Here is a 576,716-nt window from a genome sequence, read left to right as displayed (position 1 = left end):
TGATCCAGAGTTGCAAGGTGTCCTCTGCAGTGTGATAAAAGGGCCCAGTCCTTATTTTGGCAATTAGAAAAATTGAAAATTAGCAAGACCCAGAAGAGGCCCCCAAACCATTCCCCTCTTGGATACAGAGCAGGCCCCTCATCAGACACTAGCAGGTGGCAGTTACCCCTGTGCTCAGTGGTCTTCAGATACCCGGCACCCTGCAGCCTTCTTGTAATATCTGTGCATTTCATGTTTTTCAAAGATCTAAATGCCAAAAGCTTTGGACTTAAACTCTAAGCCTCACTGAAACATGAGGGGTAAAAAGAGTGCCTCCCCCGAGGGGTGCTGTATTAAGTGGGTAATGAATATGATATATTCACCACTATGCTAGGCACAGAGAAAAGGCCCTGTTTGTGAAAATATTGATGCATCCTCAGAAAGGAGGTATGAAAGGACTCTCTTTATCTTCATGCTCCCCACTCAAGGCTTTTGGAACTCAAGTCTGCTGGTTCTGAGGCAGGAGATAGATGGGCCCCAGGCTGAACAGCTGAAGTTTCTTCCCTGTGGACAGAAACTCCATAACAGCAGGAGAGAGAGAGAAGGCTGGGCCCCGCCCAGGTAAGAGATAAAAGACCACAGATTCCTCCTTCTCATTCTCAGTCAAGGAGACCTTCCTGACTACACATGTGCAGAAAGGCTCCTTGGGTCAAAAAGGGAGGGGGTGCTGCCCCATAGTAAGTGATGTCAACCTTCCCACAGGCCTCTTCGCTAGAATCCACCTTGGCTAAGAGATGTGCCCACAACTCATGGGAGGACCCTGAGATGTACCAAATACAGACTCAGAATGAGGCAAAGCAAGATGATTGGCCAAAGGAAACCCGGCAGAAATGCCCCATAAAAATGATTCAAACTACCACGAGGGCGTGACTCTCCTCTGAGCCCGCCCGTGTGTCTATCCACATGTACCCTTTTTCCTCCTAATAAACACTTCACTTGCTTCCCTACTTTCCATCTCTACGTGGAAATGCATTTCTACACAGCTGACGGGCCAGGGCCTTGTCACTGGCCACTGGTGGTGGTGGTCTAGTGGCTAGGATTCAGCATGCTCACTGCCGAGGCCTGACTTCAACCTCTGGCCGAACCGAAACCCTGCTTTAAGCTGCTGCAGGCAGAGGCCACCAGAGATCAATTCTGTCCCACACAACTGGTCCCTTCTCTAGTTGGGCTCCTCACCATCCCCCAGTACAAGGAGTGTGCAATATAAAATCTCTATTTTCCTATGAAAGCTTTTTGTTCACGTTGAGGTTTTAAGTTTTTGTTTTTTTCAGGGAGGGAAAGGCTTGTTGCTTTGGTCACCGATGTTTTACATTAGGGGTTGACCGCTCCTGCTGCTATCAGTACAGTAAACACTGTTGGGGAGAGAATCCGGCTGTGTCTCCACCCCACCCTGCCCCCACCCCCAGCCGGGTCTCATTGAGGGGATGATCCCTGAGGCTCACTTTTGGGCCCTGCCTGTCACAGCCTGCCTTTGCCTAAGCGAGTCGCACAGCAGAACTCAGAGACCTCATTGCTGTTTCTCACTGCTGTTTCTCGTGGCCTGGGTAGAGAGTAGGAAATACCTGTGTCTTCTGTACTTATCCATCTTGGCTCCTGAGGCAGTTCTACCAGGACCTGCAGTAAAGACACCTTCAAATACGAAAACTGTCAGACTCAGCTTCCTTGGAGATCCTCAATGTATCCATGAGAGAAGGAGACTTTTATACCAGACGTGTCAGTAGGAAAATGACCCGGAGCCACTCTGTTAGGTAAGAACGGAGATCATCTAGATCTCAGAGCCAAGAGGGGTGTTGAAGAGCCTGAATAAATTGCAATGCATGCACGATGTTCCTTCTCTTAAAGGGACACATACACTCTTGGTCTCAACATCTTTCTAAGGGATGACAACATTAATCAAAATCTACAAGTTACAAAATGACTGCATAATATTTATTGTACATTAAAAATATACCTACACATTATATACTCATATATTTGTATATGAATGCATTACATCTTATATAAATTTCTGCTCATACTTTTTTATATTTTAAACTTTGATAACTTTCTTTAAATATTCTAGGCTTCTGTTTATGATCAGTTTGGCATTACAGATCATCCACGTGGGAAACAGTAAGAACCATTTTGTTTATAGTCTCAGTTTTTGTTGCATATTTGCTTCTCAATCATGATCAGTCTCATATTTTCAATTAACTTTTTAAGGCTATCAAAGAGAGAAATATAAAGGTAGTAGAGAAGGAATCAACAGTGCTACAGCTCAGAAGCTCCAGCAGAAAACACTCGATTGGACCTCGAATAATTTTAGGGAGGAGAACGACAGCGCGGAGGGCTGGAGGCCGCAGGGTTCATTGCCCTACTCGCGGACTTTCCGAGAGCGTAAGTCGCGATGCTGCCCACAAAGGTCATCTCGGTCAGTGAACTCTGAGTTTATAAAACATTTTAACATCTTCAAATAATGATACCTTATAAAGTAAAAAATATTTTCTAGTGAGGTGCTCTTTTACTCTGAAAAATGTTTTACTATTTTATTGGTAAAACGTTGCGTTCGCTCTTAAACAGGTATTTTTCTGCGGGTCCAGAGCACTGTGATTTTAATGTATTTAAAGCAACTATCCCAACCCAGGATAATAGCGGACCTTTGCTAGTCTTATTGCAGACTCTCAGGCTCCAGACCCCTGGTCCCCAGGGGGTCCGCAGTGGAGGTGGGGGCATGGATGGGCAGTGGTGGAATTAAAAAAAAAATTTTTTTTTTTTGCCTTCTTCACACCCGTGGGTGGTCCCCGCCCGCCCGAGAGGCCAGTCTTTAATCACCATCTTGGGAAGTCATAGCCTAACTTTAACATGTGAAAGGAGGAAAGAAAGAACACCCTACTTGTAGGGGGCAGGGTTTCCCGTCTGTCTTAGGGCTCCGGCTCCTTCCTGACCCGCAGGCACCCCAGGTAGTTCGTGTTTTAATCCTTAAGTTAACAAGCAGGGTTTACCTGAGCAAACACTCTTAGCAGGGAGCCAATTTTATTGCCTCCCGGCGGCGATCCTACTCGGCCCTCCTCAGGCTTCTCAGATGCAGAGGGCTGCGCGCGGAGCTGACGCCCAGGCCTCCCCCACAGGTGCGCCCCCGCGGCCGCGCTGCTGCCGGAACGGCGGCACCTGCGTACTGGGCAGCTTCTGCGTGTGCCCCGCTCACTTCACCGGCCGCTACTGCGAGCACGACCAGAGGCACAGGTAGGCGGATGGTTGAGCAGGTTACGGGCTGGGCGGGGCGGAGGGGGCGCAGCGGGCGGCGGGGGCGCGCGAGGCGGGGCCGTGGGCGCGCGAGGCGGGGCCGTGGTCGCGCGCGCCCGCGCACTGACGCCGGGCCTGCGCCTCCGCAGCGAATGCGGCGCGCTGGGGCACGGAGCCTGGACCTTCCGCGGCTGCCGCCTCTGCAGGTGTGTCTTTGCGGCCCTGCACTGCCTCCCGCTACAGACACCCGGCCGCTGTGGTAAGAAGACCCGCGTACTGTGCCTACAACCCACACACAGGGGCAGCTGCTCCTTCCTACCCAGAGATCCATAGCGATCTCCCTGTGCCAGACAATCCAGGCATGGGCAACCTGGGTCGATTCATGACTCGGGAAAGTCGTGAATCACTCAGTGTATTACTATTACTGTCATTTAAAAATTTATTCCTAAGCGTCCCATATCCCGATTGCCGAGTGTATACGTGATGTCCAAACAGTGTCCTTAAGCGTCCTTTACAGAGAGCAGAATTCGGGGAGCGCGCAAGCTGGTAAGCAGAGCCCCGCCTGGCAGACAGGTATTTCTCTACACTAAGCCAACACCACCTTCTCACCTGTGAAATGCGAGGGAATGCTGGAGCAGGACGGGAGCAGTCCTGTATGGCCAGGTGCTGCCCTTCAAGGCCAACCCGTCAGTGCTCCCAGGGAAGGAAGGCGCCTGGTAACCACAGCTCAGACCTGCCACATAAAAGCCAGTGGGGTGTGGAGAGCACGCAGGGTGAACATGCATTTATGAAGATTCTGAGCAGTTCCCAACTCAATGCAAATGTTTTGCTTGTAAAACTAAGTAAGGAACGTGAACTTCCGAGGTCAGAAAACAAAAAAATGCCCTGCTGCTGAGCCATCGTCTTGGGCAGGGACCAGGGACACAAGTAAAGAAGGCACTCCAGTTCCATCGCCCTCTCGCCTTTTCAGTAAGCTCTGGCTGGGACAGCAGTGAGGGGCTCAGTTAATGCAGGCACAGCCCTTCAGCCCTCTTTACAGCCCTGGGTGTGCTCCATGTGAAGCCCTTAGGACCACTCTCCTGTTCCTCCCTGCACTACAGTCAACCCTGGGCAAATTCCACTATCTAAGGGCACGCATAGTGGTAGCACAAACCTTCATCCCCGCTTCACACCCCCTTGTCCACTGTCAGGACTGCAGGAGAGGGGCAGCACTCTTGGCGGCAGAGCCCTCTTGGTGGGGTTCCCTGGGTGGGGCCCCTAGTGGAGGAACACACTTAATGAATGCTCAGCCTCCCTCCTCTGCAACCTGGATTAGTGAAGGTGCAGCCCTTCAACCCCACGGCTGCTGCCCCTTCTCAGCCAGCTCCGCCTGGTACACGCAGTGTCTGTGGGGGGGAGTGTGATTATAGTACAATATCCTTTCCCTCCCTCCCTCTCCTACTGGGCTCTCTGTTTGCTGGGCCTGTGCCCCTGATTCACTAGCTGCTCTTTCAGCGCCCCAGAGAATGGAGGACAAAATTATGTAATAAGCATCAGAACTGCAGATGGTGCCTATGTAGTCCTACAGGTGAAGTCATTTCCCACTTGTCATTGGTGCCCCCAGCAGTGATGTGGGGAAAGGGCTAGCTGTGATCATTTCCAATCTTCTAAGCAAGGCCAGCTTGGGTTCAGAAGCAACAGAGCAGGAACTGGGTTCTAGGATGTCTGCTCACATCCTGGGAAACATCCAAGACTGGGACTGCTGTCCGCTAAGGACAGTGACAGCGACTCTGAAAATGTGGCTTCTGCTCATCAAAGTTGAACAAAATAGTGCAGTCATCTTTCAGAGTAATTTGTCAGGTGCAGAAAGGGCAGTTACCTTTTGTACTCTTTGACCCATTGATTCTGCTTCAGGGCAGGTGACAGCGGTGGTGACTGTGTTGACAGTGGTTATGATGACATGAGGATGACGATGATAATTATAGCAGCTGCACTGATAGATGGTTATGATGATGTGAGAATGGCAATCATCATGATGATAACTGTCTTTATTAGCTCTCAGTATATTTCAGGGACTTTATACACTTAATCCTATTCAATTCTCATAACAAGCCTAGGAAATAGGTATTATCCCTTTTATATTTGAGGTAACTGAAGCTTAGAGCGATTAACTCCTACAGTTTGTCTTTGTTTTTTTTTTTTTCCTTAAGAGATAATCACAGAGTTTAGTTGTTAATTTAGAAACAATATGGTATTTTGCAATAACATTTAAATTATTTTAAAATATAAATTAACATACCATGGCATATTGATATAAACATTGACATAATGATAATTAATATGTAATTAATATTAATCTGTGAATAAAATTGCTACTGTTCACAGAGTACATAAGCACATCCCTAAACTATGTCAAACACTTTTTTAAAAAATTGAGATATAATTGCCATATAACGTTATATTAGTTTCAGGTATACAACACAGTGATTTGATATTTGTATACATTGAGAACTGATAATCACAGCAAATCTAGTTAACCTCCATCACCACACATAGTAATAATCTTTTTTCTTGTGATGAGAACTTTTAAGGTCTACTCTCTTAGTAACTTTCAAATATGCACTACAGTGTTATTAACTATAGTCACCATGTCATACATTACATCCCCATGACTTATTTATTTTATAACTGAAGGTTTGTACCTTTTGACCCCCTTCACCCATTCGCTCCCCACCTTTGGCAATCACCAATCTGATTTTGGTTTCTTTCTTTTCTTTTCTTTCTTTCTTTCTTTTTTTTTTTTTAGATTTTACAAAAAGTGAAATCAGAGGTATTTGTCTTTTTTGTCTGACTTGTTTTGCTTAGCATAATGCCTTCAAGGTCCATCTATGTTGTTGCAAATGGCAAGATTTCCTTTTTTTAATGGCTGAATAATATTCTGTTTTATATACATATATGTATATAGCTCACATTTTCTTTATCTATTCATTCATAAATGGACACTACGGTGCTTCCATGTCTTTTGTTCCATAGCTATTGTAAATAATGTGTAATGAACACAGAGATGCAGATATCTTCTAAAGTTAGTGTTTTCATTTCCTTTGCACAGATACCCAGAAACAGAATTGCTGGATCATATGGTAGTTCTATTTTTAATTTTTTGAGGAAGTTCCGTACTGTTTTCCACAGTGGCTGCACAAATTTACATTCCCACCAAAAGTGCACAAGCGTTCAGGGTCTGATTCTTAACCACTTTACCATTCCAGACTCTTCCTATAATTATCAGTATAAATTAAAGATGATATTGTTTTGGAGTGTTTTTTTTTTACACTAAAATTTTATTATGGATACAACCAGAACTTTTATTGGCAAAATCACATTTTTTATTGAATTTTTCTCTGAGCCACTGAGTAGATTTGCCCTAAATATATCTTTTTTTAATTGAATGAAAGACTCTTTAAATTCTATAGTGCTTTACAATTTTCAGAAGTTTCACACACATGATTTCATATAATCCTATAATAACCCTTTTATTTTCCCTACGCCTATATTGCCCTTCCACACTTTCTTCTCCCCTCTGGTAACCACTAGTTTGTTCTCTATATCTGTGAGTCTGCTTCTTTTTTGTTTTATTCAATAGTTTGTTGTGTTTTTTAGATTCTGCATATAAATAATACCATACAGTATTTGTCTTTCTCTATCTGACATTTCACTATGCATAATACCCTCCAAGTCCATTCATGTTGCTGAAATGGCAAAATTTCATTCTTTTTATAGCTGAGTAGTATTCCTGTGTGTGTGTGTGTGTGTGTGTGTGTGTGTGTGTATATCACATCTTCTTTATCCATTCATCTGTTGGTGGACACTTAGGTTGCTTCCATGCTTTGGCAATTGTAAATAATGTTGCTAATGAACATTGGAGTGCATGTATCTTTTTGAATTAGTGTTTTTGTTTTTTTTTGGATGTACACCCAGGAGTGGAATTGCTGGGTCTTATGGTAATTCTAGTTTTAGTTTTTTGAAAAACCTCCATACTATTTTCGACATTGGCTACACCAATTTATATTCCCACCAACAGTGTACAAAGGTTCCCTTTTCTCCACATTCTCAACATTTGTTCTTTGTGTTCTTTTTGATGATAACCATTCTGATAGTTGTGAGATGATATATCATTGTGGTTTTGATTTGCATTTCCCTGATGATTAGCAATGTTGACCAATTTTTCATGTGCCTGTTGGCCATCTGCATTTCCTCTTTGGAAAAATGTCTACTCAGTTCTTCGGCCCATTTTTTTAAATCTGGTTTTTTGTTTTGTTTTTATGTTGAGTTGTATGAGCTGTTTATATATGTTGGATATTAACCCCTTATAGCTCATATCATTTGCAAATACTTTCTCCCATTCAGTAGTTGCCTTTTTGTCAGTGGTTTTCTTTTCTGTAAAAAAGCTTTTAAGTTTAATTAGGTCCCATTTGTTTATTTTTGCTTTTACTTCCTTTGCTTTTGGAGACAAATCCAAAAGAATACTGCTGTGATTTATGTCAAAGAATGTTCTGCCTGTGTTTTCCTCTAGGAGTTTAATTGTATCCATGCTTACGATGTAGGTCTTTAATCCATTTTGAGTTTATTTTTGTGTTTGGTGTTAGGGAGTGTTCTAATTTCATTCTTTTACATGTAGCTGTCCAATTTTCCTAGCACCACTTATTGAAGAGACTGTCTTTTCTCCAATGTATAATCTTGTCTCCTTTGTCATAGATTAATTGACCATAAATGTGTTGGTTTATTTCTGGGCTTTTTAAGAATATTTTTGATAGTGTTATTTAGAATATTGAAAATTTGACCATGTTGTAAATCCAACAGCAGAATAATAGGTAAGTAAATGTTTTAACTCCTTTAATGGAAGATTATGATGACTTTGAAGAGTATATGGAAGATAGAATGGAAAACTGTATTTACAATATATTTCTACTGTGAAAGGACACATATGGATGGGGGATCACAAATAGATAACAACGTGCTACAAAACTGTGGTCCTCTGGCTCCTCCAGGGACCCAAAGGCCAAAGGATCTCCAAGGGTTCTCCCTGCTCTGATACTTTATGGGTCCAAGTTTGACAGGCTTTCTTAGTCCCAATATAATATCTTTTCAAGGGCAGGATAACCTGCCCTGTGAGGGTGCAGGGCAGGATAAAATTTATGCAAAATAATCTTGTTTGTTGGTGTGAGCTATTTTATAATTTTTTTCTGTTCCATGACCTAAAACAATGCTTTGTGCATAATAATTCTAAATAAATATTGAATGGAAGACCTTTGACCTTTTAGTTCCAAATATAGTGCCAAAGAAGAAACACCATATAAGCTATTACCTACTATTATATTACATTAAAACAATCAGTTTTCAGTGCTCTAAATACAATATGCTTAAGACAGTTTAACTATCATTCTACCATTTTCTTCATTTACATTTGTTAATTTTGCATGTAAAGAGGCAATGTGGCATATAAAAAAAGCATGGGAAATCCCCAAAATACTTGTTCAAACCCCCCAAGATACTTGTTGTAATGTTCATGATCTTTATGAAAGGTTAAATAACTGTGCTTCAGTCTCCACAGCAGCAATATTTACCCCATTGGTTTGTTAAGATGAAAAGGCCCTATACCTGTTTCATATTATACATAAAGTAAAATATTGTTACTTTATTATCATCACCATCAACCATATTCACATCAATACAATGAGGTTAGAAAAAATGACTTCATAATCTAGCACTTATATGCAAATTTACTGAAATGTGGTTTTTAGGTTGTGAACAATACCCATTACACTATTAACTGATGAGCACTGTTATAATTAGAGTTTAAAAAAAAAAATCAAGAAGAATGACAACCTTGGAGCTAGCAGTCCTTGATTCAGCCCAAGATCTCATTTTACCAAGAGGGTGATTCTTCCTCCACACAGCCCAAAGAATTAAATATTTCTTTAGTATCAAGAACCATTATGTTCTAAAATTTAGAGTCTAAACAATGACACAGTGAAGTAGCAAATTCGAATGTCTTCAGAGATAAACAGGTCATGTAAATGTCAGATGGGGGTCAGGTCAAGCCTCACCTTCAAACCCAATTAAAAAAAATACAGTTCTGGCACAAAGCAGTCAGCCAACCAACCAACAAGCAAACGAACAGAGCCAGCCTGTGGGCCTATTGGAAGGATGGCCCTCCTAGGTCCTGGCCCCAGCTGGCTCTCAGCAGTGGGCGTGCTTTCCAGGAGAGAGCAGGCCCTTTGTCAGATCCCTCTGGGACATTCTCCCATGATAGGTGCCGTTTCAGTGGGGGAGCTTCTCTGGGTGTCATCACAGAGAGGAAACCATCTGGCTCTCCAGGGGCATTCAGGGGTATCTTCAAATTGGAAAGTTTGGGGAATGCTGGCTCTGGAACTCATACTGAAACAAGATATTATCCTCATCCAGGTAGCCTCCATTTAAATCCCCACTCAGTGGTGGTGACACAGTGACACAGGCTGGGCATTCACAAATTTGATTTCACTTATATCTTCCTTTACATATATGCCTAAGACTAAAATAATGATAAAAATCTCTTCTATGTCTGCGTAAGTCTAAAAAGAGACCTTTTGATAAGTGTATAATTAAAATCCCAGGTTATAGTAAATCATCCATCGGTAGCAGAGTTTCCTTTTTGGTATGACATAAAATAAGGACAAGCCATAGAACCATTGGTTTCATAGATTCTAATACACAGTAAATATTAATAAAGCTTATTTTAATTTTTTACTATCAGTATATAGTGGAAGTTCTAATATTTTCTCACTAAGCTCAATGGGTGACCTTGGGCCCCCTGGGAGGGACACTGCATGGTGCTCACAGCCCCAGTCTGGGGACCCCTGCTTGAGGGACGGACTCCATCTAACCAAATTCACAAAGCCGGCTATAACAATGGCCTTTAAGTTCAAATACAAGAAAAGACGGCCAACAGGGCCTGAATCCTTCTCTCTGTGGGCAGCCTGTTCCCTTCCACCAGGGGAACATCAGTGAAGCTCAGTACAGGCTGACCCCTTCTTTACCTGTAGCTGATTCTCACACTGGGACCACCTGTTGTATCATCAGCTTTTCTGGAACCTCCTCTGAGCCCACATGCTAAGGTTCCTGTTTTGTGGGGTTCTAGTACCCTGGAACAACCCTCTCCCATGTGGGGTGGTGTGGGGAATGGTGCCCAGGTCTGGAGTGGGCCTGACCTCGGTCTTGTGCTGAGCGTGGCCTCCTGGACATGCCCACCGTAGTCACCTACGGACAGATGCAGGGCAGGTCCCTGCTGCGGTGGCTCGTCTTCATCATTACTCATTAGTTTCTGACGGTTTATGCTCACCACAGCTTTTCACGTTCAGAAGGCAGTTTCTGGAGGAATCCTAGAGGACAGTGCTTGGAGGGTTTGTCGGGGGAAGAGAAGGCTGGCTTCTGCCTTTAAACCTTAAAGGTCCCTTTAAGTTGGCCCTTTCCTCATCGGCATGCTTCCCTGCCCAGCTGACCCCACATCCAGCCCAGGCTTGCTTGTGAGAATGTTTAGTGGAGTTTGTGCCCCTGCCTGCGGCCATGCCTGTGGGGCTTGTCAGCTTCACAGGGTAGCCACTCACCACCGGCGACTTTGGCCTCGACCCTTGCCCCGTCTCACTACCCCAGAGATTCCCACTCAACACTTTGGGCTGGGGTCCTAGCTATATAGAAAGCCAGATGCACGGAGCCTTGGGGCTCAGAGTGAGACCTGCAGTGGAGGAGCCACACTGCCTCAGCAGGGTGGTGAGCACGGCGGGTGGGGCATCGTCCCCAGTGCTCTGCAGCTGCGCCTTGTAACTTCCTCTGTGGGGATATCCGCCGTTGCTGTAGGGATGGGTGCTTTTCTCTTCAATAAGTGGTCCCTAGTCAGAGAAATAGAGTCAGAGCTCATGGGGGAAAAGTTGGACCTTCTTTGCAACAGATGGGTGCAAGCTATTTTATGTTATTTTATTTTAAATCAGATCCACTTACCTGCATTGCTAAATGACGGGTGTGGAACTCTGAACGATCACCTTGGCCAGCTCATGTGCCAGATGAGAAGGGCTCAAGGGCTGTTTCTCTGTGAGCCTTAAAAACAGCAAACTGATTCTCCTTCAGCTCTCCAGGTTACACAAAAATTCCTGTTTCCAGCCGCAGCGCGAGGAAGGTACAAGCTAAAGGGAAGCTGCGCCGTCTTCCTGGAGCTGCGCCGCGTTCCCCACATTGGGCTTCATTCCGCGCTCCGCGCTGCCCTCCTCGTGGCCGGGAAGCCGCGGCTCAGGCTCCGCGGCTGATGCAGAGCCCGCCGGGCAAGGCCTAGAGAGGAGGCCCAGCGAGAAAAGGGCTTTACCGGAGCAGGTGCAGACATCTCTGCTTCACTCTCTTAAAGCAAGCCTGCCACAGCATGTCTCATACACTCTCGGGATTTTTTTCCAGACCTGAAAGACTTTCTCGCCTCACACTCTAATGGACCAAGAACGCAGCTCACGGGGAATGTTCTCCTCCTCCTGCCCTGCTTCCTCCTGAAATCCGTCCTCAGCGAAGGGGGAGGCCGCTGACGGGACCGCAGTTCCACCCGGCGGAACCCGAACCGCGCCTGGCCTCCCAGCGTGGCCGAGCGAGGCGGCGCTGCGTGGGGAAGCCGGGCTCGCTTGTCCTCTTGTATTGTCTATATTGTAGGTAATAGATTGGTTTCATTTCTTATCAAGGGGAGCATTAGATGCATATTTGTATTGTTTAATAAACATTTGCATGAAAGAGCCTTTCTTGCTTTCCTGGGTATACTATTTAGAAGCGCAGGAGTAGACGCTGGAGGCTGGGGCCCCTTCAGCCCAATCTCTGATGATTTCAGAGTAGACCAAACATGTGGCCCCTCCCAGATAACAGCTCCCCATTGAGCACTGCTTGAGCCCCACACATAGCTGCGGCAACACTTCAGTTATTTGTTCATTCAGTCTCCCCACTAGTTTCTAAGTCCTGGGGGGCAGGGACGGTGCCACATGTGTGTCCCCAGCACTGCTATGCTGTGAGTCTGCCAAGAAGATGCCTAAAAGTGCTCCATAGACAGAGAAAGGAAGGCAAAAAGGGGGAGGGAGCCAGGGCTGGAGGCAAGCGGCTGGGCACCCCGTCTCCTTTTCTCCAGCTTCCTCTACTAATGGCTCAGCTGTGACACCCTTTTCGGGACAGTTAACACTTCTTGAGATTATCACCAACGTCTCTGTAAAAAGGAGCCCTTAAAGTGGACCAAGCAGCCTGTCTTCCCGCCAATCACACAGTACTTGGGAGCCTGGCGTTTCTCAGCTGGATCTGTCAAATATATTAGCTCTCTATTGATTAAACACAGCCCTGTTTGGACAGACACCATAACTAGAAATCAGAGGAGTGAAAACAAGAAGAATATTGTAAATTATTCAGGCAAACTAATCAATAAGAATAAAATATGAGAGAGACAAGGACTCTGGGATAGACAACACAGCCTGAATTAAAGTAATTGGTCAAAATATTGATATTTTATAAACCTTATAGAATTTCCTTTAAAATATTCAAAGCTGAATTCAATGGGAAGGCCATCACGGATTTACTGTGCATGTGATATAAAGCTACATATACTGGGGTGCTATTGTGGGCAGAAGAGTGTCTTTCAATCAACATTGAAACCTCCCTGCCCGGACAGGGTGGTCCCAATGCACGATACATACAGGTGAATAGAGAGTTCTCAGTGTAAGCACTGAAATGGGAAATCTGCTGAACTAAATGGGCTGCTACTTTACAGCTCTGCAGAGTGAGAGTGAGCTCACACACACACACACACACGCACACCAATGCTGCAAATACCTTCTGAAGCCCACCATAAGCTGGGGTTGGTGGCTCCGCCCTTCAAGCTTGAGTGGGAGAGAGAAGTGAAAAAATGCAAAGGTCGGTGACTACAGAAGCCCCCCAGGATGCTGGGGGGCACGGGAGCCAGGCAGGCTGAGAAAGGCCCCCTGCACATGAAGCTGCACACTTTAGAGTGTTCACTTTGAATGCACTCAAATAGGTGACATTTCCATGGAGTTTTTCAGCTTTTTAAACCCACTTTAGTCCATAAGCCTAGGTAATACAGTTATTTTTAAAATCTGTATTGTAAATTAGTTTATTGGCATTTTCAAACTTTTCCACCATTGGCTATGAAAATATGAATTTGATGTAATATTCAAATAAGAGTTAAAGAAAAAGAAGGTAGAATTCAGTAAAGGGTTGACTGGGACTCTGGTTCAGGAGAAAATAATTATTAAAGTTTTGAAACATAAGTATTTCTAGGTAAGAATGACTTCTGATAGCAAAGTGGTCTTTACATGGTTCCAAGTACATTCTGAGCAGTACCATCTGTTGCAGCTTAATTTTATGGAAATAAACAAGTGATGAACTTTGCAAATTTAACCTGAGAACCTGATGAATATGTTTATATTATGTGTACAATGTTTATAAAATGCGCATCTTCTACACTTTTATACCAATATGAAGCGTGCTAAAAAAGCATAGGCAGACAAAAGGATACATTGTCTCATTTTCAACAGCTCCACTTCAGGAAATTGAACTAAGAAGGCTGCTCCACACTTGAGAGTCTACAATTGTGGTAAAAAGGAAAACCAAGACATGTTCATTTTTAGTATGAATATCCAGGATATAAACACTCATTTACATTTTAAATAGAAAATTAGGAACCAGAATTATGGATTCTCCTAATAATAATCAGAATAATTCCTAATTTTAAGCAAAAAAACCCAGATTAACCATTTTCTCTATCCATTTATCCATCCACCTAACTAACTAACCAGTTAAGAAACCGTGACCTACTTAGCTCTGAAAAGATCAGAAATTGTGAAAAGTGAGCTGCCACCTTCTTCTGTAGTGCATGGAGACTTTGAGGGTAAAAGGTATTTTCCCTGTAAATGGCACCCCAGTTGTTCAGAGAGATCATTAAAAAGTAGAAACTTCCCTGGAGACAAAAGATGATCCTGGGCTCCTGGTTGGAAGCTTCACATAAATGTGTCATGTATCTTATCTGTCTCCTGCTGTTGAGGAGGGTAGATAGAGACAGCCTTCCTGGGCCATTATCTCAGAGCTGCCCCCCCAGAGAAGAGCTTTTTCACACCCTGGTTTGGCTCACTCTGACAGAGAGCTAGGGGTCCCTCCTTTGGAGGAAGCAATAACAAGCTCTCTCCAATTCTGGATTGTTTATAGAAGCCACTCTTTCTTTTCCAGCTTTTGTTCTCACTCGGTCTACCCTGGCATATCCTAGAAAACTAGGATCTGCCACCACGTGACCATGTGTGTTCTCACTAGGGACCCACACAGGGACACTGAGAGAAGGAACAGGGAAGGCCACAAGGATTTATACTAGTCACATGATTTCAATTCCCTGACTGTTCAGAACTTTCAACCCATCTCTGTGTCAGAGCCAAAGCAAGTGCCTTTTGCTGGGGAGGAGCCCACTTGCACCTGTCGGCCACAGCACAATTGCCCCCCATCTAGCCTGGAAGCAACTGACTTTTCTTGGCTGGGAGCATCGAAAAGCAGCCTCTGAATGCATTTCCAATTTCTACTGTCTGCAAAAGCCACTCTGGCACGTGTAGCTTTATGTCACACAGGCAGTAGGTGCTGTGACAGACCTTTCTATTAAATTCAGCTTTAAATAGCTAAAATTGAGCTCTGTAAGCTTTATAGGCACAGCCTTTTCTCATTTCACCTGGACTGTCTGCTACTGGGAGAGGAAAATGACGGGCTGTGTTTCTTCCAGTTAGAACTGTTAGGCACTCTGCTGATTTCCTGACCAGCAACTGGACCCCTGCGGGACCCCAACTAGACACAATGGAAGTCTGTAGCCACAGAGATGGCTGAGTCTCCAGCAGTTGGACACTGCCAAGCTGAGCGAGGGCGCTGTGCTTCAAATGTCTGCAGCGCTTCCAGTGGGGTTGATATAATGACGTGCAAGTAAACGTTTAATACCCAGCTCTCCAGAAAAAAATTATATATGCATCAGTTTACTATAAGTAATGTGGTTTACTATACATAAAGCATATACAGCACAGAATGTGCAAATAATAATAGTATGTATGATGCTCTATGTTGTAAATTCCATGTAGCAATAAGCTTTTGTTGATTTTTACCAAAATCTACATCTGTACGCAACCTATGGTTGTGATTCAACCATGATTTGACAAACGGTGCTGCATCCTGCCAACAGAAATAATCAGTAAACAGTCTATAATAGGAATAGAAGAGAGTTTTATTTGAGCCAAACTGAAGACTATAGCCCAGGAGACAGCCTCTCAGATAACTCTGAGGAACTGCTCCAGAGAAGCATGGTTTTCAGCACAGTTTTATATCTTTTCGGAACAAAGAACATCAAACAAGTCAGTGATAATATTCCTTCAAGGTTTCAAAAAAAAGAAAGAGAAACAACAGATCAGCATGTACACAGCGAGTCAGCATCGCCTTGGCCCCTGAGAAGGGAGCCTTATCATCAAAGGAGTACAAGCATTGGCATCAAGGGAAGCATTTAATCTTTATTTTATTTATCTTTTTAATACTTTATTTTTTCTTGCACTTTTATTGAGATATAATTGACCTACAGCACTGTATACGTTTAAGGAGTACAGCATAATGATCTGATTTATATACAGCATGAAGTGATTATCACAATAAGTTTAATGAATATCAGCTCACATAGATGCAAAATGAAATAAAAATTCTTTTCCTTGTGGAGAACTCTTAGGATTTACTCTCTTAACAACTTTCATATATAACATACAGCAGCATGAATTATATTTATCATGCTGTACATTACATCCCTAGTACTTATTTATCTTATACCTGGAAGTTTGTGCCTTTTGACTGCCTTCATCCAATTGCCCCTTCCTCCAACCTCTGCCTCTGGGAGCCACAAATCTGATCTCTTTTTATATGAGTGAGTTTGTTTGTTTGTTTTTCTTTCTTCTTTTTTTAAATTTATTTTCTTTTTGGCTGCGTTGGGTCTTTGTTGCTGTGCGCAGGCTTTCTCTAGTTGCGGCGAGCAGGGGCTACGCTTCGTTGCGGTTCATGGGCTCCTCATTGCGGTGGCTTCTCTTGTTGCGGAGCACGGGCTCCAGGCGTGTGGACTTCAGTAGTTGTGGCTCGCGGGCTCTAGAGCGCAGGCTCAGCAGTTGTGGCACACGGGCTTAGTTGCTCTGCGGCATGTGGGATCATCCCGGACCAGAGACTGAACCCGGGTCCCCTGCATTGGCAGGCCGATTCTTAACCACTGAGCACCAGGGAAGTCCCCGTTTTTTTTTCAAGTATAATTGATCTACAACATTATGTTAGTTCCTGCTACACAACATAGTGATCTGATATTTGTAACATTCCAAATTGATCACCAAGGTAAGTCTGGTTACAATATGTCACCATACAAAGATATTACATAGTGATTGATTGTATTCCCCGCAATGTACATTTCATACCCATGACTCATTTACTTTGCAACTGGAAGTTTGTACTTCTTTTCTTTTTTTTTTATAAATTTATTTATTTATTTTTATTTTTGGCTGTGTTAGGTCTTTTCTTTTTTTTTTTTACATTTTTATTGGAGTATAATTGCTTTATAATGGTGTGTTAGTTTCTGCTTTATAACAAAGTGAATCAGCTATACATATACATATATCCCCATATCTCCTCCCTCTTGCGTCTCCCTCCCTCCCACCCTACCTATCCCACCCCTCTAGGTGGTCACAAAGAACCGAGCTGATCTCCCTGACCTATGCAGCTGCTTCCCACTAGCTGTCTGTTTTACATATGGTAATATATATAAGTCCATGCCACTCTCTCCCTTAATCCCACCTTACCCTTCCCACTCCCTGTGTCCTCAAGTCCATTCTCTACGTCTGCATCTTTATTCCTGTCCTGCCCCTAGGTTCTTCATAAGCATTTTTTTTTCCTTTTTATAGATTCCATATATAGGTGTTAGCATGTGGTATTTGGTTTTCTCTTTCTGACTTACTTCACTCTGTATGACAGACTCTAGGTCCATCCTCCTCACTACAAATAACTCAATTTCGTTTCTTTTATGGCTGAGTAATATTCCATTGTATATATGAGCCACATCTTTATCCATTCATCTGTCGATGGACACTTAGGTTGCTTCCATGTCCTGGCTATTGTAAATAGAGCTGCAATGAATATTGTGGTACATGACTCTTTTTGGATTATGGTTTTCTCAGAGTATATGCCCAGTAGTGTGATTGCTGGGTCGTATGGTAGTTCTATTTTTAGTTTTTTAAGGAACCTACATACTGTTCTCCATAGTGGCTATACCAGTTTACATTCCTAGCAACGGTGCAAGAGTGTTCCCTTTTCTCCACACCCTCTCCAGCATTTATTGTTTGTAGATTTTTTGATGATGGCCATTCTGACTGGTGTGAGGTGATACCTCATTGTAGTTTTGATTTGCATTTCGCTAACGATTAGTGATGTTGAGCATTCTTTCGTGTGTTTGTTGGCAGTCTGTATATCTTCTTTGGAGAAATGGCTATTTAGGTCTTCTACCCATTTTTGGATTGGGTTGTTTATTTTTTTGATATTGAGCTGAATGAGCTGCTTGTAAATTTTGGAGATTAATCCTTTGTCAGTCACTTCATATGCAAATATTTTCTCCCATTCTGAGGGTTGTCTTTTGGTCTTGTTTATGGTTTCCTTTGCTGTGCAAAAGCTTTTAAGTTTCATTAGGTCTCATTTGTTTATTTTTATTTTTATTTCCATTTCTCTAGGAGGTGGGTCAAAAAGGATCTTGTGTGATTTATGTCATAGAGTGTTCTGCCTATGTTTTACTCTAAGAGTTTGATAGTTTCTGGCCTTACATTTAGGTCTTTAATCCATTTTGAGCTTATTTTTGTGTATGGTGTTAGGGAGTGATCTAATCTCATACTTTTACATGTAGCTGTCCAGTTTTCCCAGCACCACTATTGAAGAGGCTGTCTTTTTTCCATTGTATATTCTTACTTCCTTTATCAAAAATAAGGTGACCATATGTGTGTGGGTTTATCTCTGGGCTTTCTATCCTGTTCCATTGATCTATACTTCTGTTTTTGTGCCAGTACCATACTCTCTTGATTACTGTAGCTTTGTAATACAGTCTGAAGTCCAGGAGCGTGATTCATTCAGCTCCATTTTTCTTTCCCAAGATTGCTTTGGCTATTCAGGGTCTTTTGTGTTTCCATACAAATTGTGAAATTTTTTATTCTAGTTCTGTGAAAAATACCATTGGTAGTTTGATAGGGATTGCATTGAATCTGTAGATTGCTTTGGGTAGTAGAGTCATTTTCACAATATTGATTCTTCCAATCCAAGAACATGGTATATCTCTCCATCAGTTTGTATTGTCTTTAATTTCTTTCATTAATGTCTTATAGTTTTCTGCATATAGGTCTTTTATCACCGTAGGTAGGTTTATTCCTAGGTATTTATTCTTTTTGTTGCAGTGGTAAATGGGAGTGTTTCCTTAATTTCACTTTCAGATTTTTCATCATTAATGTATAGGAATGCAAGAGATTTCTGTGCATTAATTTTGTATCCTGCTCCTTTACAAAATTCATTGATTACCTCTAGTAGTTTTCTGTTAGTGTCTTTAAGATTCTCTGTTTATAATATGTCATCTGCAAACAGTGACAGCTTTACTTCTTCTTTTCCGATTTGGATTCCTTTTGTTTCTTTTTCTTCTCTGATTGCAGTGGGTAAAACTTCCAAAACTATGTTGAATGAGAGTGATGAGAGTGGGCAACCTTGTTTTGTTCCTGATCTTAGTGGAAATGGTTTCAGAGTTTCACCAATGAGAACGATGCTGGCTGTGGGTTTGTCGTATATGGCTTTTATTATGTTGAGGTAAGTTCCCTCTATGCCTACTCTCTGGAGGATTTTTATCATAAATGGGAGTTGAATTTTGTCAAAAGCTTTTTCTGCATCTTTTGAGATGATCATATGGTTTTTCTCCTTCATTTTGTTAATATGGTGTATCACATTGATTGATTTGCATATATTGAAGAATCCTTGCATTCCTGGAATAAACCTCACTTGATCATGGTGTATGATCCTTTTAATGTGCTGTTGGATTCTGTTTGCTAGTATTTTGTTGAGGATTTTTGCATCTATGTTCATCAGTGATATTGGCCTGTAGTTTTCTTTCTTTGTGACATCTTTGTCTGGTTTTGGTATCAGGGTGATGGTGGCCTCTTAGAATGAGTTTGGGAGTGTTCCTACCTCTGCTATATTTTGGAACAGTTTGAGAAGGATAGGTGTTAGCTCTTCTCTAAATATTTGATAGAATTCGCCTGTGAAGCAGTATGGTCCTGGGCTTTTCTTTGTTGGAAGATTTTTAATCACAGTCTCAATTTCAGTGCTTGTGGTTAGTCTGTTTATATTTTCTATTTCTTCTATTTCTTCCTGGTTCAGTCTCAGAAAGTTATGATTTTCAAATAATTTGTCCATTTCTTCCAGATTGTCCATTTTATTGCATAGAGCTGCCTGTAATAATTTCTCATGATCCTTTGTATTTCTGCAGTGTCAGTTGTTACTTTTCCTTTTTCATTTCTAATTCTATTGATTTGAGTCTTCTCCCTTTTTTTCTTGATGAGTCTGGCTAATGGTTTATCAATTTTGTTTATCTTCTCAAAGAACGAGCTTTTAGCTTTACTGATCTTTGCTATTGTTTCCTTCATTTCTTTTTCATTTACTTCTGATCTGATCTTTATGATTGCTTTCCTTCTGCTAACTTTGGGGTTTTTTGTTCTTCTATCTCTAATTGCTTTAGGTGTAAGGTTAGGTTGTTTATTTGAGATGTTTCTTTTTTCTTGAGGTAGGATTGTATTGCTATAAACTTCCCTCCTAGAACAGCTTTTGCTGCATCCCATAGGTTTTGGGTCATCGTGTTTTCATTGTCATTTGTTTCTAGGTATTTTTTGATTTCCTCTTTGATTTCTTCAGTGATCTCTTGCTTATTTAGTAGTGTATTGTTTAGCCTCCATGTGTTTGTATTTCTTGTAAGTTTTTCCTGTAATTGATATCTAGTCTCATAGCGTTGTGGTCAGAAAAGATACTTGATACGATTTCAATTTTCTTACATTTACCAAGGCTTGATTTGTGACCCAAGATATGATCTATCCTGGAAAATGTGCCATGAACACTTGAGAGGAAAGTGTGTTCTGTTGTTGTTGGATGGAATGTCCTATAAATATCAATTCATTCCATCTTGTTTAATGTATCATTTAAAGCTGTGTTTCCTTATTTATTTTCATTTTGGACGATCTGTCCATTGGTGAAAGTGGGGTGTTAAAGTCCCCTACTATGATTGTGTTACTGTCAGTTTCCCATTTTATGGCTGTTAGCATTTGCCTTATGTATTGAGGTGCTCCTGTGTTGGTTTCATAAATAATTGCAATTGTTATATCTTCTTCTTGGATTGATCATTTGATCATTATGTAGTGTCCTTCTTTGTCTCTTGTAATAGTCTTTTTTTTAAGTCTATTTTGTCTGATATGAGAATTGCTCCTCCAGCTTTCTTTTGATTTCCTTTTGCATGGAATATGTCTTTCCATCCCCTCACTTGCAGTCTGTATGTGTCCCTAGGTCTGAAGTCGGTCACTTATAGACAGCATATATATGGGTCTTGTTTTCGTATCCATTCAGTCAGTCTGTGTCTTTTCATGGGAGCATTTAATCCATTTACATTAAGGTAATTATCGATATGTATGTTCCTATTACCATTTTCTTAATTGTTTTGGGTTTGTTTTTGTATGTCTTTTCCTTCTCTTGTGTTTCCTTCCTAGAGAAGTTCCTTTAGCATTTGTTGTAAAGCTGGTTTGGTGGCACTGAATTCTGTTAGCTTTTGCTTCTCTGTAAAGTTTTTTAATTTCTCCTCAAATCTGAATTAGATCCTTGCTGGGTAGAGCAATCTTGGTTGTAGGTTTTCCCCTTTCATCACTTTATATATGTCCTGCCACTCCCTTCTGGCTTGCAGAGTTTCTCCTGATAGATCAGCTGTTAACCTTATGGGGATTCCATTATATGTTATTTGTTGTTTTTCCCTTGCTTTTAATATTTTTTCTTTGTATTTAATTTGTATAGTTTGATTAATATGTGTCTTGCCATGTTTCTCCTTGGATTTATCCTGTATGGGACTCTCTGTGCTTCCTGGACTTAACTATTTCCTTTCCCACATTAGGGAAGTTTTCAACTACAATCTCTTCAAATATTTTCTCAGTCCCTTTCTTTTTCTCTTCTTCTTCTGGGACGTGTATAATTCAAATGTTGATGCATTTAATATTGTCCCAGAGGTCTCTGAGACTGTCCTCAATTCTTTTCATTCTTTTTTCATTTTTCTGCTCTGCAGTAGGTATTTCCACTATTTTATCTTCCAGGTCACTTATCCGTTCTTCTGCCTCAGTTATTCTGCTATTGATTCCTTCTAGATAATTTTTAATTTTAGTTATTGTGTTGTTCATCATTGTTTGTTTGCTCTTTAGTTCTTCTAAGTCCTTGTTAAATGTTTTTTGTATTTTCTCCATTTTATTTCCAAGATTTTGGATCATCTTTACTATCATTACTCTGAATTCTTTTTCAGGTAGACTGCCTATTTCCTCTTCATTTGTTTGGTCTCGTGGGTTTTTACCTTGCTCCTTCATCTGCTGTGTGTTTCTCTGTCTTCTCATTTTGCTTAACTTACTGTGTTTGGGGTCTCCTTTTCACAGGCTGCAGGTTTGTAGTTCCCGTTGTTTCTGGTGCCTGTCCCCAGTGGCTAAGGTTGGTTCAGTGGGTTATTTAGGCTTCCTGGTGGGGAGGATTAGTGCCTGTGTGTTGGATGAGGCTGGATCTTGTCTTTCTGGTGGGCAGGACCACGTCCAGTGGTGTGTTTTGGGGTGTCTGTGACCTTATTATGATTTTAGGCAGCCTCTCTGCTAATGGGTGGGGTTGTGTTCCTGTCTTGCTAGTTGTTTGGTATAGGGTGTCCTGCACTGTAGCTTGCTGGTCGTTGAGTGGTGCTGGGTCTTAGCGTTGAGATGGACATATCTGGGAGAGCTTTCACCATTTGATATTACGTGGAGTTGGGAGGTCTCTGGTGGACCAGTATCCTGAACTCAGCTCTTCCACCTCAGAGGCACAGGCCTGACACCCGGATGGAGCACCAAGACCCTGTCCGCCCCATGGTTTATTACTGTTCTCTGAAATCAGTCCTCCACATTGTTTCCTTAAAGAGTAAAAGCCTGTGGAAAGTACAATCTGGGCTCTTCAAGGAACATGCAATGGGGATACCAAGGAGAAAGCAGAATACGGATGCTGCAGTTTTCCAAGTGCTGTCTGTTTCCCCCATGTGGTAGATTTTTCTAATCTTCATTTTTAACATGGACATTCTTACTTCTGGTCAATGTACCCTTTCTTTAATAACTAAAGCAGATGTACAATGTATGTTTGATAGGACTCAAACAGGTTGTTTTAGTTAGCAAAAAAATTCAAGTTAACTCATGTATAAGCCAGAATGACTTACCCGTACCTCAATATGTGAAAATTGCTTCCATCAATCCTAATTCACTGACTGACTGTTTCTCCAAGAAATGTCATTAAATCTGATATGTGATCTACTATGAAACTATTTCTACTCCTCATTATGTTAATTAAGTGAAATCTCTGAACTTTGGCACTTCAGTTCTTTGTCGACATGAATGATTTCTTTGCTGCTTTAAAATCAGACATGGTAAGACACACAGACACAGAAAATACTGTCATTAAGGAATTTCTCTTCCTCACTTATGCCAGCCATGGTTGTTGTGTGGTAAGCAAGAAACACTGTAAAATAAAAAGAGAAGCAAGGGATCTTCAGGGACTGAGCATCAGGTGGGCACTTGACTTCCCTTCTCAGAGGATGAAAGACTAGGTCTTGCATTGAAGGCTGGGGGAAGGAAAACTCAGCAGTGGGAAAAGAAAAGCACACAGGCTCCTGCTGAGCTGACTTGTTAAAACAGGTACTTGCTGTCTTCTCTGGCCAGGAGGCCAACAGCAGCCAGTGCCCCGAGGCTCCTGCCTGCATACAACTCTCCCAAGTTAGCTAATGTAGCACCAGGTATTTAGTTTCTGAGCTGCATGGGTTTAGAATTAGTTTTGGCAATATTCTTTACATTTAATGTTGGAATTTTTATGTTAAACAATATTTATTCCCAGTTGTTTCAAAAGAATTTTACATAAAAAATACCAAAAACGAAGATAGCTCTTAATAAATTATTTGAGGCAATTACCCTGGTGCCTGCCACTGAGGTCATGCTTTCTGTCATACACTCTTTGCTGGACAAAGCCGTTGCAGGTTTAGTGTTTACCATCTGTCCTATGTCCTTTCTAGGCGTTTAGCTGTGCTCAGTTTGCTCATCCCTCTAGGGGTCATGAGAACAATATTACCTGAGGTCTTGCATGGTGACTTGGACATTCATACGTTTATACTGTAGATCAGTTTTTCAGCTATAAAACTCATGGCTCACAGCTCCTTTCCATGAGTGTCTTTAAACATGTTACTCTATTTTCTTCTGACATAAAATATTGCCCTCAGAAATGGTGATGAAACCCTATTTTTTTTTCCTTTATACAGTATATTATTTGCTCTTTTTTTCCCTAGATGCCCAAGGATTTCTTTACTAGCTCAAATCCTGCCATTGGTTCTGAGTCACTGCTCAGTGTGCCCTGTCAACCTACAGTTTGAACATATTTCCTTATTTCCAGGGAATTTTTCTGAATTATAACTTTTAATATTTGCTTTGTTTCTTGGCTTTGGTTTCCTTTTTCAGGCACTCCAATCATTCATCTTCAGTGCTTATCTTCAAATTTTGACATTTTTTCTCAAATCTTTATAATTTCTTGTTTAATTTCTTTTTTTAGCATTTTCACCTTCCATCTCTCATAAGACATTGTCACTTTGCTTTTGCTGTATAATTCATTCATAAATGATTTTTCATTTTTTTCTCATTCTTTTCTGAGGTCTGTCCTTTCATCTCTGAGTTGTTCTAATTCTAACTTATGATGTCATTTAATGACTTGTATCATTTTCTTAAGGCCTTTTTCTTTATTTTTGGAAAAAGCACATTACAATTCGTGAAGTACATCAAGAAGAAATGCTTTCATTTTCTTTGTGCTGTTATTCTGAAAGTATGCCCCTTTGCCCCCTGTGGTACTGTTGCCTGGAATTCAACACCAATATTTTTCTGTAACTAAACTTTATATGAATCTTTTTACCTCAAATTTGTAGAAAGCAGTATGATTTAAATAGCTTTTCTCTCCTGTTGTTGTTATGAAATGCTAACAAATATGGCATCTTGCTTCTGGAGTTTTCTCAGCTCTGCTCTTCCACCCTTCTTTCCTGGGGGGTCTCTCTGCTCTCTCATTTCCACCACCGCAGCTGCCCTTCTCTATACCAGTTTTGCTCTTCGATATAGCGAGCAGCTTTAGAGCTTATGAGAGAACAACTGCCAACATCTTCCCCAAAGCTATAGCTATTCCCTTTAATTGGTTACATATTTTCAGATTCAGCTTTGAAGTTATTTTCAATTACATACATACTTTAAAATTATTTAATTTCTGAGTTATTTTAACTTAATTTTAATACATATTTTATTCTTATAACTATTAATTTTTAATTTCTTATTTATTTTAGTCATGGATTTTTTTAAAAAAATTTGTTATTTATATTTGAGTCATTTGATTTTAGAGTTGTTAATTTTAGTTGTGTTTAACAAAAAAATATAATAGATTAATTTATTTAGCAAACACAATCTTCTCCGTGCTAGGTTTTTGGAAAATATTCATAAGATTAGGATCCCAGTCCAAAGAAGCTTACAGTTTTAGACAACCTCAAACTCATTACAATGTTATAAGTGCTGTTAAAATGTATACAAATGAATTTCTGTGGAGATGACTAACTCTTCCTACAGTAGCTAGTGAAGATTTTGTGAAAGTGGTAACATTGTACTCTCCGAAAAAAGAAGAAAGGGAATGACATTTGATACATGTGCAGAGTCCGAAGGTTATCATTTTATTTATTTCAGGTTTATCTATTTGAGGGATTTCAGAGGGATTTGTTATGGCAATTTATTTTTAGTTTTTAAGTGGTTGCTTTTTATTTCTAGTTCTTTAGAGTCCTGGTCATGTAGGTTCAAAATCATGTCTAATTGGGCCTCAACTTTATCAGCAAATGGCTATTGCTATTATCAGGCACAGACACCAGACTCTCCCTGGGGCCTCGTGTATGTCATGGGGCTCCCAAGTATAGTCTTAAATATTCACCCATGCTACATATAAAAACATTATTTTGGAAATGACCTCTAACAAGAAATAACTCTTTTAATTTTTTTGACTGTTTTTTAAACAACTTAAGTGCATATAAGAAAATATGTCAGCCACATTATACCGTGAATTCGATTACTGAGCATCTTGAAAACATACACCTAAACTAAGAATTATGTGATTCAAAAGACAAAAGTGTTGGTCTCCTGCAAATGAATGGGCTCATGTGCCAGGGTTTCAGAAAGGCACCCGAAGCTCTCTGTGCCTAGGGGACTCTGCCACTCACTGCCTGTGGACTGTCAGCGCTCAAGGGAGCCAGAGTCATGGCTGCATCTGAAGCACCTTCCTGTGGCATCTCTCTCCACCAAAGACAAGAGCTACATCAGAAGAGGCCCCTTCAAGACCTGATCCCCATGGCCCTGTCCTAGAACCTTCCAAGGAAAGGCTAGCTTAGTTCATGGGTGACAGTGTGTCATGTGGTGGATGAGCACGGGGCCTGGGTGACTGTGTTCCATGGAAAACATGAGCATATTCTGCACAGAGCTCACTGGGAAAACCCTTGGTCTAAGTCACTCATAGACTGATGTCAATTGACTTCATTAAGCTATGGGCCTGTCCTACACTTGCTTTCCAAATGGTGGGCAGAAGGGCCTTGATTGCCCCAAGGGTAGGCAGACCCAGAGACAAGAATATCAAATTCTTGGCTTTTCTGTGGAGAAAGAGAATGTTAGGAGATACAAACAGGGGATTGGCAGCCAAGGCATCAGGTACTGTCTGTGACGGGTGAAGGTCCCACCCCGGCAGAGTCCTGGCACAGACTGCTTTCCTACATGTAGCCCAGTGACCATGGCATCAAGGTCTTTCCCTGGGTGTTAAGGAAGGCAGCGGGTAGGACAGATGGGCAGGCCCAGCTTTGCAGGCATGGGGTACAGTCATTTTTATCTTTGAACCTGTGACTTGTAAGAGAGCATGTGCATGAGGACGGAGAGGAAATGCCCCAGCTGGACATGTGCATCTGGGCAGGCACAGCAGGCCATGGGAAGTGTTCAGCCCAGACCTTGGCTTGATCTAATTAGGTTTTTGGGCTCCTGTGCAGGGATGGTTTTTGACGTCAGTGTTTGGGACTTGCCCTGATCCCAGAAGGACTCTTGCAGCTGTTCCTTTCCCTGATTCTCTCTGGTAAACCAACTAGCCTGCAGGTTAGCTTTTATCTCTAATGAATCTACCAGTCTCCTCTTTTTTTTTTTTTTTTTTGCATCTTTATTGGAGTATAATTGCTTTATAATGGTGTGTTGGTTTCTGCTTTATAACAAAGCGAATCAGTTGTACATATACAAATGTTCCCATATCTCTTCCCTCTTGCACCAGTCTCCACTTAATTGCTTTTTACCACAAGCTCCATTATGTTTTAAGGGAACTCTTCAGTTTGAACTCTCCCAAATTCTGTTGCAAATAAAGTCAGCTCCTTTGGGAAGACCTTCAGATCTCTTTGTTATATGACCTGCTTCTCCCTGGGCAAAATCTCTGAACTCTAGAGCAGAAGGTAGGGATAGGCACACTTCTCTGTCACCTGCTTTAGGAGCTGGAGGGGGTAGTAGCCTCAGGTCATCTTGGCTTACCAATCCTAGCATGGACACCTTACTTTTCAGACAGGGGCGAGGACAGTTGGGGTTCCAGTATTTTCCATGCACCACACCCAAGGTAGAGCCTTTGTCCATAGGGACAAAACCTTTGTCAATAAGAACTGGACAGAAGAAAGAGCCCCAATCTCTTAGCCACTCTTGCCTCCACAATGAATATCTGGGGAGAGAATGAGAACATGTCAGCACCCTGCCTCTCCCAAGAGAATGTTATAACCCTCAGACTGGGAGCTGCGGGGAGAGGGAGCCTGTTGTCTGTGGCCATCTGGAGTAGACTTTTGTCATGTTGAGATGGGACGGAGTAAGGAAGAAGTAGGTAGTGATTCAAGTTCCAAAGACTTTTGCTGTTCTCGCTAAGTTTTTGTAGGTTTTCTTGAATAAATTCTTCCTCATTTGTTATATGCCCATAGGACCATTTCTGGAGACTTTATTTTTTAATTAATTAATTAATTAATTTATATTTTGGCTGCGTTGGGTCTCTGTTTCTGTGCGCGGGCTTTCTCTAGTTGCAGCTAGCAGGGGCTACTCTTCGTTGCAGTGCACGGGCTTCTTATTGTGGTGGCTTCTCTTGTTGTGGAGCACTGGCTCTAGGCGTGCGGGCTTCAGTAGTTGTGGCACACGAGCTCTGTAGTTGTGGCGCATGGGCTTAGTTGCTCCGCAGCATGTGGTTTCTTCCCAGACTGGGGCTCAAACCTGTGTCCCCTGCATTGGCAGGTGGATTCTCAACTACTGCACCACCAGGGAAGTCCTGAGACTTATTTTGGAAAAATAATCTTTACCAGTTTCACCAGGGAGTCAGAAGTGGCACTTCCAGCCGGAAGTTTTGAGATCATTTGCTATTCAGTAAAGCTAACAGATACAGGTTAATAAGTGGAGACATTTTTAAATCTTTGGCATTTACAGTCTGAAGTCTTTGTTCAGTTCTGCTTTCTCTTATTTCTTTTGGTTCTTATTTGGGGAGGTTTGTTTCCTTTTGTGGTTGGTTATGTTTGACCACATGCTGGTCAACTAATTATAGGGATTTCCTTATATCAAGAATGAAGGTACCATCCTCTAGAGTAGTTTGGCATTTGTATGGGTCACAGACCACCTCAGACTACATTCACAGCTTGATGTGACCCCTGGCTTGTCAAACTATAAGCGCAAATCTGCCCCTACCCTTGTCTTTCCTTTTTGTCTGGTTGCCAGGCTTGAGGGTGAACAGTGTATCTTATCCTATTAGGCTCTTTGGGGTCCCAGTGTAATGTGGGAAGTATTTTCTCTAAGGTCCTTGAGATGGTTAATTTTACAGGTCAACTTGCCTAAGTCACAGTGACCAGATATTTGGCCAAACATTATTCTGGACATTTAAGTCAGTGGACTTTGAGGAAAGGAAATTGCCTTCCATGATGCCGGTGGACCTCATCCAATCAGCTGAAGGTCTGACTAGAACAAAAGACAAACTGTCCTGGAGCAAGAAGGTATTTTGCCAGCAGACTGCCTTCAAACTTCAACTGCAACATTTTCTCCTCCTAGGTCTCCAGCCTGACAGCCTTTGGACTTTGTATTAAAATGTACCTGTGGGATTTTAACTTATGGAGGTGACCAGATGATGACACAGAGGGCAGTGCCATTGAGAGAAGACTTTCATGACTTACACTTCCAAGAGGAGGGGTCCCTCTACCCCACACAGGGCCACATGTTGAAGCTTCAGTCTGGTCAGGAGACAAAAGCAGGAGTGAGAGGAAAGCATAGCCCAGAGCCTTTATTGTGGTTTCCGTGGAAAAAGCGAGACAGGCAGGAAAACAGTTTAGGATTAGAGAGTGTGAATAATGTTAGTGGGCTCTAGGCTATATGGGTGGTCTCCAGTTTTCTGCAGTGATTTAGGGCAGGGGAAATACTGGCTTGGAGTGTGAGAGTTAGATAAAGAAAGCTGTTGCGGGTATGGACTTGAGATTTGTTGTTTGCATATAAAAGATATGTTCACAGTTGATTATTATTTCTCCCAGGCCAGCAAGGCCTCCCAACATGTCAAACCATCATGAAATACAAAACATTTAAAATATGATTAACATCATTAATCATTAGAGAAATGCAAATCAAAACTACAATGAGATATCATCTCACACCAGTCAGAATGGCCATCATCAAAAAACCTAGAAACAATAAATGCTTGAGAGGGTGTGGAGAAAAGGGAACACTCTTGCACTGCTGGTGGGAATGTGAATTGGTACAGCCACTATGGAGAACAGTATGGAGGTTCCTTTAAAAACTACAAATAGAACTACCATATGACCCAGCAATCCCACTACTGGGCATATACCCTGAGAAAACCAAAATTCAAAAAGAGTCATGTACCAAAATGTTCATTGCAGCTCTATTTACAATAGCCCAGAGATGGAAACAACCTAAGTGCCCATCATCGGATGAATGGATAAAGAAGATGTGGCACATATATACAATGGAATATTACTCAGCCATAAAAAGAAACGAAATTGAGCTATTTGTAATGAGGTGGATAGACCTAGAGTCTGTCATGCAGAGTGAAGTAAGTCAGAAAGAAAAAGACAAATACCGTATGCTAACACATATATATGGAATTTAAGAAAAAAATGTCATGAAGAACCTAGGGGTAAAGCAGTAATAAAGACGCAGACCTCTTAGAGAACGGACTTGAGGTTATGGGGAGGGGGAAGGGTGAGCTGTGACAGGGCGAGAGAGAGTCATGGGCATATACACACTAACAAACTCAGTAAGGTAGATAGCTAGTGGGAAGCAGCCGCATGGCACAGGGAGATCAGCTCGGTGCTTTGTGACAGCCTGGAGGGGTGGGATGGGGAGGGTGGGAGGGAGGGAGACGCAAGAGGGAAGAGATATGGGAACATATGTTTATGTATGACTGATTCACTTTGTTATAAAGCAGAAACTAACACACCATTGTAAAGCAATTATACCCCAATAAAGATGTTAAAAAAAAAAAAAAAAACAGACTCAGAGAACAAACTTACGGTTACAGGGGGGAAGGGTGCGGGGGAGGGATAGTTAGGGAGTTTGGGATTGACCAAAAAAAAAGTATATCACTATATTGTACACCTGTAACTTATATAATATTGTACATCAACTATACATCAATAAAAAAATAGATTGAGTATAAAAAATTCTTAATAAAATTAATAAATAAAAAAAAAGAAGATGTGGCACATATATACAATGGAATATTACTCAGCCATAAAAAGAAACGAAACTGAGCTATTTGTAATGAGGTGGATGGACCTAGAGTCTGTCATACAGAGTGAAGTAAGTCAGAAAGAGAAAGACAAATACCATATGCTAACACATATATATGGAATTTAAGAAAAAAAAAATGTCATGAAGAACCTAGGGGTAAGACAGGAATAAAGACACAGACCTACTAGAGAACGAACTTAAGGATATGGGGAGAGGGAAGGGTAAGCTGTGACAAAGCGAGAGAGAGGCATGGACATATATACACTACCAAACGTAAGGTAGATAGCTAGTGGGAAGCAGCCGCATAACACAGGGAGATCAGCTCGGTGCTTTGTGACCACCTGGAGGGGTGGGATAGGGAGGGTGGGAGGGAGGGAGATGCAAGAGGGAAGAGATATGGGAACATATGTATATGTATAACTGATTCACTTTGTTATAAAGTAGAAACTAACACACCATTGCAAAGAAATTATACCCCAATAAAGATGTAAAAAAAATAAAATAAAAGCCCAGTAAAAAAAACATTATATATATATATATATATATATATATATATATATATATATATGATTAATATGTCCTCAGACTGCTGCCTCAGTTCTTCCTGAGTCAGCCCACCCTGCAAATTTTGGATTTTTAGTCTCTATAATGAGCCAATTCCTCAACACCGCTCTTTCTCTATAGATAGATAGATAGATAAACATGCAGCTGCTTCTCTGGAAAGCCCTGACTAATACAGCTTCCTTCCTGTTGCCTTGGCAGATGTCTGCTGAGGCCCAGTTTTGACCTATATATTAGAATACGCTTGTAGCAAAAACAACTTTGGGTCTCAGATATTCTGATCGTAGGTTTTCCTCCAGAATTTGGTCCGGCAGCTCTCCACTCTCTTTCTACCTCTTCATGAAGATTTTTTTTAATAAATTGATTCAAACTTTTAATTTCTTTCCTTCTTTTTTTTTTTTTTTAAGCGGAAGAGTCAATCCAAATAATCTAGACCACCTGTGGCAGTTGTCTCCCAATTGTCCCTCCAGGGGCCCTCTCACCCCTCCCGCTGATCTTGGGGTGATCTGTGTCCCTCCAGGCAAACTCTCATACCCTCCTTCTTGTCTGTGGGGTGGGGTGGGAAGTGGGAAGGTGTGGACAGGCTCCTATTCCCTCTGGAGGCAGTTGCGATCAGCCAGTGGGGAGCCTTAGCTGAAGATTTGAGGGAAGAAATAAAGTGGTCAGGGCATTTATTTCCATAAAACCTCCTCGTGTGAGGTTTCCTAGGCTCGCTATGTCCCTCAGCTGCAGGTCTCCCCTTCTCTCAAGGAAGCCTCTCCGTGGTTTTCCCACCCAAACTCTTAGAGCCTAGAACTGGCAAAATCTCTGCTGCTGCTGCTTGGACCAGGCACCTGAACTGGGCCTTCTCTTTTCCTTGTACCCCAACCATACTTTGGTAGTTAGTTCTTTTGTAAATAAACACTTTACAAATTATCCTCCCTTACTGTGCCAGCTCCGAGGTCCATACTTTGTAATGTCCATACAAGGTAATGGTTACATTTCTCTCTCATCTGTGTTTATCCTATTATTCACTCAATCTAGTGTGCTCTTTAATTCAACTACTATATTATTCCTATGTAATATTTTGACTTTGTTCTTTTCTGTGTTTTCTTTGTCTTGGGTCTTATTGCTAATAATATTTTCCTATATCTATAAGGATATTAATTAGCTTATTAAAATGTTTTGATCTGTCTTTTCCAACAACTTTATTTCAAACACAGTAAGTCCCCTATACGTATGAATGAGTTCCGTTCTGAAAGCACATTAGTAAGTCCAATTTGTTCTTTTTTTTTTTTTTTTTTTTTTTTTTGTGGTACGCTGGCCTCTCACTGCTGTGGCCTCTCCTGCCACAGAGCACAGGCTCTGGACGCGCAGGCTCAGCGGCCATGGCTCACGGGCCCAGCCGCTCTGCGGCATGTGGGATCTTCCCAGACCAGGGCGCGAACCCATGTCCCCTGCATCGACAGGCGGACTCTCAACCACTGTGCCACCAGGGAAACCCCCAATTTGTTCTTTTAGTCTGACGAAGTTAGCCTGGGTACCCAACTAACACAATCGGCTCTATAGTACTGTACTGTAATAGGTTTATAATACTTTTCACACAAATAATATGTAAGAAACAAACACAAAGTAATAATAAAGAGAACATTTTTAATCTTACAGTACAGTACCTTGGAAAGTGTGGTAGTACAGTACAACTGCTGGCATACAGGGGCTGGAATCAAGTGAACAGGCAGGAAGAGTTACTGACTGGAGGAGGGAGAGGAGGTGGGAGATGGTAGAGCTGAAGGACGGTCAGCAATAGGAGATGGAGGGCAGGCTGCAATGTCACTCACGCCTGACGCGGATGGCACAGGTTCTGGTTCCTTGCTGGATTCAATTGTATCTACCCTCTTAAAAAAACGATCCAGTGATGTCTGGGTAGTAGCTTTTTTTTTTTTTTTTCTCATCACAGATGACACGGTACCACTGGATTGCATTCTGAACGGCTGCTGCAACCTTTGTGTACCATTCTATGTTCCGGTCCTGTGCCACAAAAAGTAACAGTGCTTCCTCAAATAAAGAAAATCCCCTTGCCATTTCCTGCGTTGTGAATCTATTCGGTTCTTCAGTTGCTTCTTCTTCCTCTTGTCTCTCTTCGTTCTTTCTCTGGTAAAGTGCACAAAAGTACAACCACTTGTAGAAGATGCACGCAAGTGACAACATAACGCCAGATACGTGAACTAACTTACATGATTGGACATGTGAACGCATGTTTGCATCTTTGAAAGTTTGCAACTTGAAGTTTCATATGTAGGGGACTTACTGTCATCTATAACATGCAGTCTGTTGTATTTCTCCTGTGACAGTCACACTCAGTGTGTAGTTATGTGGGCATGTGTGCTCGTGTTCATCATGGTTAGCAGATACTCTGTCGCTCTGTTTGGTACAGTGCACCAGAGAAGGGTAAGGTCCTGATGAGTTCAAGGAGAAGGGAGAGTGTCCCCAGAGCAGAAGGCCCCAGGCACCAAAGGGCCACTGTTAATCTTTCCTCCATACTGACCCCACCAGGCAGCTCCTGTAGTCGGGGCTTCAACTTTAAAGCCTTAGAAGAAATCACAGTAGAAGGATCAAGTCTCCCTAGGAGCAATCCCCCTGCCCTCGGGGCTGCGTAGAAGTAGGGGGATGGAGGACAAGTGCTCGAAGGTGGCTGGTGGGACCTACACACCGGTTGACACGGCCACCCTGAAACACACTGGCACCAGAGAAGGAGAGGCGGCATTTATCGTGAGGATGTGGGGTGGGGTGGGGCAAGAGCAGAACATGTAACGGGGCTCTTCAAGCCCCTTCTCTCACTACCTTCCCTTCTCCCCCCAGCTACAGGCCACTCCGGTGTCTCCAGGTTTTCTCACTGATTTGGGTTTCTGAAATCTACATTTTTTCTTGTCACCTCCCAAGCTCATCCAGGGTTGATTCTGAGGTGGGAAGCTCCCGATGGCAGGTCTGGTGAAACCCCCTGCAGGGGCCACTCCCGGCCTGTCCCCCAGCCCCAGACCCATTGGCCCTGCAGATCTGCTCTGCACTCTGCCCTCCATCTTGTTATCTGGGATCTTTCATCGCCACTGACCAGAGGGAATTCTGGGCCACATTTGGGACAAGTCAGTCCTGAAGGAGGAATTCAGACAGGGCCTGAAGAGTCTGTGAGGGGCCTGCACTAGAGAGGAGAACAGAGGTTTCAGAGCACTCTCAAGACGTCCGAGCTGGAATTCCTGTTCCACTAGTGACTACTCACGGACCTCAAACAGGTTACTTACCCAGGCTAGGCCTGTGTCCAGATCTGTAAAAAGAAACCGAACCTGGATAATGAGACTGAGCACTGAAGCTGATTCCAGGTAATAGGGAAGCGGGCTGGGGTTGGAGCTGTGACTTGTCAGGTCTCCAGAGTGTCTGGGAAATGTATCTGTATCCACTGAGTTGGGGGCCCAGGGAGCTTCACGGAGAAGCAAGCAGTCACATCCCTCCATGCTCCACGTAGAAACATGCTGTTGATGGACGGAGCAGAAGTCACCATATGAGAGAAATCCAGCACAGCCAGCATGAGGCCACTGTGCGTTGAAGGAAAGTGACAGTTCCAGGGACCACGGGTGGCTGAGGCTGCAGATTTGTACTGACCAAGCGCTTGCTCGCGTCCCAGGCCCAGCAGCCCTGCTGGGGAGCCCATAACTGAGCCCACTGCCAAGGGAGGGCTTTCTCACTTCCAGGCACTGCTGAACTGGGAGGGAAATCTCTGCGTGAGTGGAAGCAAGGTTCTGGTGACCACGTGCATGTGACTTCACCTGTTCTCACTTGCTGGCGAGGTGACAGGGCTATCTGGGTGACAACAGGTTTGGAAGGAATTTTCACAGAACACCTGATGGCACTTTGGACACAGTGGACTGGACCTGCAATGACTCAGGGCTGCTCCCTGACCATCAGGGGTCCAGACTGGGGACTGTGGTTGCAGGACTCTTCTGAGAGATCTGCTAACTAGTTAAGATTCTGTGACCCAGACATGTTTGCCAGGGGCAGCTCAGGACACGGCTTATGGGCTCAGTGCTGGGCCAGCAAGTCCTAGGCCAGTCCAACCTCAACCACTGCAGGATGTGGCAAGCCCACAGGGGTGCAGGGGAGGGTGCCCTGGAGACTGGCAGAAGACAGGGCTGTGGGTACACGGGGAACAGGCTTGGAGCTGAGCCCTGGAACAGAGCTCTGAGGATGGCTGACATGAGCCTCCTGGCCAGGGCCCTTTGCTCTCTACTTCACATCAAGCCTTTCCAGCAGAGCCTCAGTGGCCTGTGGGCCTGGAAGAGCCTTCTCCATCCTCAGCTCAGGGCAAATCATCCATCGCTAGGATGACGATTATGTTGGCCACCACTGCCCTGCACGCCCTAGGGCATGCCACTTCCTCCATGAAGTGATGCTTTGGCCCTGAGCCATGCCAGCTCTTCTGGGAGACTCACTGAGGAGGGTTCAGCTCCAGATGGCCAGCCAGCTTCTCAGTGTCCCTGTCCTTCCCCACCCCCATCCAGGGAGGAGCTCAAAGCACAGTTGGGGTAGGGATGCGAGATGGCTCTGATGAGTCAGAAACAGGAGCAGGAAGTTTCTTCCATTATTTTTATTTTATCAGGCCTGGAGCAGACTTCAGATGGACAGGAGGGCTCAGAGCTGAACATATTCAAGTAGAACACGTTGGCACTAATGCAGACAGGCTTCCAGGGAGAGGGCCAGGAGGGCCCCATGCATCTGTCACAGCCACTGTGTCCAGAGGAAACTCAGCAGCAGGAGGAAGTTCTGTGAAGTCACCAGGGTTAGGAAGCTCCTGGGCTTGTGGACACGGCCCAGAGAAGAAAAGTTGGGCACAGAAGCTTTGCTCTCAGGAGGAATGGAGGAAGGATCAGGGTTGGGTGAGGCAGCCTGCTTCTCGGAGATCCATTGGGTGAAGTAGGAGACCTTGGTGAAGACGCTGGGTCTTATGGGCTCCTGGCAGGGCATACTCCAGCTGGACAGCCCAATCAGAAACCAGGTATTATTCAGCTGGCAGACGAGGGGACCCCCAGAATCTCCCTGAGGAAAGAGAGGGCATGAGTCATGGGGACCAAGATGGAGAAGAACATGCATTGCTCAGACAGTGTGAAGACACCAGAGTGGACTTGAGGAGCTCTTGTGGCAAGGTGGGGATATGAGTGAGTTATTCTCATCAGAATCACCCGGGCACTTTGAAAGGTCCAGACACAGGGTCCCACTGCAAACCTCCTGGATCAAAGTCTCAAGGGTGGGGACTTGGAGCCCATTTCACATCTACAAGAATACACAGGGGGACCCCAGGATCTGGATGCCAGGCCTCTGCCCTTCCAGCCCCATGTGGGAGAAGGCGCCCCCCGGTGTCCTCCAGAACGGCCATGGCAGGCTTGGAGACCTCTAGCTAAATCCTCTGCCTAGTACTGCATCCTACCTGGGACTTCGTTTTTGACTATTAAGAACTCTAGTTTTTCCTCGATTTCTTGATTAAGCGTCTTTAGAAAATACCAAGCTGTTGGATGTGCTCAGAGGAAAAGAAGTGACGCCCGTGTCCAGGCTGGTGGGGTGGCTGGAATTGCAGGGAATCCCAAGGGGCTCCCAGAAGAATGTGAGGAACTTTGAGTGTGGGATGCCAAGGCAGGAAGGCACCTCCCACCATGGGGTATAACGCTTCCATCCCACAGGGCAAAAGGTGGGGACCAAGGAAACACAGCACCCCTCCAGCCTCCTGTTGAATGAGCATGCCTGAGCACGCTCTGCGTGTGGGAGATGATGAGGTGACATGCAACACAACACAGACAATGCATCCCACACATCTGCAGACTCCAGATGTGGAACAGAGATGCCCAGAGGAGGGCCTTCAGAAGGTTTCTCTGACAAAAAGAAGGGAAGGGATGAGCAAGGCCTGACTCTGGAAGATGCAGGCAGAGGTGGTCAACATGCTTGGCATGGCTGAGGCCAGGGACTAGCAAGGCCAGCACCCAGCTCTCATCAGCCAGGGGCTGGGGTTGAAGGGAGCACTTAAGGACACTCAGCAGGGAAGTGATGTGACCTGAATCGAATTCTAAAAGGATGGCAGGGTGGTTCTGGGGCTGGGTGGAACACAGCCAGTGGGAGGACATGAAATGCTGCAGGGAGACCTGTCAGGACACGATTGTGGCAGCAAGGGTAACAAAGACAGGCAAGAAACGGTAAGGCACAGGGTTTGCCATGTATGGCCCTTCCTCTCCATCTAAGGAAAGAACGGAGCAAGACAAGAAAAGCAGGATGAGTGCCGAGGGGTGGTCCTTGGTGTGCTGGTGTCAGGAGAAGGAGGAAGAGAGCAGGAAACACAGGAGGGACCACCCTCCGAGTCTGATGAAAGATGCTGGAGGGTGCACTGCTGAATGGGGTTGGGAGGGTGCCCACCAGCAGCCCTGGTGAGACTGAGGCCTTTGGTTATTTTGATAAGAGCGGTCTGGAGGAATGGCAGGGGCAGAAGTCTGATGGAGTGAGCTTAGGCAAGAAAGAGAAGTGAGGAAGCAAGAGAGGGCAAGTGCAGACACCCTGGGGCCAGCCCTGTTGAGAAGGCAGGCAGAGAGTTAGGGCAGTGGGCAGAGGTGAGAAGGGTCATGTGGTATGTTTTCAGATGGCAGCATGTTTCTAGGAGACAGAAAGTGCTAGAAAGAAGGTGCAGGAGAGGGAGAGGAGGCTGTGTGAGGAAGCTTGTGGGGCCACAACTCCAGAGGAGGACATTGTTCCCCCAAGGTTGACCATGATCACGCTTTCTTTCCTTGGGCTGTCCACTTCCCTTTCTAGGCCTCGGTTTCCCCACCGTAAAATAGAAGCACTGCACAGAGTGGGAGAAGGCATTGACAGTGCACACACGCAGTATTGGACTCACAGCCCACAATTCAATTTGAAATAAGGGCAAAAACACCGTGGATAGACACAACAGAAAAGACAATGCCCATATGAAAATGTGCTTGCCTTCATTATTCAAATGCAAACGAAAAATGCATGCAATGGTTAAAATGAAAATGGTGGACAGTGTGAAGTCCTGGCAGCCACGCGGAGAAGCCATTGCTGGTGGGAGTGCAAATGGGTCCGAGCAGGTTGGAAGGCTGCTCTCCGGTATCTAGGAGAGATGAGCATGTGCACGTTTTATGGTACAGTAATTCTAGTCCCAGGGTTATACCCAAACAAGCTGTGAACCCACGTACACTAAAACACATGCACAAGGATGTTCACAGCAATGGCATCTGCAGTGGTCTCAAGCAGGAACTACCCAAATGCCACCAACACTAGAATGGAAAAGGAAAATTACAGTATATTCACACAACAATAACCAGGTAATGCTGTACAACAATATGACACACAACCAAAACTCCACACAAGATGGACAGACCTCACAGACCTGACTGAAGGGGACCAGCTGAGGGTGTGTCGTGTGAGATTCCATTTATGTAAGTCCTGACATGAACCCACAGGGCCTTAGCAGCCAGGTTAAGGTTACTCTGCGGTGACAGGAAGGAGGTATAAGACCGTTCGGATGCCTGTTACATGAATGTGTCAAGGTCTAAAAAAACACATCCAACAATACACTTGTAAAGTATGCCTTTTTCTATGTATGCTGTCCTTCAACAAAGCTCCTAAAAGTTATAAAGAAACTGGATGGGATAGACCAGCACCCTTTGGGGGCTTCTGTGCTTCAGCTCTGATGCTTCAGGATGGGGTGGGCCCAGGAAGAGGAAGTCAGGGGCTGGGGCAGGGTTCAGAGAAGACACAGAGGAGAGGTGACAGATGCCGCAGGAGAGGAGAGGCAGCCCACGTCACTTACTCGGCAGATGGACTTTCCTGTGTTGAGGTCCCCGGCACACAGCATGTCATCGTGTATAGAATAGGTATTGTTGTTGGGATCTGGCCCCTGGAAATACAATGCACAAACCTGATTGTCCATGACACCAACCTCTCCCTCCTGCAGCGTGTAGGGAGCAGACAGGAACCCTGTGTGTTGGGGGGAGAGAGGTTCAAATGTGGGGTGTACCCTGGGAGAGAAACCAGCTCCCTCCCTAACCTTCCTGCTAATAGAGATGCCATCAGTTCTAGCTGCCAGGACTGGGGAAGCCGTCAGAGATGTGCAAAGGTGAGGCGGAAAGACATCCAGGGCAGACGAGAGAGCAAAGGTGAGGGGCCCATGGTGGAGAGGACGAGGAAGGAGGTCATCGTGGCTGCAGTGGGGTGGGGGTGGCAGATGAAAAAGATGAGGCAACATCATAGCAGGGTCCAGAGCAAGCAGGGCATCCTCACCAGGATGTGGAGCTCGGATTTCATTCTGAGCACACTGGGAAACCACTGAAGGGTTATATTTAAAAAACAACGAATCTGGCTGCTATGTGGAGACAGAAGCGGAGGCACGGTGGGTGAACGCTGGAAGTCCTGGCTTGGCCAAAGTATGGCAGTGATGTCGCTAACAATGCCCAGTAGGGTTAGGTGGCGTGACAAACAAGGCATGGCCTTGCCTCTGAGCAGCACCTGGTCTGGGGCACTGCCCACGTGGGTTCTATTTCTAGATCTCGCTCACAGATCGGAGGCATCTTCCCACGGCAGCACCGTGTTACGGTGACAGCTCGCTCCTATGCAGTGCTTGCTGTGTGTGCCTCACATGTCGCTGGGCTGGCCCAGGCTCAGCAACTGTGGTCAGGGGAGGATACGGAGGGGGAAGGACAGCTGCCGGCTGAGACTCCCTTTGCTGTCATATGCTCCCTGTCCTGGTGGCTGCTTCAGCCTGTGACTTCCCTTCATGCCCCAACTCCTACCTTCCAACCTGTCTTGGAGAATCCTCCTTGCTCTGCCAGTTGTTCTTAACAAGTGACAGTCCATCCCAGGAGAGTGTCTTTGGAAATGTTGGAGAGTTGGCTGTTCTCATGACAAGGCGTTGTGACTGACATCTGTGGCCAGGAGCAGGGATGCTGGCTCGCATAGCAAAGAAAGTCCTGCCCCAAAGGCCTCCACTGAGATACTCTGCCAAATCAGGACCTACACATCATGCTAAATTGACATTCTCCTTTTTTTTTTTACTCAATGTTATTATTTTTCTAAATCAAAAGCATTCACCCTAGAGCAAAAATCTTTGCCCAACATTTCTCCTCTCTCGGTCTAAATGTATTCAAGCCCAGCAAGCTGGCAGAAAGGGCAAGTTTCACTTGAGTTAAGGGATGAGGGAAATGAGGTTCACAGATGTAAATGTTCTTAAGCCATAAATGCCCCATCTTCACCTCTCAGGCCAGAGAGCAGGCCTACCTTCATTTCCTTACTGCTGCCCCAAGTACCTTCTACAGCAGTGGAAGCTCAGGAGGTATCCTGAAGGGGCCTGGCCCAAACAGGGCCTGGGAGTCAGGGTGGAATCCTGAATGGCTGAGTCAAAGGGCTCAGGTGCCTGATTCCAAAAGTTAGAGATACTCAGACTGTTTTGAACCATGGACCGAAGGAAACTTGAACTGATAGCAGACATGCTCTCAGGTCTGGAAGGGCTCCACAATGGTCACTGCTCTCCCCCTTCTTCCTCAGCCCTTGCTCTCCTCACCTGCCCTGCCCCCACTTACGTTCCTCGGTGACCATCCCCCAGCCAGTTATCCAACAGGAGGTATGAGGGGGCAACTGTGTGTTAGGTCCCGGGAGGCAGACGGGGCGGATGTAGTCGGAAAAGACCACGGGCCGATACAGCTGCAACAGGGTGATGTCACTCCCCATGTAGTAGTGCTTGTTAAAGTCCGTGTTGACGATGACTCGGTACACCGATGCCTGCCCACTGTGTGAGGTAGGAGTTCTTAGCCGATGGTACCCTAGCAGGATTCTGTAGGCAGATGGATCATGGGACCTGTTGTGGGAAAGCTGCGTTATCACCCATGTCCTCTGGGTGCTGGGCCAGCATCCTCGCCCTGGCTGCCTCCCTCCCACCCCCTCCTCCTGGTGAGACCCCACCATTATTCAAAACCATTCTCTCTCCTCCCTTCCTAATACTGAGGGAGGCTTGATTGCTGTCCATAGCCTCAGCACATTTGTCCTTAGAAAGTTTCTGATGGCTTTCCCAGCACGCACCAGAATCAAAGGAGCAGAGCATCTTCATGCTGGAAAGAAACGTTGGGGGTACATCAAACTGTACCCTTTCAGTTTAGATGAGCAGAGACTTGGCTCATTTCCAGCTCTGACCAGAACCCTTGGAAGTTCTCAGGGCCTGGGGTGATTCTCAAAGACCCCACTTCCCAGCCCAGAATGATGCATCCCCCTCCTGTCCAGTCTTCACACGCTGATTTCTCTAAAAGCTGGTCCTCCCCTGTTGACAGGCACTCAACAAGCCTTTGTGGAGCAAATGGAGGAGTGCATGGAACTAAACTTCTCCTTGCTACTGGAACATGAGCAACTTTCCACCCACATGTCCTGCTTGGGCTGTCTCCCTACCCAGACTCCTCCCACAAGACCCCTCCAGCTCCAAGCCCCTCCTCCAGTGGGACCCATAGCGCTTCCTCTAATAATGGCTTAGGGTCTACCCTCTTGCACATTGTGGCCTCCCATCCTGCATCACAGTATTTGGGCTTGTGTCTCACTTTCCTGGTAGGATAAGAAACTTCAAGGTGGGTCCTGCATTTCCATGTCCCTCACAGTGGGCCTCACATGGGGCCTGGCACCTGTGGGTACTGAATGAATGAATAGAACCCAAGTGGGATCTCAAATCCAGCTGATGCCAGCAGCTCTATCCTCCTGACTTGGAGGGTGACACTCTCCCCACCCACTCTGGGCACAGAGCAAGCCCAGGATGCACCTGAGGGGCAGCCCACTCTCTTGACTGCCGTGTCCCATCTCCCCGGACAGAGGCCATCTGCTTTATGCCTCGCTCTGGCCTGTTGGGATGGTGGTGACCACAGCTCCTCTTTGGCACATGCTTCAACAGAAGTGACAAGAAGAGCTGGGTCCCAGGATGCCTCCAGAGAGAAACATGTCAGACTGTGCAAGTGGTCAGGACCCAGGGAAGCCTCCAGCAGTTGTGCTGGAGATGGCCTGTGGATAGCCTGGCTTGAAGGGGGCAAAATGCTTGTCCCCACCAGGGCCTGATGGATGCCCCCAGCCCTGGGAAGTGGGGGCCCTGGGACTATGGTTCCAACACAAAGCCTGAAGCATGTGGCCAGAGACACTACACACCCACCGCCATTTGCACAAGAGGAAGGTAAAGCTGAGATCTTGTGGACCCTCTAGAGCTGGGCAAGATGTAGAAACCAGAGCCCACCTTGAGTGGGAACAAGATTTAATTCCTTAAGTTTAGGGAAGATAAAGAGTAGACTGGAAGCACTTTCAATGGAACTAAAGTCTATTTTCCAGTATTTATTGATCATCACAGTTAGAGTTAATTTCCATTTAGCTATTTAAAAGTAAAGTACACACAGCTTACCAAAGTGTGAGGAGGCATCCCTGGAGGGAGAGATGAGGCAGATAGCCCCTGTCCTGGGATATGTGACCCGACAGTCAGGAGACTGGAGTCCAGTGGGGAGCAAGGATGGCCTTCCAGGGAGAGGGAACTGCTGAGTCAAAGGCAGGGGCAACAGTACACACAGAGACACCTGGTGGCAGCAAAGCCTGAACAAAGCCTGGGAAAAAAAAGGCTGGGACAACCTTCATCCCCTTCTGTTCTGCCCGTTTGTGCTCCCTCCGCATCCCACCCAGCAGCGGGCTGTGGGGAAGACGTACAGTTGGAAACAGTGGGCAGCTGAGGCCACCCAGTAGGCACTGATGAGGGCGGCTCCACAGATGTGTTGACCATTATAACGCAGGCTGACCTGCCATGGCCACCGCTTCTCAGGTGCGTCCCGGCCACCAAAGATCCTCCCAGTTACGGCAGGCCGCCCGCACACTGTGGAGACAGTCCAAGCCATCAGGCATCAGTGTTATGGATGTCAACCTCGGTGCCTCTAAATGTCAGCATCCGTAGGGCCCAGCGCCACCACAGCCCATCCTCCCACTTCACAGCTGGGAAATCCACGGCCCCGGGTGAAATGACATGGCCCACATGACAAAGGGCCACCTGGCTTCGCTGTTGATGGCAGCGCTAAGGAAGCAGCCTGCGGCTCTGGAGGGGCGGGAAGGGAGGCAGCTGCAGAGGGTCTCAGCACACCAGCCGGGAGCAGAGGTCCGGGCTGGGAGGTGGTGCTGCTCCAGACACTTTCCCAGACCTAGTTCACGTGACTAGCACACCGCTGTTTGAAGTCCCGGAAACTGAGGCCTTCCAGAGTGATGCCACTGAGATGAAGTGGCTACGTCCTTCTCCTCCAGCCCAATATTCTAGAGAGACTGAGGCCAAATGGAACATACTCTGACAATTCCCCTCTGAAAGCAGTACTTCCTCATTCCCCAAATGAAGAGGGTGCGGGGCCCGACAGGTACCGGCCTGGTCAGGACTCCAGTCCTTGGACTGAGGACGCTTGAGATCTAGCGGGAAGAGCCGGCGGGGAAGATGGCCCTCCCTTCCCCCACCTCCCATGACCCCCAGGGACCCAGGGACTCCTGAACCCGCTGGGCAGGTAGAGGTCCTACCTGTCTACCGTCGGGGTGGGGGGGCAGTATGGGGAGGGGAGGGACATATGAGGGGAAAGCGACCTTGACCCTCTTGCCCGCCTGCCCACTCACCCTCTTCAGCGCGCAGTGGTGGTCCAGCTGTGGCTGGCTGTGACGGTCCGGCTGTGGTGGTCCCAGCCACCTCAGTGTGCAGCAAGAGTGAGTGTAGGTACAGCAGGATGACAGCCAGGGTGCAGGCTCCCCACCAGCCTGGACCTGAGCCCCCCTTGATCTCCATGTAGCCAGTCCTGCATCTGCGACCTGACTGAGCGGACAGCGGCTCACGCGGGCCCTGGGGCATGCTGGGAAACCGCCTCCTTTTGTGGGCCACACCCCTGACCTGGACCTGACCACCTGCCGCTCGCGCACACACAAGCGCGTGCCATTGGAGAAGCAGCGTGCCACGTGTGTCCGGAGCTCTCGCAGCCATGGTCCGTAGAAGGCAGTAATCACTGGGAGCCCCCAGGCTGATGTGGGAAGCATAGGGCACATAGGATCCCTGCGTCCAGGGACCCCAGTTTGCGGGGAGACATCAGGGCAGCTATGGCACTATGCCAAGGAATAAATACCAATGCTCAGAGGTCAGGTGCTTGTATAAGTGTCACCAAATGTGTCCAACTTGCTTTCAAGATCCAGTGCACTTTGCACTCATCTGTTCCTCTGCCCCCACTCCCCATGTGATCAGGTCAGTGCCACTAAGGGTAACATCCCTTTCTCAGACTCACATGTTGTACTGTACAACATGACATAATCATGGGGTGGATACTCACAGGTCTTTCCCACACTCAACAGGAGGGAATTATACAAGAGTATGGGTCATTAGGGGGTCCAGCCATTGACCTCTAATGGCTCATGTCCTTCTCAAATGCTAAATCATTCACTATGCGTCAAGGTCCCCAGGAGTCTCATCCCGTTAAACTTAAAATTCGAAGTCTCATCTGTTGGAGGAGGTCATCAAGAGGAGGTAATTGCAGGTTGACCCTGGAGCCGGACCTGGGCAATTGGAGGCTCCTCACCCCTCCCCCGCCCTTGGAATGTAGGTTTTGCCCACCGTGGGTGCTGCTCCAAGGATGCAGCCCTGAGAGAGGAAGGTGTTGGTGAGACCATCTGGACAGTTTACATGACTGAACCCAGTTAAGACCTCTATGTAAACATTAAGAATCTAGGGAGTTGGGGCTTCCCTGGTGGTGCAGTGGTTGAGAGTCCGCGATGCAGGGGACACGGGTTCGTGCCCCGGTCCGGGAAGATCCTACATGCTGCGGAACGGCTGGTCCCGTGAGCCATGGCCGCTGAGCCTCCGCATCTGGAGGCTGTGCTCCGAAACGGGAGAGGCCACAACAGTGAGAGGCCCGCGTACTGCAAAAAAAAAAAAAAAAAAAGAATCTGGGGAGCAGGTGCAGAGATCTACTTGTCTTGGGGCCACCAAGTTCTTTAAAGCTTAAAAATTTTATTATAAATTCACTTGAAATAATAGAGACTTACTGTAAAAATTATGAAGAAAATAATAATTGTGGACACTTATCATGTCCCTTTTTACAGAAAGTAGCACATGTTTGCACTGGAAGAGTTCTATCAGGTTACTTCCTGCTAGTAGAAATCTGAGGGTCCAACTTTCATTTTGTACTTTCTCTGTCCCTTTCAGTACAAGACAGCAGTGTTTCTACTGACATAAACTTCTCAAGAACCTTGTTGTGGATTTCACTAGGTTTCACTCCATTAGGCAAAGCCATATCCACAGACTGTTGAGATAATTCCTTTTCTAACTTGGCCTCCTGTTGAGATGTTATGTATATATCACCACAATAAAAAGCTGGGAAAAAGGTAATATGACTGTCTCAAATACGTCTAGAGACATAGAGGAAAAGATTGGAAAATTTGAAGAGAAGTTGGAGGAAGTGAACAGAATAGGGAGGGAGGCGGGGATGCATGATGACTGAGCTCAAAGGTGGCACCAAGTGTGGGGAAGTAGAGACATTGCAGATGCTAAGGGTGACAAGGGGCAGGATGCAGGACACACCAGGCAGGTGGGTCTGAGGACAAAGTCAACCTCCCACTGGGGTTGCGAGAAAACTCTTTTCAGGGAACACTGGGAGATGAAAGGGATTTTGGCGAAGCTGGGGTCCAGGGGATTTGCTCACCATCTAGGCTGCATCTGATGGTGTGATCTTCACAACTATCAGCATACCCAGTTTGCAGGTGAGGAAACTGAATCCAAGGATAACCAAGCCTTATACATGGAATGCAGGGCCAGCACTCAAGCCCAGGTCTGCTGCTGGCTTGCCCTTCTGTGTTCTGCTCCTGGTCAATCAGAACTCCAATCATTACCCTTCCTGCCCCAACCCCAATCTGTTTCCAGGGAAGTGCAGAAGATAGATTGTGTTCAACCTGTGGCTGTAACCAGGCTGCTGCCACCTTGAGCTGGGTAGGTTTGGAGAGGAGGAGAGTGCTATGAGAAGTGGCGGGGTGCCGGGAAGGCTACGGGCACCTGGAAAGGAGCAAGCACCCTGAGGCTTCACAGCCACCTGGGGGGATAGACTGTGCATAACCCCTTCACAAACGAGGAACCAACATCACTGAGAGGCAAAGTGACCTGCAGGCAGGGTCAGTGCCAGGACTGGGCCCAGCTAGCAGGCATTAGAATCCATGACAGTAACCACTGCCCCACACAGTAACAGTAACCTGTCTCTACAGGCTTGCAAAGTGCTGTGACAGGACAGCACCCCTACCTTTTCTAAAACTTTCAGTATAGTTGATTTACAATGTTATATTAATTTCAGGTGTAAAGCATAGTGATTTGATATTTTTATAATTATACTCCATTTAAAGTTATAAAATATTGGTTATATTTCCTGTGTCCTACAATACATCTCTGCATTTTATTTATTTTATACCTAGTAGTTTGCACTCCTTAAGCCATTTCCCCTACCTTGCCCCACCCCCAAGCCCTCTCCTCAGTGGTAACCACTAGTTTGTTATCTGTATCGATGACAGTTTCTGTTTTGTTATATTCATTAGTTTCATTTTTTTAGATTCCACATATAACTGAAAACATGTAATATTTATCTTTGACTTACTTCAAAAGCATAATAACTTCAAAAGCATAATACCCTCCAGGTCAATCATATTGTTTTACATGTGGCTAAGTAATATTCCATTGTGCATATATTATATACCACATCTTCTTTATTCATTCATCTGTCAATGTACACTTAGATTGCTTCCATATTTTGGCTAGTGTAAGTACTGCTGTATTGGGGGTACTTACATTGGGGTGCATGTGTCTTTTCAAATTAGTATTTTCATTTTCTTCAGATATATACCTATGAGTGGAATTGCTAAGACCATATGGTAGTTCTATTTTTAATTATTTTAGGAACCTCCATACTGTTTTCCATTGTGGATGTACCAATTTACATCCCCACCAACAGTGAACTAAAGTTCCCTTTTCTCCACATCCCCCCAAGTATTTGCTACTTGTAGCCTTTTTCATGGTAGCCATTCTGACATGTGTGAGCTGATATGTCATTTTAGTTTTGATTTGCATTTCTCTAATAATTAGTGATGTTGAACCTCTTTTCATGTGCCTTTTGGCCATTGTTTGGTTTTTGCTATTGAGTTGTATGAGCTGTTTATATATTTTGGATATTAACCCCTTATCAGACATATCATTTGCAAATATCTTCTCCCATTCTGTAGGTTGTCTTTTTTTTTTTTTTTTGAGTGTTTCCATAGTTGTGCAGAAGCTTTTAAGTTTAAGTAGGTCCCACTTGTTTATTCTAACTTTTGTTTCCCTTGCCTGAGGAGAGAGATCCAAAAATATATTACTAAGACATGTCAAAGAGTGTATGTTTTCTTCTAGGAGTTTTATGGTGTCATTTTACACTTAGATCTTTAACCCATTTTGAGTTTATTTGTATATATGGTGTAAGAAAGTGTTCAAATTTCATTCTTTTACATGGAGCTGTCCAGTTTTCCCAGCACCACTTATTGAAGAGACTGTCTTTTCTCCATCATATATCCTTGTCTCCTTTGTTGTAGATTAATTGACATAGGTGCGTGGGTTTACTTCTGGCTCTTTATTCTATTCCATTTATCTATGTGTCTGTTTTTGTGCCAGTACCATACTGTTTTGATTACTGTAGCTTTGAATTATACTCCGAAGTCCAGGAGAGTGATACTTCCAGGTTTTTGCTTGTTCGTTTGTCTGTTTGTTTTTCTCAAGATTACTTTGGTTATTCAGAGTAAAATTCATACATATTTTAGGATAATTTGTTCTAGTTCTGTGAAAAATGTTTTGGGTAATTTGATAGGGATTGAATTAAGTCTGTAGATTGCTTTGGGTAGTATGGACATTTTAACAATATTAATTCTTCCAATCCTAAGCACGAGATATCTACCTATTTATTTGTATCACCTTCAGTTTTCTTCATCATTGTCTTACAGTTTTCAAAGTATAGGTCTTTCACCTCCATGGTTAAGTTTATTCCTAGGTATTTTATTCTTTATAATGTGATTGTAAATGGGATTTATTTCTTGCTTTCTCTTTCTGATACTTCATTAGTAGTTTATAGAAAAGCAATCGGTTTTTGTATATTTATCTAGTATCTTGTAGCTTTACTGAATTCATTCACTAGTTCTAATACTTTTTTGGTGGAGACTTTAAGGTTTTCTATACATAGTATCATGTCATCTGCAAATAGTGACAGTTTTATTTCTTCCCTTCCAATTTGGATGCCTTTTATATTTCTTTTTCTTGTCTGATTATTGTGGCTAGGACTTCCAATACTATGTAAAATAGAAATGGTGAAAGTGGGCTTTCTTGTCCTGTTCCTGATTTTAGAGCAAAAGTTTTCAGTTTTTAACTATTAAGTATAATGTTAGCTCTGGGTTTGTCATAAACGGCCTTTATTATATTGACATATGTTCCCTCTATACCAATTTTGTTGGAGTTTTTTCATGGATGAGTGTTGAATTTTGTCAAGTGCTTTTACTATGCCTATTGAGGTGATCATGTGATTTTTACCCTTCCTTTTGTTAATGTGGTATATCACATTGATAAACGGGGATATTGAACCATCCTTGCAACCCTGAATAAATCTCACTTGATCATGGTGTATGATTCTTTTATATATTGTTTAATTTGGTTTACTTATACTTTGTTAAGAATTTTTGCACCTATATTCATCAAGGATATTGACCTGTAATTTCCTCTCTTGTAGTCTTTTGTCTGGTTTTGGTATCAAGGTAATGGTGGCCTTACAGAATGAATTTGGGAGTGTTTTCTCCTCTTCAATTTTTAAAAATAGTTTGAGAAGGATAGGTGTTAATTGTTCTTTATATGTTTGGTAGAATTCCCCTGTGAAGCCATGCAGTCCTGGACTTTTGTTTCTTGGGAGAGTTTTGATTACAGATTCAATTTCACTACTAGTGATCAGTCCATTTGGATTATCTGTTGGCAGTTTGTTTTTCTAGTATTCCCATGATTTTTTGTATTTCTATGATATTGGTTGTAATTTCTCCTCTTTTATTTCTCATCTTGGTTATTTATTTATCTTTGTTTTTTTCTTAATGAGCCTGCTAAAAATTTATCAATTTTGTTTATCTTTTCAAAAAACAACTCTTGGTTTCATTATTGGATTTTTTTTTCTTTCTTTCTTTCTTTTTCTCCCTATTTTATTTAGTTCCTCTCTGATATTTGTTATTTCCTTCCTTCTGCTGACTTTGGGCTGTGTTTGCTCTTTTTCTAATTTCTTTAGATGGTAGATTAGATTGTTTATTTGATATTTTTCTTATTTTTTGAAGTATGCCTGTATTGCTATAATCTTCCTTCTTAGAACTCTTTTTGCTGAGTCTCATAAATTTTGGAAACTTGTGTTTTCATTTGGCTCAAGGTATTTTCTGATTTCCACTTTTATCTCTTTGTTGACCCATTGAGGTTTTTTTTTTTTTAACATTTTTATTGGAGTATAGTTGCTTTACAATGTTGTGTTAGTTTCTTCTGTATAGCAAAGTGGATCAGCAATATGTATACATATATCCCTATATCCCTTCCCTCTTGAATCTCCCTCTCACACTCCCTATCCCACCCTCTAGGTTGTCACAAAGCTCCAAGCTGATCTCCCTGTGTTATGTAGCTGCTTCCCACTAGCTATCCATTTTACATTTGGTAGTGTATATATGTCAATGCTACTCTCTCACTTTGCCCCACCTTACCCTTCCCCCTCACTGTGTTCTCAAGTCGATTCTCTATATCTGTGTCTTTATTCTTGTCCTGCCACTAGGTTCATCAGAACCATTTATTTTTAAGGTTCCATATATATGTGTTAGCATATGGTATTTGTTTTTCTCTTTCTGACTTACTTCACTCTGTATGACAGACTCTAGGTCCATCTGCCTCACTACAAATAACTCACTTTCGTTTCTTTTTATTTATTTATTGTAACATCTTTATTGGAGTATAATTGCTTTACAATGGTGTGTTAGGTTCTGTTTTATAACAAAGTGAATCAGTTATACATATACATATGTTCCCATATCTTTTCCTTCTTGCATCTCCCTCCCTCCCATCCTCCCTATCCCACCCTTCTACGTAGTCACAAACCACCTAGCTGATATCCCTGTGCTATGCAGCTGCTTCCCACTAGCTATCTATTTTACGTTTGTTATTGTATATATGTCCATGCCACTCTCTCACTTTGTCACAGCTTACCCTTCCCCCTCCCCATATCCTCAAGTCCATGCTCTAGTAGGTCTGTGTCTTTATTCCTGTCTTACCCCTAGGTTCTTCATGACCTTTTTTTTTTTTCTTAGATTCCATACATATGTGTTAGCATACGGTATTTGTTTTTTCTCTTTCTGACTTACTTCACTCTGTATGACAGACTCTAGGTCCATCCACCGCACTACAAATAACTCAATTTTGTTTCTTTTTATGGCTGGGTAATATTCCATTGTATATATGTACCACATCTTCTTTATCCATTTATCTGTCAGTGGGTGCTTAGGTTGCTTCCATGTGCTGGGTATTGTAAATAGTGCTGCAATGAACATTGTGGTACATCTCTCTCTTTTTTTTTGCGGTACATGGGCCTCTCACTGTTGTGGCCTCTCCCGTTGCAGAGCAGGTTCCGGACACACAGGCTCAGTGGCCATGGCTCATGGGCCCAGCCGCTCTGCATCATGTGGGATCTTCCCAGACCGGGGAACGAACCCGTGTCCCCTGCATCGGCAGACGGACTCTCAAACACTGCACCACCAGGGAAGCCCCAATGTCTCTTTTTTGAAGTATGGTTTTCTCAGGGTATATGCCATGGGATTGCTGGGTTATATGGTAGGCCTAAGTTTAGATTTTTAAGGAACCTCCGTACTGTTCTCCATAGTAGCTGTATCAATTTATATTCCCACCAACAGTGAAGGAGTGTTCCTTTTTCTCCACACTCTCTCCAGCATTTATTGTTTCTAAGTATTTTGATGATGGTTATTCTGACCGGAGTGAGGTGATACCTCATTGCAGTTTTGATTTGCATTTCTCTAATGATTAGTGATGTTCAGCATCTTTTCATGTGTTTGTTGCCAATCTCTGTATCTTCTTTAGAGAAATGCCTATTTAGGTCTTCTGCCCATTTTTGGATTGGGTTGTTTGTTTTTTTGATATTGACCTGCATGAGCTGCTTGTATATTTTGGAAATTAATCCTTTGTCAGTTGCTTTGTTTGCAAATATTTTCTACGATTCTGAGGGTTGTCTTTTGGTCTTGTTTATGGTTTCATTTGCTGGGCAAAAGCTTTGAAGTTTCATTAGGTCCCATTTGTTTATTTTTGTTTTTATTTCCATTCCTCTAGGAGGTGGGTCAAAAAGGATCTTACTGTAATTTATGTCATAGAGTGTTCTTCTTATGTTTTCCTCTAAGAGTTTTATAGTGTCTGGCCTTACATTTAGGTCTTTAATCCATTTTGAGTTTAGTTTTGTATACACTGTTAGGGAGTGTTCTAATTTCATTCTTTTACATGTAGCTTTCCAGTTTTCCCAGTACCACTTATTGGAGAGGCTGTCTTTTTTGCATTGTATATTCTTTCCTCCTTTATCAAAGATAAGGTGACCATAGATGTGTTGGTTTATCTCTGGGCTTTCTATCCTGTTCCATTGATCTATACTCCTGTTGCTTTGTGACAGTACCATACAGTTTTGATGACTGTAGCTTTGTAGTGTAGCCTGAAGTCAGGGAGCCTGATTCCTCCAGCTCCGTTTTTCTTTCTAAGATTGCTTTGACTATTTGGGATCTTTTGTATTTCCATATAATTTGTAAAATTTTTTGTTCTAGTTCTATGAAAAAGGCCATTGGTAGTTTGATAGGGATTGCATTGAATTTGTAGATTGCTTTGGGTAGTATAGTCATTGTCACAATGTTGATTCTTCCAATCCAAGAACATGGTATATCTCTCCATTTATTTATATCATCTTTAATTTCTTTCATTAATGTCTTATAGTTTTCTGCATACAGGCCTTTTGTCTCCAAGGAAGGTTTATTCCAAGATATTTTATTCTTTTTTTGCAGTGGTAAATGGGAGTGTTTCCTTAATTTCTCTTTCAGATTTTTCATCATTAGTGTATAGGCATGCAAGAGATCTCTGTGCATTAATTCTGTACCCTGCTACTCTACTAAATTCATTGATTAGCTCTAGTAGTTTTCTGGTAGCATCTTCAGGATTTTCTATGTATAGTATCATTTCATCTCCAAGCAGTGGCAGTTTTACTTCTTCTTTTCTGATCTGGATTCCTTTTATTTCTTTTTCTTCTCTGATTGCTGTGACTAAAACTTCCAAAACTATGTTGAATAATATTGGTGAGAGTGGGCAACCTTGTCTTGTTCATGATCTTAGAAGAAATGTTTCAGTTTTTCACCACTGAGAACAATATTGGCTTTGGGTTAGTCATGTATGGCCATTATTATTTGAGGTAGGTTCCCTCTATGCTTATTTTCTGGAGATTTTTTTATCATAAATAGGTGTTGGATTTTGTTAAAAGATTTTTCTGCATCTATTGAGGTGATCATACGGTTTTTATCCTTCAATTTGTTAATATGGTAGATCACATTGATTGATTTGTGTATATTGAACAATCCTGCGTTCCTGGGATAAACCCCACTTGATCATGGTATATGATCCTTTTAACGTGCTGTTGGTTTCTGTTTGCTAGTATTTTTTTGAGGATTTTTGCATCTATGTTCATCAGTGATATTGGTCTGTAGTTTTCTTTTTTTGTGATATGATATCTTTGTCTGGTTTTGGTATCAGGGTGATGCTGGCCTCATAGAATGTGTTTGGGAGTGTTCCTCTCTCTGCTATATTTTGGAAGAGTGTGAGAAGAATAGGTGTTAGCTCTTCTCTAAATGTTTGATAGAATTCACCTGTGAATCTATCAGGTCCTGGGCTTTTGTTTGTTGGAAGATTTTTAATTACAGTTTCAACTTCAGTGCTTGTGATTGGTCTATTTATATTTTCTATTTCTTCCTGGTTCAACCTTGCAAGGTTGTGCTTTTCTAAGAATTTGTCCATTTCTTCCAGGTTGTCCATTTTATTGGCATAGAGTTGCTTGTAGTAATCTCTCACGATCCTTTGTATTTCTACATGTCAGTTATTACCTCTCCTAATTCATTTCTAATTCCATTGATTTGAGTCTTCTCCCATTTTTCTTGATGAGTCTGGCTAATGGTTTATCAATTTTCTTTATCTTAAAGAACCAGCTTTTAGCTTTACTGATCTTTGCTATCATTTCCTTCATTTCTTTTTCATTTATTTCTGATCTGATCTTTATGAATTCTTTCCTTCTGCTAACGTTGGGGTTTTTTTGTTCTTCTTTCTCTAATTGCTTTAGGTGTAAGGTTAAGTTGTTTATTTGAGATGTTTCTTTTTTCTTGAGGTATGATTTTATTTCTATAAACTTCTCTCTTAGAACTACTTTTGCTGCATGCCATAGCTTTGGGGTCATCGTGTTTTCATTTTCATTTGTTTCTAGGTATTATTTGATTTCCTGTTTGATTTCTTCAGTGATCTCTTGGTTATTAAGTAGTGTATTTTTTAGCCTCCATGTGTTTGAATTTTTTGCAAGTTGTTTCCTGTAATTGATATCTAGTCTCATAGCGTTGTGGTCAGAAAAGATATGTGATACGAATTCAATTTTCTTCAATTACCAAGGCTTGATTTGTGACCCAAGATATGATCTATACTGGAGAATGTTCCTTGAGCACTTGAGAAGAAAATGTATTCTGTTGTTTTTGGATGGAATGTCCTATAAATATTAATTAAGTCCTTATTTTTTAATGTGTCATTTAAAGCTTGTGTTTCCTTATTTATTTTCATTTTGAGTGATTGGTCCATTTGTGTAAGTGGGGTGTTAAAGTCCCCTACTATTATTGTGTTACTGTCAATTTCCCCTTTTATGACTGTTAACATTTGCCTTATGTATTGAGGTGCTCCTATGTTGATTGTGTAAATATTTACCATTATTATATCTTTTTCTTGGATTGATCCTTTGATCATTATGTAGTGTCCTACTTTGTCTCTTGTAATAGTCTTTACTTTAAAATGTATTTTGTCTGATATGAGAATTGCTCCTCCAGCTTTCTTTTGATTTCCATTGGCATGGAATATATTTTTCCATCCCTTCACTTTCAGTCTGTATGTGTTCCTAGGTCTGAATTGAGTCTCTTGTAGACAGCGTATATATATATGGGTCTTGTTTTTTTATTCATTCAACCTGTTTATGTCTTTTGGATGGAACATTTCATCCATTTACATTTAATTACTTAAATTAATAAATTAAATTATTTAATTATTAATATGTATGTTCTTATTACCATTTTCTTAATTGTTTTGGGTTTGTTTTTGTATGTCTTTTCCTTCTCTTGTGTTTCCTGCCTAGAGCAATTCCTTTAGCATTTGTTTTAAAGCTGGTTTGGTGGTGCTGAATTCTCTTAACTTTAGCTTGTCTGTAAAGTTTTCAATTTCTCCATCAAATCTGAATGAGAATCTTGCTGGTTAGAGTAATCTTGGTTGTAGATTTTTGTCTTTCATCACTTTAAATATGTCCTGCCACTCCCTTCTGTCTTGCAGAATTTCTGCTGAAAGATCAGCTGTTAACCTTATGGGGATTCCCTTGTATGTTATTTGTTGTTTTTCCCTTGCTGCTTTTAATATTTTTTTATGTTTAATTTTTGATAGTTTGATTAATATGTGTCTTGACATGTTTCTCCTTGGATTTGTCCTGTATAGGACTCTCTGTGCTTCCTGGACTTGATTGACTATTTCCTTTTGCATGTTAGGGAAGTTTTCAACTATAATCTCTTCAAATGTTTTCTCAGTCTCTTTCTTTTTCTCTTCTTTTTCTGGGACCCGTATAATTAGAATGTTGGTGTGTTTAATGTTGTCCCCAAAGTCTCTGAGACTGTTCTCAATTATTTTCCTTCTTTTTTCTTTATACTGCTCTGTGGTAGTTATTTCCACTATTTTATATTCCAGGCCACTTATCCATTCTTCTGCCTCAGTTATTCTGTTATTGATTCCTTCTTGAGAAGCAATTGTGTTGTTCACCATTGTTTGTTTGGTCTTTAGTTCTTCTAGGTCCTTGTTAAACATTTCTTGTATTTTCTCCATTTTATTTCCAAGGTTTTGTATCATCTGTACTATCAGTACTCTGAATTCTTTTCAGAGACTCTCTATTTCCTCTTCATTTATTTGGTCTGGTGGGTTTTTCCCATGCTCCTTCATCTGCTGCATATTTCTTCTCATTTTGTTTAACTTACTGTTTTGGGGGTCTACTTTCTGCTGGCTGTAGGTTCGTAGTTCCTGTTGCTTTTGGTGTCTGCCCCCTGTGGGTGGTGTTGGTTCAGTGGGTCGTGTAGGCTTCCTGGTGAAGGGGACTGGTGCCTGTGTTCTGGTGGGTGGGTCTGGATCTTGTCTTTCTGGTGGGCAGGGCCGCATCCAGTGGTGTGTTTTGGGGTGTCTGTGAACTTCATATGATTTTAGGCAGCCTCTCTGCTAATGGGTCGGGTTCTGTTCCTGTTCGTTAGTTGTTTCGCATGGGGCACCCAGCACCATTGTTTGGTAGCCATTGGGTGGAGCTTGCTCTTAGTGTTGAGACAGAGATCTCTGGGAGAGCTCTCACCAATTGATATTATGTGGGGCCAAGAGGTCTCTGATGGTCCAGTGTCCTGAACTAGGCTCTCCCACATCAGAGGCTCTGGCCTGATACCAGGCTGGAGCACCAAGAACCTGTCAGCCATACCGCTCCAAACTCCGGAACTCCACACTCCAAAGACAGTCCTTTGGATGTGCCAAAACCTACAAGTTTTAAAAGTTGTGCTTTTAACTTTTTCCTTGCTAAGTGTCTATATGGGGAAATGGCTGGTGGTGGACTGGGGAGAAATATGAATGGTTAAATGCCCAAGTTTGAGCAAATTTTGTTCCATTTCATAGGCTGACCTCTTTGCTTATTGTCTTTTCCACTGGTGGCTTTCAAACTTTATTGACTCAGACCCAGTACCTCTCTTAAACTCTGTAAGTAGACTCTAAATAGGGCCTGATGAAGCAGGTTCTCTTTGTATTATAGGGTGCCAGTTAGCATGACAGCTTCTTCATCTTAGCTCATTAAATTCTGGATTCCCTTTTTTCTGATCTTTATCTTCAGGAGGGCCATCTCCATGTAGTCAAATACTGAGATGAGTATCTGGAGAACTGGGCTCTTGTGTAGGCTGTACACTGAGTGTGAATTTGGGTAATTTCTCTTTTCTGGGCTTTAGTTTCCACATCTCTGTAAAACTAGCACTCAGGTGTTTGGATCTACTGTCCAGGCCAAGGGTAAAATTTTCTACCAGTCTCCAAAACATTGCTAAAACTGTCAGAGGTATCTATATTATTCAAATCAACCCCAAAGAAATTCTCCTCGAGCCAGAGAGCATCTTAACTGAGAATATCCCTTTGCAGCCTCCTCCTCCAATTCAAGCCTCAAAGAGGCTGACAGTGCTGCTCCATTTGTAATTTTCTTGTTTCTAATTGTGGCCTTTTCTTTTCCACCCATAGAAATTCCTTTAGCATTTGTTGCAATGCTGGTTTTGTGATGCTGAATTCTCTTAGCTTTTGCTTGTCTGTAAAGCTTTTGATTTCCCCATGGAATCTGAATGGCAGCCTTGCTGGGGAGACTATTCTTGGTAGTAGGTTCTTCCCTTTCATCACTTTAAATATATCATGCCACTCCCTTCTGGCCTGCAGAGTTTCTGCTGAGAAGTCAGCGATAACCTATGGAGTTCCCTTGTATGTTATTTGTTGCTTTTAATATTTTCTCTTTGCCTTTAATTTTTGTCAATTTGATTACTATTTTTCACAATGTGTTCCTTCCTGGGTTCTTTGCCTGGGACTCTCTGTGCTTCCTGGACTTGGGTGACTGTTTCCTTTCCCATGTTCGGGAAGTTTTCAGCTATTATCTCTTCAAATATTTTCTCAGGTCCTTTCCCTTTCTCTTCTCTTTCTGGGATGAGAATGTTGGTGCATTTAATGTTGCCCCAGAGGTCTCTTATACTGTCTTTGTTTCTTTTCATTCTTTTTTCTTTATCCTGTACTGTGGCAGTGATTTCCACCATTCTGTCTTCCAGGTCACTTATCCATTCTTATACCTCATTTTTTCTGCTGTTGATTCCTTCTAGTTTATTTTTCAGTTCAGTTATTGTATTGTTCATCTCTGGTTGTTTGGTTTTTAGATTTTCTAATTCTTTGTTAAACATTTCTTGTATCATCTTTGTCTGTGTCTCCATTCTTTTTCTGAGATCTTGGATCAACTTTACTATCATTACTCTGAATGCTTTTTTGGGTAGATTGCCTATCTCCACTTCACTTAATTGTTCTTTGGAGTTTTATCTTGTTCTTTTTTCTGGGACATATTCCTCTGCCTTCTCATTTTGTGTAACTTTCTGTGATTGCAGTTTCCATTCTGCAGGCTGAAGAGTTGTAGTTCTTCTTGCTTTTGCTCTCTGGCCCATGGTGGATGAGGTTGGTCTAAGAGGCTTGTGAAGACTTCCTGGTGGGAGGGACTGGTTCCTGCCCACTGGTGGGTGGAGCTGGGTCTTGACCCTCTGGTGGGCAAAGCTGGGTCTTGTCCATCTGGTGGGCAAGGCCATGTCAGGTGGCAGCTTTGGGTTCAGGGAGACTTTAGTCATCCTGTCTGCTGATGGGTGGGAATGATTTCCTACCCCATTTGCTGTTTAGCCTGAGGTGTCCCAATCACTGGAGCCTATAGCCTGTTGTGTGGCACCAGGACTTGGTGAGAAAATGGCAGCCTCCAGAAGGGCTCACACCAATGAGTACTCCACAGAACTACCACCACCAGTATCTTTGTACCCTCAGTGAGCCACAACTATAACCCCTCTTCAGGAGACCCTCCAATACCAGCAGTTTGGTCTGGGCCAGGCTCTTATGAGGTCACTGCTTTTTCCCCTGTGTCCTGGTATGCATGAGACCTTGTGTGTGCCACCCAAGAGTGGAGTTACTGTTTTCCCCATTCCTGTGGGATTCCTGCAATCAAACCCCAGTGGCCTTCAAAGCCAGATGCTCTGGGGGATCATCCTCCCATTTCCAGACCCCTATGCTGGGAAGTCTGACATGGGGCTCAGAACTTTCACTCTTGTGGGGAAAACTCTGTGATATAATTATTTTCCAGTTTGTGTGTTGCCCACGTGGTGGGTATGGAATTTGATTTTATTGTGGTTGTGCCTTTCCTTCTGTCTTCTTGTGGATTTTTCTTTGTCTTGTAGGTAGGATATCTGTTCAGTAGGTCCAGTTTTTTTTGTCAGTGGATGTTCAACAGTTAGTTATGATTTTGCTGTTTTTGTGAGATGACATGAGCTCATGTACTTCTACTCTGCCATCTTGTCCATCTCTGCAACATTTAGAGGCATGACTGCTTCTTTTTAAAAAATACCACAATAACAAGAAGGTTCTATATAAAGCAACCTTTTCAGATTGTTTGATGTAGTGCAGCCAGAGTGATGTTTCTAGACATGTTCTCTGGGTCAAATTACAGTAGAGCACAATTGGCTGAACCAGGTCCTTTTGCCCAACAGGCAAGCCAAACCCTGAGACACTGGCTGAGATTTGCAGTGGAGAAAGAGTTTATTCACAAGGCAGCCAAGCAAGGAGACCAGAGAACAAGCCTCAGGCCCACCTAAAACAATAAATTTAAATGGACTAAAATTTGATGATTGAAAGACAAATATTGTCACTTTTTAAAATCAGATATATGTTGTTGATAAGATATAACCCTAAATAACCAACAGAGAATGATTAGAAGTAAAAAGAAAAAGATACAATAAGCAAATACTGATTAAGTGTAAGGTAATAGAAGACAGAAAGTAGACTTTAAAGCAAAAATACATTACTAGAGTGAAGAGGGTCACTATGTAATGATATGAGGGCCCAGTTTATCATAAAGGTAGACAATCAATATGCAAAATAAAAAAGGCTAAAAATTCATAAAGCAAAAATTGATAAAATTTTGAGACAATTAACAAAACAACCCTCATAGAGAAAAATTTTAAGATCACCTCTCTCTAATTGATAGATCCATCAGACAAAATAAATAAGGATATAGAATTTTGAACAGTGCACTTGAACTAATGAACAAATTTAGAATATAACACTCAAGAATTGGAGAATAAATAGCACATTTAAGCATGCCTGGAATTATTAAGAAAATTGACCACATGCTACCCCATATATCAAGTCTAAGTAAATTTCAAAGAATTAATTCCTATGCAGGTCATGGTATCTGAGTCCAGTGCAATTAAGTTAGAAATAAATGACAAAAAGATAATTAAATAAAATATGCTTGGAAATTAAAAAACTAGACCAAAGACCAATTAATTAATAATGGAAATTAGAAAATGTTTAGAATTGAATGATAATCAAAATATTACACACCAATATTTATGACATGCAAGCAGAATTTAGAGGAAAATGTGTATTCGTATATGACCTATACAAAAGGAGAAGGGCTCAAAATTCATGACCTAGGCTCCAAATTAAGAAATTGAAGAAAGAACAGCAAGTATGTATCAGATAGCTATGACTGTGTACCATAGGGATCTTGCAGATGTCATTAAATTAAGGATCCTGAACATGGAGGGTTGTCCTGGATTATCTGCAATCTGCCCTGGATTATTGCAACCATAAAGGAAATAAGGAGGCAGGAGAGTGAGAAAAGATGTGATGATGGAAGGCAGAGGTGAGAAAGAGAGAGGGAGGCAGAGAAAGAGAGTTGAAGATGCTATGTTGCTGGCTCTGAAAATGGAGAAAAGGCCACCAGCCAAGAAATGTGGGAGGCCTCTAGAAGATGGAAAAGGCAAGGACACAGATTCTTCCCTAGGGCATCCAGAAGAAACACAGCCCTAATGACACCTTGATTTTACCCCAGTAAGATCCATCTTTGACTTCTGATCTTCAGAACTTTAAGATAAGAAATTTGTATCATTTTTAACCACTAAGTTTTTGGTAATTTGTTACAGCAGTAATAGGAAACTAATACAGTGGTTTTGGTTTGGATGGTTCTTCTCTGCTCCCCATAGTGTCCCATGTACCACAGATTAACCTGGGTATTTTCTGTGGCAGTGGAAGTTTCTAAGAGAGCAGAAGTGCTCAGAGGCTTGGAACTGGCACTTCATTACTTCCATTGCATTATACTGCATAAAGAACAGCACAACACCACGTTCACTGGATGACACAATAGACTCTACTTCTTGATGGGAGGAGTGTCAGATCACATTGCAAGGAACCAGGATATTGGGAGGGAAAATATTTTGGTTGCTGTAGCAATCTTCACCCACCTTGGAAAAGAACAAGGTTGAAGATGCCCTTACTCTATGGCTCAGCAATTACATTTCAAGATATAGTCCCTAGAGAAACACTTGTTCAGCTACTCCATGATCATAACAGCACTGTTACTTTTAGCTAAGAATAGAAAACAACCCAATGACCTGCAGTAAGTGAATGAATAAATGCATTATGGAATATTCACACAATAGAATACTATACAGCTTTTAAAATGAATAAATAGCTGTACACATCAACATGGATGAATCATATATATATATTATTGTTGCAAAAAAGGCAAGTCACAGAATACTTTTCAGTTCCATTAATGTGAAGTGCAAGGAAATGGGAAAGATTAAACAACATGAAGTTTAATAATGTTTTACAGGGAAAGTATAAAAGATAGACAATATGATTAATACAAAACTGAATAAAATGGTTATTTGCATGTGGGAGGGAGGAAGATGTAATTGGGGACAGTAGGGAAATTCTAAACTATGGATAACATATGTCTTAAGCAGGACCCACAGTGTTTGTTCCATTTATTGTACTTAAAATGTCATAAAGAGTTTATGCACTGTTTAATGTATGATGTGTTCCAAACAAAATAATTAATAAAATATGTGATCTACAGCCTCTCTTTCTTGAGCCCTCCCACCTTCCCACCTCCTTTTGCATATGAGAAAGTAAAGTCCAAGAGAGGGAAGGAATGTGCCCAAGGTTACACGCCTGTTTACCAAAGAGCTAGATTTTGGCTCTTCAGCTCCTGACCATGCTGGTTTAGAGGGCCAACAGCTAGTTTCTGTCTGTATTGTAGCACTGAGTTTGACTCTCCGGCATGTTCATCTTTGGTGCTGGACAAGAGCGCAAGCATGTCTAGGGCAACAATTATTGGTCTAAATGTGAGCATATATCCTAAGTTGTCCATCAATGAGAGGAAAGTCCTAGACAATGGGATGCATCTCTCTCTTCAGTGGGCTCAATGGAAATCATCTGTGGATGCCAGGAGAGTCCTGAGTTCTCCTGATATGTTTTAGGAAGCTGGAACATCCAGATACTTTTCCTCTCCCTTACAGCTGGTTCTGTTAGGGATGGAACATGACTTGGGCTTGCTCAGAGAGATGTCCACAACCCAGACCTGGAATCAGGAGCCAGTGATGACAGAAGCAAAGGCAGGAAAAGCATTTGGCTGCAACATCAACTTCCTGGGCAAGAAAGACCATCCCATGCCCACATTATGTGACCAGTGGTGCAGGCCACAGCACCCCTCTGGCCAATGCTGCTATAGTTTAGACTGGGTTATGGCTACATTGCCTCTGTGCCTGGTTCTGCAGGCCTGTTGATGATTCTGAGACCTACCCAGGATCTTGCAGTGTATTTTTTCTCTGGATGAACCAGCCAGAGGAGGTTTCTCTTTCTTGTGACCAAGAGCATGGATTTATGCAGAATTTGTATCAAAAAAATGAGGGTATTATAAATTATGGGTTTAAGCAATAGCAAAAGAAAACTTGAACTCATAGAAAACCTTTCCCTGAAGACTCTATCAATACATTATAAACTGAATAATTTTCCCTACCAATTTATAAATTCAATCTAATTCCAATTAATGCTTATATCAATATTGTCCTTATGAAAACTTAATGGACAAAGATAACCAGGAATATTCTGAAAAAGCAGAGTGATGAGTGGGCATTGGCCCTGTATAATTATAAAACAGTGTGGTACTAGCATATGAGCAGTCAGCAGAACATAACAAAATAGAAAGTCCAGAAATACTTGTAAAATTGTGGCACACAGATTATTAAACTACTCTCTCAGCAAAAACTCAAGCTTTATACTTATGCTTGTGACACTGTGGCTGAGGGTCTCAAATCACATTATCCTTTGCCAGCTGTTAAGCTGTTAAGCTTTGCCAAAAATGTTCACTAGAGAGACTGGAGGGCACGAGCAGGGAGGAGATACTGATACTTCCAGTTCTGCTCCCCGTTCTTGTCTGTATCACCTCAACAATAGCCCTTCCCCTCAGCAGTAACAATTGGTGCCTGTTTCCATCCTTTCAAGCTCTCTCTTTTTGGCCTCTCAGAAATACCAGCACCAGCCAGACAGTACCTCTTGTGCAGATCTGAGTTTCAGTAACACAAAGCCCCTTCTCTGAGCCTCTAGGTTCAGGTAACCCCAACCCTTTCTTAGTCCACAGCTCTTGAAGGGAAGCTTCAAGTTATTGTCTCTGTTATTCTCCCAGTGCCCCTTCCAAATGACTAAATATGCATAAATAATTCCCTATATTCAGGTCTTTCTGTTAGAGTAATTAGTATGGTTTTTTTTCTGACTGGTCTCTGACAGGTATTAAAGAGAGAGAGAGAGAGAGAGGGGGAGAGAGAGAGAGAGAGAGAGAGAGAGAGAGAGAGAGAGAGTGAGAGAGAGTGTGTGTGTGTGTGTGTGTGTGTAAAGGCATCATTCCTTATCAGATAGTGGGAAATGATTTGATCATCTTTGGACAATTGGGGGACTACCTAGATTAAAAACAAATTTCACATGAAGCAAATATTTAAATAGAAAAATAAAGCCATAAAAGTAGTAGAATGTGTTATAATCTCAGAGGGGGGAAGTCCTTTCTAAATGGGATACAGAATACAGAAGTGTTACAAAGAAATGGTAATTGGTTTTCCTATCTAAAACTATAAAATTCTACAGAAGGGAAATATACGATAAGTGAAGTAAAAGGACAAGTCAAAAATTGTGACAAGATATTTGCTACTGATATCAAAAAGGGCTAGTTTCCTTAAAATATAAAGACACTAAGTTTAAGGCCAAGTAACCCCATTAAAAATTACCAGAGAACATATACGCAGTCTACATAAAAAGAAATAGTCATGGCTCATAAAAATACAAAAAGGTGATTGACCTCATAAAATTGAAAAGGAAAATAAAGTCATAATGACATGACATTTCTCACTTTTTGATTTGGTAAAAATCCATGAAGTTTAAGAATACCTTCTGTTGACAACAGTGTGATAAACATAACCTGTGAGAATGTAAATTGTTCTAACTTCTAGGGAGGGCAATTTGCAATAATTAACAATGTTTTAAATGCACACAATAATAACTCTATGTGATAGATACCACATTGTGTTGCCCATTTTACAGATTAGAAAAGTAAGGCACAGAGAAGTCTCCAATGTCAAAGATCTAATAAGTAGTAGAATTGGGATTCAAATTCAATTCATTTAGTGTCATCTGGCACTAAATGACATACTCACAAACACGACACAATATGAGGATTTTATCCACACACAGTAGCCAGGGATTCTATTCTTAGTTATTTATCCCACAGCTATAATTGCTTATATATTAGATATATATATATATTTATTTATTTATAACTGACATATAGCATTGTATATGTTTAAACTATACAATGTGTTGATAGATACATTTAAATATTGCACTATAATTACCAATATTATAGCTTTTGCTAATACCTCTGTCACAACACATAGTTATCATTTATTTTTTGTGATGAGAACATTTAAGATTTAGTCTTTTAGCAACTGTGAAGTATATAATACTGTTAAGTGTAATCTCTGTGCTGCACATTATATCTCCAGGACTTACCTTCTAGTTGCAAGTTTGCACCCTTTAACAATATCTCCCCAATTCCCCACCCCTCCGCCCCTTGTAGCCACAATTATACTCTTTGAAAAATTCTACATGTAAAGTAATATCATATAATTTTTGTCTTCTTCTGTCTAGCTTACTTCACTAAGCATCAAGGTCCATCTATGTTGTTGCACATGGCAGAATTTCCTTCTTTTTAATGGCTGAATAAGATACCACAGTGTGTATATATATCACATCATAGATGGATAGATAGGTACATAGATAGATAGATAGATAGATAGATAGATAGATAGATAGATAGATAGATAGATAGATGACAGGTAGATGATAGGTAATCAGATTTCTTCTCTATCCATTCATCTATTGATGGACACTTAGGTTGCTTCCATGTCTTGGCTATTGTAAATAATGCTGCGATGAACATAGGGGTGCATATATCTCTTTGAATTAGTGTTTTCATTTTCTTTGGGAAAATACCCAGAAGTGAAATTGCTGAATCATATGGTAGTTCTATCTTCAATTTTTTGAAAAACCTGCATACTGTTTTCCATAGTGGCTGCACCAATTTGCACTCCCACCCATAGTGTTCCTGGGTTTCATTTTTCCACAACCTCTGCAAAACTTATTTCTTGTCCTTTGATAGTAGACATTCTGACAGGTGGGAGGTGATATCTCATTGTGGTTTTGATTTTCAGTTCCCTGATGATTAGTGACCTTGAACATCTTTTCATGTGCCTGTTGGTCACCTGTATATCTTCTTTGGAAAAATACCAATTCAAGTCCTCTACTCATTTTTTAAATTGGATTTGGGGTATATTTTGCTATAAAGTTGTTTAAGTTCTTTATACATATTGAATATTAACCTCTTATCAGATACATTATTTGCAAGTATTTTCTACCATTCAGCAGTTTGCCTTTTCATTTTGTTGATGATTTCCTTTGCTGTTCAGGAGTTTTTTATTTTGAGGTAGTGTCACATGTGTATTTTTGCTTTTGTTGCCTTTGCTTTTGGAGTCAGATCCAAAAATTCAATTCCAAGGCTAATGTCAAGGAGATTACTGCCTATGTTTTCTCTAGGAGTTTTATGGCTTCATGTCTTAAATTCAAGTCTTTAATCCATTTTGGGTTAATTTTTGAGTATAGTGTAAGATAGTGGTCAAATTTCATTCTTTTGTATGTAGCTGTCCAGTTTTCTCAACACTATATATTGAAAAACCTGTCCTTTTCTCATTTTATAGTCTTTCCTCATAAATTACTTGTCCATATATGTGTGGATTTATTTCTGGGCTATTTTGTTCCATTGATCTATGTGTCTTTTTTTATGACAATACCATACTGTTTTGATTACTATAGCTGTGTAATATAGTTTGAAATCAGTGAATGTAACTTTGTTCTTCTTTCTTTCTTTTTTCTTTTTTTTTTTTTTTGTGGTACACGGGCCTCTCAACTGTTGTGGCCTCTCCTATTGTGGAGCACAGGCTCCGGACGCACAGGCTCAGTGGCCATGGGTCACGGGCCCAGCCACTCCACAGCATGTGGGATCTTCCTGGACTGGGACACGAACCCGTGTCCCCTGCATCGGCAGGTGGACTCTCAACCACTGCGCCACCAGGGAAGCCCTGTTCTTCTTTCTTAAGATTGCTTTAGCTATCTGGGTTTTTTGTGATTCCCTAAAAATTTTAGGATTCTTTGTTCTACTTCTATGAAAAATGCCACTGGAATTTTGATAGAGATTTCATTGAATCCATAGATTGCTTTGACTAGTATGGACATTTTAACAATATTCATTCTTCCAAGCCAAGAACACAGAATATCTTTCCAGTTTTTTGTGTCTTCAACTTCTTTCATCAATGTCTATAGTTATTCAGTGGACAGCTCTTTCACCTTCTTGGTTACATTTACTCCTGGGTATTTTATTGTTTTTGATATAATTGTAAGTGGAATAGTTTTCTTAATTTCTTGTTCTGATAGTTGGTTATTAATGTATGGAAATGCAGCAGATTTTGTATATTGATTTTGTATCCTGCAAATTAATGAATTCATTTATTATTTCTAGTAGTTTTTTGATAGAGTCTTTAGGATTTTCTATAATTAGTATCTGACGTCTTCAAATAGTGACAGTTTTATCAGTACTTCTTCCTTTCTTAATTTGATGTATTTTATTTCTTTTTTTGTGTATGTGTAATTGTTGTGGCTAGACTTCCAATATTATGTGGAAGAAAAGTGAAAATAGTGGGCATCCTTGTCTTTTACCTGATCTTAGGGGAAAAACTTTCAGCTTTTCACAGTTGTGTATAATGTCAGCTGAGGGTTTGTCATAAATGGACTTTATTATGTTAAGGTATGTTCCCTCTATACTCACTTTGCTGAGAGTTTTTATTGTAAATGGAAATTGAATTTTGTCAAAAGATTTTTCTGCATCTATTGAGATAATTATGTGTTTTTTTCCTTTCCTTTGGTTAATGTGATGTATCACATTGATTGATTTGCATATGTTGAATCATCCTTGTTGGATATGTTGAATCATCATTGTGACCCTGGAATAAATTCAACTTGATCATGTTGTATAATCCTTTTTATGTATTGTTAGATTTGTTTGCTAAATTTTATTGAAGAATTTTGCATCTATATTCATCAAAGATATTGGCCTGTAATTTTCTTTTTTTGTAATGTCTTTGTCTGGTTTAAGTATCAGGGTAATGGTGGCCTTGTAGAATAAATTTGAGAGTGTTCCCACCTCTTCAATTTTTTGGAAGAGTTTAAGAAGGATAGGAACGAATTCTTCAAATGTTTGCTAAATTCATCAGTGAAGCATCAGTCCCTGACTTTTGTTTGTTAGGACTTTTTAATTTTTTTTAATTGAAGTATAGGTTATTTACAGTGTGTTAGCTTCTGGTGTATAGCAAAGAGATTCAGTTATATATAGATTCTTTTTCATATTATTTTCCATTATGATTTATTACAGAATTTGAATATTGTTCCTGGGCTACACAGTAGGGCCTTGTTGTTTATCTATTTTATATATAATAGTGCATATCTACTAATCCCAAACTCCTAATTTGTCCATTTCCCACCTTCTTCCCCCTTTGGTAACTATAAATTTGTTTTCTCTATGTCTGTGAGTCTATTTTTGTTTTGTAAATAGTTTCATTTGTATCATATATTCCACATACAAGTGATATCATAGGGTATTTGTCTTTCTCTTTCTGACTTACTTCACTTAGTATAATAATCTCAAGGTCCATCCATGTTGCTGCAAATGGCATTATTTTATTCCTTTTTATGGCTGAGTTGTATTCTACTGTGTGTGTGTGTGTGTATGTGTGTGTGTGTGTGTTTGTGTGTGTGTGTGTGTGTGTGTGTGTACTACATCTTCTTTATTTATTCATCTGTCAGTGGACATTTAGGTTGCTTCCATGTCTTGGCTATTGTAAACGATGCTGATATGAACATTTTGGTGTAAATATCCTTTCAAATTAGAGTTTTCTCCAGATATATGCCCAAGAGTAGGATTGCTGGATCACATGGCAAGTCTGTTTTTAGATTTTTAAGGAACTTCCATACTGTTTTCTATAGTGGCTTCACCAATTTACATTCCCAGCAACAGTATAGGAGGGTTCCCTTTTCTCCACACTCTCTCCAGCATTTATTGTTTGTAGACATTTTGATCATGGCCATTCTGACTAGTGTGAGGTGATACCTCAGTGTAGTTTTGATTTGCATTTCTGTAATAATTAGAGATGTTGAACATCTTTTCATCTGTCTATTGGCAGTATGTATGTCTTCTCTGGAGAAATGTATATTTAGGTCTTCTGTCCATTTTTTGATTGGGTTGTATCCTTTTTTATTATTGAGTTGTATGACCTGTTTGTATATCTTGGAAATTAATCCCTTGTCTGTAACATTGTTTGCAAATATTTTCTACCAGTCCCTAAGCTGTCTTTTCATTTTGTTTATGGTTTCCTTTGCTGTGGATAAGCTTATTAGTTTTATTAGGTCCCATTTGTTTATTTTTACTTTTATTTACATTACCTTGGGAGATTGACCTAAGAAAACATTGCTACAGTTTATGTAAGAGAATGTTTTGCCTGTATTGTCTTCTAGGAGTTTTATGGTGTCATGTCTTATATTTAAGTCGTTAAGCCATTTTGAGTTTATTTTTGTGTATGGTGTGAGAGTATATTCTGATTTCATTGATTTACATGTGGCAGTCCAGCTTTCCCAACACTATTTGTTTAAGAGACTGTCTTTTCTCCATTGTATAATTCTTGCCTCCTTTGTTAAAGATTAACTGAGTGTAGGTGTATGAGTTTATTTCTGGGCTCTCTATTCTGTTCCATTGGTCCATATGTCCATTCTTATGCTAACACTGCACTGTTTTGACTACTGGAGCTTTATAATATTGTCTGAAATCTGAGAGAATTATGCTTCCAGCTTTGTTCTTTTTCATCAGGATTCCTTTGGCAATTTGGGGTCTTTTATGGTTCCATATAGATTTTAGGATTATTTGTTCTAGTTCTGTGAAAAATTTCATGGATAGCTTTGGGTAGTATGACCATTTTAACAATATTAATTCTTCCAATCCAAGAGCATGGGATATGTTTCCATTTCTGTAAGTCGTCTTTAATTTCCTTTATCAATGTTTTATAGTTCTCAGCATGTAAGTCTTTCCCATCCTTAGGTTTATTCTTAAGTAGTTTTTGAAGCAATTTTAAAAGAGACTGTCTTTTTACTTTCCCTTCCTGATATTTCATTGTTAGTGTAAAGAAATGCAACCAATTTCTGTATGTTAATCTTGTACCCTGCTACCTGGTTGAATTAGTTTATCAGTTCTAATAGTTTTTGTGTGGAGTCTTTAGGGTTTTCTATATAGAATATCAGGTCATCTGCATATATTGACAATTTTATCTCTTCTCTTCCAATTTTGATACATTTTATTTCTTTTTCTTGTCAGGTTGCTGCAGCTAGGACTTTCAATACTATGTTGAATAGAAGTGGTGACAGTGGGCATCCTTGCCTTGTTACAGATTTTAATGAGATGGTTTTCAGCTTTTCACCATTGAGTATTACATTGGCTCTGGGTTTGTCATAAATATTTCTTATTACATTGAGATATTCTCCCACTGTACCCACTTTGGTAAAAGTTTTTTTATCATGAATGGTTGTTGAATTTTTAATCAAATTCTTTTTGTGCATCTATTGAGATGATCATGTGGTTTTTGTCTTTTATTGGTATTGTGTATCACATTGATTGATTTGCATATGTTGAACCATCCTTGTGACCCTGATATGAATGAAACTTGATCATGGTGTATGATCTTTTTAATATTGTGTTGGATTCTGTTTGCTAATATTTTGTTGAGATTTATATTCATTTATATTTATATTCATCAAAGATATTGGCCTGTAATTTTCTTGTTTGGTAACATCATTGTCTGGTATTTGTATCAGGGTGATGGTGGCTTCATAGAATGATGTTGGGAGTGTTCCCTCCTCTTCAATATTTTGGAAGAGTTTGAGAGAGGTCAGTATTATATCTTCTTTGAATGTTTCGTAGAATTCCCCAGTGAAGCCATCTGGTCCTGGACTTTTGATTGCAGGCTGTTGTTTCTTGTTTGTTTTTTATTACAGATTCTTTTTCACGTCTAGTGATCAGTCTGTTCAAATCATCTATTTCTTCTTGATTCAATTTTGTGGGCTGTATGTTTCTAGACACTTGTTCACTTCTTCTAGGTTGTCCAATTTTGGGGCACATAATTTTTCATATTATTATGTTATGGGTTTTAATTTTTTTTTCTCAGAGACGGAGGGGAAGATTGCGGAAGAGTAAGACGCGGAGATCACCTTCCTCCCCACAGATACACCAGAAATACATCTACACGTGGAACAACTCCTACAGAACACCTACTGAATCCTGGCAGAAGACCTCAGAACTCCCAAAAGGCAAGAAACTCCCCATGTACCTGGGTAGGGCAAAAGAATAAACAGAGACAAAAGGATAGGGACAGGACCTGCACCAGTAAGAGGGAGCCGTGAAGGAGGAAATGTTTCCACACACTAGGAAGCCCCTTCGCCGGCGGAGACTGCGGGTGGCGGAGGGGGAAGCTTCGGAGCCGAGGGGGAAGCTTCGGAGCCGCGGAGGAGAGCGCAGCAACAGGGGTGCGGAGGGCAAAGCGGAGAGATTCCCGCACAGAGGATTGGTGCCGACCAGCACTTACCAGACCGAGAGGCTTGTCTGCTCCCCCGCCGGGGCGGGCGGAGCTGCGAGCTGAGGCTCGGGCTTCGGTCGGATGTAGGGAGAGGACTGGGGTTGGCGGCGTGAATACAGCCTGCAGCGGGTTAGTGCACCACGGCTAACCAGGAGGGAGTCCGGGGAAAAGTCTGGACCTGCCGAAGAGGCAAGAGACTTTTTCTTCCCTCTTTGTTTCCTGGTGCGCGAGGGGAGGGGATTAAGAGCGCTGCTTAAAGGAGCTCCAGAGATGAGCATAAGCCGCGGCTAAAAGTGCGGACACCAGAGACGGGCATAAGCCGCTAAGGCTGCTGATGCCGCCACCAAGAAGCCTGTGTGCGAGCACAAGTCACTATCCACACCCCCCTTTCGGGGAGCCTGTGCCGCCCGCCACTGCCAGGGTCACGGGATCCAGGGACAACTTCCCCGTGAGAACGCACGGCGCGCCTCAGGCTGGTGCAACGTCACGCCGGCCTCTGCCACCGCAGGCTCATCCCGCACTCCGTGCCCCTCCCTCCCCCTGGCCTGAGTGAGCCAGAGTCCCCGAAGCAGCTGTTCCCTTAACCCCGTCCTGTCTGAGCGAAGAACAGACGCCTTCCTGAGACTTACACGCAGAGGGGGAACTAAATCCAAAGCTGAGCCCTGGGAGCTGTGAGAACAAAGAAGAGAAAGGGAAATCTCTCCCAGCAACCTCAGAAGCAGTGGACTAAAGCTCCACAATCAACTTGATGTACCTGTATCTGTGGAATACATGAATAGACAACGAATTATCCCAAACTGAGGAGGTGGACTTGAGCAAGATTCATGATTTTTTCCCCTTTTCCTCTTTTGTGAGAGTGTATGTGTATGCTTCTGTGTGAGATTTTGTCTGTATAGCTTTGCTTCCACCATTTGTCCTAGGGTTCTATCCATTCGTTTTTTTTTTTTTCCCTAACTTAAAAAAATTTTTTTAAATTTTTTAATTAATTTTTAATTTTTTTTAATAATTATATTTTATTTTAATAACTTTATTTTAATTTATCTTACTTTATTTTATATTACTTTATCTTCTTTATTTCTTTTTTCCTTCCTTCCGCCCACCCTCCCTCCCTCATTTCTGTCTTTCTTTCTTTTTTTCTTTCTTTCTTTCTACTTCTACTAATTCTTTCTTTCTACTTTTTTCTCCCTTTTATTCTGAGCTGTGTGGATGAAAGGCTCTTGGTGCTGCAGCCATGAGTCAGTGCTGTGCCTCTGAGGTGGGAGAGCCAACTTCAGGACACTGGTCCACAAGAGACCTCCCAGCTCCACATAATATCAAATGGTGAAAATCTCCCAGAGATCTCCATCTCAACATGAGCACCCAGCTTCACTTAACGACCAGCAAGCTACAGTGCTGGACACCCTATTCCAAAAAACTAGCAAGACAGGAACACAACACTACCCATTAGAAGAGAGGCTGCCTAAAATCATAATAAGTCCACAGACACCACAAAACACACCACCAGACGTGGACCTGCCCACCACAAAGAAAAGATCCAGCCTCATACACCATAACACAGGCACTAGGCCCCTCCACCAGGAAGCCTACACAACCCACTGAACCAACCTTAGCCACTGGGGACAGAAACCAAAAACAAAGGGAACTATGAACCTGCAGCCTGCAAAAAGGAGACCCCAAACACAGTAAGATAAGCAAAATGAGAAGACAGAAAAACACAGAGCAAATGAAGGAGCAAGATAAAAACCCACCAGACCTAACAAATGAAGAGGAAATAGGCAGTCTATCTGAAAAAGAATTCAGAATAATGATAGTAAAGATGATCCAAAATCTTGGAAATAGAATAGACAAAATGCAAGAAACATTTAACAAGGACCTAGAAGAACTAAAGATGAAACAAGCAATGATGAACAACACAATAAAGGAAATTAAAAATACTCTAGATGGGATCAAAAGCAGAATAACTGAGGCAGAAGAATGGATAAGTGACCTGAAAGATAAAGTAGTGGAAATAACTACTGCAGAGCAGAATAAAGAAAAAAGAATGAAGAGAACTGATGACAGTCTCAGAGATCTCGGGGACAACATTAAGTGCACCAACATTCGAATTATAGGGGTTACAGAAGAAGAAGAGAATAAGAAAAGGACTGAGAAAATATTTGAAGTGATTATAGTTGAAAACTTCCCTAATATGGGAAAGGAAATAATTAATCAAGTCCAGGAAGCACAGACAGTCCCATACAGGATAAATCCAAGGAGAAATACGCCAAGACACATATTAATGAAACTGTCAAAAATTAAATACAAAGAAAACATATTAAAAGAAGCAAGGGTAAAACAACAAATAACACACAAGGGAATCTCCATAAGGTTAAGAGCTGATTTTCAGCAGAAATTCTGCAAGCCAGAAGGGACTGGCAGGACATATTTAAAGTGATGAAGGAGAAAAAGCTGCAACCAAGATTACTCTACCCAGCAAGGATCTCATTCAGCTTTGATGGAGAAATTAAAACCTTTACAGACAAGCAAAAGCTGAAAGAGTTCAGCACCACCAAAACAGCTTTACAACAAATGCTAAAGGAACTTCTCTAGGCAAGAAACACAAGAGAAGTAAAAGACCTACAATAACAAATCCCAAAAAATTAAGAAAATGGGAATAGGAACATACATATCGATAATTACCTTAAATATAAATGGACTAAATGCTCCCACCAAAAGACACAGATTGGCTGAATGAATACAAAAACAAGACCCATATATATGCTGTCTACAAGAGACCCATTTCAGACCTAGAGACACATACAGACTGAAAGTAAGGGGATGGAAAAAGATATTCCATGCAAATGGAAACCAAAAGAAAGTTGGAGTAGCAATTCTCATATCAGAAAAAATAGACTTTAAAATAAAGACTATTAGAAGAGACAAAGAAGGACACTACCTAATGATCAAGGGATCGATACAAGAAGATATAACAATTGTAAAATTTATGCACCCAACATAGGAGCGCCTCAATACATAAGGCAAATACTAACAGCCATAAAAGGGGAAATTGACAGTAACACATTCATAGTAGGGGACTTTAACACCCCACTTTCACCAAAGGACAGATCATCCAAAAAGAAAATAAATAAGGAAACACAAGCTTTAAATGATACATTAAAGAAGATGGACTTAATTGATATTTATAGGACATTCCATCCAAAAACAACAGAATACACATTTTTCTCAAGTGCTCATGGAACATTCTCCAGGATAGATCATATCTTGGGTCACAAATCAAGTCTTGGTAAATTTAAGAAAATTGAAATTGTATCAAGTATCTTTTCCGACCACAGCGCTATGAGACTAGATATCAATTACAGGAAAAGATCTGTAAAAAATACAAACACATGGAGGCTAAACAATACACTACTTAATAACGAGGTGATCACTGAAGAAATCAAAGAGGAAATAAAAATTACCTAGAAACAAATGACAATGGTGACACGACGACCCAAAATCTAAGGGATGCCACAAAAGCAGTTCTAAGAGGGAAGTTTATAGCAATACAGTCCTACCTTAAGAAACAGGAAACATCTCGAATAAAAAACCTAACCTTGCACCTCAAGCAATTAGAGAAAGATGAACAAGAAAACCCCAAAGTTAGCACAAGGGAAGAAATCATAAAAATCAGATCAGAAATAAATGAAAAAGAAATGAACGAAACGATAGCAAACATCAATAAAACTAAAAGCTTGTTCTTTGAGAAGATAAACAAAATTGATAAACCATTAGCCAGACTCATCAAGAAAAAAAGGGAGAAGACTCAAATCAATAGATTTAGGAATGAAAAAGGAGAAGTAACAACTGACACTGCGGAAATATGAAGGATCATGAAAGATTACTACAAGCAACTCTATGGCAATCAAATGGACAACCTGGAAGAAATTGAGAAATCCGTAGAAATGCACAACCTGCCAAGACTGAATCAGGAACATATAGAAAATATGAACAGACCAATCACAAGCACTGAAATTCAAACTGATTAAAAATCATCCAACAAAGAAAAGCCCAGGACCAGATGGTTTCATAGGCGAATTCTATCAAACAAGTAGGGAAGAGCTAACACCTATCCTTCTCAAACTCTTCCAAAATATAACAGAGGGAGGAACACTCCCAAACTCATTCTACGAGGCCACCATCACCTTGATACCAAAACCAGACAAGGATATCACAAAGAAAGAAAACTACAGGCCAATATCACTGATGAACATAGATGCAAAAATCCTCAACAAAATACTAGCAAACAGAATCCAACAGCACATTAAAAGGATCATACATCATGATCAAGTGGGTTTTATTCCAGGAAGGCAAGGATAATTCAATATGTGAAAATCAATCAATGTTATACACCATATTAACAAATTAAAGGAGAAAAAAAATATGATCATCTCAATAGATGCTGAGAAAGCTTTTGATAAAATTCAACACCTGTTAATGATAAAAACCCTGCAGAAAGTACGCATAGAGGAAACTTTCCTCAACATAATAAAGGCCATATATGACAAACCCATAGCCAACATCATCCTCAATGTTGAAAAGCTGAAAGCATTTCCACTAAGAACAGGAACAAGGCCAAGTTGCCCACTCTCACCACTCTTATTCTACATAATATTGGAAGTTTTAACCACAGCGATCAGAGAAGAAAATGAAATAAAAGGAACCCAAATTGGAAAAGAAGAATTAAAGCTGTCACTGTTTGCAGATGACATGATACTATACATAGAGAATCCTAAAGATGCTACCAGAAAACTACTGGAGCTAATCAATGAATCTGGTAAAGTAGTAGGATACAAAATTAATGCACAGAAATCTATGGCATTCCTATAGAGTAATGATGAAAAATATGAAATTGAAATCAAGAAAAGACTCCCATTTACCATTGCAACATAAAGAATAAAAAATCAAGGAATAAACCTACCTAAGGAGACAAAAGACCTGTATGCAGAAGATTTTAAGACTGATGAAAGAAATTAAAGATGATACAAATAGATGGAGAGATATACCATGTTCTTGGATTGGAAGAATCAACATTGTGAAAATGACTCTACTACCCAAAGCAATCTACAGATTCAATGCCATCCCTATCAAACTACCACTGGCATTTTTCACAGAACTAGAACAAAAAATTTCACAATTTGTTTGGAAACACAAAAGACCCCGAATAGCCAAAGCAATCTTGAGAACGAAAAATGGAGCTGGAGGAATCAGGCTCCCTGACTTCATACTATACTACAAAGCTACAGTAATCAAGACAGTATGGTACTGGCACAAAAACAGAAAGATAGATCAATGGAACAGGATAGAAAGCCCAGAGATAAACCCAAGCACATATGGTCACCTTATCTTTGATAAAGGAGGCAGGAATGTACAGTGGAGAAAGGACAGCCTCTTCAGTAAGTGGTGCTGGGAAAACTGGACAGGTACATGTAAAAGTATGAGATTAGAATACTCACTAACACCATACACAAAAATAAGCTCAAAATGGATTAAAGACCTAAATGTAAGGCCAGAAACTATCAAACTCTTAGAGGAAAACATAGGCAGAACACTCTATGACATAAATCACAGCAAGATCCTTTTTGACCCACCTCCTAGAGAAATGGAAATAAAAACAAAAATAAACAAATGGGACCTAATGAAACTTCAAAGCTTTTGCACAGCAAAGGAAACCATAAACAAGACCAAAAGACAACCCTCAGAATGGGAGAAAATATTTGCAAATGAAGCAACTGACAGAGAATTAAACTCCAAAATTTATAAGCAGCTCAGTAACAAATAAACAAACAACCCAATCCAAAAATGGGCAGAAGACCTAAATAGACATTTCTCCAAAGAAGATATACAGACTGCCAACAAATACATGAAAGAATGCTCAACTTCATTAATCATTAGAGAAATGCAAATCAAAACTTCAATGAGATATCATCTCACACCTGTCAGAATGGCCATCATCAAAAACTCTGGAAACAATAAATGCTGGAGAGGGTGTGGAGCAAAGGCAATACTCTTGCACTTCTGGTGGGAATGTGAATTGGTACAGCTACTATGGAGAACAGTATGGTGGTTCCTTAGAAAACTACAAATAGAACTACCATATGACCCAGCAATCCCACTACTGGGCATATACCCTGAGAAAACCAAAATTCAAAAAGAGTCATGTAGGGGCTTCCCTGGTGGCGCAGTGGTTGAGAGTCCGCCTGCCGATGCAGGGGACACGGGTTCTGTGCCCCAGTCCGGGAAGATCCCACATGCCGCGGAGCGGCTGGGCCCGTGAGCCATGGCCGCTGAGCTTGTGCGTCCGGAGCCTGTGTTCCACAACGGGAGAGGCCACAACAGTGAGAGGCCCGCACACAGCAAAAAAAAAAAAAAAAAAAAAAAAAAGAGTCATGTACCAAAATGTTCATCGCAGCTCTATTTACAGTAGCCCAGAGATGGAACCAACCTAAGTGTCCATCATCAGATGAATGGATAAAGAAGATGTGGCACATATATACAATGGCATATTAGCCATAAAAAGAAATGAAATTGAGCTATTTGTAATGAGGTGGATAGACTTAGCATCTGTCATACAGAGTGAAATAAGTCAGAAAGAGAAAGACAAATACTGTATGCTAACACATATGTATGGAATTGAAGAAAAAAAAAGTCATGAAGAACCTGTGGGTAAGACAGGAATAAAGACACAGACCTACTAGAGAATGGACTTGAGGATGTGAGGAGGGGGAAGGGTAATCTGTTACAAAGCGAGAGAGAGGCATGGACATATATACACTACCAAACGTAAGTTAGATAGCCTGTGGGAAGCAGCCGCATAGCACAGGGAGATCAGCTCGGTGCTTTGTGACTGCCTGGAGCGGTGGGATAGGGAGGGTGTGAGGGAGGGAGATGCAAGAGGGAAGAGATATGGGAACATAGGTATATGTATAACTGACTCACTTTGTTGTAAAGCAGAAGCTAACACACCACTGTAAAGCAATTTTACTCCTATAAAGATGTAAAAAAATAAAAAAGAAACAGAGACCCAACACAGCCATAAATAAATAAATAAATAAGTTAAAAAGAAAAAGAAAAACGTTAAGGAAGGTTAAAATGTTCCCTCTTAACATTGCCTCAAATTCTCCCTCTAAAATTCCTAAAATTGTTAACTTTCCCAATCCTGAGCCTCTACAGCTGGGATCCTGATCCGTAAAATTTTCTGACCTGTGGGCCCAGAAAAGTGTCTATTTATGTATTTATTTTACACAAATATAGACTCATGAAAAACTAAAACATGGACGTATATCTAGAAAACGTTAAAAGAGACATTGCCCTAATTCTCCCTACTTCTCCAGAAGTAACACAATGACCAGCTTGATATTTTATATCCAGAACTTTTTTAAAATGCACTTTTATATTCATACAAATAAATATCTAGAGTTCAAGTTTGTTAACATAAATAACGACATTTTTAATGTAAATATGTTTATGTTGGATGTGCTTACTTGAAAACATGTACAGTATTTTCTAAGACATTAAAGGCTATTACACGTTTTGGTAGGCTCTGTAAAATTACCATAAAATTTTTTTTTTCTCTGGTATGGGTTTTTATGCCTTCTTCATTTCATTTTTTTTTTTAAATTTCTTTTTGGCTGCATTGGGTCTACATTGCTTTGTGTGGGCTTTATCTAGTTTTGGCGAGCAGGGTCTACTCTTCATTACAGTGTGCAGCTTCTCATTGCAGTGACTTCTCTCATTGTGGAGAACGGGATTTAGGTGCACGGGCTTCTGTAGTTGCAGCACGCAGGCTCAGTAGTTGTGTCTCATGGGCTCTAGAGTGCAGGATCTGTAGTTGTGGCACATGGGCTTAGTTGCTCCATGGCATGTGAGATCTTCCCAGACCAGGGATCAAACCTGTGTCCCCTGCATTGGCAGGTGGATTCTCAACCACTGCACCACCAGGGAAGCCCTCCTTCATTTCTTATTTTGTTTAGTTGTGTCCTCTCTCTTTTCTTCTTATGAGCCTGGCCACGGGTCTGTTGACATTTTTTACCCTTTCAAAGGACCAGTGCTTGGTTTTACTGATTTTTTCTATTGTTTTTAATCTCTAGTTTATTTATTTCCTCTCGATCTTTATTATTTCCTCCCTTTGGCTGACTTTAGGTTTGTTTGTTCTTCTTTTTCTAATTCATGTAGGCGTACATTATGTTGTTTACTTGATATTTTTTGAATTTTGAGGAAGGCGTATATTTCTATGAACATCCCTCTAAGAACTGATTTTGCAACATCCCATAGATTTTATATCATTGTTTTCATTGTCATTTGTCTCAAGGTATTTTTTTAAGTAACATATTTTTTTAGTCTCCATGACATTCATTTCTTTTTCCGTGGTTGATTTCTAATTTCATGTCATTGTGGTCAGAAAAGATGCTTGAAATAATTTCTATCCTCTTAAATTTGGTGAGGCTTGTTTTGTGTCTTAGTGTGTGGTCTATCCTAGAGAATGTTCCATGTGCACTTGAAAAGAATGTGTATTCTGGGTTTTTTCTTTTTTTGTTTTTTTGATGTAATGTCCTGAAAATATGAATTAAGTTTAATTGTGCTATTGTGTCATTTAGGATCTCTGTTGCCTTATTCATTTTCTCTCTGGAATATCTGTCCATTGATGTCAGTGGGATAATAAAGTCTCCTATTATTGTATTATTGTCAATTTCTCCCTTTATGTCTGTTAGTATTTGTTTTATGTATTTAGGTGTTCCTATATTGGGTGAATATATTTATTTGTTATTGAAGTACATATAATGACACTCCTCTGGCCTGCAGATTTTCTTTCATTTTTTTAAACTTTTTATTTTATATTGGAGTATAGCTGATCAACAATGCTGTGATAATTTCAGGTGCACAGCAAAGGGACTCAGCCATACATATACATGTATCCATTCTCCACCAAACTCCTCTCCCATCCAGCCTGCCACATAATATTGAGCAGTGTTCCCTGTGCTATACAGTAGGTCCTTGTTTGTTATCCATTTTAAATATAGCAGTCTATACAGGTTGATCCCAAACTTCCTAACTGTCCCTTCCTCCCATCCTTCCCATCTTGGTAACCATAAGTTTGTTCTCTAAGTTTGTGAGTCTCTTTCTGTTTTGTAAATAAGTTCATTTGTATCATTTATTTTTAGATTCTGCATATAAGGGATATCAAACGATGTTTCTCTTTCTTGGTCTGACTTACTTCACTCAGTATGACATTCTCTAGGTCCATCCATGTTGCTGCAAGTGGCATTATTTCATTCTTTTTAATGGCTGAGTAATATTCCATTGTATATATGTACCACCTCTTCTTTATCCACTCCTCTGTCAATGGACATTTAGGGTGCTTCCATGTTTTGGCTATTGTATACAGTGTGGCCTGCAGACTTTCTGCTGAAATATCAGCTGATAACTTCATGGGAATTCCATTGTATGCTATTTGTTGCTTTTCCCTTGTTGCTTTTAAATTTTTTTCTTTGTCTTTAATTTTTGTCAATTTGATTACTATGTGTCTCAGCATGTTCCTTCCTGGGCTTATCCTGCCTGGGGCTCTCTGTGCTTCTTGGACTTGAGTGAGTGTTTCCTTTCCCATGTTAGGAAAGTTTTTGGCTATTATCTCTTTGAATATTTTCTCAAGTCTTTCTCTCTCTCTCTTCTCCTTCTGGGACCCCTATAATGCAAATGTTGGTGCATTTAATATTGTCCCTGAGGTCTCTGAGACTGTCCTCACTTCTTCTCATTCTTTTTTTTTTTTATTCTGTTCCATGACAGTGATTTCCACCAATCTGTCTTCCAGCTCACTTATTCGTTCTTCTGCCTCATTTATTCTGCTATTGATTTCTTCTAGTGTATATTTAATTTCAGCAATTGTATTGTTAATCTCTGTTTATTTGTTCTTTAAATTTTCTAGCTCTTTGTTAAACATTTCTTGTATATTCTTGGTCTGTGCCTCCATTCTTTTTCTGAGATCTTGGATCATCTTCACTATCATTTCTCTGAATTCTTTTTCAGGTAGATTACCTATCTCCACTTCACTTAGTTATCCTTCTGGAGTTTTATCTTGTTCCTTTATCTGGGGCATATTCCTCTGTATAACTTTCTGTTTGTGGTCTCTGTTTTTCAGGCTGCAGGATCATAGCTCCTCTTGCTTCTGGTGTCTGCCCCATGGTAGGTGAAGTTGGTCCAAGGGCTTGTTCAGGCTTCCTGGTGGGAGGGACTTGTGCCTGCCCACTGGTGGGTAGAGCTGGGTCTTGTCCTTCTTGTGGGCAGGGCCTTGTCAAATGTTGTGTTTAGGGGTGGCTGTGGGCTCAGGATGACTTTAGGTAACCTGTCTGCTGATGGGTGGGGCTGTGTTCCCACCCTGCTGGCTGTTTAACCTGAGGCATCCCAGTACTGGAGCCTTTAGGCTGTTCAGTGGGGCCAGGTCCTGGTGCCAAAATGGCAACCTCCAGGAGAGCTCATGCTGATGAATATTCCCTGGGGCCTCCACCACCAGTGAAATAGGATTCTGGCATTTTGACATTCAATGAGGCACCCCTGCCACTAGATAAAACCACTGAGCAACCTCTTCTGAAAACAGAATCTTCCAAGGGAAATGTTGAAGCCTGAGAAGTCCTCTTCTTCTTCTCTTCTCCCAATAACTCCTTAGTTTCTCCCTTTATATCTGCTAGTACTTGCTTTATATATTTAGGTGCTCCTATGTGGGGTGCATATATGTTAACAAGTGTAATACCTTATTTTTGTATTGATCCTTTTTTCATTATATAATGCCCTTCTTTGTGTTTCATTTCATCCTTTGTTTTAAAGTCTATTTTGTGTGATATAAGTATTGCTATCCCAGATTTCTTGTCCTTTCCTTTTACATGAAATATATTTTTTCCATCCCCTCACTTTCAGTCTCTGTGTGTCATTTTTCCTGAAGTTAATCTCTTCTAGGCAGCATATTGAAGGACCTTATTTTTTTATCCATTCAGCCAACTTATATCTTTTGATGAGAGCATTTATTCCATTGACATATAAGGTAATTATTGACAGGTATGTACTTATTGCCATTTTATTACTTCTTTTCCAGTTGTTTTTTTTTTTCTTTTCTGTTAATTTCTTCTTCTCTGTTTCTCCCACTGTGGTTTTATGATTTTCTTTGTAATATACTTGAGTTTTTGCTTTTTGCTTTTTGTGAATTTATTGTATGTTTTTGATTTGTCTTTGTCATGGGGTTCATATATTTTGACCCAGAATTATATCTACTTGCTTTGAACTGGTAATGATTTAATTCAGACACATTCTAAAAGGTCTACATTTTTAATCCTCTCCCTCACATTTTGCATTTTTCATGTTATATTTTATATCTTCATGCTTATCCCTTTACTGCTTATTGTATTTATAGTTGTTTTGTAATTTTTTTGTTTGTTTTTTAATCTATGTACTGCCTTAGTTAAGTGATCTTCAATCTTTACTATATATTTGCTTTTCCCATTGGGATTTTCCTTTTCCATCAGATTCTACTTCTTTTCTATTTAGAGAGGACCCTTCAACATTTCTTTTAGAGTATGTTTAGTACTTCTGAATTCTTTTAGTTTTTGTTCCTATGAGAAGTCAGCAGAAAAATTAGCTGATAACCTTATGGGACTTCCTTTGTAATGTGACGCTTTGTTTTTCTCTTGCTGAGATAACGTCTCTGTTTATCTTTAACTTATGCCATTTTCTTTATGTTATGTAATGGTATGGGTCTGTTTGGGTTCATTTTGTTTGGTACTCTCTGTTTCCCATTCCTTTCAATCGGTTCCTTTCTTCAGCTTTGGGAAATTTTCACTCATAATTTCATCAAATACATTTTATGCTCCTTTCTCTCCCTTCTCCTACTGAGGCCTCTATAATGTGAATGTTAGTATGCTTGATGTTGTCCCAGAGGTCCCTTAAGCTGTTCTCCTTTTTAAAAAGTTTTTTCATTTGCTGTTCTGAATGGGCAATTTCCATTATTCTAGCTTCCAGATCACTTATGCATTCTTGTTATCACCTAGTCTGCTGTTAATTCCTTCTAGTGTGAATTTTATTTCAGTTTTTGTATCCTTCAGCTCTGACTGATTTTTAAAATATATTCCTAGTTCCTTGTTTAAATTCTCACTGTGTTCATCTATTTTTTTCCCCAGTTCAGTTAGCATTTTTCTTACTAATGCTTTGAGCTCTTTACCTGGTAAATTATTTATCTCTGTTCATTAGGGTTTTTTTCAGAGCTTTTTTCCTTGTTCTTTCATTTGAAACAAATTACTCTTTCTTTTCATTTCACTTAACTTTCTCTGTATCTATGAAATTAGGTGAGACAGTTACCTATCCCAGGTGTGTCCTTGTGTGGAAGCACACTTATGCAGTCTGTATGTGCCCAGTGGCTTTTGTGGGAGAGCTGGATCTGAAGTGAGGACAGGTTGTGTCTTCCCCTAGGGTATGCTGGCAGCCACTACCTTGGTGGGAGGTGGGGTTGGAAATGGAGGGTCTAGAGCTACAGTTCAGGCTTTTCTTATGCTTGTGACCACATCCTCCTATGGGGATGGGCTCATTATCCCAAGGTGCTACAGCAGCAACCCTGAGGGTTGGTCCAAGCTGGTTCCATTCCTTTTAAGTGTCTTCTCTCCCACCTCTCAACAATGGCATCTCCATCCCAGTGGGGAGCAGCACTGGAGCAAGAGGGACCAGGGTCAGCACCCAGTGTGGGTCAGGTTCATGCTGGGATGGACCCAGCATGCCAGTCAGAACTCCAGACATCTTCCAATCTGCTGCCTTTGTGTGCCAACAATGGCCTCTCTCACCCCTTTTAGATGCAGTGCTGTGTCCAACCTGGCCCTGTCCCCCCAGGCGCACACTCTCCTTGGCAATGGCAGCATTCACCCTAATTGGGAGCTGCACCAGAGGTAGAGACGCTGGAGCAAGCACTTGGTGTGCACAGGGGCACATGCTGGGTTGGTAGTAGGAAACTGGCCAGAGCCCTAGGCTGTTTCAATCTGCTTTCTGCACCTTATCCCAGGAGTAATTACGCATGTGCATGCTCTTCATGAGTAGAGTCTAGGTTTCTTACAGCTCTCCTGTAAGTCCCCTGGTTTTCAAACCAGCCAAGGGGACCCATCTTTACAGTGTCACACCCCAAGTTTGGGATGCCCAGTGTGTGGTTCGAATACCTCACTCTCCAAGGAGGATTCCCAAGCTTGTGATACCCCCTCCTCTTCTGTGTCCCCTGCTAAGGGCATGGGTCCTGAACTGATCACTTCTCTTTCCTTCCTACCTGAATCCATGTGGATCTTTCTTTACAGCCTTGATTGTTGAAGAGCCTTTCTGCCACCTTCCAGGTCGTTTTCCAAGAGAGTTTCTCCACATGTTGATGTATTTTTTATGTGTTTGTGGAGTGAAGGTGAGCTCAGCATCCTCCTATTCCACCGTCACCATCTCCTCTCTCACTAATGCTCTCTTATTTTTGCTTTCTGGTTGTTTTCATTTCTATGCTTTCTTTCTTTCTGTTTCTGACTATATTTGCATATGGGTGATTTTCCCTGGTGGTATCCTGTTTCCCCTTTCTTTATTTTTTGTGAATCTACTCTAAGTTGTTGCTTATTATGAGGCTTACATATGACATATCATACATAAAACAGTTCATCTAAAGCTGATAGCAAATTAACTTCAAGCACCTATAAAAGTTTCACACATTTACTCCCCCTTTTTATATTTTTGATGTCATTATTTACCTTTTTAATATTGAGTTCTAGATATACAAATGTTTGAGCTCGTGAATAAAAACATATGGGGAGGGACTGAACTCAGACCTTGAAAATGTAATTGCATGCACTGATAAAAACTCCTGGCTCCAATGAGTTACATGCCAGAAGATGACACTCCAGGAGAGGCCACACTATACATTTCCAGCTAAAATATCAGGTCCCATCCTGTCCCAATGTACCGTTGCTCTTGCCACATCCCTGCCTACAGTATTCCACTTTGTACAGTGCTCCAACTCTGGGCTCCTGCGATCTTCTTAGACTTCTTCTAGGAAATTCCCTGACCCCTGCAGCCAGCCCCCAAAGGTGCCCACAAGGTAAGCAATGAATGACTTCTTACTCTGCCTCTTAGTAGTTAAACTTGTCTTCAAAATTAGACTGAGCTCCTTGGAAGGACCATGTGCCCCTATACTGGGAGAAACTTCAGTGCAGTGATCACACTGGCCCTTCTCTACAACCCAGGACCCAGTTTCTAGTATGCCACCTCCAAGGACATGTCTGGGAGCCTACAGGGAGCAAAGTCTCAAAGTCATGCTGGTAACAAGACCCCGACCGGGCAAGCAAGAGGCAAAGATTGTGGCAGTCAAGAGGCCTGGCTGCAGCAAGCAACCCCAAAGGTAGGACAATCTGCACATGTCACCACCTGCTGACTCTCAGCAGAGGACAGGGCTCCTATCCACCTCCACATGGTTGTCAGGGGCCCCAAACTTCTTCCCTGGAAAAGGTATGTTCTCAGAAGTCACCAGAGATGGGAGAAAGAATACCTTCCTTGGCTTGCTCCAGGCACTGTGTTCTCAGAGAGCTCCTTGCCTTGCTCTTTCCTGACAGCCAGTCCAGAACTTATTACCAGAGCCCTGTGGGGCAGCAGGTGGATCGTAACCTTGATGAAACCGAGGTAGAATGATAAGAGGGCCTCTGGGGTTGTCCCAGAGGTTCCAAAGTTGGATGGAGTCAGAGAACACTTGAAAAAATTTAGTAGCTCTAACAGAATCTGTTGACCAAAGTTAATTAAATAGGCTGTTTTTATTCTGAAGGCCAGCATTGAGATTGAGAGTTACAGAGCATTTACCTGACACGTCTAAAATAGTCTATATCTTCCCACTTCTGGTGTCTTATCTCAATTTTCAGAATATTAGAGCTGGCAGAGGCCCCAGAGCTTGGGCAGTTCAACCCCACATTTCAGAGATTGGAATGGAAGCCTAAAGACAGGTTGGGGTGGTGCAGAGCCAAGGCTTACTGGGCCTGAGTCCCCTGCCTGTCAACCTAGCATAGCTTCCTCACTTCCAGACAGGAGCAGAAGGTCTTAGGCCAGTGATGAGGATCTCTGCCACTGCCCACTCTACTGGGTGGGAGAGGGCTCATCCACTCAGGGAAAGTCACATAAGGACTCAGCAGATGATGCCAGGTGGGGACCACAGGACAAGTCCCAATCTCTTAGATTCTGTGGTCTCAGTCTGCATTCCTAACTCCCCAGAAGGCAGGATGTGCCCAGAGGTAGATTCTCCTCCTTTTCAGGGGATCCATCCTCAGGGTATTTCAGTGCTCATATGGGGAACACAGAGATGGGGAAAGATGGAAAGTTCTCCAAGGGGGGAAAAGAGACATACTTAATAAAAAATAGTATATTTAACATTCATGTTTACCTCTGCCCTCTTCAAAAACCTCACAAACATGCAGTAGTGAACAAATAAAGGTATGAACTCACCAGGAAAAAGAGGATGAGTGAGGACAACACAGACTAGAGGTGTCAGTGATATGTTGGAAGAGGGCAAGAAAGACAGACCGGGAGAAAGGGGGCAGGAACTAACTCAGCGGGGCTGCAAAGTCCAGGTCTAGCCTGCCTGAGAGGAGAAAGCTGTAGGAGAAAGTCAGGAAAGGCTCTAGACCTGCCCCACCAGAGGTGGGAGAGAGGTCTGAGCTGGAGCCCAGGTGGGCTTACTGACTGTATAAGTAGCAGTGAGACCCCAGACTCACCTCCTCCCCTGAGAAGTTCTGGATTCCAGGTCAGTAGACTCAGTCAAGATTGGGGTGAGGACCTAGGGTGAAGAGAGGGCTAATCAGAATGTTTGTGAATGCTGAGACTTAAGACCTCTCCCCTCAGCAGGCTGCTATGAGCTTGACAATAACTCAAAAGCAGGAAATTGTAGGATTCTTCTCCAGAGAGACTGAATGAGCCCAGACACTGTGGGACATGGAGTATGGTGGGAGGCATGAACAAGCCATCACACTGCACATCACCCTATAATGGAAGCCCCAACACAGTTTCTCACTCACTTTCAATGCCTCATCCATAAGTAAAACAAAAGCCCAAGAATTACCAAATATTTGGGGGAAGACTCCAAGTGAAATACAGAAAGCAAAACAAATACTTTAGAGAAAATAGGAATTCAGAAGAAAATAGACAATGGAGATGCATAATATAACTTGAATTTATATAATTTATACAATAGAACTAATAGAAGATACAGAATCCATGACACAGAAAAGGTGCTATAAGAAAAAGAACAGTGTCAGAAAGCACTTCTAACATCTGTTAGGAACTCTTAGAAATAAAAATTATGACAAGAGAAATTAAAATTCAGTAGAATGGGAAGATAAATTTAGGAAAATCTATTAAAAAGTAGGAAAAGTAATAAAATTTAAGGATCAATTTAGGAATTCTAAGTTATAAATCCTAGGACCTCCAGAAAGAGAGAGAAGGAAAGGAATTATTTATTTGTTTGTTTGTTTTTGGATGCATTGGATCTTCGTTGCTGTGTGCAGGCTTTCTCTACTTGTGGCAAGCGGGCGCTACTCTTTGTTGTGCTGTGCAGGATTCTCATTGAGGTGGCTTCTCTGTTGTGGAGCACAGGCTTTAGGCATGCGGGCTTCAGTAGTTGTGGCATGTGGGCTCAGTAGTTGTCGCTAGTGGGCTCTAGAGCACAAGCTCAGTAGTTGTGGTGCACAGTCTTAGTTGCTCCACAGCATGTGGGATCTTCCTAGACCAGGGCTTAAACCCGTTTCCCCTGCATTGGCAGGTGGATTTTTAACCACTGCACCATGGAGGAAGTCCATAAGTTTTTGATTCAAGAAAATTTCCCAAGATTTACCTTTTAGATTTAAAAAGTCCAGAGTGTTCAGCAGAAAAATTGAGAACAAAACATCAAGTTACATTATCAATGTGTTTCAGAATCACAGGAATAGTGCTAAAAGCTTCCAGAGAGAAACAAAATACATAGGGGACAAAGGATTTGAAAATGGAAGAAACAGGAGCAATGCCTTTGTAATTCTGCAGGAAAATCATTTCCATCCTAGAATTTAGTACTCAAACTATCAGTCAAATCTAAGAGTGAAATAGGATTGCCTTAGACATTCAAGGTCTCAAAAATTTATCTAAGGAAGCTATTAGAGTACAGATTCCAGCAAAATCTGTGAATTAACCAAGAAAGAGGAAAATGATACAACACAGGAGAGAAGTTAATGGCATTCTCTGGATGATGTTAAAAGAAATTCTAGGACAGACTTAACATGAAGCCACGACCCATAGGAGCAGGAGAAGAAGGAATACCAGAGAAAAAGCATCCAAAAAGAAAAAAGAAAAGCTATCAGCAGACTAAAAATGCATTTGACCATGTGGAAAATATATGGAGATATTATTTACATATTCACTGAAAAATTTGTGAGTAGCAACAGAAACATGGAAAATTAAACAGAAAAGGAAGCAATGATTAACTCCAGGAAAAATGAAAAGTTATACAAGGACAGAAACATAGTCATAGCACACTTTGGAGTTTATTAGTTAATAATGCTTACATAATTGTAATGTGAATGCTATATTGATTTAGCAAAATAAAAGTTATCAGAAAGAACTCATTTCTCATATTCAGAAATATTTGTAGGTGTCTTTGCTGGAACAGGGTTAGATTTACCCAGAGTCCACACTCTCTGCCTCTTCCTCCTGGTGAACAATGTGGTGTTGGAAAAAATCTCCCACCAGAGTAGCCAGCTCAGTCTGTGTGTATGGAAAAAAAGGATTTCCCCTGAAGTCTGCAAATCTGGTTACAAATCTGGCTGATGACCCAGCCTAAGCAGTCTAAGTCATGGCGGCCCAACCAAAGTTGTCTGCACATGCCTGCAAGCACCCTGCCTGATTGTGTGTGTGTGTGTGTGTGTGTGTGTGTGTGTGTGTGTGTGTGTGTGTTCGTTTATTTATTTATTTTTGGCTGTATTGCGTCTTCATTGCTGCATGTACTTTCTCTAGTTGTGGTGAGCGGGGGCTGCTCTTCGTTGCAGCATGTGGGCTTCTCATTGCAGTGGCCTCTCTTGTTGCGGAGCACAGGCTCTAGGGACACGGGCTTCAGTAGTTGTGGCACATGGGCTTAGTTGCTCCATGGCATGTGGGATCTTCCTGGACCAGGGCTGGAATCTCTCTGCCTTGCACTGGCAGGCAAATTCTTAACCACTGCACTACCAGGGAAGCCCCCTGCCTGATTCTTAATGTGATGGAAACACACAGGTTTGTGGTGCAGTGGTAGATTTGAGTTCTAGATTCTGCTCTGCTATAATTCATTACTCTAGGCTAGTCATTCAACTCTGGGCCTCAATTTCTTCATCTCTCAAATGAAGACAAGGACACACACTCACAAGGTTGCCATGAAGTTAAGTAACTGTAACACTAAGTGACACTTACTGAGCACTTACTAAAAGCAAAATTCTTTACATATATGAGTTTGTTTCATTCTCACAATGACTCTGTATGTTAGGTGTTATTGTTTCCCCCATCCCTAAAAAGATAAACTGGAAGCAACTGTAACAATTTTTCCCTGTGATTTATCCCCCAAACTTCAGCCAGTTGGCCCAACAGTCATTTTATGCACAAAACCATTGTAAAACCTCACATTCTAAAATGTTGAAGTGTTTCCCCACTTCTCCTCTAAGAAAGAGTGAATCAGAGCTGAAGAATATAGTAATCAAAATGAAAAATACACTAGAGGGAATGAAAAGCAGATTAGGTGATACAGAGGAACACATAAGTGACCTGGAAGACAGAACAGTAGAAATCACCCAATGAGGACTGCAAAAAGAAAACAAAAATTTTTTAATAAGAATAGTTTAAAAGACTTCTAGGACAGCATCAAGTATACTAACATTCACAATATAGGGGTCCCAGAACAAGAAGAGAGAGATAAAGGGGTAGAAAATTTATTTAATGAAATTATGGCTGAAAATTTCCTGAAGCTGAAGAAGGAAACAGGCATCCAAGTCCAGGAAGCACAGAGAGTCCCAAACAAGAAGAACCCAAAGAGACCCACCAAGATATATCATGATTAAAGTGGCAAAAGAGAGAATTTTTAAAGGCAGCAGGAGAAAAACAAAGAGTCACATACAAGGGAACCCCCATAAGGATATCAGCTGACTTTTCAGCATAAACTTTGCAGTCCAGGATGGAGTGGCATAATATATTTAAAGTGCTGCATGGAAAAAAAATGTACAACCAAGGATATTCTACCCAGCAAGGTCTCCATTCAGAATTGAAGGAGAGATAAAGAGCTCCCCAGACAAGCAAAAACTAAGAGTTCATCACCATTAAATCAGCCTTACAATAAATGTTAAAGAGTCTTCTTTGAGTGAAAAAGTAAAGGTTATAACAATAAATAAGAAAATATATGAAGGGAAAAAGTCTTACTCATAAAGATAAATATATATTAAAGGCAGTGGATCAACCACTGAAGCCAGTACAAGGGTTAAAAGACAAAAATTGTAAAATCAACTATAATCACAATAAACAGTTATGCCATACACATAAAGATGTAAAGTATGACACCAAAACATAAAATGTGTGTGGGGATGAGTAAAAAATGTAGAGCTTTTAGAATGTGTGTGAACTTAAATGACTATCAGTTTAAAACAAGTAAAATTTGTTATAGGTCAACCTCATGGTACACAGATCAAAAACCTACAATAGATACACAAAATCTAAAGAGAAAGAAACCCAAAAATAATACTAAAGAAAATCATCAAACCACAAGGGAAGAAGAAAGGAACAGAAAACAACTACAAACACAACCAGAAAGCAAGTAACAAAATGACAGTAAGTACCTACCTATCACCAGGGAGCTTATAAGCAACAGAGAGAAAATTGAGTACTTAAAAAGAATCAGCAAATAATTTATGACAGATTTGTATTGTTCAGAAGATGAGCAGGCTAACAAATTAATTCAAGTGTACTAGGCATCTCTGCTAAGGTCTTTCTCTGAGCATAGGGGCATCCTCAGTTCATGCCCTGGACAAATCAGAACTACCAACACCTATAGCATTTGGATGCTAAATATGTGGTTCAGCTCCTTCCCCAGGTGCAGGTAACTATGAGGAATGTTCTAGACTGAGGGTCAGACTACCTACAGAAGCAAAAGACTTGATAGAATGTCATACTCTTTATCAGCTACCTCTAGGCCCCACTCACTACCAGTGCCTCCTGGTATCACCTCTCAAATAAACTGTCAGCACTTATATCCTCAGGGCCTATTTCTGGAAGAAGCCAAATAGGACAGGTAATAGTACAGTGATATCTTTCACTCTTGACCCTCTGGCCAGGCCCTATGCAGGCCCTTCTTCCTATGGAAACCCTCCCTCCATCCCTTGCCATACGGTCATGGCTTGTCCATGACACAGGCTCCAAATGCATGGTACCTAGGTCCATATGGGTCCAGCACATGCCCTTGCACAACAACCCCAGGAAGAGGTGTCTTCTCAGTGATTTCTTCTGAGGAAAAGTCATGTAGGGTAAGCATATAACCAAGGACAGCAGGTGTCTGTTCAGCCACCAGGACTCTGGGTATTTGCAAAAGGGTCTACCACTTCCTTCAGTGGACTGTAGTGGGGTTTGAGGAGATAATGAACAGACTTCACAAGGGATATTTCATTTACTCCTGAACCACTGTTGAAAAGGAGGATGAAGAAGAGCAAAGTCACTTGACTTAAAACACAAACAGATGATAATGATCATGACAATGATCGCAGTAATTATCATGTAGGTAAAAGTAAGCTGTAAATAAACTCATAGGTAATAATAACATGGAAGATAGTGGAAAGTATTGGAAGAAGCTAATGCATGTGAAAGCTCTTGACCTTTCAGGAAGGAGAAGAAGGGTAATTAACTCTAGAATTTCTAAAAATATATAATGTTAAGTGTATAATTCAAAATTTTAACCAGTAAAATAAAATATAGATAGAAAGCATAGGTCTAGTTTTTGTGCAGCCTAAAAGTTATACAATTTTACAAAACAAAACCACCAAAACAAAATGAGGTACAAAAGTGAATATTTTTAAATGTAGAAAAAATATTTTTATTATTTTACTTTTTATTGAGGTAACATTGGTTTATAACATTAGATAAGTTTCATGTGTACAATATTATATTTCTACTTCTGTATACACTACAGCATGCTCACCACCAAAAATTTAGTTTCCATTCCTTACCATACGATTGACTCCCTTTACCAACTTCATCCTCCTCTCATTCCCTTCCCCTCTAGTACCACTACTCTGTTCTCTGTATACATGTGCTTGTTTGGTTTGGTTTGTTGATTTATTTGTTTGTTTGTTTTTTTATATTCCACATATGAGCAAAATCAAAGGAGCAAAAAACATACAATGGAGAAAGGATAGTCTCTTCAATAAATGGTGTTGGGTAAACTCGGCAGCCACCTGCAAAAAAAGTGAAACTAGACCACTATCTCACACCTTACACAAAAATCAACTCAAAATTGATTAAAGACTTGAATGTAAGACTTGAAACCATAAAACTCGTCAAAGAAAACACAATACACACAATTGTCAAAGGGAATACACCCTCTGATATTGACCTTAGCAAGATATTTCTGGATATGTATCCTTAGGTGAAGGAAACAAAAGCTAAAATAAATGGACTACATCAAACTAAAAAGTTTCTGCACAATGAAGGAAACTATTAATAAAATGAAAAGACAACTTATCGAATAGGAGAATATATTTGCAAATCATATATCTGATAAGGGGTTAATATCCAAAACATATAAAGAACTCATATAACTCAAAGACAACAACAAAAAACAACCTAATTCAAAAATGAATAGAGGAGTTGAATAGACATTTCCAGAGAAGACATACAGATGGCCAACAGGCACATGAAAAAGTGTTCAACAACACTGCTTATTAAGGAAAATACAAATCAAAACCACAATGAGATATGACCTCAAGCCCATTAGAATGGCTATTATCAAAAAGGCAAGAAATAACAAGTGTTGGCAAGGATATGGAGAAAAGCAAACCCTCATATACTGTTGAGTGGGAATGCAAATTGGTGCAGCCACTATGGAAAAAGGTATGTAGATTCCTCAAAAAAATTAATAATAGTACTATCATAGGATCCAGCTATTACACTTCTAAGTATTTACCCAAAGAATAGAAAACACTCATTCAAAAAGATACATGCACCTCAGTGCTCACAGCAGCATTATTTACAATAGCCAAGATATGGAAGCAACCGAAGTGTCCCTCAGCAAATGAATGAATAAAGAAGATGTGGTATATATGTATACAGTGAAATATTACTCAGCCATAAAAAAAGATGAAGCCTTGCCATTTGCTATAACATGAATAGACCTTGAGGGTATTATGTTAAGTGAATATTTATTTCAATGGGGCCCATTCAAATGAGGTATTCTAAAGCTTAAATTTTATTAGCTTCAAAATGAATCTATCTCTGTTAGGAAAATGGGTAATGGGAAAAACTCAATTCAATGGACAGCAGAAGAGGAATCAAATAAAAAACATGGGGAATAATAAACATAACATAATATGGCAGAAATATACTTAAAAATATCAGTAGTCACTGTTAAAATGATCTAGCATAAATGTTTGCCAGATTTACATATATATACACACACATACATATATTTGTGAGTGTGTATAACGATGTGTGCATATGTGTGTGTGTAATTTTTTTAATAACAGCCATGTTGATTATATACCTATATAAATAATATATGTCCATGAATATGTATAACCATGTGTGTGTGTGTGTGTGTGTGTGTGTGTGTGTGTGTGTGTGTGTGTGTAGGGTTTTTGACATATAAGAACTTAGAAAAAAATCACAAAATCATTCATAATTTCACCACCCAAACACAATCACTATAACATCTCAGTATACATTCTTCAGGTCCTTTTGATGAATATATTTACTTTACAGAATTAAAAGCAGATTGTAGTACTTTTTCTAGACTGCTTTTTGTTGAGAAATATTCCATGAATATTTTACCAGGTTAAAAATATGGTATCCGACATATTTTCAATGTCTGCATGTTTCTCCACTATGAATATAACAACATTTATTTGACCATGACCAGTTTGGGGGGCAAAAAAAAGCTGTTTTCCATTTTAGGCTGCATTATAAGCAATGACATGGTGAACATCCTCATGTTTTGCCATGTGTTTAATGGTTTCCTAGCCTCTTTGCCGACCTTATTTTTCTTCATAGCACTTATAACCAATCAACTTACTATAATTTGTTTATTTATTGTCCACCTCCTTCAATCAGAATATTAACTCCATGAAGGTAGAATTTTATTTGGTTTATTCCTAGCACCAAGAACAGAGCTGGGAATGTAATAGTCACCAAATAAATATTTGTTGAATAAGTGGATGGATGGATGGGAAGATGATGTGTGCCAGAAATACTGGTGTGAAGAAGAAAATAAAAAATCCCAGGAAAGGGGTCCAAAGGAGGCAAGTGTTTTAATGGAAGGAGGAGGGAGAGACAAGATAAGGTTTGACAAGTTCTCTTAGTGATCAGGAAACAGTTGTATGCGTGTGGATGCTGAGGCTGGGGGTCTATGCTCATTGGTTGGAGTTCCTATCAGAAGAAATTCCCCCTCTTTGGAATAGATGACCCCTAGGTCTCAACCAGTCTCAGACACTATCATTTTGCTACACAGGTATCTTTTATAAGCTAGATGAAATTGTGCCCTCCAAAACTAGATTTCAATCTTTGTTTTCCCATGTTTAAGGGAATGGTCATTAATAATGTGAGAAGAATAAGAAATATAAATAAGCTGGAGAGCACTGACATAATTTTTTTAAGTAAAAGGGTTTTTATGCTTACAAAAGTAAACTGTGACAAAGCTAGAGCAATAAAAATAAAAAAAGTGGTACTGGCATAAAGACAGACATCAACCAATAGAATAGGATAGAAAACTCAGAGATAAACCCTCACAGAGATGGTCAAATTATCTTCAACAAAGGTGTCAACATCATTCAATGGGGAAAGGACAGCTTTTTCAGCCAAAGGTACTGGGGAAACTGGATGTCTGTATGCAAAAGAATGAAGTTAGGTTCATACCTTACACCATATAAAAATTAACTCAAAATGGGTCAAAGACATAAACATAAGAGATAAAACTATATAACGTTTAGAAGGAAACAGGGGGAAAGATTCATAACCTCGTATCTGTCAATATTTCTTGACAAATGTCTTAGATGTGACACCAAAAGCACAGGAAACAAAAGAAAAAAATAGATAACTTGGACTTGGTCAAAATTAAAAACTTTTGTGTATCAAGAGATACTATTGAAGGAATGAAAAGGCAACTCAAAAAATGGGAGAAAATATTTGCAAGTCATATGCCTGATAAGAGACAAATATCCTCAATATATAAAGAATTCCTACAACTCAACAACATGGTGGTATTGGAATTTCTAGTATCCATCCCCTCCCAGAAATATCAATTTGAACAACTATTTGCACACAAAAATACCTATATAAGAGCTATAGATTCCAGGTAAAGAATTACAGCAGCTGGGTGAAACACAAAAATAAAAGACACATTGAGGAGGTAGTAAAGGTAGATTCACATTACCCCATCACTCCTCCCTCAAGCCTTGGCAGCCCAACATGGAGAAAGACACTCTCCCCATGGAGAAAGACACCTCACCCATAGCACCGGACTTCACATGGACCCCAATGCTGGTCTGCCCCTGCACCAGGCCAACTCCCATGGCCTTAGATGTCTCCTTAAGAGAAAAAAATTATTCATGTATAAGAGATGTACAAGGCTATCAGTGGATGTCTCAGCAGAAACCATGCAGATCAGGAGAAAGTAGAATGATCTAGTCAAAGTGCTGAAAGAAAAAATAATTGCCAACCAAGAATACTTTATCCAGCAAAGTTATCATTCCAAAATGAAAAGAGACAAAACTTTCCCAATCAAACTTTTCCAATCAAACAGAAGCTGAGGGAGTTCATCAACACAAGACTTACCTTAAAAATAATGAAAGGAGTTCTTCAAGTTGAAATAAAGGGACACTAAATAGTAACATGAGAACATATGAAAATATAAAACATACTGATAAATTCAGAAGAGTCAAATTCAGAATACACTAATATCTTAATATGGTGGTGTGTTAAACCTTAACTTTAGTAGAAAGGTTAAAGGACAAAAATATTTTAAAAAAATAACTGTGGGGCTTCCCTGGTGGTGCAGTGGTTGAGAATCTGCCTGCCAATGCAGGGGACACGGGTTCAAGCCCTGGTATGGGAAGACCCCACATGCTACAGAGCAACTGGGTCCGTGAGCCACAACTACTGAGCCTGCGCGTCTGCAGCCTGTGCTCCACAACAAGAGAGGCCGCGATAGTGAGAGGCCTGTGCACCACGATGAAGAGTGGCCCCTGTTCGCCACAACTAGAGAAAGCCCTCGCACAGAAATGAAGACCCAACACAGCCATAAATAAATAAATAAAATAAAAAATAACTGTAGCTACAATAATTTGTTAATGGTACACAGTAAAAAAAAAGATGTAAATTGTGATATCAAATACATAATGCGGGGGGATGTAAAGGGCAGAGATTTTGTATGTGATCAAAGGTAGGTTGTTACAAGCACAAAACAAACTGTTATATCTATAAGATGTTTTACAAACCCCTCATGGTAACCACAAAGCAAAAACCTTAAGTAAATACACAAAGATAAAGAGAAGGTAATCACAGCATACCACTATGAAAAATCATCAATTTGCAAAGAAGGCAGCAAGCAAGAAAGGAAGGAACAAAGGAAAACAGCCAGAAAATAATTAATAGTATGGCATTAGTAAGTATGTCAATAAAAAGGCACAGATGGCTAGATGGATTGAAAACCAATACCAAACTATATGTTGCCTACAAGAGACCTTCTTCAGGTTTAAAGCCATAGGTTCAAAGTGAAGGGATGGAAAAAGATACTCCATGCAAATGAGAACTAAGAGACCAGGGGTAGTTATATGTTCATCAGAGAAAATAGCCATTAAGTCAAAACTGTAACAAGACTGAAGAATAAAAACCATATTATCATCTCAATAGATGCAGAAAAAACTTTGGACAAAATTCAACACCAATTTATGATAAAAACTATCCAGAAAGTGGGCAAAGAGGGAACATACCTCAACATAATAAAGGCCATATATGACAAACCCACAGCAAACATCATTCTCAACTGTGAAAAACTGAAAGCATTTCCTCTAAGATCAGGAACGGGACAACAACGTTCACTCGCACCACTTTTATTCAAGATAGTTTTGGATGTCCTAACCATGGCAATCAGAGAAGAAAAAGAAATAAAAGGAATACAAATTGGAAAAAAAAAAGTAAAACTGTCACTGTTTGCAGACCACTGACACTATACATAGAAAATCCTAAAGATGTTACCAGAAAACTACTAGAGCTCATCAATGAATTTGGTAAAGTTGCAGGATACAAAATTAATACACAGAAATCTCTTGCATTCCTATACACTAACAATGAAAGATCAGAAAGAGAAGTCAAGGAACCAAACCCATTTACCATCACATCAAAAAGAATAAAATACCTAGGAATAAACCTACCTAATGAGGCAAAAGACCTATACTCAGAAAACTATAAGATACTGATGAAAAATATAAAAGATGCCACAAACAGATGGAGAGATATACAATGTTCTTGGATTGGAATAATCAATATTGTGAAAATGACTATACTACCCAAAGCAATCTACAGATTCAATGCAATCCCTATCAAATTACCAATAGCATGTTTCACAAAATTAGAACAAAAAAATTTACAATTTGTTTGGAAACACAAAGGACCCAAATAGCTGAAACAATTTTGAGAAAGAAAAATGGAGTTGGAGGAATCAAGCTCCTTGACTTCAAACTATACTACAAAGCTACAGTAATCAAACAAGTATGGTACTGGCACAAAAACAGAAATATAGACCAATGGAACAGGATAGAATGTCCATAGATAAACCTGCACACCTATGGTCATGTAATCTATGACAAAGGAGGCAAGAATATACAGTGGAGAAAAGACGCCTCTTCAATAAGTGGTGCTAGGAAAAATGGACATCTACATGTAAAAGAATGAAATTAGAACATTCTCTAACACCATATGCAAAAATGTACTCAAAATGGATTAAAGAGCTAAATGTAAGGCTAGATACTATAAAACTCTTAGAGGAAAACATAGGCAGAATACTCTCTGACATAAATTGCAGCAAGATCTTTTTTGATCCACCTCCTAGAGTAATGAAAATAAAAACAAAAGTAAACAAATGGTACTTAATTAAACTTGAAATCTTTTGCACACAAATGAAACCATAAACAAAATGAAAAGAAAAAACCTCACACAATGGGAAAAACTATTTGCAAATGAAGTGACCAACAAGGTATTAATCTCCAAAATATATAAACAGCTCATGCAGCTCAATATCAACAAAACAAAACAAACTACCCAATTAAAAAATGGGTGGAAGATCTAAGTAGACATTTTTCCAAAGAAGACATACAGATGGCCAACAGGCACATGAAAAGATTCTCAACATCACTAATTATTAGACAAATGCAAATCAAAACTACAATGAAGTATCACTTCACACTGGTTAGAATAGCCATCATCAAAAAATCTACAAATAATAAATGCTGGAGAGGGTGTGGAGAAAAGGGAACCCTCCTACACCATTGATGGGAAGGAAAATTGGTACAGTCACTATGGTGAACAGTATGGAGGCTCCTTAAAAAGCTAAAAATAGAGCTACCATATGATCCAGTAATCCCACTCCTGGGCATATACCAGAGAAAACCATAATTCAAAAGGATATATGCACCACAATGTTCACTGCAGAACTATTTATTGCTACAATAGTCAGGACATGGAAGCAACTTAAATGTTCATCGACAGATGAATGGATAAAGAAGATGTGGTACATATATACAATGGAATATTACTCAGCCATAAAAGAGAATGAAATAGTGCCATTTGCAGCAACATGGATGGACCTAGAGATTGTCATACTGAATGAAGTATGTCAGACAGGGAAAGACAAATATCATATGATATCACTTATATGTGGAATCTAAAAAAATGGTGCAAATGAACCTATTTACAAAACAGAAGCGTCACAGACATAGAAAATAAACTCATGGTTACCAAGGGGGAAGTGGGGGGAGGGATAAATTGGAAGACAGGGATTGACATATACACACTACTGTATATAAAATAGATAATTAATAAGAACCTACTGTATAGCACAGGGAAGTCCATTCAATACTCTGTAATGACCTACAGGGGAATACAACCTAAAAAAGAGTGGATATATGTATATGTATAATTGATTCACTTTGCTGTAAGCAGAACATTGAATACAACATTGTAAATCAAATATATGCCAATAAAAATTAATTTAAAAAACAAAACAAAAAAAAAACAAAAAAAAATTAAAATAAATAAATAAAAACTAATGAGACAAAGAAGGTCATTATATAATGATAAAGGGGCTAATTCATCAGGAAGATATAATAATCATAAATATATATACATCCAACATTGGAGCACCTAAATACATGAAGCAAATACTAACAGATTTAAAAGGAGAAACAAATGACAATACAATAAAGATGGAATGTTCTCCAGGATAGATCATATGGAAGTCTCAGCAAATTAAAACACTGAAATCATATCTGACCACAGTGGTATGAAACTCAAAATTAATAATAGGAGGTAAACTGAAAAATTCACAAATATGTGTAAATTAAACAGTATACCTCTGAACAACCAATGAGTCAAAGCTGAAATCAAAAGAGAAGTCAAAAAATATCTTGAAACAAACAAAAATGGGAATACAATATACCAAAATTTATAGGATGCAGGAAAGCCAGTTATAAGAGGCAAGTTTACAGTGATAAATACCTACACTAAAAAATAAAAAGAAAAATCTCTAATAAACAACCTAACTTTACACCTCAAGGAACTAGACAAAGAAGAACAAATTAATACCAAAATTAGCAAAGGAAGGTAATAACAAAGATCAGAGAAGAAATGAATGAATAGAAAATATTAATAAGACTAAGAATTGTTTTATTTTTAAAAGATTATCGAAATTGTCAAACATTTAGATAGACTACTAAGAAAAAAGAGAGAAGGGTCAAAGAAATAAAATCAGAAATGAAAGTGGAGACATTACAACTGACACCACAGAAATACAGAGGATCATGAGAAACTACTATGAGCAATTATATGACAAAAAGTTCGATAACCTAGAATAAATGGATATATTCCCAGAAACATACCATCTACCAAAACTGAATCATGAGGAAATTTAAAAATTGGGTAAACCAATAATGAGTAAGGAGATTGAATGAATCAGTAATAAAAAAAAAAATCCAACAAACAAAAGCTCAGGACCAGATGGTTTCACTGGTGAATTCTACTAAACATTTAAAGAAGAATAACATTCTTTCCCAAACTCTTCCAAAATATTAAAGAAGGAACACTCCCAAACTCACTTTACAAAGCCAGCATTACCCTTATACCAAAGCCAGATAAGGACACTATAGGAAAAGGAAACTATAGACCAATACCCTACTGAATATACATTTAAAAATTCTCAACAAAATACTTGGAAACTGAATTCAACAGCACATTGAAGGATGATGATACACCATGATCAAGTGCGATTTAGTCTCTGGGATGCAAGGATGGTTCAACATATGCAAATCAATAAATGTGATATACCATATTAAGAAAACGAAAGATAAAAATCATATGATCACCTCAATAGATGCAGAAAGAGTACTTCACAAAATTCAACATTCTTTCAGTATAAAAATTCTCAACAGATGGTCATAAAAGGAACATACTAAACATAATAAAAAGCTATATATGACAAACATTCAGTTAACATCAAACTCAACAGTGAAAGGTTGAAAGCTTTCCCACTAAGATCAGGAACAACACAAGGGTGACCATTCTCCCTATTCTTATTCAACATAGCACTGGAAATCCTAGACAGAGCAACTAGGTGAGAAAAAGAAATAAAAGGCATCCAAATTACAGAGGAAGAAGTAAAATTGTCTTTGTTTCCAGATGACATGATCTCATACTTAGAAAATCCTAAGACTCTACCAAAAAACTATTAGAACTAATAAACAAATTTTAGTAAAGTTGAAGGATACAACAATATATAAAAATCTATTGCATTTCTATACAGTAATAAAAACCAATCTGAAAAAGAATTAAAGAAAATAATTCTATTTGCAATATAATCAAGAATAATAAAATACTTAGAAATAAATTTAACCAAGGAAGTGAACAATCTGTACACTGAAAACTACAAGACATTGATGAAAGAAATTGAAGAAGACAGAAATAAATAGAAAAATATGTCATGGAGGGCTTCCCTGGTGGCACAGTGGTTGAGAATCTGCCTGCCAATGCAGGGGACACAGGTTCAAGCCCTGGTATGGGAAGATCCCACATGCTGCAGAGCAACTAAGCCTGTGAGTCACAACTACTGAGCCTGCGCGTCTGGAGCCTGTGCTCCACAACAAGAGAGCCCGCAATAGTGAGAGACCCACACACCGCAATGAAGAGTGGCCCCCGCTTGCCGCAACTAGAGAAAGCCCTCTCACAGAAACGAAGACCCAACACAGCCAAAAATAAAATAAATAAATAAATAAAAATTTAAAAAAAAAGCTTCCCTGAAACCAATTCAGGAGTTTGGGCTTAAAAAAAAAATATATATATATATATATATATATATATATATATATATATATATATATATATATACATACATACATACATACACATATATATATATATCATGGAGGAAGATTTAATATTATTCAGATGTTTGTACTATCAAACCCATTTATAGGTTCAATGCAATCCCTATCAAAATTCCAACAGCATTTTTCAAACAGAAATAGAAAAAAAATATCCTAAAATTCCAAAGGATCATGAAAGACTCCAAATAGCTGAAATATTGAGAAAGAAGAGCAAAGCTGGAGGCATCACACTTTCTGATCCCAAATTTTATTACAAAGTGATAGTAATCAAAACAGTACAGTATTGGCACAAAAACAGACATGTAGACTAATGGAACAGAATCAAGAGCCCAGAAATAAACCCATGCATATATGGTTAGCTAATATTTGACAAGGGAGCCAAGACTACTCAGTGGGGAATGAATATTGTTAGGAAAACTGGATAGTCACATGCAGAAAAAAGAAATTGGAACCCTTAGACCACTCACAAAAATTAACTGAAATGGATTAAATGCTTAAACGTAAGACCCAAATTGTAAAACTCCTGGAAGAAAACACAGGCGTAAAGTTTCTTGACTTTTGACCTGGCAATGATTTTTTAGATATGGCACTAAAAGTGAAACTAAGCAGGACCCTACGGATCGTCATGTCCGCAGCCATTGGTTTGTAGAAAAGCTTTAGCCTCCTAGGCATTCCCCAAGTTCAAAACAACAAATTTAATCAGAGAAGTGAGAAAACACAGAAACAAAGGAAAGCAGTCAAGCAAGACAAAATAATAATAGTTTAGGCCATAAGGCAAAGTCAAAGATCTTTAGTTCCTCTTCAGTCATACCCATGAGATGTTTTGTAGATATTAAAAGCCCCACCAGGTGAAAGAAATTAACTGCATGCTGAAAAGCATGTTATTACCTTCCTTTGCTAATTTTGGTATTAATTTGTTCACAACCTGACCTCAGACAGGTTGGAACCAGAAGGTTGATGATGTTAACTCCTGAAATACCACCCTATTACCTCACCACCAGCGAATCAGAAGAACATCTACCAGCTGCTCAGGCACCCTACAAACTTCACCTCTAATGTTGCCTTTAAAAACCCTCCGCTGGGCTTCCCTGGTGGTGCAGTGGTTGAGGGTCCGCCTGCCGATGCAGGGGACATGGGTTCGTGCCCTGGTCCAGGAGGATACCACATGCCGCAGATCGGCTGGGCCCGTGAGCCATGGCCGCTGGGCCTGCGTGTCCGGAGCCTGTGGTCTGCAGCGGGAGAGGCCAGAGCAGTGAGAGGCCTGCGTACCGCAAAGAAAAAAAAAAAAAGAAAAAAAACCCTTCCCTGAAAGCCATCAGGGAGTTCAGGTCTTTTGAACATGAGCTGCCCTTTCTCATTTGGCCCTGCAATAAACACTTTACTTTCCTTCACTACAACCCAGTGTCAGTAGATTGGCTTTGCTGCAAGTCAGGCAAGCAGACCCAAGTTCAGTTCAGTAACCAAAGCACAAGCAACAAAAGTAAAAATCAACAAGTGAAGCTAAATTAAAAAGCTTCTTTATGACAAAAGAAATAATCAACAAAATATAAAAGCAAGCTATGGAATGGGAGAAAATATTCACAAACCATCTGTCTGATAATGGGCTAATATCCAAAATACATGAGCAATTCATAAAACTCAATAGCAAAAAAAAAAAAAGAAAACCAATATGACTAAAAAATAAACAGAGGATCTGAATAGACATAGGCCATTATAAATGGCCAACAACATGAAAATGTGCTCAACATCACTAATCATCAGGGAAATGCAAATCAAAACCACAATGAGATATCACCTCACACCTGTTAGAATGGCTATTACTAAAAATACCAGAGAAAACAAAGTGTTGGCAAGGATGTGGAGAAAAGGGATCCCTTGTGCGATGTTGGTGGGAATGGAAATTGGTGTAGCCCCTATGGAAAACAGTATGGAGGGTCCTCAAAATGTTAAAAATAGAATTTCCATATGATCCAGCAATCCTACTTCTGAGTATATATCCAAATGAAATGAAATCACTATCTTAAAGAGATATCTGCACCCCCATGTTCATTTAAACATTATTCACAATAGCCGACATGGATGGATGAATGGATAAAGAAAATGTACACACACACACACACACACACACACACTGGAATATTATTCAGACATAAAAAGAAGGAAATCCTGCCTTTTGTGACAACATGGATTGACCTTGAGGGCTGTATGATAAGTGAAATAAGTCAGACAGAGGATGGCATACACCACATGAGTCACTTATATGTAGAATCTTAAAAAGCTGAACTCATAGAAACAGAGAGTGGAAGGGTGGTTGCCAGAGTATGGGGGAAATGGGGAGATATTGGTCAAAGGTATATTGGAAGTACAAACTTCCAATTATAAGATGAATAAGTTCTGGGGATGTAATGTACAGCATGTTGACAATAATTGACAATACTGTACTGTACACTTGAAAGTTGTTAAGAGAATGAATCTTAAATGTTATCTCCTCAGCTCCCCCAGATGGCAATACTGTGAGGGGATAAAAGTGTTAACTAACCTTATTGTGGAAAATATTTTGCCATATATTTGTGTATAAAATCATCAAGTTCTACACCTTAAACTTACATATGTATTGGCTTGCCCAAAATGTTCGTTCAGGTTTTTCATAACATCTTAAGGAAAAACCCAAATGAACTTTTTGGCCAACCCAATATATGTCAATAATATCGCAATACAGATGGGAAAAAAAAGACAATCCAATTTAAAATTCAATAAAGAACTTGAATAGATATTTCTCCAGAGAAGATATACAAATGGCCAATAATCACATGAAAAACATCCTTAACATTACTAATTAGGGAAATGCAAATCAAAACCACAAGGAGCTACCAACTCACACCCATTAGGATGGCTATTATTAAAAAAAAAAAAACACAGAAAATAACAAGTATCTGCAAAGATGTGGAGAAATTGCTGGTGGGAATGTAAACTGGTGCTGCCACTGTGAAAAAAAAAGTGATGGTTCCTCAAAAAACGAAACATAGAATTACCATATGATCAACAATTCCACTTCTAGGTCTATACCAGAAAGAAGTGATAGCTGAAACTTGAACAGATATTTGTACACTAATGTTTATAGCAGCATTATTCACAATAATAAAAGGTAGAAACAACCCAAAAGTCCATCAGTGGATGAATGGATAAAGAAATGTGGTACATACATACACTGCAATATTATTCAGTCCTAAAATGGAATGAAATTTTTATAAAGGCTATTATACAACATAGGTGAACCTTGAAACCCTTATCCTAAGTGAAATAAACCAGACACAGAAGGGCAAATATTGAACGATTCCATTTATATGAGTTACATAGAAGAGTCTAATTCACAGGGAAAGAAAGTAGAATCCAGGTAGAAACTAGAATACAGCAGCTAGGAGGAGGAATGAGCAGTTATCACTTTATGGGTACAGAGTTTCTATTTGAGGTGATGAAAATATTTTGGAAGTAGGTAGAGATGATGGTATACAACTATGTAATGTACGTAATGACACCGAACTGTACACTTAAAACCTGTTAAATTGAAAATTCTATGTTATGCGTATTTTGCCACAATTGAAAAAAAGAAAAAGAAACTCTGTTCAGTTGGTTTTTAGGATGGACGTTTTAAAATACAGATAAATGTAAAAGAACAAGAAACCGTCTAGCCATAGCCATAGCCACTTCATCTGATAGTACCCCTCACACTAGTTTGTTTGAGATTGGGGAGGACATCTCGCTGCAGGGGAACTGACCTGAGTCCCAGACTGCCTCTTGCCATGCTCATCCTTGGAGCCATTGGCCGTCCTCCCTGGTCAGCCATCTGCTCCAAATTGTGGCCCCTGAAGCATGTTCTTCTCCAAGTTGACAGTCCCAGTCCTGCCAGCCTTCCTCAGTGGTGTGGGGTTCCACCCCCTCACCTCCCAGTCCCTTCAGATGTGGGCCCCACATGGAACTGGGTTCTCGGGCTGCAAACCTGGAGCTTTGCACACCCACTCATGCAGCTGGCCAGATCAGCATCATAGGCTGTTGTTAAATTTGTGCTCACAGTTAAGTGAAATCCTCTGGGTCTGTCGGAAAGCAAGGGGTGTGGCCAGGGGGCCTGAGATCCTCCAGTCAATCAAGTCACCTGGGAGCCCAGGTCAAGAAAACCCTAAGAGCCCATGCCAGGAAAGAAGAGGGTTATAGCCACAGCCTGAAAATGCAGATGAGAAAACTAAGTCAGTGTATTACAAAAATAACATAAAGTAAGTTTATATTAAAACAGTTTAAAGAAAAAATCTTTCAGTAATATCTAAACTGGGAAATCTTGGTGTGAAAGGTCTTTCCAGGGGTCCTTGGAGAAGACCAGATTCCATGTCTTGGGGAAAAAAATTATATATATGTGTGTGTGTATTATATAGTTTATTTATATATATAAATATATTTTATTTATAATATATAATTATATATAGTTTGTTTATTACATATAAATATATGTTATATGTAATACACAAACTATGTATATGTTATATATATGATATATATGTTATATATGTTATGTGTATGTGTATATATATATATATATATATATATATATATAGTTTTTTTTTTTGCGGTACGCGGGGCTCTCACTGTTGCGGCATCTCCCGTTGTGGAGCACAGGCTCCGGACACGCAGGCCCAGCGGCCATGGCTCACGGGCCCAGCCGCTCTGCGGCATGTGGGATCTTCCTGGACCGAGGCATGAACCCGTGTCCCCTGCATTGGCAGGCGGACTCTCAACCACTGCGCCACCAGGGAAGCCCTATAGTTTGTTTTTGTTTGGGGTTTTTATACCCCAAAATAAGGATGTTTTTAAACTGTCTAACAGGAGGAAGTAGATGGCTTAGAATAGTTTTCACTGACAATAGGGTGACAAGCTGAGCATTGACTAGACCAATTATCACTCAATGGAACATGTTAAGGGAAAATTTGTCCTTGTAATGCTGTAATGCGGAAGAAGGGAGACCATAATAGGAGAGGCTAATCTTTGTTAACTTAAACTGGTGAGGACTGTGGAGTCTAGGGGATCCTACACTTGATTCAGGGTTATGTGGCATGAGGCACAGATCCAACTATGTTTCTATGTAATAGGGGGGAAATTGATTCTGGGAACTCTGAAGGCCAGAAACTGCCAGGAAAGGTCAGGACTATACCATCAACATGGGGGGAGGGAGGACATCTGGCCTAACAGTGAGTCAGTCACTGGCTAGAAAGACGATTCAACTCCAAGAAATGCAAGAAGGGGGCCTCACCCAAAGGTGGTGGGTGATCCTTGCTGAAGGAGGGGCCTGCGGTGGAGCTGCTCTTGACTGCGGTGACTGGGGTGGGATGATCTCAAGGTGACTGATGATAAAGAAGGCTGCTGATTTATGACAAAGCCAGCCCAGACCAAGGAAGAACGTCTGTATCCAGGGGATTTTTTTTTGGAAATGGGAACAGGGAGGGAGCCCATCAGGCTCAAAGAAAGGAGTGGCCTTCGTCATCCACGGAGCCCTGACCTCTTTTGGGCCTCAGCCCAAGCCTGGACTGCAAGACTCCTTCCTTCTTCCTCCCAGCGCTCTCTGCCTGTACTCTCCCCCCTCACCCCACTCCACCCCGCCCCACCAGCCCTGCCTGTGCTCCGCCCCTCACCCATGCTCCTGGCACTTCTCTCCGAGCCATCCCGGAGTTGCTTACTCCATACTTTATTCCTGCTCCCAGCGTGCAGACCCTCCTTCCTCAGCTCAGCGGGGAGAGAGTCCCACAACACTTCTGCCCCTCCCGCAAGACTGCGGCAGGCCACAGCACCGGCAGACGCCACACTGTGAGTACCTGTGAGGGGAGCACCTCGTTCCTTCCCATTAGTCATATAATCAGGCCCAAGAAAGGCACTCTGTAAGGAAGGCTCTTGAAGACTCTGTCCCGCATCTCGAGATTGGCCTGCTCCTTCTTCCAAACCCGCTCCGAATCCTGGGGAGGGCTCGTGACTCGGCCCTTCCGACAGGGTTGGCTAACTGTGCCCCGGCGCTGCGTGCTGTGGAGGCTAGGGGCACCCACACCTGCGCGCTCTCAGGAGTTCGGACCGCGGCGGGGAAATACGGTCGGGGGCAAGGGGAGACGACTGGGCGGCTGTCAGTCTGGGGAGCCCAAGAGGCTGGGCCTGAGGGATGCAGAACCACAGCCCTGCGGGGGAGGGCAGAGACGCACGGAGGCAGATACCGGAATAAACACGAACAAAGCGAGACCGAGCGAGGTCCGGGCGGCGGCCCTGCCAGAGCGGTCCCCACCCGGCCCCGCGCGCCGCCTCGCCCACTACAGCGCGGGTGCGCCTACGCGCCCGACAGGCTCTCTGCCGGGCCCCGCCCCGCCGCGGCGCGATTGCCCTCCGGCTGCTAAACCCTTGCGGGCCCGCCTCCTGCCGCGGCCTCCCAGCCACTCCTGCGGCGAAGGGAGGGAGCCGGCCCTCGGCCTCCCAGGGTCCGGCGGGCGCGCGCTGCGCCGGGAGCTGACCGTGGTGCTGAGCGCTCAGCTCGGGATCGGGCGCGGCTCCCGGACCTGCCAAGGCCGCGTCCTGCGACGCTCCAGGCCCCAGCGGTAAGTCGCCAAAGCCCCGAGGATGTAGGCGTGGAGCGGAGGAGGGCAGCGATTTGGAAATTTTTGTGCGTTTTTCGCGCAATGGGCGGGCTGAGAGGAGGAACCAGTGTCTGCACTCTGTCCACTCCGTGATGCGGGGTCTGGGAGCGATGACACAGACCTGAAAAGGTCTGGGCTACGGAAGGGGGGAACCTTGTCCCCTCGGATGCGGGTACTGGGAAGGGACGAGTAAGACTGGAGACCCATCTTTTCTCCACTGGGCAGGCCAGGAATGCCCAGAGACTCCCTTAGAAAAAGTAGACCAGGACCTTCGCTCCCCAAAGGTCCCTTTGTCTCCCCAACGTGGGGGCTGGGTGAATTGGTGATGTTCTAAACACTGCAGATTCTATTTCTGCTTCATTCCCCACCCCACAGCCATCCCAGAACATAGAGGCTGTCCCTCCCCGAAGTGGCCTTCACTCCATCACCCTGAAGGTTTTGGCTTAGACAAGGCAGCCTCTTACAGAGATAAACTACTGCCCTATACATAGCCTGTCCACCCCAATGTCCAGGATGTCCCTGGGCGGGGCTTCCCTCATAGGTTCCTACTCTGTTATCACCATTCACCCCTTTGTGTTTCATGTTTGTGATTTTCCTGGATATTGGGGGTGGGGCAGGAGAAGGCAGGGTAAATACCAAAGCTATTAGTCAAAATTTTTATATTTCCAAACTGTTTCTGTTGCACGTGTGTAGCTCCAAGGTTTTTATTTTACTCCATGAAATACCTGGTCATTTTCATGTTCAAAAAGGAAAGAAAAACATAAAATTACCTTACCAAAAGGAAAAGAAAATTCTAGGCAGTTGAGCTAAAGTTAGTCATAATGTAGAAAAGCAGCAAATGGAATTACTTCATTTGCTCAATTTGCAGTAAGTTCGTATGCATGCACACGCTCTGTGTAAGATGCTGAGATGTAAGCTTTCACACGTGGGAAGTCTTTGCCACCACTTTCTTTCCCCTGGACCTTCCTCTGGCTCCTAACCTGCCCTCTTGTGTCCACGCTTACTCCTATTTTACTTTCTCACCCACACCTGGAGTGACCTGTTAAAACTGAAAATTGGCCTTCCTGGCTGGCAAATGATGGGGGAGTCTCTCTCAGGCTCCACAAAGAAGGTGTCTAGCCACAGGGTTACAAGGCAGATTGTGCATTTTTGCAACTGAGAACCTGGACACATGGCCTTTGCCCTCAGGAAATGAGAATGCCAGCACCTGGCTGTCCAGATAAATCCCACTGTGCCCCTGAGAATTATCATGAAAGATGGCCGCTCAGCTTGACTCCAGTTGGGCAGTGGGTCTTCTGACCTCTCAGGGAGTTCTCACCCGTGTCACATATGGACCCCACATTTCCAAAGAGTCAGGATCTGGTAAAATGTTTTAACATGGAAACTGAATGGACTGAACACACACTGAATTTCACCTGATTGCTCCAGTATTTTGCAAGTTTCTGGTTCATTGTTCTGGGCCTTAGTGCTTATTGTCCTAACAACGTGCAAAGTGTTAAATAGACTCAGGAAATAGGGTTGGCAATGTTAGTGACATTTGGTCCCAACACCTATAGCAATGACAGCTATTTTGAAAGACCATTTTCCAACTCTAGAGTGTGGTGAAATTTCCAATTGCTCATGATTTTAAATCAGTAACTATTCCAAGAATTTGATTTTAAATCAGTAACTATTACAAGAATTAAGAAACTAGAAGTTTTATTTATAGAGATCAGTATCAAATAAACCATCTTATATTCTGTAGTTACAAAATTCTGCACACAGTGAAATAATCTTTATCATGCCTGGTTGAAGTTATTTCCCAAAGGACAGTAATAAAAATATTTTTCTAAAACATGGAAAAAAATAAATGCAACAGAAATCTCATAATGAATATCTCCAAAATTTCTTGCCATAGAAATTATACTACCTTCCGTTACAATTTTTCTAAGTTTGTGAGCTATACTTTTGCTTTTAATCTTCATTTTCATTATGCTTTCCAAAATTTCTCACAAAACCACATTTATTATTCAATGTTTAGATTTCCCACGAAGAGGAGATTGAGCTGTTAGTTCATAGAATGTCTATCAGTTAAGAGCACATGTTTAGTATCAGACAGGCTTGGGTTCAAATCCTAGGTCTGTTACTTACCACCTGTGTGACCTGGGCCAATCGATTGACTTTTCTGCACCTTAATTTCTCCTTTATCAAATGGGGGTTACAGTAGTATGTCCCTTATAAGGTTATGGGCCAAGCACTCTGCCTGGTTAGGTAGAGGGAACAAAGACTCAGATACAGGTCTTCCCACTCCAGAGCCCAGAAAATAACCGCTATGCTGTGTGTACCCAAACCCACCAGAGCTAGGCTACAAAAGGTTGTGGGGAGTGGAAATGGGGTCTGCAGGTACAGGGTGGGGAAGACTTGGGCACATGCCACCTGGCAGGAGGCAGAAAGGCAGCTTGAGGGACTGACCCACTGTCCAGGATGCTGCCACCAAGAGCTGGACTGCAGCCATATCCAAGCCTGGGCTCTGCAGCCTTCCCTGACACGGTGCCTGCTCCTTCTACTGTCTTCTGGCCAAAGGCCCCAGGTGTTCGTCTGCAGGGGAGGCAGCATTGCCCACAGGTGGGAGTGGGGTGGAGGCCATGACACTTGCCCTGGGAGCCTCTGCAGTGCCCACTTTGCCAGCCCTTTTCATCCTCTTTGGCTTTAACATTGCCACCTGGGCCTGGAGACAGCCCTTCCGCCCGCCTCCAGGACCCCATGTTGAAGCATTTCCGAGATTCTCCGGAGGGGACCGGGAGGCCTCTTTGGCAGTGGGCGTGAAAGGCATGCAGGCCAATAAAGCCACTTGCCCGCACACCTGCTCTATTCCTCCCTCACAGACTGTGGACTGAGGGAGAGTGAATCCAGATGCTCCCTATGGAGCACTCCTTATGGAGAGCCCAAGAAACCAGCCAGAGGACCAACTGGCAGGTCCCTCACTGCCAAGGAGAGGCGGAGACAATGAGGCAGATGGAGCCTGGGAGCGGGGTACCTGTGAGGAACAGCACACCAGGGCGGGGGGGCATCTCAGGGGGTGCTCTTCAGCACTGCCTTCTTTTTCTTCTTCTTTTTTTTTTTTTCAGTTATGTTTTATTTGGTGGGAATTTTTAGGACTTCAAGCCCAGGAGGCAGCATCTCAAGTAACCCTGAGACAACTGCTCAGAAGAGGCAAGGGGGGGAATCAGGTTATATAGAAGTTTTGCAACAAAGGGCAGGTAGTCTGAACGTCAAAATATTATTGTTAATTAAAGAAAACCTGCTATCCCAGGTTAAGGAATTTAGCACTTTTCTGTGTATGGGAAGATGCAAGATTCTGGGCTCACTAAAATCATTCCTTTGATATGCACCTCAGCTACCTGGGGCCAGCATCCTGTGTTTTCACATCCTGAGTTTCCTGAGGGCTGATCGTGGGAGTGGCTGCAGTCTGATGGCTGCTAGATGGCAGGTATTCTTTCCTTCCTGAGTTTCCTCAGGGCTCACTGGCTCACATTGGAGGGCTGCAATCGCTGATGACTGTGACATCCTTTGTTTACTGATATAGCATTGCCCTCTTTTTTTTTTTTTTTTTTTTTTCTTTTTGCGGTTCCCGGTCCTTTCGTTGCGGGGCTCCGGACACGCAGGCCCAGCGGCCATGGCTCATGGGCCCAGCCGCTCTGCGGCATGTGGGATCTTCCTGGACCGAGGCATGAACCCGTGTCCCCTGCATCGGCAGGCGGACTCTCAACCACTGCACCACCAGGGAAGCCCCTGCCTTCTTTTGATGTGGTCTTGTGAGTCTCCAAACTCACCCCAAAGGCAATGGTTTAAAACTAGACCCTTGCTCCTCTCCCCCAAACCAGCTCTTAACACAGGTACCTTCCTTGCCTTTGCTCACATCTCATCCTCTCCACTTTCTGGACTTTTCCCACTCCTATGGTCCCCCTCATGGCATGAATCCCAGCCTCAGTGTTTATGACTTCTGGCCTACTTGTCTTTCTTTATTTAGTTGCTAAATCCTCGTGTTTCTTCCTTTGAAAGACCCTATGACTTTACCCCTCTTTTTCATGCTTAGAACTGCAGTTTCCATCTAGACCTTATCTCCATATACCGATTCCATTTTAGCTTCCTCTTGTGAGTCCTCTCTGTTCAGAGCCTCTCTCCTGATTTAGTCCATCCTCCACTCAGACAGCAGATAAATGGTCTCAGACCATCAACTTCATTATGCCACTACTTCCACCCACTCCCTCAGAAGACTTCCATAGCTCTTCCCTGACTGGGGGTAAGGCCAAACTCCCCAGCTGTGCAAGGATGATCAAGTTGTTAACACCCTTACCACCTTCCCACTCCCGAACCCAGGACAGACATCAATAAGCGATTCCAGCACTCTTTCCCATTGAACTCAGACTGGGCATCAGAGCCTTTCTCTGGATGGCACTCCAGGTAGCAATGTTTATCAGTTAGGACGTCCACAAAAGACGACCCTGCCTGCTCTTCCAGCTCATGGTGTGCTGTGTGTGGCCCGTCTGCCTGTTCCTGGTCTCCTGCTTGTCTCCTCCCTTTCGCCTTCTGCCACATTGCTCTCTCCTCCGTGCGCAAGCTCTCGTGCACCATGAGATGCTTGGCTGTGCCTTGCCTGATGGCCTCTGTGTAGACTGAGTCTTCCCTCCTCAAACAGATGCAGCAGTCCTGGAGGGCATGCATGTGTCTTCCCTCCCCCCATACCCACATGGCCCACTGCGCCCAGCCCAGGAAGTAGGCTTGGGTTTCCCTGTCTCTTGCATGAAGGAAGCAACTTATTTATTGAGTCCTCTGCTTCATCCACTCAGAAGGGCCATGATACTCCTCCTAAGGATATGGTGCTGTGGGTAGAGTGCCGGGCCTGGACATGGAAGTCTAACTTGTCCAGATAAGCTCTGAAAGGATGCTCAAGGGAGTCGCAAGATCACGACTACAGGAGTACCAGACCCCAGTATGCTCTCATTTTGTCTCCTGTTGTCTGCCTTTAAGCACATGACTTAACTTCTCTGGGTATTGGGTATCAGTTATCTACAAAGGCTGGAGCAGCAAGCCTGTGGATGTGGCAGTTCCCATCTCCCTCTCCTCTTGCCTCCACGGAGGATCCAAGCTCAGATGTCAGAGCTCAGCTCCCATGCCCATGTGGGCAGTGGGTGGGTGGGGGGTGGGGGGGGGAGGCAAACACATGTCTTCTAGAACCACAGGCCTCCATCTTGGATACCGAGTGCCTCCTTCTTTCCTCCACAGCAGCAGGGACACTGCAGCATGGAGCTGAAGAGAGGAAAGACATTCATCAAATCTAGCCTGCAGATTGACCATGAGAAACCCCCAGATCCAGCAGCCACTGCCTTGGCCACGGAGGATGCAGTCTCACCAGGAGGGCAGCAGCGACCCCACAGTGAGAGGGGCCCCCAGGTCAGTCCCAGCACCCAAGGATATGACAGGTGCTCCGACAAGGGGGCCCAGCCAGACGCCAATGGGGGGCCTGCAGCTCTCTGTGGGACCACCTTCAAACTGGTGCAGAAGAGCAAGACTCAAGACGCTGTGCCCAGGGCTGACAGGGCAGCCGCAGCTACAGGGCAGCTGGTGGGCAGCGCAAGCTTCCCAGGGCCCCCCAGGAGCCAGCGCATGATTGACTACCGCCACTTTGTGCCCCAGATGCCCTTTGTACCAGCTGTGGCCAAGAGCATCCCAAGGAAGAGAATTTCCCTGAAACGACCCAAGAAATGTTTTCGGAATCTATTCCACATCCGCAGAAACAAAACTGAGAATTTGGCCTCGCTGGCAACGAAGGGGAAGAGCTTGTCCTCCCCTGAAGGCCCATCAGAGGCTGGAGGGCAGCAAGGCACAGCTTGCTTCCCCTTGGGCGAGGGGCTGGGACTGGACAGCCTGTGCCAGGACCTGTCTGACAGTGAGTTCCTACCCGACTCCTCCTTTGACCTTTGCAGGGCCCTGTGTGAGGATGTGGCCTCACTCAAGAGCTTTGACTCACTCACCGGCTGCGGGGAGATCTTTGCAGACGAGAGCTCAGTGCCCTCCCTGGAGCTGCATGAGGGCCTGGAGAGCCCTGCCCGGGCATCCCAGGCCCCTGACTGCATGGCTTCCAGGGGCCCCTTCCAGGGCAGCGTAGAGCAGCTGGCATCGCCTGCCCAGAACGAGATGTCTGACTTTGACAAGTTCTGGGACCGTGTGAATCACTCGGTGAGGCAGCAACAGCGCGCCCTGCTAGGTCCGTGGCTGGGGGGCCCCCAGGGGTCAGACACAGACAAGCCCAGGCCAGATGCAGCTGGGCTTGCTGAGCTCCCCCTGTGCCCATGCAGGGACCCCCACGGCGGCTCCAAAGCCAGCTCCATAGACACGGGCACGCCCAAGAGCGAGCGGCCAGAGTCTGTGTCCACGAGCGACGAGGGCTACTACGACTCCTTCTCACCAGGCCTCGAGGAGGACAAGAAGGAGGCCCCGAGCCCAGGCACACCCGCAGCCGCCTTCCCCAGGGACAGCTACAGCGGAGACGCCCTCTACGAGCTCTTCTACGACCCCACCGAGGGCCCTGGGAGCCCGAGCCTGGACGACGACCTGTGCGTGTCTGAGAGTCTGTCGGGGCCGGCCCTGGGAGCCCCGCTGTCCATGTGCAGCTTCCACGTGGGGGCAGAAGAGAACCTGGCCGCCGCTCCAGGCCCAGACCTGCTCAGCCAGAGCTTCCTGCAGAGCTCCTGGAGGGGCAAGGAGTGCCTGCTGAAGCTCTGCGACACCGAGCTTGCCATCACCATGGGCATTATCAACTGGCTCCGCCGGAGCCCAGAGCTCCGTGTCCCGCCTGCCTCGGCCCCCAGGGAGCCTGCAACGCCCCCGGGAGGACTGGTGGAGAAACCAGGAGCTGGCTCTGAGAAGGTGTGCCTAGGTCCAGTGAAGCTGGAGGGCGGGGGGACCCGGGCCTTAGATGCGGGGAGGACCTCCGTGAGCTCAGCACCCAGCAGGCGGGAGCTGTGGGCATGTTCGGGCCCCAAGGGCCCGCTTGCTGGAGTGAGTGAGGTCGTAGCGGGGACCAAGCAGGGGACCAGCTCTCCATCCAGGGACCCCCCTCTGGAGTGTGTGCAGGTCTCTGGGGAAGAAGGGACACAAGGCCACCCTGAAGGCTCGTTCTCCTCTGTGGGGTCTGCAGCCCCCATGGCAACCAACACATCCAGCAAAAACAAGGTCCCAAACCCCTCTGCCTGGCCTGGCTCCCAGGAGCCCAGTTTTCCTGGGAACCTGGGGTGTTTCCAAGGTCCCTGGAGGCCAGGTCTCGGGGGGAGCACCGTGGATTTAGAGCTCACTCTGACAGGCTGTGTGGCCCAGGTGGCAGCCCTACAGATCCACCCAGACTGTCAGCCCCCCAGGCAGAACACAGGTAGCGGGCTCTGCGGGCAGCCTCAGGCCAGGGGCCCTGACGTTCTGCAACAGAAACAGCCTAACAGCTTCCCTAGCATGGCTGCCCTATGTGGCCTGCCCTCCCTGGCCAGCCCACTCCACAGCCCACAGGACCAGAGGTGCCCAGGCCGCATTCTGGACCTGAGCCAGATCAGGGTGGAGCCCGCCAGGCTGGATGCCCAGGCCCATGCCTCTGTGGAGGACCAGCCTCTGCAGCTCAGCTCGAGGGCTATAGAGCAGGCTGCACACAGGAGCCAGCTGGACTCATAGCCCCCTCAGTCCTGCTGCCTGGGATCACCTGCCAGGAATTCTGGCCCCCACTTCCAACAGCCAGTGGGAGGGGGCCCACTCTGCAAGTGCCCCAGAAAGCCGCTGCAGCTTCTTGGACCATGAGGGCATCCTCTGCAACCAGCAGGAAGTGGGACCTCCCAGGCCAGCACGGCTGAGACCCACCTTTGGAACGGTCTTGTGTCTTTGTGGTCACACTCAGGAGAGCCTAAGACCCAAATCTCCACCCTTTGTCCCCGATGTGAGGACTGTATTGGGGGGGAGGGGGTGGCAGGACTCAGTGGGGTGGGGCATTTTAACATGGAGGCATCCACAGCTGAACCCACCAGCTCAGCCAGAATAGGTCCCGGGCAGCCCAAGGCCAAGGACAATCGCAAAGCTTCTAGCGCTCTCAAAATGTGCCTCACCGACTTTCCCACCAAAAAATGAAGCGTCTAAACCCAGATGTGAAGTAGCCACATTTGGCCACTCCTCATACAGCATGTCAGAGAGAGGAGCTCGGGTTTGAAACTGATGGGATGGAAATGGTACATATTATAAAGGGTACATATTGTGCTGATAACTCTGCACAAGGGTTGAGAGTAATAAATGTGAGTGGGGGGTCTGAGGCTCAGGGGTAGGCGCTTGAGACAGGGGTAGGGGGCTGCAGATGAGCTTGGGAGCGCCCACTTGCCCCACCCCAGCCTGCTCTCCACCCCCAGGATGAGCAGCCACAGCCTTCGGGACACTGAAGGGCTTCTCTGAGGGAATCAGAAGCAGAACCAGCCATCTCAGCAAGAGCCTTGAACCAGCAGATGCCATGCATTCCTGTGCAACCTTGCCAGGGCTGGCCAGACCCTGCAGACTCTGGCCTATGGGTGTTCTCTGTCACAAAGCATCCCATCCAAACAATGACTTCCCCCAGCTTGCATTCTCTAACCGAGCTACAGGTGGCAAGATACTCTTGGGGAAGAAGCTGACTGATTCTCCACACTGCCATTCTTGCCCTCCATGCTGCCAAGCATTCTAGCCTCCCGCTTCAGGAAGGCTCACCTTTGAATGAGGCTGTATCCCCCAACCCCTCGAAAGCCACAACATGTGCACAGCTCCAAACATTCAGAATCACAGAGGGAAAGGTGGCTCGCACCTCAGGAAGGGCAGGTGTCTGTTTGGCCAGCCTCAGGGCAGCAGGCCAGCAGCCAGCCCCTTGCCAGGGTTCCCTACGATTAGATCCTGCCTCAGCTGCCCTGTTGTGGTGAGGTGCCAGACGGGGGTGGGGGGTGCGTGGGGGGGGAGTATGCCACAGGCAGCTATGAAGCTTTTTCTAGAAGAGAGGCCAGCCTAGAAAGGGGGCAGGCCCAGTGATGAGGGAGGAATTCCAGATGGAGGGATGCAGTTTGGCAAGCTGACCACAGGCTGGGGCCTCTCCTGATTGTCTGAGGCTTTGTTTCAGGCTAGAACACGCTCCACGGCCCTCATTAACAACTGCTTCCTGGGGCCCACTGTGTGGAGGATGCATGCAGCACATGGGAGGTTCAAAAGGGCATGACAGGGCTCCTGACCAGGCCCATCGAGACAGGACACAAGGAAGGTCAGGGCCAGCCTTTCTGGGAAGCCACACTTGACCCTTCCTCCCAGGACTGCCACAAGTGGTCACGACAGCGTTATTGGGCCTAGATGGGAGCAGGTGACATGTGGAGTAGCTCGCTGCATCCCTGCAGCAATCGGAATGCAGCTGCTCTCCTGGTTTCTGACATGGAAACCGAGGCCAGGGTGCGGATGTGGCTTGCCCATGACACACTAGGGCAGTGTGTGGGACTGATGGTGTCGGAGCCGAACCCCGACTCCTAGGGCCCAGCTCTCGGTAGGCTCCTGCCATGAACACCCCTCTCGAAGCCTCCTCTCCTCCCTTCTTTTAGGGCACAGGTGTCTGGGTTCCAGGAGTGCACCTCCGTTACTTTGTACCGCACCTGAGCAGAGCAAGTGCTCAGTAAATACTGTTACAAGAATGAAATATCAAAAGGTTGTACATGGTTTTCTGATTTCTTGTTGCCTGTGGGCCTTGTGTCTAGAGAGCAGCAGAGTTGGGTTTAACCTGGCAGAAGTTCTGATGGAGACTTCCTTGATGTGACACAATGACTTCTGGAGATGTGGAAGAACCAGCCTGGTCCAAGAGCACTGGGAAGGGCAGGAACCAAAGTGGTCCAGGCCAGGAGAGGCCTGGAGTCAGGAGGGCAGTACCAAAGGGGACCCAGGACTCAGAGTCCATGGTGAAGCAGGTGCACAGTGACCCAACAGCAGGGCAGCAGAAACAAGGACTTAGAACCATGCCTACTGGGAGGAAATATTGCCCAGTGGCTCTCAATCTGGGGAGCATTTTAAGCAATCCCAACACTGCAGAGATTCTCACTCAGCAATCTGGGGAGTGGTCCCAGCAGTGGTGTGCTAGGCGCCCTGCTGGGAGAGTGAAAGAGGCTGTGTGATCTTCCTCTTGTGTGCACTGAGTCAAGGGTCCCTCAGCCCATCTCTCTTTCTGCACCCCACCCCTCAGGCTGCCCTCCCCAGCAAGATGGGTCCAGGCAATGCCATTCTGACTGGGCTTCACAGTCCTCAAGGATGTCCTCGAAGTGACGCACTGGGAGGAAGAGGGGAACTTCAGGGTCCAGCTCCTGGGACAGGTGCCTAACCCAGTGATGGGTGTGGAAGAGACCTGCTTGGGGCATTTTCATAACTCTGGTCAATTTCCAGCCCTCTCATTCACACGTGGCTGTAGAGGTTACAGAAGATTTTTCCCATGTAAAGTAAAATCCTGAGAAGTAGGTCCAGTTGTCCCCAGTTCACAGATGTCCCAGGGTCACACAGTGGTGGGGGAGCTGGGGTTCACCCTGGAGCCTGTGCACTGTGCTTCTGCCCTTCCAACCTTTTGAAGTTGAGTTAGAAAATAGGAAGGTACCCAGGCAGCCTCCCAGCTGGGGGAGGCCTGGGCCCTACAGCAGGGTGGCCAGGGTGGACCAGGAGGGCAGGGAAGAGAGCAGGAGAAGGTGCTGGAAAGAAGAAGGAGGTGAAGGCCAGCACAGGTTGGGGAAGTGCCTGCCAACTACATTGGGGGTGCTTCTTACCTTTCCTGGCTCTTCAGTTTATTTATTTGTTTGTTTGCTTATTTATTTATTTATTTTTATAAAATGGGGACAAATATACAGAATACAAAACTCAAATGACACAGAAGGGAGAACAATGAAAAGTGAGTCTCCTCCAATTCCTCCATTACCCCCTGTTGTTTTGAATCAAAATTAATACCCACTTACTACAACCAATTCAAACAATGCCAAGTGCAGAGCCTCCTCTTCCCTGTCCTTCTTGAACATTGGGTGTGTCCTCAGACCCTTTCTCTGCCCATGACATAAACACACATGGACTTGAACCTTTTTTCTTACTGCACACCATATCACAGATGTCTTCCTTGAGCTTAGCAGGCACCAGGAGCACGCAGGTTCTCCATTCTCTTGAAAGCTGCACAGCAGTCTCCTGAAGGTGGCAAGTAATTTAAACACTCTCCTGTTGATGGATAGTCAAGTTATTTCCCATTTTTGCTGTTACAAACAATGCTGCACGCACTCCTTTTTCTCCTAAATGTTCTCTCTGAAAGTCCTCTTCAAAACTATAAAAGTGAAATTTAACAAGGAACAGATGTAATTTTTAAAATGAACAGTGCATCCTGCTTCTATGTCTCCACCCCAATGCCCACCTACCTTAAGGGCCTGATGTTAATGGCCTGGGCTCCATGCTCATACAAACATACTACACACCCCCATCTTTGGAAGGGGAGAGATGAGTTCTTTTATTATTATGTATAAGGCCTTAAAAGTTGTCATTCCCATCCTTACAACAAGAAAAATGTGGACAACCTGAAAATCCATGACTTTCCTTGATTCATCAGAAAACAGAGGTCACAGAGCAAATAACTCCTCTGAAGTCTGGAAGCAAAGGTGCATCCAGAGAAACGAGGCAACCAAGACCTGGTGCAAGATGCCAAAGAACTGGTAGGAACTGTTCAGGAGTCGTTTTGACAAGTGGCTGTAGGCTGAATAAGAAGCTATAAGGGGCTGGGCAGTAAAGGGGGGCTCACACTTTCATGGCTTTCCTCCAGGAACCACACTGTGTTTTCAGGGTGAGGACAAAAGACCCCCTCATGGGCTTGGCAAAGGAAGAAGAGTAGCCATTGTGAAACCCTCCATAACCTTCTCCCTAACAGGCCTATGTAAAGGGGAGGGGCTTCCCCAGGGGACTCTTCTGAAGACTTTTCCAAGCTGAAGGAAGGCACTCCACCCGACCCCTGTCATCTCCAGCCTTCCTGTCTCACTTAAGAAAAAGAAATACAGATAGAAAGAAAGATAAAAAGAAAAGGACAGTTAACCAGAAAAGGACTCCAAAATACAAAACTGGAAATGGTGGGCCAGAAGGGACTAGGGTTTTGGAAGGCTTAACCCCACCCTGGGGGCACAGGCCCACAAAAGACTGAGACTGATTAGAAGCTTAGAAGATAAGGGCACATTCTCTCCCTCCTGACTAACCCCATTACCACACTAATAAGCCTCCAGTAATAAGAACTGTGGATTAAAACTAAAAGAGCTACAAGACAAAGACTCTCTAAAGATCAGAACAAAAGGAAGCCACAAAGAAAAGAAGGGAGGAAAAAGTAAGCCCACTAGAGTAATATGAAGCCTCTGGTGCCTATAGTTATAAGAAATATTAAAGCAGCCCAACTCTTAGCCAGATTAACATAAATCCTCACACTAAAAGCCTATTTACCTCAGTACCTATTACCCTATACAATGTCTGGCTTTCAACAAAAAATTATAAAGCCTGTTAAAGCCAAGAGTAAACAATGTCTGAGGGACAAAGCTATTGCCAGAACCAGTCACAGATGTTGGAATTATCACATAAAGATTATAAAATAAGATTGATTAATATGTTAAGAGTTCGAGTGAAAAAAGTAGGCAAAATGCAAGAACAAGTGGTAATATAGCTGACAGGAAGAATTCCAAGAAAGAAATCCAAAGAATATGCTAGAAGTCAAAAACACTGCAAATTAAATGCAGAATTAAACATGGCTGAGTAAAGAATCGGCAAGCTTTATTAGAAAATACTTGAGACAAATAAAAAGAGACACAATATACCAAAACTTACAGGATGCAGAGAAAGCAGTGCTAAGTAGGAAATTTATTGCTACAATGCATACATTAAAAAAGAAGAAAGATCTCAAATCGATAACCTAAATTTATATTTTAAGGAACTAGAAAAAGAAGAATAAACTAACCCATAGCCAGTAGAAGGAAAGAAGCAATAAAACTTAGTGGAGATAAATACAATAGAGAAGAGAAAAAAAAAATAAAACAGGAAAAAGTCATCAAAACCAAAGTTGATCTTTTGAAAAGATCAACTAAATTGACACACATTTAGCTTAAACTGAGTACAAAAGAGAGAAGACTCAAAGTACTGAAATCAGAAATATAAGTGGAGATATCACTACCAATTTTATAAAAATAAAAAAGATAATAAGAGAATGCTATGAACATTTATATATCAACCAATTGCATAACCTAGATGAAATGGACAAATTCCTAGAAATGTACATCTATAAAAATGAATCACGAAGAGGGGCTTCCCTGGTGGCGCAGTGGTTGAGAGTCTGCCTGCCGATGCAGGGGACACAGGTTCGTGCCCCGGTCCGGGAAGATCCCACATGCCGCGGAGCCGCTGGGCCTGTGAGCCATGGCCACTGAGCCTGCACGTCTGGAGCCTGTGCTCCACAACAGGAGAGGCCACAACAGTGAGAGGCCCGCGTACTCCAAAAAAAAAAAAAAAAAAAAAAATAGAATCACGAAGAAAAAGAAAATCTGAATAGACCTATAATTAATAAGGAGACTATGTCAGTAATAAAAAAAATCTCTCAGTAGAGAAAAGCCTAGGACAAGATGGCTTAACTGGTAAATTCCATCAAACATTCAAGGAGGATTTAAAACTAATTACGCTGAAACTCTTCCAAAATATTGAAGAGGTGGGAATAGTTCCTAACTGATTCCATGAGGTCAGCACTACCCTGATACCAAAGCCAGAAAAGAAACTACAAGAAAACTACATACCAATATTTCTTATGAATATATAGATACAAAAATTCTCAACAAAATACTAGCAAACTGAATTCAGCAGCATAGTAAAAGGATTATACACCAAGACCAAGTGAGTTTTATTCCTGAAGTGCAAGAATGGTTCAATATACAAAAAACAAACTATGTAATACATGCCATTAATAAGATGAAGGAAAAAAACCACATGATCATCTCAACTGATGCAGAAAAGGTATTTTACAATATCCAACACCCTTTCATGATCAAAAATACTCAATAAACTAGGAATAGAAAGAAATATCCTCAACACGACAAAGGGAATTAAAAACTCATAGCTAACATTACCCTCAATGGTAAAAAGACTGAAACTTTCTCCTAAGATCAGACATAAGACAAGGATGCACACTTTCAGACAACATGATTTTAAAAACAGAAAATTCTAAAGATCCACAAGAAGACTGCTAGAGTTAATAAATTAATTCAGCCAAGTTGAAAGATACAAAATCAACAAATATCAGTTGAATTTCCATACACTAACAATGAACAATCCAAAAAGGAAATGAATAAAACAATTTCATAGCATAAAAAATAAAACACTTGGGAATGAATTTAACCAAGGAGGCAAAATAATTGTACGTTGAAAACTATAAAGTATTGCTGAAAAAAATTTAAGACATAAATAAGTAGAAAGATAACTCGTGTTCATGGATTGGAAGATTTAATATTGCTAAAATGAAAATACTATCTAAAGCAATCTAAAGATTCAATGCAATCCCTACAAAAATCCCAATAGATTCTCTTTTGCAGGAATAGAACAACCTATCTTGAAATTCACATGGAATCTCAAGGGACTCAAAAGAGCCAAAACAATCCTGAAAAAGAACAAAGTTGGAGAACTCACACTTCATAATTTGAAAACTTATTACAAAGCTTCAGTAAACAAAACAGATACTACTGGCATAAGGACAGACATACAGAACAATGGAATATAATAGCCAGCCCAGAAATAAACCCTTACATATTTGGCACCCTTTGACAAGAATGTCAAAACTATTCAATGGAGAAAGGACCATTTTTTCCACAAACGATGCTGGGAAAATTGGATGCAACATGCAAAAGTATGAAGGTGGATCCTTACCTTATACCATATAGAAAAATTAATTCAAAATGGATCAAAGAGAATTGAGTCAAGATAGAGGAGTAGGAGGATGTAAAGTTCACCTTTCCCCACAAATGTATCAAGAATACACCTACAGGAAGGAGTTAAGATGGCAGAGGAATAGGAGGATGTAGGGTTCATCTCTCTCCACAGATGAATCATGAATATATCTATAGATGCAACAATTCTCGCAGAATATCAACTGAACACTGCCAGAAGACCTTGGACACTGGATCTTTATAGTCCTTTATGACTTTCTTTATAGTCAGAAAGGAATATAAAGATCCCTGCTTAACTGGGTGGGATGAAAAAAGAAGGGAGAAGGAGGAGGAGAGGAAGCAAGATGGAACCTGCACCCTGGAGCAGGGGAGCTGAGGCAGAGGAGAAATTCCCGAATTCAGGGAAACCCCCCCTCCAATGGGGAAACCCCCTCTCTGATGGGGAAATCAATTGGGACAGAAGGGAAGCATTTGAGGCTGTTGGAAGAGGGTGAAGTGGCTGATCTGTGACAGACTGGACAGAGTGAGAACTACACAGATGGTCTGTACTGTGGCCCTATGTGCCCTAGACTGGGACGTGTGTTCACAGGAGTGCAAAGGAGCTGGTAGCTGGAGCATGGGGACTGGAGAACAGATCCAGAGCGAGAACTGCTGTTGGCGGTGGGGACACAGACTGAGGAGATGGGAGGGAGGAAATCCACAACAGGGAATGCCTACAGAGGAAGACTGGACTGCCACAGAAGCAGGGCACTACTGCTGAGTCACATGCAGGGGGAGGAGCCAAATATGTAACCTCTCTCTCCCCACATGCTGGCGCCTGCTGACAACAATAAAAGAAGCCCAATCAAGGCTGGCTGTTGTGTGCCAGCTGCTGAGCAATAAAAAAAGCCCCCGTCAGAGCTGGCCCTCACATGTTGGCTGCAGGGAAATAGGAAAAGCCCTCTCAGGTCTGTCTTTCATGCACCAGCCACCAGCCACCAGAAAAGCCCCTCAGTAGGGCCATATCTCTTGTGCCCGTGGCTGCTGGCTTCCCTGCACAGTTGGCGCTGCCTGAGCTCCCACAATCCAAGAAGTCAGACCACCTCTGCACCCTGTCCTCACTGGGGCAGACCAAAGAGCTCCAAGGCAGCCTCAGGACCAGACTTCTATGGGTGGACCACACACAGAGGTGGGGATAAAACCAAAGCTGAACCCCAGGGATGGGGTGACTAAGGAAGAAGACTGAAAACCTTTCCATCAGCTGCACTAGCTACAGATTAAATCTACATAATCAGATAGGTAAACCCTGCATCTATGGAATACCTGAGTAGACAATGAGTGTTCTCACAAAAGAAAACAGTCTAGCTCTGACAGCTGTGGACTTAGGGGGCAGCACACACAGGAGTTGGGCCAGATCAGAGTCTCAGTTGTCCCCAAAGGGCCCACAGCAAGTTCAGAGACCAGGCCAGAGACAGAGGAGGGTCTCTTGCAGAGGCAGAGGTGGGCTGTGCCTCAGGGTGTGTGCAAGGACACTTAGAGCTGAGACCTCAGGGAAACATAATTATTATTATTAATTTTATTATGTTTTGATTCATTCTGTTGTTGGTTCTGCCTTGTTTTTTGTTTTCTAGTATATATTTTTTTCTTTAGTATTTTGGGATCTTCTTGTTTTATAACACCTTTTACATTTTTATATTTATGTATTTCTGTTTTTACTTTTCTTTTCTGTTGTTCTGTGTTTTTTGCCTACTTTGTCCGTCTTATTTTTCCTGTATATATGTTTTTTTATATTTCCATTTCTACTTTGCCTTTCACTTGTACTGTGTTTTTTCCCTTTTTCTTAAACTCATTTTTATTGGTTCCTTTGCTTTATGCTTCAGTAGGCACACTGATTTTGTTTTGATTTTAGGTTTTCTGTTTTTGTTAGTTTTGATTGAAATTGTTTGATTTTGTTTCAGTGTTCTTCTGTTTGTCTAGTTGTTCTTTGGTTTTTGTTTTATTTGGTTCTGTTTTTGTTTCTTTGCATGTCTGTGTGTTTCCTTGTTTCTGTTTTTGGTTGTGTTGATTTTGTTTTTACCAATTGTCTAGAGGTTTTTTTTCTTTAATATGTTTTTATTTTATTTTTTTATATTTCTATTTCTACATTGCTTTTCTGTTGTTCTGTCTTCTTTCCCCTTTTTCTTCTTTTTTTATCATTTTTGTTGGTTTGTTTTGTTTCTTTGCTTCATTCTTCAGTTCGCACTCTGCTTTGATTTTGTTTTTTGTTTTTGTGATTTTGTTAGTTTTGTTTTTAATTGTTTAATTTCATTCTTAGGTTCTTTTGTTTGTCTGGTTGTTCTCTTGATTTTGTTTTATTTGGTTCTGTTTTTGTTTCTTTTGTGTGTATGTGTGTTTCTGTTTTTGTTTGTTTGATTTTACTTTTTACCATTTGTCAAGCATTTTGTTTATCTGCTTTTGTTAATCCTCTTTATTGCTGGGATGAGTGACTTGTGGGGTCTTTGTTCCCTGACTGGAAGTAAGGCCTGAGGCTCTGGGGTGGGAGCACTGAGTCCAGGGTGCTGGACCACTAGAGAATTCCTGGACTCAGGGAAGATTAATCGCCAAGAGCTCTCATGGAGGCCTCTATCTGAATCAAAGACCCAGCTCCACCCAACTGCCTGCAGTTCCCAGCGATGGATGCCTCACACCAAACAACAAACAACATAGGAACACAAACCCACCCATCAGCACTCAGACTACCTAAAGTCATACTAAGTTCACAGACACCCCAAAACACACCACCTGACACCACCCTGCTCATCAGAGGAAAAAGACTCAGCTCCACGCAACAGAACACAGGCACCAGCCCCTCCCATCAGGAAGGCTATGCAAGACTCTGGACCAACCTCACCACCAGGGGCAGAGAACAGAAGCAAGAGGAGCTACGACCCTGCTGCCTAGGGAAAGGAAACCACAAACACAGTAAGATAGAAAAAATGAGAAGACAGAGAAATATCTTGCAGACAAAGGAGCAAGATAAAAACCCACAAGACCAAATAATGAAGAGGGAATAGGCAAACTACTATGAAAAAGAATTCGTAGTAATGATAGTAAAGATGATCCAAAATGTCTAAAACAGAATGGAGAAAATACAGGAAACACTTAACAAGGACCTAGAAGAACTAAAGAGCAAACAACAGTAATGAACAACACAATAACTGAACTCTAGAAGGAATCAATAGCAGAATAACTGAGGCAGAAGAACGGATAATTAAGCTGGAAGATAGAATGGTGGAAATAACTGCCACAGAGCAGAATAAAGAAAGAAGAATGAAAAGAATTGAGGACAGTAACAGAGACCTCTGGGACAGCATTAAGTGCACCAACATTTGAATTATAGGCATCCCAGAAGAAGAAGAAGAAAAGAAAGGGTCTGAGAAAATATTTGAAGAGATTAGAGTTGAAAACTTCCCCCAAATGGGAAAGGAAATAGTCAATCAAGTCCAGAAACTGCAGAGAAACACATACAGGGTAAACGCAAGGAGAAACACACAGAGACACATATTAATCAAAGTAACAAAAAGTAAACAGAAAGAAAAAAATAATAAAAGCAACAAGGGAAAAGCAACAACTAATATACAAATAACATAGAAGGGAAAAGCAAACACATTCCTATAAGATAAACAGCTGATCTTTCAGCAGAAACTCTGCAGGCCATAGGGGAGTGGCAGGATATATTTAAAGTGATGAAAGGGAAAAACCTACAAGCAAGACTACTCTACCCAGCAAGGATCTCATTCAGATTTGACAGAGAAATTGAAAGTTTTACAGACAAGCAAAAGTTAAAAGAATTCAGCACCACCAAACCAGCTTTACAACAAATGCTAAAGGAACTTCTCTAGGCAGGAAACACAAGAGAGGGAAAAGACCTATAAAAACAAACCCAAAAACAACTAGGAAAATGGTAATAGGAACATACATATTGAAAATTATCTAAAATGTAAATGGATTAATTGCTCCAACCAGAAGACACAGACTGGCTGAATGGATACAAAAACAAGACGCATATATATGCTGTCTACAAGAGACCAACTTCAGATCAAGGGACACATACAGACTGAAAATGAGGAGATGGAAAAATATATTCCATGCAAATGGAAATCAAAAGAAAGCTGGAGTAGGAATACTCATATCAGACAAAAGAGACTTTAAAATAAGACTATTACAAGAGACAAAGAAGGACACTAAATAATGATCAAGGGATCAATCCAAGAAGAAGATATAACAATTGTAAATATTTATGCACCTAACATGAGCACCTCAATACATAAGGCAAATGCTAACAGCCACAAAAGGGGAAATGGACACTAACAAAGTAATAGTAGGAACTTTAACACCTCACTTTCACAAATGGACAGATCATCCAAAATGAAAATCAGTAAGGAAACACAGGCTTTAAAGGACACATTAGAGCAGATGGACTTAATTGATATTTATAGAACATTCCATCATAAAAGAACAGAATACACTTTCTTCTCAAGTGCTCATGGAACATTCTCCAGGATAGATCACATCTTGGATCACAAATCAAGCCTCAAGAAGTTTAAGAAACTTAAAATTGTATGAAGCTTCTTTTCCAACCACAATGTTATGAGACTAAATATCAATTACAGGAAAAAAAACTGTAAAAAGTGGAAACACATGGAAGCTAAACAATATGCTACTAAACAACAAAGAGATCAGTGATGAAAACAAAGGGCAAATCAAAAAATGTCTAGAAACAAATGACATTGAAAACACAATGACCCAAAATCTATGGGATGCAGCAAAAGCCGTTCTAAGAGAGAAGTTTATAACAATATAATCCTACCTCAAGAAACAAGAAAAATCTCAAAATAAACAACCTAACCTTACACCTAAAGCAACTAGAGAAAGAAGAAAAACAAGAACCCCACAAAGTTAGCAGACAGAAAGAAATCATAAAGATCAGATCAGAAATAAATGAAAGAGAAATGAAGGAAACAATACCAAAGATCAATAAAACTTAAAGCTGGTTATTTGAGAAGATAAACAAAATTGATAAACCATTAGAGAGACTCATCAACAAAAGAAGAGAGAAGACTTAGATCAACAGAATTAGAAATGAAAACAGAGAAGTAACAAGTGACACTGCAGAAATACAAAGGATCATGAGAGATTACTACAAGCAACTCTATGCCAATCAAGTGGACAGCCTGGAAGAAATGGACAAATTTTTAGAAAAGTGCAACCTTCCAAGACTGAACCAGGAACAAATAGAAAATATGAACAGACCAATAATAAGCACTGAATTTGAAACTCTGATTTAAAGTCTTCCAACAAACAAAAGCCCAGAGCCAGATGGCTCCACAGTCAAATTCTATCAAACATTTAGAGAAGAGCTAACACCTACCCTGCTCAAACTCTTCCAAAATATAGCAGAGGGAGGAACACTCCCAAATTCATTCCATGAGGTCACCATCACCTGATACCAAAACCAGGCAAAGATATCAAAAAGAAAAAAAAGAAAGAAAATTATAGGCCAATATCACATAGATGCAAAACTCCTCAACAAAATACTAGCAAACAGAATCCAAAAGCACATTAAAAGGATTATACACCATGATCAAGTGGGGTTTATCCCAGGAATGAAAGGATTTTTCAATATATGCAAATCAATCAATATGATACACCATACTAACAAACTGAAGGATTAAAAACCATATTATAATCTCAATAGATGCAGAAAAAGATTTCCACAAAATTCAACACCAGTTTATGATAAAAACTATCCAGAAAGTGGGAATAGAGTGAACCTACCTCAACATAATAAAAGCCATATATGATAAATTCACAGCAAACATCATTCTCAATGGTAAAAATAGGAAAGCATTTCCTCCTAGATCAGGAAAAATACAAGGGTACCCACTCTCACCATTATTCAATATAGTTTTAGATGTTTTAGTCACAGTAGTCAGAGAAGGAAAAGAAAAGGAATCCAAACTGGAAAAGAAGTAAAACTGTCACTGTTTGCAGATGACATGATACTATACATAGAAAATCCTAAAGATGCCACCAGAAAACTACTAGAGCAAATCAATCAGTTTGGTAAAGTAGCAGGATACAAAATTAATGCACAGAAATCTCTTGCATTTCTATACACTAAGAACAAAATATCAGAAGGAGAAATTAAGGAAACGCTCCATTTACTATTGCAAAAAAAGAATAAAATACCTAGGAATAAACTTACCTAAGGAGGCAAAAGTCCTCTATGCAGAAAATTATAAGACACTGATGAAATGAATCAAAGATGACACAAAAAGATGGAGAGATATACCATGTTCTTGGATTGGCAGAATCAAGATTGTGAAAATGACTTCACTGCCCAAAGCATTCTACAGATTCAATGCAATTCCAATCAAATAAGCAAGGGCATTTTTCACAGAAATAGAACAAGAAATTTTACAATTTGTATGGAAACACAAAAGACCCCAAATAGCCAAAGCAATCTTGAGAAAGAAAAACGAAGCTGGAGGAATCAGGCTACCTGACTATAGACTACACTACAGAGCTACAGTAATCAAGACAGTATGGTACTGGCACAAAAACAGAAATATAGATTAATAGAACAGGATAGAAAGCCCAGAGATAAACCCACACACCTATGGCCACATAATCTATGACAAAGGAGACAAGAATATATGATGGAGAAAAGACAGTCTCTTCAATAAGATGTGCTAGGAAAACTGGACAGCTGCATGTAAAAGAATGAAATTAGAACACTCTCTAACACCATACACAAAAATGTACTCAAAATAGATTAAAGAGCTAAATGTAAGGCTGAACACTATAAAACTCTTAGATGAAAACAAAGGCAGGACACACTTTGATAAAAATTGCAGCAAATATCTTTTTAGATCCTTCTTCTAGCATAATGGAAATGAAAACAAAAATAAACAAATGAGACCTAATTAAACTTAAAAGCTTTTGTATAGCAAAGGAAACCAGAAATAAAACAAAAAGGCAGCCCACCAAATGGGAGAAAATATTTGGGTATGAAGTGACTGAAAAGGGATTAATCACTAAAATATACAAAGAGCTCATGCAGCTCAATATCAAAAAAACAAACAAATAAATGGGTGGAAAATCTAAATAGATGTTTCTCCAAAGAAGACATACAAATGGCCAAGAGGCACAGGAAAAGATGCTCAGCATGACTAATTACTAGAGAAATGCAAATCGAAACTACAATGATGTATTACCTCACACCGGTTAGAATGCCATCATCAAAAAATCTACAAACAATAAATGCTAAAGAGGTTGTGGAGAAAAGGAAACCCTCCTATACTCCTTGTGGGAATGTAAATTGGTACAACTACTATGGAGAACAGTATGGAGGTTCCCTAAAAATCTAAAAACAGAAGTACCATATGATCCAGCAATCCCACCCCTGGACATATATCCAGAGAAAATCATAATTTGAAAAATCAGGCACCCCAATGCTCTTTGCAGCACTGTTTACAATAGCCAAGACATGGAAGCAACCTAAATGTCCATTGACAGAGGAATGGATAAAGAAGATGTGCTACATACACACGATGGAATATTACTCAGCCATAAAAAAGAATGAAATAATATCATTTGTAGCAGCATGGATGGACCTAGAGATTGTCAAGTTGAGTGAAGTAAGTCAGATATCGCTTATATGTGGAATCTAAAGGAAGGAACAAATGAACTTCTTTACAAACAGAAACAGAGACACAGATGTAGAAAAAAAAACTTATGGTTGCAGGGCAGAAAGGGTGGATAAGTTGGAAAACTGGGATTGACATATACACACTACCAAATATAAAACTGATACCTAATGAGGACCTACTGTATACCACAGGAAACTCATATCAATACTCTGTAATGACCTATGTGGGAAAATAATCTAATAAAGAGTGGATATATATATATATATATATATATATATATATGTATGTATGTATGTATGTATAACTGATTCACTTTGCTGTACAACAGAAACTAATGAAACATTTTAAATCAACTATACTCCAACAAAATTTTTTAACATTTTTATTGGAGTATAATTGCTTTACAATGGTGTGTTAGTTTCTGCTTTATAACAAAGTGAATCAGTTATACATATACATATGTTCCCTTATCTCTTCCCTCTTGCATCTCCCTCCCTCCCACCCTCCCTATCCCACCACTCTAGGTGGTCACAAACCACCTAGCTGATTTCCCTGTGCTATGCTGCTACTTCCCACTAGCTATATATTTTAACGTTTGGTAGTGTCCATGCCACTCTCTCACTTAGTCAAAGCTTACCCTTTCCCCTCCCCATATCCTCAAGTCTATGCTCTAGTAGGTCTGTGTCTTTATTCCTGTCTTACCCCTAGGTTCTTCATGACCTTTCTTTTTTTTTTTTTCTTTGATTCCATATATATGTGTTAGCATAAGGTATTTGTTTTTCTCTTTCTGAATTACTTCACTCTGTATGACAGACTATAGGTCCATCCACCTCACTACAAATAACTCAATTTCATTTCTTTTTATGGCTGAGTAATATTCCATTGTATATATGTGCCACATCTTCTTTATCCATTCATCTGTTGATGGATGCTTAGGTTGCTTCCATGTCCTGGCTATTGTAAATAGAGCTGCAATGAAAATTTTGGGACATGACTCTTTTTTTTTTGCAGTACACGGGCCTCTCACTGTTTTGGCTTCTACCGTTGCAGAGCACAGGCTCCAGATGCGCAGGCTCAGTGGCCATGGATCACGGGCCTAGCCACTCCACGGCTTGTGGGATCTTCCCGGACTGGAGCATGAAACCATGTCCCATGCATCAGCAGGCAGACTCTCAACCACTGTGCCACCAGGGAAGCCCCATGACTCCTTGTGAATTAAGATTTTCTCAGGGTATATGCCCAGGAGTGGGATTGCTGGGTCGTATGGTAGTTCTATTTGTAGTTTTTTCAGGAACCTCCATACTGTTCCCCATAATGGCTGTATCAATTTACATTCCCACCAACAGTACAAGAGTGTTTCTATTTCTCCACACCCTCTCCAGCATTTATCGTTTCTAGATTTTTTGATGATGGCTATTCCGACTGGTGTGAGATGATATCTTATTGTAGTTTTGATTTGCATTTCTCTAATGATTAATGATGTTGAGCATTCTTTCATGGGTTTGTTGGCAATCTGTATATCTTCTTTGGAGAAATGTCTATTTAGGTCTTCTGCCCATTTTTGGATTGGGTTGTTTGTTTTTTTGTTATTGAGCTGCATGAGCTGCTTGTAAATTTTGGAGATTAATCCTTTGTCAATTGCTTCATTTGCAAATATTTTCTCCCATTCTGAGGATTGTCTTTTGGTCTTGTTTATGGTTTCATTTGCTGGGCAAAAGCTTTGAAGTTTCATTAGGTCCCATTTGTTTATTTTTGTTTTTATTTCCATTTCTCTAGAGGAGGGTCAAAAAGGTTCTTGCTGTGATTTATGCCATAGAGTGTTTTGCCTATGTTTCCCTCTAAGAGTTTGATGGTGTCTGGCCTTACATTTAGGTCTTTAATGCATTTTGAATTTATTTTTGTGTATGGTGTTAGGGAGTGTTCTAATTTCATACTTTTACATGTACCTGTCCAGTTTTCCCAGCACCACTATTGAAGAGGCTGTCTTTTCTCCACTGTATATTCTTGCATCCTTTATCAAATATAAGGTGGCCATATGTGTGTGGGCTTATCTCTGAGCGTTCTATCCTGTTCCATTGATCTATATTTCTGTTTTTGTGCCAGTACCATACTGTCTTGATTACTGTAGCTTTGTAGTATAGTCTGAAGTCAGGGAGCTGATTCCTCCAGCTCCATTTTTCGTTCTCAAGATTGCTTTGGCTACTCAGGGTCCTTTGTGTTTCCATAGAAAATTGTGAAGTTTTTTGTTCTAGTTCTGTGAAAAATACCAGTGGTAGTTTGATAGGGATTGCACTGAATCTGTAGATTGCTTTGGGTAGTATAGTCATTTTCACAATGTTGATTCTTCCAATGCAAGAACATGGCGTCTCTCTACAGATTTTTTTTTCCAGTATGCGGGCCTCTCACTGTCATGGCCTCTCCCATTGTGGAGCACAGGCTCCGGACACGCAGGCTCAGTGGCCATGGCTCACGGGCCCAGCTGCTCCGCAGCATATGGGATCTTCCCGGACTGGAGCACGAGCCTATTTCCCCCACATCGGCAGGCAGACTCTCAATCACTGTACCACCAGGGAAGCCCCCTCCACCTATTTGTATCATCTTTAATTTCTTTCATCAGTGTCTTATAATTTTCTGCATACAGGTCTTTTGTCTCCTTAGGTAGTTTTATTCCTAGATATTTTATTTTTTTCTTGCAATGGTAAATGGGAGTGTTCCTTAATTTCACTTTCAGATTATTCATCACTAGTGTATAAGAATGCCAGAGATTTCCATGCATTAATTTTGTATCCTGCTGCTTTACCAGATTCATTGATTAGCTCCAGTAGTTTTCTGGTAGCATCTTTAGGATTCTCTATGTATAGTATCATGTCATCTGCAAACCGTGACAGCTTTACTTCTTCTTTTCCGATTTGGATTCCTTTTATTTCTTTTTCTTCTCTAATTGCTGTGGCTAAAACTTGAAAAACTATGTTAAATAAGAGTGGTGAGAGTGGGCAACCTTGTCTTATTCCTGATCTTAGTGGAAATGGTTTCAGTTTTTCACCATTGATGATGATGTTGGCTGTGGTTTTGTCATATATGGCCTTTATTATGTTGAGGAAGGTTCCCTCTATGCCTACTTTCTGCAGAGTTTTGATCTTACTTGGGTGTTGAATTTTGTCAAAAGCTTTCTCTGCATCTATTGAGATGATCATATGGTTTTTCTCCTTCAATTTGTTAATATGGTGTATCACGTTGATTGATTTTCGTATACTGAAGAATCCTTGCATTCCTGGGATAAATCCCACTTGATTATGGTGTATGATCCTTTTAATGTGCTGTTGGATTCTGTTTGCTAGTATTTTGTTGAGGATTTTTGCATCTATGTTCATCAGTGGTATTGGCCTGCAGTTTTGTTTTTTTGTGACATCATTGTCTGGTTTTGGTATCAAGGTGATGGTGACCTCGTAGAAGGAGCTTGGGAGTGTTCCTCCCTCTGCTATATTTTGGAAGAGTTTGAGAAGGATAGGTGTTAGCTCTTCTCTAAATGTTTGATAGAATACGCCTGTGAAGTCATCTGGTCCTGGACTTTTGTTTGTTGGAAGATTTTTAATCACAGTCTCAATTTCAGTGCTTGTGATTGGTCTGTTCATATTTTCTATTTCTTCCTGATTCAGTCTTGGCAAGTTGTGCATTTCTAAGAATTTGTCCATTTCTTCCACGCTGTCCATTTGATTGGCATAGAGTTGCTTGTAGTAATCTCTTATGATCTTTTGTATTTCTGCAGTGTCAGTTGTTACTTCTCCTTTTTCATTTCTAATTCTATTGATTTGAGTCTTCTCCCTTTTTTTCTTGATGAGTCTAGCTAATGGTTTATCAATTTTGTTTATCTTCTCAAAGAACCAGCTTTTACTTTCATTGATCTTTGCTATTGTTTCCTTCATTTCTTTTTCATTTATTTCTGATCTGATCTTTATGATTTCTTTCCTTCTGCTAACTTTGGGCTTTTTTTTGTTCTTCTTTCTCTAATTGCTTTAGGTTCAAGGTTAGGTTGTTTATTCGAGGTGTTTCCTGTTTCTTAAGGTAGGACTGTATTGCTAAAAACTTCCCTCTTAGAACTGCTTTTGCTGCATTGTACAGATTTTGGGTCATCGTGTCTCCACTGTCATTTGTTTCTAGGTATTTTTTTTTATTTCCTCTTTGATTTCTTCAGTGATCACTTCGTTATAAATAATGTATTGTTTAGCTTCCATGTGTTTGTATATTTTTACAGATCTTTTCCTGTAATTGATATCTAGTCTCATAGCATTGTGGTTGGAAAAGATACTTGATACAATTTTAATTTTCTTAAATTTACCAAGGCTAGATTTGTGAACCAGGATATGGTCTATCCTGGAGAATGTTCCATAGGCACTTGAGAAAAATGTGTATTCTGCTGGTTTTGGATGCAATGTCCTATAAATATCAATTCATTCCATCTTGTTTAATGTATCATTTAAAGCTTGTGTTTCGTTATTTATTTTCATTTTGGATGATCTGTCCGTTGGTAAAAGTTGGGTGTTAAAGTCCCATACTATGATTGTGTTACTGTTGATTTCCCCTTTTGCGGCTGTTAGCATTTGCCTTATGTATTGAGGTGCTCCTATGTTGGGTGCATAAATATTTACAATTGTTTTATCTTCTTCTTGTATCGATCCCTTGATCATTAGGTAGTGTCCTTTTTGTGTCTTGTAATAGTCTTTATTTTAAAGTCTATTTTGTCTGATATGAGAATTGCTACTCCAGCTTTCTTTTGATTTCCGTTTGCATGGAATATCTTTTCCATCCCCTCATGTTCAGTCTGTATGTGTCCCTAGGTCTGAAGTGGGTCTCTGGTAGACAGTATATATATGGGTCTTGTTTTTGTGTCCATTCAGCCTGTCTGTGTCTTTTCGTGGGAGCATTTAATCCATTTATATTTAAGGTAATTATTGATATGTATGTTCCTATTCCCATTTTCTTAATTGTTTTGGGTTTTTATTGTAGGTCTTTTCCTTACTTGTGTTTCTTGCCTGGAGAAGTTCCTTTAGCATTTGTTGTTAAGCTGGTTTGGTGGTGCTAAACTCTCTCAGCTTTTGCTTGTCTGTAAAGGTTTTAATTTCTCCATCAAATCTGAATGAGATCCTTGCTGGGTAGAGTAATCTTGGTTGTAGGTTTTTCTCCTTCATCACTTTAACTATGTCCTTCCAGTCTCTTCTGTCTTGAAGAGTTTCTGCTGAAATGTCAGCTGTTAACCTTATGGGGAATCCCTTGTGTGTTATTTGTTGTTTTTCCCTTGCTGCTTTTAATATATTTTCTTTGTATTTAATTTTTGACAGTTTGATTAATATGTGTCTTTGCATGTTTCTCCTTGGATTTATCCTGTATGGACTCTCTGTGCTTCCTGGACTTGATTAACTATTTCCTTTCCCATACTAGGGAAATTTTCAACTATAATCTCTTCAAATATTTTCTCAGTCCCTTTCTTTTTCTCTTCTTCTTCTGCAACCCCTGTAATTCAAATGTTGGTGCGTTTAATGTTGTCCCAGAGATCTCTGAGACTGTCCTCAGTTCTTTTCATGCTTTTTTCTTTATTCTGCTCTGCAGTAGTTATTTCCACTATTTTACCTTCCAGGTCACTTATCCGTTCTTCTGCCTCAGTTATTCTGCTATTGATCCCTTCTAGAGTTTTTTTTTAAATTTCATTTATTATGTTGTTCATCACTGCCTGTTTCACCTTTAGTTCTTCTAGGTCCTTGTTATATGTTTCTTGCATTTTGTCTATTCTATTTCCAAGATCTTGGGTCATCTTTACTATCATTATTCTGAATCATTTTTCAGGTAGACTGCCTATTTCCTTTTCATGTTTTAGGTCTGGTGGGTTTTTACCTTGCTCCTTAATCTGCTGTGTGTTTTTCTGTCTTTTCATTTTGCTTATCTTACTGTGTTTGGGGTCTCCATTTTGCAGCCTCCTGTTTCCTAGTTCCCATTGTTTTTGGTGTCTGTCCCCAGTGGCTATGGTTGGTTCAGTGCATTGTGTAGGTTTCCTGGTGGAGGGAACTAGTGCCTGTGTTCTGGTGGATTAGGCTGGATCTTGTCTTTCTGGTGGGCAGGTCCACGTCTGTTGGTGTGTTTTGTGGTGTCTGTGGCCTTATTATGATTTTAGACAGCCTCTCTGCTATGGATTGGGCTGTGTTCCTGTCTTGCTAGTTTTTTGGCATAGGGTGTCCAGCACTGTAGCTTGCTGGTCATTGAGGAGGCTGGGTGTTGGTATTGAGATGGAGATCTCTGGGAGATTTTTGCCATTTGATATTATGTGGAGCTGGGAGGTTTCTTGATGCCCAGTGTCCTGAACTTGGCTCTCCCACCTCAATGGCACAGCCCTGATGCCTGGCTGGAGCACCAAAAGACTGTCCTTCACACGGCTGTCTCTTCAATCTTTGGGGCAGCAATTTGCCCTATGTCCACCACCTTCTCTTACAGATCCAATGAGTTGTTGGTTTTCTAGTGGTTATTAGGGTGGAGTGACAACTTCCAAGTTTCATACATGTGGAGCTGCTAGTGTTGGATGGTTTCCTGCAGAGGCAGAGGTGGCTGTTGCTCTCTGTTGGGACAAGGACACTGGCCGAAGTTCTGAGAAGTACTCCTTGGTGTGAGCCCTCCCAGAGTCCACCATTGTCCAAAAAAATTTTTTTAAAAAGGGTCAAAGACCTACATGTAAGAACTAAAACTGTAATTATCTTAGAATAAAACATAGCAGAAATTCTTTATAACTTTGGATTTGGTCATGATTTCTTAGATATGACACCAAAAGCACAGAAAAAGTAGAAAAAAATAGATAACTTGGACTTCATCAAAATTCAAATTTTTACTGCATCAAAGAACACTATCAAGAAAGTGAAAAGACAATCTACAGGATTGGAGAAAATATTTTCTACTCAAAAATTTAACAACCAATGACAGATAACTCAATTTTTAAAAGTGGCCAAAGACTTGAATAGACTTTTCTTAAAGAAAATGTACAAATGACTGATAAGTACATTAAAATATGCCCACCAACACTAATCATCAGGGCAATGTAAATCAAAACCACAATGAGATACCACTTCACCCTCACTGGGGTGACTAGGATATATATATTAAAAGGGAAATAACAAGTGTTGGCAAGGATATGGAGAAATTGGAACCCTTTTGCATTGCTGGAATGTAAAATGATTTAGCCACTGTGGAAAACAGTTTGGCAGTTTCTCAAAAAATAACACATAGAAATCCCATATGATCCAACAATTACACTCCTAGGTATATACCCAAAGGAAGTGAAAGCAAGGACTCAAACAGATATTTGTACACCACTGTTCATAGCAACATTATTCACAGTAGTCAAACAGTAGAAACAACGCAAATGCTCATCAAGATGTGAACTGATTAGCAAAATGTGATATAAACCTACAACAGAAAGTTATTCAACCTTAAAAAGTAATGAATTCTGATACATGCTACAACATGGATATATTTTGAAAACATTGCAGTGAAATAAGGCAAATACAAAAGGAAAAATATTGTGATTCCACTTATATGAGGTACATAGAGCAAGTAACTTCTGAGAGATAGAATGCAGAATAGAGGTTAACAGAGACTGGTTGGGGTGTGGGGAGGGCAGAATGGTGAGTTATTATTTAATGGGATAGTTTCTGTTTGAAATGATGAAAAAGTTCTGGATGCATAGTTTAATGCAATGTACTTGATGTCACTCAGTTGTACACTGAAAAATGACTGAAATGGTAAATTTTATGTTATATATATTTTATAGCAATAAAAAAGCAAAAAAAATTCAGTGAGTTTGAATATAAGTAACTAAACTTTCCCAATTTGAAACACAAAGAGAAAATTAACTGGAACAAAACACAGAATAGAACATCTAAGACTGTGAGACATAGCAAAAGGTGTAGCATACATGTAATGGAATACCAGAAGGAGCAGACAGAGAAGGGGGCATAAGCGTATTGAAGAAATAATGGCTGAGAACTTTCCAAATTAATGACAGACACTAACCCACAGATCTGAGAAGTTCAGAGAATACCAAACAGGACAAATACCAAACACACACACACACACTGGACATATCATATTCAAACTGGGGAAACCAAAGACAAAGAGAGAAATCTGAAGAAAACCAGAAGTGATAAAAAGTGGACACCTTAACTACAGAGGATCAAGAATAAGAATTACAGTGAACTTCTCATTAGAAACCTTGAAAGAAATGTTAAAATAATTTTCTTAGGCAGAAGGAATAGTTCAAACATCTGGATCTACATAAATAAGGAGCATCAGAAAAGGAATAAATGGTGGTAGGGAGTGTTCTAATTTCATTCTTTTACATGCAGTTGTCCAGTTCCCAGCACCACTTATTGAAGAGACTGTCTTTTCTTCATTGTATATTCTTGCCTCCTTTATTAAATATAAGGTGACTAAGATATGTGCATGAGTTTATCTCTGGGCTTTCTATCCTGTTCCATTGATCTATATTTCTGTTTTTATGCCAGTACCATACTGTCTTGATTACTGTAGCTTTGTAGTATAGTCTGAAGTCAAGGAGCCTGATTCCTTCAGCTCCCTTTTTCTTTCTCAAGATTGCTTTGGCTATTCAGGGTCTTTTGTGTTTCCATACAAAACACCATACACAAAAATAAACTCAAAATGGATTAATGACCTAAATGTAAGGCCAGATACTATAAAACTCTTAGAGGAAAACAGAGGCAGAACATTCTTTGACATCAATCACAGCAAGATCCTTTTTGACCCACCTCCTAGAGTAACAGAAATAAAAACAAAAATAAACAAATGGATCTAATTAAACTTAAAAGCTTTTGCACAGCAAAGGAAACCATAAACAAGACAAAAAGACAACCTTCAGAATGGGAGAAAATATTTGCAAATGAAACAACTGACAAGGGATTAATCTCCAAAACATACAAACAGCTCATGCAGCTCAATATCAAAATAAAAAAACAAAAACAACCCAATCATAAAATGGGTGGAAGACCTAAAAAGACATTTCTCCAAAGAAAACATACAGATTGCCAGCAAACACATGAATAGATGCTCAACATCAATAATCATTAGAGAAATGCAAATGAAAACCACAATGAGTTATCACCTCACACCAGTCAGAATGGCCATCATCAAAAAATCTACAAGCAATAAATGCTGGAGAGAGTGTGGAGAAAAGGGAACCCTCCTGCACTGTTGGTGGGAATGTAAATGGATACAGCTGCTATGGAGAACAGTATGGAGATTCCTTAAAAAACTAAAAATAGAACTACCATATGACCCAGCAATCCCACTACTGGGCATATACCCTGAGGAAACCATAATTCAAAAAGATACATGCACCCCAATGTTCATCACAGCACTATCAACAACAGCCAGGACCTGGAAGCAGCCTAAATGTCCATCAACAGAGGAATGGGTAAAGAAGATGTGGTACATATATACAATGGAATATTACTCAGCCATAAAAAGGAACGAAATTGTACCATTTGCAGAGACATGGATGGACCTAGAGACTGTTATACAGAGTGAAGTAAGTCAGAAAGAGAAAAACGAATATCATATAATTTTGCTTATGTGTGGAATCTAGAAAACTGATACAGTTGAACTTACTTGCAAAGCAGAAATAGAGACACAGATGTAGAGAACAAATATATGGATACCATGGTGGGGGAGGATGAATTGGGAGATTGGAAATGACATATTTACACTGCTATGTATAAAATAGATAACTAATGAGAACATACTGTATAGCACAGGGAACACTACTCATGCTCTGTGGTGACCTAAATGGGAAGGAAATCCAAAAAAGAGGGGCTACTATGTAAACGTATAGCTGATTCACTTTTCTGTACAGTGGAAACTAACACAACATTGTAAAACAACTATACTCCAATAAAAATTAATTTAAAAAAAGAAAAGGAATAAATGAAGGTAAAATAATGTTATCTTTCTTATTCTTAATTGATCTAAAAGTCTTACTTAAAGTAATAATAGTAACAATGTATTGGGTATTTATGGCATATGAATTAATAACATGAATAACAGCAATGTCACAAGGCATAGGGGGGAGAATTGAGGAAACTCTGTTAGGAGGTAGCTGCAATCCACATGAAGCAGTTAAGGTGATCTGAAGACGGACTTAGATTATTTTTAAATGCATGTTATAAACCCCAAGGCAACCACTAGAAAAGTTTTAAAAATAAGTATGAATGATATGTTAAGATGGAGATACAATGGAATCATATATACTTAAAACCAGAGAAGACAGAAAAAGTCAGGGGAATGCTACAAAGAATAAATGCAACGAATAAATACACTTACCAAAAATGGTAGATTTTCCTCCAACTATAACAGCAATTCCTCTAATTGTGAACACCAGGTGAGAATGAGATCATGAAACTAGATAACAAAACAAAAAGACCCTACAAGAAACTCACTTTAAGTATAATGACATCTATACCTTAGAAGTAAAAGTATAGAGAAAGATATATCATGCTAACAGTAATGAAAAGAAAGTGAGAGTAGCTTATTAATTTCATGCAAGCCGATTTTAGAACAAAGAAGACTATCAGAGATAAAAAAAAAAATGAACTGTTATATACAGTCATCCTTTGGAATCCATGGGGGATTGGTTCCAGGACCACCAACACCACCCACACACAGTGGATACCAAAATTCATTGATGTTCAAGTCCCTTACATACAGTAGCCTAGTACAGTAGGCCCTCCACATCCATGGGTTTTGCATCTGCAGATGCAATCAAATTTGATCCTTGGTTGGTTGAATCTGTGAATGCAAAACCTACAGATATGGAGGGCAGTTTGTAATTTATAAGAGTTAACTCTCCAAGAGGGCACAACAATTCTAATTGTATACACTTGACAGTAGAGCATCAAAATACATGAGGCACAAACTGATAGAACTAAAATACTAGAGCTGGACACATCAACACTTCTTTGTCAGTAATTGATAGATCAAACAGCTAGAAAATCAACAAGGCTATAGATGACCTAAAGTACACTATCGATCAACTTGATCTAAGTGACATTTATAGAACACCTCATACAACAGAACACACATTTTTATCAAACACACATGGAACATTCACAAAAATAGACCACACCTGGGCCATGAAACACATCTTAACAAATTGAAAAGAATAGGAATCATACAAAGTGTGTTCCCCTGGGGGCACAGGTTAATAGCTCAGAACCCACTGAACATGTTTACTAGGAGTGAACAGATAAGTAAGGTGATGGTAGCTGGCAGATGGTGGGCACCATGTCCTCACAGTTGGAACTAAGTTTACAGATAAGCAAGAAGAGAAGGCTAACATGAAACATGGAAAAGGATTAGAATCAGAGACATCAGTATGAACTCATGTTTAGCTTATTGTAGGTGCTGATGGATAAATGTAAAAGTAATTATATATGTGCGTAGATAGATGGGCCAGTATACATACGGGTATTTCCTCTCTGTCCACTGAGAGGGCCTAGAAGCAAGGACACCTCAGTAGCAAAAGCACACCCAGCCCCCAGATCTCGGTTACTAATACTATTCTCTAATAAAAGGAACATTTCCTCTCTGGAGAAATGGTTAATTCAAGGTCTGGTGAGAGAATACACAGAGCCTGGAGCATCAGAAAGTTAGAAAGTTCTTACACACACACGCGCGCGCACACACACACAGTGATGCAGTTTGCCAGGAGGACACAGAAAACCATTGAAATCGCCCCCAGTGGTCAAAACTGGAACAAGTTGAGCAACAAAACAAACGATGCAGTATTGTGTTATATCTCAAAGATGCGTGAGTTATGCTTAGGACTTGCTTCTAGAATCAAGTGTGGAAAGAGGGTGAAAAATAACTTTATAGTGGATAAACCTGGCAAGTATTATCTTAACCAGGACGTCCAGGAGAAGCTCTGTTGGGAACATTCTCCCTTGACAGGAGGCGGTGAGAACGCACTGATCCTCTGTGATCTTCCTCCCAAAACCCACAAACCCAGTCTAACTACAAGAAAAACGTCAGACCATCCCAAATTGAAGGACACTCTACAAATACCTGTCAAGATCATCAAAACAGGGCAAGTTTGAGAAACTGCCATAGCCCAGAAGAGATTAAGGAGACAGGATAACTAAACAGATGTGGTGTTTTGGATGATTCTGGAACAGAAAAGGGACATTAAGGAAAACCTCAGGAAATCTGGATAAAGTATGAAGTTTAGTTATTAATGATGATTAATAATAATGATTAATAATATTGGTTAATTAGTTGTGACAAATGTGCCATAGTAATATAAGATGTTAATATTAGGGAAACAGTGTGAAGCATATATGGAAACTCTGTACTGTTTCTGTAATTTTTTGCAACTTTTCTGTAAATCTGAAATTCTTAAATAAAAAGATTATTTAACTGTATATATTTTTTAAAAGCTAGTACCAGCACCACCACCTCCTGCCCATAAATAACAACAAAGAGTAAATCTGCTGATACTGCTTACAGCTCCTAATTATAAATACATAAATCCTATTGTGGGCAATGGAGATATTAAATGAGATAACTTTTTGATGGAGAAGGCAGACTGCTAGGAAATCATGGACAGTATCTCAGCTGCACTTGTTAGCATGCCCAGTATAGAGACAGGCCTCCTCCTACATTGCCCATCTGTGCCATTTAGGTCAGCCAAGAACAGTCTATTTTTTTCTACATGATGACAGCTCAAGATTTGACACTCACACTTATTGCTAAGGAAGCTTTCTTTCTTACTTTCTTTCTTTCTTTCTCTGTGTGTGTGTAATTACACCCGTCTTCTGAGAGAAATCGTTTACTTCCTGTGATATCACTAAGATATCCACCCATACCTTAGTTCGCTGACACTGCCATAACAAAATACCACAGACTGAGTGGCTTAAACGACAGAATTGTATTTTCTTACAGTTCTGGAGGCTAGAAGTCCAAAATCAGGGTGCCAGCAGGGTTGGTTTCTCCTGAGGCCTCTCCTCTTGGCTTGCACATGGCCACCTTCTCACTGTGTCCTCACATGGTCTTCCTTCTGTGTTTGTGCATCCCTGATGTCTCTCTGCATGTCCTAATTTCTCCTTCTTATAAGGACACCAGTCAGATTGTATTACAGCCCACCCAAACAGCCTCAGTTTTAACTCAAAAACCTCTTTAAGGCTCTATTTTTAAATACCATCACATTGAGAGGGGATTAGAATTTCAACATATGAATTTGGGGGGACACCATTTGGCCCATAATAGTGGCAGTGACAGATGGTGGGTAGGTCAATGGTTGTTTTTTGCACTTGCTGGTTGGCGGCACTTGTGCCCCACAGTCTGATAGGTCTGACCAGGCCTGGGCAGCCAACTGGGTCCTCACTTCTAACTGAACAGTGATCTTGGGAAGAAAGTATTAAAGCCTCGTCTCCTTTTACAATCTGTGGCCAACATACTGCCTACCTCAGAGAGTTATTGGAAGGACTTGGGGCTCAAGGACGGAAGGTTGTCCACAGAGGTGGCTTTCTTCTTAGTGTCGTGAGTCAGGGACTCAGGCGCGGCACCACCTGAGCTCTGCTGCTTCCACCACTTCACAGGTGTGGGGCAGTCATGAGCATTGAACCATATGCTAATGGCACAGCCCTTGACTCAGCATTGTTGTTCAGTTGGTGATCTACCTTCAAAATTTGGCCCAATTTTTTTGAAAATTTATCTACTCTCCCCAAACATTTTAAAGAAGTGACCCAAGATTTCATTTTATCTCTGAGAGCTTTAAATAGCTATAGGGATATAATTCACAGTGTATCCTAAAACTTGACACTTTAAAATAAAAAGTGTATATCATGCTTTCAAATTTAGTCCTTGGAATATAAGCACCTTAGCACTTTGGTGACTATCATACAATTATTTTTAATGAGCAAGATTTTCTTTAATTTACATTGTTTCTTTGCTCCTTGGACTTATTTTTCCACTCCACTTCCTTGACAGAACTTTCTTCTACATCTTGTTTTTTTATTGCTCTCCCTGTCACAGGCACTCTGGGGTAGATTAATTGTAGAGTAGAGATGTGTGGAAATTAAGAATCTGGGCCCACCAGGGTGAAGAATGGGAATCCGAGTGTGCCTCACTGTGGTTTGTTCTGGACAATGTCCTTCAGGTGGCTTCAAGTTAAGACAGCAGGGAAGGCAGGTGGGAACCCCCCAGGCAGGTATCAAAAAAGCAGGGAGGACCAGAAGAAAAGCCCGTCCAATTCCAGACCTACCTCCCATCAAGGTGGTAGCTACCAACACAACCCAGGGGAAGATGCAGCTTGCACTCACTTCAGATCTAACTCTCCCTCCAAAACCACTGGGCACACACAGACTGCATAGTGACACTCCCACACAAGGACACACCTCCAACTGGGATAAATAATTGTTTTACCTAATTTCATAGAGATAGAGAAAGTTAAACAAAATGAGAAGACAGAGGACTATGTTTCAAATGAAAGAAAAAGAAAAAACGCTGGGAAAAAACCCTAATGAAACAAACATAAATAATTTACCAGATAAGGAATTCAAAGAAATAGTACTGAGAATGCTGACAGAACTAGGGAAAAGAATAGGTGAACTAAAAAATGTAAAGAAGAACCAGTCAGAAATGAAGAAAATAATAACTGAAAGAAAAATACACTATAGGGAATTAGCAGCAGACTAGGTAATAAAGAAGAATGTATACACAATCTGGAAGATAGAATAGGGGAATTCACCCAATCAGAACAGCAAAAAGAAAAACAAATTTGAAGAAATGAGGATAGTTTAAGGGACCTCTGTGACAACATCAAGGGTATTAACATCTGCATTATAGGGGTCCCAGAGGGAAAAGAGAGAAAGAATGGGGTAGAAAATAGATTTGATAAAATTATAGCTGAAAAATTCCCAAAATTGAAGGAAACATACTTCCAGGTACAAGAAACACAGAGAGTCCCAAACAAGATGGACCCAAAGAGACTCACACCAAGGCATAATACAATTAAAATGGCAAAAGTTTAAGATAGAGAATTCTAAAGGCAGCAAAAGAAAAACAAAGAGTTGCATACAAGGGAAATGCATAAGGCTATTAGCTATTAGATTTTTCAGCAGAAAATTTGCAGGCCAGAAGGGTGTGGCATGATATAGTAAAAGTCCTGAAAATGAAAAGCGTACCTAAGACACTCTACCAGAAAGGATATCATTCAGAATTGAGGGAGAGATTAAGAACTTCTCAGACAAGCAAAAACTAAGAGTTTATCAATACTAAACTGACCTTAAGAGAAGTGTTAAAGGATCTCCTTTAAGTAAAAAAGAAAAGGCTACAATAAGAAATTATAGGAAAGGGGAAATTTCACTGCTAAGGCAAGTATATAGTAAAAGCTGTGGAGGAACCACTTAAATAAGATTGTAGGAAGGTTAAAAGACAAAAATTGTAAAATCAATATAACTACAATAAACAGTTAAGGGATAGACACGACAATGTAAAATATGACATGAAACACACAAAACGTGAAGTAGAGGTAAGTAAAAAATGTAAAGTTGTTAGAATGTGTTTGAACTTAAATGATTATCACTCTAAAACAACTAGTTATAGTTACAGGTCAACATATATGAACTACGTGGTAACCACAAATCAAAAACCTACAATAGATATACAAAAACTAGAAACAAAGGAACACAAACATAACACTAAAAAAATTATCAAACCACAAGGGAATACTAAAAGAAGACGAAAAGAACTGAGAAGAACTACAGAAATAAATAACAAAATGGCATTAAGTACATACCTATCAATAATCACTTTAAATGTCAATGGACTAAATGCTTCAATCAAATGACATGGCTGATTGGATTAAAAAAAAAAAAGAAAAAAAGACCCATCTATATGCTGCCTATATGAGACTCAGTTCAGAGATAATGACACCAACAGACTGAAAATGAGGGGATTGAAAAAGATATTCTATGGAAGTGGAATGAAAAAAAGCCAGGGCAGCAATACACATATCAGTCAAAGTAGATTTTCAAACAAAGTTTGTAATTAAGGACACAGAAGGGTATTATATAATGATACAAAGATCAGCACAAGTCTATAATGTTCATAAACATATATGAACCTAATGTAGGAGCACCTAAAAATATAAAGCAAATATTGAATATTAACAGACATAGAGGGAGAAATTGACAATAATACAAGGATAGTAGGAGGCTTGAACACCCCCTTATATCAATGGACAGATCATCTAGACAGAAAATCAATAAAGAAACAGTGGCCTTAAATGACACATTCACAAGTTGGACTTAATAGATATGTATAGGGCATTCAATCCAAAAGGAGCAGAATACACACTATTTTCAAGTGTATGGAACATTCTCCAGGATAGATCACATGTTAGGTCACAAAACAAATCTCAATTTAAGAACACTGAAGTCATATCAAGCAACTTTTCCAACCGTAAGGGTATGAAACTAGAAATCAATTAAAGGAAGCAAAATGGGACAAGTAATCAGAAAGAGAAAGCAAGAAGACAGTCCCATTTACAATCACATCAAAAAGAATAAAACTCCTAGGAATAAATTTAACCAAGGACGTGAAATTAGAATTTGTATGGAACCACAAAAGACCCTGAATAGCCACAGCACTTTTGAGAAAAAAGAATGAAGCTGAAGGTATCATGCATCCTGACTTCAGACTATACTACAAAGCTATGGTAATCAAAACAGTGTGACACTGGCACTTCCATAGATTAATGGAAGAGAATAGAGAGCCCAGAACTAAACCCATTCATATATGGTCAATTAATCTACAACAAAGTATGTGAAAATATATAATAGATAAGACAGTCTGTTCAACAGGTGGTGCTGGAGAAACTTGACAGCTACATGTAAAAGAATGAAATATGAACATTTTCTCACTCCATATACAAAAATAAACCCAAAATGGATTAAAGACCTAAATGTAAGACTGGAAACAATAGAACTCCCAGAAGAAAACATAGGCAGAGCATTCTTTGACATAAATCATACCAATAAGTTTTTTGGAGTTGTCTCCTCAGGCAAGGGAAACAAAAGCAAAAATAAACAAATGAGAGCTAATTAAACTTAAAAGCTTCTGCACAGCTAATGAAACCATCAAAAAAACAAAAAGACAACCTACTGAATGGAGAAGATATTTGCAAATGACATGTGGGATAAGGGATTAGTATCCAAAATATATAAATTGTTCATACAACTCAATATCAAAAAAACAAACAACATGATTTTAAAATGGGCAGAAGACCTGAATAGATATTTGTCCAAAGAAGACATACTGATGGCCAAGAGACACATGAAAAGATACTCAAAATCCATAATCATCAGAGAAATGCAAATCCAAACCACAATGAGATATCACCTCATATCTGTCAGAATGGCTATCATCAAAATGATCACAAATAATAAATGTAGAGAAAAGGGAACCTTAGTTCACTATTGATGGGAATGTAATGATAAAAGGGTCAATTCATTGAGAAGATATATCAGTCATAAATATCACAGAATCTAAATATATAAAGCAAATGTTAACAGATCTAAGGGAGAAATAGACAACAATACAATAATAATAGTAGGGAAATTGAATACCTTACTTTCAGCAAAAATCACCTTGACAAAAAAAAAATCAAAAAGGAAACATTGAACTCGAACCATACTCCAGACCAAATGGACCTCACAAAAATAAATGAAATAGAGACCAGAAAAACAATAGGAAAGATTAATAAGACTAAGAGCTCATTTTCTTAGAGTTTAGAAACTAACACCACTCACAAAATTAGAAATTAAATGGATTAGACTTAAATGTAAGACCTGAAACTGTTAAATTATTAGAAAAGGACATAGGAGAAAAAGAGCTTATTTTTGTTTAAAAAGATAAACAAAATTGACAAACCTTTAGCTAGACTAAGAAAAATAGTGAAGACTCAAATGAATAAAATCAGAAATGAAAGAGGAGACATTACAACTGACACCACAGAATTACAAAAGATAATAAGAGACTACTCTGAATAATTACATACCAACAAATTGAATAACCTAGAAGAAATGGATAAATTCTTAGAAAAATACAACCAACCAAAACTGAATCTTGCAGAAGTAGAAAATCTGACCAGACCACAACAATAAGGGAATTGAATCAGTAATCAAAACTTCCTGACCAAGAAAAGTCTAGGACAAGATGGTCTTACTGGTGAATTCTACCAAACACTTAAAGAAGAACAATACTCCTTCTCAAACTCTTCCAAAATACTGAAGAAGAGGGAACATTCCCAAACTCACATTATAAAGCCAGCATTACCATGACACCATAGCAAGATAAGGGGACTACAAGAAAAGAAAACTATAGACCAATACCCCTGATTAATATAGATGCAAAAATTCTCAATAAAATATTAGAAAACCATATTCAACAGCACATTTAAAGGATCATACAAATCTCATGATCAAGTGAGATTTATCCCTAGGATGCAAGCATGGTTCAATATATGCAAATCAATAAATGTGATACACCACATTAATAGAATGAAAGATAAAAATCATATGATTACCTCAACAGAAGCAGAAAAAGCAGTTGACAAAATTTGACATCCTTTCATGATAAAAAAAAGCTCAACAGATTGGGTATAAAAGCACACTGCTAACATCATATTTAAGATTGAAAGGTCAAAAGATTTTCCTCTAAGATTAGGAACAAGACAAGAGTGCCCACTCTCACCATTTTAATTTAAGATAACACTGGATCTCTTGCCAGAGCAATCAGACTAGAAAAATAAATAAAAGTCACCCATACCAGAAAAGAAGAAATAAAATTTGTCTTTGCAGATGATCTGATCTTTTATATGTAGTAAATCCTAAGACTCCACCAAAAAACTGATAGAACTAACCAAAGAATTCAGTAAAGTTGCAGGATATAAAATCAACATACAAAGATCAGTTGCATTCCTATACACTAACAATAAAACATCTGAAAAAGAAATAATTTCATTCACAATAGCATCAAAAACAATAAAATAATTAGAAATAAATTTTACCTAGGAGGTTAAAGATCTGTACACTGAAAACTATAAGAAATTGATGAAAGAAGTTGAAGAAGACACAAACAAATGGAAATATATTCTGTGTTCATGGATCAGAAGATTTAATGTTGTTAAATCTACTCAAAGGTTTAATGTTGTCCATACTACTCAAAGGCATTTATATATTCAATACAATCCCTATCAAAATTTCAATGGCACTTCTCTTAGAAAAAGAATCCTAAAATTTGCATGGAACCATAAAATACCCCGAATAATGAAAACAATCCTGAGCAAGAAGAACAAAGCTGAAGGCATCAAACTTCCTGATTTCAAACTATACTACAAAGCTATAGTAAGCAAAACAATATAGTACTGGCATAAAAATAGACACATAGATCAATGGACCAAAATTGGGAGTCCAGAGATAAACTTTTGCATATAATGTCAACTAATATTTGACAAGGGAGCCAAAAATACTCAATGGGGAAAGTTTAATCTCTTCAATGAACGGTGTTAGGAAAACTGGATAACCATGTGCAGGAGAATGGACTCCTATCTTACACCACTCACAAAATTAGAAATTAAATGGATTAAAGATTTAAATGTAAGACCTGAAACCATTAAATTATTAGAAAAGGACATAGGGGGAAAAGATTCTTGATATTGCTCTTGACAATGATTTTTTTTTTTTGGATATGACACCAAAAACACCAGCAACAAAAGCAAAAATTAATAAGTGGGACTTTATCAAACTAAAAAGCTTCTGCACTGCAAAAGAAACAATCAACAAAATTAAGGAAACCTATAGAATAGGAGAAAATATTTGCAAATCATATATTGGATGAGGGGTTAATATTCAAAATATGTGAAGTCTCATATAGCTCAATAGAAAAATAAATAATCCAATTTTAAAATGAGCAATAACTTAAATAGATATTTTTCCAAAGGAGATATCTAAATAGCCAGCAAGTACATGAAAAAGTGCTCAACATCACTAATCATCAGGGAAATGCAAATCAAAACCTCAGTAAGATACTCACCTCACATCTATTAGAACAACTATAATTTAAAAAGAAGAGATAACAAGTGTTGGTGAGAGTTTGGAGAAGAGGGAACCCTTGTGTATCATTGGTGGAAATGTAAATTGGTATAGCCTCTATGGAAAACAATATGGAGGTTCCTCAACATATTAAAAATAGAACTACCATATGATCCAGAAATCCCACTTCTGTGTATATATCCAAAGGAAATAAAAACAGGGTCTTGAAAGATATTTGCACTCCATATACATTGCAGCATTATTCACAATAGCCAAGATTCAGAAACAACCTAAGTGTCTGTCAATGATGAGTGCCTAATGATGTGGCATATATATGCAATGGAATATTATTCAGCTATGAGAAAGAAGGAAATCTTGCCATTTGTGATAACATGGATGAAACTTGAGGGCATTATGCTAAGTGAAATAAGTCTGATACAGAAAGACAAAGTATTTGCAGTGATAGCAGTATGCATGCTATCACTCAAATGTGGAATCTAAAAAAGTCAAACTAGAAACAAAGAGTAGAATGGTGGTTACCAGTGACTGGGCATTGGGGAAAATGGTGAGATGTTGGTCAAAGGGCACAAAGTTTTAGTTATAAAATAAATAAATTCTGAGGATATAATGTGCAGCATGGTGGTTATAGTTAATAATGCTGTACTATATACTTCAAAGTTGCTAAGAGACTAGATCTTAAATGTTCTCACCACAAAAAAAGGTAATTATGTGATGTGCTGGAGGTGTTAGATAACACTATGGTTGTAGTCACTTTGGAATATATGTGTATTACATCAGCATTTTGTACTCCTTAAAATTATAAAATGTTATATGTCAACTGTATCTCAATAAAGCTGGCAAAAATTATCAGCAAATAAAAAAGAAAAAATTCAAATAAAAAAAACACTCTTAGCTTGTGGGACACACAAAAAGTGGTCTAAGAAACAGTTTCTCCTGAGCAGTTTGTTAAATCAAAAGCTGTCTGGGTCCTCCTGCTTAAGGTTCTGACCAGGAGGTCCAGGTGAGACTGAGACATCTTGACTCCTAATCAGCTCCCCAACGATTCTAGTGCGAGCCTTCAAAAGCATCACTCTGGTGGTGGGAGAGAGTGGTCGAAAGTTTCTATTCAGAGAAGTGATACTGTTGAGAAAATTTCCCAAGCTGAAGTATGGAGGGTGGACTGAAGGAGGCTGAACCAGAGGCAGGAAGTCCCGTTGGAGGGCTGCCACCAGGGTCCAGGGACAACACAAGGATCTTGAAGCACAGCAGTGCTGGAAAGATCAGCAGAGGCAGAGGGTGGAGTAGAAGAGAAATGTCTGAGAGGGGGAATTGATGAACCGATAGAACTTGTCTGGATATAACAAGTTAGACAAACAGGGAAGGTCTAGAATGACTTGTGAGATTGGGGAGATGGGAAGAGTTGAAAGAGCAGGTTTGAAGTGAAGATGCTGAACTCAGGTTGGTGTTCATGTGTGGGACATGGAAGTGGCTGTGGGACAACCTGTGATCAGAGGCCTTGAGTGCTGTGATGAAAAGTTGAGGTTGACTCCAGGGGTAATAGGGATCCATTGAAAGTTCTTGGTCTAGGAGAACAACATGGAGAACCTAGAGTTTAAGGAAGGTTACATTGGTGTGGAGATTGCACTGTGGATCTGGTACATATGAAAGAAGTCAAACACTTAGTAGGTGATGGTGCTTGTTCAGGTGGGACATGATAGGGGCTCAAGCTGGAGGGGTGCAGCTAAGTGCTACCTCTAAGGAAGAGTATTAACAGAATTTGTGAGCTCCTTCTGATGAACAAAGAAGTATTTATTAATTGAACTGGATTACAAATCCACAAATTCATACTTGAGATATTCTTAAACTGGGACCACTGTGTGCCTGGTCAGGACAGGGCAGTCACATGGGAGAATGCCCACTGGTTCCATTATGTATCTCCTGGAAGCTCTCAGAGAGATTGTGTTTCTCTTCTAGCAGATTCAGTACTTCTTTGCTTTTTGCTCAACCGTCCTATTTTTTACATTGAAGTATAGTTGATTTACAATGTTATATTAGTTTCAGGTGTACAACTAGTATGATATTTTTATAGATTATACTCAATTTAAAATTATTACAAAATTATTGGTTATATTCCCTGTGCTGTACATTACATCCTTGTATCTTATTTATTTTACACCTAGTAGTTTGTATCTCTTAATCCTCTTCCCCTATCGTGCCCCTCCCCCACCCCTCTCCCCACTGGTAACCACTAGTTTGTTCTCTGCATCTATGAGTCTCTTTCTGTTTTGTCATAGTCATTCACTTGTTTATTTTCTAGATTTCACATATAAGTGAAAACATGCAGTATTTGTTTTTTCTCTGTCTGGCTAACTTCACTAAGCATAATACCCTCCAGATCCATTCATGTTGTTGCAAATGGAAACATGTCATTCTTTTTTATGGCTGAGTAATATTCCATTGTTTATATATACAACATCTTCCTTATCCATTTTTCTGTTGATGGACACTTATGTGGCTCCAATATCTCGACTACTGTAAATAATGCTGCTATGAACATTAGGTTGCATGTATCTTTTCAAATTAGTGTTTTTATTTTCTTTGGATATATACCCAGAAATGGAATTGCTGGATATGGTAGCTCAATTTTTTTAATTTTTTGAGGAATCTCCATCATGTTTTCCATAGTGGCTGCACCAATTATTGACAGGAAAGAACTTATAAATGCCATCTTATTTTTTTCTGGTTGCTTCGTAGCTGCCTTCTTTCTTTCTTGCTGCCTTCCTTTGTAAATTTTTGATTTTTTGTAGTGTTATGCTATGATTCACTTCTCTTTATCTTTTGTGAATCTGTAGGTTTTTGCTTTGTGGTTACCATGAGGCAAACATGAAACATCTTATAGATATAACTATATTTTATGCTAACTCCTTAGCTTCTATCTCATTCAAAAACTCTACTCTTTTATTCCTCCCTTTTATGTTTTTGATGTTAAAATTTACATCTTTTTAATATTATGTGTCCATAACAAAATATTGTAGATTTAGCTATTTTTATTGACTTTGTCTTTTAACCTTTATACTAGAGTTAAGTAGCTAACACACTACCACTTTACAGTATTAGAGTATTCTGAATCTGACTATATGCTTACTTTTACCAATGTGTTGTATATTTTCATATGTTTTCATGTTAATAGGTAGCATCCTTCTGTTTCAGCTTGAAGAAGTTGTTTTAGCATTTCTTGTAAGAGAGGTTTAATGGTCATGAACTCTCTCAGCTTTTGTTAGGTAAAGTCCTTATCCCACCTTCATTTCTGAAGACAACTTTTCTGGGCTATGTATTCTTGATTGGCAGTTTCTTTCTTTCTGTCTTTTGAATATATCATCCCATTATTTTCTGGCCTGCAAGGTCTCCACTGAGGAATCCAGTAATAGCCTTATGGGGTTCTCTTGTATAGGAGATTTTTTTTTCTCTTGCTGCTTTTTAAATTCTGTCATCCATTTTAAACAGTTTTATTATAATGTGTCTTGGAGAAGATTGTTTTAGATTGAAATTTTGGGTTAACTTATTAGCTTCATGAACTTGGATATCAAAATCTCTCTCGAGCTTTGGGAAGTTCTCAGGCTTTATTTCTTTAAATAAGCTTTCTATCCCTTTCTCCCTCTCTTCTCTTTCTGGGACTCCAATGATGCACACATTGTTTCTCTTAATGGTGTCCTGTAAGTCCCATAGGCTTTTTATTCCTTTTCATCCTTTTTTCTTTTTGCTCCTCTGATTGGATAATTTCAATTTATCTTCCTTCTAGCTCTCTGATTCTTTCTTCTGCTTGGTTTAGTTGCTGTTGAAGGTCTCTAGTGAATTCTTCAGTTCAGTCGTACTATTTAGCTCCAAAATTTCTGTTTAGCTCTTTTTAATGTTCTCTATTTCTTTGTTTAACTTCTTGCTTTGTTCAATATTGTTTTCCTGGTATCATTAAATTGTTTATCTGTGTTTTCTTGTAGCTCTCTGAGCGTCTTTAGAACAGTTATTTTGAATTATTTGTTGGGCAATTCCTGGATCTCCATTTCTTTGGTGTCAGTTACTGGAGGATTACTGTATTCCTTTGCTGGAGTCATGTTTCCCTGATTCTTTCTTATCTTTATAGATTTGTGTAGGTGTCTGTGCATTTGAAGAAACAGTCATCTCTTCCAGATTTTATGAACTGACTTCCATAAGGGAAGGCTTTTACTTGTGGGTGGAGGCATGCTGGAGCATATTGTGACCCCAGTCTAGTGGTTCAGGGTGCCAAGTGTGGGAGCATAAAATGGCACTTGGGTCCCTGTGTATGTGACCTCTCTTTGGCTCAGGTCATGGGGTCTGGAGGATCAACAGTATGTGGTCCTTGGCAAGCACTGCAGGATGTCCATAGTAGCTGCAAGGGCTTTTGGGGTCCTCAGCAGTACCTTCAATTCTAGGCAGCAACAGTGGTGGCTGGGGAGAATGGTGTACACCCAGTCAACTTCAGGGGCTAGTTGCAGGTGCCTGTGTAGTGTCAGGGACTAGATGCAGACACATGTATTGGTGGGAGCCAGGGCATGCAGAAAGGGCCAGGGCCAACTATAGGCTCACTGGCAGCTGCAGCATCCCTGGCTGTCAGTGTGCTCTCCTGTGGCTGCACAGTGTCCCCAGGGCATGTGCATGCTCATGGGGGACAGTGATAAGAATCAGGCTGGGAGCATGCAGGTGCACAGCTGGAGAATTTAGCCCTGAGCACACACACAGTGCTGGGGTCATCTGCATGGGTGTAGGCCAGGTCTTACATTCGTACAGCCACAGAGCCTTGGGCTGTCTGCCATTGCAGTTCTCAGGTTCTGGGGGCAGAAGGAGAAAGTGGAGACAGACTCAGGTGTCAACAAACACAAATACCTATGGACCAAACACTGGAAAAATCTGCAGGGGGCCCATAGCAGCTGTCCTGGCTGCTTATTTCTTCCGTGGCAGAATGTGTTGGGTTTATCTGAAGGGCAAGTCACTGTGAACCACAATTGCTCCCACAGCATGGCTGCTATTAGTAGTTTCTGCTTTTCTTCCTTGTTCCTAGCGGTCTCTATACATCTCAGCTTTGCCAGTCTGAGTTGGGTGAAACCGAAGTAGGACTTTTGTATGGTGCTCTGAAAGGCTGGGAAAGCTGGTGCTCACTTCCCTCTTCTTTCCCAGGCCAGGGGAACTCTTACTGCTGAAGAAATTCCCTCTTGGCTCTGAGCCAGCATCCCCACCCCTCTCCCACCCCCATGCTGACTTGGGGGATGGAATGATGCAGGAAAAGGAAGCTGTCTTCCTTCTCTTCTTCTGTGGTTATTCTCAGGTTTTCCTTTCACTTTGTTGCAGAATATCTCTAAGTGGACTCCAGAGCTCTCCCAGAGCTGTTTATGTTAGATAGCTGTCTAATTGTCAATCTTTGTGGGGGCACGGAAGCTAGTGTCTTCTACACCACCATTTTTGTGACACCACTTGGTTTTTATATTTTTTAATTGTTGGGGGAATATAGAAACCTTTCATGACATGTGAAATCATATAAAATTCAAATTTTAAAGTTTTATTGGACACAGCTATGCCCTTTCATTGACATACTATTTATGGCTGCTTTCAAGTTACCACAACAAAGATCATATCTGTGACAGAGATCATATGGCCTGAAAAGCCTGAAGTATTTACTCTCTGGATCTTTTCAGAAAAGTCTTGCTCACCTCTGACAAAGGATGAAGTCCAAACTTTGTGAATAAAAAGTATTCACCACAAGACTTGTCACACAGGGGTTCCCAGTCAGGGATGCTAATGAATCCCATCCCAGCAGCTCACCTGCCCCAGCCATGCTCTCCCTTGAGCATCTCCACTCTCCACATTAATCCCAGCTCCACCCCATTTCCCATTCATTGAAAATCTTCTCCACTAAGACCTCCTGGTTCCTCCCAAACCAAACCCACCCCCAGCTGTACTTCCAATAACATTTTGTTTATAGCTGTTTGTAGCTGCTTACATTCTGCTTCACATGATTATTATCTATTATTGTGTGTACATATCTGTGAACTCCCTGAGAAAGGGGTAAAGTGTCCTCCAAATCCTGGCAGTGATCCTGGCATATAGTATCAAGCTGCAGTGCCCAGGAAATGGATGTTGAATGTCTGGGTGGAAGGGTGGATGGTTAGGTGAATGGGTGGATGGGTGGATGGTTGGGTGAATTAATGGATGGATGGATGTATGGTTGGATGGATGGATGGATGGTGTTAGAGAAATCAAACCTGAGTTCCTTGAGTACAACTAGAAGACCCTTGCACAATCCTCAGGGAACATTCCTGGCATTTTACTCACACATTTTTATCTCCCATCAACGAGCTGGAGATGAGTCTCACTGGCCTTCTAGGAGTCCCAAGCTACTCTAAGAGGTCTCCCCCAATTCTTACCATCCTCAGGCTGCTGGATAATGATAGCAGTGGTGGGGACTCGGGACCAGGGTGATAAGGAAGAAGATGTAGGAAGTAACTCATCCCATTAGTTGCTATCTGTCCTTCCACATGGGTTCCTCGAGCTTTTGGGGTGCCACCCAAACTTAATTAATTAAAGGCTGATCATCATAATACCCACTTCTATAGAAAGCATCACAATCCAGGGGCAAATGATCAAGGATTAGGCAGAAACAGAATGGAAAGGTGCTGAGGGAGGGAAGAGGGCTCCTAGGGTTCTGAGTTAGGAGCTTCTCAGCCAGATGTGTAAAAGCAAAAGACTTCAAGTTCACTGGGCCAAGTGGTCCCCTAAAGCTGTGGAACAGTGTCAACCTTCTCCAATTTCCTCCCCACACTGTACTTGATCTGAAAGCAGAGAAGATGGAACTTAAGAGTAATAGTTGAGAAGACTAAGGAGCTGTGTTTTATTGAAACTCTTGTCTAAGAATAACTATCACCATGTCTTGTATTGAGCACCATCTGTCTGTCTGGCATGTATTTGCTCTCTCTCTCAACAACACCTATGCAAGGAAGCTATGCTTATCTCCACGTTGAGCCCAGGAAGGTTGAATGACCCAGGTCAGACACATGCTCCAATACCTGACCCTTCCTCCAGCAGGTCACCCAACATCAGTGGTTCAGCCCCTGTTTGGTCCCACAAGAAATCAGGTGGAAGACAAAATGCTCTGATCATTAATCAAGCCAAGGGCTCCTATTGGGGAATTCCCCAGGCCATGACTGTCTGTACATTGCTACTTACACTCCTTAGCAGCCACCGCCAACCATATGAGCCTATTTACTTAAATGGGGTTGAAAAATAAAGGCAAATGTGCTCTGTTGGTAAGGAGGTATTAATCACCCAATTGTCACGTTGGCCCAGAATGTGCTTGCTGACGTCTGAGCTGCCCAGGGAAGGCGTTTGACTCAACAAGAAGTAATGCAGCAGGCAGCTGGGTCTGTAGTCAGGCCTTGTGGAACCCTACAGCTGCCCTACTCACTCTTGACTCCTGCGCTGGAAGCTAATTATTTTTATAAAAGCTGTATTGAAATATAATTTATATACCATAAAATTTACCCTTTTAAAGTGGACAATTCTATGGTTTTTAGTGTATTCATAGAATTGTGCAACTTTCACCTAGTTAGTTGTTCTAATTTTAGAATATTTTCATCCTCTCTAAAAGGAACCTATCTGCTAGCAATCATTTCCCATTTTCTCTTCTCCCCAGTTTGTGGCAACCACCAATCTATTTTCTGTCTCTACAGGTTTTCCTATTTTGGACATCTCATAGAAATAGAATTACACACTATATGGTCTTTTGTGGCCAACTTTCATCAGTTAGCATAATGTTTGCAAGGTTCATTCATGGTGTTGCATGTATCACTATTTCATTCCTTTTTATGACTGAATAATAATTCTACTCCATGGACATGACCGATTTTATTTAACCATTCATAAGCTGGCGGACATTTGAATTGTTTTCACTTTTTGATTATTATGAAAGATGTTGCTATAAATATTCATGTACAAGTTTTTTTTGAAAGTATGTCTTCATTTTTCTTAGGTTTATACCTAGCAGTTGAATTTCTAGACCATATGGCAATTCTATGTTTAACATTTTGAGGAACTGCCAAACTGTGTTCCAAAACAGCTGTACCATTGTACATTTCCACTAGTGATGTATGAAGGTTCCAGTATCTCCACATCCTTGCTGACACTTGTTATTGGAGCCATTCTAGTGGGTATGAAATGGTATCTCCTTGTAGTTTTGATTAGCATTTTCCTTATGACTAATGATGTCAAGCATCTTTTCATGTGCTTATTGGTCACTTGAAGAAACTTCTATTAAAATCTTTGCCCTTTTTAAATTGGGATTTTGTCTTTTTATTGTTATTGTAGTTCTTTATACAGTTTAAATACTAGACCCTCACCAGGTATGTATTTTGCAAATATTTTCTCTCATTCTTCAAGTTGTCTTTTCAGTTTTTTGATAATAGTCTTTGACCGACTGTTCTTTTTTTTTTTTTGCGGTACGCGGGCCTCTCACTGTTGTGGCCTCTCCCGTTGCGGAGCACAGGCTCCGGACGGGCAGGCTCAGCGGCCATGGCTCACGGGCCCAGCCACTCTGCGGCATGTGGGATCTTCCCAGACCGGGGCATGAACCCGTGTCCCCTGCATCAGCAGGCAGACTCTCAACCACTGTGCCACCAAGGAAGCCCTTTGATAATAGTCTTTGAAATGCAAAAGTTTCTCATATGAATGATATCCAATTTATCTATTTTTTCTTTTATCATTATGCCTTTGTTGTCATATATAAGAAACCATTACCTAACTCAGATTCATGAAAATTTACTGCTATTCTTTCTTCTAAGAGTTTTATAGTTTTAGTTCTTGCGTTTATGTCTATGATCCATTTAGCATTAAGTTTTACATATGATATGAGGTAGGAGCTCAATTTCTTTCTTTTGCATGTGAATATCCAGTTGTCCCAGCACTATGTGTTGAAAAAGATATTCTTTTTCCCACTGAATTTTCTTGGCATACTTGTCAAAAATCAATTGACCATTGGGAACACTCAAGCCCTGTAGGTAAATTGGTACAACTACTGTGGAAAACAGTATGGAGCTTCCTCAAAGAATTAAAAATAGAACTGCCATATGATCCAGCAATTTCACTTCTGGGTATTTATCTGAAGAAAACAAAAAACACTAATTTGAAAAGATATATGCACCTCACTGTTCACTGTAGCATTATTTACAATAGCCAAGATATGGAAACAACCTACATGTCCATTGGTAGATGAATGGATGAAGAAGATGTGAATACTATTCAACCATAAAAAAGAATGAAATCTTGCCATTTGCAACAACATGGATGTACCTAGAGAGTATCATACTAATGAAATAAGTCAGACAGAGAAACACAAATACCATAAAATTTCACTTATATGTGCAATCTAAAAAAACAAGTGAATAAACGTAACAAAAGAGAAACAGTGTCATAGATACAAAGAACAAACTGGTGGTTGCCAGAGGGGAGGGAGGATTAAAAGTACAAACTTCCAGTTATTAAATGAGTAAGTCACAGCAGTGTAACTTATGGCATGGGAAATATAGTCCATAATATAGTAATAACTTTGTATGGTAACAGCTGTAACCAGACTTATCATGGTGATCATTTTGTAATGTATAGAAATATTAAATCACTATGTTGTACACCTGAAACTATGATAATATTGTAAGTAAATTATACTTCAATAAAAAATCAATAAAATTATACTTCAATAAAAAACCAGTTGACCACAAATTAAGGTTTATTTCAGTTTGATTCCACCTACCCACGTATCTCTCCTTATACCAGTACCATGCTGTCTTGATTACCATAGCTTTATACTAAGTTTTGGAATGACACAGCATGAGTCCTCCACATTTGTTATTCTTTTTCCAGATTATTTTGACTATTCTGGGTCCTTGAATTTCTATATGAACTTTAGGATCAGCATGTCATTTTCTGCCAAGAAAAAAATGTTAACTGAGATATTGATAGTGATTATGTTGAATCTGTAGATCATTTGGGGGAGTATACCATCTTAATGATCTTAAATGTTCCAATCCATGAACATAGTTTCCATTTATTGAGGTCTTTTATTTCTTTCAACAATGTTTTGTAGTTAGTGCACAAGTCTTGCACTTCCTTTGTTAAATTTATCTTTAAGTATTTTCTTCGTTTTGATGCTGGGCAGCTAATTTAAAAGGAAGGGAAGCAGGTAGAGACAAAATGATTCTCCAAGATCCAAGATGTAAAAGAAAGGAGAAGGGAAAAGATTCATTTCTACTGTCATCATTGGACCTTCATGATGCAGACCAGCCATAGTTTGGATGCTGGAATCCAGGTTGTCTGTACCCCCTTCCTCCCCTCACAACTCACCATTTTCTCAGGGAATGGGAGGTGGGTGTCAGTTACCTGTGTCCTCTACCATAAGATTTATGATTTCACTATCAAGCCAGGAGATGGGAACTGCAATGTGAATGACATGAGTAATTGTTTGATCTTTTAAAGAACATTTTAACTCCCTACCACCATATACAAAAATAAACTCAAAATGGATTAAAGACCTAAAGGTAAGGTCAGACACTATAAAACTCTTAGAGGAAAACACAGGCAGAACACTCTATGACATAAATCACAGCAAGATCCTTTTTGACCCTCTCCCTAGAGAAATGGAAAGAAAAACAAAAATAAACAAATGGGACCTAATGAAACTTAAAAGCTTTTGTACAGAAAAGGAGACCATAAACAAGATGAAAAGACAACCCTCAGAATGGGAGAAACTATTTGCAAATGAAGCAAATGACAAAGGATTAATCTCCAAAATATACAAGCAGCTCATGCAGCTCAATATCAAAAAAATAAACAACCCAATCCAAAAATGGGCAGAAGACATAAACAGACATTTCTCCAAAGAAGATATACAGATTGCCAACAAACACAAAAAAACTAAAAATAGAACTACCATACGACCCAGCAATCCCACTACTGGGCATATACCCTGAGAAAACCATAATTCAAAAAGAGTCATGTACCACAATGTTCACTGCAGCTCTATTTACAATAGCCAGGACATGGAAGCAACCTAAGTGTCCATCAACAGATGAATGGATAAAGAAAATGTGGTACATATATACAATGGAATATTACTCAACCATAACAAGAAACAAAATTGAGTTATTTGTAGTGAGGTGGATGGACCTAGAGTCTGTCATACAGAGTGAAGTAAGTCAGAAAGAGAAAAACAAATACCATATGCTAACACATATATATGGAATCTAAAACAAAAGTGGTTCTGAAGACAAGGGACAGGACAGGAATAAAGACGCAGATGTAGAGAAAGGACTTGAGGACACGGGGAGGGGGAAGGGTAAGCTGGGACGAAGTGAGAGAGTGGCATTGACATACATACACTACCAAATGTAAAATATATAGCTAGTGGGAAGCAGCTGCATAGCACAGGGAGATCAGCTCCATGCTTTGTGACCACCTAGAGGGGTTGGGTTAGGGAAGGTGGGAGGGAGACGCAAGAGGGAGGGGATATGGGGATATATGTATACATATAGCTGATTCACTTTGTTATACAGCCAAAACTAACACAATATTGTAAAGCAATTATACTCCAATAAAGATGTTGAAAAAAAAGATATACAAGGTGAAAAAGTAAATAAAGAACATTTTAATTCCATTTCTTCATCATCTGATGTATTCTAAGTGCCTTGTCTGTGTCAGGAGCTGATGACACAGCAAGTAACTTACAAGTTAGCCCCTGCTCCAGGGGGCTTATAAACGTGGGAAGGCCACCACACGGACGGTGATATTCAGGGCAGAAAGTGATTCGGTGGAGGAGAGTACACAGGGGTCCTGGATGCTCAGAAGGGCACCGTCTGTGACACCCTTCAGGAGAAGTTCCCGAAGGGTGAGGGCAAGGGCACTGGAAGCAGGCACCGGGAGAGCAGCTCAGGAGCAGAAGCGTGGAGAATGGAGCAGGCATGGAAGGTGGGGATAAGAAGTCTCAAGGGGTTCAGTGCAGAGGAGACAGACACATGGGGCTGAGCAGACAGACACATGGGGCGGAGCGCAGACAGTGTGGTCGGAGGGTCCCATTGTCTTTGCTCCAGCAGAGCATCTCCTGCCTGCTTTCCTGAGGGGGTGGTGCCTGCATGTTCCCTGAAACCTCATCCTGGGGTGGAGGGGATGATCGACTATGCATACCTCAGAGTGAAAAACTGATAAAACTTCCACAAGATAGGACTTTTAAAGAGAATTTTGTTTATTTAGTACTATTTAAAGGTACCAAAGCATATAAAGACCACACAATGGATACCCATGTGCCCAGACACTAGCTTAAAAATAAAACTGCTCCTGTATACTGCTCCCCAATCACCAACACCTCCTTCCACCCAGAAGTAACCACTTTCCTGAATTTGGTATTTGTTTTTGGCCCCATGCATCCCTTCATACTTTGTCTCAATACACATGAATGCTTACACTATATTCAGTCCTTGTTGGCTGGCAGTTTTTATATGGCATCATTCTGTAGAGAACCTCGTGTAACTTGCTTTTCTCAGAGTTTGAAGTCTCTGATACTCATCTACACTACGTGCACTTCTGGTGCATATATTTCCTCACTCTGTACTATCCCACTGTTAGAGTATCCCACAGTTCGTTGTTTCTGGGTCTTTAATTTGCTGACAATTTTTGGCTCTTCCAAGTGCTGCCATGTATCATCTTGGCTTGTGTCTCCTGAATTACAGACAACATTTCCTCCAGGGAAGAGGTTTTCAAACTGATCTGCAGGGAAAAGTGATTTTATATTGTAACTCTGTACACATATTTTTACAAGAGTTCTAGAAAATAATGCTTGCCCTACCTGGAGTGTACTCTCAGTATTTTCGTTCTATTTCATTTCTTAATGCTGACCTTGACCCGTTGAACTAGGTTTATGGCTCACAATGACTCCCATCAGCTGAGAAAGGCCCTATTCCCACCTCTCTATTTATTGGACGGGAAATGCTGGGTGTAGGAAGTGCACCCCTCACTTCACCACGTCTGCCAAGTTGTTCTCCTCTTGGCAGTGACAGACCCTGCCTCCAACAGAGAGCAGGACTTTCCATATTGCCAGAAACTTTCATATTGGGCCATCTGGTGAGTATAAAATAGCATTTCACTGTGATTTCATTTGGCATTTCCCTAATGAAAATGCCCAATGACTAACGAGGCAAAGCACATTTTCATGAGCTTCTGGACCATCCACACTTGCTGTTCTGTGAAATGCCTTTTCATACCTTCTACCTATTTTCCTATACTTTTCTTATTGATTGGTGCAACTTCATTATGCATTCTGTATACTAATCTATTATTTTCTTCCCTGTCTTGTTTCTATCGCTGATTTTTGGTGGTGGTGTCAAATTCTTATATGATTTGTCACAACAAATTCATAAATATTGCCTTGTGCCTGCTGGATCCACCCCCTACCTGGAAAGCAAATTCCAGTCCTCAGTGAAATTTTTTTTAAAAAAGGAAAAAGAAAAGCCCACAGGAGAAACCCCATGTGTTTCCCTGGCAGGAAGGTGACTGAGGAGCCCAAGTCATGGTAAGGATGTCATGAGCACAGACTGCGCCCCACCCCAACCCGCAGCAGGCCAGACACACCTGTAGGTAGGCCTGAATCCTGCACAGTCCAGTTCCCTGAACCTGCTGGTGGACCTGCACATAATGCACGTAATGCATTATTGGTCTCTCAGCCATTTCTCATGCAACACAAGGTCATTCCGAGGTGGCCCAAGTGCATTCAGTCTGGCAGACAGAGAGTAAGCACGGACCATAAGTCCAGTTGTGCAGTTGTGCTGCCTCCCCAGACATCCTCCACATTCTCTGGGGTCACCCCTGGCAGGAGCATCAAGAAAACAGCCTAGGCTATGGGAGACTATGTGCTATTCCTTTTAGAGCCCCAAGAGGGAGATGTGGGCCAGTAGAAGTGAAAGGAGCCTCCATTTAACATTGGATTGAGGAGGGAGGGATGCCAAGGTCAGGTGGAGGCCAGATGAGGCCCTTTGTCACTGCCCCTGGTGATTTTGCCTCCCAATCTATTCTGGCCCAAGGGACGGGATGACCTTGCTGGATAGAACAGAAATATATATGTTCTACCGCATTCTGGAAGCTGTGTGCTTGCGACAGCCCCTTCCGGGAGTAAGTCAGCCAAGCTGATAGTCATACCACTTAGAAATCAGCAATTCTGAAATCCACATGCAAGAACTTAGGCCCCCCCATCTCCCCCAAACATGTGTGCATGGTCATGAGATTGGGAAAGTTGGTGCAGGCAGGAGGGGTCCTCTGGTTGTGGTGTCACTGAGGGATGGAGTTGTCCACATGGACCAACTGACATTTCAGTGCTGGGCACAGAGCAGGACTATGACAGTGGCTCATCAGACATTTAACTTTTTAGTAATGGTTCCACCACAACACAGACAGAAAATAGGGAAGGGGCATCTTGCTATGACCAAGGCCACCCTCACTCTACTCCAGCTGATATTGCCACAACTCCGAGTGTCCCTGGAAGGATGTGTCAGAGCCAAGTATACCCTGGCCACCAGCTCCAGCACACTAGCCCTGGGATTGTTAAGACACACTTGCTTCCTCCCCAGGTATCTTACTGGGACAGAGATCATGCCACTGCTCTGCCACTCACAGTGCCTTCTGCGATGGAGTCACAGGGATGGGGAGCTTCCAGACAGCTACTCTCTCACTCTGCACTTGCCAATGACTGCACACCTCCCTCTTTAGAAAAGGACAAGCTGAGTCTCATTTCTGTATCTCCAAAACAGTATGACAACATGGAATGGGACTTTGACTGAGTTTTGGCTGAGAACACACCCAAAGGTGCTAACCACACCTCCCCTGGTCTCCAGTCATCAGCGCCATGCCCATCTTCAGGCCTGCACCTCAGCATAACCCTAGAAGGAGACCTGTCAGTAGGAGACAGGCTCCCAGGTTTAGGAGGAGGCCTCCTGAGCTCCTGCACTCACAGGCCCATTCCTTTTGCAAGAACAGACACATAACATTCCTGAAAGAGATGGGCAGCACCCCAGATCTGAAGGATGTGGATAGGTCCCCCCTGGAGAAGCCAGGAAGAGAACAGAGAAGGGCTGGTGGCTGGCAGGATTGGGCAGAGGAAAAGCTGTATGTACAGAAAGTGGAGAGGCAAAGATATGTGAATTTTTCCAAAGCCAAGTGACACTGACCCCCAAGGTATCAGGTGTGAGTCATCTTAAAAGGACCCTGCCTAAGAGGGCAGACTGTCAGATGATGTGCCCCTGGGGTCACAACAAGGCTAGGAGCTGAGAAGAAGAAAGAAGTCAAGCAGAAAATGTGGGATCCAATTAAGGAAATGTGCAGAGAGGCAGTCCCTCTACAACCTCAAAGAATACCACAGATACCTCCCTCCCTTATCACCCACTTCCTACCTCATGGCAAGGTCACTGTTAGAAATGACAAAGGACAGCCTATAGAGAAGCACCACCAGCATCTGCTAAACAGAAGCACCTAGGATTTTCTCCCTCATCTTATTCCCCATCTGTACCTCCTCCCTCACCTGCACTAGCCTGGATAGATCAACTCTTGAAGGGCATGAAGGCACAGATCCATGCCCCCTTCTCAGCCTGGCCTGTGCCAGTGAGGGCAGGAGCTTTGGCTGGACAACAGGATGCACTTTCATATTTCCATTTAAACCAGACTTCACTTCTTTGTGTGTTTTATTTTCTCAACTTTTATAATGGTTTTCAAACATACAGACAAGCTGGGATAATAGTACAGTAAGATCAGGATATCCTCCTCTTTCAATGAGGTGAAAGACTTGTATACTAAAAATTACAAAACATTTCTGAAAGAAATTTTGAAAGACATAAATAAATGGAAAGACAACCCATGTTCATGGATTGGAAGAAATATAATTATTAAGATGACACAGTTACCAAAAGTGATCAATGATTCAATGGAATCCCTATCAAAAGTCCAAGAACGTTTTTTACAGAGATGGAAAAGTAGATCCTCAAATTCAAACGGAATTGCAACGGCCCTGAACAGTCAAAACAATCTTGAAAAAGGAGAATAAAGTTGGAGGACTTACATTTCCCAATTTCAGAACTTACCATAAAGCTACAGTAATCAAAACAGTGTGGTACTGACATAAGGATAAACCTACAGATCAATGGAATAGAATTGAGAGTCCAGAAATAAATCTACATATATATGGCCAACAGATTTTCAACGAGGGTGCAAGTCTATTCAATGGGGAAAGAATAGTGTCTTCTACAAATGATGCTGGGATAACTAGATATCTACATGCAAAACTATGAAGTTGGACCCCTACCTCATACCATTTACAAAAATTTACTCAAAATAGATCAACAATGTAAATATAAGAGATAAAACCATAAAACTCTTGGAAGAAAACATTTAAATCTCCATGACCTTGGGTTTGGCAATGGATCTTTAGATATTAAATCCAAAGAAAATAACAGACAAATTGAACGTTATCAAAATTAAGAACGTTTGTGCAAAAAATGATATTATTAAGGAAGGAAAAAGAAAACTGTCAGAACAGAAGAAAATATTTATAAATCGTATATATGATAAAGAGCTCAATATACATAAAGAATTCTTACAACTCAATGACAAAAAGACAAACGACTCAATTTAAAAATGGACAAAGGACTTGAAGGACATTTCTGCAAAGAAGATATACAGATGGGCAACAAGCATATAAAAACACGCTCAACATCATTAGTCCCTAGGGAAATACAAATCAAAACCACGATGAGATATCACTTCATACTTACTAGGATGACTATAATTTTTTTAAAAGGAAAATAAATGTTGCAAGGATCTGGGGAAATTGGAACCCTCACACAACTGCTAGTGAGAATGCAAAACGGTGCAGCTGCTGTGGAGATCAGTTTGATGGTTCCTCAAGAAAGTTAAACATAGAATTAACATATGAAGCAGAAATTTCATTCTTAAGTACAGTCAGCCCTCCATATCTGTGGGTTCCACATCCACAGATTCAGGCAAGAGTGATTATAAATATTTAGGGAAAAAATTCCAGAAAGTTCCAAAAAACTTTCAAAACTTGGCTTTGCGACAGGCCAGCAACTCTTCACACAGCACTCATATTGTATTAGGTATTACAAGTCATCTAGAGATGATTTAAAGTATACAAGTGTTTATCCATGGGTTGTGTGCAAATACTACACCATTTTATATAAGGGTCTGGAGCATCCACAGATTTTAGTATCCATGGCGGATCCTGGAACAAATCCCCTGTGGATAGAGAGGAATGACTATATATACCCCAAAGAATTAAAAACAGGGACTCAAATAGACACTTGCACACCGTGTGCATTGCAGCATTATTCACAATAGTAAAAAGGTGGAGACAAGCCAAGTATCTATTAACAGATGAAATGATAAACAAATGTGGTAAATACATACAATGGGATATTATTCAGTCGTAAGAACAAATGAAATTCTGAGACATGGATGAACCTTGAATACATTATGTCAGGTAAAATAAGCTGGATACAAAAGAACAATTATTGTAGGATTCTACTTATATGAAATATCTAGAATAGGCAAATCATAGAGGCAGTAGGTAAATTAGAGGTTACCAGGGGCTCTGGGAAGTGGGAAATGAGTTATTGCTTAATGGGTACAGAGTTTCTGTTTCGGGGTGATGAAAAGTTTTGGAAATAGATAGTGATAAGGGCTGCACAAAATCGTGAATGTAATTAATAGCACCAAATTGTACACTTAAAATGGTGAATTTTATGTTATATGTATTCTACCACAATAAAAAATATTAAAGATAATTGGTGGTCTCCAGGTGTGAAATGGGAGAGAATGATGACCAGGACTAGAAACCTACAGGGTCAGAGCTCTTTACCCTGCTAGACCAGAGGGGAACCCGTCAGCATACCAGGGTCCACTTACTCTCACACAGGAGCTTCCTTGCTGCAATATAGCAGTCATGGATCTGGAGTGGGTGGAGATATGGGGCCACAGGGAGGCTTGTGCAGAGGTGACAGGGCACAGCTCTACCTTGCTACCTTCTCCTTCCACTGTGGAAATCTTGTTTCCACTTGTCTCCAGCTTTATTCCAAGTCATGTTTGAGAAGTGCTGAGCCTGTATCTGGGAGCGCCTCCAAACTAGGCCATAGCTGGGTGCACTGTGAAGAGGCGGACTTACGGTATTGTGATTTTATCTGTCTGTGAATAATACAAATCTTCTCATTCCCCTTTCCTTCCCTACCAACTTATCCACCTTGCTATATTGCAGCAAGGAAGCTCCTGTGTGAGAGTAGGTAGACCCTGGTGTGCTGATGGGTTCCCCTCTGGCCTAGCAGGGTAAAGAGCTTTGAACCTGTAGGTTTCTAGTCCCAGTCATCATTCTCTCCCATTTCACACCTGAAGATTTTGATATGTTTCAGAGAGATAAGGGAATGTTGGGGATGGGGTGGTGGAATGCAGGTGTTTCATCAAGGTGACCATCAAGGTATTCAGGATGGCATGAGCTAGAACAGGAATGAGAAGGTGGTATCCAAAGGGGAGTTGGAGAGCAGTCCCATCACAGGGACTGGAAGGGGGAACTCTGTGTGGGGCTCTGCATGCAGCCTTTGTAGTGCAGGCAGAACCCTGTGACTCGGGCAGCCTTAGGGACGGTGCTCAGGGAAACACGATACAGAAGAGCAAATCCTGCAGAAGACCTGTCCACAGAGTCTGCACTTGCAGGGAACTGTGCAGCACAGCACATTCTCACAATATGGCCTGGGTGAGCCTTGGGGTCCTAATGTAGCCCAGGGAGAGCAAGGCGGCCAGGAAAAAGATGGCCAACAATTCCTCAAACCCTGGCGAGCAAACACACATATTACCTACACTGTACAGTCATTCTCACACCTACATTTCCCAAAAGAGAACTCACTTATCACAGCTGTGGTGGTCTGGAATAAAGCTCATGGGGAAAAGGAATTTTTTTCTAGTTTGCCATTTTTAAAAAGCAAATTCACAACCCTTTGAATTTTTAGTCATACAAGTTAAAGCATCAAAAAGGACATATGCCCTGGACTCGGAACCACTGCCACCGCTGCCGCCATCATCACTAACGCCCAGCATTTCAAAACTTATTAAAAAACTACAGTAATAAAGACAGTATGCTACTGGCATGAGAATAGACATACATATTAATGGAATTGAATGGAAAGTCTAGAGATAAATCCTTACACTTAGGGGCAATTGATCAACAAGAGTACCTGGGCAATTCAATAGGGAAAGAATAACCTTTTCAATAAATGGTGCTAGGACAACTGGATATTTACTTGCAAAAGAATAGTTACACCCCTCCCTACACATTTTACAAATATTAATTCAAATTATTCATACACCTAATTAAATGTAAGGGCTAAAATTATAATGATCTTAGAAGAAAATATAAGAGTAAATTTTTGTGACCTTGAGTTAGGCAATGGCTGCTTAGGTATGACACCAAAAACAAAAGTGACCAAAAAAAAAAAAAAAAGATGAATCAGACAATCAAAATTAAAACCTTTTATGCTTCAGAAGATACCATGAAGAAAGTGAAAAGACAACTCAAAAAATGAGAGAAAATATTTGCACAGTACAGTGTGATCCAGCAAATGAAGGAGAAATTGAGACTTTCCTGGTAAAGAAAAGCTGAGGGAGTTCATCACCATTAGACTTACCTACAAGAAATGCTGATTTCCTTCAAGTTAAAATGAAGGGATTATAGAAAGCAATATGAAAGCACTCTGGTAAAGATAACTGCATAGAAAAATACAGAATCTTGTTGTATTGTAATGTTGGTGTGTAAATCACTTTTAATTCTGGTATAACATTGGAGAGAAAAAAGCATAAAATTAACTCTAAGTCTACGTTAATAGATATATAATATTAAAATGTAATTTGCATGTAATAATATTTATAGTAAGAAATTTATAAGAAGAAATATATATTTGGGGCTTTCCTGGTGGCGCAGTTGTTGAGAGTCCGCCTGTCGATGCAGGGGACGTGGATTCGTGCCCCAGTCCGGGAGGATCCCACATGCCGTGGAACGGCTAGGCCCGTGGGCAGTGGCCACCGAGCCTGCGTGTCCGGAGCCTGTGCTCCGCAGCGGGAGAGGCCACAACAGTGAGAGACCTGCATACTGCAAAAAAAAAAAAAGAAAAAAGAAATATATATTTGGCCTTAGTCACCAGTCCAGGCACAGAGATCCTAAAACCCTTGGAATTTACTTGGAGATACACCTTGGAGATAAATGTGTCTCTTCTTATATTAATGAGGTGACTTTTGGGCCACACCTAAGTATGCATGGGGGCTGGTTGTCAGGAGAACCAACCAGTGATTAAAGGGTTGGACATTCAGCCCCAAACCCCTGACCTCTGGGAGGGGAGAGGGGTTGGAGGTTAAATCAATCACTAACGGCCAAAGATTTAATTAGTCATACGTATGTAATGAGGCTTCCATAAAAACCTAAAGCGATGGGGTTTGGAAAACCCCATGTTTTGGAGATGAACATATGGAGGTTTGGGGAGAGTAGCATGCTCAGAAAGTGCATGCCCTTTCCCCATATCTTGCCCTATACATCCCTTCCATATGGCTGTTCCTGAGTTATATCCTTTTATAATAAATTGATGATCTAGTAAGTAAATGTTTCTCTGAGTTCTGAGAGCCACTCTATAAATTAATCAAACTGAAGAAGGGGTTTGCTGAAACTTCCAATCTATAGCCAGTGGATCAGAACCATAGGTAAAAACCTGGGCTTGCAACTGACATCTGGAAGTGGGTTGGGAAGCCGTCTGTGAGACTGAGCCCTTAACCTGTGGGATCTGATGCTATCTCCAGGTAAACAGCGTCAGAACTGAGTTGAATTGTAGGACATCCAGCTGGTGTCTGAGAATTACTTGTCATTGTTGGTGTGGAAACACACCCCCCCACACACACACACACACTGTAACTGGTTGCAGAATGAAGAATATCTTGATGGTGGCATGAGGAAGAACACAAACACACACATTGAAATTGGTGACCAGAAAACATTTTATTGCAATATTAATAACATATAGTTCGGGGAGGGGGACAGAAATGAAAAGGAGTAGAGATTTTGTATATGATTGAAGTTAAGTTGTTGTCAGCTTAAAATAGATTGTTATAACTTCAAGATGTTTTATGTAATCTCCCTGTTCACCACAAAGAAAATACCTATAGAAGATACACAAAAGGAAATGAGAAAGGAAACAAAGCACATCACTGTAAACAAACAAAAATCAATGAAACAGGAAGGAAGGCAACAAGAGAGGAAATGAGATACCAAATAGCTATAAGATATACAGAAAACAATTAACAAGATAGCAGTAGTAAATCCTTCCTTATCACTAATTAATTTAGTGGGTTATACTCCCCAATTAAAATGATATACTGTCAGAATGGATTAAAAAGAAAAAAATATCCAGCTATGTGCTGTCTAAATGAGACTCATGTTAGATCAAATGATGCACCCAGGGTGAAAGGGAAAAGATGGAAAAAATTATTCCATGCAAATGATAAACAAAAGAGAGCAGAAGAGGCCATACTTATATCACACAAAATAGATTTTAAGTCAAAAACTGTCAAGAGACAAATAGGACATTATATAATGTTAAAAAGGACAATTCTTTAGGAAGATATAACAGTTTAACTATATATGCACCAAACACCAGAGTTCCCAAATATATGTAGCAAATATTGAGAGAATTGAAGGGAGAAATAGCAACACAATAATAGTAAAAGGATTCAATACTCCACTTTCAATAATGGATAGAAAAACCAGACCAATAAGGAAAGAGAAGACTTGAACAATACTATAAAGCAATGGACCTAACAGACATATACAGAACACTCCATCTAACACATTTTCCTCAAGCATCCATGAAACTTTATCCAAGATGGCCACATGTTAGGCCACAAAACAAGTTTTAATTTAAGAAGATTGAAATCATACCAAGTATCTTTTCTGACCACAATGCAATGAAACTAGAAATCAATAGCAGAAGGAAAACTGGGAAATTCACACATATGTGGACATTAAGCAACACATTCTTAAAGAACCAATGAGGCAAAGAAAAAATATCACAAGAAAAATTTTAAAACTATCTTGAGACAAATGAAAAATAACATCCCAAAACTTATGGGAATGCAGTTAAAGCAATACTAAGAAGGAAATCTATGGTTGTAATCAGATTAAGACGAAATATCTCAAATCCACAACCTAATTTTACACCTCAAGGAACTAGAAAATGAAGGAAAAAACTAAATCCAAAGATAGCAGAAGGAAGGAAATAATGAAGATTAGAGTAGAAATAAGTGAAATAAAGAAAAGAAAAACAATAGAAAAAATCAACAAAACACAGTTTTTTCTTAAGATCAACAAAATTGACAAGCCCTTAGCAAATTAACCAAGGGAAAAAGAAGTCTCAAATAAAATCAGAAATGTAAGAGGGAACATTACAAGTTTTACCAAAGAAATAATAAGGAATGTAAGAGACTACTATGAACAATTATACAGCAAAAAATTGGATAATTTAGAAGAAATTAATAAATTCCTAGAAACATAACCCTATCAAGACTTAATCACAAAGAAATAGAAAATCTGAACAGACCTAGTAAAGAGATTGATTCAGTAATCAAAAATCTCCCAACAAAGGAAATCTTAATACCAGATGGTTTCACTGAAGAATTCTACCAAACTTTTTTTTAATTAACACCTATTCTCCTCAAACTCTTCCAAAAAATTAAAGAAAAGTGAATACTTCCAAACTCATTCTGTGAGGTCAACATTCCGATATCAAAGATAGACAAAGATACTATTAAAAACCTACAAACCAATATCCCCAATTATCATAGATACAAAAATCCTCAACAAAATACTAGCAAACTTAATTCAACAGCACATTTAAAGGATTACACAGCATGACCAATTAAAATTTATTCCTTGGTACAAGGAGGGTTCAATAGATATGAAAACCAACCAACGTAACACACCATATTAACATAATGAAAGACCAAAAATATGACCATCTCAATAGATACAGAAGTATTCGACAAATTTCAACACCTTTCTTTTGTTTTTTTTTTTTTTTTTTTGCGGTACGCGGGCCTCTCACTGCTGTGGCTTCTCCCGTTGCGGAGCACATGATCAGGATGCACAGGTTCAGCGGCCATGGCTCACAGGCCCAGCCACTCCACGGCATGTGGGATCTTCCCAGACCGGGGCACAAACTCGTGTTGCCTGCATTGGCAGGTGGACTCTCAACCACTGTGCCACCAGGGAAGTCCTCAACACAATTCTTTGATAAAAAGACTTAAAAAGTAGGAAGAGATCGAAACAAGCTCAATGTAATAAAGGCCATATCTGCAAAGCTCACAACTAAAATCATACTCAATAGTAAAAAACTGAAAGTTTTTCCTCTATGATGAGGAACAAGGCAAGTATGCCCACACTTACTGCTTCTACTGAGTATAGTACTAGAAGTCCTGGCCAGAGCAGTCAGGCAAGAAAGAGAAATAAAAGCCATCTAATTTAGAAAGGAAGAAGTCAAAATATCTCTATTTGCAGATGACATATTCTTTTATGTAGAAAACCCTGAACATTATATGTGCATACACACACACAGACACAGAGTTAAAGCTAATAAATAAATTCAGCAAAGTCGTAGGACACAAAAATCCATTTCTATATAGTAACAATGAATAATCCAAAAAGGAAATTAAGAAAACAGTCCCACCTACAAAAGCATCAAAAAGAATAAAATAATTAGGAATAAATTTAACCAAGGAGGTGAAAGATTTGTAAAATGACAAAAACTACAAAACAATGGCAAAGAAATTAAAGAAGACACAAATAAATGGAAAGACATCATTTGTTCATGGATTGGAAGAATTAATATTGACACACCACTGTATTTAAAATAGAAAATGAACAAGGACTTACTGTATAGCAAAGGGAACTCTGCTCAATATTGTGTAATAACCTAAATGGGAAAACAATTTGAAAAAGAATAAATACATGTATATATATAACTCAGTCATTTGCTGTACACCTGACACTAATACAACATTGTTAATCAACTATGCTCCAATATAAAATAAATTTTTTTAAAAAAATTATCCATACCACCCAAAGGGATCTACAGATACAATGTAATGTCTCTTAAAATCCCAATAGCATTTTTTGAAATATAGGAAAAAAATCCTAAAATTTATTGGAAACTTAAGGGGTCCCCAAAAGCCAAAATGGACTTTTAAAAAGAAGAAGAAATTTGAAGGCTTCACATGTCCTGATTTCAAAAACATGTTATAAAGCTACAGCAATAAAAACAGTGTGGTACTGGAATAAAGACAGACATATAGTCTAATGGAACAAAATAGAGAGCCCAGAAATTAATCCTCACATATATGGTCAAGTGATCTTTGAAGGATGCCAAGACCACTCAACTGGGAAAATCTCTTCAACAAATGGTGTTGGGAGAACTGGATATCCACATGAAAAAGAATAAAAGTGGACCTTTACATTATACTACATACAAAAATTAACTCAAAATGGGTTAAATACCTAAACACAAGACCTCAAGCTGTAAAACTGCTAGAAGAAAACATAGGGAGAAACTTTTATGACATTAGACTTGGTAATGATTTCTTGGATATGACACCCAAATCCTGTGACAAAAAAAAGGAAAAAAAAGACAAATTGAAGTACATTAAACTTAAAAACTTCTTTGCATGAAGGGAAACAACAGAGTGAAAGGATAATCTGCAAATGGGAGAATACATTTGCAAATCATGTATCTGATATATATATATATATATATATATATATATTCTTTATATATATAAAGAATCATATAACTCAATAGCAAAAACAAACAAATAACCTGATTTTAAAATGGATAGAGGAACTGAATAGACATTTTTCCAAAAGAGATATACAAATGGCCAACAGGTACACAAGAAAGTGGTTGACATCAAATCATCAGGGAAATGCAAGTCAAAACCACAATAAGATATCACCTTACACCCATGGCTACTATTGGTATAGTCATTGAGAATATTGGTGAGGATATGGATAAACTGGAACACTTGTACACTGTTGGTGAGAACATTAATGGTGCAGCCACTTTGGAAAGCAGTATGGAAGTTCCACAAAAAATTAAAAATAGAATTATCAAATGATCCAGCAAACCTGCTTCTGGGTATTTATCCAAAAGAATTGAAAGTGAGATCTTAAGAGATATTTGCACACCCATGTTCATTGCAAGCATTAATCACAATAGCCAAGAGGTGGAAGTAACTCAATGTCCATTTACAGATAAATGAATAAATAAAATGTGATATATGTATGAGTATATATATATTAATGAATATATTTATATATTCATATATATATATATATATAATTTCCTTCTTTTTATAAGTTGAATATATATATTAGGGGAGAGGCAGCAATTCAAAAGGAGGGCTTCCCAAGCCTGGAGTTCTGGAGTTTGGAGGTAAGGCCCTGAGTGAAGCTGTGTGAGTGGGGTTTAGGCCCAGCTCTTTGGAGGGGGTTATTATATATATAGATAGATATAGATATAGATAGATAGATAGATATAGGTATAGATATAGATATATAGATATATATTTAACCTTTAAGAAGAAGGAAATTTTGGATTAAGAGAGAGAAGGAAAAAGATAGCAGAGTAGAAGGATGTGAGCTCATCTTTTCTTCTGAAAACACCAAAATCACAACTAACTGCTGAACAACCACCACCAAAACAACAACAACAACAACAAAAAAAGCACTGTAACCTACCAAGACACAGTACATCCAAAGACAAAGAAGCCACAATCACTATAAAATCCCATACCCACTGGGTGGACAATGCAGAAACTGGAAAATAATTATACCATGGAAGTTATCCCACAGGAATGAAAGTCCTGAGTCCCATGTCAGACTCCCCAGCCTGGAGGTCTGGCAAAAAGAGGAGGAGCCCCCAGAGAATATGACTATGAAGGTCAGTGGGGTTTGAGTGCAAGAATTCCACGGGACTGAGGGAAACAGAAACTCCACTCTTGGAAGGCACACATGAAGTCTCGTGTGCACTAGGACCCAGGAAAAAAGCAGTGATCTCATAAGAGACTGGGCCAGACCTATCTGCTAGTATTGGAGGGTCTCCTGTGGAGGAGAGGGGGTGACTGTGGCTCACTGCAGGGATGAAACACTGGCAGTAGTAGTTCTGGGAAGTACTCATTGGCGTGAGCCTTCCTGGAGGCCACCATTTTCTCACCAGGACTTGGCCCCACCAAACAGTCTGTGGGCTCCAGTGCTAGGATGACTCAGGCCAAATGGCCAACAGGACAGGAACACAGCCTCACCCACCAGCAGGAGGGCTGCTTAGAGTGTCCCTGAGCATACAGCTATCTGCTAAACACACCCATTTACACTGTCCTGCCCACCAGAGGGAGAGATCCAGCTCCCCCCACCAGTGAGCAAGCACCAGTCCCTCACACCAGGAAGCCTGCATAAGCCTCTTAGACAGCCTCATCTCCCAGAGGGAAAACAGCAGAAGCAAGAAGAACTACAACTCTGCTGTAACAGAGGCTGCAATCACAGAAATTTAGACAAAATGAGACAGCTGAGGAATATGTCCCAGATGAAGGAACAAGATAAAACCCCAGAAGAACAGCAAAGTGAAGTGGAGATAGGCAATCTACCAGAAAAAAAAAAAATTCAGAGTAATAACAGTGAAGATGATCCAAGATCTTGGAAAAAGAATGGAGACACAGAACAAGAAGATATAATATTTAGAGATAACAAGAAGATAGAATATTCTTCTAGAGACCTAGAAGAACTAAAGAACAAACAGGGATGAACAATACAATAACTGAAATAAAAAATACACTAGAAGGGGAGGCAGAGTCAAGGTGGCACACTAGGAGGACGCAGAATTCATGTCTTCTCACAACTAGGGCACATATCAGGCACCAGTGGGAGACCACAGACACCTAAGGAGATGGGAGGAACCCCCAGTGACCATGTAGGATGTAGAATGTGGGGGAAGTGAAGGGGGAGGAAAGTAGAGGTGGGATGGGACTGGCACTCCTGAGGGGCAGCTGGGGGAGGGAAAGGGATCCCATGCCCGAAGGGGGAAATTGGGGAACCTTTGGGAGGGCAGAGGATCAAAAGGGATCATGACCAGGTTTCCCCTGCTCACTTGTGCCCCCAGGAACCTGCTTGGATCCCGGGCCCGATCCTCTGCCCACCTAGGCCCCCTTCCAGTCATGTGGGTCCTGAGGGAGTGGGAGGGAGGGAAGGGGGAGCAAAAGTAAAAACCAGACCTCTGGGACCAGCACCCCTGAGGGGTGGCTGGGGGAGGGGAGGAGTTGTTACACTCAGTGGGACCCACCCACGGTTAGGGGTACAGCGGCAACAGGGGAGACCCTTGGGGAGATGGTGGGGGAGGGACATGAAGGAACAGAAAGGAATGGGACGAGTGTTTTTCTTGTCCACTTGAGCACTGGGAAGCCTGTTGGGCTCTCAGGACTAATCCTCTGCCCTTGTAGCCTCCCTTCTGCCATGCAGAGTACAAGCCCCACACTTACACCCCCACCTCTACACTCAGAGACCCCCTCTGAGACCCCCTCCAACATGCTGGGCCTAAACCCCACCCACACACCCTCACTCAGGGCCTTACCTCTAAACTCCAGAACTCCAGACATTGGAGGCCCTCCTTTCGATGTGCTGTCTCTCCCTCTCCACGCAGGCTCCTCCTCAGGCTAGAATGGCACCCTGCCATGGCACACCGCACACTCAGATGTCACCCCTCCACACTGCCTAGGTCCCACCCCACCCTAAACAATGCCCCTGCCTAAGTTCCACCCCTGCATAAATTCTGCCCCCATAGCAAAGGCTTATTTTTTTTTTCTCTTTTCCTATTTTAGATTGGGGTTCTGTTTTACATTGTTAATTCATGGTTCTTGATTCTTGTATATTTTTATTTTTCCTAATAAATATTTCATTTTTCTAACTATATTTTATTCTTTATTCTTTGTTATTGTTCTTTCCTTTGGCTTCTTTCCCACACCCACCCCCTTTTTTTTTCTGTTGTGGTTTTCTTTTACCTTGCTGCAGTTGTTGCAATTATAGTTTTACTATTCCTAATATATTTTTTACCTTTCTAATTTTATTTTTTTTTATTCTTTGATATTTTACTGTTCCATTTGTTTCCTTCCTTTTTTTTTTTTTTTTTTTAGCCATGCCTTGAAGCTTGTGGGTCATGCTTCCCAAGCCATAGATTGGGCCTGAGCTCCTGTGGTGGAAGCGCTGAGTCTAAACTACTGGACTAACAGAGAACCTCAGACCCCAGGGAATATCACTTGGAGTGAGGCCTCACAGAGGTCCTCATCTCAGCACCAAGACCCAGCTCTATACAACTGCCTGCAAACTCCAGTGTTTGGCCAGTCTCAGGCCAAACAACAAGTAAGTTAGGAATATAGCACCAACCATCAAAAAAGAAAAAATGAGACGTGCCACAGCACATGGAGCAGGGAAGGCACGCAGAGCCCTTAGCCCATGCTGTGCTGGCCGATAGCACTCCAGAGAGGCCACAGGGAGGGGGATGTGGTGCAATGGCCATGTGGATGACAGGCTCTTGGTGCTCCAGGAAGACGTCAGGGCTGTGCCTCTGAGTTGGGAGACCCAAGTTCAGGACACTGGTCCACAAGAGACATCCCAGCTTTATGTAACATCAAATGGCAAAAATCTCCCAGAGATCTCCATCTCAACACCAAGACCCAGCTCCGCTCAATGACCACTAAACAACAGTGCAGGACACCCCATGCCAAACAACTAGCAAGACAGGAACAAAACCTCATCCATTAGCACAGAGGCTGCCTAAAATCATAATAAGGCCACAGATGCCCCATATCACACCACCAGACGTGGACGTGCCCACCAGAAACAAAAGATCCAGACACATCCACCAGAACACAGGCACCAGTCCCCACCACCAGGAATCCTACACAACCCACTGAACCAAACTTAGCCACTGAGGACAGACACCAAAAACAATGGAAACTACAAACCTGCAGACTGTGAAAAGGAGACCTCAAACACAGTAAGTTAAGCAAAATGAGAAGACAGAGAAACACACAGCAGATGAAGGAGTAAGGCAAAAACCCACCAGATCTAACAAATGAAGTGGAAATAAGCAGTCTACCTGAAAAAGAATTCAGAATAATGATAGTAAAGGTGACCCAAAATCTTGGAAATAGAATGGAGAAATTAAAAGAAATGATTAACAAGGACCTAGAAGAAACAAAGAGCAAACAAACAGTGATGAACAACACAATAAATGAAATTAAAACTTCTCTAGAAGGGATCAGTAGCAGAATAACTGAGGTAGAAGAACGGATAGGTGACCTGGAAGATAAAATTGTGGACATAAGTACTGCAGAGCAGAATAAAGAAAAAAGAATGAAAAGAATCGAGGACAGTCTCAGAGACTTCTGGGACAACATTAAATGCACCAACATTCGAATTATAGGGCTCCCAGAGGAAGAAGAGAGAAATAAAGGGACTGAGAAAATATTTCAAGAGATTATAGTTGAAAATTTACCTAATATGGGAAAGGAAATTGTTAATCAAGTCCAGGAAGCACAGAGAGTCCCATACAGGATAAATACAAGGAGAAACATGGAAAGACATATATTAATCAAACTATCAAAAATTAAATACAAACAAAAATATTAAAAGCAGCAAGGGAAAAACAACAAATAACACACAAGGGAATCCCCATAAGGTTAACAGCTGATCTTTCAATAGAAACTCTGCAAGTCAGAAGGGAGTGACAGGGCATATTTAAAGTGATGAAGGGGAAAAACCTACAACCAAGATTACTCTACCCAGCAAGGATCTAAATCAGTTTTAATGGAAAAACTAAAACCTTTAGAGACAAGCAATAGCTAAGAGAATTCAGCACCACGAAACCAGCTTCACAACAAATGCTAAAGGAACATCTCTAGGCAGGAAACACAAGAAAAGGAAAAGACCTACAATAACAAACCCAAAACAATTCATAAAATGGTAAAAGGAACATACATATTGATAATTACCTTGAATATAAATAGATTAAATACTCCAACCAAAAGACATAAACTGGCTGAATGGATACAAAAGCAGGACCCATATATATGCTGCATACAAGAGACCCAATTCAGACTTAGGGACACATAAAGACTGAAAGTGAGGGGATGGAAAAGATATTCATGAAAATGGAAATCAAAAGAAAGCTGGAGTAACAATTCTCATATCAGACAAAATAGACTTTAAATCAAAGACTACTACAAGAGACAAAGGATATTACATAGTGATCAAGGGATCAATCCAAGAAGATATAACAATTGTAAATATTTATACACCCAACATAGGAGCACCTCAATATATAAGGCAAATACTAGCAGCCATAAAAGGGGAAATTGACAGTAACACATTCATAGTAGGGGACTTTAACACCCCACTTTCACCAATGGAAAGATCATCCAAAATGAAAATAAATAAGGAAACACAAGCTTTAAGTGATACATTTAACAAGATGGACTAAATTGATATTTATGGGACATTGCAACCTAAACCAACAGAATACACATTCTTCTTAAGTGCTCATGGAACATTCTCCAGGATAGATCATATCTTGTGTCACAAATCAAGCCTTGGTAAATTTAAGAAAATTGAAATCATATCAAGTATCTTTTCTGACCACAATGCTATGAGACTAGATATCAATTACAGGAAAAATATCTGTAAAAGTCACAAACACATGGAGGCTAAACAAGACACTACTAAATAACCAAGAGATCACTGAAGAAATCAAAGAGGAAATCAAAAAATACCTAGAAACAAATGACAATGAAAACACGATGACCCCAAACCTATGGGATGCAGCAAAAGCAGTTCTAAGAGGGAAGTTTATAGCAGTACAAGCCTACCTTAGAAACAAGAAACAGCTCAAATAAACAACTGACACTACACCTAAAGCAATTAGAGAAAGAAGAACAAAAATTCCCAAAAGTTAGCAGAAGGAAAGAAATCATAAAGATTAGACCAGTGATAAATAAAAAAGAGATGAAGGAAATGATAGCAAAAATCAATAAAATGAAAAGCTGATTCTCTGAGAAGATAAACAAAATTGATAAACCATTAGCCAGACTTATCAAGAAAATAAGGGAGAAGACTCAAATCAATAGAATTAGAAATGAAAAAGGAGAAGTAACAACTGACACTGCAGAAATACAAACGATCATGAGAAATTACTACAAGAAAATATATGCCAATAGAATGGATAACCTGGAAGAAATGGACAAGTTCTTAGAAAAGCAAAACCTTCCGAGACTGAACCAGGAAGAAATAGAAAATATGAAGAGACCAATCACAAGCACTGAAATTGAAACTGTGATTAAAACTCTTCCGACAAACAAAAGGCCATGACCAGATGGATTCACAGGTGAATTCTATCAAATATTTAGAGAAGAGCTAACACCTATCCTTCTCAAACTCTTCCAAAATATAGCAGAGGGAGGAACACTCCCAAACTCCTTCTACGAGGCCACCATCACCCTGATACCAAAACCAGACAAAGATGTCACAAAGAAAGAAAATTACAGGCCAATATCACTGATGAACATAGATGCAAAAATCCTCAACAAAATACTAGCAAACAGAATCCAACAGCACATTAAAAAGATCATACATACACCATGATCAAGTTGGGTTTATCCCAGGAATGCAAGGATTCTTCAATATACGCATATCAATTAATGTGATACACCATACTGACAAATTGAAGGAGAAAACCCATATGATCATATCAATAGATGCAGAGAAATGTTTCGAAAAAATTCAACACCCATTTATGATAAGAACACTAGAGAAAGTAGGCATAGAAGGAACTTTCCTCAACATAATAAAGGACATATATGACAAACCCAAAGCCAATATCGTCCTCAATGGTGAAAAACTGAAAGCATCTGCACTAATATCAGGAACAAAGCAAGGTTGCCACTCTCACCACTCTTATTCAACATAGTTTTGGAAGTTTTAGCAACAGCAATCAGAGAAGAAAAAGGAATCCAAATCGGAAAAGAAGAAGGAAAACTCACTGTTTGCAGATGACATGATACTATACGTAGAGAATCCTAAAGATGCTACCAGGAAACTACTGGAGCTAATCAGTGAATTTGGTAAAGTAGCAGAATATGAAATTAACACACAGAAATCTCTTGCATTCCTATACATTAATGATGAAAAATCTGAATGTGAAATTAAGAAAACACTCCCATTTACCATTGCAACAAAAAGAATAAAATATCTAGGAATAAACCTACCTAAGGAGACAAAAGACCTGTACGCAGAAAATTATAAGACACTGATGAAAGAAACTAAGAATGATACAAATAGATGGAGAGATATACCATGTTCTTGGATTGGAAGAATCAACATTGTGAAAATGACTCTACTACCCAAAGCAATCTACAGATTCAATGCAATCCCTATCAAACTACCACTGGCATTTTTCACGGACCTAGAACAAAAAATTTCACAATTGGTATGGAAACACAAAAGACCCCAAATAGCCAAAGCAATCTTGAGAAAGAAACTCGGAGCTGGAGGAATCAGGCTCGTGACTTCAGACTATACTACAAAGCTACAGTAATCAAGACAGCATGGTACTGGCACAAAAACAGAAAGATAGATCAATGGAACAGGATAGAAAGCCAGAGATAAACCCATGCACATATGGTCACCTTACCTTTGATAAAGGAGGCAAGAATGTACAGTGGAGAAAGGAGAGCCTCTTCAGTAAGTGGTGCTGGGAAAACTGGACAGGTACATGTAAAAGTTTGAGATTAGATCACTCCCTAACACCATACACAAAAATAAGCTCAAAATGGGTTAAAGACCTAAATGTAAGGCCAGAAACTGTCAAACTCTTAGAGGAAATCATAGGCAGAACACTCTATGACATAAATCACAGCAAGATCCATTCTGACCCACCTCCTAGAGAAATGGAAATAAAAACAAAAATAAACAATGGGACTAATGAAACTTAAAAGTTTTTGCACAGCAAAGGAAACCATAAACAAGACCAAAAGACAAACCTCAGGATGGGAGAAAATATTTGCAAATGAAGCAACTGACAAAGGATTAATCTCCAAAATTCATAAGCAGCTCAATAACAAAGAAACAAACAATCCAATCCAAAAATGGGCAGAAGACCTAAATAGACATTTCTCCAAAGAAGATATACAGACTGCCAACAAACACATGAAAGAATGCTCAACATCATTAATCATTAGAGAAATGTAAATCAAAACTACAATGAGATATCATCTCGCACAAGTCAGAATGGCCATCATCAAAAAATCTAGAAAAAATAAATGCTGGAGAGGGTGTGGAGAAAAGGGAATACTCTTGCACAGCTGGTGGGAATGTTAATAGGTACAGCCACTCTGGAGAACAGTACGGAGGTTCCTTAAAAAACTGCAAATAGAACTACCATATGACCCAGCAATCCCACTACTGGGCATATACCCTGAGAAAACCATAATTCAAAAAGAGTCATGTACCAAAATGTTCATTGCAGCTCTATTTACAATAGCCCAGAGATGGAAACAACCTAAGTGTCCATCATCGGATGAATGGATAAAAAAGATGTGGCACATATATACAACGGAATATTACTCAGCCATAAAAACAAACGAAATTGAGCTATTTGTAATGAGGTGGATAGACCTAGAGTCTGTCATACAGAGTGAAGTAAGTGAGAAAGACAAATACCGTATTCTAACACATATATATGGAATTTAAGAAAAAAAATTGTCATGAAGAACCTAGGGTAAGACAGGAATAAAGACACAGACCTACTAGAGAATGGACTTGAGGATATGGGGAGGGGGAAGGGTAAGCTGTGACAAAGCAAGAGAGAGGCATGGACATATATACACTACTAAATGTAAGGTAAGGTAGATAGGTAGTGGGAAGTAGCCGCATAGCACAGGGAAATTAGCTCGGTGCTTTGTGACCGCCTGGAGGTGTGGGATAGGGAGGGAGGGAGACACGAGAGGGAAGAGATATGGGAACATATGTATATGTATAACTGATTCACTTTGTTATAAAGCAGAAACTAACACACCATTGTAAACCAATTATACTCCAATAAGGTTGTAAAAAAAAAAAAAAAACTAAAATACAATTACCATATGACCCAGCAATCCCACTACTGGACATATACCGTGAGAAAACCATGATTCAAAAAGAGTCATGTACCACAACATTCATTGCTGCACTATTTACAATAGCCAGGACATGGAAGCAACCTAAGTGTCCATCAACAGATGAATGGATAAAGAAAATGTGGTACATATATACAATGGAATATTACTCAGCCATAACAAGAAACAAAATTGAGTTTTTTGTAGTGAGATTAATGGACCTAGGGTCTCTCATACAGAGTGAAGTATGTCAGAAATAGAAAAACAAATACCATGCGTTAACACATATATACGGAATCTTAAAAAAAAATGGTTCTGATTAACCTAGGGGCAGGACAGGAAGAAAGATGCAGACGTAACAAATGGACTTGAGGACACTGGCAGGGTGAAGGGGAAGCTGGGACGAAGTGAGAGAGTAGCACTCACATGTATACACTACCAAATGTAAAAGAGATAGCTAGTGGGAAGCAGCTGCGTAGCACAGGGAGATCAACTGTGTGCTTTGCAACCACCTAGAGGGTGGGATAAGGAGGGTGGGAGGGAGATGCAAGAGGGATGGGATATGGGGATATACGTATGCATATAGCTGATTCACTTTGTTATACAGCAGAAACTTACACAACACTGTAATGCCATTATATTCCATTAAAGATGTTAAAAAATATACTAGATGGAATCAATAGCAGAATAATTGAGGCAGAAGAATATATAGGTGATCTGGGAGACAGAATGGTGGAAATCACTGCTGCAGACCAAAATAAAGAAAAAAGAATGAAAAGGAATAAGGACAGTCTAAGAGACCTCTTGGACAACATTAAACTCACCAACATTCACATTATAGGTGTCCCAGAAGGAGATCAGAGAGAAAAGGACCTAAGAAAATATTTCCAGAGATGGTAGCTGAAAACATCCTTAATATGGGAAAGGAAACAGTCACCCAAGTCCAGGAAGTGCAGAGAGTCCCAGGCAGAATAAACCCAGGAAGTAATATGCTGAGACACATAGTAATCAAACTGACAAAAATTAAAGACAAAGAAAATATATGAAAAGCAACAAATAACATACAAGTGAACTCCCATAAGGTTATCAGCTGATTTCTCAGCAGAAACTATACAGGTCAGAAGGGAGTGGCATGATATATTTAAAGTGATGAATGGGAAGAACCTTCAACCCAGAATACTTTACACAGCAAGGCTAACATTCAGATTCAGTGGAGAAATCAAAAGCTTTACAGATAAGTAAAAGCTAAGAGAATTCAGCACCACCAGCCCAGTTTTGCAACCAATGCTAAAGAAACTTCTTTGGGTAGAAAAGAAAAGGCTACAACTAGAAACAAGAAAATTACAAATGGAAAAGCTCACTGGTAAAGGCAGTAAAGGTAGGAAATCATCCACACACAGTAAAGGTGGGAAATCATCCACACACAAATATGATAACAAAGCCAGCAATTTTGAGAAGAGGAGAGCACAAAGGCAGGATATTTGAAATGTATTTGAAATGAAAAGACCAGCAACTAAAAAGAATCTTGTTTATATATAGATTGCTATATCAAAACCTCATGTTAACTGTAAACTGAAAATCTACAATAGATACACACACCAAAAAAAGAAAAAGGAAACACAACACTAAGGTTAGGCATCAACTCACAAGAGAAGAGAACAAACGATGAAGGGAAGAAAAGAGACCTACCAAAACAAATCCAAAACAATTAACAAAATGGCAGTAAGAACATACATATCAATAATTACCTTAAATGTAAATGAATTAAATGCTCCAACAAAAGACACAGACTGGTTGAATGGTTACAAAAACAAGATCTATATATATGCTGTCTACAAGAGACCCACTTCAGACCTAGTGACACAGACAAAGTAAGGAGATGGAAAAAGGTATTCCATGCAAATGAAAATCAAAAGAAAGCTGGAGTGGCAATACTCATATCAGACAAAATAAACTTTAATATAAAGACTGTTACAAGAGACAAAGAAAGACACTGCATAATGATCAAAGGATCAATCCAAGAAGATATAACAATTGTAAATATATATGCACACAACATAGGAGCACCTCAATATATAAGGCAAATACTAACAGCCATAAAGGGAGAAATTGACAGTAGCACAATAATAGTGGGGGAATTTAACACCCCACTTTCATCAACTGACAGATCAGACAGAAAATCAATAAGGAAACACAGGGCATAAATGACACATTACACCAGATGAACTTAATTGATATTTATAGATTATCCCCTCCAAAAGCAGCAGAATACACATTCTTCTCACTGAAATGGAACATTCTCCAGAACTGATTACATGCTGGGCCACAAAGTGAGCCTTGGTAATTTTAAGAAAATTGAAATCATATCACCATCTTTTCTGACCACAATGCTATGGGAGTAGAAATCAACTACAAGAAAAAAAAAAGTGTAAAAGCATAAACACATGGAAGCTAAACAGTCTTCTACTAAACAACCAATGGATCACTGAAAAACTCAAAGAAGAAATTAAAAAATACCTAGAGACAAATGAAAATGAAAACTCAATGTTTCAAAATGCATGGGATGCAGCAAAAGCAGTCCTAAGAGGGACGTTTATAACAATACAATTTCACCTCAGGAAACAAGAAAAATCACAAATAAACAACCTAACCTTACACCTAAAGCAACTAGAGAAAGAAAAACGTACAGAACACAAAATTGGTAGAAGGAAAGAAATCATAAATATCAGAGCAGAAATAAATGAAACAGAAATGAAGAAAACAATAGAAAAGATCAATGAAACTAAAGGCTGGGTTTTTAAAAATGTATTAATATGTATTGAATTTATCAATTACTAAATAATAGTAAATACGTTGTTAATCAATTTTTAAATTTAAGAAAAATAAATGTATATGTGTAAACTACTTTTTCTGTACGTCTGCTATAACTAACATACAAAAGGTGATACATATTTAATGTGTGCAACCTGATGAGTTTATAGATAATATACATCTCTGTAGCCATCACCACGAAAACATATACTTCCTCTCCAAAAGGTTTCTCCTATCTACTTTATTTACTATTATTATTATACAATAATAATTATTTAACAAAAGATTTACCCTCCTAGCAATTTTTAATGTGTACAGTATAGCTGGTTCTTTGAAAAGATAAACAGAATTGATAAACCTTTAGCCAGACTCATCAAGAAATAAGAGAGATGGCTCAAATCAATAAAGTTAGAAATGAAAAAGGAGAAGTTACAATGGACACCACAGAAATACAAAGGATCATAAGAGACTAGTACAAGAAACTATATGCCAATAAAATAGATAACCTAGCAGAAATGGACACATTTTTAGAAAGGCACAATCTTACAAGACTGAAGCAGGAAGAAACAGAAAATATGAAAAGACCAATCACAAGGACTGAAATTGAAACAGTGATTTTAAAACTCCCAACAAACAAAAGTCCAGGACCAGATGGCTTCACAGGTGAATTCTTTCAAACATTTAGAGAAGAGTTAACATCTATCCTTCTGAAACTATTCCAAAAAATTGCAGAGGGAGGAACACTCCCATACTCATTCTACGAGGCCACCATTACCCTGATACCAAAACCAGACAAAGATACCACACAAAAAAAGAAAATTACAGGCCAACAACACGGATGAACATAGATGCAAAATCCTCAACAAAATACTAGCAAACCAAATCCAACAAAGCTTTAAAAGGATGGTACACCATGATCAAGTGGGATTTATCCCAGGGATGCAAGGATTTATTCAATATCTGTAAATCAATCAGTGTGATACACCACATTAACAAACTGAAGAATGAAAACCATATGATCATCTCAATAGATGCAGAAAAAGCTTTTGACAAAATTTAATACACATTTATGATAAAAACTCCCCAGAAAGTGGGCATAGAGGGAACATACCTCAGCATAATAAAGACCATATACAACAAACTTACAGCTAGCATCATACTCAACAGTGAAAAGCTGAAAGCATTTCCTCTAAGATCAGGAACAAGAGAAGGATGCCTGCTCTCACAAATTTTATTCAGCATCATTTTGGAAGTCTTAGCCATGGCAATCAGAGAAGATGAAGAAATAAAGGGAATCCAAATTCAAAAATAAGAAGTAAAACTATCACTGTTTGCAGATGACATGATACTATACATAGAAAATCCTAAAGATTCTACCAGAAAACGACTATAGCTCAGCTTGAATTCAGTAAAGTTGCAGGATATAAAATAAATACACAGAAATCTCTTGCATTTCTATATTTAACAAAAGATCAGAAAGAGAAATTTAAAAAAAACATGCCATTTACCATTTTATCAAAAAGAATAAAATACCTAGGAATAAACCTACCCAAGGGGGCAAAAGACCTGTATTCAGAAACTTATAAGATGCTGATGAAAGAAATTAAAGATGACACAAACAGATGGAAAGAAATACCATGTTTTGGATTGGAAGAATCAATACTGTCAAAATGACTATACTATCCAAGGCAATCTACAGATTCAATGTAACGCTTATCAAATTACCAAGGGCATTTTTCACAGAACTAGAAAAAAAAGTCTTAAAATTTGTTTGGAGACACACAAAAAAACCCTAATAGCCAAATCAACCTTGAGAAAGAAAACCAGAGCTGGAGTTATCAGGCTCCCTGATTTCAAACTATACTACATAGTTACAGTTATCAAAACAGTATGGTATTGGCACAAAAACAGAAATATAGATCAATGGAACAGGATAGAAAGCCCAAAAATAAACCCATGCAAAAAATAAGAGGCAAGGCTATACAATGGAGGAAAGACAGTCTTTTCAACATATGTTTCTGGGAAAATTGTACAGGTACATGTAAAAAATGAAATTAGAACATTCTTTACACCATACACAAAAATAAACTCAAAATGGATTAAATACCTAAATGTAAGAGATACTATAAAACTGTTAGAGGAACACATAGCCAGAACACACTTTGATGCAGATCATAGCAATATCTTTCTCAAGCCATCTCCTACAGTAATGGAAATAAAAACAAAAATAAACAAACGGGACCTAATTAAACTCAAAAGCTTTTGCACAGCAATGGAAACCTAAACAAAATGAAAAGATAACCCACAGAATGGGAGAAAATATTTGCAAATGATGCAACCGCCAAGTGATTCATCTCCAAAATTTACAAACAGCTCATGTGGCTCAATAAAAAAAAAATTTAAAAAAATTAAAAAATGGGCAGAAGACCTAACTAGACATTTCTCCAAAGTAGATATACAGATGGCCAAGAGGCACATGGAAAGATGCTCAACATTACTAATTATTAGAGAAATGCAAATCAAAACTACAATGAGATATCACCTCACAAGAGTCAGAATGATCATCAACAAAAGGTCTACAAACAATAAATGCTGGTTAAGGTGTGGAGAAAAGGGGACCCTCTTACACTGTTGGTAGGAATGTAACTTGGTACAGCAACTATGGAGAACAGTGTGGACATTTCTTAAAAAACTAAAAATAGAGATACTATATGATCCAGCAATCCCAGTCCTGGGCATATAACTGGAAAAAACCATGGCTTGAAAGGATACATGTGTCCCAATGTTCATTGAAGCACTGTTTACAATAGCCAAGACATGGAAACAACCTAAAAGTCCATTGACAGAGAATGGGTATAGCAGATGTGGTACATATATACAATGGAATATTACTCAGCCATTAAAAAGAATGAAATAATGCCATTTGCAGAAACATGGATGGACCTGGAGATTATCATACTAAGTGAAGTAAGTCAGACAGAGAAACAAATATATGATATTGCTTATGTGCAGAATCTAAAAAGAAATGATACAAATGAATTTATTTACAAAACAGACACACAGGCTTAGAGAATGAACTTAGAGTTACCAGGAGGACTGCTGGGTGGGAAGGGGATGGATTGGGAGTTTAGGATTGACAAGTACATGCTGCTGTATTTAAAATAGATATCCAACAAGGACCTACTGTATAGCACAGGGAACTCTGCTCAATATTCTATAATAACGTAAATGGGATAAGAATTTGAAAAAGAATAGATACATGTATATATATAACTGAATCACTTTGCCGTACACCTGAAACTAACATAACATTGTTAATCAACTATACTCCAATATAAAATAAATTTACTTTTAAAAGACTGAAGAAAAATTTTTTTTTTAAAAAAAGGAAACAACACACAACAGCATGGATGACTTTTGAGGACATTATGCTAAGTGAAATAAGCCAGTCAAAAGAGTAAATACTGTATGAATCCACTTATATAAAGTCTCTAGAGTAGTTAAACTCATAGAAAGTAGAATGGTGGTGACCAGGAGCTGGGAGGAGGGGGAAATGAGGAGTTGTTTTTCAATAGGTATAGAGTTTTAGTTTTGCAAGATGAAAAAGTTCTAGAAATTTGTTGCACAACAATATGAATATAGTTAACACTAATTAACTATACACTTAAAAATGGGTAAGATGATAATTTTATGGGGATTTTTGTTAACCACAACTTACACTTTTTTAAAAGACCTCATATTGTATGCTCCATTTACATGAAATGTCCAGAATAGACAAATCCATAGAGATAGAAAGTAGATTAGTGGTTGGACTGGGCAGAAGGTGGGCTTTTGGAGTGACTACTAAGGAGTATGGTGGTTTTGGCAGGGTGGTGGAGGGAAAGAAAATGTTGTAAAATTAGATTATGGTGACGGTTGCACAATTCTGTGAATATACTAAAAATCATTGACTTGTGTACTTTAAAAGGTGAGTTGTGTGATATGTTAATTATATCTCAATAAAGTTGTTTAAAAGGGGTGGGGTGTAGATAGTGATATGCAGGAAATGGATGCCATTAGAATGGGGAGGAGGTGGGAGGAGGAGGGTGGTGAAGGGAGAGAAGAACTGGGATAGTGTGGCAAGTGCCAGAGAGAGTGAAATATATTAAAAGTGATGTCAACAAATTTTGCTTTTCATGTGTGGTATAAGCTAATGTTTCCTTATAAAAACTCCAGTAAAATCCACATTATTTGCAAATGCTTTAGGAGTTGCACATGCATGCGTTTTTTGGATGTAATGACTGCTGACTGTGACCCCAAGGAAACCCAGTGATCCTTGCTGCCCCCACCCCCGACTTAGTGCAGCATCTGGCATGTTGTAGGTACTCAATACTGTTGGTTAATTTGAAGAATGAATAAGTGAATGAATGAACAAATGAAGGCTCTTAAATTCTCTATGTCATCCAAAGTCTGCTTGGAGGAGAGCAGGCTTCCTCAAGTAAGATTACTACAGAGAAATTTGCAACCTCCCCTTCTGCCATGGCAATTTCCTTGTCTGCTTTGCCCAAATCATCTTCTGCTGATTTCCAACAAAGGACTGATGTCACCTTTCCAGGGGTCCTGTATTCTAATAGGAATGAAATACATATTCATCAAACACCTACCTGTGCTAAACACCCTGCTAGATGCTTCGCCTATTTCTCTCATTTAATTCTCACAACAATAAACTACATAAGATGGAAGCTATTATGACTTCAATTTACACATTAAGAGAGTGTAAGTGACTTGCCCAAGGCCACATGGTGAGTAGGTGGGATATGTAGACGTGAACCCAGATTTCTCCACTCCAGAGCTTTCTTCACCCCTGTAATTTCTTGACGACCTCAAATCCTCCAAGGTTCAATGTATTAAAGTCTCTAATAGCGGAATTCTAGGCACTGGTGGGTGAAGGTAGTGCAGGGAGATTCTTTGGGGCAGTAGTTCTCCTACATGAACTACATCCCATCAGGAACTCCACAGTGAAGACCAGCAGAAGTATTGAGCGGATTGTTTGACTCTGAAAAGTGAGTAGAAGAAAAGATCTGACCTCTGAAGGGGACAGGTCTAGTCAGGCTCTGGGGAAGCAGCTGAGAGGCAGAGCATGAAGGCAGGCCTTGGCTACACCCAGACACACCCAAGCAAAGGCTCACTGCCAAGGAGAGGCTGTGACTGACGGCAGTGGCAGAGGCAGGCCACACCCAGGCAGGGCCAGTGATGAGGGAGAGCACCCCATGGCACCTCCCTGGCCCTGGAACTCGGGATCTGGACTGACTTGGTTGGTGCACAGGAAGTCCCCTTTTCCCCTCCCTTCAAAGCCCCAGGCTAACTCCCACACCCAGACACCCCCAGCCCCACCCCACCCGCCACATACACAGGAGCCACTGCTAAAAGCACATACTGTCACACCCACATCCACACATGTAACAACTTGTACTCATCTGCCCACATGTGCCGTCACACACAGAGATGGCTACTGTCTTAGGCATGGATTGTTGGTTGCAAATAACACACATCAGCTCAAACCACTGGAAGAAAAGTAAGAGTCTGAAGGAACCTGAATGAGATGGCACCTGACAGACAATGCCCGGTTGGCAGAAACCCCTGCCTGTGAGCGAAAAGCCCCTGCTAAGTGCTTGGGCTGGACTGGGACCTGGGAGAGAGGAGGAAGACAGAGAGGGAAGCAGAGGGCTGGGGTGAAGGGTAGCACCAAGCACAGACTTCCCCATATCATCCCCGAGAGGGGAGGCCTGGCTGCTCCTGTGAAGAAACTCAGGTCCTGCTGTGATTCTCCACTAGACAGAAGGGTGCCACTCAGGCAAGTGGGGAATGTCCTCCACTAGGACTTTCTCAACTGCTGCCCCTTCACACACATCCACATGGACACACCCACTTCTCTGCTTCCAGATGACTTCCTGCAAGCCACACTGAGCCTCCATTTCCAGTGGGAGTACATGGGTTCAAAGAAAGATCCAGAACGGTGGATTAGAATCATAACCCAAAATTCCTAGCCATTTTCTTAAAGATTATGGAACAGGTTTCTCTCTGGTGTCTCTCAGCTCTCAGGTTTGTTTTGCCCCATGAGGTTACACTGACAGCCCTTCTTCCAAGACCTTAATTTGCTCCACTACATTCCTAGCTGCTGGGGGCCCTCCTGCAGTTTGTAGCCCACAGAAAACTCAATTCAGAATAAACATGCATTCTGTGGATCATGCCTGGAGAAGACGTTGGGCAGTTCCTGAAAATAATAAACACACACATACCATGTAACCAGCAATTTTACTCCTGGAGATATACCCAAGAAAAGTGAAAACCCATCCACAGAGAACCTTGTACACAAATGTTCAGAGCAGCATTAATCAACATTGCCAAAGGATGGAAACAAGCCAATGTCCATCAACTGATGAGTGGATAAGGAAAACAGGGTGTGTCCAAACACTGAAATATTATTCAGCAAAAAAAAGAATGAAGTTGATACATTCAACAACATAGCTGTACCTTGAAAACATTATCTAAATGGAAGAAGCCAGTCATGAAAGACCACATATTGCATGATTCCATTTATGTGAAATACCCAAAATTGGCAAATCCAGAGAGACAGATAGATTAATGATTGCCAGGAATAGGAGAGAGGAAAGAGAAGTGGTTCTTTTGGTAGTGCTGAAAATTAGATAGTGATGATGGTGGCACAACTCTGTGAATATACTAAAAATACTGACTTGTACACTTTAAAAAAGCAAATTATATGGATGTGAATTGTGTCTCAATAAAACTCAGTAAACTCGAGAGGACATTCAAGATGGCAGAAGAGTAAGAAGTGGAGATCACCTTCCTCCCCACAAATACATCAAAAATACATCTACACGTGGAACAGCTCCTACAGAACACATACTGAATGCTGGCAGAAGACCTCAGACATCCCAAAAGGCAAGAAACTCTCCATATACCTGGGTAGGGGAAAAGAAAAAAGAAAAAACAGAGAGAAAAGAATAGGGAAGGGACCTGCACCTTGGGGAGGTAGCTGTGAAGGAGGAAAAGTTTCCACACACTAGGAAGCTCCTTCACTGGTGGAAACGGGAGGTGGGCAGAGTGGAAGCTTTGGAGTCACGGAGAAGAGTGCAGCAACAGGGGTACAGAGGGCAAAGCAGAGAGATTCCCGCAAAGAGGATCAGTGCCAACCAACACTCACCAGCCTGAGAGGCTTGTCTGCTCATCCGCTGGGGTGGGTGGGGGCTGGGAGCTGAGGCTCAGGCTTCAGAGGTCAGATCCCAGGGAGAGGACTGGGGTTGGCTGTGGGAACACAGCCTGAAGGCGGATAGTGCACCACAGCTAACCGGAGGGAGTCTGGGAAAAAGTTTGGAACTGCCTGAAAATCAAGAGAACATTGTTTCAGGGTGCGCGAGGAGAGGAGATTAACACCACCTAAACAAGCTTCAGAGGTGGGCGTGAGCTTTGGCTATCAGCACTGACACCAGAGATGGGCCTGAAAAACTAAGGCTGCTATTGCAGCCACCAAGAATCCTGTGTACAAGCACAGGTCACTATCCACACGTCCCCTCCCAGGAGCCTGTGCAGCCTGCCACTGCCAGGGTCCCTAGATCCAGGAACAAGGTCCCCAGGAGAACACACGGTACACCTCAGGCTGTTGCAACATCACAGTGGCCTCTGTCGCCGCAGGCTTGCCCCGCATTCCGTAAGCCTCCCTACCTTTGGCATAAGTGAGCCAGAGACCCCTAATCAGCTGCTGCTTTAACCCCCTCCACCCTGGGCAGGGAACAGATGCCAGAGGGCGACCTACAAGCAGAGGCAGGGCCAAATCCAAAGCTGAACCCCAGGATCTGTGCAGACAAAGAAGAGTAAGGGAAATTTCTCCATGCATCCTCAGGAGCAGCGAATTAAATCTCCACAGTCAACTTGATGTAACCTGCATCTGTGGAATACCTGAATAGGCAATGAACCATCTCAAAATTGAAGTGGTGGACTTTGGGAGCAACTGTAGACTTGGGGTTTGCTGTATGCGACTGACTAGTTTCAGATTTTTATATTTATATTGGTATAGTTTTTAGCGCTTGTTATCATTGGTAGAATGTGTGTTGGTTTTGCTGCTCTATTTCTTCTTTCCTTTTTTAAATTTTTATTTTAATAACTTTCTTTTTTTTCTTTCTTTTTTTTCCTCCGTTTTCTTCTGAGCCGTGTGGCTGACAGGTTCTTGGTGCTCTGGCCAGGTGTCAGGACTGAGCCTCTGAGGTGGGGGAGCTGAATTCAGGACATTGGACCACCAGAGACCTGCCAGCCCCACATAATATCAATCGGTAAGAGCCCTCCCAGAGATCTCCATCTCAACGTTAAGACCCAGCTCCACTCAACCACCATCAAGCTCCAGTGTTGGACACCCCATGACAAACAACTAGCAAGACAGGAACACACCCCCACCTATTAGCAGAGAGGCTGCCTAACATCATAATAAGGTCACAGACACCCCAAAACACACCACCGGACGTGGTCCTGCCCACCAGAAAATCAAGATCCAGCCTCATCCACCAGAACATAGGCACAAGTCCTCTCCACCAGGAAGCCTACACAACCCACTGAACCAACATTACCCACTGTGGGCAGACATGAAAAACAACTGGAACTATGAAACTGCAGCCCATGAAAGGAGACCCCAAACACAGTAAGTTAAGCAAAATGAGAAGACAGAGAAATATGCAGCAGATGAAGAAACAAAGTAAAAACCCACCATACCAAATAAATGCAGAGGAAATAAGCAGTCTACCTGAAAAATAATTCAGAGTAATGATAGTAATGATGATCCAAAATCTTGGAAATAGAATGGAGAAAATACAAGAAATGTTTAACAAGGAACTACAAGAAATAAAGAACAAACAAACAATGATGAATAACACAATAAATGAAATTTAAAAATCTCTGGAAGGAAGCAACAGAAGAATAACTGAGGTAGAAGAACAGATAAGTGACCTGGAAGATAAAATAGTGGAAATCACTACTGCAGAGCAGAATAAAGAAAAAAGGATGAAAAGAATCGAGGACAGTCTCAGAGACCTCTGAGACAACATTAAAACACACCAACATTTGAATTATAGGCGTCCAGAAGAAGAAAAGAAAAAGAAAGGGACTGAGAAAATATTTGAAGAGATTATAGTTGAAAACTTCCTTAATATGGAAAAGGAAAGAGTTAATCAAGTCCAGGAAGTGCAGAGAGTCCCATACAGGATAAATCCAAGAGGAAACCTGGAAAAAAATATATTAATCAAACTAACAAAAAATAAATACAAAGAAAAAATGTTAAAAACAGCAAGGGAAAAGCAATAAATAGCGTAAAAGGGAATCCTCATAAGGTTAACAGCTGATCTTTCATCAGAAACTCTGCAAGCCAGAAAGGAGTTGCAGGACATTTTTTTTTTTTTTTTTTTTGCGGTACGCGGGCCTCTCACTGCCGTGGCCTCTCCCGTTGCGGAGCACAGGATCAGCGGCCGTGGCTCACGGGCCCAGCTGCTCCATGGCATGTGCGATCCTCCTGGACCAGGGCACAAACCCGTGTACCCTGCATCGGCAGGCGGACTCTCAACCACTGTGCCACCAGGGAAGCCCCTGCAGGACATATTTAAAGTGATGAAAGGTAAAAACCTACAACCAAGATTATTCTACCCAGCAAGGATCTCATTCAGATTCGACAAAGAAATTTATAACTTTACAGGCAAGCAAAAGCTAAGAGAATTCAAAATCACTAAACCAGCTTTACAACAAACACTAAAGGGACTTCTCTATGCGGGAAACACAAGAGAAGGAAGAGACCTACAATAACAAACCCAAAACAACTAAGAAAATGGAAATAGGAACATACATATCGATAATTACCTTAAATGTAAATGGATTAGATGCTCCAACCAAAAGACATAGACTGCCTGAATGGATACAAAAACAAAACCCGTATGTATGCTGTCTATGAGAGACCCACTTCAGACCTAGGGACACATAAAGACTGAAAATGAGAGGTTGGAAAAATATATTCCATGCAAATGGAAATCAAAAGAAAGCTGGAGTAGCAATTCTCATATCAGACAAAATAGGCTTTAAAATAAAGACTATTACAAAAGACAAGGAAGGACGCTACATAATGATCAAGGGATCAATCCAAGAAAATATAACAATTGTAAATATTTATGCACCCAACATAGGGGAAACCTCAATACATAAGGCAAATGCTAACAGCCATAAAAGGGGAAATTGACAGTAACAAAATAATAGTAGGGGATTTTAACACTGCACTTTCACCAATGTACAGATCATCCAAAATGGAAATAAATAAGGAAACACAAGCTTTAAATGACACATTAGAACAGACAAACTTAACTGATATTTATAAGATACTCCATGCAAAAACAACAGAATACACTTTCTTCTCAAGTGCTCATGGAACATTCTCCAGGATAGATCATATCTTGGGTCACAAATCAAGCCTTGGTAATTTTAAGAAAATTGAAATCATATCAAGTATCTTTTCCGACCAAAACACTATGAGATATCAATTTGAAGAAAAAACTGTAAAAAAGAAAAATACATGGAGGCTAAACAATACACTACTTAATAACCAAGAGATCACTGAAGAAATCAAAGAGCAAACCTAAAAATACCTAGAAACAAATGACAATGAAAACACGATGACACAAAACCTATGGGATGCAGCAAAAGCAGACCTAAGAGGGAAGTTTACAGCAATACAATCCTACCTAAAGAAACAAGAAACATCTCAAGTAAACAATCTAACCTTAAACCTAAAGTAATTAGAGAAAGAAGAGCAAAGACAACCACAAAGTTAGCAGGAGGAAAGAAATCATAAAAATCAGATCAGAAATAAATGAAAAAGAAATGAAGGAAACAATAACAAAGATCAATAAAATTAAAAGGTGGTTCTTTGAGAAGATAAACAAAATTGATAAACCATTATCCAGATCATCAAGGAAAAAAGGGGAGAAGGTTCAAACCAAGAGAATTAGAAATGAAAAAGAAGTAACAACTGACACTGCAGAAATACAAATGATAATGAGAGATTACTACAGGCAACTATATGCCAATAAAATGGACAACCTGGAAGAAATGGACAAATTATTCGAAAAGCACAACTTTCTGAGACTGAACCAGGAAGAAATAGAAAATATAAACAGACAAGTCACAAGCACTGAAATTGAAACTTTGATTAAAAATATTCCAACAAACAAAAGCCCAGGACCAGATGGCTTCACAGGAGAATTCTATCAAACATTTAGAGAAGAGCTAACACCAACCTTCTCAAATTTTTCCAAAATATAGCAGAGGGAGGAACACTACCAAACTCATTCTTCATGGTCACTATCACCCTGACACCAAAACCAGACAAAGATGTCACAAAAAAAGAAAACAATAGATCAGTATCACTGGTGAATGTAGATGCAAAAACCCTCAAAAAAATACTAGCAAACAGAATTCAAAAGCACATTAAAGGGATCATACACATGATAAAGTGGGGTTTATCCCAGGAATGCAAGGATTCTTCAATATATGCAAATCAATCGATGTGATACTCCATTTTAACTAATTGAAGGAGAAAAACCATATAATCATCTCAACAGATGCAGAAAAAGCTTTTGACAAAATTCAACACCAATTTATAATAAAAACCCTCCAGAAAGTAGGTATAGAGGGAACTTACCTCAACATGATAAAGACCATATATAACAAACCCACAGCCAACATTGTTCTCAATGGTGAAAAACTGAAACCATTTCCACTAAGATCAGGAACAAGATAAGGTTGCCCACTCTAGTCACTATTATTCAACATAGTTTTGAAATTTGAGCCACAGCAATCAGAGAGGAAAAGGAAATAAAAGGAATCCAAATCAGAAAAGAAGAAAGAAAACTGTCACTGTTTGCAGACGACATGATACTATACATAGAGAATCCTAAAGATGCTACCAGAAAACTACTAGAGCTAATCAATGAATTTGTTAAAGTAGTAAGATGCAAAATTAATGCACAGAATTCTCTTGTATTCCTATGCACTAATGACGAAAAATATGAAAGAAATATTAAGGAAACACTCTCACTTACCATTAGAACAAAAGGAATAAAATACCTAGGAATAAACCTATCTAAGGAGAAAAAAGACCTGTATGCAGGGAACTATAAGACACTGATGAAGGAAATTAAAGATGATACAAAAGATGGATAGATATATTATGTTCTTGGATTGGAAGAATCAACATTTTGAAAATGATTCTACTCCCCAAAGCAATTTACAGATTCAATGAAATCTCTATCAAAATACCAATGGCATTTTTCACAGAACTAGAATAAAAAATTTCACCATTTGTATGGAAACACAAAAGACCCCAAAGAGCCAAAGCAATCTTGAGAAAGAAAAACAGAGCTGGAAGAATCAGGCTCCCTGACTTCAGACTATACTACAAAGCTACAGTAATCCAGACAGTGTGGTACTGGCAAAAAACAGAAATATAGATTAATGGAACAGGATAGAAAGCCCAGAGATAAACCCACACACATATGGTCACCTTATGCTTGTTAAAGGAGGCAAGAATATACAATGGAGAAAAGACAGCCTCTTCAATAGTGGTGCTGGGAAAACTGGACAACTACATGTAAAAGAAGGAAATTAGAACACTTCCTAATACCATACACTAGAATAAACTCAAAATGGATTAAAGACCTAAATGTAAGGCCAGACACTATAAAACTCTTAGAGGAAAATATAGGCAGAACACTCCATGACATAAATCATAGCAAGATCCTTTTTGACCCACCTCCTAGAGAAATGGAAAGAAAAACAAAAATAAACAAATGGGACCTAATGAAACTTAAAAGCTTTTGCACAGAAAAAGAAACCATAAACAAGACGAAAAGGCAACCTTCAGAATGGGAGAAAAGATTTGCAAGTGAAGCAACAGACAAAGGATTAATCTCCAAAATATACAAGCAGCTCATGCAGCTCCATTTCAGAAAAACGAACCACCCAATCCAAAAATGGGCAGAAGACCTAAATAGATATTTACCCAAAGAAGATGTTCAGATTGCCAACAAACCCATGGAAGGATGCTCAACATCACTTATCATTAGAGAAGTGCAAATCAAAACTACAATGAGGTATCACCTCACACAGGTCAGAATGGCCATCATAAAAAATCTAGAAACAATAAATTCTGGAGAGGGTATGGAGAAAAGGGAATCCCCTTGCTTTGTTGGTGGGAATGTAAATTGATACAGCCACTATGGAGAACAGTATGGAGGTTCCTTAAAAAACTAAAAATAGGACTACTATATAACCCAGCAGTCCCACTACTGGGCATACACCCTGAGAAAATCATACTTCAAAAAGAGACATGTACCACAATGTCCACTGCAGCACTACTTACAATAGCCAGGACCTGGAAGGAAGATAAGTGTCCATCAACAGATGAATGGATAAAGAAGATGTGGCACATATGTACAATGGAATATTACTCAGCCATAAAAAGAAAAGAAATTGAGTTATTTGTAATGAGGTGGATGCACCTAGAGTCTGTCATACAAAGTGAAGTATGTCAGAAAAAGGAAAACAAATACTGTATGCTAACACATATATATGGAATCAAAAGAAAAATGGTTCTGGGCTTCCCTGGTGGCACAGTGGTTGAGAGTCCACCTGCCGATGCAGGGGACACGGGTTCGTGCCCCGGTCTGGGAAGATCCCACATGCCGCGGAGGGGCTGGGCCAGTGAGTCATGGCCGCTGAGCCTGCGCTTGACATATATATACTACCAAATGTAAAATAGATAGCTAGGGGGAAGCAGCTGCATAGCACAGGGAGATCAGATAGGTGCTTTGTGACCACCTAGAGGGGTGGTATAGGGAGGGTAGGTGGGAGGGAGACGCAAGTGGGAGGAGATATGGGGATATATGTATAAATATATCTGATTCATTTTGTTATACAGCCAAAACTAACACAATATTGTAAAGAATTATACTCCAATAAAGATGTTAAAAATAAATAACTTAGTAAACTCAATGCATGTATATACACACACAATAATATATATATATAGACATACACGTGTGTGTGTGTATCTATGTAAATCATATTGGTGCTCCTTTCAAAACCCTCCAGGGTCTTTTTCTGTTTCACTCAGTGTAAAGACCAAAAGCCTTGCAATGCCCATAATCCCTTATACCATCTGTCACTACTACTTCTCTGACATTTCATACTACACCCCCCACCTCACTCCACTATAGGCATTGTGGCCATGCCAGGCATAGCCTGACACCAGCAACCCTGCACAAGTCATCCCTCTATCACTCTGCCTGGAATGTTCACCCCCCCTTGGATCTGCGTAACTCACTGTTTTGTCTCTTATGTGGAGAAAAACAAAGGAGATCTTTCCTTCACCTGCTCTGCAGCACTTCTGTATGTAGGAGTGTAGGTTAAAATATATGGAATAAACATTAAAATATAAAATATTTACATAAAAATTATGAAATAAATAAAAAAATTAATTATATGGAATAAGCAGTATCTTAAAAGTGAAAGGAATATTTATTCCATTTTTTGGAAAAATATATGGAAATAATATATGGAAAATAAATATATGGAGTAAATAAATACTATATGAAATAGACAATATCTTCAAAGCACCAACTGGTAATGTCAGCAATTGAGGAATATAACTAAATTAAATTAGTCCATTAGTGTACTGAATCTCTTTGCCCCTCACCAAATCTGTTTTTTTTAAATCTACAAACTTTTACTGTGTACCTAAAGAGAACATATTTTAAATATATGAGATCAGTTGTCTATGAGCTGAGGGAAGGAGACTAAGTATTCAGGAAAAAGGGGGGAAATAACAAATAAAATAAGATAAAATAATTTCTAATAATTTAAATAAAATAAAATAAGAGAAGTTTCTTGCCATACTGGGGGCACTCTGTGTACCCCGAACTGAGACATATGAATGACTCAATTCCCTGCAACTGAAGTGCCCAAGAGAAACAAGATGAACCAGGGACAGAAAAGACAGCTGAAAATTAAATTGCTCTGAGAGAAACGACTTAGGATACAAAGGAAAAAGAGAAAGAAACAAAAAACTTTCCAAACTAATGTACAGAGAGGCAAGAAAATGGAAATTACAGAAGATGATATAATAAGAAGGTAGGATAAACATTTAATTGGAACAGCAGAAGGAATGGAGGGAAAAAATGGGACAGAAGCAATATTTGAAGAGATAAAGACTGAGAATTTTCCAAAACTCATGAATAATATGAATCCTCTTATTCAGGAAGTTTAATGAGTATGAAGCAGGATAAATAAAAAGAAACTCATTCACACACCATAGTGAAACTCCAGAAAACCAAGACAAAGAACAAACATTAAAATAAAGTGGAAAAAAAATACACAGACAACCTTCAAGAATTAAAGTGACAGATTTCTCAAGAGCGGTAATGAACACGAGGAGCCAGTGGAATGATACCTACAATGTAGTGAAAGAATGTAACTTCCAACTTGGAATCCTATACCAGTGAAAAGCATTTTTTTAAGAATGAAAGTGAAATAAACACATTGTCAGATACACAAAACTTAAAATTCTCCACTAGCAGACACACACTATTGGAAATTCAGAAATTACTTTTTGACAGAAAGAAAATGATCCCAGTTAGACAGAGATGCAGAAAGGAATGAAGGACAGTGGGAATGGCACGTGTGCATCTAAATGAATATGGACTGTATAAAACAAGAACAGTGCTGTCCGAGGCGTTTAGAACACTGAAGAATTAACATGCACAACAACAATAACATACTGTTGGCAGGGGGAGTAAATGGAGCTAAAAGTTCTAAGACCCTTGCTTTATCTAGGAGGAGAGTAAAGTTATCCGTTCACATTAGGCTTTGATGATTCAAAAAGGTATGTTATACATTTTAGGGTAACAATAAAAATAAAAAATATATAACAGGGGGGCTTCCCTGGTGGCACAGTGGTTAAGAATCCACCTGCCAATGCAGGGGACATGGGTTCAAGCTCTGGTCCGGGAAGATCCCACATGCCATGGAGCAACTAAGCCCGTGTGCCACAACTACAGAAACCCACGCACCTAGAGCTCATGCTCTGCAACAAGAGAAGCCGCTGCAATGAGAAGCCCGCCCACCACAAAGAAGAGTAGCTCCCGCTTGACACAACTAAAGAAAGCCCACGCGCAGCAACGAAGACCCAATGCAGCCAACAATAAATAAATAAATTTAATATATATAACAGAAGAAAGAATCTAACTTAATACATTGAATGCAAAGGGATTAAATGTTCCAGTTAAAAGACAAAAATGACACAAACTGTCACGCCAAATATTTTTTTACTTATCTGCCAATTCTGTTGGAATTAGAATCACTTTATTTTTCTAAATTGTGATAGTGCCAAGACTTAAAGCCCCTACCATAAGAGACAAACCATGATGAAACTGAATACAAAATATTTGGGGCAATCTGGCTTGACCAAGATTATGTAATGACAACTAAGTTTCCATGAGGGCCTGATTTATTTCTTTATTTTTTAAACTTTGCATTTTATATTGGAGTAGAGCCAATTAACAATGTTGTGATAGATTCAGGTGCACAGCAAAGGGACTCAGCTGTACATATACACGTATCCATTCTCCCCCAAACTCCCCTCCCATCCAGGCTGCCACATAACATTGAGTAGAGTTCCCGGTGCTCTACAGTAGGTCCTTGTACACTAGACCATATAAAAGAGAAAACCACTGTATGCTGCTTATAAGAGACACATCTAAAACCTAACCCAAGTGTTCAAAAGTTGAAAGTAAGTTGGTGGAGCATACACACACCGTGTATTCCTGCCCCAAACCCCATCTTTTGTGGTGTGCAGAGGTCAGAGGCACTTTGTTAAGACAGGAGATCACTCACTTCCCCTACAAAGCAGGGCCAGGAGCCTCCCAGCTCAGCATCAGAAGAATTTGCCGATGGGAGGGGCGATGGGCATAGCCCTGGCTCCACATCTGTGATCTGCCCCTGGCTGGGCTCCGTTCTTCCTCCTGTGGGCCTCCAGGCTTGCTGCTGCCTTTTCAGGGCTCTGAACACTCTGTCAGTGCCAGAACAATGCTGCCTGTGGGCCCTGCCCTCCATTCCCTGCAGGTAGGCTGGAAGATTCCACAGTGTTTGATCCAGGGCTCGGGGAAATGAACACAGCCTCACACACAGAATCAGAGTCCATTGATGTGAATGTTCCCGTTACTCTGTAAGCAGTTTTGGTGACTCCTGCTTCATACAAGCCCCTCACCTCCTGTACTGTGCTGGGCAGCAGCCCTCCTCATGGATACGCAGAATCTTGGATGTAAAGAGCCTTATTAGAAGCTGCCACGAGCTTCCTTTCTGGAGAACACTGGGGCCGGTTTTTTTGTTTTGTTTTTTTTTGCGGTACGCGGGCCTCTCACTGTTGCGGCCTCTCCCGTTGCGGAGCACAGGCTCCGGACGCGCAGGCTCAGTGGCCATGGCTCACGGGCCCAGCCGCTCTGCGGCATGTGGGATCTTCCCACATGCCGCAGACCGGGGCACGAACCCGTGTCCCCTGCATTGGCAGGCGGACTCTCAACCACTGCGCCACCAGGGAAGCCCTGGGGCCGGTTTTGGAGAAGGAATGGATGAATCGCCCTGGGGCACCAGCTGCACAACCACCCTTGAGCAGTGAAAGGGAAGAGCTCTGCCTCCCCCTGCGCTCTGCTCGCACACAGCGCGCCACTCTGGTCGCCCGAGGTGCGGGGTTTTCCATACACCAAGCAATTCTCTGCGACTCCAGCTGACTGTCAACAGCTGCACTCAATGCTGACACTATCTACCTGCAATTAGCGAGGACTCCACAGGTCAAGGGCTCAGTCCCACAAGACTTCCTCCCGCTTCAGACCTCAATCGCAAGTCCAGGCTGTCACCTGTGCTTCTGACCAAATAGCTGTAAGTCAAATGTCTCCTCAAGTTCAATCATTTGCTAGAGTGGCTTCAAGAACTCACGAAAACAATACTTATTAGAACAGCAGTATATTAGAAAAGGATAGAGCTCCGGAGCAGCCAGGTGGGAGGGTGCACAGCATGCAGGTGAGAAGCGGGGGGGCGCTCCCATGCCCAGTGTGGGCACAAGAGCCCCGAGTTCCCCCTCGTGCCCACCAACCCAGAAACTCTCCGAACCTCACCCTTCGGTGATTTTTAAAACATTGTTTTGGAAGTTTCATTACATAGGCAAAATTGATTAAGTCACTGGCCACTGGTAATTAATTCAACTTCCAGCCCCTCTTTCCTCCCTAGAGGTCACATAGGTGTTGAACAAATCAATGCACATGCTCTATACCGCCTTTCCCCATGTACCCCCCAACCGTTAGTGACTGATGTGCTGTCCCAGTTTGAAGATGCAGCAACTGCAAAGTGGGGAGCTGGGACTCCAGCCCAGGGCTGTATGGCTCTACCTGGTTCTTCTGAGGGGCTTTGAGATGAGGGCCAGGGGCTGAGATGCCTGGTGGTTAGGGCCTAAGGACAGCAGCAGCTCTCCTCTGCCACCCCTGGAAGCACCCAGGCCAGCCCAAGGTGGAGCCACTTGTGCTGGGAAAGTGCATGAAACAGGCATCCACTCCAAGCAGAAAGGAAGTGAAAGCCCCCACAAGCCGGATTAATAGCAAGACCACGGAAGATCTCAGGGTAAAGCAGGGTCCAGAGCAAGGAGGCAGCCCCAGGGCTCCATCTCCTTCTAGCTACCGCCTTGTGCCTCACCAGCCCCTGCTCAGGTGGCTCATGGGAGTGTGGCAGCTCATTGCCACCATGGGAGACCCAGACCAGAGCTAGCGTGAGGGTCTGGGGGCTGACGAGCAGAGTCAGCTGACCTTGGTACTCCCTGACACCTGCCCCTGCCAGAACTGCCCGGCTTGGCCTGCAGTCACCCAGTGGGTCAGGGCAGAGCAGGCTGGGGATGGGGCCCCGGGCCATCGGATCACCTCTGCTGTGCTGCTGGGTGACCACAACGGGGACGGATCCTCGCCCAGCACTGTGGGTTGCTGCTGAACACTTTCTGCTGGGAGCGTCTTCAGTTGCATGACATGTTCAGAAAACCTAATCACAACTAGACTAGGGAAGTAAAGTCGTTATGTCCTTTTCCCCCTCTGCTCAGCTGCTGGCAGCTCTGTGCACTCACAGGCAAGCATGCCCAACTGGGAAAAAACAATGTTCTTCCCGAGAGCTGCATAATGAACAGGCCATACTGAGAGCAAAAGAAAACACTGCCCAGCTGGACACCACCTTTCCTTAGAAGGAAAGGAGCCTGGCCTGGGGCCACCGCTTACGATGACAAATTTGCTCTCAGAGCCATAAAACAAAGCGCTTTCAGCCTGGAGCTTCAGCTTGAGTGTTCCTGAAGCCAAGCAGCATTTGCCTCTGTGTGTCAGAAAAGGAGCTCTCCAAGGGACAGCAGGCACCAGGGACAGAGACCCCTTCACACAGGCTTTTCAACCTGGGGTCAGCTACCAATTCCAGGCCCTACTGCGGGCTTCGAAAAAGACTGTTGCATCAGGTGAAAGTAAGTAAGAGTGTAGCTAATGTATATAGAACTTGTTCTTTAGATCCACTGTCTATTAATCCTCACAATAGCCCTCTAAGGGAGTATTACTATTATCCCTGTTTCACAGGTAAGGGAACTGAAGCACAGAGAGGGTTAGCAACTTGCTCCGGGTCACACAGTAATTATGTGTCAGAGCTGGGATTCATCAGGCAGCCTCTCATTTCAGGGCTAGGACTTCCGGGTCTGCTGGGGCTTTGTGTGTGTTGGTGGGGGTGGGGGTGGGGGGGGTGGAAGTTCCTCGAGCAGAGTAAGCAGAACTCCCTGGTGTGGCAAAGGATCGGGACTATATTGTAGGCTTGTGATCCTGCCTGTGTGATCAGCATTTGTAAAGCTCTTGTCTGTGCCCCTGGGGCAGAGGCCTGAAGTCAGTGGGTAAGGGGGAAATGGGTGTACGGGGGAAAGCAAGGCGAGCAGAAGCCCACTGGAATCTCTGGGACCAGCTAGAACCCAAACCTCCAACATGGATCATCGGCTTCCTGTGGGCAAAGGTGGTGCCCTTCTCCAGGGGCAGAACACTTCTGGCCCAAGGTGAGGGAGGGTCCATCAGGGGCTGGAAGAACTGTGGCCAGGCTGCTGCCCTCAGCCTGCGTGAGCCAGCAGGGAGTGCCAGCATTTGTGAGACCCTGCACCCAGCATTTGTGAGACCCTGCACCCATCTCCTGAGTGTGAAAAGAGCATGGCACTGCTTTGCTTCCACATCCCAGATCTCACACTAACCGTCTCTTGTGACTGTCAAAACAGATGGCTCTTGTGGTCTACCCACGCTGAAGGCCGTGCTGCACTGTGCTCAGTAGCCAGCAGGTATGGGTGGGTACATCCCCCCATGTCCATGTCTCTTTACCCCAACCTGGACCCCCTGTACCTAGGTCTCCCCAAGCCCATCTGGCTCACCCCATCTCCATCTCCCTTGGCCAAAGCGAGAACTAGAGCTTTGCTCCCCAGAGAGTTGAGACCCCTCCCCCTCTTTTCTTTCTGGTCTCCTCTCTCCACAGGCCTTTAGCCACAATCCGAAGGCTCTGTGTGTCTCAGCTCCCAGGAATCCTATCCTGCCCCAGGTGGTGGTCCCTCTCCACCTGCAGGGCCAGCCTTGGCACCTGGGAGGATGCTCCAGGGGGGCTAAGGCTGCCCCAGCGGCAGCTCCTGGGACGAGAGCTCAGTTCAGGAGGAGAAGCAGGCCCTGTGCTCCCGGACGACACACCTGGCTGGGGAGTGGGGGCCACCTGCGGGCTGGAGGCCTGTGGAGGAGGCCGCAGCGGCATGGCACCAAGAGCGTCTGTGGGGGTCAGATGCAGCTGACCGGGCCACACTCACCTCCGCGTCTTCCCCACCTTGACTGGTGTGGCTAGAGGGACCCAAGCACCTGCCTCCCAAGCTGTGGGGGGGCCAGAGAAAGGTGATCAAGGGAAGGCAGGCTGATCCACATGGGATGCCCACTCCTGAGGCGAAGAAGGGAGCTGTGGTGGACACACTCCTGAAATAACAGAAAATACGTGGTCTGGACTCTGCCCCCGGTTCCTGACCCAGGGCTCCTAAACCCCTTGGAATTTCCTGGGTGATAGGAAATTCACCCAGGTTTTTGTTCTAATGAGGTGAGTCTGGGTGGGCTCCTAGACTGGGCCGGTCACCAGAAAGACCAAGCCATGATCAGAAGCTTGGGGGTTTCGACCCCACCCCCTACTCTCCAGAGAGGGGAGAGGGGCTGCATATGGAGTTAATATTCAGATGCACCTCCATAAAGATCCCAGAAGTGTGGGACTCAGAGAGTTTGCACGTTGGTGAGCACATGGCGGTACCGGGAGACGGCCCGGAAGCTGGCGCCACTTCCCCACTTCACCCTGGGTACCACTTCGTCTGACTGTTCATCTGTATCTTTTATTACACCCTTTATAATAAAGCAGTAAACATAGGAAGTACTTTCCTGAGTTCTGTGAGCCATCCTAGCAAACTATCCAACCCAAGGGGGAAGTTGTGGGCACCTCGGTTCATAGGCAGTGGCTCAGGACCAACGGGGACAGCCTGGCCTTGCAATTCTCCTCTGAAAAGGGAGGGGCAGTTTGGTGGAACTGAGCTCCTACCTGCTGGGACGGAAGGCTGGGTAGATAGATAGTGTCAGAATTGAATTAAGCCAGGGGATCCCAGCTGGTGTTGCAGAGACTTGCTTGACAAGTGATGTGAGAAGTATTGTGAGTGTGTGAATAAAGGAAACACAGGAGCAGTTCTCCTAGACCGCACTCTGGAGGGCGCCCATGCCCACCTGACTAGGAACCCAAGAAACCCAACAACTACGGCAAGTATTTGTTCACACCGGGAAGCAGCTGCAGTGCTGAGCGAGGGGTGGGAGTGTGGGGCCGGAGAGTAACCCGCGAGGGAGGGAGGCTGCCCTCTGATGAAGGGCGCTGGGCTTTTGTTGGGCAGCTGTTGGGGCCATCCTGCCCCAAAGGAGTTGCGGTCTGGCTGTTGAGGGACCGGGGAAAGGTAATCTGTGGCCGTCTCACTCTGGGCTGTCCCTGTGCAGGACCTACAGTACTCCTGAGGACGGAGCCCCTTGCTGTCATCTCGCTTCTAGGTGACGGCCACCTGTGGTCCAGCATGCAGCCGCCCTGCTGTGTGGTGTCTGCCCGCCTCACACTCCCTGTCAGTGTGGACTTCTTAGCTGACCAGCTGGCTTCCCTGGATGACAGCCAGGGCACGGTGGTGGGGTAGTGACTAGGTCGAGCCCTGTTAGCCCAGGGGCCCTATTTCGTGTCCGTTCCCTCATGCACTCATTCACGGCCCCCTGCCTAAGGCTACTTAGCCTGCCCCCCTCCAAAGCCTACTTCCGAGTCCACCTCCAAGTCCCTGGTGAGAAACCTGATACCCACAGAGGCTGGAAGCTTCCGAGGCCACAGGAGACGTAGGGTTGAAAGCACGCTGGCCCCAGCTCTGTCTGGCAGACTTTCCCAGGGGAAAGGCAACCTGTCCTGGGCCTTTCTTCTGGCAGCTCAGCACCAGCTGCCTCTACCCCTACCCCCATGCACACTGAGGTCCTGCCATGCCCCTGTGACTTGGTTGCATCCCCAGGGACCACCCCCCATGAGCCCAGTAGTTTCAGGACATAACCCTCATCCCCTGTTCATGCAGTAGAAAGTCAGCCAGACCTGGGATAGAATCGAGTCTGCCACTCCCACATTGCAGGGGATTACTTTGACTTCTGAGCCTCTGTTTCCTCATCTGTGAAATGGGCTACTGATGTAGGTGAACTGCCAGCTTGGTGTGGGTCTGGGCGCTGCAGAGAGTGGCTTGTAGAAGGCCAATAGGGCTGGCCCAAGTCCTGTCTCTGTGGACATGGACAGGCCCCCAGGGCCATGAGCCAGGGGCCAGCACACACCCACACAAAGAGGACATCCTGATCAGCCCATTGCATGACCATCTGTATCATATCTTCATCCGAAATCTAAAGATTCTTGTGAACACAGCCTAAACTGCTGCTAAACAGGTTTCATTTTTGAAAACTGTTTTCTGTGTAAGAGAATTGATTCACACAGACCCAGATGCACACTGGGCAGAACCTTCTAAATCTCATCTCAGCTTCCTGCTTTGCACAGGAGGATGAGTCACCAAGACTTTCAAATGCGCCCCCAGTGGTGAACAAGGGTCGTGGACCCTCATTCAGTCTTTTTGTACTGCCTGAGCTCCCGTCCCGTGTGTAAGCAGGAATGATTCACACACACACAGACACACTGTCCCTCTGTAAAGCTATCTCACACAAGCACGTAATCTCAGTGGCTGGCAGTCAGGCACAGCCTGAATTATGAGCAGATTTTCCCTGTGTGCCCTGTTGCTAAGAGCAGCCTTGGCCTGGCTCCCGGGCACAGGGACCCAAGTCTGTCCCACTGCCGGCCCAGCCATGGGGATGGGGCGGGGCAGGGTGTTGGGGACCCACTCTGTGGCAGGGCTGTGGGGAGTGAGCAGTACTGTGGACTCACCCTGCCTCTGGCACCTGCCCTGCCCATCCCCTGCCCATGGACCCTAGGGTGGCCTCCAGGGCAGGTGGGCTGTTTGCATGGAGGTGCTCAGCTCACAGTCAGCTTCCTAGCCTGGCCCATAAGGAAGGCAGGACTGGGGATGGCCACACAGCGCAGTAGAACAGCGGCCCTTTGCTTCCCAGCTGCACGGTCCTCCTCAAAGCAGGACCCAGTCTCACTCTGTCCACCTGTTGTGCCCAGGGGTCACTCCCATGAAACTGATGCTTCCCTCAGGGCCAGGACTGCCTCAAGACCAGAGACAGAGTTCACAGCCTGGGCAGACCCCCTGTGGGAGGTGACACTGCAGCTCAGAGGACTCGGGCTTCATGCTCTGAGTTATTCTTCCTCCGATTGAACCTGGGAGTCCTCTTGGCCCTCCTGGAGGAAGCAGAAGGCCCTGTCATGGGAACAAGGCCTAGTGGCCTGCAAATGTGGCCACAGCCCTGCTCCACCCCTGACCAACACAGGCTGAACCTTCTCCACCCTGAATGGGGTGCCTCTCTCAGGCCCCAGAGCCCCTAGCCAGGACCCTATTCAGAGCACGCAGCCTCTGGCCTTCTGGGCCTGAAACAAAAGCCACTTGTTGCCTGGTGAGGGTACAAGGTGCACATCTTCGTCATGTTTCATGGGCCGTTTCTCTCCTGCAGTCATCTCCTCCCTCCACCCCTCCCTCCGCATCAGGCCTGGGAACACACCCGCCCACCTCCCAACCCCCACAGTCTGCTGCACACAAAAGCTCATTCTGGACTCTCTCTTTGAGACCAGGCAGCAGTGGCGTCACCCTGGAGACTGGCGTCTTCCAGCCCAACTTCATCCCCTCCTCTGCCCAGCCCTGCCCCCCTGCTGGCCCAACTCAGCCCCAAGTAAGCTCCCAGGCCACAGGAGCCCAGCCTGCTGCCCTCACTCCAGCTGCTCTTGATCCTGTCCTGTGAAGCTGGGAATCTGATGTGTCCAGTGGTCTCTCCAGGCGCCCTGCTGGCCCCAGATCAGGGTCGTTTCCTCTGCTGCCATCGCCCTGCACTTGCCTGCAGCCCTGTGCTCACCCCTCCCTCCAGCCCTTCAAGGCCTCCTGAGCCCAGCTCAGGCCCCTCCCCACGATGTCCCCCAGGAGCTGCTCCAAACCCTCATCCCCTCTTCTCGAGTCACAACCTGCATTATGTGCCAGGGTGCATGGTCACAGATGCACATGGCACCCCTTCCTCGAGGATCACACCACGCAGAGGTGGTAACTTAAGCAATTCTGTAATATACACAGACACAGTAACGTGGGAGCTGACCCTGCCCGAGTGACTGGTAAGCCCTGCTTTGCATAGTGACTCAGGCCTCAACAATAGGAGGCAGTAAGCACCCCAAAATGGAGGGGCCTAATGGAAACTTTTATTATGACCTCTCCTGGTTCTGGGGGCTGACAGGGCTCAGCTGGAGGTTCTTGGTGGGGAGGAAGGAGTGGGGAGGCCTGGACCAGTGAGCTGAGCTGCTCAGGGGAGGGCCTGCTTTGCACACAAAGATCCCACTTCTCGTTGGTGTCATTTATCAGTAATAAAATAATAAAATGAATAATAAAATGAATCAAAACATGCAATGGCTCTTAAAGGGAAAAAAGCCTGGCCTCAGAGGTGACCAGTGCTAACAGGTGGGTATCAAAGCCGACTCTGTCTGTCATTCCTTCTTTCGTCAACACCCACTTCCCTGGCCAGGCGCTGGGAGGGGGTCCCAGCTCAGTGGAATGCACTTACCTCCTCCAAGACTCGAGACTTATGCTGACACCTCCGTATACATTCACAGCAGCCCTAGAAGGCAGGTGCCGTGACCGCCCCCGTTTTACAGATGAGTAAACGGAGGCACAGAAGAGTCAAGTAAGCTGCCCTCAAGCTGCAGAGCCAGCGGTGGCAGGGCCCGGAGCCCATGCTCCCAGCAGGTCCCCCAGGCTGCCTCCAGCACAGCACCCAGTGTGGCCAGCTTATCCCCACACTTGGGGGGCTCCACCCCTGAGGACCCCACCACAGAGCATCCCCAACGAGGCTCTGCCTTGGAATCCTGAAGTCACCGGCTCTGTGTCCCCTGCAGACCTCGGCTCAAAGGCAAGCTCCCAGACACGCCTGCTGACGGTCCCTCTCAGGTATCCATCCTCGCCCTGTCCACCCTCAGTTGTAGTCCTACCCCTGCTAAAATCAGCTGTGACCCTGAACTGAGAAAACTGGTGCCCAGCAGTGACACAGTATCCCGCAGCAGTGGCACGCACGGCCCTGCTCCAGGAGTTCAGGGGCTGGATGGGGTGGTCCCAGACAAGGACAGGACAATTCATGCCAGCACGTGAGGGGTGGTTGAAGCGCAGGGCACGGGGCGGTGGTCTAGGGAGGAGGGGCTGTGGATGAAGGTCCCGATCCGCTGCTGAGGCTCCCACATGCCCAAGTTCCAGCAGACCCCCATCTGTCTTTCGTCCCAGCTCAGCCCCTGGAAGGCGTTCCTCAGCCCGGGCCAGTCCTCTGGGTCTCTCCCCACCCAGGGTCCGGTTCTCTCGTGGCCCCTAGTGATTTCCCTGAGGATGTGTGTGCGGGGCCGGGGGGGGGTCCCCGAACACACCCATCCTGCTTCCGTCTTGAGGGCTCCACCGGCAAAGACAGAAAAAGAAGGCTGCCACTGCTCCCAAATAAAGACTCCGTGGGATCCTCCTTCCCTTTTGCTTCCTTTGCATTTCTTATTCTTCTCTTTCACTTTGTAATAAACCATCTGTGGTGTTGGCCAGACACTCTACGGACACTCTTCTTTGCTGTTCATGAGTCGTGGCTTCAGGGAGCTGCGCAGAGGCTCGCTGGGGTTGTGGAAGGCTCGGGGGAGAGACGGGAGAGGGCTGTGTGTTCATGTACCAAGCTGGTCATACTAGTGCCAAATCCTCCATGTCTCTGGGTTCAAAATGCCCCAGCTTCACCCTCGCTGCAGTCAGCCCTGTGCTGGCTCCCGGTGGGGGCAGCTGGAGGCAGTGAACATCCTGCCAGAGGGGTCCAGAGCCCTGGTCTGCACCTGGGTCATTTCCCCAGAGTTCCACCTCCCAGCTCTGTGGAAAGCGTGGCCTACTCCTGCTGTAGGGGCCAGGCCCGGCTCCTCCTCGGGCACCAGTGACATTCTGCGTGAGATATGACATAGTGGGCACCCCTTCCTGAAAGGCTCTCCTGCCTGAAGGTCCCGGAGCCCCTAACCCACCCCCCCACCCCAAGGACTAAGTCGTGTTCCTTCTCTCTGAAGGGTGGCCTCCTCCCCAGGAAGGGATATGCATGAGTCCCCGGAGGCCACAGGGAGGGGTGTGGATTGTTTTAAGGGCAGAAGGAAGCCACTGAGTTGGGCGCAGAAGGAATCAGACCTTTGAGACCACCTTGGGGGCCTCGGGGCGGGGGGGGGGGGCAATGGTTGGAGCAGGGCTGAGACAGTGGAGGTAGCTGGGAGGGGTGGGACTGAGGTACATCCCACAGGAAGTGCTGGTGAACTGAGCGAAGGGCTTTTGGAAAGGAAGGAAACTGATTTTTTGCCTAAGTGGAGGGGTAAGAGTATTACTCAGTGACACGGGAGGAGCCCTGGCGAAGGTGCCCCTTGGGTGGTGTGGGGAACAAGGATTCAGTTTTGAACGTGTGAAGTTTGGGGTCCAGTCCCAAGGGACTCAGAGAGCAGGGTCCCTGCCCCCTCAGAGCTCACAGCTGGGGGGAGATAGAGGATCACAGAGCAGGGATCGTGTGGGCAGGGGCGGCTGCCTGGGAGGCCTGGGTTGTAGGTGTCCTGTGAGTACCCACCTGTGTCCAGGCCTGAAGCCAGGGAGTAGAGGGGATGACACCCTCTCGGCCTCAGGGTGCTTGGGTTCCCGTCTTGGCTGACCTGGCTGCAGGCATGCGTCCCATCCTCCCGTCTTCTCACAGGGCTTACTCCTGCTGGGATGCCTCACACCCGGCCATGTGCTCTCTGCTTGCAGAATGTCCCTGCCCTACACACTCCCCGACTCGCCGCTGCCCTGTGTCACAGTAAGCCCCTTCTCCAGGTTCAGGCTCACCTCTCAGAGGGAGAAGGGCCCCTCGGCTGTGGTCCATCAGAGCCCGGGTGCCCCTGCCCTGAGATGACTGCACTGCCCCAGCAGGATGGGCATCCCTGGGTGCAGAGGGATTGAGGCATGGGCACACTGAGCCCTGGGCCACCGGAACAGGTCCCGTTCCCAAGGCCCCCTGACAAATGCTGACATCAGTCAGGGAGTGTGGGAAGCAGAATTCGTGGCTCCTAGAATTAGCAGTCTTGTCTTTAGTGAGGCCCTAACCCTGCCACCTGAGGAGTCCTCAGTACTCGTAGGTCCTCAGAGACCCTGTCTAGACAGAGCAGGTCCTCTGTGGCAAAGGGAAGGCTGGTGCCCAGGAGGAAGGCGCCATGTCAGAGAAACACGTGAAGCTTGTTCTTACGTTGGCCTTTGACATGCAGATAGCTGCACAAGCCCCTCAATCCGTTGGATGGCTCATGGCACAGAGGTCTGGAGCAGCTGTGCTCGACGCCCAGGCAGGCCTCTGCTCAGATCCAGTGCCCATGGCACCAGTCACCACCCGGCCACCGGATGGGCAGAGCTGTCCGCAAGGACGGACGTCTGAGGGTATCGCTTCTGCCCTCAGAGGGCTCCCAGTTGAGCAGGGGAGGCAATCACCATGTAAGCCTGGGCCAGCTTCCTCGAAGAGCCCTCTGGTTCCTCCAGGGCCCTCTGGCTCTGTCCCCACACCTAGGCTCCCAGCTCACCTCCCACCACTTTCCTCCCTGCTCCCTGATGTACAGCTGCGTGGGCTCCTTTCCACCTCCTCCACCAAACTCATTGGGAACCCAGGGCCTTTGCATGTATCCCCTCTTCAAGGGCCTTCTTTCCCTGGGCCTTCATGTGACTGGCTTCTCCTCCAGGGATCCGAAAGGTCTTCCTGGGTCACCCAAATCACCCTTCCCTCCCTCATCGGTGCACTTTTTACCTCAGTGGCACTAAATCCAATCTGTAATTTTCCATTTGTTGATTTGTTTGCAAGGATCCTCTCATGGTGGCAAAGCAGACTGTTCCCAGTGCCTGAATCATGCATGCATACATCAGGCACTCAGTAAAGATTTCTGGAATACATTCATTGTACTGGGTTGCTCTGAAATGACTATGAACTGTAGATGAGACAGTACAAGGAGGCCTAATTCCCCCGCTGAGGTGTCTGCAGCATGGTTAGGGCTCTCAGCGGCCACACACAGGTGCCACATGGGAACTGGGGCAGAATCCCTGCTGCTCCCATCCAGACACTCTCATGCCCCTCACAGAGGGGGTGGGTCATTCCCTCACAAGGACCGATAAAAACCCCTAGTACCCCCACCAACTTCAGGACTAAGGGGGTTGAGCAACCATGACTGAACGTCAAGACTGTAAGGACAGAGCCTTGAGAGCTGGGGCTATCCTTGCCCGCATCTGAGAGGTGAGGACACTGAGGCACACGGGCCTGGGTGAGCTGCCCAAGCACACACTGGCTGCAGAGCCAGACTCTTGCGTTCCAGGGCTTCCACTTTCACCCCAGCCTGGAGTCTCCGTGGTCCTTACGCAGAGCAGCCCGTCTTGCCCACACGCGGGCAAGACGGCGGTGGAGGGACAGGAGAGCACAGGAAGGCAGCACAGGACACTGTGGGGTGGTCCTGGTCAGGAGAGGCCCCCACTGTCCAGGGTGGAATGGTGTCAGTCTGGCTCCTCAGACAGGGCAGAAGGAGGTCAGCTGGTGCTGGCCTGGGGTCGGGCCCACTCCCAGCCATCCCTCCAGGAAGGTGGTCCATCATGGGGAACCCTGGGCAGAGGCCTGGGCTCTCAGCTAGGGGCTCAAATCCTGCCTCTGTCTTCGCTAGGTGTGTGACTTGGGGAAGACGCAGGGACACCTGAATCTCAGCAGGGCTGTCCTGCCTGGCCCACGTGCTGTCTGGCCCTCACTCCCTGTGCCTCTGTGTCCCTTCCAGTCAATGTGTCCCGAGCAGCTCTCAGCTCTGGAGACAGGCTCAACAAGACCACTCCCCCTGAGATCAACACCCTCATAGGAATCCTTATGGAATGTTCCTCTGGGCTCTGCTGGCCTCAGGGCCGAGCCAGGCCAGTATCCAGCAGGGAGCTCTGTGGACAGCCCAGCCCAGCCCTGCTCAGGAGAGCCTCCTGGCTGAATCCCCAGCCCCTTTCAAGGTTCCTTCTGTGCAGCTTCCCAGAGACCTCACCCCCAGGGCTCACTCCTACTCCGCTTAGCCACCCGGGTCCTGGCTGTAGCCCACACTGCACTCTGGGAGCATCTGTCCCTGACCATCAGGTTCCAGCTGTGCTCGGTGCTACTGGGGGCCAGACCCCACCTGCCTCCCTGGAGCCATCACACAGGTGCTTTACCTCTTAGAATTTGGATTTCCTCGAGGGGTGAAACAGAAGTTCAGGTGAATCTCTTCCGTCTACTCTGTGTGAGCATCTTCTGTGCATTGCCAAGGACTGTGCCCACCTTCCACTGGTGGTTGTTTTTAATTGCTCTCCCAGGTCTCCCCTCAGTGCAGAGGCACCCAGGAAGTGAGTCTGCGTGGGCCTGCTTATGCCTGGCAGGGGGACAGATGTGGAGAAAGGGACGAGGGGAGACACAGGGGTCCTAGAGAGATGGGGACAAAAAGAGGATGGTGAGCTGAGGCAGGAAGCTCACTGAGGGGAGGGGAGTAGAGTGGTGCTGGACAGGACGCCGTGGTGCCCAGGGGCATGGACAAGCTGCGTCCCGTCTCTGTCTGGGGGGATGCTCATTACGGGTTGCTCATTACCTCAGGCAGAGGTGGTGAGATCAGGTATGTGAGCTGCCTGGAATGGAGGAGCCCCTTGTCCTGCAATTGTGGCACCTGCACCTGGGGAAAGGCAGCAAGGGATGGGAATGGTGAGGGCAGAACAAATCCTTTGCTTAGCCTCCAGGCCCTCATCGCCCTCCCCTACACACTAAACAGTTCTCCCGGAACTATGGAAGCTCAGGGACTCTCCAAGGTGCTTTGCTGAGCTCCTCACAAGTGTGTCACCCTCTGCTTCGCTCTGCGCTCTTGGCCAGGTGTTCTCCATCTGCCGTCACTGGGGAGCTCGGACATCAAGGCGCATCCTGGCTGTAAGCACTGAGCAGAGAGCACTGCTTCTTTGTCCTGATGGTCCCTGAGGGAAGCCAGAGTGGGCTCCCCTGGGCCCTCCCTAATCCCTTTCTGCCCTCACACACGCCACCATTTTAAGACCCTGATTCAGTCTGGAAGCTCCTGCAGAAGCATTTTTACATTGTCCCAAGTCCCCAGGAAAATCTGACTCACAAAGTTGGGCACGAGAGGGCCAAGATGGTGGGGGCAGGTAAGCCACTCTCCTGGGCACTCCCTCCCAGGCCAGCCAAGTGGGGACACCAACGAGGCTGTATCTGCCTGTGGCTGTGACCCTCAGTGGTTGGCTGTGTCTCCTTGGCTGTCTGAGCTGGAGCTCTGCAGACCTGTCCTTATGTCAAGGACCATTTGGTTTCAATTCAGCCCAAAGAATGGCATCATTTGTTGTCACCCACTCTCCAGCCTTGAGGAGCTCTCTTTTTTATTTTATTTATATATTTATTTATTGGCTGCATCGGATCTTAGTTGGGGCACGCAGAATCTTTCCTTGCGGCACGTGGGCTCTTCGTTGCGGTGTGGGGGCTTCTCTCTAGTCGTGGCACGTGGGCTCCAGAGCACGTGGGCTCTGTAGTTGTGGCACATGGGCTCCAGAGTACATGGGCTCTCTAGTTGTGGCGTGTGGGCTTAGTTGCCTCGTGGCATATGGGATCTTAGTTCCCCGACCAGGGATCGAACCGGCGTCCCCTGCATCGCAAGACAAATTCTCAACCACTGGACCACCAGGGAAGTCCCGAGAAGCTCTCTTAAATTCTGTTTCCAATATGTCCAGAATTTGTCCCCCATTTGGTGGCAGCAGTGCAGGCAGGCCAACTTCCTGCCGAAGAAACCGAAGGCTCATTCCCTCCCCATCCTCAGCTCCCTGGAGCAGGCACGCGATGGGAGACTCAGGCGATCCTGGACTTTACATCTTGGGAGCTGATGGAGGCTCAGGGACCCAAGGCTCACTGGCAGAGGCCAGGGCATGCCAGAAGCTAGGAGCAAAGTGCAAGTGTTTGGGGCTATAGTACATTCTGGGAGGACATTCAGGCACCAGCATCGGCCTCTGCAAACGGGCAGTTTCTCTTGCTGAATCTTGACCACATCTGCTGCAGCTGCCTCTTATGATTTCTGCCTGTTCCCTGAGTCAGCACCCCGTCCACCTGCCTATACATTTGTGACCTACTGCATATTCTTCCTAAAACCTCTGTCCTGCTAGATTAGCTGGAGGGGGCAGTTTCTTTCACCAGACCCTGACTGGGGCATAGGTCCATCTCTATGTGTGCCCAGGGACCTGAGACAGAGGAGTAAACTGAGGGAGGCAGGGCACCAAGAGGGATGCACAGGGTGATCCCCGTCTGTCTGCCCACGCCCGTGCTCTTCCCCCACCCCTGTGCCTCTTGGCGTCTGGTGCAATGTTTTCTCTCTGACCACTCAATTCACCCCCCTGCAAACTGCTGAACCTGCAGAATGTGATAGACTTGAAATTGGAATCACAGAATTTAAACACGGTGAGCTTGGCTGATTAGAAACCCGTTGTGCAAATCCCTCTGCAAATCTAACAGGCCTGCCTTTAAAAAAAACAAAAACGAACACTATTTTTAGAGGAGTTTTAGGTTCACAACAAAATTGAGAGGAAGGTACAGAGATTTCCCACATACCCCCCCCACACACACGTGTGTAGCCTCCCCTATTATCAACATCCACCACCACAGTGACACAATTATCATAACTGATGAATCTACACCGACACATCATTATCCCCTGAAGTACACAGTTTACATTATTTAGGGTCCACTCTTGATGTTTTACATCTATGGGTTTTGACTAATGTATCATGACACGTACCTACCTTTACAGCATCATACAGAGTATTTTCACCATCCTAGAAATCCTCTGTGCTCCACCTGTTTATTCACCCCTCCCGTGCTTCTAATCCCTGGCAACCACAGATCTTTTTCCTTTATATCTTTTAATAACAAAAGAGAGAGCATACCCTTTAACTTCATAATGCAGTCAAGTACTCATAACATTGTGTTCTCCGGAGGAGAACTCAGATTTATGCCTACATCTGACTTACTTCCCCTTGATCATTCAATGTTGTCATTTCCCCCAGGACTGCTGAGGGATTAAATGGCATAAGCTATGGCAAGGACCTAGACCGGGGGTGGGACATGGTAGGTGTTTGGTAAATGGAACCGTCATGATGGTGATTCTCTAACCTGGGGTCTGCCCCTTTGCCCAGACCCCACTTCCTGGACCAGGGATCCTCTGAATATGGTCCCAGGACCAGCAGCAGCAGTGTCACTTGGGAACCTGTTAAAATGCAAATACTCAGGCCCTACCCTAGACCTACTATCCAGAAACTCTTGGGTGGGCCTGACAGCCTATGCTCTAACATGTCCACCAGGTCGTTCTGATGCTCAAGTCTGAGAACCTGCCATCCAGGGCTTCCCTGACTAGTCTGATAAGGTCGGGCAACTGTGGACTCTGTGGCCAGGGGGTTGTGTATTTTCACTGGACCTCTGGGAGCTTTAGCACTTTAAGGCTACAAAGAAGAGGGAATTAACATTTGCTGAGCACCTCTGAGATTTAACTTCTCCTTTAACCTCCACAGCAACCCCATCAGGCAGGTCTTCCTCTCCCAAGCTAAAGAAAAGGGCTTAGAGGGAGAGACCAAGATTATACAATGCTTTTCCTCCCACGACCAGGGACATGCTTCTCACAAGGTCCATGGACCCCAGGAAATGGAGAGTTGGGTATGAGTAAGCAGGACTTACAGATGATCTCAAGGCTGCCTGCTCTGCTCCCAGATCCCACAAATTCTAGGCATTTACCTCCCAGACTTTCCGCCCTGCCCAGGCTGCTCTGAGGACCCGGGAGAAGCAGAGAGAGGTTGGGTATGGGGGAAAACATAGTCTGCCAGGCAACACTGGACATGTGCTCCTGACGCATTCAAGTGGACCAGGAATTGGATGAGGGGGCAGGCGTGGGCAGGGGCATGCAAAGCCAGTCTGGGCAGATGCTAAGCCTCCATGAGACTCCTGATCCCAGAAGTGGTGGGCTTGGAGCAGGACTGCAGTATGACACCCATGAGCCCTCGGCACTTGTCTTTCTTGGGGCCCTGCCGGCATAAAATATATATATATATATTTATTTATTTAAAATTATTTTTTACAGCTGTGTGTAAATATGAATATAATCCAGCCTGGATTTTATTATTATTATTCTCAGGTTTTTTCTTTTGATTTTAAAAGAAATTAAATTAAACACATTTGTGTTTGTGCATAGAAATCCTGTGGCCGTCGTGGCCAGCGGGAGCGTGTCTCCTGGGCGGGCACCTCCTTAAACCCCACAAAGAAAACAGCCAGGACCTCTTCTTGCTCCTTAGCAGAAGACAGCTCTCCTGTACCTGCGGGACGATTCTCTCCTGCATCCTACCTGCAGGAACATACCTAAAAAGGTAGGGAGAGTGGGTTCTGGACCCAGAATTCGGTTCTAGGGACTCCAGACCACACTTGCCTCTCACCGGGTGCGTGAGCGCATACCTGTTGCTGAGCGTCCCTGGGACTCAAGTTTCTTCTGCTGGCAACTGAGAATGCCGGGCAAACGCCCTGAAAGTTCTCAAAGGTTGAAAAGCTCTCAGGCAGAAGGGACAACCCTTCCCCCGGAGGGGCAGGGACTCGGAGTCGCACGTCGCGGGGGCGCGCGCCGCGTAGGATGCGGATGCGCTCCTGGGTGCGGCGTTTGTGCAGATGTGCGGGGCAAGTTCTTTCTTATTAAACACTCCCAGGCTCCCGGTCCGCCCAGGAACTCCGCGGGGCGCTGGACGAGCCACAGGAGGGGGACTCCTTGGGCCCCCGGGCCGTGTCCGCGGAGCTAGCCGGCGGGTGTCCGTGCGTATCGGACGCGCCTGTGGCCCTGGGGTGCCCGAGCGTCGGGGCGCGAGGAGGCGGTGCGTCTGGGCGGCCGGGGCGGGCCGGGGGCGGGGCGCGAGGCGCCGTTCCGGGAGCTTGGCTCGGCGGCTTGGCTCTCGGTGCTGCGAGTGGGCCACCATGCTCAGCGTCGTGCACTTCCTCCGGAGCTTCTTTAAGGTGAGAGGCGGCGTCCCGGGGCCCGCGGTCAGAGCTGGGCGGCGTCTGACCACGCGTGGGGAGCAGAGCCGGTGCGCACCGCTGCTCCCCGGGCTAACCGCTGGGCCCCCGGGTGGGTGGGGGCACCCCGGGCGCTCCCTGCCAACTTTCCAACGTGCCGATCGGGAGACCGGGAGCGTTGCCGCCCAGATGGCGGAGAAGGAGAGGTGCCTGTTGGAGGCAGGCTGGACGGCTGTCCCGGGCCACCCTCAGCGAGGGAGACCGCCCAGTGCCCGGCCTCCCCGGCACCTGCTCGCTCTCGGCACGCAGGGCGCTTGGCAGCCTCGGGCCTTCCATGTAGGATCGCCGATTCCGGGAAGGACGGCTTGTGCCTGGCCCAGTCGGTGCCCAGGAAGAGGTTGATATTGTTATTTCCCGGGCTGAGGATACCCGAGGTACCGAGGGAGCATACCGACCGGGTTGGGACACCGTTCTGAGGAAGGGGTGTCTAAGCAGGGGGAGGGAAACAGGAATCTGGGGAGTGTTAGACTTCTGCACGGAGTGCGCCCCTTCCCAGGCCCAAGTTCCTGGACTACTCATTAGTGTCCGTGTGTCCAGTTCCTCTGGGGCACCCTTACCTCCCGTGCCCCGACGGGGGCCCCACGGGGAGCAGTAGGCTGCAGATTGCCAAGCTCCACCTCCCCAGGTGAGAAACGGATGGGGTTGGCTCTGCCTGGGACCAACTGCATAAAACCAGAGGCAGGGAAGTCAGGGAAGTGTTGTCAGAGTGACAGGCCCCAGAGTGAGCAGCTGTGCACTGGGCAGCCAGACAGTGGGGCTGTCCATGGTGGGAGGAGCTGCTCTACTTGGCTGTGAGGCCACCTTCTCCTAGAGTGCAGACTGCAGGGTCCAGGTAAAGTTCTCTGGCGCTGAGAGCTCTGGGGAAAGTGGCAAGAAGGCAGATGACCCAGAGCTGGACCTGCCGGAGCCCTGCCCTCAGCCAGTCTGGAATAGCAGCATGTGAATCAGCTCACACCACAGGGATAATTCATGCATACAAACATTGGGAGGGGAGAGGGACGGAGCCTTTCAGAAACTTAGTGAGTGCAGGAGAAACCTTTGAAGAACAGGGGAACCTGGCAGGTGTGAGAGCTGCGGCTCTGAACACACAGGCCCCCCGTACCCCCCTTTGAATTCTGATTTGTTGGTCTTTGTTTTCCCATTTGGAAACTGTGGACAACAATTCCACACCTTTGAAGGTGGTTGCGAGGATCTTACTACAAAACATACGTGTGTTTATAGAGCAGTGAGCCTGGGACCTTCGTCCTTCCCCACCCATGGCAGTGGTCACAGGTCACCCAGGTGAGGGGAAGTCTGCCAGGCAGAATCAGAAGCTCAGGAAACAGGCAGGTGTGGCTTGGGAAAGAGGTCACTGGACATCCCAGAGCAACCACCTTGCCTGCCTGCCTCCTCGGAAGGAGGGCCTTTGGGGAAGTATTCTCATGGGACACACTTTCCTCACGTTCCCAGCCGGTCCCCAGAGGCCTTTCCACCCCTTGTTGTCCCCAGTACCTGGTGGCTACCCTAGGGTCCCTGGAGGTCCTGAGACACCTCAGGCCTCTCTCTGTGCATACCATGGGGATGAGCAGACGTGCCTCTCAAAGGATCTCCCTTTCTGCTGCCCTGCAGAAAGGGAGGGGCCCCGAACACCATGGCAGGCAGTCCACTTTGGGCTATGCAGGTATATCTTGCAGAGCCACCTATAAAGGCCATTCACACATGCTCTACCTTCAGACACTGGTCGTAAGTTATGCCCCGTGAGGCCACAGGAGTGGGAGGCGGAGGGAACCACGTCCTGACCCCTCCTGGGCCGGGGCCTAAACTGACCATTCGGTGATGGGTGCCTGACTTGGTTGCTTGCTTGATCAAGAATGCTGCTCCGTCCTAGGGAGCTCAGATCGTTGGAGCCCCACGGTCAGACTCTGATAACAGAGACACAGTGTCCACCAAGGTCCAGGAGGAAGAACAGTCCCTCAAACTCCAGGCCTCAGCTGAGACTTCTGTTGGGACTTGCTCTGCTCTGAGCACTGTGGAAACCAACGGGGCATGACAGCCTTGTGAGAGAGCCCTTCACAGTGCAAGGAGAGCAGAGAGCTTGCCCACAGCCTTTGGGATCACCCAGAGAATGAGTTGGAGCGGCACATCCAAGGAGGAATATGTTGCTTCAAAACTCCAGACACCTGCCCAGCACTGTGCGTCTTTCTTGGTGGTAGGGGGCCGAAGTCCAGCGACATGCCTTTCGCTTTCAAAGCGCTATCCAAAATGTTCCAGAAAACTGGACACCTCTGCTGCCTGCCTGGAGGCTTCGCTGAACCGGAAAGTCCCCGTTTTCATGGAATTTTTGCCCCACACTCCAGTACACATTAGGGTACCTTGCTACTTGCTGTTGTCCAAGTGCTGTCAGTGTGGTGCCACAGACCAGCATGAGGTCCTTTGGGGCAGAAAGGTCAAGGTCTCTGCTCACTAAGTTACGGCACGAATCAGTGAAGCCCTGAAGGAGGGTGGTGAAGCTATGTTGCTGTGCCTCTCGTGGGGAAAGCACCTGACTTCTGATGAACCCTGAATCAGCAGTTGAGACAAGAAACACACACACACGCACGCACGCACACACGCACACACACGTACACTTTTTGCCAGATTAATGGACAAGGATTTAACAGATTTGTTCCATTTAAGGAGATTGCTTGTGAGACAGCACAGGAGAATCCACACAGTTGAACCTAAAACTGTCCACTGGCATTCTTCAAGGTCCCATGTCTTCTGAACAAGCCAAGCTGGGAAGTTGAAAAGGGCTGCAGTAGGGATTTCTACTCCTTGGCTGGTGATTTCTTAGTCGCCAGAGATGAAGTATTGCTTTTGATTCCCTAGTTTGGAGGGGAGGGGGTGTTCCAGAGGCTTCGAGTTACCCTTTTCTACCACAGTCTCCACATCATGAGTGAAGGAATGGGGTGGAGTTTCTACCAGGGACTGAACGTGACTTTGCCAGCTGAACACTCTGGAGCTGGGAAAGTCTCGGACAGATTCAGGATTCCGATGGGCTACCGTGAAGTGGATGCATGGCAAGCTTCCGTTTATGACCAGACATGCCTGCCACCTCCCATAGGCCAGGAATTCATGTTAGCACGGAGCCAGTGTTCACTAACTTCTGAAAGGTCCAGGTGTTTCTCAGTACAGGAGCCTTCAGAAGATTCATAGTACTATTTGCTTAGGATGTTATTGCAGGTTACCAGTCTCCCCTTCATTGAAGGGGCTCTGGGTCTGTTGACTTAAGCCTGGGAATTAGGCAAGGGGCAGTAGAGTTTAATCAGTGAATATTTATTGAACACCTACTATCTGCCACACACTGTTCTAGGCACACTAAGAGCCTTTTGTCTACTTTTTTTTTACATTTTTTCTTAATATTACACAAGTCCAATAGGACCCCATGGGTGTTGCCCATCTGTTTCAGTCCCGGCAGCCCCGTGATCGATGAGTTGATGCCAAAGGGCTGTGGCATCAGACATTCACGTTGGCTTCTGGCACTTTAATGTTGCTTCTCATCCTCTGTCATCCCATCTGCCACCAAAGATAGCGTTTCTCATCAGCATCTCCAGCTGACAGAGAATAGCATTTATGGCAATTTTCCAAGATGTTGACATTCTCCTTGCCAAAGTATTTCTCTGTGTCCCTGTGTCTGTTTGGCTCCACAGGGGACACAGTTAAGGCATGGGGAGCAGGTTGCTCTTGATAAATCCACCCCGACACTCTGTTCCTTCAGATATTTGGATTCCTTCAAGGAATTTTTGCCCTTTCCATTTCAATTCGTGGGGAGCCAATATCAAGCTGAGGTTTTAGTGAACCAGCAGGTCGGCTGCTGGAGCACACCTTGGCTGCTGGAGCTAGCTTGCCGCCTGCAGAACGAGTGCACGCCCCCACGTCAACACATTCATCCTGACCCACAATGTTGTTCATCCCTCCACGGTCAGATGCTCTCACAATCCATCCCCACCCATTTCCCCAGGTCTTTGCCAGTACATGTTGGCAGAATAATAATTTTCTGAAACGTGAGCCTTTTCCTCCACAGTTTGAGTTGGTAGTTGTTTCCCATGGCCATGCTGAGATCTGACTCTGCTTTTTGTTCTGGAGGCAGGGAAGAGAGCAGGGGTGGACATGAGGAGAACTGGCCTCACTTTACAGGGCAAGGTGATCACAGGTCTTGAAGCAGCCAGAGAGAGGAGCAGGGGCTGAGTGGGTTTGTGAATCCCCTAATAGATGGCCATTCCTAAGGCCAGGGCTCTCCGTCTTTTCTAAATGATGCTCTGACTTGCATTCAAGGAGCAGGGAAGAAATCCATTCAACCAGCTTTATAATTTACCAATCCACAGATTGGTGGAATCAGACTGCCCCTGGTTCAGGGATATCTCAGGCTTGAGGCTGCAAAAGAGAGGAAACACTTTACGTACAGTCAGAGGGAGTCCTGGGAGTTCAGGGATTTGAGCTAGTTATTCTCTCTCTTTAATCTGGCCAGGGTAGTTAGAAGAAACAGGCTCACCCCATAGTACTTGAGATCTTCATGCCTTTTCCTCATGTTTTATAGCAAAGTCACATTTCCCCCCAAAGCCCCTAGTAGACTTGGCCACAGCTGATAGAATTAGGCGGTCGCCATGCATGCAATGAGGTGCCAGAGTTCCGTAACTTAATTCCCAATATATTTTCACTGCCTTTGACCTCAAATTGGTGGATTAACCAATCCCAGCACTTCCCTCCCCCTTTCTTTAAGGGTCTGTTATCTATAATCACCCTAGTAACAATTTCTTTACTAGTGAATGCTCTTGGTTGCAAAAGGCAAAAATAGACTTTCAGTTAAGTGAAAAAAAAAAAAAGAACTGTCTTGTCAGGGTGTGGGGTAGCTCCCAGGACCCAGCTTGGGTGGGGATCAAAAAAAGTTGGGGCACAGTCGGTCCTGTTCGACAGGCCAGCTGCTGAGGACGCCTCTGGCGGGGCTGCTTCTGGACAGTCAGCTCTGTCGCACCTCTGAGAATATGTCCACCTCCCTCTTGCAGGTGGTTAGGTCTGGTCTCAGGATCCACCATCCTGCCTGGAACTGAGCTGAGCTGCCCTCCGGAGGGCGGGAAGGGAGGAAATCTGCCCCCCTTTCTGTTACCAAGATGGATGGGGCCCAGTTTCTCAATTGTCCTGGGATCCTTTCCTCCCCCCAGTCAGGACTGCTGTTCAGATGCTGGGCAGGAAAGCAGCAAATACCCCGCACGCAATTAAAGTCCCACCAGGACTCGCTCAGCCTGTCAACCTTAGGCGTGAGGGGTGTGCACCCCAGGTCCCAGGGGCATTTGCTAGGGAGTCACCCACATATTCCAGCTCTTCTGGGTAAAGGTCACAACAGGCACCTGAAGTCACACAGACCCTGCCCTGTGAGAGGTCATGAGGAGGCTGTCCCCTTGAGTCCTAAAAAGGCTGGTCTCTTGGGATGACAGAGAGAGGAGACGGCAGAGTGGGCGGGACAGACCAGCTCTGGGAATCAGCTGTCTGCCATGAGGCCCTCAGTGCCTCCCCAGGGCTGCTGTTTCCCCAACACCCTGGACTCTGCCATCCTTGGCCCGTCATGCTGCTTAGCGGTCCGGTGCTTCCTCTGCCCTGGGGCCTTCTCTTCCGCGCAGCCCTTCACAAGACTCAGCTGTGGCCGGAGGCCAGCGGCCCCCTGTGCTTTTACTGCAGACCTTCCTTCTGCTCCCTCTGCGAACTCAGGAAACAACCTTGACCTCACCAGGTCCTCTCCATCCAGCCGTTCAAAATATGCTTTCCAAGCACGTCCAAATTCTGAGCCCTGCTCTCTTCCTCTGGGGTGAAGGCTCTGAGAGGGCGGGGCTGGGGTTTGGAGCATCGTGTCCTGGGAAATGCTAGCTGAGCCTGGGAATGAATCAACCAGCGGGAGGAAAACCTGGGCCAGGTCAGTGCCCCGAGGGAGCCCCTCGTCCAGGGGGCCTGAGTAGGCCGCCCGGGGTTGTTGGTTCTAGAGACGTATCCCCACAACCTTCTCTCCAAGCTTGGGCCAAGCTCAGCCCAGCTCTCTAGACTTCGGGGGCCCAGCCTCCCCATTTCTGGGTGCCTGTCCTCCCCTCGGACGCCAGCCAGTGTTGGTGGTCCTTTCAGGGCCAGCCTGAGACTCCAGCCACTGTTTATAACCTCAGGGAGTTGCTGGGCTTGAATTCACTCTTGGTACTGTGTAGGGCTTGCTGGCCCCAAATGTTTTGTTTGCTTCTCCTGCCAGGTAGAACTGGGCAGTGTCCCTGCGCTCTGGCTCCTGAGAAGTGCTCTGTCTTTCAGGAGTCCTTTCATGGTTTCCTCATCTCTGAAATAGGCAGTCTCCTCCTCGCCAGCTGTCAGATTGTGAGGTTTATTGCCTGGCTCCTGGACCCTCCTGGGTAGCCAGGGTGAGCCCTGTGGCGGGTGTGGGTGGTCCTGCCTGTGAGGCCCTGCAGCCCCTCGTATGGTGACTCATGTGCCACTGGTCAAGGGGTTGAGTGGTGTCCCCACGCTCACAGGCTGCCCTTCCCTGGGGTACCTCCACACCACACTAGCCTCCCCACCACGTCACCTCCTCCAGGAAGTCTTCCTTGATGCTTCCTTGTCTCCCCTTTGGACCCCTTCTCTGTGCTGTCTTTGCAGCTCACCTTCCCTCAGTCATAGGAGCACACTGAGTTATAACTGTCTCTCACTCCTCCGTGCACACATTCGTTTAAGTATACTTTTATTAAGGGTCAACTTACTGTATATTTCTATTTCATACTGTTCTTAGAAGACTCCATGACTACACATTATAATTTTCTTTTCCGCCAAGTTCCCAGCTTTTCCATTTACTCTCACATATGACGTGCCACAATGACACAAAAACAAGCCATTTCATACCCCATGTACACCATATGAAAACCCCACAGCAGAGTGGAGACGATGCTTCCATTGTACTTAGTAATTAATGAATGTACTAATTCAAAACTCATCATATTTGATATTGGGAGGTAGATTCATGAGTGTTTGTTTTATTATTATTTTATAGCATACATAAATTTTTTTTGTATCCTATATCACGTAATTTAAAAATCGACCATATAATGAACGAATCAGCACAAACCGGAAACAGGAAAAAGGAAACAGAGAAATCCTCTTCCTGTTGTCACGCACTTGCTGTCCATGGTGGAGGCGTCGGGGGGTCAGGGAGGAGAGTGGGAGAGGGACCCCCTCCTCAGTCATCTCCCAGGGGCTGCAGCTGGCCTCTGGATCTCCTGCCTGTCTAGATACCTGAGCAGTGCAGGTGAGAGGGTGACATCCAGGACCTGGACGGAGCCGTGCTCAATGGCATCTGGTTAAGTAAATGACAAGAATCTGACTTTGGAGCACAAGCGACGGGTGAATGGACTGCTTCCTTGGCGGCTCAGGCCAGTACAGCCAGGGCCCTGCACACCTGGGACCCGAGGCTGCAGCTCTCAGCACAGCTGCACGTCAGAATCACCAGCTACACAGACTGAGTGGGTTGGAACCCAGGCCTGCGGCCCGGGCCCTGGTTCCTAGGCTCGCAGGTGACTCCAGGGCACGGCTGAGCTGAGAAGCACTGATCTACAGACCTTGGAGCCGCCTGCACTCCCCACAGGGACAGGGCCGTTCTCGGGGTTTCTCTGGACTGAAGCCGAGGCCAGACCATAAGTCGCCCTCTGACCTTCACACCACCCTGTTGTATCCGAGGGGCGTATGTGCTTTCCTGATGACTGGGCGTGACCATGGCTGAATCCCAGCAGTGGTCCGCCATAGACCCCGGCCCCCCAGGCAGCCCCAAGTGCCATGGGTGTTCGCCGTGTAACGTGTGTACCAAAGAGGCAATTTGTCTCTCCTGGCGGCTTCTTGCCAATGAGGTGAAGATTTCCTGAGCTTGAGAAGTGACCTTCTTGGAGCGGGACCTGGGCCGGGAAGCTGCGCTGTGTGGTGCTGACCGACCTCCTGGGGCCCCCGGCATTGGCGGTGGGCCCGGGGGTGGGGCAGCATAGACCAGCTCTCCCGTGGGGCTCAGTGCTCACAGGTACCTTCTTCGGAACCCCGCACTCCCAGGGGTGTTGTGAAAGTTAAATGATAATAAAAACACGGAAAAGCACACACATCACCCAGCGCAGAGTGAGCGCTCGACGGCTGTTACTCATCTCCTGTGCTTTTCTTTCCCCTTCCCTGTTTCTCTCTTCCCCCAAACAAATATCCTTCCTTGTAACCAGTGGAGTTGAGTGGAGACCCATCTCCTGATACGGGGCCACGTGAGGATGCTGCTCAGGCCGACACTGCTGGTGCAGCTCCTGTTATGGGACAAGGTGCGTTTTCACAGAAGAGCTCGGACTATGTGACACTCCCAGAGGAGCCAAAGGCCTGGAAGGCGGTTTTCCTCGCGTGAAGACTGAGCCTTGTGAGAAAGTGGGCAACAACTGAACGGAGGTACATCCGCGGAACACCACTCAGCGAGAGAGGTGTGAACCGCTGGTACACACCCCAACCTGGATGAATCTCCAGAGAATGTGGCTGAATGACAGCGGCCCGAATGCTGCCTGGCTGCATTCATCTAAAACTCTAGACAATACTGACGAGTCTCTAGTGACGGAAAACAGGGTGCGGGGCAGGTGGGGGTCGGAGAGTGGGACGGCAGAGGGGCATGAGCTGGTAGGGACGTGAGACGTTCATTGTCCTGTCTGGTGACAGTTTCGCGGTGCATACACGTGTCGGAAACCCTCAAGTCCTACCTCCAATGTGTGCAGTTTACCAAATGTCAATTATACGTCGATAGAGCTGGGGTCTCTCTCTGGCGGAACCGGCCTTAGATCTCTTAGCCAGAGCATCTCAAAGCACTCCTCCCTCCTTGAAAACAATCCCCTTGCTTTCTTCACACCCTTCCTGCGGTGCCACGGGCACAGAGACTACAGTGGTTATGGGGCAGCAGATGGCCAGTGAGACGGAGGCCCCGTCTAAGATAGAGATGAGGGATTCTGGTTTAGTCAGCTGAGGTGTCCTTGGCACATGCCACTGGTGTGTCATTGCTGGCTGGTCCTGTGAGAGGCATAGGGCCTGGGGGTGCTTCGTCAGCCGGTGCCTTCACCCCGAGAGTCAGGCATTGTGTTCCTGGGAGGGTGCAGTGCCTACCTGCAGCTCTGTGACGTGGTGTTGGAAAGGACTTCCTGCTGGAGTTGGCCTGGTGACGTGGGTTTGGGGAGATTTAAGGAAGCAGGAGCAATTCTGTGATTTGGTGACTTAATAAATCTCACCCAGGAGGAGAAACAATTGGTCTGAAGCTAAACCTGGGGTTGATGAAGCAGCCGCCGTCACCTGGCGTAGCCGGCTCTTTGCTCTCTGTGGCCTGGACGTGTGTGTTCCATCTGTGCCCGTGAACATGGAGGGGCTCCATCACAGCCCCAGGGTGCCTTGCCTGATGGTGATGCTCCGTGACATTGTTCACGTTCCACAGGAGGACACCGGGCTCCACTGTGACACCAGGGTGGCTCCTGCATTTCATGGCCACTGTTGTCCTTGCTCATTGGAAATGAGTCGGGTGCATATCCAACCTCTGAGAGCTATATCCACAGATACATGCCGAGGCCCTCCTGGCCCCAGTGACTCAACTCTCCAGAGGGGCGCCCGGCGGGTATTTGGGAAAAGGCTTGGGGTGATTCTGTGATTCTGCTGTGGACCATGGTGCAGAGCCCCGCTTGGATTCCTGACTTGCTGAGCCCAGCAGAGTTGGTGCTCTGAGCCCCTACCCCAGCTTCCCCCACCCCCGCCCAGCCAGCTCCAGCCTCCAGAAGCAGGTTGTCCCCTCTCACCCAGGAGACTGGCCTTGCCCAGCACTGCAGGCCCTCTGCACGCTGCTCCGTGCTGGGGCCATGCTGACCAGCGGGGAGCTGGGGACCCTGCCTCTGTCCCAGAACATCTGCTTCTCACCTGGAGTCTGAATTCCTCAATGGGGAAGAGCCATAAGGAGATGTGGGAGACCTTGTAAGACAGAGGAGGTTTCCATCACCACGGTGGACTTAGGGGCACTCCAAATCCTAGCTGTGAACGGGGTGCGGCTCAGCCATCCAAATCCTCAGTTTCTCTGTAAAATGGGGATAACATGATCTGTCAGATCGTGAAAGTCGGTGAGCTCCCGTTGGTAAAATACGTGGCCTGGGGACCTTGAGTTTTCAAGAGTGAGGCCCCTCGGAGGACTGGACCCCAGGGTGGGAGCACATTTGGCATTCTGTCCCCTCCTGAGGCTGCCTCAGTCCCGTCTCTCTCTGTGAGTTCTGGAGTTGATAAAATGTCAGGAGAGGATTCACCAGGGAAAACACTGGCTGAGAGAAGACACAGCCTCCACCCGAAGGGTGATGAGTAAGACACGGACCACGGCTGGATGGGGAGCAGGGAAGCTCTGAAAGGACAGCCCGTGTGGCCTCACCCCCGTGCAGCACGCAGCCTAGTGCCCAGCTCCACCTACCCTCCTCACTGTTGTCACACGGACCACATGGCTGTCACCCTCCCCTGGCCACGGTCTCAGGAACGTGGCGGGAGCTGAGCCTCTGGATAGGGACACGTGTGGCAGGTCACCTCTGGCTGAAGCTGACTGGTCAAGTGGAGACCACAGGTGCTGGAGAGGCCACATGGAAGCAGGAACTCCCCGATGCAGTGGGGAAGGAGGCCTGGACACAGGACACTGGGGCCGGCTGGGAGGAGCTCTGAGGTCCCTGTCTCCAGGCAGGAGAAGGGCTGTATTTGCAGTGCGATGGAGTTTGCACAAGACAGGAGCTTTCTCCAGGGCAAATGAGCTCCCACCCTGTCTCAGGACCACCGTCTGAAGCCGCCCCTGGGAGGTGACCACTCCCTCAGGCTCAGATCCAATCTAAAGTGGCCGGCACTCTGGCCCAGGGTTCTGATTTGATCCCAGAAGTGCAGTTCATTCGTTCCATCTACAGCATCTGCCAAGTCCTGTTTCATCGCAGGCCTTGTGATGGGGAGACCAAGCCATGAGGGAGACAGAGCCCAGCCACACACATGCCCCAGTAGGTGGTTCTGAATTCTCCTGAGCACCAGGCCAGCGACCTTCTGCGCACTCGGTGGAGGCTGTGACCCGCAGGCTGGACACACCCCTGCTTTTGTGTGCATGCACCCTCTGCTTGCAATCCCAGAGGCCCACCAAGCCTGTGGACGGCAGTCTAGGAGACCTGCTCTGGCTTGTGAGCTCATGAGGACCAGGGCCACAAATTACTGTTTCTCTTTCTCCCTCTCTAGTGCCCAGCACGGAGCGTTGAGTGAGGTGGCAGCTCTGTGCGTGTTTCAGTGAGGAGACCGGGAACATGGCCCTTTGCTCCACATCGCTGAGACCTGGGTAGCAGGGGATGGGTAGATTGTCCATGTTAGTGGGACAAAGAGTCAGACACTACCCATGGGGGATGGGCCATGGTGGGGCTGCAGCGAGGGCCTGGAGGGGTTGGCACGCCTGGGGATCAGGTGCCCAGAGGGAGGGCACTGAGCCCTGAAGCCCAGGGCGGGCACTGGCTGACAGTCTTGGTGCACAAGGGACCTGGCCAGGGACGCTGCCTGGAGGACAGTGGGCTGGGCCTCAGACAGGCTGGGCGGGCCCTGGACATCTCTGATCCTTCACCCCAGCCAATGCCAGGGAGGAAAGCTGGTGCCAAAGCAGAGAGGTGAGAAGGGAAAATCAAGCCTGCCAGGCGAGGAGGTACTGCCGGCCTGCTTGCGCCCCAGGGGAGTAGAGGGCCGCTCGTGGGGTCTCACCTGCTGCCCCCACTTTGCCTCCTCGTCCACAGCCTCAGCCCAGGAGCACCTCCCTGCCCCTCCCTCAGGTCGGAGGCTTTCACAGCCCCCCTCTCTGTCCTTTAGCAGCACAAGTTCTCAGAGCGTGTTTGTTTCTCTCTAAAAATGGTCCAGTGCCGACCTGGTCAAGCAGCTCCTAAAGAGCCCCAGGAGGGCGCTGGGATCTGGGGAAGCTCTGGCTCTTCACGGGGGCCTTGGGACAGGGATACCCTGTCAAGTGTTCAGTGTCACGTCACAGGGGCGCAGAGACGGGGAGGGAGACAGGAGTGCATGGAAGTTTTCTGTGCCCTATTTGGAGAGTTGCCACCTTTGCTGTTCACAGAGGCATCTCTGACCGGGGCCCCATGCCCAAGCTGTCAGTAGGGATACAGCAGCCACGCGGCTCCTGGGGTCACTCCAAAGGGCTGGCCGGGCCACCTTCTTGCTGTGGAACCTAGGGGAGTCGCGCTTCAAAGCTCTCGAGAGGCAAGGCAACAATCCACCTTTCCTGGAGCTTAACATGCACTTTTCAAAAAGCAGTTTGATACTTCTGACATCAAGGTGCATTTATAATTGATGTGTACATTTAAAAGTGATTTCGTCTTCCCTCTCCAAAGCTATCATTAACTTCGTGGCCTCTGTGCACTGAGGAAACAGGACAGTTGTCAATCTCCCACATGTTCGGGAAACACAGTGTGTGCATCGCTTGGAGGCCCCAGTCCAGCCCAACCCAGGAGCTGTGTGACTCCCTGAAGAAACTCCCACGTCCAGGGCATCCTCAGAGTGACATGCCAGGACGGAGGGACACGTCTCCCAGGGAGAAAAGAAGGAGTCCCCAACACTCCCAGAGAGGCTCCCACCAGGCCCCAGAGCCGCCTGTATCACATCTCCCTAGCCGTGAGTGTGGTCGGCATGATTTTGTGTCTGATGCACAGAGCAGTGGCCGCTATGGCTGGGCGTCCCCTGTGTCCGTCTTTGTGCAGGCAGAATCACCTCTCAAGGCACCTCAGGGAGCAGGCACTTCTGGTGACCCTTGTGTGTCCGTCAGAGAGCTGCTGACACAGCTAGCGATGGGTCTTCACGTTCAAGGACTGTTTTTCTCCGGGATCTGGTTCTACTCTCCTCCAGTGAGGCCGGCTCCGGAACCCACCTCCCCAGCTTGTCTGTGGCCCAAACCAGCACTAAATGGCTCTTGACTGGATTCCCAACTCCAGATCCTCCAAATTGGCCAAATGCCTCTGTCCCTCTGGTACAGCTGCACGTATCCTAACACAACAGGGCACGTGGCCAGTGGGCAGAGGGGACAGACTGTAGGGATGGCAGAGCCTCTAGCGGGGGTGCAGCGGCAGCAGGCAGGCAGGTGTCCCTCCTAACAGAGGCCTCATTTTGTTGATGAATCAATTCAGACTCCAGGGGGTGACAGGCAGAGGGGTGGAGGTAGAGCAAGACCCAACATCAACGCCCCCATTTTTCCACCATACTGGGTGGCCTCCAGCAATCTAGGCTTTTCAGTGAGACCGTTCGTGATGACGTTCTGGGCCACCAGGGCCTCTGCCGTGCATGTGCTTCTGTGTCCGAGGGAGTGGCCCCCTCCCTGTGCAGGTGTGATGGGCTCCAGACCAACCATGAGTCTGCGGAGCAGCCTCGGACCGCCAGGTGCGGGCCCTCCTGGGGCTGCCACACCCACATCCCACCACGAGCAGTTCTCTCAGTCCTTCTGAGTACGTCTATCTGCTAAACTGGGGCGACCACCTACTGAGGCCCCCAGGCAGGGCTGCAGAGAGGGCAGGGGGGAGGTGGAGCTCTCCAGCTTTGTGCGATGTGTGACCGCTACGGTCGCGCAGGTATGTTGGCATGTGGAGAAGGATGGGTACCAGCTGAAGTGGGGATTCGACCGTCTGCATGACCAGAGGTCAGCACGTGCCTTTCTTCTGTCTGGTGGCCTTGTGGGGGTGGGAGCGGGACCTGGGAAAAGTAGGGCCATGAGGACTCAAGTCAGGACGCGTCTGTAGATGGCGACAGGCATCACCTGCCAGCCCCCGGTGGGCGGGCCCAACTGGTCTGTGGCTCATTACTTCATGGTCGGGAGGAGAGCCTGTGAAGGCCCCTGGGCGGGCTCTGGTGCAAATCAGTACATTGTGCCGTGTTGTTTCTCACGCAGCTATGTCTCCTCAGGGAAAGGAAGGCCACTCTCTTCCCCTGGAGAGACATAGCTAGGAACTGTGGGCACAAGTGTGCTGCAGCCAGGACCTGGGAGCGGTCCCTTCAGCCTGGGGAGACCTCCCGTGCAGCAGGTCAGGAGGGCAGGCGCTGCCCGCCTGTTGGGAAGGAGCTGCCGCCAGGCGTTTGGATGGGCGGCCACGCTGCCTCTGGCCCGAGAGACTGGAGCGGGGCAGGCGCGGGGCAGCAGGTCAGAACCCAGTGCCACGTGCTGGTGGGAAGAGGCACGGCGGCGTCCTCACCGTGGACACACAGTCATTCACTGGAATCTCCCGACCGCATCCACTCATCTAAGACCTGCAGGAGGCGCCCACCCTCTCAGGGAAACCTGGGACCCTGAAGTCTTGTTCAGCCCCATCTCCGGGGATCCAGCAAGGCTCACAAGTCGATGTTTGTGCACCCAGATATGGGGAGTCAGAGAGACCTTTCCAAACGCAAATGCCACCACTACGTAGCCTGGGCAAGCAGCTATTCCGAGCTTCAGTAAGGAAATCTGCAGAAAAAAGAACACCCTCCTCATTTTAGGATGAAATAGTGTCTATAAGGCACCGGACACATGGGGAGCGCCTCACGCCGAGTTATTTTGTTACCACAGATGTAATTTTTATAATAGGAGAGACAATTTTCATTCAAGGATTTGCTGAGCAGCTGCCCTGTGGCAGGCTGGAGTGCTGGAGGGGCTGACATGCGCCCCCTGGAGGAGCCTGGCGTCTCGCAGTGGAGACGGGCAGGCGCACAACAGCAACAAGGTCAACAGCAAGCAGCAACAGCTTCACCCCCACAGCTAGGGATTCGGACAGGAGGCGGCACCCGGAGACAAGCCCTCAGCCCTGCCCTGGAACAGAGGAGATGCCGCAGGAGCCAGGCGCGTGGGAAGCGCTAGCTTGGAGCGCTGTGCGCCTGCGCGGATTCCTGATACCCGAGGGAGGCTTAGGAGCGAGCTGGGGGGCCTGTGAAGGAGGCCGGACGATGTGCACGAAGGCAAAGCATGGGCGCAAGTGTGTGCTGGGAGCACGAGCGTCTTAGGAGATGCCTAGGTGTGAGTGGGGACTGGGAGGGAGAAGTGAGGATGCAGAGTAGGGCCAGGATGTGCTGAGCCCTGGCGTTTCCTGAGGGCAGTGGAGAACCGCGGGGCGGAGACCGGGGTGACATCAGCGGTGGGTGTGCTGAGATCGGAGGCAAGGGCTGGGGGCCACAGGAGCCCACCCCTCCTCAAGGCAGAGGGTCCTCGTCCTGCTCAGAGCCCAGGAGCAGTGCAGAAGAGGGCTTAGTGGGAAAAGGGCAAAGCCACGGCAGCCAGGAGGACAACATGGAAAGGTCCGTTGCTCTCCTGGGCCCAGAGCAAACTCCTCTCCCCTGGGGATCCTGGGCCTGCTGCCGGTCCAGGCCAAGAAGCTGCTCAGATGTCAGGGAAGAAGCTGCCTCCTTCCAGAAGCCTGAAACACCCAGGTCAGGGAGCTCCCATCATGGGTCACCTGGCAAGAGCCACGCGTGTCTGGTTCCTTGGGTTCCCTGGCCTGGCCTTTCCCACGAGACACCTTCATACGGCACCGCGAGGGAGGGACTTCCTGGCTCCGCCACACCCATCCCAAGGCCCAGGCTGGGGTCTTCCGGGGGGAATCCCACACAGCACCTCACGGTCTGATGCTAACAGCCATACAGCTGACAATGGACCTGTGATGGCAGAAAATTCAGAACAACAGGTGGGAGAGGGAAGCAGAGTTGAGCTCCATGGTGTACTTGGGCGTCTCCAGACACAGCACTTAGCCTAATTCTGTCTTCTCACCTGTAAAGTGCTGCCTACTTCACAGGCTTGTTGTTTGGACTTAGCTGCAAGGTGAGATTTAGAGGAGGCGTGTCATGCTGGCACTTTTCCTTTCCAGTCTTCAATCACATGACGTTCTGCAAAGCACAGAGGTGAGCCTTGACTCACCTATTTCAGTGGATACTGTGAGAAGAGCATGGTCCAGGGCGGAGCTGCAGAGACAGGTGTGGGCTGCCCCAGGTGTCTGTGAGCATCAGCTTTCAGGAACAGCAGTTTTCTCTGTTTGTCTTGGGCTCTTAGGTCTCTGTGGCATGTTCCACCTCTCTACAACATGAATGGGGCAGAACTTGAGGGGTGGGCGTGTAAGGAACACCTTCATTTGGTTCCACTGTTGTTTACAGGCCACACAAGCCCTGGCAACATCCCGGCCACCGTGGGAATGCAGTGTGGGTCAGGTGAATGGAGGACGCGGCCATAATAGATAAAATGCAGTGAGGTCAGCCTTGAAGAATGGAAAGAGCAAGGCTGGTGCCAGAATACCTGCATCCTAGTCCCAGCTTTGCCGTTACCTTGCTGTGTGATGCTGGGCGAGTCACTAAACTTGTGGGATAGGGCTCTCAGTTCTCTCACCTGTCAAGTGCAAATGTCCTCCGTCCTGCTTACCTCCTAGGTTATTGGGATGATGAAACTGATGATGCATGTGGGAATAGCTTGGGAAGCAAAGAAGTATGTCTGATACAAGAGAAATGATTTTAAAAATTATGGGGTATCCAAACAAAATGGTTAATAAAATTATGTCATAGAATACTATTTAATGACATGAAAAAAATATTCACAATATACTCTCAGGCAATTTCATATTTGAAATAAAGATCTGTACCTATGCTGTGAGGTACATTGAAGTGCTAAAACTACAGGCCAAGCCCTGTTTCAGGTGCTTGGAAACCTGCAGTGGAGCAGGCTGAAACTCCTGCCCTGGGAGCCTATGTTGGTGTGGGGGGGGGAGTGCAAAAAGTGCACATTCCTTCCATGGAGGGCGTTTCCATAAACTCAGGGTCATTATACCTGCCTCTTCCAAGGAAATGGTGTGGGGCACACCCTGGGGCAGCTCTATCCCAGGCAGGTATATTTGAGAAGACAGGGCTCCCACTCCCCCCACCTGCAGCTCCCAGCCCGGTACTATGGTTTTACCCCAGGAGGGGCAAACTGCTGGCATTCTCATCCCCAGCCCCATGTTGCAGGAACTCTGTCCTGGCAGGTGCTGTTGAGAAGTCTGGGGCTCCCTTCCACACCCAGCCTCACTTAAGTGGCAGCTCTGCTCCAGTCACAGCAGGCAAAGAATACTGGGGCCACAGTCATTCCCTGCCCCAGCTCACTCGTAGGATAGGGGTTCCATGCCAGGAGGGGGGAAGCCACAAGGACCGGGGACTGCCAGCTGGTAGAGTGGGGGGTGATGTCAGTCAGGAAAAGCAGACCGCCACCCCCAGCTCTGTGGCAAGGGCTTCTGCCTGAGGAAAAAGGCCGGCCATGAGGACCCTGCAGCTCTGCTTGAGGGGCTTGACTTCTGATTCGGGACAGAGAGTGGAGGACTTGGTGGAGAGCAATTAAGAGGAAGCTGGTAGCTTCATGAGCCGGGCATCCCCAAGATCACCTTCAGGCTTGATGATTGGCTAGAAGGACTCATAGCCCTCAGAAAAGCTGTTGTACTCATGGTTATGGTTTATTACAGAGAAAAGGCATAGATTTAAATCAGCCCAGGGAAAGTGTACACAGGGAAAAATCCAGGTGAAAGTGTCCAGGTGTCCTCTCCAGTGGAATCACACAATGCAGTGCTTAATTCTCCCAGCAAAGATATGTGACAACATGTGTAAAGGTTGTCAACCAGGGAAATTAACCTGAGCCTTATGTCCAGGGTTTTTATTGGTGTCCACGTAGCATGGAGTGCCTATATGACTAACCTTAGCTACTCAGACTCTAGTCTCCCAGAGGTCCCAGCTTGGCCCAGGGCCTCAGGCATGCAAAAACACTCTTACCAGGCAGGATATTCCAAGAACTCAGAGGTTATCTCCCAGGAGCCTGTCCTTTCTTTGGAGTGTGCAGGGTTTGAGTAATGCAAGCCTGCTAAGTCAACTCTTTACTGGACACTTCAAGAAACGAGCAAATGGCAGAAAGAGGAATAGTTTAATAGAGAGACAGCTAAGAAGAGTCCTCCTGGGATCACAGTAAACCATGGGAGTTGGGAAGGCCACGTGCATGTGCCGGCTGCAGCCACACAGGAGCAACCAGAGCAGGATGTGAGCAGACACGGGGGCATTCTCCAAGCTGCATACAGACCTGTCAACACAGGATGGAAGCCTCAGTGGCACAAGGGTCCTAGCAGAACCCGTGGCCAAACACTGACTGAACAATGACCTATTGTTGCCCAGGTACAACTCCCAGGAAGCCATGCTTTAAAATAAAACCACACACATCCCTGGCATTCTGGAAGACTGTGTACATGCACAAGGCTACACCCTCTCAGGAGTGATCAGAGAGGGAACGACTGGTCCCTGGCTAAAGTTGGACAAAACTGTAAACTCTCTGAATGGCAACAGCAGCTTCCAAGCCACATGTACCTCTAATGGTAAAGGGCTGTTGACCTAAAACAAATAGCCAGATATTTCTCCAGCAAAGATGGTTTTGTTCAGGATCAGCAGAGAATGGCAATTTGGGGTCTGCAAACATGGTGAGCCGTGTGCAAGTCCCTGCATGGCAAGGGAAGCAGACACATTTTTTTGTTTTTTCTTGCGGTACGCGGGCCTCTCACCGTTGTGGCCTCTCCCGTTGCGGAGCACAGGCTTCGGACGCGCAGGCTCAGCGGCCATGGCTCACGGGCCCAGCCGCTCTGCGGCATGTGGGATTTTCGCGGACCGGGGCACAAACCCATGTTCCCTGCACCGGCAGGCGGACTCTCAACCACTGCGCCACCAGGGAAGCCCGAAGCAGGCACTTTTATAGAGGGGAAAAGGAAGTTGCGAGGGTGATAGTAAACAAAGAGCTCATGGCTCTTCATTGGTTGAGTTGTTGTCAGGATAGAAGAGGGGTCTTTCTTCTCATTGGGCCCTGCTGTCATCACAGGGCATGAGAGCTCCCCCTTCTGGTCTCCAGACTCTATTTAACTGAGGTTTCTGTTTACTAAATTTTTACAGGGTAAAAAATCTAACAAATCATGGAAACTTAAGCAAAACCTTTGGCCAATAAGTGGCTCAGACTGGTCAAGGGATAGCCCCTAGGTAAGCTGGTTAAAAGAAAAAAACAAGAAGAAAAATCCTGAAGAGGGTTATCAGAGGCTGCACACCGTGTGGGAATGGATTTTGCAGATTAGTTGTCAAGTCACTAAACAAACAAACAAACAAAAAACACAACAACTGACCAGACAACAACAGCATCAACAACCCAGAGGAGGAAAATTAATATCCAGAGTTGCTACACTATATTATCTGAAATGTCCAATTTTCAACAAGAATAGTAACAAAAAATATACAAGACATGCAAAGAAATAGGAAAGTGTGACCCACACACAGAGGGGAAAAAAGCAAGCAATAGAAACACTTTGAAGGGGTGTAAGTGGTGGCCTCAGCTGACAAAGACTTCAAAGCAGCTGTCATAAAGATGTTCAAAGCACTAAAGGAAACGATGCATAAAGAATTTAAGGAAGGTGTGATAAGTGTCTCACCAAACAGAAAATATCAGTGAAGGACTAGAAAATATTAATATTAACCAGTGGAAATTCTGGAGTTGAAAAGTACAATAACCAAAATGAAAATTTTGGTAGGGGGGTAATTCCCTGGTGGTCCAGTGGTTAGGACTCCAAACTTTCACTGCCAAGGGTGCAGTTTCATTCCCTGCTTGGGGAACTAAGATCCTAAAGGCCATGTGGCAAGGCACAAAAATTAAAAAAAAAAAAAAATTGTAAAAAGAACAACAGATTAAGACCCAAACAAAAAAAAACAAAGAAAAAAAATTTTTAAATGTTTACTAGAGGGGCTCAAAATATTTGAGCTAGCAGGATGATTGAACTTGAAGATAGATTGAGATAATGCAATCTGAGGAAGAGAGGGAAAAAAATGAAAAGTGAACAGAGCCTCCGAGAAACGTTGGACACAATTAAGTGCACCCACAGAAGCATAATGGGAGTACAGTACAGAAGAAGTGGAGAAGGTAGAATACATTCATTCTCAGATACACAAAAATGGAAAGAATTTGTTGCCAGACAATCTGCCTTACAAGAAATGCTAAAAGAAATTCTTCAGGCTGAGAGCAGATGACACCAGAGAGTAATTCAAATCTACATAAACAAACAGAGAATGCCAGTAAAGGTAATTGTTTAGGTAAGAGACAGTTACAATTGCATTTCCATTTCACCTGAGATATCAAATTTATGGGTATGGAGTTGTTCATAATATTCCTTTATTATCCTTTTAATGTCCATGGGACTAGTAGTGATGGCCACTTTCATAACTATGTATTGTATTTTAATTTTCATTCAAAATATTTTCTAATTTCAGTGGTAACTTCCCTGAATGGAAAAATAAACAGGAGACTTCTCCCCATTCCTTCTGAATGTTGCAAGCCCTTTCCTCTTCCTAAAGCCAGTTCTAAAAGTCCTATCCTAGAGATTTCTCTGTGTCCTCGTGCCCATTTCCAGGTTGGGTGAAGGATGTCAGTGAAAACACGAGAAACTCACCTCAGTGGTACTTCAAATTCTGGCTTTCTCTCCTATCGAATTGCTACTGTTTACTTTAAAGAGTCCTCAAATAGCTGTTCCGTGCATTCCGTCTGAGTTGTACAGCTGCATTTCGTGGGAGAGGCAGGGTGGAGTGTGCTTACTTCATCTTACTTGGAAACGGAACCTCCCCGATGTCTTTTTCTTAATTGAGGAATTTCTTACAAAGCCACAGTAAAAATAAGCCAGAGTAATGTGGAAACATAGCAGAGGGTCACCTAGCCCAGATTTGGGGAATTAACCTTAGCGGCAGATAAGGGGGAGCAGGGAAGGTTTCCCAGAGGAACTAAGACCTTGCTGTCTCTTGGCTGGGCTTAACGTGGGAGAAAGGTATTCTGAATAACAGGACCCACTGTGGCACAAAGGTGTGAAAGAGTGTGGTGTCTTTAGGGAATAAAGGCAAAGGATTTTATACAACTGGAGCCCTATGTGCAGCAAACAGGAAGGAAGAGGCAAGAAAGGCAGAGGTCAGATCAGTCAGTAGGACTTTGTATCATTCTAGAGTATTTGGATTCTGTTGGAAATTTTATAGAGAGTGTATTAGTTACCATGGCTGCTGTAAGAAATTACCACAAACGTAGAAGCTTAATCTATTCGCTCACAACTCTGGAGGACAAAAGCCCAAAATCAGATTCAGTGGGTTAAAGTCAAGGTGTCCTCCGGGCTGGTTCCTTGTGGAGGCTTTGAGGGGAAAATGTGCTTCATTGCTTTTTTCAGCTTCTAGTGGCTGCTTGTAATCCTTGGCTTGTGACCCTCTCCATCTTCAAAGGCATCACCTCATTCTCTGCTTCCAACATCACGTGGTTTTCTTCTCTGACTGATTCCCTCCTTCATTTCTCTGGTAAGGACCCTGGTGATTACCTCCAGCCCACCTGCATAATCCCGGATAATCTCCCCATCTCGATATCCTGAATTGATCACATCTGCAGAGTCCCTTTCGCCACAAAATGTAATATTTCCCAGGCTACGCAGAGGGTACTTCATAGATTTTTGATTGGAGGGGATGATGCGACAAATTGTCTAATTTATGGTTTAGAAAGATCTGTCTGGCAGCAGAGTAAGGAGAGTAGGGCTGCAGGCCTGCAGAGTAGTTTGCAAGCCGCGGAAATAACCAATGCCAGTGATGAGAAGGTACAGCTGGGTCAGTGGCGATAGGATGGAGGAGAGAGTTTACCTGGCAGACTCGGGAGGTAGAATCCGCAGGGCTTGGAGCCAGCTAGGGCGTGGATGAGTGAGAGAGGGAGTCCGGAAGGACTCAGCGTTTCTGCCCTTACCATGTGGGTGATGTGGTATCACTGGTGAATAGGGAGTACAGGAGAGGGCAGGGAGAGATCCCTAGTTTTGTTCAGAGCCTGGCTTCGAGGCATGGATGAGAGTCCTCTAGCTGCGGCCCATGGTCTGCAGAGCAAGGCAGGTGATGGCTCTTTGGTGGTGCCGAGCACACTGGCAGTACTTGAAGCCGGGGAGACAGAGATGACTCAGGGACTGTGTCTAGAATCAGAAAGTGCACAGGAGCTGCCTTGCAGAACAATGGCCTTTACAGTTAGGGAGAAGTAGGGGTGTGGGAGGAAGCCGGAGAGGCAAGAGTAGCACCAGGAGGGTGGGTCCTGCATCCAGTAGCCCCGGGGAGCAGGGAGTTGATGCCTTTGTATTCAGAGTCCTTCCTCTCCTGGCGAAGGGCCACTTCTTATCACGTGAAACGCTGGAGGAAAAGGGTAAAGGATGGTATTGTGTTTTTGCTTGTTAATCTTGGGGACCAGAGGCTCGGCTGAGAACTGAGCTGTTTCTTGAACATTAGCTGCGCGCACACATAGAAGAGGCTGAGTGAGGCCCCCTCACTGGAACCAATCGTGGCAAACAGGACCCATTTTGCTCTCAGCCTTGCCCTGGCAGCTGCTGAAAAGCTCTATTATCTGCCTTTCTGGGCACACTGACCGCAGAGGCTCAAGGTTTTGGTGCAAGGCAGAAGTCCCCCTGCCTCTGAGAACAGTATTCATCCTCTGCTGTCATTCCCATACAAGGGCCTTGTAGAAAGACATGGCTGCAGGGGAGACCAGAGGCCTGGAGACTGTTTCCTCCGTGTGTTTCTGCTTTTCCCCTCTTGTGGCTTCTTCCTCAGCCCTGGAGAAGGAGAAGGAGATAAGAGAATGGGGCTGGTGGATGTTGGCAAAAGGTGCAAGGACAAGGCTTAATGGAAGAGTTGAGATTTGACTTGGCCCCTGGGAAAAGGGGAGGACTTTTGGGAGAACTGGGTAGTCAGGAGGGGGTACATTTCAGATGGAGGGATGGGCATGTTAGGATGGAAAATCAGAAATGGGCATGAAGTATGTGGAGCAGGGCCTGGAGACCGGTCCAGCCAGGGGAAGCGCATCCCAGGGCCACGAGCTCCCAGGACACTGTCCCAGAGAGGAGAGAGGGAAGGGGCTCTCTGGCCCTGTTGCTTCCTCTAGAAAGAGCATCGCTTCATGTTTGAATGGCCCTTATTTCCCTGCATCCATTCCCATGTAACCGTCTCAGAATTGTGTACACTGAGGGGAGTGAAGTTTGGAGAATTAACCTCCCAGAGTGAGGACAGCCAGGTTAAGAGCCAGGATGGAAACTGAGGCGGAGGGAGCTAACTTTTGGGGCGTGTTTATGTGCCAAATGTCTAAATACATGTTGCCATTTAATTCTCAACTCTCCTAGACCTAAGTGCTATCAGCCTTATTTCATAGATGGGACCAGAGGCTCTTAGGAGGAGGTACCTCATCCCAGGTAATCTCTGTCACCACCGGGATGAGAATGGGATCTCCGCAGAAGTAATGTCTGCAGCCATGGATGTCACAGTAGAGGCCCTGCTAAGAGATCACTGCGTGACAGTCACCTCACTTTACTGCTGGGAGACCATGGTTTAGAAAGGGGCATGACTGGCTGAAGGTGCCCAGCCAGTGGGTGGGACAGCTGGGGTGGGCAAGGGACTTTTCTAAACCTCAGCTTCCTACCTGGACTTTTAAAAATGCCTACCAACGTACAAATGCTTTGAGAAGTCTGTAGGAAATTTTTAAATTTAACTTCATATCATTTTCCAAAATTATCTGACAGCCAATCTCATAGTTGTTGTCTAAATCCTGTGGACTCCCCTGTGGGAGATGCTTCATGCCGGCAACCTGGGAAATTCAGGTCCACCCCTCAGATCTTGGGAAGACCCTCCCACTCCTTGTTAATTAAAAATTGCACACCTTGACTCACTCCCTTATAATTTTGCCACCAGTGGAGCAAGAAAAATGAGAGACCTTGTCTCCTGTTTTGACACTAATTTTAACCCACCGAAGAGCCACAAGACACGGTGGGTGTAGCAGCTGGTGAAATGTGATTTAAGGTCTGTCAGCTATGTCGCCTTAGGTGAGTACTTGCCCTGGCAGAGCACACGCTGAGTGTCGGTAAGAGGGGCCAGTGGTGCCTCGCAAGGCTGCTGTGCAGCTTAGTCAAGAGTAAGCAGTGGCCTGGCAGGAAGCAGACAGCTAGTTCCTCCCTCTGCGGGGAAGAAACTTAGCCTTCTAAAAATGATGTAGGCCTATTTCAAGTTGTTCACCTTGTTGGTAAAGGCGCTGAGCTCTTGCTCTGCTGGTTATCAAAACACAGAGTTTAAGCTTTAGGCCAAAGCACGAGAGGTTGTGTGTGGAGAGATGCTGTCCTTACACCAGGCGTGTTCCAGTACACAAGCCCTGTTTTCAAAGGCTTCCCCGATCTAGAACATGCCCAGGAGATAACCATGGTTTTTGTACTAATATTAGGGGTGTGTGATTGACAGCAGCTGAAAATTTGAACTTGAGATTGGCTTAGAAAACCTGGCATGGTTGGCTTCTGCACCCACAGGCCGTTTGGCCCTAAAGCAAGGCCCCTCCACACCCATCTGGGCCTCTCCTCAGCCGACAGCACTCCAAGCCCCTTGGTTCCTCCCATTTCCCAGCTTTCCTCCCAGCCTTCTGCTTTGAGCTGAATCATACCAATTGTGTGTGTGTCCTGCCCCGTGACCACTAGTACAATTGCAAATCTTACTGCTGGCAAGTTCTTTTGTCCTAATGGGGTTTCTAACAGAGTCACTCAGAAAGGAGACTGTCCTCTGGCCAGCTCCAGTGGGAGGAAGAATTTCCCTATTGTTTTGGGATTATGGGCTGCAGGGAGATACAAAGGAGGAGAGGAGAAAGAATGGCCCAGGACCTCAAAGCCACACGTGTGAACCAGGAGCCCTGGTGCCTCGCAGGACTGCAGAACGTTTGGGTGCTACGGGGTGGCGGCAGCCCTAAGCGAAGAGCACGGGTGCCTCTGTGAGGCCTCCAGGGGAACCCAGCCTGCAGCCGGCCTGCAACATGTTACCTGCACTGCATCCACAGGCTCGCCCGTGGGCACAGGTGCACATGCTCAGTGTTGGCTTGTGGAACACACTTTTAAGAGCCCCAGAGGCTGCAGAGTTCCTTGTCAGACTACCGAGGCAGGGCAGCTGTGGACACTATCTTGTTGCCTTCCTTCATCTTCAGAGGAAGGGGCACTCACAGGTTTGAATCCCAGCTCACCGCACCCTAGCTGGTGTGACTGTGACCAAGCTACTCGATTTTCTGTGTGCCCATTTTTATTATCTGTAAAAATGGGAATATAGTGCCTGCCTCACACAGCTGTCATGAGACTCGTGTATGGTAAGGGTTCCGTAAATATTACCATCATCACTCCCATCTTAGGAAAAAAGAAAATAAAACTCGGAGGTCGACATTGATCAGGTTTTACTTAGCTACTACTAGTGGCAGAACTAAGACGTATATCGGATTCCAGTTATAGTTCTTTTAGATACCAGCTGCCTTTTCATGACCAAAGAATGAATCCCGAGTGGTATAGATCAGAAGCCATGTGGAGTAATACTGGAGGGTGGGTGTGGTCGTAAGGGGCGGAGGTAAGAGCACTCCTTGCGGGGTGGAATCTGGCTTGGATTTCCAGCAGATACCTCCAAGTTATCTGGACAACCTGATTTGACCAGGGCCGCTCTGCCGTGAAATGACAGCTATTTTGGGTTCCTTGGTGCCCCCTGGTGGCAGCAGGTTGCCTCTTGCACTTTTCTTGAGACATGAAAGCCAAAGGAAGCTATTTTGAAATTGGCTCTCCACATCGATGAAGGATATAGAACTTTTTGTTTGCCTCTGCTTTAGCCTTCTTGGCACCTCTGACCCAGCAACATAAATCAGTTCTGGGTTTTCTCTTTTTACATATCAACCAGTAGCTTATTCATTGCCTGACCTCAGCAAGCTCCCAGCCTCTAGGGGATCTCCAAAGCCGGCGGCTCAGGCCCACTCAGGCATTCCAGGTCTGTTCCATTCTGCTCTTTCCTATTTTCAGGAGACAAACCAGGCGGTGCAGTACAAAAGCTTGTCCTCTCGTTTTCTCCCCAAGTGGTGGGGGAGAGGGTGGGAGTTGTGGTGAGTGCCGGCTGGCTCAGGGCTGTGCGCTACACTGAAGTGAGTCCTCTGTCACCAAGTCACGCCTCTGATGTCGCCAAGTTCACTTCTGCCTGTCTGTGCCTTTTCTTTCCTACCTGGCAAAGGGAGACGAAATTTGCTCCAACTTCCTTAAAGGGTACTCCGAGGATTCAGATTACCTAGTGGGTAGGATTATGATTCTTTTTTTATAATTAAGTTAAACTTTTTTGGAAATAATTATAGTTTCGCATACAGTTATGAGAAATAATACAGAGTGTTGCCATGTACCTTTCACCCAGTTTCCCCTAATGGTAGCATTTTGCAAAACTAGAGCACAGTATCACAACCAGTATATTGCACTGATACTGTAAATACCTTAACATTGCCATCACCACAAGGTCTCTTCTGTTGCTTTCTTATAGCCACACCCACGTTCCTCCATCTTTAAACACTGACAGCCACTAATCTGTTCTCCATTTCTATAATTTTGTCGTTTAAATGCATTAGAGTTTGTAACACTTCTGGTTTGGATTTTTCCTCTCAGCATCATTATCTGGAGATTCATCCAAGTTGTGTGCGTATCAGTACTGTGTTCCTTTTTATGGCTGCTATTCCATAGTATGGATGTTCCAGTTTGTCTAACTGTTCACTTATAGAAGGATGTCTGGGCCATTTCCAGTTTTGATCTATTATAAATATTGGGCTATTTTGAATTTGAGCTATTATGAATAAAGTTGCTATGAACAGGTTTTTGTGTAAACATACATTTTGATTTCTCTTGGATAAATTCCCAGAAGTTCAGTTGCTGGGTTGAATGGGATTTTGTGTTTTGATGGAAGAGTCCTTTTCATCCAAGTTGTTGAATTTGTGTGTACAGAGTTATTTGTAGTATTCTTTTATTACCCTTTTGATGCCTACAGGGTCTGTAGTGATATCTCCTGTTTCATTTCTGACATGGTAATTTGTGTCTTTTCTCTTTTTCCTTTGTCAGACTTGATAGAGCTTTGCCAATTTTATTGAGCTTTTTAAAGAACTAGATCTGTTTTTCATTGATTTTTCTCTATTGTTTTTGTTTTCTTTTTTATATAAATTTATTTTATTTTATTTATTTTTGGCTGTGTTGGGTCTTCGTTGCTGCACGCGGGCCGTCTCTAGTTGTGTCAAGCGGGGGCTACTCTTCGTTGCGGTGCACAGACTTCTTATTGCAGTGGCTTCTCTTGCTGTGGAGCATGGGCTCTAGGTGTACAGGCTTCAGTAGTTGTGGTGCACAGGCTCTAAAGTGCAGGCTCAGTAGTTGTGGCGCACAGGCTTAGTTGCTCTGTGGCATGTGGGATCTTCCCAGACCAGGGCTTGAACCCGTGTCCCCTGCATTGGCAGGTGGATTCTTAACCACTGTGCCACCAGGGAAGCCCTGTTTTTGTTTTCCACTTCACTGATTTCTGATCTTTATTGTTTATTTCCTGTTACTTGTTTAGATTTATTTTTTCTTTTCGTTAACTAGATTCTTGAAATGGAACTTAAAGTATAGATCAAGACTTTCCTTTTCCTAATTTAGTGCTATAAATTTCCCTCTCAGTGTGGCTTCAGCTGTGAGCTACAATTTTTTGTTTCCTCATTTACATTCTATTTATTATTTAAAATGACACCTCACCCAAGGCTAGCTTATATCTGAATTGGCTTCTCCTACTAAATGTTTTATTGTTTGAATATTTCACACTATGTTTCAGAGACATATAATTTGATCCCAAATTACCTTTCTCTTCTACTCATGCATGACATCAAGTTTACCATGTCTTAAGCCTGGTGAGTATATTGAGGAAATACTGGAGTGAATATCTTGGACTGTGCCTCTCACATAGTAGGTGCTTTATAATGTTGAGTTTCTCTGCTTTATTTATGCATGAATAGTGTCCAGTGGAGTTTAAAGTATTTGTTAACATTATTACTTGCAGATTTCCTAATCAAATTCTAGACATTGTACATCTCATCTTGTATTTAACGGTGGGTTTTCAGAAATGAGTGTTACAGGAACACTGCATTCACTGACACGTTTCTTTTCTGTTCTTTAGCTCTTATGGAATTCAGATGCTTGTCAAGTAGCATTTCTATTGTCCTAGAGTAAGGAAGAATTTCAGAGAGCTTTCCAGAGCTCAATTTTACTGCTTTTGGTCACCTCTTTCCCTGACTCTTTCGCCCCTCAGTAACCCCTTTCTCTGCTTCCAAGGGATTGAATGCACTTATCTCATCTGCTACAGCAAATCTGGTTCTCATGGTCTCTGCTATCCTCCTGTAGGCCTAGTTCTGAATCACAAGTTAGGTGATGCCTTCCTCAGGATTTTCATCAAATGCATTCAGTATCCTGGGTAGGAAAGTTAACTTCTTATTTTTTGTTGAAGTATAGTTGAGTTACAATGTTATATTAGTTTCAGGTGTACAACATAGTAATTCCTTATTTTTATAGATTATACTCCATTTAAAGTTATTATAAAATAATGGCTATATTCCCAGTGTTGTACAATATATCCTTGTAGCTTATTTATTTTATACATAGCAGTTTGTACCTCTTAATCCCCTAACCCTAACTTACTCTTCCTGCCGTTCCCCTCCCCACTGGTAACCACTAGTTTGTTCTGTGTAACTGTGAGTCTGTTTTGTTATATTTGTTCATTTGTTTTATTTTTTAGATTCCACATATAAGTGATGACATACAGTATTTCTCTTTCTCTTTCTGACTTATTTCACTAAGCATAATACCCTCCAGGTCCATCTGTGTTATCGTAAATGGCAGAATTTCATTCCTTCTTTTGGCTGAATAACACTCAATTGTATATATATCCCACATCTTCTTTATCCATTCATCTGTTGATGGACACTTAGGTTGCTTCCATATCTTGGCTATTGTAAATAATGCTGCTATGAGCATGGGGATGCATATATATTTTATTAGTGTTTTCATTTTCTTAGGCTATATTCCTGGGAGTGGAAATGCTGGATCATGGGGTAGTTCTAATTTTAGTATTTTGAGGAACCTACATACTGTTTTCCACAGTGGCTGCACCAGTTTACATTCCTACTAACAGTGTACTAGGGTTCCCTTTCCTCCATATCCTTGCCAACAATTGTTATTTGTGGTCTTTTTGAGGATAGCCATTCTGATGGGTGTGAGGTGACACCTCATCTTGATTTTGGTTTGCAGTTCTCTGATGATTATGGATGTTGACCCTCTTTTCATGTGTCTGTTGGCCATCTGTATGTCTTCTTTGCAAAAATGTTTATTAAGGTCTTCTGCCCATTTTTTGATTTGGTTGTTTGTTTTATTGATGTTGAGTTGTATATTTCAGATATTAACCCCTTACCTGTCATATCATTTGAAAATATTTTCTCCCATTCAGCAGATTGTCTTTTTTGTTTTGTTGATGTTTTCCTTAGCTTTTCCAAAGTTTTTAAGTTTAATTAGGTCCCATTTGTTTATTTTTGCTTTTGTTTCTTTTCTCTCAGGAAATAGATCCAAAAAAATATTGCTGCAACTGATGTCAAAGAATGTTCTGCCTATGTTTTCCTCAAAAAGTCTTATAGTGTCTGGCCTTACATTTAAGTCTTTAACACATTTTGAGTTTATTTTTGTGTATGGTGTTAGGGAGTGTTTTAATTTCATTCTTTGAAATGTAGCTGTCCAGTTTTCCCAGCACCACTTGTTTAAGAGACTTTTTCTTCATCAAATAGTTTTGGCTTCCTGGTCGTGAATTAATTGACATATGTGTGCAGGTTTATTTTGGGGCTCTCTATTCTGTTCCATTGATCTACGTGTCTGTTTTTGTGCCAGTAACATACTGTTTTGATTACAGTACTTTTGTAGTGTACTCTGAAGTCAGAGAGTGTAATACCTCCAACTTTGTGTTATTTTTCTCAAGGTTGCTTTGACTATTCAGGGTCTTTTGTGGTTCCATATAAATATTAGAATTATTTGTTCTAGTTCTGTCAAAAATGTCATGGGTATTTTGATAAGGATTGCATTAAATCTGTAGATTGCTTTGGGTAGTATGGACATTTTAACAATATTAAATCTTCCAGTTCATAAAATGAGATATCCTTCTAATTTGTTTGTATTGTTTTCAATTTCCTTTATCAGTGTCTTAGAGTTTTCAGAGTATAGGTCTTTCACCTCCTTGGTTAAGTTTATTTCTAGGTATTTTATTATTTTTAATTCAATTTTAAAGATATTGTTTGCCTCCTTTCTCTTTCTGATAGTACTGACTAGTGTATGTAGAAAAGCAACAGATTTCTGCATATTAAATTTGTATCCTGCAACTTTACTGAATTCATGTCATCTGCAAATAGTGACAGTTTTGCATCTTCCCTTCCAACTTGGATGCCTTTTATTTCTTTTTCTTGTGTGATTGGCGTGGCTATGACTGCCAATACTATGTTAAATAGAAGTGGCAAGAGTGGGCATCCTTGTCTTGCTCCTGATTTTAGAGGAAACACTTTCAGCTTTTCACCATTGCGTATTATGTTGGCTGTGGGTTTGTCATACAGAGATTTTATTATGTTGAGATATTTTCCCTCTATGCCCACTTTGGTAAGAGTTTTTATCATGAATGGATGTTGAATTTTGTCAAATGCTTTTTATGCCTCTATTGAGACGATCATATGATTTCTATCCTTAGCTTTGTTAATGTGGTGTATCACATTGATTGGTATGCAGATATTGAACCATCCTTGCACCCCTGGAATAAATCCTACTTGATCGCAATGTATGATCCTTTTTATGTATTGTTTAATTTGGCTTGCTAACATTTTGTTGAGGATTTTTTGTGTCTATATTCATCAGAGATATTGGCCTGTAATTTTCTTTTTTTGTACTGTCTTTGGTTTTGGTACCAGCCTTTACTATATCTTTGCCTTTACCAATGGGATTTTCCCTCTTATAACTTCTTATTTATTGTTGTAGCCTTTCTTTTTCACTTAAAGAAGAAACTTTAACACTTATAAGGTCCATTTAGTATTGATGAAGTCCTTTAGCTTTTGCTTGTCTGAGAAGTTCTTTATCTCTCCTTTAATTCTGAATGATATCCTTGCTAAGTAGAGTGTACTAGGTTGTAGATTTTTCCCTTTCAGCACTTTAAATATATTGTGCCACTCCCTCCTGGTCTGCAAAGTTTCTGCAGAAAGATCAGCCAATAACGTTATGGGGCTCCATTGTATGTGACTTTTTTTTTTTTCTCTTGCTGCTTTTAGAATTCTCTTTATTTTTAACTTTTGCCATTTTAATTATGATATGTCTTCATAAGGGTCTCTTTGGGTTCATCTTATTTGGGACTATCTATGATTCCTGTACCTGGATGTCTCTTTCCTCCTTCAGGGTCAGCAAGTTTTAGCCATAATTTAATCAAATACATTTTCTACTTCTTTCTCTCTCTCTTCTACTTCTGAGACCCCTATAATGCAAATATCAGTACACTTGATGTTGTCCCAGAGGTCCCTTAAACTATCCTGATTTTTTCAAATTTGTTTTCTTTCTGCTGTTCCAAATGGGTGATTTCCACTATTCTATCTTCCATTTTTGGTTATGTGTTTTTCTGTATCAACTAATCTACTTTTGATTCCCTCTAGTGTATTCTCCATTTCAGTTATTGTGTTCTTCAGCTCTGAATGGTTCTTTATATTTTCTAGTTCTTTGTTAAAATTCTCACAGTGTTCATCTATTCTTTTACCCAATTTAGCATTCTTATTACTATTCCTTTGATGTCTTAATCAGGTAAATTATTTATGTTTGTTTCATTAGGGTTTTTTTCAGGGTTTTTTAAAATTATGATATGTCTTCATATGGGTCTCTTTGTGTTCATCTTATTTGAGACTATCTATGCTTCCTGTATCTGGAAATCTGTTTCCTTCTTCAGAACCAGAAGGCTTTATCCATAATTTCATTAAATATATTTTCTACCCCTATCTCTTTCTCTTCTCCTGAAACCCTTAAAATGCAAATGTCAGTACATTTGATGTTGTCCTAGAAGTCCCTTTAAACTATCCTCATTTTTTCAAATTTATTGTGTTTTTTTTCTGTTCTGATTGAGTGATTTCCACTATTCTATCTTCCAGATCGTTTATGCAATCTTCTTTATCACCCAGTCTGCTGTTAATTCCTCCTAGTGTATTTTTCATTTCACTCATTGAAAAACAGCTCTGACTTAAAAAAAATATATTTTCTAGTTCCTTGTTAAAATTCTCACTGTGTTCATATATTCTTTTCCCCTGTTCAGTTAGCATTCTTATTGCTATTGCTTTGAACTCTTTATCTGCTAAATTATTTATCTCTGTTTCATTAGGGGTTTTTCTCATGGTTTTTTTTTTTCATATTGTTTCATTGAAACAAATTCCTCTGTCTTCTCATTTTGGTTAACTTTCTCTAAGTTAGATGAAACAGTTAAGTATCCCAGTCTTAAAGTGGTGTCCTTGTGTGGGAGAGTTGCTGTGCAGTCTCTGTGTGCCCAGTGGCTGGATGTGAAATGAGCATGGGATGTATCTTCCCCTGGGGTGTACTGGCAGCTACCACCTTGGTGACAGGTAAGGCTGGAGTTAGAGGGGCTATAGTCAGAGCTAGGTGTGAGGCAGGGCTTCACCTATGCTCAATGACAGTCGCAGCTCTCTCAGGGGTGGGGTCAGGACCCAAGGTTCTGGAACAGAAGTCCTGAGTTTCAGGTCTGAGCTGGTTCCATTCCCTCTTTGTGTGCACACTCTCCTTGGCAACAGCATTTCTACCCTAGTGGAGAGCAGCGCCAGAGAAAGAGGGTCAGACACCCAGTGCAGGCAGGCATGTATGGTTGGGTGGTCACAGGAAACCAGCCAGAGACTCAAGCAGTTTTCAGTCTCCTTCCTTGTCATTGTTCCCAGGAGCAAGCAAGCATTGTGCGCTCCACAAGTGGAGTTTCAGTTTTTTACAGCCCTCTAGTAAGGCCCATTGGTTTTCAAACCATCTAATGGGATTCATCTTCCCAGTGTTAGATCCCAGGGCTTGGGTGCCCAATATGTGGCCTGAACCCCTCACTCCCCAGGGAGGATCTCCAAGCCCATATTTTCCCCCTCCTCTTCTGTGTCCCCTGCTAGGGGAGTGGGTCTCAACCTGATCACTTCTCCTCTCTTCCTACCAGACTCCGTGTGAAATTTTCTTTACAGCCTTGGTTGTAGAAGAGCCTTTCTGCCAGTCTCCAGGTTGTTTTTAGTGAGAGTTACTCCACATGTAGATGTATTTTTGAGGTGTTTGTGGGGGGAGGTGAGCTCAGTGTCCTCCTACTCCACCATCTTGATCTTGATGTGCCACAGTCTTTTATATGTTGCATTTTCATTTGGTTAATTTTTTTTACATTTCCCTTGAGACTTCCTCTTTGACCATGGATTATTAAGAAATGTGTTGTTTCGTTTCCAAGTGTACAGAGATTTTTCTGTTCTTTCTATTACTGATTTCTAATTTAACTGTTATGGCCAGACAACATTTTCTGTATGATTTTGGTCCCTTTAAATGTATTGAAGTTTATTTTATGGCCAGGATATGATCTATCTTGATACACTTTTTGTGGATTCTTGAAAATAATTGCAGCTATTGGGTGGAGTGTTCTATAAATTTCTATTAAATTCTATTGGTTGATGGTTTTGTTGAGCTCTTCCCTCTCCTTGTTGATTTCCATCTATTGTTCAACTAGGTGTTGAACTCTTCAACTATATTGCAGATCTATTTCTCCTTTTAGTTCTATCAGTTTTACCTTCATGTATTGTGCAGCTGTCTTTATTCATGCATATGCATTTAGGATTGCTATGTCTTCTTGGGGGACGAGCTCTTTAATCATTATACGACGTCCCTTTCTGTCTCTGTTCATTTTCTCTACTCGGAAGTCTAATTTATCTGACTATAAGATAGCCCTTTTAAAATTTCTTTTTACTAATATTTGCATGATGTATCGTTTCTCATTTGTCCATTTTCAACCTACCAATATAGTTACATTTGGAGAGAATTTCTTGTAGAAAGCATGTATCTGGGCCAGGTTTTAATCCACTTTGCCAATCTCTATCTTTTCATTGCTGTTAGACGATTTACACTTAATGTAAATATTGATATGGTAGGGCTAAGTCTTCCATTTTATTTTTATTTTAAGTTTGTTCTCTCTCTCATTTCTCTGTTTTCTTTTTCTTCCCTTTCTGTGGGTTACTTGAGCATTTTAGATTAATGTTTAATACATGAACTTTAATTTTATTTATTGATTTATTTATTTTAACATCTTTATTGGAGTATAATTGCTTTACAATGGTGTGTTAGTTTCTGCTGTATAACAAAGTGAATCAGCTATACATATACATATATCCCCATATCTCCTCCCTCTTGCATCTCCCTCCCACCCTCCCTATGCCACCCCTCTAGGTGGTGGACACAAAGCACTGAGCTGATCTCCCTATGCTATGCAGCTGCTTCCCACTAGCTATCTATTTTACATTTGGTAGTGTACATATGTCCATGCCACTCTCTCACTTCGTCCCAGCTTACCATTCCCCCTCCCCATGTCCTCAAGTCCATTCTCTACGTCTGCATCTTTGTTCCTCTCCTGCCCCAAGGTTCTTCAGAACCTTTTCTTTTCTTTTTTTTTTTTCTTTAGATCCATATATATGGGGTCACTCCTTGTGTTGTACAGTTTTGGAGGAGTTTTGAAACTTGAATATCATGTATCCACAATTATAGTATCATACAGAATAGTTTCAATGCCTTAAAAATCCCCTTTGCTCCACTCCCATCCTCCCAACCACTGCAACCACTGATCTTTTTCCAGAATGTCATATAGTTGGAATCATACAGTAAGTAGCCTTTGAAGACTGGCTCCTTTCACTTAGCAATATGCATTTAAGTTTCCTCCATTGTCATTTTGTGACTTGATAGCTCATTTCTTTTTATCTTTAAGTAATATCCCATTGTATGAATGTACCACAGTTGGTTTATCCATTCACCAACTGAAGAAAATCTTGGCTTTCAAGTTGGGCATTTATGAATAAGGCTACTTATAAATGTTTATCTGCAGGTTTTTTGTGAATGTAATTTTCAAATCACTTGGATAAATATCACTGAGTGCAATTACTGGATCATAAGGTAAGAGTATATTTAGTTTTGTAAGAAACTGCCAAACTGTCTTCCAAAGTGGCTGTACTATTTTGCATTCCAACCAGGAATGAATGAGAGTTCCTGTTTTTCCACATTCTTGCCAGCATTTGGTGCTGCCAGTGTCTTGGATTTTAGCCATTCTGATAGGTGTGTATGGCTATCTCACTGTTGCTTTGATTCGCAATTTCCTAAGGATATGTGATATTAAGCCTCCTTTTAGTCTGTCTACTATTGGTATATATTCTTGGTGAGGTGTCTTCAATACTTTGTCCCTTGTCCATTGGCTTATTTATTTTCTTATTGCTTGGTTTTAAGTGTTCTTTGTAGATTTTGGAATTAAGTCCTTTATCAGATATGTGTTTTGCAAATATTTTCTGCCAGCTTGTAGTTTGCCTTCTTGTTCTCTTAACAATGCCTTTGGGCTTCCCTGGTGGCACAGTGGTTAAGAATCTGCCTGCCAGTGCAGGGGACATGGGTTTGAGCCCTGGTCCGGGAAGATTCCCACATGCTGTGGAACAACAAAGCCCATGTGCCACAACTGCTGAGCCTGTGCTCTAGAGCCCATGAGCCACAACTACTGAAGCCCACATGCCTAGAGCCCATGCTCCATAACAAGAGAAGCCACTGCAATGAGAAGCCCATGCACCACAACAAAGAGTAGCCCCCGCTCACCACAACTAGAGAAAAGCCCACACGCAGCAACAAAGACCCAATGCACCCAAAAATAAATAAATAAAATAAAATAGATTTTTTTAAAAAAAATGCCTTTCACAGAACAGAAGTTTTTAATTTTAATGAAATCCAACTTATTAGTTTTTTCTTTCATGTATTATATTTTCAGTATTGTATCTAAAAACTCATTGCCAAACTCAGGGTCACCTAGATTTTCTCCTATGTTATCTTGTAGAAATTTTATAGTTTTGTACTCTACACTTGGGTCTATGATCCATTTTTAGCTTTTTTGGTGGAAAGTGTAAGGTCAGTGTCTAGATTATTATTTTTTGTATGTGGATGTCCAGTTGTTCCAGCACCATTTGTTAAAAGACTATTCTTTCTCTACTGTTTTGACTTTTGCTCCTTTGTCAAAAATCAGTTGACTATATTTGGGTGGGTTTATTTCTAGACTATTCTGTTCCATTGATCTACCTGTCCTTTCAATAATACCACACTATCTTGATTACTATAGCTTTGAAGCAATTAATACTATAGATAATACCATAGCTATTATGGTATTAATAGCTTGAAATATTATGAAATATTGAGCTATATTGAAATATTAAGCTATATTATGGTAATATAGCTTGAAAAGTAGCTATAGTCTGAAAAGCAGTTATATAGTCTTAAAGTTGGATGGTGTCAGATCTCTGAATTTATTCCTTTTCTTTAATATTGTGTTGGCTAATCTGGATCTTTTGTCTTTCCAAAAAAACTTTAGACTCAGAATTATATGACTTTCAATATAAACTTTATTTTAATAGATCTTTATTGAAGTATAATTACTTCACAATACTGTGTTAGTTTCTGTTGTACACCAAAGTGAATCAGCCATATGCATACGTATGTCCCCATATCCCCTCCCTCTTGAGCCTGCCTCCCATCTTCCCTATCCCACCCCTCTAGGTGATTGCAAAGTACCGAGCTGATCTCCCTGTGCTATGCTGCTGCTTCCCACTAGCTAACTATTTTACATTTGGTAGTGTATATATGTCGATGCTACTCTCACTTTGCCCCAGCTTCCCCCTCCCACCCCGTGTCCTCAAGTCCATTCTCTACATCTACATCTTTATTTCTGCCCTGCAACTAGATTCATCAGTAACTTTTTTTTTAATTCCATATATATGTGTTAGAATATGGTATTTGTTTTTCTCTTTCTGACTTACTTCACTCCGTATGACAGACTCTATATCCATCCACCTCACTACAAATAACTCAGTTTCGTTTCTTTTTATGGCTGAGTAATATTCCATTGTATATATGTGCCACATCTTCTTTATCCATTCATCTGTCAATGGAAATTTAGGTTGCTTCCATGTCCTGGCTATTGTAGATAGTGCTGCAGTGAACATTGTGGTACATGTCTCTTTTTGAATTATGGTTTTCTCAGTGTATATGCCCAGTAGTGGGATTTCTGGGTTGTATGGTAGTTCTATTTTTAGTTTCTTAAGGAACCTCCATACTGTTCTCCATAGTGGCTGTATCAATTTACATTCTCACCAACAGTGCAACAGGGTTCCCTTTTCTCCACATCCTTTCCAGCATTTATTGTTTGTAGACTTTTTGATGATGGCCATTCTGACTGGTGTGAGGTGATACCTCATTGTAGTTTTAATTTGCATTTCTTGAATAATTAGCGATGTTGAGCATCTTTACATGTGCCTGTTGTCCATCTGTATGTCTTCTTTGGAGAAATGTCTATTTAAGTCTTCTGCCCATTTTTTTTTCCAACATCTTTATTGGAGTATAATTGCTTAACAATGGTGTGTTAGTTTCTGCTTCATAACAAAGTGAATCAGCTATACATATACATATATCCCCTTATCTCTTCCCTCTTGCATCTCCCTCCCTCCCACCCTCCCTATCCCACCCCCCTAGGTGGTCACAAAGCACCAAGCTGATCTCCCTGTGCTATGCTGATGCTTCCCACTAGCTATCTATTTTACATTTGGTAGTGTATATATGTCCATGCCACTTTCTCACTTTGTCCCAGCTTACCCTTCTCTCTCCCTGTGTCCTCAAGTCCATTCTCTAGTAGGTCTGCATCTTTATTCCCATCTTGCCCCTAGGTTCTTCATGACCATTTTTTTCTTTTAGATTCCATATATATGTGTTAGCATATGGTATTTGTCTTTCTCTTTCTGACTTACTTCACTCTGTATGACAGACTCTAGGTCCATCCACTTCACTACAAATAACTCAATTTCATTTCTTTTTATGGCTGAGTAATATTCCATTGTATATATGTGCCACATCTTCTTTATCCATTCATCTGTAGATGGACACTTAGGTTGCTTCCATGTCCTGGCTATTGTAAATAGAGCTGCAATGAACATTTTGGTACATGACTCTTTTTGAATTATGGTTTTCTCAGGGTATATGCCCAGTAGTGGGATTGCTGTGTCATATGGTAGTTCTATTCTTAGTTTTTTAAGGAACCTCCATACTGTTCTCCATAGTGGCTGTATCAATTTACATTCCCACTAACAGTGCAAGAGTGTTCCCTTTTCTCCACACCCTCTCCTGCATTTATTGTTTCTAGATTTTTTGATAATAGCCATTCTGGCCAGCATGAAGTGATACCTCATTGTAGTTTTAATTTGCGTTTCTCTAATAATTAGTGATGTTGAGCATCTTTCCATGTGCCTCTTGGCCATCTGTATGTCTTCCTTGGTGAGATGTCTATTTAGGTCTTCCACCCATTTTTTAATTGGATTGTTTGTTTTTTTGATATTGAGCTCCATGAGCTGTTTGTATATTTTGGAGATTAATCCTTTGTCTGTTGTTTCATTTGCAAATATTTTCTCCCATTCTGAGGGTTGTCTTTTTGTCTTGTCTATGGTTTCCTTTGTTATGCCAAAGGTTTTAAGTTTTAGTCCCATTTGTTTATTTTTATTTCCATTACTCTAAGAGGTGGGTCAAAAAGGATCTTGCTATGGTTTATGTCAAAGAGTGTTTTTCCTGTGTTTTCCTCTAAGAGTTTTATAGTGTCTGGTCTTACATTTAGGTCTTTAATCCATTTTGAGTTTATTTTTGTGTGTGGTGTTAGGGAGTGTTCTAATTTCATTCTTTTACACATAGGTGTCCAGTTTTCCCAGCACCATTTATTGAAGAGGCTGTCCTTTCTCCATTGTATGTTCTTGCCTCCCTTGTCATTCAACATAAAGTTTAGAATCAGACACAGGTTAGAATCAGTCCACAAAGTAACTTACTGGGATTTTTATTGGAATTCCATTGAATCTATATATCAAGTTGGGAAGAACTTAATTGTAACAATAATAGGTCTTCCTATCCATAAACATGGACTCTCCATTTATTTATGACTTCTTTTATCAGAGTTGTGCAGTTTCCATGATATAGATCTTATTTATATTTTGTTAGATGTATACCTAAATATCTCATTTAGATAATTAGTTAGGTGCTTATGTAAGTGGCATCTGTGTTCTTAATACAAATTTCAGTTGCTGGGCTTCCCTGGTGGCACAGTGGTTGAGAGTCCGCCTGCCGATGCAGGGGACACGGGTTCGTGCCCCGGTCTGGGAAGATCCCACATACTGCGGAGCAGCTGGGCCCGTGTGCCATGGCCACTGAGCCTGCGTGTCCAGAGCCTGTGCTCCACAACAGGAGAGGCCACAACAGTGAGAGGCCCGCGTACCGCAAAAAAAAAAAAAAAAAAATTCCAGTTGCTTATTGCTGGTATATAGGAAAGCAATTGACTTTTATATATTTACTTTGTATCCTGAAACCTTGCTATAATTACTTATTATTTCTAGGGGATTATTATTATTATTATTACTAATTCTTTGAGATTTTCTACATAGATGATCATGTCATCCGTGGGCAAAGACAGTTTTATATCTTCCTTCCCAATCTGTATACCCAATCTTTTCTTGTCTTATTACATTAGCTGGAACTTCTAGTACAATGTTGAATTGGAGTGATGATAGGAAACATCCTTGGCTTTTTCCAGTTCCTTTGAGGGAAAGCATCTGTTTCTGACTACTAAGTATGACATTAGCTATAGACTTTTTGGTAGATGTTCTTTATCTACAAAAGGAAGATAAAGAGGAAGTTTATCCTCTAATTCTAGTTTGCTGAGAGTAATTTTTTTCATGAACTGTGTTGGGTTTTATCAAATGCTTTTTCTGAATCTATTGATGTGACCATATTATCTTTCTTCTTTAACCTGTTGATGTAACTGATTGCATTACTGGATTACATTTAGAATGTTGAATCAGCTGTGCATACCTTGGTCACATTTGGTCATAGTATGTAATTCTTTTTACAGATTTGAGTTGTTAATATTTTGTTGAGGATTTTGCATTTATGTTGTGAGAGATATCTGTAATTTTCTTGTAATGTCTTTTTTGTCTGGTTTTAGTATTAGATTAATCCTGGTATAATGAGTTAGGAAGTGTTCCCTCTGCTTTTATTTTCCTGCAGAAATTGTAAAGAATTGTTATCATTTGTTCCCTAAACGTTTTGTAGAATTCACCAGTGAACCCATGTGGACCTGGTGCTTTCTGTTTGGGAAGACTATTAATTATTGACTTAATTCCTATAATAAATGTAGATCTATTCAAATTATTTCTTCTTGTGTGAGTTTTGCTGTATGTCCATTAACCTTGTGTATTTGAAGCAATTAGTCCATTTTCTCCAAGTTATGAAATTTATGGGAACACAGTTGTTCATGCTGTTCCTTTATTATTCTTTTAATGTCCATGAGATCAGTAGCGATAGCCTGTCTTTTATCTCTGATAATAGTAATTTGTGTCTTCTTTTATTCTTGGTTAGCCTGGCTAGAGGTTTGTCAATTTTATTATCTTTTCAAAGAACCAGGTTTTGATTTCTTTGATTTTTTGTGTTTTCCTATTTCAGTTTCTTTAACTTCTACTCTCGTTTTTATTATTTCTTTTTTCTACATACTTTGAAATTCATTTGCTCTTTATCTAGTTTCATAACTAGATTATTGATTTTATATATTTATTCTTTTCTAATATATACATTTGGTGCTATAAATTTCCCTCTAAGCACTGCTTTTGTTGCACCCCACAAATTCTAAGTTGTATTTTCATTTTGTTCAAAATACTTTATTTCTTGAGACTTTTTTTGACTCATGTATTATTTAGAAGTGTGCTGTTTAGTCTCCAAATATTTTGACCTTTTTCAGCTAACTTTTTGTTATTGTGGTCTGAGGGCATACTTTGTATGATTTCCATTTTTAAATTGTTAAGATGTGTTTTACAGCCCATACTTAATATCTACCTTAATGAATGTTCCATGTAAACTTGAGAAGAATTTGATTTCTGTTGTTGTGGGATGATGCAATCCATACCTATGAGCAGATTGATGATTGATGGTACTCTTCAGTTCAATTGTATCCATACTACCTATTGGATCTTCAATTACTAATAGATGGGTTTTTAAGTTTCCAGCTAGAATAATGAATTTGTCTTTCTCCTGTTCTTCTTTCTTTTTTTTTTTTCTGCCTCATATATTTTGACCCTGTTTTTAGGTGCATGCACATTAATGATTATTATGTCTTCTTGAAGAATTTACCTCTTGATCATTATTTAACATTCTCTATATTCCTGGTAAATTTTCCTAGCTCTGTGGTCAACTTTGCCTGAAATTAAGATAGATACTTTAGTTTTCTTTTGATTAGTGTTAACATGGTATACCTTTCCCCATGATTTTACTCGTTTTTCTTTTTTATTATGATAAAATATACATAACATAAAACTTACAGTTCTAACAATTTTAAGTGTACAATTCAGTGACATTACATGCATTCACATTATGGTGCAACTAGTGCAACCATCACCATCATCCAATACAAAACGTTTTTCGTCTTCCCATACTGAAACTCTGTACCCATTAAATAATAACTCCCCATTTCCCCCTCACCCAAGCCCCTGAAAACAACCGTTCTATTTTTATCTCTATGAAATTTTCTACTCTGTGTGTTTCATATAAGTGGAACCATACAGTATTTGCGCTCTTCTGTCTGGCTTATTTAACATAGCATAATGTCTTTAAGGTTCATCCATGTTATAACATGTAGCAGAATTTCCTTTCTTTTAAGGCTGATTATACCAGGTTTTGTTCATCCATTGATGGACACTTGAGTTTCTTCTCTTTTATGACTATTGTGAATAATGTTGCTATGATACAGATGCACAAATATCTGTTTGAGTCCCTGCTTTCAATTCTTTCAGATATAAACCCAGAAGTGGAATTGCTGGACCATATGGTTACGGTAATTCTATGTTTAATTTTCAGAGTAACAGTCATACTATTTTCCATAGCAGCTGAAGCATTTTATATTTCTACCAGCAATGCAGAAATGTTCCAATTTCTCCACAACCTTGCCAACACTCATTATGTTCTCTTTTTTAATAATAGCCCTCCTGCTGGGTATGAAGTAGTATATCATTGTGGTTTTTATTTGCCTTTCCCTAATGGCTACTGGTGTTGCACCTTTTTTTAAGGTGCTAATTGGCCACCTGTATGACTTTTTGGAGAAATGTGTATTCAAGTTATTTTGCCCATTTTTAAGTGGGTGTGCTTATTTTGTTGTTGAATTGTATGAGTTCTTTATGTATTCTGGAAATTAATACTTTGTGAGCTGTATGATTTGCAAATATTTTCTCCCATTCCATGGGTTGCTTTTGCCTTCTGTTGGTAAGAGACCATGATGCAAAAAGTTTTTAATTTTGACAAAAGTCCAGTTTATCTAGTTTTGTTACCTGTGCTGTTGGTGTCATATGCAAGGAATCATTGCCAAATCCAATGTCATGCAGCTTTTCCCCTATGCTTTTTTTCTAAAATTTGTTATAGTTTTTTAGCTCCTACATTTAGTTCTTTGATCTGTGTTGAGTTAATCTTTGTATATGATGTAAGGGAAGGTTCCAACTTCATTCTTTTACATGTGGATATTCAGCTTCCCAATACTATTTGTTGAATAGACTGTCCTTTATTGCCACCCTTGTCAAAAATCATTTGATCATATACATGAGAGTTTATTTCTGGACTCCCTATTCTATCCCGTTGGTCTATATGTCTGTCTTTATGCCAGTAACAAACTGTTTTGGTTACTGTAGATTTGTCATAAGTTTTGAAATCAGGAAATGTGAGACTTCCTACTTTGTTCTTCTTTTCCAAGATTGTTTTGGCTACTTGGAGCTCCTTGAGACTCCATTTGAATTTTAAGATGGGTTTCTCTATTTCTGCAAAAAATATGTCATTGGGATTTTGATAGGGATTGCATTAAATCTGTGGATCATTTTAGGTAGCATTGTCATCTTAGCAGTATTGAATATTCCAATCTATTAACATGAAATGCCTTTCCCTTTATTGGTGTCTTCTTTAATTTCTTTCAACAATGTTATGTAGTTTTCAACGTACAGGTCTCTCACCCCCTTTGTTAAGTTTATTCCTAAGTATTTTATACTTTTTCTTGCTACTGTAAATAGAAATTTCTTAATTTCCTTCTGGATTTTTCATTGTTAGTGTATAGAAATGTAAGTGAATTTTATATGTTGATTTTTGTATCTACAAAATTGGTTTTTGGTGGGTTTTTTGCTGAATTGCTAATTCATTTATTAGCTTTGACAGTTTTTTGTGTGTGTTATGTGGAATCTTTTCATGTTTATTTGGAATATAAGGTCATGTCATCTGCAAACAAAGATAATGTTATTCCTCCCTTTTCAGTTTGGATGCCTTTTATTTATTCTTCTTGCCTATTTGCTCTTGTGAGGACTTCCATGACTATGTTGAATAGAAATGGAGAAAGTGGGAATCCTTATTTTGTTCCTATTTTGGGGGGAAGCTTTCAATCTTTGACCACTGAGTATGATGTTAACTATGGATTTTTCATATATGGCCTTTATCATAATGAGGAAGTTGCCTTCTATTCCTGGTTTATTGGGAGTGTGTTTTATTAAGAAAGGGTATTGACTTTTGTCAAATATTTTTGCTTCGTCAGATGAGATGATCGTGTTTGGTTTTTTTGTTGTTGTTGATTTGTTTTTCCCTTCATTCTAGTAATTGATTTTACTAAATCAATTTTCACATGTTGAAGCATTATTACATTATGGGGAAAAATCATTTGGTCATGATACTTACTTTTCAATATGCTGCTGAATTCAATTGGCTAGTGTTTTATTGAAGGTTTTTGCATCAACATTCATAAGGGATATTGGTCTGTAGTTTTCTTGTCTGGTGTTAGTGTCAAGGTGATACAGACTTCAAAGAATAAGTTGGGAATTATTCCCTCCCCTTCAATATTGTGGAAAGTTTGAAAATGATTGGTGTTAATTTTTCTTGAAATGTTTGGTAGTATTTACCAATTAAGCCATTTAGTCCTGGGCTTTTCTTTGTCCTTGAGGTTTTTGACTACTGATTCACTTTCTTTACTATTTATAAATTTATTCAGATTTTTTATTTATTCTTGATTCAATTTTGGTGGATTGTGTGTTTCTAGGAATTCATCTATTTCATTTAGGTTAAACAATATGTTGGTATACAAATGTTTATAGTATTCTTTTTATTTCTGTAACATCTTTTGTATTGTCGTTGCTTTTATTTCTAACGTTAGTAATATGTCAGTTCCCTCTGCCAGTTTTGGGTTTAATTTGGTTTTCTTTTCCTTAAGGTGCAAATGTAGGTTATTGATTTGAGATGTTTCCTTCCTTTTTAATGTATGCATTTACAAGTGTAAATTCTCTTCTTACCACTGCTTTTACTGTATCCCATAGGTTTTGGTATTTTGTGTTTTCATTTTCAATAATCTCAGTGTATTTTCTAATTTCGCTTTTAATTTCCCCTTTGACCCATTGGTCTTTAAGAATGTGTTGTTTAATTTCCTCATATCTGTGAATCCAGTTTTCCTTCTGATTCTAACCATTGTGATAGAAAAATATTTTTTATAATTGCAACCTTTTAAAATTTATTGAGACGTGTTGTGGCCTAACATATGGTCTATCTTGGAGAATGTTCCATGTGCACTTTTTTTTTTTTTTTTTGCAGTACGCGGGCCTCTCACTGTTGTGGCCTCTCCCATTGTGGAGCACAGGCTCCGGACGCTCAGGCTCAGCAGCCATGGCTCACAGGCCTAGCCACTCTGCGGCATGTGGGATCTTCCCAGACCAGGGCATGAACCCGTGTCCCCTGTATCGGCAGGCAGACTCTCAACCACTGCGCCACCAGGGAAGCCCTCCATGTGCACTTTTGAAAAATATGTATTCTGCTGTTCTTTGGTGTTCTGTATATTTGTTAGGTCTAATTCGTTTATGGTTTTGTTCAAGTCCTCTATTTCATTATTGATCTTCTGTTTGATTGTTTTAACATATTTAAAGTGGTATATTGAAGTCATATATATGTATTATTATTATAGGAATTTCTATTTCTCCCTTCAAATCTGTAATGTTTGCTTCATATATTTGGGGGCTCTGATGTTTGGTGAATATATGTTAAAATTGTTATATCTTCTTGGTGAATTGATCCTTTTATCAATCTATATTGTCTTTGTCTCTGTAACAGTTTTTGATTTAAGGTCTAATTTGTTTGATTTAGTATAGCCACTTTAGCCCTCTTTTGGTTAGTATTTTCATGGAATATATTTTTCAATCCTTTCACCTTCAACCTAATTGTGTCTTTATATCTAAAGTGAGTCTCTTGTAGACATCATACAATTGGATCACCAAGGTTTTTTTAAAAAAAAAACAATTCTGCCATTCGATGCCTTTTTATTGGAAAGTTTAAGCCATTTATATTTAAAGTAGTCACTGATAAGAAAGGATTTACTCTGCCATTTTGCTATTTATTTTTTGTGTGTCATATAACCTTTTTTATTCCTCATTTCCTCAATTCCTGTCTTTTTATTGAAGTTACTTTTTATTGAAGTATAGTTGATTCACAATATTGTGTTAGTTTCAGGTACACATCAAAGTGGTTCAGTTACATATATATTTCTCAGATGATTTTCCATTATAGGCTATTACAAGATATGAATATAGTTCCCTGTGCTATACAGTAAATTCTTGTTGCTTATCTCTTTTAAGTATAGTAGTTTTTATCTGTTAATCCCATACTCCTAATTTATCCCTCCCCACTTCCTTTCCACTTTGGTAACCATAAGTTTGTTTTTTTTTTTTTTGTCTTTTTTTCAATATGTAATATCCTTTATTAAATTGTATAAATTGTCCTACAGCTTGGTGTAAGAATAATGGCTGATATTAATTATAAAACTCCTCCTTACACACAAAAGAACATTACATTTGAATTATCTTTTTCTACCCAGAGCAGTCTTGTCTTGATACAAATCATTCATGTTCATCCTGCAACTTGAAACAAGTTGATAGCATGCCACACTTTTTTATCTTGTCAATTTAGAAAAAAAAGTCATATTCAATATTTACAGATTTAACCTAGTTCACAGAATATACAAATGTTATATGTGATAAAATCCCACAAATTAGATCCATTTTTATAGATTTTTTCCTGATTTACCTTAAATTTAAAGTATCTCTACCACATACATTTTAACAGTTATTTTTAAATAACAATTTTATTTTTGCATGTGTATTGTTTCTGGGTGACAAGATGTTAAGTTGTCCTGCTATTGTGATATGACAAGCTACTTAAATTCTCTTCCCTACATTCCATGTACACACTCTAAATAGAGAAAAATATGATGGTGCTGGAAAGAATAATGACACCATTAGAGTAGTGGGTTGCATTTATTCTGTACTGATTATGGATACTTTCCTTACTAGCCATATACATTAAAAGAAAACTGTGAACCAGTAAAATAAACTAGACAAACAGAAATACTGCATGATATCACTTATATGTGGGATCTTACCCCCAAAAAGTCTAACTCATAGAAACACAGAATAGAATGGGGGTTGCCAAGGTTGGAATGTGGAGGAAATAGGAAGGTCTGCTGGACCCAAAATGAAGTTCATGAGTGATTTGTGAACCACACTTGTGGTTCTGTTGACCATTCACACTGCTTCCCCAGAGTCCAAACAGCACACAGTGATTTACTGCTGATTACAATTTATTCTTTCTTTCTGCCCACCCCTCTGCATCTCTTGCCATGTGACCAGCCCACCCAACACTGTCTCAGGTTCGTGACTGCTTCACAGAGGCCCACAGTTCCACTGGTTCCAGTCATAGGGCATGGGGATATGATGCAGATTGTGACTAATTTTCTGTACGATTTTGTTGGCTCTGTATGGTTATATAGGGGAAAGCCAAGTTTGTCCAGAGCATGGATGTGGACAAACAACAGATGGGAGACAAGACCATGGACCCGGTACTCAGGCATGGTGGCCCCCATCCACACCTCTCCTGTATGATCCATCAGGGACCAGGACACAGGGGTCCCCTTAGGCCCCAGCAGGCAGAAGTTGGGGAAGGTCTGGGTACAGAGCTTGGTGAATCTCTGGCTACTCTCATTGCTGCCACAGAAATGCCATAATTTATTCACCAAGGCAGCATAGGTAGGATCCAGGGATGAGAGTTTAAACATCTTGGTCAATGGCTTTGGGTCTGCCATAGCCAATAGGTAAGTTCTTTGTCTCTGGAAGGGAAGGAAGCAGTTTCCTCACTGTCTCAGGCATCACATAGAGAATGCATTGTGTTTGCTTGACCTTAACAAATTTAGTGGTTACAAGATTCTGTATCACCTCATCCAGACTTTACTGCAAACTTTGGATCAGAAAAGTATTTCCAATTGATGACCTCTGATGTGCTAAGGGATTCTTGACAGTTGTTGAGATCCTTAGAATAGATTTGGTAGGTGTTGGTGTAATGATCAAAGTCATCTGCAATTTCCTACTCCTGAGGGTGGATAACCATAGTATTAAAATCAGGCCACTTGTCCACCCAGGCCTTTAGCTTGAAGGGGTTTCCCTGGTCCACATGGACAGTCCCATAAACCTTTAAGGACACAGGGAGGTTCTTCCTCAAGGATTTCTCTAACCTCTGCAGCAGTTGTGGATCTTGTAAGTGGAATATCTTGGCAGGTACCTTAATTTTGGTACCAAATTTTGGTTTCCCAGCTCTCTGGTCACTGTGTTCAGGGTCTTCTCCTCTCCAGCTCAACACTTCAGGAGCACTGGTTCTTTGGGATGAGCAGGTAGAATCCTACTATATGAAATCTTTCATCTCCCAAATGTCAATTCCTTGCTCCAACTACCAAGCACTAAGGCAGCCAATGCCACTTTGGGAAATTTTGAAGGACAGATCCTCAGGAGAAGTGATCCTGGCAACTTCTATGGCCTTACCCAAAAATCCCCCAACCAGTTGTGGGTGTGGGGCAGCTGGCCACAAACAGCAAGGCCCCTGTCTGGCTCACCAAAATTTGTTACCAAGTCCAAGCTTGTGCTGCTTACAGCCCGATAGGCCAATAAATCGAAAGACGAGTTGTTGGGATGAGGAATAGCAGCTATTCAGAAAGCCAGCAGACCAAAACGATGGCGGGCTTGTGTCCCAAAGAACCATCTTCTGTAAGTTTGTTTTCTATGTCTGTGAGTCTGTTTCTGTTTTGTATATAGATTCATTTATATTATTTTTTAGAGTACACGTATAAGTGATATAATATTTATCTTTGTCTGACTTACTTCAGTTATTATGATATGCTCTAGGTCCATCCATATTGTTGCAAATGGCAATATTTCATTCTTTCTTATGGCTGAGCAATATTGCATTGTATATATACACTACTTTTTCTTAAACCAATCATTTGTTGATGGCACTTGTGTTGATCCCATGTCTTGGTTATTGTAAATAGTGTTGCTATGAACATTTGGGTGCGTGTATATTTTTGGACTAGAGTTTTCATCTTTTCAGGATATATGCCCAGGAGTGGGATTTCTGGATTATATGGTAGTTCTACTTTTAATTTTTAAAGGAACCTCTATACTGTTTCTCATAGTGGTTGCACCAATTTACATTCCCATCAACAGTGTAGGAGGGTTCTTTTTCTCCACACCCTCTCCAGCATTTATTATTTGTAGACTATTTGATGATAGGCATTCTGACCAGTGTGAAATGATACCTCATTTTGGTTTTTATTTGCATTTCTCTAATAAATAGCAATATTGAGCATATTTTCATGTACGTCTTGGCCATCTGTATGTCTTCTTTGGAGAAATGTCTATTTAGGTCTTCTGCCCACTTTTTGATTGGGTTGTTTGTTTTTCTGATATTGAGCTCCATGAGCTATTTGGATATTTTGGATATTAACCCCTTGTTGGTTGCATCATTTGCCAATATTTTTCTCCCATTCCATAGGTTGTCTTTTTGTTTTATTCATAGTTTTCTTAACTATGCAAAAGCTTTCTAGTTTGGTTAGGTCCCATTTGTTTATTTTTGCTTTTATTTCTTTTCCCTTAGGAGACTGATCTAAGAAAATATTGCTGCAATTTATGTCAGACACAAGAGGGAAGGGATATGGGGATATATGTATATGTATAGCAGATTCACTTTGTTATACAGCAGCAACTAACACAGCAATGTAAAGCAATTATACTCCAGTGAAGATGTTTAAAAAAAATTTATGCCTGAGAATGTTTTGCCTATGTTTTCTTCTAGGAGATTTATGGTGTCACGTTTCATATTTAGGTCTTTAAATCATTTTGAGTTTATTTTTGTACATAGTGTGAGGAAGTGTTCTAATTTCATTGATTTACATGTACCAGTCCACCTTTCCCAACAGCAAAAGTGGCTGCCTTTTCTTTGTTGTGTATTCTTGCCTCCTTTGTCATAGATTCTTTGAACATAGGTGTGTGGGTTTATTTCTGGTTTACTTCTCTATTCTATTCCATTGATCTGAATGTCTGTTTTTGTGCCAATACCATGCTGTTTTGACAACTGTAGCTTTGTAGTATTGTCTGAAGTGTTGGGAGGGTTATGCCTTCAGTTTTGTTCTTATTCCTCACAATGGCTTTGGAAATTCTGGGTATTTTGTAGTTCCATATAAATTTTAGGATTATTTGTTCTAGTTCTGTGAAAAAATGTCATGAGTATTTTGATAGGGATCACATTAAATCTGTAGATTGCTTTGGGTAGTATGGACATTTTAACAATATTAATTCTTCCAATCCAAGAGCATGGGATATCTTTCCATTTCTTTGAATCATTTTCAATTTCTTTTATCAATGTTTTATAGTTTTTAGCATATGGGTATTTCACTTCCTTGGTTAAGTTTATTCTGAGGTATTTTTTGTTTTGTTTTGTTTTGTTTTGCGGTACATGGGCCTCTCACTGTTGTGGCTTCTCCCATTGCAGAGCACAGGCTCTGGACGCACAGGCCCAGCAGCCATGGCTCATGGGCCCAGCCGCTCCGCGGCATGTGGGATCTTCCCGGACCAGAGCACGAACCCATGTCCCCTGCATTGGCAGGTGGACTCTCAACCACTGTGCCACCAGGGAAGCCCCTGAGGTATTTTTTTGACATGATATTAAATGGAATTTTTTTTAAAATTTTCTCTTTCTGATATTTCATTGTTAGAGTAAAGTAATGCAAGAGATTTCTGTATATTAATCTTGTATCCTGTTATCTGGCTGAATTCATCTACTAGTCCTGATTGTTTTTGTGTGGAGTCTTTAGGGTTCTCTATTTAGAGCGTCTTGTCATCTGCAAATAGTGACAGTTTTACCTCTTCCCTTACAATTTGGATACATTATCTGTCTTTTTTTTCTCTGATTGCTGTGGCTAGGACTTCCAGTACTATGTTGAATAGAAGTGTTCAGAGTGGGCATCCTTGTCTTTTTCCTGAATTTAGTGAAATGACTTTCACCTTTTCACTGTTATTTTGGCTGTGGGTTTGTCATAAATGGCTTTTTCATGTTGAGATATATTCCCACTTTATTCATTTTCGTGAGAGTTTTTATCATGGGTGGATGTTGTTTGCTTTATCTGCATCTATTGAGATAATTATATGGGTTTTGCCTTTTCTTTTGTTAATACAGTGTATCACATTGATTGATTTGCATATGTTGAACCATCCTTGTGGCCCTGGAATGAATCCAACTTGCTCATAGTGTATGATCTTTTTTATGTATTGTTGCATTCAGTTTGCTAATGTTTTTGAGAATTTTTGCATCTATATTCATCAAAGATATTGGCCTGTAGTTTTCTTTTTTGGTAGTGTCTTTGTCTGGCTTTGGTATCAGGGTGCTTGTGGCTTCGTAGAATGACTTTGGTAGTGTTCCCTTTGCTTCAATCTTTTGGAAGAGTTTGAGAAGGACTGGTATAAGTTCTTTTTTGTATGCTTGGCAGAATTCCCCAGTGAAGCCATCTGATCTTGAACTTTTGTTTGTAGGGAGTTTTTTTTTTAAGTGATTCTATTTAACTTCTAGTGATCACTCTATTCAAATTATCTGTTTCTTATTGACTCAGTTTTGGCAGGCTATATGTTTTCAGAAACTTGTCCATTTCTTCTAAGTTGTCCAATTTGTTGGCATATAATTGTTATTTCTCCTCCATCATTTCTTATTTTGTTTATTTGGGTCCTCTCTCTTTTCTTCTTGGTGAGCCTGGCCAGAGGTTTGTTGACTTTGTTTATCCTTTCAAAGAACCAGCTCTTGATTTTATCGATTTTTATATTGTTTTTTTAATCTCTATTTTATTTATTTTCTCTCTGATATTTATTATTTCCTTCCTTCTGCTGACTTCAGACTTTGTTTGTTCTTCTTTTTCTAATTCTTTTAGGTGGTGGGTTAAGTTATTTATTTGAGTTTTTCTTGTTTATTAAGGAAGGCCTGTACCATTAGGAACTTCCTCTAAGGACTGGTTTTGCTGCATCCCATAGATTTTGTAAGGTTGTGTTTTCATTGTCATTTGTTTAGAAGTATTTTCTGATTTCCTCTTTGATTTCATCACTGACCCATTGATTTTTTAGTAGCTGTTGTTTAGTCCCCATGTGATCATTTTTTGCCCATTTTTCTTTCTAGTTTCATATCATTGTGGTTAGAAAAGATGCTTGAAATAATTTCTATACTCTTAAATTTGTTGAGGCTTGTTTGTGGTCTACCCTAGAAAATGTTCCATGTGCATCTGAAAAGAATGTCTATTCTGGATTTTTTTGGATGTAGTGTCATGAAGATGTCAAATGCAACTGGTCTATTTTGTCACTTAGGATCTCTGTTGCACTATTGACTTTCTATCTGGAAGATCCGTCCATTGATGTCAGGGGAGTGTTAAAGACTCCTACTATTTTTGTATTCCTGTTAATTTCTCCCTCTATGTCTATTAGTGTTTGTTTTATGTACTTAGGTTCTTCTGTATTGGGTGCATATGTGTTAATGAGTGTAATATTCTCTTCTTATATTGATCCATTTATCATTATATAGTATCCTTCTTTGTCTTTTTTTATGGACTTTTTTTAAAAGTTTGTCTGATATGAGTATTGCTACCCCTGCTTTCTTGTCATTTCCATTTGCATGAAACATCTTTTTCCATCCCCTCCCTTTCAATTTATGAAATCTTTTGCCCAGAAGTGAGTGTCTTGTAGGCAGCATATTGTAGGTTCTTGTTTTTTTCTCCAATCTGCCACTCTATGTCTTTTGATTGAAGCATTTAGTCCATTGATATTTAAGGTAATTATTAATAAGTATGTATTTATTGCATTTTTAAGCCTTGTTTTCTGGTTGATTTTGTAGTTCTTTGTTTACTTCTTCATCTTTTTTGTGTTTCCTTATGTGGTTTGATGGTTTTTCCATTGTAGTGTGCTTGGGTTCCTTTCTTTTTTTGTGTGAATCTATTGTATGTTTTTTATTTGTGCTTATGATGGAGTTCAAGTATGTTGAGCCATCACTATATCTATTTGCTTTAAACTGATAGCCATTCAAGTTCAAACACATTCTGAAAGATATACATTTTTATACTCCCCTCCCCACATTTTGTGATTTTGATGCCCTGTTTTACATCTTCATATTTACCCTTTTACTATTCATTGTACTTATAATCGTTTTTATAATTTTTTTGATTTTTTAAAATCTATGTACTGGCTTATTTGAGTGATCTTCCATGCTTTTATATAGTTGCGTTTCCTACTGTGATTTTCTCTTTCCTACAGATTCTTTCTTCTTTTTTATTTAGAGAAGACCTTTCAACATTTCTATTAGGTTAAGTTTAGTATTTCCGTATTCTTTCAGTTTTTGCTTGTTTGAGAAATTCTGGATAGAATATCCTAGGTTGCAAGTTTTTCCCTTTCAGGACTTAGAATATATCATGCCACTCCCTTCTGGCCTGCAAAGTATCTGTAGAGAAACCAGCTGATAGCCTCATGGGGGTTCGATTGTAACTGACTGTTTTTCTCTTGCTACCTTTAGAATCTTATCTTTAACTTTGGACATTGTAACTATGATATATCTTGGTGTGTGTCTGTTTGCATTCATCTTGTTTGGAGCCCTCTGTGTTTCCTGTATCTGGATATCTGTTTTCTTCTTTAGGTTTGGGAAATTTTCAGCCATAGATTCTTCAAATACATTTTCAACCCCCTTCTCTCTCTTTCCCTCCCTCCCACTCTCTCTCTCTCTCTCTCTCTCTCTCTCTCTCTCTCTCTCTTTTCTTGAACTTCTATGAGTAGGTTTGTGCACTTTATATTATTCCATAGATCTTGCATGTCGCTTTCATTTTTTTTCTTTTGTCTTTCTGTCCACTGTTCTGATTGGTTGGTTTCCATTATTCTATCTGTCATTCACTTATTCATCTTCTGCATTATTTACTCTGCTCTTCATTGTTTCTAGGTTGGTTTTATCTCAGCAATTGAGTTGTCTAATTTTGATTGGTTTCTTTTTATAATTTCTAGTTCTTTGTTACAGTGATCTGCATTTCTATCAATAATCTTTCTTAATTCTTTTAACATTTTGATTACCTCCTTTTTGAATCTAATAGACTGGTGAGGTCTTTTCATTATTTTTTTTCAGGGTTTTTCTCTTATTATTTTAATTGGGAGTAGTTCCTCTGCTTTTTAAATTTTACTTAACTTTCTATGTCACTATGAAATTAGTCTACCTTGTGTAGACTGTGCAAGTCCAATATTTTTGGTGCAGATGTTGTTTTTGTTTGTTATGGATGCTAGTCACAACTTTCCTCAGAGTGTGCTGGCCATTATCCCTTTGATTGAGGGTGTGATTGGTATTGTGACTGTAGACTGCACTGGATGTTGGGTGGGGCCTCCTCTTTGCTTCATGACTGTCCAGCCCTGTTGGGGATAGGGGCTGTTCCCCAGTTGTTGGAGTAGAAGCCCTGAGGGTCAGGTTCAATAAGCCTCCATTGCCTTTAAGCACATGCTTTGTCCTTAACAAGGTTAGCACTGAAGCAAGTGAGGCCCACAAGTGTGGTCACAGCAAACCTATGCGCTGCGGGTACAGGCATCCATTGTTCTGCCCAGAAGCAGCCCAAGGTCATGTCCCTTTCTTCATTGTGTTCATCCCAGACCTAGTGGTAGGCTGGTGTTGGCAGCCAGGGCATTGTGGCTGCAGAATTTGATGTGGTTGTGATGCTGCTTGGAACCTGGCTGCCTCTGTGATAGGGCTCTATATAGGACCTGTTTGCCTCAGGTCTGACTCCAAGCTGCAGTGTGGGGTGAACAGAACTGGAGCCCTCTGCCAGTAAAGGAAACACTCTGTATTCCTCCCCAGGGGCAATCTGCCAGAGATGTGAGATTCTGTGAAGCCACCTGCCACCTGGTATTGGTGCCAACAAATTTCGCTGCTGCTAGTCCTGCCCCTGGACCTTCCCCCAACATGATAATGGGCTCCAATGTCATCCCTACCCAGACATGCATGCCCTCACAAAGTCTGCAACTACTGAAGCCAGGACCCCACCATGCACACTGATAATGGGCTCCAGTTGTGGACCTGGGCCAAGATAAGCCCATGCTGACAATGGGCTCTGAGGTTCCTCCCAGACCACACCCCAGGCCCTAGGGCTGTCTCTGCACATCTAGACTGAGTCCACTCCCAGGGCACATCTGCCTGAGTTTCAGCACCTAACCACTGTGCATATTAGCAGCCCTGCCTGGCTCATGTTTCAGGCTGGGAAGTGCAGCAGGGTGGCAGCCATCAGCACTGGTCTCTCTCTGCCCTGATTGCTAGTAAACCAGCATGCAGGCATTCCTTGCGAGAAGAGTCCAGGCTCCTCCAGCCCTCTGTCTGTGCCAGTACACCTCCCAGCCTGCAAGGGTCTTCGCAGGGCAAGAGCCTGCCCATGCAGACCCTCCCTCCTTCACAGGTTCTTCCCAGGGACACAGGTCCCATCCTGATGCCTTTTTTTTTTGGTCCTACCCAGTCATGTGAGGATCTTTCTTGCAGCTTTGGTTATATAAGAGATCCTCTGCAGTTTCCAGTTGGTTTTCTGTGAGAAGTGTTCCACAAGTAGATGTATTTTTGATGTGAGGAGAGGTGAGTTCCACATCCTCCTTCTCTACCATCTTGATCCAATCTTTTTTGCTTTTTCATAGTGACACATTTTTATTCCCTTATTTCCGATTATGGCTATTCTATGGATATTTTCTGTATGGTAAAATGGAGATTACATATAGTATCCTAGTTATTACAAACTAATTTGAATTGACTCCAGTAGTGCTTCATCTACCCTCTTTATGTTTTGATGTCAAAAATTACATACTTATAGGGACTTCCCTGGTGGTGCAGTGGTTAAGAATCTGCCTGCCAATGCAGGGGACACAGGTTCGATCCCTGGTCTAGGATGATCCCACATGCTGTGGAGCAACTAAGCCCGTGTGCCACAACTGCTGAGCCTGCACTCGAGAGCCCATGAGCCACAACTACTGAGCCCACGTGCTGCAACTCCTGAAGTCCACGTGCCTAGAGCCTGTGCTCTGCAACAAGAGAAGCCACCACAATGAGAAGGCCATGCACCACAACAAAGATTAGCCCTCTCTCACCGCAACTAGAGAAAGCCTGTGCACAGCAACAAAGACCTGATGCAGCCAAAAATAATAAATAAATAAATAAATTTATTTTTAAAATTACATACTTATAGATTGTGTGCCCAATAACAGAGATTTATAATTATTTTTTATGCTTTTTCTCTTAAATCCTATGTAAAATTAATATTCAGGTTACAAAGCAGGATTGCAACAACACTGGCTATTACTTTTGCCCATGTTACATTTGCTGTGTATTTGCCTAGGTATGACTTGGAGTTAGTATCTAGTGTCCTCTCATTTTAACCTGAAGCCCTCCCTTTATCATTTCTTAGGGTAGGTCTAGTAATACTGAAGCCCCTCAACTTTTGTTTATATAGAAATGCCTTAATTTCTCCCTTATTTTCCAAGGACAGTTTTGCCATATATAGAATTATTGGGTTTTAGTATTTTTCTTTCAGCACCTTAAATATATCATTTCATTGCCTCTGGTCCAAGGTCTCTGACTACAAGTGGCTGATGATCTTACAGGGAATCTCTGTATGTGATAAAGCACTTCTCCCTTACTACTTTCAATATTCTCTCTTTGGCTTTGAACAGTTTAATTACAATGTATGTTGGTGTGGGTCTCTTTGAGTTTATTTTACTTGGAGTTCACTGAGCTTTTAAGATTTATAGACTCAAGTTTTAGCCATTATTTCTTCAAATAATTTTTTCTGCTCCTTCTCAGTGTACTCTTTTTCTGGGACTCTGAAAATGTGTATGTGGGCCACTTGATGGTGTCTCACAAATTCCTTAGGTTTTGTTCACTTTTCTTCATTCTTTTTCCTCTGTGTTCTTAAGACTCAATAATTTCAAATAACCTGCCTTCATGTTCACTGATTCTTTCTTCTGCCTATTCAACTCTGCTGTTGAACTTTTCTAGTGAATTTTCATTTCAATTGTACTCTTCAGCTCTAGAATTTTGTTTGGTTCCTTTTTGCAATTTCTCTCTCTTTATTGACATTCTCATTTTGTTCATATACTGTTTTCTTTGTTTCTTTTAGTTCTTTGTCTATGTTTTCCCTTATCTCTTATAGATATTTAAGACCGTCATTTTAAAGTCTTTGTCTAGTAAGACTGATGTCTGGGCTTTCTCAGGGATGATTTCTTTCAATCTGTTTTATTCCTCTGAATGAGCTGCATTTTCCAGTTTCTATGTATATCTTCTAATTTTTGCCAAAATTGAGTATTTGGTTATTATTATGTAGTAACTCTGGAAATCAGATTTCTGCCTTTCCTCATGGTTTGCTGTTATTGCAGTTGTTGTTTTTATTGAAGGTCATAGTAGTCCATTTGTTTTGAGACTCTTCCAAACTACTTTTAAATGTTATGTGTGCTTGTGTGTGCTCACTGAAGTCTCTGTTCTTTTAGCTCATGTACATTTACTGTTTTGAAACATATTTCCTTGAATGCCAAGAGTCGATATAGACAAACAAACAAAACCATCAAAAATAAAAAGAAAGAACAACCACCCCTGTAGTCTTTACAGACTGGCTCTTCGCTGGTGCAGTTCTTCACCAATTAGCTAGACTTGTTCTGAGCCTACAGATTAGATCCAGGTAAATGTTTAAGGTCTTCTCAGGTCTTTTCTGGGCATGCATCTTGCCTGGGCATGCATGGCTTTCTCAGTTTCCCCTCTATCTATAGTTGCTTTTGCATTTCCTCATTTCCCAAAGCACCTCACCCCAGCTTCTCCTCCTGGCCTTAGATAGTCTACTGTATGTCTCCACCCAAATCTCTTGCCCTAGGCATCTTTGAATTTTTAGTCCACTTGTTGTATTTAATAACAGTGCCTGCCACTTTTCCCACCTGCATTCTGAGTTATGCAAGACAGGGATGAACAAGTAAATCTTTCAGGTATCCTCCAGGCAGGTTATAACAGACAATAATTTGCAAATGAGATCTGTTCTGCTCCCTCCAGTTCAAGTGGAGGAATTGGGAACTGGGCTGCAGCTGCTCAAGACCAAGAGTACCACTAAAGTAGATTGGGAGAGCGGTAAGTGTAAGTAAAAATACCACAAAACTTTCCTACAATTTTGAAGATGGGTTTTTCTTGACTGGGAATTTGCTTGATTGCTGAAAACTCTTGATTGCTTTTCAAAGCATATACAAAGTTGGTCCAGACAGCTTCTGGTTGATTTTTTTTTAATATATAACTTTGTCGGGGAGCAAGAGCTCAGAGCTTTCTAGTCTGGTATCACTCATGTGGAACATGACTTGGAAATCATAAAATGCTCTGATTTTCATTGTCACTAATTCTCTGTTCATGCTGTTTCCTTCTTGGGCTCTGTTTTCCCTCTACATCTTATAAATGTCTTTGGGGGCTCCTCCATCAGCCCTCTTCTATTCTTACTCTGCGCACAAATCCTAGATTATCTCATTCACATAGCTTTTTGTACATACTGATGGTTCCCAAAGCAGTCTCCAGCTCAAATTTCACTGTTTTACGTCTGTCAGCCTACTGGATAATTTTACTAAGATATTCCATGGACAAGTCCATTTCAATCTCATTTATATCCCTCCCAACTCCCAAATCTACTTCTGGACAGCCTCATAACTCATCTTGTCTCCAGTCTTGCCCCACTCTAATTGCACCCCCATGTGGAATCCAGAGGTTCTTTCCTTGTTGTCTTTAGGACCCAAATGCCTTAGCATGACAATCAATGCTGTTTTGATCTGACTTAATTCTCTCTTAGCACTCTTCTCCTTCCCTGTAACTCCCATTATTTAGCGCTACCAAACTACATATTCTTCCAACCTTTATCATAATGTATTGCCTCTGTCTGAAATGTCTACTTTTTCTCTGGCTAAGAGTTAGTTCAGCTGTTCATATTGGGAAGCCTTTCCTGATGTGCTCCTATCCCACTGGCATATCATCATTGTTTATTTACTTTGCTGTCTTACCTACCACTCTGTAGTCTCCTTGATTGGAAGAGCTCTTTCACTTGACACTGCCTGGCAAGAAATAGGAGCAATAAGTGAATGCCTACTGAGTGGATGAAGGATACATGTACTACTTATGAATTAAAATACCAACCCTTATAGAGCATTTTCTGTGTGGCTGACTGTGTGCTTGGTGCTTTACATCTATTATCTATTTTTTTTTTAAGAGACAAGTATTATTAGCTTCCCTTTACAGGTGTGGAAACTAAGTCTATGAGAGTTAAAGTAACTTACCTGAGGTCTGTTGCCCAGCAACAAGGGATGAAGGAGGGACTTGGACTCAACTCAGAATGATCCCAAAGCCTGTGTCCTTTCAGTGTCAGCATTCTTTCTATCAAAGCGAAATTGCAGTGGTTCTTATGTATATATGCATTTTATCAGTCGTTTTTAGATATGTTTGAATATATCACTTGTGTGTGTTGGAGCAGGGAATTAGTATGTATTTGGTAGAATAAAATAAATCAGAGTCTAAGTACAGTGATTCCTAATTTAGGGGCATTTAGTGCCAAAGTAGGATTATGAGAATGCACTCATTGGTGAGGATATAGTGCAAAAAATGTGCAGGCTCTAACTTGCACAAAATTAGTGACCTCCACAGACCTGTGTAGAAGTGGCACTTCCTGGAGAGGATTTGGGGTGTGGGGGGAGGGTGAACATTCTTGGATGGGGCCCAGCTCAAATATGTACTTAGATCAGAAAACCATTAGCTGGAAAGTGGACATGGAATGTGTTTTAATTTCATTTCCCCAGGTTGTCAGGTTTCTATATGTTTATAGATCCCAGACAGGCATTGACCTACTTAATTAGGCTGCCTTCTCAGAGGTATTCCCTGAATACCTTGCATAAAATAGTAGCCAGCTCTCTCCACCCCACCCCATCCCACCCAACTAAACCTTGGAATTCCTCATCTTCTTTACCCCTTTTTGTCTTCTCCATAGTACTCACCACAACCTGAGATGTATTTATTTGTATATTGCTTCTCTCTCCCATTAGAATATCAACTCTATGAGGTTGGGGATTTTGATTATTTTTTTTTACCTCAATATCCCCAGGTCCTGAAACAGTGCCAGGCACTAAATCTTTGTGAAAGGGATACTTTGGTTTTGGTTGAGCCTTGTCTGAGTATTAACCACGTGCTCGGTGCTGTGAAGACCTTGAGAGGAAGCTATGACGTTCTTGCTCTAAGGAAATTAACTGAAGAATTGGAACTGGTCAGAAACTTAGATTTAATTTTACCGTCCTCATAAGATGATATAAGGGGTGTCAAAAATTTCCTTTTAAGAGTGAGATTATAAATATTTTAGGCCTTGTGGGCAACAACAGGTCTCTGTCACATATTCAACATCCTTTTTTAAAAATAACCTTTAAAATATATTTTTAAAAATTCTTATATTCAGACTGAACAAAAACAGATCATGTGCTGGATTTGGCCCAAGGCCACAGGTTGCTGACCCCTGAGATAGTAAATTAGCCTGTTACTATTTCATGGAGGCTGGAAGAAGACATGAGACTCCTGGTTCAGAGACAAGGGGCTTTATTACTCGTGGCTCAGCAAGCAGCAACAACATCATGTCTGTTCCAGTTGTTTTTACCCCCCACTCAAGTCCTGTGAGGTCAGTGCAGAGGGCCCAAGTGGATGTTATGCAAGCAGTGGATTTGTGTCACAGCTGAGGGACACTGAGCTTAGACAATCACTTCCTTTATAGCAAGCCTGCTTTCTGTCCTGGAAGAAGATATTACTTCATCCCTCAAGGTTGCTCACTGAAAACACAGCCCTGAGAAATGAGTAGAGATGGAGTTGCATTCTTGGCTTACCCAGTAAGTATGTGTAGGGATACTCAGGGCCCATGGTGGATTGCTTCTCTTAATAGTATTTTCATTCCTTTGTATGTTCAGTTGGATTGAATAGAATTTAGTACATGCCAGGAAATATAAATGGGGCTAATGATACCAGAAGAAATAAAACATGGTCCCCATTCTCAGGAAGCTCACAGGCTGTTAATAACTGTAATATATGAGGTGTTCACAGTGTAAATGTAAAGGTTGCTCTGGAAGTACAAATAGGTGCATGGCAACCTTTTGGGCATTTGGGGAACACAGAAGAGAGGACGTAGCTTTTGAATTGGTCATGAGGAGATGCCAGAATGAGGCAGTGTAGGAGTTTTTCCGATAGAGCATCCAGTTCGGTCAAAGGCACAGAGGTGTGTTGAGCAATGCTGACTAGACGGGTGTAACTGAAGTATAGTATGTATGGGAGAGGTTGATGGGGAGTGAGGTAGGGAGAGAAGGAACGAGGGAGGAAACTAGCATTTCCCAAGAGTCTGTCACTTAGATACATTAACTCATCTACTCCTCATAGCCTGTCAGATAAGTTATTGAGTACATACTGTGTGCAGAGCTTTTGGGGATTTAAATACACTAGCTCATTTATCCCTCTTAACTCCCTGTTGCAACCTTTTGGCATAGGAGAAACCTGAGACTTAACTAACTTGCTCAAGGTCACAGCTGGTGGCATATCTGGAATTTGAATCTGGGTGGGTCTGGTCCCACAGCCTGTGCTCTTTAGCACAACCTTCATTTCCCTCAGAAACCTTGGAAGATTACTTCAAGCAACAGTGAAACATTGTGGAACTAGGATTTGCACCCATGTTCACCTGCCTGCAAAACTATTCCTGCTTTCCCAGATTTATTTCCACATAATTGAAGGAGCTGACTCCCAATAGAAGGCAGTACCTTGAATTGTAAATATGAAAGATGACCAGGAACAGTGACAGACATGTAAAGGAAATCCCCTAACCCTCTCTTCCATTTGTGTTAGCTGTCCTCAGCTCCTTCCAAGAAAATGTGGCTATTTTTCCAACAGTGAGGAGGCGACACAACATAGCAGTCAAGAACACAGGCTTTATAATATGAGCAGTTTGGTTTGAATCCTAGCTTCGCTAAATAGCAGTGCAAAATTCAGCAAATCGCTTACTTTCTCCAACTCTCGTTTTCCTCCTTTGAGAAATGAGTTGTGAAGCTTAAATAAGATATTATTTGTAAAACACTAAACACAGAGCTTGACACAATGGACTGCATAGGAGGATATTGAAATTGCCAAGAATTAGGACAGGATTAGCATTGGGGAGAGTTGGCAGTGAGTCAGAAACCAAAATCTTGAAGGGGTGAGGGGGTGTAATCTTCGGGTCAATGTATGGCTACAATAAGCATGGTCATGGGTAGCACAGTCAAAATAGATGATATTCAAGGCTAAATGACTTAAGACATTGGGCTTCTGCCTTTGCTGGTGGAGTTCATAAAACAAAGAGACTACAGTTGTGTGCAAACTGTCTTTGGAGGCATCCTCTTCTTGCCCAAGGCTTTTGATATTTTGAATGTTACAGAGATTCTGAGGAGGGAGAGGAAAATGTGGCCAGAATCTCTCAACTTGGAGGTGGCCCTCGAGTGTAGGCACATTGAAGGTAAGGACAGATGGTGATGCAGAGTGCAGATGCCAAGGGCTCCCCAGGCTCAGTGTGCTTGATGGGGAAAGTCCAGTTGGGGCACGTGTGCTGGAGGAGAGCCACCTGGACCCCAAGGGGATGGTTTGAGTCCAAGGCTGAGTGGGCTGAGCAAAGAAAGTCCCCACTTCTCTGGTCTGTCTGGGTGGCTGGTCCACAGGCAGAATTCACAAGAGTCAAGAGCAGCTGGGGTGTGGGGGTCAAAAATGCCAGTATGAGCTGGATATAGAGAATGGCCATTGGGAAGGAGAGCTCACTGCCCAAGACAGAGAGGAGATCATTCGAGACGAAACAGGCAGAGGTGACTAGTGGCTGGGCCAGGCGTCGGGAAGAGAGAGTCCTCTCCTGATCCTCTGTCCTGCTTCCTTCCCTCAGGCCTGAAGTCCAAACCGCTGGCGCTGCTCCCTGACGCTCCCCACTCTAAAGCAAAATGCCAGACACTAGTGCAGTCAAGGCCATGGTGACTTTCCAAAGGTGCTCTGGGGGAGCACCGGGAGAGCAATTGCCCTGATTTCTCAACCACACCTTGTGGAACAGTTCCTCCTCCATCCCTTTTACTGGCCAGGCCCCCTGGGGTGGGGGTCTTCCATGGGGACCGACATCCTGTCTAGGATTTTTGCTTTTCTTCATTTTTGCTTTGTTTTTATTTTAATTTCTTTGGGGCTTGCTTTGAAAGACTTGGGCTTCCCCTTTTGGCCCAAGGTTTCATTAGCCCCCTGCCCCTCAGCCAGAGCTCCTGGTGAAGCTCCTCTTATCCCCCCTCCATCTCTGACCCTAAGAGCTGTGCTCCAGGATCACTGAGAAATTGAGATCTTTCAGGAGCAAGCTGATAGAACCTTTGTGCTCACCCCTCAGTTAGAATTGCCTATTGCATATCTGTCTTCCCTGTAAGATTTGAGTAAGATTTCAGAATTGAATTGATTGAATGAGATTTCAGAAATCTTATTCGTCTCTGTATTATCAATGCCTAGAGCCTAAAACGCAGTCAGTGAGTATTTGCTGAACTGAAATGAGGTAGAACCCATGTCATCCTCTCATACAGGGTTTAAGGAGAGGCATATGGGACCTGGGGGAGCTGCCTGTGTTTTCTAAGGAGGCTTCTCCTTTCCTGCTGATACTGCGCACGTTCAGGGCAGCGGGCGCTCCCTGAATGATGAAGGTGCCCTGATGTCTTCAGGGACACCGGAGCTCCCTCTCCATTTCTCTGAAATGCTGGACTAGTGTGGTAGGCAGTCATTATGCCATCAACAAAATTTTTTTCAGGAAAAAAAGTGTAACTCAAGGATATATGGATTTCTCAAGTGCCTCTTTTCCGCCTCTCCACACTGAAAATACTGTATTCTCTTATTTACAGAACTTTTCTCAATTTCCTGCGTGGGTGTTGACTCAGTTGTTCAAACCTGGGGAAACCAAAGTCAACTGCAGAACCCCCTGGCCCTGACCCGGTCACAGAGCTGGTGGCAGGGCCCACCTGTGTCCGTGGAGGCGGGGAGCAGGGCAGGGAAGGGCTGTGTAGAATGACTGCAGGTATTTGGGGCTCTCTCTCTGATGGTCTAACAGCAGCGGGCAGGGTTGTTTTCCAAGAGGTCTTAGGAAATCAATCTCCTAGTCATCTGCAGGCAGAGGGTTGGTCCTGTCATGAACTGTGTGGCCTCGGCTGAATTGCTTAGCCTTCTGAGCCTGTGTCCTCATCTGTAAATATGGAATAATAGTGTATATTTCTGGGGTACTTCTGAGAATTAAATGAGCTAATTCATGTAAAGTCCGTAGAATAACGGAGAGCTCACAGTAAGTGCTCAACAAATGTTGACTATTATCATCACCGTCATCATCATTATTTCTCCTCATACTGATACAAAACAATTTTATTTTATGTTGTGAAGGCAAAAAGTGGTATGGGAATTCTGAAAAGAATATAACGGTTTAGTGCTTCCCTGGTGGCACAGTGGTTGAGAGTCCGCCTGCCGATGCAGGGGACACGGGTTCGTGCCCCAGTCTGGGAAGATCCCACATGCCGCAGAGCGGCTGGGCCCATGAGCCATGGCCGCTGAGCCTGCGCGTCCGGAGCCTGTGCTCTGCAATGGGAGAAGCCACAACAGTGAGAGGCCCGTGTACTGCAAAAAAAAAAAAAAAAATTATAACGGTTTCACCAAGTAATTTAGAAAGGCTTGTTGAAGGAGGCAAGAACATGAAGAAATATAAGTAGTGGCATATGATTAGACAGAAGAGCATTCAGAGAAACTCAATTTAATTTAGTTTAATGGTTAAAGAGTACAGATTCTGGAACCAGATGCAATTGTAAGATTACTAATTTTGCCATTTACTAGCTACATAATACCGTGTGTGTTACTCAAATTCACTATGCCTCAGTGTATTCCTTTGTAAAATGGGCGTGATTACAATATCTATGTCAGAAGCTGTGATTATGACTAAAAGCACTTGAAAGCACTCAATAGTGTTAGCTGAGATCATTAATAGTGTGCCTACTATGTGGTGTCCGACATGATTTTTGATACTTTGGGGACTGAAAGGCAGGTCACAATATCTGTTCTGAGCTGTTCATTGTGCGTTGGAGAAAGTAAAACATTTAGAGAGAGATAACAGGTAACCATAACACAAAGCAGTGCCTGAAAGTGCCCCAAGTGGCAGAAGAATTTGAGAAATATTGTTGATGTGGTACTCTTTTTCTAGGACCAGCAGGAAGTGGCTGGGGGGTGTGGCCCTTGAACTCTGCTGTTTCCCATAGAACAGCCTCTGATTGCAGGCTGAGGACTGTCCCCAGGAACTGCCCTCGCCAGGAAAAGGCTTGGCCTCTCCAGGCTCCCTTCAGTTTCCTCACCAGTAACATGAGGACAAAATCCAATACCTCACAGCACTCTAGGAGAGAACTCAGTGGGGTGCCCTATTTGAAAGTACGTACTTTGAAAAGTTAAATGAAGTGGTTTACAAGTTTTTGATACCGTTACTAATCCATTTAACACTTCTACCTCTCTCCTCGACACTGGCATCACTTCCGCTTAATCTGTATCTGGTCTGCCCTTGTTGTGCACCCCATTACAGGCTCATCCCCCCTCACTGGAGCAGCTCTGAGCTTGGGGTGTTTCCTACATTGAGCCTTTGAGGGTGTGCTATCATGTGTACCTCTGCATATGGTCTGCTCTGAGGGGCAGGCTTACCCAAGTTTCATGGGAAATTTAGAAAGAATTACATCACCTAGAGTGATAGGAAGCTGAACAGGAAGCAACGGACAAAGGAACATTTTTTTTTTTTTTTTTTTTTTTGCGGTACGCAGGCCTCTCACTATTGTGGCCTCTCCTGTTGCGGAGCACAGGCTCCGGACGCGCAGGCTCAGCGGCCATGGCTCACGGGCCCAGCCGCTCCGCGGCATGTGGGATCTTCCCGGACCGGGACACGAACCCGCGTCCCCTGCATCGGCAGGCAGACTCTCAACCACTGCGCCACCAGGGAAGCCCAGGAACTTTATTTTTTGAGCCTGGTATTTTCCTTACTACACACACACACACACACACACACATATTTTTCTTCTTTTATTGTGTAATTTAAGATATCCCAAACCACATAAGACACATGTACAGTTTCTAAAATATAGTTATGAAGCAGGCACCCATGTAATCACCACATGGGCCAAGAAACAGGACCTTGCCAGCCCTCCAGAAACCCCTGTAAGCTCCTCCCCAGTCTATTGTGATTGGATGTTTAATTTTATAATTTAAAGCTTCTTTAAAACAGAAGTTTTCTATCTGCATCTATTGGTGTGATCATATGCTTTTTCTCTTTTAATGTTATGCAACATTACATTAATTGTTTTTCTCATATTTAGTCAACCTTGCCTTCTTGGTATTAACCCAACTTGGTCATTATGGATTTTTTTCTTACTATATTGCTGGATTTGGTATGATGATACTTTGTTTTACATTTCTGCATCTTTGTTCATATATGAAATTGGTCAGTAATTTTTTCTCATTAATGTTTTTGCAGGATTTTGAGATCAGTAATGTATTACTTAATTTATTACCTTATAAAATGAATTGACAAGTGTTATCTTTTTTAAAAAGCTTCTGAAATAGACTGTCTAAAATTTTGATTACTTATCCCTTGAATATCTGGTAAAAAATGCTAAGGAAGTTTCCTTTGTGGAAAAAAATTAGTACTGATTCAATTCCTTTAATGGTCATTGAGGTATTCACAATTTCTATTTCTTTTTGAGTCACTTTCGGTAGATTATTTTTTTCTATGTGGATATACAGTGTGTCCAGCATCCTGTGTTGAAAAGGCTATCCTTTTCCCAGTGAGTTAGCTTGGCACCAACAAAATGGTCTATTTGTAGGTCCATATGATTTAATCCTTTGTCTCTATTTGGTTCCATCAATCTAGTATCCTTATACCAATATCACACTGTCTCGATTACTGTGGCTTTAGTCTTGAAAGTCTTGAAATCAGGCCGTGTAGTACCACAATTTTGTTCTTTTCCAAGACTTTTTAGCTATTCTAGGAAATTTGCATTTCTGTATAAATTTTAGGATCACATTACGATTTCTATAAAAAACTACTAGAATTCTGAGTGGGATTACACTGACTACAGATCAATTTGGAGAAAATTGATATATTAACAATATTGAGTCTAATTTTATTAAATTATATTTTTCTTAGAATTTTTCCATTTCATCTAACTGTTCAAATTAATTTGCTTTTTTTCATAAAACATTATTAATACCGTTAAGGTCTGCAATATGTGTGACAACAGCCTCCTTTTCATTCCTCATTTGTTATGTGTATCTTCGCTTTTCCTTGACCAAACTTATCAGAGGTTTGTGAGTGTATTAGCTAAGGTATTCCTGGCTTCTGAAACAACAAGCCAAAATGTGATATTATAGTTTATTTCTCTAAATAAGTGTATGTAGTCGGCAGTGGTTTTCCTCTAAGTAGTGATTCAAGAACCCAGGCCTTTTCCATATTTCTGCCGTATTCATGACATTGTTTCCAGGGTTGCTTTGCTTGCCTCTGTCATGCTGGGAAAGAGGATGAAAGACACTCATGGAGGGTTAATGGGCCAGGGCTGAGAAGGGTGTGTGTCATTTCAACTCACATTCCATTGACCAGAACTCAGTCACAAGGCCATAACCACTCATACAGTGCTGGGAAATGCTACTGCACTGTGAACCTGGAAAGAAAAGGAATAGGTTTGTACAGCTATCTTACGTATTCTAGAATGATTTTTAATGGTATTTTTAAAAAGCTTATTCCTTTGCTGGACCTCGCTGTTACGTACTGGTTTTCTATTTTATTAGTTGTTGCTCGTAGCTTTGTTATATTCATTCTTATACTTAACTCTGTTTTATTTTTTTATTCATCTTCCAACTTCTTGAAAAAGATGCTTAATTTATTAGTGTTCAAGCTTTCTTTTGTAGTATTTAAGGCTACAAATTTTCCCCCTAAGTAATGCTTTGGTCGCATCCCATGAGTTTTCATCTGTGGTATTTTCTGATTCTTCCAGTTCAAAACATTATCTAATTTCCATTGGTATTCCTTCTCCAATCCTTGAGTTATTATAAATTGTTACTTACTTTTTTTTTTTTTTTTGTGGTACGCGGACCTCTCACTGTTGTGGCCTCCCCGGTTGCGGAATACAGGCTCCAGACACGCAGGCTCAGCGACCATGGCTCACGGGCCTAGCTGCTCCGCAGCACGTGGGATCTTCCCGGACCGGGGCACGAACCCATGTCCCCTGCATCGGCAGGCAGACTGTCAACCACTGCGCCACCAGGGAAGCCCTGTTACTTATTTTTAAATATATGGAGATAAGCCTTTATTAATGATTTCTAGCTTAAGTGCATTGGAAGAGAGAAAGTACACTGAATTATTTCAATCTTCTGAATTTTATAATTATTATAATACTTTACTCTTTTTGGAAGATGCACACTCTGTCTCCATTCTTTAAATATTCATCCAAGATTTATAATATGCATATTTAACTTACCAAATTAAGTGATTCAATTTCTTTATCTTCCTCAAGGTTAATACAATGATCATTAATTTTTTACCTTTACTGACTTCTTTGATATTGTTATCCTGTATTTTACTGCTATGTTTTCTTTCTTAATGCTACTAGATGTTATTATTTTTATTTTATATAGTGCATGTGCATTTTTTTTACCTACTTATTTGCTTTTTTTTTCGGTACGTGGGCCTCTCACTGTTGTGGCCTCTCCCGTTGCGGAGTACAGGCTCCGGACGCTCAGGCTCAGCGGCCATGGCCCACGGGCCCAGCCACTCCACGGCATGTGGGATCCTCCTGGACCGGGGCATGAACCCGTGTCCCCTGCATCGGCAGGCAGACTCTCAACCACTGCGCCACCAGGGAAGCCCTTTTTTTCCTTTTTTTTTAATTGAGGTTTTGTTGATTTACAATGTTCAGGCAAAGTAATTCAGATCTATATCTATATTCTTTTTCAGATTCTTTTCCATTATATGTATTACAAGACATTTAATATAGGTCCCTGTTCTATATAGTAGGTCTTTGTTGGTTATCTATTTTATATATAATAGTGTGACTCTGTTAATAATCCCAAATTCCTAATTTATCACCCCCAAAGGTTACCCTTTGGTAACCATAAATTTGTTTTCTATGTCTGTGAGTCTGCTTTGTAAATAAGGTCATTTCTATCATTTCTTTAAATTCCACATATAAGTTATATCATATGATATTCGTCTTTCTCTGTCTGACTTACTTCTCTTAGTATGATATACTCTAGGTTCATCCATTACTACAGATGGCATTATTTCATTCCTTTTTATGGCTGAGTAGTATTCTATTGTGTATATATACAACTTTTTCTTTATCCCTGTATCTGCCAATGGATGCTTAAGTTGCTCCCATGTCCTGGCTGTTGTAAATAGTGCTGCTATGAACATTAGGATACATGTGTCTTTTTGAATTATGATTTTCTGTGGGTAAATGCCCAGTAGTGGGATTGCTGGGTCATATAGTAATTCTATTTTTAGGTTTTTAAGGAGCCTCCATACTGTTCTCCATAGTGACTGCACCAATTTACATTCCCACCAACAGTGTGAGAGGGTTTCCTTTTCTCCATACCCTCTCCAGCATTTTTTTGTAGACTTTTTTGATGATGGCCCTTCTGACTGGTGTGAGGCAACACCTCATTGTACCTTTGATTTACATTGCTCTAATAACTACCAATGATGAGCATCTTTTCATGTGCCTGTTGGCCATCAGTGTGTCTCCTTTGGAGAAATGTCTATTTAGGTCTTCTGCCCATTTGGGGGGTGTTGTATTTTTTGTTGTTGTTGTTGTTATTAAGTTGTATGAGCTGCCTGTATATTTTGGAAATTAAGCCCTTGTCATTCACATCATTTTCAAATATTTTCTCCCATTCCATATGTTGTCCTTTCATTTTGTTGATGGTTTCCTTTGCTGTTTAATTAGGTCCCATTTGTTTATTTTTGCTTTTGTTTCCATTACTCTAGGAGACAGATCCAATAATATATTTATGTAATTTATGTCAAAGAGTGTTCTGCCTATGTTTTCCTCTAGGAATTTTATAGTATCCAGTCTTACATTTAGGTCTTTAACCCATTTTGTGTTTATTTTTGTATATGGTGTTAGAGAATGTTCTATTGCATTCTTTTACATGTTGCTGTCTAGTTTTCCCAGCACCACCTGTTGAAGAGACTCTCTTTTCTCCATTGTATAGTCTTGCCTCCTTTGTTATAGATTAATTGACCATAAGTGTGTGGGTTTATTTCTGCGTTTCCTATCCTGTTCCATTGATCTATGCGTCTGTTTTTGTGCCAGTACCATACTGTTTTGATTCGTTTATCTTTGTATTATAGTCTGATGTCAAGGAGCCTGATTCCTCCAGCTCCATTCTTCTTTCTCAAGATTGTTTTGGCTACTCAGGGTCTTTTGTGTTTCCATATAAATTTTAAAGAGTCTTTTTCCAGTTCTGTGAAAAATGTCATTGGTAATTTGATAGGGATTGCATTGAATCTGTAGATTGCCTTGGGTAGTATGGTTATGTTAACAATATTGATTCTTCCAATCCAAGAACATGGTACATCTTTCCATCTGTTTGTGTGGCCTTCAATATCTTACATCAGCATTTTATAGTTTTCAGAGTACATGATTTTTACCTCCTTAGGTAGGTTTACTCCTAGGTATTTTATTCTTTTTGATGAGATGGTAAATGGGATTGTTTCCTTAATTTCTCTTTCTGATATTTTGTTGTTAGTGTATAGAAATACAACAGATTTCTGTATATTAATTATTTTCTTGCAACTTTGCCAGGTTCATTGATGAGCTCTAGTAGCTTTCTCGTGGCATCTTTACGAGTTTCTATGTATAGTATCATGTCATCTGCAAAGAGTGACAGTTTCACTTCTTCCTTTCCAATTTGGATTCCTTTTTTTTCTTTTTCTTCTCTGACTGCTGTGACTAGGAGTTCCAAAACTATGCTGAATAAAAGTGGCAAGAGTGGGCATCCTTGTGTTCTTCCCAATCTTAGGTGGAATGCTTATAGCTTTTCGACATTGAGTGTGATTTTAGCTGTGTGTTTTTCATATATGGCCTTTATTATGTTCCCTCTATGCCATTTTCTGGAGAGTTTTCATCATAAATGGATGTTGAATTTTACCAAAAGCTTTTCTATATCTATTGAGATGATCATATGGTTTTGATTCTTCGATTTGTTAATGTGGTGTACCACGTTGGATGATTTGTGGATATTGAAAAATCCTTGCATCCATGGGATAAATTCCACTTGACCATGGTGTATGATTCCTTTAATGTATTGTTGGAGTATTTTGTTGAGGTATTTTGTTGAGGATTTTCGTATCTATGTTCATCAACGATATTGGCCCATAATTTTCTTTTTTTGTGATATCTTTGTCTGGTTTTGGTATCAGGGTGATGTGGCTTCACAGAATGAGTTTGGGAGTGTTCCTTTCTCTGCAATTTTTTGGAATAGTTTCAGAAGGATAAGTGTTAACTGTTCTCTAAATGTTTTATAGAATTCTCCTGTGGAGCCATCTGGTCCTGGACTTTTGTTTGTTGAGAGTTTTAAAATTACTGATTCAATTTCAGTACATGTAATTAGTCTGTTCATATTTTCTGTTTCTTCCTGGTTCTGTCTTGGGAGATTGTACCTTTCTAACAATTTGTTCATTTCTTCTAGTTTGTCCATTTTATTGGTGTATTGTTGCTCGTAGTAGTGTCTTATGATCCTTTGTATTTCTGTGATGTTGGTTGTAACTTCTCCTTTTACATTTCTGATTTTATTGTCCTGTCCTTTTTCTTCTTGATGAGTCTGGCTAAAGGTTTATCAATTTTGTTTATCTTTGCAAAGAACCAACTTTTAGTTTTCTTGATCTTTTCTATTGTTTTTTTAGTCTCTATTTCATTTATTTCTGCTCTGACGTTTATGACTTCTTTCCTTCTACTAACTTTGGGTTTTATTTATTCTTCTTTCTCTAGTTGCTTTAAGTGTAAGGTTAGGTTGTTTATTTGAGATTTTTCTTGTTTCCTGAGATAAGCTTGTTTTGCCATAAACTTTCCTCTCATAACTGCTTTTGCTGTGTCCCATAGGTTTTGGATCATTGTGTTTTCATTTTCATTTGTCTCTAGGTATTTTTTTATTTCCTCTTTGATTTCTTCAGTGACCCATTGGTTGTTTAGTAGCATATTGTTTAGCCTCCGTGTGTCTGTGGTTTTTGCTGTTTTAATTTTTTCTTGTAGTTGGTTTCTAGTCTCATAGCATTGTGGTTGGAAAAGACGCTTGAAGTGATTTCAGTTTCCTTAAATTTACCAAGGCTTGTTTTGTGGCCCAGCATGTGATCTATCATGGTGAATGTTCCATGTGCAATGGAATGTGTATTCTGATGCTTTGGGGTGGAATGCTCTATAAATATCAATTAAGTCCATTTGGTCTAAAGTGCCATTTAAGACACTTTTTTCTTATTGATTTTCTGCCTGGATGATCTGTCCATTGATGTAAGTGGGGTGTTAAAGTCTCCCACTATTATTGTGTAACTGTCAGTTTCTCCTCTTATGTCTGTTATTATTTGCCTTATATATTAAGTTGTTCCTATGTTGGGTGTATATATATTTACAATTGTTATATCTTCTTTTTGTATTGATCCCTTGATCATTATGTAGTGTCCTTTTTTGTCTCCTATAACAGTCTATTTTGTCTGATCTAAGTATTACTACTCTGGCTTTCTTTTGCTTTCCATTTGTGTGGAATATCTTTTTACATCCCCTCACTTTCAGTCTGTATGTGTCTCTAGATGTGAAGTGAATCTCTTGTAGACAACATATACATGGGTCTTGTTTTTGTATCCATTCAGCCAGTCTGTGTCTTTTGGTTGAAGCATTTAGTCTGTTTACATTTAAGGTAATTATCAATATGTATGTTCTTATTGCCATTTTGTTACTGTTTGGATTTGTTTTTGTATGTCTTTTTTTCCCCTTTTTTCTTTTGTTCTATTCTCATGATTTGATGACTGTCATTGTGTTTGGATTTCTTTTTCTTTTCTGTGTGTATATGTATTATAGGTTTTTGGTTTGTAGTTACTTTTGTATAGCAGTGTGTGTGTGTGTGTGTGTGTGTATATATATTTAAATTGTTTTAAGTTGCTGATCTCTTAATTTCAATTGCACTTTAAATACACTGCATTGTATTCTCCTCCTCTCAGTATTATTGTTTTTGATGTCATGTTTTACATCTGGTAGTTTTGTGTATCCCCTAACTGCTTATTGTGGATACAGATGATCTTACTATTATTTTGTCTTTTAACCACCCTAGTAGCTTTGTGTGTGGGTGATTTCCTACCTTTATTGTATGTTTGCCTTTACCGGTGAGCTTTTTCATTTTGTAATATTCTTGTTTCTAGTTGTGGCCTTTTCCTTTTTGCCTAGAGAAGTTCCTTTAATATTTGTTGTAAAGCTGGTTTGGAGGTGCTGAATTCTTTTAGCTTTTGCTTGTCTGTAAAGTTTTTGATTTCTCCATCAAATCTGAATGAGAACCTTGCTGGGTAGAGTATTCTCGGTTGTAGGTTTTTTCCCTTTCATCACTTTAAATATATTGTGCCACCCCCTTCTGATCTGCAGAGCTTCTGCTAAAAATCAGCTGATAGCCTTATGGGAGTTCCCTTGTATGTTATTTGTTGCTCTACCCTTGCTTCTTTTAATATTCCCGCTTTATCTTTAATTATTTTCATTTTAATTACAATGTGTCTTGGTGTGTTTCTCTTTGGGTTAATCCTGTATGGGACTCTCTGTGCTTTTTGGACTTGGGTTGGGTGACTGTTTTCTTTCCCAGATTAGGGAGGTATTCAGCTATTATCTCTTCCAATATTTTCTTGGTTCCTTTCTCTCTCTCTCTCTTCTCCTTCTGGTACCCCTATAATGTGAATATTAGTGTGCATGAGGTTGTCCCAGAGGTCTCTTAAACTGTCCTCACTTTTTTTCATTCTTTTTTCTTTTTTCTGTTCAGTGGTAGTGATTTCCACTACTTTGTCTTCCAACTCACTGATGCATTCTTCTGAATCATTTAATCTACTATTGATTCCTTCTAGTGTATTTTTCATTTCAGTTATTGTATTCTTCATCTCTGTTTGGTTATTCTTTATATTTTCTAACTCTTTGTTAAAAACTTCTAACTTCTCACTCTGTGCATCCATTCTCCTCCCAAGATCTTTGATCGTCTTCACAATCATTACTCTGAACTCTTTCTTGAGTAGATTGCCTCTCTCCACTTCACTTAGTTCTTCTTCTGGGTTTTTATCTTGTTCGTTCATCTGGAACATATTCCTCTGCTGCCTCATTCTGTCTAAGTTGCTATTTGCCTTTTTAGGTATTTGGTAGGTTAGTTATGTCTCTTGACCTTGGACAAGTGGCCCTCTGTAGGAGGCGTCCTGTGCATCCCATGTGTGCACTCCCATCTTATCACCTAAGCTATATGCTCTAGGGGTTCCCCCTAAGAGGGCTGAGTGGGTCCTGTTGTGGCAGGCTGACTCTGTGGGTGGTCTGATAGGCTTTGTTGGCCCCTAGTCTGTTTGGTTGCCAGGTCGTGCCTTGTACATATGTTGCTGGCTGCTGTTCAGCAGTGCCTGGTCATAAGGTGACTGGTTACAGAATCCTAGGTTTCCCCAGGGCTAGTGCTGGCTCACTAATGGGTGGAATCAGGGCCCCGAAGATTCTGGAACTATTGCCTACCCACTTGGCAGGTGAAGCCAGATCCTGGGGTTAGTGCCAGACTACTGGCAGGCAGAGTTGGTTCCTGGAGTCTGGCTGCAGGGCCCAGAGATCTCAGAGCTCATTTCAGATTGTGGGGGGTGGGGTGCTGTTTCCTGACACAGTCAAGTATGGGGTCCAGGGTGTCCTGAAGGTGGCATCGGTCTGCTAGTGGGAAGGACCAGGGCCCAGCTGGTCCCTGGGTAGGGTCTTGCCTGTGTTGCGGTTGTTTTCTTACTTCTGGTATCATCTGTCTCCTGGTTAGTGAGGCTGGTCTAGAGGCTTGTGTGGGCTTCCTGGCAGGAGGGGCCAGTGCCTGCCTACTGGTGGCTGGAGCTGGGTCTTGGCCCTCTGGTGGGCTGGGCCATGTCTGGAGGGGTGTGTCGACAGGAGCATGTCAACTCTTTAGTCTTTAGACAGCCTGTCTGCTGATGGTTGGGGCTGTGTCCCCACACAATTAGTTGTTTGGCCTGAGGCGTCCCAGCACTGGTGCTTGCAGGCTGTTGTGTTGTGCCAGGTCTTGGTGCTAATGAGCCAAGGTATCAGCCACCAGCAGCACCAGTGTTCACGTGGCTGAATGTTCCCCAATATGTCTGCCACCAGTGACTATGACCCCAGGGTAAGCTGCAGCCACCCCCAGTCTCCCCAAGAGATTCTCCAAGGCTAGCAGGTAGGTCTGGTCCAAGCTCATATCAAATTACTACTTTTACTTGGGTCCCAGCGTGCATGAGATTTTGTGTGCCCTTTTAGAGTGAAGTCTCTATTTCCCCCAGTCCTGTGGGGCTCCTGCAGTTAAGCCCCACTGCCCTTTAAAGCCAAATACTCTGGGGGCTCATGTTCCTAGTGCCAGACCCCTGGGCTGGGGAGCCAGATGTGGGGCTTGGAACTCTTACTCCTGTGGGAGAACCTCTGCACTATAATTATTCTCCAGTTTGTGGGGTGCCCACCCAGGGCATATGGGATTTGATTATATCATGAGCCTGCCCCTCCTACCCATCTCATTGTGTTTCCTTCTTTATGTCTTTAGTTGTAGAAGATCTTTTCTGGCAGGTTCCAGTCTTTTTCAACAATGGTTGTTCTGCAGAGAGTTGTGATTTTGGTGTGCTAGTGAGAGGAGGCGAGCTCAGGGTCTTTTTATTCTATCATCTTGGCCACTCTCTGTACTTATTATTGAAAAGTGTTTTCACTGGAAACATGTCGTTCTGGTTTAGCGGCTATTTTCTTTCAGCATATTGTATTCTGGCTTCTCTTGTTGCTCTTCTCAGTCTAACTCTTTGCAGTTATTCAGCTCCCCCTCTCTGGCTGCTTTTAATATATCTCCATTCCCCTTATTTGGAGTTTTTCAGTTTCACTCTGATTTGTCTAAGGGTATATTTCCCTTTTTATTTATTGAACTTGAGATTTATTGGAGATGAGCGTATGGATGGGTGTCTATCAGTTCTACAAAATTCTCAGCCATTAATTCTTCAAACATTGTGTCTTTGCCATCTTCTCTCCCTTTCCTTTTGGAACTCTGGCTTAAACATATGTTACACTTTCTCACATTATCCTTCATGTCTCTTAACCTCTGTCTCATAATTTCCATCATTTTATCTCTCTGCTGTATTTTTTCTAAATTTCTCTTGATCTATTTTCTGATTCACTAAATTTCTCTTTAGCTGTATCTAATTTGCTGTTAAAGCTGTTGAGTTTTTAATTCTTTTATTATAGTTTTAATTTCAAAGAGTTTTAATTTCTAGGAATTAATTTCTAGTTTCCTGTTCCCTGTATGTACTTAAGCTGGCCTTTTGATTCTTTAAACACAGTAAATGTACTTGTTTTTGTTTCTGGCACTTTGCATTTGTTGTCTCCTTTAGTCCTCAGGACCATTCTGTGGGTTATCATTACATCTGTCACAGAGATAAGAACACTGAGATGCTTGTCTCAAGGTCTGTTATTTCCTTTTCGACCATCTACCTTCAGCCAGAAACCAAAGCTCAGAGAAATTGCTTCGAGGCAGAGAGAAGTTTGGGGTTTGATTCCTGCTGGGGATCTATAGAGAAATTGCCTCTGCCTGACAGACCCTCCCTCAACATATAATAAAGGGACAGGGCCATTGATTATGGAATAAGGTTTTATGGAGCTAAGACTTATGTCTCCATGACACTGTGGGCAGGGACTGTGTCAAATACATCCCTGTAACTACTGGGCTTAGGACAAGACTCAGTAAATATTTGGTGATTGCATGATCCAGTGTTCTGGGTGCATAGCTGGGATGCAAATATATTTACTTGCAAGAATGAATTAATAAAAGACTAAAATAGCAATAAAATTAAAACAGACAATCAAGTGGTATTTACTTGTTGAGTGTTTATCAATAGCTGGCTGTAAACTTTGAGATCAGATGTTCACAAGCTTTTTCTATGAAGGGCCAGATAATAAATATCTTAGACTTTTCTACTATATGGCCTATTTCACAACAACTCAGCTCTACCATTGTAGCCTGGTGTTAGTTGGCTAGGACTGCCACTACAACAAACTACCACAGACTGGCTGGCTCAAATAACAGAAGTTTCTTTTCTCACAGTTCTGGAAACTAGAAGTCCAAGATCAGGGTGCCATCAGGGTTGATTTCTGGTGAGAACTGTTTTCCTAGCTTGAAGATGTGGCCATCTTCTCGCTGTGTCCTCACATGACCTTTCCTTTGTGTGTCTGCAGAGAGGGAGAGATTTCTGGTGTCTCTTCCACTTATTATAAGGACATCAGTCCTATCAGATGAGATTCCCCCTTATGACCTCATTTAACCTTAATTACCTCCTTAAAGGCCCTATCTCCAAATACAGTCACATTGGGGGTCAGGGCTTCAACAGTGAATTGGGCAGGGAGACACAATTTAGTCCATAACAGAGCCTAAAGCAACTATAGACAACATATAAATTAATGGCCAAGGCTGTGTTCTAATAAAACTTTATTTATAGAAACAAGCGGCAGGCTGGATTTGGTTCATGGACTGCAGTTTGCCAACTTCTTATCCATATATATAAAGATGATTAACTTGTAAATGTGACAAAACTTATTTGGAATAATATTTCTTCAGGGCACTCACTCTTGGCTCTAGTGGCTCTTCGAGGCTCAGTGGGAAGAGAACAACACCAGGGTAAAGCCAGGGTCAGCTTGCCCCCACTGACCAGCTGTGTGTTCTGACCTTCCTGGCCTTCCTTGGAGGGTGCTGTAAGCCTAACTTATCAAAGGCACCTAACGCAGTGACTGATAGTAAGTAGGCCTTTAACAAATTTTATTTCATTGCCCTATCTTTAATTTCCTATAGAATGAGACACAAAACCTCAGTTTAAATGCAGTTGGTGCAGTGTATGTATGTGAGACAAGCTGTATCATGCCATTCGTTCATTCATTCAATCATTCAAACGTGTATTGAACAGCTTCTGTAAGAGTTCCAAGTGCTGGGCATGCAGACATGATTAAGACAGAGAAAACCTTGACTTCTCCTGGCGTGTGTTGCCAAAATTATAGCACCGTTTAAGAAAGACCATTAATCTTCTTGACTGTGCCTCTTTCACAAACGTTTACCCATTTCTATTCATGTCTATTCTTTGGAAGGTGCCTGCTATCAATCACCTCACCTTAGTGAATGAATTCTCTTGGTTGCTTCCCTCTTCTGTGCAATAGGTACAGACCTTCCAAGTCTAGGAAGTCAGTAAAACCTCTGCAGAGTTAGGGCTTGGAAGGAGAAGTGTTTTTCATTTGGGGCGAAAAGCTACTTGGATAGACCAAGAAGGAAAGTTGGCAAAGTCAGCCTCGATGCTTCTTCCCACCATGAGAGATGGTCCCCTTGTACCACCCCACTTCCTGATTTTGGCATTCTCGTGGGTTTCATGCACAACTGCTGGTTTCAATGACAACCTGGGGCCATGCTGGTGTGATGGGAGGGCCTAAGAACTGTCTCATGAGGATGTGATGGCAACTCTTACAGGGGAGGCCTGACCGACCCCGTTACTGGGAAAGCATTTCTGAGAGAAGAATGGGATGGGTGACCTGATGAGCAGCTCCAATGCACTATGACAAGAGATAGCACAGCCAGTTAACCCCCAGCCAATCAACAAGAATGCACTGGACCCTGCCTTGGTATCTGGCCCCATACTGGTGTAGGAGAAGTGGGTCATTAGGTCACAGGGGTCAATGTCATTGAGATACAGTGGGAAGATCAACAGCTTAATGAAGAGCTGCCTTTTCTTCCCAGCTACTGTTAGCTACATGTTTTTGAGCAAATCACTTTTCCAGGCTTTACCAAGTCTTCTCTCCAAGTATAAAATAAAGGTTATTGAGTATGACCTCTTCTAGACCATTCCTTTCAGGAAAAAAGCAAGGCTTGGTACCTCTAAACTTTGCCCAATGGCAAACAAGCTCACTGGTGGCAGGCTGAGGACTACAGCCAGGAAGAACAACTTTCCAGTCCTAGGTTAGCACTCCATCATCCCCGCGGGAGCAGTATACAGACATGTACACTGCCAGGCGCATCTGTGCACGGGTTCCCCTCTGCTGGACTTCCAGCCTCCTCCCTCATGTATGGCCTGTGCAGATTCTGCTTGCATGCACAGCTCACTCCAGAACCACCTCCTTCAGGAAGTCCTCCGCAGCCAGTGAACCTGGCCTCTAAGGTCCACGCACAGGCAACACTGTCCCGGCTTCATTCTCACCTTCTAGTGCTCATTCCCTACATTGCTGCCAGAGTGGATTTTTTCACTCACAAATATGTTGGTTTACTTTGCTATTTAAACGCAGTGGCTTGCAGGTGAAGGCCAGAGCCCTGAGCAGGGCATGCACTACCCTTTGCAGCCTGGTTCCTGCCTAACTGGTGAGCCTTATTATCACATTTTTTTTTCCTAGTGATTTATAACCTTTTATTAGTGAGGGTGTCCTTAAGTACAGTTGGGGTGCATATAAAACAGCGTGACATTCCTGCTCTTAGCCGTTTGAGCGGCGTCTCCTTTTTAATTCACGTGACTACAGAAGGCACTTGGTCTTGGTGAACTGTGTGCATCTGATGTGCGGGAGGCAGAGGGAAGAGGAATTCTCAAACCAGGGTGCACCAGGACAACAGAAGGGTCCACGGGGCAGGAAGGGCTGGGGTGGGGGCAGTGGCAGCCAGCACGGTGACTTTCTCCCCACTTCATGTAAACTAAGTTGCCAGTGATTAGTTACTGTGGATATATTTTTCTAAAAATTCAAAATCTCTGCTACATTACTCATAGCTTCACACTATAGTTCCCTTGCAAGTACATTTTAAAAAAATTTTATTTTATACTGGAGCATAGTTGATTAACAATGTTGTGTTAGTTTAAATGATACAAATGAACTTATTTACAAAACAGAAACAGACTCAGGCTTAGAGAATGAATTTTTTTTTTTTTTTTTTTTTTTTTTTGCGGTATGCGGGCCTCTCACCATTGCGGCCTCTCCTGTTGCGGAGCACAGGCTCCGGATGCACAGGCTCAGCGGCCATGGCTCACGGGCCCAGCTGCTCCGCGGCGTGTGGGATCTTCCCGGACCGGGACATAGGCAGGCGGACTCAACCACTGCGCCACCAGGGAAGCCCGAGAATGAATTTATGGTTACCAGGGGGGGAAGGGTACAGGGGAGTTTGGCATTGACATGCAAATCCATCTTTAACACCAAATATCCCCTCTGTCGTGGCTTTCTCTTTCTACCTGGCAGGACTTCCACGTATCTTCCTCCAGGAAGCCTTTCCTGCCTGCCCTGGGCTTACCTGGAAGGTCCCACCAAATTTCTATGTTCAGCTGTGCTCGTCATCATCACATGACCTTGTAATTTTCCACTTTCTTATCTGCTTCATCTTCTGTGCTGACCTCCCTGAGCATCAGCACAGAGCTTCTTTATATCTGTATTCCCCAGTGTAGAACCTGGCACACAGTAGGTGCCCAACAAATAAATGTTTGAATAAATTATTGAATTCTGAAGAATGAATAAGTTCCACTTGACGTAAACTGTTTGGCAGTGTTTTCTAATAATTCACGCTGGGCCAGTCTTGACTCTCTCTGGCTTTGTTCTGGCTGCTCCTAGAGCTGGTGTGGCACAGGAAACAAGCATGACCTCAGGAACTATGAGGTTGAATTGCGCTGAGCTGCTCAGTCCACCCGTCAGCCAGTGTAGCCTAGGCAGGGTGGGGAGACACAGCTTCACTCAGTCCCACGGAGCAGGAGGGTAGAGCTGAGAGAGGAAAGCCTGCGCTTCAGGGGTTGTGACCCCACCTGGTGAATCAGCCCAACTGCAACAGGCCTAGGGAAGCATGTGCGGTATTGCAAACACCCAGAGGCTCTTTCTCGCCTTCTTGGGGCCTCCCTCCCTCCCCAGTCCAGGCATGTTCCCCAGTTTTCTGGAGGAGGCCACACCTCACATTACTTGTGCTCCAGGACAGCTGTACCTAGCAGGTGAGAAGGGTCCCAAGCATTTCTAAGAGGGGAGGCTACTCTTGTGTCTGGGAAGGGACTTTCTGATGAGGTCTGGATGGCAGAGTAGGTTTAGAAAGTTTAGGCGGTCCTGTTACTGTTCTCAGGACCTTGTAGCGGACCCTGCCCGGCCCTGCCCTGCTTGGCTGGGAGGGAGATATTCCAAGCACAGTTCTCTGGGGCTGTGGCAGGGCATGGAGAGATCCTCTAAGGACAATCTGATCGGTGGATATAGTGTCAGAATTTGAACCTGGGCCTGTGTGTTACAAACTGTGGACATACTTGTCAATTTGCTATGGATGTGATTACTTTCTGTGAAAGCAGTTTATTGAGCTAAACTAAACTTTAACAACAGAGACACAGAAATTGTAGTAATGATGTTTACCCACATTTATTCAGGCTCTTTGTCTCACCAATTGCCCACCCAGAACTGTTGCTTGAGTTGTACAACCACAGTAGTCAGGGAGGCCTTCTTCACTTTAAATATCTAAAAATCTCAAACCTAATGTCCCTGGAGAACATTAGGTTTGAGATTTTATGAAGAAGACAAAGGACTATTGAATGAACTCTGAAGCCCTGGGCTGCAAACTCAGTCCAGTAGTTACTTTCGTCCTTTTTCAGTGAAGGACCACTGAGACAACTGGAAAGGAAGCAGCGGACAGTGCAGGTGAGGGGTGTGCCCTGCCCACAGAGGTCACCCCTGGGAGGGGGATTGGGGAAGGGTGGGGATGGAGAGGAGATTTTCCTACCATTTCAGGTCCTTCAGCATTCTTGGCTCTGTTTGCATAATGAAGCATCTATTGCCTTTCTAATTTTAAGAAAAAACCAGCTTTTTTCTGGAGGAGGGGAGAGCTGGTGAGAATCCCTAACAACTTCACGTAGTCCAGGTTTGCCCCGTCCCCCATGCCCTGCTCTGCAGCTCCCTGGGTGGCCTCCCTCCCCCACCCCTCCACCCCCGCCCCCGTCCCTACACTTGCAGTTGTTCAAGGTACCCTTCCCCCCGAACCCCCATTAGCTGCTTCTGTAATTCTTTTCCTGGAGATTTTTCCTAGAGATTACAACTTTTTTTTTAAATTAGTTTTATCGGGGTATAATTTACATACAGTAGAATTCACCACTTTTAAGTGTACAGTTCGATGACTTTTGACAAATGTGTACACTTGCATAACTATCACTACAATCATCGTATAGATGATCGCATCCACTCCCTCTGCCCCCGCCTAGTAAACCCCCACCCCACGTCCTGTCACTCTAGTCTCCTCTTATTCTAGAGTTTCACATAAATGAAATGGTGGTGTGTGGAGCCTCTCGTGTCTGACTTCTTCCACTTAGTAAGACTGCTTCTGAGATTCAGCCATGCGTGTGAGTGTGAGAAGCCTGTTCCTTTGTCGCCGCCGAGTTGTGTCCCATGGGGTGTCACTGTTGTTTGCCATGCACCAGTCCGTGGACATTCGGACTGTTGCCAGTTTGTCTGTTATGAACACTTCTGTTATGAACATTTGCTTACAGATCTTTGTGTGGACATGTGTCGTCCCCCCCACCCCGACCCCCCGCCTTTTTTCTTTATTTAAACCTAGGAGGATAATTGCTGGCTAGTACAGTGAGTGTTGCTTAACTTTATAAGAAACTGCCAAACTGTCTTCCTACGCTGTGCCATTTTACATTCCCACCAGCAGCGTGTGAGAGCTCCAGACTCTCACCGCACTTGGTATTATCAATGTTTTGGATTATAGCCATTCCAGTGGGTGTAAAGTGGTATCTCATTGTGGTTGTAATTTATAGCTCCCTGATGATTAATGATGCTGCAGCATTTCATGTGCTCATTTGCCATCTGTATAATCTTCTTGACGAAGTGTCTGTTCAGACTTTTTGCCCATGTTTTTATTGGGTTGTTTGTCTTATTACTGAGCTGTAAGAGGTCTTTGTATAGTCTGGCTACAATTCCTTGTCAGATGTATACTTTTCAAATATTGTCTTCCAGGCTGTGGCTTACCTTTTCCTTTCTTTAACAGTGACTTTTAAACACCAAAAGTTTTAAATTTGAATTAAGTCCAGTTTTCGCTTTTGTGTGTGTGTGTGTGTTTCAAGTGTTCTGCATCCTATTTGCTTAATCCAAGATCATAGAGATTTTCTTATATTTGTCTCTAAGAGTTTTATGGTTTAGGTCCAACACTTAGGTGTATGATCTACTTTGAGTTAACTTTGTATGTGGTATAAGGTAGGGGTTTTGTGTGTATTTTGCATTTGGCCTATGGTCATAGTTCCAGTACCATTTATTTAAAGGCCGCTACTCTTCATATTGAATTACAGGATTTGGTTTTTATATAGTCTTTTCAACTATTTTTAATCTAAGGCACTATAAAAATGTGGTACTTCATGTAAATGTTAGTACATGACCTTTTGTTCTTTCTCTTTTACTGGGATACTTGCAATGGCATGAACTTAGCATCACTTGTGTTTTACGGAGCTGTCCAAGCTGATGAATGGGAGAGTTTTTATGTAGAGTAGACTCTATTTGTTGGGGTCCAAGCAGCAACTATTCTCCTGGCAGTGATGGTTCATGACCATTACAGTAGTTATTTGTGCAGTACCCACGACATGTGGACTGTGTGTGTATATGAGAAGGAGACTCCTGTTCAATGAGCACATACTATCTTCCAGGTACCTAATTTAATCCTCATAACAGCAGCCTGAGATGAGAATCTCATTTTGCAGATGACAAATAGGAGACTCAGAGAGAATGATTAACTGACCTACAGCAAACACAAACCTGAGCTTGGATATGAACGCTTTTTCTTTCTGTTGCACTGCCTCTACCCTACTGGCAATCTTCACAATTTTTACCGTATTAATTGTATTAGCCGGGGTTCTCCAGAGAAACAGAGCCAATAGGCTATATGAAGATACATATAGGAGGAGATTTATTATAGGAATTGGCTCATGTGGTTATGGAGGCTTGAGAAGTCCCACAGACTGCTGCCTGCAATTGGAGAACCAGTAAGGCCGGTGGTTTAATTCAACCTGAGTGCAAATCTTCAAGAATTAGGAGGCTGAGAGTGTAAATCCCAGTCTGGGTCCAAATACCCAAGAACCAGGAGCACAGATAACCGAGGGCAGGAGGTGGATGTCTCAGCTCAAGCAGAGAGAGTGAATCAGCCCTTCCTGTACCTTTTTGTTCTGTGCAGGCCCTCAACAAGTCGGAATCTCCCTGTCCAGACTGGTGAGGACCGTCTTCTTTCCTCAGCCTACCTATCCAAACGCTAATCTCTTCCAGAGCCACCCTCACAGACGCACCCAGAAATAACGTTTCACCAGCTATCTGGGCATCCCTTAGCCCTGTCAAGTGGACACATCAAATTGACCACCATACTAATGATATTTTAGAACGAAGTATCACTTGCCAAAGGAGGGCCCATTTGGCAAACAAAGAAAACCCAGGCCTCGTGGTAGAAGGGCTCAGGTGTGGGTCTCGGAGACTGTGAAGAGTGTCTGCATCTAGGATTGTCCACAGCCAACAGAGTCCTCACCTCCTGTGTGTCCACACTGCAGATGCCCACACTAGGGCCTGTCTGCTTGTTCAGTGGAATTTAAGTCTGTGTGGGAATAGGGACAGCCATCTTCCAGGGTGGTGTGTAAAATGCCTGGCATGTAGTAGGTGCTAAATTATTGTTACTCTGTTGGTCCTGATCACCAGGTTAGAGAAGGAAAGAGGAATATACTGTTGACTCTGAACAACGCAGGTGTTAGGGGCGCCGACCCTCCAAGCAGTTGAAGATTGACTCTAACTTCACAATTGGCCATCCATCCGAGGTTCCGTGTCCACGGATTCAACCAACTTTAGTACGCATTTGGTGGAAAAGAATCCACATATAAGTGGACCTATGCAGTTCAAACTCATGTTGTTCAAGGGTCAGCTGTAGTTCCTGTGGGATTTAAGTGAAAGGAGGAATGTAAGGCACCCACAGTAAACCCCATAAATGCCTGTTCCCATCCCCTAATGCCACCAGGAGACAAAAATCCCTGTGGCAGTATACTTCCCGTCTGTCCTTGAGAATGGCTTTGTTTTTTAACCAACAGCACACTCAGTAAAACATGTGTGCCCTTTGCCTCCTGTGAAACAAAGGACCAGCAGTGTTTGGATAAGTGAACTGCAGCAGCTTAGGTGGGCTGGCTGCAGTTTGGGAGCGCAGGGCCTCCTGACACCCAAGGGCTTGCTTTCCCGCGTGGGTGTGCAGGGATGGAAGGAGACGGTCCGTACAGAGCAGCATGAAGATCACTGAGCTTGGAGGCAGGAGATGAAGATTGGAGCTCTGGCCACCCTGGCAACGTGCTAACTTTTCCCCAGCTTCAGTTGTGTTAGTTTTAAAATAAGAGGGAAAGATCCAATATTACTGAATGTCTACTATTTGCTGCACATTTTACACCTACTATTTCATTTGATGCCCAAACGTACATACGTGGTCAAACGTGTTTTCCTTCTTCCATACAGAAAAGGAAACTGAGGTTCAGGCAAGTCAAATGCCTTCCTCTTCTGACTACAGAGTCTTTTAATTTTTTTTGAAACACCATGCTGCTACTAATTCAAACTAGAGGGTAGTAATAATACACAGAATAATTGTGAAGATCAAGTGAGATCATGAATACACAGGTTGCAAACTGTCAGGTACAACAGACCTGTTTTAGCTGTGTTTGTTTTTTTAGGTTTAAGAAACTAAATGAAACACTCTATTAACTGTATGGTGAATGTGCCAGGAGAAATATACAAGTCCAGGCAGAATAGAGGATTTTGCACATCCTGAGATTAATATTTAAATATCCAAATAGGAAAAAAATGCATTTTCTTTTATTTCTAGGGTAGTTGTTTCATTCTATGCACACTTTTACCCTGTGTCATGGACGTAAAAATGTTATTATTATGCCCCCAGGTTAGAGCTGTAGCTGGGCCAGGAACATGGATAGATTTTCTGAATATTGCCCTGGGTTGAAGGTAAGATGTAGGTGTAGCCAAGCCCTGGGAAGCAGGGCTGATGGGGCCAGAGCACATCCAAGCACAGGGCGCTGTCCTGCGCGTTTACACACACTATTTCAGTCTTTACCGGAGGCCTGGTAGGGGGCCATCCACAGGTATGGGCCAGGATGAAGGAAGTTAAATAATTTCCCGGGTCAGGGAGCCAACAGGGGAGGTGTGTGTGAACACTGTATTTGTCTGCACATCCCTAGATCCCTAGTGCTGAGCTCAGAGCCCAGCGTGGAGTAGAGACTCAACTCTAGATGGTGAATGAATAAATCGGAAAAGGAAGGAAGGAAGCATAACTGTGGATTTGGGTCTGGGAGAGCTTCACGAAGTGGCAGTACTGATGAGGCTGATGGGTCGACGGTGGGAGAGGCGGCTGGATTCTCAGGCACTATGGGGCGCTGAGGGGACAGACCCTTCAAGGCCAGTACGCACCCCAGAGAGGAGGGTGGCAGGTGTGAGAGACAGGAGAATGACAGGCAGATGAGAAGCCGCAGGCTGAATCTGCTCCTTTCTCTGGACTAAACCAGAGTCAAGAGTCAGGGAGCATTCTGCAGCTCACACAATCCACTCCTGTTGGAGCCAAGCAGAGGCAACAGGACTGATGGACGCGGTGTTTGCTTGCAGCGTGCCATGGCCTTCGTGGTGTGACGGTGCCCCAGGGCAGTCTCCCCCCACTCTCAACATATGCGTGTAGGAATACTCACAGTTTCTCTGAATTCATAGAATCCTCTACACAGCTTCCTTGCTTACATGTAGCCCCCTCCAGCTCAGAGCCAGCAAGGCAGTGTCAGAACTTTGTCACATTTGGAATCTCTCTGACCTCTACCCCAAGTCACTGCCTTCCTCTTCTGCTTTTTTTTTTTTTTTTTTTGGCAGTACACGGGCCTCTCACTGTCTTGGCTTCTCCCATTGTGCAGCACAGGCTCTGGATGCGCAGGCTCAGCGGCCATGGCTCACGGGCCCAGCCGCTCCGCGGCATGTGGGATCTTCCCGGACCGGGGCACGAACCCATATCTCCTGCATCGGCAGGCGGACTCTCAACCACTGTGCCACCAGGGAAGCCCCCTCTTCTGCTTTTAAGCATATGATTACTTTGAGCCTGTCCAGATAATCTCAACTGATTAGTAATCTTAATTATGTCTGCAAAATCCTTTGTGTCCTGTAACATGACATATTCATGAGCATAATCCTGGGTCCAGAATTCTGCCTAACACACTGCTCTTGCCTTCAGCTCTAACGGGGGACTCAGAATGGGGGACTCAACAGGCAGTGTGATGCAGTCCAGGGAATGCTACAAGAAGAGTAACACACAGTGCTGTGCAGCACTCAGGAGGTCTCTCTAAGGGAAGCAGGGGCAGCTTCCTGGAGGAAGACTATCTGAGTTGAGCCTGGTGCGATAAGTGGAATTTAACAAGGGGGGAAAGGTCCCAGGCAGAAAGAATAGCATGTGTGTCTGCGGTGCAGGAGTTCATTACTCCTGACCTGTAGAATCCACTTCAGGGAGCCAGAGAGACAAGAGGCCTTGGAAAGACCGATGCGAGCCCACAAAGGTTCTTAGCAGGGAGCTGGAATGCTCAGGTCTTCATTTAGAAAGATTGTCTGCTGGCACTATGGGAACGGAGAAGCACACCAATCAGGAGGTTCCTGGCACACCAATCAGGAGGCTGTTCTGGTAACTCAAGCAAGTTGTTGATGGCTTGAAAAGTGGAAATGCCAGTTGGAGGGAGAGAAGTGAATGTGAGACGGCTAAGGATTGAGTGTGAGAGGGTAATGAGTTATGAGTGAGTCCCAGGCTCCTGGCTATATGACTAAATGCAGAATGGTACCATTCACTGAGACTGGAGGAGGAACAGGGTGATGGGAGACACGGGTTCCGTTGTAGAGATGTCTAATAATTTGAGATGGCTGTGAGACACCGACTGGCAATTCCTGTACACAGACCTAGGATAGTGATCACAGTTCGGGAGTCATCAGTGAATGACTGAGATCACCTTCCAGAACCAAAGTGTGGGAAGACCAGAGGACCTGAAAAACAACTTTTAGGTGGTGGGAGGGAGGAAGAACAGCCAGCAAAGGGGGGAGAAACAGCAGAGGTGGAAGAAAGAAATCCAGGTGGTGTGGTGGCTCAGAGTCAAAGGAAAAGAGTGTCAAGAGAGAAGTTGTAGTCAAGTACTTTTGAGAGGTCAGGTGAGATGAAGACCAAAAAATGTCCACTGGATTTAGCACCAGTGAGGTCACTGGTGGCCTGTTAAGAGTAATTCCTGTGGATGGTGGGTGGGGTCAGGTTGCAGTGCGTTAAAGACTAACATGCAAGGTAAGCGTCACAGCTGGACGGAATCACGGTCAAGAAAGCTGGGAAGGGGCTTCCCTGGTGGCGCAGTGGTTGAGAGTCCGCCTGCCGATGCAGAGGACACGGGTTCGTGCCCCGGTCCGGGAGGATCCCACATGCCGCGGAGCGGCTGGGCCCGTGAGCCGTGGCCGCTGAGCCTGCGCGTCCGGAGCCTGTGCTCCACGGCGGGAGAGGCCACAGCAGTGAGAGGCCCACATACCACAAAAAAAAAAAAGAAAGAAAGAAAGCTGGGAAGAGGGGTTTATTTTATTTTATTTTATTTTCTCTTTGCACATGGCACTTTATTTTATTTTTCTTGGGTTTTATTTTAAACGAAAGAACAAGGATTATGTTGAAGTGCTATTGGGAAGAAGCCAGTGGAAAGGTGAACATACAGAGAAGACAGGATAAGCAGTGGAGTTAGGAGGGCCTGGGTGGGCAGGAGACGATGTGATCTGGACCACAGACAGGAAGAAGGGAACAGGACTAAATTTGTACCAGGAAGGAGAAGGGGGTGGGTGAAGCTTCAGGAAAACGTAAAGGATTGGAGACAAGAGTTTGAAGGTATTCCTGAGTGACCAGTTTCTAGTCCCTGTGAAGGAGGAGGTGAGTGTGTCGCCTGGAAAAGATGAGGAGAAGTAGTAGAGCAGGAGAACTGGGCAAAGAGAAGGTCTACGAGCCTGTGGAGGACGGAGGGGAGAGTGCTTGTTGGGGAAACAGAGAATCACAGAGCAGCTGTGAGCGCCCAGGCCTGTGGATCCCCAACGTTCCTGTTCTTCCCACCATATGAAAAAACTTTTTAATGCAATAGAAACAGATTTTCAAGGAAGTTTCAATATAAACCACATAGGCAATATATTTCCCCCTTGCTGCATATTTAAATTAGAGTAAGGGCTGGGGTGAGGGATAGATGATATCTTCCTCCCTCATCCCAGCAGACCTTGCTGGGTGAGCATGGCACTCATTTCTTCTAGAGGCCTTACGTCCTTCTCCTCAATATATTTCTGGCAGCCATTACCAGTCAATGAGAGTTGAAATGTGATATGAAATAAAATTTGCTCTCCTTAAGCCACTGAGTATCTGGTAGGTGCATTTATTTATTAACCAAACAAGGATTTCCTAGGCATTAGATCATTTTAAGCAATAATATATATTTTATTTGAAATTTGAAAAAGTGTAATAATCAGTCCCTTCATGAAGATTTCTTTTTAGTACCTTCTATTTGCCAGTCACAACGTATTCAGGATTAAAACAATGAACTAGAAATAGAACCTTTTAACAAAGAGTTTATGGGGACAGAATATATATAATAAATGAAATAACCATTAAAGGTCATTAGCAATGTAACCAAAAACAGATGCCCTACAATGATATATAATTTAGGCTATAAAGTGGTATAATTTTTATATATGTTCAAAGGATGAGGAAATCAGGTGAGTCTCCCGGTATTTATATAAACTGGTCTGGGCTTTGTAAAGATAGAATTTTAAAAGAAAATTCATAAAAAATGGTGAATTTTATAGATACCAAAACCAAGAATAGTCTCCCAGTAGGAGGATCAGACATTGCTGAAGGGTCACTCATTCTGATTTAGCTCAATTGTTTCTTCCACATCTTTGGTGATATTCTGGAATCCTGCCATTCACAGGGTGGGGAGATGGCTCATAGCATTACTAACTCACCACATTAAAAGCCATGAATCGGTGCTTGGCCAAAGTGTGAAAAATTCATAAGCATAGATTATTTCTCCATTTATATGTCTTCTCTAGTGTCCTTATTTCCTCTTTGTTCTTGAAAGATATTTTCTCTGGATGTAGAATTCTCAGTTGACAGGTTGTTTTCTTTCAGTGCTTGAAAAATACCCACTTCCTTCTCACCTCCATAGTTTTAGATGAGAAATCCACTGTCATTCAATTTGTGTGGCCAGCTGTAAAAAGTGTCATTTGTCTCTGGCTATTTTCGGGATTTTTTTCTTTGTCTTTAGTTTCTATAAGTTCAATTATGCTGTGACTTGGCATGGAATTCTTTCTGTTTATCCTACTTAAAGTTTTCTCTGCTTCCCAAATCTGTAGGTTTATGTCTTTTTCCAGATTTGAGAAATCATCAGCTATTATTTCTTAGAATAATTTTTCAGTCCCATGCTCTGTCTCCTCTCCATGTGAGACTCTGATGATACCCTTTTACTAGGATCCCACAGCTCCCCAAGACTGTTAATACTCTTGCAACCTAATTTCTCTCTATTGCTCAGATTGGGAAAATTCTGTTGATCTGTCCTCAAGTTTATTGATTCTACACTGTGTCATCTCCACTCTATACTGAGCCTATCCAGCAGATTTTTCCTTTCTGTTATTGTGTTTTTCAGTTCAGTAATTTCCACTTTGGTTCTTTTTTATTAAAAAAATTTTTTTTTCTATTGCCGAGGTTTTCTATTTTACATTAGCGTCAAGAAAATTCATAATTGCTTATTGAAGCATTTTTATGATGACTGCTTTAAAATCCTTGTCAAATAACTCTGACATCTGATTCATCTTGGTGTTGGTATCTGTTGATTGCCTTTTCTCATTCTTGTAGTGATTTTCTCATTCTTGGTATGACCAGCGATATGCAGTTGTATCCAGGACATTTTAGGTATTACAAGATTCTGGATCTGATTTAGTCTTCTTTTTGTGGCAGGCATTCCCCAGTTGAAATGTTCTGTTAGGGCAGGGTGGATGTATATGTTAACTTCCCACTGGGCCTTGACAACAGCACCCCTGTGAAAACAGAGCACTGACTGACATTGCCTCCTTGCCTGGAAGGGAAGGGGAAGCAGAGGGCTGACTCATACTGCTTTGTTGCTGCAGGGAGGGGTGGAAGCTCGTCTCCCAGCTGGGCCATGATGACACTAAGGGAGAGATGCAGGGAGGGGCAAGCAGAGTGCCCCTGAGCTGGCCTTTCAGCACCCCTTCCACCTCACTGATGCTGGGGCAGGGTGGAGGCTTGGCTGTGGGTGGGAGGGAGGTGGTGGTGAACCATGGTGGTGATTACCTCTTCCTCACACTGCTTTGCTAGGTCTGATTGCTGCTGGCCTGGGGTCGAAGCTCAGCTCCATGCTGTACCCTGCTGGCACTCCACTGGCAGAGCAATCAGAGCTCTACCTGCTCCCACTGAGCAGGAAGTCTGCTTCCCACTGGGGCCACTGACACTGCCCACAAGGGGGATGCCCCAGGTGAGGGTATCTGCTTCCTGGGCACCCGGCCTGCTGAAACCCTGAGGTGGGGGGACGTGGTTTTGGTTGCTGTTTGGCAGTAGCAGAGCAAGTATTGCCAAAAAGGTGTCCTGATGTGAGGCTGCCCTTTCCCTGGACCTTTGACTGGGAGGAACAGGCTTTTCTTAGGGCCTATTGTTGGTTCAGGGCTGGAGGATCTCTGATATGTGGGAGGAAGTAAGGAAACCAATGGATTCACATCCTTCCTCAAGTACAGAGGCCTTCTTCTTCCCACTTTCCAGAGACTTCCTGTGCTTGTTTGTTGTGTCTACAGTTTTTTGGTTGTAAGAGAAGGGATGTGGGAGGAATGGGTCTGCTCTGTCTTGGACAGAACCAGAAGCCCTTTAATGTCTTTCAGTAAAATTTTAAATTGAAATTGAGGGACTTCCCTGGTGGTCCAGCAGTTAACACTCCACTCTCTCAGTGCAGGGGGCCCCTGTTCCATCCCTGGTCAGGGAACTAAAGCCGCATGCCACAACTAAAAAAAAAAAAGATCCCACGTGCCACAACAAAGATCCCATGTGCTACAACTAAGACCCAGTGCCACCAGATAAATAAATAAATATTTAAATTGAAATTTCACATTTAAAGTTTAAAACTTTTTTCCATGAAGATCTTCGACATATTTTTACATATATTCTTAGGTACTGAGGTATGTTTTTTATTGCTTTTATTAAAAAGTATCTTTTAAAATTGCACTTTCTACCCATTCTTTGATAGATTGTAGAAATATAGTAGATATTATTAATGCTTATAAGTTTGCCTAAAGATTCTTTTGGAATTTCTATCAGAACATATGTAAATGACAATAAGTTCATTTCTTCCTTTGCAAGTCTTATGTATTTTATTGCATCTTTCTGTCTTTTGTGCAGGATAGGATCTTTAGTACAATGTTGAAAGTGTCATAGCAACCATCCTTGTCTTGTTTCTAATTTGAAAAGGTGTTTTCAGAGGTTAATTGAGTGTGATATTTTCTGTAGGCTTTTTCGAATACCCTCCGTCAGATCTTTCAAAGTTTCTTTCTCTTTCTATTTTGATATGAGGACTGGATGGTGAATATTTTCATATACTTTTTCTGAATCTATTGAGATGACCATGTGTTTTCTTTCTCCTTTAATCTATTTTTGTTGTAAACTTAATCTATTTATGTGGGAATAATTTCAACAACTGGTCATGAAATGCTATTTTTTTTACATCATTAGACTCATTTTGCTAACATTTTGTTTAGAAATTTTGCATCTATATTTGTGGGTGAGATTAATGTGTCTTGTGCTGCCCCTGTTGAGTTTTTGTGTCAGAATTATACCATCTTCATTCAAGGAGCTGAGAAACAATTCCACTTTTTCACTTCTTTGGTGAGACTGGAATCGTGTTCCTTGAATGTTTGGTAGGATGTTCCTTTTTTTTTTTTAATTTTTAAAGTCTTTTTTCTCTCTTTCATTTTGGATAGCTTCTATCATTACATATTCAATTTCACTAATCTCTTGTTTAAGAATGTCTAATCCGCCATTAATCTCATCCAGTGTACTTTTTAAAAATATTTATTTATTTAGTCTGCCCCGGGTCCTAGTTGCAGCACGTGAGATCCTAGTTGCAGCACGTGAGATCTTCGTTGCAGCATGTGGACTCTTAGTTGCGGCATGCATGTGGGATCTAGCTCCCCAACCAAGGATCAAACCCGGGCACCCTGCATTGGGAGCCTGGAGTTTTACCCACTGGACCACCAGGGAAGTCCCAGTACATTCCTTTAAAACTATCTGTGTGTGATACTTTCTTTATAAGACTTTTTTCCTTTTTCGAAAAGAATTTAACATGTTACTGAGTGCGTTCTAGTTCTCAGGAACTGTACTAGATTCTTATACAAGAGCTTGTTAGATCTGCACATCAGCCCTGTAAGTAATCACCCCTGTCATTGGAGATCAAGAAAGTGAGGTTAAAAGTGTATGCCATTTCTCACGGTCCCTCAGCCAGAAAGTAATGGACCAGGAATTTGAATCAAATTCCAGATGTCCAAAAAATGTTATTCATTCTTTTCACACATTGCCAGACAGAATTTATAAAAGACAAAGACAACTTGCAGTGTCATCATATCCTCACAGCCTGGGCTCAGGGTCTGTGAAAGTACTGCTACATGCTAGTAGATAGAGCCATCTCTATTTGCACATCTTTAGTTGATGGTAAAGCTGTGCATTTTGCAACATATTCTTTATTTATTTTTGTTTTGAGTGTTCATTAATTATGCTTTTTAATGTAATTTAAGTGTAAGTTTATAGAATTTAAGTGTGTAGATTCAGGGCTTCCCTGGTGGTGCAGTGGTTGAGAGTCCGCCTGCCGATGCAGGGGACACAGGTTCGTGCCCCGGTCCAGGAAGATCCCACATGCCGCGGAGCGGCTGGGCCCGTGAGCCATGGCCGCTGGGCCTGCGCGTCCGGAGCCTGTGCTCCGCAACGGGAGAGGCCACAACAGTGAGAGGCCCGTGTACAGCAAAACAAAAAAAACAAAAAAAAATGTGTGGATTCACATGCAGTTGTAATAAATAATAAGAGAGATCCCACAGAAACTGCACAGTTTCCCTCAATAATCATATCATTTTTTAAACATCTTTATTGGAGTATAATTGCTTTACAATGGTGTGTTAGTTTCTGCTTTATAACAAAGTGAATCAACTATACATATATGTATATCCCCATATCCCCTCACTCTTACGTCTCCCTCCCACACTCCCTATCCCACCCCTCTAGGTGGTCACAAAGCACCGAGCTGATCTCCCTTGCTATGCAGCTGCTTCCCAGTAGCTATCTATTTTACCTTTGGTAGTGTATATGTGTCAATGCTACTCTCTCACTTCATCCCAGCTTACCCTTACCCCTCCCCGTGTCCTCAAGTCCATTCTCCACATCTGCGTCTTTATTACTGTCCTGCCCTTAGCTTCATCAGAACCATATTTTTTTTAGATTCCATATATATGTGTTAGCATACGGTATTTGTTTTTCTCTTTCTGACTTACTTCACTCTGTATGACAGATTCTTCGTCCATCCACCTCACTACAAATAACTCAATTTCGTTTCTTTTTATGGTTGAGGTGTCCAGCACTGGATTTTTCAGGCAGTTGGGTGGAGCTGGGTGTTACTGCCGAGATGAGGACCTCTGGGAGAGCCCACACCAATTAATATTCCCTGGGGCCTGAAGTTCTCTATTAGTCCAGTGGCTTGGACTCGTTGCTCCCACCACAGGATCTCAGGCCCAACCCCTGGCCTGGGAACCAAGACCCCACATGCCACGCAGCATGGCAAAAAAAAAAAACAAAAGAAAGCAACAAACAGAAAAGAGCAGAACCATAACAAAGAATAAAATGTGAAGTAAAATTGGAAAAATCTTAAAATATATTAGAAAACATAACAATAAAAATGAAACAACGGCAAAACAAAACAGAACCACAACAGCAAACATAATACTAATAATATGAATATAAATAAATAAAAACACAATTGAATAAAAGATAAGAATAAAAAAAATTTTAAACCTTAAAAAATTCCCTGTGCCTCCTCTATCAGTGTCCTTGTCCCCACAGTGAGCCACAGCCAACCGCCACCTCCCCAAGACCTCTAGGTAGGTCTCTGGACCTGCCGTGTCAGCCCCACTTCTGCGTGTGCTCCTCTTACCAGCATCTGTTCCTGAATCTGGCCCGGAACACATATGCCCACGCAGGCCAGCTGGGGCGCAGTCCTCCATAGGCGTGCCCACAGACGCCAGCACAGCTGAAAGAGGCCTTGGAGGGGGAGCTGCATTCGTTCTGCCTGGACCTGCATGGCCAGAGGTGGCTTTGATGGGGGGCGGTGCTCAGGCCCACCAAAACCCGCTTGGCCCACGGAGGCCTTGTGGGTGGCAGTACTCAGATCTGCCAGGACCCATGCGGCTGGAAGAGTCCACGGCAGGGGCAGGACTCAGGCCCAGGCCTCGCATGGCCAGAAGAGGCTTTGGCAGTGGCGGGGTTCAGGTGGGACCCATGTGGCCGGAGGGGGATCAGGGGGGCCTCAGGCCTGGTACCTGTGTGGCCAGAAGAGGCCTTGGTGGTGGGGCTCAGGCCTGGGAACCACGCAGCCTGTGGGAGCCCCAGGGTGGGGTTCAGGCCGGGGACTCCAGCAGGATTGCCAGGGCCCAAGTGGGCAGGGGTGACACTGGCCTCATTCCCCTCCCATCCCCCAGTCCCCCAAAGGTCCCTGTCCGTGCCTGCTGATCCCCTCGCCGTGAGTGGGCCCCTCTGAGCGTAGGAACCTCTCCTCTCCCCCAGCCCCCACTCAAGGGCGCTGGTCCCATCCCACCTCCACTTTTCTTCCATCTCTCCTTCCCTCCCATGTCCTACCTGGTCACACAAGGATTACTCCCATCCCCTTAGGTGTCCGAGGTCCCCCATAAGCACCTAGCAGGTGCCCTACTTGTCAGGAGACATGAACTCCACACCCTCCTATGCCACCATCTTCAGGAAGAGCCTCATGTTAAGAGACTCTTGATCCTATTTAAATCTCTTTTAGCAACAATTTGCCCTATTTAGTTTTTTTTTAATTAATTAATTTATTTATTTGGCTGTGTTGGGTCTTCGTTGCTCTGCACAGGCTTTCTCTAGTTGCGGCGAGCGGGGGCTACTCTTTGTTGTGGTGCACGGGCTTCTCATTGCGGTGGCTTCTCTTGTTGCAGAACACAGACTCTAGGCAACAGGCTTCAGTAGTTGTGGCACGTGAGCTCAGTAGTTGTGGCTTGTGGGCTCTAGAGCACAGGCTCAGCAGTTGTGGCACAAGGGCTTAGTTGCTACATGGCATATGGGATCTTCCTGGACCAGGGCTTGAACCCGTGTCCCCTGCATTGACAGGTGGGTTCTTAACCACTGCACCACTAGGGAAGCCCCCTGCCCTGTTCAGATTTAGTATGTAGGTCTGGCCTATTTTACTGGCTGCAGTTCCAATGACAGTTTAGTTTTCTGAGCTTTCGCAATGCTATTCTGATTTGCTTCATTCTTCTGCTTGAGTTCTCCCTTGATCCCTATTAGTGCTGTCTGCAGGGTCCAGAAATGGCTTCCCTGGGCTTCCTGGCATTGTTAGGTGAGTGTGGGAATCCCAACCCATAGAACAGAGAGCACTTCCCCTGGCTGTTCTCCAGCTACCCAGTGACAGTGGGCTTCTCGCTCTATCTCTGCCATTGCCATTGGTAGAAAGAAGTGCCTACCTGGGACATCTTCTGCCCCTGGGAAGGGCTGAAGCCATGGGGTCTGGGAGGTTCTCTGCTGTTGGGTGGGGGATTGGGAGATACCAGAGCTGTGTTGCTTTCTGGTGCTGGGTAGAGGACCAGAAGACACAAGGACTGTTGACACCACCTGCGCAGGCAGAGGGTACACCTGCTCCTGGCAGTTGTGTCAGGGGGTGGTTTGGCTTGCCCAGGTTCTGCTGTTGACAGATTGGCCTGTTCTTGCTGATAGCTGAGGGATGGGGAGGTCATGGCTTGGCGTACCCAGGATCTTTTGTGGCTACTGTTGTAGGCAAGTAAGGACACTGCTGCCACTGGGGATAGATTTTCCTGCTAAGACCCTGCTGGGCTTTCCCTCTGGAACTTTGGACAGAGAGTGTCCTGTGTTTTCTTAGATTCTGGATTTTTCTATTTGGCATCCATTAATTATAGGACCAAACTAATGGCCAAAGTTTTATACACCTTCCCTAAGATCCAGAGCCCATGCTCTGGCCCACCTCCTTATCAACTCTCACATACTAAGCCAATTCTCCCTGCCCTAAATCACCTCAGGGCCAACCACTATCCCAGAGCCTGCTGTAATTATTCAAACTTGCCAGTCCTAAGCTGTTTATTTTGTCCTGTCTTTCTCTCAGAAACCTCAATAAAGGCTCTAGCCTAGGCTTTCCCCTTGCTCCTTCTGCCTCCTGACCAACACTGGTGCTTCCCCATGTGGCCCTCTGTGGCATGGTGTGCCTCTTTCTCTTGGAAGCTGTACATAATCTAAATCTTCTTTCAATGGCATTAGCCTCTCTGTGCCGTCACTCAGTCACCTCCATAAACACACAAATGAAGCAGAGCAAACTTTTCTCCTTCTCTTCCTTCATCCTTCTCTCCTCCCCATCTCCCTCCCTCCCTTCTTTCCTTCCTTTCTTTCTGCCTGTTGATGGTTCCAGGTTCCCAGCCCAGAATATTTGGGAGATAAAAAGAAAACTCAGGAACAAACTCTAGACCTTATTTAAACCTTGTGACTTAGCAGACCTCCTTTGGCCCTACTCTGGCAGGGGATGGAGAGATCCACCTCATTACTGCCAGGCGGGGTTGGGAGTCCTGGTTCCCCACTGATGAGATCAAAGCTGTCACCTGAAGAGAAACAAGCACTATACACTCTTGAGGTGACACCTATAGCTATGAATATTGGAAATCAATCAGTATGCAAATATCGATTGAGATTATTCTGCATATCAGGACTTGCAACTAAGCACTATGGGGAAGGTAGAAGGCCCTTTCTACTGGAGCTGAAGGTCTGTTTGAATTATTAACAACAGAATTACCTATAATTCATATTACATAAAAGGAATCAAATTTTTTCCAAATATTTTAAAATTATAAAATGGTAATGTAACCAACTTGATGTGACAGTTTTGAAGAAGAAATAATTTTGACTGTAACAAAAATGTTGTTTCTTTGGTATATTTCATTTCAGGGTTTTTTTGTTTGTTAGTTTGTATTTTTTTAATGATTTATAATCATATAATACATAAAATTCTAGCCTGCATTATTATATATTTCCTCTACTATTCAATAGCCTTTATTAATTAAATTTTTATGGCTGTGTAATTTTCCATTAAGTGCATATTGTTTAATTTGATTAGCCATGTTCCTATTGATAACAAATTATTTCCCTTTTAAAATTTTCCAAATAGCACTTCCACGAACATGTCGCATTGCAGAATCTTTCCTTAAGGTAGAATCTCTCAAGTGAGATTTCTCAGTCAAAGTATGACCCTTTTGATCGCTTCTTACACATAATTTTAGTGTTCATTGTAGATATTCCCTGACGCAACTCTTACTGGTGCTGTAATAGTGATTTTCTATTTTCACCATTCCTTCCACTTTTATTAATTGGAATTTTTCTGCAAGGAAGAGCTTGCTCTTCTCCCCTGATTTTTATTTATTCAGTCACTTATTCACATCAATATGGGCTTATGGGTAATTATTCTATCCTTTGGGTTATAATTCAATAATATGGTTATTTATTTTGTTACTCAGATTGTTCCAAATTGGGGAGAATTGGCTTCTTAATAATAGCAATATTACTTAATATTAAGTCATTACATTAAGTAATATTAAATCTTGAAATCCATAAACACCATATTCTCTTTATTTATTTAGGTCTTTTTTGATTTCTTTCACCAGTGCTGATTAAAAAGCCATGCTGATGAAATACCAGTATATAGATCCTGAATATATTTCATTAGATTTATAGCTAGGGATATAATTTTTGGCTACTATTGTAAATGCAGTTTTTTAATTTCAAATTCTAATTGCTCACCCCTAGTGTATAGAAATGCAATTTATTTTGTTTCTTGATCTTATATCTTACCACCTTGCTAAACTCACCTATTAATTCTAGGAGTTTTCTTTTTTAGTTTCTTTGGGATTTTCTATATAGAAAATTACACATAGACTGTTCAGTTTCTTCCGTTTTAATCTGCATTCCTTTTATTTCTTTTTATTGTCTTATTACACTGGCTAAGATTTCAACATTCAATGTTGACTAGGTGTGGTGAGAGAAAGCATCCTGCCTTGCTGAGGTCTTAGGGAGAAAGCACTCAGGTTTTAACACTAAGTATGTTTTTTGTAGTTAACCTTTATCAGGTTAAGAACGTTCTCTCCTATTCCTGGTTTGCACTCTTCATTCCTTTGTGTAGATCCAGGTTTCAGTCTGCTATCATATTCCATCTGCCTGAAGAACTTTTACCATTGCTTATACAGCGTGTCTGCTGGAAATTAATTCCCTTCGTTTCAGTTAGTCTGAGAAAGTCTTATTCATATTTGAAAGATTCTTTTGCTGAATATATTTTTTTCTTTCAGCTGCTTAAAGATGTCACTCCATTGTCTCCTGGCTTGCATGGTTTCTGATAAAATTTTTGCTTTAATGCTTATCTTTTTTTTTCTCTGTGTAGTGTTTCTTTTTACTTTAGCTGTTTTCAAGATTTTCTTTTTGACTTTTGTTTTCAACAGTTTGTGTATGATATGCCTAAGTATGAACTTTTTTTCTTTTGTGTTTATCCTTTTTGAACTGTATGGATCTGTGGTTTTAATATCTATGGCTAATATGGGGAAATTATTGGACTTACTGCTTCAAGTATTTCTTCTGCCCTATTCTCTCTCTCTTCTCCTTCTAAGATTCCAATTATGCCTATATTAGATCACTTGATACTGGCCTTGAATACTGGCCTTTCCCCTCTCCCTGCAGATGCCTGTCTTTCTGCATATTTTGGGACCAGTAGTTTGCTCTGCAACCTCAGCTCTGTGATGGCTCCACAATAGTTATGAATGTGAGACTAATTTGGCTTTTTCATTATAAGGGTAGAATGATGCTCCTTTGAACTCACTTTCATATCAGGGCAGAAGGTGCAGTCAGAATGCAGTTTTTAAAATACTAATCTACTCGTGTGCCTTCCTTTACAAATGAGGATGCTTAGGTGCAGAAAGAGGACGTAAGCCACCTAAAGTCACCCAGGATGTCAGTGGCAATAGTTTGTCACAACTGCAAATTCTCATCACAAGGAGAGTCACTGATTTTTTTTAACCCCTCAAAGTTGTGATTAAATGCCCTCTTCCCACTGGGGAGGGAATCTGGGCTACTTTCTCACAACTTGGGTTACTCAGTGGTGCAAGAGTTTGGGGGCCCACCTGTCCTTGAGACACCAGAGCATAATAGAGAAGAAAACTGAATGACTATGGAAATTTTCTGACTGGCCTCACAGCAGCCAGGGTGACTTTAAAGACATTCCGCATCATGGTACTCCCTGTTTAAAACTCTTTATTGGTTTCCTCTTTGAACTCAGAACAAAATCCAACTCCTCAACCCACCTACGAGACCCACAGTACCGGCCTTTGCCTCTTTTTCCCCTCACCATGAGGTCACAGTGGCCCACTCTCTTGGTTCCCTCGAGCCGAGGTGTCTGGACCTCAGAGTCTTCACACAAGCCTGTCCCCCAGTCTGGAATGTTCTCTTCCCCACCCATTCCCAGGGCTGGCCCTGCTCAGCTTAATCATTAAGCGTGACTCTGCTTAATCACCCCTGCAGAGCCCTTCCCTAACCTCTTGGGCTTTCTCACTTCCCAGCCCACCTCTCAACTTGTAGTTACACGTGCGTGTGTCCTTGTTTGGTGTTTGTGTGTGTCATGGGGGCAGTGACGACGTCTGCTTGGTTCCCTGGGCACCTCCAGCCTTTGATATTATTAAATGACACTGATGAGTAAAACGCAATGTGTTAAATGATAAGAAAGAGGTGTGGTAGCAAAGACTTGACTTAGAAAAAATGGAGAGCCCTGAGGACCAGTGTTTGCGACTTGGCCCCGTGGTGGCCTTACTCACTCATCAACTCCCCATTTCACACTTCTCCCCCTGGTGCCCATGAAACGTCATCGCTCACATCACAGCTCAGATGTACACCCTTTGAGACACTCCTCGCCCTGAAATTACTCATTTTCCTATGTGTGGACAGTTCTTGTTTGTACCATTGCACCCTTGCTAGTTGTGTAGTGCTTGTTCCCTTGTTAGTTCACAGCTGCTCTGATAGGAGGGCCTTTGTTTTGTGTGTCTTTTATTGATGCAGTTTCTGGCCCGTAGTAGTTCCTAGTAAACGGCAACTTCTTAAGCAACCCTGAATCCAGAATTTGGCAAATGCATCCGTGCTCTCCCAGAAAAATCAGACAAAGCAGCAGATAACTACAGGACCTTTGAAAATAGTTTCTGGTGTATGTGGAAATCCAGGCTGAGAGTACAGAATTGGGGCTACTTAAGGGGAAAGGCCACTTGGGATTCTAGAAATATTCTTAAATAAACATAATAGTAATACTCCCAGGATCATATTGTAACTCATATTGACTGCCTGAAAGGACTTCCAGGTAGAAGTCCTGTCACCTTGTCTAACAAATGGGTGAGAAGTATGTACTTTAGGTGCAATGAGGTAGAGACTGCCTGAGTCCTTGGACAGTGTAGGGAATAATACATCCTCCTTGGACCCTTGTCAGTGTGAATAATTGACCTGGAACTCCGCATCTTTCAAAGAGTGAAAGATAAACCTGATTAGCTCAGGTTCAAATGTCAGACTTTTGTGAGGAGTGAGGTTTGCTAAGTGAGCGAATGTGACTGTGGGTAATACGGAAACTTGCTCCGAAACTAAGGCAAGAAAAAAACTTCTGGGTACCTCTGACCTCCTCAACTTTCCTCTGGTTCTGCTTTAGCCTCTCCCCACCCCACACCGTGTAACTGTCACTGCCCTATGTTTCTTTATTCACCTGACAAACATTTACTGGAAAAATCTTACCATTCGTGTGCCATGCCCTGAGCTATGCCCTGGAGGGATCACGGTGCCTCCTGAACCACCAGAAGATGACCTTGAGGACAGTCACCCCTCTCGCCAGAGGCTTCAAAGGAACTGCAGTTTAATTCCAATTATTTGAGTGAGTTTCCTAAAGAAAACAAAAAATCAAACAAACAAAACCCACAAAAACAGCAACAAAAACTTCTCAAGTAGAATAATAAAATATTTCATTTCTGTATTAAAATATTCTCACACAAATTGAAAAACTCAAAACAAGAAGATACTGTATCTGTTGGCACAGTTCTAGTGCACACAATAATTGGAAGACGTGCATGTAAATCTGAATGTACCTTTGAATATCACATTTGGGAAAATGTCCTGTGGATATAAAATGCTTATATGCTCACAGCCACAGAGTTATAATAATCATCGTTGCAGTGGTGATTCTGTATAGGTCTAGATTTCTCCAATATTTTCTTTGTGTTTACTCTGTACCAAGCCTCTGCTAGATACTATGGGGGATAACAAGACATATGATAGCAAGATATATAATTTCTGTCCCCAAGGTATTTGTGAGCAAGCTGGTGTGAACAGAACTGACAGAATGGGGTGTTTAGTCTCCATGGTTAACATGAGGTGGTCAATATATCTTACAGTTTAGGAGAATATTTAGAATTTTCAGAGGGCTCTGATATCCTTACTTCATCTTCCCCAAAATCTAGTAAGATAAGCACACTTGGTGTTGTGGAGCCATTGACAGAAATGTAGACTAAGGCAAGAGAGAAAAACAGACCTCTGCCCCTAGAGAAGCCCAGGTCCTTTTTCTAGAAGGCGTCATGGTTATGTGTTACACAGGCCTCCTGTTCATGCCACGCTGCTACACACTCGCACTGTCAGACAATCACTTGGGCCACAGTCAAGGTGTCAGTAGGGCCATGCTCCTTCCTGGAGACTCTAGGGGGGGAATTTTCATTTCTTTTTTTGTTGTGATAACATTTGAGATCTAATCTCTTAGGGGAGAATCCATTTACTTGCTTTTTCCAGTTTCTGGAAGCTGCCCACATTGCTTGGTTTGTAGCCCCTCCTTGGGTCACTCTGATTTCTGCTTCCCTCATCACATCTCCTTTCCTGACTCTCCTGCCTCGGTGTTTCTCTTATAAGGATTCTTGTGATTACATTGGGCCCACCCAGATAATCCAGGATAATCTCCTCAAGATTTTTAACATAATCATATCTGCAAAGTCCCTCTTACCCTAGGCATTCATAGCCTCCAGAAGAGATTAGAACATGGACATCCTTCAGTGAAAAGGGGCATTATTCTGTCTACCACAGTCTAGAAGAAATGACAGGAAAAAGTTAGTGACTTTAGGTTGCAAAGTTTTTAAAATTAGACACACACAAAAAACATGATCTGAAAAAAAGAAATCCATGCATTGGGTTTCATCACAATTAAAACCTTTTGCTTTTAAAAAACATTGTTAATAAAAAGGCAAGCTGCAGGTTGGACGAAGCTATTTGCAAAACATATATCCAACAAAAGACTTGTATCTAGGATATATAAAGAATTCTTACAACTCAATAAGAACACAACCCAGTATTTTTTAGTGGGCAAAAAACCTGAACTGACACTTCACAGAGAAGATGTACAGATAGAAAAAAGCATACAAAAAGATGCTCAACATCATATGTCATTAGGGAAATGCAAATTAAGACCACAATGTGATACTGCTTCACACATACTAGGATGGCTAAAATTAACAAAACTGACGATAGCAGAGGTGGGTAAGGGAGTGGAACATCTGGACTGTCATATATTGCTGGGGGTGGTGTAAAAGGGGATGGAGAACAGTTTGCAGTTTCTTAAGAAATTAAACATATACCCCTACCATACGGCCCAGTCATTCCAGTCCTCAGTATTGACTCAAGAGAAATGAAGCACATGTCTGTACAGAATTGTACAGCATTATTTGAAAAGCCAAAAACTGGGAACAACTCAAATGTCCCTCAGCAGGTGAGTGGACACTACTTAGCAATAAAACCAGTTATTGACACATGCAACATAGATGAATCTCAAAATAATTGTGCTGAGTGAAAAAAGCCGGACAAAAAATACATACTGTATGATTCCATTTATATGGAATTCTAGAAAATACAAATTAATCTATAGTAGCAGAAAGCAGATAAAGATCGCCTGGGGATGGAGGGGAGATGAGAGGGAGGGATTATAAAGAAGCATGAGGGAACTTTTGGAAGCAAGACAAATGTTCACTATCTTGCTCGTGGTCATGGTTTCACAGATGTATGACGGTTTCACACAAACTTTAACTGTACACTTGAAATATGTGCAGTTACTTATGTCAATTATACCTCAATAAGGTTGTAGAAAAGATAGTGAAAGGGAGGGAAGGAAGGAAGGGACAGAAGGAGGAGAGAAGAAAGAAAGGAAGGCAGTGTCAACTTAGAAAAATGCATAACGTCAGAGCTGTGAGCTAAGTTTCATTTGGGGCAAAATGAGGACTATAGCCCGGGAGCAGTTTCTCGGAGCTCTACATTCCTTTAAACATATGCTCTTAAACAAACCACGGTTGAGTTCACATTAAAAAAAAAAAAAAAGGAAATTCCCAGGGGAAAAAAAAGGGGGGAGGTGGAGCTAAAAACAATGAACTACGGTGATAGATAGAAACCCAAATAAATGCTCGCTGGTTAAACTCTCTGGTTAAGTAATTGAAATGTTGGATCTTGAAAACCCAGCTATATGTTGGTTATGAAAAACACACCTAAGGAACATAGAAAGACTGGAAAAAAAAGAATGGAAAAATATATACTAAGCAAATACTAATCCAAAGAAAGTTGATGTAGGTTTATTAGAGAAGACAGCCTTGAAAGTAGAAACTTTTATTAGGGATAAAGAGAGTTACTAAGAAATAATAAAAAGAGCCAGAACTTGTTTATGCACCTACTAACATAACACTGAAACGTGTCAACTGAAAGATGACAGAATTAAAAGAGGAAGTTGACAAACGCAGCACTACAGGGAGTGATTTCAACGTACTTAATAGCAAATGAAAAACTAGTCAAATTATGAGGATTTGACAAGGATTTAACACTGAACAAGCTTGATGAGCTATTATTAAATCCTGAATGAACAAGCAGCGAATACACGATCTTTTCAAACACCCATGGAACACTTATGAAACAGTGTTACAGAACCAGGTCCGTTTTGCCGTCTGCCAGCAAGCCAAAACGCTGACGGGAGGTTTGCAGCAGAAGACTGGGGTTTTTTTTTTGTTTTTTGGGGGGGGTTTTTTGCGGTACGCTGGCCTCTCATTGTTCCATTGTATAGATAGGCCACACTTTGCTTATCTGTTCCTCAGTTGATGAGTGTTTAGGTTGTTTCCACAAGAATACCTTTTTTTTTTTTTTTTTTTTTTTTTTTTTTTGCTGTACGCGGGCCTCTCACTGCTGTGGCCTCTCCTGTTGCGGAGCACAGGCTCCGGACGCGCAGGCTCAGCGGCCATGGCTCACGGGCCCAGCCGCTCCGCGGCATGTGGGATCTTCCCGGACCGGGGCACGAACCCGTGTCCCCTGCACCGGCAGGCGGACTCTCAACCACTGCGCCACCAGGAAAGCCCTAAGAGACTGTTTATTCGTTTATTTTGTCAGGCAGCCAAGCGTGAAGACTGCAGACCAAATCTCAAATCCGCCTCCCGAAAGCTGGCCTCGGGGTATTTAGGGGCTAAAGAATACAGCGTGGGGAAAGGTGATTGGGAAAAGGTGTGATAATCGCAGCTCTGTGCAGCCATAACTAAGCTGCCCGCCTCTGCAGATTCAAAAGGTCACTGAGCGGACACTGGAGCAGGTCCCGTTGAAGGGTCGGGGTCCCATGCAGTCTTAACCAGCTCAGCTTCAACTAGACAGCTGACTCTGCAAAACAACCAGGCAAACATCTTACTGTTTAGGCTTATTGCCACTGGGAGGAAATGCAAGTCTTTTGTAGAAACAATTAAAATGACTTTGATTAATGAAGGCAGATTACAAGTGACACGGATTTAACTAATGATTACCCGTGGTTTCAACAGGAGCTTGTACTGTGCCATAAAGCCAGTTTCAACTAATCTCAAAGAATCATACAGACCACACTCTCTGATTACAATGTAATTCAATAGAAATCAGAAACAAAAAGATAACCAAAACCTACTTCTAAATAAATTATGGGTCAGAGAGCAAATCATAATGGAAGTTAGAAGAACAATAGAACTGCAAGATAATGCAAATACCACCTATTAAAACTAATGGCTTGCAACTGAATTTGTATTTAGAAGGGATATGTCTTGTCATCAAATACTAATGTTTTTTAAAGACTGGGAGATGAGGAAGTGTGGAGATAAAATGTAAATTGTATTACTGAGGAGTTTGAAAAGGGAAGACGATGGGGTGCTCTGGGGGATGGGGGCAGGAATTCTGATGGAGAGAGGTTTGTTGCCCCGTGACTGAAGGTGAGGGAAGAAGTGAAAGTCAGGAGGGTTGGGGGCAGGGTGCTGGAGCCCATTTGGCCCATTTGTCCACACCATTCTCAACTCCCTAATGTATTGTCTGGAACGACTTCATCCCTCTGTGCAAACACCCGCTGCCTGCAGCTCTCTGTTTCTTACAGGAGAAAGTCCAAACACCTTGCCCTAGTGTCTGAAGCCTCACAAAATTATAGAGATAAGACAATTAGGAAGTGCCAGGCCTGTGACAAAATAAAGAGAGCTTTTCTGCTTAAAAACATTCAAATCTGACCCACCCCTAACCCCCAGAAATAACTCTGAGCTTCAGCAAAAAGAACACTTTCAACCTCCAGACCATCCCTGAGGGATAACCGTGAAATTATATGGATTTGTGCTGAGAAATTACGTATTTGAGAATTACTCCTGAAACAGCTCAGGGGGCAAAAAAAAACTTTCTTCATAAGGTTTAGAATCTAATATTCAACCAAATCAAATGCTTTTTTAAAAAAGGTACTCTTCATATTCAGCATTTAAACACTTTAAGGAATATTAAAGCTGGATTTCCAGTGATCTTGCACAGACTATACCAATTTTGTAATCTGAGAGAGTTTAGAGGGGTCCCCCCAACCCCGTCCCCATCAAAGGCTTTTTATTTTCGTTGAAACAGAGTGAGGCCTCTTGCCAGCATACCTGGAAGTCAAAGAAAGGCTTGACTCTCATCAAGACCGAGGCAGGGAGTACAGTTCCTTTAACTGGCAGTGTCCTGGGTCACCATGCTGAGCAGGGGGTGGGGTCAGGAGTGAGACCTCTGACATCTTGGCGTAGTCAATGTCCAGATCATTGGTCATTTGGAATTTGGGACTTTGGAATTCTCTGGGCCTGAAACGTGAATATTGATGCCCATATGAGTCTGTGAGGTGACATCGAGCTATGACAGAGCTGAGGAAACGCTCTGTGGTCAAGGGGTCCCTTCCCAGTTTAATAACAGGTCGGCGAGTTGAGGGAACGGAGGTGCTCTTGACGGCAGGAGTTACTGAGCAGAAGCAGAAGTCTCTGTAGGCCAGAGACTGTTGTTCCTGCCGCAGTGAGGGGCCTGCCACCTGGGAGTTGGACCACGGGAGCACGTGCCTGCAGTGGACTTGGGGGAGACCAGGGCTTCCCTAATTCCTCCCTCTTCTTGGATATCACGTGGCCACCACACAGGCCTGCTTTCCAAATGGTTTGACTTTTAATGTTTCCTTTCCTATTCCCAGCTCCTTTCTGCTTTGCGACATATTCGAAACTATAGTATCATATTATTTCCGATTTTCTGAATCTACCCTGTAGCTTAAATACCTCACCCATCACATGCTTTGGTGTTTGTCTGCTTTTCTCCTTTTAGGTAAAGAGGATTAAAAGCAATTTTATTTTGAGAAACCTCTAATGACAAGTCCTCAGAATCTGTGCTTGGGAAGGGCTGGTTGAGTGAACAGCCTCTGTACCAAGTTTGTGCGAAGGAGCCTTAGCTAGACGCAGGGCCAAGTGGTTGTCCTACTCCAGGACTGGGGAATCTTTGGAGCGTCTGAGAACTGAATGCTGGGTACAGTGTTATCACAAAGTTCAAGGTGTTGTTGTATGTATAATACATGCTGCAACCAAGATACATGGATGAGTCTCTAGAGTATTATGCTGAGAGAAAGAAGCCAGCCCCCAAAGAGTACATGCTGCATATTCTGGTCATCTGAAACTAGAAAAGGCAAATCTAGACTGTGTGGCAGAAACAGGGCACAGGGAGGAAGAGGGTCTCGGGTGGCCTCGGCCTGCAGAGGCTTGAAGCGGGCTTTCTGTTCCCCGCCAGAGTCTGAGGTCAGGCCGCAGCTGTGAGAGCGCTGAATCCTAGCCACTAGACCACCAGGGACCAGTGGCCAGTGACAAGGCCCTGGCCCGTCAGCTGTGTAGAAATGCATTTCCACATAGAGACGGAAAGTAGTGAAGCAAGTGAAGTGTTTATTAGGAGGAAAAAGGGTACATGTGGATAGACACACGGGCGGGCTCAGAGGAGAGTCACGCCCTCGTGGTAGTTTGAATCATTTTTATGGGGCATTTCTGCCGGGTTTCCTTTGGCCAGTCATCTTGCTTTGCCTGATTCTGAGTCTGTATTTGGTACATCTCAGGGTCCTCCCATGAGTGTGGGCACATCTCTTAGCCAAGGTGGATTCTAGCGAAGAGGCCTGTGGGAAGGTTGACATCACCTATTATGGGGTGGCACCCCCTCCCTTTTTGACCCCCAAGGAGCCTTTCTGCACATGTGTAGTCAGGAAGGTCTCTTTGACTTTGAGAACGAGGAATATGTGGGGTTTTTTTTATCTCTTATCTGGGCAGGGTCCAGCCTCCTCTCTCGCTCCTGCTGTTATGGAGTTTCTGTCCACAGGGAAGAAACTTCAGCTGTTCAGCCTGGGGCCCATCTATCTCCTGCCTCAAGATGAGGAGTGACTGGGGAGGGTCAGGGACTTCTTTGGGAAAAGGAAATAGGATTTTTATCATGGTGGTAGTTACATGGGTGTATACATTTGTCAAAATGCTCAGAACTGTACACTTTTTTGGCTGCATCGGGTCTTAGTTGCAGCACGCGGGACCTCCGTTGAGGCATGTGGGATCTTTTTCGTTGCGGTGCACGGGCTGTTCGTTGCAGCACGTGGGCTTCTCTCTAGTTGTGGCCTGTGGGTTTTCCCTCCTCTAGTTGTGGCACGCGGACTCCTGAGCACGTGGGCACGCAGGCTCTTGAGTTGAGGTGCGCAAGCTCAGTAGTTGTGGCACGTGGGCTCTTGCCCTGTGGCATGTGGGATCTTAGTTCCCTGACCAGGAATCGAACCCATGTCCACTGCATTGTAAGGCAGATTCTTTACCACTGGACCACCAGGGAAGTCCCCAGATCTATACACTGTAAATGGATGCATATAAATGATATTATAACAAGTTGATTGAAAAATGTGTAATGAGAGAATGAAACTCTGCAAATACTTGCACAAGTTCTCTACTTTTCCTCCTGTTCTCAAAGCTGTCTTGGGCATTTATAACATCCCAAAATATGATTGCAATTTCAATAATTCTTGTGTGTGGGTTTTTTTTCTTTCTTTCTTTTGGCTGCAGCAAACCTAACTCAGAAAACACTTCTAAGTGTAAGAGCCTTGACTTTAACTGGTTACATAACAACAAACAGAACACAAAGCAAGCATATATTCATTTGCTCTTTCTTGCTGAAAACATTAGGCACAGATATGCTTCTCACCATGACTCAGACAACAGTTCGTACTTAAACTGCACATGCTCATTCCGCCTATTCTGATTTTTAATAGGGTTGCTTTAACTATGTGCTACACTTTCTCCCTACTGTTTGGGTTTGGCTCCATCTCTTCTTTTCTGTGCTAATAAAAGGTAGCTCTTGGGCTTCCCTGGTGGCGCAGTGGTTGAGAGTCCGCCTGCCAATGCAGGGGACGCGGGTTTGTGCCCCGGTCCGGGAAGATCCCACGTGCCGCGGAGCGGCTGGGCCGTGAGCCATGGCCGCTGAGCCTGCGCGTCCGGAGCTTGTGCTCCGCAACGGGAGAGGCCACAACAGTGAGAGGCCCGTGTACGGCCAAAAAAAAAAGGTACCTCTTCATATTTACCACTCTCTTCCTACAGGCGGTGACTGTACAAGGCCCAGGGGGTCCTCTGGTTTTTCTCTTCACATGGGGAACAAATGAAACATTTCTGAACCTTCTTCCTTCTGACAAAGGCAGGTGCAGTGTACGTGTGTGCAGATGTCCTCAGGCCTTGTCTGTGACTCCTCTCTTCTTGCCCTTCCAGACTCCAGAGCCAAGTGTACACCTGCCAGGTGAAGGTGAGATTGAAGACAAGGAGCTCCCCCCTTCTCCCGCAGAACCAGAGGAACAGGGACAGAGCCGGGAAACAGACCACGGTGATTTTGAGACACTGTCCCACCAGAGTGAAAGTCAATCAGACACAAAAATTGACCCCTTTGAAAGTGCTTCCGACACAGAGCCCCTGCCTGGTGACCTCCTAGGGGGAATCTGCCTCACTCCAGATGGTACCTCTGAGGACAGAGAAGCACGCGGGGGATGCCGTGACACCCCAGCATCCAGAACCCTTCAGGAGCAGCATTCAACTGGTGTCCCTGGGCTTGACCCAGAAGAGGAACTAGATCTGTACCTTGACTTCAAGGAAGAGTCCTGCAAAAGTGGGGTACGAGCCTTTGCTGCAGTTGCTGGAGAAGTGAGGGCTGTGCCCCTTTGGGAGGACGTGGCCAGCCCGGAGCAAGCGTCACTGCTGGCAGGGACTGCTGACCACACACAGGGCTGTGCACAGGCGCCCACGGGCAGCTGCAGCCTCCCGCCAGCGAAGGCGGTGACTGTACAAGACCTCAGGGGGGCCTCTGGTTTTTCTCTTCAGAAATCCAGGTCTGAGAGTTATCTGGGCATCCCAGCGGTCTGGCCCTTTCTTCTCTGGTGCTGTGAACAGGGCCGGAGCTGGCCGAATATCCACAACAGGGACAGGGGGACCCAGCTGCCTCTCACAGCCCCTCCGGGAGCCAGGACGGGGCAGGGAAGGACTCCGGGCCCCACGCTGAACACAGGCTTGCTCTGCTCCCAGCCCGGCTTTGATGCCACCTGCCGGCTTCCTTTAGGGACGTCATGCCTCCTACACGCCAAGCTTTGCCATAGCGCCCCAGAAAAGACCGATGACAAGGGCAAGGCATTCCCAAGGCACTGCTGTCAGCACACGACGACGCTGAACAGGGCCCATTCCGTAGCAGAGTTTCCCTTAAGATACTCTGAGGGTCCTCTAGGGCAGAACTTTGTGAAGTTTGGGAGCCATCTGAAGGAAGGGACAGAAGTAGAACGGGCTCCAAGAACACAACACCCTCTTTACCCTGTTCCCACCCAACTGTCTCATTTGCTTCCTGCTTCCCAAAGGAAGGCTCCTGGTTTGGAGGATCAGTGTGAACCCAGCGCTCTTAGCTGGAAAAGGGCCTCTCAGGACACGCCCTCTGAAAGTCTCTGGCTGGAAAACCAGTCAGGACAGGAGTCTAGGTCCCGCCCAGTCTCTTCATGCCTTACTTCAGAGTTGGTGAGCTGCAACACAGAGGAAGTGCTGGTACCAGCCGAGGGCAAGTTGGGACACGGCCCAGAAAGCAGAACAGAGGAACCCCTGAGCGCTGGCCTGGCACCAAATGCTGAGGACGTGAGTGATAAACAGAAGCACCTTCAGGACATTTCTGTTGAGGCAGGAAACCAAACCAGTAATTACACATCAAAGTATATCCTCAGTGAGAAAAGAAAGCCACCTGCTAGGGCCAAGTTCCCACATCATCCCAGCAATAGCAGGTCACAGGTGTGGAACAAAGACTGGGGGGTTTGCTCTGGAGTAAGCAATCACTCAGATGCTCCAGAGACCACCCTGAAGTCAAGCACGACAGACACGTCAAAGGAAGCAGAAGACGTGATGGTTCCAGACCCCAACTTCACGAAAAATGCCTTGCAGGGTTTTTCAGGAGTTGCAGCAGTCGCCATGTCTCACTGCCCCTGTGGGGGTGAGGAGTGTGACCAGGGGCACGAGGGTGGTTCCACGCCCTTGGCAGAGGGCCTCCAGCTAGAGCCCAAAGCAGACACGTCTTCTAAGGGCACCCTCGTCATTGTCGCTGTTGAGCAGAAAGGGCTGCAGGCCACCAGGAGGAAAGTGGGTCCTCTTCCAGAAACACAGTCCTGTGAGTTTCTGGAGGAAAGACCAGGGTCTCCCTGCAGTGCTGGAGCGACCCCATGTGTGGTTTCCCGGCCTGGGAAACCACAAACTTACGGCAATGAGTGTGAGCTGCCAGCAGCCCTCGGACTGCGAGGTGAAGACGAGGCTCTTCGGCAGGTGGCCCCAGCCGCAGAGCTTGGAACAGTTCTGATCCCCCAAGCGGCTTCGGAAGAGAGGCCCCCAGGCGGGGAAGAGACGTCTTCCCAAGAGCGCGCCGCAGGGGGCCTTCTGAGCACAGGGGCGCCTGCGGAAGAGAACCCGCCCGGGGCCAGCCAGAGCTCCGGGACCCGGGCGGCCAGGGAAGAAGCTACTGGGGCGCCCGGGGCCCAGGGCCCCGAGGACACGCTAGAAGTGCGCGCAGCAGAGGGCGGTGCGGACAAGCGGCCCGGTGCCCAAGCCCCTGCCCGCACCCGTGCGCTCCGGCTGCCCGGACCGCCCCGCCGGCTCCGCCAGGCTTCTCGGGAGCCCGGGAGGCGGCTGGCGTTTCCCAAGGTGACCTCCTTACGGAAAGGCAAGCCCTCGGCCGCCGAGAGTCCGGGAGGGGGCCGCCCTGGGGGTTCTAACTGCCTCGAGGAGCTGTGCACGGACAGTCTGCCCCCGGTGGCCAGCGGGCAGAGCGCGTCGGGCCGGGTCGGGACTCCACGCTGCGCGCACGCCAGCGCCTCTCCCGAGATGGGCTTCCAGGACGCAGGCCGAGGGCTCGCAGGGCTGACGGAAGGGGGCCACGTGGAGACGCGTGGGGACCTCGGTAGCAGAAGACAGTCCTCAGAAAGCTGCGACGCCAAGAGACTCAAAACCCCAGAGAAAAGGCTCAGCGCGAGGTTGGCCTCAGCTCACAAGACCCTTGCAAATTTTTTCGAGTCAAGAGTTTTAGAAAAAGAGAACACTGGTGAATGTTTTCCAGGTTCTTTCAAGGACCAGAAGAAAAAGAGCAGACTGCACCAGACCTCCTGGCGCACAGTTCTGAAAAGCAAAGATGCTGAGGGCCCCAAAAGGCCCTCCTTAGTGAGTCTGGTTCCAGGACCGGAGATCTTGAAGCCCCCCAGACCTTCCCCACTAGGCACCAGTAGCCACCGCGAGGAACAGGCAGAGGACAAAGAGAGCTGCTACGTTTTTAGAGATCACTGGACACTCCCACATTCCCCCACACCTTTGTCATCCAGCAGTTTGGTCTCTTCAGATAACAGGAGAAAAAGTGAACCAACTATTAAATGTACAAGCACTCAGGAAAGTGGTAAATACCTACCTTCAGGTAACTTTCCTGAAAAGTCTTGGCCTTTGTCACCCACCAGTCCTGGGAGGCAGCAGGCTGGGATCAGCCACACCCTTCCCTCCAGCTCCACCTGTTGCCTGGTATATGGAAGCCAAGGTGTGCCCTGTAAGCCCCTGAGCCCCAAGCCCCAGAGCCCCAGGCCTGGTGCCCAGCAGGTGGATTTCCACTACCCTGGCAGGGGCAGGGCCAGCTCAGCAGTTTCTCTTGGAAGCTCCAGCCATGTGGATAGCAGCTCAGAGGCCCCTGGAAGCCCCAAGGCCTGGACAAGCCTCCTACTTTCTCTGCAGGCACTAGACCAGGGTGAGAAGGAAGAGAGCAGGAAAAGAGGCCAGCATCCCTGTGGCCTGAGCACAGCACCCTCGCTTAAGGACCTCCTTGGGAGTGAGGTGAGTTATCTGTGACTCACACCAACCTGTTTATTTACCTTCTAAGGCACGAGAAGGAGGGGACCACACATGACATTTCCCTAAGTGAGGGGAGAGGAGGGAAAGGAAGGCCAGTCTGCCTTCCATGGAGACCGTCCCACTAACACACATGAATGCCCCACCTGAATCAACCCAGCCGGACCAGTTTCTTGGAATTTGCCAAACAAGTGGGAATTGGCATTTCATTGTAATCTTGTGTGGTCTCTTTTTTCCCTGTGTAATTCAAGCTACCTGAATTCCCGTTTGTATCAACTGCCTGTTCATAGTCTTTGGCCATTTTGTATCGGGTGATTGAGGCAGGCTTTCTTATGTCAACCTTCATCCTTCCCCGCTGTGAAATTTAAAAAAGAAATTTCCCCACGTTGTTTTCTAGTATATTTATGGGTTTATTTTTTAAATCTAAACCTGATCCAGTTGAATTTGTTTCAGTGTAAGGAGAGAGATTATTGGTGCTTCTGAAATTCCTGGTAAAAGAAAAGGGTCTCTCCCCCAAAGCAAAGGCATCCACCGACGACAGGGAACAGGCTGGTGGGTCAGGCACAAGGAAGGGTATACCAGCTTGGGATTTCTCACGAGTCAGGCTGCCCTCGGAAGGAGGTAGCTTTGGGGAAATTCCGGAAAGAGTAGTCTTGGGACTGTGGAAGCAAACCTCCCTTTTCCGTGTCCACTCCTGAAACCATGTGCCCTCTCCCCTTTGCTTCTTTAGACAAATAGGTGTAGCGTCTCCCACGTGCCCAGCGCTGTGCTGGTGTGGAAGAGCCTCAGGTTCAGCGTTAGCCTCCCAGCAGGGCTAAGTGCAGGCGCCCTGCGCACTGCCTCCCGGGTCCTGGCGAGGCCCCACCTTTGGCGAGCTGGCCACTCTGCCTGCGGCAGGTGTCAGCCACCCAGCTGTGCCGAGGGTCTCCCTCTCCCCTGAGCTCAGGCTCTCTAGCCTTCCTACGGGTTCTGATGCGCACGCATACGAGGCCTTCTCTCTCGTAAGATTCGAAAGAGAAAGAGGAATAGGAACGAACGTTTATCCAGCGCTAGCTTCGTGCCTGGTCCTTTCCTGGCCCCTTTTCAATCAGCTCACTGCTTGCTAAACACAGCAGGCTGTCTGGGTGTTTGCTGAAGCCCCCGTACCTGCTCCTCCCATAGAAGACACCTCCTGAGCACAGGGACAACCTGTGGGCTGCAACGAACAGGCGTGGGGCACTCACTCCGGCCTCCAGGCCCTGTGTGGGCTGCTTAGGAGGAAGCGAGCTGGGAGAGGTGGGAGTTCACAGCGTGTGTTCCCAACACACTGGAATTAGGCGTTAGACATTCAAAGGTGATCACTACCGGCTGAAATTACGTCACTTTATTCAACATATGTCCTCATCGGTAAAGAGTTAAACATTAACTTTCAAGCATTTTTTTCCCTTGTTGTGTTACTTATTTTTTTTAATTTTTATTAGTAAAGTTAAAAATAAAGTCAATACAGATGTAGAGGAGAAAAGGTAACAAAGTCTCCCAATCCCGTTCCACAGAAGGAAATAACGTCAGCAGTCCATGTGTGTGATCTGCGTTATCACCACACATACACAGGATTGTAAGGGGGAGATTTGGGAAGAGGGGGTTACACGGTGGGGATCATACCCACATATTACTCTGTAACTATCTCGTTTACTTTAATAATACGGCATGGGCTTCCCTGGTGGCGCAGTGGTTGAGAGTCTGCCTGCCAATGCAGGGGACATGGGTTCGAGCCCTGGTCTGGGAAGATCCCACATGCCGCGGAGCAACTAGGCCCGTGAGCCACAACTACTGAGCCTGCGCATCTGGAGCCTGTGCTCCGCAACAAGAGCGGCCGCGATAGTGAGAGGCCCGCGCACCGCGATGAAGAGTGGCCCCCGCTCGCCGCAACTAGAGAAAGCCCTGGCGCAGAAACGAGGACCCAACGCAGCCATGAATGAATAAATAAATAAATTAAATTAAAGTAATAATAATAATATGGCAAATACAGTCCTCCAGGGCTTTTATATACATTGTTCCCTAGTTGAAAGTCACATGCTATTTCATAGTATGGCTATATAGTATTTTAGTTAACTATTTTTTTATTGATTAACATTGAGGTAATTTCTAGTTTGGGGCCATTGTAAGTAATGCTGCAACACATCCTTGATCAGATGTCCGGAGGTATTGATGCTTTTATTTCTGCAGGATATAAAAGAGGGATTGCACAATCAAAGGGTACATGTGCTTTTTGTTTTTTAAATTAATTAATTAATTAATGGCTGCGTTGGGTCTTTGTTGCTGCGCGCAGGCTTTCCCTAGTTGCGGAGAGTGCAGGCTACTCTTCGTTGCGGTGCATGGGCTTCTCATTGCAGTGGCTTCTCTTGTTCTGGTGCACGGGCTTCAGTAGTTGTGGCACACGGGCTCAGTAGTTGTGGCTTACGAGCTCTAGAGCACAGGCTCAGTAGTTGTGGTGCACGGGCTTAGTTGCTCTGCAGCATGTGAGATCTTCCCGGACGAGGGATCAAACCCGTGTCCCGTGCATTGGCAGGCGGCTTCTTAACCACTGCGCCACCAGGGAAGTCCCAAAGAGTACATGTGTTTTTAATTTGAATAGATTTCAGGTTACTTTCTGAAATGATTGTGACCATTAACACATAGCAAGATATAAGAATGCCCACTTCCTGACATTTCTCCAACTTAGCTGCTCATTGCTCCTTTTAATTTTTGATTATCTGAAATACATAGAGAACTTGATTGAAAAATAAAGACATTATAGTGTTAGTTAATTCAGAGTAAAATCAAGTAGTAGAAAAAGATTATTAGGACTTAAATAATATAATCATAAAACTGACTTAACAGTGCTATACATACAAATGTATATGTGTATATATGTACACAGTGGAAAACAACATTCCCTTGAGATTGTCCCTGTGCTCAGGGGGTGTTGTCTAGGGGAGGAGCAGGTGCGGAGGGTTTCAGCAAACACCTGGACAGCCTGCTGTGTTTAGCAAGCAGTGAGGTGATTGTAAACTGCCCAGGAAAGGGTCAGGCATGAAGCAGGTACTGGATCAATGTTCATTCCTATTCCTCTTTGTATTTCAAATCTCACAGGAGGAGTGAGAAGCCCTCTTATGCTTGTGCATCAGAACATGTACAAAGGAAAGAGAGTGGCCGATACATGAACACAGGAAGGGAAGGTGGGGAAAGCTCTGAAACGTTTGCTCTAGGTGAAGCACTGGGCAGTAATGGACAGAAACTGAACTTAGAGCTAGGGCTGAGGCTCCATCTAGTGGTTGCTCCTGGGAGAGCAGGCTGTGATTGCAGGAGCAATTTGCAAGGAATTCAGCCGTGTTCCCATTTCTTCCTTCCACAATGCTCTTGAGACGCAAGAGTTCTTTTATTCCAAAACAACCATTCGTAACATTTTGTTAAATTTACTTCCAGATTTCACTCTATAAACAAATTTTATGTACTTAACATGGTTATGATCATGCCATCTATAGAGGCTTTAATTTTCCAAGATTTCACATCCTGCACTTTGTTTCTTTAAAGCTCTTTTAAGTTGAGAAATACAGAATCATACAGAAAAGCATAGTACACAAATGTGTAGATAATATATTTCTGTGAAAGAAACTCTGAGTAACCTCCACCTGAGTCAAGAAACACCACACTACTACCCTTCCTGCTCCGAGAATCCTTCCTCCTAACTGGCCCTAGCCTCTGTGCCAACTTCTATGATATTCACTTCCTTGCCTTCATTATAATTTTACTGCTTAACTTGCACCCCCAAACGATGTAGTTTACTTTTGCCTGTTTTTGAACTTTACATAAATACAACCATATGTATTCCTTTAAACCTTACCCATTCTGTTTGCTCTGATTATGTTAAGACTCATCCTTGTGGTGTGCATCTAAAGTTCTTTTATTTTCATCATTATGTACAATGACTTCAGATCAGCATACCACAATGTGTGTATCAGTCAGCTGGTCCTGCTAGGACAGTTCGTGCCCAGGTGCCTACTGCACGTGCACATGCATTTCTGTTGGGTGCACCTCCTAGGAGTGAAATGGCTGGGTCATTGGGGCATGCATATCTTCAGCTTTACTACACACTGCCAAATATTATTCCAAAGTGATTGTGCCAGTTTACACTCCCTCTGTAAGAGTTTCCTTTGCCCCATATTCTCATTAACGTTTGCTTGATGTTGTCAAGCAATTTTAGCCATTCTGCTCGGTGGGTAGAGGTGGTCCTAATTTGCATTTCCCCAATGTCTAAAGAGGCTAAGCACCCTTTAAATGCTTTTTGACAATTTGGATATTCTCTTTGGGGCTGTGTCTGACCTAATCTCTTGTCCATTTGTCAATGAGGTTGTCTTTTTCTTACTGACTGTACGTATTCTGGATACAATTGCATTGTTGGTTAATGTGCCACCGATATCATTTCCCACTCCATGGCTTGTCTTTTTCTTTCTTTGGTGGTATCTCTTGCTGAAGAGAAGTTCTTAATTTTAATGTTTTCAAGTGTATCCATCTACTCTCTACCCCCAGGTCATGACTAGAATCCCCTAAATTACCTTTTTTAAAGCTTTCGTGGACTTGTTTTTTACATTTAGGTCTCTGAGATGTCTAAAACTGAACTTTGTGTTCCATTGGCCTGTCTCTCCATCCCTGTGCCATTTCAGAGTCTTCATCACTGTAGCTGTATGTACTATTGCCGTCCAGGTGATCGCATCCTCTCGCCTTGTTCTTTTTCAATTTGATAGATATTTATTGAACACCAGCTGTGGGCCAGGCAATATTCTAGGCACTAGCATTGAAGAATCTATAAAGCTCTCTGTCCTCAAGAGAAGGGCAGGTGTGGCGAGGGTGAATAAATAGTTGGGCAAATAAGGTTATTTCAGATATTGAAAGGAGTACGAAAAATGAAATGTAATTAAGAAATTGAAAAGGTTAATGAGATGGGGACTCCCTTGGCTTAGAAGTGTGGAGTCTAACATTAGAGCCTCTCAGGTGGCCCTCTCAAGTCCAGCCCAACTTCTCAGTGTCCTGGAAGAATTCCCTCACCTACAGACAGCCATATCCTTTAGCCCTCCACAATGTTGGCTTACACTGGGGAGATCATAGCATACTTGTGTGTGTTTGTATGATGGAGAACAGGAGGAAGCAGTCCTCGGGGGTAAAAGGTGCTGTTTACATGTAGAGATTTCTTCCCTTTTCAATTTCAGGTGCAGGGGCAAAGAACTTATGATTCCAGGAAAAGCAATTTCTAGCATCTTATTGATAATCTTACTTGTACATAGATTGGTTTGCACTCCTGGCTTAGGGGGCTTAGAAGGAAACCAAGATCAAGGGGAAGCAAGAAGAGGAATAGCTGTGGGAGGGTGAGAGGAACAGGGGAACCTAGAAATTTAGAACACCTGTGCATGTTTTGTTCCCCACTCTGTTACTTACTAACTCTGAACCTTGGAATAAGACCACATCAGGACTCAGTTTCCTTAAATGTAAGGATGGGACTAGGTGATCTCTTAGGTCTCTGCTAGGTATAGCATCAACTTTATGAATGAATGCTGGGTAGTTTTCCTGACCTTCACCCGTACTCTTCTCTGACTGGGGTAGCAAGGATCCAAGGTGCTGTTTCTACTTAGATTTTAAATGAGGGTGGCAGGAGTACATTGTGAACATTTTCCAACCTTGAAAAATCTTTTGTATTCTAAAATTTATATGGAGAGGAACAGTCCCTAGAATAACTAAAACGATTTTGAAAAAACATAATAAAGTGAGAGGAATCTGCCTACTCAATATTAGTTAAGGCTACTCTATAAAGTATTCAAGATATTATGGTATTGGGGGAGGGATAGACACATATATCACTAGAAAAGAGTAGAGAACCCCAAAACAGACCAACACAAATATACTCAACTGGTTTCTAGGTGAAACAACAATTCAATGGAAGAACAATAGTCTTTTCAACAAACAGTGCTAAGGCATTTGGACATCCATGGGAAAAACAAACTCAACCTAAACGTCACACATTATTCAAAAACAACTCAAAATTGATTAATCACACATTCCAATGTAAAACATAACACTATATAGTTTTTAGAACAGGAGAAAGTCTTTGGGTCTAGAAGATAGTAAAGAGTACATCCATAATGGAGAAAAATGATAACTTGGACTACATTAAAATCAAAAAACTTTTGCTCTGCAAAGACTCTGGTAGGAGGATGAAAAGATAAGCTACACATTGGGGGGACTTTATTTGCCAACCACATATCCAACAAAGGAGTAGTTCTAGAATGTAAAAGAACTCTCAAAACTCAACAGTAAAAATACAAACAGTCCAACTAGAAAACAGACAAAAGACATTTCATCAAAGAGGATATACAGATGGCAAATGTGCACATCAAAAGACTAGTGATATCGTTAACCATCAAAGAAATGCAAATTTAAAACACAATCAGAATGATTAAAATAAAAATATATCAGAATTCCAAATACTGGTAAGGATGTGAAGAAACAGTATCTTGCACATTTCTGGTAGGAATGTGAAACAGTACAGTTACTCTGGAAAAAGGTCTGGTAGTTGATTATGAAGCTACACCTGGGTTTATCATATGACCCAGCAATTGCACACTCTTGTGTTTGTCTCAGGGAAACGAAACTTAATTTACACATAAACCTAATACATACATGTTCATAGCAGCTTTGTTCATAATAGCCCTAAACTGGAAACAACCCAGATATCCTTCTATGGGTGGATGGTTAACAAAGTGTGGTACATCCATATCATGGAATAGTATTATAATATAGTATAGTAGTAGTATTCCGTGGTATGAATAATAGTGAACTGTTGATTCATGCAACAATTTCAATGGATCTCCAGGGAATTACAATGAGCAGGAAAAAAGACAATACCAAAAGGTTATATATTATAGAAACCCATCCATATAACATTCTTAAAGTGAAAAAAATAAAGAGATGACGAATGTATTAGTCGTTGCCAGAGGTTAGAGGAGAGCCAAGTGGGTGAGGTTATAAAAGGATCCTGAAGTGATGACACTGTTCTGTATCTTGACTGTGGTGCTAGATACTTGAACCTACATGTGTGATAAAACTGCATAGAACTAAATATACCACACACACACAGGCACACACACAAATAACTGTGAAGGAAACAGGGAAATCTAAGTAAGGTCTGTCAGTTGTATCAGTGTTTCATCCTGGTTGTGATATTGAAGTGTACCATTGTGAGAATCTGAGTACAAAGTACACAGGATCTCTCTGTAGTATTTCTTACATCTGCATGAGTATCTACAATTATATCAAACTTAAAAGTTTAATTAGAGAAAAACATTTATACCATTAGTTTAATAGCTGCGTGGTATTCATTTATATGTAGGCATCATAATTGCTAACCAATTTTCTACTGTTTTGAACAGTTAGGCTGTTACAACTTTTTAAATAATGCCACATTGAACATCCTTGTAAATAAGCTTTGGGGAATGCTTTGTTCTCCCTGCTTTTGAGGGTAGGGTTTTTTGCCTTTTACTTTTAAAAAGTTATCAATATTATGCATGCACATAGTTATAAAGTGGTGCTAAGATAGTGCTTCTTAGAGTTTAAAGTGCATCTAGATCACCTGGGCTCTGTTGGGATATGGGTTCTGACTAGGTGTATGGGCGAGACCTGAGGACGCAGTTCTAACCAGCTTCCATGTGATGTGACACTGCTGATCTCCTCCACCCCCAACTCGGAATAATGAAGGGTTAGAAGACTTCCTTTGAAAACAAGATAGCTGCTTGGCTCGTCCCTCCCCCACCTAGAGACAATCAAGTTAGGTTTTAATAATAATTTTAAACTGCTGTTTTGATTTATTATTTAAGATGTTATCTATTAACCTCTAGTCATGGTAGTCATGAAGAATCAGCATCTCGAATTCCGTCCCCTCTGCATTCCTATCCTCCTAATATCTTTCCCACTTTATGGCTAAATCAGCAGCAAGTGTTTATATCATTGTGGGCGTGCAAATATTATTCAATGTAAAGCCAAGTAGTGGACTATAGTGACACTCCTTTTTTTTTTTTCTGGAGTTAATAATGGTTGCATTTCTCAAATGTATGATTTTCTGTAAGTCTGTCCTTAAACTTAACTCTCTCTCAGATCACATATAACCCATTTTCCAAATGTTCAAACATGTCAGTATTCTATCAAGTCTCTCCTTTCTCCTAGAGGCCTTCCTCCTGAAACCCTCTGACCTACTGCTGTAATTCCGATGACTTGTTCTCCAGGAATTCTGCATAACTTTCTTCTCTGATTTCCTGTTTCTTGGATCCTGTGTCTACCTTTACTCCTATATTGTGCTCAAAAATATCTCCCTGTAGCTTCCTAAGAAAAAGTACATAGGAGGTATAGATGTAGAGTTTTTCGCATGTCTGAAAAAAAAATCTTTTTTTTTTAACTTTTATACTTGGTGGATAGTTGGGCTTTGTGTAGAACTCCCAGTTGCAATTACTCTTCAAAAACCTGAAGGCACTGCTTCACTGTGCTCTAGTATCAAATGCTGCTGGTGAGAAGCATCATGATGTTGTTCCCAGCCATTTGTGTATGGCCTGGGTTTTTTTTTTTAATTTAGAAGCTTTTAGGGGTTTCTCTTTTATCCCTATTGTTGTTAAATATCTTATTGATAATCCCGGATGTGAGTTTCTTTTTATTCACTGTACCCATTCAGTCTAGATACTCAACCTTTACTACTGGGAAAAATATGTATTATTTACTTGATAATTTCCTTCCCTCCTTTCCCCCTGGAATTCATGTTAGAGGTTGTAACTCCTTGACAAGGCTCTAATATTCTTCCCATTTTCACATTCCCTCTCGTCATCTTTGATTTATTTATTTTTTTTTGGAAAGATTTTCTCAAGTTTATTTCCAACCCTCCTATTGAATTTTTCCATTGTTCATTGTTCTCTAATTTTATTTTGTAATAAAAAAGGCTTTTTTCTGATTCTATTAATTATCCATTCTCATTAAAAGGATTCCAACAATACATAAAAATATAGAGAACGTAAAAAATCCCCTGTAGGTTAATATTCAGAATATACAAACAGCTCATACAACTCAAAACCAAAGAAACAAACAACCCAATCAAAAAATGGGCAGAAGATATAAATAGACATTTCTCCAAAGAAGATATACAGATGGCCAAGAGGCACATGAAAGGATGTTCAACATCGCTAATTATTAGAGAAATGCAGATCAAAACCACAATGAGGTATCACTTCACACCCGTGTATACTCATATGCTGTTGGTGGGAATGTAAATTGGTACAGCCACTATGGAAAACAGTATGGCTGGCTGTTCCTTAAAAAATTAAAAATAGAGTTGCCATATGATCCAGCAATCCCAATCCTGGACATATATCCAAAGAAAACTCTAATTCAAGAAGATATATGCACCCCAGTGTTCAGAGCAGCACTATTTACAATAGCCAAGACATGGAAACAACCCAAGTGCCCATCAACAGACGATTGGTTTAAAAAGATACGGTATAGCTTTGTGACCACCTGGAGGGGTGGGATAGGGAGGGTGGGAGGGAGGGAGACGCAAGAGGGAAGAGATATGGGAACATATGTATAACTGATTCACTTTGTTATACAGCAGAAACTAACACACCATTGTAAAGCAATTATACCCCAATAAAGATGTTAAAAAAAAAAAGATATGGTATAGATATACAATGAAATATTACTCAGTCATGAGAAAGAATGAAATATTGCCATTTGCAGCACCATGGATGGACCTAGAGAATATCACACTAAGTGAAGTAAGTCAGATAGAGAAAGGCAAGTACTATATGATATCACTTATATGTGGAATCTAAAAATAATACAAATGAATCTATATACAAAACAGAAAGAGACTCACAGACATAGAAAACAAATTTATGGTTACCAAAGGGAAAATGGAGTCGGGGGGGAGGGATAAATTAGGAGTATGGGATTACCGGATACAAACTACTATGCATAAAATAGATAAACAACAAGGATTTACTGTATAGCACAAGGAACTATATTCAACATCTTGTAATAAACTATAATGGAAAATAATCTGAAAAAAATATATGTATCTATAACTGAATCACTTTGCTGTACACCTGAAACTAACACAATATTGTAAACCAGCTACACTTCAATAATAATTTTTTTTAAGCCCTGTAGTCATATGCCTTTGTGGTAGTCAACCTAACATTTAGGTGACCATCATTTTATTCTTCCTTTCATACAAACACACTGTAGCAAAGCCACACATACGATTTGATATAAACAGGCTCTCATTTGTGTTGTTTTATCACAGATGCTCTTCCTGCCCTCCTCCCACCTCAGTGTCACTGCACAGTGGCCTCCATTAGCATGTGCCTACCACCTAGTGAATGGCCTCTAGATTTTCTCCGTAGTCTTATAATCATAAACAGATGCATATACACGTGTACATGCATACACGCCTATACTAACACCGCAGACGCCCTTTCTGTGTCTTATACTCACCGCCTGACAACAATCACATTCATGAATGTGAATATCTCCACAGTACTTGTAGTTCTAAGTAATAGCTGCATAGTATTCCATGGTGTGAGTGTATCAGAATTTGCTCATTTCACCTGTAGATAGCTACACACTTTTTTTCCAGTTCCTGGCAGCTACAAATATTAATTTAGTAAACCCCATTTTATATAGAACCCTATAGATTGGGATATTTTAGTGAATACAGTCTCAGGAATGGCATTGCCAACGATTATAAGAATTTTAATAGGTTCCAGATTGCCTTCCAGAAAGGCCATACTAATTCATATTTCCAGTAGCTTTTTATATTTCTCCTCATCTCCATCAGTAATGAGCATTATAATCTTATAATTCTTGGGTTTGGTTTGATATTGCTGCTTATGTTTTAAATTCTTATTTTGATTCAATTTTTTTAGCACATATTTATTTAATTAGAGTTGCTTTTTCTTATTCCCTCTTATTCTTTTTTAAACTTTTATTTTAAAATAATTATAGAGTCACAGGAAGTTGAAAATTAATACAGAGAAGTCCAGTGTACCCTTTACACAGTTTCCCAAAGGTAACATCTTACATAACTACAGAACAACATCAAAGCCAGGAACTGACATTGGAAGAACGTGTGTGTGTGTGTTTCTGTGCCATTTGATCACATATGTAGATTCATGTGACAACCACCCCCAGCCAGATACATACTATTCCACCAGCCTCATGCTACTACCCTCTGCAGTCAAAACTTACTTCCCCTCCCCTAAGCAATTTCAACCACTAATCTGATCTCCATCTCTATGATTTTGTCATTTCAAAAATGTTACCTTTTGAGATTTGCTTTTTTCACTCAGCATAAATCCAGTGATTTTCATTGAGTTGTTGTGTGTATCCATTCCTTTTTATTGCTGAGTACCATTCCATGGAATGGCTTTACCATATTTTCCTTAACCAATTACCTGTTGAAGGACATTTGGGTCATTTCCAGTTTGGGGCTATCACAAATAAAGCTCCTATAAAGATTTTTGAACAGGTTTTTTTGTGGACAAAGGTTTTCATTCCTCTGGGGTAAATGTCCCATCAGTATGACTGCTGAGTTGTATGGTAAGTATATGTTTAGTTTTTTAAGAAAGTGCCAATTTTTTTCCAGAGTGGCTGTACCATTTTACATCCCCACCATCAACATATGAGAGATCTGGTTTTCTGCATCCTTGCCAACATTTGAAATTTTAGATGTATTTCATTTTAACTGTACTAATAAGCATGTCGTGATCTCATGATTCTGACATACATTCCATGAGGGCTAGTGATGTTGAACATTTTTCATGTACTTATTCACTGTCTTAGCTCGGGCTGCTATAACAAAATACCACAGACTCCAGCTTAAAAAACAACAGAAATTTATTTCTCACATTTCTGGAGGCCAGGAAGTCCAAGATAGAGGTATTAGCAGATTCAGTGTCTGGTGAGAACTCTCTTCCTAGACAGCCTCTTCACTGTAATGTCACATGGCAGGAGAGGGAAGGGAGCTTTCTGGGGCCTCTTTTATTAGGGCACTAATCTCATTCAAGAGGGCTCTACCCTCATGGCCTAATTACCTCCAAAGGCCCCGTATCCTCTATACCATCACCTTAGGGAGTTAGGATTTCAACATGTGAATTTGGGGGGACACAAATATTCAGCCTATAGCATTTGCCATACCCGTATATCTTCCTCAGTGAAAAGTCTCTTCATATTTTTGCTCATTCTCTAATTGAATTGTTGATTTTTACAGTGGAGTTTTGAGAGTTCTTTTTTATGAGGTATATTGGACATATAACATTGTGTAACTTTAAGGTGTACAACATGTTGATTTGATAGAATTATATATTGCATTTTATATTGCAATATGATTACCACTGTTAGCTAGCACCTCTATCATGTCACATAATTTTCATTTCTTTTTTGTTGTGATAACATTTAAGATCTAATCCCTTAGCAACGTTGCAATTTATAATACGGTATTGTTGACTATAATCACTATGCTGTGCATTAGGTCTCTAGGGCTTGTTCATCCTCTAGTTGCAAGTTTGTACCCTTAAACAAAATCTCCAAAATTACCCTGCCCCCTAGCCCCTGGTAACCACCATTCTACTCTCTGATTCTACAAGTTCAGCTTTTTTAGATTCCACATGTGACTGATACCATACAGTGTTTGTCTTTCTCTGTCTCACTTATCTCACTTACCCTAATGCCCTCGAGGTCCATCCATGTTGTCAGAAATGGCAGGATGTCCTCCTTTCTCGTGGCTGAAATATATACCACATCTTCTTTATCCATTCATTCATTGATGGACACTTAAGTTGTTTCCATATCTTGGCTATTATGAATAATGTTGTCAAGCATGGGAGTGCAGATATCTCTTTGATATCCCATTTCCATACCCTTTGGCTATATACCCAGAAGTGGGATTGCTTAATCATATGGTAGTTCTACTTTTAATTTTTTGAGCAACCTCTATATTATTTTTCATAGTAGCTGAACAAATTTACATTCCCACCAATAGTGCACAAGGGTTCCCTTTTCTTCATATCCTTACCAACACTTGTTATCTCTTATCTTCTTGATGATAGCTACTCTGATAAGTGTGAGGTTGTATCTCACTGTGGTTTGATTTTCATTTCCCTGATGATTAGTGATGTTGAGCATCTTTCCATGTACCTGTTGTCCACTTGTATGTCTTCTTTGGAAGAAATATCTGTTCAGTTCCTCTGCTTATTTTTCAATCAAATTGTTTGGTTCTTTGGTTACTGAGTTGTGTGAATTCTTTACATATTTTTGATATTAACTCCTTATACAATATATGGTCTGCAAATATTTTCTACTCTTTTGTAGGTTGCCTTTTCATTTAGTTGATTGGGTTTTTTGTTTGTTTTTGCTGTGCAAAAGCTTTTCAGGGCTTCTCTGGTGGCGCAGTGGTTGAGAGTCCGCCTGCCGATGTAGGGGACGCGGGTTCGTGCCCCGGTCCCGGAAGATCCCACATGCCGTGGAGCGGCTAGGCCCGTGAGCCATGGCCGCTGAGCCTGTGCGTCCGGAGCCTGTGCTCCGCAACGAGAGAGGCCACAACAGTGAGAGGCCCACGTACCGCAAAAAAAAAAAAAAAAAAAAAAAAAAAAAAAGCTTTTCAATTTGATGTAGCCCAGACTTTTGCTTTTGTTGCTTATGCTTTTGGTGTCATATCCCAAAATCATTACCAAGACCAATGTCAAGGAGCTTCTTCTTTGTTTTCTAAAAGTTTTACTGTATTCGGACTCATGTATTTTTGTTTTTTGGGGTTTTTTTTCCCCTCACAGTTCTGGGGTCTGGGAAATCTAAGATCAAAGTGCCAGCCCATTCAGTTTTTGGTGAGGGCTCTCTTCCTGGTTTGCAGGCAGTCACGTTTCCAGTCTTATGTTTATGTGTTTAATCCATTTCAAGTTAATTTTGTGAGTAGTGTAAGATGGGGTCCAATTTCATTTTTCTGCATGTGGTTATTTAGTTTTCTAGATAGATATCCTTTGTTGAAGTGTATCAGGGTAATTCTGGCCTTGTAAAATGAATTTGTAAGTATTCTCTCTTCTTCAATTTTTTGGAAAGTTTAAGAAGAATTGGCATTAATTCTTATTTAAATGTTTGGTAGAATTCTCCTTTGAGACCAACTGGTTGTGAGCTCTTTTGTGTTGGGAAATATATGATTTGGTCTGTTTAGATTTTCTATTGCTTCATGATTCAGTCTTGGTAGGTTGTATGATCTAGGAATTTATCCATTTTCTTTAGGTTATTCAATTTGGTTACATATAACTGTCAATAGTAGTCTCTGATGATCCTTTGTATTTGTGTGGTATCACCTGTAATATCAACTCTTTCATTTCTGATTTTATTTATTTGAGTCTTTGCTCTTCTTTTCCTAGTTAGTCTAGCTAAAGGTTTGTCAATTTTGTTTATCTTTTCTAAAAAATAACTTAGTTTCATGACCTTTTCTATTGTTTTTCTGGTCTCCATTTCATTTATTTATGTTCTTATCTTTGTTATTTACTTCCTTCTGATAATTTGGGCTCAGTTTGTTGTTGTTCTTTTTCTGGTTCCTTGAGGTATAAAGTTATGTTGTTTATTTGAGATCTTTTTTCTTATTGTAGGTATTTATCACTGTAAATTTCCCTCTAAGAACTGCTTTTGCTGCATCCCCTAGGTTTTGGTGTATTGTGTTCCATTTTCCTTTCTTTCAAGATATTTTTATTTCAATTTTTATTTCTTCTTTGACCCATTGGTTGTTCAGGACTGTGTTGTTTAATTTCCACATACTGATATGTTTTGATTTTCCAGTTTTCCTTCTGTCATTTATTTATAGTCAAACTATTGTCTAGAAAGATATCTGGTAATATTTCAATCTTCTTAAATTTCCTAAGACTTTTTTTTGTGACTTATCATATGATCTATCCTGGAGAATGTTCTGTGTATGCTTGAGAGCAATGTGTATTCTGCTGCCATTGGATGGAATGTTATGAATATGTTTGTTTGATCCATTTGGTCTAAAGTATAGTTCAAGTCCAAAATTTTCCTATTGATTTTATCTTTTCTAAAAAGATAAACACTGGAGTCTCCTATCCTACTATTGTATTATTTTCTACTTCTCCCTTCAGATATGTTACTTATCGCCTTAGTATATTTAGCTACTCCAGTGTTGGGTGCTTTATACTTATGACTGTTATATCTTCTTCATGAATTGACCCCTTTACCATTATAATATGACCTTCTTTATCTCTTATTACAATTTTTAGCTTAAAGTTTATTTTGTCTGATATAAGTATAGCTACCCTGCTCTCTTTTGATTTCCACATGCATGGAATATCTTTTTTCATCCCTTCTCTTTGAGCCTATGTGACCGTAAATCTGATTGAGTCTCTTGTAAGCAGCATATATTTCTTTCTTTTTTAATCCATTCAACCACTCTCTGCCTTCTGATTAGAGAATTTAATCTATTTACATTTAGAGTATTTACTGATAGGAAAGGACTTATTAATCCAATTTTGTTAATTGCTTCCTAGCTGTTTTGTAGTTCCTTTGTTCCTTTCTTCCTCTCTTTCTGCCTTCCTTTGTGAATGGATGATTTTTCATAATGGTATGCTTTGATTCCCTTCTCTTTATCTTTTTTGCATCTACTATAGGTTTTTGCTCTGAGGTTAACATGAGGCTTACATAAAACATCTTATAGGTAAAACATTCTCTTCTATGCTGATAACAACTTCAATCATATACAAAAACTCTATGCTTTTATTCACTCTCCCTTTATGTTTTTGATATCATAATTTACTTATTTTTATATTGTATTTTTATTAACAAATTATTGTAACTTTAGTTAATTTTTATACTCTTGTCCTTTAACTTTTATACTGGATTTAAATGGTTAATACACCACAATATTACAGTATTAGAGTGTTCTGAATTTGACTGTATCTTTAACTTTACCAGTTAAAGTGTACCAGTGTGTTGTACATTTTCATATGTTTTCATGTTACTAATTAGCATCCTTTCATTTCAGCTTGTGGAATTCCTTTCTACATTCTTATAAGGCAGGTCTAGTGACGATCAATTCCCTCAGCTTTTGTTTTTTGTGGGAAAGTCTTTATCTCTCCTTCATTTCTGAAGGATGACTTTGCCAGGTAGAGTATCCTTGCTTGGCAGTTTCTTACTTTCAACACTTTGAATACATCATCCCACACTCTTCTGGCCTATAAAGTTTCTGCTGAGAAATCCGCTAGTAGCCTTTTGGGGGTTCCCTTGTAAGTTACAAACTTCTTTTCTCTTGCTTCTTTTAAGATTCTCTCTTTGTCTTTGATTTTTAACAGTTTTAATATAATATGTCTTGGAGAGGTTCTATTTAAGTTGACTTTGTTTGGTGACTTGTAGGTTCATGAATTTGGCTATCCAAATCTTTCCCCATATTTGGGGAATTCTCAGCCATTATTTCTTTAAATAAGCTTTCTGCCCCCACTCTCCCTCTCTTCTCCTTTTGGAACTCCAATAATTCACAAATTGGTTCTTTTGAGGTATCTGATGGATCATATAGTTTTCCTTCATTCTCCTCTAACTGGATAATTTCAAAGTTCCTGTCTTCTGTCTCACAGATTCTTTCTTCTGCTTGATCCATCCTGCTGTTGATGCTTTCTACTGCATTTTTCATTTCATACGTTGTATTTTCCACTCTGAATTTCTGTTTGGTCCTTTTTATTTTTTTAGATATAACTGACATACAACATTATATTAGTTTCAGATGTACAACATAATGATTCAATATGTGTATATATTGTGAAATGATCACCACAATAAGTCTAATTAACATCTGTCACCATACACAGTTACAGAATTTTTTTCTTGTCATGGGAACTTTTAAGATCTACTCTCTTAGCAACTTTCAAACATGCAATACAGTATTATTAACTGTAATTGCCCTGGTGTATATTATATCCCCATGGCTTATTTATTTTATAGCTGGAAGTTTGTACCTTCTGACTCCCTTCACTTCTTTCACCCACCTCTCCATCCCCCACTTCTGGCTACCACCAATCTGTTCTCTGTATCTATGAGCTTTTGTTTTTAGATTCAACATATAAGTGAGATCATAAAATAAATCATAAATCTTTCTGTCTGACTTATTTTTAAAATTTAGTATAATGCATTCAAAGTCCATCTATGTTGTCACAAATTGCAAGATTTCATTCTATTTTATGGCTAAATAATATTCCATTGTGTATATACATATACCACATTTTCTTTATCCATTCATATATCAATGACACTTTGGTTGTTTCTATATCTTGGCTATTGTAAATAATGCTGCAGTGAACACAGGGGTGCATGTATCTTTTCAAGTTAGTGATTTCATCTTCTTCGAATACCCAGAGGTGGAATTTCTGGTTCAGATGGTAGTTCTAATTTTAATTTTTTGAGGAACTTCTATACTGTTTTCTGTGGTGACTGTACAAGTTTACATTTCCACCAACAGTGCACAAGGGCTCCCTTTTCTCCACAACCTTGCCAACACTTGTTATTTCTCATCTTTTTGATGATTCTGACAAGTGTGAGATGATATCTCATTGTGGTGTGGATTTGCATTTCCCTGATGATTAGTCTGTTGAGCATCTTTTCATGTACCTGCTGGCCATCTGTATGTCTTCTTTGGAAAAGTGTGCATTCAGGTCTTTAATCAAATTGTTGTTGGGCTTTTTTGTTTGTTTTTTGTTTTTGAGCTGTATGAGTTCTTTATATATTTTGGATATTAACCCCTTATCTGGTATATTATTTGCAAATACTTTCTCCCATTCAATAGGTTACCTTTTCATTTCATTGATGGTTTCCTTTGCTGTGCAGAAACTTTATAGTTTGATATAGTCCCACTTGTTAATTTCTGCTTTTGTTCCTTTGTGTTTGGTGTAAAATCCAAAAAAATCTTCACCAAAACCAATGTCAAGGAGCTTACTGCTTATGTTTTCTTCTAGGAGTTTTATGGTTTCGGGTTGTACATTCAAGCCTTTAATCCATTTTGAGTTGATTTTTGCGTATGGTGCATGATATTCTTTTGCATGTGGATGTCCAGTTTCCCAACACCATTTATTGAAGAGACTGTCCACCCCACCATATATTCTTGGCTCCTTTGTCATAAATTAATTGCTCATACATGAGTGAGTTTATTTCTGAGCTTTCAATTCTGTTCCGTTGATCTATGTGTCTTTTTTTATGTCACTAATGTTTTGATTACAATACTTTGTAATATAGTTTGAAATTAGGAAGCACAATGCCTCTAGCTTTGTTCTTCTTTCTTAAAATTGCTTTGGCTATTTGGGGTCTTTTGTTGCTCCACACAAATTTTAGGATTATTTGTGCTATGTCTGTGAAAAAAGCTATTGGAAGTTTGATAGGTATTGCATTGAAACTGTAGATTGCTATAAGTAGTGTGGCCATTTTAACAATATTAGTTCTTCTAACCCATGAGCACAAAACATCTTAACATTTATTTGTGACATTTATCTTCTTTGATTTCATTCATCAAATTCTTATAGTTTTCAGTGAACAAGTCTTTCATCTTCTTAGTTATATTTATTCCTAGGTATTTTATTCTTTTGATGCAATTGTAAATAAGAATGTTTTCTTAATTTCTCTTTCTGCTAGTTTGTTATTAGTATATAGAAATGCAACATATTTCTGTATATTTTGTATCCTGCAACTTTACTGAATTCATTTATTAGTTCTAAAAGTTTTTGGTGGAGTCTTTAGGGTTTTATATATATAACATCAACTCATCAGCAAATATGACAGTTTTACTTCTTCCTTTCCAATTTGAATGCCTCTTATTTCTTTTTCCTGCCTAATTTCTGTGGCTAGGACTTCCAATACTATGTTGAATAAAAGTGATACAAGTGGGCATCTTTGTCTTGTTCCTGATCTTAGAGGAAAATCTTTCAACTTGTCACCATTGAATGTGATGTTTACTGTGGGCTTGTAATAGATGGTCTTTATTATGTTGAGGTATGTTCCCTCTATACCCACTTTGTTGAGAGTTGTTTGGTTCCTTTTTTAATTAATGATTTTTATCTTTGTTAAACTTCTCATTTTGTTCATGTATTGTTTTCTTGATTTTGTTGAATTATATTTCTGTGTTTTCCTGGGGCTCATTGAGTTTCCTTAAAAACTATTTTGAATCTTTATCAGGTAAATTGCAGACTTCTATGTCTTTGGGATAGGTTACTGGAATATTACTGTGATCTTTGGTGGTGTCATGATTCCTTGATTTTTCATGTTCCTTGATTTTTTGTGTTGCTATCTTCAAGTTGAAGTAGCGGTCACCTCCTCCAGTCTTTTCTAACTGCCCTCAGGAGAGAAATACCTGCTGTCAGGCCTGCTAGTGATTCTGAGGTTTTCTCAGACCTTCTATGAACATACCTGTTCCATGCTTCTACTCCCTCTTCTGGAAGATTTCATAAGTTTTTATGCCTTCTACTGATCCTGCAAAACACCAGCTGGTGTGACAGTCTCCCTTTTGTTTTCTACAAGGTGACACTAAGACTCAAATTTGTGCTTTCTTCCAGACCTACAGATTCAGGCTGGTTTTACTCAGGTGCTCACTAGCCAGCCACTTTTTCCATCTTTTTTATTTCAGCCTACCTATATCATTATATCTGAAATGAGTTTCTTATAGCCTGAATATAGTTGGCTGTTGTTTTTAATCCATTTTGCCCTTCTCTGTTTTTAATTGATCTTTTTATATATACTATTTACCATTTATATTTAAAGTAATTGTTAGGGCTTAAGTCTGCCTTTTTATTTTTCATTATTTTTGTTTCATATTTATCATTTCTGTGTTCTTTTTCTGCAGTTTTATACATTATTTGAGTATTATTTTAGAATTCCATTTTTATGTATTATAGCTTACTTGAGTCCCTTTTTATAATTTTTTTAGTGGTTGCTTTAGGTATTACATTCTACATATACAACTTATCATGGTCTACTGGTGTGGACACTTTACCAGTTCAAGTGAAATGTAGGAACCTTACCTCCCTTTAAGTCCTTTTACCTTACCCTGTTTATAATTGTCTTAAATATTTCCTCTAAATAGATTGAGAACTACATCAGACAATGTTATAATTTTTGCTTTGAGCATCAAACATAATTTAGAAATCTCAAGAGAAGGAATGTCTGTTGTTTTTACCCATATTTTTACTGTTTACATTGTCCTTTTTTTCCCAATGTTTGTTGCAAGATGCTTTCTTTTATCATCTGTTTCAAAACTTCCTTTAGTCATTTTTTAAAGGTATATCTGATGGCAACAAATTCTCTCAGTTTCCTTCCTCTGAGAGTGTCTTGATTTTTTCCTTCATTTCTGAAGAACATTTTCACTGGATATAGGATTCTGCATTAACAATTGTTTTCTTGATGAGTGACTCTTGAAAATGTTGGGCCACTTCTTTCTGGTCTTCATGGTTTCTGATAATGTCATTTAAATAGCTTTTCCCTTACAGGAAAGGTGTCTTTTCTATCTCGCTGCTTTCAACATTTGTCTTTTTTGTCCTTAGATTTCAGAAGTTTGATTATGAAGTTTCTTCATGTAGATTTCTTTGAGTTCGTCTAATTTCAGATCTGTAGTTTCATGTCTTTTGCCAAATTTTGGAAATTTTTAACTATTATTTCTTTGACTACATTTTCACCCCCACTTACTTTCTTCTCTCTTTTTTGGATTCCAGTACCCTAGTGTTTGATCTTTCTTTATCTTTCACAGGGCCTTGAGCCTTTTTTTTTTCAGTTTGTTTTCTCTTTTTTGTTTATATTGTGTAATTTCTATTGTTCTATCTTCAAGTTCAGTGATCCTCTGTCCTCTCCATTCTCCCATGAGCCCATTCATTGAATTTTTAAATTTCAGTTATTGCATTTTTCAGTTTTATAATTTCTAGTTAGTTATTCTTTATATCTTCTATTTTATTGTTAAGATTTTCTATTTTCTGAGATCTTCTATTTTTCCATTTGTTTTAAGGGTATTTGTATTTCTTGTTGAAACATTATTTGATGGCTACTTTAAAATCTTTGTCAGATAATTCCAGCATCTTCTCAGTGTTGGCATCTGTTGACTGTTTTTTCTTATTCAAGTTGAGATTTTCTCTAATCCTGGTATAACTAGTGAATTTCTGTTTTATTCTGGATATTTGGGGTAGTATGTTTTGAGTCACTGTATCTTATTTAAATCTTCTGTTTTGCAGACCACTTCTAACACCACCCCAGTAGGGAAAAGTGGGCACTGCTTCATTACTGCCCGGTGTAGGTGAAATACCAGGTTCTTTTTTTGGCCTCTATTGACAACCTGTTGCAGGAAGGGGTGTCTCATTACTGATGGGTGGGAACAGGAGTTGAGGTTCTCTACTATAACTCCACTGACACCTCCATGGTTCAGAGGGAGACCTGTTAATGTTCCCCATGGGGTAGGAAGACTTTGTTAATGCTAGATGGTGGTGAAAGTCCTGGCTTTCTACTAGGTCTCCTCCTACATCACCCCAGTGGGGCAGGGGAGGGATGCCTCACTGCCCTGCATGGAAGACACCATGGGAGAGAGCCCCATTACCACTGGAAGGGGATCAACATCCCAGCTACCCTCTAGGCCTTCCTGACACCATTTGGCTGGGAGAAAATTGTGCCTCATTATAGATAGATGAGGTCAGAAGTTCCCACTTGTGCTTTGGTGAGGAAGGCAGGGAATGAGGGGATGTTGCATGCTAGAGTAGGGCAGTTCTTATCTAAAAGTTTTCTGTCTTGCTAGTCTGCTCCTCTGGGTAGAGAAAGCAGGCTTTTGTTGGGACTTTATGCCTGTGCCTAGTGGTATTTCCAGGTTGCAACTTTCTCCAGGACCTATATATGAGGACCTATATATGAAGTGGAATATATGATGCAGAGAAAACTTAGGGAACTCACTGGTGTGTTGTTCCTTGCATTCTAGGATCCCTAGCTGGTGTACCTTCTTCTCTCTACCATTCAGAGTCTTCATTTTTTTTTTTTTTTTTTTTTTTGCAGTACGCGGGCCTCTCACTGTCGTGGCCTCTCCCATTGTGGAGCACAGGCTCCAGACGCACAGGCCCAGCGGCCATGGCTCATGGGGCTAGCCGCTCCGCGGCACGTGGGATCTTCCCAGACCAGGGCACAAACCCGTGTCCCCTGCATTGGCGAGCGGACTCTCAACCACTGCACCACCAGGGAAGCCCCAGAGTCTTCATATTTTTGTTTCATATATAATGTCTCAAGATTTTAGCTGTACTTAGTGAGACAAATAGGGAGAAGTATGTCAGCCAGTCTGCTACCCCAGAATCTGGATCCTCTGGTTCAATTATTCGAAATTATAAGTGTCTGGTGTTTTAAGTTGGCTGGCAATTTGAGGAGGAGAGAGGGGAAATGCAAAAGAGAGTATGCATAGTAACTAGGCTGAACCTGCTAAGGGAGGTTACCTGAGGGCCACAGTTTCACACAGACTTTAAACCAAAACCTCTGTGTGTTTCCCTAGGACTTGCCCCTGTCCTGCATAGTCTCTGATAACTCCTTTCTTTTAGATAGCATCCTATGCTGGGCTAAATCATTTGCCCTTTCTGCATCCACTTACCCTGTGCTATACAGTTGGTCCTTATTGGTTATCTGTTTTATGTATACGATAGTAGTGTGTATCTGTTAATCCGAAATCCCTAGGTTATCCCCTGCCCCTTTCCCATTTGGTAACCATGTTTGTTTTCTATGTCTGTGAGCCTATTTCTGTTTTGTAAATAAGTTCATTTGTACCATTTTTTAGATTCCACATATGAGTGATACCATATGGTATTTGTCTTTCTCTGTCTGACTTACTTCACTTAGTATGATAATCTCTAGGACCACCCATATACCATCTACTTTTAATCTATGTAAAGAAAGCTTATGCATTTATATGTCTTTATCATCTGGAGAGCTGGGACTCTGTTTTGTACATCTTCGAGTTCCCATTGCTTAAAAAATTCCATGGCAGCAAGCTTCGTTCTGTTCTATGCTGAATCTCTAGCATTTGCAGTGCTGTCTGGCATATACCATGTGCTCAAGAAAGGCTTGAGAAAGTCAGGAAGTTGACTACCTATTGGAACTCTTCTTTATTCTGAAAATTCTCATTTCATAAGACAATGTATACATACCTTGCACTATGTGGTAATGGATTTTGATCTGTCTTGCCTGTGTTGGCTGATGGAATGACATTAAACACATTAGGAGAACACCTTGTTCATTTGTGGGTAACAAGGTTACTTTACCGGGATGCAAGCTGAATAAACTGAATCTGTGTTGCCCAACACTACAAAGAGAATTTGTAGAAATTTTTCCCAATAAAAATGAAAAAAGCCTCCCCAAAATAATGAAAAATCATAGAATGAGTTGAATGCTAAGTAGTATTTTTGTAGTGACGTTCTCAGGTGGGATCTGAAAATAAATCATTCTGGAGAGACAGGACTCCATCACCACCTCAGCCATCTCAGCCCTGTCTACTTATTAACAAAAACAATAATATTGGCTACTATATATTGATGTATTGAATGTGACAGGCATTATACTATTGTTTTATGTGTACTATCTCATTTAATTCTCATAACACTTCTGAGGGTATCAGTATTCCCATTTTACAGATGAAGAAACAAAAGGGGATTAAGGAAACTTACTTGCCCAAAGTCACACTGCTGGTAAGAGCCAGAGCCAGGATTCAAACTCAGCTTACCTAACCGCAATGTCTGCTCCCTGACCCTCCACCCTAGGACACACAGGAGCACCAGAACAGCCTGATCGCCTTGCCTCTCTCTTATTTGCCTGTCTCTCCAGCACACTGATTCTCAATCGGAGAATTCCACCTTGCATCAGAATCCCTTAAGTGGGCATTTCCCACCCCCAGAATTTCTAATCTGCAAGTCTTGATGGGCTTTATAAGTCTGCAGCTCTAGCAAGTTCCCAGGAGTAGGAGTTACCTGTTGCTGTAGAACCATCTGAGTAAGCTTGGGCTCATGGTCTCTCACAAGCTGTAGTCACTATGTTGGCAGGGGCTGTGCACAGCTCAAGGTCGGACTGCAGGATGTCTTGCTTCCACACTTGCTCAGGTGGCTGTTGACAGGCCTCAGATCCCCGCTGGCTGTTGGCTAGAGACATCAGTTCCTTGCCACATGAGCCTTTCCATGGCCCTGTTTACAGTATGTCATCTGGCTTCTCCCAGAGCAAGGGGTCCATGAGAGGCACCCCCAAATGGAAGCCACAACCTTTTTATGACCTAATCTTGGAAGTGATATCCCGTCATTTCTTCCAAAGTCTATTCATTAGAAGTGAGTCACTACGTCCAGCTCACACTCAAGGGGAGGAGCTCATAAAAGGGCCCCCATCAAGGTGGTAAAGTCTTTTGATGGCCATCTTAGAGGCTGCCCACCATACTGGGTGCTGCTGGTGGCTTTACAAATACTGCTCTAATTAATGGCCTTAGAACAAAGACCTTTTTTCCTGAGAAAATCACAGTTCCTTGGTGAGTAAATAGATATATTGCCCTAGTAGCACCCCCAAGGTGGAGAAGTTGGAAGAGAGGAGAGCTCTTTTCCATCAGAAAGGCAGAAAATAAAGGACACTTAGGACACCATTCACCAGCCAGAATTCTCTCTAAAGGCCCATAACCAAGCTATGAAAATGATCATGTTCTAAAATTCTGATAAAGAAAAAGTTGAGGATAAAACTATCACTGATGGCATCAAGAGGTCCCAGCCAACAACTCCGGTACAGGCTGGCAGAAACCTAGGGGATGGTGCATTGAAAAAGTCCAAGTTTTCTTTTGTTTGAAAATAAGTGAGCTCATCTCTAGTGGCAGTAAGCACGTTCCTGTGGAAGCCCCAGCTTGAGGGTGGCTTGGCTTCCTTCCAGGCAGCTCTATGTCATTTACTCACTGAAAGCCTTAGGAGGACAGCTTCTTTACGTACTGTACATAAAATGCACCAGAGAGTCTCGCATAAAGATGTGCTCATTAACATCCATTCCCTCTGTGGGGACTTTGAGAGTTATAAACGAGTCTAAGGTGTGGTCCTTGCTTAGTTATGGAGTTGTTATTTCCACCTATGAAACAACAGGAATTTTTACAATGTAGAAGCATGAAAAGGACATGGGATTTAGAATCAGAAGAATACAGCTGACCGTTAGCAATGTGGGGGTGAGGAGCGCCTACCCTCTGTGCAGTGGAACATCTAAATATACAGTAACTTAACTGTCAGCCCTCCATATCCACAGTTCCACATCCAGAGATTCAACCATCCATGGATCCTATTTGCTATTGAAAAAAATCTGCAAGTGGACCCATGCAGTTCAAACTCATGTTGTTCAAGGGTCAACTGTATAATGACACACAGAGCTGTGTGAACTCAGGCAATCACTTAAGCTCTCTGAGTTTCTATTACCTTATTTATAGGATATGGATAATATGCCAGCTGTTTCTAGCTCACAGTGGAGTTGAGGGGAGGGAACTAAGTAAAAGCACTTTTTAAACTTAGAGCAATATTTGGGTGCTAAAAAAAATACACAGTGATTCTCGGCTTTGGATGCATATTAGAATCACCCAGCAAGCTTTGAAAAGTCCCAGTTCCCAGGCTGTACACCAAACCATTATGTACTAATTATGTCTCCCCTTCCTCCTCTGCCTCCTTCTCTTTCTCCATATATGTGTGTGTCTGTGTGTCTGTGTGTATGTACATAGCCTCTTGAAATAGTCAAGAGAAATTTCACTTGTGTTTCCACCAAATTGTATACACAAAGTGCTTGGGAATGACATTCCAAAGAGGTGCTGTGAAGGAGGTGTCCACTGGGGTGGGACTGGGGATGGAGGGTTGTTAGGCTCGAAGAACACATGGGAAGAAAGGTTTCCTCTCCCAGGGTGATGGGTTGATTTCAAAGGACAGAGAGATGGATGGTTGTGCAACACGAAGACAAAGTATTCTGTTAGTGTGGACAAATTTTACTTTGAAATTCAGTTAGGTTGCCTGAGTGGATAACTGCAACCCGGGACAAAGTGAAGGCAGCACAGGCGCCTAAGGAAGGTTCAGCGCGAGTACGTCTAGTTAATGTCCGTGCCAAGACAGAAGGAGTAACAAGTGCCTGAGTGTGTTTCTGTTCAAATTCTGTTCTCAGGCAGTATTGTTTAGGCAAGAGCTTTTTGCCCCAGCCACTGACCCTTAAAAAGTGTTCCTAATGAGCATGCCAAGTTCAGTAATTACTTTCAAGACCTAATTCTTTGATCAAGGTAGAAGACTTGATTTTTTTGAAATAGTCTTGAAAGTAGAAATTTTAACAGAATTTAACAGAAACAACGTTTGGTTTGTTTCTGATCTCCACATTTTCCAAAATTACTGTGAACAAAGTACTTCACTGGCATCTGTATTTTAGGGATTAACCAAAACATGGGTTTATACCCAAAAGAAACTAAACAGAGAAAGGACACTGTGCTCACTTGCTACGTTCTCCTCTCTGTTCTATAGAACCACATGCCGTGGGAAGAACAACCAGGCAAGAAGCCCAGTTGCTCCCGCAGTCTGAAAGCTTTTCACACTGAGCCAGCTCAGGGGCCATTCTCTACTGCTGAGACGGGGACATGGAGCCTCCCCTTCATCTCCGCAGAGGACGTCCCCAGGGAGACTCCTTCACAACCCAGGAGCACCTCTCAGCACTCGCACATCAGTTTAGATGACCTGTGGCTGGAGAAGATGCAGAGGAGGAAGTTGAAGAAGTTGGCCCAGTTTGAAAGGAAGATGCATGCATGTAAAGATGGAATCCAAGTAAGCTGCTCACATGCCATCGTCATCAGACTTGGCCTGGTACCCCCTCTTCCAGTGCAGCTGCCTGCCTTTCCTGTCCCCTGCCCACCTCTGCCCTATACAGCCTGCAGGAGAGACGCTGCATAGTCATGTGTCTGAGAGCCACAGAGGCTGTGGCTCCCTCTTCCCTCTCTGCAGTCTGGCCCTGTGCAAAGGCAATGGGGCAGAACTGAAGACGGCGGGGCCTGTCCTCAAGCCCTTTCCATAGTAATTACCATTCAGTGAGGACCCACTCACTGAATGTTAGACACTGGACAGCATTAGCTCTAATACTCATAAAGTTGCATGACATTCTGATATAACAATCTTAAATCAATCAAGCAAAATTATATAAAGAGAACTAGATTTTGTCCCTAGGGACATTTTGACACCATGATTTTTACATGAAACTGTCAGCTGTTTAAAAATGACTCAGTAGTTTATAAAGCATACCTTTTCCCAATCCCTAACTCTGTTTCTTGTTCTTTCCCTTTATAAAATAGCAGTATTTTTTATTATCAAGTATTTGTGAAATACACATCCTGAGTCTCACCTCATCCCTGATACCCACCTTTATTTATTTTTTTGTTTCAGGTACTGTTTTTTTTTTTTAAACATCTTATTGGAGTATAATTGCTCTACAATGATGTGTTAGTTTCTGCTGTATAACAAAGTGAATCAGCCATACATATACATATATCCCCATATCTCCTCCCTCTTGCATCTCCCTCCCACCCTCCCTATCCCACCCCTCCAGGTGGTCACAAGGCACCGAGCTGATCTCCCTGTGCTATGTGGCTGCTTCCCACTAGCTATCTATTTTACATTTGGTAGTATTTATAAGTCCATGCCACTCTCTCACTTCATCCCAGATTACCCTTACCCCTCCCCATGTCCTCAAGTCCATTCTCTACGTCTGCGTCTTTATTCCTGTTCTGCCCCTAGGTTCTTCAAAACCTTTTTTTTTTAGACTCCATATATATGTGTTAGCATTCGGTATTTGTTTTTCTCTTTCTGACTTACTTCACTCTGTATGACAGACTCTAGGTCCATCCACCTCACTACAAATATCTCAATTTCATTTCTTTTTATGGCTGAGTAATATTGCATTGTATATATGTGCCACATCTTCTTTATCCATTCATCTGTTGATGGACACTTAGGTTGCTTCCATGTCCTGGCTATTGTAAAGAGAGCTGCAATGAACATTTTGGTACATGACTCTTTTTGAATTTTGGTTTTCTCAGGGTATATGCCCAGCAGTGGGATTGCTAGGTCATATGGTAGTTCTGTTTTTAGTTTTTGAAGGCACCTCCATACTGTTCTCCATACCACTTTTTTTTTAAATTGAGGTGAAATTCACATAACATAAAATGAACCATGTTAAAGTGTACAACACAGTGGCATTTACTAGATTCACAAGACTTTGCAGGCCTTATCTCTACCTAGGTCCAAGACATTCTTATCATCTCAAAAGGAAACTTCACAACTATTAAGCAGTCACAACCCACTTCCCCTCCCTAGACCCTGGCAAGCACTAATCTGCTTTCCATCTCTATGGAGTTACCTATTTACCTATGGATATTTCATATAAATGGAATTACAGTGTGTGACCTTTGGTGCCTGACTTCTTTCACTTAGCATCATGTTTTTAAGGGTCTTCTCTGTTGTAGCATACAGCAGCACTTTGTTCTTTTTTATGACTGAATGATATTCCATTGTGTGGCTATGTTTGTTTCTATTATCTGTTCATCCACTGATAGACATAGGGTTGTCTCCACCTCTTGGCTATTGTAACTAGTGCTGTCAGGAACACTTGTGTATAAGCTTTCGTTTGTATACATGTTTTCTATTCTTTTGGGTATATACATAGGAGTGGAATTGTTAGGACACATGGTAATTCTATGACTAACTGTCTGAGGAGCTGCCAAACTGTTGTCTACACCATTTTACATTTCTACAAACAATGTATGAAGGTTGCCAGTTCTCCACATCCTCCCCAACACTTGTTGTTTTGTGTTGTTTTGTTTAAACTATACCATCCTACTGGGTCTGAATGGTACCTCATTGTGGTTTGATTTGCATTTTCCTAGTGACTAATGTTGAACATATTTTCATACGCTTGTTGGCCATTTGTATATCTTTTTTGGAGAAATGTCTATTGAAGCCTTTTGCCCATTTTTAAATTGGGTTATTTATCTTTTTGTGGTTCACTTGTAGGGGTTCTTATGTATGGAGATACTAGACCCCTATCAAATAAGTGATTTACAAGTATTTTCTCCCATCTGTAGGTTGCCTTTCACTTTCTTAATAGTGTCTACTGCTGCACAAAAGTATTTAATTTTGATGTAACCCAATCTATCTGTTTTTTTTTGTTGTTGCTTATGAATTTATTGTAATGCCCAAGAATCCACTGTCAAATCCAAGGTCATAAAAAGTTACTTTTATGCTTTCTTCTAAGAGTTTTTATACCTTTTGCTCTTACCTTTAGGTTTTGTATTCATTTCGAATTCATTTTTGTGTTTTGTGTGAAGTAGAGTTCCAACTTCAAGCCTTTCCATGTGGATATTTTGTCACTCTGCACCACTTGTTGAAGAGACTATTCTTTCCATCACTGAACGATTTTGACACCCTTGTAAAAAACCAAATGACCTTAGATGTATAGGTTTATTTCCGGACTCTCAATTCTATTCCACTGGTCTATACATCTGTGCTTTTGCCAATATCACACTGCTTTAATTACTGTAGCTTTCTATTAAGTTTTGAAGTTGGGGTATGTGACTCCTCTGGGTCATTTTTCAAGATTATTTTGGCTATTTGCTGTCCCTTGTAGTTCCAAATGAATCTTAGGATCAGCTGTTTCATTTCTTGGAGAAAATAAAGGCCATTGTGATTTTGATAAGATTACATTGAATCTTTAGATCACCCTGGAGAGTATTGCCTTCTTAACAATATTAAATCTTTAAATCCATGAACACAGGGTGTTGCCTGACTTTTTAGGTGTTCTTTAACTGCTTTTCACAATGTTTTGTAATTTTCACTGTACAAGTCTTACACATCCTTGGTTAAATATTTCTTAATTATTTTATTCTTTCTGATGGTATTGCAAATGGAATTGTTTTCTTAATTTCATTTGGGCTTGTTCATTGCTAGTTTATAGAAATACAATGGATATTTGTATATTGATCTTGTACCCTAAAAATTTGCTGAATTTATTATCTCTAAGAATATTTTTGTGTATTATTTAGAAATTTCTATATATAAGATACAGACCCTGTACATTTAAAAAATTTATATCTTTGCATTTAATTTTCTTAGGGATTATTATAAATGGCATTATGTTCTTAATTTTATTTTCCACCAGTTGATTCTTAGTATATTGAAATATTATTGATTTTTATGTGTTGATATTGTAGCCTGTGACCTTGCTGAATTCATTTATCGGTTCCAGGAATATTTTTTAAAGACTCCTTGGGATTTTCTATGTAGACAGTCATATCATCTACAGGTAGGGACAGTTTCATTTTTCCCTTTCTAATCTGTATGCTTTTTTCCCTTGCCTTATTGCAGTGGCTAGGAATTCTAATACTGTGTTGACTAAGAGTGGGAAAAGTGGATATCCTTGCCTTATTCCCTGTCTTAATAGGATAAATTTCAATATTTCACTATTAAGTATGATGTTAGCTGTAGAGTTTTTATAGTATCTCTTACTCAGGTTGAGGAATTTCCTCTCTAATCCTAGTTCGCTGAGATATTTTTTAAAAATCATAAATGTGTGTTGGATTTTTTTCAAAAGCTTTTTCTGTGTCAATTGATGTGATCATTTTATGTTTTCTTCCTTAGCCCCTTGATATGGTAGATTATATTAATTGATTTTTTGGTATGTTGAATCAGCCTTCTCCACTTGGAATAAATCCCACTTGGTCATGCACTATATAAGGAATGTATAATTTTTATACATTCCTATATTAATTTGCTAATATTTTGTCCAGATCTTCTGCATCTAAACTCATGAGAGATATTGAGCTGGGGCTTTTGCTTTTGTATTATCTTTCCATAGTTTCGGTATCAGGGTAATATGGACCTCATAAAATGAGTTGGAAAGTAGTCTCTCCTTTTCTATATTCTTAAAAAGATTGTGTAAAATTGGTTCCCTTTGCTCTGAAGTCTACTTTGATATCAGTATAACCACTTCTTTTTTGATTAATGTACCTTTTTTCATCTTTTTACTTTCAACCTGTCATTGATTTAAGTGAATTTCTTATGGCAGCATTGTTGGATCTTTTTATTTTATCCACTCTGATTGTCTTTTAATTGGTACATTTTGATAGTTAACATTTGAAATAATTATTATGTTAGGGCTTAAATATGCCATTTTATTATTTGTTTTCTGATTGTTTCTTCTGTTTCCCAATACTCTTTTCTGTCAGTTACATGAACAATTTTTAGGATTCCATCATAATTTATTTGTGGCATTTTTGAATATATTGTTCTGTTTGGTTCACATAGTGGTTGCTAAAAGTGTTCCATATATACATAACTTATCACAGTCTACTGTTATCAACATTTTACCACTTCCAATGAACTGCAGTAATCTTAGTTCCACCGAGGTTCATTTACCATCTCCACTATTAAAATACAATTGTCTTGTGATTCCTTTACATACATTTTTTTTTGAAGTATGGTTGATTTACTTCCAATATTATGTTAGTTTCAGGTATACAACACAGTGATTCAATATTTTTATAGATTACGCTGAATATAAAGTTATAAAATAATGGCTATACTTCTCTGTGTGTACAATATATCTTTGTTGCTTATCATTTTATACATAGTAGTTTGTACCTCTTAATCCCCTTTCTCCTACCTTGCCTCTCCATCCACCCTTTCCCCACTGTTAACGACTGGTTTGTTCTCTGAATCTTTGAGTTTCTTTCTGTTTTTTGTTATATTCATTTGTTTTATTTTTTAGATTCCACATATAACTGAAAATAGACAGTATCTTTCTTTCTCTGTCTGACATTTCTCTAAGCATAATACCCTCAAGGCCCATCCATTTCATTGTTGCAAATGGCAAAGTTTCATTCTTTTTTATGGCTGAGTAATATTCCAATGTATGTATATGCCACATCTTCTTTATCTATTCATCTGTTGATGGACACTCAAGTTGCTTCCATACCTTACCAATTTTGGACAATACTGCAATGAACACTGGGGTGCATATATCTTTTTCAATTGTTGTTTTTGTTTCCTTTGGATATATACCCAGGAGTGGAGTTGCTGGATCATATAGTAGTTTTATTTTTAATTTTTTAAGGAACTTCTATATTGTTCTCCATAATGGCTCTACCAATTTACATTGCCACCAACAGTGCACTAGGGTTGCCTTTTCTCCACATCCTCACCAACACTTGTTATTTGTTGTCTTTTTGATGACAGCCATTCTGACAGGTCTGAGGGGATATCTCATTGTATGTTTTTTAATTAAATTTTTTATTGGAGTATAGTTGATTTACAACATTGTGTTAGTTTCTGCTGTACAGCAATGTGAGTCAGTTATACATACACATATATCCACTTTTTAAGATTCTTTTCCCATACTGTTCATTACAGAGTATTGAATAGAGTTCCCCGTGCTATTCAGTAGGTTCTTATTAGTTATCTATTCTATATATAGTAGCGTGTATATGTCAATCCCAATCTTCCAATTTATCCCTCTCCCACTATTCCCCCCCTGGTAACCACAAGTTTGTTTTCTACATCTGTGACTCAACTTCTGTTTTGTAAATAGGTTCATTTGCACCATTTCTTTAGATTCCACATATAAGTGATATCATATGATATTTGTCTTTCTCTGTCTGACTTACTTCAATCAGTATGACAATCCCTAGGTCCAATCTAGAGTATTTTTAATTTCATTTATTGTGTTTCATCATTTGCAATTTGGATTTCATCATTTGCATTTTGGATTTGCAATTTCATCATTGCTTGTTTCATCTTTAGTTCTTCTAGGTCCTTGTTAAATGTTTCTTGCATTTTGTCCATTCTATTTCCAAGATTTTGGATCATCTGTACTATCATTATTCTGAATTCTTTTTCAGGTAGACTGCCTCTTTCCTCTTCATTTGTTAGGTCTGGTGGGTTTTCTCTTGCTCCTTCATCTGCTGTGTGTTTTTCTGTCTTCTCATTTTGCTTATCTTACTGTGTTTGGGGTCTCCTTTTTGCAGGTTGCAGGTTCGTAATTCCTGTTGTTTTTGGTGTCTGTCTCCAGTGGCTAAGGTTGGTTCAGTGGGTTGTGTAGGCTTCCTGGTGGTGGGGACTAGTGCCTGTGTTCTGATGGATGAGGCTGGATCTTGTCTTTCTGGTGGGCAGGTCCACGTCTGGTGGTGTGTTTTGGGGTGTCTGTGGACTTATTATGATTTTAGGCAGCCTCTCTGCTAATGGGTGGGGTTGTGTTCCTGTCTTGCTAGTTGTTTGGCATAGGGTGTCCAGCACTGGAGCTTGCTGGTCGTTGAGTGAAGCTGGGTGCTCATGTTGAGATGGAGATCTCTGGGAGATTTTCGCCGTTTGATATTATGTGGAGCTGGGAGGTCTCTTGTGGACCGGTGTCCTGAAGTTGGCTCTCCCACCTCAGAGGCACAGCACTGACTCCTGGCTGCAGCACCAAGAGCCTTTCATCCACATGGCTCAGAATAAAAGGGAGAAAAAGTAGAAAGAAAGAAAGAGAGGGAGGGAGGGAGGGAGGGAGGAAGGAAGGAAAGAGAGAAAGAGGATACAATAAAATAAAGTTATTAAAATAATTATTAAGAAAAAAATTTTTTAAAAAAGAAAAAAAAAACGGACGAATAGAACCCTAGGACAAATGGTGAAAGCAAAGCTATACAGACAAAATCTCACACAGAAGCATACACACTCACAAAAAGAGGAAAAGGGGAAAAAATAATAAATCTTGCTCTCAAAGTCCACCTCCTCAATTTGGGATGATTCGTTGTCTATTCATGTATTCCACAGAGGCAGGGTACATCAAGTTGATTGCGGAGCTTTAATCTGCTGCTTCTGAGGCTGCTGGGAGAGATTTCCCTTTCTCTTCTTTGTTCTCACAGCTCACCGGGGCTCAGCTTTGGATTTGGCCCCGCCTCTACGTGTAGGTCGCCGGAGGGCGTCTGTTCTTCGCTCAGACAGGACGGAGTTAAAGGAGTAGCTGACTCGGGGGCTCTGGCTCACTCAGGCTGGGGGAAGGGAGGGGTACGGATGTGGGGCGAGCCTGCGGCGGCAGAGGCCAGCGTGACGTTGCACCAGCCTGAGGTGCGCCGTGCGTTCTCCCGGGGAAGATGTCCCTGGATCCCGGGACCCTGGCAGTGGCGAGCTGCACAGGCTCCCCGGAAGGGGGCTGTGGATAGTAACCTGTGTTCGCACACAGGCTTCTTGGTGGCGGCAGCAGCCTTAGCGCCTCATGCCCGTCTCTGGGGTCTGCGCAGATGGCCGCGGCTCGTGTCTGTCTCTGGAGCTCTTTTAAGCAGCGCTTTTAATCCCCTCTCCTCACACACCAGGAAACAAAGAACGAAGAAGTCTCTTGCCTCTTCGGCAGCTCCAGACTTTTTTCCGGACTCCCTCCCGGCTAGCCGTGGTGCACTAACCCCCTGCAGGCTGTGTTCACGCCGCCAACCCCAGTCCTCTCCGGGTGCTCTGATGGAAGCCCGAGCCTCAGCTCCCAGCCCCGCCCGCCCCGGCTGGTGAGCAGACAAGCCTCTCGGGCTGGTGAGTGCCGGTTGGCACCGATCCTCTGTGCGGGAATCTCTCCGCTTTTCCCTCCACACCCCTGTGGCTGTGCTCTCCTCCGCGGCTCCGAAGCTTTCCCCCTCCGCTACCCGCAGTCTCTGCCCGCTAAGGTGCTCCTAGTGTGTGGAAACCTTTCCTCCTTCACAGCTCCCTCCCACTGGTGCAGGTCCCGTCCCTATCCTTTTGTCTCTGTTTACTCTTTTTTCTTTTGCCCTACCCAGGTACGTGGGGAGTTTCTTGCCTTTTGGCAGGTCTGAGGTCTTCTGCCAGCGTTCAGTAGGTGTTCTGTAGGAGTTGTTCCACATGTAGATGTATTTCTGATGTATCTGTGGGGAGGAAGACGATCTCTGCGTTTTACTCTTCCACCATCTTCCCCAATCTCCCACATCTGCTTTATCCATTCCTCCTTTGATGGACATTTAGGTTGCTTCCATGTCCTGGATATTGTAAATAGTGCTGTATTGAACATTGAGGTGCATGTATCCTTTTTTTTTTTTTTTTTTTTTTTTTTTGTGGTATGCGGGCCTCTCACTGTTGTGGCCTCTCCCATTGTGGAGCACAGGCTCCGGACGCACAGGCTCAGCGGCCATGGCTCATGGGCCTAGCCACTCCGCGGCATGTGGGATCTTCCCGGACCGAGGCACGAACCCGTGTCCCCTGCATCGGCAGGCGGACTCTCAACCACTGCGCCACCAGGGAAGCCCGCATGTATCCTTTTGAATTATGGTTTTTCTCTGAATATATGCCCAGGAGTGGGACTGCTGGATCATATGGTAGCTCTATTTTTAGTTTTTTAAGGAACCTCCGTACTGTTCTCCATAGTGGCTGCACCAATTTACATTCCCACGAACAGTGTAGGAGGTCATTGTGGTTTTGAATTACATTCCCTGACAATTAGTTGATGTTGTATTTTCATGTGCCTGCTGGCCATCTGTATGTCGTCTTTGGGAAAATGCCTATTCAGGTCCTCTGCCCTTTTTTTTTTATTGGGTTGTTTAGCTTTTTTTGGTATAGAGTTGTATGAGCTGTTTATATATTTTGGATATTAACTGCTTATCAGGCATTATTTGCAAATATCTTTTCCCATTCAGTAGGTTGCCTTTTCATTTTATTGATGGTTTCCTTCACTGTGCAAAAGCTTTTAAGTTTGATTAGGTCCAATTTGTTTATTTTTGCTTTTGTTTCCCTTGCCTAAGGAGACAAATCCAAAAAAATATTGCTAAGGCCTATGTCAAATATTATACTGCCTATGTTTTCTTCTAGGAATGTTATACTTTCTGATCTTACATTTAGGTCTTTAATCCATTTTGAGGGTTTTTTTTTTTTTATGGTGTGAAGAAATCTTTTAATCTCATTCTTTTACACGCAATTGTCCAGTTTTCCCAGCACTACTTATTGAAGAGACTATTTCCCCATTGTATATTCTTAACTCCTTTGTCATAGGTTAACTGACCATATTGCATGGGTTTATTTCTGGGCTCTCTATGATGTTCCATTGATCCATGTACCTGTTTTTGTGCCAATACCATTCTGCTTTGATTACTATAGCTTTGTAGTATCGTATGAAGTCAGAGAGCATGACACCTCCAGCTTTGTTCTTTTTTCTCAAGATTGCTTTGGCTATTCGGGATCTTCTGTGGTTCCATACAAATTTTAGGATTATTTATTTGTTCTTGTTCTTTGAAAAATATTATGGGTATTTTGATAGGCATTGCATTAAATCTGTAGACTGCTTTGGGTAGTACCGATATTTTAACAATAGTACTTCTAATTCATGAATATAGGATGCCTTTCCATTTATTTATATCATCTCCAGTTTCCTTTATCAATGTCTTATAGTTTTCAAAGTATATGTCTTTCTCCTCCTTGGTTAAATTTATTCTTACACATTTTATTCTTCTTGATGCGATTGTAAATGGGATTGTTTTCTTGCTTCTCTTTTTCATAGTTAATTATTAGTGAATAGAAAAGCAACAGATTTCTGTATATTAATCTTATATCCTGCAACTTTACTGAATTCATTTATTCTAAAAGTTTTTTGGTGAAGACTTTAAGGTTTTCTATATATAGTATCATGTCATCTGCAAATATGACAGTTTTACTTCTTCCCATCCAATTTGGATGACTTTTTCTTTCTTGACTGACTGCTATGGCTAGGACTTCCAATACTGTGTTAAATAGAAATGGTGACAGTGGGCATCCTTGTCTTCTTCGTGATCTAGAAAGAAAAGCTTTCTAGTTTTCCCCATTGAGTATGATGTTAGGTGGGTTTGTTATAAATGGCCTTTAGTATCTTGAGAAATTTCCCTCTATACCAACTTTGATAAGAGTTTTTATTGTGAATCGATACTGAATTTTGTCAAATGCTTTTTCTGCATCTATTGAGAGATCATGTGACTTTTATCCTTCATTTTGTTCATTCTTATAGCCTTGGTTGTACAGGAGTCTTTCTGCCAATTTCCAGTTAGCTTTCAGTGGTAACTGTTCCACATGTAGATTTATTTTTGATGTGTTCATGGGGATAGATGAGTTCCATGTCCTCCTACTCTGCCATCTTGATCAATCCCCTTATCCTTCATTTTGTTAATGTGGTGTATCACATAGATTTATTTGCAGATGTTGGACCATCCTTGCCTCCCTGGGATAAAAACCCACTTGGTCATGGTTTATGATCCTTTTTAATGCATTTTTGAATTGGTTTGCTAATATTTTGTTCAGGATTTTTGCATCTATATTCATCAGAGAAATTGGCCTGCAAGTTCCATTTTTTGTAGTGTCTTTGTCTGGTTTTGGTATCAGGGTAATGCTGGCCTCATAGAACAAGTTTGGGAGTGTTTTCTCCTCTTCAATTTTTTGGAATAGTTTGAGGATAAGTATTCCATTTTCTTTAAATGTTTGGTAGAATTCCCCTGTGAAGCCATCTGGTTTTGGACTTCTGTATGTTGGGAGTTTTTTGATTACCAATTCAATTTCAATACTAGTAACCAGTATGTTCAGATTATCTGTTTCTTCCTGATTCAGTCTTAGAAGATTATATGTTTCTAGGAATTTATCCGTTTCTTCTAGGTTGCCCAGTTTGTTGGTATGTAATTGTTCACAGTATTCTCTTATGATTGTTTGTATTTCTGTGATACCGGTTGTAAATTGTCCTCTTTCATTTCTAATTTTGTTTATTTGGGTCCTCTCTCTTTTCTTCCTAATAAGCCTGACTAAAGGATTATCAATTTTCTTTATCTTTTAAAAATACAGCTCTTGGTTTCATTGGTCTTTTCTGTTGTGGGTTTATTTTTTGGGGGGGCTCTCTATTTTGTTTATATCTACTCTGATCTTTATTATTTCTGTTCTTCTGCTGACTTTGGGTTTTGTTTTTTCTTATTTTTCTAATTCCTTTAGATGGTGGGTTAGGTTGTTTATTTGAGATTTTTCTTATATATTGAGGTAGGCCTGTATCACTATAAACTTCCCTCTTAGAACTGTTTTTGCTGCATCCCATAGATTTTGAAAAGTTGTGTTTTTATTTTCATTTGCCTCAGGGTATTTTCTTTTTCTTTTCTTTTTCTTTCTTTTTTTTTTTTTTGATGTGGACCAGTTCTAAAGTCTTTATTGTTTCTTACAATATCGCTTATGCTTTATGTTTTGGTTTTTATGGCTGAAAGTCATGTGGGATCTTAGCTCCCTGGCCAGGGATAGAACTAGCACCCCCTGCATTGGAAGGCAAAGTCTTAACCACTGGACTGCCAGGGAAGGCCCTGTCTCAGGGTATTTTCCGGTCTCCTCTTTGATTTCTTGGTTGACTCATTGGGTTTTTAGTAGGATGTTGTTTAGTCTCTATGTGTTTGTTTTACTTCCTGTAATAGATTTCTAGTTTTATACCATTGTGATCTGAAAAGATACTTTGTATATTTTTTATCCTCTTAAATGTGTTGAGACTTGTTTGGTGGACTATCATATGATCTATTCTAGAGAACATTCCATGTGCATGTGAAAAGAATGTGTATTCTGTTTTTGGATGGAATGTCCTGTAGGTAGCTATTAAGTCCAGCTGGTCTAATGTGTCATTTAATGTCACTGTTTCCTTACTGGTTTTCTGTTTGACAATCTGTCCATTGATGTAAGTGGGGTGTTAAAGTCCCCTAATATTATTGTATTATTGTCAATTCCTCCCTTTATTTCTGTTATGCAATGCAGTATTATTAACTATAGTTGCCCTGATGCACCTTACATCCCCATGACTTATTTTATAACTGGAAGTTTGTGTCTTTTGGCTGCCTTCACCCATTTTACCTACCCCCTACTCCCTGCCTTTGGCAAGTACCAATCTGTTCTCTGTCTCTATTAGCTTGGCTTTTCTTTTTTAAGATTTCACATACAGGGCTTCCCTGGTGGCGCAGTGGTTGAGAGTCCACCTGCCAATGCAGGGGACATGGGTTTGTGCCCCAGTCCGGGAAGATCCCAAATGCCGCGGAGCGGCTAGGCCTGTGAGCCATGGCCGCTGAGCCTGCACGTCTGGAGCCTGTGCTCCACAATGGGAGAGGCCACAACAGTAAGAGGCCTGCGTACCGCAAAAAAAAAAAAAAAAAAGATTTCACATACAAGTAAGATCATACAGTCGTTCTCTTTCTTGTCTGACTTATTTCACTTAGCATAATGCCCTCAAGAGCCATCCATGTAAATTTTCAATTGTAGCTATATTTTTCAGTCCTAATGTTTCCATTCTATTCTATTTTGTATCTATTTCCCTGCTGTTATTTTCCATTCATTGCAAGAGTGTTCACACTTACTTCTTAGAGCACAATTATATGAGCTTCTTTAAAATCTTTTATAATTCCAGCACTGTATCATGTTGGTGCTGGGATCTGTTGTCTTTCCTTTATAAGTTATGGAGATTTTCATAGTTCTCTGTATATCAAATAATTTTGGGTTATATCTTGGAAATTTTGAATATTACATTATGAGCCTTATTTAGTTTCTATGGAGAATAATAGTTAAGTTTTTCAGGCAGCTGACAGTTTAGGGTACAAGTTCTTACTGGCCTTCAGGGGCTATGTTTCTTATGTCGGTTCATGTTTTCAAGGTGTTTTCAGTGCTACTTGGATAATGCAGATCACCCAGTGGCCAGTCTGAGACCTGTAAAATGGTCTACTCCATAATTTGGTTCTCAAAGACTTTAGTATTCTGTTTAGGGTCAGATCCACCCAAGCACAGTTTGGGGGTAAGTCCAGTGGCCATAAACAATGTTATGGTGTCATTTTCTTGATCTCTTTCCTTTCTACATTCTTCCAGACACTTCTTGGCTTCCAGGAGTCCCCCCCTTCCTGGACATTTTGCTAGAAAGCTAGGCTTTCGTTTTCCCACTCTGGCATATACTTCCTGCAACTATGTCTGCCTCTGGAGCCAAGGGGCAGGAGGACAGAGACAGGAAAAAAGAAATAGGGATGTTCTCCCTCCCTCAGAGTTTTAGGTGCCTGCCTGGCCATTACTGCCATACTATAATGGGATTTCCTGGGAGTCTAGGGTGGAACTAAATGACAACATAGAGGATTTCACCAATTTGCTCATACACTTGGGGTCCCTTTCCCCTCTCTTCAGACCAGAGAAGGCTTTTTGGAGTACTTTTGGTCCATACCCAGTTTTAAGCTGCTATTGAGTTCAGGCCAGAGGATACTGTAGGGACCACAAAAAAGGTAACTCACTATAGGATTGGTGTAACTTCAAATACTGGCTTCCTTCTCCAACCCACCTGCTACCATTTATTTCAGAGCCCTTAGGTAACTGATTTATACATCTGCCCAATGTTTTTAGTTGCATTCAAATGGAAGAGATGGAGTGGGGTATCATACTCCCATCTTAATCCTTGTTTGTATATTTACATTTCCATTAATCACTAAAAGAATTTTCCAAGCACTGTTTACTTAATTTGTGTGGAATACAAAAGAAAATGGAACATTTATTTGAATACATACCAAAAATTTTAAGTAAATTTCATAACTTTATAAAGTAGACAAAATCTGGAGGGGCCAAGTTTATTTCTGGATAATGGAATGATAAAGAAAGGGACAATATCCTTGCCCTCCCAAGACCTCATGCAACACTGGTCCTTACTGTCTGAAGGGTAAAGTCTGTCTTATGATTATGAGGTGTCAGGGACTTCATGGGTTGCATTTTAATTAAGCACCCCTGCAAGAATATAGCTAAAACAAAGCCTTCCTTTTGGAGAAATGTTAGGCTGTGTGGCTGACCAGCTGGTGTAATTTGGGGGTTTGGAGACCTACTGTCAGTCCTCATTTCACATTGTTGAATGACAACCTGTTCTGCCATGGTTGCCACATATGACCATACAGGTTGCAGACTACTGACAACAAGAGAAACTTCTCTTTTTTCCATGGATTTTGAAATGAATGGCACCTCCCAGAGCTGTGTGCATTTTGGCTGCATGTTCTGCTCATGGCAAAGTCCTGTGCAATTAGAAAAATTATAATGTGGCAATGACAACATGTTATCTCTTTTCTTCATTTACTCTTTGTCTCTTTCCTCCTCTCCCAGTGCTGGAGGAAGATGACCATTACCTCTCCAGAGTCTTTGAATCTCCCTAGAAGAAGCCATCCGTTCTCCCAGAGTGCCCCGACAGGACTGAACCACATGGGCTGGCCAGAGCCCATACCTGACATTGGTGAGTTACATGCCTCTCTCTTTTCCTTCACACTCCGGTGTCCTGGCAAAAAGGACAAGAGGTGAGAGCATGTTGTTGACAGCTGTGTTTACTTGTCTGGCAGAAGTAGCTTGAATGTGAGAAATAAACCATTGTCTTTAACTCCTTCAATTAGGAAGAGGTCCCTAACACTCTGATAAAGGGAATTCTTGGCTTCCGGAAGATTCCATCACTGAATCCCTAAACCTGGCTCCATTCATTTATTTTGAGCAGAACTACTGGCCATCCCGTGAAACTTGTAATAGGGTATAACTTACAGAGAGAGAGTTGTCTAATCTAGTGATGAAACCTGGGTGTTTTCCCTTCTGGGGGGACAAGCCTCTTCCTTGAGTTATATGGCAGCCTGTCTGAGTCCCTTTCCCAAAACTATGGCAAGAAGCATCACATCACATATTTCTCCATAAAAGGGCTGATTTTTGTGCCAGAAGGAAACTGCGACCCAGTGAGGGCCAGGATGGGGTATCCTCATGCACAGCTACCACCCTTCCTGGACTTAACCCAGGAAGGGCTGGACACAGTGAAAATGCTCAAGGCTCCTGGTGCAAGAACAGATGTTGGGTCTCAGGTCTTGAGCAGGTGCAGATTATGTTAGATGGCAACCTTATGGTTTAAAGGCATCCAGCTGGCTGAAGGAAGAGGCCAAATCTGGTGTTTAAAAAGGATAAAGAAGAGTTAAAGCCTTAGACAGGGTTGAAAAAACAAAATAGCTACACCTGCCAAACATGTACTTTTCCAGACTTGGGGATTAGGGACAGGGCTGGCATTCAAGGATGTCTGTAGTTTGATCCTATTGGAGCTAAAGACCTGTAGAAAGCAGGTAAGATTAGCAAAAGATGATATGGGAGACTAGTGGCTGGGCCCTGATCATTAGAGTGTGGCATATGCTGTGCTGAGGAGTCAGCTCTGATACAGACATGAGTCCTGACCTCTGAATCTGACTCAGTGCATACTGGGTGCTGGTCCTGGGGGAGTTGGCTACTCAGATTAGCCAGTAGCCATGATTGTTTTCCATTAGCAAATGTCTGTGCTTATGCTGCATCATGCAGTGGATTTTAATCTTCCCCACATATAGTTGTAATCTTAAATTCACACAAAGCGAAGTCATGAAATGGTGTTTGACATCTGCTGAAAGAATCCTTTCATGGGAAAAGATAGTTCTAACATAAACTCTTCATTAAGTCATGGAATAGTTTAGAGGCTCATGGAAGAGACAGTAATGGATGAGAGTAGCATTTTTCCTGGAATAATCTTCAAGGCTGATTTTGGCTCTTGAAGTTAGAAACTTCTTACAAATTCAAGCTTAATAATCATATGTTCCTATTATTTCAGAGCCTCATTTGAATTAATTAGTAGATATATTTATTGTAGAATAAGAGATTTTTGAAACCTCAATGTCACATGTCCCTCAGCATGCCTGCATGCTGAGGACACTGCTCTGGAAGTCAAAGGTCAGGGCTCTGGCTTCAGCTGCCCTTCATATGGGGGTGAGAAATTGGGCACTTCTCTCCATTTCTCTATCTCATACTTCTTTTTATTTAAAAAAAAGAGTATAATTCCTGTATTCATCAGATCAATATGAGGGGCTAGCTTGGGTCTCTGTATTTAGCTTAGGAAAGCTTTCTTTTCATCAATTATTGCTTCCACTCCAACTGCTCTATTCCAAACTTCTGGGGTTTCTTTCTACCGATTTTATTCCCAGGTTCTATCCCCAGAATCTCTCATTATTTTCATTATTTTATCCTTTTCCTCTCTGTTCTGGGAGAATATCTCAGTTTTATCTTCTGCTTTGCTTTTCTGGTTTCACCTCATCTGCTGTTCATTGCCTTCATTAATATTTGTGATTCAGTGATCATGTTTTTAATTTCCATACATTATTTCCAATGTCCTCTAGACGTTCATTAAAAACAGAAAGTTGGGAGTTTTGTAAAATTTTCTCCTGTTCATGTTTTATAAATTCATTTCCAAATTCATATGCTTTTCTTTTAACTGGTAATTTTTTTATAGGTGAAATTTCTCTATTTGCTTATCTTTACAGACATCAATTCTTCGCCAGCAATGGCTTGTTGTCAGGTAGCACTTGAGACAACATCCTTTCAGAGATTGTTACAGGTTCCTCTTAAAATCCTTCAAGCATAGCTGAAGCAGGAAAAGTTAAGCTTTCCTATAATGTGTATCATGGGTTCAGTAACCTTGGTGCGGGAGCTTTCAGCAGTCCCAGCGAGAGGTTTGCCTCTTTCCAGCACTTCTTCTCTACGTTTGGTGGAGTAGTCAAGAATTAGCCTGATGTGGGAGCATGCCACCCTCTGCCCCACAAGTCGGTGCCCAGGATAAATTCTACCACACCCACTCTTCTCTGAGTGGAGCCAGCAGGGCCAGATATGACTCTGTGAGCCCCTAGCATGATGGCTGCACACAGCATCACGTAAAGTCCTCTGCAACTCCAGAACATTGGTTGAAAAGACTATTTTTCCCTTTGAATAGTCTTGACCCTCCTGTTGAAAGTAAGCTGATCACAGATGTATGGATTTATTCCTGGACTGTGAACTGTATTCCACTGATATATGTCTATTCTTGTACTAGTACCACACTGTCTTGTTTACCATTACTTTGTAGTAAGGTTTGAAATCAGAAAGTAGAGTCTTCCTACTTTCCCCTTCTTTTTCAGGAGTGTCTTAGCTATTCTGAGTCCCTTGCAATTCCATATGACTTTTAGAATCAGGTTGTCAATTTCTACAAAGATATCAGTTGAGATTCTGATAAGGATTTTATTGAATCTGTACATGAGTTTGGAGAGCACTGTCATCTTAACAATGTTGAGTTTTCTGATCTATGAACATAGGACTTTTCCCCCATTTATTTAGGTCTTCTTTTGTTTCTTTCAACAACATTTTGTCATTTTCAGAATACAAGCTTTCACTTCCTTTGAAAAATTCATTCCTAAGTACTTTATATAATTTTTGATGCATTGTGAATGAAATTGTCTCCTGAATTCCATTTTCAGACTGGTCATTAAAAGTGAATAGAAATACAATCAACTTTTGTACATTGATCTCGTATCCTGCAACCTTGTTGAACTCATTTATTAGTTCTAGTTTTTTAATGGATTCCTTAGGATTTTCTACACACCAGATCATGTTATCGATAAGCAGAGACAGTTTTACTTCTTCCTTTCCCATCTGGATGTCTTTTTTTTCTTGCCTAAGTGCCCTGATTAGAGCCTCCAGTACTGTACATTTGAATAAAAATGGCAAGAATGGACATCCTTGTTTTTCCTGATTTTAGGGGGAAAGCATCCCATCTTCACCTTTAAGTATGATGTTAGCTGTGGGGTTTTCACAGATGCCCTTTATTGGGTAAATAAAGTTCCTATATTCCTAGTTTGTCAAATTTTTTTTGTCACAAGAGAGTGTTGGATTTTTGTCAAATGCTTGTCCTGTCTATTGAGATAATCATGCAACTTTTGTTCTTTATTCTGTTGATGTGGTGTATTACATTAATTGATCTTCAGATGTTAAACAATCCTTGCATCTCTGAGATAAATCTCACTTGGTCAAGGCATGTAATTCTCATTATATTTTTAATTTGGTTTGCTAGTATTTTGTTGAAGATTTTTGCATCCATATCCATAAGAGATATTGGTCTGTAATTTTCTTTTCTTTTAATGTCTTTGTCTGGTTTTGGCCTCATAAAATAATTTGGGAAATCTTCCCTCATCTTCTATTTTCTTCAATAGTTTGTGAAGAATTGGTATTAATTCTTTTTTCAATGTTTGGTAGAATTCAGGGGTGAAGCCAATTGGGTGTGGGCTTTTCTTTGTAGGTAGTCTTGTTATTACTGATTCAATCTCTGCTTGTTATAGAGCTATTCAGATTGTCTATTTCTCTTGAGTAAGTTTTGATAGTTTGCATCTGTCTAGGAATTTGTCCATTTTATCTAAGTCATCTAACCGTTGGTGTACAGTTGTTCAGTATTCTCTTATAATTCTTTTTATTTCTGCAAAGTGAGAAGTAATACCCCTTCTTTCATTTCTGATTCTGGTAATGAGTCCTCTTCTTTCACTTGGTCAAACCAGCTAAAGGTCTGTCAATTCTGTTGCTTTTCCATAAGAACCAGCATTTGGTTTCTTTTATTTTCTGTTTTTTCTCTAGTCTCTATTTCTGTTCCTCAATATTTCTGTTCTCCATTGTGCCTCTACTAACTCCTACTCTAATCTGTATTGTTTCCTTCCTTGTGCTTGTTTTAGGTTTAGTTTTGCTCTTTTTTTCCCTGTGTCATTAGGTGCAGATCCAGTTGTTGATTTGAGATTTTTCTTCTTTATTAATACAGGTATTTGCAGCTATAAATTTCCCTCTGAGCACTGCTTTACCTGTCTTCATAACTTTTGGCATATTTTGTCTTCATTTTCATTTATATCAAGGTATTTTCTGATTTTTCTTTTGATTTCTTCTTGGACCCATGAGTTATTTAGGAGTTTGTTATTTAATTTCCACATATTTGTGAGTTTCTCAAATTTCCCTTATTATTGATTTCTAATTTCATTTCATTGTGGTCAAACAACACATTTTGTATTATTTCCATACTTTTAAATTTGTGGAAGTTTGTTTTATGGACTAACACATGGTCTAGCCTGGAGAATGTTCCATATACACTTGAGAAGAAAGTATACTCTGTTATTATTGGAAAGTATACTCTGTTCTGTATATGACTATTACGCCTAAATGGTTTATGGTGTAGATCAAATATTCTATTTCCTTGATCTTCTGTATAGTTGCTCTATCCATCATTGAAAGTTGGGCATAAACCTCCAACTGTTATTGTTGAATTACCTATTCCTCCCTTCATTTCTGTCAGTTTTTGCTTTATGTACTTTAGTGCTCTGTTATTAGGTAGGTGGATATATATTTGTACTTATATCTTCCTGATGGATTAACCCTTTTATTGTTATAAAATGCCCTTCTTTGTCTCTAGTGTCTTTTGTTTTTGGTTGTTTTTAATTTTTTAAATTGGAGTATAACTGCTTTACAATGCTGTGTTCATTTCTGCTATATGATGAACTGAATCAGCTATATGTATACATATATCCCCTCCCTATTAAACCTCTCTCCCACCACCACCCCCATCCCATCTATGTCATCACAGAGCACCAAGCTGAGCTTCCTGTGATTTATAGCAGGTTCCCACTAGCTATCTATTTTACGCATGGTAGTGTATTTATGTAAAATCTAATCTTCTAGTTCATCCCATCCTCCCCTTCCCCCACTGCATCCACATGTCCAATCTCTACATCTGCATCTCTATTCCTGCACTGGAACTAGGTTCATCTGTACCATTTTTCTGGATTCCACATGTATGCATTAATATACGATATTTGTTTTTCTCTTCCTGACTTACTTCACTCTGTATGACAGACTGTAGGTCCATCCACATCTCTACAAATGACCCAATTTCATTCCTTTTTAGGGCTGAGTAATATTCCATTGTATATAGGTACCACATCTTCTTTATCCATTCAACAGTCATTGAACATTTAGGTTGTTTCCATTTCCTGGCTATTGCAAATAGTGCTTAAATGAACATTGTGGTACATGTGTCCTTTTGAATTACAGTTTTCTCAGGATATATGCCCAGTTGTGGGATTGCTGGGTCATATGGTAGTCCTTTTTAATTTTTTATGGAACCTCCATACTGTTCTCCATAGTGGCTGAACCAATTCACATTCCCGCCAATGGTGCAAGAAGGTTCCCTTTTCTCCACACCCTCTCCAGCATTTATTGTTTATTTTTTGATGATGGCCATTCTGAACAATGTGAGGTGATACCTCATTGTAGTTTAGATTTGCATTTCTCTAATAATTAGTGATGTTGAGCATCTTTTCATGTATTTGTTGGCCATCTGTAAGCCTTCTTTGGAGAAATGTCTATTTAGGTCTTCCACCCATTTTTTGATTTGTTTGTTTTTTTTGGTGTTGAGCTGCATGAGCTGTTTGTATATTTTGGAGATTAATCCTTTGTCAGTTGCTTCATTTGCAAATATTTTCTCCCATTCTGAAGGTTGTCTTTTTGTCTTGTTTATGGTTTCCTTGGTTGTGCAAGAGCTTTTAAGTTTCATTAGGTCCCCCTTTTTTTTTTTTTTTCCATTACTCTAGGAGGTGGGTCAAAGAAGATCCTGCTGCAATTTATGTTAAAGAGTGTTCTGCCTATGTTTTCCTCTAAGAGTTTTATGGTGTCTAGCTTTACATTTAGGTCATTAATCCATTTTGAGTTTATTCTTGTGTATGGTGTTAGGGAGTGTTCTAATTTCATACTTTAACATGTAGCTGTCCAGTTTTCCCAGCACCATTTATTGAAGAGGCTCTCTTTTCTCCGTTTTATATTCTTGCCTCCTTTGTCTTAGATTAGGTGTCTGTAGGTGTGTGGGTTTGCCTCTGGGCTTTCTATCCTGTTCCATCAATCCATATTTCTGTTTCTGTGCCCGTACCATGCTGTCTTGATCACTGTACCTTTGTAGTATCGTCTGAAGTCAGGGAGCCTGATTCCTCCAGCTCTGTTTTTCTTTCTCAAGATTGCTTTGGCTATTCAGGGTCCTTTGTGTTTCCATACAAATTGTAAGATTTTTTCTCCTAATTCTGCGAAGAATGCCACTGGTAATTTGATAGGGATTGCATTGAATCTGTAGATTGCTTTGGGTAGTATAGTCATTTTCACAATATTGATTCTTCCAATCCAAGAACATGGTATATTTCTCCATCTGTCTGTGTCACCTTTGATTTCTTTCATCAGTGTTTTATAGTTTTCTGAGTACAGGTCTTTTGCCTCCTTAGGTAGATTTATACCTAGGTATTTTATTCTTTTTGTTGCAATGATAAATGGGATTGTTTCCTTAATTTCTCTTCCTGATCTTTCATTGTTAGTGTATAGGAATGCAGGAGATTCCTGTGCATTAATTTTGTAGCCTGTAACTTTACCAAATTGATTGATTAACTCTAGTAGTTTCCTGGTGGCATCTTTAGGATTTTCTATGTATAGTATCATGTCATCTGCAAACAGTGATGGTTTTATTTCTTCTTTTCCAATTTCTATTCCTTTTACTTCTTTTTCTTCTCTGATTGCCATGGCTAGGACTTCCAAAACTATGTTGAATAATAGTGGTGAGAGTGGACATCCTTGTCTTGTTCCTGATCTTAGAGGAAATGCTCTCAGTTTTTCACCATTGAGAATGATGTTTGCTGTGGGTTTGTCGTGTATGGCCTTTATTATGTTGAGGTGGATTCCCTCTATGCCCACTTTCTGAAGAGTTTTTATCATAAATCGGTGTTAATTTTGTCAAAAGCTTTTTCTGCATCTATTGAGATGATCATATGCTTTTTATTCTTTAATTTGTTAATATGGTGTATCACCTTGACTGATTTGCATATATTGAAGAATCCTTGCATTCCTGGGATAAATCCCACTTGATCATTGTGTATGATCCTTTTAATGTGCTGTTGGATTCTGTTTGCTAGTGTTTTGTTGAGGATTTTTGTATCTATGTGATATTGGCCTGTAATTTTTTTTTGTGTGTGTGTGACATCCTTGTCTGGTTTTGGTATTAGGGTGATGGTGGCCTCATAGAATGAGTTTGGGAGTGTTCCTCCCTCTGCTATATTTTGGAAGAGTTTGAGAAGGATAGGTGTTAGCTCTTCTCTAAGTGTTCCATAGAATTCGCCTGTGAAGCCATCTGGTCCTGGACTTCTGTTTGTTGGAAAATTTTTAATTACAGTTTCAATTTCATTACTTGTGGTTGGTCTGTTTATATTTTCTAATGCTTCCTGGTTCAGTCAGGAAAGTTGTACCTTTCCAAGAATGTGGCTATTTCTTCCATGTTGTCCATTTTATTGGCATATAGTTGCTTGCAGTAGTCCTTATGATCCTTTGTATTTCTGCAGTGTCAGTTGTAATTTCTTCCTTTTCATTTCTAATTTTGATTTGTGTCCTCTTCCTTTTTTCTTTTTTTTAAAAATAAATTTATTTATTTATTTACTTTTTGCTGCATTGAGTCTTTGTTGCTGCGCACAGGCTTTCTCTAGTTGCAGCAAGCAGGGGCCACTCTTCGCTGCAGTGCACGGGCTTCCCATTGCAGTGGCTTCTCTTGTTGCAGAGCATGGGCTCCTGATATGCAAAGCCCTGGCATGTTGGGCTTAGTAGTTGTGGCGTGTTGGGCTCAGTAGTTGTGGCATGTGGGCTCAGTAGTTGTGTCGCACAGGCTTAGTTGCTCCACAGCATGTGGGATCTTCCCAGGCCAGGGCTCGAAACCGTGTGCCCTGCATTGGCAGGCGGATTCTTAACCACTGTGCCACCAGGGAAGCCCCTCCCTTTTTTCTTGATCACATTGGCTAAAGGTTTATCAATTTTGTTTATATTCTCAAAGAGCAAACTTTTAGTTTTATTCATCTTTGCTATTGTTTTCTTCATTTCTATTTGACTTATTTCTGCTCTGATCTTTATGATTTCTTTCCTTCTACTGACTTTAGGTTTTTTTTGTTCTTTCCCTATTTGCTTAGGTGTAAGGTTAGATTGTTTGAGATTTTTCTTGTTTCTTGAGGTGAGATTGAATTGCCATAAACTTCCCTCTTAAAACTGCTTTTTGCTGCATCCAGTAGGTTTTGGGTCACCACGTTTTTGTTGGCATTTGTTTCTATGTATTTTTTAAATTTCCTCTTTCCTCTTCGATTTCTTCAGTGATCTCTTGGTTATTTAGCAGTGCACTGTTTAGCCTCCCTGTGTTTGTTGTTTTTACAGGTTTTTTCCTGTAATTGATTTCTAATCTCATAGCATGTAGTCAGAAAAGATGCTTGATATAATTTCAATTTCCTTAAATTTTCCGAAACTTGATTTGTGACCCCAGGTGTTATCTATCCTGGCGAATGTTCCACGTGCACTTGAGAAGAAAGTGTATTTGGCCACTTTTGGGTGGAATGTCCTATAAATATCAATTAAATCTATCTGGTCTATTTAAAGCTTGTGTTTCCATATTTATTTTGTCTGAATGATCTGTCCATTGGTGTAAGTGAGGTGTTAAAGTCCCCCACTATTATTGTGTTACTGTCAATTTCTCCTTTTATGGCTGTTAGCATTTGCTTTATCTATTGAGGTGCTCCTATGTTGGGTGCATAAATATTTATAATTGTTATATCTTCTTCTTGGATTGATCCCTTGATCGTTATGTAGTGTCATTCCTTATCTCTTGTAACAGTCTTTATTTTAAAGTCTATTTTATCTGATATGAGTATTGCTACTCCAGCTTTCTTTTAATTTCGATTTGCATGGAATATATTCTTCTATCCCCTCACTGTCAGTCTGTATGTATCCCTAGGTCTGAAGTGGGTCTCTTATAGACAGCATATATACAGGTCTTATTTTTGTATCCGTTCAGCCACCCTGTGTCTTTTGGTTGGAGCATTTAATTCATTTACATTTAAGGTAATTATCAATATGTATGTTCCTACTACCATTTTCTTAATTGTTTTGGGTTTGTTTTTGTGGGTCTTTTTCTTCTCTTGTGTTTCCCGCCTATTGAAGTTCCTTTAGCATTTGTTTTAAAGCTGGTTTGGTGGTGCTGAATTCTCTTGGCTTTTGCTTGTCTGTAAAGCTTTTGATTTCTCTGTCAAATCTGAATGAGATCCCTGAGTAATCTTGGTTATAGATTTTTCCCTTTCATCACCTTAACTATATCCTGCCACTCCCTTCTGGCCTGCAGAGTTTCTACTGAGAAATTAGCTGATAACCTTATGGGGATTCCCTTGTGTGTTATGTTTTGCTTTTCCCTTGCTGCTTTTAATATTTTTTCTTTGAATGTAATTTTTGTTAGTTTGATTAATATGTGTCTCAGTGTGTTTCTTCTAGGGTTTATCATGTATGGGACTCTCTGCGCTTCCTGGATTTCCCATGTTAGGGAAGTTTTTGACTATAATCTTTTAAAATATCTTCTCAGACCCTTTCTTTTTCTTGTCTTCTTCTTCTGGGACCCCTGTAATTCAAATATTGGTGCATTTAGTGTTGTCCCAGAGGTCTCTGAGACTGTCTTCAATTCTTTTCATTCTTTTTTCTCTATTCTGCTCCTCAGCAGTTATTTCCACCATTCTATCTTCCATCTCACTTATTCATTCTTCTGCCTCTGTTATTCTGCTATTGATTCCTTCTAGTGTATTTTTCATTTCAGTTATTGTGTTGTTCATCTCTGTTTGTTTGTTCTTTAGTTCTTCTAGGTCCTTGTTAAACATTTCTTGTATTTTCTCGATCCATGCCTCCATTCTCTTTCTGAGATTTCAGATCATCTTTACTATCATTACTCTGAATTCTTTTTCAGGTAGGTTGCCTATTTCCTCTTCATTTATTTGGTCTTGTAGGTTTTTACCTTGCTCCTTCATCTGTAACATATTATTTTGTCATCTCATTTTTTTTGATGGGTGGGACTGTGTTCCTTTCTTACTAGGTGTTTGACCTGAGGCATCCAGCAGTGGAGTTTGCAGGCAGGTGGGTAGAGCCAGGTCTTGGTGCTGGGATGAGGACCTCTGGGAGAGCTCACACTCATTAATATTCCCTGGGGTCTGAGGTTCTCTGTTAGTCCAGTGGTTTGGACTCGGTGCTCACATCACACGAGCTCAGGCTCAACCCCTGGCCCGTGAACCAAGATCCTGCAAGCCACACGGCATGACAAAAAAAAAAATTGGAACAGAACAATAACAAGGAATAAAAAAATAAAATTAGAAAACTGACAGATATATTAGAAAAAATAAAAATATAAATCAGAGAACAACTGGAAGGTAAAACAGAACCACAATAGCAAAAAAAAAGTCCAGAAAAGGCCTTGGCTGTAGAGGGCAGGCCTTAAGCAGGGGAGGGGTTTAGGCAGGGGCAGGGTCTAGGCTCAGTACCCATGTGGCCAGATAAGGCACTGGGGCATCTTGGGGCAGGGCTTAGGCGGCCTTGGAGCACAGAGGATCAGTCCTGGGACCCCAGCAGGCTCTCCAGGGCCCAAGTGGGCAGGAGAAACACTAGCTGTGTTCCCCTCCAATCCTCTCAACCCCCGAAGGTCTCTCCCCATCCCTGTTGATACCCTCGTGGTCAGTGGGCCTCTCCAGGTGTGGGAACCTCTCCTCTTCCCCAGCCAGCCCTCACGGGTGCCAGTCCGATCCCACCTCCACTTCTCCTACCTCCTCGCTCACCCCCACATCCTACCCAGTTGCTTGGGGATTCCTCCCATCCTCTTGGGTGTCAAGGTCCCCCACCAGAGTCTAGCAGGTGCCCTAGTTGTGATGCAAACTCCATGTCCTCTTACTCCAGCCACTAGTGTGTTTTGTTTTAAAGTCTATTTTATCTGATATCAACAGAGCCACTCCACCTTTCTTGTGGTTGCTGTTTACATGATACATCTTTTTTCCATCTTTTTACTTTCAAGTTATCTGTGTCTGAATCTAAAATGTGTCTCCTATAGACAACATATAGGTGGATCGTGCTTTTTATCCATCTGACACTCTGTTTTTTGATTGAATTGTTTAATTCATTTACATTTAGTGTTGTTATTGATATAGTTATATTTACATCTGCCATTTTACTTTTTACTTTCTATATTTTTGAGTACTTTTTAACGGTTGCTCTAGGGTTTAACATACACATCTTTTAAAATTTATTTTATTGAAGTATAGTTGATTTACAATGTTGTGTTAATTTCTACTGTACAGCAAAGTGGTTCAGTTATACATATGTATACACACAGTTATACATATGTATACACAGTTATACATATGTATACATCATATATATATTGAATATAGTTCCCTATATAGTAAGAACTTGTTGTTTATCATGTACATCTTAACTTATTAGAATCAACTTCAACTGTGTATTAGCTTAATTCCAGCAACATATAGAAATATTATTCCTATATAGCTCTATTCCCTTTCTCCCCTTTGTGGTATTACTGTTATACATATATTACATCTATTAATATTACAAACCCAACAATGCATTGTTAAAATTATTACTCTACCATCTGTCATTATTTTCCTAGCTATTACAGCTTTGCTCCCACCCACCTCCTTTGTGCTAGTATTAGCAGATATAGTCTAGATATATTACATTTCTATATGTTGTAGCCCAAACAATACATTAGATACATATTATTTTATACAATTGGTTTTTAAATCAGTTAAGAGAAAAAAGGAAAAAAGTAGGAATTTATCTTTTATAATTACATAATTACCTTTGCTAGTGCTCTATTTTTGTTCATGTGTATTTGAATTACCATCTGGGGTCACTTGCTTTCAATCTGAAGAACTTAGGTATTTCTTGTAAGTTAGTTCTGCTAGCAACAAATTCTCTCAGAGTTTACCCAAGAAAGTCTATTCTGCCTTTGTTTTCGAAAGACAGCTTTGCTGGATATAGGACTCTTGGTTGAGAGGCTTTTTATTTCTTTCTTTCAGTACTTTTAATATTATCCCACCACCTCTGGCCTCCAGAGCTTCTGCAGGAAAGTCAGCTGTTAATCTTTCTGGGGTTCCCTTGTAAGTTATATACAATTTTTCTCTTGCTGCTTTCAAGATTTTCTCCTTGTCTTTTGGTTTCAGCCTATTTAAGATGATGTGTCTGTTTGTGGGTCTCTTTCCATTTATCCTACTTAGAATTTGTTGTGCTCCCTAGATATGTAAATTTTTATTTCTCAGTAAGTTTTGGAAGTTTTCAACTATTATTTCTTTGAATTTTTTTTTCTTCTTTCTCTCTCTTCTCTTTCTGCTACTCCCATTATACATATGTTGGTGCAGTTAATGGTGCTCCTCCATTTGCTCCTGGCTGGGAAAGAAAGTCTCTGCCTGGTACCCCCTTCCAGGAAATCCTTCCACCTAATGATAATGGTGCTGGGGGACTGTTCCTTATTATTCTGAGGCTGTGTTCATTTTTTTTCATTCTTTTTTTCATTGTGTTCTTCAGTTTGCATAATCTCTATCAATCTCTTCAAGTATGCTGGGGTTTTTTCCTGCCAATTCAAATCTACTGTTGAGACCCTCTAGTGAATTTTTTATTTTAGTTACTGTACTCTTCAATTCTAGAACTTCCATTTTCAAAAAATAATTACTATCTATCTATTGATGTTCTCTATTTGCTGCAACTTGTGTTAAAAAACAAAATTCAACAGAGTAAAACTGAAGATCTATTTGCCTTTATTCAATAATTCATGAATCGGACAGCATCCCACGTAGCAAGTAGAAATGTGCTGTGAGAAGCTGCACAAATTGTGAAGTTTTTATACGTAGAAAGAGGGTATGACAAAGAAGTAAAAGAACAGATTGTTTCAGGCAAGGTTACATTCCCTTAGGGAAAGGCAGGGATCTTAGGGAGTTTACCTCACTAATACTAACCAGGAAATTCCAGACTGATTGGTTTAAAATCCACTCCTGGGAGAGGCTGAGACTGCAGTTAGGTCAGGTATTACGTCTTACTGGGGCTTAATACAAGTGTCTCCATTTGGGGCTTTTTTTTTTTTTTTTTAACAATTCTCTTTTGATCTCTCCCTGAGATATGTAATCAAAATTTAAGGCAGTAGCACCACTCTCAATTATACCACTCTATGGTTCTCACAACTTTCGTTGATCCTTGATTTTTGCTTTTTGGGTTTTTTGTTGTTTTTTTTTTTCTGAACATCTGTGGTATTCACAGGTCATGACGTCACGTTCACATTTTTTAAGTAGGTCACTTCCTCCATTTCTTTTTCAGTGTTCCAATCTGAGGGAGGTCATTTGCTTGGTGGCTAGTGACTACAAACATGCATTTAAAGCTTTTGAGAGGGCACAACACACCAGAGAGGTTATTATGATTATTGTAAGTAGGATAATTCTCAATGTTCATAAAGCATTTGGAGCTATGGTCCCCATGACCCAAACCAATCAAAATCAAATAAGTTAAAAAAAGACCCCACTGGACTTCCCTGGTGGCACAGTGGTTGAGAGTCCACCTGCCGACGCAGGGGACACGGGTTTGTGCCCTGGTCCGGGAAGATCCCACATGCCGCAGAGCGGCTGGGCCCGTGAGCCATGGTCGCTGAGCCTGTGCGTCCGGAGCCTGTGCTCCCCAACGGGAGAGGCCACAACAGTGAGAGGCCCGCGTACCACACACACACACAAAAAAGACCCCATTGAAGGGTCTCTTTAAGCCAAATGGCTTGTTCAGTGATTTATGTGACTGAGCTTCAGCTTCCCCAGAAGTGTCAATCCAGGTGCAGCAGGTGGTGTAGGCCACAGCACACACATCTCCTTGCTCAGCTTAAAGATAATCCAACTTTGGTTAGGGAGTGTAAGGCTCTTTGCCGGGCAGCCAGTATCTTAGCAATTGAATCTGCAGTGTCTCCAAGAATTAGGAATGGTTTCTAATCATACTCTCATTTGTGTTTACTTCCACGTAAGGGGTTAGTCAGGTTTTTAGCACAAATGGGAAGAGAATCTTCTAGTCTGAAATAAAAAGTTGTTCTAAATTCCAGAGGTTACTCCCTTTAGCAGTGGTCTGGGAGGTATGGGTGATGGCATTATCTTTCCAGGCCAATGCCAGAGTAAAGGAAAGAAAGGGAAGAAGAGAAGTATTAAGTCTTGATTCAGCATCTTGGGTGGAAGCAGATTTCATTGATGCTGACATATTTTACAATAGAGATAACCTGAATTTGACTAGCAAGCCCAGGTAGAATAAAAGTTGTTTATCTGCATTATAGTCAGTGTTGATAACTCTAAAAACATGTCTGTTTTAATTAAGGCAACGAACTTAAACTAGCTTTAATACTGAATGTTTTCTCAGACCATATGAACCTGAAAAGCATTTGGGTTAGTTTATATTTCTGAGAGTTTTTAGAATAACCAACCCATAATTTATATAAGTTCTTGTTTGTTTTTAAAGCAACTGAATAGAGCTCTTTTACAAATTAATTTTAGTAATATCATCCAGAGGTAGGAAATAACACACATCAACCACACATGTATATAGAAACAGGAACATATTATACAAATGCAAACAGAGACCTCATAGCTTCGGTTTAAAATTTTAGTTACAAGACAGGTATGATGATGTGAAAATCACTATTTACAAAAAAACAGTTGGAATAAGTTAAGTTCTTCTGTTCAGATAGCTAAAGCTTTTTCTGCTAATATTTATGGAGAAGACCCATGATTTTTCATTTATCTAAATTCAAATGACCTTTCCCCCTTTCATTCTCTTGATTAGAATTACCTCTCTGAAGATTGTACTTTAAAGAAATGGCCTAGATAAGAGTTAATATTTACAGCTCAAAGGCACAGGAAAAGAATGCAGGTTCCTTCAAGGACTTTGGTTTCTTAAGGCCAATATTGAAAAGCTTTTTGAGATGAATAAGGGAGGTTTGAGGATTGCTTAACAAGGATTGGTGGTTTCTGGAAGCACACCTCTGATCCTGGAAAGACTAGACTTGTAAAACAAGGACAGCTGTTTTTACTTTCTCGTAGAACTGTATTGCTGCCTAAATGATATCAAAGGACTGTCAGACCCATCCACCTATGTTGGAATATTTTTCTTCCTCTCTTGGTACAATTAGCTTAGGGGAGAAGGCTTTAAGAAAAGTACTAACAGGCTGGGAACGTCGGCTTCCAATCTGGCCAAATTTCTGATCATAGAGTTATTAAATCCTTTCAAATATCTTGTCAGGTTTCAGCTGGAACAAAGAGTAAACATTTCTGGCCGTACTGAATTGGATTTAGGAGGTGTTCTTAAAGAGGGTGCAGAAGATATTATCCTCACAAGATCTTAGAGCCACTCCCAAAGATAGCCAAAAGGAAGACTTAGATAATGACCAACAGTTGTCCCTGGGAGAGAAAGAATCAATAACCAGTGTGTCTGGATTTGGACAGGAGGGGACGTGAAACTTTACTTTCCTCTCTCAACTGGTCACTACAGACAGGGATTACCAGGATGAGCACTCAAATAAAAGAGGATAGAGGGGAGCAATAGAAATTACATCAGTCTTGGAAATTCCCTGGGGTCCAGTGGTTAGGACTCTGTTCTCTCACTGCTGAGGGCCTGGGTTCGCTCCCTGGTCAGGGAACTAAGATCCCACAAGCTTTGCAATGCGGCCCAAAAAAAAAAAACAAAAAAAAAAACAGACAGACAGAAAGAAATTATGTCAGTCTTACTATTTTCATCTTGTTTTGTTTTTAGGTACCTCTTGTGTCTTTAATTTTTAACTAGCATTTTTCAATAAATATTTTAATGAAGCTACTTCGTAATTTTGAAGGCTTTTGGAGGCTTCTGCAAACCAATTAAAATAAGTTATCCTGTTCTGTTTGTTTGATATGGGAACACTTACTTTTTTTATAGGACATTAGGATTATATTTTATGATTTTTTAAACAGATATTAATGTGAGAGATATTGACAACTAGAATCCATGGCTAAAAGGGAAGTATATAGGGCTTCCCTGGTGGCACAGTGGTTGAGAGCCCGCCTGCCGACGCAGGGGACACGGGTTCGTGCCCTGGTCCGGGAAGATCCCACATGCCGCGGAGCGGCTGGACCTGTGAGCCATGGCCGCTGAGCCTGCACGTCTGGAGCCTGTGCTCCGCAACAGGAGAGGCCACAACAGTGAGAGGCCACAACAGTGAGAGGCCCGCGTACCGCAAAAAAAAAAAAGGAAGTATATAAAGTGTTAGAATAATAGTCACATGGAAATCATATAGTATACTTTCTTAAATTGAAAAAAAGAAGTGAAAGACAAAGATGCAAGAGTTAAATTATATAATTGATATAAAATAATTTGTTGTATTTTCTATCCTACACTTGATTATTTTTGTATGACTTTTATAGATGCAGTCCTTCTAATAGTTTATAGTTGACTCTCACAGAATTCTATGGGATGGAACTAATCATATTCCTTGCTACCTTCCCACTCCTTCCTTTGCAACCTATATTTAATATTCCATGGATATACAATTATATATATTTTTAGTTTTTAGTTTTCCATTATGGTTTATTACAGGATATTGAATACCCTGTGCTGTACAGTAGAACCTTGTTGTTTATCTGTTTTATATGTAGTAGTTTATATCTCCTAATCCCAAACTCCTAATTTATCCCTCCCCCACCCCCTTTACCCTTTGGTAACTGTAAGTTTGTTTTCTATCTGTCTGTGAGTCTGTTTCTGTTTTATAAATAAGTTCATTTGTGTCATATTTTAGATTCCACATATAAGTGATATACAGTATGTGTCTTTTACTTTCTGACTTACTTCATTTAGTGTGATAATCTCTAGATCCATCCATGTTGCTGCAAATGGCATTATTTCATTCTTTTTCATGGCTGAGTAGTGGTCCACATACACAATGGAATACTTCCCATGGTGCGGGGGCTGGGGGGGGTGGCGGCTAAATCTCACTGCACCAAATTGTGGCCCTGACACTCCCTGAACTTCGCGTAGTAAGTGTTAATTTCAGCTGCCATCACCACTGTGGTCTTAAGAAATATGGATCCCTTTTGCATACCAGAACTCAGTGAAGACACTCTACTCTTCCCTGCAGTACAGCTGAAACCAGGATAGCTGGTTCAAATAAGACTCTACGGAAAACTTAAAAGAGAAATGGACTCAGAAGAAGCATGGCACATGGCTGGCTGACACAGGCTAGATCTGCCCAGGCTGCTGCTACCTAGAGGCACTCACCACTTGGGATCATACAACACCTTCTCAAAGTCCTGACTCCAGAGAGCAGGGGTGCTCCCTTCTGCCTAGCTGGCCTTCTGCTCAGTTTCAGGTCCCTACTCATTCTTCCACAGGCCCTCCCCGGGCACCTAGCCTGCAGCAGATGCTCTGCACACACTGGGGATACAGTGGTGGTACAGAGCTGCTGCCCACACAGTGCATGGTCTATGGGAGGCAGCCAACAGATAACCAAGCCACTGACAGATGGCAGTAAGTGCTGGAAAGGAATAACTGAAGTCTCACTGAGGAGGCAACATTTACTGAGATCTGAAGTTTGGGGAGCCAATGCCTTGCAAAACAAAGAGAACATTCCAGGTAAAAAGAACACTAAGTGCAAAGGCCCTGAGACAGGAAGGAGAGACAGCAAGACAGCCACCGTGGCTGGAGTGGAAAGACCAAGGGAAAGGGAGCGCTGACAGGAGGTGGAGAACAGGGCGGCCAACACACAGGGTCTTGCGGGTCTTGCTAACTGCGAGAGAAGCTTCTGAAGGGTTTGAATCAGTAGCAGGACATGGTATGATTTATATTTTAATTTAGAGCTCCCTCTCTGGCTGCTCTGTGGAACAAGTCAAGAGACTGAAGCTGTCTTCCAAACACAGTATGGTAGTGGTGCAGTAAAGTGAAAGAAATGGACACCGTGCACACTTATTTTGGAGGGAGAACCCACAGACTTGCTGATGGATGGGGAGGGTGTCTCCTGATCTGTGACTCATCCCCCAACAGCAATTCTTCCTACTCCCAAGGGCTAGGTTCACAGGCCTCAACAGGACAACCGGACGAGAACACAGACGGTGACTCTCCTTGCTGAAAGCCTGCACTCAGGAGCGAGGGGTGTCGGAGGACAGCTGTTCTTCCCTCCCAAGGACAGCGAAGAATGGAGGCATGGGTGGGAAGTGTGCATACCAGGTATGGAATGGTCAGGAAGGATCCCCAGAGGAGTAAGCTGAGGGGGGGCCTTCAAGGTGCAGATTTGGCTGAGTCACCCTGCAATGCCCATCAACTGAACCTCCAACACACTAGTATTGCCTTATGCTTGTACAGAGCTTTGTACTTTGTACATAAACGCTGGCATGCCATTGTCCCAGCCCCCTGAGTTGTTATGAGGAGATCTGCACAGGGCCTGCAAGGAGAGGAGATGATATTGAGGCAGGGTCCCTTATGATGCAGAGCTAGGAGCACACATGGCTTAGGGAAGGAGACGGGCTACAGGAACTGGACCCCAAATGGAGGGAAGAGGAGAGAATGACCACTGTTCCAGCATCCATCCTACACCAGCTGGTGTGCTGGGGCGTGGCAAGGACCTCTCATTTCATCCTCACCATCGTTAATACAACGAGCTGCCTAGGGCTTGGAGGAGTGGTGATGCTGGGGATGGGGGCGATCAGCAGCCCTGCTTAGCCCTCATCAGTCCTTACTGGGACTTCCTGTCACACTGCTCACTGATTATCGCACTTGTTTGGAGCAGTGGCGGTACCTCACCCTCCCTCTAGGCACACTCCAAGAACCTACAGAATGCTCACGGGTGTCTGGGAGCGTCGGAGGGAAAGGCAACTCTCTTCCCTAATCCCTGCCCCCCTCCCCCGCATCGACAACAAAATGTGAAAAACCCTAGAATCATTGGAGCTACGTCAAGGCTCCCATTTTCGATCGTGCCTGTCACTGGATTTTCCCAGACACTTCCTAAAATCATTTGGCGTGGACCGTGCCTCTACTTTTGATGGCTTCTTAATCAGAAGTATGCAGAGCACCGCCGGCATACTCCTGCTGGCCGGCTGTCCCAAGGGTCGCGGGCGCCGAGTGTTCCCAGCGCACAGCCCCCGAGGCAGGCCCGGGGAGGAGGGGCGCGTCCCGACCAAGCGCGCTCCCCGACCCGGCTCGCAGGGCTGAGCGTGACCTCCTGCCTACACTCCTGCCCCAGACGGGCAAGGACGCGCAGTCTGAGCTGGGTCCTAGAAGGAAAAAGTGAGCGCCCGCCGGTTCTACTCACTGTCGTGCCTGCGGGGTGCCGGCCGCCTCCCTCCGAGGATGCGCCCGTCCTAACATACGCGCGCCAAGGCCGGCAGCAGGGCGCGGCCCTGCGGGCACCGATAGCTGCCCAGGGCCCCGCGCGCCGCGCCTGCCGCCACCGCCCCAGGTCTGCGTGCGCGCGTGCGTGAGCGCGTGCCGACCGGGCCCGCGACCCACACCGGGGTCGGCGCCGCGGCACAGCGCCCGCGGGGCGGCCGGGAACTGGCGGCGAGCGGAGGCGCCGCGTCCTGCCCGGTGGGCGCCTGGCCTTGCCCGAGGCCCGCGCGCCCCGCGCCCGCTGAGGGTTCCCGCCGCCGCAGCCACAGAGCCCGAGCGGTTGGCGGCGGCCGGGAGCCTCCTTAGCGGAGCCCCATGATGTCAGCTGGCCCGGAGCGGCGGCCGTGCGGCGGCGGGGATGGGGCCGAGGACGCCGCGCGGCCGTCTGCACGCCCCTCGCCCGGTCCGGGCCCCGGCTCGCTGGCCCCGTCGCCCGGCAGCCCCGCCGCCGCCGCGGCCCAGCCGCCCGCGAACCTGTGGCTGGAGCTCGGGCCCGCCTGCTCGAGGGCGCAGCAATGCCCGAGCGAGTCGAGCGGGCAGACGAGCGGGGACCTCGGCACCAGCAGCAGCAGCAGCGGCGGCGGCAGTAGCGCCGGGCTGTCCCCGGGCTCCGACTCGGACAGCAGCGGCGTGGTGTGCGGCGGCCGCGGCGGCAGCGGGGGCATGCGCGGCGCCCTGTCCCGCTCCTGGAGCCTGGAGAGCCTGCGCTCGGCCACCGCCGGTAAGGGCGCCGCCGTCGCCCCGCGCGCCGCCGCTCCCTGCGTCTGTCCGTCTCGAGCGCCTTCTCTCCATCCCTCTCGAGACGGTCTCTCCTCCTGTCCTTTCCTCCTGCACTTTTTCTGTTGCTTGTTTCCATCTTTTGGTTCCTGGCTTCCTATTGCTTTGCTCTTCCGATTTCTTCTCTCTTTCCGGGTTTTCTTCCGATTTCCCACCACCCCCGTCCCGTTTTCACCCACTTCTACCTGTTACAGCCGAGCCCTGGTCGGCCCCCTCCCCCCTCGTAGCCGGGCGCGTCCTCAACTGGGAAACTGAGTGTTTACGGTGAGAACAGAATGTGGTCCCTTGATGCGCCGTTTCCCTTCCCCAGACTGTTCTTGACCGATGACACAGGTCTGGCTTTCCGAACTGCAGCTCCTTGAGTTCTGTAAATCAGAGGAGAAAGGAGAGGGCTCACTAGCCATGGGTGGACCGGATTCAGTGTGTTTGGTCCTGACTCTAGGACTGAGGCTCCCTGCAAGAGGAGGGGCTCTAGAGGTCCCTTCAGAGGGACCCTCTGAAACAGTGCGGTTTCTGTGAGATGGGATTGCTCTGATGTCCCCTGGCACTGTGTGCCCCCCCCCTTAGTGCTCCCTTTCTGCCCCAGGGACCGAATTCTGGGTGCAAATTGATAGGAAGACTTTGACCCTAAATATTAATTAGCAAGGAAGCCCAGAGTGGTGACCCTTGATTAGTTGCTAAACTGCAATCTTTATATTTTACTTCTTGGAAACCTTCAAGTTATTTTTGAGCCCCTGTAATGAGAGCTGTAAAGGAAGGCAGGTGCTGCCTGGGAATCAGGGAGGTAGTTCACCCATTATGCTTCTGGTTGGGGGTGGGGATGCTGCCTGTGAAAGCCGTAGAGCCCCAGGTAGGCAGTGGAGATGAGGGTCTGCACGTGCCCGGATCAGAGCAGCAAAGCCAGAGAGGAGCAGGGGGGCCATGCAGGCAGCAGGGCTGTCTTGTCGCATTCCGTCCGCTGTAGTTGTCCTGTCTGCGCCCGCACCTCTCCAGGATGGAGCACAGGCCAGGCTGAGGAGGACCAGAGGTCGGCTCTGTGGGTGTAAGAGTACCAGGAATGGCAGATAAAGAGTTTGGACTCTGCTCTAAAGTCCATGGGTTTGGAAAAGGAAAGTGAAGGACGCCCAGACCCCTGCATTGAGCACTCCATGACCCTCATCTGTCCTGTCTCAAAACAAACACAGGAAACTCAGAAGAGTTGAGTAACCCAGCTGTTGGTGTATCCTCCAACTAAAAGTTTTTCAGAATTCTGCCACTCTGACTCCCTCCCATCCCAGTTCCCTTGAAACTTGCCTTTCCCTCCTCTCTGGGGTGCTTAAATAGCCCCTAATTCGAGAAAAACAAACTAGATAATAGCAATGGGGGACTTCAAGCAAAGGAACCTTCCTTCTCTGCCTAAATGAGTTGCCTTCCACTTCTAGAGTCGGAGGGCGTACCTGCTCCACGTCAGCACTGGCAAACCGGTTCAAAGAGGCTGCGGGAGGTGGCCCTGGTGCCTCCCTGGACTCCCTTGCCATTTCTTCCTTCTGCCCCGGGGCAGGGGTAAGCCAGATGGGTACGGCAGAGGCCTGGGTTTATTAGGCACCCCTGCGATCCAGGGACTCTCCAGAGCAGACTGGGGGGACTGAGGTAGCGTGGATGAGTTTGAGAGATAGCAGCTGTATGTGCATGAACGTGTGGGGCAGGTGTGTATGTGGGTGGGGTGGGGGTGAGGGCAGGCAAGGTGAAAGCTAAGGCCCAGAAGGCTTCTCCTTGAGGGGCTCAGAGCTGCCCTTGCAGTGGCAGGGCAGGGTTTAAAGCAATATGATGTTGGAAGAGTTGACATGAGAACCCTCAGACCTCGACTTTCTGCCTTTTTCTGGGAGGCTCTCCATGGGTAGTGTGGTATGAGGGTATGAAGGTATGAAGGGGTACATGAACCCTGTACCCTTGAGGTATGAAGGGGTACATGAACCCCGTACAGCTGTGTGAGTGCGTGGAGCCATCTCTCAACTGAATTCCTGGAGAGAATTAAGTCCTGATGTCCTGAGGCCCCCATTATATGTTATGAGTGAATCCTCTTCTCTGCTTCTGGAATGGTAGCTATTTGCCATCCTTGGGAGGAACTGAGAAAATAAGCATTCAAATAATTTTCTTTGGATTTGTGGTTCAGTTGAGGAAGTCTTGTTGGAAAGGCTGCCATAGAGGAGGACTTGATAGGAAGAAGAAAGGGAAGGTGCATTTGTCGAGCATCTTCTATATATGCCAGGTGTGAGGCTCCATGTTACTTCATTAACCACATAAAAATCTACTGCTATACTACCATCCAGGTATGAAAAGAGGCTCAGAGAGATGCAGTAACTTACCCAAGGTTGCCCAGCTGGGTCATGTCTGACTAGAGCTTCAGGCCTGAATTGGTGTGACTTTAGGGGGGGCTCTTTGCTGGGTTTGGAGTGGAAGCTGGGCCAGGCCCAGCAGGGAAAGGCAGCATACTGGGGGGATTCACACATTGAAGTAATGTCTTAGCTACTTGCATGGTCACTGTTGTCTTTATTCAACAGACAGGGCTTTTATTCTGGGTCCCAGGTACCCCATTTTCAAAATGAGGACATGGAAATCTAAGGTCTGACCTCTTTTCTAATCAACTCTAGAATTCCACGATCCTAGTCAGGGCTGTTGAATTAAGGTGGGTTCCCACTAGTGAGTTGGCATTTATTTCATATTGTATTTCCATTTGACTGGTCTGTGGCTCTAAGACAAAACATATGTGTGTTGAATTGAGCTGTGTTTGCCTCTGAAGGAAGATTAAGAATTACCAGTAAAAGATCCTTAGCAAAACTTAATTATTGTGGTTGTGATTTTTGTGATGAAGTGTATTGCTAAACATTTTAAAAGCTGTCAGCAAGAGCCAGAAAGGTTAGTACTTGAGGCTGGAATTACAGGTAACCTGCCGGGCAGAACATTAGCCAGGAAATCCAGCACAGAACTGTCAGTAGACCTTCCTTGTTTCCAAAGACTTTTTGTTTGTTTGTTTGTTTGTTTTGTTTATTTTTGGTTGCTTTGGGTCTTCGCTGCTGCACGCGGGCTTTCTCTAGTTGCAGCGAGCGGCGGCTACTCTTCGTTGCGGTACACGGGCTTCTCATTGCGGTAGCTTCTCTTGTCGCAGAGCACGGGCTCTAGGCGCGCGGGCTTCAGTAGTTGTGGCTCACGGGCTATAGCGCACAGGCTCAGTAGTTGTGGCACAGGGGCTTAGTTGCTCCGCAGCATGTGGGATCTTCCCAGACCAGGGATCGAACCCGTGTCCCCTGCATTGGCAGGCAGATCCTTAACCACTGAGCCACCAGGGAAGTCCCCCAAAGACCTTTTGAATTTTAAATATCCAGTCTTGGCATTTTCCACTGAAATGTCACTTACCCTGGTTTGGAGAAGGCTTTCCTTAAAGGCAGATTCTGAAAATAAAATGTAGTTGACAGAGTGGAATTTCCATAGCCCTTTCTTCTGCCCAGTGTTCTCTTCTCCCCCTAAGCGCCTGTAGCCTCCGTAGCCCTCAGCTATGCTATCACGCCACTGTTACTTGGCTAAGGCTTTTAAAATTCCTATTCTGGATGTGTTGTCTCACAGGCTTAATTCTCAATTCACGCTTCTGGGGTTGACGGTTCTCACTACCCGTGCTGACAGTTGTCACTACCTGACAGTTCTCACTACCTGGTCAGTGTCATATGATTTCTTGGGAGAGAACCAATGCTACATCCACATTCCTCTGCAAGCCCTGGAGGCATTTTTCTGGCTCAGAAGGGAATCAGACTCATGAGAAGGCTGTGCCTCTCTTGCAATCAGACATTTATTTAACACATCAGGCTCCAGGTACAACTCTAGGCACTAGAGATGGCAAACAAATTGTACAAGGTTATTGCCCTTAAAGGAATCACAGCACAGAGAGAGACAGGCAGCGTCAATTCATTATGATAAGTGCTGTGATAGAAGTAAACTCAATGGGATGATGTTCCAGAACCACTCTCAGTAGATAATTCTCTAGAAGGATTCACAGAGCTCAGAAAAGTGGTGACACTTGTAGTTCCAATATATTACAGTGAAAGGTTTCAAATTAAAATCTAGGCAAAAGGTGCATAGGACAGAGTCCAGGGGAAAGCAGGCACAAGCTTCCAGGTGTCCCCTTTCATGGAATCCCATGGACCATACTTAATTCTCCCAGCAACATGGCGAGAACATGTAGGAAGTATTGCCAACCAGGGAAGTTCACCCAAGCCTTGAGGTCGAGGGTTTTTATTGGCGGTCAGTTACTTAGGCATGCAGCATCCACAACTGACCTTAGTTACTTAGTCTCCAGTCTCTACAGAGGCCACTAATACAGTGTAGCTCGAGGGGCCCAGCATAAATCATATTATTAGCATAAACTATCTGTCATGTCCCAAGGCCCCAGGTATGCAAAGACACTGCTAGTGGGCGGGATATTTTAAGGACTTAAAGTCTGTCTCCCAGGAGCCAGTCCTTTCTTGCAAATATGCAAGGCTTGAACATCTTTGTCTTTACTGCACAGATAAGGAAGCTCAGAAGAGGGGTGCCAGGCCCAGCCTGTCATGGGGGGCAGGGACAGGAGGAAGTGGTTCAGAGAAACACATCAGGAGGAGGTGTTGCCTGAGCCTTAATGCCTACAAGTTTGTTGTGATGAGGTGTAGAAAGAGCTTTGGGGAGAGAGGGCTAACATAAACAAATGCTGAAAACTGTATGAAGAAAGGGAACCTGTGCTGACTGAGCATCTGTGCTAGGTACCATGCCGGGTGCTTTAAATATGCAGGAATTGCATATACTATGGAATGAGAAGCATAGCAAGAGATGAATCTGCAGACAGGAAGCCCAGACTGTGGCTGCATGCTAGAAAATGTGGACTAACAATTTTTGGAGCCATGGAAGTGTTTCAGGCAGAAGGTTGATGTGGCCAAATTGCTTATATACTTTTTTTCCTTCTTTCTTTATTTTTCTTAAAGTTATACACAGTAAAAATTACTCTCTTTGGTGTATAGTTCTAAGAGTTTTGACAAATTTAAACAGCTGTGTAACCACCACCATAATCAAAATATAGAAGTTTCATCACTCCAAAAAATTAAAGCTGCCCCTTTGTAGTCAACCCTTTCCCCCACCTCCAGTCCCTGACTAGTCTATTCTCCATCCAAATGGATTTGCCTGTTCCAGAATGTCATATAAATGGAATTATATCCTGTTGTCTTTTTAGTCTGGCTTCTTTCACCTTACATAAATGCATTTGAGGTTCATCTATGTTTTTCCATATATCAATAGTTGGTTTTCTCCTTTTAATTGCTGAATAGTGTTCCACTGGATAGATGTTCCACAGTTTGCTTATTAGTTCACTAACTGACATTTGAGTTGTTTCCAGTTTTTGTCTATTACAAATAAAACTTCTGTGAACATTAGTGTATGAGTCTTTGTATGGACATGAGTTTTGTGTCTCTTGGGTAAGTACCTAGGAATGAATTGTCGGGTCATTTGGTAAATGAACGTTTACCTTTATAAGAAACTACCAAACTTTTTTCCAAAGTAGCTGCATTCTCACCATCAAAGTATGCTGGTTGCCATTGCTCTGTATCCTTGTCTGTGCTTAGTATTGCCAATTTTTTAAGCCATTCTATTAGGTGTATAATATCTCATTTGGTTTTAATTTGTAGTTGCCTAATGACTGTTGATGTTGAACATCTTTCATATACTTATTTGCCATATTTATATCTTCTTTGGTGAAGTGCCTGAATCTTTTGCCCAGTTTTTATTGGGTTATTTTCTTATTATTGGGTTTTGAGAGTTCTTTATACTGTATTCTGAGTAGAAGTACTTTTTCAGATATATGATTTGCAAACATTGTTTCCAGTCTCTGGCTTGTATTTTAATTCTCTAATAGTGTCTTTTGCAAAGCAAAAATTTGTAATTTCAATGGAATCTAATTTATAGTTTTTCTTTTACGGATCATACTTTTAATGTTATAGTCAAAAAATCTTTACCGAACCTGAGGACGCGAAGAGTTTCTCCTGTGTTTTCTTTAGGAAGGTTTTATAGTTTTACATTTTATACTTAGATCTTTGATCCATTTTGAGTTAATTTTTATAAGGTTTGAGATGAGGGTGAAAGTTCTTTTTTGGCATTTGCATTTTCAAATGTTGTAGCGCCATTTAGTTAAAAGACTTCTTTCTCCACTGAATTGCTTTGTACCTTTGCCAAAACCAGCTATCTATGTTTGTTTCTGGACTCCCTGTTCTTTTCCACTGATCTAAGGGTTTGTCCTTTTACGCATACCACATGGTCTTGATTATTGTAGCTTTATAGTATGCCTTAAAATCAGGTATGTGAATCATCTAATTCTGTTCTTCTTTTTCAATATTGCTTTAGTTATTCTATTTTTTTTGCCTTTCCTTGTACATTTTAGAATCAGATTGTCAATATCTACAAAATATCCTCCTGCAGTTTTTTTTTTTTTTTGCGGTACGCGGGCCTCTCACTGTTGTGGCCTCTCCCGCTGCGGAGCACAGGCTCCGGACGCGCAGGCCCAGCGGCCATGGCTCACGGGCCCAGCCGCTCTGTGGCATGTGGGATCTTCCCAGACCGGGGCACGAACCTGTGTCCCCTGCATCGGCAGGCGGACTCCCAACCACTGCGCCACCAGGGAAGCCCCCTCCTGCAGTTTTGACGTGGATTGTGTTGACTCTATAGATCAATTTGGGGAGAATTAAATCTTGACAATATGGAGTCTTCCAGTTTATGAACGTTGTACATCTGTGGCTAGGAAGCCAAGCCAAAAATTCCCCACTAGATCTCACCTGCAGCACCTGTAGATTTGGGTGAATTCCTGCCTTCTAAATGTTTCCAAAATATCCTAAAGCTCCTGAGCCTGCCAGAAAGTGACTTTCCTTACTGACCTGTAAGGCTGGGAACCCAATTAGCCTGACATCAGGCCACTTTTTACAAGAGGGCTTTGTGAACATTGGCTCCAGGAAGTCAATCTGAGCTCCTTACAAGTGTCTGGTTATTTTTATTTTTATTTTTTTGCGGTACGCGGGTCTCTCACTGTTGTGGCCTCTCCTGTTGCGGAGCACAGGCTCCGGATGCACAGGCTCGGCGGCCATGGCTCACGGGCCCAGCCGCTCCGTGGCATGTGGGATCTTCCCGGACCGGGACACGGACCCGTGTCCCCTGCATTGGCAGGCGGACTCTCAACCACTGTGCCACCAGGGAAGCCTGGTCTGGTTATATTTGACTAAACTAGTATCATTCCCAAATATGACATTCCAGGCAAGGGTTTGGTTGCGTAGCCAATGTTCCAAGTATTCTTCTTCTTAACAAGGAGGACAGATTCTCATTGAACCTATGCAAATAATTATATTGCTTTGAAAATAAGAATACTTAGTAAGAGTTTTTTAAATTCTGGAGGGGTCAGATAGGGAGAAAAAGATATTATTTACAGATGTTTCATTTAACTTTACAAAGTGTAGTCTACTAAATGGCAATTTATGAGTTAAAGATAATGTAAGAACAAAAGGGGGTTCTTGTATAGCCAAGAAATAGAACATTAAAATGAAAGATCTGATGAGAATTCATAATAAGGATAATGTAATGGATGAGGAAATTTGGCTGTTTCTGCAGTGTACAAAACAAGATAATGAAGTCAATCAAAAAAATTTAGACATCATAATTATAAACATAACGATTAACCCTGTTCTCAAAGAAGGCCGTTAACGTTACATCTAACTTGTTAAAATGGATGAACATTTGCAGGGGAATCTGTATGGAGGATGCATCTTTACAGAGGAAAAAATCTTCATATATAACATATAATAATTCTGACAAAGTTATATTATGAATATGCCAAGTACACAGTTAGAATATATCAAATATATAGAGAGAGTCAATAAGTCTGGAGCAGACCTGTATATTAATAAACATCTGTAGATTAATAAAATCCCATAAGTAAGTGATATGAATCCCTTACAAGATGCTAGATTTAAAGAAGTACAGTTGCAAACAAGTTAACATTTTAAAAATACAGTTGACCTTTGAACGATGTCAGGGTTAATCCACATACAGTTTATAGTCAGCCCTCTGTATCCGTGGTTCCTCTGCACCTGCAGATTCAACCATGCATGGACCATGTAGTAGGTAGGACCATGTAGTCCTGTAGTATTTACTACTGAAAAAAATCCATGTATAAGTGGACCTGCACATTTCAAATCCGTGTTGTTCAACTATAAATGAAATTATGACTGATAACATTATACAGTTGTTGTATGATATCAGGAAATGTGGCACCAGGATTCCAATGACTAGAAACACATCATGGACAGCAAGGACATTGGCAATTCTCTAGGGACTTTCCATACAGTATAGTGTCTGAAATATTTATATTATTAGTATTTTACCCATTCAAAAATTTTTTAATATTTATTTGGTTGCACCAGGTCTTAGTTGTGGCTAGCTGGCTCCTTAGTTGTGGCATGCAAACTCTTAGTTGTGGCATGTATGTGGGATCTAGTTCCCTGACCAGGGATCGAATCCAGGCCCCCTGCATTGGGAGCTGCGCCACCAGGGAAGTCCCTACCCATTCAAATTTAACCTAGGGAAAGCTATGCAACTCTTCTGACTTGACAACTCTTCCCATTTGACTCATCAGTATCAAATATACCTAAATATATCTAGCACTTGTCTTTCTTACAAGGTGAGAGAACAAATGCTTTATGATTTTCCAGGGGCCCTCTGGGAAATCACAAAGACAGTTATAGGTACAAAAAGTCATCATTTAGGATTTAATTTTGGAAAGGCAAAATATCAAAAATTGTCAGAAGATTTGAACACTGATTAAGATAGGATTTTGGGTTACTGAGAACAGTACTTGGCTAACTATTTAATAAAATATTTCTAAAGTAAACATGATTGTAAAGAACCTTAGCTGTTTCCTAACTAAGAAACTTTCGTTTTATTAAATAATCGAGGGCATAACAGAGTCAGCAAAGCACAAGGAATGATTTTGATAATACACAGAATCTCTACTGTGTAAGCAGATTACACAGAAAGCAATGAATAACCTTTTACAACCTCTTATTAAGAGCAAACCAGGGCTTCCCTGGTGGCTCAGTGGTTAAGAATCCTCCTGCCAATGCAGGGGACACAGGTTCGAGCCCTGGTCCAGGAAGATCCCACATGCTGCGAAGCAATGAAGCCCATGCACCACAACTACTGAGCCCACGCGCCACAACTACTGTGGCACCTACAGCCCGTGCTCCACAATGGGAGAAGCCACCACAATGAGAGGCCCGCGCACAACAACGAAGAGTAGCCCCCACTCGCCACAATTAGAGAAAGTCCACACACAGCAACGAAGACCCAACGCAGCCAAAACTAAATTAAAAAAAAAAAAAAAAGAGCAGACCTATAGGAAATTCCCTGGCAGTCCAGTGGTTAGGAGTCCGTGCTTCCACTGCGGGGGCCCCGGGTTCGATCCCTGGTCAGAGAACCAAGATCCTGCAGGCCAAAAAAACAAAAAAAGAGCAGACCAGTAATCTAAGAAAATTTTGTCATTTTAACAGACAGAAAATCAAATTCTTTTTTTATCGGTATAGTATTTGATACTAAAGTTCCTTTTGAAAATCTTATTTAAAAACCCATCAACTCTTAGCTTTGACCATGACGTAGAATTCCCTTACAACTTTCTGTATCTGTATACATCCCTTATAGCACAGCTTCTTGAAGTGAAAAAATAAACATAATGATTAACAGAACCAGCTATATACAGTCTGTCTGTAGCATATAAAATAAAAAGCAAGAGTACATAAACTTGTTATTTAGTAATCAATGATACAGTATTGTATTTTATTGAAATGATCTAGATACCTATTGAATATCAGTTAAGTTACTTAAAGCTCTTAGATATTATCTTCAAGCTGACATACTTCCTATTGAAAGTTTGTAGGGATAATGATTCAGTTTGGTTAAATACAAATGTACATTTTTTTTATAATCTCAAACATTTAGTATAAGTAATGCTACCTTATACAATCAGTAAGCCCATGTAAATTTAGGAAGACAAATTTGGGGGGATTTTCCCAAATATCTTTTATTGATTTCCAGTTTAATTCAGTTTGGTCAGAGAGCATATTTGGTATGATTTAGTTCCTTTAAAAAATTTCAAACTTCATTTTATGGCTCAAAATATGGTCTATCTTGGTAAATGTTGGGTGCAGATTTCGCTTTGAAAGGTCATTTTTGTTCAGAGAACAAGTAGAGTCCATCAAGAATAGAGCTGAGCTGGAGAGTGCTGTGCTGCCAGGTGTTGGCGAAATTGATTAGACACCAAAATGAGAGTGTCTCACAGCCAAGCCTTTAATCACTCACTTCAGTAGTGTAATCACATGTGTCAGAATGGCTATTATCTAAAAGGCAACGAGTAACAAGTGTTGGTGAAAATGTAGAGAAAAATGGACCCTCATTGATGGGAATGTGAATTGGTGCAGCTGCTATGAAAAACAGTATGGAGGTTCCTCAAAAAATGAAAAATAGGGCTTCCCTGGTGGCGCAGTGGTTGAGAGTCCGCCTGCCGATGCAGGGGACATGGGTTCGTGCCCCGGTCCGGGAAGATTCCACATGCCGCGCAGCGGCTGGGCCCGTGAGCCGTGGCCGCTGAGCCTGCGTGTCTGGAGCCTGTGCTCCCCAATGGGAGAGGCCACAACAGTGAGAGGCCTGCGTACCGCAAAAAAAAAAAAAAGAAAAAGAAAAATAGAACTTCCATATGATCCGGCAATTTCACTTCTGGGAAGCAACCCAAGTGTCTGTCCAGAGATGAATGGATAAAAACGATATGGTATCTATATACACAATGGAACATTACTCAGCCATAAAAAGATGAAGTATTTCCATTTGTCATAGCATGAATGGATCAAGAGGGTACTATGCTAAGTGAAGTAAGTCAGACAGAGAAAGACAAATGCCATATGATCTTATATGTGGAATCTAAAAAACAAACAAACAAAACAAAATGAAAACAGACTCAAACAGTTGGTTGCCAGAGGAGAAGGAGGGGTGGATATAGCGAAAGGGGATTAAGAGGTACAAATCTCTAGTTATAAAATTTTAAAAGTCATGGGGATGCAATATATAGCATAAGGAATATGATCAATAATATCGTAATAACTTTGTATGGGGACAGATGGTTACTAGATTTATCATGGTGATCATTTCATAATGTACACAAATGTCAATAAAGTGTGTTTTGGCCTAAAAAAAAAAAAAGAGGAGAAAGCTCTGGCTCCCACAATGTTCCCTTTTCCCGCATATTTGCGCAGATGGGGAGAATGTCTCACTGCGGAGAGAGCCCAGAACAAAAGGCTCCTGCCGTTTTATGGATGGGGCACCAGGGGTAGGTAGCAGGGAAAGGTTAAGGAGTACTGGATGGGAGTGGAGAAAAGTGTCTTCAAGGTTTCCCCCTACCTCCATAAGGCATCTCAACAGAAGCACCTGAGTAAGGTCTTGGCTGAAGCCTCCAGATAAAGAGGTCTCCGAATAGAGGCACCTGGGCTAGGGATGCAGCTGTGTGTAGGAGCATGGCCAGCCGGGGGGCTGAAGTCCTGACTGTAGCCACCATCCCCCTCAGAGACCGCAGTGTGCTGTCTGTGTACCAGGTCTGCTCTGGAGAGGGCAACTTTCCCTGGTGAGAGTCTTTGTAATTGCCTTTGGTCAGACCTGAAAGATCACCGTAGGTTTTTGGCCAGGAGCTGGACTCTTTTGTGGTTATCTAAGCAAGATATGATGGTGGCCATGAACTAAAACACCAATAGTGGGGCAAGACTTGAAAGTAAACTTCAAAAGGTGTTGCGTAGGAGGTGTTGCCCAAACTCGGTAGTAGATTGGTGTCATAGGTTGGGTTTCCTGGGAAACAGCCTCAGACAGAATTTAGAGCACAGGATGTTTATTAATTAAAGAGTGTCTTTGGGGATCAACATCCAGGAAAGGAGAGGAACGAGGCAGTCGTGGGCAAAGGGAGAGATCCAGCTATATGATGCAGATCCAGTAACAGCCATGGCCAACTTCCCAGTCACTCAGGAGCTAGAATGGCCCTTCACAGTTGTGTCAACTTGGGCTGAGATGGCTAGGCCTTTATCCTTCCACATCAATTGATTGGGGACCACTCCAGGAAGGGGCAGGGCCTTGGGGATGATGGCTCTCTGAAGTTGCAACAGTCTCTCAGGGTGCTGTCACTGAAGGCTACTTGTCATCAGTTTCCAGCATTGGGGCAACTGCTCATAGAGAGCAAAAGAGGTACCTGTAACTCCCAGGCATTTGACTTGGGTGCCCAGGGTGGGTGGAGATGCTCTCACTGAGGTAAGTAGTCCAGGACCAATAGGTTGTAGGAAGATGCTGAGTTAAGTTCTGGACATGTTGACAACTCGGGAATCAAGAAACGGGATCAGGTCCCATTTTTCCGAGTGTACAAAGAACTAGCTGTGTCAATCATGTTTTCCTTTTCTGTATTACCTAATGCTTTTATATTTGGGAGCCTTGCTAACACTAAAGAGAATGCCCCTCCCAGGGCTAGCTAATTCCTAGAGCCCATGCTCTTCAAGTGCAAGCTAGCCAATCCAGCGCCCACACCTCCACCTCCTTTATCGGGCTGTCACCCTCAGTGCCACTATGCCCTGTCCTAATGTCTCCAGGGTCAGGGGCCAGACGACTTGGCCAGCCTCTACACCCCGGAACCCCAGCAGTGATTCAGACTGGCCAATCCTGCCTGCTTACCCCGCCTTGCCTTGCCTTTCCCATTGAAACCACAGTCAAGGCTCTGGCCCATCTTTCCCCACTCCCTGCACCTCCTGACTAAGCCTGGTACTTCCACATTGGCCCTGCGTGACATGCCAAGCTTCATGTTTCTAGGGAACCATGAGTATAAACTTCTTCCTTCATGACAGGCATTTCTGTGTCTGCATGTCTTACTGTACCTGATTAAAACAAATTCTGGGTACATTTTAAAACACTAATTTAGGTGATCTAGGCTTCCAGACCTGTCATCTAGGCATCTCTCTACCCACCCTCTGCTGTCAGTAGTAGAAAGAACACTGCTGAGAGGATGCAGATGAAGAAGAGAAAGAAGAAATGCCATTTTAATTAAGAATTGTTCTATTTAATTCTCAGAACAGTTCTATTTTATTAATAAGATAAATGGGAGTTCACAGAGTTTACTAAGTGGTGATCACATCACACAGCTGATTGATCAGGTAGCTTAGAATTGACCTCTGGTCTATCAGGTTACCGTGTTTCTTCCATTCCATCTGCATCTGATCTGAGATGCTTATTTGGTCTCTGTTGAGCAGTGAGGAAATCGCTGCATGGGGAGGTTGTCCAAGGCAATTACTATGAAAGCGAAACTAGAAACACACATCCCAGAGTGTGACCTAGAGCAGGGCTCCCCAGCCCCTGGGACATGGACCAGTACCGGTCCGCGGCCTGTTAGGAACCGGGCCGCACAGCAGGAGGTGAGTGGCGGGTGAGCGAGCAAAGCTTCATCTGTATTTACAGCCGCTCCCCATTGCTCGCATTACCGCCTGAACCATCCCACCTCCCATCTGTGGAAAAATTGTCTTCCAAGAAACTGGTTGCTGGTGCCAAAGAGGTTGGAGACTGCTAACTTAGAGCACTAGTCATCAGCAATGTTTAGTGGAAAAGGGGATCCATGATCAGATAAGTTTGGAGAAGGCAGGTTAAACATCTCAGAGCCTATAATTTTCTTCTCTGCATTGTAGCACTTTCAAAGTTCATTTGACTCTAGAATTTGTGTGTGTGTGTGTGTGCGCGCACATATACACCTGAGGGGCACACTTGGGAGATGTTGACCTCATGCTTCCGTTTCCTACTAGCGCCTGCACCGTGGGATGCCACAAGCCTCCCCTGGGCTCCAAGTTCAGTGCCAGGGATGGTTAGATGGGTTGATTTCGGACGCACGCAGCAGTGAGCAGTAGCTTACAGTAAGCAGTGACTTGAAGCAAGAACTTAGTTCCCTGACTGGGGATCGAACCCAGGTTACCTGAATGGAAACCAGGATCTTAACCACTAGACCACGGGGCCAGAGGATAGAAGCTAAGTCCCCAGTCCTTTGTCTACCTTGAGAGGAAGAATCTGACAAGGAGACAGAAGGTATAGAAGAAAGTAAAAGTGTTTATTAGAAAAGCAGACTCCATGCAGAAAGACGCACGGGCGAACTCAGCAAGAGAGTCACAAGAGGCGCACCTTTGGGAAGTTTAAATCCTTCATAAGGAGGCAGTCTTCTGGATCTTTGTCTTCTTCTTGGCCAATTGTATTGTTTTGACCCCACGGCAAATTTGTCTCATGACCCTCCCCTGGGCGCACACGCACCCCTCAGCCAAAATGGATTTCATCACAAAGGCATGGGGGAGGAAGACAGCAAGACTTACTATGGTCTGGCTTCCCCTGCCTTTTTGACCCTGGGAAGCCTTTTGTGCATGTGTAGTGTCTCCCTTGCCACGAGGATGGGAAACGTATGACCTCTTGATCTTTTAACAGGGTTTAGCCCCTCTCTGTCCCTGCCATAAAAGTGTCCAGTGTCCAGTTATCTACCCTATTCCTGTTATTCTTATACTGAAGTGCAGATCTCAAAATGTAGACAGGAGTCTGGTCATAAATTTGTAGCACATGTTTGTCTCTTGCCTCAGGAAATGTAAACAGAGCTGGTAGTGAGCCCATCTTCTTCTCACCCCAGGAAGTGTGAACAGGAGGCCAGTTGTAAATGGCTAGCCTGGAGCCCATCTATCTCCTGCCTCAAAGTTAGAAGTTATATAGGAGCCTTCTGAATTATACTCACTAAAATCAGCCAATAGTAATGCCAGCAAATAATTCATTTTGAGGGGAGGAGGCAGATGAAGGCAGATGTGGAAACACTCCAGAAAGTTGCAGGAAATAATCTAGACAACTCTCTGAACCCAGTCGTCTTAACTGAGAACCTGAGTTGTGTAAGATACACTGAAGAAAGAAAAGGTGGGACCTGTAGACTGGAGGCAAGTGATGTAAATTGAGAGATACAAGCTTAAGCAAAAGAAGAGAGTTTTTTGACCCACCTCCTAGAGAAATGGAAATAAAAACAAAAATAAACAAATGGGGCCTAATGAAACTTCAAAGCTTTTGCACAGCAAAGGAAACCATAAACAAGACAAAAAGACAGCCCTCAGAATGGGAGAAAATATTTGCAAATGAAGCAACTGACAAAGGATTCGTCTCCAGAATTTATAAGCAGCTCATGCAGCTCAATAACAAAAAAACAAACAACCCAATCCAGAAATGGGCAGAAGACCTAAATAGACATTTCTCCAAAGAAGACATACAGACTGCCAACAAACACATGAAGGTATGCTCAACATCACTAATCATTAGAGAAATGCAAATCAAAACTACAATGAGGTATCATCTCACACCAGTCAGAATGGCCATCATCAAAAAATCTAGAAACAATAAATGCTGGAGAGGGTATGGAGAAAAGGGAACCCTCTTGCACCATTGGTGGGAATGTGAATTGGTACAGCCACTATGGAGAACAGTATGGAGGTTCCTTAAAAAACTACAAATAGAACTACCATATGACCCAGCAATCCCACTACTGGGCATATACCCTGAGAAAACCATAATTCAAAAAGAGTCATATACCACAATGTTCATTGCAGCTCTATTTACGATAGCCCAGAGGTGGAAACAACCTAAGTGTCCATCATCGGATGAATGGATAAAGAAGATGTGGCACATATATACAATGGAATATTACTCAGCCATAAAAAGAAACGAAATTGAGCTATTTGTAATGAGGTGGATAGACCTAGAGTCTGTCATACAGAGTGAAGTAAGTCAGAAAGAGAAAGACAAATACTGTATGCTAACACATATATATGGAATTTAAGGAAAAAAATGTCATGAAGAACCTTGGGATAAGACAGGAATAAAGACAGACCTACTAGAGAATGGACTTGCAGATATGGGGAGGGGGAAGGGTAAGCTGTGACAAAGTGAGAGAGTGGCATGGACATATATACACTACCAAATGTAAAGTAGATAGCTAGTGGGAAGCAGCCGCATAAGCACAGGGAGATCAGCTCGGTGCTTTGTGACCAGCTGGAGGGGTGGGATAGGGAGGGTGGGAGGGAGGGAGACGCAAGAGGGAAGAGATATGGGAACATGTGTATATTTATGGCTGATACACTTTGTTATGGAGCAGAAACTAACACACCATTGTAAAGCAATTATACTCCAATAAAGATGTAAAAAAAAAAAGAAACGTGAGGTAAGAAAGCCAGGATGCAGCCTGGCCCAGAGAGAGCCTGGGGATCAGGCAGCAGTGGGGTCTGGGAGGGGACTCATCACTGCTCTCCTCTGTGCCAGCTTCCCTCTCTGTCTGCTGTGGACAGCCCTGTCTTCGTGGGAAGCCAGAACAATCATAATTGCCTCTGTGAGCTGGGCAGACAGGCGTTCCAAAAGGTATCTACTGCAAGGCAGTTTCTAGTCTTGTTAAAAAGATGCTATTTATACACAGGAAGTGGTGAAGACACTGATTGCTAGAAAGCACAGCTCAGACACGACTGCCAAGATGGTCGAAGAGGGAAAGGCTCCTTGAAGGCTGACGAGGTTGGCTCTGAGGGGTCTGAGCTGCAATGGTGTGAAAGTGCAGCTGTTCTGTGCTCAGGCGTCAGAAGGGCTGGCATGAACTGCAGGACAAAGCTCGGGACCGCCGCCTCCCACCAGCAATAGGGCGAGACTCGTTTGGGGCCCAGCAAAACAAACGAGTTCTCCTTAGGGACTTGCTCCATTTCATCAGTGCCTCTGCTTCATGTTCCGGCTGCAGCCATGTCCCCAAGAAAACAGATTGTAAAGGGGCTAGATGGGAGAGACAGGGGAAATTTGGGAAAAATCATCGGCAGGAGGTACTTAATAAGTGCTTGTGTTCACCTGTTCTCTCTACCTCTCCTGCTTCGGGCAGTTCAGTGGGCTCTGAGCAGGCTCCTTTGCTTCCCTCCCCCAGCACCATCAGCACGGATGGAGCAGGGGAGGCTGGGAAGGGCACTTCCGGCCCTGAACAAGCAGCAGGGAGGAGGAGACTCTTTCAGCGTGTTGTCACCCATCCAGCCACCCAGCAAGCAGACCTTTCTGCACTTCCTGCATGTCTTCCATCTGATGTATCTGCCATGGTTCCAGCAGCCCCACAACCTGTGACAAGAGCGCAGCCCTCCCTGCCTGGCCGGGCGGCAAAGGGCTGGGCCGTCCCGGGCACTAAGCCTGCCTTGGGCTGCTGGTGCTGGCCCGTGCCCGGCCCTGCCGCAGCCCAGAGGAGAGTCTGTGAGCTGTGCTGCACCGTCCTGGCCCCAGACTCACCTGGCCGGGAGCACAGGGAGACGGCTCTGGGAAGTCGGAAGTGAGAAGGTCCCAGAAGGGGCCCCTCAAAGCACCCAGGTGACGGTAGGTCTCCCTCCACCGTGGAATGACCTCCACGGTTTGACGCTGCTTCTCGGGGGGGTCCTGGTCAGAGCCTGCAGACCCTCAGCAGTGGGCGTTATGAGCTGTGTCAAGGCCACGTTGGCTGTGGCAGCTTGTGAATGTAGTGAAAGATGTGGATTAACATTCGAAGCATCAAGTCTGATCTTCTAATTTACTTTGAAAGAAATCGCCTGTGGGAAGTACTAGAGAGCTGAGAAGGACACTGGGCTTGGGAGCTTGGATCCCAGCTGTGCCTCTTACTGTGACGAGCTGACAAGTGACCTGATTCTCTACCCTCAGGCTTCTTCTCTGTAAAATCAGAACCATAACATGATTCCGAGGGTTTTCATGAGAATTAAAGGAAGTAATGTGTGCAAATTTCCTAAGTTACTGCCTAGCACAGAGGGAGTAAATGCTCAATAAATTTATGGAATAAACGGCTGAACTTTGGGTAGAAAAACAAGTCAAATAAGTCCTCTGTGGATGAGTAGGTCAATCTGTGCCCCAGTGTGTTCCCAGGCAGCCTGCCTGGGAACTCACTGGCAACAGACTCAACCAGGAGAGACCAGAGTCAAGTGAGGCTTCTCCCACTCCAAGCCCTGAAGGCCGTCCCAGGGGCCCCGAAGGAGCCTGCCTCAGGCTGGAGACTTCCTGTTGGCCTTGGAGGCCAGAACTCCCAGTTCAGGCTACATCCGAGTGGGCAGTGTTCCATCCCTGGAAGCATCTCAGGCAGGAAATTAGGATCACCTATGAAATTGTGATACGTGGGCACAGAGAATTGAAATTGGATCTGGGGTTTAGGAGATTTTAAGAATTAACTTTTATTGATTTTTATTATTACGAAAGTAATGTATGATCATTATAGAAATTTTAGAAAAACGTCACGTGAAATCTCCCAACCCAGAAACCATTGCTATTAACATTAGGGTATATATTTGGCCGATCTTTATTCTTTGTATAAACTTGTCATTGACGAAATGGAGCTCATAGAGTATGTTTCGTTTCATGATCTGTTTCCCCCCTACACACACACACTTAATAATATGTTGTGGGCTTCTCCAGAAGTCATTAAATATTCCTCAACAGTATTATTTTCATGGCTACATTTTATGGACATACGGTATTTTTAGTTAATATACTATCGTTGAACATTTAGGTTGCTGTTTACAATTTTTTAGTATTTTAAACCACACTCTACTGGGTATCTTTATATTCTTTCATCATTATTTTCTTAAGATAAACTTCTAGAAATGGATTTGCTGAGTCAAAACGTATGTAAAATTTGAAGGTTTCTTGTAAGTTTGAATTAGATTTCGATTGTGGTTTTACTCACCATTTGGTGCGAGTCCCTAAAACAGGACTATCCTATATAATTTCAATAATATGTTAGACCTGGTATGTTTGTGTTAGGAAAATATGCTGTATCATAAATAGCAGTGAGCATCATTGTGATTAAAAAAAAAACTGAGAAGAATAAGTATAAAGGAATAGGACAAAATTGCCCATAATCTCTCTTCCCAATTAGATCAATTCTTAACGTTTTTAGTATTTTTCCTTCCAGGTTTTTTTTTTTTTTAACATCTTTATTGGGGTATAATTGCTTTACAGGGGTGTGTTAGTTTCTGCTTTATAACAAAGTGAATCAGCTATACATATCCTTCCAGGTTTTTTTTTGGTGTGCGTTTAAACACAGCTGATATCATTTCTGTCGCCTTCATCTGGTACTTGTGCTGGTGTGGTTTGTATGTGGGGAGATGTGCTAGACTTGTCTCCATCAGCGTTTTGATGCCAGGACTCATGTTCTATCCTCCTTGTGTCCTGACACCACATAGCACTGTCATGAGCACCAAGCAGATGCTTTATACAGACCTTCTCTGAAAGGACTGGAGAGTCCAGAAAAGCAAAGGTAAAATCAGTTAGTGGCCATATGGTGGGGAATTATCGCCATGTTGTTAAGACTCTGCAGGGGCTGGGGACAGCTCTGCATTTCCAGGATTAACTCAGAAGCATCATAAGCAGATCCCTTTGTACCTCTGTCCGCAAACAAACAGCATGCACAGTGACTCATTTCCCCTGCACACTCTCCCACCACCTTTACCTGGGGCTTCCTAACCTCTGCCGTGTGTTGGGATCCAGTCAGATTTGCAGCTTTGGAGTCTAGAGATGTTTAAGACTTAGGTTTTGAGATAAGCTTTCAGAGTTTGACAGATTCAGAAAACAAAATTTTATGTATAAAATGAATTGATATCATACAGACCCATCTCAGCCTTCTTCAGGTGAGAGAACTGCTGATTCTGCTGAGAGAAATGCTCTAAATAGCCAAGAATTCAACAGTAACCCCTTTTTGCTTTAACATTTTTGCGTTTTCAGCCTAAACTCTTTGAATCCATTTCTCCTCCTTATTTAGTTGAATCTAGAGATGCTGATTTAATTCTTTTCTTTGCTTATTAAATATCAGCAGATACTGAAGAAGGTTTTCTAATGGAGGAGACTTAGCGTGGGCTTCAAAGTCAGACCCGTTTGAGATCAAGTCCTGGCTCCAGCCCTTGTGAATTGTTTGGCTTAAGCCCGGTATCTAATCTGGAGCCTGAATTTTCTTATCTCTAAAACGAGACTAATGACACTTCATTAATTGAAGTACTGAATCTAAAGTTCCCAACAGTATTTGGCACATAGTAGATGCTTAATCAGTGTTTAGCTTTCCTTCTGCTTTCCCTAAGGACCATCATCAATGGTCACGATCTAAGACTGAGGTCATCATCCCAGGTGATATCACTAACTGTGACCTAGAGCTGTGGGTAGGAAAAAACATAGGAAATTAATCCACATAAATCATTATCCCTGGATATTAACTGGTTATGTTTTTGAACAAATTCTTAATAGCAGTTAGTTTTATTATCTTTTTTTTCTTCTAATGAAAATTGACTATATCTGAAATTTAGGCTTCTTTTTGCTTAGCTCAATTCTGCTTCTTTTTTCTTTAATCTCTGTGGCTCAGAGGAGAGTATGTTTTATAAACAGTTTAAAGAGATGTGTAAAACATTTGTGGGTAGAAGTGTTTTGGGTGTTGGTTACAAAAAATTGGAAAAAATCACCAATCTGACATTTTACAGAGCAAGGTTCCATGATTTCTTTGTTAAAATAAAGATTTAATTTCTCATTAGTTTCTGGATGAGTTTACAGCTTTAGGAGCTACAATTCAGCTGGCAATTTGTAGATTGGTAAAGATAAAATTACAGCTTCCAGTTCTGCAAGATGATGAGCTAACTCGAGAAACTTCTGCTATAAACCCTTCAATATGCTAGATAAAATACAACAAAAATTAACTGCACAGCTCAACTGTTAGGAATGAAAGAGAAATCCCAGGTGTCAACAGTACGAGGCTCTGAAGACAAGAGTTAAGAGTCACATCCCCTGACACGGCAGCTAACGGGGAGAAGCGGCGCGTTTAACGGGAAAACATAGCAGCTAGAGTTGCTATTCGTCCACTTGGGAACAGAAGATCAGGCCTTGGGCTGATGTGAGGCTGGGGGAAAAAAAAAAAAAAAAACTTATGCAAAACTGAGACACTCTAAGAGGTATACATCAGTGGAAGAGTGGGTTTTTTATTCTATTCAACTCTTGCTATCTCTGTTTAGGTTCTGGGTCAGGAAAAAAGTCCTCTCCTTGAGAATTTGAAATCTTGGGCCTGGACCTTACATGGATATAGAGTCCAAATTTACATCAATTCATGCAGCCTGAGACCCTACAAATTGGGAAGTCACCTAAAAATTAGTCCCTGTTTAGTGATAGCCCAGGGCATTTGAGAAACATTCATATAGTTAATAGGTGTCCAAATAGGAGAAAATAGAATAAGAGAAGTATTTGAAAGATGCATAGCTACAAATTTTCCAAAATTGATTACAGATATGAATCTTTAATTCAGTAGTGACAACACAACACTCATCATAGTGAAACTACAGAACTCTAAAGACAGTAGGAGATACTAAAAGCAACCAGAGAGAGAGAGAGAGAGAGAGAGAGAAAGAGAGAGAGAGAGAGAGAGGCCAGATTAACCACAGTGGAACCAGATTAGATGGAAAGCCTACTTAGTAACAGTGGAAGCCAGGAGAATAATAACTTCAATAATAACTTCAGAACATGTCAAAGTGCCAAGAATTCTTTACCTAAATAAAGTATCATTCAAGAGTAAGGTTAAAATAAAGACATTAAGGCCCTTCCTCTTTTCAAATACAAGATTAAGGCAATATACTTTCCTCCAAGCACAATAAGCTGCATTCTAGAGACTTTTATGTTACTTTAATTATTTTTCAGTTCAAAATATTTTCTAATTTCTGTTGAAATTGCTTCATTGGCCTGTGTGTTATTCAGAAGTATATTGTTAATTTCTAAATACATATGGATTTTCTGATTAGCTTTTTATCCTTAGTTTCTGATTTATTTGCATTGACAGGGAAAAAGTCTGCATAATTTCAGCCATTTGAAGTTTATTGAAACTTGGTTGATTTTCACAGCATTTTCAGTATCTCATATGTACTTGCAAAGAATGTGTATTCTGTCTTTATTGGATGCAGGATGTGTCATTTAAGTCTTCTTGTTGTATTTGTCTGCTTCCTTTGTCAGTTGCAAAGTATGCCTAAATCTTCCACTAGGATTTTAAATTTTTCTAGTTTCTTTGTATATTTAGAGGCTATGTTATTAGGAGTGTACAAATTTAGATTTGGATATCTTCCTTAAATATTATCTTTTTGACATTATTAAATGTTCCTCTTTTTCTCTAATAATGTATTTTGCTTTATTGTCTACCTTGATATAAATACAGCTGCATTAGCTTTCTTTTGGTTAGTGTTTGCATGACATTATCATTCATTTACTTTTAACCTTTCTATGACTTTACATGTATCTCTTATAAGTAGCAAGTGAGTGGATTTTTAAAAATCCAGTATGAAGATCTCTGGTTTTTAATTGGACTATTTAGTTCAACGTAACTAGTGATATATTTGGGTTTAGATCTACCATCTTAATAAATATGCTTCATTTGTCCCATCTATTTCGAGTTGCTTTTCACTTCTTTTCTTGCCTTTTTTGGATTAACTATTTTTTATTTTGCCTTTTTCTAATCTTCTGTTAGCTTGAAAGTTATAAACTTTATTATTTTTTAGTGCTTATCCTAGAGATTATAACATACATCCCTCTTATAAAAGTCTAATAAATAAATTAGTACTTTTGACATCTTCATAGACAATACAAGGACCCTAGAATACTCCTCTCCTGACTTATAGGCCATTGTTGTCATAAATTTTAATTTTCCCTTTTACTTTAATTTTATCTTTTTTCTCTATATATTTTTAACTCAACAAGACATCACTGTTCTGTAGAGTCAGTGTTTGTTTATAATTTCCCATATATTTACATTTTCATTGCTCCCCATTTCTTCCTGAACCTCCAATTTCCTACCTAGGATCCTTTTCCTTCTGCCAGAATAAACATGCTCAGTATTTTCTTTAAAGTTTTGAATATATCTGCTTGAGATTCTTCCAGTTTTTCTTTGTCAGAAAATGCCTTCCTTTTACTATAATTCCTTCATTTTCTGAGTATAGAAATTGACGCTTTGAAGATATCATTACATTGTGTTCTAGTTCTCATTGTTTTGGTTGAAAATCAGCTGTTGATCTAATATCTGCACATTACAGTTTTGTTTTTTGGTTTTTGTTTTAATTTTTGGCTGTGCTGTGCGGCTGATGGGATCTTAGTTCCAACCAAAGATCGAACCCAGGCCCATGGCAGTGAAAGTGCCAAGTCCTAACCACTGGACCACCAGGGAATTCCCTAATTTCTGCACATTTAAAGTCAATATATCTCCTCTCTGGCTCCTTATAAGATTTTCTCTTTGCCTTTGGTTTTCAGCAGTGTTACTGATATGCCCAGATGCAGTTTGTTGTTGTTGCTGTTGTTTTTTCATTTACTCAGCTTAGAGTTCATAGAACTTCTTGAACTTGTGGCTTGATATCTGTCACCTATTTTGGAACATTCTCAGACATTCTTTTCAAATATTGATTGCTTCTAGCACATTGTCTCTCTCATAACCTGGAACTGCAATTACATTTGGGCTTGCTCAGTGAGAAGTAAATTTACAGTGTCTGTTACCATCTCTCTACTTTCCATCTTTTTATCCCTGCTTTATTCTGAATATTTTTGTCTGACCTAGTTTCACTATTCAGTTGTATCTAACTTTCTGTTAAACCCATTTATTGAGTTCTTGATTTCAGTTATTGAATTTTTAGCTCTCAAGCTTCCATTTGTTTCTTTTCTTTATAGTTTTCACTTCCCTGCTGAAATAGTCGATCTTGCCTTTTACCTCCTTGAACCTATATATTAATTTTAAGATCTGTGTCTGATAACTCCAGTTCTAGATTGCCTGTGGATCTGTTTCTATTGAAGTCCTTTCTTTTGTTCACATTGCCTTTCCTCCACATGTGCCTGGTTATATTTGTGATGAACAGACTATTTGCAGAATTGTTTATAGAAATAATTTTGGACTTAGGATGATATTATCTTTCCTCAAAGGGGATTTATATTTGTTTCTTCCAAGTAACTCTGGGCAGTAGTACTTAGCCTTACCTTAGTCCAGTTTCAAATTATTCATAGCTGAGCCAAGTCCTGCAAGGGCCTATCTATTTATAATTTATCCCCACTCCTGGCATGTAGTCCTTTGAAGTCCCAACACAGAGCGTCCCCACCCTCAGCCCCTTAGAAGGCTCTTGCATCCATTTCCTCTCCCTCTAACCCCCTGGGGTATCAAAAGTATTGTCCCACCTCCAGCCATTCCTCTTCTTTGTCGTGAATCAGCACCGCCTTTCCCAGGGAAAGGCAGCCATCAATACTTGGCTTATTTGCTTGAGCCTGTCCTCTGGCTCCTGACCTGGTTGTTCATATCTTGATAGTTCCCATGTGTCTTGAAGCCTGTATTTTATATTTTCTCTAGTTTTTCTAACTGTTCTCCATAAATGGCTTGTGTGAATTATAGTCGCCACCTCCAGAGCAGAAGTCCTGTGTCATTATGTCTTTGAGGTCTGCCTGTGCTGCTGTTCTGTTCTCACTGTCGTCTATGGTGTGCCCTCACCACACTTTACCAAGTGTTCCACTGATAAACACCCAGATTGCCTTCAACTGGCTACTGCCACAATTGATACGACAAAAAAATACAGCATTGAAATGTTTCTTCCTAAACTGTGGGAACTGGGGGCGACATATATCCAGGAAGAGATTGCTGGACCGTGGAATATCTGTATTTATTTTAATTAAGTGCTGCCAGGTGACTTTTCCAGGATGGTTGCATCAATATACCCTCTACCAGTAGTATGAGAGTGCCATATCCCCACACCACCGCCTGGAACCTGGAATGTTCCAGCTTTCTAATTTCCTTCAAGTCTAATGGAAATAAAGGGACCTCATCATTTTAATTTGCATTTCTCTGATTCCAATTTTTCTATCTGAGTTTCTACATTTTTCCTTTTGACTGCAAGAGTTCCTTTTGTATTTAAATACCACCCTTTGTTGGATACAAATATTGCAAGTATATTCTCAGCCTGTCATCTAACTGCCATCTTATTCATAATGTCTTAATTGATCAATATTGTTGGCTTATGGCTTGTGCTTTGTGCTGTTACTTAAGAAGTCATTCACTGCCTTATTTCTCCTATATCATGAGCTTTTAATTTCATATTTTTATCATTCATTTATGTCTTTAAATCATTGGGAGTCCACTTTTGTATAATGTGCTGCTAGGAATCCAGTTTCATTTTTCTCCATCTAGTAATCCAGTTTTCCCAACACTACCTATTGACATTCTGTTCTTTCCCTCTTTTTTCATTTCTTTTCATTTCATTTTCATTTTTAATGGACTCCTATCTTTTTTTAATGTGTTACCAACCAGATTTTTTAGTATTATTCCCCTAACCCCATTTTTCCCCAAATCCTGTAGTTTTTGTTGCATGATTTTACATATCATGGTGATTTTGCATATGTTGCATTATAGTAGAACTATCTGTATTTGGACTTTTCCATAATAAAATGGGCTTTTTTTTACTTTTTAAATTAAAATGTAAAAAAAAGAAATTCTCTTTTATTCCAGTTTTGCTAAAAGATTTTTTTATAAGTAGGCATTAAACTTTTTAATATGGTTTTTCAGAATTGATTGAAATATCTTTTGGTTTGTTTCTCTTTTTGTCTACAATTGTGAATTTCATTGATAAATTATCTCATATGGAACCATCCTTGCACTTCTGGGTAAACCCTTATTTAAGCATTATGCATTATTTTTAATGCACCCTCATATTGGTGAGCTAGTGTTTTATTTAGGATTTTTGCATCTACTTTTATAAAGGAGATCTGAATCTGATTTTTTGTTGTCATTGTATTCCCTTATTTGGCTTTTGAATCACAGTATACTGGCCTCAGTCGAGCAGTTTTTGTTCTTTTTCTTGCTGGGACAACTCATATAAGGTATGAATTAATTTTTTTTTTTTTTGGCCGTGCCACAGGGCTTATAGGATCTTAGTTCCCCTGCCAGGGATCAAATCCAGGCCCTTGGCAGTGAAAGCACAGAGTCTTAACCACTGGACTACCAGGGAATTCCTGAATTAACTATTCTTTAAAAGATTGATAGCCTCCTGTATAAAACCATCCAGGCCAAGGGATTTGGGACAGAAAGGTTTTTTTTTTAACTACCATTTTAATTTCTTCAATCTTTATTGGCCTGTTCACATTTTCTCATGCCGTTTTATATACAATTTTACCATTTTCTTTAAATTTTTAGGAATTTATTCATTTTACCTAAGTTTTCAGATTTGGAATTGAATGAGAAACCAAAACTACAACTGTAACTAGAGGGAAAGATAGATGCCTTAAAATGGGCAGGAAAGTCAAAGCCAAAAAAGAAACCCTGGTTTCCTCATACAGGAAAAGACAGGAAAAACCTCTCTGGTTTCCTCATACAGGAAAAGACTGATAAATTTGATAAATTAAAATATAACACTGCTTCAAAAGACCTTCTAGACAATGTGACTTTTTCACAGACTAGGAACTAGAGCAAGCCACAGACTAGTAAAGCTACCTACAATATCTTGTAAATGGCAAAGAATTGGTGTAAAGAATGTATGAAGAACTAAGAATGGATGAGAGGAAGACAGGAGTCAGCATGACAGGGGACAGCATGGCGTGTGGTGTGAATAGGCGGTGCTTAGCAGAGTGCCTGAGTAATGAGTACACATGTGAACAAATGCCCAGCCTCACTGATGACAAGAGAGGCAACAGGAGGAACCCGCTCACACCCTTCCACTTGGCAGACACCACGTGTGCAGTTGCCTTAGCACAGACACTGACAAGTCACACACAGGCACATGTCGGATCAGAGTGCGGACGGTTCTGTGGGATTTGACACAGGCCAGGTTCCAGAGTTGGTGAGGACCGTGGCCCCCAGGCATCCTCACTCAACTCCTCCCCAGGCTCTCAGCTGTTGTCATCCTGGGCCCCATCCTGCGTTCTGAACTTTCCTTTGGTGGAAGGCTTATTCCTGAGGACCAGGTGAGTCTCTCTTCTACTCTTGTATACAGTGTCTGAGGATGGCCCAGAGCAAAGGGCGAGACTGCTGGTGGCAGCTGTGTGTGACAAGAACAAAGGGCTGGAGACAGGCCTTCCCCTCAGAGCCTCCCAGGAAGCCACAGGTCTGAAGGACCCTTGCCAAAGGCAGTCTGGGACCTGCGGCTGAGAGCTGGAATGGTCAGAGTCAGACACCTGCCAAAGGTACATGCACGCCCAGCGTGTGTCAGGCTTTGTGCGAGCTGGTGGAGCACAGTGAGAAACAAGAAGCTGTTCCCAGCTTTCACAGAAAGTGTGCCCTACTGGGGCCCCAGACCAGTAAGAGGGGAAGTAAGAGCACATGTTACCAAGAGTGACTGCAGAGGGTGATGTTGCTAGTATTTCTGTAGAGAGAAGTATGGGGTGCTGTGGGCATCAAGGAAGGAGGGGTCTGAGAGTCCCAGAAAATGTCCCAGAAGACAGAAAAGCCACAGCTAACATCGTATTTAATGGTGAGAGACTGAAACCTTCCCCCTAAGATAGGCACAAGGCAAGGATGTTCACACTCACCACCTCTATTCAGCACTGTACTGGAGGTTCTAGCCAGAGCAATTAGGCAATTAGGCAAAAATAAATAAATAAAAGACATGTAGATAGGAAAGGAAGAAGTAAAACTATATTCACAGATGACAACTGTGAAATTTTAAAGAATATACATACACACACACACACACACACACACAGAGCTAATAAATGAATTCCAGAATACAAGAATACAAGATCAACACATAGAAATGAGTATGTCTATACACTAGCACTGTACAATCTGAAAATGAAATTAAGGAAACAATTCCATTTACAATAGCATCAAAAAATTAAAAATTTAGGAATAAATTTAACAAAAACAGTGCAAGACTTGTACACTGAAAACTATAAAACATAACTGTAATAGAGAAGACCTAACTAAATGGAAAGACATCCTGTGATCAACAGTTTTCATATCATCCCTATCAAAATCTCAGCTGGCTCTTTTGCAGAAGTTGACAAGCTAATCCTGAAATTGATTCATATGGAATTTCAAGGAAACCAGAATAGCCAAATAACCTTGAAAAAGAACAAAGTTGGAGGACTCATCCTTCCCAATTTCAAAACATACTACAAAGCTACAGGAATCAAGACAATATAGTACTAACATAGGATAGACAAATTGAGAGTCCAGATATAGCTCTATACATCTATGCTCAATTAATTTTCAGCAAGGGTGTTAGGACCATTCACTGGATGAAGGAATAGTCTTTCAACAAATGGTGCTGAAATAACTGGATATGGACATGCAAAAGAATATAATCGGGCCCTACTTCACACCATACTCAAAAATTAGCTCAAAATTCATCAAAGGCCTAGTATAAGAACCAGAACTTCAAAACCCTCACTGCACAAGATAGGATATAGGAGACATGGCTCATAGCAACAGCACAGGAGAAAACAGGCTTTAGTTGACATCTGAAGGAGTCAGCAATAGGATGCAGGGACCGAGCAAATTAGTGCATTTCTTCCCAGTGTTGCGCTGAGCCATTTGAAGTCTGATCTTGGAGCAATTGGTCATGCCAGAGCTGGGGCATTGCAGATGTGTGTACTACAATGTAAGAAAGTCAGAACACTCGAGTGTGCTCCAAAGAGTGACCATGCTCACTCATCCATGCCCATGCCTCCTTGGAGATCTGTGCTGTGTGTGTGTATAGTAGTACTGTCTGTTTCCCTGGGAAGTGCACAGATACAGACATTACCAGCTCTCTGTGTGCTATGAGGTGAGCAGATTGAGAGGCACTTTGCCTGCCATTTGTGTCTTTCCCCTGTCTGAGTTGACCTTTCCACGTCAGCTCGGTTCCTCTGATCCCTCCTCTACAGCTATTGCTCTGTCCAAAATAAACTCTAAAGGACCAGCATGCTTATCCCTACTTGTGTGTCTCCACTCATGCACTTGGTAACCTCGTTTTGAGTTCCTTTCCCATTTTTTTCTATCTCTCCAAATCGTACCTACTCTTCACTGCTCAGTGGGAACCGCCCCTTCCTCCAAAATCTCTTCCCCGACCTTGCCAGCCCATGTCTCTCTCTCTGGTTTCCTCATTGGCCCCATGGTGAGCACAGGTCATCAACCATAACACTCCCACGAGGCCTAGACAGCTTCTCGGTCAGAGGGTGAGTCGGTTAGTGACGTGTGTCATAGATAATGGCGAGAGGGCCAGAACCTGTTGTTCCTCATTTCCAGCTTGGTTGGCGTTATTTGCGTTCCGCTAGGGAGACTGTCCCATCTGCCATAGATCATAACGGGAATATTAAGCACAAAATTGTAGTTCAAGAACACCGGCTACCTTACTGGTTCCACTGACTCTTTTATCTGGAGATACAATTGTGTGACTCCAAAGCCCATGTTGAAATCAGGAGCCCAAAATATTTATCATCCAAAGCATTAATTCCACAAGACTTTGGAGCCATTTGTATTTGTAGACGCCTTCTCTGTCTTTGTCTTTCCAAAGTTCTCCAAACAAACCTTTCTTCTCCAGTGGGCCAGGGCCCTCGCAATCTTCCTGAGAGTTCAGAGCTCCTACCGCTGATTCTAACCCGATGCCTTTCCTCTCCCTCTGCCTATCCGAAATCCCAATTGAATTTAAGATACAGCTCCGGTGTCTCTCATACTTGGAAACATCCTCCAGCCCACAACACCTCTTCCTTGGCTTCTCGTACATGGGAGTACCTGTAATTCCTTGGCAATTGGGTTTACTATCTTATGTGTTCATCTTGGTTTCTCAGTGGAAATAGCTTGCTGTGGATGTGGCCAGACTTCACATCCACATCCTCCCACGTACTCTAAGACACGACCTCTCCAATCCTCACTCAGTTCTTTATTTATAAAACAATGGTGATTCCTGTTTTATACTGTCTTTATATGAGGTGAAATAATATATATGAAAATTCCCAAGGCATCATAACTTCTCAGTGAATGTTAGTTTTGTTTCTTCCTTCTTGAGCATGAGAACCATCTCTTAAAATATCTCTAGTATTCTCTGCAGCTTCTTTTTTTTTAATATACATTTATTTACTTATTTATTTATTTATTTTTGGCTGTGTTGGGTCTTCGTTGCTGCACGCAGGCTTTCTCTAAGTTATGGTGAGCGGGGGCTATTCTTCGTTGCGGCGCGTGGGCTTCTCATCACAGTGGCTTCCCTCGTTGCAGAGAACAGGCTCTAGGCACGCTGGCTTTGGTAGTTGTGGTGCACGGGCTTAGTTGCTCTGCAGCATGTGGGATCTTCTCAGACCAGGGCTCGAACCCGTGTCCCCTGCATTGGCAGGCAGACTCTTAACCACTGTGCCACCAGGGAAGTCCCTGTAGCTTCTCTAAGCAGAGTTCTGGTCAATGGTTAGACACTCATAAACACAGACTGATGGGAACGCACCGTTCATTGAGTCCCCAGAAGCACTAGGACAAGTTGCCTGTGGGCAGATGGGTGAAAAAAAAAATCTAAAAGGCACTCTGTCCCGACTTGATGGGTCAATCAGAAAGACGACAGCCCAGCAGCCTGCAAGGGTCTGCCATGTCCCAGAGACTGATGACGGTGATGTTAAAACTGAACTCTGATTTAGCCAACATTGCCTTGCCTTGGATAGTATGTGACAGCAGTTGCTAGAATGCTCCTGAAATGCAGAAACATTGAGAAGAAAATATATCTGACAGCCTAGCCTAGAAATTCAAATCTAAGCCCAGTCACATGTCTGTTAGCTGAGAGCTTTCAGATCCATCTTCTGCGAAATTGGCTGTTGTGAAATTGATGGGCTTCATTAGAAAGAACTTAACTAGAATAACTGAGCGATAATGATTTGGAAATATTCATGCAGGGATCCCGCACAAGGAGATTTTTGGTTGAAATAGTACTTTTTATATCCCAGCGCTTTCAACAGTCAAAGGCACATCTTTGGTTTCGGCTGTGGATGTCACCTGCCACATCAGTAAACAAAGGGTGTTGCGGCCATCAAGCCAGCAGCCACTGAAGCCGCCACAGCGATGCACCTCGAGGGGATTCAGGATGGAGGAAAGCACAGGATGCTGGCCCCAGAGAGCTGAGGTGCAAATCAAAGGAATGATTTCAATGAGCCCAGTCGCTTGCATCTTCCCATACGCAGAAAAGCGCTAAATTCCTTCACTTGAGATGTCTGGTTTTCTTTAATGAACAGTAATCTTCTGATGTTCTGACCACCTGGTTTTTATTGCCAAACCTCCTATATGCCCTGGCTCCCCCCTTACCTCTTAGGAGCAGTCCCTCAGAGCATCTGAGAGGCTGTGTCCCGGGCTTAAGTTCTCAGTATGTCCACCGACTAAAACATAATTCTTAACTTTTAGGTTGTGCTTTTTTTTTTTCAGTTGACAGGGCTGTCACAGGAGGGGAGCTTCTCCCCACGGGGGCTCCCAATGCCCCCAGTGGGCCAGACCTGCCTGCGGGGGAGCGGGGGAGAGATGTGAAATGTTAGGAGGCTGGGCCAGCATGGTGCCAGCTCCAGATACACCTTTGGAATCAACGTATCTCCGTTAGTCGAAAAACTACATTCTGAAATGTTTCCATTTTATGTTTGTCTTCCCCTCAAAATAAAAAGGCTCAGGGAGGGAAGGGGGTAAGGAAGCTCACCCAGTGGCAGAGCTAATCCCTCCTTCTCACACCCTCAGAGCTGGTATCCATAGTCCTTCCGGGACCACATCCCAGGCCCTGCATCCCCGCTGTGTGTTTGGGCCACATGCACGTGCTGCCACCAGCCTCCCCCCAGGTGTGTACAGTGGTCTCTGTCTCAGCCATGTCCTTGCAGAGCCCAGATCTCTGCGCTAACATGAGAATGAAGAATGGTCTGCACCCAGGGGACATTTCAACTGAGACCTTCTGGAAGCAGTGTCTCCACTTTTTTATTTAGTCCAATGTTGGCAAACAGCTTGCATACATGGAGGGCAAGATCACCCCCACCACCGCCTCCCTCCAAGCTTGGTGTAGCTGTTGTTGACCGAAAAAGAATGCACAACCTAAAATTTGAGAGTTACATTTTATTCGGTGGACAAAACTGAGGGCTTAAGCCCGGGACACAGCATCTCAAATCGCTCAGAGAGACTGCTCCCATGAGGCAAAGGGGGAACCAGGATAGAAGTGTTTGCAACAAAGACCAGGTAGTCGGAACATCAAAAGATTACTGTTAATTAAAGAAAACCAGACATCTCCAGTTAAGGGAACTTAATGCCTTTCTGTGTATGGGAAGATGCAGGAGTCTGGGCTCATTGAAATCATTCCTTAGATACGCACCTCAGCTCTCTGGGGCCAGTATCCTGCGCTTCTCATCCTGCGTCTCCTCCGGGTGACCGTCATCGTGGGCGGCTGCAGCGGCTGACTGCTGGATGGCGGGCATCCTGTTCCATCCCGAGTTCCCTCAGGGCTCACCGTCTGGGAGGCTGTCAGGTGATGGCTTGGTGGCTACAGCATGGTCTGTTTACTCATATGACAGGCAACATTGTTCACTCACAATGTTGAGTCTGGTGACACCAAGAGGGTATGAAAAGGTTTGTTGTTCACAAAGTGGGGCTCTCTGGAGAGCAGGACAGAGTCCCAGCCTGTGTGGAACGGCTGGAGCAAAGAGTGGGTAGTGGCTTAGGATTTTATTGTCGTTAGGGGTGGGCTGGGGTGAGAGCTCCCTGCCCCTGCCACCTCAGGTGGGGCCACAAAACGCAGGGAGACCTTCAAAGGTGAGCAAGGTGCAGGAGAGAGCAAAGTAACACCTGTAATCGAGAGGGGACTTTGCCCTCTCGATTTTTGATTTTTGATTCAAGGCATGGATTTTATATTCAAGGTAAAGTCCAGAATCTACATGGTTTGGGGGTGAGAATGTCTGGGTTTGAATTCCAGCTTCACCATGTTTTGGTTGTGTGACCTTGGGCCAGTTAACTTAGATGCTCTGTGCCTCAGTTTCTTTAAACTCAGATAACAGTGCCTACTTATAGGTTTGTTTGGATTAAACAAAATGATAATAAAGCACTTAGCTGAGTTTCTAATACACACTGAGGACTCAAAAAATTTTATTATTATTTTTTACTATTCTGGAAGTACCAACACATGCAGTAAAATAAGAAAATAACTCGAGGCATAACAACTGGAAAAGAGGAGGCAAGTGCAGAGTGTAAACACTGGGCCTTTCCTGACGGCTGTTACCCCCTGACCCCAAGTGTTAGGTCTGTTCACCACAAGGATTCAGGCGTTGCCCCAGGCACTGAGACACAATGGAGACAGAAGCCAGTTTCAAAGACTTCTTCGAGGAATAACTGGGAACTTTCGTGTGAGCTCTAGTCTAGATATTACTGAACTAATGTTCCTTTTCTTACATGTGATCATGGTACTGCGCTCACGTAGAGGAACATCATTCCTGGAGCCGCATGCTGAGTACTGGGGTGGCTGTTACGATGGCCGCAACTTACCTTTAAATGGTTCAGCACAAAACAACGTGTGTGACAAGTGTCACATACGTGTGGGGAGAGAATGAGAGAGAACTGAGGGACGTTATTTAAGGTACAAATCACCACCAGGAGATAAATAAGTCCTGGAGATCTGCTGCACAGCATAGTGATTATGGTCAACAACACTGTTATAAGCTTAGCAGTTGCTAAATTGCTAAGAGAATGGACCTTAATTATTCTTACCACACACAGAAAATTACGTGACGTGATATAGTTGTCAGCTAACACCACAGGACGGTCATCATACTGCAGTATATGAATGTATGAAATCAACATGTCGTGCACATTAACCTTACACAATATTATATGCCAGTTATTGATATATCTCAATTTTTTAAAAAACAACTAGGGAGACAAAGCAAATGTGGCAGATCAGGTTCTCTTTTTATACAGTTACAACCTAAGACCCCATGTCCCCTCTTAGAATTGCCTTGTCAGTAGAGTTAGGAAGACTTGTGTCCCAGAGGCTGGGCTAGGCTGGGGAACTTCTGATACTGAGGGGGAGAGAAACGTGCATATTCATAGGTTAGTAGTTTAACATCTGAAGGATTGAAAAGTTGTATTTCGCAAGTCATGGTCACATGCATTAGGAAGGAGTTCTAGGATCTAATAAAACATGAAGCAACTATCATTTTGTCGAGACTGTTTTGTCTAGTTTACATAACTCAAAGCTCTCTCTATTATGGGGGCCAAATGTCTTCATCAGCAGATTGGCTGTGAGGGCACAGTGATGGAGCAATGCCACCTGCAGGCCTCAAGACAGAGGGAGCTAGAACCAAAGAGAGTGCATGAGAAATTAATTCAGACAGTCCTGGGTTCAAATCCGGACGCAAGCACTTACTAGGAAAATCACTTAACTTTTCTTTGCCTCCATTGTCTCAGCTTTAAAATGGGTTGTTAGGAGAATTAAACAAGATAAATGATGTGAAGTGCGTAGCTTAATGCCTGCCATTTCATAAACGTTCAGTGCTCCGTGGTTTCATTTTTCCTTAATGGTATGAATCATATACGTATGGATTTGGATATAAGTTAAATTTTGAAAAGTTGAACTTTGACACGTGTGTATATATGTGTGTACAGAGTATGGATTAGAAAGATATGTGCCAAATTATTGATAGAGTTTTATAGAGGGAGTGTGGTGGGCAGTCTTCCACTATTCACTTTATATACTCACTGTTTAAAAATTTTTACACTGAAAATCTGTTTGTTTCATAATAAGAGAAAAGAAGGAAAAGCTGAGCTGCCTTCTAATGCACTGGAGGTGGGAGCGGGTTGCCTACCATTGAAAGGAATCTTGCAATGAATCCTTTTCTAAATCCTTTCATCTGTTCATCTGCAATCAGGACTTTACATGCAGGATTTTTTTAATAAGGTGCCCTAGATTCTGGTTGGTGATGACTAGGCAGGATGGAGAACAGAAACTGATTTTAAAAATCTGTCCTCAGGGCTACCTTTGGCTGACCCCACCTTGGCCTCGCCACTTTCTTCTCAGAGCATAGGGTGTATTCCTCTGCTAGGAAAGCACTGGCCGTGTGATCCAGTCCAGGGGTCCCCTCTTCCATCCAATGGCACTGTTTATGTTTATTTATACTCCTGGGATAAGCAGGCTATGGTAGTTACGTTCACAGAACTAAGGCTAGTCTTTGGCTTAGGAGAAGAGTATCACAAAGAAAGCTAAAGGCCATTCTGGTTTAACATTAACAACAGGCAAGAACCCTTCATTATTACTCCTGTCAGATGTCACTCTCTCATCCCTGATTGAACACTTTAATTTTAATTTTGTAAAACTTTACTGCTTTGGGAAGGGCTTCTTCCTGATGCTGGGACACAGTCAGCCTTCCTGTAACTTTTCTCTGTTGTTCATTCTTTAAAGTAATTCACACGAAGTTTTCTTTGTCTTAAATGTAACAGCCTTGCAGACATCTGAAAACCATTCCCCTCATCTCCCCTGCCTCCAAGTCTTCCCTTTGCCAGGGTAACTCTCAGTATTTCCTGATGTTCACAGACATGTCATTGTCCTAGCTACCTTCTACTAGACATGCTCTTATTTTTTAGGGTTCCTGTTGGAAGTATGTGGCCAACTACAGGACATAGTATTCCAAGTGTGTTCTGTCCAGCACAGTGGAACCAATCCCTCCGTGGATCACCAAGTATTACATCAAAGATATGAGTATCCATCTAAAGAAGTAAGAAAAAGAACAGCAAGTTAAACTCAAAGTTAATTAGAAAGGAGGAAATACTAAATGTGAGAGAAGAGATTAATTAAATGAAAAGCAAACATATGATAGGGTTAAAAAAATTGTTCCTTTGCAAAGTCTAATCATTTTTTCAAGTCTAAAATTGATAAACCCCTGGCAAGAGTAATGGGAGGGGCTGTTTTAGGTCGTTCCCCAGTGCCATCTGATAGCAGTTTTATATTTTTTCAGTGGGTATAGTTATCTGTGGGAGAGTTTGTCTGATAGAAGTTATTCACTGTTACGGGAGCCCTTGAGATAAGATAAATGTTTAATTTATTGAGTGGTTGAGAGAGAGATTTTGACAGTCTCTGCCATGGCAAATTAAGTTTTGCTTGACCTTAAACGCCTTTGTCTCAGTAGAATAATCAAGGATGGGTAAGTCAGAGCAAGTGTTACTGTTGTAAGGAGATTCATGTATTTGCACGTTTGGAATATAATGAAAGGAAGTTAACATCCTTACAGAACCCTATATCTTTCTGCCGTAGATACCAAATTCATGTCTGTGTTTTAAAAGCAGATCCAGAATGGAAAGTCTTTTTAAGTTAATTTTGGACAGATCTTCAGGTAGAAAAGAAAAAGGACATGGGCAAATCGGTAGAGCAGAGGGGTGTGTGTGTGTGTGTGTGTGTGTGTGTGTGTGTGTGTGTGTGTGTGTGTGTGTGTTGGAAACGACACAGACCTGAAGCCATAGGACTCTGCCTCGTGTCTCAATTCTGTTGCCATTTTCTCTGTCACCTGGTAAAGCTCTCCAGGATGCAGCATTTCTCTCATGTAAAATGAAGACAAATAACGTAGTTCCCATGACAGAGGAGTAAATGAAAATATTTGTTGAATGTGAACCTGAAAGATTTAGAATACATTCCCTTGATAGTAAAACAAAATAGTCCAGGCATTTTACAGGAATTCCCTGGCGGTCCAGTGGTTAGGACTCCATGCTCTCACTGCTGAGCGCCCTGAGGGCCTGCGTTCAATCCCTGGTCGGGGAACTAAAATCCCACAAGCTGCACGGGGCAGCCAAAAGAAAAAAAAAACAAAAACAAAACTCCAGGCCTTTTAGCACACCTGGTCTTTTCAGCCCTCTTTATCCCAACTTGAATCCCTTTCCCCTCCTGCAGGTTATTCTAAATTTCAGCAGTGTGCAAGCCCGCGAACAGGACTTGTATGGAAAATATTTTGACTATGGGAGAAAAGAAGCCTTGGGCAAATTTATTTCATCTGTCTGAAAGGATATGTTCATTTGAATAGACTGTGTCAGTGTTGATAGGAGGGATGGTAGCAGACGAGAAACAAAATGCAATTTCTGGAAAGTCTGGATGTTTCCAGCAGTATTTCAGGACTTGAGCCCTGAATGTCAGGACCTTAAGCACGTGCCTCTGTATCAACCACTCCTACTAGCACGGCGTGCTGTTAACGCCCACGTGGTTACCAGCAGCTTCCACCCAAACTGATTAGTCTTCGGCTGATGGGTCAGGAGCCCGTGGGAGCTGCAGTGGGTGGGGGTGGAGAGAGAAAGCGAGGCCAGATAGGCCACAAACTTTGGGTGCCATGGCGAGGATTCTGACTCTTACTCTGAATTAAATGGCGGGCTTTGCAGGTTTTAGGCAGAGGAGTGGTGTGATCTGATTGCATTTTACCAAGGGCCACTCTGGCTGTTGTGTAGAGGAGGACAAAGGCTCAAACAGGGTGACTGGCTGGGAAGCTCTTGGGTCACTCCATGGAGGAGGGGGCAGTTGAGGTGACCTGCACCAGGGGTCACTGGTGGAGGGATGAGAAGTGGCTAGGTTCTGAATAACAAAATGAACCCAGAGCTGATAGATTAGGATGTGAGTTGTGAGAGAAGGAGAGGAGTCCCCGAGAGCTCCAAGATTTTTCTTTATTGAAGTATAGTTGATTTACAATGTTGTGTTAGTTTCAGGTGTACAGCAAAGTGATTCAGTTTCATATATATATATATTCTTTTTCATGTCCTTTTCCATTATAGGTTATTATAAGATATTTAATATAGTTCCCTGTCCTTGTTGTTTATCTGTAATCCCAAACTTCTCATTTATCACTCCCCAACCCCTTTCCCCTTTGGCAACCATAAGTTTGTTTTCTATGTCTGTGAGTCTGTTTCTGTTTTGTAAATAAGTTCATTTGTGTCATTTTTTAGATTCCACATATAAGTGATATCATATGATATTTGTCTTTCTGACTTACTTCACTTAGTATAATAATCTCTAGGTCCATCCACGTTGTGGCAGGTGGCATTATTTAATTCTTTTTTATGGTTGAGTAATATTCCATTGCATATATGTACACATCTTATTTATCCATCCATCTGTGGATGGACACTTAGGTTTCTTCCATGTCTTGGCTATTGTAAATAGTGCTGCTATAAATATTGGTGTGCATGTATCTTTTCAAATTAGAGTTTTTGTCTTTCCCAGATATATGCCAAGGAGTGAGATTGCTGGATCATATGGTAACTCTAATTTTAGTTTTGTAAGGAACCTCCATACTATTCTCCATAGTGGCTGCACCAATTTACATTCCCAGCAACAGTGCAAGAGGGTTCCCTTTTCTCCACAATGTCTCTAGCATTTATTACTTGTTGACTTTTTATGATGGCCATTCTGACTGGTGTGAGGTGACACCTCATTGTAGTTTTGATTTGCATTTCTCTAATAATTAGAGATGTTGACCATCTTTTCATGTGCCTGTCAGCCATCTGGTTGTCTTCTTTAGAAAAATGTCTATTTAGGTCTTCTGCCCTTTTTTTTTTTTTTTTGATTGGGTTGTTTGGTTTTTTGTTATTGAGTTGTATGAGCTGTTTGTATATTTTGGAAATTAATCCCTTGTCAGTCACATCATTTGCAAATAGTTTTTCCCATTCCGTAGGTTGCCTTTTTGTTTTGTCTACGGTTTCCTTTGCTGAGCAGAAGCTTATAAATTTGATTAGGTCCTATTTGTTTATTTTTTCTTTTATTTCTTTTGCCTTGGGAGACTGATCTTAAAAAACATTGCTACAATTTATGTCATAGAATGTTTTGCCTATGTTCTCTTCTAGGAGTTTTGTGGTGTCATGTCTTATATTTAAGTCTTTAAGGCATTTAGAGTTTATTTTTGTGTATGGTGTAACAGAGTGTCCTAACTTCATTGATTTATATGCAGCTGTCCAGCTTTCCCAATACCACTTGCCAAAGAGACTGTTTTTTCTCCATGGTATGTGGCTGCCTCCTTTGTCAAAGATTAATTTACTGTAGGTGTGTGGGTTTATTTCTGGGTTTCCTATTCTGCTTCATTGATAAGTATTTCTGTTTTGTGCTAATACCATTGGCACATCAATATTGCTGCTTTGATTACTGTAGCTTTGTTGTATTGTCTGAAGTCTGGGAGGGTTATGCCTCTAGTTTGTTCTTTTTCCTCAGGATTGCTTTGGCAATTCTGGATCTTTTGTGGTTCCATGTAAATTTGAGGATTATTTGTTCTAGTTATTTGAAAAATGTCATGGGTAATTTGATAGGGATCACATTAAACCTGTAGATTACTTTGGGTATTATGGCCATTTTAACAATATTAATTCTTCTAATCCAAGAGCATGGAATATCTTTACATTTCTTTGAATCATCTTCAGTTTCCTTTATCAATGTTTTATAGTTCTCAGCATATGTCTTTCACCTTCTTAGTCATGTGTATCCCTAAGTAATTTTCATATGATTTTAAAAGTGATTGTTTTTTTACCTTCCATTTCTGATATTTCATTGTTAGTGTAGAGAAATGCAACAGATTTCTCTATGTTAGTCTTGTATCCTGCTACCTTGCTGAATTCATTTATCAGTTCTAGTAGTTTTTGTGTGTAGTCTTTAGGGTTTTTATATATAGTATCATGTCATCTGCATATAATGACAATTTTACCTCTTCCCTTCCAAGTTATATCACTTTTATTTCTTTTTCTTATCTGATTGCTATGGCTACAACTTCCAATACTATGTTCAGTAGAAGTGGTGAGAGTGGGTATCCTTGTCTTGTTCCAGATTTTAGTGGGAAGGCTTTCAGCTTTTCACCATTGAGTATTATGTTGGCTGTGGGTTTGTCATAAATAGTTTTATTATGCTGAGATATGTTCCCTCTATGCCCACTTTGGTGAGAGTTTTTATCATGAATGGATGCTGAGTTCTATCATATGATTTTTCTGCATCTATTGAGATGATCCTGTGGTTTTTGTCTTTTCTTCTGTTGATTTGGTGTATCACACTGATAGATTTGCATCTGTTGAACCACCATTGTGACCATGGAATGAATCCAACTTTATCATCATGTATGGTCCTTTTCATGTGATGTTGGATTTGGTTTGCTAGTATTTTGTTGAGGATTTTTGCAGCTATATTCATAAAAACTATTGGCCTGTAATTTTCTTTTTTGTTAGTGTCTTTGTCTGGTTTTGGTATCAGGGTGATAGTGGCTTCATAGAATGACTTTGGGAGTGTTCCCTCCTCTTCAGTCTTTTGGAAGAATTTGAGAAGGATCTGTATAAGTTCTTCTTTATATGTTTAGTAGAATTCCACTGTGAATCCATAAGGTGCTGGACTTTTGTTTACATGGAGTTTTTTTTTTAATTACAGATTCTATTTCACTTCTAGTGATTGGTCTGTTCAAATCAACTATTTCTTCTTTTTTTGATAATTTTATTTATTTATTTATGGCTGTGTTGGGTCTTCATTGCTGTGTGCAGCTTCCTCTAGTTGCAGCGAGTGGGGGCTACTCTTCGTTGCAGTGTGCCAGCTTCTCATTGCGGTGGCTTCTCTTGTTGTGGAGCATGGGCTCTAGGAACGCAGGCTTCAGTAGTTGTGGCTCATGGGCTGTAGAACGCAAGTTCAGTAGTTGTGGCACATGGGCTCAGTTGCTCCACAGTATGTGGGATCTTCCCAGACCAGGGTCAAACCCATGTCCCCTGCATTGGCAGGCAGATTCTTAACCACTGCACCACCAGGAAAGCCCAAACCATCTCTTTCTTCTTGATTCAGTTTTCGTGGGCTATATGTTTCTAGAAACTTGACCATTTCATCTAGGTTGTCCAATTTGTTGGCATATAATTGTTCATAGTATTCTCTTGTGGTTTTTTTGTATTTCTGCAGTGTCCCTTGTTATTTCTCTTCTTTCATTTATTATTTTGTTTATTTGGGTACTCTCTCTTTCCTTCTTGGTGAACCTGGCCAGAGGTTTGTCAATTTTGTTTATCCTTTCAAAAACCCAACTCTTGGTTTTATTGATTTTTTTTCTATTTTTTTAAATTCCTGTTTTATTTATTTCCTCTCTGATCTTTCTTATTTCCTTCCTTCTGCTGACTTTAGGTTTTGTTTGTTCTTCTTTTTCTAATTCTTTTAGGTGGTATGTTAGGTTGTTTACTTTAGATTTTTGTTGTTTTTTGGGGAAAGCCTGTATCACTATGAAATTCCCTCTTAGGACTGCTTTTGCTGCATCCCATAGATTTTGTGTGATTGTGTTTTCATTGTCATTTGTCTCAAGGTAGTTTTTAATTTCCTCTTTGATTTCATCATTGAGCCATTGATTTTTAAGCATGTTATTTAGTCTCCATGTGATTGTTTTTTTCTCATTTTTCTTTTTGTGGTTGATTTCTAGTTTCATGCCATGGTGGTCAGAAAAGATCCTTGAAATAATTTCTGTCCTCTTAAATTTGTTGAGGCTTGTTTTGTGTTCTAGTATGTGGTCTATCCTAGAGAATGTTCCATGTGTGCTTAAAAAGAATGTGTATTCTGGTGGAGCTTTCTTTTTGGGGGGATAGGGAATGTAATGTCCTGAAGATATTAATTAAGTCTAACTGTTCTGTTGTGTCATTTGGGGTCTCTGTTTCTTATTGATTTTCTGTCTGGAAGATCTGTCCATTGTCAGTGGGGTGTTAAAATCTCCTACTATTATTGTATTCCCATCAATTTCTTCCTTTATGTCTGTTAGTATTTGTTTTATGTATTCAGGTACTCCTATATTGGGTGCATATATTTATTTTTTGTTGAACTACAGTTGATTTACAGTATCATGTTAGTTTCTGGTGTACAGCAAAGTGATTCAGTTGTGTATATATATATATATATATTTCATATTCTTTTTCATATTCTTTTCCATTATAGTTTATTAAAAGATACTGAATATCTGTGCTATACAGTAGGACCTTGTTTTTTTAATCTATTTTATGTATAGTAGTTTGTATCTGCTAATCCCAAATTCCTAATTTGTCCCTCCCCCCTTTCCCTTTTGGTAACATAAGTTTGTTTTCTATGTCTGTGAGTCTGTTTCTGTTTTGTAAATAAGTTCATTTGTATCACTTATATTGGGTGCATATGTGTTGAGTGTAATATCCTTTTCATGTGTTGATTCTTTTGTCATTATATAGTGTCCTTCTTTATCTTTCTTTATGGTCTTCATTTTAAAGTCTATTTTGTCTGATATGAGTATGGCTACTGCCACTTTCTTATCATTTCCATTAGCATGAAATATCTTTTTCCATTCCCTCACTTTGAATCTATGTGTGTCCTTCACCCTAAAGTGGGTTTCTTATAGGCAGCATATTGTAGGTTCTTATTTTATTATCCAGTTTGCCACTCTATGTCTTTTGATCAGACGGAACATTTGGTCCATTGACACTTAAGGTAATTATTGATAAGTATGATTTTATTGAGATTTTAAACCTTGTTTTCCAGTTGATTTTGTGTTTCTTCTTTGTTCCTTTCTTTGTTTTTCCTTTTGTGGTTTGATAGTTTTCTATTGTAGTATGTTTGAGTTTGAGCAACTGAAAGAGCACTGTTGTGGACTGTTGAGATACGGATGCCTGTGAGCCAAGCAGGTGTGGGTGGATGGGCAGTTCTGCTTAGGTCATATGAACGTTGAGATGCCTGTCAGGCCTCTAGGCAGAAGAGCAAGCAGGTGGTTGGAACTGTGAGCCAGGAGTTGAAGAGAAATCTCCAAGCTGGAGAATTTAAGTGAGTTTTCAGCACCAGGACCAAAGCCACCTGAGGCAAGGCCCAGCCACCTGGGGCAGGGCAGGTGCCGCTTTGTGTCATCTGTCACTGCCTAACCGAGCAGGATGCCAGCTCCAGAGCACACCTTCAACCACTTAAGGCAAGCCATTACAATGACTGCAGCACCAAAATGTCCAAATACCCAAATCTGAACCCAGAGGGGTTGTGGCCAACCGCAGATAGCTCACACTGACAGTTACACAGCCATAGGCTTCAGAGCACAGAGTGGGGAATGCCTTCTGTTACGAAATCACATATTCATACAGCATGAATCAAGACATATTGCAAGAACATTCTGCAGTTGATTCTATGGACAGAACAGTAGAAATGAAGTCTACCAATGTTTCATTTACATGTAGAATATGAGAGGCTTATATACATGCTACATCTTCAAGATCCAGGAAAACTATTCCGACTCAAAAAACCATAAACACTGTGAAAGGAATTACCTCAGCAATTACTTGGGACTTATGACAAATACAGTATCTTCAAATATTAAATGCTAAAATTGAAGAATTTTTGCTCCTCTGAAAGAAGGAGCATAAGACACTCACAGCAGCATTTATGGAGAAATGATCACGAAGTTTAGTGTAAACCACAAATTCCCTCAGGCCTCTCCAGTCTCGCAATATATTTATCTATATTTGTTATTTAAAAGGTGCCAGGGACTTCTTTGGTGGTCCAGTGGTTAAGAATCTGCCTTCCAATGCAGGGGACACAGGTATGACCCCTGATTGGGGAACTAAGATCCCACATGCCACAGGGCAACAAGCCTGCACACCGCAACTACTGAGCCCACACGTTCTGGAGACTGTGCGCCACAACTAGAGAGCTCACACGCCACAGCTACTGAGCCCGTGCACTCTAGAGCCTGCGTGCCACAACTAGAGAGCCCACGCACCACAACTACTGAGCCTATGTGCTCTGGAGCCCTCATGCCACAACTAAAGAGAAGCCCCTGTGCCACAATGAAAGATCCCATGTGCTGCAACTAAGACCCAACACAGCCAAATAAATAAATAAAATTTTTAAAAAAGGTGTGACTACATATTAGGCAGGATTTTTTTAGGCAGGATTTTTTAAATAACAGGCTAAGGAAAGGCTGCATGAACACTGGATATAAGCTGGAGAGAAGTTCAGATCTTCCAAGCAGAAAGGTCAAGAAGAATGAGGTTAGTTGTAAAGACCAGCTAACATTTAGGGTTCCACTGTAACAACATTTGAAAAGTTACTTAACTTGAAACTGGTGTTGGCAAGCTCAACCTGCCTAAAATAAACATTAAAGCTTCACATGCTTACCTCATTTAAGGACAACCTCACAATAAGGCAAAGACAATTTTATTTTTAATTTTATTTTATTGTGGTTAAGAACATTTAACATGAGATATACCCTCTTAACAAAACTTTAAGTGTATATTACATTATTTTTGACTATAGATACAATGCTGTACACAGATCTCTAGAGTTTACTCATCTTGCTTAACTGGAACTTTATGCCCATTTTTTAGTAACTCCCATTTGCCCCTCCTCCTGGTCACTGGCAACTACATTCCACTCTTTGATTCTATGAGTTGATTTTAGATACCTCTTATGAGTGGAATTATGCAGTATTTGTCTTTCTGTAAGTGACTTATTTCACTTAGCATAATGACCTCAAGTCGCACCCATGCTGTTACATATTGCAAAATTTCATTCTTTTTTAAGATTGAATAGTATTTCATTGTATGTATATACCACATTTTCTTTATTCATTCATCTGCTGCTGGACATTTGTTTCCACATCTTGGTTATTGTGAACAGTGCTGTTATGAACATGGGAATGCTAATACCTTTTTGAGATCCTGATTTCAATTCTTTTGGATAAATATTCAGAAGTGGGACTGCCAGATCATAGGGTAGTTCTACTTTCAATTTTTTGAGGACTCTCCATCCTGTTTTCCATAGCAGCTACAGCATTTTGCATTCCCACCAAGAGTGTGCAAGAGTTTCAATTTCTCCACATCCTCTCCTCTCATCCTCTTTTGCGTTTGTTTGTTTTTTTGTTTTATTATAGCCATCCTGACAGGTGTGAGGTACTATCTCATTGTGGTTTTGATTGCATTTCCCTGATGATTAGAGACTTTGAGCATTTTTTTCATATACCTGTTGGCCATTTGTACATCTTTTTTTGAAAAATACCTATTTAAGTCCTTAGCCAATTTTTTAATTGAGTTATTAGGGTTTTGGGCATTGAGTTGTAGGAGTTCCTTATATATTTTGGAGATTAACCCCTTATCAGATATGTGGTCTGCAAATATTTTCTCCCATTCTATAGATTACCTTTTCACCCTGTTGATTGTTTCTTTTCTGTGCAAAAGCTTTTTAGTTTGATGTAGTCCCACGTGTTTATTTTTGGTTTTGTTGCCTGTTCTTTTGGTGTCATATCCATGAAATCATTGCCAAGACAAATATCATGAAGCTTTTCCCCTATGTTTTCTTCTAGGAGTTTTAAAGTTTCAGGTCTTACATTTAAGACATTTTGAGTTGATTTTTGTTTTAAGGTATAAGATAAATGTCCAATTTCATTCTTCGTTTTTATGTGGATATCTAGTTTTCCCAATACCATTTATTGAGGAGACTGTCTTTCCCCCATTGCATATTCTTGACTGCTTTGTTGTAAGTTAACTGATCATATACGTGTGGGTTTATTTCTGGGTTCTCTATTCTGTTCCATTGGTCTATATGTCTGTCTTTATGCCAGTACTGTATTGTTTGAATAACTTCATAATATATTTAAATCAGGATGTCTGTCCTTTCTCAGGACTGATTTGGCTATTTGTGGTCTTTTGTGCTTCCATATGAATTGCAGAGTTTTTTTTTATTTCTGTAAAACAAAATGCCTTATGGATTTTGATAGAGATTGCATTGAATCTGTGGATCACTTTGGGTAGGATGGATATTTCAATAATATTAAATCTTCCAATCCATGAACACAAGATATCTTTCCATTTGTGTCTTCTTTTATTTCTCTCTTCAATATTTTGCAGTTTTCTGTAGGTAAGTTTTTACCTCCTTAGTTAAGCTTATTCCTAAGTATTTTATTCTTTTTTGGTGCTATTGTAAATGTGATTGCTTTCCTAATTTCCTTTTCAGAAAGTCTTTGTTAGAGTATCGAAACACAACTGATTTTTGTACATTGATTTCATATCCTGAAATTTTACCGAATTCATTTATTACTTCTAACAGTTTTTTTATGGAATATTCAGAGTTTTCTGTATATGAGATCATGTCATTTGCAAACAGGGACAATTTTACTTCCTTCCCAATTTGGACATCTTTTATTCCCCTTATTGCTTTGGTTGGGATTTCCAGTACTGTGCTCAATAGAAGTAGTGGGAGTGGGCATCCTTGTCTTGTTCCTGATCTTAGAGGAAAAGCTTTCAGTTTTTCATCATTGAGTATGATGTTAGCTGTGGAATTTTCATACATGGCCTTTATTATGTTGTGGTACTTTCCTTTTATTACTTGTTTGTTGAGATTTTTTAATCATGAAAAGGATGTTGAATTTTGTCAAAAACTTTTTCTTCATCTATTGAGATGATCAAGTGATTTTCATCCGTTATTCTGTTAATGTGTTATTTCATATTAATTGATTCTCACATGTTGAATCATCTTTGCATCCCAGGGATAAATCCTACTTGGTCATGGTGTATGATCCTTTTAATGTGTTGTATTTTGTTGAGGATTTTTGCATCAATGTTCATCAGGGATATTGGTCTGTAGTTTTCTTATCAGAAAAAGTTGTCTTTGTCTGGTTTTGGTATCAGGAGAGTTATGGACTCATAAAGTGAGATTGGAAGTGTTCCTTCTTCAGTTTTTTGGAAGAGTTTGAGAAGGGTTGGCATTAATTCTTTAAATGTTTGGGCAGAGGCATCTTTTAGATACATAAGATTGTCCTGTTGCATTTAACTTAAGCAGCTTACACACTAAAAGTAGGAAACTGTATCATTTTAAAAAAAGCTTTTAAAAGCTTAATTTGTTAAAAATAACTGCTCAGCTAAATCTACCATGAAAAATCATGATGTTTAATTTTTTGCAGTGAAAATTATTATAAAGTAATGCATGATATGATTTTATTGCCTTGCACAGTACTGAGGTGAAAATGAATTTTTTCATTAAAGTATTATGTGACATAATTTCATTATATTATATTGTATTGATTTACCAAAACTTGTAATTTGGTAAAAACATTGCCTTCTTTGGTTTTGTATTACAAAAGTCTATGATCTAGAATATTACATTGTGGGCCCATTATGTTAAATTAAAAAATCAAAGTTATTACCTAAATTTTCCACTTCACATTTGTCTAACATAAAAGAGCCATGTATCAAAAATCATGTTTCACTTACTGCTAAGCATGACATGACATATTTTTAATGTAATTGCTTTCTGAAGTATTGATAATTATAACCAGAAAGCATCTTTTATACATGAAGGCCTACTTGACTGATTTCCCTGGAACTTAATTCTTTGTTTCTTTTTTTTTTCTTTTTCCTATTTTTTGGCCACGCCGCGCAGCATGTGGAATCTTAGTTCCCTGACCAGGGATCGAACCCATGCCCCCTGCAGTGGAAGCACGGTGTTTTAACTACTGGACCACCAGGGAGGTCCCTAATTCTTTGAATAATAGGGAACCATGGCAGCAAACAGCCACATGGAGCACATGTTTCCCCGTGGCCTTCTCTCTCATGGGAGAGAAGGCCACGGGGAAACAAGCAGCTGTGTGCTCACGGAGGCCGGACAGTTCGGAGGCCCTAGAGAGGTGCAGGGAAGAGTGTGGCATCTGGGCAAGTTTTAATCCTGCCTCTGCTGCTGGCTGCCTGTGAGACCTTAACAAGTGTCTTAACCTCTGTGAGCCCCAAGTCTTTATCTGTGTAATGTGTCTAATAATACCTATTTCACAAGTAGGCTTGAATCTGATATGTTAGTAGGCGGTACACTGTAAATTCCCAGTAAAGGTTATTTTACTCTCAGCAGTAAGAGAACAGGGAGGCTGGGGAGGACGAAAGAAGGTCAGAGTCTTTCCTGTGAGAAAACCCTGAGTAAGCCTTGAGGTGCAGAGAGGATTCAGATTTGGTGCTATAGATGTCTATAGAAGTTTTATTTGCTGAATGGAAAAGCATTCAGAAGCACGCAAAAGCAAGGCTTCGTGGGACCTAAATCAAAAATCTTGAGCTGAGGAGATCACTAAATGTGATATGGGATCCTGGAACAGAAAGGATATTAAGGAAAAACTGAGAAAAGTATGGACTTTAATTAATAATAATAATGTATCAATATTGGTCCATTAATTCTGAGTAATGTATCCTGTCAATGTAAGATCTTAATAAGATAAACTGGTGTGGGGTGTATGGGAATTCTTTGTACTGTCTGCCCAATTATTCTATAAATCTAAAACAGTTCTAAAAAGTAAAGTCTAGGGAATTCCCTGGAGGTCCAGTGGTTAGGACTCCGTGCTTCCACTGCAGGGGGCCCAGGTTCGATCCCTGGTTGGGGAACTAAGATCCCGAGTGCCTCTGGGCCAAAAAAAAAAAAAAGTGAAAAAAGTAAAGTCTATTAAAACAACAACAACAGTAACAAACTTTTTTTGTTTAACCTGAAAGCTGGACAGGATTTAGAGTGGAAGGCAGACGACAACAGCTGAGCAGAGGCAGCAGAGCAGACAAGGGCACATGAGGAGAGAGCAGTCGCGTGGGGAGGACAGCCTGGCATGGGGGGCCCTGGGGGCCCACTCCCTCTCCACCCTGGGCCAGCGCTGCTGCTCCCAGACCAGAATGTCAGCGCAGTGCGAGAAGCGGCTCTTGTGTCTGGTCCAGCTGGGAGGCGGGGCCTGAGCTGCCTGCTCCCCCAGCAGCAAACACAGACTGTACCACCCTCGTCTGACTCACCATCAGCAGGAACCCTTCATACAGGAGAGAAGAGAATTTAAACAGACTCAGTCTGGTGAAAACAGCCCAGAGATCTGGGTGATTTGGGGAAAGGAACTTTAGCTCTCTGGGCCCCAGCTTCCCCACCTACAGAATGGGGCACATAGTTTAGCCTTCTTTGTTCGTGTCATTAGGATGTGGTGAGAAGCCCGTGAGGCTGAGGCCTGAGCATTTACTCTGGTGACTCAGCACAGGGCTGCCTAGGGCAACACTCCCTGCACCAACTGTCCTTCCTAGGAAGGGCCGTCAGACCTCACCCCTGCTGTCCCTTCCCCCTTGTCTATTCCTGGATCTCTGGGACTCTTCCGTGTCCTTGAACAACATCCCACTTGCGTCTGGGGCCTGATGCTGTCTCCATTGCCTCGAACACTCTTCACCCTTCCGCAGTACTCCCCTCCCCCCCAGGTCACCCCCAGCTCAGGGTGGCCAAGACCTCACACCCTTGGGCAGGGGCTCCTGTGCTCGCCGCTTCATCACTGTTTACCCCTATTCCTGCTGGACTCTGATCTCCACGGGAGCAGGGGGGTGTCTGTCTTATTCACACTGTGTCCTCAGAACCCCGTGTGTGTCTAGTGGCACAAACACAATAGGCACTGAACACTTTTCAGTGAATTCAGAAAGGAACAAACAAGTGCACACATGTGATAAATGGAAGCCCCTGGCCAGTGGGTGCTGGGGGAGCAGCCAGAGCTGCCGACACCTCCCCAGACACCCCAACGTTCTGGCATTCCTGTTTCAACTCGAGACTGTATGCCAGGCTCTTTAGAGTTTCCTAAAGGGGCCTGCGGCCGCCCCAAAAGACCGTCTGCCCTGACTGTGCTGGAGCAGAATCTCCTGGGAGTTAGCAAACCACTTTGTTAAGGGCTCTTGACTGAGAACAGTGGGTCTCAGGCTTTGAGCTCTGCACCAGGTCACCTGAAGTCACACAGCCTGCTGGGCCCACCCCGGAGTTTCTGATTCAGCAGGTCTGGGGAGGGGCAAGAAACTGCGTCTCTGACAAGTTCCCAAGGGATACTGCTGGTCTAGGGACCCACTTTGAGAACCACTCTTCTCCAGGGCTCTAGGGCAGCACAGAGTAGACTCCCCTGTGGCATTCTCTCCTCACTGGAAGAACCACTGCTTTTCCTTTTAAGTGGAGACAGAAGATTGGGTGCTGTTCATCAGAGGTAAAGGGGCCCTTGCCAATCTTTTGTCTAGAATCCAGAATTCTTAGCTGTGTTGCTGTCTAAAAGTTCTAAATTATTAGAATCTCATAATGGATCAGACAGCTGGCTTGTCTTCCTACATAAAAATTAAATATCCAAAATCAAGACTGATTTTGTGTTGACCCGGCCATGTCATTTATTCGCCCGAAGATGCTTGCGGAGCACAGGACCACACCCTTCAATGCTTTCATGTACGTTAACGGCATGTGAACCTTCCAAGGGCCTTGCTTATATGAAAGGAGTTTGAGCGCATCTCAGAGGACAGATGACTAGCTCTGCCCCCTGGCCGTTTGCAGACCAGCATTGGGCCTGGGTGTCCTGACTGCAGTCCTGGGGTGGTCCTCCCACTGCCACCTCCACTCACTCTCCTGTGAATGGTCTCCTACTTCCTTCATTTACGCAAACACCTCCTCTGTCCCAGACCCTGTGCTGGAAGCTAGATATTAGATGATGATAAAAATATTGGCAGACTCATGTTGAAACTTGCTTTCCTTTCCTCCCAGGCTGCAGGTTTGCTAGATAAGCAACCATTTTGTGAGCTGCTGAGACCTCAACTGGGACTGGCTAAGAGAGAGCCAAGAAAAGTAGTAACTCTTACAAAGAATCTGTTTTATTCCCTCAAAGAGATGATTGATTTTTAAATCCTCCTAGAAGAAAGTGTGGGAGAGAGACAGACTCTGTATCTCTTAAGACATATACTATATATTATTTACAGATTAAATTATAGGATGTCTGGGATTTGCTTTAAAATAATGCAGCACTGAAAGAAATCAAGGATCTAAGTATGGAGAGATATTCCACAGATTGGAGGACGCAACAGAGTAAAGATGTCAGTTACCTCCAAATCAATACGTGGGTTTGACACAATTTCTACCAAAATCCCAGCAAGGTTTTTTTATAACTATAGACAAGATTATTCTAATGTTTATAGAGAAAGGCAAAGGAACAAGAATAGCTAAAATAGTTCTAAAAAAGAGAAATAAAGAGGAACCACTCCACCAAATTTCAAGAATTATTATACAACTATAGAAAACAAGATTGTGTGATATTGGAGAAGAACAAACAAGTAAATTAATGGATCAAAATAGAGAATCCAGAAATAGTGCCAAACAAGTATAACCGAACAATTTTTAAAACAGCTTTTTTGAGATATAAACCACATACCATACAACTCACCCATGTAAAGTACAAAATGCAAATTGTTTTGTATGTTATTAATTTTAAAAATTGTGATAAAATGTGTTTTAAATTTTGCCATTTTATATGTATAATTCAGTGGCATTATTTTCACAAGGTATGCAACCATCACCACTATATATGGCCACATTTTTTCATCACTCCCTGTTCCATTAAGCAATAACTCCCTGTTCCCCTCTCCCTACAGCCCCTGGTAACCACTAATCTATTTTCTGTCCCTAAGAATTTGCCTGTTCTAGGTACCTTATGTAAATGGGATCATACAATATGTGTCCTTCAGTGTCTGCCTCATTTCACTTAGCATAGTATTTTCAAGGTTCATCCATGTTGTAGTGTGTATCAGAACATTATTCCTTTTTATGACTGAATAATATTTCATTGCATGTAAATACCATATTTTGTTTTTCCATTTATCTGTTTGATGGACATTTGGGTTATTTCCACCTTTTGGCTATTATGAGTAATGCTGCCATGAACATTGGTGTACTAATATCTGTTTGAGTCCCTGATTTCAATTCTTTTGGGTACATACCTAGAAGTGTAATTGCTAGATCATATGGTAATTCTATGTTTTGCTTTTTGAGGACCTGCCAAACTCTTTTCCACAGCAGCTGCCTTGTATATCTTTTCTGAAGAAATGTCTACCCAAGACATTTGCCCGTTTTTTTGAGTTTGTTGTAGTTGCTGTTGTTCTTGAATTGTAGGAGATCTTTATATATTTCTAGATATTAGTCCCTTATCGGATATATGATTTGCAAATATTTTCTCCCATTCAGTGGGCTGCCTTCTCATTTCCTTGAAAGTATCCTATGATGCACAAAACTTTAAGATTTTGACGTAGTCCAGTTTACCTATTTTTTTTCTTTTGTTGCCTGTGCTTTTGGTGTCATATACAAGAAATAATTTCCACATCCAATGTCATAAAACGTTTCCCCTGTTTTCTTCAAAGAGCCTTACAGTTTTAGCTCTTATGTTTAGGTCTTTGATCCATTCTGAGTTAATTTTTGTATACGGCATTAGGTAAGGACCTAACTTCATTATTTCGCATGTGGATATTCAGTTTCCCAACACTATTTATTGAAAAGACTGTCTTTTCCCCCACTGACTATCTTGGCACCTTTGTCAAAAATCAACTGACCATTTATGTGAGGGTTTATTTCTGGGGTCTCTATTTTATTCTATTAGACCAATAGAATATATGTCTATCCTTGTGCCAGTATCACACTGTTTTGATAACTGTGGCTTTGTAGCAAGTTTTGAAGTCAGGTAATGTGAGCCCTCCTGCTTAGTCTTTTCATGATAATTTTGAATATTCAGGGTTCCTTGAGACTCCATATGAATTTTAGAATAAGTTTTTCTATTTCTGTAAAAATGCCATTGGGATTTTGATAGGGATTGCATTGAATCTGTAGATTGCTTTGAGTATTATTGTCATCTCAACAATCTTAAATATATTAACGCATGAACATGGGATGTCTTTCCATTTATTTAGGTTTTCTTTTTATATCTTTCAGCAATGTTGGAATTTTCAGTGTACAAATCTTTTGCCTCCTTGGTTAAAGTTATTCCTAAGTATTTTATTATTTTCAATGCTACTGTAATGGAATATAAAATATTTCTGTTTTCAAATTGTTCATTGCAAGTATATAGAAATAAAACTGATTTTTTTGTGTTGATTTATTTCCCCCAACTTTGCTGGATTTATTTATAAACTCTGACAATCTATTGTGGATCTTCAGAGTTTTCTACATATAAGATTGTGTCATCTACAAACAGAAATAATTTTACTTTTTCCTTTCCAAGTTGGATGACTTATTTATTTTTCTTGCCTAATTGGCCAGAACTTCCAATACTGTGTTGAATAGAAGCGGTGAAAGCAGGCATCCTTGTCTTTTCCCTAATCTCAAGGAAAAAGCTTTCAGTTTCTCATCATTAAGTATGATGTTAGCTGTGAGTTTTTCATATATGGCCTTTATCATATTGGGGACATTCCCTTCTATTCCTAGTCTGTGTGTTTTTATCATGAAATAGTGTTGAATTTTGTCAGTGCTCTCTCTGCATCAACTGAGATGATCATGTAGGGTTTTTTCCCTTCGTTCTATTACTGTTGTATATTACATTGAATGATTTTCATATGTTGAACCATTCTTGTATTTCAGAAATAAATCCTAATCAGTCAAGATATATAATCCTTTTAATATGCTGTTGAATTCACTTTACTAGTAGTTTACTGGTATACTAATCCTCTGTTTAGAATTTTTGCATGTATATTTATGAAAGATATTTGTCTTCAGTTTTCTTTTTTTAATAGTGTTTTGTCTGGCTTTAATGAGTTAGGAAGTATTTCTTCCCCTTCAGTATTTTGGAAGGTGTGAGAAAGATTAATGTTAATTGTTATTTAAATGTTTGGTAGAATTCCCTAGTGAAGCCATCAAATCTTGGGCTTTTCTCTGTTGGGAAGTTTGTGATTCAATTTCCCTGGTAATTATAGGTCTATTCAGATTTTCTATTTCTTCTTGAGTCAGTTTTAGTACATGTGTTTTTCTAAGAATTTACTCATATAGTTTATCTAATTTGTTGGTGTATAACAGTTCAGTTGTTAGTATTTTTTTATAATTCTTTTTATTTCTGTAAAATTGATAGTAATGTCCCCACTTGGCTAACTGATACTTGACAAAAGTACAGAAGCAATTCAGTAGAGGAAAGTTTTTTTTTTAGAAATAGTGCTGGAACAACTGGACATCCATAGGCAATAAAAATGAACCTTGACCTAAATCTCACATTTTATACAAAAAAACTCAAAATGAATCATAGGTTTAAGTGTAAAAGGTTTTAGAGGAAAAAACATAAATGAAAATCTTTTGGAACTAAGATTTGGTGAAGAGTTCTTAGATGTGACTCCAAAAGCATCACCCATAAAAGGAAAATTTGATAAATTGAACTTCATCAAAATTTAAAATTTTGCTCTGTGAAATCCTTGTTAAGAGGATGAAAAGATAAGCAACAGACTGACAGACAATACATGCAAACCACATATCTGACAGAGGACTCACATCTAGAATATACACAGAACTTTCACCACGTATCTGACAGAGGACTCACATCTAGAATATACACAGAACTTTCACCACGTATCTGACAGAGGACTCATATCTAGAATATATACGGAACTTTCAAATCTCAACATCAAAACAATGAACAATAGAAATAGAAAATTGGCAAAAAACATGAAGACATACCTCACCAGAGAAGATATATGAATGGCAAATAGGCACATGAAAAGATGTTCCACAGCACCTGCCTTTTGGGAAATGCAAATTAAGACCAAGATGCAATATTATTATACACCTATCAGAATGTCTAAAGTATAAAATAGCGACAATACCAGATGCTGGTAAGGATGCTGAGAAACTGAATCTTTCATACATTGTGGTGCGAATGTGAAATGGCACATCCACTCTGGAAAACAGTTTGGCAGTTCCTTAAAAAACTAAACATTCAACTGTCATATGACTCAGCAGTTGCACTCCTGGGCAATCACATTTATCCCAGAGAAATGAAAACTTATGTCCACCCAAAAAACTGTACATAAAAGTTCCTCGTAGCTTTATTTGTAACAGCCTAAAATTGGAAACCACCCGGATGTCCTTCAATGGGTGAATGTTTAAAAAAATGTGCACATTTATTACATGGAATACTACTAAGCAATAAAAAGGAATGAAGTAAAAATACAAGCAACCACTTGGATGGATCTCAAGGGCATTTGCCTGAGTGAAAAAAGTCAACCTCAAAAGCTTACATACTGATTGCCGTGGAGGTTACACAAATCTACACAGGTGATAAAATGACATAGAACCATTTACATGTCTTGTACCAAGGGCAGTTTTCTGGAGTCATATGAAATATAATCATTGGGGAAAACTAGGTGAAGGGGACACAAGACCTCTCTGCAGTAGAGTCAGAACACCCTATACTGTATAGTTATTTCAAAATAAAAAGATTTTTTAATGCCTTAGAGGAAAAGGTATGACAGACAACTTTCAATAGACTGTAATCTGTTTTAGATATGTGCTATGGTTACACTTTTTTAGAAAAGAGTCCTCATCTTGGGACTTCCCTGGTGGCGCAGTGGTTAAAGAATCCGCCTGCCAATGCAGGGGACACGGGTTTGATCCCTGGTCCAGGAAGATCCCACATGCTGCAGAACAACTTATCCTGTGCGCCACAACTACTGAGCCTGCGCTCTAGAGCCCGTGGGCCACAACTGCTGAAGCTCGTGCACCTAGAGCCCGTGCTCCGCAACAAGAGAAGTCACTGCAATGAGAAGACCACGCACTGCAATGAAGAGTAGCCCCTGCTCGCTGCAACTAGAGAAAGCCCGCGCGCAGCAACGAAGACCCAAGCAACGCAGCCAAAAATAAAATTTAAAAAAAATTTTTTTAAAGAGACAAGACATGCCACAAACAGGGAGATTACACTTGTGGCACAGATGGGTATCCAGAATAGAGGGGGAAAGTGTATGTATATAAACTATACATACATAGAAATATATTTTTACATTAATGATTATATTAAAAATAAACACTCAATAGACACTTCACATTAAAGGAAATACAGATAATCCATAAACATAGAAGATAAGATGTTCAACACATTAGTAAGCAGGAGTTTTAAATTAAAACTACACTAAGATCCCATTTCATACCTATCGGCCTGTCAAAAATGAAACTGACAATGGCCATCCCAAGAGTTGGGAGGATGTAGAGTTGGAAACATTCCTACACACTGTCTGACGTCTAAGTTGATAGGATAGCTTAGGGGACAGTTTGGCATACCCAGGACCCAGGGATGCCATACCTAGGTGTCTATACCCAGCAGCATGAATTCACTCCACGGGTAATGGTTTCATCCAAGAGGGCGAAAATCTTAGCTATTACAATGGTTTGTGATCCTCCAAAGAGCAACAGGACTTTAAAATATATAGTATATTCGTGGTATTAAAATTTCATTGGGGTCAATAGGAAAACAATGTATAAAAGGCTCTTTGGGCGGGGGTAATAATGAAAAAGAGGTTGGGAAACTCTGGGAGAAAGTCTGCGATCCATGCCCAGGCGGTACGTGGATGTGTTTGCAGCACCATCATTTGTACCAGCAACAGCATGGGAAACACCCGATGTTCTGCAGCAGTGCAGTGCCCCTGCAAAGCTGCAAATACTCACAAAATGCAAGACTGTGCGTCAGGGAGACTGAATCATCACAACTACATGAGCTGTTGAGTAAAAAAGCCAGTCAGAGAAGAAAAGTTACTGGATGGTTCTGTTTATATGAGGTCAAACCATGCAAAACTCAACAGAAATAAATGCTAAAACAAAGACAGCCTGTATAATTTATAGAAAGCTTGAAATATTGGATATCGCTAAAGGAAAGAGAGGGGAATGGGATTGGAGTAGGATATACAGGAGGTTGAATTCTAAGATTCTGGAATTTTCTAAAACATGATGATAAGTGCCACAGGTGTTCATTTTATTAATTTTCAAACAATATTTGCATGTATATACTGTATATTTCTTTGGAGATATATACATATATGTTTAATAAGAAGTTGTTAGCATTTTTAAGGGCCTTATGCCATGTATGAGGTATGGTAAAGTATACTATGTATACCTGACACACTGGTAAGTGGTTTTGAATTGAAATCAACGGGAGGGGACTCGAGTGTCATGCCACGGCACATAGTTGTGTGTCCTTGTTTACTGAGCTGGTGGGGACCGAATGGTAGGTGATTTACAGTGATGTGTGAAAGTCGACCAGTGCACTTTTTCAACCAGACTGTGTTTTTGCAACAAGAATGGTGTGAGAACCTGGCTCCCAGACCCTCTCCCTCCTCTTACAGAACGAGCGTTTATCCCGGAAAGGCTCGTCTCCTTCTCCGCATGTCCCCTCCCTTGCTGCCCTTTAGCAGTTGCTCTCTCTCTCCTTCCAGCCCTCCCTGATGGAGCTCTGGACACGGCGCTCCGTGCGGATGAGGCAGGCAGTGAGGAGGACCTGTACGAGGACGTGCACAGCTCCAGCCACCACTACAGCCACCCTGGAGGGGGCGGCGAGCAGCTGGCCATCAACGAGGTAGGGTCAGGGCTGCATGGGTGAAGGGATGGGGCTGGAACGCACGACCTGGCCATCGGGGCGACTTCAGCACGTTCATGCAGGCCTGGATGTCCACAGTCTGTGTTCCAAGCAGATGACAGTGGCACCGGCGTGCACTCCACACAGGTTCAGCCTGTGGCTCTCACTTTAGAATGTGGTGTCCATGAGCAGAGCTTGTCAAATCCAGGACCCTCCCCTCAGCCCTCAAGGGGCCTAGAAGGAAACCAAAATAGCAGGTGTGGTACCCAGGACCTGTGATGTAACTCCTGTAACACTGTCCTGGATGGAAGAAGCTCTGCTTGGCAGGAAGGAGGCCAGGGCTTAGCCCCTGACCTCTCAACTAGTTGCCTGGGCAGGACCTGGGCAAGGCATGTGATTTCTTCCCTATTGACTCCAAGAGCTTAAAGAGTATTGCTGTTGCTATGACAACTGTGTAGTATATGTTACCACTTTTTACTGTTCCTACCTAAGCAGAAGAAATCAGTACGAAACTTTATGTAGGCAAAACTGGTCCCCATGCCAAGTCCTCCTTTTGTATTCTCCAAGGAAGGAGAAATTTCGAGACCTGGACACTCCTCTGTTTTTCTCACTCATACTTCTATTTTCTCCCCATCTTCTTTTTCACTTAATTTGGAGAAGGCTGTTGAACATAATGTGGTAGGTAACTGGCACAAGCACATGTCCATAACAGCACCACATTCTCCTCTTGGCCATGATATAAATGTATTTCTGCTTCACTAAAATGAATCAGACCACCCACGATCTTGCAGAAGATTTTCCCCTCACGAGGAGATCAGTGTACAAACAGTTAGCTTCTGACATTTCTGGAGCCCTTCGGGAGTGTGGTGTCCTCACTACCTACCTGACAGTCACCAGTGCACCAGCGCTTCCCACAGGCCCGGCTCTGAATGATGATTTAAAGTAGCCATTAAATAATGATTTCATCAAAATCCATGATGCATAAGGAATAAGCATCCAAATAAGTTGGTTTTTCCAATATATGAAGCCTTTCTTTAAGTGCTTCTCATAAACTATTTTGAATGGAAGGGGCTCCAAAATGATGTCATCTTAGTAGAATTCACAGAGAATAGTTTGCTTTTTCTTGAAGATTCAGCCGCCTTCAGTCTTGGGGCCCAGCCACGGTGGGAGGCCATGTGGGGCAGGGGGAGAGTCTCTCACACCTGGATGAGAGCTCCTCCCTGCCAGCGACCAGGTGTGGAGATCTGAGCAGGTAGTCCTCTGAGTGCTGAGCTGTAAAATAGGATGACCGTACGGTTACAGGAGGACGGACAAACGTAAGTAACGTGGCATGCAGTGGGCTCTCAACCTCCAATGACGCAGATGGTAATGAGGAAGGAATAGGAACATAAAGCTTTCCGTGTGGGGTTATCTGATTGGCCATCAGTGCTGCGTCGTTAGAGCTCTCGTGTCTACTTTTTATAGCTGTTCATCTCCTACCTAGTGGTGGAATCTGGTCCGTCACATCATGCTGCTGGTGGGGAGGTGCCTTTTTGGCCCTTAAAAATTTGTCCATTCTAAGGTCTTTGGATGACGAAAGCCAAGAGCCAGGAGTGCTCTAGAAGAACAAGTAGGCTCTGGCCAAGGGCAATGAAGGCAATTGAGACCATGAATTGTATAGGACCTATTTTAGCTGCTTAGAGAATTTGTTTCCTGTTTGGTTCAAAGGTCCTGCGTGGTATTTGAGGTTACTGAGTGGACAGCGTGGTGGTGTTGTACCTGTGTTTAGAGCCCTCAGCGCTCCCAGGGTGCTGGTCTTCCCTGGACCCTGGGCGAGCGCCCAGGGTGGGGTGAGGATGCAGCATGCCACGGAGGAGGACGGCCGGGCCAGGCGGCAGAGCCCCTCCAGTGATGCAAGGCTGACATGGGGCAGGGGCTGGGCTGCTGGCTAGTGGAGGACCTGCTGCAGGTCATTCCCGTCTCGGGCCTCTGTTTCCTCTGTGTGGGGTGAATAAGGCCCCTGGGCCCCACTGGCATGTAGGAGAGTCACCGTGCCCAGGTGTACTGGGTAACCGGGAAAGGCTGTATTCGTTACGGTTCCTGGGCAGCATTAAATAGATTCACCTTATCAGGAACTCCAAAGAGACATAAGAGGTGATCCTCCGATGACAGGCTGGTTCCCCCAGCCTTGCGAGATCAGCACGTCCTGCTCTGCATCCCCGGCCCCTCTGGCACGCACAGCTCTTGCGTGTGAGGCAAGAAGGCTTACTGGTGGTCAGTGTGGGTTTCAGGCTTGGAGATAATAGAAGCAACACGTGTCAGAGAGAAGTCCACACTAAATAGCATCTGGCTTGCTCTAAACTCACACGTGCACTTGTATTTTCTAAGAATACGTTGGTGTCATGTTCTAAATTGGGACACTGTCTAGTTCCTGGTGACCTAAGGAGGGATCGCTCTGCAATTTCCTAAGCAGGAGGCAACCGAAACCAGCTGGCCTGAAGAGCAGGCGATGCAGGGGGGGCAGCGAGGCCCTTTTGTGTCCTGGGTACATGAGGAGCGTGTGTGTGTGACCACGTGAAGATCTGAGTGTGAGGTGTGCATGTGTGTGTTGCATGCATGTGACACACATTTACTGAGTGTTTAGTGTGTGTCAGGCAGTGTCTCAGGTCTGGGACAGAGCTGTGCAGAGGACATCGTCCTGCCTTCCGGGAGCTGACCGCCGGGGTGACGGCAGGCACTGCATGTGTGTGTGTGGGCACCTGGCCTCGTCTGCATGTGCCCCAATGGAAGGAGATGTCTTGTTCATCCTGTATCCCTTGCCCCTAACTTGTGCCTCGTGCCTTGTGACTGTCCAGTTCCTGCAGCATGAGTTAACGTCAGGGCCCAGAAGTGTCCCCTCTCCTTTCAGTATTGTCCCCTCCAGATGCCCGTGACCCAGGCCCAGGCCTGGGCCTGTCTGCCCAATTCCTCACCCCCCTCCCACCCTCTCCCTGCCTCCCACAGCTCCGGCCATGCTCTGCTGAGCTGGCGTCACCCCTGAGGTCAGGCCTGAGGACATTCTTAGCCCAGGGATTTTTTTTCTGAAGAGTTGAGGGCTGAAAGTAGGCAGTGTCTTTGGAAGACATTGCTCTTGTTTCTTTTTAACCTCCCCACCCAAAGTTGTGAGATGGGACCGGCCCCCAGCCAGGAGGCCTGGGGTCTCCTGGTGCTCAGCCACCGCCCTGCAGATTGCAGTCTCCCCTCCGGGCCAGGCCAAGCTGTGCTGGAGGACGGCACGCGTGTGGAGCTGGGCTTCCCCTCAGCTCTGCCCACTTGCTGCACGGAGCTGAGGGCCTTCGAATGTCCAGCTCCCCTCCAAACACCTGTGTGTAGACCTGCTCCAGGAGGGCAAGGGGGCGCTGAGGGCAGCTCCTGGATCATCCTGCGGAGAGAAGATGACACCCAGACTAGAGGGCAGACAGACATAAAGCTTGTCCTCCAACCTGGGGCTTCAAGTGTAAAAGGAGCTTTGCCGGGAACTCGGCCAGCACAGCAGGTGGGAAGCCGGACTGGCCCGGCCCCCCAGGCCGTGGGGTCACCAAGGACAGAAGACAGTCTGGCCATCCACCTACTCGCAGCACTTCTTGGTGGAGCATTTAGAGAACACCGCAGGATGCGAGGCTGGCTTGTGACCACCCCTTCCTGGAGGCAGTCTGACCCTCCATCCAGGAGTTTCTGCCTTCCCTGGTGCCTGTGACCCTGGTTATCTGTCCCCACACCTGACTTAGCTCTTGCACCCCCTCCCCGGCCCCAGGGAGGAGCCCAGTACTGGTCAGGGCTCCAGACCCCTCACGCGCACCCTGAGCTGGGTGACAAACGGACGTAGGTCTCTGAGAGATGGGGCAGGAGCAGCTTGAGGCCCATGGTCAGCAGCCCAGAGCAGCCTTCCTCTTCCCTCACCCTCCTGAAGCCATGTCCCGGACACCTAGGTCACCCCCCTCCACGGCAGTCCTGCCCCTCCCAGACCTACACACTCACCCAGCTAGCCTGGCGGGCCAGGCCCTGCTGCCTCTTCTACTCCTCCCTGGCTTGGATCCTTTCAGCCTGAATCTTTCAAGGGCCTACGCCTTTGTTTTCAAGCTTTTTTGGCTTTGTTTTTGGTCATGAAATACACACACAAATACTGTTGCTACTATCTTCCCTGCCGTACACCCAGATCACCGGGATCTGAAGGCTGGGTGCCCCGGGGTGGGGCAGAAGCCACCTCTCAGTCCTCCATCCCGGCCCAGGTTCAAGGTTCTTCTGCCACTTAACGTCTCCCAGGCTGCTCAGCTGCACAGGGGACACAAGCATCATCCCAGAGCTGAGCCGTGGCTGAAGTCCTGAAGCTCGCCCCCGAGGCCAGGCAGCAGCAGGAAGGTCCTGTAGACCCACAGCACTCAGTGCTGCGCTGACCAGTGGCTTCCTGGAACCACTCTGACTGGTGGCCTGAGGTCACACAGCCCACCGTGCCCTCCTTCCTGGGTGTCCGATGGCTCTGCAACCACAGGGGCACAATGACTCAAGTCAGGGGTCCGAGCCACACCCCACCAGAGGCGTCACACAGTCTTACCAGTGCTGGGATTTGGGGCAATAGGGAGTCCCCACAATCCTTGTGAGAGCTTGAAGGGAGAAAATCTTGAGCCAGTCATTTGAAGAACTGGGCAGGAAAAGAAGACTCTTTCCCCCAACTAGACAGATAGGCCCAGTTGAACCTTCAGACCTGAGGGGGGCAGACAGCCTCTCTGGACACATCCCAACCCTCCTCTGCCACACACACAGGTACCCACCTGCGCACATACATCCCGGCGTCCACTTGCACTCTTCAGCAGGATGGTGACGTCCACAGGCACCATCGTCTCTACTCACTCACATGCATGTAGAGCCGGCACACACACAGGGAACCTGAACATACAGCCACCCACAAGGGAACACCCAGCCTCTGCACGTAATCCCTCCATGGGCTTCTCCTGCCCCAGGAGCCTCAGAGCTGAGCATGGAGCCTGGAAACCTCTGCCCACTTCTGAGCTGCTTTTCAGTCTCCTCGGCCCCCTCAGCTGCTGCCTCCTGACCCATCAGAGGGGCTCGGTGACCGTGACAGAGCTCCTCACTGTGGATGGAATGACAGGCTTGCACATGAGCTCTGAGCCCTGCAAGGTTAAGGTTGCAAGCTCTGTCTGGGAGGCAGTAGAAACCCCCGGGTACCTGACATAGGGTTTTTTCCAAAAGCTGCTGAACCACGTGCAGAAGAATGAAATTGGACCCTCAAAAATCAACTCAAAATGGGATTAAAGACTCAAATGTAAGACCTGAAACCATTAACCTACTAGAAGAAAACAGGGGGAAAAGCTTCTTGGCATTGTTCTGGGCCATGATTTTTGTATATGACACATTTGAAAAGCACAGGCAGCAAAAGCAAAAATAGACAAGTGGGATTGCATCAAACTAAAAAGCTTTGCACAGTAAAAGAAACCATCAACAGAGTGAAAAGGCAACCTATGGGGTGGGAAAATATATTTGCAAACCGTATATCTGATAAAGGGTTAATATCCAAAATCTCTAAGGCACTCACAACTCAATAGAGAAAAAAAAAAAGAACCCAAAAAACAAACCAGAAATAATAATAGTAATAACCCAATTAAAAAATGGGCAAAGAGACCTGAATAGACATCTCTTAAAAGAAAATGCCCAACGTTACTGGACATTCAAATATCAGGGAAAGGCAAACCAAAACCATAATGAGACATTACCTCACAGCTTACAATGGCTATTATTAAAAAGACAAAAGATAAGTGCTCTTGAGGATGTGGGAAAAGAAACCCTTACACACCGTTGCTGGGAATGTAAACTGGTGCAACCACTTTGGACAACAGTGTGGACGTTCCTCAGAAAGTTTAAAATAGAACTATTATACGCTCCAGCAATCCCATTTCTGGATGTATATCCAAAGGAAATGAAATCAGGATCTTGAAGAGATATTTGCACTCCCATGTTCACTGCAGCATTATTCACAATAGTCAAGATATGGAAACACCTAAGTGTCCGTCAGCGGATGAATGGATGAAGGATAATGTGGTATATATATTATTCAGCCTTAAAAAAGAAGGAAATCCTGCCCTTTGCAACGAGGTGGATGAACCTAGAGAACATTATGCTAAGTGACACAGAAAGACAAAGACTGCATGATTGCACTTATATGTGTAATCTAAAAGTCAAACTCACAGAATCTGAGAGTAGAGTGGCTGCCAGGGGCTGGGGGAGAGAGAAATGGGAAGATGTTGGTCAAAGAGTACAAAGTTTTAATTACGCAAGATGAATAAGTTCTGGGGATCTCATGTACAGGATGGTGAGTATTGTTAACAGTACTGTATTGTACTTAAAATTTGCTGAGTGGTTAGTTCTTAAAGTGTTCTCACCACACAGACAAAATGGTAACTCTGTGAGGAGATGGAAATGGTAATCCAGCCACCACAGTGGCTTGATTGTGGTGGTCATTTTACAGTGTATATCAAGTCGTACGCCTTAAATATATACAATTTTTGTCAATCATACCTCAGTGAAACTGGGGAGGGAGGGTTAGCGGCTGAAGAAGCCAGCTGCTTTCCCATAGGAACAAAATGCCGCTCTGATGGGCAAGGTCAGTAGGAGAGGTTCTGAGTCAGGGCCTTTCTGGAGCATCTCAACACGGATCCGCCAGTCTGTCCAGAGTTCAAATTCTTGGACGAGTTTATGACAGAGCAAATCGACCTTTCAGAGCCGCATTTACTCATCTGTGCTGTCGGGGCCAAGGGCAGCCCTTGGTGTTAGGACTCAGAACCCCTGGCCCCCGGCACCCTAAGCGCCACCGTGGTCATCTATGCGCCCGGCCCGCGCGGAGCCAGGACCGCGGAGACCCCTCGGGTGGAGACGCCCGGCCCGGCCCCGCCCCCAGCCCCGCCCCCGCCGGCGGCCGGGTCGCTGGGCCGGGTCTTGGGGGACGCGGCGCGCGCGGCGAGGGAGAAGCCCCGGCCCGGGGAGAGCGGCGGCTCCGCCCCCGCTCTGGGCGCTCCGGCAGCCCCGCGGCCGACCTGTCGCGGCGGGATCCCCGGGCGCGCGGAGCCGGGAGGCTGGGCGCCATGGCCAGGGCCCCGCAGTCCCGGCGCCGCCCAGCGCCGCCCGGGAGCGTCCTGCGCGCCCTCCTGCGCTGCAACCTGCCCCCCGGCGCCCAGCGCGTGGTGGTCTTCGCCGTGCTGGCGCTGCTTGTGCTCATCAATGTCGTGCTGATATTCCTGCTGGCCTTCCGCTGACCGCCGGGGTGAGTGGCGCCGGCGTGGGCCCCCTCCGCCGCTGCGCGTGTTTCCTGCCGCCCGGCTCCGGCTGTGGCCGCCCCAGCCCCCAGCTGCCCGAGGCGGGGCCCCGAGAGCCCTGCACCGCCCCACGAGGGGAGGCCTACACCTCAAACCCGTGCGCTGGAGCCCGTCTGTGTGCGCGTCCCCCGGGGCACGGCCGGGTGGGTGACTTAGGGGCGCGGTGATACGTGCCATGGGGTCCTTAATGTCTGTCTCGTGTGTGTGTGTGTGTGTGTGTGTGTGTGTGTGTGTGTGTGTGTGTGTGTGTGTGTGTGTGTGTGAGACTGAGGGTGCAGATGCCGCTGTGGCCGCAGCTGTCTGGTTGTCAGGGAACCTCGCACATGTGACCACCGTGTGAGCGGACCTGGACATGCCTTTCTGTGCGGGTTGAGAGATGTCTGAGGATGAGTGGGCTCCTCTGCTTATGTTGCCTGCAGTTGCTTTTCCCACTTTAGGTGTTAGATAAGTGGTCTCAGTCAGCGTGCCCCCCACTGCAGGCAGGCCGCCCCCCACCCTGCCCCTTGCATGTGGGCACCCCTGGGCTGCGTGTGCGGGGGCCCGTGGGATCTGCGTTGTGTTCCCAGACTGTCGGCATGGACTCCTCCACCAGCGTGCATGTGTGAGACAGCTGGGAGGTGGGGCAGGGTGGGGAGGGTGATGGGTGGTCATCAGGGGGCGCTTTGAGGCAGAGCCTGGCTTTCCCAGCCCTGTCAAACTCTCAGAGGCACAAAAGGGGATCCAGCACCCTGTCCCTGGCTTGTCTTCGTCCTGAAATTGCCCCCCGCCGTCCGGGACAGTCCCCCACCTGCCTCCACATAAACACCCCATACCTCAGAGCCAGCGTATGCTCCCCACTGCCAGGCCAGGAGGGAGCCCGGAAGCCTCGCCCCTGGCCCTGCCCAGCCTGAGTTTTGGCTTCAGTGCAGCTGCACCTCAAACAGAGTGCCAGGAAGGGCCTCTGTCCAGAAGCCCACCCAGCACTGGCCCTGGCAGCCTCCAGGCTGTCCTGAAAGTGGAATGTGTCTCTGACCTCTTGGAGCTGCATCTTGTCTTAGTGACGTCACATAAATGGTTAATGTCATAGCTGTGCCTTGTCTGAGCACCTCCTATTTGTGGAGCTACACGGGAGACTGGTGACCCAGGTACAGCACACTGTTACTCTGGGTTCTGATGGGGACCGAGGCACGGGGATATCAGGGGAGTTGCTCATGGCTGTGTGTCTATCAAGTCCCCTGTGCCCAGCAAGTCGCTGGGACAAGGAAGTGACAAAGGTCACCCTACCCTACCCCCTGCCATCAAGGGCTTCTAGGTGACGGGTCAGGATGGGTATGGGGGCTTGTCCATAAAGGCGTAAGGAAGCCTGCCCCTTTGCCCCACACCTGGAGCCCTTCCCAAAGCTGAGCAGGAGACCACCTGCGGAGGACCCGCACCTCTCCGCAAAGGCTGGCGGAATAAAGCGGGAGCAGGCAGGAGGCACTGGGCCATGCAAGCGGGGATTTTGCTCAGGACTCATTTGAGGGAAGGTGGGGACAGGGGGAGATGCCTGACCTGATTAATAATCATGTGGGACTAACCTGGGAAGGGAACTGGTCAGAAGCTGGGCTGTGTGGGGTGTGTCTGCAGTGCTTCCTCCCTGCCTGGGCTCTAGCAGTGGGGACTACCTCCACGCTGTCCTGGAGACTAGCGCGTGCAGCTCGTGTGACCTGAGGATGGACGGCATCCGCCTGCGATCTAGCAGATTGTTCTCAAGAGATCAGAGTGTAGCATCCCATTAGCCAGCCTGTGAATGTGCACTGGCAGGTGCGTGCCGGAACAGGGAGTCTCAGAACACCCACTTCCCCAGGATCAAAACTACAAAGCTTAATAAACCAGAAGTTTTGTTCCCTGCCAGATTCAAACCTCAGGTTACAAAAGCAGCTCCAGGGGTGAACCCTCCCCAGTCTCCGTAACTCATCACTCAGAACGTACAAGCCTTCCCAAATAGTCTCCATCCTGATGGGCCAAGTCACCCTTGGTCACTGTCCCTGTACGGGAATGTTCACCTGCAGCCACGTCCTCATTGGCTCAACTGCACCACCTTTGAGCCACTCTGCTTCCTCTTGGTCTAGGGCCAGATCCTCTGAGGGCTGGATGGCAGCCCGCTTGTGCCCGTGTGCCGGCTGTGGGCCGCCCAGCCTGATGCCTGCTCCCGGGCTGCAGCTGGCCAGCTCTTCTCACGTGGCCTCGCTGAATCCTCTGGTCTCATCCTGGCCGCACTGCAGCCCGGAGGTTTCTCCCTGCAGAAGAGGACAAGCCTGTAGGAGGTCTTCTTAGCTGGGATGAGTACAGTGGTTTCTTGAGGAGGCCTGCAGCCCCCAGGATTAGCCCAGTGCTGTCTGCCCAGGGTCCCTGGGTGGGCCACGGGAATCTGCAGCCCTTGAACAGCTGCTGCTGTGAGGATGGGTGTACACGTAAGCTGTGGATTATTCTGAAGAGTGGTTTCACTGGGGTTTGGAGCAGGTTTAAACCCAAGAAAACATGAAGAACCTCATGGTGGTTTGTGAGCGTGCTTTCTCAGGCCCTACCCTGGAGGAAGGGCCCAGCCTGAGTGCGCTCCAGTACCCAAGCAGCCCCTGCTTCTCACCCTGTCCCTTTGGGGTGCCGTGGAGACAAGTGACCCCCCGCTGGGCAGCAGCTCAGAGGAGGAAACAGCACAGAGGCCGTGCCTGGTGATGCCCCAAGGCCTTGACTGCTTAGCCAAAGAGCCAGCTCAGGTCTGTGACAGTCAGAGCCGACACCTGGTCCCAGTAGCGAGGGGCACGAACCTCACCTCCTGGGCAGCCCCCAGCCCACTGCTCAGGAGGTGGGCTGCCCGAAGCTCACGGAGCCACTCGTCATTCACGGAGTAGACACTCAGCCCACATTACATGAGCAGGGAGGAGTCAGCCCAGTGCAAAATGGAGCTCTGAGCACAAGGGCTGCCTGGGAGGGGAGCGTCCCTCCTAATGCGATTTCTGATCCTGCGGAGGGAGGAACCACGCCAGTCATTTCCGGAGAGAGAAATCAATATAGAGAATTGTCAGCCAGGTGTAAAGTGGGTGACTCAGTCATGAAGTGCTCAGGAACAGCCCTGAGGTTTCTGTGACAGAGGTGGCAACTGCGAGATGTTCCCTCCTCTCTAGAGCTGGGGAATGAAGGAACTAGACTGGAGTAATTAAAACTGAGAATTCTGTGAGCTGGAGGCCTAGAACTCTGAGGAGGGGGGCTGCTCAGCTGGTGCCGAGGGGGCCGAGACTGGCTCTGCAGGCGTTCAAAAAACACTGCAGACCGGATCCAGCTACTGCAGTGGCTGGGCACCAGCAGACCTGGGGAAGCGGTGTTTGCTGCTAATCAGGTGGTAGACTGCAGGTCCACAAGAAGCCACTAGGAAGGAGCAAGCCCCCTCCCTCTCCAGTTCTCAGGTCCCCTCTGATGCCACAGGGGACGGCCGGCACAAGCAGAGATGCAGCCGGCAGTGCCCCAGGCCAGCCTCACGGAGCACAGCAGAGACACGGGGGAAGCTGAGAGGCAATAGTTTAATCACGGCCCAGGGGGGACGGGAAGAAGGTGTGCCCTGTGTGCAGGAGGGGGCAGCTTGCTCGCCCTCAGATTCTGTGGCTCCCCAGGATTCTAGCAGTCAAGGATCAAGTTCACCGCCAGTCTAGACATGCCCTGGGCACAGCCCTGCCTCCCGAAGAGCGGCTGGCTCAGCGGGAGCCTCCGTCCGCCCCTCTGTACCACGAGTCAGGATCCCCCCTTCCCAGGGGTGGGGGACAGAGGGCAGGAACACCCTCACCCCTGTGACCTGCCCTCCCTGGTTCTCTCCACAGCTCATCAGTGATGGCAGTGTGGTCTGTGCTGAAGCACTCTGGGACCATGTCACCATGGATGACCAGGAACTGGGCTTCAACGCCGGGGACGTCATCGAAGTAATGGATGCCACCAACAGAGAGTGGTGGTGGGGCCGGGTCGCTGACGGCGAGGGCTGGTTTCCAGCAAGCTTTGTGCGGGTACGCACTGGCCCGAGCTTCTCCTAGCCCCGTAAAGAGGCAGCTGGCTCTGCTCAGCAGTGCAAGCCTGAAACTGCTCTGGGGTCTGGGGTGCTGTGTGTGGACCTCCCACTCATAGCTGCGCTGGGACTGCAGGCTGGGGGCTGGGTGGGCGGGTGGGTGTCGGGAAGCCCAGCCTGGGAATCGAGACACAGCCTTCCTCCTGCGCCACCACCAACTCCATCCCTGCCCCTGCCCCTCCCTCCAGGAGTCCTCAGCGGCCAGTGAAGAACGGGTCAGAAAAGTGGTCCCCTCCGGGCGCGGGGGGGTCTGTGTGTTAGAGTACAGCCGCCACAGCCAGCTGGGCTTCCCAGGCATCTGCAAAGCGCTGTGCAGACCATCTGCGCGGGGCATCTCAGTTCTAACTTTCACAACAGTCCTGGGATCTGGGAGCCATCGCTACGCCTGAGGAAACTGAGGCAGGGACAAGCTAAGTCTTTAACCCAAGAGATCACGGGAGCGAACCCAGACCTAAGGCAGCCTTTGGTCTCCAGGGAAGGAATCCAGGCGCAGGCTCCAAACCAGGCAGAGGGCCGTGGGGAGGGGAGTGCTTCTCCTGCCCCAGACCTCCCGGAGGAACAGCGCTCTCTGCACCCGGAGCCTTTCCTAGCTACAGTCCCAGAGCTGGCAAGGCCACATCACCCGTCTGCTTCCTTCACAGCCCCTAGAGGGCCCAGTATGAGCAGGCGCCGGTTCAGAGGCCCTGCAGTGAGCGTGTGCCCGGTTCCGAGCACTATGCCTCGCAGAGCCGAATGTAAGGGGGAAGCCGGGGAACGGGGCGCCTTCGGACCTGGCGTCTCCTGTCCTTGCGGGCACTGTGCGGGTGACGGAGCGGCTTCCTGCCCCTGCGGTCCCGAGGGACGCTGACCGGCCGCGTTGCCTGCAGCTGCGGGTGAACCAGGACGAGCCGGCGGACGACGCGGCGCTGGGGACCGGGCACGGCGGGGCCGGGCACGGCGGGGCTGAGGCGCAGAGCAGCAAGGACCAGATGCGGACCAACGTCATCAACGAGATCCTCAGCACCGAGCGGGACTACATCAAGCACCTGCGCGACATCTGCGAGGTGAGGCTCGCGGGCTGGCGGGGCTGGGGGTGGAGGGGACCCGGAGGTGAGCCTGACCGCCCGCGCCCCCAGGGCTACCTCAGGCAGTGTCGCAAGCGCGTGGACATGTTCAGCGAGGAGCAGCTGCGAACCATCTTCGGGAACATCGAGGACATCTACCGGTGCCAGAAGGCCTTCGTGAAGGCGCTGGAGCAGAAGTTCAACCGGGAGCGGCCACACCTGAGCGAGCTGGGCGCCTGCTTCCTGGAACACGTGAGCAGCCCGCCCTGGGACCCCGCCCCCGAGGCCCTCACCCTGTGCGGTAGCCCCTGAACCCCCCATCTCTGCTGGGGGCTCTGCCCTGCCCCACCATCCCTGGCCCCGACCGCTGTCACCCTTCCACTCTGCTTTAGAAGTTTCTCTGCTTCTGGGGGTCTGGGTGGGGTGAGGTGGGCAAACCAAGCTGGAGAAGGCTCCTTGGAGCAGGCAGGCCTAGGCTTTGGCCCCGGAAAGGATCTGCTTGGGACAGAGGTGGGCTGGGCCACCTGCTGAACACCCTAAGGGCTGTTCCTAGCGAATTCTGGGATTCCTCTCACAGTGAGCACACTGGAATTGAGGTTGAATTAGTTCTTACTTCCACTCTAAATGCCAGTTGACATTTTAGCCAAGGTTCATTGGACTCATCTGGGCTAGGTGGACTCCTTGTTTTCATCCCTTTCCTGTGGCAGTCATGTGGGGCTGAGCAGAGGATGCCTAGCTCAGCCCATCAGGGACAACCTGGGCTCCTTTCCGACTGCTAGCAGTGGGGGGTTGGGGAGGCCCTTCCACCCCTCTCCAGTGGCAGGAGGAAAGCTGAGGAGGGTGACCTCAGAAGCAGGTGGTGGGTCTGGGTACCTGAGTGAGTGTGGGAATTTGGGTCCTGTATTATTCATCAGGCAGAGTTGTGACAAGGGAATGGGAAACAGGGCATGTCTAACAGGCACGCTATCAGCATTACCCAGTGGGACCATCACAGCAGCCTGCCAGGCAGCCAGCTACCCTCCTTTTCCACCTAAGTCCACGAAGTCCTAGGTCAGACCTAGGTCTCCCTCTGGCTCCAGGTAGATGAAAGTTACACACAAAAGCAGGCACAGTGAGTCTCCCGTACAACACACGCAACGTGGATATATCTCTCTCACATGGTGTTGAGTAAAGTTTGACAGCGGCTGTGTTCAGATGTGAGGCCAGAGCTTTGTGAGGAAGAAGCAAAACACTGGGCTGAGGAGGAAGACAGCCCGGGAGGCACAGCCGTCGGGGTCTCTCTTAATCTTCCTCTCTCTCCTTTTGGGCCGTGATATCCCTTCCTTATTAGTATCATTGATTTCACCCAGAAACCTGGCATACTGTCAAAATATCTGCTGAGGGCCCTGCAGAGAAAGCTAGGTGGCGACAGGCAAGCGCATGCCTGAGTTTTCTGGGGTCTTTCACGTCCCTGGGCACGATTCTGCGTGGCTTGTGCCCAGAGACGTAGGTAGACAGAGCCTGGGCTCCCTGAGCTGCCTCCCGCCCCCGCCCCCACACTGCCCATGGCCTGGTGGGGTCAGGAGGCAGCCGTCCTCACCTCCAGCTGTGCCCACAGCAAGCGGATTTCCAGATCTACTCAGAGTACTGCAACAACCACCCCAACGCCTGCGTGGAGCTCTCACGCCTCGCCAAGCTCAGCAAGTACGTGTACTTCTTCGAGGCCTGCCGGCTGCTGCAGAAGATGATCGACATCTCCCTGGACGGCTTCCTGCTGACACCTGTGCAGAAGATCTGCAAGTACCCTCTGCAGCTGGCTGAGCTGCTCAAGTACACGCACCCCCAGCACAGGTAGGAGGGTGCTGGGGGAGGTTTGTTGAGGCTTTTAGTGTGCTGGGCACTACTGCGGGCACTGGGGTGACAGCACAGACCGAAACGTACAATTCCAGCCTTCGTGAGCTGTCCTTGCAGTGAGGGGCTGGGCTGAATAAAGTTGAATAGGATATTAAGTTCTGCTCTGTGCCTCTTTTATGGAGAAGATGGGGGTATGCACTTGATGGGTGGAGAAATGGCACAAGGGCACAGCCCCAGAGGGATCTCGTAAGCCCTCTTCCACCTCTGTTCCGCCCCAGGGATTTCAAGGACGTGGAAGCTGCCTTACATGCCATGAAGAATGTGGCCCAGCTCATCAACGAACGGAAACGGAGACTTGAAAACATCGACAAGATCGCTCAGTGGCAGAGCTCCATAGAGGACTGGGAGGTGAGGGCCCAACACCCCCAGAAAATGCCGTGGGGCTTGGCCTTGGCTTTAAAACCATGCTTGCCCCTGAGAAACCTAGGAGGGCGCTGAAGCAGGGGGCCATGCTCCTAGGAGCCAGCAAACAGGAGCTAGTGTCAGGAGGGAGAGCTGGGGCTCTGCAGGGCCAGCCCGGCCCGTGTCCGAGCCCCAGGCCTTGAGCGCTGCTCCCGGAGCAGGCCTGCTGGCCTCCTTCCTGGTGAAGAGCTCAGGGCACGTGTAAAATGCCACATGCTCCTCTCAGGGTGCAGCCAGCCAGCCTCTGGGGACAGGCTGGGCCCCCAAGTTCGAGTTAACTTCTGGGGCTCCCAACAGAAGGGGCCAGGCTTGCCACAGTGTGACCAGAGACGGACTGCCACCGGTCGGAGGAGCCTTCTGGTTCCGTTTTCCTGGCATACACAATCCCCTCACGTGGGCCAGTCTCATCTTCTAAGGCAGCACGGATGCCTGAACTAACGGCGACGGTCCTGTCCTGTTCTCTCCAACCCCGCCCACCAACCGTAAAATCTGTGAAAAAACAAGATTCCTAGGCCCCATCCTAGAAATACGGAATTAGACTCCCTGAGAGGGGGGCTGAGTGTTTGATTTGTGTTTTGTTTTGGGTGCCTGGCTTTTGCTTTCCTGATGATTGGTTCTGAGGCCCAGCCCTGACCAAGGACCCTCACAAACTCACTTATCCCAAACTGAGTGGCTGCCAATAGCGCCTGGCTGTGGTTTGCATTTTCCTGGAGGAACTGGGCGCTGTAGGGCTTCATCTGAAAGTGTGAAGTCTGATGATAGGAATTCAGGTACTAAGTAACACTGAGCCAGAGGAAAACCTCCGAAACCCCTTTTAAAAGACAGGCCTCGGAAGTGACTTCCAGCCAGGTCTAATTGTTCTCTAGAGCCACACTGTCCAAAGTACCGTGTGAGCCACATAGGGAATTTTGTATGTGTTAGGATCTATCTTAAAAATGAAAAAAAGGGGCTTCCCTGGTGGCGCAGTGGTTGAGAGTCCACCTGCCGATGCAGGGGATGCAGGTTCGTGCCCCGGTCCGGGAGGGTCCCACATGCTGTGGAGCGGCTGGGCCCGTGAGCCATGGCCGCTGAGCCTGCGCATCCGGAGCCTGTGCTCCGCAGCAGGAGAGGCCACAACAGTGAGAGGCCCGCGTACCGCCAAAAAAGAAAAAGAAAAAAACAGGTGAAACTAACTTTAATGATGTTTCGTTTAACCCAGTATATCCAAAATATCATTTCCACATGTAATCAACATATAAAATACCATTGGTGAAATAGTCACAGTCTTGATTTCATACTAAGTCTTAAAAATCGGTGTATAGTTTTCCTAAATGACACCTTGATAGGGATTAGCCACATTGCGAATGCTCACGCCACTGACTGCTGTGGGGCCTCATTTAACGGAGATGACCGACTCCTAGGCCAAACCGCCTTCTGACTCCACCCCACTTCCTCGGGCTTCAAGAGCAACCCCCTCCTCTATGGCCTGCTGCTTGCTGCAGACCCTGGCCCGACGGGGGCCGTGGGCAGGCAGGGCCAGTAAGGACCCCACCTACCGAGCCAGCAGTAGAGGCAGGATGCCGAGCCCAGCAGAGCCTTGCTCTAAGCCCCAGGATGGGAGCACTCAGCTCACGGCTCCCCTTGGGTCCCCCAGGGAGAAGATCTCCTGGTCAGGAGCTCAGAACTCATCCACTCGGGGGAGCTGACTCGTGTCACACAGCCACAAGCCAAGAGCCAGCAGAGGATGTTTTTTCTCTTTGACCACCAGCTCATCTACTGTAAGAAGGTACCAGAGTCACTCTTCCCTGCTAGATGCACCTGTTTAGAGCAGGAATGGAGGGAGTGAGGTCGAGGGCTGGGAGCAGCTGCCCAGAGAAAATGAGACACACACACGCACGCACGCACGCGTGAGCCTAGTGGCCCAGGGACCAGAGGGTGGCCCTCAGAGTCTGACCGGCGCGCAGTGCTGTTAAGAATACCCTCCTTCCTGAAGAGCCCCTGCTCGCTTCTCAAGCCAGCCCTTCTCTTCCTGCAAACCTCAGCTTCCCCTTCCCAACCCTGGGATCCTCTGTTCCAGCTGCCTCCAGGCCTCCTCTTCGCTGCTGGCTTCTACTCCCCTTTCAAAACATGGCACAAGTGGCTGGGCAGCCCTCCTGAGCGCTGGCTCTGGCCTGGCCTCGGTAGACTGATGCTCTCCTTTGCTGCGCACTGTGGGCCCTGGCCTGCTGCCTGTCTCCGTGGCTGCCTCCCCGTGAGGCTGGGGGTGTTTAGAGACCCCCAGGCCAGCCAGTAAATGTTAACTCAAGGAGCGCCTCCTTCGCCATGGGTTCAGCATGTGGTCGTGGGCCAAGCCAGGCTCGCTCTCCCTCCCGAGATCACTTTCTGCAGCCCGCTGGCCCTTATGGTCACAGGGCAGAAGGTGAGGCAGGGCCTCGGACGCGGTCAGGAGGATGGTTCAGGCCGCGGGGCCGGGCAAGCAGGCGGGCCGGGGGGCTCACGGCGTCTCTGGCAGGACCTTCTCCGCCGGGACGTGCTCTACTACAAGGGCCGACTGGACCTGGATGGCCTGGAACTGGTGGACCTGGAGGACGGGAAGGACGGGGAGCTCCATGTGAGCGTCAGGAACGCCTTCCGGCTGCGCTGCGGCCCCTCGGGGGAGAGCCAGCTGCTGTGCGCCAAGAAGCCCGAGCAGAAGCAGCGCTGGCTCAAGGCCTTCGCCAGGGAGCGGGACCAGGTGCGGCTGGACCAGGAGACAGGTGCGAGAGCCCGCTTGGCCTGGCCCCACCGCGAGGGCCCACCCAGCCCTCCGTGCCCCCGTGCCGGGGAGCCGGCATGACCTTGGGACTGTGAGAGGCCGGTCTCACACGGGCAGAACCTCGGGGTTTGGCGAGGCTCTGGGACACGTCGTGGCTTCGGCCCCAGGCGTGGGTCACTGCCCCCCGCCACACGCGTGCACACACTCCATAGGGTGGGAGCCTCTGCTCAGTTGGAGTGGGAGGTGGGCGCCGGCCTCCAGAGGCCTCCCCCTGCCCCACGTGAGCACGGCATTCCCCTCCTGTCCTTGGGCCCCTGGCCATCACGCTGGGCGGTGACCAGGTCGGTTCTGGATCTGGCAAAGGAGCCGCCTCCACAGGGCCGAGAAAGGACAGTAGGCACCAGCCACGTAGGTGAGCCGGGCAGGGTGAGCGACGGGGCAGGGCGACGAGGGAGGCCGCCGAGAGGTGCACCAGAGCGCCCCTGCGGAGCACGTCCTCCGCCTGGGCGGCCGAGCCAGGCTGGTGGGGCGGGATGCTGAGCCCCCGAGTACCGTGGGCAGGGCCGGGTGCACAGAGACTGCACTGGTGCCAGGGCAAGAGGACCGTGGCAGGGGGAGGAGGGGGGTGTGGGAGGGCAGCTGTGGCTCTCATTTGTGGCCCCTTCTCAGGCTTCTCCATCACCCAGCTACAGAGGAAGCAGGCCATGCTGAATGCCAGCAAGCAGCAGGCTGTCGGGAAGCCCAAAGGTAAGCAGGTGGTGGTCCCACCTCCACCCACAGCAGCCCGGCCCAAAGCAGGGTCAGCTGGGCCTGGGTCCTCAGAGGTGCCCACTGCCCTTTGCAGGTCTGTGTTCCCAAAGGTTGGTGGTGAGGGGCCGCTGGTGAGGGGAAGCCTGCTTAGGCACGCGGTGGATATTCCTGCTCTCCAGCCCCGCAGGCTCCCAGGAGCAGCACGGTGCTGTTCGGTGCCAGCTTTTCCTTCCCCAGGCAGGGCTGCTTCCTGGCAGCCGGCCTAGGCACCTCGTGGCAAGGAACTAACAGCCTGTTCCTACAGAAACGTTAAACGCCCCCCCAAGAGCAGCTCCAGGCCTCACGCCTTCCCACGACCCCTGGCCATCCCCCCTGCAGACCACGGAGGGCAGCCCAGGCCCTTGGGTGTGGTCAGCCCCAGGGGAGCAAGGGTGGGTGTTGGAGGCAGCCCGGGGACGGCCCGCTGCCCCCACAGGCTCTGCCCTGTGCCACGCGGCTCCCAACACACCTCCGACCCCTGCTCTCTTCCCCTGCCCAGCCCTCAGCCGGCCCTACTACCTGACACGCCAGAAGCACCCAGCTCTGCCCACCAGCCTGCCGCAGCAACAGGTCCTGGTGCTGGCAGAGCCCAAGCGGAAGCCGTCCACCTTCTGGCACAGCATCAGCCGGCTGGCGCCCTTCCGCAAGTGAGCCCACGCCCCGCCAATGGCACCATCTGGACCTGCCCCGCCGGCGGGCCTCCAGCTTTTCCTCCCCGGGCTTCCTCTGCCTGTTACGCAGACTGGAGGTGGGAGGTGCGAGGTGCCCCCATTCCCGGTTTCCTCCCCACTACTGGGGCGCTGGAGACGCTGGCTGGAGAGGCAGGCCCCCAGCACGTGAACCTCCCGCCACCCTCTCGGCCTGTGCGGGGCCTCCTGGGAGCCACAGCTCAGAACCACCACCAGGCCAGCACGTGTGAGAATGCCGCTTTGGACCCTCTTCTTGGGACATCTAATCGTCCCTCCTGCCCCTGGTTTCTCTGGGCAGGAGACGTCTCTTGCCTTCGGCCACCTGCAGAGCCAGGCTGTGTACCCCTCTGCCCTCCTGTTCTCCTTGCAGGCCCCCAGCTGGTGAACCAGGCAGCCTGCGTCCCTGGTGGGTGGGAACCAGGAATTCTGCACACAGAAACATCTGGCCCAGAGCCCACCCGTTTTTGCTTCCCAGCCCCTCTCTAGACACTCCTGGCTGCTGGACACCCTCTCTTCACTTGTGATGTGTTTGTTTATAGTGGAAAGAAAACCATAGTCAGCTGAATACTTCTGTCAGGGTTTGTGACCAGTCCACCTGTAGCTGTGGGGTGATTCCAGAACCTGGTTCCAGTATTTTTTGTTCAGATTTTGTTTTTCTAACGGTAGAGAAAAAGAATTGTTAGTGACACAGAAAGACTGCCTTACCCTAAGTGAGCGTGAGAAGCCATAAGGACTGAATTCTGTGGCCCGGCACCCAGGACTGACCCACCCAGAGGCTGGTGGGCATGTGGGTTGGAAGGAAGCCCACATCCCACAGAGGAGGGGCACCAATGAGTGTGGCCAGGGCCTGGCTTGGGGCACGGAGCCGCCCCTGTGGCCCACGGGAATTCAGCAGCATGTACAGTCACTCTTGCACTACACCTTCTCCAAGCCAGAAACCACATTTAATTTCATAAAGAAACTTGTGAAAAATAACCTGGCTGCCGGCCCTTGTTTTCTGTGCATTTTCTCGTCCGTCCCCTCGCCACTTATCTGTTTCTACCCCAGGCCTTTCCTAAGACTAGAGGAATGAGCTAGGCCCCCAGGGCTTTGGTGGACAGAGGCTTCAGAGAGGCTCCGGGTAACTGGGAGCTGTCTCAGCACCTCCCTGCCTGGCTGCTTCCAGAGTCAGTCTGTTTAGCTGAAGTGAGTTTGGGGGACAGGCAGTCCGTAATCTTTCTGGGTCTCACCTTCCTCCTTGGTGAAATGGGGAAGGATGTGTCTTCCTCCCAGGAGGACCCAGGCCACAGGACCACAAGAGGAGGAACAAGGGTGGCTTCCCTCCCCTTACCCACAACCTGCTACCTTCACACCCGTACATACTGCCCAGGTCACTGGGGCTGAGCCTGAAACCCCTGGACTTCCTAACTTAAGAGACACTACACCTTCCATCCAGGCCAAGCCACCTGGAGACAAAACCTATGGGGAAAAATCATGAAAATCACAATATGCAACACAAGTCAATCTTTATTGAAAACTGCAGTATTAATACATAACAATTCTTGTTACAATAAACGTGCTTTTAAGAATTTTAAATCTGAGCTCATCTACTCATCAGATTGCATAAAAAATTAAAATAGTACGAATTTACACATAATGGAATTGGCTCAGGATGGGTGTTCCATTCCTTTGTATTGATTGACACCTTAAGTTCAATGCAGAGGTGAGGGGGGCCTTTAACACTGGAAGACAATGCTGACTTAAGTTTTAAAAAAGTACTATGAGAACGGTCTAAAAAAAAAAAAAACAGTATTCCAAAATCGTTTTAAAAAAAACAAAAACCAATTTCCTAGTCAGTAACAGTGGCTCCCTGGGGTCTCTCTTGAGTGGCCATCACAGTAACCCCGCCAGGAACACATGAGAGCTGGCCTCAGGTCCAGCCCAACTGGTCTACCAACCACTGGTCTGCACGAGGACCTACAGGAGACCAACAGGGCTCAGGAGGCCAAGCCAAGACACTTGTCATCTCCAACACACCAATCCTGGGAGCACAGCATCCCCTGAAGCTCACTGCAGGCTCCCTGCACAGAGATGCCAGCCTCTCCTCGTCTCCCTGTCCCAAGTGACTTGACGTTTGATCCCGGGGATTCAAATAAGATTACCCCAGAGGTTTTCTGTTCAAGAGAATAGGGTGGGGAAAGAGACAAATCCTCTGAAACATGTAAGATCAACTCTGCAACTTTCTACCTGAAAAGATCAGACCCTCCTTGGCAGGCTGTCCTCTGCAGGCTCCTTTCAGAAAGCTCAGGTTGAGTAACAAACAGCTCAGGACAAAAAAACATACCAACATGTGAAATGTGCTAGAGGAGAGTCACGCGGGCCACCCTTCCCCTATGCCAACCACTCCTCTCTAGAGACACACCTGTCCTTAGAAAGCACCAAGAGAAGAACCAGAAGCTGCCCCCCACCTCAAGCCCCACACCCTTAAGCCTGCCCTTGCACGGCCAGAGGAAGTCAGGCAGGCGTCCCGTCTGGGCAATGCCCAGGCTGGCAAGAACGGGGGTGTCCAGCCGTTAGCTGCCAGATAGGGAGAAGGTGGCCCAACTGGTCTGAGTAATACTGTTTCCAAATGTTTACAAAGGACAGGTGAAGAAGTCTGGGTTTCCTTCTTAAAAAGCAAGCCCCAATACTGATGCGTCTGGTGCCTGCCATCCTTTCTCCACCTGCTGGCAGGACAGCACTATCAGAGATTAGTACATCCCAAGCCCCAAGAATCTGTTTCCTCTTGTTTGAAGTGCCGATGCCAGCAGATGGAGCGAGGCACTGCATGCCCAGCCTGGGAAGGGCAGGGCGCGTACCGACCAGTTGTCCAGCCCACAGCTCAGAACCACATTCGGCTCCTGTAAATACTACATTTGCATAGCACTCAAGAAACAGAGTCACATAATACAACTGGTAGGCTTAATAACCAAACCAATAAGAATGCTGAGAAAAGGTTGAACACAAGAGACGTAAAAGATTCTGGAAGCGCTTCGGTGCTTGTCACCATGAATGGCCCTGGCCCGGATGCTGGCCTCAGTTCTCAAAGGCAGCAGGATGACGGGACCATCACTCATCGTGAAACGTTCAGTCACCTGGCCCAGATCCAAACAAGATTTCCCTAAGCAGAGAAACATACCTTCTAAACCTTAGGGGAAGGCTGAAGAATAAAATTTCTTAAAAATATTCATGAAAAAAATATATATATCCATGATGATACCTATGTTTATAGGAATTAGTTCCTTTACTTGCCTGTCTCAACTTCTAAAATAACTGTAATTTAGCTGAAAGACTCTCAAATTAGGAATGTCACATATAAAAAATGCAAAATTTCTCTGAATGTTCTACTATTGTGCTTAGGATATCAAATTATGCAACTTTGTAACAGAAGCTCTATTCCTTAGTTAATTTTACTGGAACTAAATGCTGCTAAAATTACAACATATGATAGTTTTGTTACTATTCATTATATCCAGATTCTCACCTGCTAGACAAGATCTACCTTCCATATTTGGTAGCTGATGCCGATAGTTTCAAAATTAAAAAGGTTTCCACAGAGATGTATTCCATAATGCAAAAGTATCTGATGAAGTCTCCCAACTCAACTTCACAAAAGGGCAATAAGATTTTTACAGAAATTACAGGGGGGAAAGTGTTTATAAAGCTGATGTAAATGGGGAGAAAACGAAACCCACTCTTTTCTTTCTCTTGAAAACACCATTTAATTCAGTGCTCGTGAAAACACTCACCCTGTGTGTGCCAAGTCTCAGGCAAGCTGGAAGAAACAGCCTATATAATTTCTCATAACTTCCTCCTGAATTCAAATGAGTCCAATCCTTACAGGTAGTGGCATGTGTGTTTCTGTGTGTGCGCACACTGGGACGTTTAAAAAGCATATCCTAAACTCTTATTTTCTCCTATCTTATTACGCTAAACTGGGGAAACCAACTTCTCTGTTCAGCCCCTGGAACCCTTAGAACATATTGATATTACAAACCGTCCACTATACAGATGGAATTACCAACAAAGAGTTGAAGTGGACAGTGTGCCTGGGGTAAATGGCTGCTACACACACACACACACACACACACACACACACACACACACACACACACACACATATGAATACACACATACAAAGGTGGGTTAAGTGCTCTTGAAGCAATTTAAAGTACTTATCAGTAAACACACTATGTTACAGACATTAGAAATAAATCTTCTGTTTACAATGATCCATGCAAAAATATTCCTAAAACTCTTATAAAATAAAATGTGAAAAAGAAAACTATGAAGAGTACTTACTATAAAAAATAAGGTTACCAAAGGCTCAGGGGTCAGGTATCCACTCACCATCCGGGGCTGAACGCCACCCCAGTGCCGGAGCCCTGACCAGCTGCCGGAGCCGTAAGGAGAGAAAGGCGCCCTCCCCACCTGAGGCCCACAGCGCTTGAAATGACGACGGGGTGGAGTAGGGGCACCCCCGCCCCTGACAGACCGCTGAAAGGGAACAGCCCTCACCCCCCACCCCCTCCGACTTCATCTGAGGACAGACACACACACACACACCCATCGATACAAGTTGGGCACATTTAGGCAAAAATTCCTCTTGGTTTCTTATGTACAATATTCAGATTTTAAACACAAAATCCTTTCTGTGGTAAGTTCTGGCAGGCACACACGTTCTGATGCTGCCTGGCCCTTTGCTGTCCACACGTGCTTTGTGCTGAGTGTCCCCAGCCGCGAGAAGAGATGGCCAAAGGGGCTCACAGACAACAGGCGCCAGCCCTTCCCTCACACCTCCCCACAGCCATCTCCACGAGCGCCCTCCAGGTGGTCTCAGAGGACAAGTCCCCATCGAGTGCATGGGCCGAAACACAGCCACAGCCCTGCCTCTCTACAAGGAACAATCAATATCCAATAAAGTTCTGTTCCCTTTTAAAAGTTCTTAAATATACAACTTTCTTCATAACACACAGCTGAATGAAGTCTTTGCCTTCTTTGTGAGAGGAAGAACAACAATGCCTACATATGTTTTCAGGTGACTCAGACATTTCCCGGGCGGGTCGGGGTAGGGGGGAAAGGAATGATTTTTCTAAGCTAAATAAAGGAGAGGCCAATACCTCCTCCAAGTGTGGCTGGTTCTCTCATATATCTCCCATCCCAGGAAAATAATTTAGCTCTACATAGGACTTTTCCATTAAACATATAGAAAACATCATCTCTATCTGTAAGAGATTTGTAATGAAAATTTAGATGGCAGAGAAAATTGCTTTGCTGATACATAAACCACCTTGTGTCCCTAACTGGATTCATGGTAATCCCTAAGGACGTCCACATCACACTGACCCCACAAGCCTAAATGGAGAGAAAGCCATTAACCTGGCTGCACCCCAAGCAGCGGTGGCCTCCCCACACTCTCCCCGTCCCTGCAACTCTCTCCCAGTGCAGTCCGTGCAAAAGGAACAGATGGGTGGAAACCAGAAGTCCACGTTTCCAACTGGCAACCCACGTCAACCCCAAAAGGCTGAAGAATCATCAAAGAGATTTCAGATGCTCTATGAAGAAATTCACTTTAACACTTATAACTTTAAGACTTTGCATACGTTACAACAGTGCATTAGTGATACAAGTTGTAAAATACTTTTCCATTCCTTTGGATTTTGCATATGATGGTTCTGCATCAGTCACTGCAGGTAGATTGAGCAAGCTTTGTTTTTGTGTTTTTTTAACATGCATTCAACTAGATATGATTCAGAACAGATTAACACTCCCTTTTTATCATTACAGTTAGCTAAAAAATTGCCTGGCAGCCCACCAAACAGGATTTGCTTTAAGACCAACCCACAGAGTCAGTTGGAGACTGAGGGTGCTAGGACCTGCTGGGCCGGCCGTAGTAGTGTTTAGCTAAGTGTCGAGAGCATTAAGAAGAAAGTCCTGGTTGGAGGCACAAGGCCTGCAGCACCAGCTGTGGAACCTCCATGATGTGACTGCACAGCTCCATCCACAAACCTGGGGGGTGGGGAGAAAGATGGACACAGTCACACACAGCTCCTCTGGCACCACTGCTCAGGAAAGGAGGCATTCAACTGGAGGAGGAGATCCACTAGGACAAGAAAGGGCAGCAGCAAGAGAGGCAGCCGTGCTGGTTCCCACGGACCCCAGAGACTTCCAGTTACAACTGGAGTCCTACTTCCTGCAGGAGGCGGGCAGGAGACTAGAGCACAGCCCAGGTAAGGGACACAGTGCAGAGGATGCACAGCAAGAACTCATGGTTTCCTTCTTCTTTCCTCTGCAGAGTCCCAATAAGGACAAAAATTTAAACGCTGCATTGCCTTTGGATCATCAGGTAGCATTTTTCTTGGCAGTATTTAAAATGACACAGATCTCCCATTCTCCTCTTAAAAAAATGCACTTTAGTCACAAGCTGGCCTCGGGCTTCACCAGTCACTTACGTTTGCAGGGTGATCACCACTGGGGGGGCACATAGCTGTAGGTGGGCGTTCCTGGGGCCCGATACGTGGGCACGGTGACGGGGTGGGGGGCGACAGGAGTTGGGGAGTGGGCAGTCAGCAAGGTACCTGGAAGGAAGAGCAGGCATCTCAGTGGAGGGCAGCACCCCACCACTGCTCCCTCTTACAGGGGAGCTCCCGCCCAACCCCCGTGGCAAGGCGGGAGGCAGACAGGAAGAGGGGATGGCTCTGACCCACAATGCTCTCAGAACTCTTGATTATATACAAGTCAAAGCTGTATAAACACAGCAAGCTCGCATGGATAGCATGTCTGCAGAAGCCTTTGGGCCTCCTCTCCATAAAAGCATACCGTATTATTTTTCCAGATGAGGTGATAAAAAGAAAACAAAAATATTATTCGGCCTTAAAAAGGAAGGGAATTAGTCACATGCTACAACACGGATGAACCCTGAGGACATTATGCTCAGTGAAATAAGCCAGTCACAAAAAGACAAATTCCGCATGAGTCCACTTATACGAGGTCCCTAGAGGAGTCAAATGGATAGTGACAGAAAGGAGAATGGTGGTTGCCAGGGTCTGGGCCAAGGGGAAGGGGGAGCTGTTTAATGGGTACAGAGCTTCAGTTCTCCAGGACGAGAAAGTTCTGGAGATGTGACACCACAGTGTGATAACACCACTGACCTGTACACTTGGGTTATGGTGGTAATAAATAACTGGAAGAGAGGGAGAGAGGGAGGCGGAGGGAGATTCCCAACTACATGAGCTTCTGAGTACCGTAAGCTAAGCATGTTTTCCCTGAAACTGAAGAAAACTCGGCTGTGTCCATTCACGGACAAGCACCACCTCGAAGCTACAGCCTCACCCGGCAGCCCTCCTCTCCTCCTCCTTCCTGCCTGCACCCACACCAGGGCACCCACACCAGGGCCTGCCATCCCCACCCTCCATGTGCCGCAAACACGCAGTTTCTATCTGTGCCAGACTCTCCTCCGCCTTCACGGGTAAGTATGGGAAAACCAAATAAAAGAGTGACTCTAAGCAGAAACACACATGGTATCCTGAAACACCATTCTCTCCTGACACGTCTTCCTTATACTGAAGTCTAGGAAAACAAAGAGGGAACTATATATATATATATATATATATATATATATATATATATATGTATATATATATGTGTGTGTGTATATATATATATATATATACACATATGTATTTTTTTTTCTAAAGACCCAGCCATGGGCAACCAAACGCATTGTGTGTACCTGGCCCCTCACCACAGACAATTCACATGCCCACAGGAGGTAACCTAATCCCTAGACATTCAGTCAAGCCCTCAAACACTCCAAGGTTCCATGGAGACAGGCCCATTCCAGCCACGGGTCTCTTCTGTCTGTGGTTTATTTTCCAGACCTAGGGGAAGCCTGGGGAGATAAAATCAATGTACGCCAAAGGATTTCTACAGGGAGCTATTATCTCTATGAACACAAGACCGGCTTTCCTAGATTCATAGAAACATCCCCGTTCAGACAGCTTGGCCTGCACTGGTATCCCACACTGAAGGGGAGGATCAACAGGGCCAGCCCCCAGATCACAAAGTACCCCCCCCCCCCGCCCAAGCTCTATGTGCTCGCCATAGGCATCTGGTCACTCCTTGTCCCTACAGCCAAGTGACTCAGCTCTCCAAAAAAAGTGGCCCCATCCCATTTGGAGACGGCTACTCAGTCATGGTCTATGGAAAAGGTACTTGGTTCATGGTCTAAACCCCACACTCCAGTCTCAACTGAAAGGAGAGCGAAGAGAAAGGAGGGGAGGTAAAGAAAAACACAACATGCCACTTCTTCCCAAAAGGATCAGATGTCCTTCCACACAACCCTAGCCATGAAAAGTCAAAGCCAAGGGTCAGAGTACTGGTGAGCTCTCCCTTCCCCCAGCCCTCATGCCATCACAGAGCAGGCACCCCAGGGCCAAGGACTCACCCGCTGACATGGCCATAGTGGTCCCCGCCACCATGCCCATGGTGACGCCGTTGCCTCTAGGCGGAGGGATGGCAGCAGGGTACACCGTCGCCGGCATGCCGTTGGGCTGCACCACTGTGGTGTGGTGGATGACGTGAGGGGGTGCTGCATACAGGGGCTGGGGGTAGTACGTGCCTTGCTGGGGAAAGAAGAGAGACGAGGGCCACAGGGTCCCACACCCAGAGGGTCAGAGCCCCGAGAAATCGGCCATTCCCACAAGCACAGTGCCCAGGAGACCCCGTAAGACTCCCACAGCGCGCCCCAGGCCTACCTGTGCGTATGGGCTCTGCTGGGGGTAGGCACTTCGCACGGGGTACACAGCGGTCTGGTAGGGGTTGGGGGAGGAGGAGTACGGTGGCACCGCCCCGCTGGTGGGGGAACAGGACACTTTGTAAGGTGTGCCAGGAGTGTAACCTGAAACAAAGAAGCCCAAAGCCTTCATTCAAACCCACACTCGGCCAGACACAGGGGACGAACCAAGCATGCAGCGAGGAACGAGGCAGTGTTCCAGCCCCGACCACAGTCATATCTGACACCTCTGCTGAGATGTGGCTTCACTGCTTAGACTTTATGTGCAAGTATTTTTTTTTTCAGGGGGTGGGGAGAAAGTTCTACCGAGTGCATACTTACATAGGAACAGGAAAGAAACACTGGTCCTGTCGGAATTTAAATTAGCACGCCCTTGCTGGGGCACAATTTGGCATTAAAAGTATATATGTCTTTTAACCCCACCATTCTACTTCTAGAAATTTGTCTTAAAGAAACAAGCACAGCACATAAAAAGATGCTCAACATAGCTCATCATCAGGGAAATGCAAATCAAAACCACAGTGAGGGATCTATCGCCTCACACCTGTGAGAATGGCTATGAATAAAAAGAACACAAATAACAAAAGTCGGTGAAGCTGTGGAGGAAAGGGAATCCTCATACACCGTTGGTAAGAACACAAATTGGTACAGCCACTATGGAAAACAGTATGGAAGTTTCTCAAAACACTAAAAATAGAACTACCACATGACTCAGCAATTCCACTCCAGGGTATTTATCCCAAGAAAACGAAAACACTAATTTGAAAAGATACATGTATCCCAATGTTCACAGCAGAATTATTTACAATTGTCAAGATAGAAAGCAACCCTAAGTGTCCATCAACAGATAAAGAAGATGTGGGAAACACACACATACATATGGTCGCGCACGGGAATGTTACTCAACCATAAAAAAAGAAGGAAACTTTGTCATTTGCAACATGGATGGACGTGGAGGGTATTATGCTAAGTGAAATAAATCAGAAAGAGACAAATACTGTATGGTATCACTTATATGTAGAATCTAAAAAATACAACAAACTAGTGAATATAACAAAAAAGAAGCAGACTCACAGATATAGAGAACAAACCAGCGGTTCACTGGAGAGGGAAGGGAGGAGGGGGGCAACACAGGGGTAGGGGATTCAGAGGTACAAACTACAAGGACACACATAGGGAATACAGCCAATATTTACAGTAACTATAAATGGAATATAACCTTTAATAACTGTGCATCACTGTATTGTACCCTGGTAACTTATAAAATACTGTACATCAACTATACTTCAATTAAAAAAGAAAAAAAGAAATAAGCATGGATTTGAACAAAGGCTGAACTGTAAGCATGCTCATCACAGTGTTGTTAATTACAGCAAAAACAAAAGGAAAAACTTGTCGTTTAAACACCAGGGTTTTGCTAAAAAGACTTCTGGGTCTAAGGTACAGCAGGCTGAACACATACTTTTGCCTTTGTCCCCACCCAAAATGACAATAAAGCAGATTAATAAATAAAAAGACACAAAGCCACACAGATCAAGAATAGAGAAAAGACATTTTAGAACCTAATAATTTTGGAATCTTTTTAAAAGTACAAGTGGAAAATAATTTAGCAGACTCAAAAAAGCTGTACTCTCAGCCAGCAGTGAAGAGGGTCAAGCAGCAGCCTGACACCTGGAAAGCCCCTTCCCCTAGACCTAGAAGCTGTCAGCATGTGTTGCCAGGAAGTGACGAAGGACCACGATCTGGAAGAGGGATTCAGAGGCTACTGGTAAGCAGTAAGATGCCTGGCTCCCCTCCTGACTCCCCATTCCAACGGAGGAGTTTTTCTCCAGGGAGGTTAAGAGAGGGTCCCTGAATTGCCACGTTCATAGCCCACTGATTTATACAGACTAAACCACCAGCAAACTGTGGTACAACCATACAACAAAATACTACTACTCAGCAACCAAAAGGATAGAACTGCTGATACACATAACATGGGATAAATCTCAAAAAAAAAAGAAAAATACAATATGCAAAAGAAGTCAGACACAGTAACACATGATATGAAACTCTAGGAAAGACCAACATAATCTACAGAGACAGAAAACCAATTAGTGGTGCCCAGGGGCCAGAGGGCATGAGGGCATCTTTCACAGGAATGAAGTCACTTGACTGTTTGTGGTGTCACACATCTGTATACATGTCCAAACACACCAAACTGTGCACTTATAAAGGATGGCTTATATGCAAATTATACCTCAATAAAACTGCTTTCTAAAAAGTCTGAGAAGCCATTTCTCATTCACTAGAACGGCTGAGATGGCAGAGTGCTCACACGAGTTCCATGGAACAATACAACTTCTCATAAAGCTACAAATATACTTCCCATAGGGCCCAACAGTTCACTCCTAGATACTTTCCCTAGAAGAATGAAAACATACTTCCACAACAGGACTTGTAAAAAATGTTCACCAATCTTACTCATAATAGCCAAAAGGTGGGAAATAATCCAAATGTTTATCAAGAGGAAAATGGGTAAATTATGATACATCCATATAAATACTACTCAGTATCAAAAGGCAAAAGCATGAATGAATCTCAAAGCATGCTGACCTTTTAAAAGACATCAGACACAGAGCACACACTGCAGGATCTCATTTTCAACACTTAAATAAACCTAGCTATGGTGACAGAAGTCGGGGGAGTGGTGTATGATTTGGAGTGGGCGAAAGGAAAGCCTAGGCGCAGTGGTTGAGAGTCCGCCAGCCAATGCAGGGGACACCGGTTCGTGCCCCAGTCCAGGAAGATCCCATACGCCGCGGAGCAGCTGGGCCCATGAGCCATGGCCACTGAGCTTGCACGTCCGGACCCTGTGCTCCGCAACGAGAGAGGCCACAGCAGTCTGAGAGGCCCTCTTACCGCAAAAAAAAAAAAAAAAAAAAAAAAAAAAGTGCTCAGTATTTTGTTTTGGGTGGTGGTTACATGAGTATGACAATTGTCAAAATCCATCCAAATGAACATTTAATATGTGGGTGATTTGCATAAATTATATCTCAAACTTAAAAATGAGCTGAGTATTAAAAAAATGAAAGTTTAAAAATTTTAAACCACTTTATTGAACTGTGTTTAGCGGTGTACTTATATTTTAATCTAAAAGAGAAAAAAAGAATGAATGACTTCCAGGATATACACTAGGTTTTTTTGTTGTTCTTTTTTTTAACATCTTCCTTGGAATATAATTGCTTTACAATAGTGTGTTAGTTTCTGCTTTATAACAAAGTGAATCAGCTATATGTATACATATATCCCCATATCCCCTCCCTCTTGCGTCTCCCTCCCTGTGATTTGGTCACAAATCACCGAGCTGATCTCCCTGTGCTATGCAGCTGCTTCCCACTAGCTATCTATTTTACATTTGGTAGTGTATACATGTCCATGCCACTCTCTCACTTCGTCCCAGCTTACCCTTCCCCCTCCCCATGTCCTCAAGTCCATTCTCTACGTCTGCATCTTTATTCCTGTCCTGCCCCTAGGTTCTTTAGAACCATTTTTTTTCCTTAGATTCCATATATATGTGTGGAGTCTCAGGATTTGGAAAAGCAACGTTAAAGACAAGAGCAACGTTAAAGACAAGGCAAAAACAAATATGGTATTTGTTTTTCCCTTTCTGACTTACTTCACTCTGTATGACAGACTCTAGGTCCATCCACCTCACTACAAATAACTCAATTTCGTTTCTTTTTATGGCTGAGTAGTATTCCACTGTATATATGTGCCACATCTTCTTTATCCACTCATCTGTTGATGGACACGTAGGTTGCTTCCATGTCCTGGCTATTGTAAACAGAGCTACAATGAACACTGTGGTGCATGACTCTTTTTCAATTATGGTTTTCTCAGGGTATATGCCCAGTAGTGGGATTGCTAGGTCATATGGTAGTTCTATTTTTAGTATTTTAAGGAACCTCCATACTGTTCTCCATAATGGCTGTATCAATTTACATTCCCACCAACAGATACACCAGTTTTAAATGATCTTTTTTTTGAACCACAAGTCCCCCTTTCCTCCAAGGGGCCAAGTCAGTCCTGGAGACCCACTGAGAACCATCATGCACTTGGTGTGCCTGGGTTCACTAAGACCTTAAATGCCATGTTTCTCGTTTATTCCCCAGAGTGTCCCTCATGGTGTTCATGATGAAGATGCTGGTAAAGGTGTTAATGCCCCAAAGTCACACACATCAGAGCAGGTGCTCAGACAAAACCAGATCCAGCTGCACTGAGCAATGACTCCTTTGCCCAAACCAGGTAATTCCCAAGCTCAGCTCGTATCTGTTTTAAGAAGAAAAGACCCTCACAGGTTTCCCTATTTATGTGTTTTAGAAAAAAAATTTTGTATTGAAGTACAGTTGATTTACAATATTGTGTTAGTTTCAGGTAGACAGCAAAGTGATTCAATTATACACACACACACACGGGTTTTTTTCATATTCTTTTCCATTACAGGTTATTCTAAGATATTGAAATAGTTCCCTGTGCTATACAGTAAATTCTTATTACTTCTCTATTTTATGTATCTATTTGTATCTGTTAATTCCATACTCCTAATTTATCCCTCCCCTCTCCCTTTCCCCTTTGGTAGACTGAAGTTTGTTTTCTATGTCTGTGAGTCTGTTTCTGCTTTGTATATAGATTTGTATTATTTTTTAGATTCCACATATAACTGACATCAATATATTTGTCTTTCTCTGTCTGACTTACTTCACTTAGTATAATACTCTCTAGGTCCATCCACATTGCTTCAAATGGTAATTATTTCATTCTTTTTTATGGCTGAGTAACATTCCAACATACACACATATACCGTGCCTTTTTAAACCAATCACCTGTTGATGGGCACTTGGGTTGTTTCCACGTCTTGGCTATCGTAAATAGTGCTGCTATGAACACTGGTATCTTTTCGAATACGAGTTTTTATCTTTTCCGGATATATGATCAGGAGTGGGATTGCTGGATTATATGGTAGCTCTATTTTTAGTTTTTGTTTTATTTACTTATTTGCTTATTTATTTATTGGCCACCTAGCACAGCTTGTGGGATCTTAATTCTCTGACCAGGGATTGAACCCAGGGCCCCGGCAGTGAAAGCGCCGAGTCCTAAACACTGGACTGCCAGGGAATTCCCTATTTTTAGTTTTTTAAGGAACCTCCATACTGTTTTCCATAGTGGCTGCACAAATTTACATTCCCACCAGGTTTCCCTATATTATTTTGAAATTCATTAACTATTATGTAAGTAAAAACAATGCCAAAATTTGAAGACACCAAATTTCAATATCAGTTTTGAGCTGAAAGAGAGTAGAATAAAGAGTCTCAGGATTTGGAAAAGCAACATTAAAGACAAGAGCAGTTAAATCCCTCTCTCTAGCTGCTCATCTGCTAGTCTTTAAGAGGGACAGAAAAGGAAAGTGATAGTTTCACAGGTATATACATGTTAAAACCCATCAAATTGAAGCTTTAAATACATGTACTTAATTGTACACCAATTATACCACAATAAGGCGGCAAAACATTTTCTTTAATTACAAAGAAAAAGGTAATTATGAAAGCCACTAATTTCTAACCCTGCATTGACACTCCCAGGAGACGGCTCAGTGATAGCTCCTAATTCCCCATAAATGACTGACTACATCAGAGGAGGAAATGAGGCACTGGTGCCTGGACACACTTGTGACCAGTCATGGTGATGGAAGCACTGCACCAGGGCAGAGTGCTGCCAACTGCCAGAGTGCATCACCAACATCACACGCCATGCTTGGGGCCAACAGGGCTTGTCAAAAGGTCCAGCCCTCTTGACAAGGTGTTGACTTCAGGGGAAAACCACAAGGAAAGAGACCACCAAAACAGCAGCACTGACACAGTCCTGGCTGGCAAAAGCAGGAGCAGGTCGTCTCAAAAACAGAAGCTTGTGGATGAAGGCAAAGTAGGTCTGGACAGCTCCCTCCACCGCGAGCTACCCTCTCCTTCCCACTTCTCACAACCCTGCAGCAGCGGCATCGTTGAGTTAACTCACAGGGGAACACTGCTAAACGTGGTCCCACTGGCTTGAAGTAAGAGAGCCTCACTGGAGTCACTAAACTCACATCTGACCAAAAGGATATCAGGTTTTTATAAAAATGTCGGAAAATCAAAATATTCACAGAATTAGCATATTTTGAGAACAAGTGCTAGACTTCAAACTTGAAAATCACGTTCAGAATTTCTGGTGCTAGCCAGTTTTCATAGGTTAAAAGGAACCAACAAGGTCCCCCCCTTTCTTCACTGTACAATTAAAAAACATCCATGACATAGATGAAACAACTGGAAATATAAATACTGATTGTAGTATTGATAGTATTAATTATAGTTATTTTTTAGGTGTGATGATATGTATTTTTAAATTCATCTTTTAAAGATAATACTGAAAAACCGATGAATGTGATGTCTGAGATGGGCTTCAAAATAATATAGGGGAAAGTGACAGGAGTACAGATGGAAAAGATCAACCGTAAGCTATTAACTGCTAAGTCTAGGGCATGGGCAGGTGGACCCCGTACTGTGTACTTGTGTATACTTGTAACTGCTGAGGCTAGGGTGTGGGTAAGTGGCCATCATCCTGCTGTGTACTTATGTATTTTTGTTATTTCAAATTTTTCATAATAAAAAGTCTTTCAAGGTGTTTTATAAAGGTTAGGTAGATTTATGGATTAAAAGAGACAAGAGACATAACAAACTCAACTTTATAAAAAATTCAACATGTAAATTTTGAATAGATCCTATTTCCAAATCTTTTTTAAATTTTTTGGGACAAATGGGCAAATTTAAATATGAATTATAAAATGAAATGAGAGAATTACTGCTTCTAAGTATGATAACAGTATCACAGTCATGCAGAAGAGCATCCTCATTATGTTACGTTGAGGGTCAAACTGAAGCCCACAGGACAAGTGCCAAAAAAGGCTATAACTCTGAATTGCTTCAAGAAAAAACCAAAAACAAACAACAAAACGTACACACACACTCATCTTTATATGGTAGATAAAGCACATACGGCAAAATGATAACTGATGAATCTCGGTGCTGGATATTATGGACATTCACTACACTGTTCTCTCAACTTTTCTGTATATTTGAAAATGTTTTGTAGTAAATAAGGTGAAAAAATTATAATGCCTTCTGATGGTGACACACAACTGAGAGAGGAGCTAAGAAAACCTTCCAGGAAACAACAGTCATGCAGGAGCTAAAGGGACAAGGAAGGAAGCGGCAGAGGTCCCCTGCTACTAGGAGAGGAACATAAAAGCTTTCTGAGCCTTTAAAAAGGCCATAAGCTAGGAAGGCATGGCTCTTCAGCAATCTGATCTGAAAGATAACCTGGCAGCTAGGTACTAGCTGGAAAGACGAATAAAGGTAAAATATGCCAATGTTCAATACATACACAGCCAACCCTCTATGGAAAGTCATGGTTCTACAGGATAAAGTGATTCAAAAAAGAATGAGAAGAGAAAGGAGAACCTGTCTGAGGAAGTGAAAACACACAAGCAATGCATTCATGACCTGAATGAAAAACTGGGAGAAAACAGAGCCTCTAAAAAAGCCATCAATATTACTAATAAGAAAGTCCATGACAATTTTGTCTCTGTTGAAACTGCAGAAAGAGCCTGGAGCTTGGATTGAAGAGAAGCTGGAAGCTGTCCACCTGAGTAAGCTTCTAAGGACACGGTATGAAAGCAAAGTTAGGAAGATCTAAGCATACAACTCTCCAGAGAGAGGTCCTCTGATTCAGAAGCACTCTTCTGGCCCACCATATCCACTAAAAAAAAGGTAAAGTCCCTTATTTACCACATTCAACAATAGGCCAACTTATGATGTCGAGCTTTTCTTTTAAGGGAGGCTAGAGGCCTACTGCTGCAGAAACCCATCCAGCAAGCCTGAGGTCTCTTAATCATCTGAGATATCTTTTTTATAACACTTGCCTCATATGTACACTTTATTGAAGATAAAGAGATGACTCCAAGAAGCTACCATGTGTATGCATTTGTCAGAATACAATGAATGGTATATTTAAAATGTGAGCATTTCATGTATGTAAATTTCACCTAAAAACAAAACCTAAAAGAACCGTAAACAAATATTAACAATATGCCCACTGAAGTAGACGGGGAAAAGCATCCTGACATCCACAACTTACTTCAAAACACATGAAAAAACAAGATGGACTGAAGGATGGATGGAGTAAAATGTTTAATTTTAAAAGTTGATTTTAGGGACTTCCCTGGTGGTCCAGTGGTAAAGAATCCGCCTTCCAATGCAGGGGACGCGGGTTCGATCCCTGGTTGGAGAACTAAGATCCCACATACCGCGGGGCAACTAAGCCCGCGCGCCACAACTACTGAGCTCGCGCGCCTCAATGAGAGAGCCCGCGTGCCTCAAACTACAGAGCCCACGCACCCTGGAGCCCGCATGCCACAACTAGAGAGAAGCCCACGCACCAAACTAGGGAGAAGCCCGCGCGCCACAACAACGAGCCCACACACAACTCAGATCCTACGCAGCCAAAAAACTAAAGAAAATAAATTTTTTTAAAAAAGTCAATTTTAAAAAGTTTAATTATAGAATCTTGGCAGTCCATACGTAGATGCTTACTGTGAATTTTTTCAGCTTCTCTGTATGTTGGAAAAATAGTCACCCACTATTTCTACTAATTATAGCAACAATTTTTAATATATATTATCTTACTGCTTATTCTTGTAACTGTGAGCTATGTCCTGAACTCTTGAGAAAATTGATTTTGGTTTTTTGTATGGGCATGAATATTACATCACTTTCTATCCAACACTGAGACAAATCAATTTCAAGGAAAGCAAACATGTCCCCCAGTCAATTAAAAACCAAGTGTGTATAGGCACTTTCCTTTTTGTTTTATATAACACCAGATCCACTGTCTCACACCAGAGAATCTCAACAGGAATATTATGAACTTAAAATTTAAAAATACATAAATAAATATACATACATCTCATAGTATCCAAACTAGACACTTTGTGAAATAATATTTAGATCTGCCAACCATTCACAATACAAAACCAAACACACGCATTGCTTGGTCTTTCAAAACACTAACAGCTTTCCAGATGCTCCTTCCCTAAAGACGATTCATAAGGGTGCCACACAGACAACACACTGGCCACAGCCTTCTTCCCCCTCACTCTCAGCAAACATGCATCACCGCAGGCTGACCTCCTCTCTGGGCAGAACTCACGCACAGGGCCACTGCTCTCAGGCTGCTGTGAGGGGCCAGAAGCTTTTTATATCGGAACAGATCATTTTTCCCCAAAAGTACCGCATACCACACAAATTGCGTATAGTAACTTTCTGAGTATAAGACATTTATTTAGAAAATTTGGAAATTCAGAAACATATAGTATATGTGAGGAGGAAGGACCTGCACCAAACACAGCATCATGAAATTTCATAACCTGGAGACAGAACTACTACAGAGCACCAAAGAGACGCCCAGCTCAGTCAACCAAGCATCAGAAAGGTACCGACATTCTCAGCAGCAGCAACAAAACTGGCAAACAGTTCGGCAATGTCCTCAAAATTCTGAGGGGAAATAACTGCTAGCCTAAAATTCTATATCCAGACAAACTAACAATGAAGTGTGAGTGCAGAATAAAATGTTTTCCGACATGAAAAATCTCAAAACTGTGACTCTCCCATATTCTCCTGGGAGATTACTGAAAAAGATCCTCCACTAAAACCGAAGAGTAAACTACAAAAGTAGACAAGGAATCAAGTGGAAGGGAAGAGGAGAGAACTCCCTGGGGTGATGGAGGAGAACGACCCAGTGTAAGGCCCAGAGGACAAGCAGCCCAGGCCAGAGTAGGAGAGAGGGTTTCAAAAAGACACCACCAAGAAAAGAAAACACGAACACCTTACGTGGCCTAAAATGCTGAGAAGAGACCCCACACCTGGGGGGAAGCTGAGGGTTTAATTAACTTTGTGGTTACAGAAATCTAATAAAAGACACTAGGTCCAGGGAAGAAAAAGTAACTGCAAAAGAAAACAGCCACTCGTTCACAGCAGTGAGCAATGCTCACAGGGTCACAGTAACAGGGGTAGGAAGGAAAATTAGGAATCTTTAAACTATGTGAATGTAAACCTTTAACTTAAGTGAGAGAGAGAAACAGAGGCCATGACCCCACAACCTATTAACACACTAATGCTCTTCTCTCCTGTGTGGCCCGCCTTAAGTGAAACTTAATTTTTAAACAAACCTGGGATCTTACTTCATGGACATAATTCTGAGCTTAAAAAGAAAGTGACATATCGTAAAGCATTTCCACTTACTAAGCATCCCTCATAAACAAGTAATAAGACCAGTTAAACACTGAAATAAGCCAACAGTTTAATCAAACCATTACTTTACTAGATATATCTACATGTATACATAAATATTTGCATAACTGATTATTCTCATTTTTAAGCTTCTATTATATTGCCAAACTGTCCTCCAAAAATGTTTCCCCAATTTATCCGCCATCCAGTCATGCATGGCAGCAACCAGAGAAGCCTTTCATCACTCCTAGCAATGTTTTCATCTTTTAAAAATATGTGCCAATGTAATATCTAAATCACCTCTTACATAGAGCTTACTAAAAAGAACTGAATGTTTTCTTGATGATTTCAGATGACCAATGCAGATATTAGTTACAGATACTCCTGGCTGTAAGCGGGAACAGAACAGAAGCCTGAATGTGCATCCCTGGTGCCTTGGGAGCTTGATTGCGTGCTTGCAGCTAAAATCCTCAATTAACACAGCTGAGGAGATATAATGATTCATTAAACAAAATGCCCAAAATGAAACATCTTTCCCAGGAGTGACAGAGTCAGGATTTGAGCCATATCTTGGTAATGCTACAGCCCAAACTCTTTCCAATATACTGTTCTGATTCCAAAAACAGACAGCCCTCTCTGGTTGCACATGTACTCAGCCTACTAGGCTTGTTCATGAGGATGAAATGAATATCACCTCCATTTCCAGATTCTGAGTGATGGAATCTTTCAGCAAAAGACATGACATCTCCTCACAAGGTTCTCTAAAACCTCCCTACGTCACACTTGTAAGAGCTAAGAAATAAGCAGTGTTAGGGCTGCAAAAGTGCTTTAAAAGCTACATACACAACCCCTATACAATACATCAGCTTTGTCCAAAAATCTGGTGGTGAGAGAACCAGAACATTGAGAAAGCAGCAGAAATGGAGAAAAATTTTGTTTAATTTTTCTATAGTGACAATTTTGGCTTACTCATCACATAAGAAAAAAAAGCCCACTGAAAAAGTTAATTTAAAAATTCAAGCTATGAACAATAAATGCTGGAGAGGGTGTGGAGAAAAGGGAACACTCTTGCACTGCTGGTGGGAATGTGAATTGGTTCAGCCACTATGGAGAACAGTATGGAGGTTCCTTAAAAAACTACAAATAGAACTACCATATGACCCAGCCATCCCACTACTGGGCATATACCCTGAGAAAACCGAAATTCAAAAAGAGTCATGTACCAAAATGTTCATTGCAGCTCTATTTACAATAGCCCGGAGATGGAAACAACCTAAGTGCCCATCATCGGATGAATGGATAAAGAAGATGTGGCACATATATACAATGGAATATTACTCAGCCATAAAAAGAAACGAAATTGAGCTATTTGTAATGAGGTGGATAGACCTAGAGTCTGTCATACAGAGTGAAGTAAGTCAGAAAGAAAAAGACAAATACCGTATGCTAACACATATATATGGAATTTAAGAAAAAAAATGTCATGAAGAACCTAGGGGTAAAGCAGGAATAAAGACGCAGACCTCCTAGAGAACGGACTTGAGGTTATGGGGAGGGGGAAGGGTGAGCTGTGACAGGGCGAGAGAGAGTCATGGGCATATACACACTAACAAACGTAGTAAGGTAGATAGCTAGTGGGAAGCAGCCGCATGGCACAGGGATATTGGCTCGGTGCTTTGTGACAGCCTGGAGGGGTGGGATAGGGAGGGTGGGAGGGAGGGAGACGCAAGAGGGAAGACATATGGGAACATATGTTTATGTATGACTGATTCACTTTGTTATAAAGCAGAAACTAACACACCATTGTAAAGCAATTATACCCCAATAAAGATGTTAAAAAAAAAAAAATTCAAGCTATGAAAATGCTGAGGATCCCAGAAAAAGAAGGGAGCACAGCTGTAGCCTAGACTCAGATCAGGTGGCTGCAAGCACTTGCATGACACCGGCAGGACCTTCCAAGTGCCTTTTATCTTTTTCATTCACAAATTTCACATACATCTTTATTCCCAGCTTCTCCTAAAAATCTGAAGATCTGGCAATGCTGGGCGAGCAGTGTGGCAGCCGACCACTATCCAGCACCCATCAGTGGACACCCCTTTCAACAAGGCAGGCCCTCTTGGCAGCCACTGTTCCCACCAAGACCACTACTCCCACCTGCCCGCCCCAGCTTCTGGGTTAGAGGAACAGCTTGAGAGCAGTCTTGGAAAAGAGGCAAGAAAGGGCCCATCTCCCTACAAGAAAGGAAACACGCGAGAGAAGAGGAATGGCACCTGTTCTACAGGTGGGCCAGAGGAGGAAACTATCAGACACCAGCACCAGCCCGATAAACACCAAACTTTCCCTTCAGGGGAGCACTTCACACCCTGGGCAAGGAAAACGGCTTCACCAGCCTCAAATAAACCTGAGGCTCTTTTTGTAAAAGAATAAGAAAGTTGGAAGCTTTTAGTACATTTTTACATCAATTTGTACTCCATAGAGAAAATGAGTACAAGTGAGCTACGCTGGAGAATTCTAGAACAGTGACATTTTATGGTTGTCTGCAGCATGATCACATACAGTAAAAAACAACGAATACTTATGCAAACATAAACTTCAATCCATTCCTACCACCATAGAGAAAAAGTAATCCAAAATAGGTCATAAACCTAAATGTAAAACCTAAAATTATAAAACTTCTAGGAGAAAACCTTTGTGATGCTGGGTTAGGCAAAGATTTCTTAGAAACGATACCAAAACCGTGATTCATAAAAGAACAAGATGATAAAGTGAACTTCATTAAATTTAAAAACTCTTGCTCTTTTAAAGACACTGTGAAGAGCCACAGACTATGAAAATATATTTGCAAATCATATATCTAATAAAGAATTCTCAAACCCAACAATAAAAAAAAACTTAAAAACTGACAGGCAGAAAAGGATGTACACAAACACTTAACCAAAGACACACAAGTGGCAAACAGGCACACGAAAAGATGTTCAACATTATTAGTCATTAGATAAGTTCAAATTAAAACTACAGTAAGATATCACTACATATTCACTAGGATGGCTGAAATTAAAAAGAATGACTATATCATGTATTAGCAAAGATATAAAGGAAATTGAACTCTCTTCCACCGCTGGTGGGAACATAAAATAGCACAACTCCTTTGGAAGTGTGGCAGCTTCTTACAAAGTTAAACATACGCCTGCCTTAAGAGCCAGCCACTCCACTCCTCTGTATTTACTCAAGAGAAATGGAAGGGTATGTCCACAAAAAGAATGTACACAAGTATTCACAGCGGTTTCATGTGTAACAGCCTCAGACTGCACACAGTCCCAATGTTCATCAGCCAGTGAATGGGTAAGCAATTTGTGCTATTTCTGTACAATGCAATACTACCCAACAATAATAAGAAACGAACTACTGATATACACTACAACATGGATGTCAAAAATTATCCTGAATGAAAGCCAGTCCCCCAAAAAGGGCATTCAATATGATTCACTTATACAAAATTTTAGAAACTACAAATGATCTGTAGTGAGAGAACACAGATGAGTGATTTCCTGGAGCCTAGGTGAGGTCACAAAGGGGCAGGAGAAAACTTTTGGGGATGAGTGATATGTTCACTCTAGACTGAGAAGGTGGCATACATCATATCAAGTACCCTTTAAATATATGCAGTTTACTGAACATCATTCAGACCTCCAGAGAGCTGTTTTAAAAAAGTTAAACAAGATGAGATGTTTCACAAAAGGAGATGGTGGTGCCATTTGGCCCTTAAATAATCTAGTGAGTAATAACATAATACTGCTTGTCCCAGGGAAGGGATGTTCCATAACAGATCCCAAAAGATGGCACAAAGTAGCAGGTTCTCTAGTTCTTGGGGGAGAAAGAGTGTGAATAAAAGCTATGCAAAAACAAAACAAAATCTCTTTTGGAAAGAACAGGTCAATGTGTCAAAGAGCTAGGGATTTAAAGTTGGGACTCTAGGCTTCACTGTGTCTTAGTCATGGGAAACCATCATAACTGCAAACATTACTCTGGTGTAAGTGCAGGGAACGTGAAGTCAAGGAGAGAAAGCTTGGGAGCAGGAAGACCAAGCTAAGAAGGTCTTTCTCTGGGTGTGAGCTACAGGGTGAACAAAGGCAGTCAGAGTGGGAATGGAATGCGAGTCATGGACAGAAGGGCCACGGAAGGAAGGAAGAATTTTATGATTATCAAACTGGAAGAACTCAGGAAAAGGACACTGCTGCTGTCTCCTCTCCTGTCAAGTTAACCATGTGAGGCTAGGGGTTCCGAGGGACAAAGAAGCACCCCGGCAGACACGTGAGGCTGAGCCTTCAGGTCAGAGTGTAGGTCACCACTGCTGCAGCAGAATCACAAAGTCCATCCTGGGTGAATAAAGCCTGGAATGAGCCAACACCAAAATGCAGGCTCAAAGAGGAAAGTCCCATTAAAAAAAACTGTCTTTACAAGGACCAGACCCAAACAAATTCCACTTTCAATTGTACCACTTGATTTCTAAAATCGGAAACTATTCTCATGCACCTTACATAGAAAACAAAACTTTCTTTTAAAGCCATAATCAAGGTGCTCAAGTTCTAGAGAGAAATCAGTTATCTCTAAAAATGTTAGCAACATGGAAATTCTACTTATTAACATGGCAACATGATCTTTAGTTTCTAATAATCAACACTATTTCATAAATACATACATGTTCTGGCACAACTAGTTACCTGTAACAAGCTATGATGGAATGAAGATCCGTGTTGTGGAAGGACACCAGAAATGCAATATACTGATACAAAGCTTTATGTGCAATAAGAATTAAGCTTTTATTGTACTTATTAAGAAGCCTAATTTTATGAACCAATAAATCATTTCAACCCCAAATCCCAATTCTATAACCACCCTTCTCAAAATCCATCCACTTGACATTCTCCCCCAGCCACATGGACAAAGCACTTTTGCCACCCAGCACATATGGCCTGCTTACCTGTTTGGAAGGTAGGATTCGCTCCAGGGTACATGTTGGGGGAATAGGCAGGAGCTGCTGCTGCATAGCCCATGGGGAAACCAGCTGTAGAAAAAAGAAAAAACAATGTGATTTTAAAACCAGGGCTCCCACAGACCCAGCTGTCCTCAGCTTCTTCACCACAACCCCCAGACTGACTTCAGGAGCCCAACAGCGCTATGGGTGCTGAGCAGGTGGTCTCTACTTGTCTCCTCTCCTCAGAGCTGTGATGGGTCACAATCATAAACGAGTCTTTTAAACCTAAGAGTATAAATGCTTACAACTTTCTAAATTTATTTGACAGAAACTGAATTAGAATGAAGTAAAAAAAATATATATCCTAAGCTGAAGTCAGAAAACTCTCAATTCTTCTGGCAGTTTTATTTTCGATTCTAATCGCCTAATTTATTACTTAGCAAGAGTAATAAGAGTGTTGCAAGCTTCACATGCTAAACGGGCTCTAACCAGCACCATACACAAATGGAACTGGGAAAAATCTAATCACACATTCCGTTTGCAAGCAACCTGACCTTTATTAACACAAATGAGGAATTCTTAATAAGACTAAACTACAACCACTAATTGATCACGTGAACACAACAGAACCATCAAGAAAGACATTAGTGTTTCAGCCAAAGCCAGAGGGGCGGGCTTCCCTGGTGGCGCAGTGGTTGAGCGTCCACCTGCCGATGAGGGGAACACGGGTTCGTGCCCCGGTGCAGGAAGATCCCACATGCCGCGGAGCGGCTGGGCCCGTGAGCCATGGCCGCTGAGCCTGCGCGTCCGGAGCCTGTGCTCCTCAACGGGAGAGGCCGCAACACTGAGAGGCCCGCGTACAGCAAAAAAAAAAAAAAAAAACCAGAGAGGGGCCTCAGTTATTCGCTCCACGTCCCTCACAGCTCTCAGCTCGATCCATTCACCACGCGACAATGGGGCCTTAAAGAGCCTTCTCTACATTCAGGGCACAGAGCCAAGATGACCCAGGTTTGCTAGTCTACTACCTACACAAATCGTTGTGAGAAGCTGTAATCCCTCCAGAAAATTCTAACCTGCAGGGTTCCAAATCAACATGGTTGAGAACCACTGCTCCCTCCCACTCCTGTCCATCTTCCCAGTCACAGTACTGTCCTCCTGAAAATGCCCCTTGGCGAGTACCATGGACTGTCTCCTCCAACATCGACTCTACCTCCTTTCCGGCAGGCAGGGGCTGGCAAGCTAAAAACTACACTGCCCAGACTCCCCCTCTTGCAAGAGGTTGGAAGTGATCCCAAATCCCAATCACTTCATAAAAACAAAAACTTAAATACCACTAGCTGTGTAAAAAAAACTTAGCTTTCTACAAGAAATATACTAGCAAATTATGTAGACAAAGGGAAAGTACACTTAATATATAAGTAACTTTTAAAGTTAAAAAAACAAAAACCCAAAAGAAAACGGAAGACATGGACAGAGAGAACTGCCAACTACCATTTCTAACTTCAGGCTGGCACAAATCCAAAAGCTGAGGACATGCTTTCTTGGCAAGGTTGTGGGGTAAACAACAGTCTCACACCCTTCTGGTAGGAGTGCAAAGCAGTAAAAATCCTACGCAAGAAGGGAAATTGGCAGTACCTTTAAAATTACATCTGCGTTAGAAGATGTGGTATACCTACAACAGAGTATTACTCAGCCATTAAAAAGAATGAAATAATGCCATTTACAGTAGCATGGATGTACCCGGAGATTATCATACTAAGTGAAGTAAATCAGGCAAAGAAAGACAAATATCATGTGGTATCGCTCAGACAAATATCACGTGGTATCGCTTATATGTGGAATCTAAAAAAAAAAAGATACAAATGAACTTATTTACAAAACAGAAACAGACTCACAGACTTAGAGAAAGAACTTAGGGTTGCCGGGGGGAAGGGTAGGAGGGAGGGATAGATTGGGAGTTTGGGATGACACGTACACGCTGCTATATTTAAAATAGATAAGCAACAAGGACCTACTATATAGCACAGGGAACTGTGCTCAATATTCTGTAATAACTTAAATGGGAAAAGAATTTGAGAAAGAATAGATACATGTATATGTATAAGTGAATCACTTTGCTGTACACCTGAAACACATTGTTAATCAACTATACTCCGATATAAAATAAAAATTTTTAAAAAGAATAACAGGAAAAAAAAATCATCTGCATTTACTCTCTCCACTGGCAATCCCACCTCAAGGAATCCACCCTGAAGATAATTTTCACAAACACTATCAACTGCAGTATTACTGGAATAGCAAAAGACTTCAAACAACATACCCATGCAAAGAACTGGTTGAATAAAACTATGGAAACCCCCACAAGATGAAGGGTTATGCAGCAGTACTATGTATTATAAAATACAAATAAGAACAAGGCGAACCGACAGGGAACAATCAAGAACTGACAAAGCCAAGTGACCACAACCACCTGCATCTCGATTCCAGAAAACAACCTGCCGTTCGGCTGTGGGGAGGAGGATGTGGGAGGAGAGCCTTCAGCAGCAGGGCTTTGCAGGGCCACTTCTGCCTGCCGAGGCCTCCTCTAACTGCCAGTGCCGCCCCAGGGCTCCCCAATGAGCCCGCTGACACTGCACACTCGGGTCAGGCTCCCACACCCAGTACTGCTTCCACCCCACCAGATCCTTACAAGCGTTACCCACCCCCACAACGTCTGAACTCCTAACTCCATCTCAGGGTCCGATACCCTCGTGCAACAAAGGCGAAATTAGAATATATGGACATAGTTGGCCTGGGAGCATGATATGTCTGTGTCCCCTCCAAAATTTACATGTTGAAACCCTAATCCCCAATGTGATGATATTTGGAGATACTTAATCGTGGTAATCATTTCACTACATATACATACATTAAATCATCACATACACCTTAAAAAAACCCATGTTGTACAACCTAAATATATACGGTTTTTATTTATCAATCATACCTCAGTAAAGCTGGGGGGAAAAAAAAGATCAAGCAACGTGCTGTGTGGTTAACAAAGGAAGATATCAACCGGATTACCTATAATTTTTAATACACTTGTTTATTACATTCCATGAAAAAAACACTAGGAATGGCAAGACACAGGACCTTATGAGTGAAATAGAAAAAGATAAACTGATAACACAGACCACGGGTGATCCACAGACTGCAGTCAGCCAACAAGGTCTTTAAATTGTGTATTTCTTATGACTTAGAAAACTAGAGCTCAGGTTTGCTCCAAGCCGCCCCTGCTGTTTAGAAGAGCCGTGCGGGGAGCTTTGGTCCCTTTGGTCCCTCGTCTAACCCCTGCCCTCCAGTGCTCCGCCAGTGGGTGGGGAGGGGCCAACCTGTGCATCCGGCAGGGAATCCAGGAGGGGGAGCTGCAAAGGACTGGGTGGGGTTGCGGAGCTCCTGCTGCTGAAGTCGGGGAAGCAAGGGAGGGGATGCGGGGGTGCAGGGTCCCAGAGCTGGACCCACTGCGGTGGGACGCAGCCTCCTAGCCTCCCCTCCCCCACCTTACAGTAGGTTCCAATAATATTTAATTGCATCTCGGGCTTTCGGGCTTAAAACTCACCCACAGGCTCGCAGGTCCTTTGACTGCACTCCTTCCTCTATTAGATAAAGTATGGGGGGGGGAGGACGGGACACCACAACGACAGGGAGGGGACTGGAGGGACCCCTGAAGTATTGGCCTCAGCTGACTAAAGAGGTCTTGACCCACGCTGTCACAGACCCCTGTCAGAGGACCCCTTCGGGCGGAATTGAGGGGGACAATTAGGAGGTGGTCTGTGTCAAGTGAGCATGGATCACCATGGGGTGGGGAGCACGGTGACCCCTGAGAAGTACTGTTAGAAAGATGCGTTCCTCCCTCCTCTTGAAGGATGTGGGTGGGCTTTAAGGCTCCAGTGCCCGCCACACACTCTTTCCAGGCCCGACTGCACCTCTGGCGCCGGCCTTGTTAGCCTGGCTTCCAGTCCTAGAACTTGCCAGGCTCTGGGGGAGAATCTGGGCTGCTGAGAGGGTCGCTGGGGGCTCAAGCTGCCCCTGGGTTTCGCAAGTGGAGGGAGGAAGGGTGAAGGCAGTAGTGGGGTGGGGCTGGGAGGGGTGAGTGCCCCGGGAGACCCTGAGAGAGAACCCCCCCCCCAGCCCCTGCCCTCTGCCGCTGAGCCGGATGCCCGAGACTTTCCGTGCCTCTGGGAGGAGCCCTGCTTCTTCACCCCTGTGCTCAGAACCATCTGGAGACAACTCCTCACCCTCCGGCTGCTGTGCCACGGTTTTCCTTTAAATGTTGTTCTTGGCTCATTTGGCTTTCAGTTCCCTAAACAGCAGTTTTGAGCTCTCCAAGCTATTTAAAAGTGTTCTCCTTAAAGTGCGACTAAAGCCCACTCTTCTGGAAAAACTACCTTCACTTCAGAGGAGATATTTTTTCCTCCCCATTTCTTCCTTCTACCGCCCTCTGAACAATCAAGCCAAAGTCAAGCAGCTCTGTGAGCACTAAGCAAAGATAAACACAAAGAAAATCACATCTAGCCATTTCACAGTAAAAACAAAGATATTTTAAAAGCAGCGGGGTCGGGGGTCAGGGGGGAGGGAAGGGATATACTAACTCCAAAGAAACAAAAATAATTCTGACAGAAACGGGAAGACAATACAACTGCCTTTAAAGTGCTGAGAGAAAATAACAGCCAACCTAAAACTGTATACTCAGTATGGTAGGCAAACCCCGCCCCCCCCAGAAGATACATCATCAAATCCCTGGAACCTATAAATGTTACCTTATTTGGAAAAAGAGTCTTTGTAGACATAAGTTAAGGACCTTCAGATAAGATCATCATGGATTACGGGTAGTGGGGGCCTAAACCCAACGCCAAGTGTCTGCATATGAAACACAGACGAGGAGGAGATGATGTAACCATGGAAGTAGAAGCCGGAGTGATGCTGCCACAAGGCTATTCATGTCACGGAATGCTGAAAGCTTCCAGAAACTTCAAGAGGCAAGAAATGATTCTTACCTCGAGCCTCCAGAGGGTATGAGGCCCTGCCAACACCTGAATTTTGGACTTCTGCCTCCCACAACTGTGAGAGAATAAGTTTCTGTGGTTTTTAAGCCACAAACTTTGTAGCAATTTGTTATAGCAGCCACAGAAAACCAACAGACTCATCAAAAATATGTTCCAAAAATGAAAGCAAAATAAAAACATTTCACAAACTAAAACAAAATTCACTGCTAGCAGACATGCAGTAAAAGGGGAGAGGAGGGGAGGGGAGGAGGGAGAGACGAGGGGGATGGGGAGGGGATGAGGGGAGATGGGGGAGGGGGAGGGGAGGAGCGGAGGGGAGGGGAGGAGGGGGAGGGGAGGGGGGAGGGGAGGGGAGGAGGGGGAGGGGAGGGGGAGGGGAGGGGGGAGGGGAGGGAGGGGAGGGAGGGGAGGGGGAGGGGAGGGAGGGGAGGGAGGAGGGGAGGGAGGGGAGGGAGGAGGGGAGGGAGGAGGGGAGGGAAGAGGGGGATGGGGATGGGATGAGGGGAGGGAGGAGGGGAGGGAGGAGGGGAGGAAGGAGGGGAGGAAGGAGGGGAGGGAGGAGGGGAGGGAGGGGAGGGAGGAGGGGAGGGAGGGGAGGGAGGAGGGGAGGGAGGGGAGGGAGGAGGGGAGGGAGGAGGGGAGGGAAGAGGGGGATGGGGATGGGATGAGGGGAGGGAGGAGGGGAGGGAGGAGGGGAGGAAGGAGGGGAGGGAGGAGGGGAGGGAGGAGGGGAGGGAGGAGGGGAGGGAGGAGGGGCAGGGGAGGAGGGAAGGAGGAGGGGAGGGGGAGGGGAGGGAGAAGGGGAGGGAGGAGGGAGGAGGGGAGGAGGGGAGGGAGGAGGGGAGGGAGGAGGGAAGGGAGAAGTGGGGGGAGGAGGGGAGGGAGAAGGGGAGGGAGGAGTGGAGGGAGGAGGGAAGGAGGGGGAGCGGAGGGGACGAGGGGAGGGGGGAGGGGAGGGGGAGCAAAAAGTGCTGTAATCTTTAGAGTCATCACTAAATAGCAAAAGAATTTTTCAAAAATTAAAAGAAGGAAAAATTTAATGAAAAATACTTGGTTAATCCAAAAGAAGAAAGTGAACAAAACAAAAAACCCAGGTGCTATCAATTAGAAAATAACAGTAAGATGGTGCATATGAACCCAATTATTGTCATTCCTCAGTATCCTAGGGGTATTGGTTCCAGGACACAATACCCAAAATCCACGGATATGAAGGGCTGACCATATGTCAGTTACCATATTACTACAATTAAAAGATGAAGTTGTTGGGAAGTGTTTCTTTTTTCCCATTAAATGTAAATTTTAGAAAGTTATGGACAAGTCTCTCCGTTTACTAGTATAAAAGTATAAAATGGTATAAAAGCACTTTCTTTCCTTGTAATGTCTCGTTAGTTTTTGGTACTGAAGTTATGCTAGCCTCAAAATTCTGTAGGCACATTATTTAACTCCCACTCCCATTCGAAATACCTAGAGTGGTTACTAGTTCCTACACTAAACCCTTGCTGATCTAGAGAGTTTTATGAAAGTCAAGGAGACTAAAATACTAAAACCAAGAAAATAGTTAGGACAGGTATAAAGAAATGGATAAAATAAGAAGAAACGATAACATTTTAAACAGATTTAAAGTTGCAGAAATTTTCTTTTAAATGTAATTTTAAGACCCAAAAAACCCCTAAAAGAGTGCACATGGGAGGGAGACGCAAGAGGGAGGAGATATGGGGATATATGTATATGTATAGCTGATTCACTGTGTAATAAAGCAGAAACTAACACACCATTGTAAAGCAATTATACTCCCATAAAGATGTTAAAAAATAAAATTTTAAAAAGTGCACAGAACTGGTATGACAGGCAACCAATGTTTCATTATAGGTAATGCTAATACCATCAGGTTTTGCCTATTCCCTGGTTTCAGATTTACACAGGATTCTCTTCAGCTATTTAGCCTTCTGTTTAAACTAGTGTTAATTCGTTAAAGACAGTAGGCCTTATCACTAAATCACCTTTTATCAATTCTGGAAAATTCTGGCACTCCTTTTCTTCTAGTCTCTCTACTTGGTCCTTCTGCACCTTTTAATTCTCCTCAAAACTTCTCATCCTAACACCTCTATTTCTTAACCAGTCTGTTTCCCCCTTTCCTTATACTGCATTCTGGTCCTCCCTTTAGCAGTGTTTTATCTGCAGCTTAACTTGAATTTTGTTCAAATGCCTTTTTTTTTCCATTTAAGTTCCAGCTGGTTCTTTTCGATATGATTCTTTCTTTTGCATCTTCAGTAATTCTAAACATGCTTGTGTGATATGGTTTTTACCTGTTTTGTTCCTGCTGTCTATCATGACTGGTGACTCTGACATGACGAATAACATCACAGTGTTCTGTAATAATTTTGACTTGTTAACAGGCAGAACTTTGTGGGAAACCCACACAACCTGGGTTGAGAACATCTGCCTCCACAGCAGTTCTGCACCTGCTGTTGTCAGGTGCTCCAGAGAATAGTGCCGCCTAGAGACTTTTTTTATGTTAGTTTCTCGATGTATGGACCTCCTGGGAAGGACAAGTAATTCAAAGTAGAGCCTGAAACATCCCTGAATAGTTACAAATTCTTAGAAAAGGGTTCTCCCTTCCCAGAGCCCAAGCAGAAACTGAACTTCCCCGTGGAGCCAGTGCATGGATTGTTTAGTCTACCTCTCCAATGTGAGTATCATCCTCTGGAGGAATCAGACTGATGAGGGGTCCCACTCCAACTCCCAGCCTTACAAGGGCCAAAGGCCTCAATTTCTGTCCCCAAATAGGTTGCTAAAACCCACAAATAATAAATGCCCCTAGGACAGGCACATCAACTCAATGGCCCAATGCTCTGGTTTTTGTCGTTTTCATATTCAGCAGCAGAAATCTCTTACTTTCTTGCAAGTTCAGTTAAACGTTTTTGAAATGTTTTATTTAACTTCCCAGGGGTTTTTAGCAACGGGGTTTTAAGAGTATCTGTTCCACCATATCACCTAAACCCACAATTGTAATACTACAAATAACTATTCCTTTCAATTAGGACGACAATTTGCTATTTTTGACCACCAACTCCTATTCCCCCAAATTGTGCTTCACCCCCTCCATCACAGCCCATGTTGGACTAGCAGACTTCAGTGAAGTGGGGAACACAACTCAGGCCTAAATTCATCAGTAGACTCCCCTCCTGGCCCCGGGTGCTGGCATGGAAGGAACAAGATGAGAGCCAGAGCCAGGTGAAGAGACTTACAGCCAAGGGAGGGGCTGAGCACCACAGAACCACAATGGTCAGAAAGGGACCCACACGGAGAGGACACTGAGGAAGCGGAGCTGAGCACAGGAAGCAGAGAAACTAGACGCCAATCCCCACCCTTGATGCCACCAGATCAGCCTTTGACCAAAGCCAGACCAAGCTCCTGATTTTTCAATTCCGTGAGCCAATACATTTTCTTCCCTATCTAAGCCACTTGAGCTGGGTTTGTCCATCGAAAGCATTCTTAGTGACACAGAAATTCACCACGTGTTCAAAGTTCAATAATGGAAACAAAATTTTACTTGCTTACCTGGATAACCAATTCCTTTGGCATTTGCATAGGGAACCCCAGAAGAACCCGGGCTATAAACAGGATTCATGATTTCAAGAACTAAAAAGGGAAAAAAAGTGATTTAGCCAAGCACTTTTGTTCTCAGGTTTTTCTCCATCATCAGTCTCAAAAGAACAAGAGTCCTTTCTCTAGTATATAATAAAACGAGGCATTTCACGCTGCTGCCAACCAACAGAGAACAGAAAAGGAACGCCAAAGTCCTAATGGGTGCCCACTAGGACACTACAGGCTTTCCTTTATAACTCTCTTCGGTCCATCAGAAGCTAAGGGAAAAAAGTGTTCTCTGTGTCCCTGCTTAAAACTGTGAAAAAATATCTATAAATAATCTAAATGTCCTTATAACAGAGAACAGTCTTAACCAGATCTATCCAGAGCATGAAATAGCATGCAGCTGCTTTTTAAAGTGTTTAAAAATACAGATTGATATCATGGTAATTGGGGAAAAAAACAGTACAATACTATAATGCAGTATGCTCCCAAATTTGCACCTACACATATAAGCATGTGCACCTCTAGCACAAACAGAAAAAAAGTCTGGGAGGAAATTAAAATATGAACAGTGATTGCCTCTAGATGGGATGGTTTAGTGTTCGCTTTGCACTTTTGTCTATTTCTGAAATAACTTAGGTTAAATATATATCTATTTCCTAAAAAAAGACAAATTAGCACAGCCCAGCAACTCTATTAACCCATTCTATAATTCCCAACCTTTTTTTTTTTTTTTTGCGGTACGCGGGCCTCTCACTGTGTGGCCTCTCCTGTTGTGGAGCACAGGCTCCGGACGTGCAGGCTCAGCGGCCATGGCTCACGGGCCCAGCCGCTCCAGGCATGTGGGATCTTCCCGGACCGGGGCGGGGCATGAACCTGTGTCCCCTGTGTCGGCAGGCAGACTCTCAACCACTGAGCCACCAGGGAAGCCCAATTCCCAACCTTTTTTGCCTGAAAAGTTCAAGAACTTGCACAGCTACAACCATGGTTTTATCCCATCCTCTGAATTTTTTATCACCCAGTGTATTCTTAAAGTGTGAGCTAAATTAAGACTATTCAGTATTCCCTGACTTACGTGGCAGTAAGGACAATGGGGATCTTAAATTTAAAAATAAAACAGCAATGGGAGGGGAACAGGTATATGGGAACTCTGCACTTTCTGCTCAGTTTTGCTGTGAACCTAAAACTGCTCTTTAAAAAAAAAGTCTATTTAAAAAGAAAAACAGGCAGTTCCCTGGTGGCATAGTGGTTAGGATTCTGGACTTTCACTGCCGTGGCTGGGGTTCAATCCCTGTTTGGGGAACTGAGATCCTGCAAGTTGTGTGGCATGGCCAAAAAAAAAGAAAAGAAACAAAAGAAAAACATAAAATGTACATGTATTTGCTTTAGTGTCTGCCTTCCCCACCACATCCTCAGCTAGAATGTAGATAGGGAACTGGAACTTAGCCCTATTTGCAGTAACTTCAGCCCCAATAACAATGTCTTACACACAAAAAGGTGCAACTACCTGCTGACTTTCTAAAAAACACATGCACCTCAAAACACTCTAGGTATCAAATTCCATTACAAAGGCAAAATGCAAAAACAAACCACTTCATATTTTCAGCTCACCTGACTCAGAATATTTACAACCAAGCAGTTCAGTAGAAACTATACCTGGTCAAGTCCTTAGCCTTTGTAACAAGTTCTAAAGTCGAAATAAATTGGAGATATCAGTGATTGATATTGATACTCATTACCTAAGTAATTATCTTATTTCTTTAACTTCCAAACCAAAGGCAGAGATACTTTTTGAAGCCATGACATCCAGAACCACAGCTAAGAGAGAAGTCTAGATCAGTGCTGTGCAACAGTACTTTCTACAAGGATGAAGATGTTCTCTATCTGTGCTGTCCAATATACCATCCGTTAGCTACAAGTAAACACTGAGCACCTGAAAAATGTGGTTAGAACAGGATCCAATTTCTTAGTTTATTTAACTTCAATCTAAATCTAAATAGTCACGTGTGGCTAGAGGCTACCACCCTGGACAATGCAGATCTACAGAACAAACTACAAAGAAACAAGGATAGGAAGGCATAGGAAGTAGACATGAGAATCAATTGTATTTTACACCACAGTTTAAGAATAAACAAATTGGTGGGCTTCCCTGGTGGCGCAGTGGTTGAGAGTCCGCCTGCCGATGCAGGGGACACGGGTTCGTGCCCCGGTCCGGGAAGATCCCACATGCCGTGGAGAGGCTGGGCCCGTGAGTCATGGCCGCTAAGCCTGCGCATCCGGAGCCTGTGCTCCACAACGGGAGAGGCCACAAGAGTGAGAGGCCCGCGTACCGCAAAAAAAAAAAAAAAAAAAAAAGAATAAACAAATTGGTAACTGCCAATCCCCATTTTCCTGCACTTTTAACCCATTTTTGGTGGACCTACAACATAAGGATGTGGAGGTCTTCACATATTTCATCTACTTCTCTGGTTCGACTCTCATCTCTGGAGAAGTGAATACTTCACAAAACTCTATTTCTCTATTCTGTGCCAGGATCTAATTTCATTTTCTTAATTGAATTCAAGATAAGTAAAGCACTACGCAAAGGCCACAGGGGAGAAAAAGTCGCAGTCCCTGCTCTGAGTTTACAATCTAGAAAAGTATTGTCCAACAGAACTTTCTGTGAAGATGGAAATGTATGTCTGATCTGTCCACACAGAGTAGTCACTAATGGCTACTGAACACCTGAAATATGGCTAGCACGACCAAGGAACTACATGTTTAACTTTAATTTTAAATGAACAGTCACATGTAGGTGATGGCTACTGTACTGGACAACACAGGCCTGTAAGACAGAAGACATAAATAATGGTGATTCAGGCCAAAGGGTGTTAAGTGCCATAAAGGAATACAGTGTTCTGAGGGTTGAGTGAGGAGAGCAAAAATTCAAGGAGGAAGAAAGGAACGGTCAGGAATAACTTGGATTACGGAGGTACTGTTTCCAATAAGCTCTAAACAGGTAGGATCTTGAAATGCCACAGAAATTAGAAAATGCAAGATGCACTCTTTAGGGACACTACAACTGGGCTTGTTGGAGATTAGGTTACATGTAGGGAATCAGCAAAGATGATTATGGAGACATAGGTGAGACTGAAACCATGTGGAGACCCTTAAATGTGGGGCTGAGCAGGAGATGTCACCTGGTAGGCCATGAAGCTGATGAACAGCGTAGCGTAGCAGTTAAACACAGGAATTACCATTTGACCTGGCAAATCCACTCCTAGGTATATACCCAAGACAAGTGAAAACATACATCCATACAAAAACCTGTACATGAAAGTTTATAACAGCATTATTCATAACAGCCAGGAACTGCAGACAACTCCAATGAAGCACTGAATACCACAAGGCTCTCCTTTCATGACCTGACTTACATCTAAAACAGCAATACAATCCTACTCCACATTTTCCACTAAAAAATGTATAAAATTGCATTTGAATTCTAAATACCATAAGTTCCAAACTAACCAGAAGTTACGTTTCCTGAAAGCACTTATACTTCCCAAGAGGCTAATAATAACTATTTCCTAAAGTGATTAAGAAGTCATAATTTAAAATTATAGGTTAAAAATATAACAGGATTAACAAAAGAAAATGTTTGTACAACTTCTGTGAACAACTGTCATACAGCTTTTTAAATTACTTGTTCATATGATGAGAGATTCCCCAAAGACTGTGAGCCTCAAGGGCAGGGAAAATATCTTATTCAGCCCTGTCCCTCTGCATCTCACTAGTGCTTGGTCCAGAGATAGCTCATAAACATTTCCTGAATGTTCTTTAATAAAAGAACTGTCCAATGGAAAATACAGGACTCTTCGTAGCAATAAATATGAAGTTGAGACATTTATTTAAAATCTAATTCAGAATTGTTGAAACATACCTGTTATTGATTAGTGGATATGAACGCTGAACCCACTGACCAATCTTAATATCACTAACAGTCAAACTACTTATTATCTGCATCCTCATATGATGGAATTACTCTGCATCATCTGAGGTGTACTGCGACTAAAACACTAAAATCTGAATCCAATGCAGCCTATACATCTACCTCCCAGGTTACAAAAAAGGGCAGGAGTTAGAGGAATATGCTGAACACCATGAAGCAAGCAGACAAAGCCAAAAGGAGGGCATTCTAGAGGACAAGGGGGTCCAGTTTCTTCACTAAGTCAATGGTCTGGGAAAAGGTGGAAGGTGGAGAGAAGGATAGTCCTAGATTAAGACAGATTTAATAAAGGCTATAAAACACTTTTGTTTGGATCCTTGTTTTAAGACAGAAAAAACTGTAAAAAGGTTATTTTAAGGATTTGAGGATACAAATGAATATGGGCTAGGTATCAAATGGCATTAAACAAACATTAATTTTGTTACATGTGATAACAGTATTTTGGTTATGTAAAGATGCATCAATTTTTAGAAGTACGTATTAAACTATGTAAGGATAAAAATGACATGAAGTCGTAATTTACAGTATTTCTACATAAAAGGGATTGAGATATTGGGTATATGGCTGTACGCTGTGTTTTTATACTTTTTAAATAATGAAAAATTAAGGAAAAAACCCACCATCACCACTCTGCCTGGATTCTAGTGCCACTGGCCACCCAAAAACCACCGATTTCCCAGTCTGATTCGGTGTGGGCGGAAGATCACGATGCCAAGGCTAGATCCTAAGGGTATCACTTTTTTTTCTTAAGTTTCTCATTTGTAATGACTCAAATGTCAGAATCCCTATGGGTGGTTTGACACCTGCAGCAAAATAAGTTAAGCCTCAGATTTACCTTTAAAAAAGAAGATGACAGCAAAAATTTCTCAATTTGAAAATCCAATAATAATCAGAGGGAAAGACCCATATAAGACCCATCACTGTACTACTTTCTCTAGTCTCAAAATACACCATGACCTAAACAAAGTTCCCACACGAAATAGTAATTCTAAAACTTGAAAGGCCTTGTCTTAGTATTTCATATCAAGAAAACTAATGTCGAGGGGCTTAAATTCTCTCTCAGCAATATACAAGATAAATCCCTTTAATACAATCTAAACTGGAAATTCTCGGTAACATCTGATAACATCAAGAATATATAATAAGATAAAATTCTAAACTCCCCCAAACTCTACCTTCACTATCAAGGTTTGCAATCTATTGCAAAATTCACATTTTTCTGCACAGAACAACTGGAGAGACTTCAGTGATACAGACATAAAGTGGAACACAGACACAAGAAAAGTAACCATTAACTCTAGTACACTGGTGTACTGTTGCTTTAAAATTGCTCTGAACTGATCCAGGAAAAGAAGCTGTTTACATAAAACAAGTCTGGTAGACAAAAATTTGCCTGTAAACTACAGAACCTAAAAAAAACTTAAAATATTCTTTAATTGCACTTGTTTTCTTTTTTAATACTTCTAATCCTCTACCTCTGTGGCATTACCCTACACCTTTTCCCCATGTTTGAAAATTCAAATAATTTTGACATCACAATTCTGTCTAACCTTAAAATGGAAGTGAACTGAAAGGCAGTTGTAGAGCAGAATACTAACTAAAAATCCTAACAAGTATATCAGGGCCTGATAGGAGGGCAGAGGCAGTAATAGCAACAGCAGCAGATGGTGCTTCCTCCTTCCTCCTGGGTTGCAGGCACTTGCCTTACACACAGCCCAATCTTTCCACTATTCCCAAGGGCTGGAGACAGGAAGAGGGGACGCTACCTGCTCGGCCTGTCCAGTGACTGCAGCACAGAACCTAGAGGAAGCCTACAGTCTCCAACTCTTAAAGCCTGCCTTTAGTCACAAGCGCGACTAAATAAAAGTAACTATGTGAACACTCGTACTAAAGCAAGCCCGATTTATAAAGCTTAAAAGAGACAAAAAAAAAACTTCGCAGTGTGCAGCACAGTACCTTCAACAGTAGAAAAATTAGCCTTTAATTGTTCAATTCTTGGCTGTCAAAGCAAAAATAACCCACTACTTATTTACCAAAGTTCTAAAATGTGTCCCTACTATTATTGTCAAGTTTTTCATAGACTATTTGAAAAAATCATCTGATATTACACAAGGATGATTTGAGAACTTAAGGAGAGAAAACTAGACATAGCTTTTCATTTAAAAAATTGTTTTGCTTGGCAAAACACTACAAAATACTTTTATGTATGACTTTAATGAAGCATTAACTCATACAATCCATTAGACACATGCTTATATACACTATAAAAGACGACGACCCCGTTTGGGGGTACGTTGTAAAGGCGCATTTCTCTCTCAAAGTTAACCCAGAATGGGCCACGACACGTCCTTTCTGAAGAAAACACTGAACCCGTTCAAGCTAAGCTTTTGCCGGTCAAATGGAATAATGTTTACTCTGTGAGTAGACAAAGTTGAATAGTTTACACACTGGAAATGATGAAAATCCTAAGAACCTTAAACCTAAGTTACAGAAACACCACCCCACTGCTTCCCCATTTCTTGTTCATTTTCCTGATCTGATCACCAGGATCTTAAAAAGACCCAGAGAACATTCTTGTGCAACGAATGCCCCTCTCACCGGCCCCCAGGCAGCGTCCCCGCCGCCCACGCCGCACCTGCCCTAGCGCCCGGTCGCCCAGCTCCGCCTCCCTCGGGCCTCACCAGTCCACCCGGCCCAGCGCGGGACAAAGCACCGCCGCGGGCCCGACCTTGGCGCCGCCCAAGTCGGCCGCACAAAGCGCCGCACTTCCGGCAGCGCAAGCCTCCGCCGAGCCCCTCGAGTGCCCCGCCCGCACTTACCGCGCCGCGGCGGCGGCCTGGGCCTCGATGACCAGCGCTCGCCGGCCCGGAGCGGGCTCGGGGGTCGGGCTCGGCGAGGGGCGCGCGCCGCGGAGGCCTGCTCCGATGCGGGGCTGAGCCGCGAGGCCCCGGTTGCCGCCGCCGCCTCCCCGGCCCGCGTTCCCGCTCGCCCCGCTCGCTCCGGTCCGCCTCTTCGCAGCCCGCGCTCCCCGCCAACGCTGCGCAGCTGCCGAGCTCCAACCTCACTTCCGCCTAGAGCCCGCCGCGGCGGGGGCGCGCCGGCACGTGACCTCACGGCACCTTCCGGTCTCGGAGCTGGCGTGCGCGCTCCCGCTGGCGTCCGAGAAGCTCCCGGATGCGGAGGCAGCGGGGAGCTTCGCGACGCGGAGGTCCTCGGGCCGAGTCCTTGGGCTCTCGGAGTTTGGAGCTTGGAGGGCTGAGGGCCTGAGAGGTCATCAGCGCCCGGGGCGTATCTGTTGACTTTTTCGAACAAACGCTCATGTTTTTCCTCACGCTATCTTTGCGCTCTTCGTGCAGTGTGGAAAGAACACAGTGGAACATAATTATAGGGTTTTATTAACTTCTTAAAAAAATGTATTTTTTTTTAATTTTCAAACAGCGCCGCGCTACAGGCACCCTCGTGTAAATGCTGCCGCGGCGAAGGGGCTGCGCCTCTCCAGACTGTCAGGCTCCGCGCCCCTGGCCGGGGTGGTCGGGTGGCCTCCGGCGGGGTGGTCGGAGGAGCGGGAAGGCCCCGCTGCCGGCCGGGCATCCTGGGGCTCGGCACTGGCACCGCCCGGGCTCGCGGAGCCGCCACGCTGGCCGCCAGCGCGCTCCGGCGCTCTTCGCGTTCGCTGTTTTCGATGCTCTGCATTCATTAAGTCACTTAATACTCATAATAAGCCGTTTTACAAATGAGGAAATTAAGGCACGAAGAGGTTGACAACGTTTTTCGAGAGCACACAACTCCTAGGAAGCCGACCCGGGATTGAAACCCCAACGTCTGGCTTCAGAGCACTTGCTCAGAAAGAGGGAGTTTTGGCTTTGCGCTCTCCCAGAGCTGCACTTGCTGTCTCTGCAACGTTACTTGGACCCACAGGTTCCCTGCGTGAGCTGAGAGCCGATGGGTCTGCCTTGGAGAAAGGTGAAGGAATCCTGTGGCCTGTACTCAGCAGGAAGAGTCCAGGCAGTCTACCTTGCCCTGACCAAGCTGAGAACATCTGCTACGGTTCCTAAAGACTTTTTACTTGGCATCTCTAAGATTTCAGTGCAGGTTAAAATAGTTGCAAAGGACTTGATTTTTGGCACGCTGTAAGTGATGATGGTTTTAAATAAAACGGGATGTTATTCTTTAAAACATACCCACCATGGTGATTCGATTCCCACTATTTTCCATTTTAAAAATACATGAATTAGTTCTGGGCTCCCCTGGTGGCGCAGTGGTTAAGAATCCTCCTGCCAATGCAGGGACACGGGTTCGAGCCCTGGTCCGGGAAGATCCCACATGCTGCGGAGAAGCTAAGCCCATGAGCCAAAACTACTGAAGCCCGAGCGCCTGGAGCCCATGCTGTGCCGCAGGAGAAGCCACCGCAATGAGAAGTCCGCGCACCGCAACGAAGAGTAGACCCCGCTCACCGCAACTAGAGAAAGCCCGCCGGCAGCAACGAAGACCCAATGCAGCCAAAAATAAATAAAATTAATTAATTTTTTAAAATACATGAATAAGTTCTGTAACAGTGTGAAATTCCATTCCTGCTTTTTCTCCTTAAACTCCTGCTTCCATAGCACTGCCCCTGGAGAATTTAACCCTAATATATTGTCTGTTGAGCGTCATTATTTTTTTTAAGTCTCTTGTATCTGTCATGATAGCTAGGAAATGCTGCAGTAACAAGCCCCAAATCTCAGTGTCTTCACACAATAGAGGTTTATTTCTCACTTAATCAACAGATCCAAAGCAAGTGGTATCATCTAAAAAACTACACAAACAGGAGAATCCAGCAGCAAGTGAAAATTGAAGTGAGAAAAAAAAAGATAGCTGTCACGTATCTAAATAACTAATTAGACGATAAAATAGAAGAAAAGATCCATTTTATACAAGGTTACTTACAGGAAAAATAAACCAATGTATAAATATAACAATATAATACCTAGCAATAAACTTTCATAAGAGTTGTGCAAGATCTATATGAATAAAATTTAAAATAACCACCAAATGGCACAAAAGAACACTTAAATTCATGGAGAAAAACATATTCTTGGATAATTCTTCTAAATTTATTAATTTAATACAATTCCTATCAAACACCAATAATAATTTTTAAGTAGATAAAGTAATTCTAATTTACACATGAGGAAAAAATCAACAAGAAAAATCGAAAGCAAGAATATCTGGGAAAATCCCTGGCGGCCCAGTGGTTAGGACCTTGCGCTTTTACTGCCAAAGGCCTGGGTTCAATCCCTGGTTGGGGAACTAAGATCCTGCAAGCCGTCCTGCGTGACCAAAACAACAACAACAAAAAAAACAAAAAAAACTGCCAGGAAAACTTTGAAAATAAGGAGTAATAGTGAGGGGGCTACTAAACCTATCAGACAAGAAAGCATAAATTTAATTAAAATTCTCAATCAACAGTGTGTCACAGATGCATAAATAGACCAATGGAATATAACAGAAAATTCAGAAATACAAATTATTTTAGGAAGATGGTATCTGGTAAAGGTAACATCTCAAGTCACTGGGCAGAAAGATGGACTGTTTAATAAATGGTATTGGGACAGAAATATAGCCATCTGAAAAAATGTAAAATTGAATCTATACCTTACACCATACCAGAATAAAATCCAAATGAAAAAAGATATAAATGTACAACCATGGAATCATAAAGAACAAGAAGAAAACATGGAAAATTATTTTTAAACCATGGAGTAAAGAAAGCCTTTTTAAACTGCCTCTCAAAATTCAGACACCATGGCTATGAAAAACTTTGGTTTGACAAAAATCACCATGAGCATAGTAAAAAGACAAATGATTAACGAGGAAGAAATAGTCCCAACACATATCATAGTCAAAGGGCTAGTCTCCTTAATATTCAAAGAGCTTCCAGAAGTCAGTAAGAGAAAGTCCTAAAACTCAGTAGCAATTGAGAGTTCACAGAAAAAGAAATGTGGCTCATAAACCTATGAAAAAAAAATTTCAGCCTCACTCATAAAAAGAAAAATGCAAGTTAAAACTCTTTGAGGTAGCATCTTTTCACCTATTTGATTGGCAAGCATCAAAAAAAAAAAGACTATTGTTGAGGCTGTAGGGAAGCAGACACATTGCTGGAATGGAGAGAGGACCATTTGATGATGTGTATCAAGAACAAATATACAGAAAACTTTTCATCCAACAATTCCACTTCTGGGAGTTGCTCTACAAAGAAATTCTCTGAAGTGTAAAATGAAATAGGTTCAAGTTTATTCATTGCAGTATTGCTAAGAGTAGGAAAATACCCTAAGCAACCCTAGTGTTTGTCCTAAAGGACTGACTGAGTAATATACTCCATAACTCAAGAAAGAAATGAGCAACCTTTCTATATACTGAAAAGGAAATATCTTCAAGGTAGACTGTTAAATGAACAAAGCAAAGAGTAGAACTGCTGTTATGGGCTGAACTGTGTCCCTTACTCTCAATTCATGTGCAGAAGCCCTAAACCCCAGTGCCTCAGAATGGAATTGTATTTGCAGATAGAACCTTTAAAGAGTTAATTAAGTTAAAATGAGGTCAGTAGGGCAGGCCCTAATCCAATCTGATTGCTGTCCTTATAAGAAGAGGAGATTAGGATACAGACAAGATAGATCTATGGACAACCATGTGAGTAGATGACCAAGCCAAGCAAGCCAAGGAGAGAGGCCTCAGGAGAAAGCAATCTTGTCAGCACCTTCATCTTGGACTTCCAGCCTCCAGAACTGTGAGAACATCAATTTCTGTTGTCTAAATTGTCTTGTCTGTGGTATTTGTTATGGCAGACTTAGCCAAATGATTCAACTGTGCTAAAGAAGGTTATGTAAAAAAAGGGGAAATGAAAATATATATTTGTATTTACTTTCATACAAACACAAATAATTGTAAAAATCCAAGAAAGTATTGGGTGGGCCAAAATGTTCATTCAGTTTTTTCTGTAAGACGGCTCTAGTAGCGCTTAGTTGTCTGTAACTTCATTTGAAACAATTTAGTTAGATTGTATGTGACAGCTGTCATATCAGCATGCATTTAAAAAAAGACATCAAAATTGATGAATTTTTGTGTAGCCATTTTAATATTGAAGATGGAAGAAAAAAACAACAATTTCGGCATATTATGCTTTATTATTTCAAGAAAGGTTTGAAACGCACAAAAAGATTTGTGCAGTGTACGGAGAAGGTGCTGTGACTGATCAAACATGTCATAAGTGGTTTGTGAAGTTTCGTGCTGGAGATTTCTCGCTGAACTATACTCCATGGTTGGGTAGACCAGTTGAAGTTGATAGCGATCAAATCGAAACAACAATTGTGAACAATCAACATTGTACCACATGGGAGATAGCCGACATACTCAAAATATCCAAATCAAGCGTTGAAAATCATTTGCACCAGCTTGGTTATGTTCATCACTTTGATGTTTGGGTTCCACAAAAGTTAAGCAAAAAACACCTTCTTGACCATATTTCCGCATGTGATTCTCTACTGAAACGTCATGAAAACGTTCCGTTTTTAAAACAAATTGTGATGGGTGATGTAAAGTGGCTACTGTATAACAATGTGGAACGGAAGAGATCATGGGGCAAGCGAAATGAAGCACCACCAACCACACCAAAGGCTGATCTTCATTCCAAGAAGGTGATGTTGTGTATATGGTGGGATTGGAAGGGAGTCTTCTATTATGAGCTCCTTCTGGAAAACCAAACAATTAATTCCAACAAGTACTGCTCCCAATTAGATCAACTGAAAGCAGCACTCAACAAAAAGCGTCCAGAGTAGTCAACAGAAAACGCATAATCTTCCATCAGGATAATGCAAGACCATATGTTTGTTTGATGACCAGGCAAAAACTGTTACAGCTTGGCTGGGAAGTTCTGATTCATCCGCCGTATTCACCAGACATTGAGCCTTCGGATTTCCATTTATTTCGGTCTTTAAAAAATTCTCTTAATGGAAAAAATTTCAATTCCCGGGAAGAATGTAAATGGCACCTGGAACAGTTCTTTGCTCAAAAAGATAAAAAAGTTTTGGGAAGATGGAATTGTGAAATTGCCTGGAAATTGGCAGAAGGTAGTGGAACAAAAGGGTGAATACGTTGTTCAATAAAGTTCTTGATGAAAATGAAAAATGTGTCTTTTATTTTTACTTAAAAAACTGAAGGTACTTTTTACCCCACCAAATAGCAGCAGTGCTTACCTGTGGTGAGACTAGGGACTGAGTGGACCCTGAGCAAATCTGGGATACAGGTGAGAATGATCATTTTCAAGGTTTGTTTTTCTTTTGCACTGCATGAATATATTACATGTTCTAAAATTAAATTAAAAATAAATAAAAATCTTATATTTTGATGAGAGTATAAAATGATATAATCATTTTGGAAAAATGTATGGTCATTTCTTTAAAAAAAATAAGCATACACCTATCCTATCACCCAGCAAATTGAAGGTATCTGCCAAAGAGAAATGAAAGCATACCTTAATGCAAAGAATTGTACAGGAATTTTCATAACAGTTTTTTTAACATCTTTATTGGAGTATAACTGCTTTACGGCGTTTGTGTTAGTTTCTGCTGTATGACTAAGTGAATCAGCTATATGCATACGTATATCCCCATATCCCCTCCCTCTTGTGTCTCCCTCCCACCCTCCCTATCCCACCCCTCTAGGTGGTCACAAAGCACCAAGCTGATGTCCCTGTGCCATGCAGCTTCTTCCCACTAGCCAGCTATTTTACATTTGATAGTGTATATATGTCAATGCTACTCTCTTACTTCGTCCCTGCTTACCCTTCCCCTCCCCGTTTCCTCAAGTCCATTCTCCACATCTGTGTCTTTATTCCTGTCCTGCCCCTAGGTTCATTAGAACCATTTTTTTCTTTTTAGATTCCATATATACGTGTTAGCATATGCTATTTGTTTTTCTCCTTCTGACTTACTTCACTGTGTATGACAGACTCTAGGTCCATCCACCTCACTACAAATAACTCAATTTCATTTCTTTTTATGGCTGAGTGATATTCCATTGTATATATGTGCCACATCTTCTTTATCCATTCATCTGTCGATGTTCACTTAGGTTTCACAGCAGTTTTATTGTTAATAACCAAAAACTGGGATGAGACCACGCATCTACCCTCAGGAGAACAACAGCTAATCAAGCTCAGTGGTGTGCGGGATGACTTTCAATGCTTATACTGGCTCCCGGAATCCAAGGGACACATTTTCAGGAATTTGGCAAGCCAGACTTTATTAAAAATTGAATTATAGGAACTTGATGTAAAGACAAAAGGAATAAATACTCAAAATTCACCCTTTCCTCATTACCGTCTTGTTGCCTGTACCCTGAGGCTCTTGGCAGCTTTGGGACCTGCCAGGTGGAAACTTGGAGCTACACTAGGCTGAGGGCTCCCTTCCTGCCTCCCTCCCTGGGCGTCACCTCTGGAGCCTGAAATCCGCCAGGGCAAGAATGCAACTCATGGGATAATAGTAATCAGGGCTTGATTTATTGTTTTGTTAATTTTATAGATTTATGCATATGATGGAGATAATATTAATAATGCAGATTAAAATTTAAAAGGGGTGGTGTCTGTAGGCATCACATTGTGAGTAGAACAAAAAAAATTTACAAAATATTCTCCTAATATTAAAAAACTATTACTATCCTATTCAGCAAAGAAGTCACTCACGTCATTGACAAACAACTGAAGTTCCAACAAGGTTATTTCGCTTTGATCTTACTAGTTAACATAAAGGAAATAGCAACCCAGAGTACTCTGAGACACAAGAACGATAAGGTGTTTAAGCTTTGCAGTAGATTGGTATGCAGCAATAGATAATCAATCATGAGCACCAGCCCACTCCAGGCTCAGGTCACGAAATCAATCTAGTGATTCATTGTCTGCATTTTTAAACATGGATTAGACTGGAAAATAAGAATGTAGAGCATGTGGCACAAGAGTAAGGGTAAGTATTGTTTGGTAAAAAGTTATTTTTATATAAATTTTTTTACTCATATGTTATGTACTGAGTTATGAAGTAAATTTATTATTGTAGGTGGGAGTCAGACAGTTTGAAAATACTATGCTAAGGCACTTGCCTAGAAGCAGAATTGTTTGGTCATAGGGTACATGCACCTTAAAACTTACTAGGTAGTGCTGAATTGTTCTTTAAAGTGTTTGTAACAAGCTACACTATCCCCACTAAGATATGAACTCTGGTACCTTCACATATTTGTCACATTTACCATGAAGTTTTAGATTTTTGCCAAACAGGTAGGTATGAAATTGTATCTCAGGATTTTTCTTTTTTTTTAGTTGAAGTAGTTGGTTTACAATATTGTGTTAGTTTCAGGTATACAGCAAAGTGATTCAGTTATATAGATATATATATATTTTTTCAGTTTATTTTCCATTATAAGTTATTACAAGATACTGAATATTATTTCCTGTGTTAAACAGTAAATCATTGTTGCTTATCTATTTTATATATAGTAGTGTATTCAGGATTGTTTTAATTTCCATTTCTTACATACCTGATGTACATCCTTGTAAACAATTTTTGGTTGGAGTTTCTGTTTATTATGGGATCGTTGCCTCAAAGAATTACTGGTTTAAAGAGTATGAAGTATTTTTTTTTTTTTTTGGTGGTGCCACGCGGCTTGAGGGGATCTTAGTTCCCTGACCAGGGATTGAACCCAGGCCCTCAGCAATGGAAGTGCAGAGTCCTAACTATTGGGCCACCAGGGAATTCCCAAGTATGAAGTATTTTAAACCTCTTGATATTATCAAATTTTATTCCAGGATTGTACCAATTTACATTTGCACAAGCAAGTGTATCACAGTGACCGTCTCATTAAATCCTTCTATTGAGTATTTCACTAAAAATCCTTTAAAATTTCCCACTATCTTTTAGATAGCTGGTGGGAAGCTGCTGCATAGCACAGGGAAATCAGCTCAGTGCTTTGTGACCACCTAGAGGGGTGGGATAGGGAGGGTGGGAGGGAGGCTCAAGAGGGAGGAGATATGGGGATATATGTATATGTATAGCTGATTAAATTTTTAAAAAATCTTTCAAAATTTGATCACTGAAAATCTATATTTCATTTGTTTTAATTTGCAATTGCTAGGTTGCAGGCAAGATTCATTTAAAAATATTTGTTGCATTTACATTTTTTCTTTTGTGAATGATTTATTCATATTTCCTTTGTCTTTTATTTTTTTTTTATATTTATTTATTTGGCTGTGTCGGACCTTAGTTGCAGCACATGGGATCTTTGTTGCGGCATGTGGGATTTTTAGTTGTGGAATGTAGGATCTAGTTCCCTGACCAGATATAAAACCCAGGCCCCCTGCATTGGGAGCGTGGAGTCTTAGCCACTGGACCACCATGGAAGTCCCTTTGCCTGTTTTTATATTGGAGTCTTAGTGTTTTTCTTGTCAACTATATATAAACTGAGGGTTTAATAGGAAAATAGCACTGTTTTCTGCTCACCATCTAGCTGGAGGCAAAGTTTTTGAGAGCACAAAACTCTGTTTTGGTTCTGCACATTGGGTTGAACACAGAGATCTATGTCTCTTCCCTTCCAAGGCCCTATTAAGGTAAAAGAAAACGTATTTGTAAAAGTCCTGGAAAACAAGTTAAGGGCATTGTCAGTTAACCAAACATTTTTAGACAATTGAGCATGAGAGAAAGCAATTGGGGTTGGAGGCTTCTGATTCAAGACGGCAGATCAAGAATACACTTTTACACTTCTATTTTCTCCTTAGACTTTTATGAAATAGATGATAGATGTTTAAAAAATAATAGGCAGCACAGAAAACTGAAGCAGTAGTAGAGGCCCTGGTTGGGTGGGGGAGGGAAAGGACTCACTTTCAAGTGGATGGTTCAAATAGGCAGAAAAACCTGCAACCCAGAGCAAGTGTGATGGGGGCAGAGGGGAAAGGTGGTGAGAAATGGGCCTGTAAACAAGAACAGTAACTGCAAGGCTGCCTGTGCCACAGCTACACCCCATCTCCCTTCCCCATTCTTGTGTGCATTGGGAGTTTCATGCTTACAGTGGGCAAAAACCCAACTGCTCTCCTCAAAAGAAATTGACTCAACTGAAGAAAGCCAAGGCTTCTCAGCAGATGTCGAGGGCAAAATAAAGTCAAATATAAGTGCACAAAACTCATTGTTTCCTACCCAATAGAGGCAGTTCCAGCATTTCCTCATAGGAGGAGCAAAGGTGTATCAAGCTCAGTGGACGAGCTTCCTATTCCTGAGCTGGACTTTGCTTTGGCTCAACCCACACTCTGTTCTCACTAGAATTGTATGTCTGTTGGGATGGATTTGGGGTACTGATGAAAATTGTGGGGCTGGTGAAGTCCAGCTGCTCTACCCTAAGTGGCACATCTGCTATAGATAGATAGAGAGATAGATAGATAGGTGCTGCAGGAAAATAAAAAGTAATCCAACAAAGAGAACATGAGAGCTGTGATTCATTTAGAAAAGGTAAAGGAAGCTGGAAATAAAAGGATGTCTATTACCTCCTGTTACTTGGAAGATTCTCATTCCAGATTATGTGGGATTGGCAGGGGGATGATATTTTACTTCATGTCCTATTTAGCTTTTCTTTTTTAACCACAAGAACTTATCACTTTCTTTTTTGCAATAAAGAAAGAGTACTAGTAATTGGGAAGTGGGGCTAATCAGGTCATAATTTGGTTTGACTGGGTTGAGGACCACACATTGTATGGAGCCAAGGAGTCAAGCAGCTGATGGAAGCAGAGACCCAGTGTGGTTCCCTGAAGCACACCTTTCAGTATTGGCCACATATTTTGTACTGGGAGATGTGTGGCTTACCCAATGTTAGCCTTCTCCCTACTGTAATTTTCTTGTCAGCAGGCTTGAACAGAAAGCCAATTTTATTAACCAGAAAACTTACTAGTGGGTGCACCTGCTCCAGTTCCCAGAGCATCTACCTTCACCAAACTGGATTCAAGTATTATTTTTCTTGTTATTAAGTTGTTAAAGTGATTTTTAAGTTGTTTGAGTGATGCATTAAAGAAAATTTGGAAAGTACAGAAAAGTAGGAAGAAGAAATAAGTCATGCACAATCCCATCACTCAAAGACAATATGTTAGTGTATTTTTGGACACTCCAAATCCCTGAAAGATAGGTACCTAACACTGAAGGTAGTCAGAGTTAGACTTGTAGCTCTACAGAGAGAGGTCAGTATCCCCCAACGATACTGAGGGACTATACCCTTCACTCAGTTTCCCCTAAAGTTAACATCTTACATAACCACGGTACACTTGTCAAAACTAAAAATAGCTAATAATTACAATTAACTAAAATCAAGAATTTATTTGGAATTTACAATTTTTTTCACTAACATTTTTTTTCCCTGTTACAGGATCCCATCCAGGACACTACACTGCATGTGAGTCTTTCTTTGTTTTTCATGACCTTCATAGTTCTGAGGAATACTGGTGAGGTGTTTTTTTTTTTTAATATTTATTCATTTATTTATTTGGCTGTGCTGGGCCTTAGCTGCGGCACGCGGGATCTTTTATTTGCAGCATGTGGGATCTAGTTCCCTGAGCAGGGATCAAACCTGGGCCCCCTACATTGGGAGCGCGGAGTCATAGCCACTGGACCACCAGGGAAGTCCCTGGTGAGGTATTTTGTGGAATATCCCTCAATTGGGATTTGTCTGCTGTTTTTCTCATAGTTAGACTGGGGCTATGCTTGTTTTGGGGAGTAAGACTGCAGGAAAAGTGACCTTGTCATTATGTCGTATCAAGGGTAAATACTATCAACAAGACTTATTGCTGTTGATGTTAACCTTGATCACGTGGTTGAGTAGCGTTTGTCAGGTTTCTCCTCCGTAGAAGTTATTTTTCCCCTTTCCAACACTGCACTCTGGGAGGAAGTGACCATGCACAGCCCACGCTCAGGGGTGCGTGGGTGGAGATTAATACACCCTCTGTATGGAGCATGATTAATTAGAATTCTTCTATAAGGAAGAGTTAGCTCCTCTCCCCAGTAATGTATTTAATTATTTATTTACAGCAGAATGGACTCTAATATACTTATTTTATATTCTAAGTTATAACTGTGCCAGGTTTGGGCACTGGAAGCTGTTTCAGGTTGACTCCTATGTCCCTTGACAGGCCTACACGCATTATTTTTGAGCATTCCGCACTTCTGGCGCTACACGATGCTCCTCCAATCAGCTGTACTTTCCCCGAAGCAGTTCTAGAGTCAGTCGTTTGTCTAAAGAGCCCTGCCTGGCTTCTTTCACTGGACGGTGGTACTTATAAGCAAGATCACGGGGCCTACAGTTCCTTTTCAGGTGAAACTTAAGCCTGCGCACCCCGCGCAACAGCCAGGCTTGCCCGGGCCCCACCGAACCTCCCGGCCTGCAGTGCGTGCCGTGCGCATGCGCGCCGGGGAGACGTGCCGTCGGACGGCAGCCAAGACGCTGGCGTGAGGCAGTCGGAGCCGAGGAGTCCGGCAGTGTCCTTGCGCTCCCACCCTGCTTCGGTACGTGGCTGCGGCCGGAGGCTTTGCAGGTGAATGTTCCTGTCTGGTCCGGGCGACCCAGACCCCCTCGGGCCGGGCTCACCCACCCCACGCCCTTCCAGGGAGACCCCAGGCCCGCGCTCTCCGTTCCCCACACCGGGCGTCGGTCCCTCCGGAGCCTCTCCAGGAGACTCCCGTCAGCGCCCCCCAGCCCCACCCGAGTCCTTCCCCTCTCCTCTCCCCTTCCTTCCTCTCCTCCCCACTCCCCTTCCCCCTCGCCTCCCTTCCCCGGATCCCTCCGGAGCCTCCCCTAGAGCCGCCCGCTCGCCGCCCCTCCGGAGCAGACCCCCCTCCCCTTCCCCCTCCCCCGGTCAGTCTAGAGTCTCCCCTGGAGCCGCCCGCCCCGCCAGAGCGCTCCTGCTGCCGCCCCCCTTCCTGCAGGTGATCCCCGCCGGCCACCCCGCCTTTCTGCCCGCGGGGCGCAGGTCTCCGGCCCTGCAGCCCGTCTGGTCGAGGGGATTGGGGCTCTTTTTGGTTATCCTGCCGCCCGGAGGTCGCAACCTCCTTAAGGAGTCCGGAATGGCATTGAAGCTGTGCGCTCTCGGGTGGGGCCCGCCTCCGCTCCTTTCACCTACTCTTGGTTTTGCAGTGTCGTTGGCTCTAAGTGCTTGGTGTTGTATTATAGGTCTTTTTCCACGTTTGATTCTCTCACCTAACTACATGGGGAACCCCGAAGGTCAGGGGTTTTCATTTCGCGTCAGAGTAGTGTTTTTTGTTTGCTTTTAACTCAAAAATAGAGTAATTTACACAGAAAAGTCTGCATAAATGACCGAATAGTAGAGTTCCAGGTTTTCAGCGTGAGTGGGGGAAAGGAATGAGGTGGGATGATCACAGTGTCAAAAGATCCAGGGGAACATGCGTGGTTAATTCCAAACGCTGTTGACTCTTGAGAAGCTTTCGTTGTTTTAATACCTCCTCTGTCTAGGACGCGGTGGAGCCTCTGCCAGGGGGAGCGGCGCTTAGTCTAAAGGGAGGGAAGTTCCTGGGTCTTGGTAGTCTTTGAGGAAACCAGCGCCAATGCAGGAAGTGACTTGTGTAAAAGTCACGAGGGGAATTAGGGCCCAAGCTGGGACTGTTAACTACCTGTTTATTTACGACGCTTAATGTTTGACAAATTAATGACCAAAATATCTGTGTATGTGTGCATGTGCTTCTGCGACTGGTTCTCTTGTGCTCAGGAGTGGCGCCTGGGCTGGGCTGATGGTTATTGATGGGAGGTGGGTATTGGGAAGAGAGCTGGGCAGGTGCTTGTCTGGGCTTCCCTTGTGCTTGGTGTTTACTCAGTGGGGTAGTGATTCCTTAACTCCCCCCATCTCTGAGGGCAGGAATCAAGCATATGTTGCAGGATTATCCTGGCAGATAAGAGTGTCTCGCACAGTGTAGGTGGTCAGTAAATGCTTCCTGAAGGAGGCTGCAGAAAAGAGCTCAGAACCTGACAATGGTTCTTTACTAGCATATTTTTAATGGTTTAGCACATTCTGTAGGTAAATTTCCTGATAATCTCAGGGACTGAATTTGTGAAATATATAGGTCAGTGGTATAGAAAGAACAGATACCACTCTTGAGGTAGTCATATTACTCCTTGGGGGAAGACAGAGGTTTTTCTTCTCTTTTCTTTCTCTTTTTTTAAATTAATTTTTATTGGAGTATAGTTGTTTTACAATGTTCTGTTTCTGCTGTACAGCAAAGTGAATCAGCTATACGTATACATATATCCCCTCTTTTTTGGATTTCCTTCCCATTTAGGTCACCACAGAGCACTGAGTAGAGAAGTTTTTCTTGACTCTCTGGAAGGTTTGCTATACTTCCTAGCTTGCCATCCTACATTAATATTTGGGTTCTTTCTCCTTTCCTCTGTCTTTTTTCTTTTTTACTGGATGTCTAAAGAAATTAAAGAATTACTTTATTAGTGTCAGTAACTGCCAAAAACTGCTGAGTAAAATAAACTATTAAAAATGTTACAAAAAGTGGGCTAGTTGAACCAGTCATGTTTTATTTGTTGTGTATTTGCTTCTGAACTTGATCATGAGGCCAGAGTTGAACTTTCTTGCCTCTTTGTTTTAGTCTGTCTGTCCTTTGATGAGTGCTTATTATTGGGCTTGTTATTAAGAACTGATTGCTACCTGAAATGGCCAACACCACATATGAACTGACTGGGATGGATCACCCAGTCCTTCTTGTCCCCTGTGTCGTTTTGGAGTCCTTGAAGAACAGAGTTTTCCTCTCTTTGATAAGGAAACAACTTTCACAGCTAAAATAATAGTTCTTCTAGTTAACACATTCTGTAGGTAGATTTCCTGATAATCTCAGGGACTGAATTTGTGAAATATGTAGGTCAGTGGTACAGAAAGAACAGATACCACTCTTTTCTTCTTTTCTTTTTTTTTTTTGGCCACGCTTCGCAGCTTGTGGGATCTTAGTTCCCCGACCAGAGATCAAACCTGGGCTCTTGGCAGTGAGAGCACGGAGTCCTAACCACTGGACCGTCAGGAAGTCCCCAGATATCACTCTTGAGGTAGTCATATTATTCCTTGGGAAGATAGAGTGCTAACTAGAGGAGCCAGGCAAAGTGGGTTTTCAGTTCAAACTGTCAGATTCCAAAGGCAATATTCTTTCCACCTCTTAAGTTGGTCCCTTTTGGATTCAATGATTTTTACAGTGATTTGAGTTCATATTTTAAAATAACTTGAATTGGGGAATTCCCAGGCGGTCCAGTGATTAGGACTGGCTCTCACTGCTCAGTCCCTGGTTGGGGAGCTAAGATTCCACAAGCCTCGAGGCGTGGCCAAACAAACAAACCTCAAAAACTTGAATTGTTGAATATGGTTTGTATTTTTAAAACTTTCTGTAGGTTTTATTGGCATGTGAGTAATGTGGCTATTTTGCAACTAGTTTGCTGGCATCCTCTAGAGACCAGCAGCAGATCAGACTTTAGTGAGTTTTAGTTTATGCATTAGATCCTGCTCCAGGGTATAAATAATAGTGAAAGGTTGAAATAAGTTATGGAGAGTGGAGTTCAACAAGGTACGTCCAAAAGCTACTCCTGTTCCTTCAGAGACTAATTTAGTTATGTATTCTGGGAAGGTTTTTGGTTTGATTTTTTTTTTTTTTCCTTCTAGGTATGTGTTCAAATTTTGACTGTCAGGCACATCTTACTAAGTCTTCTAAGCTATTTGAGAAGCAGCCTGATGTGCTTCTGTCTTCTAGAATGTTTTAGGCAAATTTTAGTCAGGTGGATAGTGAGGAAATAATAGCAAAAATAGTAGTAATAATTGCCGTGGGAGCAGCTACCATTCGTTAGTTTTAGTAACTAACAGGTACTATGCAAACACAAGTTATTTCACCCAATTTTCCAAACATCCTATCAAGTAGATGTTAGTATTCTCATTGTGTAGATGAAGAAATTAAGGCTTGGAAAAGTTAAATGACTTGCCCAAGGTAATTTATAAGTGACTGAGCCAGGATATAAACGCAGTTCTTTTAACTTCAAAGCCTGTATTATGAAACATTAGGCTCTATGAATTTTTCAAAGCATATTATCAAAATCATACTTTATGATTTTTGATTGCTAAGAATATACTAAGTTTCTCCCCCCATTTTAAAGAACTCTTAGAAGGGAGGTTCAAGAAAATGGTGTTCATCTAGGGTTTTTTTTTTTTTTTTGTATGTTTGAGGATAATTCAAATTATTGCGTACATGTTCACATTTATCAAAATAATACATATACATAGATTGAAAAGCCAAATAGCACTTTAAACCTCAGAGTCAAAAAATACTCACTCCCTTTCCATTAACTAGAGACAAACATTTTCACCTTTTCTTAGCTGCCTTTTTTACATTTATATTCGGGACATGATAACATTGCTGTTGATTTAGATGTAATCTTTGACTTCTTGCCATAGAAGACTTCTGCCTCCTGTAAACACTCTTCTTGAGTCCACCAGACTCTCTTAGATGTCAGGCTCTGTCCCTTCCCCTTCCCCTCCCCCGCCCCCCAACACTGTCCTCCAGTCTGGACTGGTTTCTTTTCTAGGCCTGTGGCACAGCTGTCTCCCTGGGACTTTCCCTCACCTGCATCCCCTAGTTCCTCTTGGTTTATGCTCTCATTTTGGTGGAATACATTCTTCGCTAGGCTCTGGAAACAGGGTAGGGTACATGGAAGGTAAATCTTAGGTCTTTCAGCATGCGTGTAAATGTCTTTATTTTATCTACTTGATTGATAATTTGACTGGGTATGGAATTCTGGCTTGAAAATAATTTTCTCTCAGCATTTTGAAGATATTGATCCATTGCCTTCCAGCTTCCAGCATTGTTGATGAAGATGCCCTAATGCTTTGTTTATCCTTTATGTGACCTCCTTTTTGCTCTGGGAAGTTTTTAGGTTCTATTCTTTGTCCGTAGAGTTCTGAAATTTCAGTTATAAACCTTACCGAGGATCTTTTAAAATTCATCTTAATGAACACTCATTAAATGTCTAGAAATGTGTCTAGAAATATATTGTCTAGAAATGTGTCTAGAAATGTATTGTCCTGTTCTGGAAAATGTTTGTATAGTACTTTTTTTTATACTTCTTTTGCTGGTTTATTTGTGAAACTCTCCTGTAAGCAGGATGTTTTATATCCCAGGCTTATCCTGTAAGTTTTTTCATCTCTTGGCCTTTTTTTTTCTTTTTTTCCTTTCAGAGAGATTTCCTCCATCATGATCTTTTCAGTTCTTCTATTTTAAATTTTGGTTAATCACGTTTAACTGAGAGCTCTGAATGTTCCTATTTTAGAACATTTTGGTTTTGTTTTTTGGTTACAATATTGTGTATCATCTTTCTGATAATAGTAATTTTTTAAAAACTTTTCCTTTGCTCCCTGCAATTGTCTCTGATTCCTGTGAGGTTTTTGAGTTTTTTTGCTTTTATTTTTTTCAGTCTCTTTAAGCTTCCTCAGATGTCTGAACATACATGCTGTTTCTATTTAAGATATTAAAAAAACTGATTGAAAGTTCATGTGTTTGTTTAAAGTTTATCACTTGATGAGAATCCCTGTAGGGTTTTAGGCAGAGACCAGCTTTTTTTTTTAATATCTTTTTAAAAATAAATTTATTTATTTTATTTATTTTCGGCTGCATTGGGTCTTGCTGCGCGTGGGCTTTCTCTAGTTGCGGCGAGCAGGGGCTACTCTTCGTTGCGGTGTGCAGGCTTCTCATTGCGGTGGCTTCTCTTGTTGCGGAGCACGGACTTCATTAGTTGTGGCGCATGGACTCAGTATTTGTGGCTCGCGGGCCACAGAGCACTAGCTCAGCATTCGTGGCACACGGGCTTAGTTGCTCTGTGGCTTGTGGGATCTTCCTGGACCAGGGCTCGAACCCATGTCCCCTGCATTGGCAGGCAGATGCCTAACCACTGCGCCACCAGGAAAGCCCGGAAACCAGTTTTTTTATAGAAAAAATGTCAGTATCAATGAACCTTTGGCTGTGCCCTTCGTCCAGAGCTAGAGAGTCTGGGAGTTAAGTAAAGGAAGAGGACAGGGAGTTTAAGACATTCACTTACTCTGTTACTCCTCTAAGTTTGGCATCTCTCTTCCACTCTCAGCTACCCCTGGTGTCCCCAAGACTAGAGCCTCAGTGTTTCAGCTTTTCCAGAAAGACGATCCTCAGGATTGGGGAGGGTCGTTGCCTGGATGTGTAGAGGGCCTACTAACTCTTCTTAAAGACTTTCAGTAAATTCTGATATTCTTCCCCACCTTCAGCATTATCTCATACTTCCAGTTTCTGAATCTTTACAGTGTTCTGTGGCTAGAGTTGGCTTGCTGTGTTTTGGCTTATTAGCACATGAAAAGCAGAGAAAGCTTTTTATATTTTATATTAGTTACTACTTGTTCATTTGCCTTTAAAACTTTCTCAGCGTTTTTAGCATCTAATCTGCTTTTGTCTCTGCTGCGATTCTCTTTGTGTTTGTGGATTTATGCCTTGTTTTCCCCTTAACTGTCATTTTAGTTGCGTTTCAGGAGAGAGCAGAGTTAGGTGTTTAATCTGTCATTAATGTTGGAAATAGCAAAGCAGTCACCAGCATGGGTGATCTTTACGTTATTCATAGATCTTTTGTCTTGGATTCTCATTTTTAAATTTTTAAAATATTTATTGATTTCTAGTTTTGGCTGTGTTGGGTCTTGGTTGCAGCATGTGGGATCCTCCGCTGAGGCACGCGGGCTCCTCGTTGCGTGGTTCAGGCTTCTCTCTAGTTGTGGCATGTGGGCTTAGTTGCCCTGCGACATGTGGGGTCTTAGTTCCCTGTCCGGGGATCGAACCCGTGTCTCCTGCATTGGAAGGCGATTCTTAACCACTGGACCACCAGGGAAATCCCTGGATTCTCATTTTAATGTCACTGTTGTGTCTTCTGTCTTTGAAAATAACTCTCATGTGATTTGTAGTGTTTAGTATCAAGAAATATGTATTTTCCAGAAATATGTAATATTTCTATATACTGTAGAGGGAAAAATGGGAAGATGGATTTTTTTTTTTTTTTTTTTTGTGGTACGCGGGCCTCTCGCTGCCGTGGCTTCTCCCGTTGTGGAGCACAGGCTCCGGACGCGCAGGCTCAGCGGCCATGGCTCACAGGCCCAGCCGCTCCGCGGCATGTGGGATCTTCCTGGACCGGGGCACGAACCCGTGTCCCCTGCATCGCCAGGCGGACTCTCAGCCACTGCGCCACCAGGGAAGCCCGGGAAGATGGATTTTTAAAGTCTGCCTTTTTTTCTTTTTCCCTTCAGAGCACTGGTCCTAGGTAACCTCAACGCAGGGCAGGCTAGCAGGATTCAGGGCCAGGAATTGGTCTAGGCTAATGAGTAGGGTACCTGTTTTAAGCAGTGGCATGTGAATACTCTATAAGACTGAGGGCAAGTAGGCTGAGTGATAGGCAATGTTTTCTCCTCCTCTGCTTTGTGCTCAGGGTTCAGGATACATTGGAGGAGCTTGGCAGGGGACAGACTCTAGATAGAAGGATTTAGCTGTGGTCCAGCATAGGTGAGGTGGGTCATTTGGGAGCAGATGAGGCAGCTGCTTATTTAAGTACTTGTTACCCTTGGCGTCTCTTACTTACATGGCCCAGTGTGGGGGTCTGTATTGTGTTACATCTTGCTTATGGGTTGGGAGCCAGAGGCGAGGGTGCTCCTGCTGATGAGGCAGTATGCTCCAGTGGTGATGGGATACCAACACGGTACCTGACAGCAGAGGCTGGTAGGCACAAAGGACACATACCCCTTTAATGGAGATAAAGAACTTACTTTTCTGCCCTCAGAGGACTGCCCATCTTGCGGTCTCTGCTAGATGGTAAAATGTCCAGCCTCAGTCCCCCAAGAAGATGACTGTTGGCTGATAATGTTGCCTGATCTGAGTGAAGACACCACAGGTGCTTTAGGAAGCTCCTTTATTTTATTTTTTTAAAATAAGTTTATTTATTTAATTTTTGGCTGGGTTGGGTTTTTGTTGCTGCATGTGGGCTTTCTCTAGTTGCGGTGAGTGGGGGCTACTCTTCGTTGCGGTGCACGGGCTTCTCATTGCGGTGGCTTCTCTTGTTGTGGAGCACGGGCTCTAGGTGTGCGGGCTTCTGTAGTTGTGGCACGCAGGCTCAGTAGTTGTGGTGCACGGGCTTAGTTGCTCCACGGCATGTGGGATCTTCCCGGACCAGGGATCGAACCTGTGGCCCCTGCATTGGCAGGCAGATTCTTAACCACTGTGCCACCAGGGACGTCCAGGAAGCTCCTTTAATATCCTCTTGGCTTCTTCTGACTTCTGGAGATTGGCTTGTAAGTGCTTGCCCAGAAAGTGCAAGTAACCAAACTCAGCGCATTGCTGAGGGTGTGAATCCAGGGTTCTTTTCCAGGAGTCATTTCTCCCCAGCAGTGTAAGTTTTAGGATGGTTTGAAACCTGTTCCTGCGGTCTTCTCTGCTGCCTATGTAGCAGTACACTTGAGTCCTTAACTCAGAAATCTAGACTTCTTGTCTTAAAAAGAAATCCTAACATCTTAGACAGTAAACAACAAACATCTCTTACTTGTTAATTCAATAACTGTTTGAATTATTTACTGAGAGGAAGGAATTACACAAATCAAAGTGTTTAACCTTTTTTTAACCCACCCCGCACCTCCCCCACCCCAGTTGTGAAATTGAAGTCACATTGGAAGGTGTGTTTCTCTAAAACATTCTATAGTCATGTATATGGTTTTAATCATTTTATACTTAGGATGCCTTTTAGTCTCAGTTGGTTCTAATGAACCATAATTATTATTTTCACATTGGCACCCATGTTGTCACAATTTGGGCATTAGATGCCGTTTCTTCAGCTGGTTGACTTTTTTTTTTCCTGAAATCATCTTTGTTTTTTTGACAGTAAGACAACTTAGGCACATCTTGAGGTGTCCTGTCCCTGAATTGTAACCAGCTCGTTTTCAAGGAGTACTGGCTCCTTTTAGAGGAGACCAGTATTAGAGATAAAGATCTGGACATGTGAGATTGTTTCACATAATGACTAACGGTAGACAGGATGATACCAGATAAGAAGCTGCTTGAGTCCGCAGAACAACTAGCCTTTTATAAAAAGCCCTGGGTTTCTGTTGCTAATTTCAGTTCAGGTTTCTTTCTACCTTGTAATCTAATTTTCTCTTTCTTTAATAGTTTGGAACTATTTTATATAGGCACGCCAGAGATATGTTTATAATGTTGTCCTCTTGATGGAGAAGGTTTTTTTTCCATTTTAAATTCTTGACTCCAGTGGCCTGAAATTGATTTCCAAGTTGGCTTTTCAGTTTTCTCTTTTCTTAGTACATTTATTTATTTTATTTATTTATTTTTGGCTGCGTTGGGTCTTCGTTGCTGCACGCAGACTTTCTCTAGTTGCGGTGAGCGGGGGCTACTCTTCGTTGTGGTGCGAGGGTCTCTCATTGTCGTGGCTCCTCCCATTGCGGAGCACAGACTCTAGGCACACAGCCTTCAGTAGTTGTGGCTCGCGGGCTCTAGAGCGCAGGCTCAGTAGTTGTGGCGCACGGGCTTAGCTGCTCCGCGTCATGTGGGATTTTCCCACACCAGGGCTCGAACCCGTATCTCCTGCACTGGCAGGGGGATTCTTAACCACTGCGCCACCAGGGAAGCCCCAGTTTTCTCTTGTTGACATCCCTTGAGCCACATCTACCTGAGAAGTAAAAGAAACCCCACCTCACCCCAAAGAAATGCCGAAGAAAACATAGGCACAATATCTGGCGACTCAGATGCTGACCCATACAATTAGTAGATAACTGGAAAGCTCTAGGTCCTTAAGGAACTCTGTTTTTAACTCTTTATTCTCCTGGATGCTACTGGTGGTGGTGTTAATCTTACAGCCACCTAAAGTTGTTGGACTCGGATTCTTGAAGACCTGTGAATAAATGAAGCTGTTCTTAATATCATTGTTAGGCTGAGCTGACATTTTGACTATTATGATTGTCAGCAAATAACAGCCAAATTAATATCAAGAATCATGAGAGATTTAAAAAAATTTACCACAGAAGTTCGGGAGACTCCTTCCTGTTGCATCACATTTTTGCACTGTTCATTTGGTTCCATAACCAACTCAGAAGGTACCAGCAAAGTTGTATGACAACATTTCAGTCAGGTTTTAAATTTGTATTGTATCTAGGTAGCTCCCAATACATTCTACAAGTAATTTGTGATCTATTCCCAGCTATTTTCCAAAGAAAAATAAATGAGTTTATGTTATGATCGTACGAAGTTTTAGTATAAATATCCAGGATTTGGCATGAGTTGAATACGAGTTATATACCCTTCCAGTTTTATGTTCTGGGGTAATAGTATCACTGCAGAGATGTGATGCTATCTATAACACTCCATCCTCTATCTTTTTAGCTTACAAGTGTAACCTGTTTCTTCCATTAGAATGTAAGCTAACATGAAAGCAGGGGTTTTAGCTTGGTCACTGCTGTATCCTTAGTGCCTGCTGCAAGGCTGGGCACACATTAGATGTTCAAAGAATATTTGTTGAATGAAAATATGTTGGTATTATTTCTGTGCCTCGAATCCTTTTGGAAGTAAATGATTGTTTTAAGATGTTTTAGGCTGCAAGTTGCAGGAAACTAGTTCAACTCAGTTTAAATAATGAAGAAACGCATCGTTTTGCTTAATGGAAAGCCTTGCATTAGCGGGAGATCCCTGGTTGGGTGAGTCAGTGACTCAGCAGTTAGCGCTGCCATCTCAACAGTCAGCTCGTCCCTTCACTGTCAGCAGGCTCGTCCCTTCACTGTCAGCAGGTGTCTCGCAGCAGCAGTGAGCAGTGTGAACAAGCACTGAGAGAAAGAGAAGAGACTGACTGTGCATCTAGTTCATCTGGGACTGTACGTTTGAGTACCTAAATGTGGGAGGGAAAAATGAAAAACGTCTTTCCTTTCTTGGTGAGGACAGACAGCATGAATTTGCAGAAACTGCAGGGAGGCTAAGAACCTTCAGATTACAGGATTTTGGAGATGCTGGAATATAGGATGATTTGTGAGACTCGAGCCATTCTTAGACATGGGGAAAGTTAAATGAAGGAGAACTCATTTGTTCTTTTGAAGTGCCCACTTGGGCTTCTGCTCCATTTTGCTAACCTTCCAAACCTTTGTGCCTTAAAGAGAATACCTAAAACTGCTAAAGTAGAAAACAAAAGTGGCCCATAATCTCAACCTCCAAATAATATGTGTTGATTTCAAAAATAAAATGATACAATACTTGCAAATGTTTTTTTAAAATTTATTTATTTAATTTTATTTTTGGCTGCGTTGGGTCTTTGTTGCTGCACGCGGGCTTTTCTCTAGTTGTGGTGAGCAGGGGCTACTCTTCGTTGCGGTGCACGGGCTTCTCATTGCAGTGGCTTCTCTTGTTGTGGAGCACGGGCTGTAGGTGCGTGGGCTTCAGTAGTTGTTGTGGTGCATGGGCTTCAGTAGTTGTGGCACGCGGGCTCAGTAGTTGTGGCTCGCGGGCTCTAGAGCGCAGGCTCAGTAGTTGTGGTGCACGGGCTTAGTTGCTCCGTGACATGTGGGATCTTCCTGGACCAGGGCTCGAACCTGTGTCCCCTGCATTGGCAGGCAGATTGTTAACCACTGCGCCACCAGGGAAGCCCCGCAAGTTGTTTTAAAAAACTTAAATAGTACAGAAAGGTGTAATAGGCCTGAATAGTCACCCTCTTTTCTGACACATATGCAGCACTGCCTCATTCCTCTCCTCAGAGGTACACGTTGTTAACAGTTTTTATGATTCCTTCCAGAAAATAGCTGTGTGGGTATCAGCTACGTGTGCTCATCAGCACATACTGTTCTACTTCATTCCTTTTCACATCTGCATAAATATGCCATGAGTGGAGGTGCTCATTAAGCAGTCCTCTTTCGTGGAGCCCTTTGGTTGGGGCTAGTGTTACACATGTGTTGGTGAACCTGTGTATGTTTATCAATGAGGCATATTTCTAGTAATGGTGAGAAAGCTAGGTCAAAGTATATGAATATCTAAAATTTGGATAGGTATTGTCAAATTTCCCTCCCAAAATGTTAACAACAGTTTTCATTCCTGCCATTATGCTTTCTCCTTTCTGGGTATCATAGTTTTTTTCATTTGTGGCCCTCTGATAGGTAATGTTGTTAACTTGTGATTTGAATTTTGTTAGTTGAATTGAGAGAGAAATGGAGTAGCTTATGAGTTTTTTGCCCATTCATGTTTCTTTTCCTGTGAACTGCCAAATGATTGTTGTTTCTGTTATAAGTGAGCTTTGTATGTGAAGGAAATTAACTCACTGCTGCCATATATATGGTTGTAAAACGTATTTTTCTTAATCTTTTATTGGTCTTTTTGACTTTATTTTTTGCCACTCAGATTTTTATTTTTATGGAGTTAAATTTATCAACCTTTTTCTTCATGACTTCTGGTGTTCTGCTCTGACCTGGCCACTCCACCTGCTGACACCAGTGCGCACCTTACTGGGCTGTGTGCAGCTGTGTTCTAGGGCTGCTTTATGTCTGTTAGATGTAAGTGGAGTTAGACTTAGTTAGGTGGACAGGGTGCTGAGGCTAAAGCCTAGGGTGCGCGTGGGGGGTTGTATTGGCCATATTAAGGAGGTACTGGGTAAATTCCAGGTGGCCAGTGAGGTAAAATGGCTTTGGTCCTTTCCTCAGCTGACACTGAAAGGGCTAAGGATAGAGAGACCAAAGGGCTGTGATTTTGTGATATAATAAGAAACATATGAACTTCTAAAACTCTTGGAATTTCCTGAGAGATAGAGGTACTAGGGGTGTCTTTTTGTTGTCTTTTTATTCATAATAAACCCCTTTCAGCCATATCTAAGTTTATGTTAATGAGATGATGGGCCCCTAGATAACTTCAGGGTAGGGCTGGTTGCCAGAGGGACCAAGCTTGTGATGAGCAGGTTAGAACTTTAAGCCCCAGGGGCTTCCCTGTTGGTGCAGTGTTAAGAATCCGCCTGACAATGCAGGGGACATGGGTTTGAGCCCTGGTCCAGGAAGATCCCACATGCCACGGAGCAGCTAAGCCTGTGCGCCACAACTACTAAGCCTGCGCTCTAGAGGCCGTGAGCCACAACTACTGAAGCCTGCACACCTAGAGCCCATGCTCCGCAACAGGAGAAGCCACCGCAGTGAGAAGCCTGTGCACCGCAACGAAGAGTAGCCCCCACTCGCCGCAACCAGAGAAAGCCTGCGTGCAGCAACAAAAACCCAACGCAGCCAAAAATAAAATAAATAAATGTATAAATAAAAAATAAAAAGAACTTTCAGCCCCATCCCTGGACCTCCAGAGATGGTAGAGAGGCTGGAGATGGAGCTTTAGGACCAGTGTCCAATGATGTAATCAGTCATGGCTACCTAATGGAACCTCCTTAAAAACCCCTAAATGACAGGGTTCCAGTGATCACATGGAGATGCTGGGAGAATGGTGGCTGGAGAGGCATGGAAGCTCTGCGCTCTTCCCCCAATCCTTGTCCTCTGCATCTCTTCCATCTTGCTGTTCCTGAGTTGTATCCTTTTATAATGAATAGGTAATAGTAAGTAAAGTGCCTTCCTGAGTTCTGTGAGCCATACTAGCAAATTATCGAATCTCAGGAGGGGGTTGTGGGCACCCCCAATTTATAGATCAGAAATATGGGTGGCCCAGGACTTGTGTCTGAAGTGGGAGCACTCTTGTGGAACTGAGCGCTTAAGCTGTGAGGTCTGATGCTAAGTCCAGGTAGTTAGTGTCAGAATCTAATTGAATCAGTAGACATCCAGTTGGTGTCCTGAGAACTGGAAAATTGGTTGTTGGTATGGAAAAACCCCACACATTTGGTGTCAGAAGTGTTGTGAGTAAAAACAGCTCATACGGGTCATTCTGTTTTCTGGGTATAATTTTGAACCTGCCTGTTTCTTCTACAGGTGGAAAGATGGCGTTTGTGAAGAGTGGATGGTTGCTGAGACAGAGTAAGTACAGGACGTGAGCCCCTTGGGCTGGGTTTAGTGTTGCCTTAGGGCACATCTTTATTTCTGTGGCTGACACTGCCAGTGTTTACAAACAAATAACAAAGTCTTACTAATGTTGTTGCCCTGGATTTCCTCTTGCAGATTTTTAGAGCTCTATGAACAGTTTTTCTGCACACGTGGAGCTTCTTGGTTGCTGGCTTGACAGGAACCAGGGGACAGTAATAGTTCCTGCTGGTTTCTCTTTTCTCACTAGCGTGCTATATTATTATTATTATTATTATTATTATTATTATTATTATTATTTGGCTACGCCGTGCGACAAAGTTAGTTCCCCGACCAGGGATGGAACCTGTGCCCCCTGCAATGGAAGCATAGAATCTTAACCACTGGATGGCCAGGGAAGTCCCTAGCATGCTGTATTATTAACGGCTGACCTGAGGTTCTTGGATCTACCCAAGCTGAGCTGATATATTGCCATGGAGCTGAGCTAATATATTAGCATGGAGGTACTGCTCGCTTTGTGGGAAACACCTGTCTCATCTGGGGATTGAACAGTGACCAGATTCTGAAATACTAGAGTCTTTAATTATAGATTAAGATTTGACCCGAGGGAACAAGTTTATCGAAAACCAAATCTTTTGTGTCTCCAAAAGGACTCTGGAGAAGGGACTCAGTTCTTTTTTTATGGGATTAAGTTCATTTTCTTAGGCTCATCTCTATGGGCTTGCATATACTTAACTCTGCTTATCTCTGAGGCTGCCACCTTAAGTAGGATTCATAGTATGTTTTAAAGCAGGAAGGAGCAGCTCTGTTTATTGCAGAAAGAGTAAGCAGATTATTCTGCTGTGTTCTAGAAAGAGCAGCATTAAGGGAAAAGTGACTAGTATATTGTTTATGACTCCAGCAAAAGCTTGAGTGGTGATACATACTGTACTGTTCAGATATGAATTTGTATTTAAGGAATATTTTCAATACTTAGCTAAAATTGAGCCTAGCAAGGAAGAATGGACTTGCATACCTTAGACGGTTTATAAAAACTATTTATGAAGCTTGTTTGTGTTCCCATTGTACAGATTTTTATATCAATATAATTATCACAACAGCTCTGTGAGGTGGGTGGCATTACCCCAGCTTCCAGCTGAAGAAATAGAGGTTCACTGATAACTGGTCCAGATGTTAACTATGGGTGGCAAATCTACATTCAGACTCAGGGCTGTCTCGTTTCAACATCAGCACCCTTTCTACCAGGAGACGAGCTTTCAGACTGTCTGTCCTGTTACTAGTTTTACGTTCTCAGACCTGGAGCTGAACAGGTGTCCTTTCAAGGTCTATGACAGTTCTGTAGTCTAAGAATAGATGCAGCTATTGTATTGTTGGCTTAAAAAAAAAAAAAAAGTTGTGACATATTGGAATCTAGCCCCAACGTTTGTGTAAGTTTCCTTGTCTTGGGTTTTGAGGATCTTGGGTGATCCTAAAATGGTCAGGGGACATGGAGAGCCTTGCTCAGACCTGGAGGATGTGCCTTCCCTTCCTGCACTCTTTGAGGGCAAGTGTCTTTTCTCCATCATGACTCAATGTAAATGCTCTGTCAACATAAGTGAACAGTGACCCTTTTGACAATTTTGTGCTTCCCATCAGCGCTTAGCATGATGATGTACACAAAATAGGAGTTCTGTAAATAAGTTGTACAGACTTTTCCACTGTCTTAGTTATGGTTATCTCAAAAGTGTGTATTCGTAAGACTTATTCCATTTCCCAATCTCCTGATGTTGGGTTGATTTTCCCGTCTTTGCTAAAGCAGAAGCATCATTCATAATAAACTAAAATGAGGTGAGTTGTATTATATTCACTGAGTTGCAGAGCAGCAGAGATACACATGTAGTTACACATATGCACCACTGTCTTCAGGTTTCCTTTTCTTGCCATTGGCAGACTCTTAGGCCTCAGTATCTGGACTCTGGAGGACAGCTTAATTTAGGGTTCTGCAGTCAGGCCTTTGATGGCAGGTGCGATCCTTGGGTAGAACTCCCCAACCCGGTGATTACACCTGTCTGTGTTCGGGTGGCTCTCTTTGGTAGTTTCTGCACAGCTCAGGCACTGCCAGTTAAATGGATGCTGGGTGTCACTTATTTATCAGTTTGGGCAAGTGCTGTGGTTGCCTCTCAGCAAGGTGGGTGTTTGATAGTGGTAAAAGAAATTTGGAAGGCTGCTGGGATGAATATTTGGAATTTGTGCACATTGGCCATGAACAGGGTGGGATCTATAGGAACAAAAGATGCAGCCGGTAGCGTATGGATGTGAGAAAGGTGCAGGGGTAACTTTTAGATTTCCCTTTTGGCTGACAAGGAACTTAGAGTTTTATGAAGTTAAATGCCTAGTCCAAGATTACAAATGAATGGATGAATTCTCTCAAACCGATAGAGACGTGTGAGTTAGTAGGATGGATGCGTGCTGGGTAGGAGTCAGGCCCTGGGCCTGGGTCAGTGTCTGGGTGTGGATGTATCCAGTGTCTGAGCCTGCCTCTGCATAGTCTTAGGCAGGGAGACTCCCCACACTGTGGGCTGTAAGGGAAGGTGAGCATTAGAGAAGAGTATATGTGAAGGCCCTTCAAGAAAAAGAGAAGTTTTTCCAGAAGAGGAAAGTATTACTGTTATTTGTGTGTAGAGGCTTTACAGTTCAACGTTTTCTGATCAATCTAGCAGTTAGATACTACTGGGAAGGATTAGATATACCACATGGAGAGTTAAATGTTAGACATGTTTCATTAGCTCAAAATCAAAGTTTTATTGAACTTTCTTTTTTTTTAAAATATTTTGATACTTTTAAGTTGGCAGCGTTCTCAGTAAGATCGAAGTTCTCATCTCAGAGCATGCTGCGTGCAGCCCTGGTACAGCATGGGTGTTCATGCAGTTCGGGTCTGCTTTCACTTCCATTTTGATGGACTGCTCTGGGAAATTGTATGCAGGTATACTTTTGGGACCAGAGGAAAGTTTCTTTTGTTTCTGTTACCGGTGAATTAAAGGACAAAGTCCTTGCTTTTCCACTCAAAGGCAACATTTCCCACTTTTTTTCAGGTACTATTTTGAAGCGCTGGAAGAAGAATTGGTTTGACCTGTGGTCAGATGGTCACCTGATCTATTATGATGACCAAACTCGGCAGAGTGTGGAGGATAAGGTCCACATGCCCGTGGACTGCATCAACATCCGCACGGGACATGAATGTCGGGGTAAGTGGGTCTGTTTTGTCCAGCTTCTGTCGCCTGCGCTTCTGCTTTCTTGATGGGAGTTGATTCTTCTTCCTTACCCATTCTGCTTTCATTTACAGACCAAAGAAGGGTTTCATCTGGGAAGAGGTAACCAGATGAAACCAGACACTTGGATTATGACCCATGTGGGTTGGCAGATTAATTTTCTCCTCTGAATCAGACCCATCAGTCCACATTTCCGTTCTCTCTCATGGAGAAGGTGGTGGAAGACTAAGGAACCAGAGTGCTGGGAACCCCAGGAAGGATGGAGCTACCCTAGGCAGTATAGATTTTGTGACTCAGAAACTGGCTTATTGATAACAACTCTAGTCAGTTTCTTAAAATCCATGATGTCTTTCAATATAATTATCACAACTATTGAAGGAATAGTTTTTTTTTTGTTTTAATAAGCATAGACTTTTCTATTTCTAATTAATGGCATATGTAGACTTCCCTGTTTGTTTTATTAGCTCTGTTGCTATTTGGAATAAAGAGGCTGCTGTAGTAACCATTGGTGTAATAATATCCTGCCCCTATAAGTTCTTGAAACACAAGCCTCTATGGACTAGCTATTGAAATCCTTACTTAAACCAGGCTCAGATATCATAGGTCTTACTTCTTGGTACACAGAGATACTTTAAACAACCGATTTTCACTTTTAAAGCAGCGATCTAGTTTGATGCTTTGTGAATAAAAGCAGTAAGTATTCTGTTAACTGATGCTTTGCAACACTTTTCGTTGTGCTTATTCTTCTAATGTCTGGGCTATTTTGTGTATCACCATATGTGGATCGTGCTCTGGAAGAGGCTTACATGTTTCTCCAGCAGGAAGTTTAATTAGAATGGAGTAATGATTCATGTGTTTGGTTCTGTACAGCAGAACAAAGATGTTTTATAATTGTAATGTTCTGAAGTTCTGGTCCTTTGCTTATCTGAGCTGTTAAGAAATCCTTAAAAAAAAAACTATGTAAATACTCCTGTATCCTATATATTTTTCATAGATATTCAGCCTCCAGATGGGAAGCCAAAAGACTGTCTGCTGCAGATTGTTTGCCGAGATGGGAAAACCATCAGTCTTTGTGCAGAAAGCACAGATGATTGTTTGTAAGTTTTTTTCCAGGGTGTTTAATTTTAAAAGTGTTTTCTGTTTTAATTTCCAGTTATGAGGAAGGGAGAAGCACGGGAGTGGCGTGTTCCTGTAGGCAGCAGAATAAGTGACTCAGAGGTTGTGTGAAAGAAATGTTAAGGGTCTCACTCCATGTCTGATAACCCTGATCCTCGTTTCTGCCTCTGCAGAGCTGCCCATGCAGGGTCCCATTGTAGTGAGTATGGCAGAAACTATTAGATACAGTCACTTTGCACTCTCTTTTTTCATTACTAGATGCACATTGGGCAATGGGCATAGTTAAGTGGGTTCTTAAATTTTCTTTTTTTGGCCGTGCCATATGGCTTGTGGGGTATTAGTTCCCTGACCAGGGATTGAACCTGGGCCCTCGGCAGTGAGAACGTGGAGTCCTAACTACTGGACTGCCAGGGAATTCCCCTTAAATCTTGTCCTTTTTATGTAAATGTCTTTTTAAAAAGCACTGACATCTGTATTATATAGCCTTTCTCCTTTTGGTGGTTCTTATTTCCATCTGCCATCTCTGAAGAAGGGGTATGGAAGCACAAAGAAGGAAAACCCAACTTTATTAATTCTCAGTCTGTTAACATTAGCATTGATGTGGGATCAGAATCTTGAAAACACTGATTTTTTTTTTCCTGTCCACACTGTACCACTAACAAAGGTTAACTCTGGACATTGCAGATCTCTAGGGTTTATTTTAAATCCTAGATGTAGTTTCATTTTTACATTCTTCTCATTTATATTAGTGAATCTTAAATAGCACTTTCTGGAAAAGATGTACCTTTCCTAAAGACTAATGGAGAAATGAACACAGGTCAAGCCAGTTTGCTACTTTTTTATAAACTGGATCTATATTTTTACTCTTTAATAATTTGAACACTTACTTTGCACTGGGTACTGTGCTAACTGCTTTATGTATGTTGTTTAATCCTCACCATATCTTATAAAGTGGATACTGTTCTGTTGTAAGAAATTGAGGCATAGTGAGGTTAAGTAACTTTCTGTATCAGTTTTTAATGCTCTTGTAATAAATTACCACAAGCTTAGTGGCTTCGAACAGTACACATTTCTGATTACATTTCTGGAGGTCAGAGTTCTACACTAGGTTTCAAAGTGTTGGCAGGGCCATGGTCCCTTCTTGAGGCTCTAGCGGGGAGTCCATTTCCTTGCCTTTTCTAGCTTCAAGAGTCCTCCTGCATTCCTTGGCTTCTGGGCTGAGCCCTTCTCCTGCTGTTATCTGTCTGATTCTCTGTAGCTGGGGAAGGTTATATGCTTTTAAGGATTTAAGAATAGTTTGAGCCAGCCTCGATAATCCAGTATAATCTTCTCCATTTCAAGGTCCTTAACCTTAAGTATAGCTGCAGAGTCCATTTGCCTGGTGAGGTAACATTTTCAGAGGTTCTGGGGATTAGGATATGGATCTCTCTGTAGGCAGGAGGCATCATTCTGCCTGCCACACTTCCCAAGGTTTTAGAGCTTGTAGGCTCGACTCAGAATTTGAATCTTTGTCTTCATAGCCCTTTGTTCTTAACTGCTCTATTCTGCTGTTTGCTGAGATGTCACATGTATGGACGGTTCCTTTAAGTACTAGTGGAAAAAACATCTAGAACTAAAATTTTAGAATATTTTAACAAAACATGGGAGGCTTTTTTGTCATAGAGGAGGGAGAAGGGGTAAAAGTACACTGAAGGACTTGCCTTGTTTGGCATGGAAGGCTGACTTTTTCTTAACCTTTATGGGAAAATAGAGGTTTATTTATGTGTCTAATTTTAAGGGTACAATTAGGGACAGAGCAATGGAGGATAATACTAGAAGAATAAAAAAACCCAGCAGGTAAACTTAATAAGGCATGACAGGAGATGAAGTAGCAGTAATTAGACCCATGATATCTGTGAATTCAATAAATGTGAGTTGGTTAAATTCTCCTTAAAAAGGATAAGATCTGAGATTGGGCAGAAAATACAAAGTCCACCTATTTATTCTGTTAACAGGAAACACACTTGAAATAAAATGACACAGCAAGGTAAAAAAGTAAAGAAGAGGAGACTGTTTGTTTCCTGGGGCTGCTGTAACACAGTATCACAAGCTAGGTGCCTTAAAACAACAGGTTTATTCTCTCACAGTTCCAGAAGCTAGAAGTCTGACGTTACTGTGTCAGCAGAGCCATGCTTCCTCTAAGACTCTGGACAGAATCGTTCCTGGCCTCTTCCTAGGTTTGGTTGTGGCCGGTTATCCTTGATGTTCTCTGGCTTGCAGCTGCACCACTCCAGTCTCTGCCTCTGTTATAACATGGTATTCTCCCTGTGTGTCTGTGTCCACATTTCCTCTTCTTATAAGGACACCTTCATTCAGTATGACCTCATCTTAATTTGACTCCATCTGCAGCGACCCTGTTTCTAAATAATTCACCTGTACTGGGGATTAGGACTTAAGCTTATCTTTCTGCAGGGGATACAATTCAACCCATGACAGAGACCTCTGAGAAAAAAGGGGGAAATGAATCTGTGTCATCTTCCTCAACTACCTAGTGAAATGAAGGGGAAGACATTCAGAAGCGACAGCCAAATAAAGAAGTTTAACTTCAAGCACAGAATACAAAGAGCAACAGTCAGAAAAAGAAATAGAAGATTCTGTTGAGATGTATCACAGTTTTTAACCCTACCCCAACTCCCAGAAGCAGTAACAAGATGAGCTAATTAAATCTTAAACATTTTTGGTAGTACCCTGCGGTCTGTAGAGGTGCTGATACTTCTTGAAAAAGCCAAGGAAAAACCCTTGAGCCTATGATATCCTTGGGACCTTAGCAGAGACTGGAAGGTTCCCCCAGGGCTTGTCATTTTAGAACACTGGAAGGCAGAGAAGGATAAGCGAGCCCCGGCATAAGACATTCAAAGGAATTATGCTTAGAAGAGTGTAGAACCCAGATTTTTCAGAAAGGACTTACTCCCTATCTTGACCAGTCACAAAAATTAACTTGAAATGGATTGAAGACTTAAATGTAAGACCGTAAACTGTAAACCTACTAGAAGGAAACATGGGGAAAAGGTCTTTGACATTGGTCTTGGCAGCGATTTTAGATATGACACCAAAAGTGCAAGCAACAAAAGCAGAAGTAAACAAATTGGGACTACATTAAACTAAAAAACTGCACAGCAAAAGAAACAATTAGAAAAATAACAAGGCATCTATGGAATAGGAGAAAATATTTGCAAACCATTTATGTGATAAGGGTTTAATATCTAAAATATATAGGGAACTTGTATGACTCCATAGCATAAAAACGAACCAATTAAAAGATGGGGAAAGGACTTGAAAAAACGTTTTCCCAAAGGTGCTCAACATCACTAATAATCAGGGAAGTGCAAACCAAAACCACAGTGAGGTCACCTCACACCTTAGAATGGCTGTTATCAAAAAGACAAAAGATAAGTATTGGTGAGGGTGTGGAGAAAAGGGAACCCTGTGCACTATTGGTGGGCATGTAACTTTGTGCAGCCACTATGGAAAACAGTATGGAGGTTCCTCAAAAAATTAAAAGTAGAACTACCATATGATTCAGCAATGCCACTTCTGTATATACATCTGAAGGAAATTAAATCATTGTCTCAAAGAGGTAGCTGTACCCCTGTGTTTCTCGCATTATTCGTAGTAGCCAAGACATGGAAACAACTCAAGTGTCTGATGATGGATGAACTGATAAATAAAATGTGATACACACACACACACACACATACACACACACACACACACACAGACTTGTGCATGCATGGGTAATGGACTGTTAATCAACCATAAAACAGGAAACCCTGCCTTTACAACAACATAAATGGACCTTGAGGGCATTATGCTAAGTGAAGTAAGCCAGACAGAGAAAGAAAAATACTATATGTTCTTACTTATATGTAGAATCTAAAAAAGCCAAAATCATGGAAGTAGAGAGTAGAATGGTGTTTGCCAGGGGTTGAGGGAAATGGGGGAGATATTGGACAAAGAGTACAAGCATCCAGCTGTAAAATGAGTGAGTTCTGGGCATCTATTGTACAGCATAGTGACTATAATTAATAATACTGTCTCATATACTTGAAAGTTAAGAGAGTAGATCTTAAGTGTTATCACCAGAAAAAATAAAAAGCTAATCATGTGCGGGGGTCCTGGAGGTGTTAGCTTATTGTGGTAATCAATTCATGATATACGTGTCAGGTCATCATGTTGTACACCTTAAACTTACATACGTTATAGGTCAGTTTCTCAAATACCAGCATTATTTTTAATAGCAAAATATTGCTGACCATCTAAATCTCATATCATGGAACATTATGTAGCCATTAAAAAAATCAGGTAGATCTGTGTGTATAACATGAAGAGATACTGCTAGTTCTAGTATAGTTAAGTATGGTACATTTTACATTTATTTAAAAAGTAAAGGAAAAACTGTAGATTATGCTTTAAATATTACATATGTACTATAGATTTATTTCTTTACATATCATATATTCCTAGTGCATGTCTTAGATAAGTTGATTGAGTACGTCTTGAGGCAAGGGCTTCAGATCTGCTCTTAAAAACAAGCTTTTTCAGAAATTCCGATGCCAATGCAGGTTTGAGAACCGTTGAGATAGATGTTGGATTGCCTGAAATAAAGTACCTCTTTCTTTTCTTCAGGGCCTGGAAATTTACGCTTCAGGATTCCAGGACAAACACAGTAAGTTGCTAATGGCAGTCACTAGTAATGTTTTCACTTAGTCTTGCTGTAACAAACGGGAGAACAGGAGGTTAAGAAGGGAAATGGGGAAGAGGGTTTTTTTGCCATCCGGCCCAGGATGAGCAAGCAGAGATAGGCAGGCTGTGTTTCGCTGACAGTGAGGAAGCTGGATTTTGCCAAAACATTTTGGCAGGAGGAGCCCTCCTAACACAGGCACACTGGTCCCAGTGTTGTTTTCTAGAAATGTTTGTATCTCACAAAGATTTGCAACACTTTGAATTCTGCTGCCGTTTACAGAGAAGGCACAAAAGGGACCACAGGGTCCTTTTCATGAATAGCATCTCAGCCTGTGAAATAAACATTTTTGGGACTTGTACTTGTCTCTAGTTTCTTCTGACTTTAGGAAGTAACTGAGACAGTAAACCCCATTTGTAGAGGCTAGTGATACCATCTTGGTGTCTGTCAGGGATTCAAAGGCAATTCCCTCTGTGGTCAACATTTTCATTCTTCAGGTAGGGTTTTATTTTTTCATTTATTTCTCTAGGAAGGAAAGAGAAAGGTAGATGGTGCTTTTAAAAGAATTTGTACAGGTGGGAAAAGAAAGTAAAAAGACTTAATATCCAAATGCTGTTTTTTCCTAGTTTTGTTAGCTCAGGACTGTTCTTCCTCCTAAGATTACAGGTCCAGTTACCTTTTCTTCGATGAAAATCCTTTACTTGAATGAAGTTAGTATTGATGATTCATATAGTTAGGGGCAAGAGCTAAGGTGATTCTTCACGTGGATATTTTTAAAAAGAGCACACATATTTTTGTTTTCCACCGGGGGGTAATTTACTGAAAGATTTTTAAATTTTTTAATGGAAAAACCAGATTGTGAGTGTAGAACATGTCCCTGACTGCTACGTTTTAGATTGTAGGATTTTTATTTGTGAACAGAAGAGATGTTGAGAGTGGTGTAACATCTTTTAAAAGGGCTGGGTAACAGTGGAGGCCCTGTGGCCTTCTTGGGCAGTGAGAACTCTACTTCTGCCCCCTGCTGGTGGCTGAGGAGGGCCACATCCTCCTGAATTCAAAGGACACTGGAGTGCTGGGTGGTGGGCAAGGGGAGGGTGGTCCTGCTAGTCATTGCTTCTCAGAGAGTTGTTATATTTCCTCTTCAAAGATTAAACTTTTCGGCTTTTATTAATTTTTTTATTTACTAAATAAAAGGGTATAGTATCATAAGAGCCTTTAGTTGCTTTGTGGCAACTCACTTGTTTTCATACTTTCTCTCCTCTCAAGGCTTATGTTGGCTCAGAAATCGTGTATGACGAGACTGCCGTGGTTTCCTCCCCACCTCCTTACACAGCCTATGCTGCACCAACCCCTGAGGTAGGGAGCAAATCTTTGCCTTATAGAATCCAAGTGAGGGAAACTTGGCGTCTCTGTGCTACTGTGCTTTTAAAACAAAAGAAAACTTTGAGCCAGCCAGTATCAGAGAAATTAGAAATGTACTGTAAACCCTTTCTTCTTTAAACTTTTCTTTTTTAAATAGATTGTTACCATCTTTTGCTTTCCTAAAATAAAGCAACTGCTTTATAATCTTCCTGTTCACATTTTCTTTTTAAGATAGACCTAAAAATGAATCATGGTAATATGATTTTGATGATTCAAGTTTATACTTAATTATTTACTTGAATACTCTCTATCATCAGAAAAAATGCTTTTTTTATTTTGAAAAAACAAAAACAAAACCTTAAAAACAAAAATCACATGCCCAATACCTTGTGGTGTCCCCTAGTTAGAGGTGCCAGGCATTCAGTGCTACATATAGAAGTCTCCTGTGGGAGGCACTTTGATTTTTTTTTTTTTTTTTTACTTTTAATTTTGAAATAATTATAGATTCACAAGAAGTTGCAAAGGTAATATGGAGAAATCTCATGTCTCATGTACTCTTCACCCATTTCCCCAGCTGTTACATGGTAGATAAAATCAAAACCAGGAATTTGAAATTGGTACAATGTTTATGTCTGGTTCCATGTCATTTTATCATATGTGTAGATTTGTATAACCGCCACCTCAATCAAGATATAAAACTGTTCATAATATCTTCTTCCTGCTACACCCTCTTATAGTCACACCCTTCTTCCCCTTCCCTAACTCCTGTCAACCACTGATTTGTTTGCCATCTGTATAACTTTGTCATTTCCACAGTGTTATATACATGGAATCATATAACACGTGATCTTTTGAAATCTTTTGATGTTTTCACTAAGCACAACGCCCTTGAGAGTCATCCAAATTGTTGCATGTGTCAATAGTCTGTTCCTTTTTATTGCTGAGTAGTATGCCATGGTATGGACGTATCACATTATGTATTGAACGTTTAACTATTGGGAGACATTTTGGTTGTTTCTAGATTTTGGCTGTTACCAATAAACCTTATGTGAACACTCATGTACAGGTTGTTATTGCAGACATAAAGTTTTATTTCCCTGGGATAAGTGCCCCAAAATGTAATTGCTGAGTTGAATGTATGGTAAGTATATGATTAGTTTTTTAAAAAGCTGACAAACTGCTTTCCAGAGTTTCTCTACTATTTCTCTTTCCCATCAGTAGTGTATGGGTGGTTTACTTTCTCTGTATCCTCACCAGCATTTGCTGTTGTCGCTGTTTTTTATTTTAACTATTCCGATAGGTGTGTAGTGATATTTCACTGTGATCCTAATTGGCATTTCCTATAGCTTGTGATGTTGAACATCTTTTTATGTGCTTACTTGCCATCCATATATCCTGTTCAGTGAGATATGTCTTCATGTCATTTGCTCATTTTCTACTTATTATTTTTTTATTGTTGAGTTTTGAGAGTTCTTATATATATGTTTGAGATAGGAATCCTTTGTCAGATATGTGATCAGTAGCATATCTTTTTATTCTCTTGACAGTGCCTTTCACAGAGTTTTTAATTTTGATGCAGTCCAATTTATCAGTTTTTCCTTTTATGGACTGTGTTTTGTTGTCATGTTTAACACTTCACCTAGACCAAGTTTCCCAAGATTTTCTCCTATGTTATCTTCTGAAAGTTTCATAGTCCTAGGATTTATACACGAGTCTTTTCTGTTGTCAGTTAATTTTGAATAAGGTGAGAGGGTTATGTTGAGGTTCTTTTTTTTTTTTTGCATATGGATGTTCAATTGTCCCATCACTATTTGTTGAAAAGACTGTTAATCCTTTCTGGAATTGGTTTTGCATCTCTGTAAAAAATCAGTTGGCTGTATTTATGTGTGTCTGTTTCTGGGTTCTCTGTCTGTTCCATCCTCTGATACCACACAGACTTGATTACTGTAGCTATATATCAATAATAAGTCTTGAGATTGGGTAGGCTGATTCCCCCCACTTCATTCTTCCTTTTCAGAATTCTTTTAGCTATTCTGATTCCACTTACTTTCCATGTAAATTTGTCTAAATGTACAACAAAATCTTTCTGGGATTTTGATAGAAATCAGGTTTTTTGGGGAAGCATTGACATCTTTATTATGTTGAGCTTCCAATCCATGAAAATGGACTGTCTATTTAGATCCTGTTTGATTTTTTTCCACTAGCATTTTGTAGCTTTCAATATATAAATCCTGTATGTTTTTTGTTAGATTTATACTTAAATATTTCTCTTTTTTTTGAATTTTTGTATATGGTATTTCAAATTTCATTTTCTCCATGTTTATTGCTAGTATATAGAAACACAGTTGATTTTTATATGTTGATCTTGTAGCCTGTGAGCTTATTACTAAACTCACTTATTGGTTCTATAAGTATTTTATTTTATAAATTTATTTATTTATTGGCTGTTTTGGGTCTTCGTTGCTGTGCACGGGCTTTCTCTAGTTGCAGCGAGCGGGGGCTACTCTTCGTTTGCGGTGCGCGGGTTTCTCATTGTGGTGGCTTCTCTTTCTTGCCAAGCATGGGCTCTAAGTGCGCGGGCTTCAGTAGCCGTGGCTCGTGGGCTCTAGAGCGCAGGCTCATTAGTTGTGGCGCGTGGGCTTAGTTGCTCCACGGCATGTGGGATCTTCCTGGACCAGGGCTCGAACCCACGTCCCCTGCATTGGCGGGCGGATTCTTAATAACTGTGCCACCAGGGAAGTCCAAGTATTTTATTTTAGATTCTTTGGAATATACTACATAGACAGTCATGTCATCTACAAATAGAGTTATTTCTTCCTTTGTAGTCTGTGTACCTTCTATTTCCTTGCCTTGCCTTGCCTTATTGCCCTGGTTAGAACTTCCAATATTATATTGAAGAGCAGTGGTGAGAGCAGGCATTCTTGCCTTGTTCCTGATTTTACGGGGAATGTGTTCAGTTTTTCCACACTAAGTGTGATGTCTTTTGTAGATGTTGTTTGTCAAGTTGAAGAAAGTCCTTCTTTTTTTTAGTTTTCTGAGTGTTTACCATGAATGGGTGTTGGATTTTGTCAAATACCTTTTCTGCATCAATTGATTTGGTCATGTGATTTTTTTTTAAACCTTTTTTTTAAAAACTTAAATATGGTGGGTTACATTGATTTTTGAATACTGAACCAGCTTTGCATCCCTGGAATAAATCTCACTAGGTTGTGGTGTATAATTCTTTTTATTTATTGCTGAATTCTATGTTTGCTAATATTTATTAGGAGTTTTTGCAACTGTATTCATGAGGGATATTGGTCTGTAGTTTTCTTTTTTTGTACTCTGTTTTATTTTGTTATCAGGTGGTACTGACTTTATAGAAGTTAAGGAACTGTTCCATGCTCTTGTATTTTCTAGAAGATATTGTGTAGAAGTGATGTTAATTCTTCTTTAATCATTTGGTAGACATTTCCAGTGAAACTGTCTGGGCCTGCCTGGAGATTTCTTTTGGGGGATATTTTAAATTACAAATTCTGTTTTCTTAATAGTTACAGGACTATTCATTCTCTATTTCATATTGAATGGGTTGTGGTATTTTATACTTTTTGAGGAATTGGTCCTTTTCATTTATATAAGTTGTCTAATTTATGTGTGCAGCTCTGTCATTTGGTCCATACACACTTATATTTTCTTGCTGGATTAACCCTATTATCATTATGTTATGTTCTTCTCTGTTTCTGATAATTTTCTTTACTCTCATGTCTACTCTATCTGATATTAATGTAGCCACTTCTGCTTCCTTTTTATTAATGTTTGCATGATATCTCTTTTCCCATCTTTTTTCTTTCAACATACATATTACATTTGAAGTTTCTTATAGACAGCATATAGTTGGGTCATCCCCTCATCCCACCATCTGACAAATCTCTATCTTGTAACTGGTATATTTAGGCCATTTACATTTTTTTATTGTGTAAGTTTAAGGTGTACTATCTGTTATTTTGATACCTTTATATATTGTAAATGATTGCAAATGTAGCAATATTTATTACACTACATAATTAAAGCATGATATTATTGTCTATATTCATTATATGATGGATTAGATCTCAAGGCTTATTTAATACTTGTTACAAGTTTGTACCCTTAAACACCATCACTCTTAACCTTCCCCACAGACCATTTGCATATGATGTAATTTTGATACGTTAAGTATGCCATTTTATTTTTTGTTTTCCTTTGGTTCTGTTTTTCATTTCTGTATGTTCTTTTACTTAAGCTTTTTGTGAGTTACTAGAACATGTTTTATTTTATCTTATTATTTATTTATTTTTACTTTTATTTATTTTTTGGCTGCACTGTGCGGCTTGTGGGACCTTAGTTCCCCGACCAGGGAGCTAACCCAGGCCCTTGGTGGTGAGAGCGCAGAGTCCTAACCACTGGACTGCCAGGGAATTCCCATAGAACATGTTTTAGAATTACATTTTGATGTATCTGTAATGTTTTGAGTATCTCTTTGTATTGCTATTTTAATGGTTGCTCTAGTTGTTACGTTATACATGTACACATATTTTTCAAAGTCCGGTGTTCACATTTTACCAGTCCAGTGAAGTATCAAACCATTACCTCTAAATTCCTTTTTTCTCTCTCATTTTATGGTATAATTGTTTTAAGTATTTCTTTTACATGTATTGAGAACCATATTAGATGGTGTTATAGATTTTGCTACAGCTGTCAAACTTATTAGAAAAATCAAGATGTGATTTTTATTATGTTTACATGTATTCTGCTTTGACCATATTTTTTTACCTCCTGATGTTTCAAGATTTCGTTTATTATTTACTGTTTAGTGAACTTCCTTTTGTCATTCTCTTAGGATAGATCTGCTGGCAACAGATCCTCAGTTTTCCTTCATCTGAGAATGTCTCAATTTCATCTTTGTTCTGAAGAATATTTTCAGTAGTATAGAATTCTGAGTTGACATTTCTTTCAGCACTTGATAAATGTGTGCTATTTCCTCTGGCTCTCCTGATTTCTGATTAGAAATCTGCTATCATTTGAATTTTTTTCCCCCGTGTACGTAGTGCATTGTTTCTGGCTACTTTCCTTGTCTTTAGTTTTCAGAAGTTTGACTCTGATGTGTGTATTTGGGGATTTATCTTATTTGGTGTTCATTCAGTTTCTTGAATACGTAGGTTTATGTTTCTTGCTAAATTTGGGAAATTTTAACCTATTATTTCTGGAATGTTGTTTTAGACCCACCCTCTTTCTCTAATGAAACTGATGACGCAGATGTTAGATGTCCCACATGTCTCAGAGTTTTTGTTCATTTTTTTCTTCAATCTGCTTTTTCTCTGTTCTAATTAGGTAATTTCTACTCTTTATATTCATGTTCATTGATTATTTGTCATCTCTATTTGTTGTTGAGTCCATTCATTGAATAATTTATTAGTTATTTTTATATTTCTAAAATTTTCATTGGTTATTCTTGATATATATCTTTATATAGTTTTTCCTGATATTTTTCTGGTTTTGTGGAGACTTCCTGTTTCTTTTATGAATTTCAAACATGTTCTTAATTACTTATTGAAATATTTTAATGATAACTGCTTTAAAATCCTTCCCAGGTAATTCCAACATCTTTGTCATCTTGGTGTTGGTCTCTTTTGTTGTCTTTTGTCATCCAGTTTGAGATCTTCCTGGTTCTTGGTATGACTAATTATTCTTTATCAAAACCTGGACATTTTAAATATTATAAGACTGAATCTACTTAAGTCTTGCATTTTAGCAGACTTCCTCCTAATGCTCCTCCGCTGGGTGAAGAGGGGGTCTGCTTTGTTCCTTCATGTAACGGTGGAAGTCCAGGTTGTCCCCTGGGTCCCATTTGACACTGGCTCATTGTCACTGCTGAGAGGGCTGGGAATTCAGGCCCTTCTCTAGGTCTCTGTGACACCAGCCTGCCTGGGAGTTGGAGGGACTTTCCCTGCTGCTCCCCACTAGCCTTCACTGATACTATGGTTACTGATAAGAGGTTGTGGAAGTACTTGCTCTCCACTGGGTCTCTGTTGATCCTACTCCAGCAGGACAGGAAGGGGCACCTTGTTTCTGCTGGGCAGAGATGGGAGTTCTGGCTCCTTGCATGGTCTCCACTGACACTGTGGTATGGGACTGGAGGTAGCCTGTTTCCATCTGGTAGCAATGAAATTCCCAGCTTCCCCCTTGGCCTTCTCTGACACTGTTTGAGATGGGGGTGGGAGAGCGTCTTTCTCCATACTGGACTTTGCTGGTGGGAGTAATAGCCACAGCTATTTTTGTGTTGTTTGGCTGGAGTGAAAATGGTCTCTCTTGCCAGATTGGCCTTTTCCTTCTTAGGCTCTTTGGGTAGAGACAGCAGGCTTTCCTTGAGGCAGACCAAGAAAGGTTGGCATTTCTTGGTTGCCGCTTCTACATTATCCAGTCGGATATAGGAGGCAAAAAGAAAACCCAGGGAACTCACTGTGTGTCCTTCTTAGGGTCATGAAGTCCCTAGACAGTCACCTGCTTTCTCTCTACCTTTCAGAGTCTCCTTGTGTTTGTTGTATGTATAGTGTCCAGGGTTTTCAGTTGTACTTAGAAGGAAGAATAGAGAAAACAACGTCTGCGTCTATTCTGTCTTACAGAAGCATACATTCTGTCTCCTGCTTTTGTAAGATAACAGGTTTAGATCTACATACGTATTTGCCAGGCCATAGCTCCCTGTTCTCCCCTGTGTATAGCCTTTGTCACATAATGACAATAATTGTAATTGTCTGTAAACATGTCTGCCCTGTCACCACCTGTGAGCTCATAAAGAAGGTCAGGCCTTTCATCTCCGTATTTCCCAGTATACGGTAGTCCTTTACTTGGTCAGTGGAGGCAGTCCACTGCCCATTTCTGGCAATGCCCTTTCATAGGCATGTCCTTGTGGAAAACTGCCAGTCACCTGCCCAGGCCTCAGACCTCAGACCCCCCAGTATCAGTCTTTTATATTCTCCTGCCAGGAACTGCTGGTAATTGGGCTGGGGAGGGTTTTGCTGCTAGGCTGGCTTCACCAAGAGAAAACTGGCTTTGGATGAATCTTGTTTATCACCTGGTCCAAACTGATCATTTTAGAGATGAACAAAACAAGGCCTACAGTAGTTAGATGACTTACTGAAGGTCAAGTTAGTGGTACAGCTGAAATGAAATTGGAATCTCTGGCAAGTCCAGTTCTCTTTTTTGTTGTGTTTTCCACCTACTTTATTTTACAGCCTGAAAGTAGAGTCCAGTTGTGTGTTTGTTTTTTTAGGATCTTAAAACAAAGGGCATAAGCACACTGTCTCATGTTCTTTATTTATTGTTATTATTTTTAAAATATTTATTTATTTATTGGGCAGCACCAGGTCTTAGTTGAGGTGTGTGGGATCTTTAGTTGTGGCATGGGAATGATCTCTTAGTAGTGGCATGTGTGCGGGATCTAGTTCCCTGACCAGGGATGGAACCTGGGCCCCCTTCATTGGGAGCGTGGAGTCTTAGCCACTGGACCACCAGGGAAGTCCCGTCATGTTCTTTATTTTTTTAATAGAGTGTCAAACTTTATTGACTGCAACTTGGAGAACCAATTTTAATATATTCCCGGTGGTTTCCAAATCGTATTTTTCAAAATTGAGGTATAATTGACATGCAACATTTTATTAGTTTCAGGTATGCAACATAATGATCTGTATTTGTATATATTGCAAAGTAATCACTGCACTAGGTCTAGTTAAAATCTGTCACCATAAAGAATTTTTTTTCTTGTGTTGAAAATTTTTAATACATACCCTCTTCGCAACTTTCAAATATGCAGTATAGTATTATTAACTATAGTCACCATGCTGTATATTATATCCCCATGATTTATTTATTTATTTATTTATTTATTTATTTAATTTTTGGCTGCATTGGGTCTTCATGGCTGCACGTGGGCTTTCTCTAGTTGTGGTGAGCGGGGGCTACTCTTTGTTGCCTTGTGCGGGCTTCTCTTTGCAGTGGCTTCTCTTGTGGAGCATGGGCTCTGGGTGCATGGGCTTCAGTAGTTGTGGCTCACGGGCTCTAGAGCGCAGGCTCAGTAGTTGTGGTGCACGGGCTTAGTTGCTCTGTGGCATGTAGGATCTTCCCGGACCAGGGCTTGAGCCCATGTCCCCTGCATTGGCAGGTGGACTCTCAACCACTGTGCCACCAGGGAAGCCCCCAAGATGTCCTTTTTTAATGGCAGATTAATATTCCATTGTATATTTGGACCACATCTTCTTTATCCATTTGCTGATGGACACTTAGGTTGTTTCCATATCTTAGCTATTGTAAATAATGATGCAGTGAACATGGGGATACAGATATCTTTTTGAGTTAATGTTTTTGTTTCCTTTGGATGAATACCCAGAAGTGGAATTGCTGAATCAACTGTTAGTTCTGTGTTTAATTTTTTCAGGAACTTCCTTCCATTACTGTTTTCCTTTTTGGAGGCACCAATTTATATTCCTGTCAGCTGTGTATGAGGGTTCCCTTTTCTCCACATCCGTGCCACTTGTTATTTCTTGTCTTTTTTTTTTTTTTTTTTTTTTTTGCAGTACGCAGGCCTCTCACTGTTGTGGCCTCTCCTGTTGTGGAGCACAGGCTCCGGACGTGCAGGCTCAGTGGCCATGGCTCGCGGGCCCAGCCGCTCCGTGGCATGTGGGATCTTCCTGGACCGGGGCACGAACCCGTGTCCCCTGCATCGGCAGGCGGACTCTCAACCACTGTGCCACCAGGGAAGCCCTCTTGTCTTTTTAATAATAGTCATTCTAACAGGTGTGAGGTGATACCTCATTGTGGTTTTGATTTGCATTTCCCTGATGATCAGTAATGTTGAGTATCTTTTCATGTGCCTGTTGGCCATTTGTATTTCTTCTTTGGGAAGTTGTCTATTCAGTTCTTCGGCCCATTTTTTAATCAGGTTATTTTTTTGCTGTTGAGTTGTATGAGTTCCCTATATGTGATTTGCAAATATTTTCTCCCATTCAGTAGGTTGCCTTCTCATTTTGTTGGTGGTTTCCTTTGCTGTACAGAAGCTTTTTAGTTGATGTAGTCCCACATTTATTTTTGCTTTTATTGCCTTTGCCTTTGGAGTCAGATCCAAAAAATCATCACCATGACCAATGTCAAGGAGCTTATCACCTTTGTTTTTTTCTAGGAGTTTTATGGTTTCAGGTCTTACATGTTTAATCCATTTTGAGTTAATTTTTGTGTATGGTATAAGATAGTGGTCTAGTTTCATTCTTTTGCATGTGGCTGTCTACTTTTCCCAGCACCATTTATTGAAGAGACTGTCCTTTCCCCATTGTATTCTCTTGGCTCCTTTGTTGTAAGTTAATTGACCATATACACTTGGGTTTATTTCTGGGCACTCTCTTCTGTTCCATTGATCTGTGTGTCTGTTTTTATGCCAATACCATACTGTTGTGATTACTTTGTAGTATAGTTTGAAATCTGGGAGCATGATGCCTCCAGCTTTATTCTTCTTTCTTTGGATATTTTGGGTCTTTTGTAGTTTCATACAAATTTTAAGATTGTTCTGTTTTTGCAAAAAATGCCATTGGAAGTTTGTTAAGGATTGCATTGAATCTGTAGATTACTTTGGATAGTATGGACATTTTAACTATTCTTCCAATCCATTAGCTTGGAATATCTTTCCAGTTATTTGTATTTTCAGTTTCTTTCATCAGTGCCTTATAGTTTTCAGTGTACAGGTGTTTCACCTCCTTGGTTAAATTTATTCCTAGGTATTTTATTGTTTTTTTGTTTGTTTTTGTTTTGCTTTTTAATTTTTATTTTATATTAGGGTATAGTTGATTTACAATGTTGTGTTAGTTTCAGGTGTACAGCAAAGTGATTCAGTTATACATACACATATATCTATTCGTTTTCAGTTTCTTTTCCCATATAGGTTATCACAGAGTATTGAGTAGAGTTCCCTGTGCTATACAGTAGGTCCTTGTTGATTGTCTATTTTATATATAGTAGTGTGTATATGTTAATAATTTATTGTTTTTGATGCAGTTGTAAATGGGATCGTTTTCTTAATTTCCCTTTCTGAACGTTTGTTATTAATGTATAGAAACGCAACAGGTTTCTGTATGTTGATTTCGTATCCTGCAACTTTACTGAATTCATTTATTCTTACAGTTTTTTTGTGGAGCCTTTAGGGTTTTCTGTATGTAATATTCTGTCATCTGCAAGTAGTGACAGTTTTACTTTTCCCTTTCCAGTTTGGATGCCTTTTATTTCCTTGTCTAATTGCTCTGGCTAGGCCTTCCAATAGTATGTTGAATAAAAGTGATGAGAGTGGACATCCTTGTCTTGTTCCTGATCTTAGAGGAAATGCTTTCAGTTTTTCACCATTGAGTATGATGCTAGCTATGGGCTTGTCATATATAGCTTTTATTATATTGAGGAATGTTCTCTTTATACCCACTTTGTTGAGAGTTTTTATTATAAATGGATGTTGAAATTTCAAAATTGTATTTCTAATGGGCCTATATCTTTTCAGCAGGCATACGGCTATGGTCCATACAGTGGTGCATACCCGCCAGGAACTCAAGTTGTCTATGCTGCAAATGGGCAGGCTTATGCTGTACCCTACCAGTACCCATATGCAGGTAACTTATGCCAGCCTTTCATTCCTTGTTTCTCTTCATTTAGTGAGTAGATCAATAAAGCCTGAAGAATTTTTATTTCTCAATTTAAGGTGAGCTATGTTTCTTCTGGTTAGACTAGAAATCACTCCACTACTTAAAAAAAAAAAAAATCATTATATATCTTCACACTGCTTCACAAAAGTTAGAGTGGGCTTGATTTTTAAAACTTCACTATTGTATCCAGATTCATCCCCAAGAAGAGAATTTGTACTTACTGAAATTCATTTACATTAAGAAGCAACCAAACTAAGAGGCCCATTTTAAGGGATAAAAGGTAATCTTTCTCTTTTTTTTCCTTCTGGTAATATCCTTCAAAAATTATCACTACTTAGGTGTGATGTTCCATTTTGCAGGTGAAGTAGAGGCCTGGGAGGGCTTATGTTTATTCTGGGCTTTTAATGGGTTCCTTTCATCTTCCACCTCACCCGAAACAAGTTGTTAGGTATGAATGACTGGCCTGTGTAGGAGGCATCAAGTCTTGGGGCAGCATGGTCAGGGGAAGTCTACAGGGCGGAGGTGCAGGAATATGCTGGCGCCTACAACCAGGGCAAGAGGGACCAGAGCTACGTGCCTGATGGCCTGAAGAGTGAGGCCACACCCAGACCCCAATGAGCAGGTGAAGTCAGGCAGGGGCAGGCCACAGTGGATATTGCTTGTCAGAGCGACACACAGGAGAGTGAGTTGGTGAATAGACCAACTGGAATGGGAGCCCAGAGCTTTCCAAGAGATCTGAACTCTAAGTGGCTGTGAGCAAACCTAGTACAGTGCCTTAACGCAGAAGCAGTAGAAGGAGAGTGTGTTACCAGAAGGGTGTGTGGTCACTCATATTAATGCCGCAGAGAAGCCAAGGGGGCTACCACGGGGTCTCTGGATTTGGCCGGCCCCAGACTCAAAGTGTCCTTTAGGTTAGTGGTGGTTACTTTGGTTTCTCATGCATTAGCACCTAATACAAGAGAGTTTCTCCTGTTATCTGTGTCTGGAATCTGATGCAGTGCACTAATCTAGCATAGGCTGAAGGATTCTGCCTTGCTTGATTTTTATTTTTTCATGTCAAGTTGAAAACTGATAAAATAATGATGCTGAAAAATGAACTATCTGTCTATCCTCTAATCCTAGCACAACTATTTTTGTTTGAATTATTTTCCCCATGTAAAATAATTGTTTCATCTTTGTTCTCTTACATTACTTTTTGCATTCTATTCTCATTTTATCAATAAAATTTTATGTATTTTGTTCAGAGTGCTACATAATCTTTTTAAGTATTTTTTTTTCTTTTGCGGTACGCGGGCCTCTCACTATTGTGGCCTCTCCCGTTGCGGAGCACAGGCTCTGGACGCGCAGGCTCAGTGGCCATGGCTCACGGGCTCAGCCACTCCGTGGCATGTGGGATCTTCCCGGACCGGGGCACGAACCCGTGTCCCCTGTATCGGCAGGCGGACTCTCAACCACTGCGCCACCAGGGAAGCCCATTAAGTATTTTTAATGATTGCATACTGTCATGTGGGGTGATGTATTATTAGTTAAGCCTTTACTTTTTTCTTTTCATTTTTACTATCGTAGATATTGCTTTGAATATTTCTAATCATTTTCTTTTTCATTCCTGTTAAATATGTCTTAGAATACATTTCTGATTTCTCTATATTAAATTAATATGTCAAAGGGCAAAAACATTTTTGTTTCTTTTGATACCGTTAAAAAATTATAAAAGTTTTCAAACATACAAAAGTAGAGACAGTAAATGAACTGTCAAATTTGCCTGTTACCAGCTTCAACAGTTACCACATCTTGTTTCACCTGTACCTTCTCTCCCCACCTCTGGATTGTTTTGAGGGAAATTCAGACTTTATATCATTTCATCTGACAGTATTACCGTAAGTCTTGATACCATTTACCAAGTTAATTTCCAGAATAGTTCATCAGTTTATAATGCCACTAGGAGTTAGTGATGTACTGGTTTCTCTGTAGTCCCATAAAGATTACCTGTTGTTGTGCTCTGAAAGGTTTTTTTTTTTGTGGTACGCGGGCCTCTAACTGTTGTGGCCTCTCCCGCTGCGGAGCACAGGCTCTGGACGCGCAGGCTTAGCGGCCATGGCTCACGGGCCTAGCCGCTCCATGGCATGTGAGATCTTCCCGGACCGGGGCACGAACACGCGTCCCCTGCATCAGCAGGCGGACTCTCAACCACTGCGCCACCAGGGAAGCCCTGAAAGTTTTGATAAGGTCTTAACATGGAGTCAGGTTGCTTTAGTTTACATTTGTATGATGACTGGCAAAGATAAACATTGTACAGTTGTTTACAAATTAGATTTTCCCTTGTATGAATTATTTTTTTCCCCATTTATTTTGGGGTTGGTGGTCGGTTTTTAATCATTATTAAGGTTTTTAAGCCCTAGCCTAATCGTCTGATGAGAACCAGTCTTTTATTCAGCCCCTAGGCCACAGACTGGGATAATCCCAGCTGTTTCTAATTCTGTACAAAAGCAGAAGTTCTGTGCTTGTGCTTGTGAAGGGAATTTCTGTACATAGGATTCCATCCTTGCCTTTGACTTCGGTGATGAAAAAAGAGACAGCACACTTGGGGCCACCTCAGAATACTTGCTACTGAGGGCTGAGTGCAGTCCATAGGCATTCGGCATTTGTGCTGTGACCAGCTAGCAGGGTGCTTGCTGTGGAAGGGCTGCTCAGTAGTGGTCGTCCCACTGCAGCATCGTGCTGGTAACCAGACAGGAGCTCTTCAGTCAGCCTGTCTAAGACACTCCGGTGCTTTGCCAGCTTCATGACACACTGCCTTGCAGTGTCCATAGAGGCCCTGGTCGTGCAGAGAAGGTTAAAGCCCTTCTCTTTAATATGATTGGGGACTGGTGGCCGGGCAGCCAATTTAAAAGTGCTCAGAGTGCTGTGTACACACTATAAGTATTCTGTTTTAATTTTCCCACGTTAGTGGACATTTGTTCAGCTGTCTCTTGTTGTGGGCTTGAGGTCTTTGGTTTGAGTTGGCTCCTTTGGTTAGAGTCCTCTGTTTCTCTCTTACAGAGATGGTACTCATGTGACACATAATTGCACTACAGTTTCCAGGGCCAAGTCTGAGAGCAGACCTCTAGATTTTGTGATTCTTGGTGTCTTCTCCCCCATCTTTTGTTTACTCAATTCGTTGGTTTGATGATAATTTGTAAAAGTTACTTGCCTTTATTTAGACTTTCCTAAAGTATCTAACTTAATTGTCATAGAAACAGTATCTGCTTTTTCTACATTCGTGTTTTGATCATTTATGTAAAATTTAGTTAAATTAGATAATTAAAATAAGTACAACTTGGAAATGTCCCTAGTTGACTTTGTTAAGGACTTAGCTCCTGGGACTTCCCTGGTGGCGCAGTGGTTAAGAATCCGCCTGCCAATGCAGGGGACACGTGTTCGATCCCTAGTCTGGGAAGATCCCACGTGCTGCGGAGCAACTAAGCCTGTGCGCCACAACTACTGAAGCCTGCGTGCCTAGAGCCTGTGTTCCACAGTAAGAGAAGCCACCGCAATGAGAAGCCTGCACACCACAACAAAGAGGAGCCCCCGCTCGCCGCAATTGGAGAAAAGCCCGCATGCAGCAGCGAAGACCCAATGCAGCCAAAAATAAATAAATAAATAAATTTATTTTTTTTAAAAAAGAACTTAGCTCCCTGGTAGGAACAGAAGAAGTTGGCTCCTGGGCATGCATTGAGGAGATCCCTCTGGGGGTCTAACGGAGGGAATGCAGATTTAGATTTTTCAGGGGATCTTTTTTTTTTCTTTTTTTAAATGTGGATTAAACATTTTTTTTTTACATCTTTATTGGAGTATAATTGCTTTACAATGGTGTGTTACTTTTGCTTTATAACAAAATGAAAAAGTTATACATATACATATGTTACCATATCTCTTCCCTCTTGCGTCTCCCTCCCTCCCACCCTCCCTATCCCACCCATCCAGGTGGTCACAAAGCACCCAGCTGATCTTCCTGTGCAATGCGGCTGTTTCCCACTAGCTATCTACTTTACGTTTGGTAGTGTATATATGTCCATGCCACTCTCTCACTTTGTCACAGCTTACCCTTCCCCCTCCCCATATCCTCAAGTCCATTCTCTACTAGGTCTGTGTCTTTATTCCCATCTTACCCCTAGGTTCTTCATGACATTTGTTTTTTCTTAGATTCCATATATACGTGTTAGCATATGGTATTTGTCTTTCACTTTCTGACTTCACTCTGTATGACAGACTCTAGGTCCATCCACCTCACTACAAATAACTCAATTTCATTTCTTTTTATGGCTGAGTAATATTCCATTGTATATATGTGCCACATCTTCTTTATCCATTCATCTGATGATGGACACTTAGGTTGTTTCCATCTCTTGGCTATTGTAAATAGAGCTGCAATGAACATTTTGGTACATGACTCTTTTTGAATTATGGTTTTATCAAGGTATATGCCCAGTAGTGGGATTGCTGGGTCATATGGTAGTTCTATTTGTAGCTTTTTAAGGAACCTCCATACTGTTCTCCATAGTGGCTGTACCAATTCACATTCCCACCAGCAGTCCAAGAGTGTTCCCTTTTCTCCACACCCTCCCCAGCATTTACTGTTTCTAGATTTTTTGATGATGGCCATTCTGATGGTGTGAGATGATATCTCCTTGTAGTTTTGATTTGCATTACTCTAATGATTAATGATGTTGAGCATTCTTTCATCTGTTTCTTGGCAGTCTGTATATCTTCTTTGGAGAAATGTCTATTTAGGTCTCTGCCCATTTTTGGATTGGGTTGTTTGTTTTTTTGTTATTGAGCTGCTGTTTGTAAATTTTGGAGATTAATCCTTTGTCAGTTGCTTCATTTGCAAATATTTTCTGCCATTCTGAGGGTTGTCTTTTGGTCTTGTTTATGGTTTCCTTTGTTGTGCAAAAGCTTTGACGTTTCATTAGGTCCCATTTGTTTATTTTTGTTTTTATTTCCATTTCTCTAGGAGGTGGGTCAAAAAGGATCTTGTGTGATTTATGTCATAGAGTGTTCTGCCTATGTTTTCCTCTAAGAGTTTGATAGTTTCTGGCCTTACATTTAGGTCTTTAATCCATTTTGAGCTTATTTTTGTGTATGGTGTTAGGGAGTGTTCTAATCTCATACTTTTACATGTACCTGTCCAATTTTCCCAGCACCACTTATTGAAGAGGCTGTCCTTTCTCCACTGTACATTCCTGCCTCCTTTATCAAAGATAAGGTGACCATATGTGCATGGGTTTATCTCTGGGCTTTCTATCCTGTTCCGTTGATCTATATTTCTGTTTTTGTGCCAGTACCATACTGTCTTGATTACTGTAGCTTTGTAGTATAGTATGAAGTCAGGCAGCCTGATTCCTCCAGCTCCGTATTTTGTTCTCAAGATTGCTTTGGCTATTAGGGGTCTTTTGTGTTTCCATACCAATTGTGCAATTTTTTGTTCTAGTTCTGTGAAAAATGCCAGTGGTAGTTTGATAGGGATTGCACTGAATCTGTAGATTGCTTTGGGTAGTAGAGTCATTTTCACAATGTTGATTCTTCTAATCCAAGAACATGGTATATCTCTCCATCTATTTGTATCATCCTTAATTTCTTTAATCAGTGTCTTATAATTTTCTGCATACAGGTCTTTTGCCTCCTTAGGTAGGTTTATTCCTAGATATTTTATTCTTTTTGTTGCAATGGTAAATAGGAGTGTTTTCTTGATTTCACTTTCAGATTTTTCATCATTAGTGTATAAGAATGCCAGAGATTTCTGTGCATTAATTTTGTATCCTGCTACTTTACCAAATTCATTGATTAGCTCTAGTAGTTTTCTGGTAGCATCTTCAGGATTCTCTATGTATAGTATGTCATCTGCAAACAGTGACAGCTTTACTTCTTCTTTTCCGATTTGGATTCCTTTTACTTCCTTTTCTTATCTGATTGCTGTGGCTAAAACTTCCAAAACTATGTTGAATAAGAGTGGTGAGAGTGGGCAACCTTGTCTTGTTCCTCATCTTAGTGGAAATGGTTTCAGTTTTTCACCATTGAGGACGATGTTGGCTGTGGGTTTGTCATATATGGCCTTTATTATGTTGAGGAAAGTTCCCTCTGTGCCTACTTTCTGGAGGGTTTTTATCATAAATGGGTGTTGAATTTTGTCGAAAGCTTTCTCTGCATCTATTGAGATGATCATATGGTTTTTCTCCTTCAATTTGTTAATATGGTGTGTCACGTTGATTGATTTGCATATATTGAAGAATCCTTGCATTCCTGGAATAAACCACCCTTGATCATGGTGTACGATTCTTTTACTGTGCTGTTGGATTCTGTTTGCTATTATTTTGTTGAGGAATTTTGCATCTATATTCATCAGTGATATTGGCCTGTAGTTTTCTTTCTTTGTGACATCCTTGTCTGCTTTTGGTATCAGGGTGATGGTGGCCTCGTAGAATGAGTTTGGGAGTGTCCCTCCCTCTGCTATATTTTGGAAGAGTTTGAGAAGGATAGGTGTTAGCTCTTCTCTAAATGTTTGATAGATATCGCCTGTGAAGCCATCTGGCCCTGGGCTTTTGTTTGTTGGAAGATTTTTAATCACAGTTTCAATTTCAGTGCTTGTGATTGGTCTGTTCATGTTTTCTATGTCTTCCTGATTCAGTCTTGGCAGGTTGTGCATTTCTAAGAATTTGTCCATTTCTTTCAGGTTGTCCATTTGATTGGCCTAGAGTTGCTTGCAGTAATCTTTCATGATCTTTTGTATTTCTGCAGTGTCAGTTGTTACTTCTCCTTTTTCATTTCTAATTCTATTGATTTGAGTCTTCTCCCTTTTTTTCTTGATGAGTCTGGCTAATGGTTTATCAATTTTGTTTATCTTCTCAAAGAACCAGCTTTTAGTTTTATTGATCTTTGCTATCGTTTCCTTCATTTCTTTTTCATTTATTTCTGATCTGATCTTTATGATTTCTTTCCTTCTGCTAACTTTGGGGTTTTTTTGTTCTTCTTTCTCTAATTGCTGTAGGTGCAAGTTTAGGCTTTTTATTCGAGATGTTTCCTGTTTCTCAAGGTAGGATTGTATTGCTATAAACTTCCCTCTTAGAACTGCTTTTGCTGCATCCCATAGGTTTTGGATCGTCATGTCTCCATTGTCATTTGTTTCTAGGTGTTTTTTAATTTCCTCTTTGATTTCTTCAGTGATCACTTCGTTATTAAGTAGTGTATTGTTTAGCCTCCATGTGTTTGTATTTTTTACAGATCTTTTCCTGTAATTGGTATCTAGTCTCATAGTGTTGTGGTCGGAAAAGATATTTGAAACAATTTCAGTTTTCTTAAATTTACCAAAGCTTGATTTGTGACCCAAGATATGATCTATCCTGGAGAATTTTCCATGAACACTTGAGAAAAATGTGTATTCTGTTGTTCTTGGGTGGAATGTCCTATAAATATCAATTAGGTCCATCTTGTTTAATGTATCATTTAAAGCTTGTGTTTCCTTATTTATTTTCATTTTCGATGATATGTCCATTGGTGAAAGTGGGGTGTTAAAGTCCCCTACTATGAACGTGTTACTGTCGATTTCCCCTTTTATGGCTGTTAGTATTTGCCTTATGTATTGAGGTGCTCCTATGTTGGGTGCGTAAATATTTACAATTGTTATATCTTCTTCTTGGATCGATCCCTTGATCATTATGTAGTGTCCTCCTTTGTCTCTTCTAATAGTCTTTATTTTAAAGTCTATTTTGTCTTATATGAGAATTGCTACTCCAGCTGTCGTTTGGTTTCCATTTGCATGGAATATCTTTTTCCATCCCCTCACTTTCAGTCTGTATGTGTTTCTAGGTCTGAATTGGGTCTCTTGTAGACAGAATATATATGGGTCTTGTTTTTGTATCCATTCAGCCAGTCTGTGTCTTTTGGTGGGAGCATTTAATCCATTTACATTTAAGGTAATTATCGATATGTATGTTCCTATTCCCATTTTCTTAATTGTTTTGGGTTTGTTATTGTAGGTCTTTTTTTCTGTTGTGTTTCTTGCCTAGAGAAGTTCCTTTAGCATTTGTTGTAAAGCTGGTTTGGTGGTGGTGAACTCTCTCACCTTTTGCTTGTCTGTAAAGGTTTTAATTTCTCCATCCAATCTGAATGAGATCCTTGCTGGGTAGAGTAATCTTGGTTGCAGGTTTTTCTCCTTCATCACTTTAAATATGTCCTGCCAGTCCCTTCTGGCTTGCAGAGTTTCTGCTGAAAGATCAGCTGTTAACTTTATGGGGATTCCCTTGTGTGTTATTTGTTGTTTTTCCCTTGCTGCGTTTAATATGTTATCTTTGTATTTAATTTTTGACAGTTTGATTAATATGTGTCTTGGTGTGTTTCTCATTGGATTTTTCCTGTATGGGACTGTCTGTGCTTCCTGGACTTGACTAACTATTTTCTTTCCCATATTAGGGAGGTTTTCAACTATAATCACTTCAAATATTTTCTCAGTCCCTTTCTTTTTCTCTTCCTCTTCTGGAACCCCTATAATTCGAATGTTGGTGTGTTTAATGTTGTCCCAGAGGTCTCTGAGACTGTCCTCAGTTCTTTTCATTCTTTTTTCTTTATTCTGCTCTGCAGTCGTTATTTCCACTATTTTATCTTCCAGGTCACTTATCCGTCCTTCTGCCTCAGTTATTTTTCTATTGATCCCATCTAGATTATTTTTAATTTCATTTATTGTGTTGTTCATCGTTGCTTGTTTCATCTTTAGTTCTTCTAGGTCCTTGTTAAATGTTTCTTGCATTTTGTCTATTCTATTTCCAAGATTTTGGATCATCTGTACTATCATTATTCTGAATTCTTTTTCAGGTAGACTGCCTATTTCCTCTTCATTTGTTAGGTCTGGTGGGTTTTTATCTTGCTCCTTCATCTGCTGTGTGTTTTTCTGTCTTCTCATTTTGCTTATCTTACTGTGTTTGGGGTCTCCTTTTTGCAGGCTGCAGGTTCGTAGTTCCCATTGTTTTTGGTGTCTGTCCCCAGTGGCTAAGGTTGGTTCAGTGGGTTGTGTAGTCTTCCTGGTGGAGGGGACTAGTGCCTGTGTTCTGGTGGATGAGGCTGGATCTTGTCTTTCTGTTGGGCAGGTCCACGTCTGGTGGTGTGATTTGGGGTGTCTGTGGACTGATTATGATTTTAGGCAGTGTCTCTGCTCATGGGTGGGGCTGTGTTCCTCTGTTGCTAGTTGTTTGGTATATTGTGTCTCACACTGTAGCTTGCTGGACATTGAGTGAAGCTGAGTGCTGGTGTTGAGATGGAGATCTCTGGGAGATTTTTGCCGTTTGATATTACGTGGAGCTGGGAAGTCTCTTGTGGACCAGTGTCCTGAAGTTGGCTCTCCCACCTCAGAGGCACAGCACTGACTCCTGGCTGCAGCACCAAGAGTCTTTCATCCACACGGCTCAGAATAAAAGGGAGAAAAAGTAGAAAGAAGGGGGGGGGAGAGAGGGAGAGAGAAGGAGAGAGGGAGAGAGGGAGGGAGAGAGAGAGAGAGAGAGGAGAGAAAGAGGATAAAATAAAATAAAGTAAGATACAATAAAGTTATTAAAATAAAATATAATTAAGAAAAAAAATTAAAAAAAGACGTATAGGGCTTCCCTGGTGGCGCAGTGGTTGAGAGTCCGCCTGCCAATGCAGGGGACACAGGTTCGTGCCCCGGTCTGGGAAGATCCCACATGCCGCGGAGTGGCTGGGCCCATGAGCCATGGCCGCTGAGCCTGTGCGTCCGGAGCCTGTGCTCCACAGCGGGAGAGGCCACAGCAGTGAGAGGCCCGCGTACCGCAAAAAAAAAAAAAAAAAAAAAAAAAAAAAAAGACGTATAGAACCCTAGGACAAATGGTGGAAGCAAAGCTATACAGACAAGATGTCACACAGAAGCATACACATACACACTCACAAAAGAGGAAAAGGGGAAAAAAATCATAAATCTTGCTCTCAAAGTCCACCTCCTGAATTTGGGATGATTCCTTGTCCATTCATGTATTCCACAGATGCAGGTACGTCAAGTTGATTGTGGAGCTTTAATCCGCTGCTTCTGAGGCTGCTGTGAGAGATTTCCCTTTCTCTTCTTTGTTCACATAGCTCCTGGGGTTCAGCTTTGGATTTAGCCTCTGTGTGTAGGTCGCCGGAGGGCGTCTGTTCTTCTCTCAGAGAGGATGGGGTTAAAGGAGCCGCTGATTCGGGGGCTCTGGCTCACTCAGGCCGGGGGAAGGGAGGGTTATGGAGTGTGGGGCATGCCGTGCGTTCTCCCCTGGAAGTTGTCCCTGGATCCCGGAACCCTGGCAGTGGCGGGCTGGACAGTCTCCCCGGCAGGGAGGTGAGGAGAGTGACCTGTGCCGCATCTCGCACCCGTCTCTGGAGTTCCTTTAAGCAGCCCTCTTAATCCCCTCTCCTCGCGCACCAGGAGACAAAGAGGGAAGAAAGTCTCTTGCCTCTTTGGCAGCTCCAGACTTTTCCCTGGACTCCCTCCCGGCTAGCCGTGGTGCACTAGCCCCTTTAGGCTGTGTTCACGCCGCCACTCCGACCGAAGCCCGAACCTCAGCTCCCAGCCCCGCCTGCCCCGGTGGGTGAGCAGACAAGCCTTTCGGGCTGGTGAGTGCCGGTTGGCACCGATCCTCTGTGATGGAATCTCTGCGCTTTGCCCTCCGCACCCCTGTGGCTGTGCTGTCCTCCGTGGCTCCGAAGCTCCCCCACTCCGCCACCCGCAGTCTCCGCCCGCGAAGGGGCTTCTAGTGTGTGGAAACCTTTCCTCCTTCACAGCTCCCTCCCGCTGGTGCAGGTCCCGTCCCTATCCTTTTGTCTCTTTTTTCTTTTTTCTTTTTTTGCCCTACCCAGGTACGTGGGGAGTTTCTTGCCTTTTGGGAGGTCTGAGGTCTTCTGCCAGCCTTCAGTAGGTGTTCTGTAGGAGTTGTTCCACGTGTAGATGTATTTCTGGTGTGTCTGTGGGGAGGAAGGTGATCTCCGCGTCTTACTCTTCCGCCATCTTCCTCGTCTCCTCTCCAGGGGATCTTTTAATTAGGTCAGCTTACAGGTTCCTACTGTATTACATTTCACTAGTTAGAGTTGCCTAATTGAAATTATTTACATTTCAAGGCTGTGATAGTGAATGCTACAGTTCACCAGTTTTGTCGTTTAAACATACTGCCCTCAACCCCTGTGTGCCTCACTTTTGCCTGTCTATAAAATAGGGATAACAGGAAGCTCGACTCATAGGGTTCTTGTGAGGATTGAGTGAGTCAATGAATGTAAATGCTTGTAATACTATAAGTGCTTAGACTAGTAAGCACTTGCAGATGTTAGCCTTTAGTGTCACTGTTGGTTTCACTTCCTTTCTTCATCTACGTGGACATATCACTATTGGATTAATCTGTTTCCTAGGGTTGAACTACTAAGGGAATAGTGGGTCAAGGAGGAAAGTTAACACTATATGTGAGCAATTTTAAAGCTAATTAGCTATTGGACAATATATTGTGAAGCATAGAAGAGAACAAGCAATACATTTCCAGTTGTAAACTCTAATTGTGCAAATAAACTTTAGGTTTGTTTAAAGGTTGCTTTTTAGAAGTTTTCCCCCTAGCATAAATATTTTTCCCCATAAAGACATAAGGTTAAAAATGAAGAGCAGGTTAGGTTAGCAGATTAAAGGTTTAATTTAAAAACGGTTTGCATGAATACTGAGAAGCTAATTAACTTCTAGGTGGGCTTTTCTTCTTAGCTGTCAGTGGGGATTCTTGACTCTCCCATTGTCTCTAGGCTCTGTGTGTCTCCCACACTCCTTGTCTGCCTGCCATCCTGATGAGCAGAATGTGCGGGGCTGAAGTGGACATTGGAGGCTGGGGGTTGCAGCTCCATTAGGATTCTGCTCTCTGCAGTGTCTGGGACTGTGGACCTTGGGAAGCTGCGCATCTTGATTTTCTCTTAGTGCCATCTTAGAAATGGAGGTGTCCTCCTCACTTGGCCAAGTCCAGTCACTGTCGCCTGTGGTGGAGGAGAGCTGGGGAGCACTCACTGCAGTCACCCCACCAGCGCTCCAAGGGAGGGGTGCAGTGCATGGAGAAACTTCTGGAAGGGTCCCAGTCAAGTGAGCCATCTTTTTGCGTGAATGTTGGACTTCACAAACTGCTCCTATTTTTTCCTTCTTTTCTAGGACTTTATGGACAGCAGCCTGCCAACCAAGTCATCATTCGTGAGCGGTATCAAGACAATGACAGTGACCTGGCGCTGGGCATGCTGGCTGGAGCAGCCACAGGCATGGCCTTGGGGTCTCTGTTCTGGGTCTTCTAGAGTCCTTGGAACCTGGATGTGCATAGCTTCTGATACCCTGTGTGCAATAATATAATTTGCAGGGCATTTCTGTTTGTTACAAATGTTTTTAATAATAGTTTTAGTAGTTCTTTTGAAAGTAGTGACATCATACTTATAACTAATCCATATATGTACCATGGAGAAGGCTTTGGAGTGCTGTTAAAACGTGGACTATTTGGGGGCACTGGCTCATTCTAGGAGTTTTTTTATGGAACTCTCAGAATACCTTATTTGAACACACCTGTTTGGAAAGGGCATTTTCCTTTTAGAGTTAGGCCTTAGTGTTTAAGGGGTAGTTATTTTAGTGTTACGCGAGTAACGTCGTGATGTATGAGTGGTGAGTGATTGTGGCAAGAACTGCAGCTGTTTTGGTTTAATGCCAGACTTTGAAACCTCAGACCAGACCTGGATGCACGTTACTTCAGGAGTCGTAGGCTGGAACCTTCCTGAGGCAAAGGTGTGATATCGCCACAGCCTCTGGGGCTCTGCAGGCTTCCAACAAAACCGACTGCTTAGGATGATGGGCGGGATGGCAGATCCCCCGCTTTAAAATGATGCTTTTCATTTTATTTTTACTAGTTTGTTTTTGGTAGTGATCTTGGAAAACATCCCAAATTAGGAGTAGGCTTGAGTCTCAGCGTTTTAGGGCTTTATCATTTAAAACTTGAACAAGACAAAACAATTACAAGTGTGTAGAGGTAGATTTGCTTTATTCAGAGGCATCATGTTTTAAGTGTTTGAGTGTTTTTATTGCCACTTCAGCCTACTTATAGCTTAGTTTTCTACTTGTTGAGAAAGTAATATTAAGAGAACGGTGAGGAAAGTGGAATGAGAGCCATAGTTACAGTGTTATTGTTTCAGGGGATTGGGCTGCACTGAGGGTCCTCTTTCCCACCCTTCTGAAGGCTGCTAAAGAGCCCGTTTCCTGTCCTGTGCAGGACTGGGGCACTGTGGCTGTCCCTGAGCATTGGGGTGCGTGGAGCCCTGGTGGTGGCATGGTGGGGGAGACTCAGGTTACAGATGGGAGTTGCGGCCTAAGGACATGAATGACCTGCTCAGGGGTATTACTCCACCTGACCAGGACACTGGCCTTGTTTTCATTCTTGACTCAAATGTCACAGAGAAGCTTAAAACCATTTAATTTGAGCCCCAACTATGTGTGAAGCTCTGGAAGACTTCGTGCATTTTTCTTATTTCTTTATTTATGTAAATTTTAAAACATCAGTTATTCCAGTTTTCTGTCCTGCATGCTTTTAAAAATGTACTTTTACAAAGGCAGTTTAGCGCATTGAAGGTCTCTACTCCTGTACTCCATGTGACCCAATTTTCCATAAAATACACTCCTAATAGCACAAATTCCGTTTTTATTCTATGTGGGCAGTTACATACATAGTCTTTTGTTTCACTGATCAACCCACTCCATCTCTAAGGCAGACTTAAATAGATCTATCTCCGTATGAAACCAGATGCCAAATGAACTTTGTGGTGACCACAGGTGTGTTTTCCTAGCCAATTCTATTGCACTTGTTGACACTGGAGAGTCTGTTTCCAGCTGAAAAGAAGTATACTTGGCTGTCATCTCTTTGGATGTTTGACATGGTGGAAAGTTGCCAGATGTGATGTGTGACGACACTGGTTTTCATGGTTAAAAATGTTGCTTTAGTTATTTTACATCGTATGTAGTAAGAATGGTTCTTTTCAGGTGGTAATCATTATTCGAGCTGTATGTTTTACTTACAAAATACTAAACTCAGTTTTTAATGTTGCATCATTTTGAACTTGGAGTTACTGGAACCACTGGTACTGAGTTACGTCAGTGAAACGCCTTTGAAGCAGATGGTCTCCTTGTGTTTCCCTGGCTTCCCTCTGACAGAAGGGGGAGAGCTATGGACTGAAACTCGTGCACACGTGTGCCCCCCCATCTTCAGTCCCTGTCCCCAGCGGGGCCAGTCCCACTGGGCAACTGTAGTTGAGTCTGGAAGTTCACTGTCACTAGTGACTTGATCCTGAGAGGAAATGCATACTCTGTATAAAGATGGGCTGAGATACTTCATTTCCCTGGCCCCAGCTCTCATAGATGCTAGCGCTTAGGTAATCCTAAATCAAGAAGGTGAGTTGGAAGGAACTTGTTCAGGTTTAGTCAGTATTTTACTTCCATGTGTACTTTTAACTGGTTGGCTGTTGACATTGCACACATGCCAGTTGGCTTGTTTCTTAGCTCTGTTCTTTTAATTCCTTGAGTTAAATTCAGGGTCTTAGATGTAAAGAGAAGGGAGAGACCCGTGGTTGTTTCAGATCATCATTCATGAAACGGGCCAGACCGGGACACAAGATCTGGATCATGGGAGAAGTTCCTGCCATTGAGACAGAATGACCCACATTTATTTTCTACATTACTTGTGATACTGTGTGATCTTTCTCCTTCCCAAGTTTATGTAGACACCAGCATGGGATGCAGTTCCATTTTTTTCTCCTAGGGTTGATCTTTTTTTCTGATTGCTTGCCTGTCTCTAGTATTCTGTTGTGTCCTCAGAACCTATTTTTCCCTGTATATGCAAATTGTATGTTTATAAGTGAAAATGTTAATACATTAAATGATTGTTAACCTTAAAGCATATTTCATTGACTTCTATTGTTTTTTTAAAATTCAATTTATTTAAACTATAATGATAAAAACGGTTCATGCGTTTCTCCCATCCCCATCCCCTCGCTCTGACAACCATGAATCTGGTTTTGTTTTTTTTTTTTCATTTATTTTCTAGTAACACAGTCAGCTTTTTCTGCTGCATCACAGGCAATAAGAATGCCTTTTATTGAGTATTCCATAAGTGCTAGGGAATGTATTGTCACATCAGAAAACAATAACTTATTAAATTCCTATATTAACTCCATAAGGGGTGTATTATCCAAGTTACTCTGGGTTAAATTCTTTTCTTGGGAGCGCACAGGTAGTAACTGAAACAGATTTATATCTGATATTAAAACATATTCTTTTTCCCTGTGCCACGTGTATATGAGAGTAATTTCCACAAGAACATCGCAGGGGTCAGTACTTCTAGGATGACTATTAAAAAACTGACAGTATCTTCCTCAACCAGATCTACTTGGCCTTGTGGGTTCAGTAACTTCTCCAGTATCTTTGGGTACACGACTTTGTGTTTTTGTTGTTTTGTTTTAAAAAATTATTTACATTTCTTTTTCATTTCTGCATTACCTCACTCTCTTCCTGGCTAG

The 576,716-nt window shown here is 42.6% G+C and overlaps 6 protein-coding genes and 1 pseudogene across 10 annotated transcripts; 4 read left to right on the top strand and 3 right to left on the bottom strand.

Annotated features, from left to right (window-relative positions):
* Positions 1 to 35,759: 35,759 nt before the first annotated feature.
* On the bottom strand, positions 35,760 to 43,854 carry LOC309825398 (serine protease 40-like; the record flags this gene model as incomplete). The annotated part of the gene is made up of 5 exons (XM_082658928.1): positions 35,760 to 36,077; positions 38,851 to 39,017; positions 40,616 to 40,890; positions 42,753 to 42,915; positions 43,689 to 43,854. The coding sequence occupies 5 exons, from the start codon at positions 43,852 to 43,854 to the stop codon at positions 35,760 to 35,762; spliced, it is 1,089 nt and encodes a 362-aa protein (XP_082515054.1).
* A 69,285-nt stretch (positions 43,855 to 113,139) lies between these two features.
* AMER3 (APC membrane recruitment protein 3) lies at positions 113,140 to 115,554 on the top strand (the record flags this gene model as incomplete). The annotated part of the gene is made up of 1 exon (XM_082657964.1): positions 113,140 to 115,554. One exon carries the CDS (start codon positions 113,140 to 113,142, stop codon positions 115,552 to 115,554), a length of 2,415 nt encoding a protein of 804 aa, XP_082514090.1.
* A 107,153-nt stretch (positions 115,555 to 222,707) lies between these two features.
* ARHGEF4 (Rho guanine nucleotide exchange factor 4) lies at positions 222,708 to 475,139 on the top strand (the record flags this gene model as incomplete). 2 transcript variants are annotated; one of them, XM_082657992.1, is made up of 13 exons in its annotated part: positions 222,708 to 222,746; positions 363,462 to 363,758; positions 378,099 to 378,225; positions 456,076 to 456,215; positions 467,389 to 467,568; positions 468,494 to 468,670; positions 468,743 to 468,922; positions 470,268 to 470,500; positions 470,782 to 470,911; positions 472,599 to 472,730; positions 473,457 to 473,700; positions 474,369 to 474,446; positions 474,988 to 475,139. In XM_082657992.1, the coding sequence occupies 13 exons, from the start codon at positions 222,708 to 222,710 to the stop codon at positions 475,137 to 475,139; spliced, it is 2,109 nt and encodes a 702-aa protein (XP_082514118.1). The 2 variants fall into 2 exon arrangements, with proteins under 2 accessions (XP_082514118.1, XP_082514119.1); XM_082657993.1 differs by lacking the exons at positions 222,708 to 222,746; positions 363,462 to 363,758; positions 378,099 to 378,225 and adding an exon at positions 398,730 to 398,787.
* LOC309824948 (glycine N-phenylacetyltransferase-like) lies at positions 269,791 to 278,097 on the bottom strand (annotated as a pseudogene). The gene is made up of 2 exons: positions 277,952 to 278,097; positions 269,791 to 270,776 (listed from the first exon to the last, which is right to left on the bottom strand). The product of its transcript is annotated as a glycine N-phenylacetyltransferase-like (transcript).
* Positions 463,328 to 463,498, top strand: SMIM39 (small integral membrane protein 39; the record flags this gene model as incomplete). Its single annotated transcript, XM_082658231.1, has 1 exon — positions 463,328 to 463,498. The coding sequence occupies one exon, from the start codon at positions 463,328 to 463,330 to the stop codon at positions 463,496 to 463,498; it is 171 nt and encodes a 56-aa protein (XP_082514357.1).
* Positions 475,140 to 476,665: 1,526 nt separating the features above from the next.
* On the bottom strand, positions 476,666 to 508,026 carry FAM168B (family with sequence similarity 168 member B). Its single transcript, XM_082657994.1, has 6 exons — positions 507,929 to 508,026; positions 499,329 to 499,412; positions 483,952 to 484,094; positions 483,642 to 483,819; positions 481,648 to 481,773; positions 476,666 to 481,204 (listed from the first exon to the last, which is right to left on the bottom strand). Exons 1-5 carry the CDS (start codon positions 507,996 to 507,998, stop codon positions 481,661 to 481,663), a joined length of 588 nt encoding a protein of 195 aa, XP_082514120.1. The 5' UTR covers positions 507,999 to 508,026; the 3' UTR covers positions 476,666 to 481,204; positions 481,648 to 481,660.
* Positions 508,027 to 526,418: 18,392 nt separating this feature from the next.
* PLEKHB2 (pleckstrin homology domain containing B2) lies at positions 526,419 to 576,099 on the top strand. 3 transcript variants are annotated; one of them, XM_082657793.1, is made up of 8 exons: positions 526,419 to 526,530; positions 539,968 to 540,012; positions 543,087 to 543,239; positions 544,258 to 544,360; positions 549,045 to 549,084; positions 550,366 to 550,455; positions 561,011 to 561,116; positions 573,325 to 576,099. In XM_082657793.1, the coding sequence occupies exons 2-8, from the start codon at positions 539,976 to 539,978 to the stop codon at positions 573,459 to 573,461; spliced, it is 666 nt and encodes a 221-aa protein (XP_082513919.1). In that variant the 5' UTR covers positions 526,419 to 526,530; positions 539,968 to 539,975; the 3' UTR covers positions 573,462 to 576,099. The 3 variants fall into 3 exon arrangements, with proteins under 3 accessions (XP_082513919.1, XP_082513917.1, XP_082513918.1); XM_082657791.1 differs by having other exon boundaries at positions 561,008 to 561,116; XM_082657792.1 differs by having other exon boundaries at positions 526,425 to 526,501; positions 561,008 to 561,116.
* Positions 576,100 to 576,716: the final 617 nt, after the last annotated feature.

Source organism: Grampus griseus (assembly GCF_964374135.1).
Source record: "Grampus griseus genome assembly, chromosome: 7".
Classification (NCBI taxonomy): Eukaryota; Metazoa; Chordata; class Mammalia; order Artiodactyla; family Delphinidae; genus Grampus; species Grampus griseus.
Note: the sequence above shows the minus strand (reverse complement) of the source record. Positions and strands in the feature narration are given on the sequence as shown.

Excerpts from the sequence above, each read along its gene's own strand:
- PLEKHB2 (XM_082657791.1), top strand. The coding sequence starts at position 539,976 with ATGGCGTTTGTGAAGAGTGGATGGTTGCTGAGACAGA. Across the intron at positions 549,085-550,365 it reads AGGATTCCAGGACAAACACA|GCTTATGTTGGCTCAGAAAT; the intron begins GTAAGTTGCTAA and ends TCTCCTCTCAAG. Across the intron at positions 561,117-573,324 it reads CTACCAGTACCCATATGCAG|GACTTTATGGACAGCAGCCT; the intron begins GTAACTTATGCC and ends CTTCTTTTCTAG.
- FAM168B (XM_082657994.1), bottom strand. The coding sequence starts at position 507,998 with ATGAATCCTGTTTATAGCCCGGGTTCTTCTGGGGTTCCCTATGCAAAT. Across the intron at positions 499,413-507,928 it reads CAAAGGAATTGGTTATCCAG|CTGGTTTCCCCATGGGCTAT; the intron begins GTAAGCAAGTAA and ends TTTTTTCTACAG. Across the intron at positions 484,095-499,328 it reads GAATCCTACCTTCCAAACAG|GTTACACTCCTGGCACACCT; the intron begins GTAAGCAGGCCA and ends TCTTTGTTTCAG.